Raw genomic sequence first — 455,322 nt, forward strand, 5'->3', positions numbered from 1 at the left:
CAGCCTCCCCGGCCAGGTCACGCTCCCTATTCCAGACACTCATGGCCTTTGTCACAGATGCACGTTTACATTTCACAGACGCACGTATTGAGTCTTTGATTTTTACGTGTCTACCCCCATGCAGCTGCTCACTCCTCCAGGATGGAGACGTGTCTGTTTACTCCCCTAGTGTGCAGGAGGTGCACCTCAGAAACAGCAGTGCTGAGGCTTCAACCTAATCGCCTCATCTCCCCGAGCCTTTCAGAGTATCTGAACTTCAAACTCGTGTCGTAGGTTTGAGATGCTGCCCTTTTGGAAACTGCATATGATGCTGTCATAGGGAATTATATTCCACATCACCAGGAGCCATTCAGCTACTCCAAGTGTGGTCCACGGACCAGCGGCATCGGCATCACTGGCGAGCTGGTTAAAAATGCAGAATCTCAGACTCGACCCCAGCCCTACTCGTTGGGAATCTGTATTTTCACGAGTGATTCACATGCAATTAAAGTTTCAGAAGCACTGGGTTAGGACACACTTTGTATACGTTCCTATAACCTCCCTTGATTTCTTTCCATTTCTCACTGCTTCTTCAGTGTTGGGCTTCTCTTCTACACTGTGAGCTTCCTGAAGGCTGGGACCCTGGAAGACCTCAGGGCCAGGTACATGTTCTCGCATATACAGGCAAAGATACTTTTCCCTAAAATCAGCCCCCAGGAAAGGTCCACACAAGGCCTTTCATATTACAGGATGCTCTATGAATTATTTTGTTTTGAACAAAACAAAATAATGTGTCTGGGAAAGGCACATTATCTGAAAATGACCTCAATGCTAGTTTGGTTGTTTTTAGCGGTCACGCAGTGGATGCCATAAAAAATAGGTAAAGAAATGCGACCCGATTTAGTTGTCATTTCTGTTCTGTGTGGCTTCACAGCTGTAACTGCTGTGTGTTGCTGTGCGCGGGCCCTTTGAAGATCATCTTCAGAAGTGTGTGCTTATGCTGTGGGGTCGCAACCTGCATCCACAGAATTAATTTAGAGAAACAAGACTGCTCACTGAAGGCTGCCCTCCTGTCTGCACAGCCTCTAACACCACAGCGTTCGCTCTTAGGGACAGAGCAAGGAGGACCACGTTTGGAGGCTGTGACTGGAAAGTCCTTGCTCTGCCTTTACAGACTGGTGAGTGCAGGCGAGTTTTCAACTTCAGCCTTCATTCCGTGCCTGGAAAATGGGGATGCTGCTCTCTGAGGCCACTTGTCTTTCGGCATCATTTATTCCAGTGTGTGGCTGAAGCGTCAGTTGTCCAGCTACCCCCCAGGACCCTCAGTCACTACCCTCCTTCACTACCTGTAGCCTCTTATATCTAAAGCACGGGAGCAAAGCTGTAGGTCATAAGAGCTGCAGTTGGTCCTCTGTGCCCTCACGCCTCCTGTTCCTGCACGCCCTCCACCTTGCACACCCTCCACCTTGCACGCCCACAGTGCTTGCTCACTGCTCTCTCCACAAAGTCCCCCCCAAACCAGCCTCCATTCCCCACCCTCACTTTCTGAGTCCCCACGCTCCAGACATTTCTCTTTCTGATCTAATTCCCATTTTGTCAGGGCCCTACTGCCAGAATTTTATTTAATGAAGGAACTGGATGACAAAAGTATATGAATGACTTGAAGGCCTATCTCTTATTATGATAACAGTTGCCGCTCTGTACTGGACACCTGGTTTTGCCTGGCTTCTGGGTTGGATATGCAGGTGGCTGGCAGTGCTGTTCTCTGGGGTGGAGAAGAGGAAAGTGGGGCTTCCTACCAAGATGGCTGACTGAGCTTTCAATGGAGATGCCACCCCTGGGCCCACCCCTAATGGTTGTGGAGCCCAAGGCAAGAAAGAGTACAAATGGTCTAGGAGTGGCTGCAGTCATGGGTTTTGGGGGCGTGGGGTGGGAACTGAGGTTGTGTGGGGCCAAATTGTAAGGGGTCTTTCATGTCAAAGACAGAGTTTGTCCTGTGGGACATGGCGAGCCGGTGAGGAGTGAAACAGGATGCTGGAATGATCTGATGGCATCTTAGGACAGTCCCTCTCATAGCAACATTGAGAAAGGATCAGAGAGGGCAAGACTGGAGGAGGGCAGCCCAGTTAGGAGAGGGTCATAGCATTCCTGCCACCTGAACCAAGGCAGTGACATGAAATGAAAGGGGATTAATGTGTAAGAACTCTCCAAGGCAGAAGCGGGATGGTGAGGAAAGAGGATGACTTCCTGCTTTACAGGTGTGTGGCTGGTACGGTCCTGGGTGCCCCAGGAGGAGGCTGGGAAATGCCAGGCATGAGGTGCCACTCCAAGGGGAGTAGTCCAGGAGGCGTTTGGGTGTGTGGGCCTGGGCTTGGCAGATCTGGGCAGATTCGGGGGTTGAGGCAGGGTTACAGAAGACTAGAGCTGCTGTCCAGATGAGAGATGATGGTGAACCAGCCCAGAAGCAGTGGCAAAATGATCTAGCAGAGTGGATAGAGTTGAGAAGCATTTAGGAGGTAAGATGGGCAGCACTCGGTGATGGTTGGGACGTGGAAGATGAGATGGAGGTGAAAATCAAAGTTGACTCCCTGTTTTCCAGATGCCACAGCATCTGAGAGGAGGGCAGTGCAGTCCATGGGACAAGAAGCAGTTTTGGGGGAGAGATGATGGCTTAGTTTGGACGTAAGGAGTTTATTAGGGAGGTGAGTGGGAAAGGAGGATACTGATGAAAGGTGTTAACGCACAGATTACTTCTGTGGGCAGTGGAGCCTCAGCCCTCCTGGGGACCTGCTGAGACCCTGTGGGCCACGCCTGAAACTGCTTGGGCATCACTCCTGAGGGAATGGTTAACTCACCAGCACTTGCAGCCTGCTCCGTGGCGGGGGGTGGGGAGAGAACGTCCGCAGGAGGAGAGCCCCTGTCAGAATACACAGCTATCTCAGAGGAGACCAAGGAGTCCGCTAGGTTTGCGACAGGTGATGAGACAGCTCCGGTGGGTTGAGTCCCAGGCATCTGAGACTTCCAGCTCGAGATGTCCCCAAGCAGATGGTGGTGACACTGTAGTAGCCACCAAGGAGCCCTGGATGCTGTGCCCTGGAAGGATGGGTGTTCATGCTTGTTTAGGGCCCTTGAGTGTCCATGGTCTGGTCAGACCCGCCGTGCATACTCATCTCCCCTCCCTGGGCTGGCTGCAGAGCCCATGCTTCAGCCCTCAGTTCCCTTCCCGAAGAATAGGCCTCGGCTGTTTCTGCACCTCTGCCCTCCCTCCTTCTGTATCGAGAGCACCACTTGTCAACAGTTCCGAGAAATGGGGCTCATTTAGCAAAGAGGAAGCTGGGGGCCTGGGAGAAGATAGGTCCATTCGAGGATAATCTGCAGATCGAAAGATAAGAGTGCCAGGTTGGGGTGGGGAGCGCATGACACTGGCGACGCCACGTGGGTTTCCAGGAGTCGGAGGAGAGGCTTCTGCAGAGCAGAGGGTGAGCGAATGAGCGAAAGACGAGGAGTTGGTGCCAGGCCCCTGTCTCTGCTGCATCCTCTTAGCCACAGACCAGGCAGGGTGTTGAACGGGTCTGCATTTCTGTTTCTTTATATTTGCAGTGGGATAACATGCCTAGGCCAGCATGATCTTACAGAAATATACGCAAGCCACAAATGTAATTGTAAATATCTAGTAGCCACATTCTAAAAAGTAACGAGCAGCAAGTACCATTCATTTCGCTAATACGTTTTATCTTCAGTATATCCCAAATATTACCATTTCCGCATGCAACCAACGTAAACAGTTTTGAATGACTCTTCAGTATATCCCAAATATTACCATTTCCGCATGCAACCAACGTAAACAATTTTGAATGACATACTTTACGTGGAGGTGGTTGGAGGGACTAATTCTTCAGACTCTAGTGTGTACTTTACACTTACAGCAGATCTCAGTTCAGACCCACCACATGCAAGAACTCACCAGTCACCTGTGGCTGGTGGCCACATGTCCTGTGGTGCAAGCCCAGGCCGCCTGCACTGGAGAGCCACAGTGGGGAGTTCAGCCCCCACCCACCTCTGCTGGTCAGATCTTCATTGTAGGGTCCAAGCCTCATAGTAAGATAATTATGATACTGGAGGATTTACACTGTGGTGTGAGCTTTATAGGCAAGGTCTTATTTGAGCCTCACACCCACCCTGTGAGATATGTACCGTTATCCCTATTCTACAGGTGAAACGGTTCAGGCACTGAAAGTTTCAGCAGCTCGCCTATAGTCCTGTTTCCTATTAGTGGTGACTCCAGGATTCCAGTGCAGATCTCTTTGACTCAGGTCTTGTGTTCATCCATGAAACATACTGCCAGCCCCAGGAGACACACATTCTCATTCACCTCAGGGCCTTTGCACGTGCTTTTCCCTCTGCCTTCAGTGCCCCCGCCCTGCCTAGCTAATTCCCACTTTTCCTTCAGGTCATGGTTTGGACTATGCCTCCTCCAGGAGGCCTTCCCCACATACATCCTCCCTATCTTGGGCAGGGTGAGCCACCTCCCCAGCGTCCCTGGTGTCCCTGTTCTCTGGCCATAGCACTCATCGTGCCATGTTGTAATTGCCTGTTTACCTGTCTGTTCGCCTCCTGTCTGTCTGGCCCATCACAGTCCTCCCAGCATAGCACAGAGCCTGGCACGTGGTAGGGACCCAGGCATATCTGTCACATGCTGTTAGGGATCCAAGATGCTGCCTGGCTGAAGACGTACACAGTTGACCACCACTGTTGGTTCTGTTACAGATGTTCCCCAGATAAGGAACCTTAGGAACAGTCACTGTGCTTGATATGTGTAATAGTCACAGCTGGCAGCCATTCCCCTGTTTCCTGGCAAAGAGAACCCTCATTTTGTTTGGGTAACTACCCGTCAGGGAAGGTGATCCTGTTTTTAGCTCAGCCAGTGCTGGGAAATCTACCCCCATTGCTGGTGATTCACTCAGTAGTGGACTTAAGGCATGAGGAAAGTTAGTGGGGCTGGGATCTAGGTGTTTCTAGAAAAGATCTCCTTGATCTTAGGGAAGAAACTCAAAGGGCAGGATGTTGTCATGTCTGGGTGTGACCTCCAGGTATCGGCAGCCATCTTGTGACCAAGAGGTGATCTGCTCTGAGGACATTCCTGACAGACACTGAGGATGGCAGAGCCAAAAGGTGGAAAAGGAGTCCTTGATGACGTCCTTGAGGAGCTGAATTACCAACCCTGGAGCTGCCCTAACTTGGGATTTCTCGTTAGAGGGAGGATACATTTCCTTATTACTACAGCCAAGTGAGTTGGGGTTTTCTATTCCTTTTAGCCTAAATCATCCCAACAACTACACTGTGGTGGAGAGATAGTACAGTCTGAGACCTGGTGGAGAACAGAGCAGGGATGTGGGCTCCAGCTCCGGCATTGACGGCCTGGGACCTCTTTGTGCAAAGCTCAGATGCCACTTCTCTACAAAGCCTTCCCAGAGGCCCACCAGAAGGTGGGACCTCCCTCCTCTGGGTTCATCTGTCTGTGTGTCTCTGTGACCCCTGCTTGCGTCTTCTCTCCCTGCGGCTCATGGGCTCTCCGAGAGTGGGGCTTGTGCGTTTGTCATTTCTGTATCCCCATGGTTGTACCTTGTACATAGTAGGTGCTTGAAAAATCATTGGGCTAATTAAGTGGAAGGATGAGTACATTAATATTGCTACTTCCTAACTCATAAGAGAGAAGATATTTCCCCTAAGCATTCCGTCTGGCTGACAGATGAGTAATCGTTTCCTGGCTCTGAGGCTCAGCTGCTTCATTTGTAAGATGGGAAAGTTAGACTAGATCTTCAGCTCAAAGAGACTCCATGACTTGATAGCGTTATACAGTGAGGGACTGCTGTGTGCCAGGCTGTGCGATACAGGGAATTAGACACATTCCCGTCTGTCAAGATGCTCAGGGTCTAGGGTGGAGGTTCTTTACCTTTAAGGGGGGAACAGACCCCTTTGGTGGCCTCTTCCCAGAAAACTGCTCCTGCCCTCAGAATTCCATGGACGGTTGTAGGGGATCCATTCAACTAGAAAAAGGCATGCCGAGGCCCACCCCTGCCTTCCAGCACTGTCTGAGCTGGAACAGGGGCAACAAAGGAAGAATACCATCCTTCCAGAGGGGCCCTCTGGGCAGAAGGGGAGGCAGCATCTCCACTTCCAGAGGTGCGGACAGAGGCAAGCCCTGGTGACTCCAGGAGAGGGACTGGAGCTCCCCAGGAGTTCAGGGGAAGGCCCTGCTGCTGGTGTAGGAGTTCGACAGGTGCTCAGAGGGAGGAAGGCGCACACCCCAAGGTGGGGAAGGCGCCTCGTATTACGGAATTGTGCCCCAGAACAAAGCGGGACAGGAGACTGGGGAGGTGGGCAGGGGAGGGGTGGAATTCCACATGGGAGAGGAGCCCAGGGGACGGGGCTGGATACAGGGTGCTTCGGGGTGTGCCAAGAGTGGAGAGCAGGGTGGGAAATCTCGACAGAGGTTTGTAAGGACCTAACATCAGACGCGGGCTTCCAGAAACCAGACTGAAAAATCAGCGCAACCTCAGGCTCTGTTGGTCAAGGGTCGTTGAGAGGGAACTGCCCCCCTGAGAGGGAACCACCCGGGGAGGAAAGCTCCCCTATCCGGGCTTTGTTCTGAGCCCGCTGAACTGCGCGCAGGTAGCTTGGCCAGCTCGGAAAAATAAAAGCTTTGTGTGGTCACGTGGCGGCTCTTAACGCGGGACCCCTGGACCCAGCCTCCAGGGGCTGTTGTTAACATTTCAGGAAGTTCAGGGAAATCATTTACCTGCTGCCCAGGCCTCCGTTTTTGCCGGGATTGCCTCGACATGGCGTCTCCGCACGGCACCCTCACACGGGGTGGGTGCCGGGCGGATGGGACAGGATGCCTTCGAGTAATTCAAAGCTAGGAAAGTGGAGTCTCCCTTAATACATTTACTTTCGTGGTGGATGAAATTATTTCACGCAGGAAAGATTAAAAGAAGCCTTTGTTTGGCAACCAATTAACTAGATCATTTCTAAGGTTCCTTCCAGCTTTTAGCATCCCGACCCTTTGCGATGTTGGACCCCGGGCTCCCCGCCCACCTCCATCCAGGGCCAGGCTGGTCTTTGAGCTAGTTACACTCCTGCTTCTGCCTCTTCCTTAGTCAAAAGGAATGGGGAGATGGGGAGGTTGTCTGTCGAGGGCCTGTTGACCTCGATGTGCCAAAAATCATTTAATCATTTCACAATACCATGAGGGGGGTGGGATCACGATTCCCATTTGACAGATGCATTCACTGAGGCTCCGTGAGACGTGCACATTCATCCATTAGACAGATATGAATTAAGGACCTGGTATATGATGGGTCCTGAGGTGGAAGCTGGAGGTACAACAGAGAACAGAGTAAAAGTGTTCCGTACACTCCTGTCTAGGAGGGGAGAGAGGGCCCTGATGAAATCACCCCACAGATAAATGGTGTTAGGAGAATTTAGTCTGGGCTAGGAAGAGCTTCCTGAAGGAGGTGATGTTTGAGCCAAGATTGGAAGCACGAGTAGGTATTAACCAGGCAGAGGGATGAGCCCTTGGCAAGCAGAGGGAATAGCACTTACAGAGCCCTTGAGACAAGAAGGAGCTTAGAGTTTTCCAAGGACTAAGAGGTGTGTGTGGCGAGGGCGTGATGTAAGGTGCCGCGCAGTGTCATTGAAGAGGTAGGCGGGGATCAGCTCCAGACAGCGTCGTAGGCCTTGAGTGCATAGAGAGGACACAGAGAAAGAGAACCCACTGTGTGCCAGGCTGGCATATGTGTGATCTCCTCTGCTCCCCCAAGCCACCCATCCCATTTCCACACGGGAGAACTGAGGCTCAGAGAGGGCAGGTGACTGCGGGTCACGCCGCTCGTCAGAGGCAGAGCCAGCCTTCCCTGATCCACAGCCTGGGCCCTCCTCAGCTCCCCAGCTCAGGCCTGGACCCACCAGCAGTCAGCCCTCCCTCCCAGTACCTCAACCCTCCTTTTCCAGTGGGAGATTTCCTGCAGGGAGAGCCCAGCCGGGCTCTGCTCGGCCCCACCTTTTGGCTTCTGGTCTGTCTCTGTGGCATCCTTGCTTGGAATAAGAGAAAGAAACTTGGGGTCTGGTAACTGTATTCCGCTGAGCCTAATTAAGATGCAGATTTGTACAGTTAACGAAGAAGGCAATTCGGAGGCAATTTCGCCGGTGACACGGGACTCGATGCATCTCTGCTTGGTTGACAGGTCTGAGGATAGGGGAAGTGTATGCGCCGACACCCACCAAGCTGCATCTGGCTGGGCTCCAGGGGTAAAGTTTTCCTGCCGGAGCAAGATAACCCACCTCAGGAAGAACACATTGTGCAGAAACTGTTCGGATCACGTGACCCCTGATGTAGGGAGCACCAAGTTTCGGGCTCCTGCCACCTTCCTCCCCTCTGGGCCCCATGACCCCCACCTGCAGGCTCTGCCCTGCCCTGGCCTCTTGATGTGGGCAAGGAGGGGTTGAAGCAGTTCCCTGGAACCAGACTACCTGGGTTCAAATCCCAGCTCTACCACTCCTTGGCTGTGTGTCTTTGGGCAAGTTTCTTAACCTCTCTGGGCTTCAGTTTCCTCTTCCATGAAATGAGACACTGATAGCATCACCTGATAAGGCTGCTGTGAAGATGAAATGAGGTAGTGCATGGAAAGCACTTGGCAAGCACCTGGCCCATGAATGTTGGACGTTTTCATTAGCTCTGCCAGTTCCCCAGATTCCGTATGGGTAGTTCTACCCACAAAGCCTAGGCTAACAGAGTTCTCATTGCTGCTGTCAGAGGCCCACTGTCTTAGAGTTAGACTTTCTTCAGGTCCTGGAGGCCCCATCCTTGTGGTCCATCTGGCTGTGAAGCTGGGGTGCACCCAATACCTGCCCTTTTGCATGGATGGCCACCTGTCGGTTGGCTGTTTTCCCATTTTAGATGTCAGAATTGGCCTGCTAACCTGCACTTACCTGTGGCACCCGACCCCACTCCCTCCCACCACCACCTCTATGGCCCCTCTACCTGTGGCCAGATGTATTTATTTATAAATGTTATTCCACTGACATCATCATTATTAGAGCTGATATTTTTGGAGTGTTCCCTGTGTCGAGCTCTTTACCTTTAATTATGTTATTGCATCCCCACCACAATTTACAGATGTAGAAACTGAGGCTCAGCGAGTGACTTGCCCAAGGTCACACAGCTGGTACAGGGTAGAACTGGAGCTCAAACCATGTCTGTCTGACTCCTAACCTCATTCGTAAGCCCTCTAGTCAAGCTGCTCTTCAAGTCCCAAGTGCCTGCTGTGTGCCAGGCCCTGTGCCCTGCGCCTGGGGCAGAGAGACAGCTGTCTTTATCCTCACGGAGCACAAAGACTTGAAGGAGGGGACAGACAATGACAGAGCAGGGTGGAAGTGTGGTGGTGGAGGGGACTCGGGAGTGGCGTGTGCGGGGCCGTGGAGAGGACCTTAGTCTTCCTAGGGAGGAGTCAAGAAAAGAAGGGGGGCTTCCCTGGTGGCGCAGTGGTTGAGAGTCCGCCTGCCGATGCAGGGGACGTGGGTTCATGCCCCGGTACGGGAGGATCCCACATGCCACGGAGCGGCTGGGACCGTGAGCCATGGGCACTGAGCCTGTGCGTCCAGAGCCTGTGCTCTGCAATGGGAGAGGCCACAACAGTGAGAAGCCGGAGTACCGCAAAAAAAAAAAAAAGAAAAAGAAAAGGAAAGAAGGGATCTCAGAGGAGAGAACACTGGGCCTGAGGGTTGAAGAAGAGTGGAAGTCTCTGGAGGTTTGCAGTGGAAAGGGTGTGACTGGAGGAAGGAGCGGCAGGTGCAGTGGCATTGAGGTGTGAGGTACTGGGGTGCGTTGCAGTTTAGGGGCCAGGGATCACCAGTGGGCAGGGAGCAGCAGTGGGAGGGAGAGGCAGGAAAGGTAGGTAGAGGCCAGGTCATGCTGAGCGTCAAAGGCCAGGCTAAGTCAGAACTGACTAGAGGTAGGGAGTGGTGGCCTGGAGTCTGAGCTTCTCCACTTACCTGCTGTGTGACCTTGGACAAGACCCTTTACCTCTCTGAGTCTTGGTTTCTTCATCTATAAAATGGAGGAGGACTAATCAAAAGGCCTCTCTCCTAGGGTAGTTGTGAGGAGATGCACAAAAACAGAGCACAGTCTCTACGGAGTGCACCGTTAATCAGCACAAAGCGCTTCCTCTTGCTGGCCAGGCGAGGGGTGGGGGGAGTGCATCAGGAGCCCCTGCGTGAGAGCTGGGCGCTGTGAAGAAGAATCAAGCAGGCTAAGAGGTTAGATATGACACGAGAGAGGGCTTGGGGAGGAGAATTATTTAGACCAAACCGACAAGGAAGGTGGCATCCGAGCAGAGATCTGAACGAGGTGGAGTGCACCATGGGAAGGTTTTAATTAGCAGTTTTGCGCCCAAAGCAGGCAGCTAACAGGGCCCTCAAAGCAGCGTTGTCAAGTCATAAGGAAAGGGTGCAGCCAGGCGCTACATGTGGGCTCCTACTCCAGTGAATTGCAACCGTAGATGCCAAGCTCTTTTATTTCCAACTGTGATGGGAGTACCTATTGTCAACATGTAAATCTGACAAATTGAGAAATGAAACAGCATTTCATAATCACAAGTAGGCCTTTTTCGGTTATCTTTCATGATCACAGCTAGGTCTGGCCCCCTCTCCAGTTATGGCTACATCCAGGGCAGCTGCAAAACGCAGGGCTTGGGCTTCCCCAGGTAGGACCAGAGAGCAAACCCTGGGCAGCTCAAGTTAGGATGATACATGCAGAGGATTTAGATGAACATTGACAGAGACTGGGATTTCAAGATTCTCTTCTGTTCTCATTTGCCCGGGCGGGTTCACAACCCTACCTGGAGTCTAAGTGTGCTTCTCATGGTCTGGGAAAGGACTGGGGGCCACTTTGTCCTGTGGGCTTAGATGCAGAAAGGTTGGGTTCTTGGCCAGTCTCTGTTGTTTGGGACAGTGTTTCTTAGACCACCGATAACAGAATTATCTGGGACTCCTTATTAAAAATGCAGCCTCCAGGCCTTGTCCCCGACCTCCTGAGTGCAGGTCCCTGGAATCTGCGTTTTACAAGCTCCCCGTGGTTCTCATGCACTGCAAAGTTGGGGGGCGGTGGACGGGTCGGGGCACCCATCAGAAGAATAGTTGTAATTGGGACTGTCCTGGGACCGTCAGGGCATGCGCTTGCTGTCCTGCTGGCTGCTGGCTCTTCCCGGCCAGGTTGGTGGCGGGGTGGGGCGTGGGGAGGGAGGCTGGCCACATCCCACGGTATGTATTTTACGTGTTTTTGCCTCGGAGAGAACTGCGGCAGGAATAAAGGCAAGGAATTTCAGGAGCTGGTGTCTGTCATGCTGTGAGGCAGTGTGTGTGAGAAGCTCTGCCGTACTTCAAATGAGAAGAAAAAAGAACTTTGATATATACATTCTGGAGGCAAATGTGTCACTTTCAGATGGATTCTTTCCAGCCTGGACACAATTTTTATTTCTCTCTGGTGAGTCACTGTAGAAACTGCCTTTTTCTCGCTGCCTCTTGTGAACAAAGGACACATTTCAGGGAGAGGCTGAAACCTCCCAGGGACAGGACTGGGACATTTCCCCTTCACCAAGTCCAGTTAGAGGGTCCAGTGAGGCCATCACAGAGCCCCACCCAGGCCTGTGCTGTGGAGGAGCCACAGAGACTCCTGACAACCGAGGGGATGGTCGTGCTGCCCTTAATAATCAGCCTTCCTTTTTAGCTCAGATCTTGCCCTCTCTTGTCTTGTTTTCAGACTGTCTGGCTGCCATCCTGCTGGTTTTAATGAGAAAACATTCCCAAGTACCTTCTGACATTCATTCATGCATCCATCAGTTGTGTAGCATAGTAATTAGAGCACGGGTTCTGGGAGCCATCCTCCAGTGGCTTTCCATCTCACGCAAAGTCAGAGCTAAAGTCCCTCCCACATCTGCAAGGCCCTCTGTGATCTAATCCCTGTCACCTCTCTAACTTCATCTCCCGCTCACTCAGCCCTAGCCATACTAACTTCCTTGCTGTTTATTGAACACGTGAAAGATGTGTCCACCCCAGGACCTTTGCACAGGCTGTTTCCTCCTCCTGTGATGCTCTTTACCCCAGATGTCTGCAAGACTCATTCCCTCACTTCCTTTAGGTCTCTGCTTAGAAGTCACCACATTACCCTGACCATCCTAAATAAAATAGCACTCACCCCAAACGTCACTAACCCCCTGTTTTCCTCAGAACGTTTATCAACACCTCACATAGTATTTATTTACTTGTGTGTTTTTTGGTTTTTTTTTCTTTTATGATCTGTCTCTCCCCATCAGAATGATATCTTCTTATGGATGGGAACTCTGACTTGGTTACTTCTGTTTTCCCAACATCTGGAGTATATCAAGTGCATTTTAAGCCCTTAATAAGTAATGATCAGTTGATTGAATGAATGAATGCCTGGCTCTCTTCCTTACTAGCTGTGTGACCTGGAGCTCCTTATAGCATCTCTGAGCCTCCGTTTCCAAGTCTATAAAATGAGCAAGGTTATGGGGGTTTGCATTGTAAATGAGACAGTGCATAAGTGCTTAGCGTGGAGACCAGCGCACTCCAAGTCCTCAGTAAATGATGACTGACCTTAGACTATTCTTACTTAGACCAACAGAGTAAGACAGAATGTGCTAAAGAAAATGAAAGAGATTTGCAAAAGGGCTGTTGTGTTGAGAGGTGGCAGCAGTTCCACCCAGATGGCTGGAATCAAGAAAGGCTTCTCAGCGGGGATGGCATTGGAGCCGGGCCTCTGGGTTGGACAGGCTCTCAGCAGGTCATACTCAGTTTGAGGAATGATAGTACAGGATGAAGGAGCAGTGCGAGTGAAGAGGCAAAAGGGAGAGCGGTCAGGCATGCTTCCTGAACTTCAGGGACTGCAAAACACGGGGAGGGTGGGGGGAAGCAGAATAAGGTGGAAGCATTTTTTTTTCTCCCTGGAAGAAGAGAAACCAGTGAGTGCAACAATAGAACTAAGAGAAAGTCTGATTTTCGGTCTCCTTTTTAGGGCAGACGGCTTTGCAGTCAGTAAAGCAATCCCTGGGCATCATTTTGTTGGCTCTCCACAATTCCTTCTCCAGGGAGGCAGGATTTATTAGGTGTTTGTAGTTCTACTCTGGAGGTCACCTGCAAATAACCCTGAATGGAGTATCACATCCCTACAATACCTATTGGTTATGGTGGAATTTCTGGGCACGGTGGTTTCCTTCTGTCTTGTAGACTAGGGAGAAATTCGCAGCACAGGTGTACGGGGAAACCAAGAAGGAAGGTGTGAGGCAGAAAGACTAAATGGTTAACTTAAGAAAACACGAGGACTAACGTTTTTCATTCATTCATTCATTCATTCAATGAACACTGAGCACTTACATGCACGAGACAGTATATTCAGGCCAAGGGCCCAGTGGCCAAGACTTCAGACACTTTGTATATGTTTAATTTTCTACCTGATTGAAAAAGACATTTCTGTAACTTAAGGGAAGTTGGGGAGGCCGCACAGGTTTCATCTCAAATGTCAACTCCAATTGATTTATTATGGCTGCCCAGAGAGGGTTTCTGAGACAACAGTGTGGACTCAGCAGAAAGGAATCTGGTGATTGATTAGTAATGTCTGCCATGGGTCTAAGCGGGAGAACAGTAGGTCAGATACCACTCATTTGCAGGAATGAGATGTGTATACACCTATAATATGCTGACCTGAGGGTTTGCAACAGAAGAAAATAATTTCTTGAGTCTGCACGGTTGGTGAGGGTGATGTGGCTGATAGCTCACCATGGAGAGCTCTGGGCATTCAGGACAACAAAGGGGGAGGAACTGATGCCCCAGGACGATAACTCAGAAAGGTAGGTCCCCTCAAAGGGGTGGTGTCCCCAGACTTTTACAGTTGTCTCGTCCACCTCTCAGTGGACACTCGCTTAATGCATCCTCCCCAAGCATTAAACTTTGTTCTCATAGAAGCATTCTTTTTGCACTCATATTTCACCTTCCTGTGTCATATGTAATTTGCTAATTGGTATACAGTAAATGCAATCAGAACACACAAATTTGGAAACAGAGCTCTTAGTTTTTGTACAACACAATGGTTGGGAACAGAAGGTATAAAACTAGAGGTGTTGGGTCACTGTGTTTACTTGGGGGTGGAGGGTGGCGAATTTTGGTTAATCCAGTGAATCAGTTAAGTGGAGGTTAGTGAAGAGAGCTACTCCTGTAAACAAATAGTTGTCTTTAAAAAAAAAGAATTCACTCTTCATATTCTGTTTTGTAACCATTTTTTTCCCCCTAAACAAAGAGTAGAGGCATCTTTTTATGTCATCAAATACCTTCTCACGACAGTATTATAGATGGCTACCTGGGATTTAGTGATAGGGGTCTACCATTAAATTGATCCCTTTTTGTTGGACCTTTATGTAGTCTCCAGTTTGGGACTATTACAGGGAACGTTGCCTTTCAGCTCCTCCAGTGGGTGGTGGAGAGCTGTGAACAGTGAGGGTGGGAGGAGCAGAGATGGACACGAAAAGGGACTGGAAGGTGGGGATGTAAAACGGGGCAGCCTCTGTGGAGAACAGTATGGCAGTTCCTCAAAAAGTCAAACACAGAATCACCATATGACCATCAACTCCACTTCTGGGTATTTGTCTGAAAGGATTGAAAGCAGTGTCTTGAAGACATACTTGTACACCTGTGTTCATAGCAACATTATTCACGGTGGCAGAAGGGTGAAAGCAACCCAGTGTCCAGTGACAGATGAATGGATAAACAAAGTGTGGTCTATAAACACAGTGGAATATTATTCAGCCTTAAAAAGGAGGGAAATTCTGACACATGAGATAACATGGATGAACCTTGAGGACATTATGTGAAGTGAAATAAGCCAGAACACAAAGGACAAATACTGCATAAGATTTTACTTATCTGAGGTTCCTAGAGCAGTCGAATTCCTAGAGACAGAAAGTAGAAGGGTGGTTGCCAGAGGCGGGGAGGGGGGGCGGGGAGCTGTCATTTAACGGGGACAGTTTCAGTTTTGCAAGATGACAAGAGTTCTGGAGATTGGTTGTGGAACAGTATGAATATACTTAACACTACTGAACTTTACACTTAGAAATGGTTAAGATGGTAAATTCTATGTTATGTGTATTTTACCACAATTTAGAAAAGGTTTTTTTAAAGGAAACATGTGAGTAGATGTAGACATTAAGTATCCACAGCTAAGATTATCCAAAAATGAGGCAAGCAGACATTGTGTACCAGCTAAAGAAGCGCCTGAGTCTGATCCGGTCTCTGGAACCAGCTGCCACTTTGCAGAGGGACAGAGGAGCCATTAAACTGGACCCTGGCTGTGCATTCGGCAGCGTCAGACCAGGAGGTGCTGCAAACTCCTAGGCTCTTCCAGTGAGCACATGACAGGAAATGCAAAGGATGGATGGGGAACCCATAAATTAAAAGAGGCCTAAGAGATCAGATTTTTCAGATGGGCCAGAATGTAGTGTCCAGAGATGCACATTTGGGTAATAAAACAAACAAACAAACAAACAAAAGACATAGGAAGTGATTCCTTAAAAGTCAGGATAGTGGTTACCGTGCGGGCTGTGAGTGGGATGGGACATGTGCGCTGGGCTTCCAGGATTGGGGGCAAAGTGCTGTTTCTTTTCTGAGTGGTGTTTGCCTTATGATAATCCACTAATTCATACGCTAGATGTGTGGTTTTCTGTGTTTATGTTTTATTTTACAACAACAATTAAAAAAAAACCCTTTTTAAAAGGAAGGGAGGGGGCTTCCCTGGTGGCGCAGTGGTTGAGAGTCCGCCTGCCGATGCAGGGGACACGGGTTCGTGCCCCGGTCCGGGAGGATCCCGCATGCCATGGAGCAACTAAGCCCGTGCGCCACAAGTACTGAGCTTGCGCTCTAGAGCCCGCGAGCCACAACTACTGAGCCCGCACGCCGCAACACTGAAGCCCGTGCGCCTAGAGCCTGTGCTCTGCAACAAGAGAAGCCACTGCAATGAGACGCCCGCGCACCGCAACGAAGAGTAGCCCCCGCTCACTGCAACTAGAGAAAGCCCGCACACAGCAACGAAGCCCCAACGCAGCCAAAAATAAATGAATAAATCTTTTTCTTTAAAAAAAAAAAAAGGAAAGGAGGAGATTTTGGGTACAGACAGAGAGAAGAGTCACGCTGATCCAGATAAAACCCAGGTTCTGCCTCCTGTCAGCTCCGTGACCTGTGGGGAGTTACTTAACCTCACAGTGTCCTCATCTGGAAAAGAAGTTATAATAGTACTTAGCTCCTAGCATTGTGCTGGCCTTTTAATAAGACAACGCATGCACTCCCCTAGCACCATGCCTGGCCCAGAGCAAGTGCTGTGAATGTGAGTTGTTGTGCTCCTGGAAATAAGAAGCCCCAAATGCCATTCTCATCTCCACTCCGACCTGCTGCGTCATCCTGGTAAAGTTGCTTCTCTGTGGTTGGATGCCTCCTTTCCCTGATAATCCCCGTCGCATGTAAGATTGTTAACCGAGGTTGTAGGTTGCTTGCTGGGACCTGTGGAGCTCAAGGCTGAGCCTGCCCAAGCTTGCGTTTCCTCCAACAAAGCCTCCGTCATCCCAGGAAGCAGCAGGCGAGGAGAGGTGTGGAATTGTCAACGCTTCCCATGTCACCGGCAGGTGAAAATGCACCCCCAGACACAGGACCGAGACAGTAAATTGCTTTCTGTCATTTTCTGCAGGGAGAATCATGCTGTTTTTACCCTAGTAAGCTTGGGCTGTCTCCCATAAGCACCGGTTGCCCTCTACTGCCTTCATCAGGCTGGGTGAACATGGAGAACAGCCGAGTGGAGGGCAGTGACAGCAACCTCGGGGGAGGGTTACCTGCCCGTCGGAGCCGCTTTGGACAGAATACTGCTTCCCCAGTAGCGTGAAAGTGACGGCCAGCCCTCGGTTGCTTAACTGAGCTAATGGGGGAAATCAAGTCACACGGAGAGCCTGGAGTCGCCGCTCCCTGAAGTATCTGGACAAAGGAATATGTTTGCAAGAAAATTTAATTTTACGTCTAACAGTTCAGTCCATGTACTGGTAGCTACTAGACACCTCCACTCACCCTACCTTGGATTCCCAGGAAGATTCCCTCTGAAGATCCCTTTCAACTGGCAAATCCTTTCATGTTAGGAAACCCCTCCCACCTCCACTCCATCTCGAATGCTGTAAGGAGCTGCCTGGTTTCGTACTTATTTATTTACTTACCTATTTAGTAATTATTGTGGTAAAATATACACGGCATAAAATTCACTGTTTTCACCAAAGTGTCCAGTTCAGTGGCATTAGGTACATCCACATTGCTGTACAACCGTCACCACCCTTCATCTCTAGAAATTTTTTCATCTTGCAAAACTGAAACTCTGTACCCATTAAACATTGACTCCGCATTCCCCCACCTCCAGCCCCTGGCAACCACCATTCTACTTTCTGTCTGTATGAATTTGACTCTTCTAGGTATGAATAGAATCATAGTGTTTGTCTTTTGGTGACTGGCTATGTCACTTAGCATAATGTCCTCAAAGTTCATCCATGTCATAGCAGGTGTCAGAATTCCATTCCTTTTTCAGGCTGAATAATATTCCATTGTATGGGATGCCCACGTTTTGTTTATCCATTTATCCATCGATGGATACTTGCATCGGTTCCACCCTTTGGCTATTGTGAATGATGCTGCTGTGAACATGGGTATATAAGTTTTTCCTTAAAATTGTTCATCAATCCTTCATTCCAGTTATTGGGTGGTTATTGTGATTTTTATGGGGTACGAATAGGTACTCATAGTTTGCTAACACGTCTCTTTAGCACTTACCCCCTGGGCTTAGGAACTGGAGAAAGAGCGAAGTAGCAGGAGGCAGGGGCCGGGTGGGGGTGAGGGACAAAGCAACCGGATCATGGGGTCCATTCCCATCTGGAACTTCCCTGGATTGGGAAGTTTCTCTTGACAGCCAATTATGAAAACTGTGATTCTTTTCCATTTCATGGTGTCCATGATTGTTTTCATAAGAAGCTAAGTGGTTTACATGTGATTACAAATCCCAGGTGTTGTGTGGAATTTTAACTAAAATACCCAAATCTAAGGCTCTCTGCCTGTCACTTACCCCTTTGTTCAACTTCCTCCGAGTTCACGGCACTATTTAAATTGCTTATAACCTGTGGAGGTTTTAGTGAGTTCTAGGAAACAAGGAGAGGGAAAAACTGGTGGAGAAAAGCAGGATTGCACATTTAGGAAAAAGACAGCAGACTGACAGAAAGCAACGGTGGTCCAAGTTGCCGACTGCTCAAGTGCTGTGTGGCAGGCCGACTTACATGCGTGTCAAGGCTGAGCAAGTGGTCCCCTATATCCAGGGTGGTTTCAAGGCACTGGGAAGCATCCACCCTCCACCCTGAAACAACCCTCTCTCCTTCTCCCAGTCTAGGTGCCTCGCCTTCCACCCTTCGAGCAGTAGTAGTTGTTTAAATGCGTCAGAAAGAATTTTCCCTTTTCGGAGCTACTCTCTTAAAATGCAGGTGCTCCGTAAAGAGCAAACGGAATTTTCAAGCAATAAGGACTTTCTGGGTTTACCTAGCTTGGTGGTTAAAAAACTGTGCTCTGAGGGCTTCTGGGGAGTTTGGGGCGAAGAGAAAGGGAGAGCCTGTGGCAGATGGGGCTGCGGGTCCACTGCTTCTTCACTCCAACCAGAGCGGTCTGCTTTTATCGGACAGAAATTTTTACGAGAACCCGTAGTTGCACTCCCAAGGAAGGGGGTCGGGGGGGAGTTTGACAGCCTCTGATCTAGCGCAAACCCCTTGTTTGACAGAGGAGATGCAGAGAAGTTGAGAGAAGGGTTCAAAGTCCCACAGCAAATTCATTCAACAGATACTCACCGAGCACCTGCTGTGGGCCAAATACATAGCAGATAAAGATGTGCGCACACATCCCGTGCCATGAAGAGCGGGCTCTTCTGTGCAGGGTGACCGCACAGCAGCCTTCCCCACCCACGGCATGACCCTCACGCCCCACAGCAGTGACACCGTCTCTCCTGGACACGCCAGAGGGAACAGACGTGCCTTCTCTTTAGTGTATTGTCAGTCCCCTCCCCCCGTACTGTTTCATGTGCTATGTGTACCTACTGTGTGCCAGCATGGGAGGCTCCAGGCTGATCCAGACACGGCTCTGCTTCCGAGTAACTTCCCGCTTAAAGAGGTAGAAGCTCTACTTAAATGACCGCTTTACAGAGTCAGCACTCAACGTCCTAAGGAGGCACTGATGCCTTTGCAGCCTTGGTGTCTGGCTGGGGGAGAGAAGAGACCTATGTAGCCAGGGGAGGAGGCACTGGAGCTGGGCCTGTCTTATCTTCCCAGCTTTTAGGTTCAGAATTTGGACGTCAGAGTCAGGCAGCCCAGCAGGGCCATATAATAGTGTGGGCTTGGGCAAGGGATGGGGACAGAGTCTCAGCTGAAAAATGTGGGTGATAATAACAGTTCCCACCTCAGGGGGATGCTGTGGGGATTAAATGAGATGATGCATGTCCAACTCAGCCTCAGTAAACGTGGTTCTTATTTCTAGGCTTTAGAGATAAGGTGATGGTGGGAGAGAAGCACTGCAGACAAAGGCACCACCCAGCCACAGAGCAGAGAGGGGAGAGCGCGCAGTGTGGAACAGGATACGCCATCCACTTGTGCTGAGAGCAGAGGAAAGGAGATGCGTGGGAAACAGCTGAGAAAAGTGGATCCAGGCAACAGAGGGTCCCCTCTGACCCCAAACTGAGGACCTGCGCCCCCTGAAGTCATTTATTAGCTCTAATAGTTGTCTTGGAGAGTCCTTAGGATTTTCTATGTGCAAGATTGTGTTATCTGCAAATAGAGACAGTTTTACATCTTCCTTCAAGTTTAAATGCCTTTATTTTGTCTCCGTGCCTTGTTTCTGCATTGCTTTTAATTCCTTTTGGTTTTGACTAGGTGAGAACCAGGTGTGGCTGTAGAGTCAGGCATCCCTAGCAGGAAGAACAAACAGCATTTGCAAAGGTATAGGGGATGAAAGAGCCAGACCTATTCAGGGAAGGTGGAGTGTCAAAAGATGAGGCTACCCAGTAAGTTGGGTCCAGATAAAGAAGGTTCTTGTATGATAGGGTCAAAGGTTTTAACATATACCCGGTCACTGCCTGGCCCTCTGCTTCAGTTTCCAGAGCAGGATCTGTTTCTGAATGTTCGTCTCTTGGGCTTTTGTTGTGCTTATTGCAGGAATGAATAAAGAAGAGAAGGCACTGGGACAGCTAAGTGGATTTATGGTGCCCGTCAACAGGTCAGAGAGATTGGAGAGTGGGTAGGAATAGAGCAGCGCCAATGCAAGCTGAAGTTTTTTGCTGGGGGGAAGGGAGATTTGAGGGCAAGCAGCTGACACAGGAAGCGGCACTATGGCATGACAGATGGGAGAAGAGGTTCTTTAGATTTTTTTTTTTTTTTTTTTTTTGCCTCTTTGAGAGTCTTCAGTAAAGGTTTAAGTTATTTTCCATCTTTCTTTTTTTTTTTCCCCTGGATGTTGGACTTGAGTTTCTTCTGAATGTAATACCATGGTTGGACTGGACACAAGGCAGCCCAGTTTTATTTGGGTTACACTTGAATGATACCTACGGGGCTTACCCTATGTATCCTGTTACATCCTGACAGCAGTGGCAAGTCACTAAAAGAGTTTCAAATAGGAGGAAGGAGTGGTTGAACTAGTGGTTTTAGAAAGATTATCTGCCTTTTGTGTGTAGGATAGGCTGAAGGGGCCAAGACCAGTATGGGGATGGCCAACTGGGAAGCTGTTAGGACGGTCGAGAGGAGGAGATACGTGTTATCAAAGTCTGCACCACAGAAGGTAGCACTCATGGTCATCACCTCCACCCTTCAGTAATCTGTGGTGCAAAATCTTAAAGCAGTGAGGAGGCAGCAGCTGGGAAGGAAAGTGCCTTTACCTTGGGGTAATTAAGATCTTAATCACATCCTAAGGCCCTGGATTGTCTTTGTGTAAATACACGCCCAGAAGGAAATTTGTTTGAGCAGCACAGGACTTTGGTCTGCCCCTTGAGACTTGCCTTTGCCTTCTGCAGGGTTTGGAGGAATCTAGAGAGAAATACTTTTTTTTTTTTTTTTTTTGGTCTCTTGACTCACACACACCCTCCACAAACTCTCCCTCTGGGAGTGAATAGAGTCTGTGCTTACATTTGCCGAAGGAAACAGCCCGAAGTAAGGTTTGCTGTCAGTCACTGGGGAGGTGATAGCTGTGGACTGGCCAATTAATCAGGAAGACAGAAAGTTCTTGGATGGACTAGGACCCAGCCTCAGCATTCCCGAAAGCACTTTGGAACGAGGGGGAGAAGTGGGCGTCTTAGTCACGTTTGCATCTCCAGCAGCTTGGCCTTGCGTAACACCTGGTACCACGTTATTGCCTAATTAATAGTTCCTGAATGTATTAATGAATTAGCATCACATGAAACCCTGAAAACGGTCGTGTTGAGTCAGGACTCATGTGCTAAAGGCAGGGTTTCTCCATTTACTCATTCATCGTTTACTGAGCTCCTCCTACCACTGTGCTTCGGGTTAGGACAATGGTTTGAAATCTTGGCTGCACTTGGAGAGTTTTTGAAAATCCTAAGACCCAGACCACACTCCAGACCAAATAAATCAGAATCATGTCCAAGGGTGGGACCTAGGCATTAGTATTTTTTTAAAGCTCCCCGTGTGATTCCAATGTGTAGCTAAGGTTGAAAACCACTGGGCTAAGTGCTGAATTATAAGTGAATATCATATTGCCTCTGCCCTTGTAAGGATCAGTCTAATGAAGGAGACCTGATTTCATTTATTCATTCATTTATTCATTCAGTAGAAGACAGAGATTTAAATGTCTTGATAGAGATAAGGAAACAATACTGTGGAATCCCAGAGGAAGGAATGCTTAGAGGTGGCTAAATGATGGGTTTTGTACAATAAATAGAAGTTCATCAATAACTCCCTTCCTCCTCTCTGTGTCCCTCCCTCCCTCCATTCTTCCCTCCCTTTGTTCCCACCTTCCTCCCTTCCTTTCTCTTTTCTTGCCATCTTCTTTATCAACCTTGCCACAACCCCCTCCCCTCTTTTCATCCTTCTCACCTACTTTGTTCCAGGCAGGCTCTGAAGTAGGCCCAGAAGGAGACAATAGTAAACAAAGATGTGGTCCCAACCCTCAAAGCACATTCTCTTCCAGGAGGAGGGAGTAACATGTACAGAGCCCAAAGCCTGAAAGAACCTGAGTGTTTGGGGACAGTGAACTCATTTTTATTGGAGTTGAGTGGGTCAGACACAAAGGAAATGTCATGCCAGCAGCCTGAAGAGTTTTCACTTTTCCTTAGAGGCATTTAGGAGCAAAACAATTGTATGATGAGATTTAAAACAGTATTTACTGCATTTTAGGTGGTACTTTATGACTCTAAATGGTACTCAGATGTGGCATTAATTAACACTGACTCACAAGGGCTTGCAGTCCTGACTACATCCAGGAGAGTCTCCATTTGGTGCTGGTAGGTCTTTAACACCTATCTTACACCTGCTCATCTTTTTTTTTTTTTTTTTAACAAAGCAGAGCCTTCCTCGAAATGTCTGGCTAGAATTCAGTCACACTGTTTTTTGCCACTCTATTTATTCTTATGGAAAGTTTCTATAGATGACAAAAAACAGATGACTAGTTTTTCATATATAGTAAAATGAAGTTAAGCTAAAAAAAAAAAAAAGGTGGATCCATTAGAAAATATACAAAGGAAACGATGGTATAAGAGACACATAGATCCAGTGAAGATTATGATGGGGGTAGGTAAATAACTGAAGGAGAGAGAAAATTCATCAGTTTTTCTTTTTATGGTTCATGCTTTTGGTGTCAGATCTAAGAACTCTTTGCCTTGGCCTGGGCCCTGAAGATTTTGTCTAATGTGTTTTTCTAAAAGTTTTATGGTTTTATGTTTTACCTTTATGTCTGTGAACCATTTTGAGTGCATTTTTTTAATGAAGTATGAGATTTCAGTTTTTTCCTATGGATGTCCAATTGCTCCAGCACCATTTGTTGAAAATACCCTTTCCTCAGTTAAATTGATTTTGCATCTTTGTCAAAAATCTCTTGGGCATATTTGTGTGAGTCTGTTTCTTGGTTCTCTATCCTGTTCCATTATTCTCCACTGATACCACAGTCTTGATTACTGTAGCTATATAATAAGTCTTGAAATCACACAGACTGATTTCTTCCATTTTATTTTTCTTGTTTAAGATTATTTTAGCTATTTCTAGTTCCTTTGCCTTTCCATATAGATTTTAGAATACTCTTGTCCTTCTCTGTAAGACATCTTGCTGAGATCTGGATAGAAATTGCATTAAATCTGTATGTCAATTTGAGGAGAACTGACTTATTTACTATGCTTACTTATTTCCTATGAATCTTCTAAGCTGTGGACATGTGTATCTCTCCATTTATTTAGATCTTTTATTTCTTTCATTAGTGTTTTGTAGTTTTCAGCATAAAAGTCCTGTACAGGTTCTTCATATGAGAATGTGTTGACTTTCCTTTATTCCTTAAGGATATTTTCATTGAGTGTAAGATTCTGGGTTGACAGTTCTTTTCTTTCAGCATCTGAGAAGCATTGTGTCACTTCCTGCCCATCTCCATACTTTCTGAGGAGAAATCTGCTGTCATTCTTATTATAGTAAGATGTTTTTTCACTGGCAGCTTTCAAGATTTCTTTCTTTGTCTTTAATTTTCAGAAGTTTAATTATTATGTGTTTTGGTGTGGGTGTTTTTTGGGGGGCGGCTGGGAGGTTATCCTGTTTGAGGTTCATTTACCTTCTTGATTCTGTAGGTTTATGTCTCTTGTCAAATTTAGGAAGTTTTCAGCCATTATGTCTTCAAGTATCTTTTCATCCCCAACCCTCTTTTTCATCAACTTCCAAGACTATGATTACAGGAATGTTAGCTCTTGTGTTACTGTCCCGCAGGTCCCTGGGACTATGGGTTTTTTGTTTTGTTTTTGGTTTTTGGTTTTTTTCAGTCTCTTTTTCTTCTGATGTTCAGACTGGGTAACTTCTATTGTTCTGTCTTCTAGTTCATTGATTCTTTCCTCAGCTTCCTCCATCCTGATGTTGAACCCTTCCATTGAAGGTTTGTTTTTTTTTCAGTTATTAGATTTTTCAGTTCGAAAATTTCCATGTGGTTCGTCTTTTTATCTTCCGTTTCTTTGCTGGGACTTATTACTTTTTCATTTGTTTCAAACATGTTCCCATTTGGACATTGAGTATTTTTATGTTGATTACTTTAAAATATTTGTCAGATAATCCGAACGTCTCTGTCATCACTGGCTTATTACTTCCAGGTGGGAATAGAAGTCCAGGTTCCCCACTTGGCTTCTGTGACAGTTGAAGGGGGAGGGGGTCTTCATTACTGATAAGTGGGGTGGGCGAGGAGGAGTTCTGGCTCCCCACCAGGCCCCCAGGGATAACTGCCTGGCTGGGAGGCGTTGATGTGCCTCCACTTGCACTGTGGAGGTGGATGCAGGGCTTGTCTCCACCTGATGGGAATGAAAGTCCCTACTAGGGATTGTAGGGATACCACCCCAGTGAGGGGGGGGGGTCACCTTGTCATAGCCTGACAAGGGGAGAAATCTTGGCTCCCCACTCAGCCTTTGCTGGAGAGGATGGGAACAGGGCTCCAGTGTTTTCTGTGGTGTTTGGCTGCAGTAGAGCAGTTATTGTCTAGAAGTTTTCTGTTTTCCTGGCCTGCACCTTTCTTGTGTTTATGTCTAGACACAGCAGGCTTTTACTGTGGCTTTTTTTTTTGGTTTGTGCCCTCTGGTGTTTTGAGTTGCCAACTTCTTTAGCTCAAAGTCTCAGATGTATTTGGCCAAATGAAAACCCAGGGGACTCATTGCTGTGTCATTCTTTGGGTCCTGGATTCCAAAGAAATCCAAAGAATAACTAGTGTGCCTTTGCCTCTCCATTTTTCAGAGTCATCGTATGTTTATTTTAAATATGATGTCCAGGGTTTTCTAATTGTACTTAGCAGAAGAATAGGGGAAAGTACCTGTACCCCATCTTCCTTGAAGCAGATGTCTCTGTATGTTTTAAAAGCTTCCCAGGATCTTGGTATGTTTTAAAAGCTCTCCAGGCCAAGGTTGAGAACCACTGGTACAGGCTGTAAGCTCCATGCGGACAGGAATTGTGTTTATCCTTCACCTATCATAACATTTGTACCTGATCCCTTGGTATGTAAAGACTTTTTGGGCAGACGGATGGATGGATGGATGGAAGGAAGGGAGAATGGGTGGATAGATAGATGGATGGATGGATGAGTGAATGAATGAATGGCAGGATGGAACCAGCAGCCAGACTGTTTCACACACACACCTGTGCCCCAGTACATACCTGTCACTGACAAGTCTGGCCCTCGAACCAGTGGGAGGGCTTGACCAGCTGGTGGCGCTGAAGAGCCCTGGTGTGGGGTTGGGGTGGCCCCTGCACAGCCAGGCACCCGGTCACCTGATTGAAGGAGGAAGAGACATTAAAGAAAGTCCTGATCGCCTGGGAGCTCTCGCTTGTAAACACTGCATCTGCCTCTCCTTTCTCTTCTGCTAGCTCTTTTATTTACTTCAGTATCGTAAATTTTTTTTCTTAAGAAGAGGACAGTCTGGATAACTTTGGTCTTTGAAAAGCCTTTCTCGCAGCTTAATCTCCAGGGATTTGGAACAGAAAGAAAACATTTTTCATGTCCTGAAAGGTTACGTGTGCATGTGCTGGGCCTGGTACCGTGTTTGCTGCGTCCTTGACTAATGTCAGCACGGATGTTCATATTTCCAGTTCCATGAAATCATTATTTAAAACATTTATTCACTTTCCTCTCTTTCTCACTGTAGTGAAAAGGAGGGTTAGTGAGGGTGGGGAGGGGGGTGTCTGCAGCTCATTCAAATGTCTTAGCAGGTGGGTATCACTTGGGCCTTTAAATGAAACTTGCTCTTCAGTCACCCTTGGAGCTTAGTGCAGGGCAACCAATAAACTGCCAAAGTCTCTGTTTGCACATCTCTAAAATGGGGGCAAGAATGATTCCTTTCTTATGAGGTTACCAGCACTGTGAGGATTAAATGAGGAAGACCTCCCAGCCCAGTGCAGGTATGTAGAAAGTCTTTGAAATATTACTTTTCTGTTTCTCCATTGCTTTTCTAGGCCAGAGGATAAGAAATAATGGAGCTGGACTTTTTATACTTCTTTTCTTGGCCATTTAGTGATGATTAACCTTCAGCTTCCCTTTCCTTTACCTAATTAAAAAAATCCCAGCCTGTCACACCAGGGGTGGGGGACGGAAAGAGCAGACAAACAATCAAGCAAGTCCAACCTTCCAAAACTCTTGAACCAAATTATACAAGGAGAGAAAACCATAGAGGTACACGAAGAAAGGGATGATGTAGCTAAATCATTTCTGTGTTTCCACTTCTGATGATTAACTAAGAAGTTATGTGTAGCATTTCACTCTGCTTCCTTTATAACAAACCATGAGGTACATTTTGTCTAAAACTTAGTACCAGCTAAAGTTGTCCTTCTGCTAAGCAACTAGTTTGCTTCCATTTAAATGACACTAGAATCTTGTAATTGATCCCGTTTTCCTCTTTGCTCTGGCTCCTGGGAAACTCAGAGTCAAAACTGTGGCCCAACTATAGTGGTTCTTTAGGACCCACCTTTAGTTTCATCCTTCTTTGTCTAACAAGTCTTTATTTCCTTAAAAAAAAATCCTGTGGTAGGTGTTTTGGGGTGCAACAGTAGTGCACCAAAATAGATTTTTAAAGCCGACAGATCTGGAAACCCAGGCAGCTTCTTTCCTGGACCACTGAATTTCTTTTTGAGCAACTTTATTGAGGTATAATTTACATGCCATGAAGTTCACCCATTCTAAGTGAATTGTACAATTCAATTATTTTTAGCAAATGCACAGAGTTATACAGTCATCATCGCAATCCAATTTTAGAACGTTGTCAACACTTCCAAAGACTCCTTCCATGCCCATCCCCAGTCAGCCACTAATAATAAACCCTAGGCAACCACTAATCCACTTTTTATCTCTATGGATTTGCTATTCTGGACATTTCATATAAATGGAATCCTACAATATGTGACCTTTTGTGTCTGGATTCTTTCATTTAGCATGATGTTTTTGCAGTTCATCTGTATTATAGCGTGGATTAGTACTTTGTTCCTTTTATCGACAAATAATATGTGGATATGTCATATTTTGATTATCCACTCACCAGTTGATAGACATTTGGGTTGTTTTCAGTTTTGGGCTGTTATGAATAGAGCTAGAAATATTCACACGCAAATACATGGACATATATCTTCAGGTCTCTTGGGCATATGTCTAGATATGGAATCGCAGAACCATCTGGTAACCATGTTTAACTGTTAAGGAACTGCCAGACTTTCCACAGTGGCTGTTCCATTTTACATTCCCAGCAATAGTATATGAGGCTTCTAATTTCTCTACATCCTCATCAGTATTTATTACTGTCCGTCTTTTGAAATTATAGTCCTCCTGGTGGGTGTGCCGTGGTGTCTCATCGTGGTTTCGATTTGCATTTCCCTAATGACTAACGATGTTGAACATCTTTTCATGGGCTTGTGAGCCATTCCTATATCTTCTTTGGTGAAATATCTATTCAAATCCTTTTCCCATTTTTACATTGGGTTATTTGTCTTCTTATTATTGAGTCGTAAGAGTTCTTTATATACTCTGGATACGTCAGATATATGATCTATCAAATATATGATATACAAACATTTTCTCCCATTCTGTAGCTTTGCAGTTTCTCAGGGAATTTTTTAGTTGTGATGAAGTCCAATTGAGCAATTTTTTTCCTTTATTGGTTGCGCCTTTGGTGTTGCGTCTAGGAAATCTTTGGCTAACTCAAGGTCATAAAGATTTTCTTTTCTTTCTTCTAAAATTTTTGAGAGGTTTGGCTCTTACATTTAGGACTTTGGTCTGTATTGGGTTAATCTTTGTGTATGGTGTGAGGGAAAGGTCTAAGTTCATCCTTGTGCACGGAGATATCAGCCATTCCAGCACGTGCATTATTGCATTTGTCTGCTGCCTTCTGTCACCTCCTCTCCTTCTGCCTGGAGGTGAGCAACACTGCCCCCCAGCGGCAGCCTCGGCCCTCACTTCCCTGTCACTTCGGTTCGCGAGACCAACAGACTCTCTTGACTGCACAACTCTGATTCCAATTTTCTGGAGGAAGAATTGGACTGATTGGCCCATTTGGGATCGGAAGACAATTTTTTTTTGGTCCCGTCACGTGTGCCTAGGTGTCGAGTTTACATGATGTGACTTTGGCTGCCAGGGCCCATCCCTAGGTGGGTGGCGGTTCTCAGAGAGGAGGCTTGGTATGAGCTGGGCAAATACCCCAAAGGTGTCTCTCCAGGGTCATTATCTCATATTCAGCACCCTGGATCCCCTGTGAACTAGATTCACACTTCCAGTTCAGGGCTCACGGTTCAGATCCCCCAAATGTGTTTTTGCTTGACCTGTGTTTAAGTGTCCAAGAAAACAAAGGAAACAACTGACTAATTGACAACATTAAAAACTAAAAGATTTCATGCAAAAATTCAGTTTTTAGGCTTCATTTTAAAATTAGAGCGATCTGGGCCTGCTGCGGTTGGTGGCATCTGAGTGGCAGCCGTCCTCTTTAGACAAAGCACATCCTCTCCTGGCTGCCCCAGCCCCCATCTCTCTGTCGTGCTCCACACACAGTCCTCTGTTCTTATTAACTTTTCCTGCCTGACTCTGTAGACATTTGAATATGTACCTCCACCCACCCCTGAAAAATCTTCAGGGCCACTGCCTGCCCACAAGGTCATCTGCCTCTTGAGTCTTACGCAGAAGCAAACTGTGGGCCCAGCATTGCCCTAGATTCCGAGTCAGCCACATTCCCGCAGCACTGGGCTCCTAGCGGAATTTTGCTGTTTGCATTCAGCTCTCTGCACCACTGCCAGTGGCACTGATAAACCTGGGTGTTTTATGGAAATGATGTCCGGGACAGACTCGATGAGAATATGCAGTCCTCGGGGCCCCCTCGTGCATGGCATCTCTTTCTTAGAATTAGAGCAAAGAATTTAATGTTCTGGCTTACTTGACCACAATAGCCGTCCAATGCAAGTGGGGCAGAGGGCAGAGCAGTTGGAATGGGGAGTGACGGGTGAGGCAGTTTAGAATGTATCAAGAAAGGAATCCCAAACTCTCACTGTTTACTAAAGAAAATAAAAGATGTTCTAAGGATGTGGAAGACATTAAAAAATTTTTTTCCCAGTGGAATAAATCTATTTTATTTTGTTTTCTAAAAGGAGTGCAGTTAGTTCTTATTCTCCCTATTATAAAACTAAGATGTCTTTGTTGTTGAAATCTTGGAAAATACCAAAGATGATAAATATCATTTACTACCCGGAGGAAACCACTGTTAACACAGCAGAGACTCACTCTCTCTCTAAGCCTGTTAATAGTGTTGACATCATCCTGTACAAACAATGTCTGCTGTAAATTTAATTTCATCATAATCATTTTCCCATATCATTACTGGTGCCCCATAAATGTGATTATCGATGACTGTAGCTATCCCATAATATGTGTAGTTCCCAAATGTTAGATTATTTCCTTTTATTTCCTACCATGAATAATGTTGCAGTAAGCATTTTTGTGCATAGATATTTATTCATGTTTTGGATTAACATGAAAGAAATTTCCAGAGGTTTCCGAGAAAACGTAGGAAAGTTTGCTGGAAGGTATTAATACTCATCAATAGGACAAATCTTATCTCAAATTTTTGTTGGCTTAAAGATCCCTGTGAAAAGTATGCCCACACCTTCTGCATTTAGGTCCTACTTCCTGTGTCTTCTGCTGTGCTTTGTCCATGTGCGTCTTTTTTTCAGAGCTCATCCAGTAAACTTCTTTTGAGCATCTATCGTGTGCCAGCACAGGAGAATGGCAGGTGTGGCCCCTACCATCAAGTAGGGCGTGTCCCCTTTATGGCCCTGGGTGTTGACCTTCAGAAACAGTGGGCACACTCCCTGTGCTAGAGGTACCCCCTTGTAGTTGGAGAGAACCAAGTAAAGAAAGAATGATAAGATAGCTGATGTAAAGGGGAGTGCTAGAACTGTTGTGGAACACAGAAAGAGGAGCAGCTAAGAGCTTCGAGGCAAGAGGGCGCTCCAGGCAGGGGAAACAGCACAGGCAAAGGCATAGAGGGTAAAAGTGAATCCTTATACCTAGGCCCCAACCTGCGTCTCCAGACTCCTCATTCTGTGCTCCAGTCACTTCCAGCGATTCTCTCCCAACTCCTCAAACTCAGCTCTGTACATTTATTCTTTCTTTTACTCACCCTTACATTCCTTTTTCTTCCTCCCTGCAAACTTCTACTCATCCTTCAAAGCCCAGTCACACATCACCCATTCTGTGATGTCCTTCTTGACATTCCCACTGTACCTTGGGAGAGGCTGTTCCTCCCTCCCCTGTCCTGCCACCTGCTTTGATCTTACCTTAGTTATCACACTTGTCCCAGTTGCATTGTAGAATTTTTAATTTAATTTTTCTGATGCTGTTTGTTTATCTTTTGCCTTTATTCTCATCCTAATTGACAAATTCCTTGAAGTCAGGGGCAGTGTATCAGTTAGGATTCGGTTTGGGTGTGCATGATAGAAAAGCCAAGCTAATCCAGATGTGGTTCTAGCTGGTATGGCAGCTCCATGATCATCAGGGACCTCAACTCCTTCCAAATTACTGCTTCACCTTCCTCATTTTGAGCCTCTTCCTCATGGTCCCAAGATGGCTGCTTAAGCTCTATTCATCCTGTCAACATTCCAGCCAGCTGGAAGGATGAAGAGCCAAAGAAAAGAACACATCCTCCCTTTAGGGTTGCTTTCTGGAAGTTGCAAACTACGTTTTCATTTCCATTTCATTGGAACTTAGTCACATGGTCATACATGTCAGCCACAAAGGAGCCTGGGAAATGTAGTCTCTATTCCAGGCAGCCATGTTTTCAGTTAAATAACAGAAGTCTATTTCTAAATAGAAGAGAACTGATATTGGGAAACTGTTAGCATTTTCTGCCACAGTGAAGAACAGGGAGAGGTCAAGGATGATTCTTCTGAGCTCAGCAGGGCTGGCTGTGGGGTCGGTGTGTCACTCACCAAGAAATGGAAAACACAACAGCCGCTTTTAAATGAGCACTTCTTATATGTCAGGCTCTGTACTAGGTGTTTATCCCCATTTTAGAGGTGAGGAGTACTGAAGCTTCTTGAAGTGAAATATCTTGCCCAGCTAATTAGTGCAGAAGCAGGATGAGAGCAGAGGTTTGCTGATTTACAAAGCCTGGCTTCTTAACTGCTGCACTATTCTGCTACCCGAATGAGCTCCAAGCCTTCTGTGGACCAGCATTGCTGAAATGAGGAGGAAAGTGGAGAGGGTGAGGCCACCGGGAGCCTCGTTTCCTGGTAGTATCTCTTCAAATCCTCCAGTTCCTCTTGCCTCCCCTTCCTGGCTGTCAACAGAAATTCCTGCCCGTCGACCCCCTTTTTTTTTTTTTTTTTTTTTTTTTTTTGCGGTACGCGGGCCCCTCACTGTTGTGGCCTCTCCCGTTGCGGAGCACAGGCTCCGGACGCGCAGGCTCAGCGGCCATGGCTCACAGGCCCAGCCGCTCCGCGGCATGTGGGATCCTCCCGGACCGGGGCACGAACTCCTGTCCCCTGCATCGGCAGGCGGACTCCCAACCACTGCGCCACCAGGGAAGCCCCTGTCGACCCCTTTTATCTAAAACCAACAATTACCACTGAGAAAGCAGGAGTATTTCTGATTTGGAGCCAGAGCCACCTCTTCTTGTCTACCTCCCGTGATGGGCTGCTTCGTATCTCTCAAGACAATTCATTGCACTGTTAGATAACACCTATTTTTAGAAACTCCTTCCTTACTTTGAGCTGAAAGCTGTTTTCTTTGGCATATTCTTCAGTTAGATCAGTGATTCTCACCTACGGATCATTTTGCTTCCCAGTGGATATCTGGAAATGTCTAGAGATATTTTTGGTTGTCGTGTCTGGGAATCGGGGGAGGGTGCTGCTGGCGTCTGTTGAGTAGAAGCCAGGGATGCTGCTAAACGTCCAAGCATGCACAGGACACCCCTTCACAACAGAGAATTATCCAGTTCAAAATGTCAGTAGAACGAAGGTTGGAAACTTCTGAGTTAGACCTAGTTTTGAATCTTGGCTTCACCAACCACTTCTAGCTGTGTGACCTTGAGTAAGTTGCTTCACCCCTCTGAGCCTGAGCTCACCGTTTCCTCCTCTGTACCTTGGGATCATCAGAAGACCTCCCTATGGGCTTGTGGTGGGCACTTGATAACCGATATCTGAAAAGCCCAGGGCTTGACTTACCATCTTAGCTGCCACAGGCGTCGCTCCAGGCTGTGGATGGACTGTTGGCTACCTTTGTTTATTTGCTGGCACATGGACCTGATTGGATTAGACTTGTAATCACTCTAGTAAAAATTCCACTGCAGCTAATTTTTTCTCTTTTTTTGAATAAGCATGGTCTTTTTTTCTTTTTGGCTGCACCGGGTCTTAGTTGAGGCACGCAGGATCTTCGTTGCAGCATGTGGGATCTTTAGTTGCGGCGTGCAGTCTCTTAGTTGCGGCATGCAGGATCTAGTTCCCTGACCAGGGCTCGAACCCGGGCCACCTGTATTGGGAGCTCGGAGTCTTAACCACTAGACCACGAGGGAAGTCCCCTGGTTTTAGAATGGAGCCACTGCCTTAACTCAAAAATGATGGCTTGCTTGTGTACGTGAGCCTCTTAGAGAGAAAGGATTCATTTCTGCTTGTCACCAAGTTGTCATCGCGGGGGGTTAGCAGAGCTCTCCCACCCCATTGTCTCAGCTGAGGCTGCCAATAGCCCCGGGAGGGAGGTGTTACAATTTTCCCTACTTTACAGGTGAGGAAATTGGAGATCTGGCTGTTTTCCTAGGCTCCACACAACCCGTCGAGTGGCAGAGCCGGCTGAGAACTCTCTCTTCCAGGGCCCGCTCCTTGAGGGACATGGTACTAGAAGGACCCCTTGGTGCCCTGGTTCTTTCTTCTCAAAGTGCCCTGTCCCAAGTACCTCCTTAGGTTCAGTTCTCTCTCCCCAGGGCACATCCTCTCTGTAGGCTCGACCTTGACCCCAGAGAGGACACCTCAGAGCCCGATGGGCTCTGGGCAGCCCAAGGGGAGTGTGGCATCCTGTGCAGCATGGGGTGAAATGAGAATCTGTGTCCTCAGATACCTTCCACCCTCTGCTGGAGTGCCTGGCATCCCTCTGGCATTTAGAGAGGGAAAACTGTTCACGGATCGTTCCAAGGAATGCAGATCCCCAAGGGAGAGGAAAGCACCTTACATTAGCTGTGTCACAGAGTGGAGCCTTTGCAGTGTCTGGGTGAGAGAAGAGAGATCAGAATGGCAGTCACACAGGTCCTGCACTCAGGAGGGCCCCGCGCTTGGTTCAATGTTCTGCTGCCTCCGTCTTGAAATGATTAATAATTTTTTAGTTTGTTATTTTGCACTGGGCCCCGCAAATTATGCAGCGGGTCCTGAGTGGGACACGCAGGAGATGCAGATGTGGCCGCCCCTGCTGCCCTCTTGGCCTCCCTCCCAGTGGGACCCGCCAGGCCCCCAGCAGCAGTTCCACATGCTGCTCTAGCAACGTGGGTGCTGCACTTGCCTTTCTAGGAATCTTTCTTCTGAATTGCGTGGTTTCAGAGAACAAAAGTGGGTTTTCTTGCTCGTAAAACAGATCACTGAGCTGAAAAGGAACCTTTCACCAGTAAATATCTGTTGAATGAATAAGTTCTGAGCTGAGATATTTCAGAGCACTCTGCCTCTCGTTCACTTATTTATTCACTTAACAAATATTTCTTGATCTTTTTCCTGCTTTTAGCTTTATGCAAAATAACATGCCGAAGCTATGAAGGAGAAAATGTGATAAAGAATGGGAGCTTATAGTGATAGTTAAGTGAGGAAGATAAACTTATGCTGTATTAATTTTCTCCAACATTTTACTTTTTTTTTTTTTTTTTTTTTTTTGCGCTGTGCGGGCCTCTCACCGTTGTGGCCTCTCCTGCTGTGGAGCACAGGCTCCGGATGTGCAGGCTCAGCGGCCATGGCTCACGGGCCCAGCCGCTCCGCAGCATGTGGGATCTTCCCGGACCGGGGCACGAACCCGTGTCCCCTGCATCGGCAGGCGGACTCTCAACCACTGCGCCACCAGGGAAGCCCCATTTTACCTTTTTTTAAATTGAAGTATAGTTGATTTATAATGTTTTGTTAGTTTCTAGTGTATGGCAAAGTGATCCAGTTATACATATAAATACATATTCTTTTTCATATTCTTTTCCATTATTGTTTATTATAGGATAGTGAATATCGTTCCCTGTGCTATACAGTAGGACCTTGTTGTTTATCTATTATATATTCTCCCACATTTTATTATGAAAAGTATCAATGACATAGAAAATTTAGAAGCATTGTATAGTGAACACCCATATATCTACCACCCAGGTCGTAAATTAACATTTTGCTCTTTTTGCTTTATCATATATCTATTCATTTATCCATTTTTCTAACCAATCATCCATCCAACTTACTTTTTGATTAATTTCAAGTAAGTTGCAGACAGCACTAGACTTCACCCCTAAACAATTAATTTCACACTAATTTTCATTTCAGTGATCTCAGTTCAATCAAGAAAACTTTTTTTTAATCAAAAAGGAAAATAATACATAGATTTTTATATAAAAACAAATCATTTTCTGTCAAATAGAATTGTGGAATGATAAATAGTATATATGCACAATGAAAAAAATTATTTGTTTTCCTCTGTGTGTATGAGGCAAAGAGAAAAAAGAGAAATAAGAAAAGAGAGGAATTTCCTCAAGGCGATAAGGAAAGACAGAAATCAGACACTCCTGTGGAAGTGGGAGGTGAGAGCTACCTGGGGAATGACGAGCTGGGAGCATTTTCGGGAAGTGCTTCCTGCTTCCTCGCAACCAAAATAAAAAATAAAAATCCCTGAGACCATACGGCCCTAGCCTTCTTTCCTCCTTCCCGAGGTGACTGTGGACAGTTCCAAGCAATTGGACTTGGGCAGGGCTGAAGGGGAAGCTGTAAGGTATTGGGTGTTGGCTTTAGGAGTGGAGAAAGGTACAGGCTGAAGCTACAGATTCAGGGGTTGTCCTGACAGAGGTAATGGCTGGGGTGGAGTCGGGTGAGTGGGTGAGACCCCTGAGGCTGACAGCAGGAAGCGATGGGAGCAGAGGGTAGGACCGTGTCACAGGAAGAGAAGGTGATGCTGCTGAAGCAGTCCGAGGAGGCACACTAGGAGGAGTCGGACGGCTACCCTGGCTGTGGCCGTGCAGAGCTTGGAAGAACACCTAACGCGAGCCTCTGAAACGGAGACCTGGAAGTCTTAGCCATCACCTCCCCGCCTCTCACGTATGCCACAGGAGAAGATGCAGGCTGAGAGATCACTCAGAAAATTAGTGATGGAGCTGGAGCAAAATCCGTGCTATCCATGTGGTGCTTTTCCAACAAAGTAACTCAAAGGATTCCTTCCACAAGGATCAAATGCCTTGGGGTCTTGCTTTTTTTCTTTTTTAGTTGAAGTATATTATATTTGTTATGGGTAAAAGTCACAGGCATACAACATAGTGGTTCAATATTTTTATAGGTTATTTATAGTTATTATAAAATATTGGCTATATTCCCTGTGTTGTACAATATATCCTTGTAGCTTATTTATTTTATACACAGTAGTTTGTACCTCTTAATTCCCTACCCCTATTTTGTCTCTTCCCCCTTCCCCCTCCTCACTGGTAACCACTAGTTCTCTCTATCCGTGAATCTTCATTTTTAAAATTATATTCACTAGTTTGTTTTGTTTTCTAGATTCCACATATAAGTGATATCATACAGTATTTGTCTTTCTCTGTCTGACTTACTTCACTAAGCGTAATGCCCTCTAAGTCCATCCATGTTGTTGCAAATGGCAAAATTTCATTCTTTTATATGGCTGAGTAATATTCCATTATATATATATATATATATATATATATATATATATATATATATATATATATATATATATATATACATGCCACAATCTTCTTTATCCATTCATCTGTTGATGGACACTTAGGTTGCTTCCATATCTTGGCAATTGTAAATAATGCTGCTGTGAACATTGGGGTACATTTTTCTTTTTGAGTCAGTGTTTTTGTCTTTTTCAGATACATACCCAGGTGTGGAATTGCTGGGTCGTATGGTAGTTCTATTTTTAGTTTTTTAAGGAACCTCCGTACTGTTCTCCATAATGGTTGCACCAATTTACATTCCCACCAACAGTGTACAAGGGTTCCCGTTTCTCCACATCCTCACCAACATTTGTTATTTGTGGGGGTTTTTTTTTGATGGTAACCATTCTGATAGGTGTGAAGTGATCTCTCATTGTGGTTTTGACTTGCATTTCCCTGATGATTAGTGATGTTGAGCATCTTTTGATGTGTTTGTTGGCCAGCTACATGTCCTCTTTGGAAATGTCTATTCAGGTCTTCCACCCATTTTTTAATCAGATTCTTCGTTTTTAAATTTTATTTATTTATTTTTGACTGCCTTGGGTCTTCGTTGCTGCACACAGGCTTTCTCTAGCTGTGGCGAGCAGGGGATACTCTTCGGTGCGGTGCACGGGCTTCTCATTGCGGTGGCTTCTCTTGTTGCAGAGCATGGGCTCTAGGCGTGCGGGCTCAGTAGTTGTGCCGCACAGGCTCAGTAGTTGTGGCTCACGGGCTCTAGAGCGCAGGCTCGGTAGTTGTGGCGCACAGGCTTAGTTGCTCCGTGGCATGTGGGATCTTCCTGGACCTGGGCTTGAACCCGTGTCCCCTGCATTGGCAGGTGGATTCTTAACCACTGAGCCACCAGGGAAGCCCTCTTTGGTTTTTTGATGTTGAGTTGTATGAGCTAATTATATATATTGGATATTAACCCCTTATCAGTCATATCATTTGCAAATATTTTCTCCCATTCAGTAGGTTGTCTTTTCATTTTGTTGATGGTTCCCTTTACCGTGCAAACGCTTTTAAGTTTAATTAGGTCCATTTGCTTATTTGGGGTCTTGCCTTTTTTTTTTTTTTTGCGGTACGCGGGCCTCTCACCAGTGTGGCCTCTCCCGTTGCGGAGCACAGGCTCCGGACGCGCAGGCTCAGCGGCCATGGCTCACGGGCCCCACCACTCCACGGCATGTGGGATCTTCCCGGACCGGGGCACGAACCCATGTCCCCTGCATCGGCAGGCGGACTCTCAACCACTGCGCCACCAGGGAAGCCCTGGGGTCTTGCTTTTTATCTTTAAAAAATCATAAGAATTTGGCCTTCTACTCAAGAATTTATCTGGCTTTGTCCTAATGTAAAAATAATGTTTTTGCTAGAGTATTTCTCAGTTTTCTTTAAACTCATACCACTTTTTGATTAATATAAAAATCTAACAATGCCTCGTGGAGGTTTTAATACCTACTTCGACCTCCCTCCCCAATTGAGGGTCACCTATAGCAGGATCCAGTCTATTTTCAGTATAGTCCTACTAGCAAAGGTTTTGTTACATATGACTTTGCATATTTTATGTAATGAAAAGAGATTTCAAATATAAAATAATGAATATGCTTTCTCAAATAACATAAGCCTCTTCCCATTTGAGAACCATTCATCTAAGGAGACTTTCTAGATTTATTTCATGCTTTGTGTGTCCTGGTAGCCTCTTCCGTATTGGTTAGGAGTGCTTTTAGATGCAAGTAAAAACTCCCACAACAGTGACTTAAGCAAAAAAGATATTTAATTATTTCCGATAATAACCAGCCTTAAGGAAGATGATTCCAGGGTCAGTTCAGCAGCTCAGTAATAACAGGTCTCTGGGCTGGCATCTCAGTGCTGCTTCCCTGATGGCCCCAAGATGACTGTCATAGCCCCGTGCATCACTTCCTGTCACAAAGAAGAGGGCAAGTGGGAAACACCCTTTTACTTGTTTTGCTCATTTGTCAGTGAGGAAGAACTTTCCAGAACCGCATCTCTGCCATGAGACTTCCCCATCTACTTCCTTGGCTTCTAGGAGTTGTGTTTCAAACCCACTCCTAGACCAGCCACTGGCAAAGAGGAACGAGGGGGCATATGCAGCTGAGACCAGTCATGATGCAGCCCGTCTCCCAGGACATGTGCAACATGGGACTTGTACAAACCTCCCCTTGTTTTTGCTCACCCCTCCCCTCACTAGAATGTGAGCTCCTTGAGGACAGAGGTTTTTGTTTTGTTCACTGCTCTATTCCCAGTACCTAGAACAATGCCCAGGAATGCAGTAAATAGTCATCAAGTGAAGGAAGGGAGGAAGGAATGGCTAAAGAAGCAGGGGATATAGGCTGTAGGTAACCAGCAGTCTATCAGCCCCGACAGTATACAACCCTAGCTTGATCACTGTGATAGCACTGAGTGACTCTGCTGATCACCGGGGCTCTGACCTGAATCCTTGTGTCTTTCCTCCCAGGGAGTGAGCCATAGCTGGAGGCTACTCTTGTGCCAATGACCCTTCCCAATTCCTCCAGCGTCTTGGAAGACAAGATGTGTGAGGGGAACAAGACCACCACGCCCAACCCCCAAATGATGCCCCTGGTGGTGGTCCTGAGCGCCATCTCCTTGGTCACAGTGGGACTCAACCTGCTGGTCCTGTATGCTGTGCACAGCGAGCGGAAGCTACACACGGTGGGGAACCTGTACATTGTCAGCCTGTCGGTGGCCGATCTGATTGTGGGGGCCGTCGTCATGCCCGTGAACATCCTCTACCTCCTCATGTCCAGGTGGTCCCTGGGACGCCCTCTCTGCCTCTTTTGGCTTTCCATGGACTATGTAGCCAGCACAGCGTCCATTTTCAGCATCTTCATCTTGTGCGTTGATCGCTACCGCTCTGTGCAGCAGCCCCTCAGATACCTGAGGTATCGCACCAAGACCCGAGCGTCGGCCACCATCTTGGCAGCCTGGTTTCTCTCCTTCCTGTGGGTTATTCCCATTCTGGGCTGGCAGCGCTTCATGTCGAAGACCTCAGGGCACCGGGAGGACAAGTGCGAGACGGACTTCTACAATGTCACCTGGTTCAAGGTCATGACTGCCATCATCAACTTCTACCTGCCCACCTCGCTCATGCTCTGGTTCTACGCTAAGATCTACAAGGCTGTACAGCAGCACTGTCAGCAGCGGGAGCTCATCAACGGATCCCTCCCGTCCTTCTCTGAAGACAAGCTGAAGCCAGAGGACCTCAGGGTGGGCGCTAAGAAACCAGGGAAGGAGTCTCCCGGGGAAGTTCTGAAAAGGAAGCCGAAAGATGCCGGTGGTGGACCTGTCTTGAAGTCAGCATCCCAAGACCCAAAGGAGATAAAGTCTCCAGGTGTCTTCAGCCAGGAGAAGGATGGAGGACTGGACAAATTCCATTGCTCCCCACTTAACATTGTGCAGACGCAGATGGAGGCAGACGGGAGTGGCCGGGAGTACGGAGCCATCAGCCAGAGCCAGAGCCAGCTCGAGATGGGCGAGCAGGGCCTGAACACGCATGGGGCCAAGGAGATACTAGAGGATCAGATCCTAGGTGACAGCCAGTCCTTCTCCCGGACAGACTCAGACACCGCCCCAGAGTTGGCACGAGGGGAAGCCAAATCGAACAGTGAGTCTAGCACAGGCCTGGATTATATCAAGTTCACCTGGAAGAGGCTTTGCTCACATTCAAGACAGTACGTGTCTGTGTTGCACGTGAACCGAGAACGGAAGGCCGCCAAACAATTGGGTTTTATCATGGTGGCCTTCATCGTTTGCTGGATTCCTTACTTCATCTTCTTCATGGTCATTGCCTTCTGCGAGAGCTGCTGTAACCAACATGTGCACATGTTCACCATCTGGCTGGGCTACATCAACTCCACGTTGAACCCCCTCATCTACCCCTTGTGCAACGAGAACTTCAAGAAGACGTTCAAGAAAATTCTGCACATTCGCTCCTAAGGGAGGCTACAAGGGCATGCAACTAAGTGATGCTTACGATGTCCCTGAAGGAAATAGAGGAGGAAGCCTGTGCATTGCCAGACACCTGGGCTTTCTGGAGCCAAAAGAACAGCCTTAGGGGCTGGGTAGTTTGGAAAGATCATAGGCACCGTTGGAAGAAGAGCAGATGGCGGTGGTCAGCAGAGAGACTGTACCCTGAGAGCAGAATACTTCCAAGAGAATCCGATCTGGTTGGGCTCTCCTGCTCCTCGGGAAATGTGGGCGCCTCAGACTCACATTGTAATTCAAGCTTTCAGACTCGAATTAATGGGCAACCGAAGGGACAGGTGGGTAGAGTTTCCAGTAGAGAAGTAGGCAGAACTCTGGAGCCTTCCTGGAATGGAGCTATACGACTGTGCAGAGACCTTATATTGATACACACAGACAGATGCTGTCCGCTGCCAGGGGTCACCTTGAGAGGCAGGACAGCTATTCCCCTGTGACTGCTACTTCTCAGAACACCTCTCCTCTGAGCCTCTTTTACAGCCTTCTCCAGACCCAGTGTTTGAACCCCTTGGAGATTCTGCCTCGTTATTTCTCACTCATGCACATCTTAGAGTTGACAGGAAATCGTGCAGTCTGCACATCCATCATTTTCAAACCCAAATTCCTTTTTTGCTATAAAAAAAAAGGCTAAATGCTGCCCTCAAAGACAAAAGAATATTTTTTAAATGGTTGTTCATTAAAAACCAAAAAGGGGAGTGTGGGGAGAAGAAAGCCATATTTCTTGAGGGCTGTGCCAGGTTGATGTCATTTAAGCCCCATGACACCCCACAACGGGAGGGTGGTATTGCTAGAGAAGCAGATTGAAGTGCAGCAAGATGAAATAAGGTGGCTGAGATCACACAGCTAGTTATAGGAGAGCTAGAGTGAACATCCTGTGGTTTCAGCTCATCGTAACACATTTTCTACTAAAGGCAAAAATTTGTTCTATTCAGCACGCGCACATACACACACACACACACACACACACACACACACACGCAATTCCTGAGAGTGGTGGCAATTCTCAAGAGTATATTGAGGGCTTCCCTGGTGGCACAGTGGTTAAGAATCCGCCTGCCAACACAGGGGACATGGGTTCGAGCCCTGATCAGGGAAGATCCCACATGCTGCGGAGCAACTAAGCCTGTGCGCCACAACTACTGAAGCCTGCACGCCTAGAGCCTGTGCTCTGCAACGAGAGAAGCCACTGTAATGAGAAGTCCGCGCACTGCAACGAAGAGTAGGCCCCGCTCACTGCAACTAGAGAAAGCCTGCGTGCAGCAATGAGGACCCAACACAGCCAAAAATAAATAAATAAGTAAATTTATTTTTTATAAAAAGGGGGGTGCTTCCCTGGTGGCGCAGTGGTTGAGAGTCCACCTGCCGATGCAGGGGACACGGGTTCGTGCCCCGGTCCTGGGAAGATCCCACGTGCCGCGGAGCGGCTGGGCCCGTGAGCCATGGCCGCTGAGCCTGCGCGTCCGGAGCATGTGCTCTGCAGCAGGAGAGGCCACAACAGTGAGAGGCCCACATACCGCAAACAAACAAACGAGAAAAGGGTATATTGAGAGCAGGAAGAGCTGACATAGAAGATGTTTGTGGCCACAGAGGTGATACTTTTGAAGGGACAGTGTGCATTTTCATCTGTGAGTTTTGCTGTTGATCCAAGAAAAGTCATCGTGTTCCTTTATAGGCACACCTCTCAAGTCAAAACTAGCAAAGGCATGGGAACACGCAGATTTACTTGGTGTTTATGTTGCAATCTGGTTGTGTTTTATATTTTAAAACTCAATGCTAAACTGTAATATATGTAGCTAGTGGGAGTGCCTGTGCAAGCTGGTAATTTATGTCTTATGTTCCTGTTTGCATGATCTGTTAAAATGAGAGATTTTTTACCTACCTAAAATATGATCTTTGAAACTATATTGTTACCAGTTTGATTGATTTAATACTACCTTTCTGAGTCTCTTGGACTGAGAAGATGCATTGAAATGTAATGTCAAATGTTATAAGATCTGATAAGGTTTCTCTTTGGTTTTGTAAGGACATATACATTCACATTTGTAAACATCTTTAGAAAAGGACTGACTTTTTATAACGAGCTTCACTCTCTACTTTGCATCTCCCAAAGTTCTTCTCCCTCAAAACTGGGGGAGTTAAGGAGACTTTTATCCTGGTTTAGGTTATCCTGCAGATGGTCTGTTTCCAGGTCAGAAACCGGGAAGAGTTGCTTCCCAGGACCCCTCAGGACCAAGGAGCACTTTTAAGTCTTTTTCAGGACTACCCCACGCAGACTAATGGCTAAGTGCCTGTTATTGATGTTGATGAGCAGATGAGGCGACTAGTGAAGAGGAGTGGTTATGAGCTCTGACTTTGGGTCAAGGAGACTTGGATTTGAATCTGACAAGAACAAAGCATGGTCACTATAAATTGCCGGAGCATAATAAACAAGGTCCGTGGATTAGTGTGCACAGTGTTCACGGTGCTTGCAGAGTGGATGGTACCCAGTGGGACTCAAGGAGTTTCAAAATATGCTGAGCGTATCCTTCTGTGCTTTACCACTGTAATCTAATCTCTACAGCACCTCGTGGGGCAGAGTTCTGTGTTTTTACAAGTAGGCAAACCAAAGCACAGAGGGATTCGTAAGGACCAGGTCCAAGATCTGATTGTGGAATGGGCTTCCTCTCCACGGTATCAGCCTGCTCGTCCTACGCCTGTCTGTATGCTTGAATTAATTCTTAAATTCATGAAAGGCAAGGGACTATGGTGCAGACGTCACTCAGCCCTAGCCCACTCAGGAAAGAATCAGTGGCTGATGGCTTACACAAAATCCAGTTGAAACCAGGCTCTCTGCCCAAACTATGAAAGTAAATACCTTCTTGGAAAAGGCTGTCAGAGACCTTGATTTTAGATTAAAACTTGCAGAGTCAGAAGCCCCTTTGGGTTTCTTTTTATGGCCTTAAAGCTGGTGAGCTTAAAGCCAATTCCTCCACTGACCAATTTGTCAAATTGACCAAATGTTGGCTTCTTTTTAACTATTTACAAGGTTTACCACAATGCATCTTGGGTGAGGTTTTTAAGAGAAGTTTTCTGCAATTGTTGTGAAGTTAGAGTAACAGATTTTTGTTTTTCTTCACAGCCACATATTGAAGAAGGTTCAATATGCTTTGTCCCCAGATCACTGCTGTTGCAGGGAGAGACCGAGTTGCAGAGAGGGGAGAAATAGAGGTGAATAGACTCCAGGTGACAGAGGGGAAAACAAGGGGTAGAAATCAGAGGAAACTAGGGGAGGCAGGGCTGTTACCGAGTCCGAGCTCCTATGGCTCCTGCGTGAGAGGCCAGTAAATCCAGAGACGAGCTGTGGGAGCTGGGAATGGTGACTTCATCTGGGAAGCCAGCGGACCAGAAAGAAGGGGGACTAGTGTCCCAAAGAGCCATCTTCCCGAGTTAGAATTCTGGCTTATTTTATACTAAAAGCAGAGGGGATAAAGTCCTCGTTCCGGCCAGACTCCAGAGGGCGTGTGTTCATTTCTTCCTCCTGCAGCCATTCGCAGGTGGGCCTGACCAGGATGCTTCCTGTGAGCTAAACAAAAGTATTTTCACTTAACGCTCATTACCTGGGAGGCAGGGTTCCCAGAGATGGGCCATTGTGTATAATTTAAGCCTATAGGCAACATCCCTTTAGTGATTAATTTGTAATAGAATACAAAGGTTCTTCCCTGTTATGGGGTGGAGGGGGTCAGAGAGCAGGGGTCTAGGGGAAGAGATGGGGGACACCAAGGAACAGAAGAGGGAGGAAGGGGGAAATGAAGTGTAGAGGGACAGAGATGGGGAGAGATTAAGGGGCAGAGAGATGGAGACATTTAGGGGAAGACAAAGTGAGAAACGGAGGAATGGGAAAGGAGACAGAAGGAGAAGTGAAAAGCAGGAGACAGAAAGAGCATAAACCGAGTGGCATGATATTAATACACTCAAGAAAAATCTACATTCAAGAATATATTCTTCATTAATGTGTTCATAAGTTAAGTATAGTCAAAGGAAAAATAAAGCCATCCTTAATTTTTGGTAAAGAGAAAATTCTTTCAAATGCCTCTCTGAAGGCAACATGAAAACCATCAACTACAACATCATATAAATCTATAAAAGTTTGCAAAGCCATTCCATGCAGTAGAAATCGCCATAAGCCTTAGACGTTGGTAAGTTAGTGTTTCGCGAAAAACTGGGTTTGCCTCTTGGTGCATATCGATCCGAAAGACACAACCAAGCCCAAGAGCGGGAGAAGGAAGTATTTATTCCTTGCAGCAAGTAAGGAGAACCCTGGAGATCTTTCCCAAAGCAGTGTCTCCCCAACAGCAAAATTGGGGAAGTTTTAAGCTAGGGGTACATGTATTTTCATGAAGGAGCATGGGCGTTGAATGAAGTCACAAGGTTCCTAAAAGGTCCACATCATCAGCCGTTAGGTTCCAGTTGATCTGGTGGTTGAGCACCTGAGGGTGGGGGCGAATTAAATTCTGCAAAACAGCTCAAGAAAGTGCTTCAGGCTAGTCTTCACCATTGGAACAGAAGTGGGAGTCTTTACAAATGATGTGTTATTTTTGCTGTTGTTGCTTCTCTTGCAACAACAAGTTGTTTGTTCCTGCATTTTTTTTGTTGTTGTTGTTGCTCCTTTAAGACCATTAATTACAGAGACCTGTTCAAAGATAAGCATTGTGGCCAGGCTTAGATCACAAAATGGCTTAGGCCAAAAATGGCTTCTCTTATGTCAAGAAAGCCAGGCCTGGGCTTCCCTGGTGGCGCAGTGGTTGAGAGTCTGCCTGCCGATGCAGGGGACACAGATTCGTGCCCCGGTCCGGGAAAATCCCACATGCCGTGGAGCGGCTGGGCCCGTGAGCCATGGCCGCTGAGCCTGCGTGTCCGGAGCCTGTGCTCCGCGATGTGAGAGGCCACAACAGTGACAGGCCCACGTACCACAAAAAAAAAAAAAAAAAAAAAAAAAAGGAAGCCAGGCCTAGTTCTCTTTCTCTGGGGACCCCCTACCCTGTCTGCTTACATTAGCAAAATGTCCATTTAGAAAATCCATGAGTCTGCAGATTAGCCATTTGATAAATTGGTCATTTGGTTACTTGGCTGGCAGAAAATCGCTTGTCTCTCTTTTGAAGATGGGTCTTCTAAAAGGTAGATTCAAGTCTTAACAGCAGGGCGAAGAGGATGCTGGGCTCTCCTGGCTGTGACGCATTCTAAGTGCCGTAAAGAAACAATGCTGTTAAGATCTAATTTGCCAGCATATCATGCCACAATTTCTTGGGCTTTCAAAGTCTAGGATGTGCAGTGGTTCCCATTGGGGTAGGGGTCCTCAACTGAGCTGCAGGACAAGTGATGAAGGTACATTGACCTGGATCTCTGTGGTCTTGAATAAGTGTCATGGGCCTTGTTGCCCTACTGTGTCTGAGAACATTCTCTGCCTTTTTATGGTTCCTGGTCTTGCATCTTTTTTGATGCTCTATCATCTTGGTGCCCCAGTGGTCTGTCTCCCCCATGCTGGGCAGCAAGAACAGATCTTCTGCTCTGAGCCTCACCCTAATTCCCTGCTAACATGGAGGCCACATTTGTGACCTAAGTGACCATCTACTTTGGATGCCCAGACCTCATCTAATAATTTTTTTTTTTAAGAAGATGTTGGGGGTAGGAGTTTATTAATTAATTTATTTATTTTTGCTGTGTTCGGTCTTCGTTTCTGTGCAAGGGCTTTCTCTAGTTGTGGCAAGCGGGAGCCACTCTTCATCGCGGTACGTGGGCCTCTCACTATCGCGGCCTCTCTTGTTGCGGAGCACAGGCTCCAGACGCACAGGCTCAGTAGTTGTGGCACACGGGCCTAGTTGCTCCACGGCATGTGGGATCCTCCCAGACCAGGGCTCAAACCCGTGTCCCCTGCATTAACAGACAGATTCTCAACCACTGCGCCACCAGGGAAGCCCTCATCTAATAATTTAACACACACTTTTGAGCACTTCTTGGGCCAGTCCTTGGGGCCAGGCCATAGGAGACAGTGGAGGACATACAGACATGGCTTCCACCTCATGGACCTACTGCAGGGTTACAAGCGACAGAAACCAGCTTTGTGAATGGCTACTGGGGTGTTTTGTGGAATCCAGTAACACTTATTTTTTTCTTAACTGGTGGTGCAGTGCACACTTGGGTGAATATGTCTTTTCTGGTTTTTAAATTTATTTATTTACTTTTGGCTGCGTTGGGTCTTCGTTGCTGTGCATGGGCTTCCTCTAGTTGCGCTGAGCGGGAGCTACTCTTCGTTGTGGTGCACGGGCTTCTCATGGCAGTGGCTTCCCTTGTTGTGGAGCATGGGCTCTAGGAGCGCGGGCTCAGTAGTTGTGGCATGAGCGCTCAGTAGCTGTGGCTCGCGGGCTCTAGAGTGCAGGCTCAGTAGTTGTGGCGCACAGGCTTAGTTGCTCTGCAGCATGTGGGATCTTCCCAGACCAAGGCTCGAACCCATGTCCCCTGCATTGGCGTATTCTTAACTGAATCCAGTAACACTTCGGATGACCTCACCTCTGAAAGGCTTGAGCCAAGGCAGCCGCAGGAACCTCAACAACCAGAATCCAAGGAAGTTCCTGCTAGACTGCTGCCGTTGACCTATGTGAATTATTCCTGTTCCTACTCGCTGTGAGTATCAGTTCAAAAGTCCAAAGCTGAGGGTGAAGAATCATCTTATATCCACCTCTGATGCAATCAACTGTAAAGGGAGGTGGGGGCCAGTTGGCACATGTGGTGCAAACATGGCTGGAGGACCAACAGTTCCCGGAGAAGCAGGAATCATTGTGAGCTGGGTGGAAACTGCAAAAAATGTATTCATTACAAGGATCTCGAAGTCCAGCAGAGGAAACCTTATAAAGAACTAACTTCAGCTCAGCCTCACAGGTGCTTAATCAAGTGAAACACAGCGGTAGGTGGATGTCAGGCATGCCTTCACCTAGGAGGTGACATCCCCACTGGTTTTTTTTTGGACCAAGTTTATTACATTCAATATATACAGTAAAATGCACCCAGTTTAAATATACCGTTCAATGAGTTTTCAGAAATGTGAACACCCATGTCATCCTGATCTCAATCAAGATATAGAACATTTCTGTCACCTCAGAAAGTTTCTCATGGCACTTTGCAGACACTGCTCCCCTTTATACCCTAGGCAACCACTGATCTGACTTGTTTCACTATAGATTAGTTTTGCTGATTCTAGAATTTCCATATGTGGAATCATATTGTATGGATTCTTTTTCCTTCAACATTTTGTCTAAGATTCACCCACATTTCAAAACTGTGTTTTGAAGAGTAAGAGGAAGAGTGAGGATACTGCAGGGATGGAGATGTAAAAGAGCAGAGTGAGTAGAGTGTGCTTTAAACACCAGAATTAGTTTAGTGTGACCCAAGCATGCGGTCTGAGGGGGCAGTGGCAGGAGAGGAGCCTGATAAAATGGAAAGAGTTGACAAAGTTGAATTCTACCTGAGCCCTGCACTCTTGAGAAACAGTGATGGTGAAGAAATCCCCCCACTCTTTTGTGCTCTGGAAATGGTTTACTGCAAAGAGACATCCATTCCCTTAGGACCAACGTAAGATTTGCAGATGCTTCCGTTGTTTACCTGTGGCAAGGCTAGACACAGTCCTTCTGAATTCCCGTTCTTTACCTTATAAATGATTTGCTGAACTACTGGTCTCCACTGATCAGTCAGAACAAAATGCTGATCAACCAAAGTTTAAACTTCTCTCATTTCCCCAGGCTCCTTTTGACCCACCCTCAGCCTGAGCCAGCATATAACTGGCCTCAAGGTAAAACATTCTCCGATTTACTACTATCGGATCCAGCAAGCCACTCTTTCTCCCCACTTTCCACATCCAGTTCTCTCTAGCTTTCTTCAGTCTTCCTGAGAAGGAAGAACTCTTTTGCATAACCCTTGAGACACCTGCAGAGCTTTCGGCTGGAGTGGTCTCCCCATAGCTATAGTCTTGCCCCTTCCCCTCCCCCACCCTTTGCAGTAATACTTCTGAATAAAGTTCTCCTTAATAAGTCTGGATTTGTTTTCTTATTTAGCGAACAGGCTTCCGTTAGAATCCTAGGCCAAAAGCTCTTAAACCTTCAACAAGCCACAACTTCTCCTAGCCTCTGTTCTTTCATGTGTAAAATGGGGATAATATAACCTTTACCTTGTAGGACCTTTGTGACGACTAAAGATGGGAAACCATGAAAATAGGATAGTCAATAAATAGTAGTGAATAGAGTTATATCAGAGTCACGGCCTTACGTGTCAGATTAAGTTTATACCCACTATTGTCTCTTCCACACCTGTCCAATGCTTGGCACTTGGCTCAGTAAAGCATTTAGAATGAATACCTTTATCCCACTGAGAGTGGGCGGGGTGGGGTTTGAGAATAATACCTGGTTTAGAAAGAGCAGGTTGGTCACTGTGGACTTTCATCTGGCCTTTACGTATTAAAAAGGCCCGTCTCTCCACACCTGCCTCCCTAACGGTTCCTGTGATACATTTGATGCTGCCTCTCCTGGAAAACGGAAATGATAATTCCTGTCATCCTCTGAAATCACTAGAGAGAAGGAGGAGCACTTTTTTAACATCCTGAGGGGCATATACACATTCCCACATGTGATAGGAGAAAGTCTCTCCATCAGCGCTCACAAGGGGTCCTGGCCCACCTCCTGAGGCCCCGCCTTCCCCACGGCTCAAGTTCCTCCCACTCAGCTGGGTGCTAGGGGCTCCTTTACCCTGCTGGCTCGTGGCTCCGGGTGCGCATGTGCGCACTTCCCCCACAACACACCCCCCCCCCGGGCTCGGCTGGAGGGGGCGGGGCCACATTGCGTCATCAGGGCGCGCGCGGCGGAGAGCGCCGTGGTTGCCGGAAGTTGGGTGGCGGTAAGTGAGCCGCGTTGGTGAGGGAGGAGTGGGGTCCTGCGCGGTCGGTTTTGGAGCCCTGGGGAGAAGGGGCGAGCTCGGCGGTGAGGGCGAGGGTCATGGCGGGTCTGAGGATCCTGGTCCTCCCTCCTCGAGGGAGTCACTGACTCCGGCTCTCGCCTTCTGTCTCCGGTCACGTCCCCTCAGACTGGTTCAGCGCGGGGTCTTCTGACTAGGAAGCTCCTGCTGATGAACGAATTCCGCCTGTCCCCTGGCAGCAAGTGCTCCGAATCTCCAGTGTTGGAACGCGGGAGACAGGCCGCCTGGGCTCTCCTCCTGGCTTTGCCGGTTTTGCTGTGTGACTGGCGCGTCTTTTCTGGCCAACTCCTCTCTGCTTATGTGACATGATTTTGAAAGCCTTTAAGGAGTTGAATACAGGGCTCTCATTCAACCACAGGATTGTTTTTCTGTCCCCAGCCAGCTTCTCATAATAGAGAATAAGCGTAAACACTAATTGAGCTTCTGCTGTTTGCCTGGCTCTGCTCTGCAAGCTGGGAATACCAAAGTAAGCAAGGTACACATCCCTGTCTTCAAGGAGTTAATTTTTTTTTTTTTTAAGTCAAGGAGATAGAACAGCAGCACTATAGAATGAAGCTATTGTGGAAGTTTGCTGGAGGAGGACTTAGGGTGCTTGTAAGTCAGGCCGAGGCATCAGTAGGCTTCTGTGAGGAGGTGTTGCTTTATCCAAGTCCTACAGGATGAGCAGGTTTAGTCAGGCGAAGAGGGCTGGGAGCTGGGACCATATCGCAGACATTGGGAGTGGCATAAACAGAAGCCTATACAATGAATGACCTGCAAGTAGTTCACCCAAGTTGGAGTGTCCAGCTGTAAAAGAGGTGATTCTGGAAAGCCAGATCATGAAGGATCTTGTGGGCGATAGCATGTGAGGAACACAGGCTTTGGAAGCTGTGATACTTGTATGCCATTTCTGGCTTTGCCACTGAGCTAGTTTCGTGACCTTGGGCAAGTCACTTCCTTTCTTAGCTTCAGTTTCCTCATCTATAAAAAGGACAAGCAGGGAGTTTCCTGGTGGCGTAGCGGTTAGGATTATGAGCTTTCACTGCCGTGGCCCGGGTTCAATCCCTGGTCAGGAAACAGATCTCACAAGCCGTGTGGTGTTGCAAAAAACAAAACACAACAAAACAAAACCCCAAAACGAAACAACAGCAACAAAAAATAAAAAACAAAATAAGGGCAAACATTAACCTACCTCCTAGGGTTGCTGTGAGAAGCAAGTGAGATGATGTGTTACTCACGTGGCACTAGTAGATAGTAAACAGTAAGCTGTAGCAGTTACTATTGCTATGTTAAGAAGCTTTATTTGAAAATGTGGCTGTGAAGAGTGGAGTCCTGTGGAATTTTACACAGGAGTGTGACATGGTCTCATCTGTTTCAAATTACCCAGGCAGTGATGTGCTGATTACACTGGGTGGGGAAGGACCCACAGGGAGACCAGTCCGGCACTTTTGCCATGGTCCAGGTGACAGAGGAGGGAGGCCAGAACCAAGGCAGCGGCTATGGGGATGGAGAGGGGTGGGTGGATTTGAGAGACCAAGGAAGTGGGATTTGCTGGACTGGTAACTGATTGGATGATACCTCGAGAGTCAGGAGTCAGGATATTGGGGGTGGAGTGGGGAATGAATCCTCTTTGTGGAAATAAGTAATAAGTTTTTTGATCAGTGGTCCCTGATTGGTTATCCCTGACCTCAGAGATTTTATTTGGAAGTCGGAGTGGCCTCTGTCCTCCACTTTTACCCATGGAAGTAAGATTCACTAATGCCTTCCTGCTGTCTATCTCCAGATCCTCCTGGCTTTCTCTAGGGTAAGTAAAGCCCCACTGTGTGTTCAAGGGAGAGTGAATAGGTGCTGCTTTGTTGCCAGGCAGACAACGTGCATCTCCATGGTCTCGTTAGGCTGGGTGTCCACCTGGTCTCAGTCCAGCCGCAGAATGATCACCTCTGGGATTTTCACACCTTCTGCTTTCTGGTTACCATCCTTTGAACTTGTTCCTGTGTGTCGGTCTCTTTGTGAGTGTGTGGCATAGAAAGCAGGTCCTCTTTTCTCCAGGAGTCTGGCCATGCAGAGCAGGACTGTACTCTTCTTTCCATAACCCAAGGCGCCGTGTGACTCTTCTGGGCTTCATTGTAGACGCCTCACGCTCTTGACACTGTCACACTATCTGAGAGCCAGCCGGGCTCTCAGCACTGCCCACACGTCCCTCCTTGTCTCTCACGTCTTCATTCCTCTCCCGGCTTCCTACCTTGCCTTTGACTTCACTAAGTTGCAGCCATCAGTCAAGCCTCCTCAACTTCAGTCGTTACAAACTTTTCTCCAGCTGACCCTATTGCTTTGCCTTTTATTCTAATTCTGTGAAAAAATGGTGTTTATTCTAAGGTTACTTCCTTTGCGTATGCTGAGATCCTGTCTCCTCCTTTTCCTCAGGACCTGGTTCCATCATTTGTCCCATTTCTTTCCTGTTTAACTTATCCCTCTAATTTAAATATCCTGTTTACTCTAATTTTCAAAAACATCAAAACACCCTCCCATTAATCTCTGCTGTACCCTGTCACACCTCTTTTTCCCACCCACTTTTCTTGGACAAGGTGCCACCTCTACTTCCTGAAGTCATCATTCACTGAAATTCTACTTCTGCATCACCCCTCCCCCAAAACTGCTGTCCTCAAAGTCATCAGGCCTTGGTGTTGCCAGAACCCCTGAACTCTTTTCCTTCCTTATTTTTTGCGTTCTCAGCACGTCTGACGTTGCCGATACTCCTTCACTTATAAAATCCACTCCTGCTTTGAACTCTCTCTCTGGCCGTTTCCCCTCAGTTTCCATTGTGGGCTCTTTTCCTCCTTTTGTCCTTTAAATGCTAGTTTTCTTCAAGGCCCTGCCTTCTACTCATTGCTCTTCTCAAGCACAGTGTGAGCTCTCATTTCTGTGCCAGTGACCACTGCTCTGGACCTTGAGTCCAGATCTCTCCTGAATGCCAGCCCTAAAACTCAGCGAGTCCGAAACTAAGCTCATCATCTTCTCTCCAAACCTGTGGTTCTCTCTCCATTCTTTACGCTCCCTCATTCACTTTCTGCATTTATTCATTCCAGTGAGTAAACATTATGAACCCTGGGAGTCATCTTGGACTTTTTCCTCTCATCCCATCCCTCCCTTCCTCCTTCCCAGCCTGGGCAGTCATCAGAGTTCTACAGGTTTCCTCCCTTGATATCTCCTGACATGTTTTCGCTTCCATTTCCTCTCCCACTGCCTTAGGCCCTTCTCACTTCCTGCCTATATTCCTGCCCAGCCTCTGAGCTGGTTGCCCTGCCTCAGCAGTCTGGCCCTAACTGGTGCTGGAGTGCCCTTTCTAAAATACAGACCTTGGCTAAAATACAAATCAGTAGCTTTTCATGGAAGACCTTTCATGATTTGGCATTCACCTGCTTTTCTGGTGTGGTTTCCAGCTACTCTGCCACACGAACCTTTTCTTCTCGCCATACAGAACTCTTTGTGTTTTCTGAAACATATCATGCTATTTCCTTTGTTCATAGACTCAGTCACCAGCAGGTATATTTTGGGCACCTGTGAGGTGCTAGTAATGAGTCAGGTGCTGGGAAAACAGTGACGGATGGAGGACAATGAGGAACTGACACACTTCCTTTCTCAAAGAGCTTTTCTCCTAGTAGGGAAGACTGACATTCATCAGTATATATAAAATAACTGCACATGTGATGTGAAGCGGGAGGTAATGGTGCTCTTTGTGGGTAGAGTACAGGAGAACTGACCTAAGCAGGAGACGAGGGAGTCAGGGAAGGCTTCCCTCTACTGATGGTTGAGCTCAGATTTGATGGGAGAAGAGGCATTAAGTAGACGCTGGGCATGTGGATGGACAAGAACATTCTAAGCTTGTGCAGAGGCCATGGGGGTGTTTCTAGAATTGGAGACGTGGAACTGAGGCAGCTTCCTCCTTTTGCCTGGAGTGTCCCTACTCCCCACTGTAGGCTTCCTCATCCAGTGGGACTGGCTTGGGCTGGTGCTGCCGACCACTCCCCTCTCCCAACCATCCAAAGGACATTTGGAAGTGTGTGGAGCTGTTGTATTTTGTGACATGACCACGGGGCATTACTGCATTTAAGAGGGTACCAGGGGTGCTAGACATTCTGCAATGTGTGGGGCTAGCAGCAAATGAAAAAGGATTGTCCCACCCAACATGTCAAGTGGTGTCCCTGTTGAGGATCCACTTTTCGAAATCTGGGCTCGAGGGTTTCCTCCTCCTCCCACAGCGCCCTGCTGAAATGCTTTCACCACACTTAACTGTGCTCGTGTTACCCGCAGCTTTGCTCTGTTGTCATTCCTGGTCTGTCTTACCCTCAAAACCGTTAGCTCCTTAAAGGCGGGGATCATGGCTTTTTGCCATTGAGTCCTGAGATACAGCATAGGGACTAGTAGGTCATATAAATGTTTACTGAAGTAATAATGAAATGGAAACCCCAGTGTTTTTGGCATGTGCTTTGGTGATGATATTACTTTTCCCTTTGAGTGCCTCCTGTGTGCCAGATACATGCATTTTCTAGTTGAATCCTGTCAATAATTCTGCACCACAGGTGGTGTCCTATCTTACAGATGAGAAAACAGGCTCAGAGAAGGAAAATGACTTGCCCAAGGTTGTGTGGCTTGAAGTAGTAGAGGTGGGCTTTGAACCCGGGTCTCTCTGGCTCATGAAGCTACACCCTTCTGTCTACCATACCAACTCCAGCGTATCAGACTACATTGTTGTCCAGTTGTTTTTTTGGACTGAGATTTAAGACCCTAGATTTCCCTCTGTGAAAATTTTAATCTTGGTAAATAGACCTGTCATTCCAGGTGGTCAGAATCTTTTATTGTGAATTATGTTATCTGTTATAGTGCCTGTTCCTTCTTGCTTCATGTCATATGTAGAATTGATAAGCAAACCTGTATCGTTATCCAAGTCACTGGTTATATGTGGTTATAAGAATATCTTACTGAATGTATTTGTTTATGTGTCAGCTTCCCTGCTGTAACAAAGTTCAGCACGCATAGAATACTTGGTAAATATTGATGAATATTCATTCACGTAGATAAGTAAAATAAAAATAAATTGGCTATAGGCCCCGAGACTGAGCCAAAGACATCCCTGTTAGCTCCTTTCTTATTAACATCAGTTCATTACTTAAGCAACACCGTTTGAATAAGATTATTTTTACCAGTTTTAAATCCTTCTAATTATGTCAGTGTCCAATTCTACATCTTCATCTTGTCTACTAGGCTATCTGAAGAAGACTTGTCAGAGACCTTGCTGAGGTCCACATAGTTTGTCTCCTTTGTCTATGGTTCTTCCATAATCAAGGCAGAAATGCAGTAACTCTGTTGTGACTTGTTCTTGGAGAAACCATAGTGGTCTTTTGTGAATACTCTGGGTTGCTGCATACAGTTGTGGAGGTGGTACACTGCACAAGAGGCCAGATCTAAGAGGCCAGATCTTTTTTTTTTCTTTTCTTTTTTATTGGAGTATAATTGCTTTACAGTGGTGTGTTAGTTTCTGCTTTATAACAAAGTGAATCAGTTATACATATACATATGTTCCCATATCTCTTCCCAAGAGGGTTCCATTTAGATCATAGGCGTCATGGGTGTATTTTGTACTGACAGTTTTCTGGCAGGCAAGGGTAAAGATATCTTGAGCTAACTCAATCAATATATTAAACAACAATTTTCTCAGAAGAGGAGGTAAAATGTCTTGAGGAAGGTGTGTAATTTTCTTATTGTACAAAGATGCGATGTGAACCAGAATGGACTATATGACAGCTTTCCTGGGAACAGATTCTCTGTCCAGTGGGTTGTAGCATCCATCTATGTTCTCATCTTTGGAAATCAAATATTTTGAAAATCTGAAATCAAGTGTTTGCTTGGCCCAGTTTTTTAGCACCTCTCATTTTCCAGGACTCCTTAAAGATCACCAGAAATGAAATCAAGACTGTTACTCAGAAGCAAGCCTTCATACTTCAGCCAGCTTTTAGGAAACCATCATGGATTTTAGTTGTGGGTTGACCTAAGGGCTCCTTAGCGATTCAGGTGAATCCAGGTGGCTGTCCCTCATGTACAGAAGGGACCAAGGTGACACTGTTGGTTGGTGAACGTAACACAGAGGACTCAAAAGTGGGCACAGTGTTCTCCATCTTCCTTGTATGATCTCCTCTCTCCTCTTGCCCATGTTTTTCTCAGCTTTTACTCTCACTCTCTCATAGGCTTGCCACAGCCCACAATACTGGTATCCAGGGTATCCATGCTCAAAAACTGAGCCTGAACGAGACAGCAGATTGTATGTGAAGGTTGAAGTTACTATAGCAGAGGGAAAACAAAATAAAACAAAAGAAGAACAACTCCCAGAAGTAACTATTGAGAATGAAGGTTACAGTTTGAGCCTGTGGAGGCGATTGCCAGTTCCCTGGTTGACCTCCTGAAGAAGCAAATAACGTGGATCCTGTTGGGGCAGAGGTGGCGCACGGGGGTGAGGGAGACAACCAGTCCATAAGAGCAGTTATCCTGCCTGCTCATATCAGTTGTTACCACCTAATAGCACAGGCCCCACAAAAGCCATTTGGGGTGACTTGGTGTCTTGCAGAGGCATCAGTTTGGCTCAGGGGCATCTTGACTCTAATGAAGTTTTTAAAAAGAATTGAGGCTTCTGTACCCAGCTGGTTCCCCTGTAGGAGTCCTGGGTTTTCATCTTCTGGTAAAGCATACTTTTTCTTCTACGTTTGGAAGTTTCCCCCCCTCCTTTTGGAAGGGAAGGCTTTTTAAACCTCCTTCTTCAGCAGCCTTGCAAATTATTTCCAAAACTCCTGAAGTTGCAAAAACATCATTGCCCTACAAAACGGGCATTGGCTCTGCATGCCAGAGGAGCCCTCTCCCCACTCCTGGCGATGTCCACCGCCTTTTTACCCATCAGCAGCTAAGAACATATTCTGTTTGTCAGTGGGACTTGGTCATGTGGTTTGGTGCTTATTTTAATGACTGCCAGAGCTCGCAGCCCCGCAGCTGGGAAAATGAGAACAGAAGTCTGCTCTGCGTGCTCCATTTTGGCCCAAAGATGGTACTTGAGGGCCAAATCGTGGTTATTCTGGCCCTTCTGCTAAGTGAATGGCCCCATGCAGCCTCAGAGAAGTTGAACACAGAGTGCTCCTGACGCCTTAGCACTTGCTCCTCTGGACTTCCCCTGGATGACCTATAGCAGGAGGTCATCCTGCAGGTTTTAATTAAACCTCTGCTGTGTCTGCAGGGCTCCTGTGAGGGAGGGAAGACTTCTATGAGGCCTGCTTGAGGCAGAGGAAGTTTTCGCGATGAGCGTGGGGAAGGGCGACCACGTTCTCAGGCACTGTTGGCTGATGGGGGGGTGAGGGAGGGCGAGGTGACAGAGACTAAGAGCAGCTGCCGTGTGTTGACTGTTGACTAAGCCAGGCACCGGGACAGGTGTGTCACACACTTTCTCCTTTAGCCCTCCCAACAACCTCGTGGGTTCGGTATGATTATCCTCATCTTACAGAAGAGGAAATGGAGGCACAGGGGATGAAGTTACCTGCCCAAGGCTGCTTAGCCAGGGAGAAGTGGAGTCGGAACTCAAAGGTGGGTTTATCTGACTGAAGACCAGGCTCCCAGATACCTTAGCTTTTAGCATCTTTTCTCTGAACAGTTCGAAGCTCCTCTGCCCTCCCAAAGCAAGCAAACAAAACCCCAAGAATGCACACGGGAAAAATTAAAGTGAGAGAAGTTTTGGATAGTCGGCTGGTCTGTTTCCCTCTTCTCCCCACCAGGGGTCTAGTGTCCCTAAAGGCAGGTTTGTTTGTTTTTTAATCTGTATGATTGTTGCTTATTTTCTACCAATTTTACTTCCTTTCCTAAAGTCCTATACTGGCTTGATATTTGCTGTGTCCAATCCTATAGGTGCCCGCAGAGGGAATACGGTTGGGCAGACTCACTCTAGGAAGCACTTATGCTCCAATTAATTTTATAAGTATTTTGCTAAACCAAAATACTTTCATCTTCAGCATCTTTAATAACAAAGTGCCAGAAAATTCATGGAAATGATATTTCATTTCCACTCCTTATTTAGAGCAATGAATTGCTTTTCCACAAAGCTAGATTTAAATAGGTCATCTGTTAACTGTTGAATGAGAAAGGAAGGTTCTTTGTGGGATTGGTATAGCTTGAATATGGGATCTTCTGGGTTTTTTTGTTCAGGTATAGCATACATATAGTAAAGTACACTCATCATAAATAATGTAGCTCATGGATTTTTATATATGCACATGGTTTGTAACCACTGCCCAGCTTGAGGTATATAGAATATTTCCAGCTCCCCTGGAGGCTTCCTCATGCCCCTTCCCAGTCAATAGCCCCACGCCACTCTGTCATTACTCTTCTAACTTCTATCACATTGATTGGTTTTGCCTGTTGAATATAGAATAAGCTGTGTCTGTGCAGGTGCCTCTTCATATTTTATTTTATTACATTTTCAAACTTACAGAAACCTTACAAGAATAAGTCAAAGACCTTCCATATACCCTTCTCCCGGGGACTGCATTCCAATTTTATCCTGGTAACATCTTTCATAGCAGAGAGTCAAAGCAGGATCACGAATTGCCCCCAGTTGTCAAGTCTTTCTAATCCGAGGGACAGTTCCTTAGTCTTCCCCTGACTTTTAAGACCTTGACACTTTTGAAGTTTATATGCCAGTCCCAGTCATTTTGTAGAATGTTTTTCAGTTTGGGTTTATCTTGTGTTTCCTCCTGACTAGAGCCAGGTCCACTGTTTTCAGCCGAATACCATAGATGCCGTGTTCTTTTCATTGCCGTCTATTGGATAGCACACAGTGTCTGTTGGTCCCATCACTGCTAGTGTTAATTTTGATCCCCTTTCATTAAGATGGTGTCTGCCACATTTTGTCACTTTAGAGTCACTTTTTCTTTTTTGTAGTTAATAATTGTGTGTGTGTGTGTGTGTGTGTGAGTGTGTGAAGAGATACTTTGAGACTGTGAGTGTAGCTTTTAACTTACATAACCATGGGAAACCTTTCAGGGAGACTTATTCTTTACTACTTTTATTTATTTTGAGTTTTAGTTTTGGCCGCACTGCAAGGCATGCAGGATCTTAGTTCCCAACCAGGGATTGAACCTGTGCCCCCTGCAGTGGAAGCATGGAGCCTTAACCACTGGACTGCCAGGGAATTCCCTTCTTTACTACTTTTATAATTGGTTAAGTAAAGTTTCATTTAAATTGATTTGTATGGAACTAGAACAAAAAAATTTACAATTTGTATGGAAACACAAAAGACCCCAAATAGCCAAAGCAATCTTGAGAAAGAAAAACGGAGCTGGAGGAATCAGAGTCCCTGACTTTATACTACAAAGCTACAGTAATCAAGACAGTATGGTACTGGCACAAAAACGGAAATATAGATCAATGGAACAGGATAGAAAGCCCAGAGGTAAACCCACGCACCTATGGTCACCTAATCTATGACAGAGGAGACAAAAATATACAATGGAGAAAAGACAGCCTCTTTAATAAGTGGTGCTGGGAAAACTGGACAGCTACATGTAAAAGAATGAAATTAGAATACTTCCTAACCGCATACACAAAAATAAACTAAAAATGGATTAAAGACCTAAATGTTAAGACCAGACACTGTAAAACTCTTAGAGGAAAACATAGGCAGAACACTCTTTGGCGTAAATCACAGCAACATCTTTTTTGACTCACCTCCTAGAGTAATGAAAATTAAAACAAAAATAAACAAACGGGACCTAATGAAACTTCAAAGCTTTTGCACAGCAAAGGAAGCCATAAACAAGATGAAAAGACAATCCTCAGAATGGGAGAAAATATTTGCAAACGAAGCAACAGACAAAGGATTAATCTCCAAAATATACAAGCAGCTCATGCAGCTCAATATCAAAAAAAACAAACAACCTAATCAAAAAATGGGCAGAAGTCCTAAATAGACATTTCTCCAAAGAAGACATACAGATGGCCAACAAACACATGAAAAGATGCTCAGCATCACTAATAGAGAAATGCAAGTCAAAACTACAATGAGGTATCACCTCACACTGGTCAGAATGGCCATCATCAAAAAATCTACAAACAAAAAATGCTGGAGAGGGTGTGGAGAAAAGGGAACCCTCATACAATGTTGGTGTGAATGTAAATTGATACAACCACTATGGAAAACTGTATGGAGGTTCCTTGAAAAACTAAAAATAGAACTACCATATGACCCAACAATACCACTACTGGGCATATACTCAGAGAAAACCATAATTCAAAAAACCACGTGCACCCCAATGTTCGTAACAGCATTGTTTACAATAGCCAGGTTGTGGAAGCAACGTAAATGTCCATTGACAGATGAGTGGATAAAGATGTGGTACATAATACAATGGAATATTACTCAGCCATAAAAAGGAATCAAATTGGGTCATTTGCAGAGACGTGGATAAACCTAGAGAGTGTCATACAGAGTGAAGTAAGTCAGAAAGAGAAAAGCAAATATCGTATAATAACACATCTGTGCGGAATCCAGAAAAATGATATAGATTATCTTATTTGCAAAGCAGAAATAGAGACGTAGATGTAGAGGACAAATGTATGGATACCAAGGGGGAAAGGGGTGGGGAGGGAGGAATTGGGAGACTGGGATTGACATATATACATTATTGATACTATGTATAAAATAGACAACTGATGGGAACATACTGTATAGCACTGGGAACTCTACCTAAATGGGAGGGAAGTCCAAAAGGGTAGGGATATCTGTATGTGTATGGCTGATTCATTTTGTTGTGCAGTGGAGGCTAACACAACATTGTAAAGCAACCATACTCCAATAAAAATTAATTTTAAAAATTGATTTGTCTGTGCATATTTCCTGTCATCTAAGATCTTATCCTGAAAAAGTCATAGGTTTAGAGACCCTTTCTGTCACATGGCATATCTCCATATGTTCTTCATGACGTTTTTACTCCAATCTCCATCTTACATGGTAATAAGCCTGGAGTTTGTCCTCCCAATCACAGAAGCCTGTGTTCTTTCTTTCTCTTGTTTCTCTTGGGGAAGGTACCCATAAAAATTTTCCAGAATTCATCTTAGTAACATTTCAGAGCCACTCTGAAAGGGACTAGGATATGTCGAGAGGAATGTGAACCAGGGTCTGTGTTTATGGGATTTACAGTCCGGTTGATGGAGGCAGGCAGGTACGCAGAGTTGAACGATACTCACTGTCCAGGTGGCCGGGGGGTGGAGGTGGTTAACTGTGATTGACGGGAGGCGCAGGACAGGAGTAAAGAGTGAGCGGCAGCTCTGGGAAGGCTTTCTAGAGCAGGTCACCTCTGTGCTGGGATTTGGAGAGCGCCAGGCAGTCACGGGGGCCGTGGGCGCCTTTCAGACAGGGTTGCAGAAGCAAGACAGCAGGTGAGTTAGCGGAGCACAAAGCAGCTCGATGTTTCTGTGTATCAGGTCAGAGGTGAGGAGGGGCAGGTCCCCCAGGGCGGTACTAGAGAAGTTGGGAGGCAGTAGCAGGGGTCCAGGAGAAAGTGTGAAGGAAACCGCCAGGGGTGCGGTCATGCGCCTGCCTCGGAGGTGGAGTGCTGCGGCTGCGCGCTTTCGCACGTGATGAGCTTCGGGAAATGCCAAATGAGCTTCGTCTTGGCTTAGTGATGCTCACATCTGTGTGAGAGTTCTGTGGAGACCACATTCGCCGGTCCATCAAGACGGATTTGTGTCGTAGATGGCAGACGTGGCCTCGGAATCTGGTCTTACAATCTGCTTCACCCTCAGCAGCCCTTGCAGATCTCTACTGCCCTCTGAAAAGATTCTGCCAAAGAGGTCAGTCTCCCTAGAAACAAAATACATTATTGACACCTTCCAAGAATCAAAAAAACAGCAGCTTCAAAGATCTTCTAGTCCAAGGTCGGCAAATATGGCCCTGCCCAAGGCCTTTTTTTGTGCAGTCCATGAGCTAAGAATGTCTTTTTTACTTTTTTTAAGAGTGAAAGAAAGAAGAAAATATGACAAACTGTTTTGGCCTACAATGCCTAAAATATTTACTAGTTGGCCCTTTTCAGAAAAAGCTTGCCAACCACTGTTCTCATATGACTGCCTGATACCGTAATCCTCTCTGCAGTGTTACGTGGCAAATGATTGCCTAATATGTGCTTGAACACGTCCACTGATGGAAGATTCATCATCTCTTTGGTCAGTCTACTTCCTATTTGGACAGGCCATTAGTAGTTTTCAAACTCTGCTGAAATCTTGTCTCACTGTAGCATCCATTCTTTGGCCCTTTTTGGGAGAAGAAAGCTATTTCATGTCAACATTTACTGAACTAATCTATTCTAGGCACTGTGCTAAGTGCTGACCACAGATGAATAAGACAAGGTTCTTGCATCAGGGTTTCCCAGGTGTTATTTCTTGAAACCAAAGTGCTTGAGCTGGTCATCTTACATCTGTCATTCCCTCTCTTCTTGCCATTGGGTTAGGGCTTTTTTTTCCCATTATTTTACTTATTTCTGTATTATTATTTCACATCGACAGTATAAAATTCAAAAGGCAAAAGGGTTATACGGTGAAAATAAGGCTCTCCACACCCCGGTCTGTGACCCCAGAGCTTCTTTCCTGGGAGGCAACCACTGTTACACATTTCCTGTAGGGATTTGATGGTAAAGAACAGCACTAACACAAGGGTTGGGTCCATTTCGACAGGAACTTCTGATAAGTAACATACAGTGGCGGGTTTTTTTTTTTTTTGAGCTCTTGCTTGTTTAAGTTACCGAGCGTGACTTAGTTTTATTTCCATAAAAGCCTGGAATTTATAAGTTTGGGTGGTAGACGCAGCCCCAGGAGGTTTGTATTGCTTTCATCCACCTACTATTTCAGTTAAATCCTAACTGGATATTTTGGTTACTGCTGGGTTTCTTCGACTGCTGCGGTTCTTGTTCATTACAATTTCAAATCCTCAGAGCCTTTCCTCTTTCATGAGAAGTGACACAGTCCCGTCTTGTGTAACACTTGGGTTTCACATCCTGAATGCAACGTTGAAGTGTGATAGAAATAATCTTTTAGTTTTCTAAGCTAAGCAGAGGCCTCAGGTTTCATCTGCACTGTTCAGGGTTATATGTGCAAGCCTTACTTTTCAGGACACAGGTAATGTTTGGATCTAGGTTAGTTACACATGGATGACTTTGCACCTGAGACTCACTTCCTCTTCCACCAGAATTCCTTTCTGATCATTACTTCTTAAGTCTTCCCTTCTAATTTAAGGAAGATGGCAATGTGACATAGATGTATAGGTTCCTAAGTGATACCTTTATATTGAGTATCCTATTTAGATGTTTCCAGCAGATTCCTAATCACTTGTTGCTGCTGTTGCTTAAGAACTTTACGTTGCCTTAATCAGTCAGACAACACTTTAGCAGCTGGACACCAACCACATCCTCTTGTGAAATAGGCTCTTGGGTTCTGTTTGGAATTTCTCAAAGACCAAACATGTCAGAAAGTGAAGGATATGCCTCTTATGCAAATTTCTTTCTTGGCATGCCCGTCCATTCTTTTCTGTGGTACTCCTGAGTCACTTTTTCCTAGCTGCTGAATAGAAAAATGGAATAGAATTTTCTCTTTTGTCACTGGCACTGGTAAAATTCCATCTTGGTGACCTTAGCAGGTCATCAAAATGATGATGAGTTACTGTTGACTTTTAAGCCTAAGTTGTGAATGATTGAAGTGTGTAGGGGCCTGATGACCCGTCCCACGGAGGATTTCAGATGAGATCCCTTTGTACCACTGCCTGCTGCTCTGTTGATTCTTATCTCTCTGAACCTCAGTTTCTTCTTCTGTGAAATTGGAGCTGTCTCCTCTTAGGGCTTCGGGGAGGAGAAAATTCAGGCGCACACCCCTGCTGCAGTGCCTGCTCCTGGCCAATACTCAATAGCTGCCACCTTCATCTCAGTGCCAGAGGACTGTTTACAGTTGAGCCTCTAGCATTTAGTGATTTATTGGATGTGAGAGAGAAAAAAATTGAAGATGACTTTGAGGGTTCTTCGTGGATGTATGGTGGTACTATCTAGTAAACTAGGACATATAGGAACATGGGCCGAATTTTAGTGAAAGGTACGTTCAGTTTTTGATTTGTCAAACTCGAGATATCTGTGAGAAATTCACATCCTGGCTTTGGAAGACACTTAAATATATGGTTGGAGGTTAGCACTAGAAATACAGTCCTGAGATTCATTGGCATATAGATGGAAATGGATGTGGAAAATGAATAATTTTGCTTTGGGGAAAGTTTATAGATTAAGGAGAGGGCTGAGCATGGGAACTTTCAAAAACCAACAGTAGAAGGAAAATGCTAGCTGTGTTGTGGAGGAAGAGAGGAGAAAGCAGCAATGGAGGCCCGCTAAACCAAGCAGGAGGTTGTTAGGGTGTTCTAGACTGGCGTTTCTCAAAGTGTGGGCCCTGGGCCATCTGCATGAGGGTCTGTTTCTCCACTGGGCTCTGAAGCCACAGTATGTAGGATTCACAAACTTTTCTGGGGCCTATGAACCCAGGAGTGACCCAAAAAGATGAACATTTTGAGAGTGCAAAATTATAAAGATCCTTTCGAACAAAAGCCAGAAATTATTTCATATGGGACAAGGGTTCATTTAAATATGTTTGAAATGATTTAGAGGTGGAGACTCCAAAAGTAAGAGTGACAGTGGCCTGAAGGCTTGAAGACAGCGTCAAAGTCGAATCAGAATCACCCTGGGGCCCTAGTCCCGGCCACCCTCACCGTCCTTTCTCCCCCGCCCCCCAGGAGGTGGAGCCCAGACATCATTTTTTTTTTAATTAATTTATTTTATTTATTTATTTTTGGCTGTGTTGGGTCTTCATTGTTGCACATGGGCTTTCTCTAGTTGCAGCGAGCGGGGGCTACTCTTCGTTGCGGTGCATGGCCTTCTCATTGCGGTGGCTTCTCTTGTTGCGGAACACGGGTTCTAGGCACATGGGCTTCAGTAGTTGTGGCTCATGGGCTCAGTAGTTGTGGCTCACGGGCTCAGTAGTTGTGGCTCGCGGCCCTAGAGTGCAGGCTCAGTAGTTGCGGCACATGGGCTTAGTTGCTCCGTGGTATGTGGGATCTTCCCAGACCAGGGCTTGAACCCATATCCCCCGTGTTGGCAGGCGGATTCTTAACCACTGCGCCACCAGGGAAGTCCCGCATCTTCATTTTTTAATAATCCCTCAAGGTGGTGAGAGTTTGAAAACACTCAGTCGGGCATTGTCTGGTGCGTGATGCCACAAATCCATACTGAGGCAGCAGAGGGTTTAAGGACAGCCGTGTGCCCAGCCGCTTCGCAGAGCCTTTCGCCCTGCTCTGACCCACACTTGGCTCCTCTTTCTTGGTTTTTAGTGTGTTTATGTAGTGCTCACTTTGCATTTTACCATGTCGTCACCATTGGACCAAAGCTCCTTGTCTCTAATTCCAATATCTAACAAGTTTAGAAAACTGAAAGGGGTTTAATAACCTTGGCACAAAACTCAAAACCTCTCTGAGTAGATGTGAACTGTCTATTTTTTTTTTTTTTGATTTATCAGTCTGTTTTGACTGTTCATACATTCTACTGCAGAAATATTCATCTGTCTTGCGGCAGCTGGACAGGATGGAAAGTGACCTCATCAACTTGTGCTTTTGGAACTGCGAAGCTCCTGTAGTGTTGTGCTTCTCCCCCTGGGGTCTGTGTACCCCTGAGAGTGTGCAGGCCATGTGGGGAGTTACAGTGTACACATGCCTGATTGCCAGGACAGTCAAATTTATTTGATGATTTGAGGGGGAGAATGAAATATTAAAATATATATGGTAGAGTAAAATGCAAGTTTTCTGCGTTTGAAAGACAAAACATGAGATTTCGAAGAAATTCTGGTACTGTGGTTAGGGTGGGGGAACTTCTTCATCCTCCTTGGCTGGGGTGTTCAAGCACTGCGTCACTCAGAATCCAGACAGTTTGCAGGGCTGTGATGCCACCTGGCTGGACCTCAGGTTTTGTGCTTGTAAAGTTCCCTAGGACAACACGGGTTGGCAGAAACTTTTGAGGCTATGACCGTGTCGAAGAAGGAATAACACTAGTGCATCAGTCAGACCAACTTTAATGAGAAAGGGAGATGCACCAAAGTGAAGGCCAGGAAGTTCAGTTGTGTCGTAAGGAGACTAAACTTGGCAACATAGCCAGATTCCTCAGGTTGATTTCCAAAGTTGTGTCTTCAGGCACCCCATCTACCTCTCGTTACTTTCTGTTTGTTTGTTTTGATTAAGCCCATGATTACAAATGTCGTTTCTCACCATGTTTTGTGCATTGTTGCTGTGTTCTGTTTTGGTTTCAGCAGGCAGTAAATAATGGCGGCAGTTATGGGGGATCCCGGACTCTCCAAATTGCAGTTTGCCCCCTTCAGCAGTGCCTTGGATGTTGGATTCTGGCATGAGTTGACCCAGAAGAAGCTGAATGAGTATCGGTTGGATGAAGCTCCCAAGGACATTAAGGGTTATTACTACAATGGTAGGCGATGGGGAACTCCATCTTCTGCCCTCTTCTGTTACCTTCTCTGCCCAGTATAGGGTCAGCTTTCTCTCAGGAAGGGATGTCCTTGACTTTTATAATTAATACTATTCACTGGTTTCTATTTTACTTCCTGGCTTTTGACCCAAGTTCACTTTCACTCCTTTTCTCCTATGGGGAAAAGAAAGGGAGAACCTAATTTATTAATCCAAAGAATTAATACCGATTACTTAGTATTGCTGGGGGATGGGATTGGAAATATTTTTCCCGATGAGTCTTGTTTTGTATTCTTGGCAAATTCTTTGAATTCATGAAATCTGTCATCTTCTGCTATGTCCCTGTTTAGTTTGGATGACCAGGTATTGGATGGGGCACTTTGGGCTCAACCAAAAGAGCAAAATTACTCACAAACGTTTTTGTTATAAATGCCACTATTAATGACTAGTAATTGACTATTTGATAATGCTTCTGTCCAGGTGATTCTGCTGGGCTGCCAGCTCGCTTAACATTGGAGTTCAGTGCTTTTGACATGTGAGTATTTTTTGCTCAAAATATAAAATGAAGAACACTGTGTTTTGCAAGGAATGAGCATTCTTAACCTTCATCGTAGGTGGGCCATGTGGGGTACTACAGAAGCTTCCAGTGAGCAGGGCCAGCTTCTCATGATTCTCTTGTACCTCCCATGGCACAGAGACAAGTGCTAGAGGCTTAGGACTATCTGATTCATTCTTTCAGCAGCTATGTATCGCAGCCTATTAGGTACATCAATGAATGTTTATTAGGCTACTTTTGTATACAAGTCACTGTGCGAGGCATTGTAGGGATATACAAAGAAACATGACATATGCCCTCAAAGAGATTTTTTTGACTAATTGGGAGCCGTGGGGAGTTGCTGGAGAGAAGAGAGACATTTATTGACTTAATTATTGACTTATTTTCCATACATAATCCTTTCAGACCTGCCAGGTGTGGTTCTTCTCTCTTTTACAGATGAGGAAACCATGGGTTCAAAGGTAAAATGACTTGCCCAAGGTTACATGTGGCTAAATTTAGGAAGCAAGGGTAAGAGAGAAATAAACTGTATTTCTGAAGTTGCAGTCTGAGTAGCTGGGGGCATTTTGCTGTCTTCTGTAGAAACTGAGAAGCCAGGAGGGAGATACAGTTTGGGCAGGAGGTAAGTTTGTTTTAGAACATGTTGAGTTTGAGGTGACAGCGTCCAGTAGAAATGTCCAGGGAGCACTGGCATCCAGGAGGGAGGGTCATCCACGTAGAAGTCCTGAGGCTGTAAGAGGGGAAGAGACTATAGTGTAAGAAGAGTGAAGGGCTGGAATAGTGAATGGACCTGATTAGGGTGGGCAAGGGGACACAGAACTCACCAAAGAGATGGGACTTGTCAGAGAAGTAGAACCAGAGAAGGTGTCTTCAGGAAGGGAAGGGAGGGTCAACAGCATCAGAAGCAGAAGCATCAGAGTTCAGTGCTAGGGTTGCTGGAATTGTTGATTGGGTTGTTTGAGAAAGTAAATTCTGCACAAAAGGGTGGAGCAGAAACCATGCTGAGAGGCTTTAGGATAACTGAGAGTTGAAGGGTCAAAGGCTTCAGGGAGGGAGGGCAGCTTTTTCCTGCTCCTGCATGTGTCAGCTGTATCAGGGTAGGGAGTCTGGGGAAAGTGAAGAGGTGTTTGCTAAGGACTGCCTGAACATGGCGGTAGTCAAAGGTTAGGGCATCTCAAATAAAGTCTCCCTAGAATTAGAAAATAAAAATCTCTTCAAAAGTCAATACATTTTATTCCTCTATCACAATCAAATTGTGAAATTGAATTGTGCAACATGAATGGAAAATGATGTTAGCCTTTATATCTTTAAAAGGTATGTGTTGATGTTTCTTGTTCCCTTCAGAGCTTTCTTGCTCCATAAAAAATCCTTGTGATTGCTTCTGAAAACAAATTAAATCTTAGTTATCTGTCTCCTGTGTTGGGAAAGACTGACTGACTTTTGGAGCAATTACCAGATAATGAGGAAAATATATTCATTGTACAGCCTTGAATTATCTGGAGCTGGTAGAGGGGGAATAGCAGTAGTGTAGTCTGCTACATTAATCTGGAGAGTCCAACGTTTATTGCAAGCTACCCTCGCTCCCGTCTATTCTGATACTAGACTGAAAGTTGTTATTTTCTGAGTTTCAATAATTTTATTCTTTGGCACAATTAATTATAGAAAAATGCAGGTCACAGAAGTTAGGTTTGATCTTGTTTCAAAGTCGAAGCATCTTAAACTTTAGCAATCCAGAAATTTTAGTTGAAGGAGGTAAGAAAATCTGTGACCCTGCAGCTATGGCTTTCACACAAATTGCTCTGTTTTCCTGGTCATAATTTGTGATTTGGCTTTTGAATGCTCGTGTGAGGCTCCGTGGTAGGTACTGGGGGAGATGAGCAAGAATAAGACATAGGAGCCCTGGATTGGAAGCTTGAAGGCCTGGTATCTGCAGCTGATTAACTGTGTTACCTGGAATAAGTCCTTTTCATTTTCTCAGCTTCAGTTTCCTCATCTGTAGCTCCCAGCTTCTAATATTCCTTCCAGTTTTAAAAGTTTGTGATTTTCTGGGTCCCCTTTTCTTAGGATGGTTGGTGCTGTGATTCGAATGTTTGTGTTCTTCAAAAATGCATATGGTGGGCTTCCCTGGTGGCGCAGTGGTTGAGAGTCCACCTGCCGATGCAGGGGACACGGGTTTGTGCCCCGGTCCGGGAAGATCCCACGTGCCGCGGAGCGGCTGGGCCCGTGAGCCATGGCCGCTGAGCCTGCACGTCCGGAGCCTGTGCTCCGCAACGGGAGAGGCCACAGCAGTGAGGCCCGCGTACCGCAAAAAAAAAAAAAAAAAAAAAAAAAAAAAAAAATGCATATGTTGGAAAGCCAGTGCCCAGGGTTATCGTCTAAGGAAGTGGGGCTTTGGGAGGTGGTGCGGGCATGAGGGCAGGGCTCTTGTGAATGGGATTAGTGTCTTTCTAACAGAGGCCCCGGAGAGCTAGCTCTCCCCCTCCACCCTGCAAGGCCATAACTGGAAGCAGGCAGTCTGCAACAGGAAGAGGATCTTCACCAGAACCTGACTGTGCAGACCCCTTGATCTTGGACTTTCAGCTTCCAGAACTGTGAGGGATAAATATCTAATGTTTAGTAGCCACCCAGTCTGTGGTGTCGTGTTAACAGCCTCTCAGGCAGACCAAGACAGTTAGGAAGTTTAATAAAGACACTTGGGGCTCCTCAGGAGAAACGAGGTTTTTGTATCCAAATTATTTTCATTATTATTGTTCTTTCTTTGCTTTTATTGCTGAACATCTGCATGGGTTTGTAGGGAAAATCTTTATGAACTTATTCATCCAACACCGAACGCTCCTTTTATGCAGGATGTGTAGGTGTTAGGAATAAAAAGGCTTAAGAAATGGGGAACTCTAGAGGAGCTCTGGATGGAGGTAGAAGACAGGTATGGGCATTACAGTGAATGCAGTGCTGGAATAAACGTGGAGAGTTAATAGTCATTTCAGAAATACTTATTGATTGCCTCCTCTGTGTCTTGATAATAGACTGTGATGGGCCCTGGACATACAGAGAAGAATAAGATACAGTCGAAGGGCTAACAGTCCTAGTACTCTTTAATAGATACCAAGTGTACCTCAGCTTTGCACAGGACCAGATAAATCTCTCTTACTCTGAGACCCTGGAAGCCTGATGGATCTCTGCCAGTAGTTAGCAGCACAAGATCCCGTTCTCTACATTGTTTTAAGTGAGTTATCAGTCAAGTAGTATTTTATCAGGCACCAGCCGTCTTGCACTGGAGGGTGCTGTCTCAGGGTAGGGCATACTGATGAACTAGACCCCAACACGTAATGGCCCAAACACAGAGGAAGTCTCTTTCTTACCCCCTTAATAGTCCAGGGTGGGGATCCAGTCTTCTTCCCTCTTACGGCTCCATCGTCCTGGAGGGCTTGCCTTTGTGTGCTGTTGAAAACTGAATTGTCACCTTCTGGTAGCAATAGATAGAGGTGGAGGAGAACCAGAGTGAAAATCAGAAGAGACACACCCACTCTCTTAAAGGCCCTCGTTGGGTGGGGCTGTGCATCACCCCCCTCAGATTCCATCAGGGAGAGCTCGAGGCCTCACCTTTCTCGCAGGGAAGACTGGGAGACATGGTGCTGAGAGCTACAAGCATCAGAGAATTATTTCTGTTGAAGGAAAGGAAAATAGATTTTGGTGGACAATCTCTATACAAATTTGAAGCTGGTAAAAAGAAAAAAAAGTCCATTCCTTTGAGGAACATTTATCTATGTAGTCATAGGAAAGATTTTTCTTTTCTAAGCCTCAAGTTGGACTTAATAAGAGAAATAGAAGGCATAACGCCTGCCCTCAAAGAACTTAAGTAGTAGCTGAGGAAATAAGACTCAGATGCGAAATCATCTGTGCAGGGCACAGGCTCCCTTATTCTCCGCTGTCTCGCTAGCACCTAACTCAGGTCTGACGTGTACTGGTTGCTCAGGTAGTTGCTAGTGTCAGTTGCACAAGCAGTCTGAGGCCCTGGCTGTCCAAACGGGATGTGGTGTGGTTGGTGGAAAGGCACCAATGGACTCTGTTACAAGATGTGACGGACAGAAACTCAGACACTGTTACAGAAAGCAGTAAGTAACGCAGTCGTGCCCCCAGACCGAGTGTGACTTAGGTTCCCAAAGCTCCCCACGGGCATGTGAAGCTGTACACACGTAGCAAAGCTTTCTCCGGGTGTGAAAAGCGACCTCTGTGCTTCTTTTGGGGGAATCTATTCCATCCCGGCCACCCCCACTGCCTGTCTGTCCTGGAGGCTCTGGCCGCATGCCTGCCTTTGTCCAGGAGATTCCAGAACAGCCACTGTACTTTCCTGAGTTATCACCGTGAGACTGAGAGACATGAAGGCCAGATGTCCAGAGGGAACATCCCCAGGCAGGCCCAGGCTTTAGGCCTTTGTGGGATCCATTCTTTACCTAGTTAGTGTGTACATTTTTGAGAGTTCACTGTTGGCTTTAAGAGCTGGGGAAGATTTCTAATTCTGGTTTTTTAAAATCGCTTTATTGAGATACACTTCACACACCATAAAATTAACCCTTTTAAAATGGACAATTCGGCACTTCTTCGTATATTCATGAGGTTGTGCAACCACCACCACTGTCTAATTCCAGAACATTTTCATCACCCCAAAGAGGAGCCCTGTACCCCTTAGCAGTCGCTCTCCATCCCTCCCTCCTCCCTTTCCTGAGCGCTAGGCAACCGTGAATCTACTTTCTGGCTTTATGGATTGGCTGCTCTGGATATTCCATAGAAATGGAATCCTAGGAAACTGAACTCATAAATATCCAGGATCAGGATTGGGACTGAATTCTCTAGTTTCCAAGTCTAGGACTCTTTCCAGTCCTTATCTGAACCACCTCTTTGTAGAACGAGTGGAACTTGAACCTGGAGAAACTGCTAGAATGGCTTTCCCTTCCATTATCACTTCTTAAATTCTTTCCCTTGGCCGCCTCCCCTGGTGGAACTTTAGTCATGAAAAATGCTTCTCCTTTGAAACTCAGCTTGTCCTCGGTAATTAACTCGCACGAGGACTCGTGTCCTGGGAGTGTCGCCGTCCTGGCAGCTGCTTGCATGCTTGTGCTTTAGTTTCCTCTGCTCTCAGAGCAAGGCTTTGGCCTGGATTCGCACACCCGGGACATCTGGACTCTAGGAGGGAGGGAACCAGATTCAATCAGAGCATCCTTCCCTCTGTTTCAGCAGTCATTTCATAAAGCCAAGTCTGAATGTGGAAGGCCTAGTTTACCACCTGCTCTGCTTCCTTCTTTTTCCCTCTAGGCTTAATCTTGTCCCTTTGTGATTTCTTTTTCTCCTCAAGACTATCCTTGATGTCCTTATCTCACCTGGATGAAGAATATTCTTCTATTGGGGTAGAGTGGTGACAAACAGCCTGTGATCCGCTGACTCGTCAGCTCCCGAAGGAAGGCTCTGGCCTTTGGAAGTTACTTCTCTCCCAGGACCTAGCATTTGGTGGAAACTCCACACCTGTTGCACCCCTCCACACCTGTTCTAGGTTTAGCTCTCTCCTTGCAGCACTCCCCACCTCCCAAACCAATTTTACTCAGACTCCAAAGGAAGAAACGCTGGGTCTTTTAAACCATACAGCTACCATCAGTGTAATCAGTAAAAATGCATCCTCTCTGCAGTAGTTGTGACCACAGTATTCAACTACTAATGAAATGAGCACTGTTTTCATTTAGCATCTGTAACCTCTGAAACACAAGTTAATCATTTTAGAGATGAGACCAGCTTTTTCCCCATCTGAGTTTGTGTTCAGTATCATCTCATCCTTCTCCTCCCCTGACCTTGATTACTCTGAAGCCTTCGGTGACAGTGCAGAATGTGACACACATGTGGCACAACATGGCCACACAGGTGGCCCAGGTGCAGCGTGTCTCATCGCATTGTTTGGCTCCGATGCGCATGGGGCCATGCCCTGTAGCAGCTCCATGCACAGCCTGTTTGTGGCGGGAGAGGGCATGGGGTAAGCAGAGGAGGGAGGCGTGCCCCTGCCCTCAAGGAGCTTACTGTCCTCAGGGTGGGTGTGTGAATGTTAGTCTTGAAAACACTCTAAAATAAATTATGCTCATTACCAGAGAAAGGCAGGATGGATGGCTTCCTGGAAGAGGAGGGTTTGCAGCAGGGCGTTGACGCCTGGGAGTGCTTGAGTGGGGAGTGGGCAACACAGTACCTTAGAGTCAACCAGTTCTGATTTGAGGCCCCAGCTCTGCCTATTATGTGACCTTAAGCAAGTTACTTAAACCTGAAGTCAGAGAACAAACTCTTGTGAGAACTGAAACCTTGTATAGTTCTTGGCACAGAGGAAGCTCCATAAATCATGTTTCGCTTTCAGGTGAGAGATGGGAAAGAATTTTTTTAAATGGGAAAATAGCTTATATTTGGGGGCAGTGGAAGAAGAGCATGCCGAGGGATTAGGGGAAGGGAAATATAGAGGCTTTGGGGGGGGGTATAGTGCCTGTTTTTACCTCTTAAGCAATGATACTCATCTTTTTCTTTTTTGCGGTACGCGGGCCTCTCACTGTCGTGGCCTCTCCCGTTGTGGAGCACAGGCTCCGGACGCGCAGGCTCAGCGGCCATGACTCACGGGCCCAGCCGCTCCGTTGCATGTGGGATCCTCCCGGACCGGGGCACGAACCCGTGTACCCTGCATCGGCAGGCGGATTCTCAACCACTGTGCCACCAGGGAAGCCCGATATTCATCTTTTTCCAAAGAAATATGAATCAGTCTTCTCTTTGCCCTGCAGAGCACTGTCCTTGTCTCCCATTGTAGTCTGGTTTGTTTGTCAGTCCCTGGCTCTCTGAGTCCCAGCTGTGCCTGTTAACATGTTTCTCTGTATCCAGGAATGCTCCCACACCAGCCCACTGCTGCCCAGCGGTTGGAACGCTGTATAACACCAACACACTTGAGGCTTTCAAGGCTGCAGATAAGAAGCTACTTCTGGAACAAGCAGCAAACGAGGTTAGCTGGGAAACGTAAGGTACCTGTCATATTTTCCATGGTCCCACAGGCATGATGCCTCTGATCCTGAGGTGCATGAGTCTGTTATAGAAGCTAGTATATAGCCAGTGTTCAAGCGTAACTGGGCTTCTGCGTTGACGGGAAGGTCAGGGGGGAGGCAGCGAGGCTCTCGCCTGGGGATAGGCTGGAAGGTCAGTGCAGGGCAGGGTGTGAAGGCTCTGCTGCTGATCTCTAGTTAGCATTTTGCAGCAGCTTGACCTCTCTCTGTGAGCTCTGTTCCTGTGTCTGAATGCATTTGGGTTCTCTGTTCTTCACGCCCCTTGAAGAGGCTTTCTGGTTCTGAGCACTGCAATGCTGTCATAACTGATCATGCAGTCTCTCCAGGGTCCTCAGGGCTGAACCTACATGGCTCTGTCTCATTTAAAGGCTCCCTGTGGCCTGGCCTCTGTGGCCCTGTGGCCTTTCTGTCCTGTCACTCTTGCCCTTGCTGTCTTTGATCCAGTCATAGCAAATCACTTAGAATTCCTTCCTTCACCACTTTTTGTTCTCTCCTCTCTCCTTGGGACATGATGTTCTCTCTGCCTGGAATGTCTTTCTTTTACTTCTTCACGTCTGAGTTAGTGTGAGGAATACATGAGGGGCAGTTTATCCCAGCCCCTCTAACACCACTTAGTCGATGGTCTTCACACTAGTCTTAGAAAAGAGTCTGATTTATGTGAGGGTCGTGGTCAGAGAGGGAAGTCTCCTGCCTTTGGCCTGAGGAGGGAGTCCTTCCCGTCCCCTGGGATGGGTGACCATGGTTGATTGACTTGGCCTGCGGCTCGACTGCTCCTGGGCTCCTGCCTTGGCTGCACATGTCAAAGGCCGACTCCAAAGAGGTGGGTCAGGTCTTAGGCCATCATCGAAAAAAGCACGTTGCTCCCCACAGGAATCCTATCCTCATCCCTCATCCGAGGCTCAGCTTCCCGCAACCCCCAGCAGTTCCTGCCCCACCCTGGTTTTTCAGAAGCAGGGCCTCCTCTCCTGTGGTCCAGCTCCTCCAAGGTTATTATTTCAATAGCAGGAACTTCTCTTTCCTTGTTTCCCTCTTCCACTCACATGTGGGCAATGGCTCTTATTGACACAACTGTTTGTCTTGCTTAGTGACACAAAGTTTAGCAACTAGTCTTCACTACTAAAACATCTTGCAATCAGCAGCCGCTGACCAGGACCAGCTTCTGCTTCCAGTCACAGTCCGTGCTGAGTATCCATACTCTTGATTTTTTTTCTTCTTCAGGGAAAGATAATCCCAAATAAGACTTTTAAGAAATCCCTGTACATAGTTCAGATCACTGCCTCCGGAGCACCTCCCTGGCTCCTTTCCCTCCCGTGTCCTTAGCTGAGGTCAGGGCTCCTCCCAGGAACTGTCCCCCCTCCTGTGAGGGCACCTGCTGCCTAGTGGTGTACAGACATTGACACCTGGCTCTCTCACAGCCTGTTAGCTTCTTGAGGGTTGGGACTGTGTCTCCTATTTCTGTAGCCCCGATGTGCTTGCTCTGTAGTTGAGAATAAGTAAATATTTGTTGAAGGAAGTAACGAAGCCGTAAACAGGCTGGTTGCCTCCTCTGATGCTGAGCCCCACTGAGAGGAGGCTTCTGGGTTCTCTGACTTTCCTCAGTCTGCAGGGAGTGGGGCTGGGGGAGAGGCAGTGTGAAGGGGGCAGAGTGAGTGGTGACGCACATCACTGCCCATGATGAGTGGTGCTGGGCCTGCGGGCAGGAAGGGCTTGCTGCTGGGCAGCTCCACGTGTGTCTGGGAGGGAGGAGGCCCTGGCACCTGCTTTGATGCTTTTCCTTCTTCTGGCAGATCTGGGAATCCATCAGATCGGGGGCTGCTCTTGACAACCCTGTCCTCCTCAACAAGTTCCTCCTCTTGACATTTGCGGTAAGTCCACGGACTCGGCTGCATCTAGACTGCAGACTGCCCTGGCCAAGCCCAGTGCGCCAGTGGGTCAGTCTGCTCTCTTCTCCCTGAAGCTTTTCCCTTGTGTTAGTCAAGTCATGGCTGTTAAAGAAATGCTCTGTTAGTGGCCAGATGGTGCTGGCCCTTACCACTGATGCAAAATTAATTCATTCTTACTGATTGTACTGGTGGTTGTTGCCTGACTCTCATCATTTAGGATGTGACAGAGTCGGGTTCCAGACCACAGTTCATCATTGCTAATGTCTTTGTTAAGTTCAGTGCTGCAGAGCTCAGCTGCTGGGTCCATCGACTCGAGGAACAGGTAACGACTCAGGGATCTTAGCCATCCCCAGGTGGCTTCTAGATGAGAGGGGATCACCCTACATAGCTTGTCCACACAACTGTGTCTTTTTAAGAAAGAAAAATATGTTTTGCAAGTGAAACCTAATTAAAGTGAACCTTAAGGGTAGCCTTGAAGAGGAGAAAAAAATCACATTCGGGTAATATCTGCTGCCTAGGGAAGCAGGGAAAGGATCTGGTCGTGGTGATGGGGAAGGTGGGAGGAAGGTAAGGGCCGATTGTAGAAGTACCAGCTACATGCACACATGCACACGTGTGTGTGTGTATATACATATATATGCATACATGTGTGTATCCATATATCTACATATAAAACTAATTTATCCTTTATAATTATGTTGACAATATAATATTCTGTCAAGTGTATGTTCTTTAGACTCGGGTATGTCTAGGTTGTTGTCAGTCTTCACTATTATAAAAAAATGTTACAGTGAACAACGTCGGCCACGCTGATTTTCTTTTCCTCTTTATTTCTTTATAATACATTTTTTGGGGTGGGCATGTAAACGTACTGATGTTGACACGTATTAAGTGTGTTGGCTGTTTCACCCCAGGTTCATCCGTTTTGGATATTAACCCTCTTCCCTACATTTTTCTTCCTTTTTTCGTTTGCCAGTTATAGGTCTTGCCTTCTTCGTCCCCCACGAACTAGTCCTCCATTTCTAACTCATGCTGCCTCTCTGATGTACCGCCCAAGGCAAAGGAGAGAGAGACAGGGTCCACACTGGAAGCGATACCCCGGGGGGCCATCTACAAGGAGCACATTTTCCAACAAGTTAAAATGCTTTCTGTGTGATAGTGGCGAGATAGAAAAAGGTTCAAATTCTTCAGGGGATTACTAGGCCCAATTTGGCATTAGTAATTTGTAAATTTGAGTAATTTTGTAAGCTCAGGATAAATATAAGCAGTGCTAATTAAAGACTTTGGTTTTCTTACTTTAACATCAATACATTTTCTGTACCAAGAATTCTAGTTAGTATAATCTAATTGACAATTTGTATTTAACTGAGAAAATAGTCTTAGCTCCCACTTAAAGTTTTAAGGCATTTCCCAGAGTCATTATGTGCATTGGCCCTGTTGCCCTTTCTACTGAGCATTCTTAGCCTGACTTTAAAAAAATTAAAAGTCTCTGTCTTAAAAAATCATCAGACACAAAGGGCTTTATGTTTAATGTAATCCAGATCCTTTGTATCCCCAAATAATTCTAAGAAATTCAAGCCTTTTGACTTCTGAAGATGACTTGATGAAGCTTCTTAGAAACTGTGAAGTCCTTCATCTTGAATTGTTTAACCTTTTACTAAAGATCAATTATGACAAATCATTTAAATACAAAGAAGAGAGAATAATCTCTGGAGGTGTTTTCTGCTTTCCTTTCTACTCTTTTTAGGACTCAAAGGTACAGACACTTTATTAAAATTTCAGTTTTTCAGTTTGCTTTGCTGTTGTTAAAGGGAATTTGTTTTTAGTTGATCAATTAGTGGGCAGAATTAAAGACTGTGGAAACTATAATTACTAGACTTTTTCATCTGGACACACGTTTATGTGTAAGTTTATATTTAAAAAGTCATCTAGTATGACTCCATTTACTAGAAAAGCCCAGAACAGGCAAATCCATAGAGACAGAAAACAGACTAGGAGTTTCCGGGGGATGAGAGTGAGGTGAATGAAGAGTTTTCTATGAATGGTATTTCTAACTAATAAACCAATGGGGAGCTTCTGCTGTTGGGGTTTCTTTTTGGGGTGATGAATATGTTCTGAAATTGGTGGGGATAGTGATACAACCTTGTCACTGTAGTAGAAAACCACTCGTACGCTTTAACGTGGCGACTTTCATGGTACGTGAATTATATCTCAATGAAAAGTCTTCAACCAGCCATCCCCTCTTTATTCTTAGCAAGATTCGAGAGGAAATATTAAGTAGCCAAATAAACTGCATAGTGGTCAGTGGTAACGGACTGGCGGGGAAGCTGTCAGATACCCACATAACCATGGAGTCCTCCCATGTGAGTGACTCAGGCCACACCTGGTGTAGGAATTCAGAGGCGAGAGCGTTTGACCTGAGTGGGAATGGCATCTAGAACAGCCTCACAGGTCACTGCCCCTTCATCACCTCCCCTGGTCGGGGGCAGCCACATACACCCCTGAAGATGTGACCTCTTATATCATCGATGCTCCTTAGCTTGTGGAAGCTCTCCTGTGACTCATACAGCTGATCATGTACTTACTTTATCTCTGCTCCCTGCAGAGACTGAGCTGCCCGAGGGCTGGACTGGGTTTTATTCATCTTCTTATTGTCAGAGTGTCTAACATTTTTGCCTTGTACACAGCAAGTGCTTAGTCGTTGACTTGAATTTCACCAACATGGCGTTTCTGAAAACGGCATTATATTATCTAAGGCATATATAGTTAGGAATAGAACATTGTAATAACTTTAATAGCATGCTTAGTTCATTCAGTTGTGAAAAGAGTGGTAACTGTTTGGAGGTCGTACCTCCACAGATGGTGTATGTGTGGAACCGTGGACAGGAGCCTAAGTATTGGAAGTAGAATTCTGCTCTCCTCTCTGCCACTTAGTATCTTTGTTTTGTTCAAGCTTTTTCACCCCTCTGTAAGCTTCAGTTTCCTGTCTATAAAATGGGACAATAACGGTTACCTCCCAGGGTGATTTTGTGTATTAAACAATGATGCCAACAATGTCAATTACTTACTGAATACTTCCTGTTAGCAAGTGGCCTATAAAATATATTATGTCTATCATGATATATTAGTGTGTGGTGTGTGGGAATATTTTGGATGAACACAGAGTTTCCATATCCTATCATGAGTTCTGCTGGAGATGAGAATTTCTGACAAGCTGGTTGTATCTTGCGTGCGTTAAACTTTTCTGTCTTACGTAGCTACTGGGAAGTTAAATTAATAGGTGCATTTCAGTTTAACCATTGGCGCTGTTCTGATACATTATATTGCTTCTTCTAGGATCTAAAGAAGTACCACTTCTACTATTGGTTTTGCTCCCCCGCTCTCTGCCTTCCAGAGAGTATACCCCTCATTCGGGGGCCAGTGGGCTTGGATCAAAGGTTCTCACCAGCACAGGTATCAACAAATAAAATGCGGGTAAAACTGGGTTTAACGTGCATGAATAGTTTATCTAGCTCATTCTAAAGACACGCTGGCACTCGTCTGGCTGAAGAGGTGGTTCCTGTGGAATCCTCCAAAGCTGGTACTGGAAGCAGACTTACCTGCACAGTGTCTGTAAGCGCATTTTGAAGAGTGAGCAGCGCTCCTCCAGGTTCTCAGCAACATTGGTTGAAATGCTAAAAGCAGTAGGGAGGCATTATAGAAACGTTTTGAAAGACTGCAGGAATTTGCCAAAGTGTGGTCTCCACTCTCAGTGTGGGGATCGTGAGGCAATATACTTTGGGGAGAGAGTCTTTGAAACCAAATAGAAGATCTCCTTCCTTTGCGCCAAGTTGCAGAGCTTCTACATTAAGAACAGTACATGCAGAGCTAGTCTTTGCAGTTGAAGAAAGATAATAAGGTCATTAGAGATGGTTTCCAGAAGAGCAATGAAAATAATCAGGTTGGTAGAACACAGACCCTCACCCCCCAAATTCTGATTGTTGTTGAGGCAAAGATTGAGTGGCAAGGTGACTTGAATTCATGAAGCGCGACATTCGCTGAAACCCTGAATTCCAAAGCCAGGGAGCAGCCCTTATTAATTAAAAATAATAGTAAGCTCAGTTACTAAGACAAGTCAAAGGTTATGGTTTTGTGGAATTAATTTTCTAAGGAGAAATGTAAGTGGGAGTAAAAGAGTATTCCTAGGGATTGACTGGTGATGGGTTTGAGGTTTCTTTTAATGGGGACAAAAATGTTCTCAAGTTATTGGGGTGATGGTTGCAAATTCCTGTGAACATGCTAAAAACAACATTGAATTGTGCACTGTGAATGAGTCAGTTGTATTGTAAGTGAAGTAAGCATGTGTCAATAAAGCTGTTAAAAATTATAGAAAGGGTCAAGGAAAAATTCATCTGTGGTAGATTCATGCTTGGCTGTCACAGGAGAGATAACATTCGGCTACCTCTCTAAACCTTTGTGGTGACAACTTAGGGAACCGGGAGCCATCCTGCTGTCCCATACAATGTCCCTTTGTGCCCCTGTCTGAGACACTTCACCATGCACGTGGAAAGCATCATATAAAAGTGAGGTGGTACGATTTGGGGCACTCTTATGTTTGTTTGCTGCAAAAGTGTGATCAGTCATTTACAGTCTTCTGGCTTGAAAGTAATACCTTTTATTTTATGTTAATTTTTAGCTCAGAACTAGATGTGTAATTTTCTAGAGAATAACCCAGTGTTTCCTGTTTTCAGATTCAAGCCCTTGAACGAGCATATGATGATCTTTGTCAAACAGAAGGAGTCCCAGCACTGCCTTACTTCTTAATCAAGTATGATGAGACCATGGTGCTGGTTTCCTTGCTTAAACACTACAGTGATTTCTTCCAAGGTCAGAGGACCAAGGTCAGAGAAACTTTGAGTATCATTTTATTATCCATTAAGAAAATCTGATGTTCATGTTATGATAGACCACTGCAAAATTTGTACTCGTTTAGGTTTCTTAAGCCCTGCAAAGAACGTTTCAGAACATTTCTTTATCTTTACCCTCTTCCACCCCTGCAGTTCCCAGATCAGCTCCTCCGCCAGATTTTCTTAGCTCTGTGACACCTCAGAGTAATTTTGGATTCCTCGCTTCCTCTTAGTGGTAAAGTTATTTCTGTTTTTCTTCCTGATACATTTTGTATCTATATTTTCATTTATTGCCAGAGCTACCATGCTAGTTCAGGTCCCGGTCCTCTCACTGCTGGACAGTGAGAGTCTCTTGCTTCCCCGTGGGAAGGATCTCCCTCAGACCCCTCACGTTCCCTGTGTCGTTCACGGATCAAGAGTCCACGGTGTCTTCCTTCTGCCTCCAAACCACCTTGCCTGCCTCATCTTCCACTGTTTTCCTCACAAACCATTGCTCCAGCTAAGATTCGCTGTTTTCCACCAGACATGCCCCCTGAGCAAATACACCTAGAACTTTTCCTCCATCTCTCTTTGTCCTCGTGTTGTTATCATCTTCCTGAAAGAGGTCCTGCCTGTGTGGATTCTAAGAAACTCTCTCCCTTGCTGAAACCCTGCCTCCACGGTGAGGCCGTCTCATGGTGTGGCAGGTGTGACCTGTCCCCTCTGACCTCACTGCCCTTGCCCCCCGACCTCCCCCTTGCCTGCTCCACTCACTCGCTTGCATACAGTGCCTTTTGTGCTGTTAGGCTGTAGGCTCTCAGAGGGCAAGGACCAAGTCTGACGTATCCGTGTCAGCGTGGTGGCCAGCCCTTGTCCCAGGCCCTGAATACAATTCTTTTGAATGAGGGAAAGAGTACTGTGTGTTTTCGACGTGATGAGATACATAGTAAGGTGTCTTAGCTGTATCAGACACTGAAAGTTAAAAATAAAAAAATTCGTGATGAGTATTATGCAGTTTTGAAATTAAGTGGGAGAATTTCAGTCGCTGTGTAGATGTATCAGAGCTGAGAAGAGACAGGCCTCTCCCTGGCGCCCTGACTCTTAGCCTGAACTTCAGATACCTTTTTGTAAGTACACTTTTTTTCTCAAACACATTAGCGTTTTGTTTTTCAGAGGGAGCCCTATTTAAATTGATGACTGAGGACTGGATTTTTATTAAAATTCTCCCCACCACCACCACCCCAGGCATGTTCACGGAACAGTAGCTAAATTAGTAGCCGCGAGACCAACCACTGATGATTTGAAGCCCAGTCGAAGGCGAGGCCGTGTTGTGACGGCAGGCGGGGCGAAACGGCCTGGGTGTCAAAGCAGCTGGATTTCACGTTGTGTGTGGTGAATGCGTGGTCCTCCCCAGAGGGCAGCTCTACTGAAATAACAGTTTGCAGAGCACGTGACAGTTTAAAAGGGGCTTTCATGTACTGGATCGCGTAATAACTTGGTGAAATAGGTATTCTCAATATCTGCATTTTCTGTTTGACAAAAATGAGACTCAGAGTCACACGGCCGAATTGTCTCATTCCAAAGCCTTTGCACTTTCTTCCATTCCATTCTCATGTCACTGGGGGAGAGGCGGTCCCTGCTTGACATTTGGAATCAAATAAGCCTGGCTTTGATACCCAGCATTGCCACCTAGTAGCTCCGTGAACTTGGTGATTTTGCACACCCTTTCTTCACCTGGGTCTACTTGTTCTGTGGTGCTAATCCTACCTCCTACACGGCTGCTGAAGGAGAAACGTGATGATGTGGATAAAATGCCAGCATAATAGCAGGTGCTCACTTTCTTTCTTTCTCAGCAGCAGCCAGTTTTTTGTTGTTGTTGTTGTTTTTGCGGTACGCGGGCCTCTCACTGCTGTGGCCTCTCCCGTTGCGGAGCACAGGCTCCGGACGCGCAGGCTCAGCAGCCACGGCTCACGGGCCCAGCCGCTCTGCGGCACCTGGGATCCTCCCGGACCAGGGGACGAACCCGTGTCCCCTGCATCGGCAGGCGGACTCTCAACCACTGCGCCACCAGGGAAGCCCTATCAGCAGCAGCCAGTTTTTAACGACTGGACGACTCTCTGGAGTCTCCGTTGAAGCGGTCTTGGCGTGTTCGCCAGGGCCCCGACCTGGAGGCCAACCACTGGCCAACACAGACACAGATCCTTCGCTTGGCTAAGGTTGATCTCAGGAAAGCCTGGCATGGCTCAGCGCATATACCGAGCACCTCCTATGAGCCAGAAATTATGAAATATGATTATACCTGTTCTTGCCTTCTAGGGGGAGATGAGACATTGACTTGTGGAAAGTTAACTAGAAACTCAAGTCACGGAAGAGAAGTGCCAACGAAATAATCCGGATGATACTTTTGGTTGTTTATCTGTGCATCTGTGCCCAGTCTTGTAGACAGGATCACCAGAAGCTGTGCAGATTGGTGGGCTCTTAGGAGTTTCATGGCCTCCTGGCAGACCTCCCTTCTGTGGTCCTGAATGTCCCATCCATTCCTCACACTGCTGCCCAAACGCATTTTCTAACACAGAAATTGCATTGTGTCACTCTTCTACTTAAAACCCTTCTGTGGTTCCTGTTGACTTCAAGATAAAGTTAGAAATATTAGCATTCAATGCCTCCTCAAACCTGGCGCCTGCCTATCCCTCTAGCCTTACCTTCTGATGCTCCCCAAGATGCATCCTATGCTGTGGCTGCAACTGTGACCTCCAGACGCCCCTAATCCCCCCATCTTCCCCCCATCTTCCCACCTTCAGTCACGCCTGTCCGTTGTCCTTCCTGCACCTGGCTAATGCCTCACCCCACCCCCTTTCCGGTTCATCACCCCTGGGAAGCGCTGGCGGATTCCTTGTACTGTTTGGTATCCCTCCTCTGTGTCCTGGTAGCAGCCTCTCTCCTGGCAGTGACTGGGCTCGCGTGTAATCTTGGTTTGCTGCTTGTCTGCCTTGCCCGTATCACCGACCAGCCCGTGAGCAGTGTTAGCACAGAGACCGTGTTATACCCCACAGCATATCCTCTGCATTTAGTGTAATGCCAGACACTTAATGGGCATGTGATGTGTGCATGTAGAGAGGAGAGAGTTCCTTGTGGACAGGCAGGATCACTTGTGGACTTGAGCAGAGCACTGAAGAAATGATTTCTGTGAAACCTACGTATCACTTCACTTGAGGTCACTCCGGCCTTTATGGCATGGATCTTGTTCATTTGCTTTCACATAATTCCAGTTGCTCTTTCGTGTTCCTTGAGTCATGAAGTTTCTTTGAGATTTTTTATCCTGTTCTTCCACAAATAGGCATTGTTTTCAGTGTGAGCCCCTGCAGTTGTGCTCTGGCTTCATATATTATTTCCTGCCTCCTCTTACCAGGACTTTGACTCCCGAGAAGCCACTGTTCCTCTGTGAGCCCTGCTGTCCTCACGGAAAGCTGGAGAACTGTTGGAATCCCTCCAGGTTTCTCTCTTTTCAGTTTGTTTTCTCTTCTGGGGGAGTCTGGTGCCCACGACCCTAGTGACCACATTCTCCAGCCTGAACCTCCTCTGGACCCCCAGACTGCAGTATCCAGCCCCCTGCTGCCTTCTCCAGCTCCTCGAATTCAGTATCTCCAAGCTGAATTCATGATCTTCGCCCAAGTCTGGCCCTCTTCTGGGCATCGCTGTCTTGATGACACCGTCATCCGTCCAGTCCCGAGAGCCAGAAATCTGGGCAGCTTGCTAGACACCTCTCCGTTTTTACCACCTCCGTGTCCCATAGATTTCGTGTCCTAAACGTCTGTCGGTCTGCCGCCTTTGCGTTTCTTCTGCCACCACCCCGATCTGAGCTTCATGGTCTTTTGTCTGCTTTCCTGCAGTTCCTCCTAATGGGGCTCCTTGTGCTGCTTAGGCCTCCCCCCAGTCCATCCCCATATCACCCCAGGCAGTCCTCTGAAAAGCAAATCTGATCGTGTCACTCTCAGAATGAAGCATAGCAATGCCTTCTCTCCCGTGCTCTAAGAATAGACACCTCATTCCTTCCCGTGGCGTACAGGACTCTGAGTGGCCTGGCCCCTGTGTGGATCCAGCCCCAAGTCCTTCTGTGCTCCCCTCAGAGGTGCTGGGTGCCCTCCTGCTGCAGGGCTTTTGCACGTGCCTTTTGCCCAGAACTCCTGTCTCCTTTCTCTTCTGCCTCTTCTCTCCCCACCTCCACACCTCCCCTTTGCCCAGTGAAGTGTTCACTCTTTCTTCAGATTGAAACTTACTCATGATTCCTTGGGGACTCCCTCCCTGACCACTGTAAAGAGGTTTATGCTGCCCATGATGGGTTCTCATAGTGCTGTGTGGCTCCTCTTTGTAATATTTAGCACAATGGTATTTGTACATTTTCTTGAGTGGCCTTTGATCTTCTTCTCCCATGTCAGCGTAAGCTCCATGAGGGCAGGTATCCTGTCTGATTTTTCACCATTGCATCTACAGCCCATGGTATCATGTCTGGTGTGTAAATACAAAGGGGGACTGAGGGCGTGAGTGTATGAGTTGTGAGGGTTGGAGCTCACATATGTGAAATACCTGGGTCAGTGCCCCTTACATAGGAGGCCTTCCGCAAGCGGTAGGTTACTCCTAATAGGGCTCATTATAAGTGTTCTGTTTCATATGGTCTTCTGATTCAGGCTGTGTTGCTTATGAAGGCGTTTCCAAATTGTCTATGCACCTAAAGTCAATATGTAGCATGAGTCGTAGACGTGCTTGGTGGTCTGACAGGAGACAGAGTATGGGGGAGGTGTGTGATCTGCTGTGGGTAATTTAGAGCAGTAATTCTTAATTTGAGGAAGGGATGATGGTCAAACGTATAACCTCTGAGAATTTGGTGGAAGCAATCATCCTTGCCCACCAAAAAATAAGCATCTAATATCTAACGTCAGGGGATCCACAGAACGCTGAAACGCATTCCTGGATCCTCTCTGGGTCCCTGACTTAGAGAAACCTGAAGGGAAGGACAGGAGTTAGCCTGCCCTGGTGGGGAGAGAAGGCTGTGGGATTGCTGAGATCTGGAGGTGGGTGGCCCATCTCTGTTCCCAGCCAGAGCTGGGACCTTTGCATCTGGAGGTACTGCCTGTTCAGGTCCGGAGCCCCAGCTCGCTGGGAGGGAGCGGGTGCCTGTCCCTGAAGAGGGCGCACTGTCCACTCAGTCAGCAGCAGCTGCTGTTACCACGTTCTGAGTTCTGACTGTGTGTCCAGCACAGAGCTGGTCACTCACACGTGGTATCAGTAATCCTTCCAACACCCTGCAGAGTGAGTAGTATCGTTCTTATTTTATAGGTGAGGAGAATGGAAATGAGGCTGGGGAATGGCGGCCCCTTCACATGTGAATTATCTTACCTCCTATAGTCAGAATGCTTCCCACAGTGGGAAAAAGAGCATCCACGTTTTTCTCAGTAGCTCACAGCACGACATGACAGCGTAGGAAGGGCAGATGTTGGGTCCACCTGCGACCTCGTGGGCTGTGACCTCTGAGTCTCAGTTTCCTCCCCCTCTTCCTCATAAGATGGTTGTGAGAATTAAGAGATGATGGATATAAACAGGATTTGTTAGGTTTTACTCACATGTTATAATATTTCTCATTGTATTTTCTTAGAATACATTTGTCACTTTTCATTTTCAAAGGAAAATGATTTTCTGTGGACTGACCTCCATCTCCCGCTATTCTATATAGATGGAATTTTGGGGTCCTGAGTCATGCAGCCAACTTTGCCTTTACCAAAGAGAGGCACACTTTCTTGCCTTTTTGGTTTTAACAGAAACCTGGAGAAATTAGGCATGGCCTGCCTGCAGGAGAAGCCCTTCTGGAAATTTTCAGAGGGCCTCGGAGCATCCAGGAAGGTTTGACCAGTTCACTAATGATGCTTTCTTTAAGTAAAGCTGAGTAGCAAGTGCATCTTTGGTTGGTTTCTTCTCGTTTCTTGGATGACTTAACGGTTGTTAAAGGTGATCGCTAGGGGATCGCTTAATGCCAAAGTCCTTTGACTGTTACTTGTAGTTAAAAATACCTGTTACATTATGATTCAGTAATCATATTTATGTGTGTCTTTAGATGTATTACAGACGCATAGAAAACTGAAGCAAAACTTTCACAAAATAATACTTTGCTAGGGGCTATGCACTCTGTTTTCTATCCTGTTCTGTCTTTTGAAATATGCTAGTTGAGACCCAGTTGAGTGATTTAGGAGTCACGAATAGCTCATCACATAGAGTCTGGACGGTGCTGTGTGCCCACTTCGAGAATACTGGCAGGTAAATGAGCTGCACTTGGTGTGGTTCCATTCATTATTTTTATGTCCAGCTGTATCTTTCTGTTTTTAAAATCTCACAAAGCTCTTCCATTAAGTTTTTGGAATTTTTTTAAGTAAACATTTTGTGTATTTCCTTCTAATCTTATGTGCATTTTTCTAAAGGCTAAGATTCTACTATATTCTGTTTTATTTTAGTATTTTAGCATAATATGAAACTCAACATTAACATCCTTTTTAATAAATTTGTATGATAATGTATTTACCAAGTTTTTGACATTTAGGTTTCTCATAATTCTTCACTTTTAGGAGCTTCTTTGCGCATGAAATCCCATACTCCCCTCCCCTTATATTTTGAATTATTTATTTCCTTAGGAAAAATTTCAGATGTGGAATTACTGGGTTAAGAGTTTGAACATTTTAAGGTTTGTAATCGGTCGTGTGCTGGTAAATGTTTGAGAGCGGGCTCTTGGCGATGGGGGTACCCTGATTTTGTAGTGTCTGCTTACTTCCGTGACCTCACCTCTCCCACTGTGGCCCATTTCGGGCTCCCAGTGTGAAGTCACAGGCTGCGGAGTTGGGGAGAGATTGGACTAGTCGGCTCTCCCAAGCCTTGGGGCCCCTCCAGCACCACTGCTTGCAGTAACTGTGGCCACAAGCTGCCGACTTTTTCTCCTGCTGCATTGAACGTTCTGTACATTGCCACACATTCGATTGGCTGAAAATGGGCCTTGTTTAAGTTCTGCTTTCCCTCAAAGAAATGACTCCACTATGAGTCATGGGGCCACCGCACTGTTGCAGCAGTTCTGGTGGTTACGCTGAAACAGCCCCTGTCACTATCCCATTGCCAATCCTCAAGGAAAGCTTGCTTGATTGAGTTTTACTTCTTTCTTCAGAGCAATTATTATTATTATTTTTTTTAAAGCAGACGTTGGGGGTAGGAGTTTATTAATTAATTTATTTATTTTTGCTGTGTTGGGTCTTCGTTTCTGTGCGAGGGGTTTCTCTAGTTGCGGCGAGCGGGGGCCACTCTTCATCACGGTGCACAGGCCTCTCACTATCGCGGCCTCTCTTGTTGCGGAGCACAGGCTCCAGATGTGCGGGCTCAGTAGTTGTGGCTCACAGGCCTAGTTGCTCCGCGGCATGTGGGATCCTCCCAGACCAGGGCTTGAACCCGTGTCCCCTGCATTAGCAGGCAGATTCTCAACCACTGCACCACCAGGGAAGCCCCGGAGCAATTATTGAAGATTAAATGTTTTGTAATTTTGACAACATTAGCCTTTCATTCTAGGGCTGTAAAATCTTTGGACAAGAGCAATAAATAACAAAGGAGCAATAACTGGTCTGCTGTTAGCGGGGCTCTTTCTTCTCTTAGTGATCTCGGCATCATGGCAGCCATCTGTGACATCGCCGTGCATTAGATATCTGAACTTTTCCCCTATGCTTTTAAGACACATAATCTCCCTTGTGCATTTCCCATTATATTGAGTGTTTGGGTAGTAGACAGCCATTTGTCAGATAAGCATGTTTTTTTGCATCAATGTGGAAATTTCTCCACACACTCAAGTTGACAATTTTGCCCTCTTTTCTTTCTCATTTTGTACTTTTTCAGCAAATTGCTGGGTGGATTGCAGCCAGATCATTACTGAACAACTTCAATGAATTGTATGCCCTCAGCCAAGGAGAAAAGAGTGTTTATTTCATAAACCTTCTAAACAAAGCGTTTTTTTGCAATGACATTTTGTTTCTTTCTGCTGATGTATTGTAAAAGGAAGAGATTTGCCCAAGTTCACACAATGAATTTGTGGCAAAGCCAGTTCTAGAATCCAGATCTCCTAGCCAATGGTTATTTCTGACTGCCATTTAAAAAATCTGTTTACCCATATAGTTAAACTGGCTTACCCAGCCTTGTGTGGACTAATTCCTACAATGATTGAGGTTCCGGATTTGGTTCCTAAAGCACTTGAAGATTTTGGAGTCACTTTTGAATCATCAAAGGAAAATTAAATGGTATTCAGCCTAGTGTCAAATGGATTCTGTCATTTTCCAGTCCGGATGCATACTCATGCATGCCTCATGTGGGTAGGAGAGTTACTTTAAGGCATTTTCAAGCTGACCTCCCTTTACCAGTAAGTGGTTCATTCCTTCTCTGTAGCTCATTTTAGGTCAGGTTGCTCTAAGAAATTTATTCCTGGTCTTCTCAAAAAAGATTTCTTTTTCTTATTACCTTCCTGCCTCATTGCCTTTGTATTTAGTGTCAGAAATATGCTCATTCTTTGAAATTAGGCATCCACTTGTATCTAAAGTAACATTCTAATTTATATAATTTAAACATCACTTTGTCCCAACTCTACAATTGCAGATGGTAAAACCTAGAGCCAGAGAATATTTGATAAACTAGAACTTAGCCTCCTTTTTCTCTGCTGGTTAAGAAAAGATAACCCTGAAACTGAAGGTAGGTAACTGTGTAAGGGTGATAGACTGAACTGAACAAAGACGTGAGTGAATCTACCACAATAGAGTTTATTTATATTGTTGTTACAGTTACCATTTGTTGAGCGCTTATCTTGCTCCCAGTCTCTGTGCTAAGTGCAGGTGAGAGTTACCATCTAGATGAGAAAATTAAGGCATAGAGAGGTGAAGTAAATTGCTGAAGGTCAAATTCGAGTAAGTGACAGGACATTTGATATGAGCCTCGGTTTATGGAGTCATACTTGAAAACTGAAACTCAGTGTCTCTATATGAATGGCATTTCCTGGATTCATACTATCTGGGTTCTTCCCAAATAAAACTTGAAGAACCTTTAGCCACCTGGTAAGATTGAGCCTTAATAGAGACTGTGTTGTTTTGTAAGCTATACAGGATTTTTTTTCTCTTTAATGGTCTATAAAGCTCTATAATTCTGGAGGTAGAAGGAATCCTTTGGGATAAAATTATTTTACTGCTTCACTTTACAGGTGAGGGAAGACCTTCCCCAGGGTCTTAAAATCAGTTAGCTGCAGGATTAGAACGCATGCCCGCTGGCGCTCCAGCCAGTGGTTTTTTCACTGCATCTGGCCATTCTCTTCTCTTCTCTTCTCTGCTGGATAACAGAGAGGTAAATGCCTTCGGTGAATTTTTTTAAATGTGAAGTTGAAGTAGTGATTACCTAATCATGTAGTATGCCTGGCAAATGCCCTCTGTCACAGTCGATAGAGGGGAACAAAATAAAAAGGTGCCCCACGTGGTGGCGGTGGCCAGCTGGACCAGAAGACCTCCAGGGAGACAGCATTTTCATTCAGAGGGAGCGCTAGGCTAGAGGCCTCATTCTCAGAGCTCTCTTGCTTCTCATAGGAACATGTCTCTTAGACCATGCTCTCACCTTCTCACCCAGGAGAATCCCAGATGCATTCTCTTGTCATGTCTCCTTCATCAACTCTGGTCTGCAGCAGTTCCTCAGACTTTTGTTGTTTTTAGTGACCTTGACCTTGACAGTTTTGAAGAGTACTGGTTCAGTTATTTTGGTCTAATGCCTCTTAATTTGGGTTCGTGTGATGTTTACTTATGATTAGGTGGGTTATATTAGATGGGGTTATTTTTGGAAAGAATACCACTAAGGTGAAGTGCCCTTGTCATCATTATATCCAAGCTACCTGATACTCACATGGCATCCCTGATGGTGTTAAACTTGGTCACTTGTTTAAGGTAGAATTTGCCAGCTTTCTCCACTGCAAAACTACTATTCTTTTGCTTTGGGAGTGAGTCACTAAGTCGAGCCCACACTCAAGGAGGAGAACGATTCAGCTCTACTCCTGGAGGGGGAGGTATCTACATATGTTGCTTGGAAACCTTCTGTAAGGAGGATTTGTCCCTTCGCCTTCGTATTTATTTATCTCACCATTTATATCAGTTATAATCCAGTACCACGTTATTTATTTTGTTGAGCAGATTGTCCCAGCCTTGGCCATTGAGAGCTCTTTCAGGTGTCTCGGGCGCCCACTTGACATGCCCCCCGTCCTTCTGTTTATTGAGCACTTCCTTACTTTCTGCTGTGGAAGGTGCTTCAGGCTCATCTTGTATTTTCCTTGCTGCAGCCCTAGAATTAGCCACGTAGCCATGGAGCCCTGATTCCTTTTGCGGGAGAATGGTATTTAGAAATCAAGATCTCATTGTCTTTTGAGAGGAAGGAGACAGAAAAAGTGAAAGATGTTATGTATAACGTACAGAGGGCTATGGAAGCAGAGAGGACAGGGTGACAACCTCCACCAGGGGCAGTCTTCACTGAAGACATGGTGTTTGAAGTTCAGTTGAGTTTTCCAGTTGGAAATCAGGGTTGGGGGAGCTGGAGGAGGCAGGAATGAGAGGAAATAATATGTTAGCAATGTCAAAGGCATCCGGCTTTTTAATTTGGTGTCACTGTGGATTTACAATGGTAGTGACGCTTCTTTGATTTTCTCATTACCTGAAAATCAGCAGTTTTCGCAGATGATGTCTCTTCTCATTACATGAAAATCAGCAGTTTTCGCAGATGATGTCTCTTTGTGCGAGGATTTTCTCTGTGTGAGCCCTGACAATTGACTGCTCTTCCTCCCTCCTGGCTCTCCTTTCAGTCTTCCTTCCTTCCTTCCTTTCTTCCTTCCTTTCTAGTTCCTTCTAGGAACTAGAATGTATCTAGTTCCTACTCTCTTCCAGGCCCAGTGTGAGGCACAGGGGGGTGCAGAGAAGAATTTGACAGCCCCTGCCATCAAGAAGTTCTCTTGTCTGGTGTGAGGTCCTTTGGCTTTCTTCTCTTCCCTCTAACCCTTCACCAAGTGTCTAATTGTTGATGCTTTTGCAAAACAGCATAAATAGGAAAGAGGAGGGATTAGCAGTATTTGTGTTGTGAATCTGACATGATACTTGCCTCACTCACAAAGTCTTTTCTGTTCACAGATAACTGTTGGTGTATATGATCCCTGTAACTTAGCCCAGTACCCTGGATGGCCTTTGAGGAATTTTTTGGTCCTAGCAGCCCACAGATGGTATTTACGTGTGTGTGTGTGTGTGTGTGTGTGTGTATGTGTGTCTGTCTGTCTGTCTGTGTCTGTGTCTATATGTTTTTGACATTGTGCCTAACTATATCTATATTTCTGTTTTCCCAAATGGATTTTTTTCACTGCTGGCATAGAAACCAGATAATAAATCAATAAATCAGTCATGATCCAGTTTCTATCAGTGGTGAGCCTCTAAGCAGGTCTGTTATGGAGCTTCAGACTCTGACCATACAGCCCTAAAGATATTTTAGAGTAGGGCAGGGCCAACAGCTGGAGGTCCCCATCCTGAAATTCTCTAGCCCTCCCTTCAGCTATCTGAGTCACCTTCAGATAGGATTTTCCTGTTGCTACCATCTGCCCTTTTTCCCAACCTTAGACTAAATAAAACAGAGGGTAATATACATTTGAAAAGATGCTCAACATCATTAATCATCAAGGAAATAAAGTATAACTAGATACTACTCATTAATAAAGATAATAAGATACCATTATGAACTACTACTGCATACTCAGCAGATAATGAGATACTCACCAGAATGAGTTTAAAAAGATGAGAATACCAAGTCAAAGATGTGGATGAATTGGAACCCTCAAACACTGCTGGAAAACTGTTTGTCAGTATCCACCAAAGTTAAAAATATCTATAGCTCAGCAGTTTCCCTCTCGGGTATATAAAGCACAGAAATGCATACTCAGATGCAAGCACAACATATACAGGAACGTTTATAGCAGCATTATTCTTAATGCCCAAACACTGGGAATAACGCAGATGTCCTCGAACAATGAAATGGACAATAAATAGGATATTCACTGCAATGGAATGCGATGCTGTAGTGAATCTGAATGAACTACTGATACACATATCAACATGGATGAATTTAAGAAACATAATGTTGAGTGAAAGAGGCTGGACCTGAGACAATACGTGCTCCCTGGTTCCATGTATGTAAAGGTCAAAACAGGCAAAACCCATGTCTGGACTTCGAAGTTGGAGCAGGAGTTACTTTTGAAGGGGCTGGTTATTGACTGGGAGGAGGCATGAGACAAGCTCCGTTATATTTAGGATTTGGATATTTACCTCTGTGTCTGCTTTACTTAAATAACAGTGTTCACTAAAGATAGCTAGATTACAGATCATCCGCAGAGGGAGAGTGTTATACTTGCTTGTCCTGGTGGTGAGTCTGTAGAGCTGTGGGCTTCCTCGCCACTGCCCGAGCTGCCGTCTCGTAGACTGTACGTTCAGGTGGGAGAAGGGGGACCAGAGGAGCCCATGCTTGTCTTGGAGTTTCTTGTTAATATTTTGTGAGCTTTTTAATTTTTTTCTGCATTTAAGATTCATTTGTCAGAAGTATTTATGTGCAATGTGAAATTGTTATATAAAACTCACCTAAAAAGGAATCATAGTCAGTTCAGCGCTCAGCCTCTAAACACTTGGACAAAGGAAGCCTGCGTGGATATGTTCAGAATCTCTCAGAGGTTAAGGTCACCCCCCGAGGGTGTCAGGGAGGCATAATTACAATGAATTGAATCCTCTCCACCTGGGTTTGCCGAAGTTCTTACGTGAGCTCTTTCTTTTCCTTCCTTAAAAAAAATAAAAAATAAAAAAATCTGGGCCCGACATCAGGAGTAGCAGTTTCCAGTCTGTTGAAGTCCTCTGCTTCCGGGACCGCACTCTGCAGGGGATGAGAGACGTCACCCACAGCATCATCTTCGAAGTGAAGCTTCCAGAAATGGCATTTAGCCCAGGTAACTTGCCGGTCTTTGAGAATGCATATACTTAGCATTTACCAGAAACCAAATTAGGTTTAACTTTTCTTTCATCCCTTCACAATGGCAATGGAGGTAGAAAAAAGTACAGCTCCTACCTCTTTGCCCCTAGGAACTCTTCCCTGGAACAGAGGGCATGCTCTGCTATTCAGACAGGAACAAAGGCAGAGATTGTCCTCAGGATATTTCCTCCAGGTAGTTTTTTCAGTCCTGAGAATTCTTTTTCCCTCTATTTTTTGTTTTTGCTTAACATAAAGTCTTTATTCCTTACCCTTATTACAGGAAGAATGAAGTATTAATGCACCTACATATTTATTTGTTACAAAAAGTTGTGTGTGATCTTATTCTCCGTATAGTAAGCCAGTCAGCAAAAGTGCCATTTCTCCTTCCACGTTTAATATTCCTCATCTGATCCTGTGTGGTAGGCGTCAGCTATTCTCCCTGTTCCATAAGGTAGGAAACTTGGGCTCACAGATAATGTTATATATATAGATGTGTGTGTGTGTGTGTGTGTGTGTTTGTGTGTGTGTGTAGATATACATACATGCATTTATTTATATATTTATATTTATGTACACATCACAAGGACAGAATAACATACCCAAATTGGAGTAAAATAAAGGTAATAATACCCACCTCATGGAGTACCCCTATGAGGAATCTGACTCCTGTGTAAAGACAGACACAATGGTGGCATATTATAGTTGCTTAATAAGTGATAATTTATGGTAATTTCCTATCTTACCCAAAGCCGAGAACCCTTTCCAAGATGATCCCTCAGATTTCTATGTCTTACGTGCTGTCCAGAGTACTTGTACAACCTACATGGTTTAATTTGCTCCATACAGCACCTGCATTGTTCCAAGGAACACTGCCTTCTTTAATCCGTGGATCATGTGCCTTAATGTGAGTGTGTGTTTTGGGGGTGAGGGGTGTTAAAATCTCTGCTTCATCAGGCAAAAGAGGAAGCTGTTTGCTTGTTAGTTTAGAGCCTTAAAATATCTATCACCTCTCTGCCGTCTTTAGATATTCAATACATTTGATTTAGCACCCTCTTCTGGCACATTCTAAAATAGCTTCCATGTGATGTTTCATTAAGCCGCCACTGGAAGGTAGCTCCAGGGGAATGAGGTGAGTATGAACTAACCAGTAATGCGGCCTGGTCTCCACCTGGCAGGCCACCAGCTATTTCCACACGTCACTCACTTAATCCTGCCAACCACCTTTTGGGGGAGGCACTTTTCTTTCCATGTTTTAAGATAAAGTCACTGAATTACTCTTACTCCCTGCTCCCAGTGATATATTACTGATGCTTGGTGAAGCTGGCAAACCCAGGAAACACCGTGCAATTCTATTCGAGAAAGAGGTTTTCTGTAGCGCTGCAGTGCTGTCAAGTCTTAACACTTGATATTGAGTGTAGATTATTTAGTTTAAGAAAGGCAGATGTTCCTCTTTTTTCACGTAAATTAATGTTTTCCCTCTTAGCTGTAAATAAAACCTTTTAATAACTAGAACTTTGTATAGCTGTAAATAAAACCTTTTAATAACTAGAACTTTGTAAAGTTATTCTGTATCATAATGTGAACTGAACGTATTCGTATGGTAGTGTCTTTTAATATTTCTAAGACATCCCATAGTTGCAATGACAGTGTTATAAGAAATGCAGTTTTGAATATCCTGTGTCTTCTGCTCTTGGTGGTGCAGGCAAGCTCACTCTGCTTTGCTGATACAGAGTGTTCGAGCAGCCGGCTGAGGGAAGCCGCAGACACTGCTGAGGGTGGGAGAGACCTCCTTTCACTTCCTGTCCTTGCTGTGCTCCTCCTCTTTGTCCAGCTAGGGGAAGACAGGGCCTAACTTTCCCCTAAAAAATACTTTCTCATTAATTTGGGGTATGTCTAATATGGAAGCAGATATGATAGACTAAATATTATGGTCACCTATAGTATTTTTTTAAATTATCAGTAAGTTTAAAGTACATCTAATTTTCTTAAAATGTCTGTAACATCTTGAGTACAGAGATGTTTTAATTTGCAATGACATTTTGTGTTTGTCTTATAATTTCTTATCTGTAACAGGAGAAAGCTGAGGCTGGAGTTATTAATTATAGTACTAGACTGTGTTTCTGAATTTCTTGTCAAATTTCTGTGCATGTGTTAGAGAAGCCTTTTTAAATTTAACATGAGAATAGTAAGAAAATCAAACAAAATATGAGTTAGTAACTGGTTTGAACTCTTTTTTTTCCCCAGAAAAATGATTTTGGAGTTCTTATCCTCTTTAAGAACTCAAATCTATTATTTCAGTTTTAATTTTTTGTGATGTAAAAAAGGACTGCACCAGAGCACCTGAGTTAAAACAGGAAGGGTCATTTGTTTTTCGGCTCCTTGCTGGGAAAGATACCCTCAGCCAAGTAGCTTTTGAAGATAACTGACCCCCTTGTTTCCCATTGGTCGTCCTGTCCCAGAAATAAAAAATTGTGTAAAGCAAATCAACACCTCTAGGTCCCATAATTATATTGGGCAGTATTATGTTAAGAAACAAAGGTTGAAAGCTAAAAAGTTCCCAAGGAAAGGAAAATAGAGGTGTTGATAGAAATATAAAAGTAGGAGAATGTCCAAAGAAAACCAGTGTACAATTAGAGACAAATGTAAAATTCCTGCCATAGTCCTGTATCTCTTAACCTGAAGTCAAGGAGCTTCTGTTCCTTCAGAGACTGTTACTTCAAGCAGATATTGGAGGTGATGCTGGAAGGGTAGGTGGCTGAGTGAATTCCCTGCTAAGGAGTTGAGGCTTTATTGTGAATTTTGGGAATTCAGTGAGGAAGGGAGAGCAACTGAGGTCCCAAGGTGTGGGGAGTGTAAGACTGGGTGGCCCCCATTAGCAGGATTTACAAGGCCAGGTTTCCACCAAGGAAGCCAGGTTTCCACCAAGGAAGCCGGATTTCCACCAAGGAAGACAGGTTTCCACCAAGGAAGACAGGTTTCCATTAAGGTGAGGAGGTAGCAGAAGTATCTGCAAAGCAGTTGAGATTTTTAAGAGGATTTTGCAACAGTGGAATAGAGCAGCATTACCCTGAATGTGTCCTGTGAGATTTTAATTGGTGTTACTGGTTGAGGGAGATAATGGAGAGCCAGGTAAGATTGGGAAGCTCAAAGCCAAATCAGACAAAGTGGCTCCTTTACTGCAGGTTTCTCGGAGCTTTATCTCCCTCATGTGCGATGTGACGCTCCAGGTTTGGGTGGTGGTGGGGCAGAGGGAGAACACAGGTAGGTGTACAGAAGCATTTCCCCAGCCCGTCAGCCATGGAGTCTTTATCCTCTCAGAGCTTTGCGTGGAGCAAATTTTGAGAACAGCTGGAATTGGAGTTACAGAGGCACCCAATGCAGAGGTTAAAAGAGGTCAGCGGGAAAGGGAAAAGTCAGAGGAGAGGAAAGTCTGAATGGTTAAGGATGTGCTTAAAGGAGAGGGCAGCTTAACAGAAGAGCAGTCCCTTGGACTGAGGTCTGGAGACAGGTAGGCGCAGTGATGGAACTGAGAGGCTGGGTGGAAGGGTAACATAAGGATGAAGAGTGGAAGGGGTGCGCTCAACGGAGGGGTCCAGGTCCAGGTGGGAACTCAGCAGAAGGTGTGCTGCAGTCACACTGGCTTGTCTTCCTAAGGTAGAAAGCCCTTCACAGAGTTAGACCAGCTCCAGATATATTCTGTTTTTGGAGCAACTTCCAGTAACTACAAAAGTTAAGGCAACTCGGGCCAGAGACCAGGGCTGTTTCTGAAGCCCTTCTGTGGGAAGGCAGTGCTTGGATCTGAGGGTCTCTAAACAAGATTCCTAGTGGCTCAGGAAAATGAGGCAACTGAGGCAAGTAGATGCAAATCTGGCCTGCAAACCTCCTTGAAAAAGAAGTGAACTGAAAGCTTATGGATGCGTGAGTCATCTTGCTGCTTTGACTTACTTTTTATTTTTCCCTCCTTCCCTAAACTTACTGTTTTATTTGCCTTAAGATTGTCCCAAGGCGGTTGGATGGGAAAAGAACCAGAAAGGAGGCATGGGACCAAGGATGGTGAACCTCAGCGAATGTATGGACCCTAAAAGGTATACTTTGGAAGCCGTTTTCTCCAGGGTGCACACCAGGTTCTGTCAGGCCAAGCGCATTGCCCAGTTCAGTCAGGGGGTGCCTTCACACTGACGACGAGTGTTAATCCACTCTTGGCTGCCTCTTGATTTAAGTTTGGTTGTGAGAATTAATATTAATGATGGATATCCTGAAGGACACACAATTCACGTTTCTCTAGACATTCTACATTTCGTTCTTGCTTCAAGCTCAGACTCTCAGACCTCTGTACCTACACCACCTTTTAGTTCTTTATTCATTGCCCTTTGATTTTGTCCATTAGCCTACACTGAAGGACATTATAAGAAATATTTCACAGAAACCAGTATTGTATTGAAGGCATGATGTAAGTACCCCCTTTATTGAGGAGACAGAAATTTCTCTGTTTTCAGTATTAGGAAAATCTTTCCTCATAAGCGGCTGGTGTGTTTTTATTCCTGGACACAGTAACTCCTACACCTGGTCATGCTTCCCATTTCACCTTGGCTGCTGGGAGCTCAGGATCAGATTGGTGGCCCATCACTGTGCAGTTGCAGAGGATAATGGTGGCATGTGTTCTGTGTGGTCACCTTTCTCCTCCTCGCTCACCCTCAAGCTTTGTTTTACTTTTCCTTTGATATTAATTTCCATAGTATTTGTTTCTTATTTTCTCATGCAGCTACTTTCTATCTAAAAAGGACAAGATTGGGGCATAAATGAGTGACTGACTAAATAAATAAATAATTCTGTCATTTTCTAGGTTAGCTGAGTCATCAGTGGATCTAAATCTCAAATTGATGTGTTGGAGATTGGTCCCTACTTTGGACTTAGACAAGGTTGTGTCTGTCAAGTGTCTGCTGCTCGGAGCTGGCACCTTGGGTTGTAATGTAGCCAGGACATTGATGGTAAGTTTGTGGGGGTCAGATGTTACCTCTAAAGCTGTGGCTTCTCTTCTTATTTCGCTATACAGTCCACCTTCCATACCTGTGGGTTTCGCATCTGAAGATACGGAGGGCCTTGTGTTTTATGTAAGGGACTTGAGTATCTGTGGATTTTGGTATCCCCAGGGGCTCCTGGAACCAGTCCCCCGCGGATACCAAGCAACAACTACGCCTGAGTGCCTTCTCTCTCCCAGACTCCCCCTATTCTCTCTCCCAGACTCCCCCTATTCTCTCTCCCTCCCTCCCTTCTCTTTTTCCTCCCTGTCTCCCTCCCTTTTTTCTTTTCTCAGTATCTCTTTAAGTATAAAAGGAATACATGCTTTTATTATAAGGTAGAAACAGGAACTCTCCCTCCACTCCCATCCCAAGTCACTTACCAGAATTAAGCAGACTTCACAGATTATTACACAGCATCTTTCCCTGAAGTTTTCGTAGGCATGTGCAAATGCAGAGAGAGACATTTGTCATCTTTGCTCTTACTTATTTATTTATTTATATTTACAAAAATTGGATCATAGCATACTGTCTGTAGCACGTTTTTATTTTTAACTTAATATAACAATAATTGTGGTTCTCTTTCTATGTATTCCATATTATGTATATGTAGGATTTTATTATATGTCTTGTCCTCAATTTATTTAATCAATTTCAGCATATTTTTCTTTTAGAGATGCTGTTGAAGTGAACATGCTTATATCTTTACATGTCCGTGGAATTATTTCTTTAGGAAAAAAGCCCTAGAAGTAGAATTACTGTGTTAGAATGTAAAACAGAGCTTTTAACTTTGCATTTCTTTAATTAGTGAGGGTTAGTATTTGATTTTATTTCTTTTGTGAATTTTATTTCTTCTATTTATGTCCTTTGGGCTGTGTTTCTTATATATTGACTAGGAGTTCTTTTTTTAATGGATATTAACCTTTTTTCTGTAATATAATGCAAATATTTTTCTCAATTTAAGTTATCTTTAGCCACATAAAGGTTTTTAAAAATTTGATGTTATTAAATATGTCAATCTTTTTCTTTACGGTTTACAGAACTCTTGTTTTTATGTTTAGATCTTTATCAATGTGGAATTTATTTTTGTTTTATGATGAGAGTTAAATATCTAACATTTTTTCCACAAAGTGAATAGTCATTTGATTGAATGGCATTCGTTCAATAATACAAATCATCATTTTCCCACCTTAATCAAATACTAAATCTCCTTATGTACCCGAGTCTTTTTTTGGATTCTATCTTGTTCCATCATTCCATTTGTTTGTTCCTGCATTATTACTCACAGCTTTAACTCAAATTACAATGAATTTATAGATAAATTGGGAAGGATTGACATCTTTATAATATTGATCCTTAGTTCCAGAAGCATTGTATATCTCTTAAATTATTTAGATCATCTTTGTAGATTTTCTTTATTTAGGTCTCACACATGCCTCATTTAGTTTATTTTCACATGTTTAATTGTTTTTTTTCTTTTAAAGATATGTTCTTCCCACTAAATTTTCCAGTCGACTATTACTGGGATATATAAGAAGGATATTCTATCTGGCCATCTTTCTAAACTTTCTTAGTTATATTAGTTTTTTGTTTGATTCTTTAGAATTTTCTAGGTTGATAAGTATTCCTCACCAACATTTATACCTATTTCTAGGATTGGCTAGGACTCCATGGTTTTGCTGAGGAATAGTGGTGAGAATTGGCATCCTCATTTTGTTACTGATTTTTAATGAGAAACTTCTTTTTTTTTCCTTTAATTTTGATATGTGATATTGGTTTCTGCTAATGCTCTTTTATAAATTAAGGAGGCAGATTTTTATTTCTAGTTTACTATGCGTTTACATCAGAAATGATTGTTAAGCTTTATCAAATATATCTATCAAGATAATCATATTCTAATGTTGAGCATTCCTGGAAAAAACCCTATTTGTTCATGGTATGTTATTCTTCTAATATACTATGGGATTCAACTGGTAATGTTTTATTGCTAGGTTTTACATACGCATTCATAAGTCAAGTTGGTTTATAGTAATGTTTTTTCCTTTTCTTTGTGGTGTCGTATATCTTATAGCTGAGTTATACTACTTTTATAAAATAAAACTTTCTGCCTTTTTCTATGCTCCAGGACAGTTTAAGTGTATGACTTATCAGTTCCTTGATGGTTTGGCAAAATTCAGTTATAAATCCATCTGGGCCTGATGCCTTTTGGAATTCTCTTGGCAGTGAGGGCAGGGAATCTTTGGGAACTTTTACAAATGTTTCTATAGTCATTGACCTTTTTAGATTTTATACCTCTTTTGAGTCAGTTTAGTCATGTTGTTTTCCTAGAAAATCATCCATTTCATCTAAATTTGAAAATTAATTGATATAAAATACATGTGGTATTCTCTTACCATCTTTTATTTTATTTCATTTTTTTAAAATGCACTTCTTTATTTCTCTATTTCTTTTTTGGCTGTGTTGGGTCTTTGTTGCTGCGTGCAGGCTTTCTCTAGTTGCAGCGAGTGGGAGCTACTCTTCGTTGAGGTGCGCGGGCTTCTCACTGCGGTGGCTTCCCTTGTTGCGGAGAATGGGCTTTAGGCGCACGGGCTTCAGTAGTTGTGCCTCATGGGCTCTACAGTGCAGGCTCAGTAGTTGTGGCACACGGGCTTAGTTGCTCCAGGGCATGAGGGATCTTCCTGGACCAGGGCTTGAACCCAAATCCCCTGCATTGGCAGGCAGATTCTTAATCACTGCACCACCAGGGAAGTCCTTCTTACCAACTTTTAAATCTTCTCTTTATCCTGTCTTTTTTTTTTTTTTTTTGGCGGTACGCGGGCCTCTCACTGCTGTGACCTCTCCCGTTGCGGAACACAGGCTCCGGACGCACAGGCTCAGCGGCCATGGCTCACGGGCCCAGCCGCTCCGCGGCATGTGGGATCTTCCCGAACCGGGGCACGAATCCGTGTCCCCTGCATCGGCAGGCAGACTCTCAACCCCTGCGCCACCAGTGAAGTCTTATCCTCTCTTTTATCTCTCCTTATTCCTAATGTTGAATAATTGTGTTTTCTCTTTTTCAAACTTTCCAGAGAGGCTTGTCTATTTTATCAGTCTTTCCAGAGAACTAAATCCTTGATCTCTTTATTCCATAATTTTTGTTTTGTTTTGCTTCCAGATTCATTAATATCTACTTTTATCTTTATTCACTTCCTTCTCCATTTTTGTGGAATTTATTTCATTCTTTTCCTAACTTCCAGAATTAGGTACTTAAGTTTTCTTAGCATTTTTAAAATTATAAAGTCATTATAGTCCCATTGTAGAAAATTTGTAGAGTATAAGAGTTGTAAAGTAAGAAAAGAAGACCCATTTTTCGACTACATTTTCACTTCTTTTCAGTGTTTGTTTAATGTATATTTAAAAATCTTATTTGATATATAAAAATGCCCCTTGCTTTTACCAATTAACATTGTAAACACTTTCTCATGTCATTAAAAAGGATTTCTTAAAAGCTTTCTTAATGGCTCTAGAGTATGCCTTCTTGAATGATGAAACATGATTTACTGTGATATTCCCCTAATGTTAGACATTAACATTGTTTCTAGTTTTTTACAACTCTAAATTATGTTACAGAGAACATCTTTGTGATTGCACTTTTGTCAGTATTTTAGATCATTTCCTAAAACAGATTGCTGGAAGTAGGTCAAAGGATATGAACATTTAAAAAGTTCTAGAAACCTATTGCCAAATTGCTTTCCAGAAGAATTATACTAGTTTACATTCTCAATCGGTAAAATAGTTTTTTCATCACCCCATCCTCACCAGCACTGAGTATTGTAATTTTCTTTAATCTTTACAGATTAGCCATTTAAACTGTGTAGCATTACAGGAAACTGAAAGTTAAGTGTGAGAGTCCACATGCATGTGACTAACCTGTGGCATGTTTGTAATTTATGTGGCTTTCTTCCCACCGCCAAGCATGTTCCCAGACTGCCTTCCTTGCTCTCCACTCATCATTGCTTTAAAATGCAAAAATACTCCCGAAATAAATATCCCCAAGCCAAGCACCACTGACATTTGGATATTCCACATGTTTATTCCCCCTCCATGGTAGTTTGCTTACCTGGTGAAAGTCACTTATAAAACTGGGTGGGTAGACCAAAGTTACCAGTGGGCTTCAAAACAAGCAGCCGACTTAAACTATGCTTTCAAAAGAGTGGATTCTGGCCTATCATCCTCCACCCCGACAGTGAATCTTGGGTTGTTGTTGACTGTGCCCCTGGACTCATCAGACTAACTGAATTTCAAAGTCCCTAATGGAAGGATATTGAAATAAGACAGAGATCAGACTCTTAACTCTGCAGCCAATCCTGCCAGGGCTTCTCTTACATCACTGTGCTTGTTCATGGTTTACTGAAATACACATACCCCATCTCACCCCAGAAAGTACGCACCTTCATTTGGTTGCCACTCTGAGGATCTCATTTCCTCCCCTCCATTAACCAGATCTATGACCTAAGATAAGTCATTTATCTTTTCTGGGCTTCAGTTTCTGTATCTGTAAAATAAAGTAATTGAACTAAAGATTTTAAAGAGTCTATCTAATTTTAAAATCATGTGGTTCTATAAGACTTTATAGGAGATGGAATTGAAGTGTATGAAATCATGAAAACTATCTCTGAGCATGTAGATTCTCCCCTATATTCCAGAATATTAATAAGGGCTTTGCCTCTTGGAGAAAAAGTACAAAATCCTCTATGATGTTACACAATTGGAGATAACTTATAAGTCACTTTTACAAGGAGCTAATTCAGGCTTTAAGTGAATTTTAGGATGAGATGTTGCTTATGCTTATTCATTCAGGGAAAGCAAGGACATTGGGTGGCTCTTGCTAATCCTTTTAAGACAGTAACAGAGACAGTTCTTATGGGACTCATCCCCAAAGCTTCCTCTGGTGCCACTGTCAAAAATAATGAATTATTAGTCAGACCCACAATGACATTTCTTACTCTCATTACTGTAGGAAGCCAGGCACTGTGTGTATAATTATTTTGTCTTTTAAAGGAAGTCGACACTGTCAAAAACTGAATTTGCACAATTCAGTTTCTGGAGTTCCCTGTATTTTGAGGTTCCCAAGCTGCTCCAAAATAAAACCCCTTTTAGGGATTTCAAGGGAGACACCCTGTGAAATGTTCATCAGAAACACACCATGATCTCCTGTTTCCATGCAGGGTTGGGGCGTCAGACACATCACATTTGTGGACAATGCCAAGATCTCCTATTCCAACCCTGTGAGGCAGCCTCTGTATGAATTTGAAGATTGCCTGGTGGGTGGTAAGCCCAAGGCCCTGGCTGCAGCAGACCGGCTCCAGAAAATATTCCCCGGAGTGGTACGTTGATGCTGTTTGAGAACGTCTGAGGTTTTCTCCTGGATCTTTCAGTGTTTAAGTCTTGGGGAATGAGGCCCTGTGGTATTGGTGAAAGGGAGTCAGACATCTGTCACTTACTACCAGGCCCTCATCATGTGGCCAAACCTCTGTTTCCTCATCTCAGAGATGCAGATTACAAGAACAAAACTCTCATATATTATTATGAAAATAAAATGAAGAGTACATGAAAAGAATGTTTTATAAGTTGCAAAGCATTATCTGAGTTGAGGAATTTGGGGTACAAATATTTTTAGATACTGCCTTGTTCCAAAGGGATTTATGGTGGCTCAGATGTAGGATATTATTTTCCTCATCACCAGAATACTTGATAGTTAGTACAGGTTTATGAAATTAAATTGAATGTAAGTCTGCAGAAGAAAGATCTGGCTAATGTTTAGCTTTTTATTCCAGCTGCTTCTTATTTTTGACTTTCATCATTTATTTTAAAAACAATGAGGCAAGTCATTCAGCTCATTTGCTTCGAAATTTGTCGGTGTTTTTGAGGTCATCCAGCAAAAGACATTCTGCATCTTGCATGCTTAATCAGTTTATGTGACAGAGGTTAGATTAGGTGTCTCCGAAGTATCTGTTTGTACTTAAAGTGCCACAAGAGACTCTTGGCCCTGGCTAAAAATAAAAAACCTGCTTTCTCAAAATTTCTCTGTTTGGTCACTCAGCATTAGATTCATTCATTTTAACGGTCTTTGCTTTAAAAGCAACTTTGTTTTGCCCATTTCATCAGTGTACCAGAGGAATGGGTTTAATTCAGCAGTATTGATTGAACACCCACTGTACCCAGTGAGGTGCTGGATGCCAGAAGAGATGAGAATAAGTTACACCCCATCATTGAGGAGGCATCTTAGTTAGGTTTCTGCTGTGACAATATTGCGTATCACATACTCCCAACATCTAAATGGCTTACGATCATAAACATTATTTCATGCTCATGGGTCTGCAGGTTAGCCATAGCTTAGCTGTAGGCTAGGCTGGACTCAGGCTTCGAGTCAGTTTCCAATCTACTCTATATGTCATTATTTCAAAATCTACGCTCCAGGAGCAACAGTCAGCTGTCCTACTCTTCTTATGGTGGAAGGTAGAAGTGTAAAGGGGTTGGTGAGGCTTACCATACCTGTACATGTTAAAGTCTCAGCTCAGAAATGGCACTGTGCAGTGTCCTCCATCTCCATTGCCAGAGCTAGTCACAGGGCCAGGCCCTAAGTCAATGGGGTTGGTCAGGATACCCTGCTTTCCTAGTCGGAGGTCCTGCAAAGTTGTATGGCAAAGGCATGGACATATAATTCTATTAGAGGGAGGCAGTGCACAGTCAGGAAGAATAATTCATTCTATCACCAGAGAGTACCGTGAACTCCCCTCTGGGCCCAGACAGACCTGGCTTTGAATCTGAGCTCTGCCTGAAAGTTTTGCTTGCCCAAATCCTAGCCATGGTCTATGACCCAATGCAATTCCCCCTATTTCTTTGTTCAGTTATTCTATGACTTACTCCTCACATATTTATTTAAGGCCTACTGTATGCTAGGGACTGGGGAACAAGGCAGACGAAGTTTCTGCTCCCTTGCATTGAACTTCAAGTCCAGCTGGGGGCACGGTCAATAAACTAATTTCCTAAACGGTTACACTGGGAACAAGTGCACGAGGCAGGAGCTCAGTTGCTGTGAGAATGTTTAACAGGTAGGCCTGACCTAAACCAGGCTTCCTTGAGGAAGCTAAGTCCTGAAGCATGGGTGGGAGTTAGCTAGACCAAGGCGGGGCAGAGCTGTTTGTGCAGAGGCCTGAGGTAGGAAGCAGCACGCTGCCTTTGTGGACTGAATGAAGACCAGGCTGACTGAAGCGTGGAGGTCAAGAAAGACACAGCTAGGGCGTCTGTGTCAGCAAAGGCCAGGTCATGCTGGGCCTTAGAGATCAAGTTCACCTTTTCTTGAAAACATCAGCCTGCCAGGATCAAGCCTCTTCCTCAGCACCTACATCATGTTACTCCATTTTACCTATTGGATTATGCATTCCTTACCACTGGGAGCCAGGTCTCTTACACTTTTATCCTTCATGCCTTATAAGTAATAATAGATAACACAGAATGCATCTAAGTACTAGTGTAATTCATCAAATTCGTGAAAAGTACTTGTGAAACTGTTTCACTTATTGGTTAGCCAGGCTTATGTAATTTTCTTTGTGTGTTCAACTTAGTGTTCAACAATCAATATTGTTGATATTTTCATTCAACAAATATTTACTCATCACCCTCCTTACACCAGGCCATGGACAGAAGGCTAGTCCTAAGTGAAGAAGACATGAAAAGAACTGCTCAGCTGCAAATACCGTGCCTAATCCTGGGGTTGAATTAATTGAATAGGAAAAAAACCTGACCTTTAATAAATCAAATAACTATTTGAGGTCACCATTTTTTTTCCTCCCAAAGGTAAAGCAATAAAATGTAGGATTGTAGAGCCACACTAGGGGTTTTAAAACCCAGCTCTGGACATCTGCTTTCAACCCTGAAGAGTAACTGATAGACTAGCTCTCCTACCATTATGCACCTAAAAGTTCTGCACCTGGGTAGATTATATAAAATGACTCTTCAGACACTGAACAATATGTAGTGAAAGACTGTGGTCTCAGAAAGAAATGTTTGTCCCAATTTATTGCATGCAGACACTTTTTAGCCCATTGGCACTCCTTTGTGACTCACAATTCATCTGCCAGGACATTGTGGAGCCAGCAGGGGACAAAAGGTAAATTACAGAGCTGTTCTAAAGCCCCCATGAGAAATCCTGAGTCCCCACACTCCAAGAGAACCCAGGTTGCTGGGCAGCTTCTGCTTTTGGACAGGAAATGAAGCTTCACTACCACCCCCCGAACAAATATGTATACACTCCTAAGCCAGTTTTCTAGTTCAAGTCAGCAAGTAGAGTTTTTTGGTTTTGAGGGTTTTGTTTGTTTTTAATGCATATACTCCTAAGAAGATTAAGGCAAGACTAGCAGCCATTCTAATCTTATAAGAATTTATTAAATTTTTTTTGTTCTGACATCCCATTTGGAGGTATTCTACCGTAAGGAAGTGGAGGGGACAGCAGCTTGGGAATAAGTGGGGAGAGACAGCCTGGCTGGATGGAGGGACTTGGGCAGGCAGAGGGCATTTTGGTGAAGTTTCTTGGCCTCAGATTGTAGGAAAGAGCCAAAGGTACACAGTTTTCTCCAGTTGTTCACCTTTTCTCACACGGGAAGTGCCCCCCACCCACTTTGGAACTAGGATCCGTGTGTCTCTGTTTGCTGCTCTGTCCAGCTTCAGGGACCCTGGGTGACAGGAAAGTGTGGTCTAGGTTGAAGAGGTGAAGAGGGTTGGGGGCACAGGCAGCAGAAGGCTAAGGCAGAGTGGTCATGATGGAGAGATTTCAGGCTGTAAGCGACCATGCGTGCACACTTGCGGCGACCGGGAGATGCGGGCTCTGAGATCCCGCCTGTCCCTTTGCTTCAGACCCCCCTCTCTCTGGTGTGTCCCCAGAATGCCAGAGGGTTCAACATGAGCATCCCCATGCCGGGACACCCAGTGAACTTCTCCAGCGTCACCCTGGAGCAGGCCCGCAGGGATGTGGAGCGGCTAGAGCAGCTCGTCGAAGGCCATGATGTCGTGTTCCTGCTGATGGACACCCGGGAGAGCCGATGGCTGCCCGCCGTCATCGCCGCGAGCAAGAGAAAGGTAGAGTGTGGGTCCTCTGGTGGTGACTTAATGCATCATCTCCCCAGGGGGAAGTGTCCCCAATCTGCCCCCTCCAGAGCAGAAGGTGCTTTGTGTGGCCTAGTGACCTGGTACAAGAGGGCTTCCTCCAGAGACTGTTTCTGCCTTATGCACCATCATCCAGCATAATTGTTACCCTTTACTGTTTAATTTTCATAACCACCCTGTGAGGTCCTTTACTGGAACGGACACTCTACTCACAATAGAATGTAAGCTCCAAGAGGGCAAAGATTTTGTCTCATTCACTACTGTTGGGTCAGTGACAACTTCAAGGGCCAAAAGAACTGAATGTTTAAACACTGGGTTGGCCAAAAAGTGCCTTCAGTTTTAAGTAAAAATAAAAGACACATTTTTCATTTTCACCAAGAACTTTATTGAGCAACGTATTCACCCTTTTGTTCCACTACCTTCTGCCATTTTTCAGGCAACTTCATAATTCCATCTTCCCAAAACTTTTTATCTTTTTGAGCAAAGAACTGTTCCAGGTGCCTTTTACAGTCTTCCAGGGAATTGAAATTTTCCATTAAGAGAATTTTGTAAAGACCTAAATAAATGGAATTCCGAAGGTCAATGTCTGGTGAATATGGCGGATGAATCAGAACTTCCCAGACAAACTGTGACAGTTTTTGCCTGGTCATCAAAGAAACATGCAGTCTTGAGTTATCCTGATGGAAGATTATGTGTTTTCTGATGACTAATTCCAGATTCTTTTTGTTGAGTGCTGCTTTCAGTTGGTCTAACTGGGAGCAGTACTTGTTGGAATTAATCGTTTGGTTTTCCAGAAGGAGCTCATACTAGAGAACTCCCTTCCAATCCCGCCATATACACAACATCACCTTCTCTGGATGAAGATTGGCCTTTGGTGTGGTTGGTGGTGGTTCATTTCGCTTGCCCCATAGTCTCTTCCTTTCCACATTATTGGACAGTATCCACTTTTCATTGCCTGTCACAATTTGTTTTAAAAACGGAACGTTTTCATTACGTTTAAGTAGAGAATCACATGTGGAAATACAGTCAAGAAGGTTTTTTTCGCTTAACTTACGTGGAACCCAAACATCAAAGCAATTCACATAACCAAGCTGGTGCAAATGACTTTCAACCCTTGATTTGGATATTTTGAGTATGTTGGCTGTCTCCCGCGTGTTATAACATTGACTGTTCTCAATTAATGTCTCAATTTGATCGCCATCAACTTCAACTGGTTTACCTGACCGTGGAGCAGTGTCCAGCAAGAAATCTCCAGCACAAAACTTCTCAAACCACCTTTGACACATTTGATCAGTCACAGCACCTTCTCCATACACTGCATAAATCTTTTTTTTTGCATTTCGATTGTGTTTTTACCTTTCTTGAAATAACAAAGCATAATATGCCGAAAATGTTGCTTTTTTCTTTCATCTTCAGTCTTAAAATGGCTACACAAAAATTCACTAATTTTCATGTCTTTTTTTTAAACACATGCTGATATGACAGCTGTCACATACAATCTAACAAAATTGTTTCGAATGACATTAAAGACAACTAACTGCTACTAGAGTCATCTTACGGAAAAAACCGAACGAACCTTTTGGTCAACCCAATAAATCACGGTACATATGTGTGACGGAATAGTATGCAGCCGTTCACGGTTATGTCTTCAAAGAATTTTAATAACATGGAAAATACCACATTATGTTAAATAAGCAAGATATAATATTGTATATATATATTTTTTTATCAACTCTGTTTATATATGTAAAGATATCTACGTTTATCAAAGGGTGGCAAGAAGAAGGGAGAAAGGGAGGAAGGGAATGGGAGACAGAGAGCGAAAATAACAGGGAAATACTTCAAACTATTAATAATAATTGTTTGAGCTGTGAGATTGTGAGTGATTTTTGTTTTCTGGTATGGTTTTCCTTGATTTTTTCTAACTTTCTGTCTAACCATAAATTTGGGAGAATAAGTTAAATTACAACTAAGAGACGTTCTTAGAGTATAAATGAAAAAAATTGTCCTCAAAGACCTATGTGGGGGCTTCGCTGGTGGCTCAGTGGTTGGGAATCCTCCTGCCAATGCAGGGGACACGGGTTCGAGCCCTGGTCTGGGAGGATCCCACATGCCACGGAGCAATGAAGCCTGTGCGCCACAACTACTGAGCCTGCGCTCGAGAACCCGCAAGCCACAACTACTGAAGCCCGCATGCCTGGAGCCCGTGCTCCACAGTGGGGGAGGCCACCGCAATGAGAGGCCCGCGCACAACAGCGAGGAGTGGCCCCCGCTTGCCGCAACTAGAGAAAACCTGCGCGCAGCAACCAGGACCCAATGCAGCCAAAAATAAATAAATAAATAAATAAATTTTAAAAAAGAAAGAAAATATTCAAAAAAAATCCTATGTGGAGGGTGAATTATATGGTATGTGAATTATATCTCAATAAAGCTATTATGAAAAAAAATCTCTGTAGAAATAACAGAGGATAGCATAATGCTGGAAAGAATGGGTTTGAGAACTATCGAGACAGTTTTATACACCTACCTTTTACCAGCTAAGTGACCTTGGGCAAGTTATAGAAGTAACCTCTCTGACTTTCAGTATCCTCATCTGTAAATAGGAAATGTTTGCTGGGAATTTTAAATGAAACCAAATGAGATAATTTATGTTAATCACTTGTCAAGTCTTTTGCATCTAATAAGCCCTCAGTCTTGGGTAACTTTTACCAACATTAGCTTCTAGAATCTAATTATAGTCATATGCAAACATTTACTGCAAGCACTAATAAAATAAATTCTTTAAGTGGACCAAATATGAAGTTAGCCATGGCTTAAAATATGTGTCTCTTAACTCTAGCCTTTTATTCCTTGAAACTCACAGCTGGTCATCAATGCTGCCTTGGGATTTGACACATTTGTTGTTATGAGACATGGCCTGAAGAAGCCTAAGCAGCAGGGAGCCGGGGACTTGTGTCCCAGCCACCCTGTGGCACCTGCCGACCTCCTGGGCCCATCACTTTTTGCCAACATCCCTGGCTACAAACTTGGCTGCTATTTCTGCAATGATGTGGTGGCCCCGGGAGATGTAAGTGGATTTCTTTGTTATTCCAAATATTTCCTACAACCGTCTTGCCCACTAGAGTGGAGAGACCCAGTTCTTTCCTTTACGACTATTTAGATATTGTCTTTTAACAAAGAGAAAAATTCTCCATTTGGGGGGCGGGGCAGGGCCTTATCCCTCTATGAGCCTTGTTTGACATCATCAACTGTGTCCAGCTCTTCCCTGTTCGCCAATGTAAACGCAGCAACAAACCATTTTTATGGAAAGCTCAGCAAGGAAACTGCAGGCTAGATTGGTTCCTGGCAGCGCTTCGCGCTGTATTCTGTGTGGATTCTTAGGGTATATTAGTGAAGAGGGTGTTAAATGAGGAGTCTGAAGACCCAGACTGCAGTCCAGCCTCACGGGATTATTCCAAATAAGTCTGTTAGGCTCCCTGTGCTTCTGCAGGATGGGACTCTGAGGCCCAGAAGGTTGTCAGACTCAGCTTGTCAAAATACAGGATTTCCAGTTAACTCTGAATTTCAGGTAAATAACGAATAATATTTTAGTATAAGTGTGTCCCATGCAATATTCGAGATCTGTTTATACTAAAAGATTATTTGTTGTTTATTTAAAGTTCAAGTTTAACCGGGCATCTTGTATTTTATCTGCCAACCCCAGTAGCGGAGTGACGAATACTTGCCCTGACTATTAACAGTGCAAGGTGGTTCAAACATGGAAGTGCTCTGAGCAGCAAGCACTACACTGTTCCAACGTAAGGTTCTGTGTTCTTAATGCTGCCATGGAAGCAGGGTGAGCAGGAATGGTCTTTCATCAGAAAAGGCGATCACTTCTAGTGAAACAAAGCAGAGGTGTTGTCCGTACCCTCCCCTCCATTTTCACCTTCTATTAAAACTTGTTCCTCACTGATTTACACCTCTTCTGGATGACTGGCTTTTGTGTCTTCCCAGTATAAAGACAAAAATATCCTCTTATGTGAAGAAGGGTGGTTAAGGGTACTCAGTTAAGAGTACAGGACGCCACTCCATGTGTGAGGCAGCTGGGCCCCCCATCTTTAATTTGTTTATAGCTGCTAGTCCTTCTTAATGTATTACCTCATTTAGTTACCTAACTTGTATATTTTGATTTTCTTGGTACTTGCAAGAAATGGTATTATGTGAGGCTGACTGATCTTTGCCAACAGTGAGCGTCTGGTATGTGATAGAGCTTTATTGTGGAGGAGTTTCATGCTTCACACAGCTGGCGTTGGGTGGAACAGAACTTTGCATTCACGTCAGTGACTGTTCTCTGTAGTCAACCAGAGACCGGACCTTGGACCAGCAGTGCACTGTGAGTCGTCCAGGACTGGCCATGATTGCAGGAGCCCTGGCGGTGGAGTTGATGGTTTCCGTTTTGCAGCATCCAGAAGGGTGAGTTTGCCTTTTAGAGATGGGTGTTTAAGCAAAGAAAGCTTTTGTATCTCCCTTGGCCTTTTCTCAGTCTGAATTTTCTGAGAATTATATTGCGCTTTCCATCCTCAAAAAAACAAGATTTTAAAAAAACCCAGTGTGATTCTTTGGCCTGGAGGACTTGTCATTGTGATCTTTGGAGCTGTATCTCTGCATCCTTCTGGAACTGAACTCTCCTAGAGTTAATTGGTAATTGATAATAAGGAAGGATAAAAATTTTGGTAGTGGCCTTAGGACCTTCATGCATTTATTCTCTTAATATGTTTTGATCTCCTTAGCCCTGAGCACTTGTAAGGCAATACGTGAATTACATATGATAGAAATTGCATTTAGCTATATGTAACAGATCCATCTAAAGTGACTTAGCCCAAAGGGTACAGCTTGATTTTTCTCATGCGGCAAGAAGCTCAGAGGCAGCATCCAGGGCTGGTACAAAGGCTCCGATATGCCATCGGGGACTGTTTCCTTAGCACTCACTCAGCCACGCTTAGCTCCCTTCCTTATGCTTGTCACCTGTGGTCACAAGATGGCTGCTCTGCCAACAGTGTTGCTTCTGTGTTACACGTAAGAGGAAAGGAATGTCCAAAGGATGAAAGTTGTGCTCAGCTGAGGCTGCCCCCTTTTAAAAGGCTCTCCGGGAAGACTTACCCATTGATTCTAAAACTCCTATATCACATGACCTTGCACTCGTAATTGCAAGGAAGACGGACAAATGTAGTCCTTTGGCTGGGCATGTTGCCTCTCTCAGTGAAACTGTGGTGAGATAGAAGTGGAGAATACATTGGGCAGGCGCCCAGTACTGTCTGCACATTCATTTAAAAACAATTCTGGGGCTTTCCTGGTGGCGCAGTGGTTGAGAGTCCGCTTGCCGATGCAGGGGACACGGGTTCGTGCCCCGGTCCGGGAAGATCCCACATGCCGCGGAGCGGCTGGGCCCATGAGCCATGGCCGCTGAACCTGTGCGTCCGGAGCCTGTGCTCCGCAACGGGAGAGGCCACAACAGTGAGAGACTGCGTACCGCAAAAAAAAAAAAAAAAAGTTCTGTATGTATTTTAAACTCTAGAAGATATTATTATTGTTATATAGTTGGTATTCATTTCATTTTGCTAATATTTTCCTTTTTGTTACTTTTCTTTCTGTGACCTTGAGCTTCCATCCAAGGGCATTTTCCTTCTGCCTGAAGAATACCCTTTATTATTGCCTTTAGAAATGCCAGCGACAAAGATATTTCAGTTTTTGTTTGTCCAAAAATGTCTTTGTTTTATCTTTACGCTTGAAAGCTATTTTTGCTGCGTACAGAATTCCAGACTGGTGGTAATTTCCCTTTAGCAAGTTGAGAGTGCACTCCTGTTGTCTCTGGCTGCCCTTATCCTGGTTGAGGAGTAAGGTGTGTGTACCTGGTTGCTACTCCTTTGATACAATTTGTTTTTCTCCCTCTTCCCCTACCTTCAGTTGCTTTTAAGATTTTCTCATTGTCTTTGGTTTTCAGAAGTTGGGAACACATACCTAATTCTGTTATTTGTTATTGTATACCTATTTCTGTATTTATTCTGATTGTGCTTTTTAGTGCCCCTTGAATCCATGGCTTGATGTTTTTTACCCACTGTGGACAATTTTCAGCCATTATCTCCTAAAACATTGCTTCTGCCCCTTTCGAGTCCCCAATTGCATGTTAGAATCAGCCTATGCTCTTTTCTGTACTTTCCATAATTTTGTCTTTCCTTACTTCAGTCTGGCTATTTGGTTTTGGCTTATCTTCCAGTTTACTAATTCTTCCTTCTTCTGTGTCTATGCTTTAAACCATCCATTGAGTTTTAAATTTCATAATTATATGTTTCACTCTTAGAGTTTCCATCTGATCTTATCTTATACATACCCTCTTCTCTGCCAAAATTGTGATTTTGGTCTTTTTCATTCTTTGAACACATTTGATCATGTTTTTCTTTTAAGTCCTTATCAGTAATGTCCATTAATGGGATCTCCTATGAGTCTGTTCCTATTGTCTATTGTTTTTATTGGCTTTTGGTTATGTATTGTCTCCTCATATACCTGGTTTTGGTTTTTTTTAAAAAAAACAAAACCTTTTCATTATGGAAATTTCAAACATATATGAAAAGATATATATAGATAGGTAGAGATATAGATAGATAGATATAGATATCTTCTTTCTCACACACACACGCACACACAATTTGTGTATATACGTAGAAACCACCTTGTATGCACCACCCAGCTTCAACAATTACCAGTCATCATTTATCTGTACTACTGTCCACAGTTTTTCTCCTTCCACTGACTTATTTTAAAGCAAATCCAAGACATAGCTTTCATTCATGAAAATATATCTTTTTAGTATGTATCTTTACTATTTTTACATATAAAAACAAATTAAAGGCAATTTCCTAATATTACCACATATCCAATCAATATTTAAATTTCCTCAATTCCTTGTATCTTCTTGGCTATATTTGATTGAGTACTGGACATTATATTTGAAAAATTACAGAGATGTGATTTACATTTCTTTCTGGCAAACTGCTAGGCCAAGGGGACTACCATCCTAGAACATTTTATCCAATTAGGGCTTATCTATTTCCGGTTCACCGTTAGTCTGAGGATGCACCCCTGTATGATCCCAATCCAAAGCCTTGGATATTTCCCATGGTTCCTCCTTATTGGCAGACCTCAACTCTGGATTTTCCCATCAGCCTCATGAGTCAGTGAGTATCACTGTTCAGCTTCTGAGCTTGTGGCCACTGCTTTTGGACATTGACAATCATTTTATGGGGGAAAATTCCCCTTGCAAATGCCTGATTTACCTCTGTGGGCTTCCCTCCTCTTATAAACCTTAGCTCTGTAATTCTCCCTTACTGTGGTAGCTCTCTGATGCTTTCAAACGGAGGTTTGTGTACTTTGTCTAGCTTTCCTGTTTGTTCTCAATGAGGGGACTGGTCCTGACCACTTAGTCCACCAATGCCACACCAGTTATAAAAATATTTTTTAATTTATTAAGCACTCATAGGGTTAGGCTTGCATGTGAGAGGAAGGCAAGGAGTAGGCTGGTGTGTTTTGTTTCAACTTGACCCTGGGCCTTTCGGTAGTCTCTATGTGTAACACATTGTATATATGTTATATTACAGATATAAAAATTAGCACAATTGTGGTCTAGACACCCTCTCTTCTCCAAGCAAGGAGAAGATCTTACTTTATGACTTATAAATAACAGAAGTAATTCATCTTATAATAAATAAAAGTGAGACAAAAATTAAATTAATTTTAAAAAATAGAGTCAGTAATTTAGAAAAAGAAAGAAGGAAGGAAAAGAAGAGAAAAGGAAAGGAAAGAAAATGAAGAAAAGAGAGAAGCAAAAGAAAACTTAGTAAACAACTTAAGACTCTCTCAATATCCGCTGGAGACCGTGCTCTCAAGTGTGATATAGTGAAGGCAAACTGGAGCCAAACAGGTATTTACACCTCACTGTGTGACAAACACATTGTGATTTGTCTTATTTTCAACCCTTACTTAGTGCTTACGTTGTGCTAGGCATTATTCTAAGCACTTTACAAATAGTAATTCATCTAATCCTCATAGCAAACAGATTAGGAAAGAACTCTTATCTGTCCCATTTTTGATGGGGAAATTGAGGCATAGCGAAGATAACTAAGTTGCTGAAATTCATGAAGCTGATAAGTAGTAAAGCTGGGATTAAGCACAGCCCAGTTTGGCTCCAAACTCTGTTTTTAATCACTCTGCTATGCTGTTTGTAATACAGGCAGGAAAGAATTGAATTTTTGAAAGATTTGTTTTTCAGGTTCTCAGAAATCAACATGAATATTCTATTTACTGTATAACTCAGAGTTCTTCTCTGAAGTTGAAAAGATAGCCTCTGTACTATGTTGGTAGCATATGTAACAGTATAGATGCTTCAGAGTTAAATGAAAATAAGCAGCTTTTTTTGTCTTCCTCTCATCTTTGTCATCCCCCTGGCACCTCTGTTTATTGTGGCCCCCTGACAGGAAGCATTTGGGTTAAAATCTCTCAGAGCTGGCTCTGAGTCCTTGACACCGACCCCTCTGTCTGCCACATTTGCCTTGGTCATAGGCTAAAGCCAGGGTCTGTGTCACGTCTCTTCTGTAACGTAAGTAAACATCAGACTGTTATTCGGGAGGGAGTATTCGTTCTGCCCAATTAATCCCTCGCTTTTCTTTCTCCTTCCTCCATCGTGGTAGCATTTACATCACCCCAGCAAGTTAAGGTTGGAAGGTTTTCTGTTTCAAAATTTCAATTCAATTCAACAATGTGCTGTGGTGTTTTACAAGACTATTTGAGAGTAAGGGAATTAACATTAGCCAGATGTTGCACTTGGCAATTTATCTAACTTACTCCTAATTCATTTCTCACAACTGTCTTATTCCTATTTTATAGGTGATGGACCTGAAGCACAGAGAAATTAAGCAACTTGCCTGTGTTCACAAGCTCTGGTCTTTCTGACTCTAAAACACAAGCTTTTTCTTTTTTAAACTATTCTTCTGCCTTCCTCCCAGGGAAATTAGGGTTTTTTTTTCCCCTAGCTTATGCTGCCTAGCAAGGGGTGTTCGGTTATCCTTATAAATCTTATGTGGACCTCCTCCAGATCGTCCTCACAGGAATTAAACATAGATTTTTATGAAATGAACAGCTCTAATGGTTTCCTTTTCTCAGGGGCTACGCCATTGCCAGCAGCAGTGACGACCGCATGAATGAGCCTCCAACCTCTCTCGGGCTCGTGCCTCACCAGGTTAGTGACTGGGAATGAAATCACAGTTCTGGACCCGATCCCAGTGGTGCAGTGGGAAAGTATTTGGGGTCATTCCAGCCCACCTCTTCTCCACCCTCTCTACCCTCCAGCTTCCCTGGTATTTCAGTGGGAATTCTTTATGAGCACCTGGGGGAGATCCCATTCTGCAGGATGGTGACGAGAAGAAATCCTGAACAAGCAGCATTACCCAGAGTCTTGATTTAGCATTTAGCATGTTGACTAGGGGCCTCGTGATGGAGTAGAACAAGAGAGAACGGGCTTTGGAACCAACCAGACAGCGGCTTAAATCCCAGCCCGGCAGTTATTAAGATGGCCTTCCTTGGCCAAGTCATTAAACTTCTCTGAGCCTTAGTTTTCTTATCTAGAAAATGGAGTCAAGAATACCGACCTCAGCTGGTAGCAGTAGAGATGAGAGATGTTATACAGAAAGGGCTTAGCGACAGTGCCTGGTACGTCACAGCCCTCAGTAAATGGTGCTGCTAGTTTTGTTGCTGTTGTTTATTATTACTGACTCCTTAATAATAATTAAGAAATAATAAATAGTAGAAGCCAAATAACAGAAGGCTTTCTGGGCATACATGGGAAAGCCACTGGAAGTGCACAGTGTCACCAGACAGTGGGGTGTCTTTTCAGAAAAAAGAATCTGAGGCATCATAGGGAAGGTCCACCCATAGAGAGCGAGAGAGAAAAAAAGCAGTGGGATGAAAATGTTAAATTCGTGTTGCCTCTTCACCAGTTTTCGTCACTATGCTTTTGGAGGTTTTCTGGTCTTACTTTTCGGAAATCATTTCTCTGGGTTCCGTGTGTGTATCTCAGTCTGTAGCAGGAAGGCTGTCTAGTTAGGGGAGCAGTGAGAGCACCCGACTGTCCCATCTGGGGGCTTGTGAGGACAGACTCACCGACGCGTGCAGAGAGCGGGGTAACTCACGCAGGTCGCGTTCGTCTCTCTCGCTGCCTACGCACACCTGCCCTGTCATTTTCTGGTTGAGGGTCTGAATCAGAAGAGGGGAAATTACTTGTGCACGGTCACAGAGGTATGCCGAAATCCATACCTAAACTCGGCACTCTGACCAGGGCTGCGTCTGAGGTTTTGTGAGTGGAAATAGCCCCGGCCTGCATTTTGGGAGAGTTTGCTTCGAATCGCTGCTCTGGGCCACTTGCCCTACATCACCTGTCATGGATTTGTGTTAGGTCACTTACCTCCCTGGGCCTCAGTTTCTGTATCAGTAAAAGCAGGTGCTTTACCTTGTGTGCAGGATTGTCTGTGACGAGGCTTGGTAAAGCACACATCACCATGCAAATGTGACTTTTCCAGCCTGCCGCACTCAAGATGGCATTTATTTGACATGAATGGGTTAATCTTTTCTGCAGAAACACTTCAAGTAGGACCCACTAGGCCCTGTAATAAGCCCCCCTCATCCCCATGAGGAAGCTGTCCTCCAGAGCCAACCTCTGCTGTGGACGTGCTCATCTGAATCCTCACCCTCATCCCTTTTCACATGTCTCCTTCCGTTCTTCTGACCTTGAGATGTGCCCTCATCTCCTTTACAGATTTCATGCTGAGAAGGGCCTTAATTAAATTTTCAGTCGTGCCCCTGCACTGGTTTCCTCCTTGAAGTCCTTTATGTTAAATTACCGCAGTTGTAGTTTTCTCAGTGCTGAGGCCAGAGGGCAGAACAGTTTCTTTATAGAAGGGGTCCGGTGTCAAAATGCATGTGCCCATGTTTTTACAGTACTATGGCAACTAATCCCTCTCAGTGTTATTTACCCCCATGGAGGCTTGCAATTGTTTGTCATTCACCCACTCTTCTAGTTCTTTCTCCTAGTTTTCAAATGTCTGAAGGATTATTTTGGTTGTTGGCCATCTCTTCATTTGGCCTTTTCAGTGCGTGTGTGTGTGTGTGTGTGTGTGTGTGTGTGTGTGTGTGATTACTTGCTTACATTATTTCAAGTTTCAAGCCTTTATTTTTAGCTACTTTCTAAAAAAGACAGTGGAGAAAGAGCTTTAAAATTAGTCAGGGTAAGATGTTAAAAAAAAAAAAATTAGTCAGGGTTGTGTGGTCCCTATTTTATAAGGCTTTAAATTTCTTCTTTTTTTTTTCTTTTTGAAGTGGAGTGAGTCCATTTATGCAACTGTGTTTTGATTAGGGGACCACCGTTTCCACAAAAACACTGGCTGTGTTGCAATGCAGACTCAGCACTTACCCCCTCCTTTTCCTGGCTCTCTTGAGACAAATGACTTCCTGTTGGAGAGGAACTCGGTAAACCCCTTTGTGTGCTTTGTATACAGAGAATAGCCAGTGACGTTCCCCGGGCTCATTTTTTCTCCGTTCCCCAAAGGAGAGTGTTTATTAATTGGCCCTTGTGGAATGAGATGTAGTAGAAAAGTGATAGTCCTTGGACCGAGAATCACAAGGCCCCCCACCAGCGACTCATTGTGTAATCTGGGGAAAGTTGCTTAACTTCGCCCATGCTCTCTGCGTCTCAGCTCTCCCCCGTGTCAGACCTGGGAGGCCTGAGGATTACTTAGTCCATCTCTCCGTGGGACCACAGGCCGAATTTGGCTTATCCAGAGATTGGTCAAGTGCAGAAAAAGGCTTGATTAGTCCCTGAAATTCAGTGATATTCAGCCTGAAACAACCTCTTATTGCATTTGAAAACCGTGAAAAAACCATTTGAAGGTGAGAAAATAGGCTTATGGGTTTGTTCTTTTTAAAAAGTCTCTGGCCCACTGTGTGTGGATGGGATTCTGCAAGCAGGCAGCAATGAGTATAAGCCACTTTCTGCCTATGAAGGGAATGTTTTTTAATTTGTCATTTTTATCTATGTATAAAATATACACAATCACACAAATCATTAAGTATACAACTTGGATTCTCACAAAATGAACACCACTCATGTACCCAGCACGCAGGTCAAAATGAAGTGTTATCAAGTTCCCTGACATCCCCCCATGCTTCCTCAATTATCACTGCCTCCTTCCCACACAGAGACACGCAGCTCTTGGCTCCAAACACCTTGGGAGACTTTTGTCTAATTTTGAACTTTCTGTAAATGAAATAATATAATACATGGTCTTTGGAGTCTGGCTTCTTTGCTAGAGAGAACTTTTTTACTGTAGATCTTAGCGCATACTGTTATTCCCTCTGCTTCCCAGCAAGTGGGATCTTTTATTTAAAAAAAAAAAAAAAAAGGTGGCGGGGTTGTCTTTTCCTGGCTCCTGGGGTGGTGACTGTTCTGTGAGGCCAGACCCCTTTTTCTGGTTCTTTGGCGGGAGGCACGGTTCAGGAGTTATCAAGTGTCGAGGCCACTCCTGATGTCTCCAGGAAGTTGGTGTGCAGGCTGGTGAGACAGAAATGTGACAGAAATTAACAGCCGATGCAGCTGCTGATCATTTGACTGGACATCCCTCAGAGAACGAAAAGCATCGTGGCAATTCAGTAGTTGTCTGAAAACCATGGTCATGAATATAACAGTCCTGCTTTGATACCAACATGGACCAGGCAGTTCACGTTTTTTCTCTTTGGGCAAATGGACTCTTGGTCCTCAAGTACTACTGAATGAAGACCCTGGATGGGTATGCCCCTCCTAGGGGTTTGGACTTGCCAACGCCATAGTTCTCTTGGGCTTTCAAGTTCTTCGTTTTAGTTACTTTCAGAAGAGTAGAACAAAGCCCAAACTAGGACAGAACCTGGGCAGGGACCAGCCTGGGAAATCTCCCAGTGAGACAAAAGCTGAGCTAGAGTTGTGGTCTCTAGCCAAGCCTCGGCCTGCTCTTGATTTGGCCTGTCTGCACAGGCTGTGCCCCACAAATCCTCAGGCCGTTGGCTTTCAATAAGGTCTCTTTACCGTGCTCTGAAATGCTGACCTCAGTGTGCCTCTAGGGGTGTGGACGGATTGACTGCTGAGGAAGGAGGGTAAGAAGATAAGCACTAAGAGCGTATTTCCTGAGATGTAGCCCGAGAAAAGGAATCTCCTTCCCCCTCTGATTCTGTACCCCTCGAATTGATGGCAATGGAAAGGGCAGGAAGAACAGACAGTCCAAACGTCTGCTGTTTCACCATTTCAGCTACTGTGGTTTGTGACCTGTTCGTCCTCCCTTCCCCCTCCCTCCAGTCATCCCTGCAGCAGGTGATCCCCAAACGCTGACGCCGTGCCAAAGCGCCATTAGGTTCAGAGAAGTTCGGTGACCGGCACGCAGCACAAGCGTTTGGTTCCACTTGCCTTTGGAGTTTCTAAGGTGGTGGATGTACCCCAAGCCACTCAGATGTGGTGAAGTCTCATTCCAATGGGGAGGCCCCTGAATACAGGAGGGATTTGGGTACAAGATCCGACAAGGTCTGGGCTTCCCTGCGTGCAAGGCCCTAGAAGAAGAGAGGGGCATTCCCCGCTCCTGGCACACAAAGTGGGGGATAAATTACACACAGTGCCAGAGTTCCAGAGCGTCTCAGGTAGCATCTCTTGGCCCAAGAGGACTTGGGCGTAATTTTATCAGTTGAAGGACGTCACTTGTGCCCCAGAGTTTTGCTCACCCGATGGGGCTGTCCTGTTTGGGAGGCTCGCGTGGGAGGGAACCAGAAGGCTCTGGATCATACAGATCCGATTAGAATCCCAGCTTTGCCTCTTAATTTCATTTTCATCCATTTGACAAAAGGGTTCAAGGCGGTTCTTGCCACTTGTCACTGTGTGACCTTGGGCAGGTTACTGATCCTTTCTGAACTTCATATTTTAAATTACTAAAACGGGCATAATAATATACTAAACAACTGGGATTCATGTACAGATTAAATTACATTATAGATTAAATTACATTAGCACAGTTCTGGCCACATAAGGGACATTTGTAAATGTTGTTTTTATCTTTCTCTTTCACTTTTAATTAAAATGGTAAAGTGGGCGCCTATCTAGCCTCCTAAAAAGGGAGTTACAAGGAATCTCGTAAAACTCTGGAAGCAGTGAGTGTGCAGGGAAGGGTTGGAAGGATTAGTTCCATCCTGCGCTATTTTTCTAAGGATGGCGCTGGCTCATTTCCAGCTTGCTTCTTCTGCCCCTTGGTGGCCCCTGTTTGACAGTGAGAGGTGGGTTAGTGGTGGTAGCTGAAGCTGTTGTCTGAAACAAAGACCTCTGTGGTGCGCCTGAGGTTTTGCATTTGCTAAACTTTATTTTGGCGTTGAATTTGGTTAAGACTCTCTGCAACATCCAAGAGCAATGCGGAGTTTGGAGTTAGCTCTTATTTATGCAAACTCCAAGCTCTAGAAATACCGCCAGGCCTGCTGGAAACGGGTGTGAAGTCAAAGCAGCAGGTTTCTGCTGTGGCTGCAACTGTGCCTTCTCAGAATGGCTGTTTATTTCTGGGCATTGGCTTTTCACTTCCCATCCAGGGGAGGTTGATTTTGGACGCACGCAGCAGTAAGTGGCAACTTGCAGCGAGCAGCAGTGAGCAGTAGCTGGAAGCAAGATCTTAGTCCCCGGACCGGGAGTCCTAACTGCTAGACCACAGAGGCCAGCGGCTAGGGCCTAAACCCACAATTCTAGCCTGCCTTGTCAAGAAAGAATTCAGGCAAGGAGGCAGAAAGTAAAGAGAAAAGTAGAAAGTTTCTTGGAAAAGCAAAGTACTTGCGGAAAGACGCATGGGAGAACAGAGAGAGAGTAACGCCTTTAGGAAGTTTAAATCCTTTATGAGGGGGCAGTTTTCCAGGTTTTTGTCTCCCTTCTGGCCAATCATCTTGCTTTGTCCCCCCCTGGCTAATTTGTCTCAGGACCCTCCCCTGAGGTGCACACTCACCCCACAGTCAAGATGGACCCCGACGTGAAGGCATCTGGGAGAAGCAAGAGTCACCATGGCATGGAGTTGTCCCCTGACTTTTGACCCCCAAGGAGCCTTTCTACACATGTGTAGTGTCTCCCTTGCCCCAAGGAGGGGCGAAGTGGAGATCCCTTGATCCTTTACTCAAACGAGGTTTTGCCCCTCTTCGTTTTTGCCATGACTGTTATCTTAAGGCATCCACAAGAGACAAAACTTGGCTTTTTACCCTGTCTCTGTCATTGCTTCCATTTCGGAGAGCAAACAGGAGGCTGATTTTAAATGTCTAACCTGAAGCCCACCTATCTCCTGTCTCAGGAAATGCAAACAGGAGGCGAGTTGTAAGTGTCCGGCCTTAAGCCCATTTTTTCCTGCCCCATGAAATGTTAACAGAAGGCCAGTTGTAAATGTATAACCTGGAGCCCATCTATCTCCCACCTCAAGGTGGGCTTGGGGCTCAAGCCGCTTTCACTCAGCTTAGGTGTAAACACCATGAGGGGCTGCCCAGAATGGAAGAGACCCCTTTCTATTCCTGATCTATTTATTTTGTAGCTGACTGGGCATAAATGACTGAAGATAATTTAATCCACTCAGACCCTGATGGCAGCCATCTTGATATTGAGTTTTTGGTTTTAAGGGGGTGTTTATTTGTTTTCTAATTCCTCTGGTCTTCTCTTTCTTTCTTCCGTTCTTTTTACCTTCTCCTTGATTTTCCCCTAGACTTGGGAGAGAAGGAACAGAACTCAGATCCCTGGCTTTACCACTTGGTAGTTGTAGAATCTTGGGCGAGCCAAGCCACTTCCCTGAGCCTCAATTTCTTTATCTAGAATACAGGGGAAAGTCCCAGGATGGTAGTGAGGGCAACATGAGATGAGTATGTGAAAACACTCCAGAGGGCCAGACACAGGGATGGCACGTAGCAGATGTCGCTCCTCTGCTCAGTCCCCTAGGCCACCATTTCCACAGGATGTCAGGACATGCCCTCCTGCAAGGCTTCCAGGGTTAGGAGGGAGCAGTTGTTTCTATGGAGGGAGAAGGGAGTGGGGTTAGCACTTTAGGGGAGGCACAGGAGAGGCAGAGAAGATGGGTGAGTTTGAGAATCTGAAAGGCGACCAGTGTCCCTGTAACGTAGAGAATTGGGAGAGCACAGGGGAAGACGAGGAGAGGCAGGGCCTCACAGGCCATCTTAAACCCAGGGGCAGCAGAGAGCCGTTGAAAAGTCATAAGCGGAGCGGTGACGTGATCAGGTTTGGCTGCTGTACAGAGAATGGACCGGAGGAGATAACAGAGGATCTGGGCATAGAATTGGAGTCCTTGAGCCTTTAAGTGGAAGACAGCCTAATCCAGGGATGGTGCATCAGAATCACCTCGGGAGTCGTTCCAGAATACACATTTCCCAGCCCTGTTCCAGATCCACTGAATGACAACCTCCAGGGACGTTAGGTGTTTGAGAACAACGACTTCATTCTATAAAGATGGTTTCTTGATGGCATCCTATGGGACAAAGCACGTGACTCGTCAAGTTAACACGGACCAAATCCTGCTCGTTGGTGATGGCTTTCGAGTTTTGTGCTCCCACCGGCCCTAGTTCTCTTTCCAAAAGGGCCGTGGACTCCTAATCCCTAGGACACACCCCCAAACAGGTGTTCCTGCCTTCCAACCTTTGGACGATAGTTAGATGCGCACAGGTGCGCGTAATGAATCCGGCCGGGACCGCCCACTGTCCTCCTGGGAACCGCCCCGAGGGGGGAGGGAGGCCGGGAGCCTATATAGGCCTGGCTCTGAGGCTTTGTGCGTCATCTCTGCGCTCATCTTTGCTCCTTGCGGTTGAGGGGGTGTGAGGCCTTGTTAGCCAAGCGCAAGTACAACCGTGCGCCTCGCTGGTGTTTGAAGACGGGGGTTCAACTCAAGCTCCTTCTGCCCTTTGTGGGGCCTGGGGGTGAAGAGAGGGAAGGGAGCCAGGAAACCGCAGGTAATTGTACTTCTCCCAGCTTCCCAGGTGGGGTTTTTAAATATTCAGGGGGTAGCGAAGAGACGCGTGTTGTAGAGCTGGTCTGTTCGTAGAACACTCTTTCTTTCCCTGGAAGGCTACATTGGAAACTGATGCTGGGGGGGCTTTTTTTGGTGTTTTTTTTTTTGTTTTTTTTGAGGCAGAGGGATTGGGGGCAATAGGGACTTTATGCTTTCATTTTGTACCTTTCTGTATTGTTTGGAAAATGTTAAGGAGGTTATGAACCTTTTTTAGTCACCTTTTTTGAGGCATAACTTATGTACAGTCAAATGTACCCGTTTAAACGTGCATTTTAATGAGTTTAGACGAGTGTGTACACTTGCATATGACCACCACCACCGCAAATGAGGTCCAGAGCTTTTCCATCCATCCCCAAAACTGACTTTGTGCCTTTTCTATGGTAATATCCCCACCCTCAGACCCAGGCAACCACTGACTGGATTTTCATACAGGCCATTTTAATATCTTCTTTATTCTTTTCAGCATTAAGAGGAAAAAAAACCTTCATCAATGTAATTTAGAAAATAAAATATGCAGCGAGGCAGGCAAAGTTTGGCCCCTCTAGTAGAGGCGCATGTGTGTGTGTTCGTGTGTTTGTGGAATTGGCAGTTTTTCCCCCTCTAGGGAGGGGAGAGATTGAGAAGCCAATAGTATTCGGGAGGCTGTTTAAAAGGAAGTTAAGTATTTAAATATATTTTAAAAAATAGGAAGACAGGAGTAAATATGCTATGGGAGTACGGGTTATTTTTTTGCTCTTTTGTTTTCTGTCATGCTTATTACTTTTATAATAGGTCGAATTAAAATTTTTAAAAAGAGCTGTTTAATACTTACCCTCCTTTAAGGAAAGATTGACAGCAAATATTATAATCAAATAAGGGTTTAGAGTAAGCTGTGTGTAGTCCCCAAAGTTGGAAGACTGTACCTTGAGCCGTGTCAAGAGGCCTTAGAGTGGATGGAGAAATCACTTTATAAAATCTCGTCATTTAGATGTTAATTTAGATGTGGCTGAATTAGCCGGGTGTGGTGGTACTATGCATAAAAAACGTGGAAAGGAGGCAGAGGCTTGCTAACTGCTTCCATCTGCTTTCTGACATACAACAGGTGATGCTGAGGGTATAGATTAAACCACGGGAAGGGGTAAATGAGGTTGGTAACTGAAAGCATCTTCTTCCAAAGGCTCTGAATCACCTGGGCTCTTGTTAAACATGCACATGCTCTGGCCTTACTTCAGATCTTTTCAGTCAAGTTCCAGGGGATTCTTCTGATCAGGCAGGCATCGAAAAATACCAGATGAGCATATTGTTTCATATACTTTGCACACTTCTAAGTAGGAGGATGTTGGTGAATTTTTCTCCACCCAAGCAAGGGACAAATCCTTATAACTTCTTTGATTGTGAATTGGTGCCTGGCCTCTCTAAATAGGTAGAATATATTTATTAGGATTTTGCATCAGGTGCCTGGATTTTAGATTTGCTCTGGGATTTCTATGCATGTCTAAGGAAGGTGCTAAAATTTTAAGTAGCAACTTCTGCTCTTTAAATTTTATGCATTTCTTGTAAGATTTTAGGGAACACAGCATATTGTGGAAGCTCAGTGCATTTGTAATACAGGGGATTTAAAGAGTTGTTGATGGGGAAGGACTTCATATTGCCTGGAAGATGTGAATGGTGGTAAGATGGAGTTTTTCTTGTGGTTTATTTGGGATGTGTTTCCTCTGAATACTTCAGGTATGAATAATTTGGTTGGCTTTGGGATGTTTGTGTTTTTCTCATCCACTCATTTCATAATTAATAATTAGTATTTGTTATGAGCAAATCACTGTGCTATGGACAGATGCAAATAGTTCAACCTATATCTTGCCCTCTAAAAGCAAGAGAGATTAAGAAGTAATTTTTTAAGTAATTATATTACACAAGCTGATTCTAAAACTCATTTGGCAAGGCAAAGGACCCAGAATAGTTAAAATAATCTTGAAAAAGAAGAACAAAGTTAGAAGACTCATACTTCCCAGTTTCCAAACTTACTACAAAGCTACTATAATCAAGACAGTGTAGTACTGTCATAAAGGTAGACATATAGATCAACAGAATAGAATTGAGAGTCCAGAAATGAACCCTGACATTTATGGTCATTTCTTGCCAATTAAACGGGGGGAGAAGAGCCTTTTCAAGAAAGTATTGGAACAACTGGATTTCCACATACAAAACAGTGAATTTGGACCCTTATGTCACACCATATAAAAAAACACCTCAAAATGGATTGCAGACCTAAATGTAAGAGCTAAAACTATTAAATAAGAAAACATACTAACTCTTCTTAACCTTGGGTGAGAATTGGTTTGTTATCTATGATACCAAAAGGCCAAGCAACCAAAGGAAAAATAAATAGGACATCAAGAAAGTAAAGTTCTGTGCTTCAAAGGACACCCATCAAGAAAGTGAAAAGACACCGCACAGAATGGGAGAAAATATTTGCAAAATCATATCTGAAAGAAACTCATATCCAGAATATATAAAGAACTCTTAACATTCAACAATATAAAGAAAACCCAATTTAAAATTTGGCCAAGAATTTGAATCTACATTTCTCTGAAGAAAGATAATATGAATGGTCAAGAAGCACATGAAAAAATGCTCAACACTTAGTCATTAGAGAAATGCAAATCAAAACCACAGTGAGCTACCACTTCATATTCATTAGGATGGCTACCTCAAAGAGACAAGAAGGTGGAGAAATTGGAACCCTCGTATGTTGCTGGCAGGAAAGTAATATGGTGCAGTCACTTTGGTCTTCAAAATGTTAAACATATAGTTACCATGAGATCCATTAATGCCATTCTATATATATATATATATATATACCCAAAAGTTATTCAACTTGTGAATAAACAAAATATGGTATATCCATGTAATTGAATAGTATTTAGCAATAAAAAGGAATGAAATACACATGATACAATATAGTAAGTGAAGCCAGTCATATATGATTCTATTTGTAGTAAATAGGCAAATTAGGCAAATCAATAGAAATAGAAAGTAGATTAGTAGTTGCCAGCATTTGGGAAAAGTGGAAAATGGGGACTAATTTCTTAGGGGTTCTGAGTTTCTTTTGGGGGTGCTGAAAATGTTCTGAAATTAGGTATTGGTGATGTTTACAAAATTCCATGAATATACTAAAAGCCACTGAATTGTATACACTAAAGTAATTTTTCTCAGTAAATTTTTTCTCAGTAAACCTGTTATTTTTTAAAGAAATAACTATTACATAAGTTATTTTGGTGATAAATACCAAAAAGAAGGATTTCACGTAATGAAGGCGTTATCTCTAAGTCAAGTGGCGGGTGGATTGAGTATTTATGAAAGAGGTGCGTTTGAGCTTGAGTGACTGTTATGGACGATGTAGATTTGGTTATATAGCTGGTTCCCAAAGGAAGAGCTCTGAGTCACAGAATTCGGCGTGAGACAAGGTCAGCAACGCAGTAATGTCTTTGAGAGGGACGTTGTACTTGAGCTTAGTAGTTGTATGAAGCCTGTGAAAAGATCAGAAAGGCAAAATGGGCCCAGATTAGGGGGGACCTTGAGTGCCAGCATGAGGAATTCTCTGCTTTTTTGGTCAGCTCTAGGAAGCTGATAAAAAGTGACACACCTCAGAGCTGTGTCTTAGGAAAATTAATCCATAGCAGAGTGTTGGATTCAGTGGGAGGGAGAGAGCTCACCTGTGGAGGTGCCCGTTAGGAGTCTGTCGCAGTTGGTGTGAGAACAGGCCTTCCTCTTTTGAATTTCCTAAAACTGGAATTAGTTTGGTGGAGTTCTGAGCCTTCTGAGACCAACTTGGGGAATTTGAAAGGCCTCACACACAGATGTTATTCTACTTCATTTCCTGGGAAAATGAGTCAGTTTCCTGGTAAAGAGCTGTCTGGGGTGCTAAACAATGGTGTGGGTGCCCCTGCTTGGCCACCCCATTCACTTCGGCTCCTTTCTGTTGCTCACCACCTGTGTTTTTGGTTTATATTTTCTCTTTCCTTCCTTCCTTCCTCTCCCTTTTCTCCCTTCCTTTCCGCTCCTAACTGAGCCTACTGTCTCCCTTCCCTTTGCCTTTAACTCCGCACCTCCAATCGTGGAACAGTTTAGCAGAGAAAAATACCAGTATTTCTTTGCACAACACAAAGAAAGTTTATTACCTGTATGAGAGAAAAGAGAATCAGGAGACCTTTTCATGAAACCTATATGGAGACCTTAACCTGTAGGCCATATCAGTGAACATTTTCATGGAAAATATGCTACATATGATAAATATTTTTCTAGGTAAATTTAATATTAAAGCCATTGAGATAGAAGGAGACTCACTATGAGAATTCTTTGGGCCTGTAACTTCCAGATCTCATGAGGATCTCAACATACCCATTTGTGACCTGCCGTTATAGTCTTTTCTGCTGGTCTGCCATCTCTTGTTTTGGTGACCTGGAGAGCAAACTTAGGACCCTGCTTGTGCCTCAAGCACTGTATTAGGAAATGGTCACCACCTTCCCGAGATACAGAGAACTAAAGATTGTCACATTTTCAAAGGTTCACCGTGAGGCCAGCTAACTTATCCCAGCTACCTAGCTTATCATTACTACCAAACACTCTCTTGATCTTGGATTACATTGAAATCTCATAACATATAGATAACGATGTTTAAAAGATTGCTATAGGCATTTCCTTTAAGGTTAGATCTTCCAGCAATAAGTATGCAAATGTAACTAGACTAGTTGCAGTGTGGGCTTAAAGGTGGAGTCGCCCACACTCAGAAGCCTGTCTCTTTAAAGAGTCCGCCAGGTTTCCTTGGTTTTGTTTTGGGGGAGTGTTGGTAGGGTGGCTAAAGGCAACAAGGACTGGGGGGAGAGCGGGGGGAGGGTTCTTTTGCTGTACTCAAGTGAGGCTGTTAAATGAGTGGTGAGCCCTCACATTGAAGACGAAAGCTGTGCCGTCCTGAGAGGGAGGGAAGGGAAAGGAAGGAGAGAGGGAGCCCCGGCCAGGGCCTGGCCAGGTTTGGGAGCAGGGGCCCGCTTCTGAATCTTAGCGTTGTCACTTTTTGTTCACCTGAGCCAAGATGCTTCACCCTTCCCAGCTGGAGTTTCATCAGTGGGGTAGTTGTCAAGACCAAATAAATTAACTCAAGAGAAGATTGGTGGTGTTTGGCTTATTGTAAATGTTGAGTCCTATGGAGACTTCAGAGATTTCACCATACATATTTTTAGTAATAATGTTTAAATGATATATGTAACAGTTGAAAGTCCCCTTTTGGTGTCAGTGTAGTTCTGGAAGTGTAGTGTCTGGATTACTTAAATTATAGTTTGCGAAACCTGGTTATAACTGACACCCCGTAAATGGAAATGAGTTGTAATTCAGAAATTATAACTGAGGTGCTCAAGGTGGTGCTGTTTCCCCATAAACTTGGTAATGCGCTCCATTTTATCCCTATCTGTTCCAACTCGGGCAAGTAACCGGATCTATATTTAGGACCATTTCTGCCTTCTGTAGTCCCCAGCCCTTCTTACTGAGGCCGCACTCCAATACCACATCCTAAAAATGCACACTTGTCCTATATTCGCTGTAACATACATGAGAATTGTCAGTAATAAACTAGTTGACTGGTTATATATTTGAAGACATTTATGAAAACAATACTTGAGATTTTACAGCTTTCTTTTTATATTTTGGAGTCAGTTTGTGTTTAGGTCTCAAATATGTGCAAAGCTTGTAGACCAGTTCTTAATGGAATAAAGGACCTCATATAGTTCTTCCTCAAACTGATTATATAGTACGAGGGAAAATATCTACATTGAACTTCATTCTTGTGAATCTGTACCAGGAGCACCCTATTAATTGTTTCCCACTTCTTGTCAGAAGCGACACACGTACTTCACAGGTGTGTCATTCTGGGCTTGATGTGCCTTGTTGTGTTTGTTTTTAGATACGAGGATTTCTGTCGCGGTTTGATAATGTCCTTCCTGTCAGCCTGGCATTTGACAAATGTACAGCTTGTTCTTCCAAAGTAAGTCGTTCTACATTCATGGGACTTGTTTAAAATGAGCTCTTCAGCCTTACTAGCCAGAGGCACTGAAACCAACTGAGGGCTTTCTGTGGAGGAGGGGAGGGCCTAAAAATGCCAAACCAGAAAGGATTGTGTTTTCATTTTATCTGTATTCATTCTCACGAGAAACCAGCCCGAGAAAGTGTGGTTTATAGTGTAGAGAGAGAGACTGAATTAGATTACTATAGTTCTGTATTAGTACTTGAATCATGATGGTAATTTGGACTCGAATTTGAACTTTACTCGTCTTTGTTCCTCCCCAGAGAGCTCCTCGCTTGTACAGACTATCCCAGAGCAATTTTTAAGTGTTACTCCGGGGATGAGGGGTAGCAGGCGGTCCTGGTGGTGTGTCTTTCGGAGATCTACATAATGACAAAGAAGGAGTAAACAGAGATTAGGGCCCTGGATCGGGAGCCAATAAAAGGGCCCATTCAGCTTTGATCTTTCCAGAGGGTCTAAAAATAGAGCTGGTATGTCCTCCATTGTAATGGGAAACGGCTGATGTATCTCAAAACTACAGTGATGGCATCTCATTTTTTAATAGGCTTTGAGATAGTCTGAGTTATTTTCACATGTACACTGTGTGTTATAGCTGATTTCCTTTTGGATACCTCTTTAAGCCTTCTAATGCCCAGTGATTTAACCTGGGCTTTTAAAACTCATGATTCTTGATAAGACTTTCATGTTCAAGTGTTATGCAAAATAGCGTTGGGGTCATTAATCCCAAACTCTGGCCTCTCGGTTATAATTTGGGACTTTGCTGTGTAGCCTACATCTGGCACTCTGAAAGGGATTGAATTCTAGGGATAGTCTCTCCACTCTGAGATGACACGCTTTCTTTGAAAACTTTACCTGGGTCTTGTCTTATGAGAAGCACAATCCTGACCAGTCAGTCTCTCTAAAAAGTTAACTCAGGGGGTTTCCCTGGTGGTCCAGTGGTTAAGACTCCGAGTTTCCAATGCAGGGGGCACGGGTTCGATCCCTGATCAGGAAACTAAGATCCCACATGCCGTGCGGCACGGCCAAAAAAAAGTTAAAAAAAGTTAACTCAGATTTGACAAACAATGTTGATAAATTTGGTTAATTTTAGGTGCTCAAAAACTTAGAGTAGCTCGTTCTCTCTTTTCTTCAAAAGTAAAGTAAGCTCCTGTTCTATCGTTATGCATCCCAAGTGTCTCTGTTGAGATTTAAAGCTGTTTGTTAGTAGTTATCCGTGAGCTCCTTTTTTCTGTAGGTTCTTTAAGGCATCTTCTATCTTCTCAAGTGAGGGCCTCAAGGACGTCTGTGTGCACTTCTGTCTTCGGAAATGCAGGTTTTAGGATTACGTGCTCTTCAGTGGAGCACATTTTTTTCTTTGAATGGCTAAGCTAATTGGTCTCAAAATAACTTGGCAGTATTAATTTTCATATTGAAATTGTTTGGCACCGGTGCCAGAGGTTTTTCTGTGGCTTTATGTAAATCTGGTTAGTCAATGAAATAAGGATAATTGGGTTCTCTAAGTGAAATGCAAACACTCATTTTTTCTTGTTCTATTTCTAATTAAATTAGCCCTTGAGGTACTGTTTACAAAAGGATCACAAGCATACCAGCTAGCTGAGGTCCCTTATATTCTTTGAAAGAGAATAGCTTTGCATTTTCTTTCACACTTATTGTAAGCATTAAATTAATTATAGGTATTACTTTTTTGTTAGCAAAATTATTTCCCCTTGGTGGTCATTCTGAGAGTCCTGCTTTACATAAACATGCTGGACGATTTAATACAAACTGACTTGGATTTTAACAGCTGTGCTATTCCCATAGGGATCACTTTTCATGTGGTCTGGGTATTAAATTTCTTTTGTGCTGAAAAGGTTGCTTCATTGGTGCATGTATTTCCTTACAGTAGAAACACAGCATTTACTTACTTGGCTAACTTATTTATTCGCTTAGGAGGATGTCATTCTCTATTATCTGCAAACCCAGCATTAATACTTTGAAATGACAAATCCAATTACATTTTCATCTCTGTGCATGTGAATTTTTCTTAATTCATACTTAGCATAATATTTTTTATACTGAGTCATATCATAGTTGTTATTGTTTCAAAAAAATTCTTTGAGGCTAAAAATGACTTTTAAAAATTTCTCCTTTGACATCCATGAAGTAATTTTTTCCTTTGGTAGTGTTCAGTATTTTTGCTTTTTTTTCCCCCTAGCACTAAGGCCATGCTTGTGTCTTGATTTAAGCACAAGTACAGAAAGATTGGGGAGGTAGAATAAACTATGCTGAGTAAAAATGCCTTCATTACCTTATTTATATCAGTAAAATATAGACTTTTTATAAGGCCTGAGGTGGGGAAGAGTACAGTTCTCTGCTTCTGTGGCAGGGAAGGCTAAATCATCTACACGCAAATTGTTCCTTATCCTATTTGATTTTAGCTTGGCATACAGCCAGGTGAATTGTTCCATCTTCCAGAAAAAATATTGAAGAATCTGGAGGGAGGAGGGTGGTGAGGAGTCGCTTTCATTCCAGTTTCTATTTATTGCCTTGTAAGACTTTCCAAAATGATAGTATCTGTCACTAGAATTTCAAAAAACCCTATTGGAAGGTATATGAGTCCTTTTTTAGGTTTCATAAAGGAATTCAGAGCCAAATAGTTGTGTGGAATTGCTACCAAAGGGAAAAGTACAGATTTGAAACCGATATTCTTGAAAGAATTTCTTATAATACATGGAGTTAATTTGTTGTTTTTAGATTTTCACCTAAGTAATTGGGAGGAAGTTAGGGTATTTGGAGGGGTACCTTTCTATTTTGATATAATTTTAAACTTACAGACAAGTTGCAGGAATAGTACAAGGAACTCCTTTACCCAGATCCCCCAAGTGTTTACATTTTTCCCCATTTGTGTGTATGTGCTCTTCTCCCTCCCTGCCTCTCCTCTTTTTGTTGAAACTGAGAGTGAATTGGAGACATGGTGATTGTTCGTAGCTAAGTACTTCAACATATGTTTCCTAAGAAAAAGGTTCTTATCTTACCTAAGCACAATGCACTTACCAAATTCAGGCAGTTTAATGTTTGTGTAACAATACTGTTATCTAATACACGGTCCATATTTCAGATGTTGTTATTTGTACCAGTAATGTTCTTCATAAGTTTTTTCTCCAGACCAGAATCCAGTTCAGGATCGGGCATTTAGTTGTCATGTCTCTTTGGCTTCCCTCAATCTGGAAAAGTTCCTTAGCCTTTCTTTGTCTTTCTTAACTTCACCACTTTGACATTTTGCCAGTTATTTTGTAGAATTTCCCTCAATTTGGATTTGTCTAATGTTTCCTTATGATTAGATTCAGGTTATGAATTTTTGGCAGGAATACCAAAGAAATGATGATGTATCCTCATGTCAGGAGGCACATGATATATTTTATCCCCTTTGGTAATGTTAACTTTCCCCCTTTCCATATTTGTAACTACCTTCCCCAACAGTGAGAAACCTGGCTCCCAGTATCCTGCATATATTCACTTAACTTGCTCAAGCCTGGAATACACAGAAAGTAGTTCCAAAATTGCTAGTCCATACCACTGCAGATAGTAAACCTATTACGTAGAGTTTGATCATTGTGCATGGTTCTTTTTTTCTAGGCAAAATTTACATACAGTGAAATGCGTGAATCTTAAGGGGACAATACTATAATTCCGACAAACACATACGCCCAGGTAACCTACATTTCAGTCAAGACATAGAATGTTTCCATTACGCCAGAAAGTTCCCTTGTACCCCTTCCCAGTCAGTCTTGGGGGAGGGGAGCAGTATTTTGAGTATTGTGACGGTTCTCTTTCCCTAGAAGGAGTAAAACTAGGCCCCTTCTGGTGTTTTATGTAACAGTAGCCTTGTTCCTGGGACCCAGAAGTTGACTGGAGACTTCTCTCAGATGTGCAGAGTCAGGAGCAGGGCTGTGCCTGAGGAGACTGCAGGCAGATGATTCTTGATCTTGTCGCACGATTCTGTCACAACCTTGGCAATATTGCAGGAACAGCCTATTACGAAGAAGCAGGCCCCAAACTTGGTTTTTATACCGTCTGGGACTGCCTAGTGCACAGATATAGCAAGATGTGCCCAGAAACCTGATCTTCAGATTTTAATTAGCCATTAGCAGCCCTAATATTATACTCATTCTGGTGTTTACTATTCGATGGGGTCTCCTGTTGACAGGTTATGACTGAACTTCCCAAAGTGACTTGTTATTAGCTTTTTGTGTGCACCTGTGTATGTGTGTCTTGCAGTGAGAGGGATAGGGTGGTGTAGAATATGTGTCAGCTGGTATCATCATATGGTCAACTGTGCTTGCTTTTTGCCTTTGTCATAGTCAGCCTGTCCATTTATCTTTTGATATTAATATAATCCTACCTTTCTTCTCTCATTTCTTTTCTCTTTGTTAAGAAAAGAGAAGCATGAAATGCCAAAAATTAAACTCAAGTATTTAAACTTTCTTTAAAGAAAAACCTCTATCCCAAAGCAACCTATTACCTAAAAGTTCTGCAGATGCACCGTTGAGGAGAGAAAGACAAATGGTAGATTTGGAAGGAGAGGTTAAACTCTTACCGTATGTCTGCTAGACATACGTTTATTCAACTGACATTTGAGTCCCTGCCGTGTACCAGAGATAGGGAGGTGATTAAAATAGCCACTGCCTTCAAAGAATACTATCAAAAGAGTGAGGGAGACCTATAAACCAATGCTGATCTCCCTAACATTGTTATATGCTCTACAGTCAAGGTGTATCCTCTTCTTAAGGTGTCCTGGTACCAATTAGCTTTGTAAATGGGGAAGACCAGGGAAGGTCTTGCAAGGGACTTGTAAGTTAATCTTAAAGGATGAGTAGGAATTTGTAGAAATACATGGGAGAGAGGACAAGAGGAAGGTATTCCAGGCGTGGGGGGATCACATGTGTGCCAGCCAGAGGCAAGAAAACATGGCACATTTATGAAGTTGTTCTGTGTAGCAGTTGTGACAGAGCCTGGGACACCTCATTCCCTTCACATTGTCCTCTTGGTGAGTGCCATTTTCATTTCAGCTCTTCTTGAGCTGGAATCTGGCTGTACTTTGTCTAGCACTTGAGGCTCTTTCTCACCTCGCATCAGGCTTAGGGGTTTCCTAGCCTAAGGAATCCAGCAACTGCAGCCCGTTGGGGGGCGGGGGGGCAGGGTGCAGAGGACAGGAAGGCAGGCGGGGGATTTCCAGGTCCTGGCTCTCCATCCCTTGCTGGCCAGCTGAGGGACCACAGGCAAGGTGCTCCCCGCTCTGCCGCCTCCCTTTCTTTTGTTAAATGAGTCAGTCGGATGAGATAAGCTCTGGCTGTCTATTGACACTTGAAGTTGCTAGCTTTTATATTTCCTTTACTTACTTTTATTTAATTCTTTATTCCCCAAGCAGTGCATTTTCGTTGCAGAAAAAATCGGAAAATATATTTAAGGAAGTAATCGACAGTATTCCAGCCACGCAGATCATTGTTAGGCATTGATGTCTACCCTTCTTGGCTTAAAAAAAAAAAAACAATCCTATCTTTTATGGGTATGTGCAGATAATTTTTCTCTCTGAACATTGCTATTGTAAGTTTGAAATTAGCTTCGCAGAGAGGGATTTATGGTGCTGCATCAAGCATACTCTCTGCTTCTCTGATTTGATAGGGTTTTAAATCTCAGTCATTTACAAGGACCGGCCAGAGCCCCATCGGAAGAGCTCTCCAAAGTTGTGCCAGGAATTTCTGCATACGGCTTCTCAGTGGCAAATATTACTCAAAACTGGGCTGCAGCCAGGTGTTCCTTCTTCTTTCCAAAAGGGACATAAATCTCTGATTTGGAAAATGATGCGTAACCCCCAGGTTCCCTTTTTCTCTCTCATTTACCTAGTGAGGCCTCAAGTCTCCTGTTGTAATGTGCGATGGATTCCATATGGATAGTTGTGTGGTGTAAACTGTTATCTCATATCTTGTCCTTAGCAACTAGAGTTCCCACAACTTCCACAACTGCTCGCTTCCCAAAAGGAGATGGAATATCCAGCCAGAGCCAGTGTGGAGTATTTAGCTACAAGCCCTAACCTCAGAGCTCTTGGCTCTTCACCTCCTTGAAAAACCTTGGACGTTTCTCCCTTTGCTTCAATTTCCTCATCCATAGAGTGGGGAAAATATTTTCTGTTTCCCAGGGAAATTGCAATGGCTGACGTGTATCCAGTTCCCTGTGACCAAGTACCAAGGCCTTTGCCCACTCCTGGGACTGATGTTGACATCAGAAATAAGAGGAAAACAAAGACCCCTGTGATTTCATTAGGTCTTCCGGGGTGTGTGGCACCCTTTCTGGGGTCACTGTTCACAAGCAGGTACAGTGAAAGGCCTGATTGAAAGTCAAGTCTGCCTTGGCTTTGAAAGACTGCAGAAACCTTCCATCATGGTTCATGATGACTATTACTGCCAAAACCTTTTCTGTGATTCCAGAGAACTCAGTCTTGCTAGTTACTTCTAACCTGAGACCACCTAATCGGTAGCTAAAGTTTGTGCTGCTTACTCCTTTTCTGTGTCACCTGAGGTCACAAAGACATGCCTCGCCTGTCCTAACACACTTTTTTTTTTCCTTAGAGGATCTCTAACATCCAGACTAGAAAATTTAGGGCTGTGTTCTCCTTAGGTGGTTCCACAGGCTGCCTGGCCCAAGCATAGGCTTCAGGTTATTGAAAATCTGAGTTCCTTTTAGTTTAGAATTAATCTCATTCACTTTTAGCCTTTCCCCCAAGCCCAACCCTTGACATAGTGGTTCTTAAATTTTTTGAGTCATGGACCTCGTTCAGACTGATAAAAGCAGTAAACCTGCTCCCCTGAAAAATGGAAGCCACACAGTTTTGCAGGCAATTTCATTGGCTTTGTGAAGTCCCTGAAATGTGCCTGTGGATCCTAGGAAGGCATCCTTGCTCTGAGTTTTTCTTTGGTACCATCCCCACACTCTCCCAGACAAGACCCTGGGGGATGTGGGTGCAGCCAGCCACAGCCCCACCATGACTTCTCTGTGTGGCTTGGGAAAGTAGCCCTCTCTCTTTGGGGACTCATTTTCCTCAACTGTAGTAAAGGGAGATGCCTGGGCTGATGTACCACTGGGTTTTGTTACCTGACTCTGACATTGTTGTAGTCTCTTGATCAGCTACTTTGTTTCTTTAGGCCAAGCAGCATCCAGGTAGGGGAGGGGAGAGATAGCGAAGCGGCTCAGAGTTCTAAGGGTTATTTGTCCTTTCTTTAGTGGTGCATTGATTTGACTCCAGATGGGCAAAGAGCCCCAGCTGTCATCTGTTCATGTTCCTTCTTTTCTTCTTATTTATGCGATACGTTTGTCTTCCCTCTTCTCTCCTCCTGTTTAGTACCTTTGTAAGGTAGGGAGGGAAGAACATGGTAGTAACCGCTGGTTTTTTGAAATAAGGGTGCCATCAGCTTGAATTGGGAAACATTTTATGGATGTACATGCTTATACATACACAGGTTGCATATAATATATATATAACTGTTCAAATTGAGTACTTAAACTCATGTAAATATATGTATGGTTGTTTATTTTAATGACTGTTGTCATAGCAGTTCAACAAACATTGGAGCTTCTGTTTCATGATATATTTTTGGATGATACAGAGGTCAGTAAGACATTCTCAGAAGTTTCTGATGATATCCTTCTGGACAAGATAGGAAAATTATAATACACAATTATGTACCTCAAGCACGTCAACTTATTTAAACATCTTGACCCAAGAAATGTTCCTAAGCTTAGAAGGGATAATTAGTTCCTAGCAAAAGGTAGGAACTGGTTAAATATGTTTTGAATGGTGAGAAAAATTAATGAGTGTTTTTGTAGATGAATAAACGAACAGCACAACAGGAAGAATGGGAAGATAGGCTGTGCCCTCCAGGAACTCAGTCGGGTAGGAGTCTAAGGCTTGGTAGCAGACGCTCTTTGCCTACTCGTGCAGAGGCATGATTTATCATGAAGCCATAGGTGGTAGCTATTACTGAATGTTACATTTCAGTGCTCTGAATATTTGTTCATCTGAGCCTCTTTCCAGCTTTTACTATCTCATTTGCTTTAGTTGATGCTTTCGATGATTTGTTATTGTGTGGCAAAATCATTTCCAAAGTATATTAAAATAAGGAGCCTTTGGGATTCATCAGAGATGACTTAACATTTTATGAAAGGATACATTCTGGCAGTGAGCTTTTTGCAGGGTTTTGGTTGCTCTCCTGCAGGATTTTTAAAAGTCCATTTTATTTTTTCTAAAAGGTCTTCCAATATCCTGTCCAGGTATTTCTAAAAGTACTTATCACTACAGCCTTTCTTGCCATAGAAGATTGAAAGAACTGTTTGAGAACATCCTATTCCCAAAGTTACTGTTGTTATAACTTGTTTATATAACATCTTATGTGGTGATAGTGATAAATTCTAAAGTATCTGGCCTTCCCTGGTTTTAAGTAATTCTTCCAGCATACAAGTTTTATTAAACTTTTTTTCTTAACAAGGAAGAAAAAACTACGTATTTCTGTTTTCTGGTGTATCTAAGGGCTGGCTAAAGCACACACCAAAGTTAGATATCTTAAATTTATAACTATCAGACTAAAACTGGGAAACTAGCTGCTCTGTGGTCCTGACACGGCTGCAAGCGTGCCAAAGGTGAACAGTCAATGGGAGAACAGACATAGCAAATCTTGTAAATTAGAAGAACTATCTTGACACTAAATAAGTGTACATCCAACAGAGTTTTAAGGAACGGCAGCATCACTGGGATGATTGCCCATCCCCATGAGGACTACTTTGAAGGGTGTGTTGAATGGTCACAAGGCCCACAGTCAGAACTCCAGACAGCCTAGGTGTCTTGGCAGTTGACTCGAGTTACTGAAGCATTTGGATATGTTTAAGACCTTTATCAGCACTCCAACTTGGAACAGAAATCTGTGCAAAAGTATATTTTTGTGTTGTTTGTAAATGCGGGAGAGAAAACTTGGGTTTTTCCTAGTTCTCAGTTGAACTTCACATTTCCCTTTCCTTTTATGTCAACTTTTTCACGAAGATGATAACAAAAGTGGGATTGAAGGAAGTGGCAATGTTTCTCTGTTGCATTAAAACCCCTCACACATCCCGAGCACGGAACGTGAGCTCCACGTTGCTCTTTCTTAAAGAAGAAAGCCTGACTAGAAACCGTCCGTGGGATTGCTACTGTACCCATATCTAGATTTTCTCTTAGTTCGGTCTGACCTGACAAACTTGACTTCAGTCACAATGCAAGTGGATTTAAAAATAATAGTAATAACTGACAGCACAGTGACTTCCTGGTAGGATAACATGCATAAGTAAGAAAGCAAAAACACATACGCAGCACTTGGCCCTACTGGAGGAGTAAGAGTTTTATTTCACAACATCTGCTTTTCTTTGCCTAATCACTCACTGCTTCCTATTATTGAGAATGTTCCAGTGGGCACTTAATACCTGAAAAATGAGTCCTGCATCGCAATATCATGCTCTCTGCAGAAGGACTGCAAGTTCCAAGAAATGGGCCGTTTCAGTGACCCCTGGGGGCGGAGTGCGGTTGGGGGGGCATTGTACTTGTTTCAGTTCTGCTGTGGTAGCTCAAAACAGTTGACAAGTTCTTCTTGGGAAATTGCTTCAGATCTCACAATATTTTCCTCTTAGTAGCCTCAGCAGTGGTGAATTCTTGACCTTTGAGAGTGGGTTTGATTTTTTTGGAAAAGGCCAAGAGTAATTTGAAGCTGTGTGTTGAATAAAGGGAACGAGCCATTTGCAAGAAAAAGTTTTAAAATTTTTTAAAGAATTGCAGAGGCTTCAAATGGCTTGCAGGTCTGAACAAGTGAGAGCCCCAGTACCAGGAACTCCAAGTATACCAGCCTTTGACTACAAGCTGGCAGAAAGATAACAGGACACTTGGACATGGTTTGTACACTAGAAATGAGCACTGGCTTTTGAGACGATGCCACTTACTAACTACGTGACCTATGACAAGTTTCTTGAAGTTCCTGAGCTTCAGTTTCCTCAGGTAGAAAATAGTTAAAAATTCTTTTTTGGTGGCGATGAAGATTAAACAAGAGCTGGTATGCCGAGTGTCACGGGCGCGGCACTCTGTAAATGTTTTCGATCGCTCCTTTGTACAAGCAGAGATCCGGTGCCATTCCCCTGTGCTTTATAAATGCACTCATTTTGTAATTTACAGCCATAAAAAAACTTGCCATCTTTAGAAGTTGACAAAAAAGGAGGGGAATACAAAAGGATGAGCAATTCTTTTAAAAGGGGCATGGGCCTCAAGAGGTCAGCAAATATTAAATGTGCAGGCTATTAGATTCTTTGTCTTTTTCTTTCCTTTTCAAGCAAGCTGTTAATCTAGGGGTTTAATTATTAATCAAAATGAAATGAGATTTAATGTTCCCAGGAGTGTGAGCTCTGGGCAGGGGTGAATCCTCTTATTTCCTGAAGATCTGTGCAGGTAATCTGTGGCCAGTGTTGGGCCTATAACTTGAGAGGAGCTGACATGAACCTAGGGTAAAGACTTCTTGCCTGTGCTCCCTCTGAATTCTGAGTTTCTCTGTGCTCTTTGAGGCCAGGACGTGAGAGTGTGGGTGGCGCTGCTGTGACAGCACCAGGCTGCTGCCTGTTCATGCGGTTGTTCTGGTCCCTGCCCCACGCTGCTGCCCACAGGCCTGTCTCTAGCCTCATTGATCTTGCCACCTCTTGCTGGAGCTGTACCATGAGTGGGCCAGTGCAACACGAGCAGAGAGGATCAGCTGCCTTGGCTGCGGCATTTCTGCCTTCCTTTGGCATCACTTGATGGGTGTTTTCCCAATCTCTCTTTCAAGCTTCCTGTGAAGGTGCTAGCAAGGGGGCTTACCAGTCTATCAGGTAGAGAGATCACTAGGTTCAGAGAAATTGCATGAGAGTCCAGGATTCCCAACTCCCACTTCACTTACCTACCGTATTAAACACCTCTCAGACAATGAGGTGGTAGGATTAATTCACACTCAGAGAATTCCAGTGTACTCATTTGGGGTTGGAGGAAGATCCCACTTTCGATTTTTAAATTTTTTTTATTATTATTTTTTACATCTTTATTGGAGTATAATTGCTTTACAATGTTGTGTTAGTTTCTGCTGTATAACAAAGTGAATCGGCTATATATATACACATATCCCCATATCCCCTCCCTCTTGAGCCTCCCTCCCACCCTCCCTATCCCACCCCTCTAGGTGGTCACAGGTCATGCTACCATATGACCCAGCAATCCCACTACTGGGCGTATACCCTGAGAAAACCATAATTCAAAAAGAGTCATGTACCACAGTGTTCATTGCAGCTCAATTTACAATAGCCAGGACATGGAAGCAACCTAAGTGTCCATCGACAGATGAATGGAGAAAGAAGATGTGGCACATATGTACAATGGAATATTACTCAGCTACTTTAAATTTTTAGCAGGCTCAAGAACAGATTGGTTAAGCTCCTTGGTGAACCAGTTGGTTGACTACCCCTGGGGGACTTGTCTTTTTAAAGGGGAATCCTGATACCAAGAGGAATGTGTTTCTGAGAGTTGTCTTCAGACTGTACCATCAGGAACATTGTGTGGGCTGGAGCAACGTCTAGTGCCCCACCGATGCAGGGTGGGTGGTGAAAGTTTCCAAGGTTTTCCTCAAAAAACTGTTTATGACAAACGTAGTTCACTTTCCTATTTTGGTAAATTTTTAGCTTAAATTTTTTAAAACATTTGGAGTGTAGGGACATACAGCTGTTAAGAATCCAAGACAAGTGCTGTTTTGAAAGTACAAATGCTTCTGTTTTGCATTTACTTAAGCAAGTAGGATAGTTGCCTCTAATATATTCCTTTGAATACAGATACTGTTTAAGTGACATCATTTTGTGTAGAGTACTGAGTCCAGGTGGTTTGGGGGAAATCATTGGAGGCAAAAAAAAAAAAAAAAAAGAAAACGAAAAAGCTTGGGTATCATTGCATTCTAGGGGCCAAGAAACAGAATGATGGTATTTTTGGCAGGCTCCCAGCAAAACCCACACCCCAAGACTGTCTTCGTAGCTTCCTGTGGTTTTCCCACTAAAGAGAAACAGCCTTTCTCTTAGAGGGTCCAGGCTGGCAAGTTAGTACCTCAGCTTGATCAGCGTGATGTTCCTGCTTTGAGGTTCTGTCCCAGCAGTATTCATTTGGGAAATTTGATGCACCACAGTTGTTGCAAACTGAACTGAGCCAGTCTCACTGCTCCCGACAGTGCACATCTTTTTGGTAGACATCGGTAGCTTCCAATAATTAGAGGTTGTTATGCTACCATGTGGTCTGCAACAATAAAATCAAGACTCAGACCACATTTTGCCACACATATGAATATTTATTAGCAAGCAGGCACAAAAGTTAGGCATTCAACCTGTTCTTACAGACAAAAGCCCCAACCTTTTTGCTTTGGCTGTGTAGCCCGCATCAGAAGTTCAGTAGAGACAGGTGTGGACATATTCTCATTACAGGATATATCTAATCTTTCCATTGGATCAGGTGATGAAATTCTCTGTTGAGTGTCCAGACCCAGGACCAGAGCTCTAGGCCCAGAGGGCCACTGAAGAGAGTGTTAGGTTGCCTGCTTTGCCAGATACTTACAACCCACATGTACACACAAGGTTCAGTGCCCCTGTACAGTCGTTCTAGCCAACCCATATATATATTGAACACTATTATTTTAATCAGAAAAATTCTTTCTACCCTCCTTTTCTCATTAGGGAACCCTCTAATATAGATTTAGATAGCCGTAGTTGATACACTTAAGATAGTCTGACTCTGAAGGTTGGACTTCCAGTCTTTCAAATGTGAAGCAACCATACCTAGAGTATGCATTTTTTTTTTATTAAGGTACCTGAAATACTACCTACCTACCCCTAGTGGTTAAGAGTGTGTGTGTACATCATCTGTGAGCACACTATGTATACTGAAGTATTTAAAAACATAGATAGTAGTATAGTAATAGGTAGCTCTTGTTTGGCTCCTGGAATACTGTGTCTTGTGTAATGTTGCCAGCCAGTGATGAGTGACCTGAGTTACCAGCTGAGCACTAGCCTGCTGTGGTGAATTACCCAGAGCCATGGATGAGTGGTTCACCCATGGAGCAGAGAAAGGAGGGAAGAGAATTATAATTTTAGTTGATTTTATAGGCTTTTTCAAGTTCTTTTATGTTCCTTCACTTGATATTCTGGTAAGTGTGGAAGTATTATTTCCCTACCCAATTTTGCAGACAAATCTTTGTCCAGGGTCATAGAATGAATAAATTACAGGAACTATAACTTTGTTTTTAAAAGTATAGTTGATTTATAATATTATGTTAGGTTCAGGTGTATGTATTTCTTATAGGTTATTATAAGATATTGAATATAGTTCCCTGGGCTCTACAGTAAATCCTTGTTGTTTATCTATTTTATATGTGGTAGTGTGCATCTGTTAATCCTCTACTCCCAATTTATCCCTCCCCGCTTCCCCTTTGGTAACGACATTTGTCTTCTATGTCTGTGAGTCTGTTTTGTAAATAAGTTCATTTGTACTGGTTTTTAGATTCCACGTATAAGTGATATCATATGATATTTGTCTTTGTTTGAGTTTACTTAGTATGATAATCTCGAGGTCCAACCATGTTGCTATAAATGGCATGATTTCATTTTTTTATGGCTGAGTAATATTCCATTGTATACACAGACACATACACACCACATCTTCTTTATCCATTCATCTTTTGATGGAAGGGGAACTATAACTTGAAATCTCATCCTGTGTAGTTGCTCTGCACTACAGGGGTAAGTTGCTACCAAGAAGAACTGTCACTATTCTTCAAAGAATATCATAGGACTTTGTACTTTTCATCTTGCGGTAGGTGTTGTCAAGCTAAGGCCATGTACCAACGTTATAACATATAACAGAATGCTGGGAGGTTTCTACTTTAACTAGTGGTAAGTCATGTAATTCAAACAGCTCTCTTACTGAAGTCACTTAAAGAAACTAGATAAAAATTTGTTTAATCTTAAACATTTAAGAACTAATAAATTGTGAGGAGATGAGTTAAGATTTGGGAGAGAGTGTAAACACAGAGGAGTGAGCCTAGCACTGGCATCACTTTTGTCTTGTGGTCATTTGCTGACCAGGAAAAGGAAGTTGAAAGTCTGAGCTCACCTTTGGTGTCCTTTCAAAGTTAGGGAGATAAAAATTGTAGTCTGAGTCTTTGAAACCTGGGAAACCTGGTGAACTATTCCTTACTTTGGATTGGGACTCCCTGAAGAGAGATGTCTAGGAATAAGGGTGAACTAGTAGTAAACCAACTCTCACATTGGCTGCAGCTGAGTTTCACATTATCTGAGTGGCCCAGAAACCATAAGGGTTACTTGGAATTAGATGATTCCATTTAGCTAATGCCCATAGGTAACAGGTAAAAGCAATGAAATGTTCTCAGAGAAAGGTATAATGATTCTATTCTCAAATGATTTCTACAAATAAATTTTCAGTTACAGCATCTGGCCACAATTATAGATAACCAGGCACACAAAAAGAGAAGACAGCGTACGTGAGAACCAGCCAAAGCAACAGACAACAGAAATAGACTCACAGAGATTCTAGGTATTGGACTTACCAGATGCAGAGTATAAAATACTATGCTTACAGTATTAAAGGAAATAAACACCAAATTTTATTTTCAGCAAGGACTGAAAACTCTAAATTGTGGCTTTGCAGATTAAGAAACAAATTCCAGAACTGAAAATGTAAGAACAAAATGAACAAGTTTATAGGCAGTTGGACACAGCTGAAAAGCAAATAGTGAACTGAAGAACTGGTTAGAAGAAACTATTCAAAGTGAAGCACAGAGAGAGGGGGAAAAAATGAAATATATAAAAGAGAAGGTAAGAAAAGAGAGTGAGGCCTATCATGTAGTTGGAGTCTTAGAAACGAGAGGAGAAAAAGAGTGCAGTATTGGAAGGATCATTGCTAAACATTTTTAAACAGATGAATGACCTCAAACTTAAGATCCAAGAAGCCCAACAAAGCCCAAACAGTATAAATAAAATGAAATCCACACCTAGACTCGTCACAATGAAACTTCTGAAAACAGAGTACAAAGAGGAACCTTAAGGCAGTGAGCGGGGGAAATGTCATTAACTTTAGAAGAGTGATGGTCAGACCGACAGGTGACTTTTCTGTCACAGAGTATAAAGCAAAGGGCAGTGGAATAATGTTTTCAGTGTGCTGAAAGAAAGAGTTGCCAGCCCCAAATTTTAGACCCAGCAAAAAACAGTGTTCAAGAATGAAAAGAAAGAGGTAAAAGTGAAGGTTAAAGGTATTTTATGTAAACAAAACAGAGTCTACCACCAGTTGTTTGCACAAAAGGAATTCCTAATGGGTATTCTTCAAGTAGGAGAAAAGTAATCCAAATGGGAGGTCAGAAGTGTAGAAAAAAATGAAAACAAAGTGGTAAATATGTGGGTAACTCAAAGTGAACATTGACTGTGTAAGATAATACAGTGGTGGATTTTTTACAATACAGAGAGATTTAAAATACAGGGCAGGGCTTCCCTGGTGGCGCAGTGGTTGAGAGTCCGCCTGCCGATGCAGGGGACACGGGTTCGTGCCCCGGTCCGGGAAGATCCCACGTGCCGCGGAGTTGCTGGGCCCGTGAGCCATGACGGCTGAGCCTGTGCATCCGGAGCCTGTGCTTCGCAACGGGAGAGGCCACAACAGTGAGAGGCCCACGTACTGCAAAAAAAAAATAATAATAAAATAAATAAATAAATAAAAAAGAATAAAATACAGGGCAAACATAGCATAAAAGTTGGGAGGCGGTAAGTGGAATTAGTCTGTTCTTAGATTTGTGCATTGTTTTGGAGGAGGGTAAAGGTGTCGATTAACTTTTCACCTTGACAAATCAAGCATATATGTTGTAATACAGTAAACATTAAACAAATAGAAAAATTTTATAACTTCTAACTAACAAAAGGAATGCCCTAATGAGAAAGCAATTTAAAGGAAGAAAAAGGGAACATAGAACAAGTGAAATATATAAAACACAAGAAGAGGTGGTAGACTTAAACTCATACATCAGTAATTACATTAAACATAAATTGGCTAACTATTTTGGTTGGAAGACAAAGATTTTTCAGACTAGATTTTGTCAGTTTTATGCATTATACAAGCAGTATATCTTAAATCTATGGATACAGAATGATTGGAGATAAAGATGTAAAAATGTGTACAATATAAACGCTAATCACAAGAAAGCTGGTGTAGCTATGTTAGTAGCAGACAAAATAGACTTCAAGCCAAAAAGCATCACTATGTGTTACTATTACTTTTCAATGATCAGTTTTAATTCACCAGGAAGATAGAATTCTATATTTGTATGTACCTAATAACATGGCTGCAAAATATATAAAGCAAAATTTTACAGAACTGTAGGAGAAATAGGCAATATGTAATTACAGTGGAAAATTTTAACAGATCTTTCTCAGTAACTGATGATAGAAGCATATAAAAAAAATCTGTAAAGGTTATTGAAAATTTGGTCAACATGATTTATAAACATATTCTAGTGAACACACTACACCAAACTGAAGTGCATGTTCTTTTTAAGCAGGCACGTAATATCTTACAAGAATTTATGATAGATTGGATTGTTAATCCTCAACAAATTTCAAAGATTGATATTATACCTAAAATATGTACTCTGATTCTAATGTAATTATGCTGGAAATCAGTAACAGATAAATAGAATATTATCTCCATATGTTTGGAAACTGAAATATATAACCCTAAATAACTAATGAGTTAAAGAAGATACAATGGAAATTAAGTATTTAAATAAATGATAAAAATATTTCATATAAAATTTATAGCATATAGATAAACAGTACTTAATAGAAAAATGTATAGCCTTGAAAGAGAAAAGACCCCAAAGTAACTAGCAAATATTGTCTCAAGAAGTCAAAAGAGCAGCACAATAAAAAACAAGTAGAAGGTAGAAACTACTAAAGACGAGCAGAAAGAAGATCAACAAAGCTAGGAGTTGGCTCTTTGGAAGGACCTATAAAGTTGATAAATCTCTGGTGAGGCTGATCAAGAGGAAAAAGAAGGCACATGAACATGTATCTTAAAAACATAGAATTGAAATTTTAACTTCATTTACAAGAGACAACATTTATAAACTTGGCTTTTAGAAACAGGCAGAACTAAGTGATATTGTTAGGGAAGCAGGTTTAGGTGGAAAAATTATACAAGTCAGTGTTTACCTCGGAAAGGCAGGTAGGGTGTCGTGATTGGGAGGTGGCTTTGTAGGGACTTCTGATGTGCTGATGTTCTTGACTGGGTACTAGAGGTTTACTGTAGAGTGCTCTACAGTATTTTAAGCTATGTATTCCATTTTACTTTTCTGTGTTATTTCACAAGAAAAAAGGTTACAATAATAAATAGGCATTCTGCATGCAGGTTTTTGCAGGCACAGCCATCATTTACACTGTTCTCTGTGCCAGATGTGAAGGGTCTCAACCTGACACAACTGCTTTTCAGAGCATGGTCATCCACCTGAAAGTTTCTAATGTAAGAATTTCTAGAGAGCAGAGGTGGCCTACTGGTAGATCACACAACTCAACAACCTTAGGCCATAAGAGACGGAGTCCAAAGGAACTACCTACACCACACTGAATTTAAGCCAGTTTATATCTACTTTTTGAAATTGAGACTACTGTTTCCTCTTACGCCCAGCACTCAAATACACATGCCTGCAGAGGCTAGGCCAATAAACAGAGTGGAGAGGACTAGGTTGAAGACAACAGGAAATGAATGGGAACTGTGGCCAGCTAGAACTCGAATTCTCTATGAAGGGCAGCTGTGGCCCAACTCTGGCTGATTATTTATGTGCAAAATTGGGAATGACGTTGCCAGATTTTCTGATTTTTTTTTTTTTTAATTTTAAGGGTACGTGGAAATCTGAATTTTAATGTGAAAGCACCTGACTTTTAAGTGTTGGACCAAGCATAACTTCCCCCTCCCCCAAGTATTCCATGTATCAAACCAAATCTGTGTCTGGGCTATTTCCATCCAGTGGCTGTTAGTTTATGGCAGTAACCTCAAGGGCCATGCAGATGGAGATAGAGAATAATGTATAAAATAATTCAGTATAATCAAGTACCTAATTTTTCTCAATGGAGCTTGCTTGCCAAATATGTGCTAGTATAATTATCAGCCCCCAAATTAAAAGAAATTCGCTGAACCAAAATTCACACATTGCAAGACTCACTTGGGGTAATAAGTTTTTTTAATGAGACCTGGCTCTCAAGGGGTACTAAAACTTTTTATCATAAAGAATTTATTAAAGGGATTGACTAAAACTGCTAAATAAACAGTAATATCACACGAAGTAATTTCTTTTAGGAGGAATAGCTAAAGATGAGTTTTTAACATTAATTTAAAGGGAATGTACATGCTTCTTCACAGGTTGAGTCTCAAGAGAATGTGCTCCTGTTTGGATATAGCAGGTGTTTTCAAACGGACCCACGGCATCTGTGTCATCTGAGAACTCACTAGAAATGCAAATTCGTAGATCCCACCCTAGACCTAATTAATCACAGACTCTGGGGGTGGAACCCATCTCTGTTTTAACAAGCTCTCCAGGGGATTCTGATGCGTGCTCCAGTTGGAGAATCACTGCTCTGTAGTTTTTGTGCTTTGTGACTTACTTTGAAAAATGAATTTAGAAAGTTTTACTTTATGTTAAGGTTGCAGGTGTATTTTTTTAATTAACTTTTCTTACAGCTTGTTTTGGTTATTTACGTACCATACAATTCACCCATTTATTTTTTTAATAAATTTATCTATATTTTATTTATTTATTTTTGGCTGCGTTGGGTCTTCGTAGCTGTGTGCGGGCTTTCTCTAGTTGTGGCGAGCGGGGGCTACTCTTCGTTGTGGTGTGTGGGCTTCTCACTGCGGTGGCTTCTCTGGTTGCGGAACATGGGCTCTAGGCATGCGGACTTCAGTAGTTGTGGCACGCTGGCTCAGTAGTTGTGGCTCACGGGCTCTAGAGCGCAGGCTCGGTAGCTGTGGTGCACGGGCTTAGCCGCTCCGCGGCATGTGGGATCTTCCCAGACCAGGGATCGAACCCATATCCCCTGCATTGGCAGGTGGATTCTTAACCACTGTGCCACCAGGGAAGTCCCTCAATTGTTTTGGTTTTTTTTTTAAGTCATGGAATCCTCCAAATGATCCTTCGAAGAATATCTCCAGGATGTTAGAGTCTTTTAAAAAGATGACTAAGAAAAGTTGCATCCCTAAAAATTCTGTTTTAAAGTGAGATCTGTATGACAGTAGATGCAATTATATCCTCTTTCCGCCTTTCTTGTCCGCTACTCATAGAGAGATGTATTTTTCAAGGGTATTTTTTTTATTGTTAAGGGCATTAGGGGGAAGGAAGTAAGAGAGTTTTTTGGGTTTTGCTTTTTTTTTTTTTTTTTTTTTTTTTGCTTTTTTAATTGTAGGCATTTCAGCTTGTTTGTGTTCAGATGAAAATGTTAAGAAGGGATACTTCTTGGGCTTCCCTGGTGGCGCAGTGGTTGAGAGTCCGCCTGCCGATGCAGGGGACATGGGTTCGTGCCCCAGTCCGGGAAGATCCCACATGCCGCGGAGCGGCTGGGCCCGTGGGCCATGGCCGCTGAGCCTGCGCGTCTGGAGCCTGTGCTCCACAACGGGAGAGGCCACAACAGTGAGAGGCCCGCGTACCGCAAAAAAAAAAAAAAAAACAATGGTTAAGATGGTAAATTTATGTTATATACATTTTACCTCAGTAAAAACACTGGGGAAAAAAAGATGGTACCCTTTATACAGAAACACTGAATTTCCAGAAGAAAGCTGTAACCTAGAGCAGGCTCTTTGTAAATATTTGAATAAATGTATTGAGTGATTCGGGCTGTAATTATTCTTGGAGTGGCTTCTTTTGCATTTTTCCAATTTGCCTTCTTGTCGATTTCTATCAGTATTTAAAATAAGCCCTCCTCAAATTTATGACCTACAATAAGTTTTAGAAGAGTAGATTAATTGGTCAGAGCATCCATTTGTAAATATTTTGGTCATTATAATATCCTGTTCATTAACCAACTCAATTTTTTAATCAGTTCAATTTTGTAATGTCAGATTATTTGAGAAAACCTCATTTTGAGAATTAAAAAGAGTTAGTTTTATAGATTTGGATAAAGTTGCTCATGGCTTATTTTCTTTTTTTTCCTTTTTTTTTTTTTGTCGGGGGTGGAGGATGCAGGTTAGATTTTCTACAAAGGATCTCCACTAGTTCTTTGATCCTCTTCTACTTCCCAAAACTTGAAGGTTATGAAACCTCCTCAAGAGAACTTACTCTTTCTTCTCTCCCTTTCTCTTCACCATATGTATTTCTTTATTTTCCCAAGAATCTTCAGAAGTATTGTTAATCTTTTAAAATGATAAACTAGAGTTGGTGCTTATTTAGCTCGAAAAAACTGTCATTGGAAATGACACATTGTTGAGTAAGCATTCCCTAGCAGTCCACAGATTGATGGGGGCAGGGTTAAGTTCATCTCTCTGACCCTCCCTCCCTGCAGCCAGGCTGCAGGCTGCTTTATAGACACCCTATGTTGAATCCTGATACTAACAGCTGATTGTATGTTTGTCTTTTTTTAAGTTAAGGTAAAATTCATATACCATAAAATTCACCATTTTAAAGTGTAAAATTCATTGGTTTTTTAATATATTCATGAGTTTGTGCAGCCATGATGCTATCTAATTCCAGAATAATTTCACCCCCGAAACAAAGCTGTATCCCGATTCACAACCTTCCCCTAGACCCTGGCAAGCACATTCTGTCTCTATGGATTTTCCTATTCTGGACACTTGGTATAAAGAAAATTATAGCATGGTCTTTTGTGAATGGCTTCTTTCACTTAGCATAATGCTTTCAAGGTTCGTTTATGTTGTAGCATGTGTCAGCACTTCATTCCTTTTCATGGGTGAATAATACTCCATTGTACAGATACACCATATGTTTATCCATTCAACAATTGATGGATATTTGACTATTATGAGTTTTTTGGCTACTATGGATAATGCTACTATAAACATTTGTGTACAAGTTTTTGTGTGAACAAATGTTCTCAGTTGTTCTGGCTATGTACCTAGGAGTATAATTATTGGGTCACATGGTAACTCTATGCTTAACATTTTGTGAAACTGCCAAAACTGTTTTCCACAACCTGTACCATTTTAAATTCCCATCAGTAGTGTAGGAGGGTTTCGATTCTCCTCTTCCTCGTTGACACTTGTTATTGTCTCCTTTTTATTATAACTATCCTACTGAGTATGAAGTGGTATCTCATAGTGGTTTTGATTTGCATTTCCCTAAAGACAAATGATGTTGAGCATCTTTTCATGTGCTTGTTGGCTATTGGTATAGCTTTTTTTTTTTTTGAGAAGTGTCTGTTAAATTCCTTTGCCTATTTTTAAATTGAGTTGTTTGTCTTTTTATTGATACGTTTAAGGGGTTTTGATCTATTCTGGATACTGAACTCTTGTCAGGTACATAATTTATAAATATTTTCTCCGGTAGCTTGTCCTTTCACTTTGTTAACATATCCTTTGAGGCACAGTAGTTTTTAATTTTGATGAAGTCTTAATTTTTGTTTCCTTTGGTCATCTATGGTTTTGTTGTCATAGCTAAGAAACTTTGTCCCACCCAAGGTCATAAAGATTTACTATGATTTCTTCTAAGAGTGTAATTGTTTTAGCTCTTACATTTAGATCTGTAATCCATTTTCAGTTACTTTTTGTATAACGGTCTATGGTATGGGTCCAACTTCATTCTTCTGCATGTAGATACTCAGTTGTTCTAGCACTGTTTGTTAAAGAGACTGTTCTTTGCTTCATTAAATTATCTTGTCACTCTTGCTAAAAAAAAAAAAAGTAAGGGTTTATTTTTGGACTCTCAATTCTATTCCATTGATCTGTATGTCTGTCCTTATGCTAATGCCACGTAGTACTGATTATTGTATCTTTCTAGTAAGTTTTGAAATCATGAAGTGTGAGATCTCCAGCTTTGTTCTTTTTCAAGATTATTTTGGCTGTTCTAGGTCCCTTACATTTCCATATGAATTTGAGGATCAGTTTGTCAATATCCATCATTCCTACTAAGAGCCAGCTGGGATTGCATTGAATAGTAGTAGACCAGTTTGGTCATTGTTACCATTTTACTAGTATTAAGTTTTGCAGGCCATTGAACTTGGGATGTCTTTGTATTTATTTTGTTCTTTAATTTTTTTCAATGGAGTTTTGTAGTTTTTAGTGTACGTGTTATTACAATTATTTTGTTAAAGTTATTCTTAGATATTTTATTGTTTTTTGATGCTATTGAAAGTGGAGTTGTTTTCTTAGTTTCTTCTTTGAATTGTTCATTGCTAGTGTGTAGAAATACAATTGATTTTTGTATATGGCTCTTGTATCCTGCAGCCCTGCTGTACTTATTTTGTTCTAAGGGGTTTTGTGTGTGTGGTTTCCTTTGGCTTTTCTATATACAAGATCATGTCATCTGCAAATAGAGATAGTTTTACTTCTCTTGAATCCAGTTTTTTTTTTTTTTTTTTTTGGCTGCATTGTGTGTGGCTTGTGAGATCACTGGACCGCCAGGGATTCCCCAGATTCAATCTAGGTAGATGCCTTTTATTTCTTTTTCTTGCCTGTTACCCAGAGTCAAAACGTCCAATACAGTGTTGAATAGCAGTGGTGAAAGTAGACATCCTTGTCTTGTTCCTGATATTAGTAGGAAAACTTTGAGTCTTTCACCATTAAGTATAATGTTGATGATTATTGATGCTCTGCAACAGGTTGAGGAAATTCTCTTCTGTTTCTAGCTTGTTGAGTGTTTATTGTCATGAAAAGGTGTTGGAATTTATTGAATGCTTTTTCTGTCTCTGTTGAGATGATCATGTGGTTTTTGTTCTTTATTCTATCAATATGGTGTATTACATTGATTTATTTTCATATATTGAACTAACCTTGCTTTCCAGGGATAAATCCCACTTTCTCATGGTGTATAATTCTTTTTATATGTTGCTGGATCCAGTTTGCTAGTACTGTACTGAAGATTTTTACATTTATATTCATAAGGGACATTTCTTTGTGTTGTCTTTTCTGGTTCTAGTATCAGGATACTACTGGCCTCAGAGAGTGAGTTAAGACATGTTTCCTCTGTTTTTGTTTTTTGGGAGTTTGTGAAAGTTTGGTTAATTCTTCTTTAAATATCCAGTAGAAATCACCAACAAAGTCACTTGATCCTAGTTTTTTTGTGTGTGTGTGGGAAGTTTTTTGATTGCTTATTCGCTCTTTTTACTTTTCATAAGTCTATTCAGATTTTCTATTTCTTTCCTTTTTTTTTTGCGGTACGCAGGCCTCTCACTGTTGTGGCCTCTCCCGTTAGAGAGCACAGGCTCCGGACGTGCAGGCTCAGCGGCCATGGCTCACAGGCCCAGCCGCTCCACAGCATGTGGTATCTTTCCCAGACCAAGGCACGAACCCGTGTCCCCTGCGTTGGCAGGCGGACTCTCAACCACTGCACCACCAGGGAAGCCCCTTTTTTTAAAATTTTTAAAATGTTTTTAAAAAAATCTATTTTTGGCTGCTTTGGGTCTTCGTTGCTGTGCGCGGGCTTTCTCTAGTTGTGGCGAGCAGGGGCTACTCTTTGTTGTGGTGTACAGGCTTCTCATCGCGGTGGCTTTTCTTGTTGTGGAGCATGGGCTCTAGGCATGCTGGCTTCAGTAGTTGTGGCGCAGGGGCCCTAGAGTACAGGCTCAGTAGTTGTGGCGCCCAGGCTTAGCTGCTCTGCGGCATGTGGGATCTTCCCCGACCAGGGCTCAAACCCATGTCCCCTGCATTGACAGGTGGATTCTTAACCACTGTGCCACCAGGGAAGTCCCTCTATTTCTTTTTAAGTCAGTTTCAATACTTTGTGTCTTTCTAGAAGTGTGTCCATTTCATCTAGGTTATCTAGTTTATTGGCATATGGTCGTCCATGGTATTATAATCAACTTTATTTCTCTGAGATAGATAGTACTGTCCCCTCTGTCACTCTTGATATTAGTGATTTGAGTCTTCTTTTATTTTTGGTCGGTCTAGATAAAGATTTGTCAATTTTGTCGATATTTTCAAGAAACCAGCATTTTATTTACGCTCAATTCTTTATATTTCCTTCCTTCTGCTTGCTTTGTATTTAGTTTGCTTTTTGCTTTGTTTTGTTGTTAGTGTGAAAGGTTAAGTTGTTGATTTAAAGTTGTTCTTTTTTTTTTAGACATTTAAAAAAATTATTTATATATTTTTGGCTGCCTAGTTGGGGAGAGCGGGGGCTACTCCTCGTTGCGGTGCTCAGCCTTCTCATTGCGGTGGCTTCTCTTGTTGTGGAGCATGGGCTCTAGGCATGCGGGCTTCAGTAGTTGTGGCTCACGAGCTCTAGTGCGCAGGCTCAGTAGTTGTGGCGCACGGGCTTAGTTGCTCCGCGGCATGTGGGACCTTCCCAGACCAGGGCTCAAACTTGTGTCCCCTGCATTTGCAGGCAGAACCTTAACCACTGTGCCATCAGGGAAGTCCCTAAAATTGTTCTTTATTATAGACATTTATAGTTATAAATTGCTCTCTAAGCAGTGCATTCATTGCATCTCATACATTTTGGTATGTTGTGTTTATTTATTTTTTTCATCTCAAAGTGTTTTCTAATTTCCCTTGATTTTTCCTTTGATTCACTGCTTTTAAGAGTGTGTTTTTTAATATCCACATATTTGTGAGTTTCCCAGATTTCTTTCTGTTATTGATATCTACTTTCATTCCATTGTAGTTAGAGAACATATAGTGTATGACTTCATTTTTTTATGGCCTAACACATGGTGTATCCTGGAGAATGCTTCATGTGCATTTGAGGAGAATATGTGTTCTGCTATCACTGGATATAGTGTTCTATAAATGTCTGTTAGATCTATAGTTTTGTTCAAGTACTCTATTTCCTTGCTGATCTTCTGTCTAGTTGTTATATCCATTATTGAACACGCAGTATTGATGTCTCCAACTATTATTGTTTACTTATATTTTTCCCTTCAGTTCTGTCAGTTTTTGCTTCATGTGTTTTGAGGCTGTTTGATAGGTACATGTATGATTATAATTATACATGTTTGATAGACTGACCCTTTTATCATTAGAAGATAATGTCCTTCTTTGTCTCTTAACAATGTTGAAGTCTATTTTGTCTGTTATTAGTATAGTCTCTCCACTCTCTTTTGGCTCCTATTTGCATGGAATATCTTTTTTTAAAAAGCAACTTGAGGGAATTCCCTGGTGGTCCAGTAGTTAGGACTTGGTGCTTTCACTGCTGGGGCTGGGTTCCATCCCCGGCTGGGGAACGATCCCACAAGCCGTGCTGCTCGGCCAAAAAAAGACTTCACTTAGATATCATTGATATATAAAAATTATATATATTTAAGGTATACAAATTAATGTTTTGATATATATATGTGTATATATAGTGAAATAATCACCACAGTCAAGCTAATCAACATATCCATCACCTCCAGCACCAGTAGTTACCATTATGTGTGTGTGTGTGTTGAGAAGTTTAATTTCAGATCTATCCTATTAGCACATCTCAAGTATACAATATAGTATTGTTAACTGTCATCACCGTGCCATACATTAGATCTCTAGAGCTTACTCATCTTGCATAATTGAAAGTGCATGGAATATCTTTTTCTCTTCTTTTACTTTCAACTTATTTGTGTCTTTGAATCAAAAATGAATCTCAAGTAAACAGCATATAGTTGGATCACGCTTTTTTAATGCATTTTGCTATGTCTGCCTTTTAGTTGGAGTCTAATTCATTTACATTTAATGTAATTACTGATAAGATTTACATTTGCAATGTTGCTATTTGTTTTCTATGTGTCTCTTGTCTTTTTTCTTCCTGTATTTCTCAATTACCACCTTCTTTTGTGTTAAATAGATATTTTCTAATATACCATTTTAATTCCCTTGTATTTTTTTTATTTTTTTAGTTAATTTCTCAGTGGCTGCCCTGGAAATCACAGTTAACATCTTAATTTATAACAGTGTAATTTGGTTTATCATCAGCTTAATTTCATTAGTATACAGAAACTTTGCTGCTGTATTTTAAATCACATAGGAGAAAAAAATTACAACAGAAATATATTTAGTCTTTTTTTTTTTTTTTTTTTTTTTTGCGGTACAGGGGCCTCTTACTGTTGTGGCCTCTCCTGTTGCGGAGCACAGGCTCCGGACGTGCAGGCCCAGCGGCCATGGCTCACGGGCCCAGCCGCTCCACGGCATGCGGGATCCCCCCAGACCAGGGCATGAACCTGTGTCCCCTGCATCGGCAGGCAGACTCTCAACTACTGCGCCACCAGGGAAGCCCTATTTAGTCTTTTATATTTATCTATACCGTCACCTTTACCTGTGTTCTTTGCTAAATGTGGATTTGAGTTACTGTCTAGTATCCTTTCATTTCAGCCTGAAGGACTCCCTTTAGTGTTTCTGACAGGGCAGGTTTGCTAGTGATGAATTCTTTGTTTTCTGTTTATCTTGGAATGTGTTAATTTCTCCTTCATTTTTGAAGGTTAGTTTTGCTGGGCATGGAATCCTTGGTTGAGAGTTTCTTTTTCTCTCAGCACTTTGAGTATTTAATTACACTACTTTTGGCCCCTGTGGTTTCTTATGAGAAATTGGCTGTTAATGATTCCTTTTACATGATAGGCTCTTTCTTGTGTTTACAGGAGTCTCCCTTTGTCTTTTTACAGTTTGGTTATGTGGTATGGATCTTGTTGAGTTTATTCTACTTGGAGTTGAGCTTCTTGGATGTATAGATTAATGTTTTTCATCAAATTTGGGACGTTTTCTCCCATTATTTCCTCAAGTATTCTTTCTGCCCTTTTCTGTCTCTCCTATCTTCTGAAACTCCTATTATGCATATGTTGGTATGCTTGATGGATATTTGAAGCTGTATTCATTTTTCTTCATTCTTTTTTCTTTCTGTTCCTCAGACTGGATAGTCTCAATTGACCTATCTTCATGTTCCTCAGACTGGATAGTGTCAATTGACCTATCTTCATGTTCCTCAGACTGGATAGTCTCAATTGACCTATCTTCATGTTCAATGATTCTTTCTTCAACTTGCCCAAATCTACTGTTGAGTGTCTCTCATGAATTTTTCAGTTGTACTTTTTAACTCCAGAATGCCTCTTGGGTTCTTTTTTATAATTTCTCTATTGGTATTCTGTATTTTGGTGAGGTATTGTTCTCATACTTTCTTTTAGTTATTTGTACATGTTTTTTTTAGTTCTTTGAACATACTTAAATAGTTATTTTAAAGTCTTTGTCTAGTAGGTTCCTCGGGGACAATTCTTATACACTGATTTTGTTTTTGTTTTGTGAGTAGGACATACTTTCTTGTTTCTTTGTAATTTTTTCTTGAGAACTGGACATTTTCAATAATATCATGCCACAATTCTGGGAATCAGATTCTCCCCCTTCTCTGTGGTTTATTGTTGTTATTCCTTGCTGCTCCTGTTACTTTTTATTTAGTGACTTCTCTAAACTAATTTCTTTAAGTTTGTATTCTTTGTCCTGTGTGGCCATCAAGTTTCTCCTCAGTTAACTTAGTGGTCATCTAATGATTGGATAGAGATTTTCTTAAATGCCTGGAACCAGTAAGTCCCCCAGTCTTTGCTGGGGGGCTCTGTGTGCATACTGGGGCATGCCTTCTGGGCTCAGATGGGCAGTTAAGAACCCTGCCTTACCCTTCATGTCCTACTTGCACACATCCTCGCGATCAGCTAGAGGTGAGAGCTTAAGGCCTTCTCAGATCTTTCCTGAGCATGTGCATGACTTTGGGCATGCACCTAGCTCTGTGCCTGTGCATAGTCTTCTAGATTCCTAAGATTATGGAATTCCCCCAGATTTTCCTTTTAAGCTTTTTAGTCAGCTTTTTGTTGCTTCAACTGTTATTTAACATCTCAGGAGATCACAGTGTTAAACAGTTGCTCCTGATACTTTTCAACAACTGGTCCCAGGAAAAAGGCTTTCACACAGGGTGAGTTCTGAGTTTGGTTGAATAAAGACAACAAGCAAGTAGGGTCTTCCTTCCAAACAAGTGACAGTTTTGTGAATATGGGGTCAGAGCTCCTTCAGAGCTCCAAATTGCCTCCTCCAGTGGCTGCCAGGCTTGTTTTCAGTGTGGTAGTATGTTGGTTTTCAAGGCTACAGTCAAGCTAGAAGGGGAAAAGGGACAGAAATGGGGCAAGTTAAAATACCACAAACCTCATTGTTTTTACTGTGAATCAGCTGCTTTTCTTAATTTCTCCTCAGATTTTGTTAGTATTCTCTTTTCTTTTATGGAAGAGAGCATTTCCAGAGGTCCTTATTCCACTATTTTCACTGACATCACTTTGTGTCATCTTTTCTGTACTTATCAAGCCCTATTTAGTGATAATAATTGTATTCTGAGTAATAAATGCAAAAAAAGGTAATAAATGAATAGCATTTCTGTTGCTCTTTGTAAACCATTCTTTGTCAGTGATTCAAGTCATAATCTTTTTTTTAATCTAAGTGGGGAGATAGGTATGGAGTTGGATCCCCATTGTAGAAATGAGCAGACTCAGAAAGATGAAGTGTTTTGCCCAGTGTTGCCAAATTACTGTCCATTGCATTTTGACTCCCAGTTTTCAGTTCTTTCCTTCTACTCAGTTGGCCTCAGTAAATTTGTGATTTTGGTACATGAAGATACCAAGATGTAATATTATTTGGCTTTTTTTTAGTACAGTTGTATGTTGCACCATAAGAAGTTTAGTTTAAAATACTGAAGTGTTGGAACTTTCATACCATTGTCAATTATCTCAATTTGAAAGCTATTCAGTGTTTTGATTTAAAATCTCCTGTATCCTTTAAATTACCATTGTGCCCATTTTACATTTGGATGCCTAAGAAAAAGGTACACTATACAGTGACTTTAGGGGAAGGACAAGAGACTTACCTGTTTTATATTTTTGACATGCCAATAATTATCCTGATTAATGCTATAATTTTGACATGCTATTACATGTTTCTTTAACTTTGCTTGTGTTTTTATTTATATTATGAAATTAGATCAATTTACAGGAAAGAAGAACTAATCTTAAAAATCTCGTATCTTTTCAGACTCACTTTTTAAAAATTTTTATACAATTCTTAAAGGTTACATTCCATTTACAGTTATTGCAAAATATTGGCTATATTCCCTGTGTTGTACAATACATCCTTGTAACCTGTCTTACACCCAATACTTTGTACCTCCCACTCCAACCCTGTATTGCCCCTGCTATTAAATATCTTGAACTCAGAGCTGCCCTCCTTTTTTAAAGTTTGACCTTATAAGTCCTACCTGTGTCTAAATAGAGTAAGTTAACAGCAGCTGATTTAGTTAGGATGATAGCTACGTGTTTCCATATGAAGCCGTTTTCTCATCCATTATCTGCTTTATATCACTGACGTATATAGAAATAGGAACAAAGTTACTGAACATCCGGTTGATATTTGAAAATGCCATCGACTGCTGACTGCCAGGGACAGTGAGGCAGAGTATTTCTTTCAATCCCTTTGGCAACTCAGTGTGCCATGGAGTAGTGGGGTCAGAGAAGACAAAAGGGAAAAAAGATCACCGGGAGTGGAATTAATCAAGGAAGACTTCTTGCAGTTGATACTTGAGCTGAACTTTGAAGTGCAAGACCTCATTTGATAGGAAAGACAAGAGATTGTTCTAGGTAGGCCAGCACCAAGAGGTAATGGGAAGGGAGCTGAAGCTTTTCCAAGGTGATGGTCCCAGGAAGGAGCTGGGAGTAGTGAAGGTGGAACAGTCATGTTGTAAGGGCTGCTGAAATCAGGGCTTTTTTCCTCTTCTTTGATTCTTTTTTATGATGATGAGAGAAATCCCAGGGCACCAAGAGACAGAAACTGATCAAGGGGCTTCCTGGTGTTACTAGCCGTGCTTCCAGCTCATTATCCAAAGTGGGGGCTTCTCTACCCTGGCATGGCTCCCTCAGCAAAAGTACTGGAAAACAGAGAATTTTGCCCTCAACTTGAAGTAAAGTCTCTGCAGACAACTGGGTGACTGTCCCTCAGAAGGGAGTGTTTTGACTCTTCTGTCATGGATTCTCATAGGATGGGAACTAAGGGTCCTGGTGGCTTCTAGCCATACTCTTTTATTACCCTATCTGGGATATTGGGCAAGCTTTTCCTAAGTTTTTTTTTTAGAAATCATGACCCATGTATATTTTTAAATCATCAAGAGCAAATAAGTACAATTTCTAAACAACAAAGACTTTAAATAAGAGTTTTGCAGACACTGCGTGTTCCCATCCCCTTTTGAAAATATATTAGCTATTTTTTTAGGTAGGGCACACAGTTCCTCTTGTCCTTGTTTAAGAGTAACAGACAAGAGTTGCAAACTGTGAATCCATTCTGCTTCTCATGAACTGAAAGTCATTGCATGGTGTAGTCAGGAGATCTTAGACTCTATGAAAGGCATTCCACAGAGAGCCGTCCAACAATTGGAGGATTCTGGAGGGACTTAAATACCTAGCTGGACAGTATAGTTTTGATCTAGTAGCCACCAAAGAGTCTCAGCCAGAGAAGTGATATTCCTAAAATCATGTTTTAAGAAGAGATTCTACCATCTTTGTCCAGGGGTATGTGCTCATATACATCATGAATAAAGATAACCTAGCCTTACAGAATAGTTAAGTAAGGAAAATTGTGTCCGTTAGGAAAGGATCTGTATCTTTATACTGAAAGAGTCATTATTATTTCTCTACTTAGCAAAGTACCTTTAGAATACTTACAGCCTTCCAAAATGTAATGTGTACAAGACCACATATTATATAATTTACTTAAGAGGTGTTCTATGTTTTATGTTTTATGACAGGTTGTTGCAGTGCTCAAATTCATTGTGATAGTATCTTTTATTTTTGGTAATTTAAAACACATTTTTCCCCTTTAGGAAGGTTAAGATGTGTGTAGAGGAAAAAAAACTCCTCCTACGTTTTATAAGCTGCTTATACTTGTAACACAGATTAACTTTCCTGCACATAAAGGGAATACTGGAAAACTCTTGCATGATTAAATATGCCCCTAAGGGATTAAATTTTTCCACATATTTTTCAAGCCAGAGCTATTAATAATGCTTCACCCTTAAACTTGCTGTACATCCTGATTATGGGGGAGGCCTTCACTCATTCTGCCCTTGCTGCTAGTTTTTTCACTGTCCAGGTTTGTAGCACTACACAGTTAGGTGTGGAAACGTAGGCTTGAAATCTGAGAATAAGTAAGGTCTGACAAAGTGCCATCTCTGGAGTTACTCCAAATTTTTTTTTCAAAGTTTTTGCCCGTTTTTCACTCCCATGTCTTCTTTTTTTTTTCTTTTAACCTTAATGGAAACCTAGCACAAAGTAGCTGTTTAATTAGTTTAGTAGTTCACCCAGGAATAAGTGATCACTGAATGGACCGAGAGATTACCATACTAAGTGAATTAAGACAGAAAGAGAAAGACAGATACCATATGATATCACTTTTGTGGGATCTAAAAAAAAAATAGAAATGAACTTACTTACAAAATGGAAATAGACCCACAGGCAGAGAAAACTAACATATAGTTACCAAGGGGGAAAAGAGAGGAGGGATAAATTAGGAGTTTGACATCAACATATACATACTACTGTATATAAAATAGATAACCAACACGGACCAACTCTATAGCACAGGAATTATACTCAGTATTCTCTAATAACCTGTATGGGGAAAGAATCTAAAAAGAATATATAGGGCTTCCCTGGTGGCCAGTGGTTGAGAGTCCGCCTGCCGATGCAGGGGACGTGGGTTCGTGCCCCGCTCCGGGATGATCCCACATGCCGCGGAGCGGCTGGGCCCGTGAGCCATGGCCACTGAGCCTGCGCGTCCAGAGCCTGTGCTCCGCAACGGGAGAGGCCACAACAGTGAGAGGCCCACCAAAAAAAAAAAAAAAAAAAAAGCTAAAAGAATATATATATATATATATCTGAATCACTTTGCTGAATACCTGAAACTAACACAACATCATAAATGAACTATATGTCAATTAAAAAATAAATTGAAAAAATAAAAACAGCAATATTAATATCATGCCTCTTAAAAAAAAAAGTGAGTTCACTAAACACACAGCATTTAGCATTTCAAAAAAGATCACTTACTTTCTATGCACATTTTTCCTGAGATAACATTCTGGTTTGTAAGGACTCCCATAATTACTGAGGCATTCAATTATTAAGTGCCTTTTTATCCAGGCATTGGATTGTCAAATTAATTTACTGTGGCTAATCAGCCAAAGACTGTACTTCGTTAATGCCTTGGGGCAACAGTCATCCCCTGCCTCTCCAGCTCTCCACATTCCGTCTCTCTGTCCCTACAGCCTGCAGGTCTTTCCTCACCAGCCTCAGGTCCCTTCATCGCTGCTCACTAGCCCCTCAAATTCTTTGACCCTTTCTGGCCAGTCCTCAAGCTTATTAGATGGGTCCTTAACTACCTTTCTCCCCAAACTTATATTTTCTGTCCTGAGCAGGGGCTTTAGATTGCTTAGCACTCTTCATGGGCTGCTGATTAGCTGCCCTTCTCACATTCCCACCCAGCTGCCCCAGACTGTCATCACCCCCCTCAAGCTCCATGTCCCACCCCATCCCCTTTTCTGGCAGCAGATGACCTTGCTGCCTGCTGTTCAGACCATAGAGTTCCTCGGCCCCCAGTTCCCTTCTCTCCTAACTTAACATTTCAACTGCTTTGCTGGTCCCTACCTACACACTTCTGTGCCCGGGGCAGAGCCACCCCTCTAGCTCCAACTTCTTCATTAGGACTTTAGAGTTCTTCCTCTTCTTCTGAGAACTTTCTCCAGCACTGAAGAAAAAAATAAAAACTAAGTTGAGATTTTAATATTATTTGACGAAGTAATATGTGCACATGGTTTTAAAAATTCATGTAGTGTAGAAGAATGTACAGAGGCAACTACTTGATGTCAGGTGTGTGTGTCTGTGTGTGTGTGTCTGTGTGTGTGTGTGTGTGTATTCTTCCAGAGATATTATATGCAAAAACAAGCCTATGCGTATGTGCATTTCCCTTTCTTCCTCTCTCCTTCTCCACCTTTATTTTAAAAATATTAATACTAGTCCCATGGTCTGGACATTGCTTTTTAATATATCTCTGTCTTGGAAATCAGTTTATGTTAGTACTATAGAACCACCTCCTCCTTTTTTTTTTTTTAATCTTTATTGGATTATAATTACTTCACAATACTGTGTTAGTTTCTGTTGCACAGAAGGTGAATCAGCCATATGCATACATGTATCCCCGTATCTCCTCCCTCTTGCATCTCCCTCCCACCCTCCCTATCCCACCTCTCTAGGTCATCACAAAGCACCTAGCTGATCTGCTTGTGCTATGCTGCTGCTTCCCGCTAGCTAACTATTTTACATTCGGTAGTGTATATATGTCGATGCTGCTCTCACTTCGCCCCAGCTTCCTGCTCCCCCCACTGTGTCCTCAAGTCCATTCTGTACGTCTACGTCTTTATTCCTGCCCTGCCACTAGGTTCATCAGTACAATTTTTTTTTTTTTTTAGATTCCATATATATGTGTTAGCACTACAATGAGGTATCACCTCACACCAGTCAGAATGGCCATGATCAAAAAATCTAGAAACAGTAAATGCTGGAAAGGGTGTGGTGAAAAGGGAACCCTCCTACACTGTTGGTGGGAATGTAAATTGATACAACCACTATGGAGAACAGTATGGAGGTTCCTTAAAAAACTAAAAATAGAACTGCCTCATTCTTTTAATGGATCCTGATTATGTCCTTGATTGTAAATATACCACAATTTAGTTAATTAGTCCCCTTTAAAAGGGTAGTTATTCTTAATCTTTTGTTGCTGCAAACGGTGTTGCAGTGAGTGTCCTTACACATCAGTCTTTGTGCCCATGTAGGCAGGGTAAAAGCAGGAATGGTGTGGGCATGCTGCCTAAGAGTCAACATTCTCATCATCAGGTTTCCTTTAAAATGTCTACTATGTAAACTAAAAGATAATTGAATATTGAAGAATATTGGAAAAAAGGGAATCACAATTCCCCAACCCTCAACAACAACAAAGAGTCTTTGAAAAGTCTTTGAAGTGGAATTGCTGGATTGAAGGGCTTATACATTTTTATTTCTGAATGGAGAAAAAAATTTTCTAATTCTTTTTTCTATATCGTGTGTCATTGCTTCTCCAACCTTTCTGTTCATGTGTTGATTTCTTAGATTTATCTTCAATGTCTGCTGTCTTTTTGAAACTTTCATCTCTTTATTTATTGAGTTTTGAGAGAATTTCCAAGGCATAATGGTTCAGTGTTTGCTTTTTGCAGTTCACAGTTCTTAATGATTGTTGAATTCCTAAACGTGATAGTCATTTTTTGCGTGTGTGTGTGGTTTGCTTTTAGGTAGTCATATGTTCTTACATTGTTCTCAGAAGACTAGTGGTCTCCTATCTTTTGATCTTTTTGTTGAAGGACAACATGTATATGAAAACATGCTTGATAGTTTTTCACAAAGTATACCTTTGTAACCAGAACCCAGATAAAAGAACAAATATTACCAACATCTCAGGACCTCTCCTGTGCCCAATTCCAATTACAGTCCTTCAATGGATAACCGCTCTCCTGACTTTTACACCACAGGTTCATTTAAAAAAAAAAAACTTTATGTAATTGTAATCCTGTAGCACATTATGTTTGTGAGAATTATGTATATTGTTGCGTGTAGTTGTCTGTTTATTTCTGTATGATATTCCATTGTATGAATAAACCACAGTTTGTTAATTCATTCTACTGTCGATGGACACTTGTGTAGTTTCTAGTTTGAGGCTATCATGAATAGTGCTTCTATGGATACTTTTGTTCAGGTCTTTTGATGCACATATGTACATATTTTTTGTTGGATGTATATATCTAGGAGTAGAATTTCATGATCACAGGGCATATACATGTTAAACCTCTAAAGCAGTTATCTCATTTTGCCTTCTGATGAGAATACTGGTTGTTCCACCTCCTTGTCAGTACTTGGTATTTTCTGTCTTTTTCATTTTAGCCATTCTGGTAGGTATGAATTAGTAGTTCATTGTGGTTTTAGTTGTCATTTTCCTGATAACTTGTAATGTTGAGCAACTTTTCATATGTTTATTGACTATTTGGGCAACTTCTTTTGTGATATGCCTGGTGAAATTCATTTTTACATTAAAAAAATTTTTTTAATACATTTTACTAGCAGGTAGGCCACATTTCCCACCCTTTTGTCCCCACCATTTCCCTTTATCCTTAAAAAATTTTTTTCTTGGCTCTTCTCTTGACTATTATTTTTCTCCTAAAAAGTGAACTTTAGAATCAGCAACCTCAACTCTTCTAGAAGTTTCAGTGAATTTGCATGTAACTTACTTTGTTGGAGAAATACCATCATCTAAATTGGAAGATGATGTTGTCATTCTTTCTAAGAAAGAGAAAATAATAAATCCTAAGCCCTCACAGTTGTTTGCCTACCATATTGATTTTTCCCATATTTAATTTTTAATTCTAGTTTTAATTCCATTTTTGACAAGTGATTATTAGAAGTGAAACTCTCTTAATATGCATTTAAAGCCTACAGCCCCCTTAAGTACATCTATATGTATAAATATCTTACAGGTTCTTGATCAGTATGAACGAGAAGGATTTAATTTCCTGGTGAAGGTGTTTAATTCTTCACATTCCTTCTTAGAGGATTTGACTGGTCTTACGTTGCTGCATCAGGAGACCCAGGCTGCTGAGGTAAGACTAAAACAAGCATTTTGTTCAGAAGGCTGATGTGTTTCAAACCTGTTTGATAATTGGATTTATGGAAAAGGAAGGAAGCAGTTCATTACAGTTTTTCCTTAGGACAAAATCGCTAAATAAGTCTGCTACTTATCAGAAAATGAACCTTCTGCAGTTGCTGGATGACGCAGTGTGCAGGTATTGTGTGGTAGGTTCCAAATGCACAAAATTGCTGATAAAGGAAGTACAGGTTATTGATTTCCAAGCACCTCTGGTCCTTACTGAAGAACAGCATGCCTGTGGCCCTTGGAGGGTTGGCTGTGATGTCCATACATCAAAATGCAAGTCAGGGAAGACATTGGACTCTGGCCATGTCTTTTATTTCACAGCTGAACCCATCTTTGTAGGCCACTGAACCTCACCACGAAATGGCTTCCTCAGTTACAACCTAAGAGAGTTTTGTTTTGCTTGTCATTTAGAATATTTTGCAAATCGTAATTTCCTGGGTTGCTACCAGTGTGCGTGTGTGTGTGTGTGTGTGTGTGTGTGTGTGTGTGTGTGTGTGTGTGTTTTAAGACTGGGATTACAAACTAGATTATCATTTTGCTTTTCCAAATGCTCACTGTACTTAGAAAAGGGTATGCTGTGTATGTGTGGCACCGCTGGGTCACTTGGCCAAACAGACAGTTCCTCAAAATGGATGAATGAGATTAAATGAGATTAAACCAACATCTGCCCCCGCCATTCCCTACCCACCTCCAACCCCCACCCCACCCCACCCCCACCCAGTAGCCTAGGTAAAGAAGCTCTTAGGAAAAATGTGGCCTGTCATAGCGTTTCCGCAAGCTGCATAAGGAAAACCTGGAGTGCCTGTATCCTATGGGAGTGGAATACTTGCAAAGTTACCATCAGTCCCATAGTAACTGATGTTGAGAGTAAGATAGTTCCTCTGTTGAGTAACAGATGTTGAGTAACATAGTTGATTGATTTCTGTCTGGGGTTTTGTATGCTCAACATTGGGGGAAGCCCCAGTGGTCAGTGAGTGATGGTCAAGCCCAATACTGCAGTAGCTGGTGGTGAAAAGGCTGGTGTTTGGAAGACTGGAACTAGCCCTGAGTATAGGAAAACGATGTAGAAATAGCAGAAGGAAATCTTGTGAAGGTTTCAGCAGCCACCCCAGAAAATCATGGTAGTGCTCTTCCAGTGCTAGACTTAGAGCTGAAACTGATTCTTCTTTGACTTGATTTGGTGTCCTCTGGGCATTCAGCAGATGCAATCTTCCACTTATGACCAATAGTTAGACCCACGTAGGGTATCTTAGCTTCATTTTCAGGAGATGAATGGCATCTCTACAGGACTTTAAGAGATGTTGAGATGTTTCTCAGAGCTGTGATTGGCTTCCCAGACATGGTTCAGAGTTTTATGTTGATCGTGGCTGCCATTTTTTCTTTTGAGCAGCACTGATGGCAAGGGAAAGATAGCTTACGGGTCTTTTCAACCACGCAGTCATTTGACTAGTTGGCTGGGGGAATTTTTCCACCCAGCTAGAAATAATTCACATACTTCTCTTTAACTGCCTGGAAGAATTGCAACTTGAAATTGATCCCATGTTTCACTCTTTAAAAACAGAGCAGATGCTCGGATAATGGGCCGATTCCTTCATTAAACCTGGCTTGTTTTGCGTTTTGGTTGGTCAAACATTCATAATCTTTTCAAAGGCCCAGAAGGAGAAGGGGAAGTTTGAGAGCAATAGCAGCTAGGTGGTAGGGCGGAAGGGGGTATGATTTCATCCACAAGTCTTATCTTTCTTCTTGAAGTTTTCCTCTATTAAATTACATTTATAGTTTTGGAATCATAAGTTACACATCAAATTTTAGATTAGAGGTGGTAAACTGGTTGGCCTATGAGCCAGATATGGCTTACAGGTGTGTTTTGTTTGGCCCACCCTATGTGTTAAATTCTCAATAAAGCCAACATTTAAAAATAATGAGTTTTACCTAAAAATATGAACATTCCCATTTCCAGCTTCTTTGAAAAATCAGATCTGGCAACCCCAGGCCTGCATTCCTTAATAGTGATGTTAGCTGGAGCCAAGAAGAAAATTTTATAGATAAATAATGCACTTGATACAAATTTTTAAAGGCATAAAAATATTCTGTGTGGAAAGGAAACCTTCCTTCTGCACCTGTCCCTTAACACCCAGTTCTCTTCCTGGAGACACACACTGCTGTTAGTTTCTTGCCCAAAGGTATTCTTTAGGTGAGGATGCTCTGTTTAGAAGATGTTCTTCACAGTATGGAGGTTCCTTAAACAACTAAAAATAGAACTACCATACAACCCAACAATCCCACTACTGGGCATATACCCTGAGAAAACCATAATTCAAAAAGAGTCATGTACCACAGTGTTCACTGCAGCTCTATTTACAATAGCCAGGACACGGTAGCAACCTAAGTGTCCATCGACAGATGAATGGATAAAGAAGATGTGGCACATACATACAATGGAATATTACTCAGCCATAAAAAGAAATGAAATTGAGTTATTTGTAGTGAGGTGGATGGACCTAGAGTCTGTCATACAGAGTGAGGTAAGTCAGAAGGAGAAAAAGAAATACCGTATGCTAACACATATATAAGGAATTAGAAAAATAAAAAAAGGTTATGAAGAACCTAGGGGCAGGACCGGAATAAAGACGCAGACCTAATAGAGAATGGACTTGAGGACACGGGGAGGGGGAAGGGTAAGCTGGGACAAAGTGAGGAGTGGCATGGACATCTACACACTACCAAACGTAAAATAGATAGCTAGTGGGAAGTGGCCGCATAGCACAGAGAGGTCAGCTTGTGACCACCTAGAGGGGTGGGATAGGGCGGGTGGGAGGGAGACGCAAGAGGGAGGAGATATGGGGATATATGTATACGTATAGCTGATTCACTTTGTTATACAGCAGAAACTAACACATCATTGTGAAGCAATTATACTCCAATAAAGATGTTAAAAAAAAAAAAAAGAGGTTCTTCAGTTGATGACCCTTATTGGTATTGGAATTTGCAACTCCTGTCTTAGGAAAGGATTATTCTTTTTCTTAAAAAGCTCTAAATAGGACTGTGTTTTAAAAAGATAATTCTCACCAGCAGACCTCAGAGCAACAAAAATCATTGTCTTGCCTATATTTTTTTACTTTACTGTGAAAAATGTGTGTGTAAATACATAAGTATTAATATCAAAAAATATACACATATACACTGTGTAAAGCTAGTGTTTTGATTTGCGTACTTGATTCCCAGTGCATTTACAGATGTTCAGTAATAAAAATACAAACTTCTGTGTCCCATATAGAAAGGTCCCAACTTACTTATTTTAGCAGTGCAATCAGGAACGCCCAATTAATTCTCATCTTGGGCTGTTTTCACCCATCAGCACTGGAATATCAAAAGATATGTGACAGTATCATGTGATACATTGTTTACAAAATATGTATTTGTGCAAATACTAGCTTAAAAAAAAAACCTTTACTGAACATCTTTTGAAAACTTGGTAGCAAGGCACTATGCTAGTGACTGAATACAGAAGTTAATGAAATGAGTTCACAGTCTAGTGTGCAAAGCAGAGACGTAAATAGTGAACTCTAGTATCATCAGAAATGTTGTAGTCATTTATATATTAGGTGCTGAGGGAGCAGAGGAAGTTACTCCCTGGGGGAGCAGGGATGTCAAGGAGAACTTCCCAGGGACCAAATACTCCATTTAGTTTTAAAGGATGAGTAGGCGCTCTCTAAAAATAAGAGTTGGATTTGGGCAGGGAAAGTGTACGGAAGGAGTCGGACAGGAAGGGAGGGCCAGGGCATCCTAGGGATAAAGGACCCAGAGGCCAGGAGTCTTCGGTGTGTCACTCAGATTGTGAGCATTTAGTTGGAGTTACCTGAAATCAGATAATATACTTTTTAGTAACAGTTTTATTGACCTATAACTCACATACCATGAAATTTACCCTTTAAGAGTATATAATCTGGTGGTTTTTAGTGCATTCACAGAGTTGTTAGGCTGCTGTTATTCCTAAGTTTAGTACCTTCTCATGCCCACGAAAAGGAGCTCCGTACCCATTGAGCCGTCACTCCTTGTTCCCACCTGCTCCTTGCAGTCCTGATAACTGCTCATCTCCCTGCTGTCTCGCGGGATTTGCCTATTCTGGACATGTCACATAAATGAAACCAAACAATGCATGGCCTTTGTGTCTGATGTCTGTAACTTAGCATGATGTTTTCTAGGTTCATCCATATTGTAGCAAGGTAATTCTTCTCAATTTAAAGAAGAAAAATGTTTTGATGCTATTAAACTTTCTCCTATCCCTTAATACCTGTGGTCTGTCTCCCTAAATATATCCCCTTTATGAAGGATGAATACAAAGCTGATCCCGCTAGAGACTACAAATCCCTTTATTTTCATAGAAAGGGGCACAGAGAGAATGGATTGAGAGAGATATTCAAGACAGAATCATCCAGATTTAGTGAGATTGACCAGTACAACCCAGTTTTTTGTACCCATCTCCCTTCCATCATCAAGTATACAAAAATGATTGCCATTATTTTAGTCCAGGTTACTAGTTTAATGATAGTGCTGTTGAGATTAACAAACAAACTGCCAGGTTGGTTTCTGTTGGAGGAGGGGTCGAGGAGCAAGGTGCAGAGTGGGGACTGGCAGTGGGGTGGAGGGGGCGCCAGACTCACAAAGGTAACTTTGTCTGGGGGTATGATATTTTGAGGTAGTGGAATAAATGAGTGAAAATGACTAGATGGTATTAGAGATAGGATGGAGATAGAGTTTGGAGAAAAAGAACAGAACTGGTAGATTGATTTCTCAGATAAAATTATTCTGTTTCATTTAGCACAATGAGGCGAAGCTGTAGAGCTAGGATGCAAGAAAACTTAGAAATGTGTGTGGTATGTTCATTTTATTTCAAGCTGTAGATTAAAAAATTTTAAATACCCACGTCAGAAATGTTTTTGGTAATGCTAACATTTCATAAGGAAAGGGTATTGGACAGAGATTCGTGTTCTTTGTAGCCCGTCTAGCTGCCAAATTGTAGGTGCATCTGCCCATGAGGTATTAAAAGGCCCCACTCAGCTTTTCACGCTCTTAAAATGTTGCTGGCTGAGTACGGAATTTTGCATGGAGTTCTGACCTTTCCTTTCAAGACCCTTACTGAGAATGGGTTTGGATATTTGGAGATTGACCCCAGGTCCATATGGCTCCTAGATGGCTGTTTATCCCAGTTGGAACCAAAGGGAATGGCCTTAAAGTTGATGAAACACAAGATATCCAAGTCACAAAGCTGTTGAAGTGCTCACCAAATACTGTTTAAATTGCTGAATTTGTTGAAGAAAGGCTTAGTCTAAACCAAACATGTGAATGACTTAGCCATCTTTTCATAAAATGTGCTGTGACTTATCTTCTTAGGGTTATTTTTCATCAAGTATCAGTTCACATGTACTGATTTAGTTCCAACTGTGAGTTCAACATCGTGCTGTGGGAAACGCCAAATAATTTTCAAATTCTATCTAACTAGAGAGAAAACACTGATTATAAGAGTTAATGAAACAAGCTATATTGGTATATCCTTGAGATACTCAAATTCCAAAATTCCATGACCCAACTTTCCTGAAATATTTCATTCTCATTCTTGAAAGTTTGCAAGTTTCATGATTCCAAGATTAATTTTAGGCTATGTTTTCTCCCCTTGACTGATGCTGTATCATACAGTTATGTTTTTAGGATTGCAGTTACAGCATTCTTTCAAAAGAATTGCATTTTTGCTAAGCAGAAGTTGCTTTCTGCATAATTGGGGATTAATGAATGATCATTTATAAAGTAAGTTTAGCACACCAGCTATAACATAGGATGTAAGGTCATAAACAGACTAGAAATGCACAGGGCTGGGCCGATGGGTTGATTTTTTAATTAAAACTCAGATTTTGACTCATCCACTACAGAATTCAGAATTCTAGAAGATAAAATGCCCATTTCTCTCCTAGCAGGAAAGTCATATGAGAAACATTATAGTCATGTGATATGACTTCATTGGCATGACAATTTACTGTTTAGCAAAGTAAATAGCACAATTAACAAGTGTTTCTGCTGGGACTTTTGCACTTACACTGAGTTTTTGGCCTCTCCCCCTTACAGCTGGTTTTGATTTGGTTCCTGTGGAATATTTTTGCTTTGTTTTGTTTTGTATTTAACAACAGTCAGATATTTATGTACAGCTTCATCAAGAGCCTCCGATGACAAATATGCCTTTGGAGGCCAGTAGAAGCTGTGGGAAACCCCCGTGTCAGCACTTAAACCTGTTGCCAATGGAGAGAAATCACTCTGGGGACTGACCTAGCCTGCTCGTGAATCCACTTCTCTTTTCCCAAGCCTTCTGCTAGCCCACTTCCAACCTGCACTGGCCCATCCTGAGACTGTATCCTGCCTTGATTTTTCCTTATGGAGCAATCCCTCAAGACACAGCTTTGGCTTTCTTTCCTTAAGTGAGGGGGGAAAGGCAGAAACAGCAGGCAGAAAGCCATTTAATTCTTACATTGGAAACTAGAGCCTGGTTTTTGAAATAAGGCTTGGCAGTATCCCTTCAGAGCTCACTTTATAAAATGAGTCACTTCTATTTGCTGTCAGAGCTATCTACATGGATTTGAGATGTTTAGATAAGTTGGTATTAGGGAAAGATCCAGTTGGAGGAGGGACAGTGAAGCCTGGGCAGAGTTCCGCGCCCTTTAGAAGAGGAGTCTTGGATGGTACAGCCCACTTGGAGGTGTGTGGGAGAGAGAGGGGAAGAACCATAAATGCTGAGTTCAAACAGCTAATATTAAGAAATAGAACATGGAAACTGCATCCTCCTTAAATTTTAGTCCCTATTCTGCTAGTGTTCTCATGAGTATTTGAGTCATGAGAACATTTTGTGCATCAGTTTACCAGATTAAAATAAGGAGATTGAAGCAAATGTGAAATCCTTTTTAGCTCTAGTAATTCAGTGATTTTGATTCAGTATACCTGGTATGACCAAGAAGTAAAGAGATGGGCTTCTGTGGTGGCGCAGTGGTTGAGAGTCCGCCTGCCGATGCAGGGGACACGGGTTCGTGCTCCGGTCTGGGAAGATCCCACATGCCGCGGAGCGGCTGGGCCCGTGAGCCATGGCTGCTGAGCCTGCACGTCCGGAGCCTGTGCTCCGCAACGGGAGAGGCCACAACAGTGAGAGGCCTGCGTACCACAAAAAAAAAAAAAAAAAAAAAAAAAAAAGAAGTAAAGAGATGGCCAATTTTTATATCAAAATGTTTTCAAATGCATCAGAATGATTCCTTTTTATACGTTATACAAATATTCTCTGGTATCTTTCATATCTGGCTGCCATTGCTTAGAAACAGTTCTGGTTGCATTCTTTTGAGACTTAGATATACCTGTACTTTGAACCTTTTAATCACTTCTCATACTTGGTACTGGTTGGTTTCTGTAGCAGTATGTACCTCCAAAATGGTGCAATCTGGCCAAATAACTTATTCTCCAGACTTCGGTACCGAGGACTTTTGGCTTCTTCATAAACTCAAGTCTCCCCTCACTTTAATTAAATATGTTTATAAAACATGCCACTCACTACCTTTTCATACAGCTTCCAAAGACAGACTCCAAAATCCTGTAGTTTTAAGTAATAGCAGCATCCTTAGAATGTTAAATGTATAATATGTGAGGAGCTTGTTTAAAAATCAGCCATATTATACTATAACATACATAGAGTGTATGAGTGCCTGAACCCAGGCTTGGTCAGAAGGCCTGAGTTCATAGCCCAGCTCCAACAAATGGCCAGGACTGTCTGTTCACCCTTATGGGTTGTGCAGGGCAGAACCACGTGCAGTGGCCCTGTGTGAGACCTTGGGTCATTTGCTTCATTGAGCTTCACGTTCCTTATTTGTAGACCGGGATCAGTAATTTCTGCTCCTCACAGTTACTGTGAGCATTAAATAAGAAAGTACCTAACAAAAAAGACAGATTAATTGGGCTCCATCAAAATTTAAAACTTTGTGCTTCAAAGGATGCTATCAAAGAAGTGAAAAGACAGCCTACAGAATTAGAGAAAAAAGTTTTTTGCAATTCATTTATCTGATGAGGAACCGGTATCCAGAATATATAGGCAACTCTTACAACTCAATAATAAAAAGACATCTAGCTCAATTTAAAAATGGGCAATGGATTTAAATAGCCGTTTCTTGGGACTTCCCTGGTGGCGCAGTGGTTAAGAATCTGCCTGCCCGTGCAGGGGACACGGGTTTGAGCCCTGGTCCGGGAAGATCCCACATGCCGCGGAGCAACTAAGCCCGTGCGCCACAACTACTGAGCCTGTGCTCTAGAGCCATGAGCCACAACTCTTGAGCCCACGTGCCACAACTACTGAAGCCTACATGCCTAGAGCCCCTGCTCCGCAACAAGAGAAGCCACCGCAATGAGAAGCCCATGCACCACGACGAAGGTAGCCCGTTTGCTGCAATTAGAGGAAGCCTGTGCGCAGCAACAGAGACCCAATGCAGCCAAAATAAATAAATAAATGTATATTACTTTTAAAAATAAATAGCCGTTTCTTCAAAGATATACAGATGTCCAGTAAGTCCATGAAAAGATGCTCAGCACCATTAGCCATCAGAGAAAGGCAGATCAAAACCACTGTGAGATACCACTGCACACCCACTAAGACGGCTATAATCAAAAGGATGACAGTAATAAGTGTTGGCGAGATGTGGAGAAATTGGAACCCTCACACACTGTTAGTAGAAATGTAAAACAGTGCAGTCACTTTGGAAAACAGTCTGGCAGTTCCTCACAGAGTTAAATAGAGTTACCATATGGTTGTGCTCTTCCACTTCTAGGTATATAAGCAAGAGAAATGAAAACATATGTTCGCACAGAAACTTGTATGCAAATGTTTATAACAGCATTATTTATCATAATAGCTAAAAGGTAGAAACAACCCACAGGCCCATCAGCTGGTAAATGGATCAATAAAATGTGGATATTACTTTTGGAATCATAATGGAATGTTATTTGGTAATAAAAAGGAAAGACAGCTACAACGCGGATGAAGGTTGAAATTATGCTAAGTGAAGGAAGCCAGTCACAAAAGGCCACATATCATAGTATTTCATTTATATGAAACGTCCAGAATTTAAAAATCCGTAGAGTCAGAGAGCAGATTAGTGGTTGCCGAAGAGTGGGCGTGGGGACTTGGGGGGAAAATGAGGAGTGACCACTTATGGGTAAGGGTTTCTTTCTGAGGTGATGAAGTGTTCTAATCTTGGATTGTGATAACGGTTGCACACTGTGAATGCACTAAAACCAATGAATTATACACTTTAATGGGTGAATTGCATGGTAATATGAATTACTTCTCCATAAAGATGTTTTAAAAAGAAAAGAAAACAAGCGCATAGCCCCACGGCACATAGCTGGGGCTCTCTGTGCTTCTGCCTCCTCTCGTCTCTCTGTCCAGCTCCTGGTGGTAGTGGTGATTTTCTGCTGGTGACAGTGTGCTCGCTGTTTGTAGAAATGAACTTGGTGTAGATGCAACAGTGATTTCTCATGTTCTTATTGCGTCTTAGTTTTCAAAGCCTTAGTCTCTGTGCACCTCATTTAACCCTTTTCTGCAACACGGGTAGCCAGTAAATACTTTATTGGGGGTGGGATGCTAAAGGGGCTCACTGGCCAAGTGCCTCCCTTGTGGGCTTTCTGGGAGAAGATAGTCAAAATGTCAGCCTCTAATGGAAGGGTGAGAGGAAGAGGAGAGTGCTCTGTTGTTGTACGTTGAAGCAGGTGTTTGACAGATCCACATCCCAACCTGGCTCTGCATTTTTTTAACTTCCCTCTTTATCACAGGATTTTATTTTTTCCCAAGAGTTTTTATTTTGAAAATTCTCAAACGTACAGAAAAGTTTAAAGAAAAGTAAAATGAATACCGCAATAACTTCCTCTTGGATTCCTCTGTTAGCGTCTTGCCACACCTAGTTTATCTCTTGCGCTCTCTTTCCACACACACACTACATACATAGTCACACAATGTCTCTTTTCCTGAACCATTTGAAAGCAAGTTCCATATACAGTGACACCTCCCCACTAAGTTATTTTGTTGTTGTTGTTTGCTTGTTTGTTTGCTTTTTTCGGTACGCGGGCCTCACTGTTGTGGCCTCTCCCGTTGCAGAGCACAGGCTCCGGACATGCAGGCTCAGCGGCCATGGCCCACGGGCCCAGCCGCTCCGCGGCATATGGGATCCTCCCGGACCGGGGCACGAACCCATGTCCCCTGCATCGGCAGGCGGACTCTCAACCACTGCACCACCAGGGAAGCCCCCTGCTAGGTTTTTATCATGAATCTGCTAGTCATACAGACACTCTGCTGTGTAAGTAGAATACTGTTATCGTCACAGAACAGTGAACGATAATTCCATAACACCACCTAAAATCCATCACATATTCAGAATTTCCCAATAGTCCACAGGACTTTAAAGCCACCCTTTAAGCCACTGTTTGCTTTCTCCTTAAGTTTGTAACTTTATACATAAACAGTTTCTAAAGAATAATTAAGCATCAGTCACTTGGTATATAAACTTGAGCATTTCTGTTAAGCTCTCTTGGCACCCTCATCCCCACATGAGGAGACACAGTTCTTTTGTTAGGCAGGTGCCCCAGCCATCCTGCTGCCCCAGGCAGGCCTCTTCCAGGTGAGGTTATCTTCGGGTATTACCTGAGCATTCTGGTCTGACTGAAGCAGCCCTGATGGCCAATCCACCCTCCAGTGCTTGAGGCTTTGAGGAGGTAGGAATGGGACTGTGGAGCTTATTTTTGATGTTTGGAAAAGCCAAACAGAAATAAAACATTTATACCATGAGATTACATTGACCAACTAAACCATCAAGTTGTTCCCGCACCACCATCCCTGCCCCCTGAACTCTTGTCGTCTCTGAGTAGAATAGAATACTGAACAGCTTGACCCATTCCGAAGCTCTGCTTGGCAGTTATGTGTGACTTTGAATAATTAAAAAAAAATAAGATGAAACAGTGCATTTTGTTGGGTAGGAGGGGTTTTTCAGTCTGTGAAAGAGAAAGTGGAGATTAGGAAGTAGAGAGCTGCTGGCCCAGGGTGCGCCTGCGCGGACTTCCTGACTGCGTCTGCAGTGGAGGGTCCTGGGGAGGTGTTCTTGCAGTCTGCCCTGTGACCATGATTCTAGGGGCTATATTTTTACAGCTGACCCTTCTCACTTGCAAACATAACAGCTGCTATGTGTTGAATTTGGGGGATTTCCATGCTTTGATACTGTAAAATTAAATTGATTCTTGGTTCTGAAATCTTAGTTTTGATCTGTCTTGCTTCTCACTTAGCTGTGGGAGAGCAGGGAGGGAAGGGAGTATGAAATATTCTAAGGTGTATATTTTTTAAAATATTGTTCATATTTAATCATGGCTTCTGTTGGTCAACAAATATTTATTGGACCCTTTCCAATTTCATGGTCGGGTGGGGATTCAAAGAGATACAAGCCAGGCCTTCATGAGACTGATAGTGGGTAGCCCGGGGTGTGTGTGCAGGATGACTCGGGGCGCTGGGCATGCACAGGAGCTGAGCCCGTGGCACAGCAAGACCTGCAGGATTTCAGGGCATCAGATACAGAGAGAGGGCTCTGGGCAAGAGGTGGATTTTGAGCTGGGCCTCACAGATGGGACTTCGAGTGCAGGAAAGGAGAATGAGAGAAGCCATTCCAGAATGGCCCATGACCCAGGGTGCAGCCTGGATCTCTGACAGAAAGTACTACAAGAGGCATAGCAAGCACCATTGATTACATCAGCCATCATCTTCATGGCACTTTGGTACCTAGCCTTTTGGCGCTCAAAACAATCTTATCAGGTGGCTGTGACCCCATTTTGTGGATGTGGTGATCAAGGCTGAGAGAAGTGAATTGATTTGCTAACTTGACTGGACTAGTTAAACATAGCTATGCTCAGTGTTTACATCTTGAGGCTTACAGTACACTCACAAGCCTGGGAGCAGAGAGGGAGGTGGACAAGGAGTGACATGGATGTGCTCTGCTTTGTAGAGAGTACCACTACATCAACGCTGAGCAGTTTTTATATATATATAATTTATTTATTTATTTATTTATTTATTTTTGGCTGTGTTGGGTCTTCGTTTCTGTGCGAGGGCTTTCTCCAGTTGCGGCGAGTGGGGTCCACTCCTCATCGCGGTGCGCGGGCCTCTCACTATCGCGGCCTCTCCCGTTGCGGAGCACAGGCTCCAGATCCGCAGGCTTAGTAGCTGTGGCTCACGGGCTTAGTTGCTCCGCGGCATGTGGGATCTTCCCAGACCAGGGCTCGAACCCGCGTCCCCTGCATTGGCAGGCAGATTCCCAACCACTGCGCCACCAGGGAAGCCCCGCTGAGCAGTTTTAAGAAAGCAGTTTTGCTTTTCGTCTGTTTCCTTACAACCGTGTCCTTGGGTAGCATGGTTTCTTGCACTGTACCATCCATCCCAGGGCCTAGGAAACCAGCATCACTGTTATTTCTTACTTCTGAACAGTTTTTTAGAATAGACTGGCTTTTAATAAACTCTGTGGGAATGAGGTTTATACTCGTTCATGTTTCCATCTCCAGACATACCAGTGGAAAAGGGCAGGTAAGAGAGAACTTCTTTCTTCCTGGCCTTTTTTCCTAAATTGTAAAGCGAAATTAAGAGCTTGCCCCCACTTTCGTTTATTTAGCTATCTGATTTAAAAAGTAAGTGATAAACTAGAAATACTTATATCTTGTTGCAGAACAAAAGCATTGAGTTCCCTATTACAAATAAGTGAATTGCTGTGGGATAGCAATCGTTCTCAATGAGAAATCTTCTGTAGCCATCCAGACCCTGGTTATAGTGGCAGACACCAAAAGCTCAAACTGGCTTTAACAAAAACGAGGAATTTATAACCAGGCCATGGAACCCTGGCCCCAAGGATTCTAGATTGGGGCTTTTCGTGTTGCAGCCACCTTTGTAGTTACTGCTCATCTCTGTTCTCTGTTGGCTTCATTCTCTCTGATTGCAAACCAGTTTTGGGGTTTTTTTTCCCCTCCCATTTAACAAAAACCATGGCCTCAGGTAGTTCCAAAATCTCATTTTTCCTTTAAGAGCATCTTCCCCAGTGGCTCTAAAAGGAAAACCCCAGACCCAGACTGTGATTGACCAGGCCCTAATCACATGCCTTCTCTGGACCACTTGCAGCCGGCAGGCGTGGGCTGCCGTGATTGGCCACCTTGGGTCACAGGCAGGGACAGTGATTAGAACCACACCGTTAGGGTAAGACGGGCACAGTTCCCCCAGGGGAGGGGCTGATGTGGGTGGATGGGTGTTGGGCGTATGTACAAAAGTCCATTCTAAGTCTACCCTACTCTTAATTCTATTCCTGTGTCTGTTCTCATCCCTCCTAAACAGTTCTGCTTTTCTCTGGGGACTTTATTGTAACTCTGGAAATTCCAGTCACCAGATTTGCCCCCCAAGCTTGAGTTGCTCTGCTTTCTAGATTTATGCCATCTTCTCACCTAGCCACAGGCTCCATAAAAGAACTCTTTATTCATTGACTTCTTTAGCAGACCAGCTGCTCAGTCTCCCTCACCACCAGCGTCCGCTCCAAAGAAGGAAGGAATTTTCTCCAAGAACGGAGTATAGGGCTTCTCCCTTTTTCTACAGCATACAGATTTCTCATTGTAGGTTAGGGCTCAGCTGTTGCAAGCTTCCACACACCGTTGTGAGGCCACACCTCCTAGGGTGGGGATGGGGAGTGCTCTGGCCGTCTGTGCAGACCAAGTGTGGGCCCAGAGGCCAGCACGAGGCTTCGTCTTTCAACCCAGATGGTGATGGTCCGTACGTGTCACTGCCTCAGGACATGTGCCTTCAGTCTCCACTGCAGTCTAAAAAATTACTTACCATGCTGAAACTTGTTGATAAACCCAGATCTGTAATTAGGAACATAAATGACACAATACAGGTCTTGCACAGATGAACAGTTGTGGACTATTACGGGCCCCTGTGGATTATTTGACTCAAGAAAAGGAGGAGGGAAAGCTGGTTGCTGTTGGACAAATTGCTACCAGATGTAGATTTCAATAAACACCACACTGCTGTTCCCTTGCCCAAAGGTGCTGTGAATTTCTTGAGGCAACAGAACAATCAGTTAACTGGCAACTGTCCCACTGTGAGTAGTTTCCTGGTGTCCCTGGCCCTGGATGCTTGTCCACAAAGTGCAAGGCAGACCCCAGGGGCCTCTCTCCCCTACGTGATATTTTAAAGGAGAATAATATACTTAAAATGCAGCAACCAGATCCCATGGAACCTAAAAGAAATCTGGAACTGTGGTTCGAATGTCACAAAAAGAAAGTGTCACTGGGGATGGGGAGGATGCTTTAAGAGAATGAGGATCAGGGGTTTTTTCCTACACATGCTAACTGTAAAAGCCACAGGATGAACCTGCTTCAGTCAGTGAATATTAGAGAGCCTCCTGTGCCAGGTTGAAAGCCCACTTTCCTTCTCCCATTGAACTTACAGATGAGACAAAGAGGGGCATTAGAGCAGTAGTTACGAGTAAATAATGGACAGCCTTTAGTGTCCCATGGACTTACAGCATGGAAGCTACTTGTCTACCTTCACCAACTGCTGCCGTGGGGTGGCCAATACGGCCTGAGAATCTGAGACTGAAAGGTCCCAGAGCCATCATGCCACTTTGTTGTACCTTGAAGGGAATGGAAAGGAGAGATTGAGAGAGGGAGGGAGAGGGAATGTGACTGATTTCAGTTTACTTTACTAACGAGCTTCTCATGTTCCTTAGAATAGAGTGATTCTAGATATACAGGTTTCCCTGACCCTTCTCTTGGTTATGCCACTCTAATAAAAAGGCAAGCACCCGAATGGATGGTTGGCCTAAATCCAGCACACGTTTGTATCACTGTCTGGTTCTCTAATCTGCTTTTCTCAGTTAGATGTTCAGCTTCTTGAAGGAAGGGACCACCTTTCCCATTCTCATCAACTAACAGGTGCTTTGCACATAAGTAATCAGAAAAGTATACTTTGGTTGAACAGCAAAAAAAAAAAAAAAGTTTTACATGAAAACACATCAACTGCTGAGACCACATTTTTGTTTTGAATTGTGTGTAAGTGTTGTAGGGGCATGGAGCTAATTGGAAGTCCTGGAGTTGAAGTAAATTCAACATTTGGCCCTCAGTTGACGTATCTCTGCCAGTTGAGCTCTGGGGGGCTCCCCGTCTCAAAGAGTGGTCTGTTCCTCCTTTGGACAATGATGATGTGTTGGCTAACTTCTGAGAACTTTCTGTGTTCCAGATGTCATACTAAGCATTTATTTGGGTTATCCCATTTAGTCTTCACAACCATTGTATTTCACAGATGAGGAAATTGAGGTGCCTGGAGGCTAAGTTGCCCAAGTTTATGTAGCTAGTAAGTATTGGAGCCAAGTAGTTTGGCTCCAGAGCCTGTGTTTTTAACTACTACCTTGTAGTATCTCTGTTTGTTGGGCCTGCCTAGAGTTAGTTAAATTTCTCTTCTATGTGGCAGGCCTTTGTGTGTTTGGCCATGGTTTTCACATTCCCCAAACCTCTGTTCTCCACATTTGTGCTTTGGTAGACCATCATGGTGTACGGATCCTACCCCTTTGGGTCAGAAACTCAATTTTGCCAGAGCAGGAGGGCTAACTCCCAAGAGCCAAACTCATAAGAGATTGATGTATAAACTAGCTTGTTAAATTTGTTCTGCCTGCCACTCCCCATACATACATGGGGAGACAGTTGGTAGTTGGAAGGTTTCATGATCACCTCATGGAACTGTGATACCTGAAGAACTGAAGGGATTTGCTTTCCAGTGAGATCATCTTGCTAATTTCTGGACAAAGGTAGAGACATTAACAAATTGTTGCAGAAATTCTGGGCTCCCTTTTCACACTCCACGTGGAACCTGATACCATCTATGAACAATCTTCTAGAGTTATGTAGATTTTAGCTTTCTTAGTTAAAATATGTCTTCTTAGATCACTCCTTTGTCACTTTGGAAATTCCCCATCTCCCCACCTGCTTTTCTACAGTCTCTTCAGATGACTAACTTCCACACATGGCCAGTGTCCTTCAGTGCGTGTCAGTTCTACTAATTCCATTCTCTAAAGCTAACCTTATTTTCAAGATCTGCAGAGAGACCTCAGTATACCTCCTCATATGTACTAAGTATAGTCATTATCACAGGGGAACATCACAAGTACCTTGTTGGAAACCCAGGAGAAACATTCCTTTGATCTTAATGGAAAGAAGATGGCAAACTGGGTGCATTTAAAAACAGACTAAAACTTCTGAATCATTACCGAGGAGGGTGTCTTTTGAAGAGGACAGGTCAAGTACATGTACTTGATGAGTAGGACTGAAGATAAACATCTGTAGGCCTGATCAGCACACGAGATGGAGCAGTGGGTAGAATCTACCCAATAGAGCTGAAACCAAAGGGGAATGATGGGCCCCTTGGCCTGAGTGTCCCATGGGTGCAAAGGGCCTCCGCCAGCTAATGTGTGTGTGGCTGTCATGCCCAAGAGAAAAGCCTGGGAGGTCTGCACTCAGCAAATGTTTATGATTGGACCGTGAGCAACTAGAAGGCAGACACTAGATTTTACTCCAATCTGTGATTCTGGTATCTGGTATGAGAGCTGGCATGCCACAGAAAACACAATAATTCTTTTTTTTAATGAATGAGATTCCATTTAAATGAAATATCCACAGTAAGCAAATCTATAGTGACGTAAAGTAGATTAGTGGTTGCCAGGAGCTGGTGGGGTGGGGCTTAGAGGTGGAGGGAGAGTTGGGGAAAAATCGGGAGTGACTACTAATGGGTTTCTTTGGAGGGTGATGCAAATGTCCTGGAATTGGATAGTGATGATGGTTGCACAGTTCTGTGAATATAGTGAAACCACAAAATTTTACACTTCAAGTGGGTGAATTGTATGATCTGTGAATTATATAGCATGTGAATTATATCTCAGTAAATTTAATAATTTTAAAATGAATGAGAATTTGTTGCTGGTGGGAATGTAAAATAGTACAGCCATTTTGGAAGACAGTTGGGCACCTTTCTTACAAAACTAGTGATACCCTTACTACATGATTCAGGATTGTGTTCCTAGGTATTTACTCAAATGAGCTGGGAACTAACGTCCATACAAAAATCTGCACGAGTGCTTAGGGGAGTTGTATAATATAATCTTCCAAACTGGAAGCAACCAGGGTGTCCTTCAACAGGTGAATGGATTTAAAAAAAAAAAAAATCAGTGTTGCATTCATACAATGGGGTATTATTCGGCAGTAAAAAGAGATGAACTATAAAATGACAAAAAGATAGGGAGGAAATTTAAATGCATATTGCCAAGAGAAAGGATTCAGTCTGAGAAGGCTGCATATTGTATAATTCCAATTATTTGACATTCTGGAAAAGGCAAAACTACAGAAATAGTAAAAAGATCAGTGGTTGCCAGGGGCTCAGGAGGAGGGAGGAAGGGATGAATAGGTGGAGCTAAGGAGGTTTTTCCGGCATATTCTGTGTGACACGGTAATGACGGGTACATGTCAAAACCCAGAGAACTGGAAAACACACAGAGTGAACCCTAATGTAAATTATGGACTTTAGTTAACAATAATAATGTATCACGATGGTTTCATCAGTTGTAACAAATATACGGCACTAATGCAAGATGTTACTTAGGAAACTGAGGGTCGAGGAGAGAAAACTAATTTCTCTAACTGGAACTCTAATTTCTGCTCAATTTTTTGTAAATCTAAAACTTCTCTAAATTAATAGTCTATTAATTTTAAAAAAACAAGGTACAAACAATATGGCAAACACTCATGTTCCTACCATGCAGTACTGACATTCGTATTATTTGCTTCAACTTTTTCTTTTAAGTAAAAGAAATAAAATATTACAGGTGAATCCCCCCCTTGACATCCCTCACCCTCCCCAGAGGAAACCACTATTACTAGTACATGTCCTCGCTTTCATATTGAATAAATTGCATTATTTTTCAGGTGTTTAAAAACAGTACATAAGTTGCATAAACTATAACAGTGTTTTGCAACCACTTGCAGTTTTCATTCAACCTGATGCTTTAAAGATCTGTCCATGTTGCTAAATATAGATTTAATGTTTTTATCTTTTATAAAAATCTTTTTTAACTGTAATATCATATTCTGTTGTATATATGTTACTTTATGTTATTTTTCCATTTCTCTATTGATGGATGTTTAGATTATTTCTGATTTTATGTTTTTACTGCCAATGCTGCAATAATTTTTTTGACATAAATAAAATGAATGAGAAGGTGAAACCCATAAGAAGTCCCACTAGACATCAAGCAAATGATATGATAGGGATAAGACAAGGGGCATTTTGAAAAGCTGATTCATTCATGCTAATCTGATCTACTGGAATCCTGGGGTGTTAACCCTTGAGGAATAGAGAACCAGTTAACTAACTTATGTGTACATAATCAATTAACTAGTTACATAGGCTTGAGATCCATAATAAGGACCATTTTAAAAGCTGAGTCACCTTAGGGCTGAAAATTTGTTAGGACTGGGGGACTGAGGTTTATAGAGTCAAGTAGACGAGATGAACATTTTTCTAGAACACAAATAGTGCAGATATTAGTGTTCAGAACCATTTAATATTTTTTATGCACAGTAACATCTCCAAGTTACCAACAGTATTCCACAATTCACCAGCATTCACTAAGCATCTGCTATGTGCCAGTTGCCAACCCAAGGGAGAACCAGTTCTTGTCTGCTGGAAGTGTCTAATCTGGGCTCCAGTGCCAGTCCAGCGGGGGACAGGTCCACTTACTGCTGAACTGAGCAATCTGTTAAAACCCAGAAAAGATATTGAAAACAAACAACTCTTAATTCTTACCAAGCATGACTGTCTACAGCTCTGTAGATAGTCTAAAAGAGAGCCACGCTCAAATTGGAAGGTCCATTGTACAGTTAAAGGAGGGGTGGTCAGGGCTTCCCTGGTGGCGCAGTGGCTGAGAGTCTGCCTGCCGATGCAGGGGACACAGGATCGTGCCCCGGTCCGGGAAGATCCCACATGCTGCGGAGCGGCTAGGCCCGTGAGCCATGGCCACTGAGCCTGCGCGTCTGGAGCCTGTGCTCTGCAACGGGAGAGGCCACAACAGTGAGAGGCCTGCGTACCGCAAAAAAAAAAAAAGGAGGGGTGGTCAGTTTGATGTTGAGCGGGCTGAGGGTTCTCTGAATTCCCAGGAGAAGAGAACAGACAGAGTCATGGGCCTTCTTACCATGTGGCCTAAGCACTGAATGTCCTTGAAGTGTAGAAAGTCCTGTCCACAACCTTTATTAACTTTTTTTTTATATTTATTTTTATTTATTTATTTGGTTGCACTGGGTCTTAGTCATGGCAGCCTGGCTCCTTAGTTGCAGCTTGCCGGCTCCTTAGTTATGGCATGCATGTGGGATCGAGTTCCCTGATCAAGTTCCCAGGGATCGAACCTGCGGCCCCTGCATTGGGAGCGCGGAGTCTTATCATTGCGCCATGAGGGAAGTCCCTATTAACTTTTTTTCCACCTAGAAAGAAGCCAAGAAGTTTCTGAGTAATTCTCAGAATAATCCAGAATGATCTTCACAAAAGATAATACCAGAAAGCTCAGAGGGATAAAAAGGTACACTTGCTAAAAAGAGTATTTCCCAGCCTCTGCTGGCCCTTTGAGCCAACAAAAGCAAGACCTCAGTCACTGTTTAATGAGTGAGAGAGAACAGCTAGAAATGGGTGGAGAAGTAGGCAGAAGGAGGCTATTTAAAAGACCCTAAAGTGCTGCAGCTGTTTTGGCTAATTTTTCTCATCTCAGCGATGTTCCAAGCTCTTTGTCTTCTATGTGAGGCGAATTCATTTGGCTCTCTCATGAGTCATCCTGCCCACAAATAATCTCTCTTGGAGTAGCCCTTATGAAAATAAGACAATTCACATTGCATTGTGTGAATTGGCAATTGTGTGTCCCTTCCCTGGGTGGGCTGTGCTGCGTCTGCTCTGCCTGCATCCACACATGTCAGGGCTTCTAAGGTCTGAGCACGCCCTCAGTGTGCCTGCCGAGTGACAGGGGAGTACAGAGGAAGACGTCTGGACTCTGAAGCTGAGGCAGGCTGAAGACAGTGGGCCCCCACCCGCTGACAGCTCCCTCCTAAAGGTTTCTAGATTTCATAGATGTAACCTTTGCCACAGAGTTTTATCAGAATTATCTGTGAAAAAGTAGACAACATCAGAGGAAATTCTGGGTGAATAAATGTTACTAACATTTCAGCCTGGATCTTGCCAAATTTAGCTTTTCTTTCTTAGTATTTTCTTCACTATCTGGCCAGCAGATCTGACCAACCAGCATTCTTATTTAAAATTTCCCTAGAGAGACACTGAGCTCTTTAATGTAGAGACTAGAAGGGATATATGTTGTTTCTGCTGCCTAGCAAAGTTTCCTCTTCCCTAATGATTACCTTGATTTTACCCTCAGAGACCATCCTGGACCTTGCTCTCATCCCATGTGCTTTTCTGGTGCAGTTGGCTCCACCCTTGGCTCAGGGCTGGAGCATGTAATTGCGGCCCAAGACATTCAACACTTCTTATTTCCCTGGTCGTAATGATTACCCAGTCATAGCCAGTGGGATCCAATGAGGCTTTGGCTAGGAGGCTGGGAAAGGACTCGGGGCTTTGCCAGTGTGAGGTCTAGCCCGGCGTGGCCTTCTAGTGCTTATGAGTGGAGAGGCAGTTTGCACATGGACACAGTCTTCCATGGACATGCATGGAAGAGAGCTGAGTCTAGCTGAGGAGGGAGAGGGTGCGGACAGTCATGGCCTTATCCTCTAAGCCCTGAACCAAGCTACCCTGAAGGCATCATTATCCTGGTCTTTCTCGGCCTGTGAGCCAAGTCCCCTTTTGGCTTGAGTAAAGCTCAGTTGAGTTTCCTATCGCTTGCAACCAGGAGTTCTAACTCATTGACTCAGCCCCAGCATCTAGGAGAGTGCCTGGCATGTAGAGGAAGTCCAGTATGTGTTTATTGCATAAATTCTCATTCAGTTGAACAGCTGTTTATTGAACACTTATGAGGAACAAAGTCTTGTTCTGAATCTTATAGGGCTGCACTGTCCGATACAGCAGCTGCTAGCCACATGCGGCTCTTTAACTGTACATTTAAATTGGTGAAAAATAAATTTAAAAAAACTTCAGTTTCTAAGTCACACCACCCACATCTCACGCGCTCAATAACCACAGGTGGCTGGTGGCCTCCATGTTGGACAATACAGATATAGAACATTTCCATCATTGCAGAAAGTTCTGGAGGACAGCGCTACTGCAGAAAATACAGACATGCGCAGGACTCAGAACATGCCTCCAAGAAGCTATAGTTTTTGCAGTTGTTTGCTTTCAAATTATAACCATAGAAAGCATCACATACAGAATGATATTCTGACTTAGGGAAAAGACTCATTTATAAAAGGCCAGCTTTATTTTTCCCATGTATAATTATTTACATATAAATTCTGACGAAGTAGTTTAATGAAAAAAGTCACTACATAGAGCCACTCATTATACAAAGTGTGGTTCGCTTAAATGTTCTTTCATGCAAGAGGAACTAGCATTTACTGGGCCTGGAAACTGAAGATATGTGGAATAGAATGCCGTGTTGATTTTTGGAGCCCTTTCAAGAAATAAGTCATTGGTTTAATTTTAGGTCATTGGACCGTCACTCAAGTAGTAAAGTCCTAAAATTTCTCGGAGCGCTTGTTCCTTCTCTCTCATGATGGTGACGATTCTGACACGGTGAGAGCAGAGGGGTCTGTCTCTGGCACGTGCTCCTGGGCATGCTACTGCTCCTCTTCTGCTCTGTTGTGTCCCACATCCGGCCCTCTGCTGTCCCCCTCCTTCACTGCAGGGTGTCTGAAGCATACTCAGGCCTATGATGTACTCATTCTGGAGAGGATGAAAGCCTCCCCACAGTGCCCTCCTCCAGGGGCGTCTAGTTCTCCTGACAGCCCTGAGAGAAGCTGACGTGAGGCTGTCAGCGTGAGAGACTGTGCCCTCCCCAGGGGCCATCGTCAGCGTCTCAGGTTAGCCCACGCTGGCCAGACTGCATTTCAGCCTTGTCCCCTCCGTTCCCCACTGAAGGCTCTCATCCTCACCACACTGGTTACTCACAGTCCCAGAGCATTTCTGTCCTTTGGCTCACACTGAGTCCCTACCCATCTCCCCCACCTCCAGGTACTAATTTCTCCTCAAAACTTGGCTCAAATACCTGTTGTTATGATGGTGTTTCAAACCATCCAAGCCAGAAATTCTGATCCCTCCTTTAAGCCTTAACATCATGGTCTGTGCTACTGTTTTTTTGGTAACAGTTTTATTGAGATATAATTCACACTTTTTTTTTTTTTTTTTTTGCGGTACATGGGCCTCTCACTGCTGTGGCCTCTCCCGTTGCGGAGCACAGGCTCCCGACGCGCAGGCTCAGCGGCCATGGCTCACGGGCCCAGCCGCTCTGCGGCATGTGGGATCTTCCTGGACCGGGGCACGAACCCGTGTCCCCTACATCGGCAGGCGGACTCCCAACCGCTACGCCACCAGGGAAGCCCTAATTCACCCTTTTTAAATGTACAAGTCAATGTGTTGGTTTTTTTTTTTTAATGTATTCACAGGGTAGCAACCATCACTATCATCTGTTTAGAACATTTTCATCACCCCAGAAAGAAACCTTCAGCCCTCATTCTCCAAGCTCCACCTCTCTCCCCAAGCCCTAAGCAATGACTAATCTACTTTCTGTCTCTGTAGATTTGCCTATTCTGGACATTTCATGTAAATGAAATCCTATAATATGTGATCTCTTGTGACTGACTTCTACTTAGCATAGTATTTTTAAGGTTCATCCATGTTGTAGCATGAATGAGTACTTCCTTTTTAAGGCCAAGTAACATTCCATTGTATAGCTACACAACATTTTGTAGATCCATTCATTAGTCATTGGGCATTTGGGTGGTTTCTACTTTTTGGCTATTATGAACAGTGATGCTGTGAACATTGGTGTACAAGTTGTTTTGTAAATATATGTTTTCTGTTCTTTTGGGTATATACTTAGGAGTGGAATTGCTGAGTCATATGGTAACTGTGTTTTGTACCATTCTTTTGGCAACATCAAATATTCCAGTGTTTAAATCCCATGGTACTTAGTTTATCACTACTACATCTTGGCTTCCTTAGGAGACCTAAACCCTTGGGAGTAGGAAAAAAAAGGCCCACTTTTCTTTTTACTTCACCCAGTACCCACCACCATGTCTACTCAACAAGAAACACAGCTGCTATTTGGATGTCAAAATGTAATGCAAAGAGGTAGAGACTTGTAAAGTTCTCTTCCTTGTTTAACCCTGATTTTTGTCACCTTTTTCTGTTTGTGCTGCATGTGCTCTCTTTTCTAAAAGTGTCTGGCCTCTCCGAGGCCTTGGTAGTGGACGGGGACCAATCTGCAAATGCAGGTAATTAGTGTACAGCTCCCGCAGGTCTGAGTGTCCCGAGGGGGATGTACTTTGGGAGCACAAAGGAAGGTCAGCTTCCACTGTGTCTCCTTCCGGACAACACTGTGCAGTGCTCTGTGCTGTGGAGACAGGTCAGCTGTGGGGCATTAGTGGACCCCTACCGGCAGGGCTTAACAGGGTCATTGCTCATTCATCACCAATAATTAACATGTTTAAGGACACAGTAAAAGCCATTAGGAGGAAAAGATGTCTTCCTGCTTTTTCTCCCTTGATCAGACCCTAAGAAGACAGCTTAAACAAAGGAGAGGAATGATGCCAGGTTTATAAAATGGAGGCCCTGCAGCTGTCTTTGGGTCCACCTTGAGGTGAGATCAGAAGTATTTTTTTTTCCAAACTCTTGCTGGCAGGAAGAACTGTACTCAGCAGCATTGTCAGTAACCGGTTCTTTTCTCAGTTGGTAAATCACTGGGCATGATAAGCAGCTGCTTTGAAGTGAGTGGTGTAGCACCTCTGTTTGATTCTCCAGCAGCAGATGGCAGCTGTGGGTGATGACGGACAGGAGATAGAGGGCTGTGCTTCCCAGGATGAAAGGGAAATTTCAAGTGAGAGAGAACTGGGGTCTCTTGTTGGGGTGTAATTGGTCTTTCATGAGCTGTTATCAAGGGTTCTCCCAGTACCTAGAAGAATTGTTCTTCCCAGTTTAATCAGTGCTAAATGAATGAAAGGATTTACATTCTTCTCTTCTGAATGGGGGGAAATCAGCATTCTGGTAGATACAGTAAGAACTTCACATTGTGTGTAGGGTTTAATAGGCACGGAGTAATAACTATACTAGTTCAGGAGTGATGGGTAGATTTCAGTGCATGCCCCTCTTATCAGTTGCTCTCGGCCACTTAGAGGGTTGTGTTGGGAAGGATTTTTGAGGCCAGTTTCAGGGTCAGCAAGAAACATGGTCATATAAGCGAGGGAAGACAGTCTCTTGTCATGACGCCTAAGATACTAAGGATGGCATATTGTGTTGAATATTTGTCTTAGACCTTGAACTCTGTGAAGACAAGGACAGTGTCTTAATAGCATATCCTCAGGACCCAGCACATTGCCTGTATGTAGTAATTAACCATTAAGTATACATTGGTTGAATGAGTGACTTGATTTCCTAGTTTTAGAATGGGCGCGTGATTCTAAGTAAATGACACACACTAAAGGCCATAACAGTAAATGAATTTTTGCAACAGAGTGTTTCCCAGAGAACTTTGATTTTTTTGGAGCTATTGCCTTGATATTTTCAAAAAAGCCCTCTGTTTTGCTACAACGAAATAATATATTTCAAGAATTTCAACTTAAACTGGCTACTCTAAGTAAATTCATTTTCTATTTCAGTGGTCTAGAGAAGAATCTTGGCATCTTAGAACACAGGCCTGGAAGTCAGATTTGGGTTTTACTTACAGCTCAACCGTTAACCTACGATGTGACCTTAAGATAGTCACTTCTCCTCTCTGGGTCTCACTGTCCTCTATAAAATGAGACAGTTGAAGTCAATGAGCTCTTTGATTCTGTGAATCAGGATGGAGGATGAAAAAGGGAACTCGTTTCAACTGTATAATCTGCCTTCAGCCTAGCTGATAGCTTCTCTGATTCCAGATTCACTTTCTGTCCAAGGAGCAGTGATCCTGGGATAGGGTAGGAGAGTGACATTTTTAATGATGACCACAGCAGTAGAACATCAACATGATGAAAGCCTTTTTTGGAATCTCTGCAGAATGTTCCATGAGATTTGCCCTATATTCCAAGATGATTGTGGTACATGTAATGTATAAAAACATAAGGTATCACCTCAAGCACGTCTTGGCTGACATTCAGCATCAGGAATCTGACAACTATGTTTTAATATTTATATACATTCTGCCTGATTCCAAAAAAAGATTTAAGATAGTTACAGTGAAAACCGTAGACATAATTAAATCTAAAAACCTGTAGAATGAGATTAAAAGGACAAGAGCGAAGTTTTGTGTTGTCTTTATTTATTTATTTTCTATTTTATCTTTGGCTGCGCTGGGTCTTCGTTGTGGCGAGCGGGCTACTCTACGTTGCGGTACATAGGCTTCTCATTGCGGTGGCTTCTTGTGGAGCACGGGCTCTAGGCGCACGGGCTTCAGTAGTTGTGGCACTCGGGCTTTAGAGCACAGGCTCAGTAGTTGGGTCACATGGGCTTTAGAGCGCAGGTTCAGTAGTTGTGGCGCACGGGCTTTAGAGCGCAGGCTCAGTAGTTGTGGCACATGGGCTTAGTTGCTCCGCACCATGTGGGATCTTCCTGGACCAGGGCTCGGACCCGTGTCGCCTGCATTTGTGGGCGGATTCTTAACTGCTGTGCCATCAGGGAAGCCCAGTTTTGTGTTTTTAAAGTCATTATTTTAGGAAACTTAAACTAAGGAAAGCTTCCAAAGTTGAATGTGAAGTGTAACTCCATGGCTCTTGGACTACCTAGTTTTAGTTGTCTGATAATAGCCAGGGTGATTGGCTTTGGGGGAAGAAAAGAAAATGCGGGCACAATTCGTCAGCCTGCCAGGCCTGTTCTAATAGCCGTTACCAAGGCAAGAACCATCAGTCAATAATGAAACATTGAATTGCAAACAAGAGTGACAACATAGGCCAAGCCTTATTTAATCAATAATGGCTACTTTACTAGTTGTGTGGGAAGCTTTAGCCAGGCCACACATAATAATAGTAGCTGATGCTTCCTTTTTTGGTGCTTATGTGCTAGACACTGTTCTAAGCACTTTATCTACATTAATATATCACATCCTTACAACAGCTCTGTGAGTTAGGGACTCTGAGGCTTGTGGTCTTAACCACTGCACCGTGCTGCCTGTCACATGTCTGAAGTCACGCAGAGATTTAACTTACCACCAGTTATACAGCTCAGCTCCCCGGCTCCGAGCCATCCCAGGACAGACTGTCTCACTTAAAGCAGCAGTTATTAGTTAAAAATGAGGCAGCTGCAGTGCTACCAAATTGAGTGGATCAGTTGTTTGCTCACTGAGTTAAGCAGTTCTTTTTGCATTGCTTTAAGGTGGCATGCTGAATTTTAAAGGAACAGTGTAAGCGCTATCTAAGCATTCTTGCACACATCTCACTGTTGGTGTGGCTGCATCGTACATCAGCCGCCCACCCTCTTGTCCTCGGGTATCGTTCATCTATATACATCACGAGTGCTAATCAGCCAGCTTATTCAGGGAAGGTTGCTGCCTGGGAAACCGTTGAGAAGGGGTCTCAGGCCTGGTTCAGACGTGATGAGAGAGGTTCATGGCTTAGCAGTAACATCTCCCATGGGCAAGCACGAGTGTGTGTCTTTGCCAGCCATGGTCTAGTTCAAGATCAGGGCTTCCCTCTACCCTGAATGGCTTCACATAATTCATTAATTCATTCTACAAAAATCTAATGAATTCTCTCTTTGTACAAAACAAACAATAGAAAGATGAATAAGTCAAAGTCTTTCCAAAAATATTATTCTAGCTACAAACATAAAATTTAACAAATCATTTCTGTACAGTGAGGTAATAATTATTCTTATAAAGTGCTGTAATAAGGGCAGACAGGCATCACAGAGATGGTGCCAGTGAGTCCAGACCCTGGTTCAGTCCCTGTGTATGGAGCCAATGAGGGAGTATGTTTTGATAGCCACCTGGCATGACCAGCGTCCCCAATTTTTTTGGCAACTGTCATATTCACAGTACATACAGCACCACCATTAGTAAGCTATCTCTTTGGGTGTTGATGCAGTTACACACCCAGGAAGAGAGGATGAAAGGAATTTATCATGGTTAGTCAGTATTTTTCAAGTTTGGCTATGAGTAAGATCTTCAGGGAAGATGAAGCCAGGGATCCTAGGGAGTCAGTCCCGGGCAGGTGGAGTCGGATGCTAAAAGGGAAGGTCAGAAATGCCAGAGATGAGCCAGCACTGGTGTTTCCACCAAGGCCTGTTCTGTGTCCATTAGGAAATATGTTGTCTCCAGACACATGAGAACCACAGGGAGCAGTGATTGGGGTCAGAAATGGCATCACTGGGCCGAAAAGCCCCAAATAAAGTCATTTTGGAGCTAACCTTTGATTTCAGAGAGAGCTTTGCCCTAATCCTGTTTAGGATTTCCACAGAATATTTTCTGAAGAGAAGTCAAAGGCGTTCACTTTTCCCTTCTCCCTGCCTTGTGAAGACAGGCATCCAGAATCCCCCCCCGTCTGCAGGTGAGGAAATCAAGTCTGTGGTCTGAGATCCCACAGTGAATTGAACAAAGACCACAAGGAAGTGTTTAATCTCTCTTGCCCCACATTTGCTCTTCAGTTTAATGCTTAGAATGAGGAGAATTTTCCTCAGTGATTTTAAGAAAATAATAAAGCTTTATACTATATTTAATCACCAAGAAACAAAACATTTCTACCAAGGGGACATTTTGGAAATCATCTCATCCGGTGCTCTTGTTCTAAGATGTGGAATCTGAATCCAAAGAGACAGCCCCAAATAACTTGAGGAGTCCAGGTGTTAAACCTAGTCAGCCCTCATGGTTTCCTTTTCTAACTAGAAATGCCTCTAGGAACGGTTTAAGAGTCTCTGCTCATCCTTCTAGGAACTCACTTTAAGACATCTGCTGGGGCCCTGGAAGGTCCCCTGCCCTCAGTCTGCATCTGAGACTAGGGCCTTCCCTTTGCCATTGCTAAGGGCCCTCCTGGCTCCCCGTCCCCCACCCCTGTCGACTTCTGCCCATTTATGAGACTCTCACCATCTCCCTAACAACCACTGGCTTCAGTTTGCAGCAGAAAATGCAGACTTTGCAGTTCAAAGGGACTCAGACTGCCCACCAAAAGCAGAAGAGGCCTCCTTTTAAGGTGTTATATACCAGTTCGGCTGTCCTTATCTGCTTCTGGAAGGGCCAGCTTGCACTGAAGCGTCTCTTTCTGCCCCTTTTGTAATGTTGCAAGAAATAGACAGTGTCTCCAATAATTGGATGCTTCCCTAAGTCCCCTAAACCTTCAGCCTTGTTAAACCAATTGTTTTTACCACCTTGTAACAGCAATTGTGGGTAAAATTTTCCACCCCGGGTGGAGTATTTCTCATCCTTTTCTGTATTTAGACTTGGTTGCCTTCAACTCTCCATTGCTGGTACCATTTCTGAATTATTCAGAACGCTTTTGGTTTCAAGTGACACACACCCAACTTGAATTATCAGAGGCAAATGGAAATAATGGAGCCTTGAACACAATTAAACGAAAGGTAGATCAAGCAAACCTTGGGGAAAAGCTGCAGTTTAGGAGGAACAGGTGTTCTCCCCTGGAGACAGGCTTCTTCCACAAGGCAGGAAGCATGGCTGCTGGCAGTTCCTCCTAATTCATGGCTTCATTCACCTGATGTGGACTGGCCCATGACCCAAGTTCAAAACTCAGGGCCCAGCTTGCACCTCTTGCTTATTTTGGGGTCAGTCAAGTTGGGCCAGAGAGGCAGGGTCTGTAAAGGAACATGGTTGGCATGAGGGAAAGGAGCAGTTCGCATTAGAAGGTATTTGCCATCACCAGGAGACAGGAGGTGCTGGGCAAACAGAGCTAAAGGTGTCTGCTGCAAACCTGAGTCCATCAGGAGAGGGGTGATTCAGTGATTGAAGTAGCAAGAGGCATAATATGCTTTTGAAAAATAAAGCATATTCAATAAAGCTTCCCTAACCGGCTTTCCCTCCATTGCCCCTCCTGACTGATTAACTCTGCACTCCCTTGTTACAGCAGGATCTGGTGCCCGTGGGAGGCTGGATGCTGCCAGCCAGCAGGCTGGTTTCTAGGACACCTGCACATTTCTGCTTCCACCAGTTGAGGCATACACTTTCCAAGAGTCATTCGTGTTTCTTGCCAGACCTGGGAATGCCAGATGGACTTACTGTTGTAATTATACCATTTAAGTAAATATCCCCCAAGTGAAAAAATGCAAAAAGAAAGTTATTTCTATGAAAGTCAAGTTTAGTTCAGGAAGATTTGATGACAGTAGCTAGAAGCAATGGCTCTTCTGCAGTGGGGAGAGGGCTTTTACCTTTCATGCCAGAGTAGGTTCTGCAGTCTGATCCCCTGTATACACATTCTAGCTCACCACTAACTAGCTCTGTAACCCTGGGCAAGAGGTAGAATCTTCCTGAGACGTAGCCCCTTTACTGTAAAAAGGAAATAATAACAACTTTGTTGGGGAATTCTGAGAATTAAATAAATGATGTATTTACAGCACTTAACACAGTTCCTGGCACAGAGTAGGCACTCAAAAATGGGACAACTGTCATCATCATCATCATTATTATAATTAACAGTCGCAATTTGAAGTGAGACATATATATTTATACTGTTTCACACTGCTCATGTTAAATGGTATAATGAGGGTGTCATTTCCATTAAAGAATTTAATAAATGTATTTCTTTTTTAAAATTAATTAATTAACTTATTTAGTGATTTATGGCTGCATTGGATCTTTGTTGCTGCACGTGGGCTTTCTCTAGTTGTGGTGAGTGGGGGCTGCTCTTTGTTGTGGTGCGCGGGCTTCTCATTGCGGTGGCTTCTCTTGTGGCTCACGGACTCTAGGCGCACGGCCTTCAGAAGTTGTGGCGCTCAGGCTTATTTGCTCCGTGGCCTGTGGCATCTTCCGGGACCAGGGATTGAACCCCATCCCTTGCACTGGAAGGCGGATTCTCAACCACTGGACCACCAGGGAAGTCCCAAATGTATTTCTTTCAATAACAGAAGTAATTGACCATAGAGGTAAATCATTTTTTATCAAATCAATTTCTGAAAACCTATTTTTTTTTTAACGTAAAAGCCTACCTCTGACTCACTTTGCTGTACAGCAGAAACTAACACAACATTGTAAATCAACTTATACGCCAACAAAAAGTTTTAAAAAATAAATTTAAAAAAAGTAAAAGGCTATCTCCATGAAAACATGGTTTATTAGGATGAGTCTGTAGTACATCCTCCATCCCTAGTATGTTTGGCTTTTGTAAAAGTTAGAAAGCCAAGGACTGAAGCAGGGGAGATTTGGAAAGTCTCCAGGTAGTTTTAAGGAGCCTCTAAGTGCATAAGAACCTGTGTTGGCTCTATTCATAGCTTTGCTTTCTGGACCAGTATTCTAGAGGTTGCTACATTCTTTTCATTTGTGTCTTTCAAAGAAGGCAGTAAAATTTAGTTCTAATAGCATTTAGGGCATCTGGATTCTAGTCAGCATTTCTGGCTCCGTTTTAGAACCTAAAGTCTGCGGCTTATTCCTAATGTGGAAAATGGAATAATCCCCCAGGCCTGAGAAGAAGAACTCCAAGATTCAGGCTGCCGTTACTATAGTGAGACGCTGCTTCAGACATCACAAGACTTGTTATACAAGGAAACATGATTACAGTGGATTAGAGAAACTTGCCAGGGCCTTGAAGGATTTATTACTTTTTGAATTCTGAATGAGACATAAATGTGCTTTTCCCCTTTTAATTTTGGACCCCATTCGGAGAAGGTGAAAAAATTCTTCAGCAAATTTTAGAATGCTTAGCTCCTAGAGCTTGGGTGGGTGTTGTGTCCAAGTCATATTGCAAAGGGCATGAATACTTGCTTGGCGGAGACGCAGAACAGTCACTCCTTTCTGTCTGCACTGCCAAGATAGTTACTGCCCTGTCTCCCAGTGGGAGAAAAATGTAGCTCCCTGGGGAGTCTTCTGGAAGGCAGCTTGGTGTAATGGAAAAAGCAATGTACTCAGAGGCATGAGGCCTGGATTGCAGCTTCCACACTTACAAGCTCTATGATTTTTCAACAGGTTACACTCTCTGAGCCTTTGTGTCCTTTTATGAAATATAGGAATGGTAATTCCCATCTCAGAGGGTGGCTCTAAGGTTTAAAGTATGTTAAATATCATGTATAGAAACTCAACTGTTAGTTGCATTACCATCAAAATGGTACCTGTAGCACACTCGTATGAGTTCACAGATCTCAGAATTTTGCTAATGTCCCAAAAGGAGGGACTTTTACAAAATAAAGGTGGTCTCTCACCTTATCTATTCTGCAGATTCTTTGGTTTCTCTGGATGCTATAGAGATAGCATAGGGTAGTAGTTACGAACAACTGAGGAATCAGAAAGACCTGAGTTTAAATTCACTACTTACTAGCTATGAAGCCTTGAACAATTTACCTAACTTCTGTTATCCCCATTTCCTCATCTGTGTATTTTTATTTGTATATAAAAATAGTTCCTCAAGCATTCTTTATCCCTTTACGCTATTTTATTTTCTAAATGGCATTTATCACTATCTGAAATTTCTGTTTATTTTCTGTCTCCCACTCCAGCCCTCATTCAGATACAGTCCCCATAAGGGCAAAGACTTTGTAATGTCTTGTTTACCATTTTATATGTCTTGCCAAAGATAGTGACTGGTACATTACTGTTATTTATTCTTTTCGCCTTTGACTTCTGTTTGTAAGAAGTTCCCCTCCCAGTGTCATGGCTAAATGTATATACAGTAGCTGAGTTAGAAACCGGGCAGAGTTGTTTTCTGTTTGGAAATACGTGTGTTCTTACAGTTGAGTTTCTGTTTCCTGAAGGTGCTTACTCAGCCTTGGATGGCACAGTTTGACTTGTGACATCAGAAGATTGACAGGCAGGAGTCTGACTCAGGGATTCAGCTAGAAAAGAACATGACTTTCAGCCCGGCTCGCCCTTTGAGGGATGGCTGGACAGGACTCAAAAAGATCTTGGATTTCAATTTATCTAGGAAGGTATTTAGTGAATTATTTTTAACCATCTGGATTTGGTACAGATCACCCTAGGAATCTGCAGCCTCTGCATAAGTGAGGAATGAGAGTGGAAGGACAGAGGGGAGCTGAGGGGAGAACAGGCTTCCTTGCTGCTTCCCAGGGAATCTGGCATCTTTCTCCAGGGCCTAGACCACACTTGCCCCCCTCTCCACCACAGACCCCCCCCCCCAGAGCATCCGCTTTGACTTTTATCTACTCAGCACCTTGGAAACCACTAAGATTCCAAGGTTTTCCACAGTCACTGAGAGGTGGGCACTGCAGACAGATAAATGTTCGGGCTCTGAGTGTCACATCATTCATTAGCCCTCTCCCTATGAAGAGGTGGCATTCACGGCAACGAACTGTGTCACGGAGAAAACCGAGCCCCGAGAAGAGGAACTCTGGACTCTTACTACCTCATTCTTTCAAGACCTATGAACTGGTTCTTCTAAATTCCTCTTGGGCTAAGATGGGCTTAGGGGGTGGGGTGGGGATGGTTCCTGAACCCCCAGGGGTTGTATACAAAAGGTCGCATGTGTGTGTTTTATGGGGGAAGGATTTGTGTCATTAAATTCTCGAGAGATATCTTTGGTCTAAAATAGGTTTGGGACCCCTGCCTTAAGTGGACCTAATATATTTTTATAGTGTTTGCAAACTCTGCAGCTTTGCCCCCTGGCACTCAAGGCTCTGTGTGCGTGGGTTGAGGGTGGAAATGCAGAAGCAGTGCACAGCTGCCCAGTCTTGTTGGGCTTTTGCATTATGGCTCGCTCATCTCTTACTGAGTTTGCTGTTTGCACGAACCATGAAGTCAGGCGCATTGGAAACCAAGTCCTGACTTGTCGGCAGAGGACCCAGTTGAAGAAGGTAGTAGGAGGTTCTATGAACAAGGTATCTCTGGATTCAGCTTCAAGGATAAGGCAGAGCCATACCACCAACAAGCCTATCTGTTAGTCTGGAGTTTCTCCCTTCAGTCACAAAACACTCCCTGGCTGTTCCCACACTCTTGGACGAGGAACCGTGATACATTTGACCATCTCGCCCGTGGAAGTGCTGGCTGAGAGCTGCGTTTCCACCTCCAGGAGCACCGACACCCGTCTCCTCCAGCCCCATTCACAGCAGCCAGAGCGGAGTTCTGAGGGGCCTTCAGAGGTTGTGCACTTGTGTTAGTCCACGTGCTTAAACTACCACAAAAGGGCTTCTGCCTTGTTCTTAGAGCGACATTCTGTTAACTGTACGATCTGGAAATCCTTGGCAAGTGAGAAGCTGCTGCTTGGCGTGAGGATGTCTTTGTGTCTTCGTAGTGCGTAGTGCAGTCTACTTCATCTCCTGCAGGAGTGTGGCAGCTTCTGTGTACGGGGTGTTTATCACATGCCAGGTTCTGTGCAGAGCGCTCTATGAAATTTTTCTTATTTTGATCGTTATCCTGAGATAAGTGACAGTCTTCCCACTTTCAAGATGAGGAAGCTGTGGTTCGGAGAAGTGTCGTGAGTGATCAGGTCTAAAATACAAGTGTAGGATCCGTGGCAAGGGGGCACCCAACAATCTACCAGCAGATATGGAGCAGTGGCCTTCCCTGAAGCGGAGCTCTGTGGGTGGATCAGATTTAGGGTGGGGAGAGAACTTAGGATGGAGGAGCTGAGACCCAGAGTCTGAGAAGGCACAGGCATTTATTACCCACTCCCCATATTACTCTGACTCAGTCTTTGTCCTTTAAGATGCAGCTAATGCCCTAGACCAGAGTTCTTCTCAAGTCATCGACATGGGATTGGTTTTCAGTGCTTTTTGAGTTAGGATTGTAGACTCTTGCCTTCTACTCCAGTCTGAGCTTTTCTCCACCAGAGTCCCCATGGCCATTTCCCATTGATGACCACAGGCCCCAGTAAGTCCTGCCTTCAGTCTCTGTCCCGTCCAGTCCACCCTCCACAAAGGTTACCAGGCCTTTGGTGGCGCACAGAGTTACTCAGGGACTTCCAGAGGCTCAGTTTGGCTTCAGGATCAGGTCAGCCCCTCACAGGCAGTCGCAGACGCCCTTACAGCCCGGCTCCAGCCTACCTCCCGCCCTGGACCTCCCACGCTTCCCACCGCCCCTTTGCTCTTGTTTTCCCCACCTGGCAAACGCATACTCATCCTTCCTGAAGGGTCCCTTCTCACATTTGTCACCCTGGATCATAATTATTCATTAGCTTCCTGAGAATGAGAACTATGTCTTAATCATCTCTGTATCCTCAGTACCTAGCATAATACCTGACACATACTTGGTGCTTAGTAAGAACATTTTTGAAACAATGAGTGAATGTGTTTGATGGGAGGTGAAGATGAAGGATCAGGGACGTAGAGAATAGAAGTTCTCCTTCTGTCCACAGTGACCTCACAGTGCACTTGTCTCATTTATATTCCATTTGTATTTGGTTAAATGGAATTGCTGGCTCAAGAAATGCTGGTGGGGACTTGCCTGGTGGTGCAGTGGTTAAGAATCCGCCTGCCAATGCAAGGGACATGGGTTCCAGCCCTGGTCTGGGAAGATCCCACATGCCGCGGAGCAGCTAAACCTGTGCACCACAACTACTGAGCCTGCGAGCCACAACTACTGAAGCCGGCGCGCCTAGAGCCCATGCTCCGCAGCAAGAGAAGCCACCAAAATGAGAAGCCCGCGCACCACAACAAAGAGTAGCCCCTGCTCGCCACAACTAGAGAAAGCCCGCGCGCAGCAATGAAGACCCAACGCAGCCAAAAATAAATGACTAAAAAAAAAATTAAAAAAAAAAAGAAAGAAAGAAATGCTGGTGGTTCCCCAGCATCTCACATGTTCTACTCTAACTTTTTTTTAAGAGAACTCAGAAAAGTGCTTCACAGGCTGCCTTTTTAGATAAGTCCTTTAGGATTAAACTCTACAAGATTACTTCCTGTATCAGTCACACTCTCTTGGTTGAAAGTTCGACACTAATTCAAAGAGATTTAAGCAAACATGGGGATTTATTTGTTCAAGTAACTTGAAAAATTCATGGATAGTTCTAGCCTTAGGCACTACTAGATCCAAGTTTTCAAAAAATGTCAATAGTGACCTTTCTGCCTTCTTTCCTTTGCCTGGCTGTTTTCTGCATTGCTTTGTTCTGAGGCAGGCTGTCTCCTCATGAGACCAAGTTGGCACTGGGAGCCCCAGGCTTAGCGACTCCCATGGAAAGGGAGCCTTGTTCCCAGGGGCGCTGGCTCGTGTCCTGCTTTACTGGTCACTGACGGCTCAGTCACAGTGGTGGGGCAGGGGGTAACTCTCACTGGTCAGATCTGCGATATGTTCCCATCACCAGTGTTACATGGGGTGAATGACCCACCTACATCACACGCCCTGAGAGTCAGGGAGAAATTGGTAAGAAATTAGAAAACTGGTATGATTTTTCACGGGGATAAAGATGCCACAGTCTGAGTAGGCAGAGTGATAGCTGTCCACTACAGTTACTTTTCCTTTTTGTTGTTGTTGCTAATGTTTCTCTTATTTCCAAGAGCTAAATGGTATGATGGACCCCAAGCAGGTGGCCTTGTCTTCTTTTTTTCCGTAAATATCTGTCCCCCAGGATTATTAAAAATAGCCAGTTTACTGCTTTCTTTGACTGAATTTTCACCCTAGACTTTGTGATGGGTCCAGCAGCTCCAGTGTTTGTGTCGGAGCCTTGGAATGGAGTGATGTGAACACAAGAGTTTTTCATGATGACTTGCATTTCTTGATAAGATCAAGGAATGCCAGTGTTTTTAAAATTGGAATCCTGCCGTGAATTCTCTGATACTATATAGATTTAAAGTAAATACTGTTTGGGAGTTCCCTTGGCAGTCCAGTGGTGAGGACTTGGCACTTTTACTGCCATGGCCCTGGGTTCAAACCCTGGTCAGGGAGCTAAGATCCCGCAAGCTGCGGCACAGCAATAAATAAATAAATAAATAATAAAATAAATAAATAAAGTAAATACTGTTCTCAGGAACATACTTTCCTATTTCTTTTGGCTGTTAGCCAATGATTTCTCATATTCAGTGACTTTCTGATTGATACGCAGCTCTGATTGCCACGTGTCACTGTGGTGAAGCCATAAAATAGGAATATTTGCAGATCCTGCTTATGTGGGGAATAATAACAAAACACCATGGCAGTTTGGGCCATGTTTTGTGTCTTCCAATTGCTAACTTGTTTTTTTCCTGCCACTCTTCATATACTTGTTTCCTGGCGTGCTTTCCACCCCAATTTGTTTGCCACCTATTTAGTGCATTTTGAGCTTCTACCATCTACCCAAATGGAAATTTTAATTTTTTGAATACCTACTTTCTGTTAAGTACATCAGTAGGACTTTTTTTTTTTTTTGCAAATAATCCCATTTATTTCTCATAGCAACCCTTTGTGGGATGGGTATCAATATCACTACTTAAAAGATATGGAAATTAAGGTTAAGAGAGGATAAATAATTTGCCAAATGTCTTAGAACTGGTAGAAGACCTTGGAATTCAGTTCTGAGTCTGGTAACCTTCAAAGTTAATTCTCCACAAATTAGGCTAGGAGTGCTAACATACTGGAAAAATATAAGATCCAATTTCTTACCTGTAGTGGAAGGAATAAGACTAACACATTTGAAAGAATGAGAGTAAATTTAAGATAGGATCATTGCTAAGTGCTGTGTGATACAGTGTGGTTTATGGTGCTATTCAAGTTCAGAAAATGGTGAATTCTGCCTCCAGTTCCCACTCTCCTTCTCTCTGAACCTGACTGGCATATATATATAAATTTAAATCAAGACTTTGTTTTAAATGTAAACTTGGCCCCGGTTTCACAGTGTGATCAGCTGTTCTGTGCTGTGAATTTAGGCATTTGTGTCTCCTCGCACTTCTTTTGAACCCAGAAATATTGGTGAGCCCTAAATATGTTTACATGTGTTCACGCTCATGTCCACTGCCTTTTTGGTCCTATGAAGTCCTTGATAAGCACAGGTCCCAGTTATGAGCCCTTCATTATACATCTGATACGGCAAGACAGTGGCCAAGGCTGGATTTTTATCTGTGCCCTAGTTATCTGCCCTTTGGTTGAATTCAGTGCAGTGCAGTTCAGCTGCAGCTGGCTGAGTGTCTGGGAAGTGGCAGCCTGTGTGCAAGGCTGTGGAGGAGACAGCATGTTCATTTGAGTGCTGGGCCCCTTCCAAGCTCTGGGGATACAGTGGTAGTCAAGGCACACAAGGCTCCATGTTTTGCAGGAGCTTACATCTTAGTTCCACAAGCAAGCGGAAAAAGAAACCTTCAGCTAGTGATGAGCACAAAGCTGAAAACAAAACAGGGTATTGGATTAGAATGAACTGGGGTGGGGAGGGAAGTGGAGAGAATAGAGGTCAGGAGTTAGACAACTTAGACTGGTGGGTTGGTGGCGGTCCCTGTGAGAAGGCGGCTTCCGAACTGAGACCTGAATGTAGAGGAGGTGGCCAAACCTGTGAGCATCTTGGGAGGAGCCGGGCGGCTGAGGGAACACCTCTAACGCAGACTAAAAATCGGGGACTTCTTTCTCTTCAATTTTATTTATTTATTTATTTTATTGAAGTATAGTTGATTTACAGTGTGGTGTTACTTTCTGCTCTACAGCAAAGTGATTCAGTTATATGTATATATACATTCTTTTTCATATTCTTTTCCATTGTGGTTTATCACAGGATATTGACTATAGTTCCCTGTGCTGTACAGTAGGACCTTGTTGTTTATCCATTCTATATATAACAGTTCGCATCTGCTCACCCCATCCTCCCACTCCATCCCTCCCACACCACCCCTCCACCTTGGCAACTACAAGTCTGTTCTCTGTGAGTCTTTTTCATAGATAAGTTTATTTGTGTCATATTTTAGATTCCATGTATAAGTGATATCATATGGTATTTGTCTTTCTCTTTCTGACTTATTTCACTTAGTATGATACTCTCTAGGTCCATCCATGTTGCTGCAAATGGCATCATTTTGTTCCTTTTTATGGCTGAGTAGTATTCCATTGTATATATGCACCACATCTTCTTTATCCATTCATCTGTTGATGGACATTTAGGTTGTTCCCATGTCTTGTTTATTGTAAATAGTGCTTCAGTGAACATTGGGGTGCATGTGTCGTTTTGAGTTATAGTTTTGTCCAGGTATGTGCCCAGGAATGCGATTGCTGGGTCATATGGCAACTCTGTTTTTAGTTTTTTGAGGAACCTCCATACTGTTTTCCGTAGTGGCTGCATCAACTTACATTCCCACCAACAGTGTAAGGGGGTTCAAAATCGGGGACTTCTTGAAGGAGAATTTGTTAATACCCTTAACTTAGAATATCAGGGAAAGTTCTGATGTCATAATTGAAATCCTACACCTTCTCCTAGGTCAATTTTAAGCTGAAATGGTCTTAGGAAATCTATCCTGACCTGTGTCCTCTACCCCAGACAGGCAGGCCAGTGGGGACATTTTCCTAACCCTGGTTCATCGGTCTCTGTCACACACACCCCGGAACCTGGACAGGCTGGGGCACCTCAAGAGCTCCAGAGCAGTTTTCTTCCATTCTGAATGTTCACCTTGGGACAAGAATGATCCCAGGTGTGGTTTGTTTTCTTCAGACTCTCAGGGTCTTTCCATAGCCCCAAGCCATCATCAGGATTTCCTAAGGGCTGGGGTGTTCTGTGGGCACGTAACTAGGGTCAGGTCCTGTTCCTTTATGCTGGGGTATTAGGAAAGCTGTTGGAGCCCATATCTGGTCTATATCTATTTATATCTCTAGGAACTATTTTGGTTTGGTTTTGCTTTTTCCCTCTTATTCTTCCTTGAGAGGACTTATGTTGCTTTTAGTTTTCTCCCAGCAATCACTCTAGCAAAATCTGGAGGCTCTGGTGTTTGTCATTGGCCAGGCTACATAGCAGTTTGTAGAAAATGGCTGCAATTCTAGGAATTGCAGTCTTAATTTGTTAGCCAAATATTCCATGCATCAGCAGTGGCGGTAGCTGCCAGTTGATCTGAGTTTTATGTGGTGAGATTTTTGTTTTGTTTTGTTTTTTTCCCCTCAGATGAGAACTACTGTTTGCTAGAGCTGAGATCATCAAAACCATTTCAGTTAGGACTTTGTGTGAGAATGTAATTACACCTCCCAAAGATTCAGGCCTGGCCTAGGGAAGTGAGGGTAAAAAATAGAGTCAGTAGGAGAATGATTACTGGTACAAGGTAGCTTGAATGGCAGCTCCCTTGTTTTCAGTGATATTATAGAAATCAAATAAAATCCTGTTCCCTTTTATTTTATTTTAGCTAAGTATTCTTGTCCAAAATGAAAATCAGATGTTCTTCCTTTTCATTTTTTTCCAAAGCAAATGGTTACGAACACTTCCTTTATATAATTTACTGGAGGCTTTTTTTTTAATTCCTAAAAGAACATTTACATTACTTCTTTTATGCATGCAGTAACTTTTGATCAAAACATGACTCCACTCCCTTGTTTAATGTCGAGCATCTGGATTAAAGTCTTCTTTTAATCTTAAATACAGATTATGGCTGTCTTTCCCTTTAAGCAAACCGCCATAAAACCCTGGCCCCTTTCCAGATTTCTTCATTAAAGCTCTCTTTATTATAGTGTTTTGGGATGGCAGTCATTAAATGATTGTTATGCACAATGGCCACTTGATTATAATTATTTAACTGGCAATCAGTTATTGCAGCAATTTGGTGGTATAATTAAAAGGGAGCATGTTAGTACCTGCCAGCATCTCTATGATGTTCAGCTCTGGAGGGGAAGAAGCAGAACCTAAACATATGGACAGGAAGAATCAAGCACTCCTATGAATGGAAGGTTTTCTTTTATTCTTCCCCATTGTGGTTCTTGGCCTCTTTTGTTTCACAAGGCAGATGAACAGTGGTGTTAAAATAAGATGTGGATTAGAATTTTTGTGCTTCAAACTCCTGAGTCAGTAAATATACTCAGTAATGAATGTTTCCCCATGTGCTGAGAAATGCTAAATGTGCAGAAGTATATTAATATAATTCTGCTTTTTTTAACACAAGCATTTTTTCCCACTCTAAAGTTCCAGCATTTCTTTCTTGACATATACATTGACATGATATGCCGCTAACAAAAAGTTGGTATAAAAGTTAAGTGGCTTTCATTAACAGACAGCTGGGAAGCCATTAATCACTGAAGAACTTAGTAATGGGTGTGATTCCCAGATTAAGAAGGGCCCCTGCATTATTCAGAACTCTTTTAGTTGTAAGTGTCAAAGACCTAATCCTAACCAACCTTAACAAAGAGGAACTTTCCCGGCTTATGTAGCTGGAATGTTACTGGAACTGCTTATAGGATTAAAGGAAGAGCTGCAGGAACCAGGCCTCAGGGTTAGGAACTAGGATTCAGTCCCTCTGAGACTTTCTGTCCATTTCTCAGCTGAGCCTGCCTGTGCTTTGGCCTCGTTCTGAGGATGGGCTTCCAGCTTCCCTCTGTGTCAGGAACCATGGCCCTTAGTCGCCCCAGATTCCCACCTTCTTAGCTGAACAGCTCCAGTGGAGAGCAACACTGTGTCTTCCATCATTCATAAATCAGTCTCAGGGAAGGACTCTGATTGGTTCTGCGTGGGTCATACACCCACCCCCTGGACTAATTACTGTTGCCAAGGAAATGGCACCACGTGATGGGCCAAGCTTGGATCACATGTTACCCTGGGTGTAAGGTAGAGAAGATAAAGTCCTGTGGTTAACAGTCCTGTCAGAGACATTGATATGTTCCTATAGGTGGTACCCCAATGACTAAGAAAACCAACAATTATTTGAGAAAATGAAGGACTTCCGTAGTGGCACAGTGGTTAAGAATCCGCCTGCCAATGTAGGGGACACGGGTTTGAGCCCTGGTCCGGGAAGATCCCACATGCCACAGAGCAACTAAGCCCATGCGCCACAAATAGTGAGCCTGCACTCTAGAGCCCGCGAGCCACAACTACTCAGCACATGTGCCACAACTACTGAAGCCCGTGCTCCAAGAGCCTGTGCTCTGCAACAAGAGAAGCCACCGCAGTGAGAAGCCCGCGCACTACAACAAAGAGCAGCCCCCGCTCGCCACAACTAGAGCAAGCCCGCACGCAGCAACAAAGACCCAACGCAGCCAAAAATAAATACATATTTTTTAAAAAAGAAAATGAATTTGAAAATCTAAAGGATCCAAACTTAAACAGCATTCTCTACATGTTTCCCCAAAGTGTGGATCTCCATGTTTCTTTTAGAAATAGTCCACCTTTGTGAGACTGAGTTGAAAAAGTGTCTGACTGAGTTTCAGGTGATTGCCTAACCTTACTTGTAGTCATTCTTGTGCGCCAGAGACCCCTTAATAGTGTGATCTAAGGGCAGGGCGCTGAAGGGATGGGACAGGCACAAATAAAAGATGCTTGCTCTGGTGGCATGGCCACCACGGCTGCGTTATCATGAGCAACTCAGGATCCAGGGTTCCAGGGAGCACAGTTTTCAACTACCTTGAAGTATTCAACCATTTATTTACCACAGTTCTGGATAATAAAATTTTCCATTTCCCTCCTGGTTTAGCTCCATATTTGAATCTGTGAGTGCAAAGGCAAAACAGTCTGCAAAGGAGCAGACTTAAAGAGAAAAAAGTCTTTAAAGTAAAGGAAAACATTAATTGAAAATTCAAAAGAAAAGTGTCCCTCCTACCCTCCCCGCCCACCCTAACCTGATCTTATTTACGGGGAAAGTGTGAATCATCTTGTTTATTAAGCAAATAAGAAAGATGACTGACTGAAGTGGGCAAGCTCACAGCTGAATAAAAATAAATTCTCAATTTCCTATTTATCTTATTAATCAATGCACATTTTTTTTAACGTATTTATTTGTACAACTGCGATATTGAAGCTCAGGGTAAATTAAACCAGTAATAGGATACTACCTGAACTTGGAGGCGGGGAGGCAGCGTCTTTCAGTTGAATGAGTATGTGTGTATTTACACGCACACTTTTCAGTTTGTGGATATTGGATGCTGCTAGAGGAGTTTCTTGGGAATCTAATCTTCTCAATGGCAAGCTCCAGCATCGCCTTTGCCAGTAGTTTAGTTCATGTGGACTTGATGCCAATTGTCTTTTCACATATGTGAAATAACAGTTTGGCACATAGCAAACAAAACAGTGAAACATAGAGAAGACTGGTGCTTTTTAAGAGGTGAAATGGGCAGATTCAGAGCTAATTTTTTTATTTAGGTGAACCGAGTTTAAATTAAATTAAATGTTGCAAGAGATTACAGTATTTGTGTGACTCTCAAGAAGTCAAAGGCCGTGGCAATAAAGTATTTTCATTTTATAGAGTTTTTCTTGGAAAGGCCGCACACCGTATGACAGCAAAGTGCTTAAAACCCAGGGGCTGGTGCCAGCACAAAATCCAAACATCAGAAAGTCGCTTCCAAAGCCCAGATGTTTATTGGTCCCATCTCTGGAACAGAGCATCTCCGAACCAGTCCAAGTCCGCCAGCTCAGAATCACCTTCCCAGCCTAGGGTTTTGAGTATGAAGCATTGGGTAAGGCGTGTTCTCCAGGAAGCAAAGGAAAAGCTGTGGAAGAGCAATTGTCAGATGAGTCATAGACCACAGAGAGCACCACAGATCCTAATGGATAATTTTTTTTTCCAGTAAAATTTGTTTCTTTAATTATTCTTTAGCCAAAGAAAGTCAAGGGAGGCCAACCAGTGGCACAGTGGCCATTTGCTGTATGTGTGCCTGCCTGGTCCCTTGGTCAGTTTTTGAAAACCTAGCTAACCTCCCTCCAACAAATCGTCTACCTCCAGCCCTTTTCAGTTAGGGCCGTGTGCCTTTACCAGATTAGGAGATTCGGAAGTGAAGGGCCCATTTGTTCAGGCTTTCCATGCTTCTGCAGTGCCAGAGTCGGTAAGCAGCCTTGCAATCCGTGTTTCTTTGCTTCTCTAACTTCACCCGAAGGGGATTGGGGAGGCTTGACTCCTCGCTAGGCTGCTTCTGTACAGAAGACCTCTGAAAGCTCTGCTCACCAGGACTTGAAATCTAGGCTTCTCGGTGAATTTCCATCACAGGGTCATTGCCAAGTCACACAAGTCTGTCAAAGGAGGCTTGCCTAGGAGAGAACTGTGTCCCTGTCCACTAGGTGACAGTTCAACAACTAGCCCGGAGTGCCAGCTGGCCAGGTGTCTCTTCTCTCCCACCCCCACCATTAGCCGTCCCTGTCACCTGCTAGTGCATCTAAAGAGAGCAGGAGGTCTTGGTCACAATAGGTGATTAGAGTTGATGCCAGAAGTGTAAACAAGTTGTAAATTACTCTTAACGCTTCTTGGCTACGATGCTGTTAGTTTTTAGTTATGGAAAAATATATTCACTTTAATCTCTTTTATTTATATAATAGTTGGTCTTCTTGTACACCTGTAAATCTCACTCTTCTTCAACAAGCATTTCCTAAGCATGTGCTCTGGGCAAAGTGCTGTGGAAGCCACTACTTGAGAACAGATAACGGCAGTTTGCATTTAAAGGGGGCAGAGTGTCAGTTTGGGATGATGACAAAGTTCTGGAGATGGGTAGTGGTGATGGTTGCACAGCAGTGTCAGAGTATACTTACCACTGAACTGTGCACTTAAAAATGGTAGATTTTGTTATATATAGTTTACCATTATAAAAAAATTAGGGTTCTTGCATTTTTCCTTTAGTCAAGATTAATTATTTGCTATAAGTTTCTCATATATTCTATATCAAAATATGTGTGTGTGATTCACCACAAAAACCTAGAATTCCACATTTCTTGTATTTCACATAGCAAATTCTGAGGTCATGATTCCACTGACATCTCCTATTATCGGAATACTTTGTAAGATCGTAATTAACAAATAATTATGCTCTACAACAGAAGTAAAAACAGAGTCTCAACTAATGAACTGTGAACTAATGAACTGAACTCCCGAGTTAGGCCTCAGACTTCATGTCCATACCGCAGTGCCCAAACATGACTGGAGCTTCGTTGAGCCTGGAGAACAGATTCAGATCCTGTTCTGAGGCTTGCTAAAGTGGAGAAAACCCTGGCCTGCAGGCCCTGGTTCCTGCTTCTGCCTTCGGCCGGTAGTATGACAGGGTCGATCATCTCATCTTCGTGGACTGCCATGTCTTTATCCTCAAAATTGCAGTGAAGATGCCCACCTTGTAGGGTTGTCAGGCCAAACGTACAAACATTTGTGAGACTTTCGTGACAGTCCAAGGACCGTAACGCAATGGATGTCTGAGCCAGGCTCCAGAGAGCCCTTCGTCCTGCACATGTGGAACACGCAACCATCTCCTGAGATCCTTTCTCCCTCTCCTGGTACCAAGTCCCCTCTCTGCTCACTCTCTAGACTGTGCTCCCACTCTGCCTGCCTTTGAACTGGGCTGGGAAGTTCATGCTATGAATATGTTGATGCTGTGTGAGAGGGGAGACGGCCCACCCCTCAGCCCCCGGCCCGGCGCCAGCGACAGCTGTGGAAACACAGTGGTGCTCAGTGTCTGACGTCTGGGCCTCTTGCTCTCTTAGGACCCGAGGCCTCACCGTCTCGCTTCCCACCAGACCTACCACCTTTCCCTTGGATTAGAATCTCTTCCCCTTGATACCCTTTGATTTGACCTCTTTGTCCCTCAGTCTAAAGCCAGCAGTAAAGAAAGATACTGTTACCTCAGACCTGTCTTTGTGGCAGGTAGCTTGGCCCCAGTGGGCCCCTCGTCCCCAAGGTGTGAAAAGCTGTGTCTGGCGACTGTCACCCTTCCTTCCTTGTGGATCCACACTGCTCCTCCCAGCTCCACGGGACAGTCTGGTCTTGCATCAGGCCTCACCAAGAGCTACTATCCGGTTTGTTGGAAGATGACTTTGATTGGTGGTACAATTTACCAGCCTCCGAAGTTAACAATATCCTTTGCCATCTTGTGAACACCCTTCCATGAGTTAAAAGGGATAGCTAGTGCCGGGCTACTAAGCCAGTGCTCTCAATCCTTCTAATTTTTTTTAACTTTTTATTGAGGATTCTATAATTTATATACAATTAAATCTCAATTATGTATAAATCTTAGGTGTACACCTCAGTGAATTTTTATTAGCTATACACTTGTGTAAGTACCATCCAGGTTGAGATTCAGAATGTTTCTAGTTACTCCAGAGCTTCCCTTGAACCCTCTGCACTCAGTCCCCCAAGGATCACTAATCTATCACCTTAGTTTGGGTCCTCAACTTTTTTCCACCTATGCCCACCCGTAAGTCCTACTCACCTTCCTACTTAATATCATTTAAGAATTCAAGATTAATTATTGCCTATTGTGACCAAAAAGAAAGTAGTGATCATTTTAGAAATGCTTTTCCTGCCCTCTCGTCCCCCACATGTTCCAGTACACCCTCTGCCCCCCATCCAGCACCCGTCTTTCTCCTTTCTGGTCAGTCATGCTTAATCCCACAGTCTGGAAGAGAAGAGAAACAGGCCCCCGGGACCTTAGTCCTGTTTTCCTGGTGCTCAGACGTCACAGTAGAGTGTTTTCTAAGCTAAATAAGAGTATGGTTCTTAGAATCATCCAGTATCCACTGAGCTCCCAAAGTGCATAGATTCCTGCTTTCCATTTTCTGTCAGAGGAGGGTTTTTCTTTCCCCTGCTTACGTTTTGCGTTTTCTTGGGGATGGGAAATGCATTTGAAGACCGCTAGCGGCATTACACTCCCCTTTCAACATGTTGCTGTTGACCATCTTGAGGAATACGAGGGGAGGATTATTTTACAGGAGGCCCACAGAAGCCCCCATTTCGGCGTGTACCGCCACACTCAAATCCTTGTATTTAAAAGTGGAGCTTAGTCTGTTTATCCTACAGTAAAAATATCTACAAGAAGCTATTATTATATTGACACTGGAGCCAAACAGGAAATCAGAGGATTCACAGATGTTATCTGCTTTAATGCAATGGGTTTTCTACAGACTGACTTTGCAGCCAATCAGGATAGACTCTACAAGAGGATTGAAGGAACATGTTATTGACATGTTTATTCCTTGGGCTTTGCAGGCTACATCGTGTTCCCAGAGTTCTGAGGGCTAAAGAGACAGGGAGGTTTAGAGAGAGAAAGAGAAGATGAAACCAGCAAGAAAGAATCAAGATGGATTCCATCATTACCATAAAAATATATTATAATTATAATATTCTTTGATGTGGAGTCGAATTTGGTGTAATTCAACAGTTATATTTAATCATTTATTATATGCACAGTATTGCACAAAGCACAGTTCACAACCTAAAGGGAAGGTGATATGCCAAAAAGGTTCAGTCCTCAAAAACTGTCTTTTTCAGCATTTTTATCCATGATTTAGATTAGGACAAAATTGGTACATCTGCCACATTCAGGGGTGGTGCTAAGCCAGGAAAGAACACTAAAATCAGGACCTAAAGACATCATGACAGACCTGAGGCTGAACCTAGAAAGTTGAAGTACAACAGGCAGATGTGTAAGTCCTTAGATCTTTTTTAAAAAAAAAGTTTCCATGAGCATAGGATGTGGGAGATGCAATAAACAGAACCAGTGAAAAGAGGTTTTCAACGCTTGTGAGCACAGTACGAGAGAAGCAGTGTGAAGGGGCGTCACAGATCGCTTCTGCACCGTGAAGCTCCGTCTCCAGGAACCGAGTGGCCAGAACCCACATCTGGCGGGTTGACTTCAGATCACCACACCTACAGAAGCGAGGGACGTGGAGGACTGGCATCGGGAACCATGTTACCAGGAACATCCTCGGATAAAAGAATGAGCAGGGCTTCCCTGGTGGCGCAGTGGTTGAGAGTCCGCCTGCCGATGAAGGGGACGTGGGTTCATGCCCCGGTCCGGGAAGATCCCACATGCCGTGGAGCAGCTGGGCCCGTGAGCCATAGCCGCTGATCCTGCGCGTCCGGAGCCTGTGCTCCACAACAGTGAAAGGCCCGCGTACCACAAAAAAAAAAAAAAAAGAATGAGCAGTTAGGTGGAGGAAGAGGAAACCAGAGGGGTGCCCTGTCCCATCCGCAGATACCAGACGGCTGTCCCACCTGTGGGGCAAGTGCGACTTGTGCTCCAGGGCCGAGCAGGGAGTAGCGGGCACTCACAGAGAAGAGTCTCTAGTTCTGTTACCCGCCCTTGAATTTGTCGGGCAGAATGGAGGAGGTGGGCTCGTGGCCCTGCGGGTGTGGAGGACATCCCGCACGCCAGTCGTAGAGCTCCAGCAGCTGCTCATCAGAGGGACTGTGGGAGCAGTGTGTGCCCTCCGTGGAGGTGTGGAACAGATGCTCTGCAAGGCCTCGTCCACGCCTGCTATTCCACGGTAGCACGCAATCCAGGCTCTGGTACGCCGGCCCTGGGCTGGAAGGGGGCAGGGATTGTCATGGATCTTGACATGCGGACAGAATTAAGGAGCACAAGGTGATTGAAGGCTTGGAGGTAGACATGCATGGGGAGTGAGGTGAGGGGTGGGAGATGACGAGAGAGAAGTTCGGATTGAAAAGGTGGGGCGACAGAGAAGGCCCAGGCTGGAGATGCAGACGGGTTTGCTGCTGCAGGCCACTGTGCGCTGCTCAGGGTTTTTACTGGGGGTGAGGTAAGGTGCATAGTCCTGCGGGGAGACAGGCACTGAAGTCCTCGGACCCCCGTGCTCTCACATGGTCTCATGCAGGGAGACAGGTGGCAGAGACCCTGATTCCACAGCCTTGGTGATGTCACCTTCCTTCTGTGTTGGTCGACAGAGAGCAAGGTGCCCAGACCAAACCGCAGGCAAGTTCCTAAAGACTCTGGGAGAAAGGCGCCTTCTTAGGACACGAGGCTTCCTTTTCCACCTGCAGCCACATGGGGCGTCTGGGGTTTCTACTAACGCTAACTCTCTAAACTCTCTGCCGTCCTTCTAGCAGCCGCGGGCACCGAGTGTCAGTTTTGCCCTTGTTCGTAAGCATGGCTCTCGAGAACTCTTCCTTAGTTCAGGCCACCAGCACACTTTATCTAGTTTAGTTTTACTTCCCCCATTCACCCATCATTTCCCCTTAACTGAACGGGCAACAGCGAGATGCAAAGTGCATGTAGTGGGCATTGCACTGTAAGGAGCCAGGCTGCCTGTCAGTCTGACCTTGTGCGTGTGCATCGCACGTGTGCTTCCAGTGACTTGCACAAGGCGGCCCTGAGATGCGAGTCAGTCAGGGCCTCCTCCGCGTCTGGCGGTGGCTGTAGGAGCGGCTGAGTGATGGTGAGAGTGTTTTTACGAGAATGGAGAATAGCCCGTTCTGTGAGAGCAGAGGCCATTGGAAGGAGGATGTTATCGCTCTTCAACTAAAGAAACATTCACAGAGAAGGGTTTGGCGTTGGCAAGGCCAAGTTAAACAGGATACAGCATTCTCTCCGAGCGTTTCCCCCGCCGCGCCCCTCTCCTCACACTGTTGCTTGCGGGTCACTTCCTAATCCATGAATGGGTTCACTGACCTGGGAGCAGGGGCGGGAGGTAGAGAGTTTCCTTGCACAAACTCCTGTAGGGAAGTCATTTTGCAAGTTTCCCAAGGATGAGAGAATGTTTTCTCTTCCCCCTCCTCCTCCTCTGTAAAGCAACCACAGCCTCCCTACTGCAGCAAAGGCTGGCTGTGGCCGTGTTGACCGTGGTCTTCTCTGGGGGCTGCTGAGGCTGGAGCTTCGTGCCGCCACTAGACCAGTGCCTCTAGAAAGACATTTCAGGGCTATCAGAGAGACTGGAATATCCAGTGGCTATTGAAAAAGCCAGAGGCCGCTTCTGTGACTCATCACCAAGTCCTGACATTTAAGAATCCTATCACCGTAGGGGGTCCCAAATACCGTCTCATTTGACCTTATACGCAGTCTGAGTAAAGAATCAGGAGTGCTTTATGGGCAAATTCTCTAAGGCACAGTGCCATTCCTCCTGAAGCTAGAAAGGAAAAATAAAGTTACTCCTTGAATTAAACAAAACTCTGTAGGACTTTCCTCATGTCCTTTCTGACGCAGCCTTTATTTCTTGTGTTCATAATTATTTCAAGTTCTGAGTTTTTCTGCCCCCGCTGAGTTTCCACCGTCTTCACCCCGCCATACCTGGACATTCCTACCCTGTCTTAACGTAGGTTGTACAGATCATGTTTGTTCCCTCAAGATCCAAAGCAGGTCAGTGGCTTAATTTTTATTTTACATGTTGTCTGTGAGTTATCATCGTGGGGCAACTTTGGTACATGAGGCTGCAATTTGTTCCCCAGAAGTCTGCCAATATTCCTGTCTGTTGTATAGATTCACTGCTATTACAGTAATAATAGTTTACAGCAGCCCAGGTTATGGTATTTCAATAATATAGAGTCCTTTGTTGGTATAAATGCTTCATGCAAATCGAAATGAAATATTAAAACCACAATTTTGGCTCTCCTTATCAGTACACAAAGAAATTGAACCTCAGCCATCAGGTGGATCGGAGCCCTCTTTGGCAATTTAGTATTTCTTTGCATCTCAAATCATAGAGCCCTCATTTTAAGAATAAGAAGCCAGGGCCACGGCCCACTCTTTGTGGTCAAATGGAGATTCAACTCCAAGTCTCTATCCAGTATTTTTTTCTCTATTCCGTATTTAGTCCCTCATTTTACCTGCTTTCCTAGGAGGAAGGCTATGGTCTCCAAGCAGAATTTCTAAACAGTTGATTCCAGCGTGCCCCAGTTAGAGAGAATCCTTAAACAGCAATTTTCCAAGCACACAATCAAGGAATGCAATTCTTGCAGTCAAGAACTACAGTTTGGGGAACTCTGCAGTGTGGTCCCCTATGTCATGCTGCGTTGAAGGAAGGGACCACCACCTGCTCTGAATTATATCAGGCTTGGACTATGTAGGTGAATTGCTTTTTCAGGTGATAGAATTTCCTACCTTCTCATCCCTCCAGTCCATCTATTATCCCCACTAGGATTAATCTTCCTAAAACACTGGTTTTTACTGCATCATTCCTATGACCAAACTCCACCCCACCGTGTCCTCAGTTGCTCTTCCAAGGCCCCCGGCCAGACCAGTGTCTTCACTGTCACCAGAACAGGCCATATTCATTCCCAACCCTCTTTGGTCGTGTAAAGGCCCTTCTCTTGTCCGTGTTCAGCCCTTCCCACTTCTCAGCAGGCAGGCCAGTCCCACCTGTTAGACTCTGTCCTAAGCTGTGCTCCCTCCAGTCTAACTCCTGAAATGTCTGCTGTTTCAGGGAATGTGTAAGGCTAACTGTTCACATCCCGATTACATCACTGGCATGACTTCTGGTCTCTGAAACTCAGCTGTGAGCCACCAGAGTTCTCCAGCTCTGTCGGTTCACGGTGCTCTTGGAGTCTCAGGAGTTACTTCATGGAATCCCTAGGCCCAAAGAAAAACATAACAGTTCCATTCATTAAGTAGTTAGGACCAAACAACTTAGCAAGCAGCTATGTCCTAACAATTGAGTAACTACTCGAAAAAATACTGCACGTAAATTGAAAGATAATATCATTTTATTCTGAAATAAGCAGTTATTTACTAATAGGATGTTTGCTTCTGTTGGGCTCTGCACAGCTTCCCAAACCTTAGAATCAGATGGGACACTGCCAAACTCCTTTGCTGTTCTGTGTTGATTTTCACATAATACTTTTATAAAATGACTGCCAGAACCCTAATTTTGCAAAGATATGAGATCATCAGAATGATTGTAGCAAACACTAATGTGGAAGCTGTAAACTACTTTGATCTAGTAGTTTGTGTGGGGGGCCTGACAGATGTTGTATATCATGTTTCCAAAATCTTAAATACCTCATGGTGGAAATTCACTGCAGTGCCTGAAGGCACACAGTTTGGGGAGCACAGCTCTAGAGCACACATGTAATATCATCCTTCTCTTGTGTGTCCCCAAAGTGCGTTGGGTAATGCAGTCCTCATGGTGGTAGCCAGTTAATACAATCTTAATCCTTGAGTGCCTGATAGAGGCCACACATGCCACAACTTCAGCAATGTGCTGAGTTCTCTGGCATGGTAATAATTCAAGTTACATCCACCTGAACATCTTTTGAGGCTGCTGTGAAGGAAATTCCTAAGTGGAGGTTAGCTTAGATGCCTTTTAAATTCCCTGTCATCGCTAAGCTTCTTTAATTCACTGACAGTGACATGTCATATAGGACCAATATGAGCACAGTTGCATGACAGTGGTGAGGGTGAAATGTCCTATTACCCCATGCCAAAACTATAAAAATATTTGACTTTTAACATGAATTTCGTGTGGAGGAAAGAGGTAGAGACATAAAACTGCTGTGCCCCTTAATAAGGTAGATTAATTGAAAAACTTTCTTCTTTTCAGTTGTCACAGAAATTGACCATATAGTAGGACACTGAGAAAACGACAGTACATACCAAAAAAGTAGAAATAGCACAAAAACCGTATCTGATCGCTATGTAATATAACTGAAAAGTACAAATTTAAAAAATTTAAAACAAAACATCACTGGAAAATTTAAAAACTCCCCTTGGGTCAGTAAGGAAACCGAAATCAAAACTGTAGACTCTCTAGAAAATAATGTGAAAATTCTACACATAAATACTTTTTTGATACAGCTAATACAGCTTAGGAAAATTCATCAGCATAAGTTCTTATATGAATAACAAAAATGAATGAAAATTAAATAAGTTATGAAAAAAAAGAAATTATGCACTAAACTTACAAAGTTATAAAAAGAACAAGAAAATTAACCCAGGGATGGCACAAGAAAAATCTTTTAAAAGTGCCTGACACACAGTAAGCACTTAATAGATGTTAGTCTTTATTATTATTTCGTTATCAAAAATATTGAGGAGTCTCTATTTGAATGGTACAGGAAAATCTCCAGGATCGAGTTCTGATTTTAAAAAGCAAGTTTCATTTTTGAGACAGTTGGGACAGTTTGAATACAGACTCCATGTTAGGCGATATTATTGAATTAATGTTAATGTTCATAGGTGTGATCATGTTGTTGTGGGTGCACAGGAGGATGCCCTTATTCTTAGAGGTTATATCCTGATGCATTCAGAAGATGAGTGTCATGATACCTGCGGTACTGTATACTTTTCAGAGGTTCGGGGGGGAAAATAAACATATATTAAGAGAAAAATGTGGGAAAATATTAATCAGTATATTTGGGTAAATAGTATAGAGGTGATCATTCAAGTTTTCTCTAAGTTTGAAACTTTTCAAAAGTGAAAGAACAAATACTACAAAAAAACCAAGGTATAGAACATATATAGTATGCTTTAAAAATCACGTGTATGTATATGTGTGTGGTTGTGTGTTCACAGGCTTGTACATGCATGAACTGTCTCTAAAGGATATACTAGAAATTGAGAACAGTGGTTGCTGCTGGGGAGGGGAGCTGGTTGGCTGGGGAAAAGGACTGGAAGGAGACTTAGCTTTTGAACCTTGTACTATGTGGTTACATTTTCTGTCTTAAAAAAAAAAGCTAATAACACATTTAAAAGAAATATATAACTCCCTGTCCTGTGCTCAGTTTCACTGTTGTGCCATAAATGAAGTAAGAATGCCTGGGGGCTGGGGCTGCCGAAAACGACTTAGGAAATGCCCTCTCTCAAGGCAGATGGTTTCTCTTTGGAGTCAGGGCTCTGCTGCTCTGAGCAGCCTGTGTGCTTCCCGCCCCTACCCACAAGGAGCAGCCCCCTGGCCTTGGCCCTGTGGGGTTTTCATGAAGGCATTTTTACAGCTGGTGGAAGGTGGTGGGCACATGGGACGCTCCTTAGAAGAAAAAGGTGTGGGCTTCCTGTTTTCACTGTGACTCAGGCATGTGGGAGAGCATTTCTGTAGAATACTCTTAATACATAACTTGTTTACCCTGACACCAAGGAGACTCCCCAGTGTCAGAGTTAGAATTCAGGGCGAGAGGCACTGATCCTTGAGGTTCCGCTGTGGAGAGAACCACGTCTTTTGGATATGGCTTGTGCTGCCAGCGATTTCAGAGCTGGAAGGGACTATCCTAAGGGGTCCGAACCGGATGCTTTACAGATGAAGACACCTAGGTCAGGAGAGGTCCACAGACTTCGCTGAGTGACACAGCTAGTACCCACATGTCCCCTGAGCCATGCCCGGTGCTTCTGTGACACTGCAGCGCCTGAGAAGCCCTCAGGGAGTCTGGGCTCCGAGACCTCCTACAGGCCCTAGACAGGTTGACCCTGGACAGTTGGTGCTGCAGCTGATGTGCTTGTTTGCTTCCAGAAGAAAAGGGCGGAGTGAGGCGTACAGCTGAGGGGGTGGGGGAAGGGGGGGGCAGATGGGAGGCAAGGTTCATGAAAACCAAGTTTTGCCCATGTAAGGCCTGGCCAGGAACCCGATTCACCTCCTACCAGGAAAAGACTGATAAATTCGTGGGGGATTCTGTCCTTTGCCCTCAGTGCATTAAAACACCTAACGCTGGAGATTTTTACATAAAACACTTGAGAGCTTTTTCTTAACCACTGTCTTTGTTATGGAATACTTCAGACGTGCAAAAGGATTTAGGAAAGATCCTGAAAGCCTGCATACTACCGCTGAGCCCCAGAGTGAAGGGAGATACTGAGTGGAAGCCCCACCACCATGGCCCATCTGTGCTGGCTTCATACTCTGACAGCATGTGTGCTGTCTCCTTAGACAATGTATCACCTTGTTTTCCATAGTTTAAAACTTTATGTATCAATAGATGGTATCAGGTTGTACATATCGTTTCACGACTTAACTTTTTTTCATTCAAGAGTGTATTTTTTGAAATGTCTCCATGTTGCTGCATGTAGCTCCAGTTCAGCCACTTCTACCACATGTATACTAGTTTGAAAATCCATCTATTTTTCTGTTGAAAAACATCGAGTTTGTTTTCAAGCTTTGGATAAAAATAATGCCCCAACTAACATCCTTTGCACACAGCACCTGTTCTTGAGGGTTTGAGCCTTTTCTCACTATCACTGTATCCTTCATTGATCAACACCCCGAATGAATGGGTTAGGTCTCTTTCTAGTCCAGAAACTCATGATTCATAAAGGTGGGAGTTTATCTGAGAGGTGGCACGTTCATTTACCTCAGGGGTTTTAACTTAGAGAGTGGTACATTGAAGTCACCTGGGGGTTTGTTTTTGGTTTTTTTTCCTTGAAAATAAACTCAGGACTTTACCTCAGACCTAGAGAACTTGACTTTCTCGGGGGGAAGAAGAGGTCCTGTTGGAGAAGTTCCTAGTGACAGGGGCCGTGCATTGATTTACCACCCCAGCTGGACTCAGGCAGGCTATTCTCTGCACAGCTGAGGAGGTAAGTCACGTCCGTCCCTGACTACGTCTCAGTAGACTCTGGTCATAGCCCTCTAGAAAGTGGGCCCACCCCATGAGAGGAAGTGGCCTTTCAGCAGAGTAACCACTGTGAATGTGGACGCCACTGCGGTGCGGTCCTGGCCTGCCGGTTTTGCCGTTTGACTTCCATCTCTATCATCCCTTCCAGGCGCCTGGATTTATGGCAGGTTGGATGACGTTTGTATTTCTTCCTTTTGTGTTGGAAAAGGCTTAACCTCTTTGACCCCAAATACTAGGGCAGTCACTTTATCCCAGTATCATGCTGAATATAGGGGTTACAGCCTGCCTTCAGTGAGATTGTGTTTTGATGCTAAAGGCTGCACATATATACTTTTATAACTGTAACCCAAGAAATAATATAAAGACCACTAGACACATGTAAAGGAGAGATATAGAGTGTCAAAGACGGAATGATTCTGGTTTGGAGGATGGGGAAGACTTCACAGAAGAGGGGCCATAGTAGGATTTTAACAGAGCAGGTGAACATGAGAACAGCAGGTTCAAAGGCACAGATTTGCCTTTTTCAGGTAACTGGAGAATAGGGTGCATGTAGGGATGATGCAGAGAGATGAACTTGAAAGATAGGAAGGTAGGCGGGGGTAGGGACTGTTAGAAAAATGCCTTTGGCAGCCGGGAAAGGCACTAATTGCAAAGGAAGAGCTGGAAGCCTCATCAGAAGACAGGAAGAGGCACAGCAATAGAAAAAAGCAAAGGAAAGGATGAATTTGAAGGCAGCTACTGTCAGGGGTAAGCAAAATGCAGATTGACAGAGGGCAGCTTTGGTTACTTATTCCTTTTCTGTTTATACTCATTTTGTCAAACTGGGGTCAGATGAAAGGTAAATGGCAGCAATATTTGTATCAATACTCAAGGCTATGAAAATAAGGGAAAACAAAATGGAGTATGATATGGAAATAATTGCCAAGACATCTAAATAAGGACAAGAGTTTGAGGCATATGAAAGAAATGAGCGTCAGTTAAAAATATTAAACAGCCATCCCGTATGTCTTAACTTTTTGTGTGTTGATTTCTGCACGTGCTGAAGTCAGGAAACAAGAGAAGTCCTCCGCATTCCAACTCACGGAGCCAGCATTTAGTGTCCCTGCTGTGCCTGTTGACTGTGAGACCTTGTACAAGCCACTCGACCTTTCTACACTGCGGTCCCTTCCATCTTAAAACAGGGTTTGTCTGTTGCCCCAGGATCCCTTCCAGACCTAATGTCCTGCAGACTGCTCTGACAGCACTTTAGGCCTCTCCCATTGGGCATGTCTTTCTGGATAGTACTCACCTTTACTTCTCCAAAAGAGGAACTGCTTCCCGAATTCCTGTAAACTACTTCCATGAGTCATATGATTCACTTCTCAATCTGACCCACATTGGTTTAGGAGCAAGAAAGCTTCTAAAGGATTCATGAAACAGATGCTGGTATACTTGGCCTTATCTTTTGGCTAAGGAGCTAATATAAAAAGCTAGTGAACTCTGAAGAGGGATTATGCTTCAACTGGCATTTAACGATGAAAGTGGGACAGAAAGAACATAACAAGACACCCTTAGGTGTGCCTGCTGCAGAGTGCTACCCTGTCCTTGAAGACTACAGCTGTGTTATAGATGTGATGAGATCGCGGTTTCTCAGGCTGCCAGCTGACAGCTCAGTTTGGTTCCATCTCCATGTGTCAAGGTCTGACTCTCAATTATGAAGGCCCAGAAACCTGGTTTTTGCAGAGTACCCAGAGCTGACACATATGAACTTACTACAGAAAAACAGAACTGTGATAGTCTTTTCATCAGAATCCCTTGGTTGGCGCATTCTACGTGGAAAGACAAGTTATAATCAAGTAACTTGCTGATTATGGATCAGAGCAAGTTGGATGATGTTAAGTGCCAGTGTTCCCTCTCCACTGTAGAGATGTAATTGCCAGAGAAGGTAATACATCTTCAGAATCTCTAGACAGCAGAGCTCCTGGAGAAATGACTGTTTCTAGATCTGGAGTGATATCTTTCTATGCCAAAATACATAAATAAAACTCTCAAAACTAACAGGACATGTCTGTCCAAAGGACATAGACCCAGGGCAGTCAGGCAAGAAAAAGAAATAAAAGGTATCCGTATTGGAAAGGAAAAGTAAAACTATCTCTATTCATGATCTTATATTTACAGTAGCCTAAGGAATCCACAAAAGAAGTATTATAATTAATAAGTTCAGCAAAGTTGCAGAATACAGGGCAAATATACAAAAATCAATTCTCTTTCTATACACTTGCAATGAACAATCTAAAAATGAAATCTAAAAAGTAATTCCATATGCGATAGCATCAGAAGGAATGGAATTGTCATGAATAAATTTAACAAAAGTAGTATAAGATTTGTGTACTGAAAACTACAAAGCATTATTGAAAGAACTTAAGACATAAATAAATGGAAGACATCTCATGTTCATGGATTGGAATAATTACAATTATTAAGGTGGCAATACACCCTAAATTGATCTACAGATTCAACGCATTCCCTATTAAAATCCCAGCTGCCTTTTTTTTACATAAATTGACACCTGATTTTAAAAATCATATAGAAATGCAAGGATTCAGAGTGGCTAAAACAAAGTTGGAGGTCTCACACTTCCTCATTTCAAAACTTATTACCAAGCAATAGTAACCAACATAGTGTGGTACTACTGATAAACATGTAGATCAATGGATTAGAATTGAGAGTCCAGAAATAAACGCATACATTTGTGATCAACTGATTTTTGACAAAAGTGAAAGACAATTCAATGGATAAAGAATGGTCTTTTCGGGCTTCCCTGGTGGCGCAGTGGTTGAGAGTCCACCTGCCGATGCAGGGGACACGGGTTTGTGCCCCGGTCCAGGAAGATCCCACATGCCGCGGAGCGGCTGGGCCCGTGAGCCATGGCCACTGAGCCTGCACGTCCAGAGCCTGTGCTCCGCAACGGGAGAGGCCACAACAGTGAGAGGCCCACGTACCGCAAAAAAAAAAATAAAAAAGAATGGTCTTTTCAACAAATGATACTTGGACAATTGGATATCCCCGTGCAAAAGAATGAAAGTTGGACCCCTACTTCATACCATATACAAAAATTAATGTAAAATGGATCATAAACCTAATGTAAGAGCTAAAACTGTAAAACTCTTAGAAGAAAACGTAGGTGTAAATCTTCATGACCTTGTATTAGGCCATGATTTCTAGATATGACAGCAAAGTACAAGAAACAGAGGACAAAAATAAATAAATTGGACTTTTTCAAAATTAAAACCTTTGTTCTTTGAAGGACACTATCAAGAAAGTGAAAAGACAACCCACAGCGTGGGAAAAAATATTTGTAAATCATTTATTTGTCTGATAAGAGCCCAGGTCAATAATATATAAATCTTAGAACTTATCAACAACAACAAAAAATAAAAATAAGTAAGGATTTGAATATACTTTTTTCAAAGGAGATACACAAATGGCCAATAAGTACCTGAAAAGATACCCAGCATCATTAGTGGTTGGGGAAATGCAAATCAAAACTATAATGAGATACCACTTCACACCCACTAGGATGGCTAAAATAAAAGACAGACAGTAGCAATTGCTAGTGAGATGTACCGTAACTGGAACCCTCAGGCGTTACTTGTAGATTGTGAAATGGTGCAGCCACTCAGGAAAATATCAAAATTTTAAACACATGGCTTGTCAAAAAGTAAAAAAGGATTGTTGCTGAATCCATTTATTCAGCTTTTTATTGAGTCCCAACTATGTATCAGGTATTGTGCCAGTTATTTGGGGTACAGGCATTTCTCAAACCAGTGGGGGACAGAGAGTGGGAAGCAGTAAGTTGTGGTAAGTGCTACACTACAGATGTGGCCAGGGGAAGTAGAGAGAAGGTAGCCTTGAAGAAATCCCTTTAGTAAATCTCCCATCTTCACATCTGTCCCCTTGTCATATGTGTATACCCAAATGAGCAGAAGGAGTATGGGCTTTGTCAGTCATATAAACCTGAACCCCAGGCCTGACTGATGCTTAGGAGCTGTGTAATCTTGGGCAAGCCCCACACCTCTAAGGTTCTATCTACTCATCTGTAAAATGAAGTTAATAATGCCCCCCTCTCAGAGTTGTTTGGAGGTTCAGTAAAGAAAGCTATATTTATGAAAGATTTTGTCAGTACCTGGCAAGATGATACATGCTCATTAAATGGGACCTGCTACTATTACAACAGAAAAGATGCTTTTATAAATAGCACTTTTAAAAATTCATCTTCCCGTTGTTTGTTGCCAGAATATAGAAGTACGGTTAATTTTTGCATGTTGACTTAGTAGCCAGTGATCTTTGCCAAATTCACTTATATATTCCAATTATTTGTCCATTTTCGGGGATTTTCAGTGTATGCAGTTTGTCATCACTGAATAAAGACTAATTTACTACTTTTCCAGATTTTATACCTTTTAAGAAATAACTTTAGTGAGGTATAATTTGCATATAATAAAATTCATTTAAGTATACTGTTTGATGAATTTTGTGTCTTTAATTTCTTTCAACAACATTTTGTAGTTTTCAGTGTACAGATCTTTCACTTCCTTGATTAAATTTATTCCTAAGTGTTTTATTCTTTCTGATGATATTTTTCCCCCCTATGGAAATGCCTTTATTTATTTATTTATTTTCTTATACAGCAGGTTCTTATTAGTTATCCATTTTATACATATTAGTGTATATATGTCAATCCCAATCTCCCAGTTCATCCCACCACCAAAACCACCACCGTCCCGCCACAGCTTTTCCCCCTTGGTATCCATATGTTTGTTCTCTACATCTCCGTCTCAGTTTCTGCCCTGCAAACTGGTTCATCTGTACCATTTTTCTAGGTTCCACATATATGTGTTAATATATGATATTTTCTCTTCCTGACTTAACTTCACTCTATATGACAGTCCCTGGATTCATCCACATCTCTACAAATGACCCAATTTCGTTCCTTTTTCTGGCTGGTAATATTCCATTGTATATATGTACCACAACTTCTTTATCCATTTGTCTGTCTGTGGGCATTTAGATTGCTTCCATGACCTGGCTATTGTAAATAGTGCTGCAGTGAACATTGGGGTGCATGTGTCTTTTTGAATTACGGTTTTCTCTGGGCAGATGCCCAGGAGTGGGATTCCTGGGTCATATGGTAATTCTATTTTTAGTTTTTTAAGGAACCTCCATACTGTTCTCCATAGTGGTTATATCAATTTACATTCCCACCAACAGTGCAAGAGGGTTCCCTTTTGTCCACACCCTGTCCAGCATTTGTTGTTTGTAGATTTTCTGATGATGCCCATTCTAACTGGTGTGAGGTGATACCTCATTGTAGTTTTCATTTGCATTTCTCTGATAATTAGTGATATTGAGCAGCTTTTCATGTGCTTCTTGGCCATCTGTATGTCTTTTTTGGAGAAATGTCTATTTAGGTCTTCTGCCCATTTTTAGGTTGGGTTTTTTGTCTTTTTTTTTTTTTTTTTTTTGTGGTATGCAGGCCTCTCACTGTTGTGGCCTCTCCCGTTGTGGAGCACAGGCTCTGGACGCGCAGGCTCAGCGGCCATGGCTCACGGGCCCAGCCGCTCCGCGGCATGTGGGATCTTCCCGGACAGGGGCACGAACCCATGTCCCCTGCATCGGCAGGCGGACTCTCAACCACTGCGCCACCAGGGAAGCCCAGGGTTTTTTGTTTTTTTAATATTGAGCTGCATGAGCTGTTTATATATTTTGGAGATTAATCCTTTGTCCGTTGATTCGTTTGCAAATATTTTCTCCCATTCTGAGGGTTGTCTTTTCGTCTTGTTTATGGTTTCCTTTGCTGTGCAAAAGCTTTTAAGTTTCATTAGGTCCCATTTGTTTACTTTTGCTTTTATTTCCATTACTCTATGAGGTGGATCAAAAAAGATCTTGCTGTGATTTATGTCAAAGAGTGTTCCTCCTGTGTTTTCCTCTAAGAGTTTTATAGTGTCCAGTCTTACATTTAGGTCTCTAATCCCTTTTGAGTTTATTTTTGTGTATGGTGTTAGGGCGTGTTCTAATTTCATTCTTTTACATGTGGTTGTCCATTTTCCCAGCACCAGTTATTGAACACACTGTCTTTTCTCCATTGTATATCCTTGCCTCCTTTGTCATAGATTAGTTGACCATAGGTGTGTGGGTTTATCTCTGGGCTTTCTATCTTATTCCATTGATCTATGTCTCTCTTTTTGTGCCAGTACCATATTGTCTTGATTAATGTAGCTTTGTAGTATAGTCTGAAGTCAGGGAATCTGATTCCTCCCACTCCGTTTTTTTCCCTCAAGACTTATTGGGCTATTCGAGGTCTTTTGTGTCTCCATACAAATTTTAAGATTTTTTTGTTCTAGTTCTGTAAAAAATGCCATTGGTAATTTGATTGGGATTTCATTGAATCTGTAGATTGCTTTGGGTAGTATAGTCATTTCACAATATTGATTCTTCCAATCCAAGAACATGGTATGTATCTCTCCATCTGTTTGTATCATCTTTAATTTCTTTCATCAGTGTCTTATAGTTTTCTGCATACAGGTCTTCTGTCTCCCTAGGTAGGTTTATTCCTAGATATTTTATTCTTTTTGTTGCAATGGTAAATAGGAGTGTTTCCTTAATTTCTCTTTCACATTTTTCATCATTAGTGTATAGGAATGCAAGAGATTACTGTGCATTACTTTTGTATCCTGCAACTTTACCGAATTCATTGATTAGCTCTAATAGTTTTCAGGGGCATCTTTAGGATTCTCTATGTATAGTATCATGTCATCTGCAAACAGTGACAGTTTTACTTCTTTTCCAGTTTGTATTCCTTTTATTTTTCTTCTCTGATTGCCGTGCCTAGGACTTCCAAAACTATGTTGAATAATAGTGGTGAGAGTGGACATCCTTGTCTTGTTCCTGATCTTAGAGGATATGGTTTCAGTTTTTAACCGTTGAGAATGATGTTTGCTCTGGGTTTGTCGTATACGACCTTTATTATGTCGAGGTAGATCCCTCTATGCCCTCTTTCTGGAGAGTTTTTATCATAAATTGGTGTTGAATTTTGTCAAAAGCTTTTTCTGCATCTATTGAGATGATCATATGCTTTTTATTCTTCAGTTTGTTAATCAATGTGTATCACATTGATTGATTTGCATATATTGAAGAATCCTTGCATCCCTGGGATAAAGCCCACTTGATCATGGTGTATGATCCTTTTATTGTGTTGTTGGATTCTGTTTGCTAGTATTTTGTTGAGGATTTTTGCAGCTATATTCATCAGTGATATTGGTCTGTAATTTTCTTTTTTTGTAGTGTTTTTGTCTGGTTTTGGTATCAGGGTGATGGTGGCCTCATAGAATGAGTTTGGGAGTGTTCCTTCCTCTGCAATTTTTTGGAAGAGTTTGAGAAGGATGGGTGTTAGCTCTTCTCTAAATGATAGAATTGGCCTGTGAAGCCATCTGGTCCTGGACTTCTGTTTGTCGGTAGATTTTTTTTTTTTCTTCTGTACGCGGGCCTCTCACTGCTGTGGCCTCTCCCTTTGCGAAGCAGAGGCTCTGGACGTGCAGGCCCAGCGGCCATGGCTCACGGGCCCAGCCGCTCCGTGGCATGTGGGATCTTCCCAGACCGGGGCATGAACCCGTGTCCCCTGCGTCGGCAGGAGGACTCTCAACCACTGCGCCACCAGGGAAGCCCTGTTGGAAGATTTTTAATCACAGTTTCAATTTCATTACTTGTGATTGGTCTGTTCATATTTTCTATTTGTTCCTGGTTCAGTCTTGGAATGTTATACCTTTCTCAGCATTTGTCCATTTCTTCCAGGTTGTCCATTTTATTGGCATAGAGTTGCTTGTAGTAGTCTCTTAGGATGCTTTGTATTTCTTCAGTGTCTGTTGTAACTTCTCCTTTTTCATTTCTAATTTTATTGATTTGAGTCCTCTCCCTCTTTTTCTTGATGAGTCTGGCTAAATGTTTGTCAATTTTGTTTATCTTCTCAGAGAACCACTTTTAGTTTTATTGATCTTTGCTATTATTTTCTTTGTTTCTATTTCATTTATTTCTGCTCTGATCTTTATGATTTCTTTCCTTCTGCTAACTGTGGGTTTTGTTTGTTCTTCTTTCTCTAGTTCCTTTAGGTGTAAGGTTAGGTTATTTATTTGAGATTTTTCTTGTTTCTTGGGGTAGGTTTGTATTGCTATAAACTTCCCTCTTAGAACTGCTTTTGCTGCATCCCATAGGTTTTGGATTGTCGTGTTTTCATTGTCATTTGTCTCTAGGTATGTTTTGATTTCTTCAGTGATCTCTTGGTTATTTAATAACGTATTGTTTAGCCTCCGTGTGTTTGTGTTTTGTACGTTTTTTCCCCTGTAATTGATTTCTAATCTCATAGTGTTGTGGTCAGAAAAGTTGCTTGATATGATTTCAGTTTTCTTAAATCTCCTGAGGCTTGATTTGTGACCCAAGATGTGATCTATCCTGGAGAATGTTCTGTGCACACCTGAGAAGAAAGTATAATCTGCTGTTTTTGGATGGAACGGCCTCTAAATATCAATTAAATCTATCTGGTGTAGTGTGTCATTTAAAGCTTGTGTTTCCTGATTAATTTTCTGTTTGGATGATCTGTCCATTGGTGTAAGCGAGGTGTTAAAGTCCCCCACTATTATTGTGTTAGTGTCGATTTCCTCTTTTATAGCTGTTAGCAGTTGCCTTATGTATCAAGGTGCTCCTGTGTTGGGTACATATATATTTATAATTGTTATATCTTCTTCTTGGATCAATCCCTTGATCATGATATAGCATCCTTCCTTGTCTCATTCATTATTTTCAAGTCTATTTTATCTGATATGAGTATTGCAACTCCAGCTTTCTTTTGATTCCATTTGCATGGAATATCTTTTTCCATCCCCTCACTTTCAGCCTGTATGTGTCCCTAGGTCTGAAGTGGGTCTCTTGTAGACAGCATATATATGGGTCTTGTTTTTGTATCCATTCAGTGAGCCTGTGTCTTGGTTGGAGCATTTAATCCATTCACGCTTAAGGTAATTATCCGTATGTATGTTCCTATTACCATTTTCTTAATTGTTTTGGGTTTGTTTTTGTAGGTCCTTTACTTCTGTTGTGTTTCCCACTTAGAGAAGTTCCTTTAGCATTTGTTGTAGAGCTGGTTTGGTGGTGCTGAATTCTCTTAGCTTTTGCTTGTCTGTAAACCTTTTGATTGCTCCGTCAAATCTGAATGAGATCCTTGTTTCATAGAGTAATCTTGGTTGTAGGTTCTTCCCTTTCATCACTTTAAATATGTCATGCCACTCCCTTCTGGCTTGTAGAATTTCTGCTGAGAAATCAGCTGTTAACCATAGGGGAGTTCCCTTGTATGTTATTTGTCGTTTTTCCCTTGCTCCTTTCAGTAATTTTTCTTTGTGTTTGATTTTTGCCAATTTGATTACTCTGTGTCTTGGTGTGTTTCTCCTTGGGGTTATCCTGTATGGGGCTCTCTGTGCTTCTTGGACTTGGGTGACTATTTCCTTTCCCATGTTAGGGAAGTTTTCGACTATAATCTCTACAAATATTTTCTCAGGTCCTTTCTCTCTCTCTTCTCCTTCTGGGACCCCTACAATGTGAATGTTGTTGCATTTAATGTTGTCCCAGAGGTCTCTTATGCTGTCTTCATTTCTTTTCAGTCTTTTTTCTTTATTCTGTTCCACAGCAATGAATTCCACCATTCTGTCTTCCAGGTCACTTATCCATTCTTCTGCCTCAGTTATTCTGCTGTTGAGTCCTTCTAGTCTATTTTCATTTCAGTTATTGTATTGTTCATCTCTGTTTGTTCTTCAGTTCTTCTAGGTCTTTGTTAAACATTTCTTGCATCTTCTCGATCTTCGCCTCCATTCTTTTTCCGAGGTCCTGGATCATCTTCACTATCATTATTCTGAATTCTTTTTCTGGAAGGTTGCCTGTCTCCACTTAATTTAGTTGTTTCTCTGGTGTTTTATCTTGTTCCTTCATCTGGTACAAAGTCCTCTGCCTTTTCATGTTGTCTGTCTTTCTGTGAATGTGATTTTTGTTCCATAGGCTGCAGGATTCTAGTTCTTACTTGCTTCTGCTGTCTGCCCTCTGGTGGATGAGGCTGTCTAAGAGGCTTGTGCAAGCTTCCTGATGGGAGGGACTGGTGGGGGGTAGAGCTGGGTGTTGTTCTTGTGGGCAGAGCTCAGTAAAACTTTAATCCGCTTGTCTGCTAATGGGTGGAGCTGGGTTCCCTCCCTGTTGGTTGTTTGGCCTGAGGCAACCCAACACTGGAGCCTACCTGCTCTTTGGTGGGGCTAATGGTGGACTCTGGGAGGGCTCACGCCAAGGAGTCCTTCCCAGAATTTCTGCTTCCAGTGTCCTTGTCCTCATAGTGAGACGCAGCCACCCCCTACCGCTGCAGGAGACCCTCCAACACTAGCAGGCAGGTCTGGTTCAGTCTCCTGTGGGGTCACTGCTCCTTTCCCTGGGTCTCCATGCGCACACTACTTTGTGTGTACCGTCCAAGAGTCGAATCTCTGTTTCCCCCAGTCCTGTCAAAGTCCTGCAATCAAATCCTGCTAGCCTTCAAAGTCTGATTCTCTAGGAATTCTCCCATTGCTGGAACCCCAGGTTGGGAATTGACGTGAGGCTCAGAACCTTCACTCCAGTGGGTGGACTTCTGTGGTATAAGTGTTCTCCAGTTTGTGAGTCACCCACCCAGCAGTTACGGGATTTGATTTTATTGTGATTGCGCCCCTCCTATAGTCTCATTGTGGCTTCTCCTTTGTCTTTGGATGTGGGGTATCTTTTTTGGTGAGTTTCAGTGTCTTCCTGTTGATGATTGTTCAATAGTTAGTTTTGATTCCAGTGCTCTCGCAAGAGGGAGTGAGAGCACATCCTTCTACTCCGACGTTTGATGATATGTTAAATGAAGTTGTTTTCTTAATTTTCTTTAGGGATTATTCATTGTTAGCGTATAGAAATGCAACTGGTTTTTGGGTGTTGATTTTGTGTCTTGCAACCTTGTTGAATTATTTATCTTTTAGAATAACCTATTTTGGGCTTTCTTGATTTTCTGTTATTTCTGTTTTCTCTTTCATTGATTTCTGCTCTTACGTTTATTATTCTCTTACTTCTATTTGTTTTTAATTCTTTTTCTAGCTTCTTTTGTTAGAAGTATTTTGTGTGCTTATTCTGTCAGTTAGAGAGGTGTATTAAAATCCCCAGCTATGACTGTAGATGTGTCTATACCTTGATTTTTCTTCTCAACATTGTTTTCTTCCTTTTAAAGCTCTATTATTTGATGCATACATGTTCCAGGTAGTGATATCTTTCTGTTGCATTGACCCTTTTATCATTGTGAAATGCCTCATTAGCTGTCATAATATTTCTTACTTTAACATCTATTTATCTAATATTAATATAATGGCAAAACTTTTGTTGTTAATATTTGCATGATATAAATCATTTACTTTCAACCATTGTATTTAAAGTGTATTTCTTGTAAAAAAAAAAAAAAACCATTTGGCTGTATTTCTTGTAAACTGCCAACAGCTGGGGGATTTTTTTTAGTTGCAGTTGTATGTTTTTTTTTAAACCAACCAGCCTTTGTCTGTTCATGAGATTGTTTATTCCATTTACATTTAATGTAATTACTGCTATAGTTAGGTTTAATTTTCTTGTCATTTCTTTTATATTTGTTCGTTTTGTATCTTCTTCCTTTATTCCTTTTTTCTGGCTTTATTTTAACTAGTCAAGAATTTTTTAATTCTATTTTTTCTACTAACATTTTTGTTATACCTTTATATATCAATCTATTAGTGGTTACTGTAGAAATTTCCAAATTAATCTTTTACAACTTACTTTATCATTTTTTAAACAATGCAAGAAACTTAAAGTAGTGCATTCTGTTTATTTTTTACCATTTTTTGGCTATAATTGCCATATACTTTATTTCTACATAAGTAACAAACCCCACAAGACTTTATTATCATTGTTGCTTTTAATAGTCATTAATCTTTATAGTTATCCGTATATTTACCATTTTAGAGCTGTTGATTCCTTCTTATGACTGTATACTTCCATATCAGATCACTTGCCTTTCAACCTGAAAAACAGCCTATAACGTATTCATCATAGTAAATATCCTGTAGTATTACTTGTAGAGAAGTTCTCTGTAAGAAATGATGAATACTCTTGTTTTTGTTTTTCTGAGAGCATCTTTACTTTGCATTCCTTTTTAAAGGTCATTCTCCTTGGGTATAGAATTTTGGGCTGACTTTTTTTTCTTTCAGAACTTTTCATATCTTTTGCCGTATGTCATTTCTCTTAAGAAATATTTTTCTGTATTATTGTTTCCCAAAAGGTAATGTCTTTTTTTTTCCATTGGCTACTTTTAAGACTTTATCTTTACTTTTTATCATTTAGTAGTGTACCTGGATTTGGTTCTCTTTATATTTATCTTACCTGAGAATCACTGAGCTTGAATCTGTGGGGCAGATATGTTTCCTCAGGCTTGGACTATTATTTGCCATTATTTTTTCAAATTTGGTTTCTTTCCCATTCTCTCTTTTTCCTGTATAGGAGTCTAATTACATGCATGTTAGATCATTTGACCATGTCTCAAATCTGTATTACTTTCTTTTTTTAATGGTTGACATTTTATTGTGGCTTATTCAAATATAATATGTTCAGAAACCATTACAATACTATATCAGCATAGTATTAAAACAAGTCAATTTGAAAAATTCTTAGCAAAACATAATTCATTTTTTGTATCACTTAATTTGTTATTTCATGTGTTATCCAATGAAAAGTAGATGTCACTAATTGAATTTATTATCACTGTTGCATTTTGATCAGTTTCATATTGTTCTGGCTTTGAAGAGTGTATAATTTCCATATTATAGCATAAGTAGCTATTTTCTTGAAAGACAATAATGAATAGGCAGATTTTTCTTTTCATTTAAATAGATTATAACATACAATGAATATTATAGAATTCAAAAATAAAGTTTTCTAGTTGAAGTGTAGCTGACTTACAATATTATATTAATTTCAGGTGTACAACATATTGATTGCACACCACACAAAGTTATTACAGTATTATTGACTATTTTCCCTGTGCTGTACTTTACATCCTCATGACTTATTTTTTTTATAACTGATAGTTTGTACCTCTTTTTTTTTTTTTTTTTTTTTTTTTTTTTGCGGTATGTGGGCCTCTCACTGTTGTGGCCTCTCCCGTTGTGGAGCACAGGCTCTGAGTGCGCAGGCTCAATGGCCATGGCTCATGGGCCCAGCCATTCCGTGGCATGTGGGATCTTCCCAGACCGGGGCACAAACCCATGTCCCCTGCATCGGCAGGTGGACTCTCAGCCACTGCGCCACCAGGGAAGCCCCTACTTTGTACCTCTTAATCCCCTTCATTTATTTTTTTCTGTTTTCCCACCCCCTCACTTCTGGCAACCACTAGGTTGTTCTCTGTATCTATGAGTCTATTTTTGTTTTATTTTATTTTTTTCAGATTCCACATATAAGTCAAAACATACAGTATTTGTCATCCTTTCTGAGTTGTTTTACTTAGCCTAATATCCTCTAAGTCCATCCATGTCACAAATGGCAAGATTTCATTCTTTTCTTATCCCTGAGAAATACTCTATTGTGTGTGTGTGTGTGTGTGTGTGTGTGTGTGTGTGTGTGTGTGTGTGTGTGTATATGTATGTATACACAAACACATACATATATACCACATCTTTGTCCATTCATCTGCTGATGGACACTTTGGTTGCTTCCATATCTTGGCTATTGTAATTAATGCTGCAGTGAACATAGGGATTACATATATTTTTGTAAATTACTGTTTTTGTTTCCTTTGGATAAATATCCGGAAGTGAGATTTCTGGATTGGATGGTAGTTCTATTTTTAATTTTTTGAGGAACCTCCATACTGTTTTCCATAGTGGCTGTATCAATTTACATTCCCAGTAACAGTGCACAAGGGTTTCCTCTTCACTACTTTCTCAGCAACACTTGTTATTTCTTGTCTTTTTGATAGCCATTCTAACTGGCGTGAGGTGATACCTCATTGTGGTTTTGATGTGCATTTCCCTGATGATTAGTGATGTTGAGAATCTTTTCTTGTGCCTGTTGGCCAACTGTATGTCTTCTTTGGAAAATGGTCTATTCAGGTCCTCTTCCCATTTTTTAATCAGGTAATTTGTGTTCTTTTTATTGTGTTGTATGAGTTATTTATATATTCTGGATATTAACCCCTTATTGGACATCTGATTTGCAAATATTTTCTTCCATTCAGTAGGTTACCTTTTTGTTTTGTTGATGGTTTCTTTTGCTGTGAAAAAGCTTTTTAGTTTTATGTGGTCCTATTTCTTTATTTTTTATGCCTGAGGAGATAGATTCAGAAATATATTGCTAAGACCAGTGTCAAAGAGCATACTGCCTGTTTTCTTCTAGGAGTTTTATCGTTTCAGGTTTTACCTTTAAATCTTTAATCCGTTTTGACTTTATTTTTTGTGTGGTATAAGCAGATGGTATAGTTTTATTCTTTTTCATGTAGCTGTTCAGTTTTCCCAGCATCATGTATTGAAGAAACTTTCCTTTCCCCATTGTCTGTTCTTGCCTCCTTTGGTGTAAATTAATTGACCGTATGTGTGTGGGTTTATTTCTGGGCTCCTTATTCTGTTCCATTGATCTTTATGTCTGTTTTTGTGCCAGTACCATACTGTTTTGATTACTGTAACTTTGTAGTATAGTTTGAAGTCAGGGCATGTGAAACTTCCAGTTTTGTTCTTCTTTCTCAAGATTGCTTTAGCTATTTGGGGTCTTTTGTAGTTCCATACAAATTTTTGGATTATTTGTTCTAGTTCTGTGAAGAATGCCATGAGTATTTTGATAGGGGCTACATTGAATCTGTAGATTTCTTTAGGTAGTATGGTCATTTTTACAATATTAATTCTTCCAATCCATGAGCATGGTGTTTCATTCCATTTATTTGTGATATCTTCAGTTTCGTTCATCAGTGTCTTACAGTTTTCAGAGTATAGGTTTTTCTTTTAGATGTAATTGTAATTCTGGTTTTTTTTTCCCCTCTGTGCTTTATTTTGGATATTTAATATTGAGTTATCTACTGGCTCACTAATCCTGTCTACTTCTGTATCCAGTCCACTGTTAATGCAGCCAATGAGTTCTTTATTTCAGTTGTTGTCTTTGGAAGTTCTGGAAAGTGTTTTTGGATTTTTTTTTTTTGGTAAATTTTAAGTTCAAATATTCTGTCTTTTCATCCAGCTTTTCTATCTTTTTTTAATATATTAATTATGGTATTTTGAACTCCTTGTCTGCTAAATCTAATATCTGGATTACCTCTGATCTATTTCTAGTCACCATTTTATCTTTTGATAATTGGGTCATTTTTTATGATTTTTTTGTACAGGGCTATATTTAATAATTTTTTATTGTATGCCATACACTGTGAATGATAGATTTGCCCTACATTATGTTATAGTATTCTAGAGTGTTTAAATTTGTTCAGTCAGCTAAGTTACTAGAAGTTCACTTTGGTTCTGCTAAGGTCTGCTTTGGGCTTCTAGGGAAGATCTATTTTAGTGTTCCCCTTAAATCCTAAGTATGGTTGATAATCTTGGAGGAGGTCTTTCTGAGTTGTAAATAAATGTTTGGTGTATTCACCTATGTCTTCCACTCTGACTTGGGGCAAAATCCAACATCTCTCCAGTACGTTTAACATCTGGCATTTTCACTCTGTCTCAGCTTCAGTGTCCGAGCTTTCTTCCAGACTTTTAGAAGTCTCACTCTTTACTCTGCAGCCCAAGAGTTAGCCAGGGATCCAAGGGCAATTTCCATGTAGGTTTCCGGGTTCCCTTTCTAAGTTACACCCATTCCCTGCTACCTGCTCCCCAAATCCCAGCAGCATCAAAGTTTGATTTTTGCCTTGTCTCTCTATCAAAACCATTGCTCTCTGCTTGAGTTCCTGTACTGGTTGCTCTCTGAGCCTGGTAACAGTTATTATATGTATTTGTTGTTTTTATTATTGTTTATGGCAAGAAAGTAAGTCTGATACCATCTACTTTATTATAGTCAGAGCTGGAAGTCAGCATTTTGCTATCTTGGTTTCAGGTACATTTCTTTATACTCATTTTAAAAGGCATAATTTGTGGATTATTTTTATTTTGATTTAAATTTACTTCATGGTAATTTTGTTATTTAGTAATGTTTCCGATTATCATTTAGATGGAAAATGATTATTTTTTATAATGTAGAAAGGTTTAACTTGGCCTATTCAGCTTTGTTGCTCATTATATTAAGAGATAGCTTCTTTGGTGTTTGCTTGGTTTGAAATTGTCTAGTGTTGAGAGTCCACTCTGGCTTGACCTAATTTTCCTGGTAAGCATAGTCCTAGTAACAGCACATCTTGGCAAAACTGACCGGTTGTCTTGGGCAGCTCTCAAAATGGCAGCTGCTAGAGTTTGATTCCTTTGGCCTTAAGTTTTATCTCCTCTGAAAGTTCAGCCACTTTGGGGAAGATTGACAGAGTAGGCTGTATTAGTCATTCACATGAGAACAGTTTATCAGATCCTTTCTTGCAGAGCTAGTTTAATAATAGGTGAGAGAAGCTTTTGTGGTTACTTCTTAGTGTCTGAGGCAGTGAAAAGGGCCGTAAAAGGTGGGAAAATGTACATAAAGTGGAAGGAACTATAAAGATGAACTTTATCATTGTTCTAATCCTCCCCAAGGAGCTAGGTTTCTTTTATCTGTTTCCTCAAGAAGTTCTTAGTGCATTGTGAAAAGTACTTTAGTAATAAAGCAAAGTCTAAAATGATACAAATAGGCTGATAATATAGAGTAGGATCTAAAATGATAAAGGTAGACTGGAAGGACACCAAAAATCAATAACACTGTTTTCTCCCTGAGAGGTATCTTGGGTGGCTGGCTGGTCATTAAGGATGGGAGGGAGACATAATTATATATGCTTTTTTCCTTCTGAAACTTGAACCATGTGAATACTCAAAAAAAAGTTGATTAAGCATATTTATTTATTTATTATTTCTCCTGTAATGTCCTAAAATCACAGTAAAGAGAATATTTTTTAAAACCTTCAAAGATAGTAAGAATGGGAGAGCAAATAACAACAAAAAATTTGGAATCTGGAAAGGTGGTGCTGTGGACTGAATGTCCCCCCAGAATTGATATGTTGTAACCCAGTCCCCAGTGTGATAGTATTTGAAGGTGGGGCCTTTGGGAGGAGATTAGGTCATGAGGGTGGGGCTTTCATGAATGGGATTAGCCCCTTCTAAAAGAGACCCTAGAGGGCTCCCTTGCCCCTTCTACCTTGTGAGGACAAAGTGAGAAGAGGGCCTTCAGTAAACTAGGAAGTAGGCCATCACCAGACACCAAATCTGCTGGTACCTTGATCTTGGATTTCTCAGCCTCCAGGTCTTTGAGAAATAAAAGTTTGTTGGTTAAGCCACCAAATCTATAGTATCTTTGCTATAGCAGCCTGAACTGACCAAGACAAATGGACAACAAGAAGGTTAAATTCTAAGCCAGCCAGTAGAGAAAGCCAATATTTTCCTTAGAACCACCTGAAGACTTGGGAATTGGGGACAGTAGATACATCTGAAAATGGGAAGTAAATATGAGACTTAAAACAGGAGGGTTAGTTGAAAGTCTGTCTGTAAGAAGCAATTAGATCCCCACCCTAGCTTTGCACAACTTTGGTTAAGAAACTGAAATTTTACTTTCTGGTCAGAGTAAAACAGGGTTTCTAGACTAGGACACATCAGCCAAAGTTGAAAATAGGATGTATCACTGAAAACATGGGATTAAATGAATGTTTACGTATCAAATACAGAGAAATCAGACCTTCTCCTCATCCTGGGCTCCCACAACACAGGTCCTCCAGCTTAAATACCTTCCAGATGGGAGAGTAGATGATCCTCCTCCTGGGAATCTGACCAACCCTAAAGAGAAAAACGTCAGGAGCTCTGAAATGACAGCTCAGCCAGACGGCCCCACAGTGAGGTCCACGGGGGACCTAAAATCAAGTACCTCCTTGAATAGAAGCAGAAACCAAGTATTACTTGACATCTGAGTTGAAAGACAGACTAAACTAAATTTGAAGGAAATAGATTATGCCAGGAGATGAAAATTTCATGTATTCCTAAAAGTTCCACCATCATTTAGGTTCTCAGTGAGATAAGAGAGATATTATATTCATGAAACAAGAGTAAAAGGCTATAAAAATGGATATTCAGATAATTAAAAAGAGCTCTCAGAAATTAAAAATATAAGTTTAAAATTCAATAGAAGAATTTGACAATGAAATTCAGAATATCTTTCAGAAATTAAAACAAAAGGACAGAGAAATGGAAGATAGGGGAGAAAGATAAGCAAATTAGTGGGTCAGGCTAGGAGTGCCAACATCCAAATAATATAGGTTCCAGAAAGAAAGAGGAAACAGACCAGAAAAAATAAAGAAGGAATTAAATAAAATTTCTGAAAATTGAGAAATACAGTTTCTAGATTGGAAGAGCCTACTGACTGCCCAGAACAGAGAATAACAATAGGCTTAACACCAAGGCCCATCACAGTGAAATTTCAGAACACTGGGGTCAAAAAATACCTGCAGCTTAAAGAAAGAAAAGGTCATATATAAAGAATTTTTAAAATCTGATTAGTTTTTTCCTTCTCAGTAACTACATTGGAAACCAGAGATCAATGGAACAGTGCTTTCAAACCATGAAGGAAAATTATTTCTAATCTACAATTCTATATCCAGCCAAACTGTTAATTGAGTGTGAAGGTAAAGATATTTTCAAATATGTAAGATCTCAAAAAATTTACCTTCTGTTCACCCTTTCTGAGGAAACCACTGAAGGATGAACTCCAGAAGAACAAAAGAGTAAACCAAGGAAGAGGAAGACATGGAATGCAGGAAGTGGGGAATGGTACCCAGGAGAGAGTCAAAGGAACCCTCAGAATAATGGTGAAGGGAAAGCTCAGGGTTACAGTTGTGCCTGAAGCACTAAGGGCAACTAGAACAGATTGGATTAGGCCGTAAGTCTCTAGCACAGATTTTGTTAAGGAGATGAAATTGCTTGAATACCTAATGTGTCTGAGCATATAGTTAGGAGATTTAGATAATTGCAGAAAGTTTAGGATTAAATTACGGGAAAGTACTTAGGAACGAAGTAAAACAAACAAAAAAAGGCAACTGTTAACTCCAGAGAAAGCAATGTTGTAGAAGGGGAAAAAAAGTAATCCTAGCATATTACACAGGTCACCTAAATATAGGGATTAGACTTTGATCTAATCGGAATTATAATATGTAAGGATGAGAGGATAGGAAGGTAAGAATTTGTGATCACAGGGGTAAGGGCGTGCTTAACAGTGGAAGAGAGCTAAATCCTCACTTACCAAAAAGAAAAATAGACATATAATGCTTAAACCTGAAAAAAAAAAAAAAAGTCAAGAAGTAACAATACAGACATTAAAGATTTTGTACCCAATTCCAATGTGGGGTGATGGTTTCCCCACACTAAGCAATTCTCCAGCACCAGCTGGGTGTCCTACGATTCAACTCAATTCTGACACTGTTTACACAGGTTAAGGGCTCAGTCCCATAAGACTGCCCCCTGCTTCAGATGCCAATCACAAGTCCAGGTTGTTACGTGTACTTCTGACTGACTGGCTCTACATCAGAGGTTCCCACAACCCCCTCCTTGGGTTCAGTTAACTTGCTAGAGCAGCTCACAGGACTCAAGAAACCAACTTACTAGGTTACCAGTTTATTACAAAGGATATTAAAGGATATGAATCAAGAGCCAGAAGAATAGATACATAGAACGAGGCCCTAAACAAAGGAGCTTCTGTCCTTGTGGAGTATGGGGCCTGGCATGCTGGCACGTGGAAGCAATCTAGTTTACCAACCATGGAAGCTCTCTGAGGCCCCTCCTCCTGGGTTTTTATGGAGACTTCATTACATAGGCATGATTGATTAAATCATTAGCCATTGGTGAAGGATTCAGCCTCCAGCCGCTCCTCCCCTCCCTGGAAATCAGGGGGTGGAACTGAAGATTACAGTCCTCTATTCATGGTTAGTTCCCCTGGCAACCAGTCCCCTGCCCCCATCTTTAGGAGATTTCCACAATGTGTACGGTCCCGGGCGTCCCCGGGAGTCCCGACCAGCAGGACAAATCCTTGTGAGTCCGAGGAGGAACCTGTGGGGGTTGAAAAAAGGGGGAAGGGCAGGAGACGCGAAAGAATGGAGGCAAGACAGAATCCTGATCAAGCCTCAAACTTTTATTGCTGCGGTAGCTGTATTTATACACTGCAGAGAAAGGGGGGCGGGATTCAGAATGAGGGAAGTACTTGGCTAATCATCATTGGTGCTGCGTGCGCGGGCTTTCATTTTAGGCGCGAACTTCTATCTCATAAATCAGGAAGAGAAGCAGGGTGTCGGCCATCTTCTAATGGCGAAAACTTCTTGGCTCCCAACATTTCCTCCCTTTTTATTTCTTTTAAGGAGGTGGGCATTAACCGAGTGAGGGAGTAGTGACCTGAATCCTCCCGTGGACAAGGTATGTGTGTCCACACTCATCGGCTCTTGGTATCTTTTGGGGAGGAGAGGCAGAGCCAAAGATAATCTTAGCTACTAAAAGCCAAAAACAATGTTTAGATACCAACCTCTATCATAATTCAGGTATACTCACAGGGAATAACAGAGATTACCTTGTATATACATATATACACGTTTTCCCTTGTGCATGCTTTGCTGCCACACTCAACTCGGTACCCATACCCTCCATCAAAGAGGGGGGTAGGCATGTCTCTGTTTCATGCCGCTCCAGTGGAGGGGCAGCCAAAATCATCCTTTGGTTCTGCTTCTGTAATGGCGAGGCGATGGTAATGTATCAGGTTAAATTTTGAGGCAAGTGGGGAGTGCTTTCAGCCTGTCCAACAACCAGCAAAGATGACAGGATCAGGGTCACAACGGATAGCTCATGTCGTCTCTGCCGCTCTTTCAATATTAGGAGGGTCTCCATCTTTTTCTGAAAAAGAAAAAGAAATACAATCTCAGGGAAAAGGGCCCTGGATAAAATTTATTACTTTATAGAACTTATAGGTTTAATAAGGCGCTCAGGCAACCAGCGTGCTCCACCTTCTTTGGTATTATATACACATGCGGATCCCCTCCCCCAGATGAGGAGTGGATCGGGTCCATGCCATTTAAAGGTCAAAGGGTCTTTCCACATAACTTGTGCATATTGATTTTTAGTTTCTTGATGCCAAAGGCGATCGGCGGCAGATCTACCATTATTATCTAATTGTAAAAAATTAATTACAAACAGGGCATGACTAAGAATATTTTTTGGGGAATTTTTTGTAGCAGTTAAATCATTATTTTTAAGCTTGGAAATGGTATTTTTAAGGGTTTGATGGGCTCTTTCTACTATGCCTTGACCCTGGGGGTTATATGGAATTCCCGTAAGATGTTTTATTTGAAGCCGGGTGCAAAAATCTTGGAAAGCCTGGGAGGTATACCCAGGCCCATTATCTGTTTTAATTATTTGAGGCTTGCCTAAAACTGTAAAACATTGGAGCACATGTGAAATAATGTTTTTTGTGGCTTCTCCTCCCTGAAGAGAGGCATATATAAAGCCGCTAAAGGTATCAATGGACACATGAATAAATTTTAATTTTCCAAATTTAGCAAGATGGGTAACATCCATCTGCCAGATTTCATTAGGTAATAGACCTCTTGGGTTTACCCCAAGATGTGGAAGAGGTAAAAATGTAACGCACCCTGGACAATTTTTTACAATTTGTCTTGATTGTTCTCGAGTAAGCTTAAACATTAAGCGAAGAGTATGTGCATTAACATGATGTAGCTGATGAAATTGAGTAGCTTGAGAAACAGAATCAGAGGTTACGGTGCACATCAGGCGGGCATTTTTATCAGCTAAATCATTGCCCTGAGAGACGGGTCCAGGAAGATCAGTATGAGCCCTAAGATGATCAATAAAAAAAGGCGCTTGTCTTCGAAGTATAAGACTTTGAAGTTGTTGAAAAAGGGGAACAGCATTGGAAGAGGGTTTAATATATGGAACAGTTTCTAAAAGGGGGACGGACAAAGCTATATATGAGCTGTCCGTATATAAATTAAAGGGGATATTCTGTAACATCTCAAAAACCTGAAGAATGGCAAAAAGCTCAACAAGTTGTGCTGATAAAAAGGGGGACTGTACCCTATAGGGCTGATTATTTATAACAAATACAGCAACACCGGATGATGATCCATCAGTGAATACTAGGGCAGCATCTCCCAGAGGAACAGCAGAAGTGATTTTGGGAAATATAAACAGATGTTTTCTAGCAAACTGAAGGAGCTTATCAGGTGGATAATGATTATCAATATTACCCTGAAAGGAGGATAAGGAAACAAGCCATTTATCATCAGTTTGTAATAACCAACCAAGCTCTTCTTTGGTATAGGGGAGAATCAAATGATCAGGATCTCTGCCAAAAAATTGACGGCTTTTTTCTCTGCCCAAAGTAAGAACCTGTGCTACTAAGGAAGGGTAGGTCTTAAGCACTTTATTAGGAGATACGGACAAATGTATCCACAAGAGGGGATGATCTTGCCATAGGACTCCAGTGGGTGTATGTGCAGTGGCACAAATAATCAAACTAAAGGGACGACCATAATCTAAAAAGGTAATCTGTTGACATCTAATGGCCTTTTCTACTAATTGAAGAGAATTTTTAGCCTCCTTAGTCAGCCTACGGGGTAACAAGGGATCTGATGGCCCTTGTAAAATTTCGAATAAGGGTTTTAACTCTCCCGTAGTAAGTTTAAGATACGGTCGTAGCCAATTAATATCTCCCAAAAATTTTTGAAAATCATTGAGGGTTTGCAAATGTGATACTTGTATGTGTATCTTTTGAGTGGTAATTATTTTTTTGTTTAATTCGAAACCAAGATAATAGTATGGATCTTTTAATTGTACCTTATTTGAAGCAATTTGAAGGCCAGAGGAAGCAAGATTATCTTTTAAATCTTGATAACACTTAAGGAGTTCATCAGTTGATTTTCCAGCCAAAAGAATATCATCCATATAATGAATGATATAGATACCAGGCCAACGAGCCCTAAGAGGGTCTACAGCTTGTGCAACAAATTTTTGACATAAGGTGGGGCTATTGGCCATACCCTGCGGGAGGACCTTCCATTGAAAACGTGGCATTGGGCCTTTAAAATTAATTACTGGGAGACTAAATGCAAAACGCTCTCTATCCTGAGGATGGAGAGGGATAGTAAAAAAGCAATCTTTAAGATCAATAATGATTTTAAAATAGCCAGCTGGAATGGCAATAGGAGAAGGCAAGCCAGGCTGTAAAGCTCCCATAGTAAACATTGTTTTATTAATTTCCCTAAGATCTTGGAGAAGTCGCCATGAGCCAGATCTCTTTTTTATCACAAATATAGGGGTATTCCATGGCGAAGTAGTGGCTTCTAAATGTCCAGCGGCCAATTGTTCCTGCACTAACTTTGTGGCAGCTGTAAGTTTTTCTTCTGTTAGAGGCCATTGGTCCACCCAAACGGGATCATTAGTTTTCCATCGTATTTTGTCCGCATGGGGCACAGGAAGGTCAATGGCCGCTAAGAAAAAGGCGAACTGCCTAGGCCCTGGCGATTTATGTTAGATGCCAGGGAAATAGGTCGTGTAATACCCTGATTATTTTTTCCTAAGCCTAAGCCTGGTAGAAACCCTTGGTTTAGCATTTGTTGGGTCACCACCTCATTGGGGCTGGCCATGATTAACTTTAATTGTGACAGGATGTCACGTCCCCAAAGATTCAGCGGGATATGTGGCAAAATATAAGGTTGTACCTGTCCAGTATTACCTTCAGTATCTATCCATGTAAGAACTTTAGAACTCCGTTTAGGATTGGTAGAATGTCCTATGCCTTGTAAATGAGTTATAGACACTGTACAAGGCCAAGAGGAGGGCCAATATTTTTCCGAAATAACTGTTGCATCGGCTCCTGTATCGACTAAACCCTCAAATTTCTTTCCATCTAACCACAGGGTTAGGAGTGGCCTTTCAGGAGTAATTTGTTGGACCCAATAAACATCTGAGGAGCCAAAAGCAGCATCTGCTCTAGGACAATTAGTATGGCTCTTATTTAAAGAATTTAGGGGCAACAATACTAACTGTGCTATCCTTTGACCTTTAGGGATTGATATAGGGCCTTGTAAAGCAGATGCCAAAAGGGTAATTTGACCTGAATAATCATTATCAATAACACCAGGTATAATTTGGAGGCCAGCCAAAGCGGAACTACCTCTTCCTAAAATTAAACCAAAAGTATTTGGGGGCAGGGGGCCATAAACTTCTGTGGGAATTGGTTGTACTCCTTGTTCTGGGACTAATATTGAGTCGGTGGAGGCACAGAGGTCCAATCCTGCGCTTCCGGGTGTGGCTCGACAGAGGGAGCCAACATCTGGGTGCAGGGAACTTGTCCAGATTTTTGAGGAACAAACCGAATTGCCCCTTGGTTTGGTTCCAAGGAAGGGGCCAGGGGCTGGCCCCGTGAAAAGTTTCCCTGTTTTTTGGGGAGCAGTTGGCCATTTATATCCGTTTTTGAAAAACATTCTGAAGACCAATGTTTGCCTCTTTTACAACGAGGGCAAACGGTGGTGGGAGGAGCCCGGGATTGATATTGGGGTTGTTGTGGGTTAGCCTTTAATGACTGTCCTTGTCTATGTAATGAACAATCCCGGGCAAAATGTCCAGGTTGTTTGCAATTATAGCAAGTTTTTTGTTGTTTATCTAGGACGGATGTATCTTTAATAAAATCTTTTAGAGCAGCTCCAATCGCAAGACCAACAGAATGGGAGGGACCAATTCCGGAGCACAACTTAATGTAATCAGCCAGGCTACCACCACGATGAGCCCGAAGGGCAGCTTGGCAGGCCGGATTGGCATTTTCATAAGCTAAATGTTTAACAAAGGCATTATCAGTTTCACTATCACCCACTACACGCTCGGCGGCGTCTGTGAGGCGGCTAATAAACTCACAATAAGGCTCTTCTGGTCCCTGGCGAATTTTTGCCAAGGAAGTTGTGGGCGAACCCTTAGGCGGAAGACGGCGCCAGGCCTTAAGGCCAGCATGTTGTATTTGAGCCAACAAACCAGGGGGAAAAGCAGCCTGAGACTCATTGGATTCATAGGGGGGACGGCCAAGTAATTTATCTCGGGTCCATGATCGGGAAGTTCTGTTTTCAGCATTTCTTTGGGCAGTTTCTCTACAATTTTCTGCAAATTCAGTGCGCCATAAAACAAAATCTCCCCCAGAAAGGGTGGCCCGAGCCAGGGTAAGCCAATCATTTGGGGTCAGCCAGCGATCGCTTAATCCCTCCAAGATTGCCAATGTATAAGGGGCTGTGGGCCCATAATTATTGACAGCAGATTTTAAATCTTTTATATGTTTTAAATTGAGGCGGCGATATTTATGTTCAAAAGGGCCGCCCCCAGAAGAATTATGAATATCTGGTCCCTCATCAGGTTCAGGAGATTCTTATTCTTCTCCCTCTTCCTCTTCCCCTTCCTCACTATCTTCAGCTTGAATTTCACCTTGAGTGGGTAAATTTTGACTGCGAGTAACAGGGAAGGCTAACTTAATGGATCCTGGTTTTTGTCGAAGCGGGGGTTTATTGGGACCGTTCGAGACATTAAAAGAAGTAAGCTCCACCTCAAGGGCCTTAAGCTCCTTTAGGAGATCCAAGCGTTCCCGTTTTTGTTGTAAAACATCTCTCAAAGAGGAAATTTCCTGGGTTAAGGCCATCTTAGCCTGTCGAAGGGGATCAATCAGGGGGGCAATGGGAGCAGGGGCGCTAAAGGCAGGCATCTGATGAGGAGTATTATAAGATGGTGGAGGCTTCAAAAGGGGGAATCCCCAGGGATCATCATTGCGATGATAACGAGCAGCCTGCTCATCGAGAGTTTCCTGATCTTGGGGGGAAAGCTGGTCATCATTGGGATCACCCTTAATAGCAGTAAGGGAAGGATAAATCTTTGGGATAACTTTATCATCTGTGGGATAATGATGACCGGTTTCTGGAATTTTTGGGAACTCTTCATTTGAACCCATATCAATGGTAACGGATGGACAAGCTGAATGGAGACGAGAGGCTGCTTTAAGAATTGTTTCCCCGGTCTCTACAACCTTTTGGACATCGGGGTCAAAAAAATGACCCATGAGAATCTCCCTAATTAAATTCCAATACGAAAATGCAGTCACAGGCACTTTAGAAGGCCCAAAGGTTTGATAATAATCATTTAAACAATTTCCTACACGATTCCAGCATTTTTTATCTATTGTCCCTTCCTGTGGGAACCATGGGCAAACATCAGACAAGAACATAAAAAATTCACGCAAATCTTTTTTTCTAGCCTTAATCTTCCGCATCTTGAGGGAATCCTCGATCCCCTGAAGAAAGAGTTCATGGGGACTCAATTCCTGTCCCATATTTATAGCTCCGCTTACCTTATCCTCAGGTCACGACTGCCGAAGGGCGGCCAGTCCTCCGGGGACCTAATCAAGCTGCACTTTCGAGTAAGTCTCGCGGCGGCTCAGTGGGTGCCTGGCCAGGCGTTCGTAAGCGTGCTACCTCCCTCAGGATCCGTTCCTCGAGCCCCACGTTGGGCGCCAATTGTGTACGGCCCCGGGCGTCCCCGGGAGTCCCGACCAGCAGGACAAATCCTTGTGAGTCCGAGGAGGAACCTGTGGGGGTTGAAAAAAGGGGGAAGGGCAGGAGACGCGAAAGAATGGAGGCAAGACAGAATCCTGATCAAGCCTCAAACTTTTATTGCTGCGGTAGCTGTATTTATACACTGCAGAGAAAGGGGGGCGGGATTCAGAATGAGGGAAGTACTTGGCTAATCATCATTGGTGCTGCGTGCGCGGGCTTTCATTTTAGGCGCGAACTTCTATCTCATAAATCAGGAAGAGAAGCAGGGTGTCGGCCATCTTCTAATGGCGAAAACTTCTTGGCTCCCAGCACCACAAGTCACCTTATTAACATGAACCCAGAATTCTCTGGCTGTCCCGTGGTTAAGACTCGGTGCTTTCACTGTGGTACCCTGGGTTCAATCCCCAGTGGGGGAACTAAGATTTCCCAGGCTGTGCAGCGTGGCCAAAAAATAAATTAAAACAAAACAAAACATGAACCCAGTTATGGTGGAAAGGGACTTGACACCCATTTCACCTTTATGATTCTGAAGAGTTTTCAGGAACTGAGGACAAGAGACCAAATATTATAAGAAAAGATGCTCCCATTGCTCTTATCACTCAGGAAATTCCAAGGTTTTTGGGAGCTGTGAGCCAAGAACCATGGATGAAGACCAAATATGTATGAGAAATATATTTCAGTCATTGGAGTGACCAAATACATATATTTCTTATGGCACAATATTGTAGACATATTATTTTAACATAGAGGTTAATACTTGAATGGCATCAGGTAACTCACCATGGGGAGTAGAAGGTAGAGACCTGCTATTTTTCATAGCACGTCTTGGAATTATTTGGCTTTTTAAACTTTGCTCATATATAACTTAGAATCAAATGAAAAATTTTTAAAAGAACAAAACAAAATGGAAGAAGTGATAATGAGAATGGACAGACTGGGTTTTTGAAAGATAAGTAGGAGTTCTGTGGGCCTAGGGAACAGAAGGGTGTGCTGGCAAATAGAACCAAGACTGGCAGCAAGCAGGGTGGGTGTTGCCTGGCCTCCACATGGAAGCTTGAGATGTGGGGTGTAGTCACACCTCAGTATTGGCTTTTCTCCTTTTGGCGTCTAGGTTGTTTAGAATTTAAGACATGGCCCTTTTGTTAACTGATAAAATTATAATGTATTACTATGTTTGGTTGTTGTTCTAAAATAATAGTGTTCTTTGAACTAATTTCAAAGGGAGGAAAATGAGCTGTCATTGAAATGACTTACAGTAAGTTTTGCTGAGAAGACCGTGTCATTTGCAAGTCCTTACCTGGACTTGAGGAAGAGTGTTTTAGTCACCATTCCCAGCACTCAGAAGTCCTCGTAAGACAATAGACGCCAAAGGAAATGGGCACTTTGCCAGGAATCTGGGAAATTCAGATGCCTGCAGTATCCCACAGCCCACAGGGCCAGAAAAAGGACTTGACAGCTGTGTGTGCCCTAGAGGCCAGTGGGCATCTAGGAGAGGGGTGGGGTGGCTAAGTGCTGGCTGTAGGTCTTTTGCAGCTGCTGGGTCACTGCTGACTGCTGACTGCCGACCTCCATCCAGAGACATTTGAAAGGCTAGAAAGCACAAGGTGTGGTCGTAAGATCTGGAGTTGACTTTTGGCTCTACCATCTTTGTAACTTCAACAAAGTTGCCTAACCTCTTTGAGAGTAAGACAGGTGCAATAATAAGCCCAGGGTGATTAGAGGCAGCAGGTAAAATAATGTGCACGGGAATGCTTTGTAAATAGAAATTTCCTGTTCTAAATCTTGGTTTCAGTTAATGAGTTTCTTTACCTGTTGTATCTACAAATGTGCCTTCTATCCCTAGTATATTTATTATTATTGACTCCAGGTAGTAGTTAAGGTGTAGTTGACTTCCGTATTAGTTAAGGTATAGGTTAAAGTACTGTAACAGAGAGACCCCAAAATATGGCAGTTCAAACCAGACAGAAATGTGTTTCTCTCTCATATAACAGTCTAGAGCTGTGTTACCCAGCATGGTAGTCCCTAGGTACATGTGGCTGTTTGCATTTAAATGAATTAAAATTAAATAAAATTTAAAATGTAGTTCCTCAGTTGTACTGGCCTCATTTCACCTCTGCAGTCCTCCGCTCTACCAGCTGAGGTATCAAAGGGTGCATTGTAGTGGCCTTATTTCAGATGCTCAGTAGCCACTTGACTGAGGCTGTTGTATTGAAAGGCACATATAGAACATTTCCGTCATCACAGAAAGTCCTGTTGGGCAGCCCTGCTCTAGAGGAGTGGTCCAGAACTTGAAGGGTGGCTCTGCTGTACAAGGTCATCCATGGACCTGAGTTCCTTAAATATTACTGCTCTGCCACTCCCTAGGTAAGACTTCATAATATTTTTTGTGTGTGCGATGGATCCCTTTGGCAGTGTGACAAAGCCTACAGACCACTTCACAGGGTAATATTTTTTTTTGAGTGATATTTTTAAATGTGTAAGATAAAATTCATAGAATTACAAAGGAAAGTAATTACGTTGAAATACAATTATCAAGGTAATGAAAAATGAAACAAGCTCGTAATGTGGTAACATATGCTTTATTAATACGTCAAATAATGATCTAGGGGCAAGTATAATGACTACTATAATTTCAAAATATTGATGAGTGGACTTCCCTGGTGGTGCAGTGATTAAGAATCCGCCTGCCAATGCAGGGGACACGGGTTCCAGCCCTGGTCCAGGAAGATCCCACATGCTGCGGAGCAACTAAGCCCGTGTGCCACAACTACTGAGCCTGTGCTGTAGAGCCCGCGAGCCACAACTACTGAAGCCCACGGGCCTAGAACCCATGCTCCGCAAGAAGAGAAGCCACAGCAATGAGAAACCCGCGCACTGCAATGAAGAGTAGCCCCCACTCGCCGCAACTAGAGAAAGCCCGTGTGCAGCAACGAAGACCCAACGTAGCCAAAAATAAATAAATAAATTTATTTAAAACAATAAAAAAATATTGACGAGTTCATATAATATTTCAAGATAATCCATAACAAATATCATGTGGTATGAGAATATTTGTAAATGCCTGTTGCTGACAGAGTCTTGGATACTGCTAATATACTATATTTTTCTCCCTACCTGATAACTGAAGGAAATGCTAAATTTCAAATAGAAATTAGTGAAAATAAAGTTGTATAGCTTTTTTCCCCATCCAAGTTTATAGGCCAACAATTCTATCTATGGACCCCTTTGCAGTCTCTGGACTTCAGGATTAAGAAACCCTGCTGGGTGTTGTCAAAGCTGGCTTGGCAATGCCAAGTCCACCCTCTGGAAAGGGGGAAAGAGAGGAAGTTGAGGGCAAACGATTTCCCTTTTAAAGGGCATGACCTGAAAGTTGCTTGCCTCCCATTGGCCGGCAGTTAGTCACATGACCATCAGTACTGTAAGGCAGGTTGGGAAATGTAGTCTCCAGGGCAGCCCTGTATCTTGCTAGTAAAAAACTGGGAGGAGGGCATCCCTGGTGGCGCAGTGGTTGAGAGTCCGCCTGCCGATGCAGGGGACATGGGTTCGTGCCCCGGTCCGGGAAGATCCCACATGCTGCGGAGCGGCTGGGCCCGTGAGCCATGGCTGCTGAGACTGCGTGTCCAGAGCCTGTGCTCCACAACGGGAGAGGCCACAGCAGTGAGAGGCCCGCGTACCGCAAAAACAAAACAAAACTGGGAGGAATTCTATCAGTTAAAGGAAGAAGGAAAGAATGGATATTAGGATAACCAGCAGTCTCTGCCATAGCTTTGTTCATAATTATGAAACAAAGTATCTTTTCAAAAAATGCACTGCTTATTTCGTACACTTTCAGGGCTAAGTCAAAAATGCCAGGAGAAGTTTCACTTCTACTAGCTGTTGACAGGCCCCCAGTGTGGTACCAGTTCCTGGGCCATGCAGTGTCTAAGGGATGTAGCACATTTTGAGCTAATGTCCCCCAATTCTGTGCCTATAGTTGCTGGCAACATTGTCATTAGCACAGAGATACCATTTTTATCAGTGCCAGAAGTGTGTCGTCCCTTGTTTAAACTCAGTATGCCCTGATCTGCACTTACGGAACTAATAACAAATTAGGTGTCTGTTCCTGTCACCAATGACCAGTATTCTGTGTGCAAGAGAACATCAAGTAGAAGGAGGCAGGCCTTTTCCAAACAAACAGATCCCTGAACAAATGCCCTTTAAAGTTTAAAATAACAACCCCTTGGGTTGTACGGCCTTTAACTTCTCAGAGAGCTTTAAGTACCTTAACTCTTCTTATTTGTAAAGTGCCCAGATCATGGTTTTTTTTCCTTTTCTTATTTTTCAAGTTAGTTAAATAAATAGCAGTTATGACACAGTAGCACATGGCCAGCAGCTTTTAACTTGTAAACGGAGGGTTTGAAAAGGCATAGTTAGAGGCCAGCTTGGTCTGGCTCCTCCTGGCAGGAAGGAGGCAGAGCTGTTCCAAGGCCAGATAGCACTTAGAGGGCCAGGCGACCCCTTGCACACTGCTCGTCTCCATACAGGGGGATGTTTTTCTGATGGAACACGACTGTTCAGTGCCATTTTCTTTAAGGTCCCAGATTGTGAGCTCCCAAGGGGCAGGCGCTGGAGCCGTCGGAGCCCTCACAAAGCCTGGTGCAAACTCTTGTGTGTCACAGGCGCTAGGCATATGTTTGCTGGCAAATCGTTCGTATTTTCTGAGCATTTATAATGGCCTTTTAAGTAAGTGCCATTTTAAAGTTTGGTGAATGAAGGGTGGTTTTTGTTTAGTCTTAGGGTCATCATTGTTTTGTTGTGTTTGTTCGGCCACCCCGACCCTAATCCATCTCTGGTTTTACAATGTGATTCACTGGGAAAATATGACTCCGTTAATTGAATGCATTTTAGAGCCAACTTTTCAGGAACCTATCTATTTATGTAAAGTGAGATCCACTTGCAAGTGCACCTTTTGGTGCCAGCGCTCAAATTTTCCCTGACTTAGTTGCTCCCGTGGTGTTTCAGGTATCTTCCCGTAAATCAGGCAGCCAGCACCCCATACTTGTGAGGATTATTTGCTGGGTCTTGTGATTCAGTCCAGGATCCTGATAGTGACCTTGGATTGGTGATATAAATAGACTAGGATTTGCCAATGGCTATTTTTATAAAGGAAGCTTTCTAAGTTGATTTCTTTGAACCCAGAATGACTTCCTCCCTCTGGCTTCCCCTGTTTTCCTCCACGGCTGGGGAGATCCTCTCTTCATTCTTCCTGCCTATCTTTCCCCTCCCCCAGCCAGCTGGTGTCTGCAGAAATCAGAAGGAAGGTACGTGCCTGACACAGAGCTGCCTGAAATTGAATATCTTCACCTCCTTTCAGGATCATCTTTCTTTTATCCGGCCCAAGAATGGCACCTGCCCCGCCCATCAGGCCACAGGATCTCTGGGACTGGATGCCTTGTCTGAAATAGATATCCACCGGCTCTCAAGCAGAACAATTCCCTACTTCGTATCTGAACATATATTTTACAATATTACCTCTTGTTTGTCTTTGCAGGTTTGCCCCTGCCCCAACTTTTTAAAAAAGATCCTAAGTAGAGTTACTGCTAATGAACCAAACTGCCTCCCTTGAGGTCCCCTACTTTTCCCCTACCCCAGCCAGCCTCCCTGTGCCCAGCCTTGCATGCCCACCCCAAGTGACGCAGAGGCAGTGGTGCCTGGTCAGGCCTTCCCAGAGGACATCTTTGCCCCACTGGGCCTCCAAAGCTCTCTTCCCTCCTTAAGGGGGCCTCCGCCCTGCCCACATCCACCATAGTAAGTGTGCTGTCAGCTGGAGAAGCTTGCTGTTCTTTGCATCCTTTTCCCAGGTTTTCATGCTGAAAACAGCACATTCTCAACATGAAACAAAAATTGATTCTGCTCTCTTTTTCACCTTGTGTTTTTGACCATGCTGTTCTTGGCAGTCAAACTTCCAGGCTTGGGGGTAGAATTGATAGCTTAAAGTGTAAATGTTAACTTGGTTGGCAAAATGCCATTTGGAATCTTAGCTCCCTTGGATAATTTACCAGCATGTGTGGCTTCACCCACCCAGTGGCCTTGAGTGTCTTCTTAACTTTACAACTGGCTTGCCTCTTGGAGCTCCCCCACCCTTCCACCCGCCAGCCAGCCCTGAGTGTTGGACCCCTTCTCCCTTCCTGGGCCAAGTGCTGGAAGTAGAGAGACTGTTTTCGATTTCTGAGTTCCACCAGAAGCTCAGAGTCTGGTGCTGTGGTCTCGCCAGAGGGACCACAAAACCAGGTCACCAATGATGCTCTGAGCTTTGGTTCTGCCTTGGCATAGGATTAATGTTCCATCTCAGAATAACTATGAAGATCAAATGAAATAATGTATTAATGCTTGAAATGCCTTATGAAAGGTAGAGAGCATAACAACAGCAAGAATAAATATAGTAGCTACTGTTTTATACGTATCTATTGTGTCCCAAGTACTGTGTTTAGTGCTTCACGGGATCCATCTCATTTAATTTAATCTTGACAACTATTTTTTAAAAGTATTAGTATGCCGGGTTTTTTTGGTTGTTGTTTTGGTTTTTTTATTTGGTTGTGCTGGACGTTAGTAAGGCAGGCTCCTTAGTTGCAGCACATGGGCTCCTTAGTTGCGGCAGGCAGGCTCCTTAGTTGTGGCATGCAAACTCTTAGTAACAGCATGCAAGTGGGATCTAGTTCCCTGACCAGGGTTCGAACCTGGGCCCCCTGCATTGGTAGTGCAGAGTTTTATCCATTCCGCCACCAGGGAAGTCCCAGTATGCCCGTTTTATAGAAAGGAAGGTGAAGCTCGAAAAGATGAAGTTACTGGTCAGGATCCCATACCTCGGGAAAGTGATAGAATCAAAATTTGAGTCTGGCCAATTGACTTTACGGCCCGTGCTTTCAGCTATTAAGTAGAATTTTCCCCTCCCCATTTCAGGATTGGTAAGAGAAGCATAATTAACTTCCAAGATGGGCATTTATAGTTCTTTTCCTTGGGATACATATTTTACCTTCCATTTTCAGATCAACGAGCAGTTTCTTGTGCTCAACCCTTAATCCCTTCAGCAGAAGGAACTCAGTGATTTTCCCAGTGGGAGAGGGAGGCTTGGGACGTGGCTGCTTGTTCCAGGAGACGCTGCCCACTCGTCGCCCACACTGAACCTCCCAGTGCACTGACTATACCTCAGCCAACGCAACGATGGTTCTTGTGTAAGCCGCTAGCTGTCAAAATGACTAAGGCTCAGAAAGTGCCACTGCATTTCTGTTCCCGGGGTGGGGGATGTGCAATGGACCTAGGAGGGCATTTAGAACCACTCTGCTTTTAAGAGCCTTGGGGCAGGTGTGAGTTCATCAAGCTCCTGGCAGAGCTCGTGGCCAGCCACACGGAGAGTCAGACACAGAGCCCCCATCCTACAGAAAAGACGGAACAGGCACTGTGACTCACCAGTGTGTGTATATTTGGCAGTAAAGGACAAGGTGCGTCAACGGAGAATTCCGAGAGGGGAGAGATGGATACAGGCTCTTGGGACGCCCCCATGAAAGAGCATTTGATCTGGCGCTGGCGTGTATGGGTAGAATTGTGAGGAGAGAAGGATATTCCCAGTGAGAGAAACAGCCAAGTGTCTCTGGTCAGTGTTCCTGAGAGGACTTGATAGAATTTGCATTTTAATCTTAATTCAAGAAAAGGCACATGATAAAACTTGCCACTTTGCAGAGTGTTCATGTCTTAGGTGAGACACGGTGCAATTTTCTTCAGTGTCTTAACTGAATAGTTGTTGGAGGGAAGTGAAAGTGAGCAAGGTTGTGGTGGCGATGGTTACATAGACACGTGTGTGTTAAAGCTCATAGAGTTATTCACCAGAAAATCAGGGTTTTTACCATATGTAAGTTTTAAAAATAAATATTTCTTTAAAGTGTGAAAGATGGATCCTTCCCCTCAAAGAGCTTACAGCTTCACGCGAGATCAGGTGGTCGCCTGTCTTGCCTAGTTAAATACAGTCTCTGCCACGAGAGAGGTTGAACAAAAGAATGTTGGGGAGTGTTGGAGCCAGTGTGGAGCACTGCTGGCTGCGGGAAACCTCACCTGTCCTGACGGCTGGGTGGCCTGTGCGGTGTGATCTTAGAGTGGAGAGTGGTCAGAATAGAGGCGCGGGAGCAGGGGCATGTCTTGGGACAGCTCACGTGTCCTCACCAAGTAAGATATATACATGGCAGATAAGCACATGAAAAGATGTTCTGCATCATCTGTCATTGGAGAATTCTAACTTATAGCAATAATGAGGTACTATCACACACCCATTAGAATGGCCCAAATCCAAAACACTGACAACACCAAATGTTGGCAAGGATGTGGAGTAACAGGAACATTCATTGCTGGTGGGAATGCAAAATGGTGCAGCCAGTTTGGAAGACAGTTTGGTGGCTTCTTACAAAACTAACATGCTCTTACCATCCATCCAGCAATCACACTCCTTGGTGTCTCCCCACATGAACTGAAAACCTATGTCCATACAAAAGCCTGCACACAGGTATTTATAGCAACTTTATTCATAACTGCTAGAACTTGGAGGCACCAAGATGTCCTTCAATAGGTGAATGGGTAAGCAAACTGTGATACATCCAGATAATGGAATATTGTTCAGTGCTAGAAAGGAATGAGCTATCAAGCCATGAAGGAAAACTTAAGCGCATGTTAGTAAGTGAAAGAAGCCAGTCTGAAAAGGCTATGCACTCTATGATTCCAATGATATTACAGTCTGGAAGAGGCAAAAACATGGAGGCGTTAAAAGCTCATTGGTTGCCAAGGGCCAGGGGAGAGAGAGGATAAATAAGTCGGCAGAGCACAGAGGATTTTTAGGGCAGTGGAGAAAAAATGGCTCCATCCCTGTCCTTTAGGACGTCTGTCCAGCTGGGGACACAGAGGCAGTGCAGAGGGAGCAGAGGAACTGTGGATTCTTCCTCTGTTCCTAGAAGAAGTCAAAGGAGGAAACTGACCGGCCTTGGGGGCTCCCAGCGGATTCTAAAGGAAGAGACACATCTAAGATGTGACTAGAAAGAGCGGCAAACAGAAAGAAAGCAAGAAAACCATTCTACGCCACAGAAACTGCACGTGGAAAGGCATAGACTAGGTGAGAGAAAGGAGGACAAACCATATGTGACTCAGATGGCTCAGCAGAGCTAGGAGCCTGGGCAGCGAGGCTGAGGCCGGACGGCTGAGCCACGCAGGGCTTGGTCGCCTGCACGAGGATGTGGGAACTTCACGTGGAGAGCTGTGGACACTGGAGGGTTTTGAGCAGGGTGACATGATCAGATCGCTGCTTCAGAACGATGGCCCCGGAGTGCAGGACAGACTGGAGATGATGCGCTGGCCCTCTTAAGAGGGACAGTGGCTTGGCTGAGAGCAGGCCGGAGGGAAGTGGAGGAAGTGAGAGGGTGTAATCTGCAGGCCCTGATGACCGGGTGGGTGGGTGGTGAGGTGGTGGGGCCTCCCTGGGCTCTGGGTCTCGCTCAGATGGCGGGTGGTGGGGGCCACAGAGAGGAGGATGAGCATCTGGGAGAGGAAGGTGAGGGACTAAAGCTAGCAAGGTTGATTAGAGCTGTGCTCTGACAGAGCTGAACGCCAGCACAGAGAATTTGTCTTAAAACCCACGGAAGGCACAGTCTTGCTGCAAATCACTGTTCTGTTAGCACTCTTTTCTTTGACACATCAGACTTCAGCCAGAACCTGGAATATAGATGGACATCTGGGAATTGTTAGATTCCAGAATAAACATTTGACAGCCTTTGCAGTCCTAAAGTGGCCTGTACCCAAACTGACAATCGGGGGCTTGCTGAAGTGTGGAGGGAAACTCGACGTGAGCCTCAGAGCCAATGCAGTTGGTTAAAAGAGAATACCTTTTGTTGAATTCTAACAATTATTTTTTAAAATATTGAATTTAAACAGTAAGGCAAACAATAGAAACAATCTTAATCCCTCTTGACCCCAATTTTCTCATCTGGTAAATGAAGGAAGACCTGTTGATCTCAGAGTTCCCTTCCAGCTCTGAAATTCTAGCCTAATAAAAATTTTCACCAAGATTTTTTTAAAAAGACTCATGTGAATAAATGCGCAGAGTACACTGCTGTCCCTTATTGAGCTTCAAACATTTTTTAATCCAAAATTTTAATTTTGAAACTCCAACTTGCCAGATTTCCCAGAGTATAAATCCCCTGACCAGTAAAGTGTTATTCTTTGAAAATACTGTAGCCTCGGAAGCTCTGAGTTTACAAGGCAAGGAGAGAGGAAGGAAGGGAGGAAGGCAATAAAGTTCCACATTTTCAGCAATGAATATCCTGATACTAATAGAATGCAAAGCTAACAGCTATCTTGTGTCATATAAGGAACCCGGATGCAATTATAATCTCCATTTTATTAGTGAAGAAATATATAGGTGCAGGTGATGATTTCAGACCCTGTGCTTCCTTGGCGGAATTTGTCTGGATAGTGAATCTTACTCAGATTCTGTTCTGATGCTATTCTTAGAATTGACTTGAGAAGCGGTCGCCCCCAGCTCCTTTTCTCAGAGCAAACGGCAATCTGGGGACGAGCTGTCTTACACTCATGCTCACAGTATTGTTTGTTGTCACCACTGAAGTCATTCGGTGAAAGGAGTTTTCCTACTTCCTGAAACATTTTTTGTTTCAGCACAATTATCTTCACTTTCTCCTTCCCATCCCCACTTTCAGATAATGACACTTTTGGGGGGCATTTTAAAAGGGAAATAGTTTGGGGGCCACATTCATACAGCTTGAGGCTGTGCTGGTCTTGCAGTGAGTAAGGGGAGGAGGGAGACTGCCAGATGCCTAAATGGCGGCTCTGTGCTTGAGACTTCCGCACGTAAATTCATCTGATTTTCATAGGAATGTTGCTCAGCGCAATTCAGTAAACTTACCCAGGACCACACAGCTGAAAGGGGGCAGAGCTGGGACTTGAACCCACTTTGGGCAGACCCCACAACTCAGCGTGCTGCTCTACCGTGATTAGGGGACCCTGGTTAGAATCCCTCCTCCAGCAGTGTTCCGGTAGAGAACCAGCATGTCTGAAATGCCACTGTCTTCCTAGCGTTTGTTCATTGAACAGACAAGTGGAGATAACGCATCCACCTCCCTCATGAGGACATTTTAAGGATTAAAGAGAGGTAATCCCTATAAGAGTTTTGGTTTATAACTGGACAGTAAACGCCTGCTCGAGGGTAGTTTTTTTTGTTTGTTTTGTGGTACGCGGGCCTCTCACTGTTGTGGCCTCTCCCGTTGCGGAGCACAGGCTCCGGACGCGCAGGCTCAGCGGCCATGGCTCACGGGCCCAGCCGCTCCGCAGCATGTGGAATCTTCCCGAACCAGGGCGCGAACCCGTGTCCCCTGCATCGGCAGGCGGACTCTCAACCACTGCGCCACCAGGGAAGCCCCTCAACGGTAGTTTTTATGGCTACTAACAGTGGCTTCTGTGCGAGGCTCCGGACCAGACAGGCTGGGGGAATCAGACTGAGGTGGACGCGTCCTCCCCCTGCCCTGGAGGAGCTAGCAGAGGAGGAAATGGCTCCAAAACAAATAACAAGCGAAAGCAGAACCTCAGCTCGCAGCCTCTGCGTCTCTGACTTCGCCCACTTCCCTCCCAGCAGAGGTGACGTGGACCTGACAAGCGCAGTCACGGAAATCACTCTGTGGATCTGGGCCTCGGTGTGTCAGTGACCAACAGTGTGTTTAAAAAGTCCTTAAACAGCATTTAGTGGGAGCCCTCCCCCTCCTCTGCCTCCCGTCTTCCCTGCATCTCCCACCGCACCCCACCCCCAAGAATTAGGCACAGTTGTGAGTCCTGGGGGGGGGGGGGTCAACATTCTGCAGGCAGGTGGGCATTTTGTAGCACTTGTGGCTGCCTTGTTCGCATAAGGGGAGGGAACTGTTGCTCCAGGCCACACCCGGTATGGGAGAGGGAGGAGAGCCCAGTGGACAGCCAGCCGCATGGTGGCCTCTTCTGTAACATGGCGATGATGGTAGAAATGCTTGCCTAACAGAGGTGTTGGGGGGATAGCTGATCATGGATAACAGGCGTAGCGCATGTGAGATCTGTAGAGCACTCAGCAGAGCTTGATTGCCGTTACTAATAATGAGTCGGGAGGGCTTGCAGCACAGGAAACAGCTAGATGTATGAGAGCGCTGGCTGTGCAGGCCACAGGCTGACAGTGCTAACAGAAATCCCACGGGGGCTGGGACCAGCCTGGGAAAGGCTGGCTGAGAGAAGCGGCGGCGGAGTGGCGACTCGTCAGCCGAGCGTGGGTGTGCGTTGGTGTGGGACGGGCAGACAGTCTGGGCTCTGGGCGGGGCAGGCACACTGACGGCAGGGGAGCCGGAGGGAGCACGCTGAGTGGGGGGCGTTCAGGACCCTCAGATGCCAGACTTGGCACCCAAATGGTCTCTTTCTAATGCCTCCAGGGCCTGCCATGGGATGAACTTTGATGCTCGTTCCAGGAAGCTTTGTGGGGAATTTTCCAGGCATCCAGTGGCTCTAGATGGTGGCTATACCAACAGTGACAAAGTCGATGACTGTCTTAGTGCCTCCTGATATTGTGCTAACTCTTTATGTCCCTGGTGTCACCGCTAACTCACGAGGGGCTACTGTCATTATCCTCGTTTTATAGACAGCAACATCGAGGGACAAAGAGCTTGCCTGACTTGCCCCCAGGTCATCAGCTAGGAAGTGGCCAAGCCAGGGTTCCATTTAGATCTGTCTCTCCCCAGAATGCAAGCCCTTAACCCAGCAGTATAAGGTGGCTCTTGGGAGGAGAAGATTTTCGTGCCTCCGCAGTCTGTTCACCTGCTTCCACCTGGGTCTCCTCTGTGTGGGAACTTCCCTGTGGAGGGTTCAGCCACTGGAGACAGCACATGTCCTTGGTGTAGCGTCAGGGAGCCCTGACATCCTGAAGCCAGGAGTCATGTCTTTTGGGAACTTCCCACCTTCCCCTTTTGTGTCCTCACTCCTTTTTCCTAACTAGAGGTGGCTTTACAGAAATGTGGAAGATGATTCTGTGCTAGGAGACCCTGGGGAATTCCTGAATAAGCTCAGGACTTACTAATCAATCAGAAAAGCCCATGAGCGTCACAGCGGAGTCCACAGCTCCACCTGGCCAAGGGAGTCAGCAGGGTGTGTGCAAGGCCTCCTGAGTGGCTGCACAGGGCTGGGATGGCTGGGAACAGAAGCAGTCATGCCCCAAGGTGACAGACATCATTCTTAATGGAATTGAGACTAGACTCTAGTGCTCTTTTATATTAAAATGCTGCAGCCAATTTTAACAGTGTTTACTGGGCAATTCCACGTGACTGTGAACAATGGATTCAAACAAGGCACAATATTCACACTAGCCTGTTGAACACCCACTGTGTATCCTCCACACCAGGCCTGACGTGCCTGCGCTTAAGCGTGGACGCATCGTGGCGGGGCTGCCGGGAGTCGTAGGCAGGCTGTGAATCCCCGCACTGTTTTGATTTGGTGTTTGAAGGCGCCTTTTTACAAATTAGTAGACATTCTGGATCTACAGTCAAACAGAGAAGAGGTCCAGTCCCAGTCAGCCACCTACCAGCCCTGTGGCCTCTAGCCACTTGCTTTTCCTCTCTCAGCTTCGTTTCCTCACCTGTAAAATCGACACACATTTAGGGTTCTTCAGAAGGGTTAATGAAATTGTGTGGCCACACTTTGTGAAGCACCTTGTAAGTGTTGCCAGCAATTTGGTGTCATATAGGAAATGCTTCCTTGGTGTTTGTAACGCCCAACTCAAGTCCTTCCCGAGAGCATCCCTAAGTTGTAAGGATCAACCAAAAGTTGTGATGGTAGTTTTTTGTTTTGTTTTTTTATTTTATTTATTTTTGTCTGCGTTAGGTCTTCATTGCTGCACGGGCTTTCTCTAGCTGCGGCGAGCGGGAGCTGCTCTTTGTTGCGGTGCGTGGGCTTCTCATTGCGGTGGCTTCTCTTGTTGTGGAGCCCGGGCTCTAGGCACACGGGCTTCAGTAATTGTGACATGCGGGCTTCAGTAGTTGTGGCACATGGGCTCAGTAGTCGTGGTCACGGGCCCTAGAACGCAGGCTCAGTAGTTGTGGCACACGGGCTTAGTTGCTCCGTGGCATGTGGGATCTTCCCAGACCAGGGCTCGAACCCATGTCCCCTGCATTGGCAGGTGGATTCTTAACCACTGTGTCACCAGAGAAGCCCTGTGATGGTGGTTCTGTACATGTTTGACCTATAAAATAAAATCAGCATCTTTCCCTTCTCATTTTTGGAGTGTGTGATGGTAGGTGATCACTTCTGTTAAGATGGTCTTCAGAAAATTCTTACCCAAAGATTATTTTACCCCCTATCCTGGTGACCCATCTCATATGAGGCATATCCATTTAGCCTATCTCTAGGCCTAGAGAGAGGAAGGGGGAGGATGCTTTTTAATTTTTACCATATGTGTGACCTGTTCCCAGTCAACGTTTAGGCAGAGGTGAGGGCTCCGGTGTTTGATTTCGAGTCATCGGGAAATCCACCCCGCTGTTCCTCGGGGAGCCCTAAACGTTGATTTGCCTTTGGGAGGGCGGGGGTTTCGGTGAAGCCTGATTTACAGCATCACCCTGGTACTGATTTCCTTTCACATACTCTAAAGGAAGTGCTCTGGTGATGTTGGCACTGAGCAAGTAACAAAGGGTTTAAAACGTCAGCTCTGGAAACAAAACTGCACCTTGTGATGTTAGGATGATTGAACCACACTTGATCTCCGATTACAGCTAAAACAACAGTTGCTAAATCCAGCTAACATGGAAAAACTAGAAAAGAAGAGGGAAAATCAGCCAAACCCATGGCCAGGGACGGAGAGAGGGGGCAGTGGTGGGACACAGTCTTGTGTTTCCACTTGCCGGGTGTGGGCCCAGGCAGCCGCCGCGTGTGGACACTGGCTGTGGGAACTCCGTGACTTAAAGTCCAGTTGAAAGAACTGCTTTTATCATTTCGAGTTTGCAGCCCCAGGCCAAAACAGACAAAACAATTTTTAAAAGTCTCAGTTCAAAAGCAGTTTGAAACATTCTCTTTTTCTCACGTGAATGTCTCCATCAAAAGGAACCCCAAAGGAACCCCAAATCTCTCCACTGTCCTGTGTGCCCCTCCTCTGATTGCCTACCTGGCAGGCTCCCCCAGGTTCACTGACTAACCCAATTAACTGGCTCCCCTGGGTGAACCGTGGCTCAGTTAAGCTGAATTTGAAGCACGTATAATGAAGGAAGGCATTTCCTTCCAGCCATGGGCAGCGCAGCCTGTTCTGCTGCTGTCACCACAGGGAAAACCGAGCCGGAGAGCTGCGAACGGGGGTGCAGGGGTTCCCTGCAACTGTGGCGGGTTACAAAGTAGAAAAGCACCGCGTAAAGTGGTGGCAGCTGCTCCACGTCTCTCAGAAAAGCCAAAGAATTCTAATAAAGAATGTATGGTCTATTTTTAATGCTCCTAATAAATACCATGCATTCTGAGTCTATAGCAGACCCCCCATTATCCTGTCATCTTCCAGGTGAGGGTCTGTACTTTGCAGATCATTAAGAACACGACTCTCTGTCAGTGAGCAGACACTTCAAACGACAACACAGAAACAAACTCCATATATTCTGCGTTTCCCCTTGCTGCTTCAGGATTGGGGTGGAATTTGTAGGGGCATTTATCCCTCTGTCTGCTCAAATCTGACATGAGTTATTTCCTGAGGAGGAGACAGACTGCTCTCCTCTCCAGCCTGAGTGACTGACTCATAGAGGGTCACAGGAAATCACTGGTGGGGTTTTTTACTCCCTGTCCTTGTATTTGATAGATACTTACGTGGTTGTTGATGGATTGAGCGTCTTTTATTCAGCTGGTGTGAATATCTAGGTATAGTCATTTTTTTAATCAGACGACCAGGTACTGAGAAAATTGTAGCGTACTTTGTGTATAAAATGGAGATTCTCCCTCTCACAAGACTGTTTGAAAGATCAGAAGTGCTCTTGTGATAGCTGACTAGACCCAGGGAAAGGAAAAATTCCGTTTCTCCCGACTGACAGAAAACTTTGGTATTCCAGATGTGCAGGTCTTTTTCCCACACCAAGAAATTCTCTAATTCTCTGCAGACACCAGCTGGGTGTCCTACAATTCAATTCCATTCTGACACTATCTATCTGGAGGTAGAATCAGATGCCACAGGTTAAGGGCTCAGGCCTGCAAGACTCCCCCTCCAACAAGACTCTCTCCTCAGGTGACCCACGACTTCTGTCCGACTTGGCTACAAATCGAGAGTTCCCACGACCCCCTCCCCAGGTTCATAATTTGCTAGAATGGCTCTCAGAACTCAGGATACAAGGACGCAACTCAGGAACAACAAAGTGGAAGAGACGTGTAGAGCAAGGTATGGGGGAGGGGGCATGGAGCCGTAGCCCTCTCCCACCCTCTCAACACCTCCCAGGTGTTCACAAACCCTGTACTTTAGGGACTTTTATGGAGGCTTCATCTGTAGACGTGATCAGTTATTAACTCAATCTCCAGCCCCTCTCCCTTCCCCAGAGGATGGGGGCGAGGCTGAAAGTTCCAAGCTTATAAGCATGGCATGGTCTTTCTGGGGACCAGCCCCCATCCTGAAGCCGTCCAGGAAAACACCAAGAGTCACCTCATTAGGACAGAAGGTACTCCTGTCGCCCAGGAAATTCCGAGGGACTTAGGAGCTCTGTGTCAGGAACCTGGGTCAAAGACCAAATATTAGAACAAAAGATGCTCCTAGCGCCTGTATCACTTAGGAAATTATGAAGGTTATAAGAGCTTGGCCAGGAGCCAAGGACAAAGACCAAAAAATATATTTCTTTTTTGTTTGTTTATTCACCCACTTTTTCCTTTATGCATTAAACAAATATTTACTGAACCTTTCTTTAAGCTAGCCTCTGACTAGGTACTGTGGCCACAGATGAAAGAGAATTCTTGCCTTCAGGGAGTTTGCAGCCTAACCATCTCTTTCACTTTTTTCCTTCTTTAATAAAGCTGTCAACTTTTATCCTCCAATACTGTTTCCTTCTTGAGAGTCCCACTTTCTAGAGCAAGCAAGAGTCAACCCAAGTTTCCCTTTCTTCATGGGGTTTTTCCAGGCCAACCTGGGCTGTGTGTTTCACTTTCTCCAGCTGTAAAATAAAGCCCAAAGGGAGCTAACAGTATTTCCAAAGATTGTTGCGAGTTTAAAGCGGAAAAGAAAAAAAGACTGTATACCTTTAAGAAAAAGGTATTAAGTAGGTGACATTTTACTGTCAGTTCTAAGATGGGTTTGCCTAGAGAAATTCTTTTTTGTTTTATTTTTTGTTGTTTTTTAATAACCGCTTTATTAAAATATAATTCACATACCGTACAATTTACCCACTTACGGTGTACAATTCAGTGGTTTTTAGTATTTTCACAGAGTAGTGCAACTATTACCACAATCAATTTTGGAACATTTTTATCACCCCCAAAAGAAATCCCATACCTATGAACAGTCACTCAGCTCTTCCTTCTTTCACTCAATATATTTCTTGTTATATCACAGTATCACACTCACTATACTGTAAAGCACTATGCTCATACAAACGTGATTACTGCTGCTGTTCCCTAGATTCACGGGCAGAGTATGAGATTCTTGGACCATAACCTGCACTCAGGAACCCCTGCCATGGTAGCGTTTTGACTGTCTTTTAAGTTGCTAAACAATAATAATCCTTATAAACAACAGGGCTGTTAATAACGCCCCTGCCTCTTCCTATTACATTTTTTCAAATTGCTAATTCTTATTGGTATACAGCAAAAATTGAGTTTTGTATGTTGATTGTATATCTAACAACATGGTTGACCTTTCTTATTAGTTTTAATAGTTTGAGAATTCTTTCACGTTTTCAATGTAGATCATCAGATCTTTTGCAAGTAGAAATAGTTTGGGCTCTTCTCTTCCAATTTGTATACCTCATTTCTTTTTCTTGTTTTTTTTTTCCCCTTTGGCTAAGGCTGCCAAAATAATGTGGAATTAAAGCCCTAGTAGCAGATTCCTTGAATTGTTCCTAACTTTCCTGAGAATGCTTCTAAAGTTTTACCATTTATCGTGATACTCACCATAGGTTTTACTAGGTTAAGGAATCTCCTTTTGGTTTTAGATTTGCAGTTTTATTAAAATTATGACTCAGCGTTAGAAACACTTCCTGCGTCTATTGAGATGTTTCTTTTTTTGTCCTTTTGTAAAAAGTAGTAGTGTGGTATATTAAATTACTAGATTTTTAGAAAAAATGTTGAACCATCTTCGCATTTCTGAGATAATATTCTTCCCTTTGTCCCAGAGTGACTATTTCCTGTAGTTAAGAATTTGTATTCCTAAGAACTAACTCCCAGATATTAGTGACACCGGACTATTTTTCATGTTACACCAGTGCCTCACAACATTCAGCCGGGTGTGTGAGGATTGTGTGGGAAGGAACACTGGGATTTGTGTTCATGAGCGTGATTGTTACCATGTACACCCCACAGAGTTTACTCAGGAAGCAAACATATCAAAGTTTGAGAACCTTCTATCCTACAAAGGACTTTAACTGCGTAGGAAGCAGTATACTACCTTCCTGCTTTAGGATTTATCACCCTTATCTACACAGAAATGCATCAGTGAACTGATTTGGGATAACTCCGCTTTCCCTGCCTATTGGTTTGAATCATGAAATCTTTCCTACTTTGCCTGTTGGTTGAAGATCACCCACGCAATAATTTCTGCTTCAGCTGTGGGCTTTCTGTTGTCTTCTCATTTGGGAGACCATGGGAATAGGCATGGCAAAGAACACAAACACATTAGTGAAGCAAGGTCCTGCTTACTTTTTAGTTTGAAAGGTAATCGTTTCACAAGGCAAGGTTTTCTGTACTGATTCTTGTTTTCAGCCCATGAGAATGTTGACTTCACTCAATAAATATTTCTTGAGCTGCTGTCATCAAGTATCAGGCCCTGTTAATATGTCCAGGTATATCGAGTTATAATGGCACATACCTTACAAAAAACACCCACCATCTGTCCTGCCTTCAGAAAGCTTGCGGTCGGCCATTTATTAGCACTAATATCCAGTAAGTCGGACGGATGTGCACTTCCTGTGTGGTGGCCACCGCCAGAGACCCTGAGACCACAGCAAAAAAAGCTCATCTCTGACACTATGGCCCAGCGTCCAGTCCAGTACGGGAGACAAAACAAAGCACACATGAGACTTAAAAACAACATTACAAGAATAAACTCACACTTCGAGGACACAGTAGCGGAGGAGTCATATGTAAAATGTCGTCAGACTCACAACCACATAACCTGTCAGACTGTTGGTGGGGATGAGAGAGGTAGGGAGGAGGGTTTCTGCAAAATGGATAGGCATTTCAAAGGTGGGCCTGGGGGGCATTTCAGGTAAGCGAAATACTGCATCGCAAGCACGGTTGATAACGGAGTGGTACAGCCAGGTGACAGTGGTGACCAGCCAGTGTAGCTGGATAAGAAGGCACCTGAGGAGGGATGGAAGGAAGGGCAAGGAATGGAAGGAAGGACAAGGAATAGAGAGCCGGCCTGGGTGCAGGTGCATTTCCACCCGAGGGTGCTGGGGCCGGGGCAGCTCTGTGCTGGTCAGTCAGCCACAGGCCGGGTCTCTCTCATGTTCTTCCCTTGCAGTGACTGTCCTTCACCATCCCCTCCTGCCGACTTCCCTCATGCTTACTCCTTTTTCATTGGGAGGTGCTGGCCTGTGGGGGACCCTCTGGCCCTGGCTGGAGGGAGTGGGGCAGAGGCAGGCCTGAGGCCTGGATGACCCGTGCAGACAGAGCTGCCACAGGTGTGCTGTAATATCCTTCCCACGTCTGCAGACATGACGAAACACACTCTGTCTGCTGTGAACAATTCATTCATTAGTCAGAGCTGCTCACAGGGCGAGTGAGCAAACGGCACGTTCTCCTCAGGAAAAGTCCTGGCTGTGCGTCCACAGGCTTCCTTCTGCTGAACGGGTTGCCCGTCAATGTGTTGAACATCCTAAGATAAACTTTTTCTTTTTCAACATCTTTATTGGAGTATAATTGCTTTACAGTGGTGTGTTAGTTTCTGCTGTGTAACAAAGTGAATCAGCTATATGCATACGCATATCCCCATATCTCCTCCCTCTTGTGTCTCCCTCCCTGCCACCCTCCCTATCCCTCCCCTCTAGGTGGTCACACAGCACCGAGCTGACCTCCCTGTGCTATGCGGCTGCTTCCCACTAGCTATCTATTTTACATTTGGTAGCCTATATATGTCCATGCCACTCTCTCACTTCATCCCAGCTTACCCTTCCCCCTCCCCGTGTCCTCAAGTCCATTCTCTCCATCTGTGTCTTTATTCCTGTCCTGCCCCTAGGTTCATGAGAACCTTTGTTTTTTTTTTGTTTTTTTTTTTAGATTCCATATATATGTGTTAGCATACGGTATTTCTTTTTCTCTTTCTGACTTACTTCACTCTGTATGACAGACTCTAGGTCCATCCACCTCACTACACATAACTCAATTTCGTTTCTTTTTATGGTTGAGTAATATTCCATTGTATGTATGTGCCACATCTTCTTTATGCATTCACTAAGATAAACTTTTGAATTTAAAGAGTCATAATGACCTGAGCTGCATCTTGGCCCAGGAATCACTTCCATCCCTCCTTTCATGGTTTTCTGAGAAACTTGGATGCTGAACTGTGAAGTAAAGGTTTGCTTTAGTTGTAAACGGAAATGTAAGAACAATGCAAATTCTTCCCACTGGCACCCAACCTGGACCTCACCTCCTCATGAAATGTGCCCCCAGCCCCAAGATGGACCGTCACCCTCCTGATCACTACCTCCATCTGTGACCCTGTCTAGCCGTGATCTTTGTCTCTCTGGTTCTTCTGAGTAATGAATAGTAACCCTTCACGTTTGTTTTACTCTTGAAAATGAGGAGTGCCTTCCTCCCATGGTCCCAGGTGAGAGCCCCCTCACGGCAGGGCAGGGCAGGGCAGGGCAGTACTCTCAGCTAGTAGGTTATAGCGCGCGGAGACCCTAGTCATCCTGGCCCCCTGGGAGCGGGAGGCTGTGCAAGGGGCCCAGCCAGTGGAGCAGGGTGAGGGTGGGGAGCTGGGACTCCTGTCGCATCAGCCTGAGAGGCGGGGGGAGCTTGCAGCAGGAGCAGCCTTACTCTCGTGTGATGCTTGGCGATTCCTCTCAGCCTGAGGTGAGCAGCTGGGTGCAGCCCGTCGGGGAGGCAAAGCCATTCCTCACAGGACTCGCCACCTCCTCGCCCTGGTCCTTTGCTGGATGCCACCAGGAGTGCTCGTTCATTTGTAAAGTCCTCAAGCCCATGCATTGGCTTTCAGTAAGCTCCACCCCGACAACAAAGCATTTTGAAGTTTATTAAATGGTTAAAAATGGTCTAGTAATAATAATAACAGCAGCTAACATTTATCCAGTGCTTACTGTGTGCCAAACACACATATACTTTGTTGGCATCATTTAATTTAATCATCAAATTTATTTAATCTTCCCCAGAATCATCACTTTAGAAAGTGATCACTTAAGACTTAGTGAAACGGGGAATTCCCTGGCAGTCCAGTAGTTAGAACTTAGTGCTTCCACTGCTAAGGGCCCAGGTTCAATCCCTGGTTGGAGAACTAAGATCCCACAAGCTGTACGGTGCGGCCAAAATAAAAAAGGGAAACGAAAAGATTGCATTTTATACCAACACACTGACCAATGCATCACTAGGCTAGGCTCTGTGAGGGACGCAGAGACTGCAGGGGGCATCTGGTCCCTGCCCTCCAGGTGCTTGAGATTCAAAATGGTAAGAAGAGAATTCACAGAGCTGATTTGGTGCTAAGAACAGGCTTGTTCTTTTATTCCCTCATTTAACAGGCGTTTATTGAGCCTGATTGTTGATTTATGCCTGGTTTATGATGTGTTGGTGCTGAGCGCTGTGTGAGACGCTGCAGACACTGGTCTTAAGGAGCGCATCATCCACAACGAATAAACCAGAAGTGCGGTGCGCTGGGCCCCGCAGGAGCGGGCTAGTCTACAAGGACGGGTGGGAGGCACAAGGAGGGGTGTGAGCTGGTAGCTAAGAACAGGCTTCTCTCCCAAGGTTAATGATAATCTCCCCATGGGGTGAGGAACTATCTAGATAACATAGGGCATGTTTACCAACGGTGCCTGACAGGCAGTCAGCAGGCAGGAAGATGTATCTACTTTGTTAATGGAGTGAAAGGGCTTTGGAGGAGCCCTGAGTCCGTTCCTCTGCCTGCACACAGGCCCCCGGCCCCCGGTGTCAGTGTTGCCTTGCATACCCGGCTTGGTACCTGGATGCTCACCTGGAGGCTTTCCCAGAGGGGTTGGGAGGGGAGCAGGCCCCAGGCTGGGGGAGGACTGGAAGAAGGGGCCCGAGACAGGCACAGCCTGGAGGCAGAGCAGAGAGTGGGCTTTTCACCTGGAGTCCCGGACCTGGAATCGCCCCCCCACACCCCACACCCGCCACAGACTCAGCGCGGTGCCGCCTGCGGGGCAGGTTGGTCTGGGCTGGCCCCAGGCTGAGCTGTTTAAGCCCCCAGCCCTCATCCCCAGCGCCTCTCAGCATGGCTGTGCGTGTTCATTTAGACCCAGCAAGACCCTTGCCAAGAAAAACAAAGAAAATGATCTCTCAGCGGTTATTTATACTGTAAACCTCCTCTGGAGCGATTTTTTTCCCAGTCCAGCTTGCAGTAATTTATTAAGAAAGATAAAGTGATTTTTAAGTGTGATTTTAAACGAGTTAGGACCATACATAGCTTGCTTTCTGTTCTTCTTCTGCTTGGATTTGATGTTGTTCCCAGAATGAACTTAGACTTACCTTCTTCTTCTGATAGTTTGGGACCACTGAGAAAAATCCCCATTCTGTAAAAAAAAAAAATAGCCATTACGAAACACACTGAGGCCGAAACTTTTCTGAGATGACTGAAAACTATCACTACAAACTACTTTCTGAGAAGAGAGAAGAGATGGGAGGGAGTACGTGGAGCTGATTCTTTGAAGATGTTATTTTTTGTAGCCACAGTTCTTCTCTGTTAACCAAAATGCAACTTTCTGAATGTAGTGCCCGCTGTTTATCATCAGACCAAGAGAGAGAAAAGAGAAAAACGAAATAGGCTTGAAGCGCAAAACTCTGAACGGTTTATGAAATGGGTTTTTAAAAAAATATTAAGAGAATGAACCGTTGTTTCTTTTTCATCCTTAAACACTTAAACTCTTTCAAGTTATGGCCAATTAGAAAAAACCTGGAGCGCATCTCGAGGCCCAGATTTCTCACCATCAGAAATGTGTAGCCGCAAAGGAGAGGTCAAGAATTGCGGCACTTCTGAGCTGTCTGGGCTGGAAAAGTACTGACCAGAGGAAAGCCTCTAGCTGGGGCTGTGGGCCTCCGGGCTTCTCCAGCCCATTGGCGTAGCTGTGCCCCTCGGCCAGGCGGGCTGTCAGTTTCACCTGCCCCTGAGGATGGTCAAGCCAAACAAGAAAGGAACTTGAGATTCCAGCGACCCACAGTGAAAAGCTTCTAGAGTCTTAACACTGAGCCTTTCTGCTCTGAGTCGGGCCGTGCCGATGCTGTGGCGGCAGGCAGATGCGCCTTCTGCACAGGCGTCTATATTTAGGTTTGGGCAGGGTGTTGCCAAGGTAAAGAAAGGCATGGTCCATGTCGCCTCGGCATGCTGTTTGTCTTGGAACAGAGGCCCTCACCGCCTGTCCCCACGTCTTCTGCTCACAGCCAGGCCCTGTGTCGCCCCCAGGGTTAGACATTCTCACCGAGGAGAAGGCATCTCCCCAGAGCCCAGCAGTTTGGAAGGTGGCAGCGCCCTTCCTGAACGGCTGTCCTTCATGCTGGTGGTACGTGCCACCCGGCAGGGACTGGACACTGAGGTTGCCGCACTGTTTGTTAGCAGGCCGTGTGGTGGAGCCCCAGATGACCCAGGGTGTCCAGTGGCTCATCGCCTGCCTCTCTGAAGCAGTAGTCTTTTAACCCGTAGTGGGCAGCTGCTCTCCCCCGGCTCCGTCTTCTGGGCCTGCTGGCCACCTGGAGACAGAGCCCCAGTCACTGCCTGCCGTCACGTACCTGGCCACCTCGGGACCACGTAAGAGCCTCCCACCTGCAGAAGGGTGGCCCAGCTCAGCGGGCCTTAGCCAACCAGCAGCCCGGAGGCTTCTCCCGGCCTCAAGCCCCCATCCCGGAAGCCTTCCCTGCCCTCCCTGCAGGAGCCTCATTCCTGGCCTCCAGTCCTCACCTGCACTCCTCGCTCCAGTGCCTTGGCTGCCTGGTATCACCCCGGCTGCGCGTCCAGTTCACACCCCCGTTTGCTTGTGAATCACCTCTTCCAGGAAGCCTTCTGTAAAAGGGCCGATTGATTTCTTCCTGGGATTCCTTACATGGGGGCCTCCCTGGAGGCCATGCTGGCATTCCTTCTGGAACGTTCCATCCTTCAGGGCTTAGATCCAGACCATCCTGTGCAGAGCCTTAGCGGAGTGCCCGGACGTTTGCCCCCTCAGCTCAGGCCACTCCCCTGGGCCGTCTATCAGACACCCTGCCTGCTGTGCCTTACCCTCCTGGCCAGACTGCAGACTGCTGAGGGGAGGGGCCTCACCATCTTAGTCATCGTTCTATCCCCTAGCATAGAACGGCTATGAGGCACCTAGCACAGCTCCCAGGTCCCTAAGGTGGAGTCCCGACTCTGTCACCCTAAGACTGTCCCGCATCGGCCCCTCACGGAGCTGGACAGGCTGTGGGAGGTGGTGATGGGACAGCCGCCCTGATGGGGCCCTCAGGCCCGCGGACTGAGGGAACAGCTGTACGCCCAGTGGGAGGACCCAGCTCTGCAGGTGGATTTGGCATTTGAGGCACGCAGGCTTCCTGTGAGGAGGGCTCGACCCCCTCAGTTTTCGGATTCACAGGGTCCTTGGCACAGACGTGGGGGAGCCCGGGATGAGGCACAGTTGGTTCTGTCTCTGGGAGAGCCGTGCGGCTGTTCTCGAGCCTGCCCTCCCAGGGCGTTCAGAGCACCTTGGAACCCCCCGGGACCAGGGCTCCTGCTAGCCTCGTACCCTTGCTCTCAGGGTGAAACACATCTGTCCCTTGGAAAGAATTTCTGCTGATCCCACCAAAAAATGAGCCCAAAGCTTGTCACTCTCAGCAGAGAAAAAGCGGTTCCACGTGGGAGGGGCAGAGCCCCCAAACCCCCACCCCCGCCCAAGCCTGCTGCCCACACTGGCCGGCTGGGGATGAGACCCCCTCCATGAGCAGGTCAGCCAGGCCCTGGCTTCTCTGGGCCTCTCAGGGCCGGTGCCTGGGTAGTGGGAGTTTGGAAGGACTGTCCCCAGGACCCAGGTGAGCAGGCTGGAGGGGACCTGAGGGCCTTCTGGTGAGTTGGGAAGTAGCTCATCAGAGACAAGCTAGGGAGCAAGAGGAATGTCCTTATGGATTGCCATTAGTGAGCGCAGCCAGCTCCCATAAACCCTCTGGGAAACGTGCAGCCGGTGGCCTGGAGACAGCAGGGCCGGGGGCGGGCCCCACCTTGCCCGCACCCTGCTCCAGCAACAGTGACCATCACCACTGACGCTTGGAGTTTTGTCCTGGCCACGGAGCCTGGACTTCAGGATGGGTCTGTGCCTTCCCAGGACCTTTACCGGGACTGCAGAGGAAGAAAGCCAAAACCTCCACTTCGCAAGAGGTGCAGAGTTTCACGCGCACCTAGGGAGGATGTTTGTGTTCCGCGGAGGTCACTGCCCTTGTTTTCAGAGTAAACGTTTGTGTGAGCACACCCGGTGGGGGGCCTCCGGGGAGAGTGGACCCTCTCACCTCTCCTTCCGTGGGCGTGGACCAAGCCTGTGGCTCTGACCCGGGACAGGGCAGCCGAGGACCACCCTGGTGTCTAGGGTTCCACGCCCAGCTCCGCCTATGACCTTGCTTAGGCCGTGTCCCCTCTCTGGGCCTCGGTTTCCCCTTCTGTAACAGTGGGTGGGGGGACTTGATGTGTGTAAGATGATTTCCAGCTCTGACATTTAAGGACTCCGATCCTAGCTATTTATGCTCAGCCTGCTGGTTCTCCCTCCAGGACAGACTTCAGATATGCACACTGCTCTCTGGTTCTCCTGGCACCGTCGGTGATCGTGTTGCTTCCTGCTTAAGTTCAGTGGCTTAGAATAAACCCAGACTCCTCACCATGGACCCTCTCGTCGCAGACCCTCTGCCCCGAGCTTTCCCACCGCAGCCACATCCTCTGCCGTCAGTCCCTGGAGCACAGGCGCCCGTTCCTGCCTTTAGATCTCTGCGCCTGCCGGTCCCTCCACCAAGAGCCACCCTCCCTCTGCTCTTTGATGGGCTGGCTCCTTCCCATTTTCAGATCTCAGCTTAAATGTTGCCTTCAAGAGGGCTTACAGAAAATCCCTGTCTAAAGCAAATGCTCCTCTGTTACTCCACCTCACACTCCGTGTTTACTCTCCTTCATGGTACTTAGATGTCTTGGAGCTATTTTCTTAGTTCTGGTTGTGTGTTAGTCTCTTGTCGCCCCCACTAGAACGTGAGCTTCACACAATCAGAGGCCTCCTGAGAGTGGGGGCCGTATGTGCCCCGGTCACTGCTGCACACCCAGAGCCTAGCATCGGGCCTGGGATGCAGTGGGTGTTCCCTGTTTGTTGAATGGATAAGTGGCTGGCTGGCTGGATACTCCATAAAGAGTATCGTTTTTCTTCCTGATCTCTCAGTCTCAGGCACCATTCTCCCTCAAGGGTCTGAATGTAGCAATGAGGGAGATGTTACGTAAAACAAGTGTCCATTATGAAGTCCTCAGCCAGTAGCCAAGAGGGTTTGTGTTGCTGTGGCCTCAGCGCAGTTGGACTCAGATTCATTTAACATTTCTTAAGGGCCTGCCTGATGCCAGGTTCTGGGTGAGTGCTTTCCGTTCGTATTTTATTTACCCATGACAACCTTTGTGAGGGTGGTGGTGGAAACTAAGTCTCAGACAGATGAAGTAACCTTGCCTGAGATCACGGAGCTGTTCAGTGGGAGAGCCCAGATCTGTACCTGGGAGCACCTCGCTCCCTTCCTATCCAGCACCGCCGAGCTGAGCTGTAGCCGTGACAGGGCGGCGGCCTGGGAAGGGTGTGTGTGACCTCAGGTGGCCTCTATTATCCACCCCACTAGGAGGAACCTGGAGCCCAGGGTTGACTGACCATGCGGGGCATCACGGGAACCTGACAGAAGGTCTGTGGCGTATCTAGCCCCGGTGACATATAGAGCGTGGGGGCTCTATTGGGATGAGTGACAGCTGAGAGCCCAGAGGACAGGCCCAGTGATCCTGCCCTCTCTGCGTGACCAGTTAGCTACTTCAGGAAGGCCTTTCTTTTCTTTTCTTTTCTTTCTTTCTTTTTTTTTTTTTTTAATTTTTAGCTGTGTTGGGTCTTCGTTGCTGCACGTGGGCTTTCTCTAGTTGCGGCGAGCAGGGGCTACTCTGTTGCGGTGTGTGGGCTTCTCACTGCGGCAGCTTCTCTTGTTGCAGAGCACGGGCTCTAGGCACAGGCTTCAGTAGTTGCATGTGGGCTCAGTAGTTGTGGCTCGTGGGCTCTAGAACACAGGCTCAGTAGTTGTTGCACATGGGCTTAGCTGCTCCGCAGCATGTGGGATCTTCCCGGACCAGGGCTCGAACCCATGTGCCCTGCATTGGCAGGCGGATTCTTAACCACCGTGCCACCAGGGAAGTCCCAAGAAGGCCTTTCTGAGGCGAGCACAGACTCTGTCGTACAGTTACCCTTCAGAGGATAGTTCTCCCGGCAAGATACTCCCTAGGAGCCTCACAGTGACTTATTGCCAGAAGCCACAGTGGCGAGAGAGCATGGGGCATGGAAGCAGAGAGACCTGGGTTTGAATCTGGGCTCTGCTGTTGTCTAGATGTGTGACCCTGGCTGAGTCATCTGCCCTCTGAGCCATCAGCTTTTTATCTGTAAAGATACCATGGTGTGGTAGAGATTAAAGAGGGTCATATTTGAATATGACACAGAATTGGCCCTGGATGATTCTTGTGACTGAGCAGGTGAAGGAATGACATCACAGACAGGAGGAAACAGGTTTGTGGTATTTTCAGCATGAAAAGCTTTAATTAGGCTCTTCTGTGAGATCAGTTACCCACAACTTGTAAGAGCTTACCAAAAAATGTTCATGATGGCAACAGGGATTTTTTTTTTTCCAGGTTAAGTTGTGTTCTCAATCATTTCAAGCAAATAACAGCAACTCCTGTGTACCCAGTGTCGGGTACTATTCTGAGCACTTTAAATCCTTTGTCACGACAGCATTATGAGGGATATGCTGTTTTTGTCTTCGTTTTTCAGATGAGAAAACAGAGGAACAGAGAGAACAGGTAAATAGCCCAAGGTCACCCAGCTAGTTAAGTGGCAGAGCAGGGATGCAGTCCAGGAAGTCTGGTTTCAGAGGCAGAGCTTGTTACCCCTCGGCTAAACCATGGGGTGTTGATTGGTGACTAAAGGGGAAATCCTACCCAGGGTAAGAGAAGGCCTGCCATCTAGCTGAGGAAGCAAGGATGCTAGACCGTAATGATTCTGTTCTGCTCAGTGGTTGGAAAATTACACTCAGAGTAAAACGGTTGGGAAACAGTCTGGGTGCTGAAAGGGTGGGAGGGGGCCCCCCTTGGGGACTGCCCACCCTCTGCCTTCTTGCCCGTTTTGGAAAAGTCACAGTATTCCTCTTATTATATGTTTTGGCAATTATTATAAATATGTATTTATATTCTGTGAACCCACACACACACCTTTTAGCTTTTTTTTTGCTGAATTTTAAAAATCACATTTATTGAGGTGTAATTTACATACAGTAAAATATATGTAAAGGTGTACCTTTCTATGATTTTTGAGAAACTTACACACCTGTGTAACTACTACCACAATCAAAATATGGACAATGTCTATCACCCCAAAAGGTAAAGATTTCCCTGGGGCCCTTCACACTCAGATCCTGCACCAGCCAGCCCCAGACAATCAAGGGTCTGTTTTCTGCCATTACAGATTCCATCTGTATTTTCTAGGGTTTCATATAAATGCAACATATTTTTTTATTTTTTAAATTTATTTTTACTGAGATGTAATTGACATAAAACATTGTGTAAGTTTGAGGTATACAGCCTGTTGATTTGATACATTTATTTTTGCAATGTCAGTGTTAGCTAACCGCCCCCCATCATGTCCCATAATTGTCATTTCTTTGTGTTGAGACCAATTATGACCTATTCTCTTAGCAGCTTTGAAGTTTATGATACAGTATCATTTTGTATAATCACTGTGCTGTGAGCTAGCTCTTCAGGACTTATTTATCTACTAGTTCCAAATTTGTACCCTCCAATTCTCCAGCCCCTCGGCCTCTGGTAACCATCATTCCATTCTCTGTTTTAACAAGTTCGGCTTTTTTAGAGTCCACATATGTGATATCATCCAGTATTTGTCTTTCTCTGTGTGTCTTATCTCACTTAGCATAATGCCCTCAGGGTTCATCCTTGTTGTTGAAGATGGCAGTATTTCCTTCTTTCTCATGGCTGAATAGTATATATACAGCATATCTTCTTTACGTGTTCATCTGTTGATAGACACGTTGTTTTCATATCTTGGCTGTTGTGAATAATGCTGCAGTAAACACAGGACTGCATGTATCTTTTTGATACCCTGTTTTCATTTCCTTTGGATAGATACCCAGGATTGGAATTTCTGGATCATAAAGTACTCTTCTTAAATTTTTTTGAGGAACCACTATACTGTTTCCATAGTGACCGAACCAACTTGCATTCCCATCAACTAGTGCACAAGGATTCTCTTTTTTTCCACATCCTCACCAACATTTGTTACTTGTCTTTTTGATGATAGCCATTCTAACAGGTGTGAGGTGATATCTCACTGTGGTTTTGATCTGCATTTCCCTGATGATTAGTGATGTTAAGCATCTTTTCATGTACCTGTTGGCCATCTGGATGTCTTTGGACAAATGTCTGTTTAGTTCCTCTGCCCAGTTTTTAATCAGATTGTTTGGTTGATTGTTTGGTTTTGTTGTGGTGATGGTCGTTACTGAGTTGTATGAGTTCTTTATATATTTTGGATATTAACCCCTTATCTCATACATGATTTGCAACTATTTTCTTGCATTCTGTAGATGGCCTTTTTCCTTCACGGTTTTTAGCTGGGCAGAAATGTTGTAGTTTGACGTCCCACTTGTTGATTTTTGCTTTTGTTGCTTGCGCTTTTGGTGTCATATAAAAAGAATCATTGCCAAGACCAATGTCAAGGAGCTTCTTCCATATCAGGTTTTTAGTATCCGATCTTATGTTTAAGTTTTTAATCCGTTTTGAGTTAATTTTTGTGAGCGGTATAAGATAGGGATCCAATCTCATTTTTCTGCATGTGGTTATCCAGTTTTCGTAACACCATTTATTGAAGAGACTCTCCTTTTCCCATAGAGTGTTATTGGCTCCCTTGCCAAATAATAGCTCTCTGTTCTGTTCCGTTGGTCTGTGTGTCTGTTTTTATGCCAGTACCATACTGGTTTGATTACTGTAGTTTGTAGTGTAGTGTGAAATCAGGAAGTATGAGGACTCCAGCTTTGTTCTTCTTTCTCAAGATTGCTTTGGCTATTTGGGGCCTTCTGGGGTTCCATACAGATTTTAGGATTGTTTTTTGGAATCATATATTGAATACTCTTTTGTGTGGCTTCTTTTGTTCAGTAAATTTTTGAGATTTATCCATTTTGTTGCATGGGTCAGTAGTTTGTCCTTTTGTATTGCTGAATAGTATCCCATTTTATATCATAATTGTTTATTCACTCATCTATTGATGAGTATTTGTTTCCAGTTTGGGACTATTGAAAATAAAGCTCCAGTGTGTGCTTGTTAAACAAGTCTTCATGTGGACATTTGTTTCCATTTCTCTGAGTGATTACCTAGGACTGGAATTGCTGGGTTATCATATAAGTGTATATTTAATTTTTAAGAAGCTGTCAAACTGTTTATCAAAGTGTCTGCTCTGTACCATCTCTTCCCATCAGCAGTGTATGAGAGTTCTGGTTGTTCTGCATCTTGGTCAACACTTAGAGCTGGCAGTCTTTTTAATTTTGGCCATTTGAGTGGGTATATGGTTTTTATTTCTGTATTCTAATGATAGTGGATGTTGAACATGTTTTCATGTACTTATTTGCTGTCCGTATATCTTCTTTTGTGACATTTCTTTCAGATCTTTTGCCCATGTTTCCAATCGGTTATTTATCTTCTTATTGAATTGTAAGAGTTCTTTATATTTTCTGGACATAGGTCCTTTGTCAGGTATATGCATTGCCTGTATTTTCTCAATATCTTTGGCTTGCCTTTTCATTTTCTTAATGTTGTCTTTCAAAAAGCATTGAATTTTGATGAAATCCAGTTTATTAATTTTTTATGGTTCATACTTTTGGTATTCTAAGAATCCTTTGCCTACGTCTAAGTCTCATTATTTTTTTAATGTTCTTTTCTAGAAGTAGTTTTATGCTTTCTGCTTTTACATATATATGTCCATGATTCGTTTCAAATTAATTTCTACGTATGATTTGAGATAAAGGTCAAGGTTCATTTTTCTCCATGTGGATATCTAATCGTTCAAGCACCATGTATTGAAACAACTCTCCTTTCCCCTTAAGTTACCTCGGCACCTTTGTTGAAAGTCATTCGACCCATATATGTGTGGGTCTGTTTCTCACTCTCTATTTTTTTCCACCCTTATGTCGGTACTGCACTCTCGGGTTCCTGTAGCTTGGTACAAAGTCCAGGGGACAGCTTCTGCCTCATCTCGAGGTCTCTGGTGGTCAGGCCCAGAGGCTGGGCCCTCAGGAGAAAGTCTGCGGGTTGTGGGGGGGGGGGTGAATCTTGGCCCTCTGCAGATAGCCTAGGGCACCTGCATTTGCATATTTAAAGTTTCAGAGTTCTCTCTTGGTACCAAGTCAAGGCTGCTCTGAGTCTGTTTAGATGCTGCATTTACTTCACGCTGGAGCTCTGAGCTCTCACGCTTTCCTCTCTTCCATCTCCCCCTCTCCAGTGTTGACCCCCATAGCGCTTTGAGGTAGAGAACAAAAATGCCAAAGTGTCCGCCTTTTTATGGGGCCCTTATCAGAAAGTTTTCTAAGGAACTGAAAAGAAGAGCTACATAATGGAAAACATTTTGCAGCCTCCAGCACGGCCATTTATCTCAATAACCATTTCATTTAAAATGTGGGCCAAACGTATAAATCATATCTTGAAAGAAAGTATGTTGGTGCCACAGAAATTGCCCTGTATTCTTACCACCTAATTTGAAAAATGTGTTGCGAAGCCAGGAAGAAAGCAAGCAGGCCTGGGGCCTGGCCACCCTTCTCCCTCACGTCCCCTTCCTTCATGCCTCGTGTCGTCTCCAAAGTGAATCCCCACTACTCCCCAGTCTGAGTGGAGAATCCACACCCTGTTGTCAGTCGCTGCTGCTGCTGCTGCTGCTGTTTGAGAGCCTCCCTCCTTAGAGATGAGGGATTGAGAGCCCAAACCCACTGCTACCCGTCCTTGGCCCGCCCCACAGCAGAGCTCAGTCACACCTCCGTCTTTCGGCCGGCCGTAAACCCTCCTTAGAGCTCTTAGATGTTGGTCCTCATTTAAGGACATGCCTGGAGGGAGGGGGCTAAATACATAGCAGGGCCCTGAGCCCCATTTTCCAGACTAATCACAGCGGGAGGTGATGGGCAGCCTGCACTGTGGGCTGGGAATTCCGGCTGAGGTCTTCCACTTAAATCTCACTGGGGGTTCACGGTTAAATGGCAGCATTCCCCCCACCCCACCCCACCCCACCCTTAGCGGGAGGTTTCTTATTTTGCTTTTCAGCACTTCCTGGGAGGGAAAAACACAAGAAACCAACAGGCACTGAGTCCCTGTGCACAGAGCCACACCCTCACCTCCACACTCCCTGGGGAGCGTCAGGATTCCGCCCCCTCCTTACACAACCTTTTTTTTGATCATGGAAGTCATAAGTGAGCATTATAAAAAAAATTCTAATATAAGGAACAATACTCACACCCACGATTCCACCACTCAGAGGCTATTGTTCTGATTTGCTTTTTACTCCTAGCCCTTTTTTTCACCAAGCATGTATGTCAGTGGGGTCAGACTGAGCACAGAGTTTTCTCCTTTCAGAGATTTCTGATCATTTTCTCACATCATTAAAACTTGCTTGAAAACATGTTTAACGCCTGCCTAAGTCCTCCCTCCGGTGCATGGCCACGTTCTCTTGCCCAGTCCCCTCCATGGTGTGGGGAGGCCACCTGTTTCTCTTTTCTGGCCCGGGGGGCAACTTGAGCCCCCTGCCCCCCATGGGCTATACCTTCTCCCCCTGCCGCCCATGTCCCTCTGCCCTAGCTTTGAGGCCCAAGGAGCCCCAGAAGGTGGAAACAAGCCTGGGTGGACTGTCACCGGGTGGTGTCACCTGAGGTCTGTGTCTCCAGTCTGGTCGCTGCTCGCAGCAGCCTCTTTTCCTCTGCTTCCCTCCTGTGCCTCCTTTAAGATGCCAGGTGGCCCCCTGGAACCCCCTCCAGGGCATCCTATCCCTGTATCCCATGTCAGCTGAGTTCTTGGTGCCTGGAGCAGTGAAGTGAGGACCAGCCAGGCGCCACCCAGCATTCCTGAGCGCCGGCCTGGCGTGTTGGCCTTTTTCTCTGGATCTAGGTTCTGAGGCATGAGGCTGTCTTCTTCAGATCATCTCCTCTTGTCACTTGGAGCCCAGAGCATCTCTGTGGGTGGGAGGAGCAGGGAGGATGGGGGCAGAGGCCCTGAAGGTGGCGTGCAGGCCGCCTGTGTGCACGGGGGCTGCAGCCACACGGGGTGGGGGGGGGGGGACACACCCCGCTCCTGCCACTGCTGCAGCCACCAGAAAGCATTGCCTTTCGCCTTTCCTCCCTCCCCATCGGCTGCCCAGGGTACTTGCTGTAAATCATTATTTGCATCCTATCAGCTCTCTTGGCTACCACAGTTTCTTTCTAGTGAAACCTTAACCTTGTTCCTGGAACCGTGAGGCAGTGCACGCAGGGCCCGATTTAGCGCCGGTGGGGGGCCGCCGGGGGGAATGGGAAAGACTGGTGAGAAGGTCTCCACCAGAAGCCTCTAGAGCTCCATGCTGCCACACAAGTTCTAGCTATGTCTCCATCCCCCTCCCCTCCACTAGCCTTCCACTGCCTGGTCTCTGGAAGGCTGAGTTTGGGGCTGGGGTTCCCCAAGAAGAGGGGTTGGGCCTTAATTCCTCTCCCAGATCTGGCGTCCAGCAGAGGCCAGGCTAGAGGAGGTCGAGAGTGTTTGGGACACAAGGATGGAGTGGCAGGTGAGGGTCTTTCAGAAGGGAGGCACCAAAGTGGTGGTGCATCAGAGGGGCCTGCAGACCCCTGAGGATGGTACACGGGGCTATTGCTTCATCTCCACTGAAGGAGGGTGAAAGGCAGGTGGATGGAGTGTGAGCAAGGGCCCCTGGAAGTCCCCTGGGAGCCCTCATCATCTGCCCCGGCTTCCTCGCACAGATGCTGTACCCTCTCTCTTCCCTCTTGTCTGTCCCTGACAGCTGTCATCTGCTCACACCAGGCAGCCTAGGCAGTTCCCTTCAGTCACCCTTGTCTGAGGGGCAGAAGGATCTTGAAGCTTTCAGATCACATGGTGCCTCCAGGGACGCTGGGGCATGTGCTCTGTGCTCTTAGATTCTGGACTTATGGTGAAAGGGCAGGGTTATTCCCGTGGTGTGACTGGAGCTCCAGGTGGAAATCTGGGAGTGGGCTCAGAACCTGGGCCCTCACCCAGGGGCCCCTTCCTGCTACCCTCCCCGGATGTGACACGAACAGCCCCGGGGCAGACAGGTTAGCCCAAGAGGCGCCATTGGACAGCCCCACGGCTGCTGCACACACAGTCACCAGCGAGCACCAATCCCGCCTCTGGGAGTCCAGAAGCAAGAACTGCCCACCACTCTGCACTCCCGGAGCCTGGTGTGTGGCTCGATGCGGGGCGGGGCCCAGGGAGGAGAACAGGGCGTCAGTGGTCTGGAGTCAAGGCCTCCCTGGAAAGTTGGCTCTACCGCCCGCCTACCCGGCAGGAGATGCCCACAGCCCTGCCCCATCGTCCTGTGGGCGTGGAGGCCAAAGGCTTGACCTGCCAGGATCCCCAGCAAGGAGGTGGACTGAGGGACCCCTTCTTTACTGCTTGATTCTTGGGTATCATGTTCACACCCAGAATTCCCCTTTCTTTTTTCCACTGTGGAATCGCACCCAGGGCAGATGGTTCCGAATCACTGTTCATTCAAAAGCCACGTATCGGGCCAGGCTCTGCACCAGGGCTGGGGGCCCACCCTCGGGCGGCTCGCTGTCCTCTGGGGAGTCAGGCAGATGCACAAACTAAAACACGATGACGAATGATGGGAGGGGAGGAGTCGGCAGGAACCAAACGGGCTGTTTGTCTGAGGCGCCCGGAGCAGGAGCCAGCCCTGCAGCGCAGAATCGAGGGGAGGGGTCTCCCTTGCCCAGAGCAAGGGAAGAGCTCGAGAGCCGGGGCAGCTAGAATCTGGTGAGCTGGAGGGAGGGTCGTGGGAGGTGAGCTCGCAGAGGTGTGGAGCCCAGTGGCCCGGAAACGAGCAGGATTGCACTCTTCCTGTGTAGACAGCACCAGAGTCTGTGGAGACCCGAAAGAGCCCCCAGGGGCCAATGATGCCTGTGGACAGGAGGCCCTGTTCTCCGGCGGGCACCTAGGGTGGAAGAGTGACCCTGGAAGCAGCCCTGCCTTCCTCCTTGGGATCCCAGCCCTGTGTCTCCACCCAGGGGGACAAAGTGGACGCTGTGGGGATGCCCGGGGTCAGGGAGGGGTATTGCCTGGAGGCTGGCCTGCAGCCTGCGCTCTGCTCCTCCTGCCAGGCCACCTCCTCCCCTCCCCTCCTTGTCCATGACTCTGACCTAGAATGTTGGGGACCAAGCACAGGCCCACAGTCCACTGGCCGGGGGAGCCCGGCAAGCCCTGCTGTCTCCCTGGGCCTCGGCCATGATTGGGTCCTCTGTCCCAAGCAACCCTGCCTGGCCCGGCCCTCCTGTGGGCATGTGTCTCTCTGGCCGAACCTGTTTGGAGCCTTTTTCTCAGTGCCTCCTGTCCCCTTCCTCCTCTGGTCCCAGTGGTCCCCTGGAAGTGCTCAGTCAGGGCTCACTGACCACCAGACCCCGGCCCGCCACTGTTTCCCATAATTTTAAGGAAAGTACTGACCACCTGGACAGGCAGGAAATGAAGGAACCCCCTCCCCTCCTCTCACCTAATGCCGCACTACCCAGTAAGTGTTTCTGAATGAGTGAACATATGAGTGAGTGAATGAGTGGCTATAGTGTTACCCACTTGGAAACATGATGGGACCTTCATTCTTCCCCCCAAGTGGACGGAGCCCTGGCTGGGAAGTCTGCCGGGGAAGCCCAATCCAGTGTCCTCACCTGGTCCCCAGCATATGCCACCCCCAGACCCCTCTGTTCTCGGTTCTTCCCAGTAGAACGAATCGTACCTGTGAGGATCCCACTGAGGAGGTACGGGGAGCAGGGCTGCTCAGAGGCCCAAGAGAGATCGGGATATTTTAATTTTTATCTTAAAAATAAAGAAATGCTAAAACTAGGTTTCAAAAATGGTGGTAGATTTTAAATGTTTACGTTTAACAAATGAACACTTAACACACACACACACAAATTAACCATGCCATTTACGGGATAATTACAGTGTTTATAAAAGAAAAACCTTAGTTCATGGCAGGCTCCAGGCACAGTGTGGTCCAGAAATGGGACACAGGTTCGAAATTGAAAGACAAATGGCTCCTCTGAGATGCGTCTGTCTCATTGGGAGAGTGGAAAGTGAAACCTTGAGGCCCTCTGGGGGTGTGTGGTCCAGCGCTCGTGCTCCCTGACCCCGTGTGACGGGCCCCAGCGGTTGGAAGGCTCCCCTTCCCCACATGCACAGTGGTGGCCCCAGCCCCGCCAACTACACACCTACACTGGCCTGAGGGCTGCAGGGCAGGGGCTGGGGGAGAGCATGAGGGGCCCGGGTCAGAGACTGCCCAGGCCCCCCAGCCAGCACAGGCTACCGCCAGTCCTCTCCTCGGGGGGCCCAAAGCCCGAGCCAAGAGGCAGGAGCTTAGGTTCCGCTTTCTGAACAGTGTTGGAGGACAGAGGTTAGGGACCCTGGGAGCCAGCTGCCCTGGCCTTTACTGCCCTGGGTTAGCTGTGTGTGGGCCGTGGGGCCACTCACTGGGTGCCAGGCTAACAGAATGTCAGCTTCTGCCCTTTACTGTTTTTTGGAAGGAATTATGCTCAACAGTAAGGAAATGGTGAGATAAAGTGGAAGGAGCCTCTGCTCTACCCCTTACTAGCTTGGCCTCCTTGACAGGTTACATAACTTCCTCTGCACTTGAGTTGCCTACTTGGCAAAAGGGGACAGTCACCCCAGCGTCCCCAGGCTCTTGAGAAGACGGAGTGTAGGCAGGTGTTTGGCCAAACAATATTCCACTGTAAGGAGAGACCACATTTTCCATCCATTGCTTGGTGGGCAATTGGGTTGTTTCCACTTTTTCACTGTTATGAATAGTGCTATGAACATTCGTGTACAAGTTTTTATGTGGACATGGGTTTTCATTTCTCTTGGGTATACACCCAGGAGTGGAATTTCTGGGCCATTTGGCAACTCTCTGTTTAACTGTTTGATGAACTGCCAGACTGCTTTCCAGAGTGGCTGCACCACTTTACACTTCCAGTAGCAACGTATGAGGGTTCCAGTTTCTCCAGATCTTCACCAACACTTGTTACTGACTTTCCGATTAAAGCCATCCTAATGGGTGCAGAGTGTTATCTCCTTGTGGTTTTGATTTGCATTCTCCTGATGCCTAATGATGAGCAAGTGTCTTTTATGTGCTTCTCAACCAGTTATCTGTCTTTTTTGAGAAATGTCTATTCAGCTTCTTTGCCCATTGTAAAAAACTGGGTTGTCTTTTTATTATTGAGTTGTCAATGGTCTAGATACAGGTTCCTTATCAGATATGTTTCTCTCACTCTGCGTTGTCTTTCCCTTTTCTTTATAGTGTCCTTTGATGCACAAAAGATTTTTATTTTGATTAAGACCAATTTATCTATTTTGGTTTTGTTGCTGTGCTTTTGGTTTTTTTAGTTTTTCAAATACACAAAACAGTCTCTTGATTCTAAAGTGAAAAGGTACGCTCAGAGTAGCCTCACGCCCATTCCACCCACCCCGTAGGTAGCCATTTACTTTAATTTCTGGCTTATCTTTCCTGTTTATTTTTGCAAATTTTATGAAGAGTGAGCTTGTTGGGTCAGGAGTTGACACCTCAACAGTCCTGCTGGATGTTGCCACATTTTCATCTGTGGGTCACACCACTTCTGTCCTAGCAGTGTTACAGGAGAGTGCTGTTTCCCAAGCACTTGTATTCTATTTCCCACAGCACTTGTATTGGGGTTTTGCCAATCTGAGAGGTGAAAAATGTTCTGTGTAGCTTTTTAAAAAATGTCAACTTTATTAAAGTACAATTTACATATAATAAAACACACGCATGTAAAGTGTATAGTTTGGTGAGTGTGGCAAATGATCTACTTTCTGTCACCATAGGTTAGTCTTGCCCTTTCCAGAATTTCATATAAATGGATTTATGTAGACTTGTGTCAGACTCCCGTGACTCAGCATAGAGATTCTGAGATGTATACACATTGCTGTGTGCCTTGGTGGCTGGTTCCTTTGATGGGGAGCAGTGTCCGCTGGATGGATGTCACTGTTTGCCTGTTGATGGACATTCGGATTGAGCTTAGTCTGTGCCTATTAGGACTAAAGATGCCATGAGCATTCTTGCACAGTCTTTTTGCAGACCCGTGTTTGCATTCCTTGGGGTAAATGGGAGTGGAGTCGCTGGGGCGCATGTGATGTGTATGTGGACTCTTAAGTCGCCAGGCTTTCTCCTCACGGACTGTGCCGTTTCCATTCCGACGAGCAGCAGCCGGTGAGTCCCTGCTGCTCCACATTCTCGCAGGCCTTTGGTGCTGCCAGCCACAATTTTTCATTTTGGCCATTCTAGAAGGTAAGATATGCTGTCTCTTTGTGTTTTTTTTTTTTTAATTTAAAATTTTTATTGCAGTATAGTTGATTTACAATGTTGTGTTAGTTTCAGGTATACAGCAAAGAGAATCAGCTATACATATATCCAATCTTTTTTAGATTCTTTTCTTCATTACAGGGTATTGAGTAGAGTTCCCTGTGTTATACAGTAGGTCCTTATTAGTTATCTGTTTTATGTATAGTATTGTGTATATGTCAATCCCAGTCTCCCAATTTATCCCTCCCCCCCATCCTCTGGTACCATAAGTTTGTTTTCTACATCCGTGACTCTACATCTGTTTTGCACATAAGTTTATTTGTACCCTTTTTTAGATTCCACATGTAAGTGATATATTTATTTTTCTCTGTCTGACGGATTTCACTCAGTATGACAATCTCTAGGTCCATCCATGTTGCTGCAGATGGCATTATTTTGTTTTTTTATGGCTGAGTAATATTCCATTGTATATATGTACCACATCTTTATCCACTCCTCTGCTGATGGACATGTTGGTTGCTTCCATGTCTTGGCTCCTGTAAACAGTGCTGCAATGAACATTGGGGTGCATGTATTATGCTTTTCTACGGATATATGTCCAGGAGTGAGATTGCTGGATCATATGGTACTTCTATATTTAGTTTTTTAAGGAATCTCTGTACTCTTCTCCATAGTGGCGCTACCAATTTACATTCCTACCAACAGTGTAGGAGGGTTCCCTTTTCTCCATGCCCTCTCCAGCATTTACTGTTTGTAGATTTTTTAAAACTTATTTTATTTATTTATTGCTGAGTTGGGTCTTCGTTGCTGTGTGTGGGCTTTCTCTAGTTGCGGCGAGTGAGGGCTACTCTTTGTTGCGGTGTGCGGGCTTCTCATTGCGGTGGCTTCTCTTGTTGCGGAGCACGGGCTCTAAGCTTGTGGGCTTCAGTAGTTGTGGCTCGCAGGCTCTAGAGTGTCAGCTCTAGAGCGCAGGCTAAGTAGTTGTGGCGCATGGGCTTAGTTGCTCCGTGGCATATGTGATCTTCCCGGGGAGGGCTTGAACCCGTGTCCCCTGCATTGGCAGGCAGATTCTTAACCACCGTGCCACCAGGGAAGCCCTGCTTGTAGATTTTTTGATGATGGCCATTCTGACCAGTGTGAGGTGGTGTGTCATTGTAGTTTGGATTTGCATTTCTCTAATAGTGCTATTGAGCATCTTCTCATGTGCTCTTTGGCCATCTCTCTCTCTGTGGTTTGGGTTTGCATTTCCCTGAAGACTAAGGATGCTGAGCATCTTCTCAGGTTCTTATTAGCATTGTATTTCCTCTTCTGTGAAATATGTGTTCAAACCTTTTGCTCACTTTTAAAAACTCAGGTTATTTGTCTCTTTATCATCGAGCCGGAAGAGTTCTTTGTATATTCTGGATCTGAGTCCTCTTTATGTACAGTGTGGCTCTGTCGTTTGCCTTTTCATTTTCATAGTGGTGTCTTTCAGAGACCAGAAATTTTGAATTTTGTGTCCTAAGAAATTTTAGCATTTCTTTTCTTTCACGTAAGGTTGAACACCTTTTCTTACGTATAAAAGCTATTTGCTTATCTTTTTCTGTGAAGTGCCCATGTCTTTGGCCTGTTTGGTTTTTTTTTTTTAATCAGTTTATTGGTCTTTTTCTTCTTGATTTTAAGAGCTATTTATATGTTAGGGGGATGAGCCCTTCATGGTGTGTGGTGATATTTTCACCCAGTGTGTCATTTGTCTTTTCAACGTTGCTTACAGTGTTTTATCCGTGCAAAATTCCTCACGTGTGTCTTTACATCATCCACTGTATCTGTTTTTATTGTTTATAGATTTTGGATCATCGGCTCCCCACTCCCAAGTTATAAAGAAATTCACCCACGTTTGCGTCCAGTATTTGAATGGTTTCATTTTTTTACACTTACATCTCTGCTCCATTTGGCCTTGATTCTGATATACAGTGAGGCATGGAATCAATTTTATCTTTTTGCAGATGACTCTCCAGTTGTCCCTATGTCGTTTATTTAAAAGCTCATATTTTTCTAATGATTTGAGATCGCATTCCTCAGACCTTTATTATTAATAAGATACTAAATTTCCATGTGTATTTGGACATTCTGTTCTGTTCTGTTTCTCGACTCATTTGGTTCCACTGGCCCATTTGTCTGTGCTCCTGCTGACACAACCCTGTAAATTACAGGCTTTATGACTTGTTTAAACACAGAGTAGGGGAACTGCCTCACTGCTCTTTTCGTACTCAAAGGTTTTCTTAGATAGTCTTGCTTATTTCCTTTTCCACATAAACTTTAAAACCAGCTTGTCTAGCTCCAGGAAAGATACTTGATTTTTTAAAAACTGAGATTGTGTTAAATTTATATGTTTACTTGGGAAAGTTGACATCTTTATTGATGTTGAATTGTCCCATGCAAAAAACACAGGGTGTATCCCCATTTATCCCAGTTTACTTTTCATACAGTGTTTGTGAGGACTGTTACAGGACTGTTTTGAAGGATTTTCTCCCTAAAGATGTTGTGCATTTCATGTTAGGTTTACTCCCTAGTAATTTATCTTTTTCATTGCTCTTACAATGGGTTCTTCTCTTTCGTTATGTTTTCTAACTGGATGTTGTTTGTATACAACAGGAAGGCTATAATTTTGTGTCATTAATTTCATATCTTGCTATCTTACTGAATACTCGTTATTATCTGTATTCATCTTAGCATTTATTTTCTTGGGTTTTCTAGGTATACTTGCATATCATCTGCAAAAGAGATCATTTATCTCTTCCTTAGGGTACAGACATTTTTAAAGCTTTGCGTTACATATTGCCAAATCTCTTCTTTTAAAAAAAATATGGTACCAATTTATACTCCTCCTGGAAGTGTTTCACCATACCCTTGCCAGCACTGAGTGTTAACATTTTTAAAATCTTTGCCAGTTTATTACAACCTTTATTCATTAAGAGGACATGGCCCCGTCTTCCCCCCGTCTTCCCCAGGTGGTGGGCAGAAGGCTGAGGACCTAGCAGGGAACAGACTAACCTGGGACTCCACGGTCTATCAGGAGCTGAGGCTTAAGTTTCTCCCCTGCCCCCAACTTTATTGAGGAATGGCTAACAAATTAAAACTATATATTTAGGTTGTACATGTGATTTTTTAAAGGTATACAATGTGATCATTTAATATGTGTATACTTTTGAAATGATGTCCACAGTCAAGTTAATTAACACATCCTTCAGCTCACAGCCCTTTTTTTATTTGTGGTAAGAACACTTAAGATCTACCCTCTTAGCAAATTTAAAAAGTATACAGTACTATAAACTACAGTCAGTAGGCTATACACTAGATCCTCAGGATTTATGCTGCTTATAACTGAAAGCCTGTACCCTGTGACCATCTCCCCATCCCCTCCAGGGCCTGGCAACCATCCATCTACTGTCTGGTTCTATGAGTTTGGCTTTTTTAGATTCTACACGTTAAGTGATATCATACAGTATTTGTCGAGGCTGAAGTTTCTGGAGGTTTACACTTAAGACTGCTGCTGCCCTCCTGAGCCCAGCCAACGGCAAAAGGACTGGCTGCCCTAGCAGAGAAACCCCATCTCCGGCCCAGAGAACACATTCTGGAAAATCCCTGAGCAGTTCTGTAAAATCCATTGCCTCCCCGCAACCCCGCTTTTGCTGAGTCCCATCATAATCAGCCCTTTGGGTGCCTTACTTGATCCCCTACGCAGCCTGGGCAGTGCCAGGAACAAGGGGAAGAGCCAGGATCCCTCCCTGCTGCCCACGCTCAAGCCAGCTCTCTCCCCGCCCTGCCGTGTGCAGAGGTAGGGCCGGGTGCTGAGGAGTCCTCCCCAGAGCTGAGAGCCAATAAGATGGATGACAGAACGGATTGAGGCTCCTGCTTTCCCATTAAAGCCCCCAGGGTCCTGTGAAGAGCCCTGGCTACCCACTTGCAGGAGAGCGTTGCTCACTGACACGGACTCTGCCCAGCCCTGGCTGGCGGCCCCCCTCCCCGGAGGCTGGGCGGGAGGACAGAGGGGGCCGTGGCCCGCCGGGCTCACCCCCCTCATCTTGGCCTGGCCCCCTCCTCCAAGCAGCCTTTTTACTCACATAACCCTTTCCCTCTCACCCGTGTTCCCAGCTCTGTACCTTACTTGCTGTGTGATCCTGGGCTAGTTGACTCCTTCTCTGAGCCTGTTTGCATCTACACCTCCTCACAGGCTGTTGTGAGGAGTGAAGGAGGGAGCATCTGCGCCAGGTCGGCAGAGCCCGCGTGTGTTTACTGAATGAGAGAGTGAAAGAATAAATGAATTGTGTCAGAGAGCCCTCTGGTGCCCCTTCCCCCACTCAGATGGCTAGAACTGGAGGTGCGTCCGATGCAGCCTTAGTCGGAAAGGCAACAGCTCCTCCACCGCCAGCCCCCATCCCACCCGAGGGGGCAGGCCCAGGGGTCTGTTTCAAGCCTTGCTGAGGAGGATCCGGGCGGGGAGCCTGGCCCAGAAAAGGGCAGGGCCACCAGGCCACCCTCAGGCTGCTGGGCCCCAGCCCCAGGCCCTCCACACCATCCCCGCTGCTTCGGGCGTCTGGACCTTGGTGGTCTCGTCCCAGTGTCCTTGGACAGCAGGGTGCATGTAAAAGTGCGGGTGTGTGTGGGAGGCACACCCACCACCAGCCCTCGGCCCCAGGCAGTTGGTCCTCAGGAGAGAGGAAATTTCCTTCTCTGTATTTATTTTCCACATCCCCGACACTGAAAGCCAAGCTGGTGTTGATATTTACCTTGGCTGGGACTCCCCATCTCTCCGGGCCAGCCTCGCGTAAACACGATGTTCCTTTCCTCGGGTCTGCCAGCACTGAGGTGGCCTTTTGCAACCAATTCTAGGAATTTTGAAAGTCTGTAGGCGTAAGTTCAGGGCCCAGGCGCACAGGGTGCGAGGAGCGCCTGGGGGCTCCATGCTGGCCCTGGGCCTTCTCCCGGGGGTTCACGCTGGGGGTGCAGAGACAAAGCTGGGCCTGTGGGGGCCAGCGGGCAGGGCCCCCCTCATTCCTCTCGTTCCTCGGGGCCCGTGGTGGCCAGAGGGCTTACTCTGGGGGGCAGCAGTGGTCAGCGCCAGAGAAATGGGAGTGAGTGGGGGGCTGGGCGGGGCAGGGACGCTGCAGCAGTGGGAGGGTCCGCACGGCCCGGTCCAAATCCCAGCTCCCCCAGCTCGGCCACCGGGGGCTCATTCACCAGGGAGGCCTTGGGCAAGTGACCGCAGGGCTCTGAGACGTGGTTTCGTTATACAGGAAACGGGGTGTCAGTCCCTTGGTGACAAGGGGGCTGAGGCACTGCAGGTGGCAGCCGTGTTCCTTTTGCTGTCACCACAGCTGCACGGCTTTGAGGCAGCATCACAGGTGGTGCCGGGTGAACGAACGCTCTGAACATCTCTCGTTCTCCACGCAGATCTGGGACATGAGCGACGACGAGACCGTCTGACACGCCCCCCACCCTGGCTGCCGGCCCGCTGAGGGGCTCTCAGTCTCCAGAGCAGGACGCTGCCCCCAGGACCGGTGATTGTGGTGATTCTCCAACCTTTGTGGTCCCCTCATCTCCATACCTTAAGGACTGGGGCCCTCCCTCTGCTGCCCGGGAGCTTCTCCGTTTCTTATGATTCATGGTCCCACCAGTTCTCAGCTAAATAATAACCTTGGCTTCGGCCTTGCCAGTGATCTGGGACTTGGTTCCCTCCACGAGCAGTTCTTTCTTCTTGTTGTCACACGTGTTTGGTAGTCAGGCTCCCGGGATTCTCCTGGCCGTGACCCCCATGGGGTGGAATGAGGAGAGGGAGGAGCTGGCCCAATGCAGAGCAGGCAGGGAAGTGAGAAGTCAGCTCCTTGCCGCAGCCATCGCGGGGGCAGTGCCACAAAGCCCGCAGAGGGGCCCCGGGCACGTGTGAGCGCTGGGGTTCTCGTCAGCGTGGCCTGCAGGCGGGGGCGGCAGGAGAGCTGAGGCACGTGCGGGACAGAAGGGACCGCACTTATCCCTGTGAACCCAGACCCCCGCTGAGGACGGAGTCTGCTGCCCACACAGCTCCCCCCGCCTGCGGGCCTGTCCTCAGCTGCGGGCTTGGGAGGACACAAGTGTCTGCTGCTTTGTGCTGGTGGCAGGGCCCAGGGACAGATCCTCGAAGCTGCCTGCGTGGGGCCGCTCCTGCCTCTGTACAGGACACCCGAGGCCCAGAGAAGGCTTCAGACCCCACGTGAGAGCCTGCTCTCCTGCCACAAGCAGGGGCGGCTGCGCCTTCCGTCCCAGGCTCCTCCCTGGTGGTGGCCTGGAAGGCCCGACTCTGTGTGGGCTGGAGTCCGTGGTGTGTCTGCCTCAGCCTGTGGCCAGGTGTCCATCAGGGGTGGCGGGAGGGCTCTGCCGTGGGCCCCTTGGGCTGATTTTCCTCCTCCTCCTGGGTAAGCACGTCCGTGCCAGCCTCAGAGCTGGGCATGGAACCCAGGAGAGGGGCCATTTCCACTTTATTTCTGTGGTGTCATCTTTTTTTGTCTTGGGCCTGGAACCAAAGTCAGAATTGAGTCTGAGTCGTACAAGAGTTGGATTTCTGTAAGTAAGTTAGGTAAATGACGTTACTCCTAGAGAGTTAAAATTACAGCTTTCCAGCCTGTGCGGGGCTTAAATCAGAGGCCACTGTACAGCAGGGCAGGGCTGCTGAGCCTTGCCCCAGCCTCTCTGGGGCTTCAAGCAAAGGTCCCGCCCAGCCTGGCTCTGTCACTGCAGGACCCCAAGGATCACACATACAGTCTGTGGTTTAAGAGCACTTTATTATTGTTCTTAAGGCTACTTTTAAGTACAAAAAAAAGATGGCCTGCCAAACCTTTTTTTTTCTTCTTCTTCCAGGAAAAACAGGCCACACAGAGAATGGTATATTACAGATTTACAAACATGGAGAGAATGGTCAGAACACACTGCAGATGGCGTGGCTCTGTGAAGAACCTCTCTGTGCCCCCCGAGGCCTGGGAGTGTCCCTTCCTGGTGACCGTTTGGTTTCCTGCCCGAGGCCCCTCCCAGGTGCTGCCTATCCCAGATAGGTCAGCGCACCAGGGACCCGGCCCTCAGTGCCACCGTCCCTCGCAAAGCGATGGCCTCGCTGGTGGACGCGGGCGTGCGAGGAGCCCGTTCTGCACAGAGCCGCCGGCAGTGGGGTTGTTTTCCTGGGGCGACGCTCAGTAGCCTGTAGCAATAACAAACTAGTGGCTATTAAGGCAGATGCAGTGTTCTCATAGAATAACTGTGTTCCTGCACTTTTACAGACAAATCTACGACAAAAAAAAGATCAACTTTTTTTTCCAAACAACAAAAAAATATGAATGATTACAATAGGAAAGGGAAAAATTAAATAGCTACATATCATTAACAAATTAATTGTTCTTCAAAAAATACCTACAAATTTCTCTGTACATTCTTTACGCACAGCGTAATGATGGTCTTAAAGTTACCTATATAAAAAAAGTGTTCTCAACGATTTTTCCTACAGAAAATATAGGGGCCTGAATGCAGAAGCCTGGAAGCCCAGTTAAGTGGGAGGGAAACATGTGCGGGGGCCAAAAGGGGAGGCTTTCCTCCGCCTTTTCAAATACCTACAGCCACCCTGTGGCCACAAGAGCCCATCCTCCTGCCTGTTCACCAATGCCAACCAGCGAACCTGTACTTTTCTCATACTGACAACCAGCCTCGAGAGCTCCGGTGAGTCCACGGTGCCTCACGGGTGAGGCGGTCATGCCCGAGTCACCTGGCCAGGTGACTGCTCGGGCCCTGTGGTGGGCAAGGCTGGAGGGTAGTAGCACAGGGGAGGGGCAGGGGCATGGAAACGTTTACCAGAAAGAAGAGCAGCTGTCGAACATCCACAGCTGGGTCTGTCATGCTTTCTTCTTCACTAAGTTCTAGTTAGTAGCTATTACTATAGCAAACGATAATAAATGCAGTAATAACTGTATAAAGTCAGAGGAATGTATACTGCCTTGGCCCCAGCGTACGAGGAAGCATACAAAACACCATCTCACAGATTGTCAGGAATCTGCTGTTCAGCCACGAGTTCAAAGGGAGCAGTTTCTGCATCGAGGGAAGTTGGAAGACACAAGTCCCAACTGCCCTGGGAGCGCGTTAAGAAGCAGACAGGGATGCAAAAAATAACTGATGCTGTCAGCCTGCAGCCACAACTCGAGCGTCCTGCTCTGCAGCTGACCAGCCACTCGCCCGCCTGTGTCCAGGGCCTGCCAGGGACCGACTGGCCCCACGCTACTTGGGAGTAACGTGAATATCAAACACAAATCTTAGAGTACAACTGTACCAGCAGTAAGTATATCTAGGACTGTAACTGACAAAAATAAACGAATTCTGAAAAGAAGCTAGTAAGTATTAAGCTTTCTGTTTACTGTCTATACAATTAATAGAAACCAGCTATTTTTATCCATTAAAACATGCATCACGTTTAAAGCACTACAGAATCCTCCAACTTCAGCTCTAGTCTAACAAACTGCAGTGTTTAGAAAAGGTAAAATGCCCGTGATTGGTAGAGTCTGCAGTCCAGTTGCAAGCACCTGAAAATCTAGACAGAGAAAGACCTATAAACCTGCATGAGACTTCCCCTTCCAAAGCAGTTTTGTCTAAATTAATACAACAACAGAAAAACACACCCATGGTCAGAAATGTCATCCTTAAACCCTCCGTTTTTCAGCAGTTTGCCCTCAGAGTACTACTATCATCTCGCACAAAGTTGTCAGGCAGGCAACTTGAGTCCTCCTCCCATAGTGCAAATCAGACACGACAGTTCTGTTCTCTTCAAGTAGACGCACACACACAAGCGCACACACACACGTGGGCTGGAAGCTGAGCCGCACACGCCCCGGTCTCGAGAAGCAAATGAAAAAGCACAAAGCGTCTGGGTCACCAGTGGCCTGGCCCGTGACTAAGAAAGCGCAAGCCGTGGAGTCCAGGCCCTGTCGGGCAGCTGACCTGCATTGAGGCTTCTTTGGTAACCAAGGCAGGGACTGGGGAGCGACAGCGGACAGAGGTTCCACGCGCAGGTGCTGCTATCACGTCTGAGGGCCCCGGGTACGGATACCAAGCAAGTACAAAACAGAACAGAAATCCCGACGACGTGGTTTTTGCGAATAAACCATCCCTCCCTCCCCCTACCCCCACGATTTTTTTTTTTCATTTTTCCATTTTTTAAGCACTGACTGTTCGAAGCTCAGGCAAACCATGCAGATGGACGTGGCGTTGGAGGGCGGTGCTCCCTTCAGGAGGCCACAGACGGGGAGTGGCTGTGGCTGACCATGTGGGCAGAGGGGCTGGCGGGCTGGCCCCTGCGAGAGGCCGACTCGGGGCTGCTCGACGCGCCGTCCTTGGCCGCCTTGATCTGGAGCCATGTGTCGCCCAGGGCTTTGGCGAAGTGGTCGTCCACAGAGCCCGTGATGGACACGGAGTTGGGCGCCGGCTCGGGCTCCTTGTAGTTCTTGCCCAGGCTCCTGCGGAAATGCTCCTCCACCACGGGGTCGCAGGTGGTGGCGGCTGCGGGGGGGAGGACAGCGGTCAGGGCTGGGACCCGGGGACACCGGGGGGGCCCCCCCGCACAGGTCACCTCTTTGAGCCTGCCACGGGGCGGCACGCCTGCTGCGCCGGGCCGTGAACGCGTTCAGACCCCCCCGTGCTGCAGCCGGCGGGCCCCGCTAGAGGTGGGACCTGGAGGGCGGGGCCGACGTGCTGCTCCCCCGGCCCCCCCCCCCCGCCAAGCACAAGGCCACTGCACCGGGGCTCAAAAGAACAGGGTGTCGACCTCCCTCAGAAAGGGGCCCAGAAGCCAGCCGCTCCTGGGACCAAGAGGACACAGAAGGAGCCCTCAGTCCCCTGCAGTGGTCTGAGCGGGGCACTTACAGCTCGGGGCCCTCCGGTAGCTGGCCGGGCCGGCCGCGCAGCCGCTGTGCGCGATGGGGCAGTGGGAGAGGTTGCAGTTCCGGGCGCTGGCGGAGGCGCACGTGATCACCGAGGGCCGGTTCTGCGGAAGGAGGGGGCTGGCGTCAGTGCGGGCGCGGGCACACAGGCGGCAGCAGCGGTTCTGCTCCCCCGCCCCAAGTGGCGACCCCATCCTCATATCCCCGCCCAGGTCCGAGGCCGGGCGGCCACCCCGGCGCCCCTCAGTCCCCACGCCGGGCACCCGTCCCGCCTGGAGAACCAAGTGCCGGCAGCCTCGGTGTTGGAGTGGTGCCTCGGCGCGGGGCCTCACCAGTACCCACGCTCTGCGGGAGCCCCTCCTGGAGCCCTGCCGGCCCAACAGCAGATCCAGTCAAGCCCAGGTGCCGCCTCCTGCTTCACGTCGGGGGCCACACCGCTCAACGACCCGAACCCACCGTGAACTAGAGTCTTGGGGGGTGTGCGCTCGGCCCCCTCCCAAGCTCTCCCTTGTCTGAGCAGTGACCCTCAGTGTGAGGCAGTGGCAGTGTGGATCGGTGAGGGACGTGGGACAGAGGCTTGGCTGTTGGGAGCTGGCCTGTCCCAACTCTCGGATCTGAAATGAGACCATCGCCGAGTCGGGGCTGTAAAGGGACCACGGCTCCTACCGTCACGGTCCGGAGAGCGCCTGGCCCTGCCCTTCTCAGAGTGTATCCTCGGAACCCTCCCCCCAACCCCCGGCTTCTCTGGGCCATCCCAGGACCCTTCTAATATACTCCTGGTTTTTCTCAAGCCAAGCCAGCTCAAGTCGGTTTCTGTTACAACCATGCAAGTCACGATGGAGACAGAAACGCAGTAATCTATCCAAGTGCCTGAGTTACACACAAAGCACCCTCACCCCATGCGCCTGCCCACGCTCGCCCTCCTTCCCCGAAACCACCGCAGAGTCTGCCTGGCAAACTCCGCTCGTCCTTTAAAACCCTGTTCAAATATCATCTCTGTGAAGCATGACCCTCCCCCTGCCCGCCCCACATTCAGCCAGTATACCAGCCCTTCCAGAGGCACCTGCCTCCCCGACCACACACACTTCAGAGCAGGGACCAGCGAGTGTCTGCATCCCCAGACCCGGACAGAAAACATCTGTGAACCAACTGAGCGCCCTTAGGTTCCAGCCAGGAAACTTAACTCCTGAAAACCCGGACGACAAGACAGCTAGCAGGACCTAGCTGAAGGGTCACCCCAAAGGCAGTGTCAACAAGGGAATCGGGCCTTGTCCACCCCCGGCCTTTCCCGTAAAGAGGTGGATCAGTAGCCACCGTGAAGTCTGCACATCAAACCTTCCTGCGATGGGAAGTGAACACGAATGATAAGAACACGTCTGTGATGAAGATCTGTACCCACACCGGTGAGCGGGGATGTGCTTGGGTCTAACAAGAAATTCCACACATCCAGGATGGAAGAAGATGCAGCTTAGCGGCAGCACGTGAACCAAGAATCTGGGGCTTTATTAATTCCACGTGTGAGCAATGGGATGGAGCCACCAGGAGAGTTGGTGTGACACCGCCCCGTGTGGACGACAATGGCAGACAGGAGAGAACATGGCTTTGAGGCCGGGTGGACCTGGGTGAACCAGCTCTAGTCAGTAGGCAGGACCTTCAGCCCTCTAAGCTTCCATTTCTTTGAGTATGAAACGGGAAGACTCGTACCTGAGGGGCGTGGAGCATCGCCTGAGATGGATGTGAGGGCCTGGCCCGTGGTCACGTCCAGGAGTCCTGCCCTGCAGGTGCTGGTCATGCCGCACCTGAAGGACAGCCTGCAGTGTGCAGCCCACCTTTTGAAGGGCCTATTTAAACCCCCGAGCCCGTGATCTCCCCGCCAGCCCTCTCGTAGTGACGTGCTCTCCATCCTCGAGATGGGGCTGTGCAGCCATGTTCATAAGTGACCTCGCCCCGTGGTCAGGCTGGAGATCTGCCTCAGCTGCGGCTCAACCACCGAGGCCGACTCAGGAGAAGATTCAAGTTGAGCTCAGGAGCTGGGGGACGGCCACGCCGAGCTGGCCATGTGATCCAGAAGCAGAGAGAGAAAAGGATGCAGAGACAGGCACGGGGCCAGGGGAGGAAGGAGGGTCCTGCCTCCTATCTGCTCGCCCAGGCAAGAGCCGGCCCTTGCTTCCTGAGCCTGGCTGTACCCGCGACCCTGGGTCTGGGAGACGCCCCGGGCCCTCCCAGTATAACTCCCTTCCTTCCTGTAGCTCCGGGGCCTCCCAGCGCCGGGGCGCAGCAGCACTGGTGAGTGTTCACTACGTGCTAACTCAGCCTGGTTCTCACCAATTCATACATTAAGACTTGAGCTATTTGACTCCCTGTCTCCTCCAGACTCAAAACTGTGAGCGCCCGCATCCAGCTTGACCCGTTTCTAACACACTCCCTACACAAAGCAAGTGTCCACGCAGTTTTGTTAAAAGAACAAAGGAAACAAACAGGGTTGTGATTTTGGGCTCCATCAGCCTCACTGGGAACCACAGGCACCAGCGCAACCTCGCCCAACGCCCGGGGCCCCTCACAAGCAGGTGTCACAGACTGGGTCAGAACCAGGCGCGGGCCAGGGACACAGCGGCGGCCTGGAGGCTGAGCCCGGCTCCGGCGGCCCCACCACCTCCTCTGCTCGCTGTCCACGTCCAAGAGTCTTAAGCAAACACTGAGTGAGGACCTATTAGGTCACAGGCCCCAAAGGTTCAGAGAGAAAAGCCATGGGTTCGTGCAGTGTTTCTGAACCTCAAGGCTAATGCCTCCTTTTATTAGTTCTTCCCTTAGGAACCCCACTTTTTTTTTTTTTTTTTTGGCGGTACGCGGGCCTCTCACTGTTGTGGCCTCTCCCGTTGCGGAGCACAGGCTCCGGACGCGCAGGCTCAGCGGCCATGGCTCACGGGCCCAGCTGCTCCGCAGCATGTGGGATCCTCCCGGACTGGGGCACGAACCCACGTCCCCTGCATCGGCAGGTGGACTCTCAACCACTGCGCCACCAGGGAAGCCCCCAGGAACCCCATTTTTTAAAGCCTTTTTTCCTACCAAGCAATCTGTGTTTATTAAGTAACAACTTAATTTCCTAAAAAAAAAAAAAATCTTTGTCTGCCAATCACAGGTTTCTGACCAGCAGGAGCTACTAGCCACTGTGACCACTGACTTCATAGGATTCCAGCCCAAAGCAAAGCAGCCTGGCATTTAACTCCATCCGTGTGGCCCTGTAACGGGTTGACGTAGGATTCCTATTAGGATTATTACATTGATCCCTAAACACGGCTGCCAAGGAAGACTGCTAGAAACACAGCTAGTCTAGACCAACCCCGTCTCGTGCAAAGAAACTAAGCCCCAAAGACATTGTCTTGTCTGAAGCCATTAGTCCCAAGGGGCGAGGCCTAGGCAGGCCCAGGTCAGAATTAAAACCACCCTCAGTACAGAACCGAGGGTGGGGTTACTCCCCACGTCTGTCACTGCCTTCCTTGCACCCCACCCTCCATCCCCCAAGCCCCCGGACCCACTACTGGCCACCGGCCGAGCCGCGCTGGACAAGGGCGTACCTGCTGCCGCTCCACTGGGGTCATGGTGGGCGAGAGGCCGGCTGGCCTGCCAGCGTCCAGGCTGTTCTTGGTCAGTGCAAGGGGCTGCTCCATGCTGAGGCTGGGGAGGGACGTGTACAGGTGGCTGCCGTGCAGGCTCATAGTGGGGGCCACGGCTCGCTCAATGGGGCTGCGGCTCCGTTCCCGGGGGTCTTTCCGGCAGTCCCCGTTGGCCGTCTTGTTCCTGAAAAAGAGGAGTGAACGCTCAGACAGGAAAACCTGGCAGCTTCTGGGAGGCAAGGGGGCTGGCGACCGTGGTGAGACACTCACACTGATCATTTCATCCCTCACTTTGGTGTGGGTAAATATTACACAATCATCACCCCACCGTCTGAGGCTCTGATCGAATAGCCTACCAGTAACTGAGGGGCCAGGATGCTAACCCAGGTGGGTGCTGGGGAGAAGCACCTTCCCAGGGTCCAGAGTCAGCTCCATAGCTCCATCCAGACGAGACGGCAGCCCCCTGCTCGGCAGTCTGGCTGAGCGCTTCTTCAACAAACTCCACTCGCTCGGAGCCCAGAGATCTCACCTGTGTGCTCCAGGCTGGCTTGGTTGGACCAGGATCTGCCTTCAGAAGGATGAAGGTGGTGATGATGCCAAAGGAACCCCATGCCTCCTACCTGCCGGGTCCTGTTCTAAGGCTCCACTGGCCTCAGCTCATTCAGTCTTCCCAACAGCACTGAGAAGGGGAGGCTGTAACCACCCCCGCCCCAGACGAGGGGACCGAGACCCAGTGCAGTCTCCTCACTGGCCGAGGCTACTGGCCCGCGAGCCGTGGTGTTTGGCTCACGGTGTGGCGATCAGGCTGGTGTGGAGCGTGGAGAGCCTGGCGCGCCAGTGGGAGGGCCCTGCCATAGGAAAGTCCAACCACAGGCAGGTGCGGGCCGAGTGGGACCCAGATGAGGCGGTAGCAGGGCCCTGCCTGCAACCTGATGGATCTCGTCTAGGGGCAAGGTCACACGCTGCGTCTCTTTGAGAACGGGGAGAATGACTCCGCACAGTAGCGGTGGGCCTCACGGTAGAAGCCCAGGAACTCGCGGCCCAGGTTTCACCCCCGCCCAGGGGTTCTTTGTGCCTCAGGTCTCAGCCCTTAAATCCGCTGTGTTCTCTGCTGCCAAAGCAGTCTTTTTTTCATAACAAAGGAGCAAGTATTCTAACTAAAAATGTGGTAATGACTTCTGTGACGGTGGAGAGATCAATGGACATTAGTGGAACCAAATCAGCTGTAAGCTCAGTTCATCAACTACAGGGCAACGAACCGCGGAAGGCACAGCATGTAATTTATGGGTGTGTCCCCCCAGCCCTGCACTATTCGCTGGTCGACTATACAAGCTGACTTAGAAGCAATTAGACAATAAACTTGCAGCCCATGAAGACAATCACGGAAAAGTATGTTCTGGTCACAGTGTAGATGAGATGTTCCATACACACCACACGGATCCTGACAAGTTTCAAAGAATTACAATACCAAAAAAAGGAAAGAAAAAAAGTAATTCTGCAACCAGCCCGTCCATGATTTCATCTTCCTGTGATGATTCAGATGACATTACAGGCCTTTACAGTGAAGGGCTGCGCGGTCGTGACCGCAAACGCCGAACGTTCCTGCAGAACGGCACAGAACGGGGACGTCTGGCTCGATGGGCTTCAGGCCCCTCAAACCCAAGATAACCTGGCTTTTCCCTGAACGGGTACTTATTACTGAATATACAGGTGACCAGTGTCTGAAAAGACTACGTTGTCACACAGAGTCATCTCCAGCATCAGGTTTCCATCTAAATTTCACTAAAATTCAGTGTTTGATGAGCTATGTGAATTGCTTCCCTGACACAGTGAGGTTTGTCATTGTGTCAGGGAACCTACCCCCCAAAATGAGGTTTCTAGAGGTCACTTCATGAACTCTGCAAACTCAGGGACCGGACACGTCACTTGGAACGCGCCTTCGTCCAGTTCAGGCCCCACGATATTCAACCAATGTTAACTGAGCCCCTATTTTCTGACGGTTACAGAGAGGAAGACACAGCCCTTCTCATGGGCTCACGACCACGGGCAGGGGCGACAAGCTCCCCCGTGACCACCACAGCACCGGGAGGGGTGCAGGGCCGGAGGAGCGGGCAGAAGGCTGGAGAGTCGCCCGGGGGCGCCGGTGCTCACACCCCGCACCACGCAGCACCGCGACGCTGCACAGCGCAGCAGGGGCCCGAGGAGCGATGGGGACTGTCCCAAGTCAACCCGCGGGGAGCGAACGGGAGAATGGGCCCCCGCAGGCAGGACGCGGCAGGCATCAAGGACCGGAAAAGACACTGAAACACCCAGAAACCATCTGAAGACCTCGCTGGTTAATTTTAGTAAAATTATACATTACTCAGATTTCCAGCTCGTTTTCCCAGTTCCCGGAGCTTGAAGACAGACGTTGTTTTCCTTCCCCCAGTGACTCATACCCCGGGCTCCACTGCTTCCCGGGGCGTCATGTGCTCCCGGACCCAAACCACACGCTTCCTGCCTGCGAGCCCCGCGGCGCCTCCGTTCTCATTAAAGACGACGTTTGCTCGGGAAAGAGTCCAGAGGGCTCGTGCGGGGGGCTGGACGCAGAGGGGCAGCCGATGACAGGAGGCTTGGGGTGCACGGCTCCTCCCGGGACCCATCCTCACCCTGGAGAGGGCGTTTCCACAGAGAAATGGGTGCCACGTGCTGCCGCTCTGCCCTGAGGCGAGAAGCCAGCAATGTCCCCAGTGTCTGGGGAAAAGTAGACTCAACTCCAGGCAGTGAAACTGAGGAAAGTGCATCCACTCGCACAGTCGTCAACGTGAGGTTTTCCCGCCCTTCAGCCGGCCGGGGCTCAGAGCTGAAGGAAACCCTCAGGAAGGTCTTACTTGACAATCTCGGGCCTCGACTAAATTCCTTACCTCCTGACACCAATTCACTAAACCAAAGGGAGTCTGAATTCTTAGCACAGGGGAGGGATGTGGGGATGAAGCTATTTACTTAGTGCTTTGGAGGAAATGTTCTGGGGCCCCGGGGGTCCCCATGCTGTAGGCCCCTCGGCCCAACCCGGCCCCCGTGTCCCCCGCGCGGGCCCAGGCTCCCGTAATACAGGAACATCCCTGAGGTGACAGGGTGTCCCGGCCAATGGGATGCAGAACACCCACGGCAGGAGGGGACTGAAGGTCTGTGGCAAGACCCACTGTGCACGAGGGTGAGGTGTATATGGAGGTTCAAGGAAGGAGGGAGCAGGGCCCACGAGGGTCCCGGCAAAGACCGAGCCCGGCCTCCGACTCACCCATCTTGCCTGTCCTCTGCATCCCTCACACAAGCGTCCGCCCTCTGGGAACCTACAGGATGGGTAACAAACCTTCACCTTCACGGCCCAACACAAATCACAATAAAGTTGTTAAAGCATCGTTAATTTTAGACAGCTTCCTCAGAGAAGATACTTAATGCCGTTGAACTGTACACTTAAAACTGGCTACAATGGTACACTGTATGCACTACAATTAAAAATAATAGTCATTAAAAAAAATTAAAACCAGAAAATGTCTCTCCCCTGCCATTACTTGCTGAGTTGCTGGGTCTGTGACGTGGATCAAGTAGATGGCCCCGTCCCTGTCTCACAGAAAAGAGGCCGGAGATGAGGACGATAAACGCTTAGCCTGAGCGGTGGAGGCGGGACAGCAACCAGACACCCAGCCGCTCAGCCATCCTCACTGCAGGCCCCCGCATCACCCACCCCTCCATCCCCAGCTTCCAGGAGGCCCTCCCTGACCCCCCAAACTGGAGCACCAGAGGGCACGGTGGGGACCTGCATGTGCGTGAGGGGACGACCCTGCAAGGCACGGGGCTGAGCACAGAGCGGGTGTTTTAACCACCATTCACTAAGTGAACTATCTTTTTTAAAAATTTATTTTATTTTTGGCTGCATTGGGTCTTCCGTCGCCGCGCGCAGGCTTTCTCTAGCTGCGGCGAGCGGGGGCTACTCTTCGTTGCGGTGCGCAGGCTCTAGGTGCGCACAGGCTTCAGAAGTTGTGGTGCACGGGCTCAGTAGTTGTGGCGCACAGGCTTAATTGCTCCGCGGCATGTGGGATCTTCGCAGACCAGGGGTCAAACCCATGTCCCCTGCACTGGCAGGTGGATTCTTAACCACTGCGCCACCAGGGAAGCCCCTAACTGAACTATTAAAGTACACACATCATGTGTGAGTCCAGTTAGGCTCTGTGGTGAACGAAAGGGAATTAAGGCAATTTCAGAGGAAATTCCCAACAGGAAAGACTTTTTTTTCTGAAAAATGCAGAATTTAGGGAGCATTTAAACAGCCATAAACAGCTGTGAAATAGTTTCTCCCTTTCACTACCTTCCCCATCTTCTGTTTCCCCTTCCCCCGCTTCTAAGTGTCCCCCAGGTCATCCAAACCTCACGCATCACCCCCTCTTCCTCCTTGTGAGCAGGAGAATTCACTGCCTTCCAACCAGGCGGGAGGGCGCGTGGGTGTGTCCAGGACATCCTGGGTCAGTCTCGTCACTCCAAGGTACCAATTTCAGACGGGAAGCGGCGGGGCAAGACAGCGCCGCCAGGGTGTGTGGTGTGGAGGGAAGGCGTTGGCATGGGGAAGGGGTGGGAGGCGAGGCAGAGGTGCCCTCCTGGTACAAAATGGTGAGCTGTGTGTCATGGGCCGGAAAAAGCTGAGAAATACTGGCATTCAGGGCATCCCAAAGGCACAGAGGGACTGTCTGCTGCGGTGCCCAGCACGTCCTGCTCGGCAGTGACTCGGGGGCAGCTGTCTCTGCCTTTGACTGGGGGGAAGACTGTGTCATATAGGACACCTGCCACCGCTTAACATAACTTAATAATCAAGAAAAAAGCCACAGCCCTACCGCATCCAAGGTTCAAGGGAACCCGACCTGAGCTTGGAGGACCGTGCAGTTGGCTGATGACATCCCCGCCCCATCTTTCCAACCGAGTAACATGCCTCCCCCCGCCGTTTCTGCTAGTTCACATTTCAAAAACCCACTACCTGGAACTAAGCGACACACTCCTCACTGGCTCTGTCCCATGACAGGTGTGACCTACAGTGCCAGGGAGAAGCACCTCCATTGCAATGGCTGCCCTCAGAAAACCTGCCCAGAGAGAGAGAGCACTACGGGCTGGGGATCCCTCCGAGTAAACTGCTTACGTGGGTTACCTTTATTACCATCAACTACCATCTACTGAAGGTAGTTATCATCCTCACCTTATTAAATCCACCACAATGCTGCAACGTCAGCGTCAGCGTCTTCACCGCACAGGTGTGCACGCTGAGATGCAGGGGGATAAGTAACCTGCCTAAGGCTGCAACACTAACACAGTACCAGGGTTCTATTTATATCTGACTGGCTCCTTTCTGTCTCAAGAGGGGGATGCAGAGAAAACTACAAAGACCCACGTACCCACCACCCAGAACTGACAGAGGAAACCTCACCATCCTATTCGCTTCAGATCTTTCCTTCCCTCCTAAGGATTAAAGCTGCAGAGCGTGGTCCTCCTTCACGCCCCCAGGCCCTGCCCCTCCTTCATCCCTAGATGCACCCGCTGGCCCATGTTGGGAGATGCTATCCCCCGGAGCCTTTGCCCTCTGCCCGCCTGTGAACGCATCTGGGAAGCAGAGCAGCACATTGTACATTCCCATCACTGTATGTACTTAACAGCCGGGCTTTTTCCCCTCACGTGTGTCTGGCCTAGAGATCCGGTTCATTCATGCTCGTCACCTGCCATACAGGATTCCTTCACAGGAATCCACCAGCTTGTTGATCCACTGCTGTCCCGACAGGCATTTGGCCATGTCGGGTTTTCCTAGTTATCAACAGTCCCACGGTGTTGACATTCCTGTGCCTGGGTGCCACGCAGGTGCATCTCCGGAGGGGAGGCTTCTGGCTGCAGGGCGCCCCGCCTTCAGGGCCAGCGGGTGCTGCCGGAGCCCTTTAGGACCCCGCGTCCACCGCACTCCTCCCACCACTGCGTCCTCAGTCACGTCTGGCACCAGCGCAACTGAGGGCCTCTTCATACATTTGTTAGCCACTCCACTTTCTCCTTTCAATTACCTTTTATCAGTTATGGGTTGAATTGTGTCCCCTGCCCCCCAAAAGAGGCTGAAGACCCAACCCCAGTACCTCTGTCTTCACAGAGAATCATATTAAGATGAGGGCATTACGGTGGGCCCTCAGCCAATGGCTGGCGTCCTTCTAAAAGGGGGAAGTTGGACCAAGTGACAGACATGCACCAAGAAAAGACGACGTGAGATGTGAAGACGTAGGGAGAACGCAATCTATAAACCAAGGAATGCCCGAGGCCACCGGAAGCTGAGAGAGAGGCCTGGGACAAGCGGTCCTCACAGCGCTCGGAAGAAGCAACCCTGCCCTCAGCTCCGTCTCAGACTTCAGCCCCCGTAACTGGGAGGAAATACATTTCTCCTGCTGAAGCCACCCAGTCTGTGGCACTTGGTCATGGCAGCCCCAGAAACTAATACAGTTTCCATGGCTTTTACCCCCAATGCTTTTACTTCTTTAGATATTCTCCACATCCATGTTTTATTCTGCTTTATCTGTAATTAATCTCTTCCCCCCGACACCCATTTTTTTGAAGCCTGGTCTGGACATTTTCAGAGGCCCCTAAGACCCACTGGACCTGAGGTGTCCTTGTCACACGTGCCTGTCATCACGAGGACATTTAATCAGCACTGAGGTGACAAAGTGTGTGAGGCCAGGCCTGCCGGTGAGAAGCTGGAGAGCCAGCTGCCCCCCCGACTGCTCCTCCAAGTGCAATTCAGGAAGCCAGGAAAAGGCACCGCCCGCCCCGACGCGCAGGACCGCAGACCCTCATCGGCCAAGCCATCCTCCCGGCCGTCCAGCTCAGGACCACTGCAGGCAGAGAGTGAACGAACCAGCAGACCTTCTCCTCAGTCCTGCGCGGATGGGCCCATCGATAACCAACCCCAAGGCCCGGGCCAGCTGCGTCCAACGCCCGCCTTCTCTCCCCAACGCCCGTGCCAGCCTCGGGGGTGTCCGCACCCTTCCCAGGGCAGGAGGAGGGAGACGGAGCTGAGAAGAGGCGCGCCCAGGGCACAGGCCGGCGGGGGCGGGACGGGGGCTCCCATCAGGCCAGCCCTCCCCCTCCTGCCTCAACTCCTGCACGCTGTTCGGTGCTGGAGGGAGGGTGACCAGCTCTGGGTAGGGGAGAGGACAGGCGTGTCTGAGGAAGGCTTCAGCCATCCTCACTGGACTCTGCCTCTGTAGCTGAGTGAAGGGTCTCCAGTCGCCGCCCTCAAGACCGAGCGGCACTGAGACAGCACCGCCCACGGCTCCACAATCTCCAGCCCTGAGATGCCCTGGCTGCGCTGGCCTCCAGGGGGCCCTCCAGGAAACCAGCCCCAGGGGGCCCTCCAGGAAACCAGCCCCAGGGGACCCTCCAGGAAACCAGCCCTAGGGGACCCTCCAGGGGGCCAGCCCCAGGGGCCCTCCAGGAAACCAGCCCTAGGGGACCCTCCAGGGGGCCAGCCCCAGGGGACCCTCCAGGGGACCAGCCCCAGGGGACGTTTCGTGGCTGCTCCTGCCCTGCTCTGTCCCCCAGACGGTGGGTCTCTCTGCCCTCGGGCACAGTCACTGCGCAGACCCGCGTGGGGACCCAGGGCACCCAGGACACCCGACAGCCGTCACCTGGGCCCACGGCGGCCACTTCTGTAAAGCTTCTAAACAACCGCCGTGTAAGCCTTACGACACAAGATACTTTAAAGGTGGTGTAGTTAGAACCCGTCTGCAACAGCCTACAATTGACTCCTGTCCTTCTAGGTGACTTGGGATCTTTATTATGAACGTGACTTCGGGACGTGACGGCCCCGCGCAGGCCCGTCTGTCCCGTGCTAAGGCTCCTCACTGGCTCAGCGGCTGCAGGCGCTGGGTCCGCTCCCCTCGTGTCTTGGTTTCCTCCCCGGTCATCCTGGGGCAGGCCTGGCGGGAGGGTCCCTGCCCGTCTGCTCGGCCTCTGCTTTCCCTTCTCCTCGCGGTGGCCCAGAGGCCAGGCAGCCAGAGGCTGTGCTCCGCTCCGAGAACAGGGCCAGCACTCGGGCCTTCTTCGCCTGGGGAGTCAGGGCTCCCCAACCTGCTGCCCAGAGAGGGCGAGACCCGTGATGTCAGACCGCCACCCGGAGCCCCTCTCCCAGCAGCTCAATTCTGTGAAAATAAGAGACTAGTTTTCTTTGACTAAGACAGTCTGTGCATGTTTTCCATCATTAGCTGAGACGAGAGAAAAAACTGAAGTTTTAGAAAAGAGGTCAACCCTGAGAACGCGACGGGGAAAGCCCCTCGCCCCTCCTCCCCCATCCTGGGTGGGCCACGGCTGCCATGAGAGCGGCAGGCGTCCACCCGCGGACGGCGGGCGCAGCACGGGACCACGTGCAGCCTGAGCTCTGCTTATGGACTCAACGGATCACGCGGCCACACGTGTTCACTCACTCATTTCAAATGAGTGGAGATGTGGCTGAGACTAATAAAATACAAATTAATTTAAAATTCCTACTGCTACTAAATGTGTAAGTCATTTTTGTCATTCTGTAGCCTCTTGATGAATGATATTAAAAAATAATACAGGGCTTCCCTGGTGGCGCAGTGGTTGGGAGTCCGCCTGCCGATGCAGGGGACACGGGCTCGTGCCCCGGTCCGGGAAGATCCCACGTGCCGCGGAGCGGCTGGGCCCGTAAGCCATGGCCGCTGGGCCTGTGCGTCCGGAGCCTGTGCTCCGCAGCGGGAGAGGCCGCAACAGTGAGAGGCCCGCGTACCGCAAAATATAAAAATAAAAAAAAAATAATACAACCACTCTTCTGTTTTTGGCATCGAAGTCCCTGCACCAGAGGAGGGATAGAAACATCATGTCTCTCCTTCTGCACAACAGCTACAGTGTCTGCAACGCACACAAACCTGGGGCAGCTCGTCTGTCCCGCTGCACAGCAGCAGAGGTATCACTGCGGCACTGCTCTGCTTGGCTATCCAACCACTTGGGATGGCTGGGTGAGGGAGAAAGGGGTGACGCTAAGAGATCTGCCCACAGAGAAGGTCCAGAGTGGCTTTTTTTTTTAATAAATTTATTTATTTATATTTTAATTTTTTTTGGCTGCATTGGGTGTTTGTTGTTGCGTGCGGGCTTTCTCTAGTTGCAGCAAGAGGAGCTACTCTTCCTGGCGGTGCGCGGGCTTCTCATTGCGGTGGCTTCTCTTGTTGTGGAGCACAGGCTCTAGGTGCACGGGCTTCAGTAGCTGTGGCTCGCGGGCTCGAGAGCGCAGGCTCAGTAGTTGTGACGCACGGGCTTAGTTGCTCCGCAGCATGTGGGATCTTCCCGGACCAGGGCTCAAGCCCACGTCCCCTGCATTGGCAGGCGGATTCTTAACCACTGCGCCACCAGGGAAGTCCCAGAGCGGCACGGACCTCCTGCCCAGCGCCCTGCTCCCAAGCCCCCGCGCGTCAGCATGGAGAACAGTGCCCGACACACAGTATCTAATTCGTGAATGAACCGACCGAAAAGCAAATGGATTCTTAGGGAAAAGCAGCACCAACTGGTCTGAGTAAGACAGGAACCCACGAAGCTCCAGGGCGGCATCTGGGTCAAGGGTCACTGGAGAACCAATCCCAGCCCCCGCAAGGCCACCAGGAAGGAGTGGTCTGCAAACACCTCCAGTGCCATTTCCGCTCCCTTCTTCGGGGCGGGGGGGGGGGGGGGGGGGGGGGCGGCCCACTTTCTGATTCTATTCAAGTTCCGATTCTGTTCCGAAGGCTCACTCTTAGCTTTTGCTCCACATTCTGTGGCAAATCGCTGGAAGACATTACACACTGTTTACTGAAGAGAGTGGAAGCTTTGTCCCACTCAGAGGAAGAGAGCTGAAGAGAGCTTCGTGCTGGGACGGCTGTGAACCCCAGAGAGGGGTGCGAACAGCAGCGTCCTCACGTGACGCCCTGCGGCGGCTTCTCACACACCCCCAGGGTAGGGCGCTCGTTTACTCCCCCTCCACGGAATTCACTCAACTCCTGGAAGGGTTCAATGAAAGGCCCTCCCCTACTATCGACGTTCCAGTGCGATTCTTCGATTGACGGTCTGCTCTTCGGAAAAATTCAACGAAGTCTATTTCTTCTTCCAATCACTGGAAAACTGCTTCTGTGTCAGCCCTGCCATGCCCAGAATTCTCTTCCCCCAACAAGAATCCCTCCCAACGACCCTCACACCATCCTAACGCCTTACCATCCTGTCACCCACCTCCAAGCACTCTCCAAAGTGACATCCACCTTTAAGTGTGGTACCCAGAACTATGTACAGTACTCCAGAGGAAATCTAAAGAACACAGCACACAAGAAAAGATAACTCCCTTCAATTTACACAGCACATTTTAAACCAAAAGTCAGCGCAGAAGGTCTAATAAGAACCAAGGTCAACAGAATAGAGTATGGAAATCAGGATGATTCTGAGACCTGTAGTCAACTGGGACTCCACCCGGAACGGCACAACCCAAGACACAACAGTTCTGCCAGCAGCCTGGTCCCATAGTAACGTGTAGTCTCCTAAAATTCTCCTAATTCAGCTATACTTGTGACCCTGTACTGGCCAAAGAGAGAGATAAATGAGTTACTGCACACGTCGGCATCACATGCGCATGCCTGTCAAAGACAGAGCAGCACATTTCCTCCCTGTGCTCTTTGGTTTGCTGCAATTCCCTCCTGCCCTTCACATACCCACACAGTCGCATTCCTACACCTGAATGCAAGTACCTTCCCAGCATCCAGCCCCGATGGTGGCAGTAACCGGTTCCAAATTATTCTGTGGACTTCTTTATTTTTTTTAACTTGATCACAGTATAGTTGATTTACAATGTTGTGTTAGTTTCAGGTATACAGCAAAGTGATTCAGTTAAACATATATATAGGTTATCGCAGAATATTGAGTAGCATTCCCTGTGCCGTACAGTAGGTCCTTGTTGGTTACCTATCTTATACATACTAGGGTGTGTGTGTTCATCCTAAGCTCCTGATTTATCCCTCCCCCCACCCATGTTTCCCCTTTGGTAAGCATAAGTTTGTTTTCGATATCTGTAAGTCTGTTTCTGTTTTGTAAATAAGTTCATTGGTACCAATTTTTTAAAACTTAGATTCCACATATGAGCGATATCATATATTTGTCTTTCTCCGACTTACTTCACTTAGTATGACATCATCTCTAGGGCCATCCGTGTTGCTGCAAATGGCGTTATTTCGTTCCTTTTTCATGGCTTAGTCCATTGTATACATGCACCACGTCTCCTTTATCCATTCATCCGTCGATGGATATTTTGGTTGCTTCCATATCCTGGCGATTGTAAACAGTGCTGCAATCAACACTGGGGTGCATGTGTCTTTTGAATTATGGTTTTCTCCAGATCCATGCCCGGGAGTGGGATTGCTGGATCGTATGGTAGTTCTATTTTTAGTTTTTTAAGGAATCTCCATCTTGTTTTCCGCAGTGGCTGTTACCAAATTACATTCCCACCAACAGTGTAGGAGGGTTCGCTTTTTTCCACACCCTCTCCAGCATTTGGTTTTAGACTTTTTGATGATGGCCATTCTGAATGGTGCGAGGTGATAGCTCACTGTAGTTTTGATTTGCATTTCTCTGATAATTAGTGATGTTGAGCAGCTTTTCATGTGCTTTTTGGCCATCTGTCTGTATGTCTTCTTTGGAGAAATGTCTATTTAGATCTTCTGCCCTTTTTTTTTTGGTACGCAGGCCTCTCACTGTTGTGGCCTCTCCCATTGCGGAGCACAGGCTCCGGACGCGCAGGCTCAGCGGCCATGGCTCACGGGCCCAGCCGCTCCGCGGCACGTGGGATCCTCCTGGACCGGGGCACGAACCCGTGTCACCTGCATCAGCAGGCAGACTCTCAACCACTGCGCCACCAGGGAAGCGCTGCCCATTTTTTGATTGGGTTGTTTTGGTTTTTTTGATACAGAGCTGCATGAGCTGTTTGTATATTTTGGAGCTGCAGACTTCTTGACAATAGAGGATAAGCTCTAATTCAACATATTCATTCTACACTAAACAAAAATTAGAAAGCCAGTTTTTCTTTTAAAACCACCCACCTAGCCTGACTGACATCAGAAACTCTGCAGGCAAAATTCAATTACTTACTGAATTAAGTTACTATAAAACTATACTAAAAAGTTTGAGAATTTAAGTACTGAGTATATAAAGTGATTAAATGTTCATTTAATAGAAGATTCTGAGGCATCTACCAAATATCCTTTAAAATAGTTACTACTGTTACTATTAAATTATTAGTTATGATTATTAGTAATAAAATTATCATTATTCAGAACCTTGCATCTGAGACCACATTATGTACTGAATTACTTCCCTCTGAGAATCCGTATGGTCTGGGCTGAACTCCATCTTTTCGAAAACTAGAGGAAGAGGTTAGCTAAGCCATTGTTTCTCTTTACTTAGATTACAGGGTAAGAACGCGATCTGAACTTCTTAAAGGTTATTTCGAGGACTCTCCGGTGCTTAGAAAGGCTACTAATGTATTAGCAACTGATAGGCAAATTACCAACCAATCTCTATTCTTGAAGCAAAGTTCCCAAGGGATCCATAAAAACCAATACTGATGGCTTACTTCATTTTCCAAGTTACAAAAATGCATTTCTTGACAAATTGAGAGCTCACTTTCCCTATAGCGTCTGCTTAGTTTTACTGTAACGTCATTAACATCTGGCTATTAAAATCATATTTAATCCCAAACCTGGGACCTGGAAAAGGAACCCAGGGGAACCTCATGACTGTTCAACACAGAAATGGCATCTCCCCCGCAAACTCCTGAGTGGATGATTCTAAAAATGTCTTTGGAGAATCCAGGACTGCCATTCCCAAATACCTCAAGTGATGCACTCCTTTCCTTTTCACAAGGACCTCCCACACCAAATGGCAATGGTGACTCCCAACCACCCTTTAAATTAAAATGACCATGCCCCAGAGTCCTCACAGTGCCACTCCCCACCATGAGGCCCCAAATGCCACATCCTGAGAGCTGAACGTCTGTCCTTCAAGTTCTTACCCCCTCTTGACACACTGTTCATCCCAGCCGACCACGGAATACAAAGGCTGAACACATAATAGATTCGGTATTGTTTATTCAATTGAACCAAAGTTAATCATTAGTCTTTGGAAGGTTTTTTAATCTTTTTTCAAAACTGTGGCAAAATACACATAAAATTTACCATTTTAGTCATTTGAAAATACACAGCTCAGAGGCACTGAACACATTCCCACTGTCGTGCAGCCATCCCCACAACCCACATGGAGAAACTTTTCATCTTTCCGAAGTGAAACTCTGTGCCCGTTAAATACGGACTCCCGGTTCTCCCTCCCTCATCACCTGGCAACCACATTCTCTTCACTGCTCCGCATGTGACACTCACTCAAGAAGAATCACAGACTCTTTGTGCTTTTGGGACTGGCACATTTCACTTTGCATAATGTCTTCAAGGTTCATCCACGCGGTGACACGTGCCAGAACCGCGTGTTCCTTTTTTAAGGCTGAATAATATTCCGTGGTATGGATCTATTCATTCCTTGACGGGCACTGGGTTGCTCCCACCTTCCAGCTGTCGTGAATCATGCTGCTGTGAACATGGGCAGGTGTACAGATACCGGTTTCAGGTCCCTGCCTTCACTTCTTGTGGGTCTATACCCATGTGTGGACTTGCTGGATCCTATGGTAATTCTGTGTGTAATTCTCAGTCCTTAGGCATTTTGACAAATCATTGGTAGTCAGTGGCCCTCTCTACTAGAGAAAAATGATAGGCTTCCAAAAGGATAGGTCTGGCTCACAACAACAACACAAACACAAGTCTCTGTAAACACAGTCCAAGTGGTTCATGAGAGAAATGCTGAAGAATAATGTGAGCATTTGACGTCAAAAGGTAAATAAACAAACGCCACCCATCACCAGCTCAGCCAGCCCTGCAGCTCCAGGCGCACACTCGGGACGCAGTCAGGGGTGTGGCCAGCGCCGGGGAGCACTGGGAGACTCACAGCCTACACACCTGCGGTTCTCATTTCTCACTATGGGCCTTGAAATGACTTCGAGCCATCTAAGGACGGCTAGTGTTAAGAACAGTAAGAGCTACCATTTGTGTGACATCAGCGTACAGGTCTACAGAGTGTCCCGCACACATGTCATTGTTAACAGATCTGCCTCAGTCTGCAGCCCCTCCTCGCTGCCCCGCACGTGTGGTCCTCCAATGGCCTGCTGTGCAGACAGGTGAGGGCGCCTGGACACCGGCTCCCAGGCCGAGGACCTCTCAGTCTGCATCTGAACCTCAGCTTCCTTTCAGGGCCAGGAGGGAGGAGGCTGCTCGCCGAGTTACGAGTTACGTGGCAAGTTCCCGGGAGATGGGACAAGAGCCCCATGTCCTGAGGCCTGTGGAGGGGCCTCCTCTCCAGTGGGTCCCTAAAGCAACTCACAGAGGAGGGCCTCCAGCACCCTCTCCACGGAGGGCAGTGGTCACGCAGCTGAGGTCGGAACCTCCAGACTTCAATTGTGCCCAAGTGCTTTTATTTGCCTTGTCATTTTCTTTCAGAATAAATGTTAAACGTAAAACGTACCCCCTTCTGGAAGCGATCCTGGCGGCTGAACTGAGTGGGAAGAAAACGCACCCCGTCCTCCCCGAAACTGCAGCCTCACCAGCTATGCATCATTGTCTTTAGTGGGTCAAGTGATGGCCCGGCCCAGCAACAGCAGGTCAGCGGTCACCTGGAACCTGGCTGCTTCCACCCCATTAAGGCAACAACTACCCATGTGCGTTAACCCCTCGGCTCACAGCGGCGGGGCTGCGGCCCCTTTAAGAGCCCTCTCTCTCCAGGCCTCTCTCAGAAGAAACCGGATACGACGGGGATCTGATTGGGACAAGGGGCCGCCTGGTGAGGGAAGAGAGATGAGCAGGAAAGTCACTGCTGCCCTTCTGAGCACAGGCAGTTGCCGCCTCTCCCAGCCTTGCTGCCGCAGAGTTTAAATTAATTACAGCTGAAAATACAGGGTTGCCATCTGGTTTGCAAAAGCAAGGATAAGGGAATAAAATGAAAGGGTTTTTGGTACTAACCTCACTTTAATCATTGCCAAAGAGCATGAAGACAGCCCAGCGTCCTCCCACAAGAAAGCCTTGGGCCTCCCAAACTTGGCAGGCGGTCCAGGCGCAAAAGTGGATGGGCGGGAGGCTCGTCAGAATAAAAGTCCCCGCCGGGGGAGGCGGCAAGGTGAGGGCCGCCGCCCGCGCGCGAGGGCCAGGCTCGGGGCCGGGCCGGGCCGAGGTTCGTTCACAGAGGCTTTCCTGCCAGAAGGCGACACGCATCGTTACGGTCCCAGTCCGTGAGAAAAGAGATCCGCTGTCAGGAGGACAGCATGCCATTTCCTCTTTCTTTGTCTCCCCGTCTGCCAGAACATCAGGCTTTTATAAAACTCTCTAAACCGAGGCCCAGCAGAACCCAGAGAGGCCGGCGGGCTGCCGGCGGGGCGGGGGGGCGTTGGCGAGGAGGAGCAGCGCCGCCCCGCACGGTCCCCTCCCCCGCGCCCCCCACGGCAGGAGGGTCGAAATGCCCCAGGTTCCCTCGTGCCTGGTAGGGAGCGACTTCCTTCTGCTTTCCTCCCGTCGGCAGAAGCCTGGCTGAGAGGCTCCGCTCTGCGGGGGCTCAGGCCGCAGAGCGCTGGGGACGGTAAAGGTGCCGCCGCGGTCCCGGGTCTGTCTCCACAGGCCTGGGGTGGGTGCAAAAGATGCCACGTCTGCAGCTTTCTCACCCCGCCCAGCATCAGGGAGCCCTCGGGAGCCAGCCTCAGTCCCATTTCTGGCCAATTCGAACTTTCGCCTGCCCACCACCTGAGTTCTTTTCGACCCAGGTGAGTTTTACAGACAAAACCTAGATGTACCTGAGTCCAGCTGCTTTCAGAAAGTACTACCCGCGGCGGCACAGTGGTGTTGAGGGGAATAAATTCCGAGCAACCGGTTACAGTCTCTTATAAACCAGAGATCAGAACAGTAACAGAGACGATAAAAGCCAATAATGAAGACGGCATTACTGTTCTGGGGAAAAACACATCTTCAACCCCCAAATGATGCGAAAGTTGTCTCCCAGATCCTGCCCGGACCGAATCATTGTCTATAGCAACGGTGTCCATAACATTCAAACTCTCAGGAGTGTAACTTTCAAGTAAATGGTACATCTATCAAACCACAGGAAACATCTGGTAAAATGGTTAAATAAAACCAGAATTGAAACGTTTGATTTCAGAGCTTGCTGATGGTACCCAACAAGAGACCATTAAAACAAACACCAAAAGCCCTCTGCCCACTCAGGATGCTCAGTGCAACTGTGGAAAATGTCCTCGGAGGGGGAGGGGAGAATAAGCAGACAATCCAGAAACGCTGGCGGGGGTGGGGGGTGGCAGGGCCCCCGTTCCTGGGGCTCTGCCCTGCACATCGCCGCCCCCAAAACTTCCTCAGGCCCGGGAGGGCTCCTCCACGCCCACCCTCATACCCCCACCCAATGCCGCCAGAGAAGCAGGCACCCAGGAAGTGCCGGATAAGTGAACGAACGAAGCAATGGACACACAATATACATCTCTTCCTTGCACAACTAACATGTATTAAGCACATACAATTATCCCACCGTCAACACACACAGCCTAGACGTGTGTCCCAAGGTACTAGGCAGCACATTTCGCTCCTTTCTAGTACACTTTAGAAGCCTTTTCCATTAAAGAAAAGCTTTAATGATTCAACCACTTCCAAATTTTAAAAAAATCTGGATTTCAAAAACACAGTAAAGTTGAAAAGCAAATAACAAATTAGGAAAGTGGTTATTTTCCTAACTCACCTGATGGACGGTCCTTAATAAGCAGTTACAGCACAGCAATAGAAAGAAGATGAATGCCCTAAATTTTTTTAAGAAGATAGAAACAGTCACAAAAGAAGAAATCCAAATGGTCAATGAAAATATGAAAAGACCATGCAAGTTTCCTAGTAGCAGAAAGAAAACAAAAAAGACAAGTTACCACAATGATTCTCCTATGAAACCTGCAAAAATTAAATACACATTAACAGTCACCTTTGTGATGCTGTGGGTGACAGGCACATGCATAGAGTTGCCAGTGGAATGTCAGTCAGCTAACCTACCAGAGATGAGCTGGCAGGATGCACGGAAGCAGAAATGGGCGCTGTCCGACCCAGAAATTCCACTTCTAGAAACGGGGGGAATACGAGATGTGAACAAGAATGGATGTACAGAGACGGCCCCAGAGGTATCACAAATAATAGCGAAACATTGTAAACAGCCCCAATATCTGTATTTGTTAACAAGTTCTTTTGGTCACAAGCAACATAAAACAAGGCCTGCTAGCTTAGGCTAAGTGGGGGAATTTACTGGAAGGATACTCTGCTACATTTCTTGGAAATGAAAGAAGAGTCAAACCACCAGTGCTCAAAAAGGAAAAATTAAGGCGTCCCGGGATCTGGGCAACAGGAGGAGGAAGGCGTCCCCTGCCCCCAGCCCCGCACCGGGCAAGATGCCCGCCTGGGAGACCCTGCCACCCACCCAGCCCACCAGGCGCTCCAAGTTCGGGTGAGAAACCCCACAGCCACCGTCTAGGTCTCCATCACAGCACCCCCAAGGAGTTAACATCGAGTCTCAGAAATTCTGAGGTCGGTTTTATTAGACATCAAATTCACTACTGAAAATTAGAAGAACCCTCTCTCCACTCCCCCAAATGCTACCAGTTTTCACAGTCAAGAGACTTCACCTGAGCTTCGAATCAATTATATCTAAGAAACCGGGGGTCTCACAGGAAAGCGGTCCATTAGAGTTTTGCAGGTTTAGGGAGGAGGAGAATAGGGCAACGCCCCACCTTTGCAGCGAATGAGGGAAGGTGCTGGGTTGTTGCTTTTTTTTTTTTTTCTTTTTGTAAGTAAAACCACTGGGATTGTTGGCTAAAAACAGAAATGAGCCTTTGGGGCAGCAATAAAAATATATGAAAAGTTGGTGAGTTATCTCGGAGCAGGCAGGGACATTTACATCTGTTCCTTACAGCTCAGCCACGTCCTGTTCCAATTGCTTCCTCTCCTCCTTCAACCTGACTTCTCTCCCTCTGCCTTGTCCATTTCTGAACTCACCCTTCCCCCCACGTAACAACCACATGCACATCCTGAATACGTGCTTTATTTATCATGTACAACGTCATCCCTCCCAGTGTGGACAGACAGGCCCCTGCTGTCGGTCTGGCTGGTTCCAAAGGGCAACTTTCCCAAGGAATGATATCAGGGCCGCCCCTGCCTGGGACCCCGCCTCCCTCGTCCCCCAACGCCACCACCATCCAGTCCGCAGCATGGGGAAAGCTGTCCTAGATCAGAGATCACTGGGTGGCACAAAAACGAAATGCAATGTGTGGCTCCTAACTGCACCCTGAATGTAAAGGAAAACGTCCCTAGAGGGCCTTCTCGAAAGTGAACACATGTACTATGTTAGATCGCATCACTGTCTACGACGCGTACAAAAGAGAAAGCAAATGTGGCAGAATATTGACAACTAGTGAAGCCAGTGAACGATATGTGGATGCTCGTGGTTGTTTAAACCAGTTGTTTAATGTTTCTGTAGATCTGAACTTTTTCCAAAATGAAATGTCGGGGAGGATGGCAGGTCAGACGCTCACCAAATTTGGTGGCATGTTTAGAAAGATCTAAGTTAAAGTAGAGGCAACCAGGGAGGCTGGGAACCCTGACACAGGGGGTGTGAAGAGGAAGCTGGGAGATGGCTAGGGCCACACCGCACACATTCAGATGCCCCGGGCAGTGAAAACGCTGGTTTCAAATAGGAGCCTCAGAATGGAAGTTCCAAAGCAGGTGAACACCCACACTGCCCACCGTGAGTTGGGGGAGAATCGCTTCTCACACCATGTGGAGCTTCTCAAAGGCGTACAATGGCGGGGATTCGGATAACTTCTTTTAAACATAATCATGGTAAAGGAGGCTTTTGACAACTGATAGTCCAAGATGGCCATCTACTGAGAATAATTCTGGGAAAGGGAGTTTAGGACAGGTCACCAAAGTGCCTGAAGGTCATCCTACATAACCTGGATTTTATCTTACTGTCAAAAATAAGCCAGAACCATTGCCCATCAGCGAACGTTGCCGTGCCCTCCAGGGTGGCTCTCAAGAAATACGTGCCAATCACAGAGCCACAGGGCATCAGCACCATGTACCCGTGTTACACGGTTAGAACACGGAGCCTCTGCGCTGCGGTCACTTGACATAACTTGCCCGAGAGCTAGCACCCAAAGTGGTCGCACACAAATAAAATACACACCACAGCTCTATTATGAGATGGTTGAAAAAGGCTTTGGCTTTGAGAACTTTTTAGGTAGATCTGAAAAACTCCAGAAGTAATAAACACCTGAGCAGAGATCTGTTGGCTTTTCTAGCATGGACAGAACTATTCTTTACACCCACAAGTGTCTGGCCATCCCTCTGACCTGCAAGCTGCACCCACCTGAACTGGATTTCTCATTGCTATACCCCTTACCTGGTGCTCACACTGGGCTCAGAACAAGACGCACAGGAAGAAACATAAACAGAGGGAGGAGCGGGGGAAACTTCATTCCTACAATAAACTCCGAAGGCTTATTATTCAGGGTCAGCACTGGGATAAGAGCATTTGATCCAAAGCCAGCATCTCAGGCAGAGCCAGTGATTCAGATTATTAAGTGTGCACATGCCCAGGTACTAGGGATTTGCATGTTTCTGTTTGGGGGGGAAACAGGGATTCGGGGAGGACAGGTAGTGGCAGTGGGATTCTCTGTTCCAGGGGTTCACTGAATGAAACATCAGGGCTACGCAGAAAAAAACAGAAGTACAGTAAGTGGTGCCACTCAGGGCTTATTGCATATTTGAAAGCGATTCTTGGGACTTCCCCGGTGGTCCAGTGGTTAGGAGTCCGCCTTCAAATGCAGGAGACGCGGGTTTGATCCCTGGTCGGGGAACTAAGATCCCACATGCCGTGGGGCAACTAAGACCCGGCACAGCCATAAATAAATAAATAAATATTTTTTAAAGAAAACAAAGAAAAAAGAAAGCAATTCTTACCATCCTTTCCAAAGGGAAGAGCATTGACAGTGCCCTCAGAGTGGCACGTTTTTCATGGAAACATTTAGCACCTAGAAGGCATCGGGCACTATGCTGGGTGCCCTGGTGGGACAGACACAACAAGGGACAGCAAAGTGTGATCATTCTATGCACAGAACTGTTCGCCTTGAAGCGGAAGGAACCGCCCTTTGTCAAGAGAAGGAGGCAAGAAAAGTGACGACAGACCGCAGTGGGCGGCACCTCAGCGGGCAGCGCAGAAGCTCCTGCAGGCGGGGGTCTGCTCAGGGCTCCCTGGAGCTGACTGGGAGCCGTGGGAGAATTCCCAACAGAGAGGAAGACGTCAGAAACCTTCTTCTGCACTAAAGTGCCAAGACCAGTAGGGAGGGCACTGCCGTGGGAATGGGGGTCTAAGCCATGGCCGAGGCCAGGAGCTTCGTGGAAAAGATTCAGCAGACTGACTTAACAGGGGGCAGAGAGAGTACACATGGGAGACCAGATCGAAGAAGAGCGAGGTGACTTCACGGCAAGTGGAAAGACGGACGGCTGCCCTGCCATGAAGATGGGGGACAGAGCTGGGGAGGCGCTGGAGGAGAAAGAGCCTATAAGGTCACGGCCGGCGGAGCACCTCTGGGCCTGAGCGGCACACACACTACCCGGAAGGCAGGCGGCTCTGTGGCTGTGGAGGTGTGGCCTCAGCCGGACAGAAAGATCTAGGAACCCTCCACCTCTAGTGGTAAATCAAGGCACGAGCTGGCGTGTGACTTCTTTCCAGGGTCTGTGCAGTGAGAAGGACGGAGCCCTGGAGGATGGATTAATGACAAGCCTTTGAGAGATCCTGAATGGCGGAGCCAGAGAACTGGGAGGGGAACCAACGAAAGCAAGAAAGGGGCCAAGGAAACCAAGGGAGAAGAGGCTTCCATGAAACAGGAAGTCAACTAAGATAACCTGGCTCAGGTTCCCCCTGCATCTGGCGACCAGCAGGGCACCAGCGAGGGAGGGAGAGAAGTTTCATTAACGCTGATGGTCCGGATCACGGCACTGGACTGGGGAATGGACACGGAAGTGGAGACAATCCACCCCCTAGAAACAGCTCGGAGGGAAAGAGGTGGGTAAGGAAGGAAGGTGAGGGGCACCCGGGCAAGGGAGAATGGGGCCCCAGGCTTCCTCAACGTCTCTGGCCTCAGTGAACTTCGCTGAAAGCCCTGAGCAGGAAAGCTGGTACCCTACACAGCCCCAGATCAAGGGATCACACCATCCTGTCATCACATACCTAAGCTGTACGGCACCAGAGCCTTGGGAGTCTGCACGTTCATCAGAGAATTTTGAAACCAAATAAAATGCTCATTTTGTTAGGCAAGTATGCCCCCCAGAATGTTGCTAACAGGGCTCGTGAGAAAGGAATCAAGGCTCCCACGGCGAGTTAACGTTTGAGAAACCCCGGGCTAAACCACGTCTCTGCACCTCAGACTCTCAGAGCCTGACTGGCGCCAACCACACAGGCAGACTCAGGAGATCGGGTTGGGCGCTTCCCAAACTCTGGCCGGGGAACACTCTCTGTCCTTCGAGCATCTTGAGGTAAGAGGGCCCTGAGGCCCTCGACGGGCAGCGGTGCCCTGCATCCCTGAGGGGTCACCTTGGTGGTCACGAGGATACGACTTCCGATGAGTCAGAAAAGCCCACGACCCTCCCTCGACGGGTTCAACGACAGGGACAGGTTTGGGGGAGCAAAGAGGGTTCAGCCTCAGACGTGCTTCTAAAGTGACCTGACCAACTAGGAGTTGGTTTGTTGCTTCCACTTGGCCCTGATCCGGTTTCTCTGTGGATCTGTTAGTTGTATTCTTAGATCTCTTCAAGGAAAGCAAGGCAGGAGGCAGAGAAGTCAGAGGACAGCACGGTAGCGAAATCCATCCCCCTCTAGTCTGCGGTGCACGGGGCCTCTGCTGGGGCCGTGGAGGCTCGGATCCAGAGTCCAGATCCCTTGTTTGCCAAGGTTTCTAGCTCCTGCCAGACCGAAACCCTTACTGCAACACTGAGCTCTTTAATTATGCTTTGGAGACAATCTGTGGAGAAATTTCGAGAGAGAGAGACAGAGGGAGAGAGGGAGAGAGAGAGAGAGACAGAGGGAGAGAGGGAGAGAGAGGGAGAGAGAATGTGTGCTGCATGAGTGTGTGTGTGTGTGTGTGTACCCAAAGATTTAGCAAAGAAGATAAGGGACCAAAGTACTGGCAGTCATGAAACAAAACTCACACCAAACACAGCACGCGGGACTTGGACGCCACCTCACCGTGTGCCAGCCGCTGGTAGCACAGGAGACCATGGGTTTACAAGACCCGAGAGGAAAATCAAAGAACCACCGACACTCACACGAGGCACACTTCTGAGCAGTCCTCCTCCTGGTCCTCAGTCAGATCTACTAAAGTGACAGCACCTGATGTGCTCTCAGGACAGGCTGGCTCCACGCTGCAACGAGAAGAGGTCTGTGCGGTCACAGAGCAGCAAGACTAATCCTCTGCGTGTAAATATAGCTGCCGTTTGTGTCCCCGGCACAGATGCACCTTCATGGAGACCGCGCTCTAAAAGGGGCTGAGGCGCCTGGAGAATCCGGGCAGGAGGGGGAACCGGCCAAACCCTATGTTGAGCTGTTTCCTCAACTTCTGAACAAATGCCTTTGACTTAATCCATCAACCTAAAAACACTCTTTTTCTTTTTTTCCATCTTAGTGTGTCGTCTTAAAAAGTGTCTTTACACATGCTAATGAAAGTTCTCTGATGGATCCCAAAGGTTCTTTAATGCCTCTCTAGTAAAGAAGTCCCCCTTTTCAAGGTTTCGTCCCACTTCTATAAGCTCTGTGATACGAAGAGCCCAGAGGTCCCCTGAGCAGATGAGGACAGACACGCGATGACGGTCCTTTATTCTGCTGCCTTGACTGTTGTTGGCACGCTTGGCATTTCTTCATCCCGTGTGTCATTTGGCCAGAACAACGCCAGTAGCAGGACGGTTCTCTGCTTTCCGAGCTCTCTGCAAAGACTCTTAAGGCAGAAATGATGCCTGCTGGGAAAAGGCTGATGTCAGCTCTTAAGAGCATAGCGCCCTGCTCGGATAAGGAGGTCTTTGTTTTCGGCTCAACTGTGAAAATGAGAAAATGCCTCTAGCCTGACAAACAAGAAACCCACACAACAGAGGTCGGGCCATGACCTTTATTTAAAGGTACCACACTTCATTAGCAAAACACTCACATGCAACACACAGATGCGCCTTTAATGTCGCATGGAGTGGCTGTAAAAACCAGCTTCATTTCCACCCCCGTGAGGGCTGACCCGCAGCCCTAGCTCCAGTGCAGGGCAAAGTCAGCCTCACACGAAGCCCTTCTGACACTCTATGTCCCCACAGAAGCACTCATTAAAGACCCAGGCTCCCTTCTCATTTACTTTTCAAAATAAATACACATACTTGCTGTAGGTTGGGGGGATTTAAAAGAAAAAAATTAACAACATCTCAGTTTCTGAGTTAGTTATTTAGGATAACTAAAATTAAGGCTATAAAATATCTTAAATCCCAGAACACTTGTGGGAAGACTTACACGACTGTGTGTGAAAGCGCACAAGAGGAGAGAATTTTGGGGCTAAAACTTCCCAAGTTCAGATGATGCCAAAAAGGATGTGGGAGAAAAAGAGAAAGCACATAGTCTGAGGGATTCTATTTCAAAAGTCCTTGATTTATGAAATCTGTGGCGGGGTGGGGGGGGAAATGTCTTAATATATTTAAAGCAAATTTTAAAATGCCCCCGTCTTCATCTTTAGACTAACGTTACTACTGGCCTGTGCCACTAACTTAATATTGGGTCAGAGATTTTAAACCAGAACACAATTTCTTTTTTTTTTTTTGGCTGCCTTGGTTCTTAGCCGCCGGACGCGGGATCTTTCGTTGCAGCGTGCGGGCTTCTCTCTAGCGGTGGCATGCGGATTTTTTCTCTCTCTAGTTGTGGCGCGCAGGCTCCAGGGTGCATGCGCTCTGTAGTTGTGGCACGCGAACTCAACAGTTGTGGCACACGGGCCCAGCCACCCCACGGCATGTGGGAACCTAATTCCCCGACCAGGGATCGAACCCGCGTCCCGTGCATTGGAAGGCGGATTCTTTACCACTGGACCACCAGGGAAGTCCCCAGAACACAATTTCAAAAGCACTTTCCTGAGCATGAAGGAAACCCTCCTCTGTTCACGTGGGGCTCTCACCTGCACAGAGATGCCCTTTCAGCCTCTTCAGGGGAAGCTCAACAGCTGCTCTTCCTCCCATCATTCCTGCAGGGAAGCCTCGCCGTGCGTGGCGGACGGACCTGCCTAGCGCTCTCAGAGCCCTTCCACACTTACGCGCCTGCATCCCGTCACCGCGTGCTCCAACTACCCCTCTCCACCCGTCATCTCCAAAGCATCGTTCCGCTGTGTGGAGAACGCTCACACGGCAGATCATCCAAAAGCACAAGGCGCTAAGCTCCCGTATCAAACAGTTCACAGCAGCCGGATGCGTGCGCTCCTCAGTATCAACGTAACATGGGTCCCAACAGCGCTGGCTCCAGGAACAGCCAGGCCGGGTTTTGATTCCTGGCTCCATGACCAACTAGCTAGCTCTGTGACCCTGAGCAAGTTACCAATCGCTCTGCGCCTCACTTTTACCACCTGCAAAAGAGGGATAATCACAGCATCCACATCACAGGGTTGAGAGGACGCGAGGAGATCACGCCCACGAAACATTCGGCACAGCGCTTGGTACACCGTCAGGCTCAACAGTCACGGGCACGAATAAGCCCTGATACAGAGGCTCCCCTGATTCTCTAGATGCTGGGAATCCTGACCCATCATCATCCTCAGTGATGAAAATCTGGACCCCCTCTAAGGCTTACGTAGACATGGACACAGCAATGACATGGTCTGCCTATAAACACGTATTACTGTTAACCTAATAAAAACACGTCACTGTTTACCCTTTAAAGTCTCAGCTGCTGTTAGGTCAAGGTACTGAAATAACCCCAACTTTTCAATTTCCTCTGGGTCTAGCTGGTTTTTTTTTAAATTTAAACTATAGTTGATTTACAATATTGTGTTAGCTTCAGGTGTACAACAAAGCGACTAGGTTTTATATAGATAGATATAGATAAATCTATATATATACACACACAAATATATAAATAATCTTTTTCAGATTCTTTTCCATTCTAGGTTATTACAAGATACTGAATATAGTTCCCTGGGCTCTACAGTAAATCCTTGTTGTCTATCTATTTTGCATATAGCATCTGTTAATCCCGTACTCCTAGTTTATCGCTCTCCCCACACCTTTCCCCTTTGGTAACCAGAAGTTTGTTTTCTATGTCTGTGAGTCTGTTTCTGTTTTATAACTAAGTTCATTTGTATTATTTTTAGATTCCACATGTAAGTGCTATCATATAATATTTGTCTTTCTCTGTCCAACTTACTTCACTTAGTATGATAGTCTCTAGGTCCATCCATGTTGCTGCCAATGGCAATATTTCATTCTTTTTTATGGCTGAGTAATATTCAATGGTATATACGTAGCACATCTTCTTTATCCGTTCATCTGTTGATGGACACTTAGGTTGCTTCCATGTCTTGGCTAGTGTAAATAGTGCTGCTATGAACATAGGGGTGCATGTGTCTTTTAGAATTGGAGATTTCATCTTTTCCGGATATATGCCCAGGAGTGGGATTGCTGCATCATCTGCTAGCTCTAGCTTTCGTTTTTTAAGGAACCTCCATACTGTTTTCCATAGTGGCTGCACCAATTTACATTCCCTCTGGGTCTGGTTTTAAACTGAAATGAGGAATAGCTTCCTCTACTTTCATGAAGTCTGTGGACTAACAGTCCCCTGGTAAAGCACGTTCATACACATCCCTACTAAAGGTACTGAAGAGATACAAGAAATGGAGAATCACCAAACAGAGCATGACGGTGCTCTTATACTTTACAAACTGGATACTCCTGAACACCTGAGGTACCATCGACACAATCAATCCCTCTGGGGGAAAAAAATGTCCATTCTAGTCAGTAATCAGTAAGGTTTTGTGTTTTTTTTAAACCGAGTTTCTAAATCACACCCAGAACGTGATTTCAAAGGCTTCCTCCAATCTTCTGTCAAGCTGCAAGAATTACTGTTTTTCCCTCTTTTTCTGTTCACTCTCATGGGGTCAAGAGGGAAGTGACTGAGACCAAGGGAGAAAAAAAATAAAATAAAAATAAGAATAGGAGGTTAAGGGAAGAAGAAAGCAAAGGAGAAAGAAGGAGGAAGAGAAAGGGGAGGAGCAAAGGGAACAGAGGACCCGAGCCTGGAGAACGTACCCAAGGATACACCAGAATCGGCTCCATCAGACTTGAGGAAAACTTCAAAGGCATGGCCACAGAAGCAAAGACAACATCAGGGGACATATTTCACACCAGGAGAGGATTTCAAAGGAACAGCACCAGGGAGAAGGGGTCATGTTTTCTTTCGCTGGGCCCTGCCTCTTTCACCTTGGATGGTTAACGCCGTCTGGGGCGAGCACGGCCGTTACTGCACAAGGCCAGTGACCATGGCTTTGATCTCAGTGTGAGCTTCTGGGTTTTGCCCTGTTCTGAGGCCAGGGGCAACTATTTTGCACATTTATATAGCACTGATCAAAGAGAGGGTGCCTCTTCCAATCGGGAAATGAGCTCAAAGAGCACGTTCTCTGGACAGTGGGTCTAATTTTCAATTCAACACAAAAATTATTTAGCACCTGCCATGTGCCAGACACTAGAATGGTCAAATGTCACCCTAAATATGTGATGTCCATCTTTAAGATGCATGTCATCCTGTCTCAGGTGAGATACAGCTGTGACAGAATCACGTGATGATTGGTTTCGGTGTCACACACAGCAAGGTTAATCCCAGCTCCATCACTTTGGACACGTTATGCTCTCAATTTCTGCTTCTGTAATACGCACGCACGCGCGCGCGCGCGCGCACACACACACACACACACACACACACACCCCATCTTAAAGGGACACACTTATTGTAAGGGTTAAATGAGATAACACACTTAAAGTGTCTGGCATAGGGCCAGTATAGAGTAAGCACTCAATATACACTCCCTTCCTCTCACAGGTAACTGAGTGAACAGTTGAGCTACATACCCATCACTCACACACAGAGGTGAAAACTGAAATCCATCTTAGACCATCCTCTTCAGCACAGAACTCTCACCAGGTTCCACCAGCCAAGCACCTAGACTAAGTCTCAAAACCAGTGTGAATTCAGCGTGTTGTTACACGGCATCAACTGTTAGCCTTCAAGAGTCTTCACTGTATTACAAGTACACAAGATATTACAAATGCACAAGATTGTCCATTGCAGCATTATTATAAAATATTATCTAAATGTCCAAACAAAGGGGATTAGCTGAACCCACCATGGCATATGCATGCAGTGGAGTACTACGCAGTTGCAAACAAGGATGAGAAACTGGCATGAAGCGATTTCCACAATACATGGTTGACTGAAAACACCTGAGCTCAAGTGAGTATACAAAGTATGGCACCTTGTGTGTCAGAAAGAAAGGGAATGAGAAAATATTCATGTACCTGCTTACTTTAACAGAAAGACACAGAAGAAGGGTAATCACCTTCAGGGTTAGCGAACAAGAGCAGTGAACGGGACAGGGAAGGGAATAATGCTCCTCTAGGACCTTCTGTTTGTTTGTTTTGTTTTGTTTTTGTTTTTTGCGGTACACAGGCCTCTCACTGTCGCGGCCTCTCCCATTGCGGAACACCGGACACAAAGGCTTAGCAGCCATGGCTCACGGGCCCAGCCGCTCCGCGGCATGTGGGATCTTCCCAGACCGGGGCACGAACCCGTGTCCCCTGCATCGGCAGGCGGACTCTCAACCACTGCGCCACCAGGGAAGCCCTCCTCTAGTACTTTTAAATAGAGTTTTAACTTTTTTTTTCTTTCAGTCTCATTAAGACATAATTGACAGATAGCACTGTGTAGGTTTAAGGTGTACAGCATAACGACTTCACTTACTTAAACGGCAATATGATGACACAGTCTTGACTTTCAGAAGCATGTTAATAGTTTACATATTGAAAAAATGAAATCAACAAGGATGGGAAAAAATCTCCCACTGAGTGCCAACAGAAATTAATTATAGATTGTAATTAACGCAACACTGAAGTGGAGAGGGGAGGTAACTTTTGAAGTTGGTACTTCAAAAGAGGCTACTATTATACCCTCAGCACCAGGGGAAAAAAAACACCAACAAATCTTGAACTCTTTTTAGCAGGTTTGTTTTTCAGAGTGGTACAGGCATAGCAATTCTGAAACTCTTTTAAGTGTGCTGTAGGACTGAACACTAAGTAAATGGGCTGAAGTTGTTGGAATCAGGGAGATACAAATATGGAATAGGGGAGGGTGAGGAAGAACTCCGTGGGGTTGGATTATAACTGGAGTATTAAAATGAACTCATGATTCCCTGGCTCTTTCCACAGAGTCTAGAAACCATGCTGTTCAACAGAACTTTCTGTGATGATAGAAATGTTCTATGTGTGTTCTGTCCAACGTGCTAGCCACTAGCCACATGTGGCTACTGAGCTGGAAATGTGGCTACTGCAACTGAGGAACTGATTTTTTAAACTTTATTTAATGTTAAGTGTGATCTGCCACATGCAACTGTGTCTACTGTATTAGACAACTCAAGGCTAGAGGCCATGACACCACAGTTACACTTAGCACCCAGATCTTGGCTTCTAAATATTACTCCCCACTGAAAGGAATTAGGGTCCCCAGGAGAAACGGCCAACTCCATGGCTGAAGCAGGTAAGTTACAAGATGAACATCTGGTCTCCCAGACAATAAGAAAGTGCTCAAAACAGGGGTGGGGGGGGGAAGGCATGTAAGAAGGACACATAAGGGCTTCCCAGGTGGTGCAGTGGTTGAGAGTCCGCCTGCCGATGCAGGGGACACGGGTTCGTGCCCCGGTCCGGGAAGATCCCACGTGCCGCGGAGCAGCTGGGCCCGTGAGCCATGGCCGCTGAGCCTTTGCGTCCAGAGCCTGTGTTCCGCAATGGGAGAGGCCGCGACAGTGAGAGGCCCGCGTACCACAAAAAAAAAAAAAAAAAAAAGAAGGACATATGAGTCAGTTGAAGGGACTCTTATCTGCCACATCAGGGACAGCTCAACTCACCAAACAAAACAGGAATCCCTGAGTCCATACGGATGACAGACAGGGGGAAAGGAGAGCTCTTCCTCACCAGATCACACTTGAATACCAAGGTCGTAGAAAAAATTACTCACTGACATTTCCACAAGACGAATCCCACTCTACCCCTTGCCTCATACCTTGATCTACTTTATTTCTACGGCAGATAAGAGTACTTTTCAACTCCCAAATAAGACATTCATGTTCTTAACACTTAGGGAACAAAACAAAAAAATTTCTCAGGGTCACCCTTTCAGTAAGAAAATAAAGAGTTCAAATGACCCAGGAATCCTCAGTTTCCAAGTTCTGGAGAAATCACTAGGCAAACCTCTTCCCTCTCCCCCTCCTCCCCGAACCAAATCAAATGAAAGTTGGTCGTACTCTGTAGCTTCCTACCCTGGCTCAACCTCTCCATCTCTCTACTGGAAAATATCTCAGTATGATGGCTACAGTGAAATGCAGCCAAAGCATGCATCTCTGAGACCCTCTTCATAGGAATCTGTAACTCAGTACAGGAAGTTTCTTGGATATCTTAAATAAAAAGGAGGGGACACACTATCTTGCAAATAGGAAACATTTCATCAGATCAGACGATGCACTTAAGTACCCTAACCCATGAAGAAGTAACAGATGCAGCATCTTTTAAACGTGCCTGTGAAACTGGTCATTCAGCGCTTAGAAAACACACGTGGAAACATCAGTAACGTTACTGAGATGAGGAATTAACCTGCGGCGAACAAGTGACACTGCCCACCTTTCCTCTCTGAGTCCAGGGAGTTGGCCCAGGGGGCGCTGCCGTTTCTGGTTTTCTAAACCTGTGCATGATGACATCCATTGTGAGTTGCAAGTGAACTCTGCAGTTCTATTACTTACGCTTTAAATCACTTACAGTGTCATCACAGATCTGCGCATCGAGGTCACATTTGTAACCACCCAAGGAGTTACAAAATCATTCTCTAAATGCTTCGACGTTCTAATAGTACCAATAACGACGAAAGCTCTGCTTGTCATCTGCCAGGCACCGCACTAAGCACTCACCATCATCCTTTGAGGAAGGACCCACTATGACTCCCGTCGAAAGATAAGGAAGCTGGGATGTTAACCCCGACGCTACGACGTTCACACATTACATTCACTGTAACAGTGCTCTTATTCCCTATCACTACCAGTATCTGAATAATGGACTCATTAATAATAAAAGCAGTAACTGTCATCAACTGAGTATTGTACTGGGCCCAACTCCTCGCATATTTTCACTCTACTGCTCACAATAGGTCTATACATGAACTGTCAGCATTGCCATTTTACAGAGAAGGATATCGGGCCCAGATAAATTAAGTGATTGTCCAAGGCCACAAAGATGGTGAGTGGCAGAATTGGGATTTAAACTAAGGCAAGCTTGATCACAAAACCTACTATCTCAGAGCCACCTCCCCCTTTCTTCGTTTAAAAAAAAAAAAAGAGAAAAAAAAAAAAAGGACCAAATGTCTCTTATTTGGGTTTGGAGAGAGGAAGAGATTCCTAGTAACATAAGAATGAACTCCAAACAGTTGGACGCCCAGGGTCTAAATTATGAGCCTCTCCCTCTTTGCGAGAGGTCATTGTTTTGCAGAGCCTTGTTGCTGGATTCCTGATCGTAGCAAATTCCAGGGCTCCAGACTGCAGGCTCAGCCTCTGACTAACACTACAGTGATTTACTGAGGATAGAGAAATACCGCTGTCAGTATGTCTTATGACTACACACACAGGCCAGCGCGCTGGAATGCCGGCAATGCCGAGGGCTGCTGGCGCGTTCGGCCCCCTCGAACCGTGCTAGGTCCCCGCCTCCAGTGAGGAGCCTGGAATATGAGGTCCACGTTCCTGCCAGGAACGGCAGCATCCTCGGAAGGACTGGGGATGGCCGAGCATCCTGAGTAATCACTACACTACATTAAGTCACGTGTGCGGAGGAGAAAGGAGCAGCCCCTTTTACCCAGACAGACAGCGCGCTACTTCCAGCCGTCAGGGCGGCCTCCGCCCTCTGCCAAGACCCCAGACTACCCACCGGCCTCCCAACCGCCAGGCCAGCCTCCCCGCGCAGCTGCCTGGGGGGTCCCCGAGGCCGCCAGACCTCCGAAGAAGCATCCGCTCCCTCCGCGAGGCGTGCGTGTGAGAAACACAACGAGGGAGCCCAGATACAGCGCGCCGGTTTCCAAATACAAACGTGGTGACGCCGCATCGGGTCACAGAACTTTCGTCTCAGCAAAGGGGGACACTGAGGCGCAGGGAGTTGAAGCAACGCGCGCGGAGGCCGCAGGCGCGGGCGGGGACGGAGGGGCAGGGCCGCCGCCCAGGCACCGCTCCTCTGCGCGCGGGAGGAAGCTCCCTCAGCCGCGCGGGGCAGCCCCGCGCGCGTCCCCAGCACGAAAAGCGCCCTCCCCACCGTGGGACACACAGCTGCGGCTGCACACCTAGCTCTCAGGGTGCACAACTGGGGCTCCTGAGCCAGCATTTCACAGCGGTGGCCCGGCGCTCGCCCCTTCGGCCACTGCCCTGGCCCCTAAGGACACTCGGTGGGGACGGGCCCCCTGCGCAAGCAGCTGGCAGTGACCAGGCAAGAGAAGCCAAGGCTTCCAGACAACGTCCCCAAGCCGCTCTAGGGAAAGGTAGCTCCTCTGGGGAACACACTCGAATGGCTGCACACATGCGTCCGAAGGAGATGAGAGGTCACCTCTCCTGGAGCTATTAACACCGGTTTAGTGCCCGCTCCTGGCAGGGGAGTAGCGGGCATCTCTCCCCTTCCGAGTCAGCGGCACAGAGTGGCAAGAGAACCGTGGCCCAGGACCCGCTTCAGGGGGGGCACTTACAGGTGGGGGGCGAAGATGCGACTCATCTTGGAAGCATGGTCACTTTCACAGTCCAGCTCGTCGTCGCCGGGCTCCACGGTGAACTTCCTCTTGCTGGGACTGATGGGCGGGGGCCCCGTGCGGTGACTAGTGAGGGCCGAGGCCACGGGCAGGGTCTGCAGCCGGGGCTCCCCCCTGAGAGCAGCTTCACCTGAGCAGAGAGAGAGAGACATGTGTCACCAAGCAGGAGACACGCCCCCACCCCGGCCCCTCGCAAAACGACTCCCGGGGTAAAGTTTCTGGCAAGGGGATGGGCTGCCATTCTCAAAACGCGCCCGGGCCCCGGGGAGCTGCCAAGCGCGAGCCCTTCTACATAAACATGGTTTCCCAGCACAGTCGCTCTTTTCTGCCCCAGCGTTATTGAGATATCACTGACATGTATCATTGTGTCAGTTTAAGGTGAACAACGTGTTGATTTGATACACTTATACATTGCAAAACGTTACCACCAGAGCTAACACATCCATCACGTCACATACCTACCATTTCTTCAATAACTTTTTAGGGCTTTAAAATAAAAAGTTGCAATAAAGTAACTGGGGACAGAGGGCGTATCAACCATAAACCATCTCAAAAGTTAACTGAAGACAACAGAGGTCTTTTGATTTTCGGGTATTCAACGACATACCTGTAAGAGTATGATGACCTAACCGTGGGTTCATTAAACAACTAAACTCACTTTTCTTGCTTGTTACACTTTTATTATGTCTTTGGTATGTTATTTTTTTTAAGAATGAGGAAAATTTATGGGTTAATAGTTCACATGTTTGCCCCCCAACGTTAAAACAAACAAAAATACGTTGTTTAATGGGAAATACTTATTTTTTTCTTACGGTACACTAAAAATGGCATGTTAAAAATATGATTATTATCAGCACTAAGCTTCTGTGGATAATCTGTCACCAGCTTAATGCACATGTGCTGTTCTCAAAATATTTTCAAAGTCAGACACTCATGATCAGAGTTCACATTTTGATCTGATTCGACATCTTGCTGTCTTTCATTCCCGTTTTAGAAAGGCTTCATGCGAAGAGATAACTTTGTGCCTTGTTATGAATTAAAATAAGCATAACCTTTCATTACAAGAATGGTTATATACTTTCTAAATTATAAGCAAGAGTAATAGTTACTTTAAGAGAAAACATCAAGCTTTCTAAGTCATGGGGGGCTGAGTACCTAAAATTTTCACAAATAATAACCTGTTTGTTGTGCTTTTCATATTGGCCTCTAAGGCCTGACCAATTTTGTTTCCACTTGGTCACCATTTGAGAGTCACATTAGGATAAAGTCGACTTCATCTGAGGCCTGTGGTACCTAAGAAAGGAAATCTTTGTTTGCCACCACTAATTTTCGTATCGTCACAGAAATGCGTGGACAGTTTTAACAGCCGTTTGCTTCACACACATATGACAAATGCGATTTTGTTAGGGAAAGGAGGGAAAAATGCCTTCTTAATGTTTACCAGGAAAAATAAAAATTTTGCCAATTTAGTCAGCAAGATATAAACTAGCAAATATACAGTCACCCATAATACACCTCTAGTCAGTATTTCTTTTAAGGATTCTGGCCCCAAAGCAAACTGGAACTTTCCACTTTAAATGAAATACCTAAAACACAAGCCCTATGCTGGCCTGCTACACTCAGAAACTCAGCAGGATTTTGGTTGACCTCTACTTCGTATTAAGTCATTTTTGGTTTAAACAAACAAACAAACAAACAAACAGCAGTGCTAATATCTGTACCTTAATAAATTAGAAAATATCCTTTCGAAAGCTGCCCCTCCTTCTCATTCTCTCCTTCTCCACAGAGCATCAGTAACCCGGTTAACTTCTGGAGGAGCCCTGGTGATGCCCTGAGAAACCCAACCACTGCCAATCAAGCCTCATCCGCAAGGCACAGCGCCAGCGCACCCTCCACCCAGCGTCTCTCCATGTCCCTGGCAGCGTAAGTGGGATGAGGAGTACTCTGTGAGGACCCCCGGGCTTTGGGAGCCATTTCATCAGATGCCAGATGTGTGGCAATGCCAGTTGCCATGGAAAATCGCCACCATATCAACGAAGTCGAATCACCCCAAAAAAGGAACAGTCACTCATTACGCAGGAAATCACTGTCACATGAAGAGCAAAACTCTTGGGGTAATGAGAACATTCCTGCTTCACTCCGCAGTTTCCATCCTCGTGCAAGTTCTTGTGCTTGTTTGCATTTAAGTTCATCAAATGCAGGCACTGCTCATCTTAGGACTGAATTGCTGGTGTCTGGCAGAGAAAGTCCACAGGAATCCTTTGCAAACACTGGAGATCGGTAACCTGGCAGGTGAAGGACCCACGAAGGAACCACAGGTGGTCCTGGGGGGAGGGGGGGCTCCTCCAGAGATGACGGGGACATGCATGCCGTTAGTGCTGGGTTCCCTCGTGTGACAGATGGAGTCACCTACTCGGGGTCACATGTGAACAGGTTAACTATAGCAAGAACCATGCCCTCTGTCTATCAGGCTAACACCTCCTCCTAAACACCGTGCAAGCCCCACACACGGCTCAGCACAAAGAAACCAGGGGCAGGAGGAAAAGAGCCACAGTTAGAAGGGCAGGCAGGTCTGCTCAGTTACAAGCCTTCAGCCTTCATTCATCTCCGGGCCCCCCTGGAGAGGGCCCTGGCCCAACGCCAGGTATCGTAGAGCAGGATTTGCTGGTGTCAGTGTGTACGTAGCAAAACAAGGTTAAAATTATTTTAGTAAAACTCTATTTTAATTTGTTTTTGGCCGCACTGAGTCTTTGTTGCTGCACGTGGGCTTTCTCTAGTTGCGGCAAGCGGGGGCTACTCTTTGTTGCGGTGCGCGGGCTTCTCACTGCGGCGGTTTCTCTTGTCGCGGAGCACGGGCTCTAGGCACGCGGGCTTCAGTAGCTGTGGCTCGCGGGCTCTAGAGTGCAGGCTCAGTAGTTGTGGCGCACAGTCTTAGTTGCTCTGCGGCATGTGGGATCTTCCCGGACCAAGGATCGAACCTGTGTCCCCTGCACTGGCGGGCAGATTCTTATCCATTGTGCCAACATGGAAGCCCGAGGAGTACATTTGATCTGGGAGTCAAGGCACCTGTGGGATACCCTCCCTTTATTCAGAAACAGGCACATATGGGCACATACTTCCCCCCTCTGGGCCTCCATCCAACCAGGGGACAGACTAGCTAATATCTCATATTCCTTCAGACCCAATTCTATGGTCCACAATCCTGTAATCAATTAAGTAACCAACCAACCAACCAACATTTACTATGAAATTATTACTTGTGAAATACTGAACTAAGACATCAAAACCCAAAGTACGTACCTCAGATCTTATATGTAAAAAAAAAAAAAAAAAAGTGAATCCACGGTCAAATAAATTTGGAAACCACAAGATTAAATAATTTTCCCAGGAGTTCCTTCTTGTCTTCTAATGCACGTGCCAGTTTCTCCAGCAGCGCTGCCTTCAATCACGCCACCCCCAATTCATCCTACACCTTCTGTAGACACAGCCTTCCAAGGCTCCGTTGTGAGAACATCACCCCATCCTTATCCAAAGAGCCAGGAGCTTGCCAGTCACTGATAAAACACTATCCACACTGCTTCAGCACTCAAAGTCAACACCTGGTCCCAGCTATGCTTCTCATCTGTGTTCCTAGTATTCCTCTTACTAAGCTCTGAAAATTTCAGCCCTAAAGTTTAAACTAGACTAGTCACCATTCCACAGAGAACTAAAGATCTTTACTCAGGTTCCTCCCCTAATCTTCTTGTGTTGAATCCTACACATCCTGCAAAGGCCACTTTTAAAATGCTACCTCCATCAGGTTGCCTTCCTTGATTCCTCAATCTGAAAGTCATCTCTTTTCCTGAATACCCACAGAAATTTATCACTATGGCCCTTCCCTTCCCATTCTGTTCTGTGCCCCTTGAAGCAAGGGACATTTTATTCATTTTCTATCCTTAGAACACAGAGCACAATATATTCCATGCAGCAGATGGTTAGTATACACTGACAATGAGTAAATGAGGCAACGGTTATAGAGTTTTGAGGTATGTTAAAGATCAAAGATAACGTAGAATAAGGAATTTTTAAAGATCTATTTAAGGATATATTTATATAAAGAACGCTTACAACTCAACAAGAGAAAGATAACCCGATTTAAAAATAGGAAAGTATCTCACAAGAACTTTCTCCAAAGAAGAGAATCGCCAAGAAGCACAAGGGAAGATCTTCAACATCGCTAGACGTCAGGGAAACACAAAACAGAACCACAATGAGACACCACCTCGCAGCCACTAGGAGGGCTAGGATGAAAAGACAGAGGACAAGTGTTGATGAGGATGTGAAGAGGTTAGAAGCCTCGTGTCTTCCTGGAGCAAAGGTGAAATGTGCAGGTGCTGGGGAAAACCACTTGGGGCAGTTCCTCAAATGGTTAAACACAGACCCAGCAACTACTCTCCCAGGTATATATCCAAAAGAAATGAAAACATATACTCACACAAAACTTATACATGAAGGTTCACAGCAGCATTATTCATTATAGCCCAAAACCCGAATATCCATCAACAACGAACAGATATAAAAAATGTGGTGTAGCCATACGATGGAATGTTATTCAGCTACAAGAAGGAATGAAGTACTGGTTCACGCTACGATATGGATGAACCTAGAATACGGTACGCTGAGTGAAAGAAGCCAACACAAAAGCCCACATGCCATCAGGTTCCATTCTGTGGAATGTCCAGGAAAGGCAAACGCATAGAGACAGAAAGTAGATTAGTGGCTGCTGGGGGCTGGGGGAAGTGAGGGGTGGGACACGGCTGCTACTGAGGGCAGGGTTTCTCTTGCGGGTGATAAGAAAATGTTCTAAAATGTATTGTGGTGAAGGTTCCATAGCTCTGTGAATACACTAAAATCCACTGAATTGTATACTTTAAATGGGTGAATTGTATGGTAACGTGAATTATATTTCAATAAAGCTGTATTTATAAGTAGATGAAAGAAGATCCCAGTATTACGAGATCCTTTTCTCTCTCAGGCTTTTCCACAATTAACTGTTAATAAGAACAAGCATCCATTAATTTTCCCTGAAATAAAAATAAACCTTTTGTTATTACAGCGATATCTCTCCGTCAGTCAGATAATTTTCTAAATATTTATCAAGTTAAAACAAATCAAAGCAGAAGTGCTTGAGGTTATGTAGACACTTGGATTCATCAGAGTCCTATTAAGCTCCAGCTCAGCTTTTAATCAGATTGTGTTTGAGTGTCTATTACATGCCGAAGGCTGTGCAAAGCGCTGTCAGAAAAACAAATGATGAAACTTATACAGACCCTGACCACAAGCAGGGAAGGAAAAAAAATACACACCAAAAGGAACTTATCTTGGTGTATAAAAGACTTCTTTCTTTTGTGTTCATGTGTATTCTAAATCTCACAATGGTTTGGTAATTGAAAAGGGAGAAATGATCTTTCTTTGTCAAGAACAAACAAGAGGAGGGAGTTTGAGCTGAGGAACCCAGTATTTTAAGTTTCTCGAGTTGGCTTAGCTACAACTGTCAATTTAACTTTTTTTTTTTAAGTTACAATTATAACTAAAGAAGCTCAACTTTTAAAATGTATCTGGCCTTTTTAACAGAAGATAATCTTATCCAGGTATGTGATGCTGGAGAACAATGCCTAATGGATACAAAAAATTTACTTAATTGCTGTTTTTAGTCATGGTAGCAGTTCTAGTATATGGATCAAAAATATTCCTTAAAGGGCTTCCCTGGTGGCGCAGTGGTTGAGAGTCTGCCTGCCAATGCAGGGGACATGGGTTCCTGCCCCGGTCCGAGAAGATCCCACATGCCGCGCAGCGGCTGGGCCCGTGAGCCATGGCCGCTGAGCCTGCGCGTCTGGAGCCTGTGCTCCACAACGGGAGAGGCCACAACAGTGAGAAGCCCGCGTACCGCAAAAAATATATATATATATATATATATATATATATATATATATATATATTCCTTAAATGTTTCTCCCGATTTTGAAGATGAGCAAGGATTTGGGCCCAAGATTTCACAAGAATCAGCATATATTAATTTCAATTTAAAAAAGTTTAACAGAGAGAAAGAAAAAAGAAAACCACTTAGCTTTATGATGTGCTATAGAATGATTCTGCTGAAATAGCAGAAGGAAAATCTTGCTGTCAAAGTCAGAAATGGAGTGGGAGAAGAGAGACCAAGGCAGAGGGATGAGACCCACAGGAATCTGCAGCCTAGTTTCAGAATCCCATTCTTGCCATATTTAAGGGCTTCTAAGACCCCTTATTTCCTACATTATAATACAGCTAAAACTGAAGTCTGTCTATCATCAAGTGGCATATTTTGATAGGACTGTTTTTCTTTGGCGGACATGACACAGTGATTCATCTTAGACTGGACCCAATACAGAACCTGACTGGAGGGCCTTCAAAACAGCACATGTCTCTTCAGCCCTGATTTCTTCATTTGTAAAATTCAGTGGTTCCATTAGCTCATCTTGAAGTCCTACCTTTAGCTCTCAAATCTACATTGTCCATAAGGTACATCTTCCAAAGGTGGTTGATAGAGAAATAGTCAACTTTTACAGGACACCCTTGACATGGTGGGAGCAAAAGCTGGTTCAACTAAGAACTCCTGACTCAAAGCTCACCTCATAGTTGAAGGAGATTTAGTTAAAAACCAAGCACCCTTCTCAGTCCCAGTGTCCCGGCTTCATTTACTTATTCCAGTGCTACGAGAAAGTTGTCCTTAGTCAACTGAAGCCTGAGATAAACGCAATGTGGTCCACAAAGCGCAGACTTGACTTTTACTGAGCTGAATGGCAGAGACTAAGACCTTCACCATGGAGCGGAGACAACTGATCCGGTTTCAGAGGGACGGACGGGTCCCGGGACAAAGCAGGGGCGGTGTCAGAACTGGGCTCAACCCCCGTCACAACGCCTCCATCAGCTCTGTGGGCCAAAGGCCAGACGGGGATTTGTGGCTGCACTTAAGGTGGGCATGACTCGGGGGAAATGAATCAAAATAAGGGCACTTATTGTCGTTTTATGGAGGTTAGACAGCACAAGGCTGAAATGACAATGTCTGTGTTTATGGGAAAGGGGAAGGGACAGCTATACTAAGGGGTCTCTTGCTATAACTTCTAAGGATTTTTCACAAAAATCTCCATGCCTTGCCCAACGGAGAGCTTTCTGCCACAATTTAAATCTCTGCTGTGTCCAAGATTTTACGTTCTACTCTCCTCCTCACCCCTTTTATTGTTTCTAAACGTAAACCAAAGAAGTAAAACTACGGCTCAGTCCCCCAAGCCAGCTGCCCAGCAGTGGGATCGGTCTCCTGTGTGACCACAGCCCACGGCGACAGACTGACATCACCCTGCTGGCAGGGGAGCACCTGATAAAACAAACGCACTCTACATTTCACAACCCATCTCCCATCTCCCAAGCCCCGGCAGCCGGGGCCTATTCATTTTCTTTCAAAGAATACTTCTTTGTCTCACGGACCAGCAGCTGGGGAGAAGACAGAGAAGTCAGCCTCTTTCAAACAGTCCAACTTGTGGCTATTCTTGACTTTTTTCTTTTCTCTAAAAAGGAAGGCTGTTAGGCAATACGATGAAACCCAGGAGAGCCAGCAGAGATAAAAGATGTGACGTAGCGTCTGCAAGCGGCGCAAGGATTTCATGGCTCAGTGACGGAGCCCCCGCCCACCTCCGCTCGGGGTGCCCCACCAAGTGCCCTCCCCACTGTCACCCTAGACTCACGGCTCTAAACCCGCAGCCCGATCGTACATCTGGAGGCCAAACCTCAGCTAAAGGTCACTCTTGTCCAGTCAGCCAGGGTCAGGGGGCTCAGGGGAGGCTAGGCCAGACCCTCGAACTGAGCTTGGTTTCAGCAGCTCTCACCTTTTCTTTAGCGCAACAATGAGATTGTTAAGAGAGAAAAAAAACAAAAACAACCACAACCTGTATGACTGACTGCTACTAATATAATTAAGGATAACAACACCACAGTAAAACTTGCGGAGTTAAAACGCACACTGTTTTAATAAGAATTTCAAGTACTCCAGATAATCTTGTAGACATTACACTTTGTCAGAGCTTTCTTCTATCTTATATCAGCATATTTTATTTTAAAAGCATTTAAAAATCCGAGCTGGTATTCTGGGTTTCCCTGACTATAGTCCTGTAAGGGAAGAGAGGAAGAATAACTCCCATCCTACAGCCAAGGAGAGTCGTGTTTCAAGAATGGGTGAAGGGACTTCCCTGGTGGTCCAGGGGGTAAGAATCCATCTTGCAATGCAGAGGATGCCAATTTGACCCCTGGTCGGGGAACTAAGATCCCACGTGCCGTGGGGCAACTAAGACCCGGCGTGCCACAACTAAGACCCGACACAGCAAAATAAATAAATATTAAAAAAAATAATAACAATGGGTGAATAGCTCAAGTCACAAGACTGATTGATAGAAGGGCTGGAAGGAGACACCTGGCATTTTGCTTTCCTAGCTTTCATATCCTTCTAGCTGTGCAGGATGTTTACAGGTTAAGGAAAAGGAGTGGGAAGAAGACACTTGAAGGGAGGAAGTAGGAAAGAGAGTGGAAGGGAAGGGAGAGGAAGAGGAGGCATGCAGGGTGAGGGTGGGAAGGGGGACTCATGTGCTGAACTGTGCCCCCCAAATTCATATGTTGCAATCCTAACCCCAGTACTCAGAATGTGACTGTATGTAGAGATAGGGTCCTATGGGTGGGCCCCAATCCAATAGGACCAGTGTCCTTATAAGAGGAGATTAGGACACAGACAAGTACACACACAGAGGAAAGACCATGGAAACATGAAGATGGACATCTACGAGCCAAGAGGAGGCGCCTCAGGAGAAACCAACCCTGCCGACACCTTGATCTTTCGAAGTCCAGCCTCCAAAACTGTGAGAATAGATGCCTGCTGTGTAAGCCCCCAGTCTGGGGTACTATGATCCCACAGCCCCAGCTAACTAACATAGGAGGGAAGAAAGGGAGGAAGCAGGGAAGGCAGGGACAGGGCTGAAACCTGGGTCTGACACAAAGGATAAAGCTCTTCACTTTGGGACCTAACAGCTTCCACCGCTTGGTCTATCCTGACTGACCTGATCTACTGGGACTGGTCGAGATGGAAGCAATTTTTTTTTTTTAAGTTTTTTTTATTGTGGTAAAAGTCACATAATATAAAACATACTATTTGAACCTTATTTAACTGTAGAGTTTAGCGGCACTAAGTGCATTCACATTGTTGTACAGCTCTCACCGTCATCCATCTCCCGAATTTTTCACCTTCCTAAACTGAAACTCTGTCCCCGTTAAACACTAACTCCCCACTCCCCCGCCCCCAACCCCCGGCCCCAGGCATCTGCCAATGTGCTTTCCAACTCTATGAATTTGACTATTCTAGGTACCTCATATAAGTGGAGAAATGGAAGCAATTTAACGCCTGGAGGCCACTTCCAGATTAGAACGTGCCCAGGAGGGGACGAGACCCGTGGGCTGGCACAGAGGGCAAGGGGAGCCCTGGCTCCATACCAGGAGAAGTGCAGAGAGACTCAGGCTGTGTCTCAGCAAGAACAAACGCACAGGAGAGACCAGGGCTCTCTCTGGAAAGCACAGGTGAAGGGGAGGGTCGAGGAGACCAGGCGGGGGTCTCACCCAGGCTGCTCCCAGACAGTGCCGAAGCTCCCGGTGCGCCAGGGGTGGACAGTGTAGACAGTTCCTAATGGTTTTAAACACCTGGAATTCTCCAGGGGCAAGAGGAGAAAGGGTAAAAAGACAATCCCAAAGAAATGGTAAGATGTCTATAATTCCCAATATACATTCTAAATACACAATAAGATGTTTTAATAAGGTGAAGAGAAAGGTTAATCTGGTATCAAAAAGCACTAACTGAAAATACTTTAAAGTAAATTAAAAATTGTTATATTCGCATCCATATGTTGCTATTCATTGAATTAGCAAGTTCTGCATCATTTAAAATAACTGTGTTGTGCTCAGGGTTTAAAAAAAAAAATCCGTGCAATCTCATTTCCCTTACTGAGTTCACTTTATACCTGAACTGTACCTTCACAGATTATGTAATACTAACCTGGGTGAAATGATCACAAAGTAAGAGAACTCAGATTAATCTTACTATCTATATCATCTATACATATATACCACATATATATCATCTCGGCTTAAAGAAAATTTCAGGTACCACAACACTGAGAAAATCAGGCTGAAGAGCCGCAGATCTCAGCGCTAGGTTGGGTTTTGGCTTCATAAATCATAACTGGGATTTAATAGGACTGAACACCCGTTCGCATCCTTGGTTTCCTGAGCCAGACCTAGTAACCACACCGGCGTCTGTTCTTGGTCCTCAAACCCCAGACTGTGGCTCTGACGGGAGCTGCAGAGGGTTCAGAGTAAATCAGAGAAGCTGAGTCTGAAAGTACAAGCCCTGCTTCTACTGTATGGTGTCTGCCTGGATATTAGAACATCAGTACAGTGAGTCACACGCCCTCACATATCCCTGTCTGAGGCCCCAGCACTGACACATGACCCGTGAACCCCAAGGAGATAAGAGCAGTTCAAGTACCTTGGATGCCAAGTGCACAGAACCCTCCTTAATGGAAAAGACTCTCTAAGCCCGCCAGAAATTCTTCACTATGTTTACTAGCAAATCTACTTTTGTAACATGTTTCTGTTAATAAAAAAAGAGGAGAATTATGAAAGCAAAGTGTCTGCAGGTGGTATTGGAATCAGGCGCTCTGCTGGGGACTCGACTTTCTTTCGAGTAGAGCTTACAGAAGGAATCGCTGAACGACGTGAAGCAAGAAAGAGGCTGTCCTAACCTTTTCAACAGGAGAGCCACCTGGGGAAGGTACCACCTCTTCAATGTATTATATAAGTGGGTAAAAATACCCTAAGCAACTCCCTCTTCCAGCCCTTTGGCATGCAACAGGTTAAACATCTAAGGTAACAGGCTAGTATCGGCACTGTCAAAACATTCTTAAATTTAAGGGAATTCTAGAGGGTATGACCGGGGCCAGAGGCCCTGGGAGTGTTGAACCTAAGAATCAGTCACTGACCACTGAAGGAGGAAAAAGAGAGAGAGTTTCGGGAGTGGAAGGAGACACTGGAAAACGAAACGTTCCTTCCTCTGACGTCCCATCACACTGACCCTCTAGAATGGACTTCTCACACCCTGGCTACTCTCGAGCTTGTCTGGGTCCCATCCTCTTTGTCCCACCTGCGTGTGGTCAGAGTGCGGCCCCGTGACTCGCTTCTGTGTCCCCGACCACGCTGGCCCAGTGCAGAGAGACGTGGTGGGCTTTGGGATCAAAGGTGTGATCTTGGCAAAGTCTCTTCATCTCTCTCGAGCCTCTATTTCTTCATCTACCTTGAGAGCTTCTTTTGTGAGAACCAGCGAAAACGCACAGGAAGTTCCCAGCCCTGCACGGGCCATCTGTTACTATACCATCTGTTCAATTCCATCCTTTGATACGACTCCAACCCAGAGGATGAAATGATGGGGGCAAAGGAACTACTCCAGGGTCGCTCCCACTGTTCACGAGAGGTTAGCACATGCACAGTTTCCACCAACTAGTCGAAAATCAGACACAGCGCCAGGAGCACAGGTCAGAGACCTTCCAAACCTGCTTCACCAGGAGCCAGTGGGGGATCTTGGGGCAGCTACCTGACTGCCTGTGACTGCTTCCACGTGTGTGAAAAGGACCACGTGAACCCACACGGAGGCCCAGATCTATCTTAAGGGTTAAACAGGACACTTGGCACAGTGCCAGGTGCTCTAGCGCCCCTCCCCCCCCACAGCCTCCCCTCCTTTGCTTGTTTCCAGACGCCTCTCCCCCCACTAGAATTCCTCCTGACCAATTGAGTCATCTCCACTTTCAACATGCAATCTCAAGGCGGCCAGCCGCCCAAGAGCACCTCTTCTGATACCACCGGCTGGAGTCTGCCCGGCTCCAGCTCCCAAACTACAGATTTCTGAGCCGTACCATCGTGTTTGCTGCTGTCTCTCACGAGACAGACAGGCAGTCTTGTTCTCTGCAATAAATTCTAGTCCAGACCTGGAGGAAAAAGATGAGGCTCCCAGGAACCAACTCAGAATTCATACATAAACTGGCATATGAGCTCCTGAAGGCCACAGATGGGCCGACCTACCCCAAACACGGAATCTCACATCAGCTCCAAACCCCTTCCAGCGTGGAGGCCGGCAGGTCGCTGGGACATGACGAACATCCTGAGTCCGACATCTCAGAAGGCCATTCCGCCAACCCACAGAGAGGCAGCAACCCACTGGATTACTTACTGCTGCTCAATGAGCTGGTTTCAGAAGCCAGAGTGATTTTTCCAAGGATTAAAATAGGACACAAAGTTCAAAGACTCCACAACACTGAGAGTGAAAGCAGCTCTGGGCACTCAGGCACACAGGTGATCCAAGGGCCTAATCACCGTGAAGACTGGTAAAACGAGCCAGTTAAAGCAGGGTTCTGCCAGCCTGATCACTCAAACAGCCGAGTGCCCAAGTACATAAGTTTATTTTTTCCAATTCTTAAAATAATTTTAAAGCTACCGAAAAGTTTACTAAGTGAGCATCCCATTCCCTTCCCCTTGATTCATCTCGTCTGTCTACACACATGCACCTTTTAAACTATAACTGCTATAATTTTTAAGGTACCTTGCAGGCATCATATCGTACCCCAAATACTTCAAGTGTCTTCTACTAGTGAAGGCACTCTCCTTCACAGACACGGAACCATCATCACACCCAAGCAAGTTCAAGTTCATATATCATCATTATCTAATACCCAATCCAGGTTCAAATTTCCTCAACTGAACTATCCCTTCTGGGGGGAGGTAGTGGAGAGAATCCAGGATCCAATCACACACTGGTCGATGGACTTGTTGCATCTCTTTATTTTCTTTCTTTTTCATTTGTGGAATTTTTAAAAAAACATCTTTATTGGAGTATAACTGCTTTACAACGGTGTGTTACTTTCTCCTGCATAACAAAGTGGATCAGCTATATGTATACATATATCCCCATGTCCCTCCCCCTTACGTCTCCCTCCACCCTCCCTATCCAAACCCTCTAGGTGGTCACAAAGCACGGAGCTGGCCTCCCTGTGCTATGCGGCTGCCTCCCACTAGCTATCTATTTTACATTTGGTACTGTATATATGTCCACGCCACTCTCTCACTTCGTCCCAGCTTACCCTTCCCCCTCCCCGTGTCCTTAAGTCCATTCTCTACGTCTGCGTCTTTATTCCTGTCCTGTCCCTAGGTTCATCAGAACCTTTTTTTTTTTTTCAGATTCCACATATATGTGTCAGCATACGGTATTTCTTTTTCTCTTTCTGACTTACTTCACTCTGTATGACAGACTCCAGGTCCATCCACCTCACTACAAATAACTCAGTTTCGTTCCTCTTTATGGCTGAGTAATATTCCATTGTGTATATGTGCCATATCCACTCATCTGTTGATGGACACTTAGGTTGCCTCCATGTCCTGATTACTGTAAATAGTGCTGCAATGAACACTGTGGTACATGTCTCTTTTGTTTTCCTTTTTTTTTTTTTTTGCAGTACGCGGGCCTCTCACTGTTGTGGCCTCTCCCATTGCAGAGCACAGGCTCGGGACGTGCAGGCTCAGCAGCCATGTCTCATGGGCCCAACCGCTCCGTGGCATGTGGGATCTTCCCGGACCGGGGCACAAGCCCGTGTCCCCTGCATCGGCAGGCGGACTCTCAACCACTACGCCACCAGGGAAGCCCGCTACATCTCTTTTTTTTTTTTTTTTTTGCGGTACGCGGGCCTCTCACTGTTGTGGCCTCTCCTGTTGCGGAGCACAGGCTCCAGACGCACAGGCTCAGCGGCCATGGCTCACGGGCCCAGCCACTCCGCAGCACGTGGGATCCTCCCGGACTGGGGCACGAACCCGTGTCCCCTGCATCGGCAGGTGGACTCTCAACCACTGCGCCACCAGGGAAGCCCGGTACATGTCTCTTTTTGAAGTATGATTTTCTCAGGGTTTTTGCCCAGTAGTGGGATTGCTGGGTCATATGGTAGTTCTATTTTTAGTTTTTTACGGAACCTCCATACTGTTCTCCAGAGTGACTGAATCAATTCACATTCCCACCAACAGTGCAAGAGGGTTCCCATTTCTCCACACCCTCTCCAGCATTTATTGTTTGTAGATTTTTTGATGATGGCCATTCTGACTGGTGTAAGGTGATAACCTCATTGTACTTTTGATTTGCATTTCTCTAATAATTAGTGATGTTGAGCAGCTTTGCATGTGCTTCTTAGCCATCTGTGCGTCTTCTTTGGAGAAATGTCTATTTAGGTCTTCTGCCCATTTTTGGATTGGGTTGTTTGTTTTTTTCATATTGAGCTGAATGAGTTGCTTATATATTCTGGACATTAATCCTTTGTCACGTTGCTTCGTTTGCAAATATTTTCTCCCATTCTGAGGGTTGTCTTTTCATCTTGTTTATAGTTGCCTTTGCTAGGCAAATCTTTTAAGTTTCATTAGGTCCCATTTGTTTATTTTTGTTTTTATTTCCATTTCTCTAGGAGGTGGGTCAAAAAGGATCTTGCTGTGATTTATGTCATAGAGTGTTCTGCCTATGTTTTCCTCTAAGAGTTTTATAGTGTCTGGCCTTACATTTAGGTCTTTAATCCATTTTGAGTTTATTTTTGTGTATGGTGTTAGGGAGTGTTCCAATTTCATTCCTTTACATGTAGTTGTCCAGTTTTCCCAGCACCACTTATTGAAGAGGCTGTCTTTTCTCCACTGTATATTCTATATTCTTGCCTCCTTTAACAAAGATAAGGTGATCATATGTGCGTGGGTTTATCTCTGGGTTTTCTATCCTGTTCCATTGATCTATATTCCTGTTTTTGTGCCAGTACCATACTGTCTTGATTACTGTAGCTTTGTAGTATAGTCTGAAGTCAGGGAGCCTGATTCCTCCAGCTCGTTCTTCTTTCTCAAGATTGCTTTGGCTATTCAGGGTCTTTTGTGTTTCCATACAAACTGAATTTTTTTGTTCTAGTTCTGTGAAAAATGCCAGTGGTAGTCTGATAGGGATTACATTGAATCTGTAGATTGCTTTGGGCAGTACAGTCATTTTCACAATGCTGATTCTTCCAATCCAAGAACATGGTATATCCCCCACCTGTTTGTATCGTCTTTAATTTCTTTCATCAGTGTCTTTTTTTTTTTTTAACACCTTTACTGGGGTATAATTGCTTTACAATGTTGTGTTAGTTTCTGCTGCATAACAAAGTGAATCAGCTATATGTATACATATACCACCATATCCCCTCCCTCTTGCACCTCCCTCCCACCCTCCGTATCCCACCCCTCTAGGTGGTCACAAAGCATGCTACTGTATGATTGAGCAATCCCCCTACTGGGCATATACCCTGAGAAGGCCATAATTCAGAAAGAGACGTGTACCACAATGTTCACTGCAGCTCTATTTACAATAGCCAAGACATGGAAGCAACCTAAGTGTCCATCGACAGATGAATGGATAAAGAAGATGTGGCAGATATATACAATGGAATATTACTCAGCCATAAAAAGAAACAAAACTGAGTTATTTGTAGTGAGGTGGATGGACCCACAGTCTGTCATACAGAGTGAAGTAAGTCAGAAAGAGAAAAACAAACAGCATATGCTAACACACATATATATGGAATTTATAAAAATGGTTCTGATGAAACTAGGGGCAGGACAGGAATAAAGACGCAGACGTAGAGAATGGACTTAAGGACACGGGGAGGGGGAAGGGTAAGCTGGGACAAAGTGAGAGAGTAGCACTGACACTACCAAATTCAAAACAGATAGCTAGTGGGAAGCAGCTGCATAGCTGCATCTCTTTGATTTCCTAAAGGAACTTTTTCCATCTTTCTTCCTCTTCCGTGACATTGGTGTATTTAAATAATCCAGACTAATTAACTGCCGTACAATTTTTGGTGATCTGATCATTTCCTCATGATTCGATCTGAGGTGAACATTTTCGGCAAGAATACGAGAGGTGGTGTGCACAGCACGTGGCATCACATCAAAGGCACCTGATGCCACTGTGTCCCAATGCAGGTGCCACTAAACTTGAGTACTTGGTTACAGTGATGCCCACAGAATTTCACTATCCTAAAAAAGTAATCTTTCCCTTTCATAGTAATATGGGGGTGAGCATCTTGTCACTCCCTCTCAATCTCTTGCTCATTTATTAAGCACTTTTTATTTGTTCTGCAAGAGACCAGAGTTAAGCTGGATAAAACATGGCGCCCCCCCTCCCACCGATTACAAATCGGCACAGGTCTGACATGGGACACGCAGCATTTTTACATAAAAGACAGTGAAAGAAAAATATAAGAAAACACCTGACACGATCAGGGACTGGCTTATGCACTTCCTGAAATACACCAGGCATTCGATAAACACAATGCTGTGTTAGCAGCTTGTACAGTTCGGGCAAATAAAAGCTATTGGCACTAACTTCACCCTCGCAATCATCCCTCTCATATCACCACATACCTTGGCAGAAAGTCCTTCAACATGGTCACCCAGCCTTCCACCATGAGAGTTTAAAGACCTTGATGGATTCGATCGCTGAAATAAAGTCTAAGAGTTCTCAACCTGGTGGTGGAGACCTCCACAGCCCAACCCTCTAGCCTCACCCCTCTCTTTCAAACGAACTCCTCCCAGGCTACACCGCTCACGCTGTTCACTCAGGCTGCGAACACTCTTCTGTCTCCCCGTCACCTGGCAAGTTCGCTGGGCAAACCCTAGCGCATTATCCTTTGCTCTGAAAGCTGCCATCCAAGTTCTCTACTTGAGATACTATTCATTCCCAAATGATAGTTAAGTGAAACTAGCATCCCTGCCGAATCGCCCTGGAAATTGACATACCAGCCCTTATTTTAAAGGCTAGCTGCTAATTGCTGAATCTAGTCCCACCTAAAGAAGGTATGGAATTTAGAACTGGCAGAAGAAAAGAGGAAACGTGGATCGTTCAAAGGCATTTTAGTGCCTGGTATGTTTGTAGCACTATGCCCAGCACTAAGGGGAACACAAAAATGTCTGAGATCTGGTCTTTGCCTCACGAACCATAGTTCCAGTAGGAGTGTTAAGTCATGGTGATAAATAATAAGTAAGAACGTAAATGCCAAAACAAAAGAGATGCTCTTTAAGTGGGTGAACTGTATGGTATACGCATCATATCTCAATAAAGCTGTTACCAAAAAAAAAAAAAAAAATTACCGAGGACCACAAAGAGCTTTTGCTTACATAATTTCTATCAATAATTACCATATTAGGAATTAAAATGGAGAAAGTTTTCAAATATTAATTTCAAGATAAAAATAAACTCATTACATGTAAAAAGAAAAACAGAGAAGCTATGAACATTTTAGATGAGGAAGATATCAATTCTAGCTCTAATAATCTAGTCAGGAGTGGAACTGCAAAAATAGGTAGGATTTGGACACTTGGAAATGGTGGGAATGGGCATTCCAGGTGGGGACAGCTACACACATAAAGGCAGAAAGCAGGAAAGGCGTCGTCATGTGTGTGTGAGATCAATCTAACTGGAACAAAGGGCTCGTTTCTTCTGTTGGTTAAGAGTAACTGGCTAAACAGATAGATGGGTCAGATAATAAAGGGCTCTGAGCACAGGCAGAGTTCAGACCTGACGGCAGACAACTGGACAGAGCCTCTGTGAGTGCTCACACAGTGGAAGAAGAGCTTCAGAGAAGGGTGGTCTGATGATGCTGAGTTGCTGGGATGGACACACCTGAGCCAGGGGGCAGGGCAGCAATGCATCGGGGGCGGGGCACCAATGTTCATACCCATGAGGGGCGAGAAGAGGCCAGTCCAAGGGACATTTTAAGGGACGATCAGAGAACTGGACAGTGTTTCAGCCTGTACCTTCACCTGATCCTTTCAAAACAGGCCACCCTCATCTTCTTCCTAATCATTCCCTCAACACTCGCTGATCTTTGCTTCTTCATAAGTTGAGAAACTAAAATGAATTGAAGAAGCCAGAGAGCTACCTTTTTTCTGACTTATCAACACATAAGAGGGAAAATAAAGACTGAATTAGCAGTATAACTCCGTATGTTAAGTTCCACAGGTTGATCTAACAAAGTTTAATTAACCTTCTACATCCACTGTCAGTGGACACTTTTAATATTCTAATAAGACTATTTTTATTGTTGGAGAAAAAAAATCAGCACACCAAATTTTCTTGAAGTAAAATAATGTTGATGTCCAGCGTTTTAGTGGCAGGGATTGTGCTAACAGCTTCCGATTACCCACGATTAACTGACATTCATTCAATAGATATTTTCTGGGTAACAACTGAGTTGTGAAGAACAACTATCAAATACCTCAAATAATAATGCATATTCATAAGAGAAAAATTTGGAATGGTCATTTAAAGCAGACTCGTATGGAACTTACCCTATGTTAAAATAAACCAATTCTTAAAAAGTTACCACATGCCATCATTCACTAAACGGATGCCAAGCTAACACACAGTTATGCTGGTTTTTTCACAGCACCCAGTATACTTCGGAGTCCTTTTACGTACAAACTTATTTCAACAGTTATAGTTTGCATAAGCTATTATTAAAAGATGTTTGCATTCCCCAACTGCAAACGAAGAGACTATTGAAACTGAAGTCTCAAAGTATACTGGCCAGCTTGAAACAGCACTAAAACACTTACTGGAGAGGCACACAGCTAATTTCACACATACAAAAGAGTATTTAATGTCGAAACATATTTTTGTTTCATATTAAGAAAAATGCATAGCCACGGTGTACAGCACAACCAAAGAATATGGGAATGTGAGAGCTGCTTTCTGAAGGGACTACTGCAAATCTGTCCCCTAGGTTCTCTTATTAGTTGGAAATCTTTGATTTCCTTATGAAATCTTACAAGATGCTGATAAAAACTATATCCAACCAAGGAGAACTTCTTGTATCTTCACCAAGTTCCAAGAAAAGATACTGTTAGATACTAATCTAAAAAGTCCTAAAAGTTCATCTGAAAACAAATATTCCACGGGCAGGTAGAATTTAATGTGTTTCCAAAACCCGAAACGCCCACTTGCTGCTCAGTGTGAAGGCGGGGAGGTCCCCCAAATGAAACAACTTCAAATGCTGGGGGCGTGTGCTGTTGACATTTTCCTTCTACTTCTCGCTCACCTCCCCACCCCAACCTCTCCTTTTAAGTTTACATTATCCCGGTAAGTGAATTTTATCAATGGGAGGCCAAGGAGGGCTGACTCCCTGGGGCATGTTTGCTTAAGATATGAAGGTCAAACAACCATTGTGCTTAAAAAGTTGTGACCTTTGGGGGCCCATACTTCAGGTCTCTCCTCACCTCCAAGTGACTCATTAAGAAGCAAAAGAAAGAGGAAAATGGAGCAGATCAAAGGCTGGGCTGTCGTTAAGTGAAAATGAAGGCAGATGAAAGGCCTGCCCTCCACTTCAAAGGGCAGCTGAGCTCAGGTGCGCAAACAGCGAGAGGCTGGGCCCCGAGGACAGGCGGCTGTGAGGGACACGAGGTGGCCTGCCGAGGGCCAGATACCTGGGATCGGTTACGCACAGTAGAACCACAACAACGAACACAAATTCAAATGTTTTCCTCCTGCGTGTACAGGGGCGTACGTAACCCCAAAACATCAAGTGACGTACATCAGGTCTGCACTTGAAAAGATGGAAAGTTTTAAATGTAACAAGGTTCAAGGACTGCTGAGGAAGCTGGCACGTCTAAAGCCGTGTACAATTATATTTAAACAGTTTCTCCTTATGCCCCTGAGGTGTGTCCTGAAATAAATCTTAATTCTGAGAGATCTTGGCCGTAGCAGGAAGTCTGGTTTCCCCAGGAGTTTAATGAAGGATCCTTAGTGCGTTGAGGCAAAGGGCCCCCCAGACTTTCTCGAGGACCTCGGGTGGGAGCAGAGCTGGTTTAGAGCCACGATGGGCTGTGGAGGGAAGAGCAGGGACACCAGGTCCATTTCTGGCTCCACCACAGTCCCCCTCAGCTCACCCCATCCGCTCCCTCTACCCACACCAGGCACCTGGGCAGACGAAGCTCCTGTGGGCAGGAAAGGTCTTACATTCTCAGGGGCCCTTAAGTCACTTAATCGAATCTCCTTCCTCAGACAGACTCCCTGGAGTGACTATTAAAACAGGTGACTGTGAACCCCACCACCCAACCCCTTTAACACAGGGAACAGCCTTATCTGTACAGCTGTGGCCATACTGCAGACTTTTCAGGGAATTTACAGCTTCTCCCCTGTAATTTATTGTTAGTAAAAGACTTGCATGTTAGTGCCCAGGAAGCAGAGGAGGGAGCCTGCCACCCACCTCTGCCTGAAATGAATAATCAGGAGGATGGGTAACCATTCAGGAGCATTTCCTTGGGGCCAAGAGGTATCCCAACAGCATTATGTGCACGAATTTCATTTCATCTTCCTGATTACCTGTGGAGTAGGCTCTATTATTAGTCTTACCTTTCAGAAGAGAAAATGGAAGCAAAAAGTGGCTTGGCAACTTGGCCAAGGTCACAGGCCTTTGGAGAGGCTTAGTGGATCCGAGTGCACTCCAGCTGGGTGTTGAAGGATGAGTAGGAGTTTGCCAGTGGGCACAGGGTGGTGGGAAACAGCATGGCACCCCTGAGCTGCTGGAGCGCACAGGGCCGGTGAAAGCACAGGAGAGGACAAGGCAGAGAAAAGAAAGCCCCACAGACAGTGGTGTAAGGGGGACAGCTTAGACTTGGGTCGTACAAAGGCTTTAGCGCCTCCAAGGCCCCCTCAAATCAATGACTGTGAGTAAAAACTTAGTTTGCTATGCAGGCGGGCGCCAATCAAGTCCGTGAGCCCTCCCTCCGCCCGCTTCCAATCAGACTGCCCCCACAGAAGCGGCCCTGCATGGAAGTTCCGGAGCGGCCAGTTTCACTGGCCACACTCAGGAAAGAGTGTGGACTTCATCCCGCAGGCCACGCGGAGCAAACGGCTAGGCTCGAGCCGGAAAGCAGCACACTCACATGGACACGTGGCCATCTGCACACCTGTCCTTGTCAACTGCTTCCCCTGGAATTCCATCCCCTCCTCTCCTCACCCCCAGCCTCCAAACACCCGACCCTGACAAACACACCACTTATTCTCTGTAAAGAGTATCTTAATTTACAACATGCATGGCACTGATTTGTTTCTCTATAAGATAGCTGGCAGTGATTATAAAGAAAGCACGATACTTGACTGTCAGCTCCTTGAGAAGAGCTGTGTATCGTGTTCAGCAGGGAAGGTCCCTTAGCGCCAGACACAAAGCCTAGACACCCACGGCACTGACTACAGGTGCCATCACCGAGGCTCATGATCAAGCTAACGGTACTTCGCAAAGTATTTTCACGTGAGCAAAGGCACACGTAGAACTTTGCCAAGAGTCAAATGAACGGAGTAACAGTAACAAACAACATTCTCCACTTCAAATCTCCAAATGTTACAAGAGCTTTACTGAAATACAATTCACATACCATAAAATTCACCCATTTAAGGTGCCCGATTAGGGTGGGAGGGAGGGAGACGCAAGAGGGAAGAGATGTGGGGACATATGTGTACGTATACCTGATTCACTTTGTTATAAAGCAGAAACTAACACACCATTGTAAAGCAATCATACTCCAATAAAGATGTTTAAAAATAAATAAAATAAAATAAAGTGCCCGATTCCACGTGTTTTAGTGTATTCATAGGGTCGTACAATAATCAGCACAGTCTGAGGGCAGAATACTTCATCCCCCCAGAAAGAAACTCATACCCCTTAGCAGCCACTCCCCACGCTGCCCCCGACCCCTACTCTCTGGCAACCATGCACCTACGTTCTATCTCTATAGATCTGCCTATTCAGGACATATTTCATAGAAACGGAATCACACGTGTAGTCTGGTGTGTCAGACTTCTTTCACTTAGCATAGTGTTTCAAGGTTCATCCATGATCTATGCCAATACACCCGTTTTTACTGCCAAATCATATTCCATCCTATGACATATACCACATTCTAGTTACCCATTTATCAGGTGATGGGCCTTTGGATTGATTCTACTTTTGGGCTGTTATAAATAATGCTGCTATGGATGTTCGTGGACAGATTTTTGTGAGGCTATGTTTTCAGTTCTCTTGGCTATACACCTAGGAATGGAACTGCTGGACCTAACGGCAACTCTGTGTTCTAACATTTTGAGAAAAATGCCACACTGCTTTCCAAAGGGGCTTTTGCAGCATTTTCAATTCCTACCAGTAACATAGGAGGGTTCCAACGTCTCCAGACCCTCACCAACACGTCATTGTCTGTTTTATTTTAGCCATTTTAGTGCGTATGACGTTGTATCTCACTGTAGTCTTGATTTGCGATTTCCTAATGACTAATGACGCTGAGCGTCTTTTCACGTGCCTGTTGGTCATCTGTATGTCTTCTTAAAGTTGAGGTGTCAGAGTTTTTTTATATCTTCTACACACAAGTCCCCTATCAGATTTTTGCTTTGTAAAGATATCCTCCGATCCTGTCTTTTTATTCAAATCTATTTTTCCCCTTATCTATGTCCTGCAGGCATAGGAACAAAAATCTGATCCTTACTCTTACTTCCCTTTAGAAGGTATGCAAATTTTATTACAAACGCTCTCCTAAAAGCCACTCTCTTGCCATGCCGTTTCTCGATAGGCCGGCCTATGTAGAATGAGGCCCCATCCATTGCTAAATACCCACTGCATACACCTGGGTAGCAAACTCCGAAATAATAAATAACAGTGATATTCACCATGGACATTCTGGCATTTCAGAAATTCAATCCATCCCCCAAAGCCTTATGTTAATGGTCTAACAAAACAAAGAAATAAAATTTCACACTATTAATAGATTTAAGGACCTACATATGTTTTGCCAACCTATTTCCTTTAAAACCATGCTGACAATAGTCATTAAAACTGTTCCCATGCTAGCCGTGCTTCTAAATTGTTTTAGCCTTGACATAAGGTCAATGGGAATTAGACTAATGAAGAAACAAAGCAATACTGAAACATTTTAATTTGGGGTCTACTAGACTACACTAACTTCCAGCAAATTAAATGGATGGGCAGTTTGCAACCACTGACATTTGTATTTCACTATTCGTTCTCCAGGCTTCTTGTTCTCCCTGTGCCATTAACCTTGAGGGTCTAGCTCTTTGTCAATCTCACTTCAACCGTGCTTTCCAGGGATTACAGAATCACTAATTCCATAGCACATTGTGGCACAGACCCAGTCAAATCAGAGGGACAGATGTGAGCTCATGTAATTGAGAGGTTTCCATCTGTTGCCTTGAGAACTGAGGCCTGAAAGACTTGCATTTTCTTTTTTATACTCATTCAGGGACTTTCAGTCTTTGATGATCCAATTAACATAAGCACTCGGTATTTCGGCAAATAACTTAAATGGCTAATGCTCCAACCTCTCAAAGGCGGATGGACATTCACTGAAGATTCTCACATTACACCTATTATGAATCCCAGAGGTGGCTGAAAGCCCAGAGGTGATAAACCGAGATGGAGAAAGGGATGCCAACTCATTCACATCCAAATCCTTGCTTCCACATTCACCCACACGTTATCAGGGTACCCCACTGAGACCACAGATCGTCTACTGGGACACTGTCAAGGCACCGGGGACTTGCTTGGGAGGAATAAGAGGAAGGATGTATGAAGCAGAAGCAGCAAAGGATCTTATTTTAGCAAAAAGTTTAAAATAGGTGTTGTAGGGACTTCCCTGGTGGCGCAGTGGTTAAGAATCCGCCTGCCGATGCAGGGGACACGGGTTCGCTCCCTGGTCCAGGAAGATCCCACATGCCGCGGAGCAACTAAGCCCATGCACCACAACTACTGAGCCTGCGCTCCAGAGCCCGCGAGCCACAACTACTGAGCCCACGTGCCGCAACTACTGAACCCACAGGCTCTAGGGCCCGTGTGCCACAACTACTGAGCCCACGTGCTGTAACTACTGAAGTCCGTGCGCCGCAAAAAGAGAAGCCACCACAGTGAGAAGCCCGCGCACCGCAACGAAGAGTAGCCCCCGCTCGCCGCAACCAGAGAAAAGCCTGAGCAAGGAAGACCCAACGCAGCCAAAAATAAAAATAGGTGTTGTATACTAAGGAGGAATTACATTCTTTCTCTTGCGGTTTTCTGTAAGATGCTAAATATTTTTCAGGTGAAACTGACTTCATGTGACAAATGTATTCCTGAAAATTTGGGAGTAAATTAACTTTTGGTTAAGTCTGATCATGATCTACACCAAGCTCCTACTTAAAGCAAAAGTGGTTCTCGGTTTACTCCCATCGTCTGTGGGGATTTTCCTTATTGTGTCTCATTCAGCTCCTCCTACTCACCACTCGGTACAATGTTTTTCAATGTGTGGTCCCCGGACCACCTATATCAGAATCCCCTGAGATGCTTGTTTAAAATGCATATTCCTAGGCCCGAACCCAGTCCCAGGGGGTCCAGGGACCCTCAAAATCTGTCATTAAGCATGCCCCCCAGACGTTCCCATGCACGCTAGTGGGTATCTTCTCTTGTGCCTCTTCCACTTTCAAAATTGATCAATACTATGATCAACCAATATTCTGATCAAACATTTCCAACTGCCTAAGGGGTGTTTGTACAGTGATGTGGTTGCTGGAAAGGAGAACAGATGACTGAGTATCTCAAGGCTCAAGCATCTGATCAGGAAATGCCCGAAGGACCAGGGGTACAGACAGCAAGACTTAGGCCGTCCTGGTTCCTCCAGCCAACGGTATCAGGTCAAATACCTAAAAACCACCTTTAGGAGACCCTGTTTTCAAACAGTGATGTACTGATACTTCTCTGCCTAATTATTTTAAATGTTCACCTCTTTAGAGTTCAGAACCTCAGCGAGGGGACCCTCACCGATACCTCAATTTCCCCATAAGCAACATGGGTTCACCATCTGCTGCCCTATATTCCCTGTAATGCATTTACTGCCATAGAGTTCCTACATGTCTTCTACATAATGAAACAACTCATCCCCCCAAAAGCTTTGGATTAGGACCCTGAGATGTTCAATAAAAGCTTTGCAGATGGAGTCCACGGCTACTGATCTGTAAATTTCTCCAAGCCTAGAAAACTGAGAGGGGCAGGGAAGCAGAGGAACTTGTACTCTAACTGCAGACACTAGTCTCAACTGGCTGAGCAGGAGCGTGCCAGCGTGCGCCCAGCTGGCTCCCCAGGATTAACTTAAGGCCACGGCGATCACTCCCGGGCAAGCTGCGGACTGAGTTAAGGACAGGCCCGGGTAAGTGGCGTCAGCGGAGGAGGTCAAAACGCCCTTTGCTAGATCTGCCTTTTAAAACATCTCATTTCAGGCTGGGCATATTCATAAAATAAGAAATAAAATAATTTACAAAGAATCTCATGCTAATTTCTAAAGGTTTCTGTCTCCCAAAATTCAAAAGTGCCAGAGGCTCTTTCTTTTGTCCCAGGTTGCTTTTCCAACGCTGCTTCATGACAGAGGAATGGCTCCTGACCTGTGGCCACACATTTTCTTTCTTTTTTCCCCAGAAGTCATACTTTATTGTACAGCAGAGAAACCACATGAGAGAAATCCTGCAAGTAAAATGAATGTCAGGCAACATCTGTCAGGGTAGGCATCATTTAGACATCCAAAAAGCTCACATGAGTGACAAAGTCCTAACAGTATCCTGAGCATTCAGACATTTTTTTATACCAGTTGGACTCAGAACACTCTAAAGGGGAATAATCACAAAGACTGCAACATTTATGGAAGACTTTAACAAGAGGTGACGTTTCCATGAATGTCAGAGATACAAAGTATAGAACCTTTTTAGATATTTTAAATACGTGAAAGCTTTTTAACAAAAATTCAAAGAGAATCTGTACCGAGGGAAACACTTATCCTAGAAGTCATCTTGCAGACATCTGATTACAAGGTTGTTGTTTTTCTTTTAAAGAAACCTGCAGGGCTTCCCTGGTGCCGCAGTGGTTGAGAATCCGCCTGTCGATGCAGGGGACACGGGTTCGTGCCCCGGTCCGGGAAGATCCCACATGCCGCGGAGCGGCTGGGCCCGTGAGCCATGGCCGCTGAGCCTGCGCGTCCGGAGACTGTGCTCCGCAGCAGGAGAGGCCCGCGTACCGCAAAAAAAAAAAAAAAAAAAAAAAAACGGGAAAGAAACCTGCAAATGTCTAGATATATGAAGTTTATTACAAAGCACAAATAAAATGAAAAACCAGGTGACATCATTAAACACAGTACACAGGACTTACGTGTGAATGTCAGCAGCACATTTCTTTTATCCTATGAGTGCGCCTCCTAGGTAGGACTGCTAGCATTCAGCAGTCTGCCTTGTCTAACCCCACGATAACTGGGAACAAAACTACAGAACACTTAGTTGATAATCCATTATGGTTCAGGTTGAATGACATTATGGTTCTGAAGTCTTTGAAGTGCCAAAGACCTTCCTTCTACCTACCTACCTACCTATCTATCTGGGTACATATGTATACATATATATTTAACTTTATATATAATAGAAATGTTCTAAATATACATACATATCTATCAATAGACATCCATGTAAAATTAGAGGTCTAACACAGAAACTCCAATTTCACTGCCATACATAACACACACACACACACACACACACACACACACACACTGAGATGTGTGTATATAAATCACAACTAAAGTGCAAATTACTTGACAGCGAGGAATCTACCGTCTTCCTGTAGAGCCATCTGTGCAACGTATAAGTGAGTGCCCCAAACTGAACAGAATAAAGATAAAGGCAGAGACTGTCAGTCTACCTGTGAGCAGAAATTATCACTCAGATACTGAAAATAAAGCATGCTACTGCACCAGGGGGTTACACCATAGGACTGCGACCATGACATTTTGCTGGGGTTCAAGTGCAGATCAGCAAACGAAACGGTTTGCCTTTCTTCTGCTTTTCAGGGCTGAAGACAACATCATAGTCTGTATAACTGCTCAGCCTAACCTCTATCCAGGAGCTGTTACTGCTTCTTAAAAAACATTAAGTTTTGGATAAATAAAATGGGACCCATCCATACAAGGGACTATTATTCAGCCATAGAAAAGAAAGAAGCAGTGACACCTGCTACAGCGTGAGCCTCTCATTATGCTAAGTGCAAGAAGCCAGTCACAAAAACCCATATATGATATGATTCCGTTTACATGAAACATTCAGAACATGCAGCTCTAGAGAGACAGAAGTAAACCAGTGGTTACCAGGGCCCGGGAGGAAGGGAAGGAATGAAGAGGGACTGCCAGTGGGAACAAGATTTCTTTTGACACTGATGAAAATGTTCTAATCTTAGATCGGGGTGATGGTGGCACAATTCTGCGAATATACAGAAAACCACTGAACTGTACGTTTTAAACGGGAGAATTTTATGATATGCAAATTATATCTCAGTAAAGCTGTTAAAAAAACACTAGATTAAAAAAACAACTATCATCTTTTAAAAGCTATAGCAGAAACAGAGCCAACATGGAGGACAGTAAATATGGTGAATCCTTATCTTTCCAAGATTCTCAAGATAAACCCTGCGCATTAGAAGAATTAGTCCATCAACCGTCACGGCTACGATGTAACCAAGTGAGATGAATCAAACACAGAAGGGAAAGTTTCTAAACCCAAAGAAATAAACTGTGCAAAACACACACACACACACACACACACACACACACACACACCACAAAATCAAAACAACATGAGTCCCTGTATGGGTATGTATGTGTCCCAGTGTCACTCATGTCACCGGAGTTTCTCTCGCTCTCCTCTTGTTACTTAAAAGATAAGCCCTGGGAAGGGCAGGAACTTGATTTTTTTTTTTTTTTTTCCTCATGACACATAAGACCTAGCACAGCTGAAGATTTCAAAACCTTTAAAGGCAGCAATAAGTATTTTAAGGTGCACCAACTATTCCCTGAACTGCACTCTGGACACCATTGTGGCCACTATAAGCTGTGATTATCCCCCATCAGCGATGGGAATGGGGGAGTCATTTTACAGAAAATCCCTCACAGGCAAACTAGGCAGCATTCAAATCTTCCATAAAGTGAGCTGAAGAACATGTTGCTAGAACTTCACAAACATACAAATGAGTGAGCAAAGCTGAACAGTACACAGATGAAGCCAGAGATTGTCAGTCTACCTCGCATAACAGCCAAATTATCTCAGCCCTAAAATAAGGGCTCTGTGATCTCAAATCACCACGCACTCACTTAGTGCCGGCCACGTCACAGCAAGATGTGCGACTTACTAGCAGCGGGATACACAAAAGATAGTAGACTCCTTGCCTTGCGTATGTGTACACGCACGCACGCGCGCGCGCGCACACACACACACACACACACACACACACACACACCAATAAAACTGAATTTTAAAAATTCCTGGTGAGCATGCAAATGAGTGTTGTCATTTCCAAGGCAGTCACTCTGGAATGACTTGAACCTACTTATTCCAAAGAAAACTGTCACTGATTAAAATATATTTTCAAACTCCACTTGTGGAACTGGCTTTAGAATGACATAGGAAAAAGCAGCTCATCATTTTATAGGCACACTTACATAGAACTGAGCCTGGCAGAGAATGAGCCCTCTACAAATATCTAATATATATATTTAGTTATTGGTAACTGTTTAAAATATTCAAAAGAATGTATCTCGGACCATGAAGGCAACTTCTAAATCACCGGCAGTGTTCTCGGAATGAGATCGTCACAGGGTTAAGTGTGTAATTTTCCAGGGTAACTATTTTGAAGACAAGCTTCAGCACCTTACCTATTTAGATGGAAGCTGTTACATTTGTTTGCTTTCAATGTCACACTGTATTTACATTAAAGATAACAAAATACAAGGTGATCTAACTGCTAAATGAGTATTACAGACTGTAAACTCTACAGAAACTCAAAAGAAAAGGATATAAACATCATCAGACATTGAAAGACAACAAGGCATCTTGCCAGGAATTGAGAATTCAACAGGTTACAGTACTATTCCTGCCTATAAAGAGTTTCAGGTAAAGTTTTATAAATGCAGGCTGAAGGATCTATAGAATTCATGTTGCTGGAAAGGAGCGTGGAGGGCATTCGAAAGGGGGGGGGGGGGCGGGGCGGCGAGTCACAGATTAGAAGAACCTAAAGAGGGAATGGGAGGTAAACCAGGACATAAATCAAACTGGAGCTGAGAGACCTTAATCCCTGAGCTTTCTTTTAACAGGCCAGTGGGTGGATGAATCATTACCTAACATGAACTAAAGCAAAGCAACACTATACTACGGCAAAGTGTTCCCAAAAAAAGAGGCCTCTGTGCCACGTTGGTGTTTGTTCACATCTCTCACTCTGGCTGCCTCCTGGTTTCCACGGCCTTGGATTTACCCACTTGGAAAAACAACCCCTCCTTTGAACAATACCAAAATCACTACCTCTGCCCTGCAATTAGACAACAAACATACATATTCCAGCCTCTAGCTGAGGCCATCAGCTCATCCAAAGCAGAGACTATGTATTTTGGCACATCGTACCAATCAGCAGTGTCCTAGCAGGTATTCCAATAAGTAACGGATTATAAGTTAACAGTGAAAAATACCTGGATATTGTCCAATGATAAACCCCCAGCAGGGCTAAAATTTAAGACTGGTGACACCCCGTACTGGTGAGGACACAGAGTTCCTGGAGCCCTTAGGTGCTGCTGGTGGGAGCGTCAGATGGTACAACCACTTTGGAAAACAGTTGAGCAGTTTCTAAAAAAAGTTCAGCTTACCCAATGACCCAGCAATTCCACCATGAGTATTTATCCAAGAGAAAGGAGCACATATGTCCACAAAAAGGCTTGTACAAAAATGTTCGGAGGCTGCACCACAAAGTGAACAGACCGAATACCGCTGACCTGTACCCTAAAAACGGCTAAAATAACAAATTTTATGGTATACCTTTGCCACAGTGAAACAACTGTTTAGAGCATCTTTATTCATAATGGTTAAAACCTGGAAACAAGACAAATGTCCATCAACCTGAGAACAGAGAAGCAAATTGTGATATACTCGTGTGACAGACTACAGCAGGGCAATCCAAAAGAACAAACTACTGATCTGGGCAACAACGTGGACCAATCTCAGAAGTATTACACCGAGCACAAGAAGCTGGAATCAAATGATTCTACTGACGTGCAGCCCAAGAGCAGGCAACACTAATTTATGACCACTGAGTCGAAGCAGTGGTAACATTACCTCTGGGGGACGGGTACCGCCTAGCGAGGGGGCATGAAGGAACTTCCTGTGGTGATGAAAATGCGCCATGTCTTGATCTGGGTAGTGGTTACAAAAAGTAAAAACAGAGGGGGAAAATTCTCGAACCCATGCCCTTAAGATTTCACCATAATTAATTATGTTTCAATGCAAACGAAAGAAAAAAAGGAAACCAAACAGGTGGGACACTCCAGTCCATTATCCACATGAAGTCCAAGACTGACTTTTTGTCTAGCCCTCGGCAAACACTCTGTTATCACAAAATAAGAGCTCCCAATAAAAATTCCTTTGGGTTACTGGAGGATCTATCCCAGACAGGGCAATATCTTTTAAGGTCTGACTAGAGTACTTTAAAAAGAACATACAACTAATCCATTGATTTCCTGGGCTTTTTTTTTTTTAATTCACTGAATTTGTAAATTCTAAATATATATTTTATTCCTATTAGGACCCAAATGAACCATTTGACTATCTTGGGTTTTTTTAAGTTGAGAAGACTGCAATAAACACTAGTTCCCAATATAACAGACAGGTACGATGAAGCAAGGCAGTCTGACTCTGATCACAGTGAATAAACCAAGTAGGAGACTCCACACTTCTAAGATTCCAAAGGAAACTTTTTTCAAGTTTCCTCAACATACGTTTAAGTCCTTCACAAGACAATAAGGGAAATCATCCACTCAAAGCTTGGGAATGCTAGTCACTTTTTGAGCGTGGATAAAACTACTGTAAACAGTAAGTCAGCTAAGAGACAGCAACCTGTAATAAGAACGCTTTTCATAACCTGTAATTACCTTCTTTCTTTATTTACATCTTCATTGTGTGCCTCCCATCTTCGCTGTTATGCTCCAAAAACCCAGGGATCCTGCTGTCTATTTTGTTGACATCTACATCCCCAGCACATACAACAGTGCCTGGCACGTAACAGGTATTAAATATTCTCCCATAAGTGATCAGTTCACTTCATAGACTAAAGGCAAGTGATTAGAAAACAAGATGAGGGGCTTCCCTGGTGGCGCAGTGGTTAAGAACCCGCCTGCCAATGCAGGGGACACGGGTTCAAGCCCTGGTCCGGGAAGATCCCACATGCCGCGGAGCAACTAAGCCCGTGCGCCACAACTACTGAGCCCACACGTCACAACTACTGAGCCCACGCGCCACAACTACGGAAGCCCGCACACCTAGAGCCCATGCTCCACAACAAGAGAAGCCACTGCAATGAGAAGCCCGCGCACCGCAACGAAGAGTAGCCCCCGCTCGTTGCAACTAGAGAAAGCCTGTGCACAGCAACGGAGACCCAACACGGCCAAAAACAAACAAACAAATAAATAAATAAATATAAAAATAAAATGATGAGATCGATGTGTCTCCCCAGTGGGCTGTGCCCCTTCTATTTAAAACAAAAAAACAAAAAACAAAAAAACAGATGAGGAGGGGCAGTTATTTCTAAGCAACCAGCCCACTTCAAAATGTTTCTCTACAGACACTGAGCCTTAAAGAGTGCCCCCCCAACCTTCATATGCCTCCTTTTCCTGGCTCTCTGTCCCCCCTCTAAGAACATTCTAAGAATTAACAAACTCCCTTGTGTTCTCAACTAACTGAGCATCCCTGGGCTAGTCACACAATTCCAATGTCTCTTTATCTTTAATGAAAAGACAGTGGCGTGGATTCACTCATAAGCAGACACCACGGTGCTTGATGCTAAGAACAAAGAGACCAAAGACAAAGGCCTGGCCCTCCCAGAGCTTACAGCAAGGCAGACAGGTGAGTACAAATGCTCTGACAGAAGCACACGTGGCACGCCACGCAAACGCAACACCTAACCCTGCCAAGAAGGTAGGGGTGAAGAGGGTCACTTTCCAGAAGAAGCCTCTGCCCTTGAGGGAGAGGCTAACAGGCGTCATGAGAAAGAAGAGGTGGAATTTCAGGAAGAGGCCACGGCTCACTGGAAGGAAGGAGTCGGGTGTGTGTGGACCACAGGTGCAAGTGAAGGAGCGATGGGAGACATGACGTGGGCGACAGAGTAGTGGAGGATGAGGCTGGAGGGGTACATGAGGAATGACACTCCCGTGATGTTACAGACCAAGGCCCAGAGGGAACGTGATGAGAGGTGGGGTCAGTGATGCGGTTATTTTAGTGATAATGAAGAAAACCCATGGAGACCTGACTAAGAGAAGAGTTCCTAGGACCTCTTCAACTTCTTATTCTAGTCTTTGTTCCTAGGTGACCATTCTTATTCTCTGTCCCAAATTACCATCTCCGGCAGTGGCCACTTCTCTGAGCTCTAAACCTATATACTCAACTTTCTAATACTTATCTCTCCTTTGAAATTTCAAAGATCCTTCAAACTCAACACACCCAAAACTCAACTCATGAAACTCACAATCTCACCACAGAACCCAGTCTTCCCCCGTGTTTCCCGTCTCTGCAAATGGCAGCACCGTCCCTCCACGTGGACAAGCCGGAAGCTGAGGAAGCAGCCACTATCCTCCCCGTCATCTGCCTCTTCCCCTGCTCCCATCCAGAACCACGCCCTTCAGTCTTCTCTCCAAACATCTCTAAAATCTACCCCCTTCTCCAACTCCACGACCACCCCTGTGACTTGGGTTGCCACCACCTCTTGCCCAAAGCATCGCACAGTCACGTCCTCTCCTATTTCTCCTATTTCCTTCCAGTCTGTTCTCAAGCTCAGAACAAATGTTTATCAGCCTGCCTCCCTCTCAGGTACCCTCCTACCCACCCCCAGGAGCACATAAAGCCCCTGCCGATGCCGCGCACAGCACCTCGTTCACGATGGAGTGGGGACCCCATAAGTCTCTGAGCCAAGGGATGTAAGAACTTTAAGAATTTGGAACCACCAAGGACGAACAAGTGTCCACTGAACGTGCCACGAGGGTAACATTTAGTGACCTTGTCCAAAAAAGTTTCAACGGAGTCGTGGGAACAGAAATCAGATGACGGTGGAATGAGGCGAATGGACAGACGCTAAACAGAGAACACCGACCTTCTTCCGATAACCTGGATGGCAAGGAAAAGAGACCTAATAGGTAAGAAGGGAACACAAGGTTTAGGGATGGGTTAGTTTTTGTTTTAAAGTTGGGAGAGACTTGTGCGTAAGCACACGATGAAGGGAAAGACCCAAGAAGAAGAAGAAAGGAAATCAGAAAAGAAACCAATCACTGATAAGTCCCTGAGGCCAGAGGGTAGGGACCTGTGAGCATAAATAGAAGAACCAGCCTTTCACTGGGCCTAGGGGAAAGGAAAGAAGGATGGAGTCAGATTCTGAACAGCCTGCAGGCAGGAAAGCCAAGGAGATGTGGTGGTTCCACTATTTTCTCCTTACATGGTATATAAGGATTCTTCCCACTCTACAAGAAGGCTCTCTCTCATTCTCTCTCTCTGTCGAACAAAATATAAAACCATGTATGGTATACACGTGTGTGTATTTTATATATTTATATAGAGAGAATATGTAAAAATATATTTATATATATATCACTTTATTTTTATATATATATATATATATATAATGTGTTATATTTATTACTGGACGCTAAGAGCAATATTTGATGTCTGCTGTTAGTCCTGGAATTCTACTTCACTCTACCGCTTCCCTGTCTTTATTGAAATAAAGCCTCTAACAGAGAAAGGGCTCCATCATCATCTCCAGAAATTGGTGGTAATTGTTCCCAATGGGGAATTCAGTGCGTCAGTGTTACAAAGCTTTACACAGGTTTCACACCGAGAATGACTACTATTTTCCATCCCTCTTACCCTCCACGCCATAGAACTTCTAGCCTGGTACTATAGCTGCTATTACACATTTCTTTAAAAAGCTACCCAAATCACTCTCCTGGGTGATTTTAAGCACTGGCAAAGAGGTCAGAGCTTTTCAGCAGGGAAATAAAACACGGTTCTCTGTGGGGTCAGCCAATAGTTTATCAGTTGCTCATCAAAAAAAAACAATAGTTTAAAAGGACACGCATAGTAAGAAAGGGAGAAAGCGGGTACAGGAGAAAGCTGCCAACAATGAAATAAAATTTTAAATTAATCCCTTGTCACTTTAATAGGGCTGCCACGTCATGGAAGGTGTGTTTGTTTTCAAAGGGGGGGAAACATGCAGAAATGTGCACTCATCACTCCCTCGACTGTGAACAGGGAAACAGCACAGGCTCTGTCCAGCGTAAGGTGAGGGAGTGTGAACACTGTGCTACACTGCTCGGCAGAAAGCATCTGCCTCAAACCCTTCAATTCTGGAATTCACTCCATTAAAATCTAATCATTAGCCAAGAAGGATTAACAGGCAACTCTTTTCATGCAAAACAGATATAAAATAAACACCAAGAGGGATACATACGGAGGGTCCTTCTTCATTCATAATTTTAGGTGGTGCATGAGGCCGCCTATTGTTTCAGCTCTTTGTTGCTCTCCAGCAGCCATCTCTATACAATGCAGAGTATTGTTTGAGTACTGGAACAAACAATTTAAGCTTTTTCTGTATATCTAAAAGTCCCTGCATTACCATCCAAGGAAACCTGGCGCTGCGACAAAGCTGACTTGTAACAGGTCTCAGCCTTCAAGCAAATTGCTCGTTAATGCACAACTAAAGTTTCTCTTCAGACCCTAATTAACCTATGTATCTCCAGAAGCATCCCCCCACCCTCCCCCAGTCCTACGCTCTCCAAAACTGGCCAGAATTTTTGTTTTGAATTTTATTTTATTTATTTTTTTATACAGCAGGTTGTTATTAGTTATCCATTTTATACACATCAGTGTATACATGTCAATCCCAATCTCCCAATTCATCCCACCCCCTCACCCCCCCCCACCCCACCGCCACTTTCTCCCCTTGGTGTCCATACGTTTGTTCTCTACATCTGTGCTGGGCAGAATTTTTCTAACACACCATTTTCCATTACACATGGATGCTGGTGGGCTTTAACAGTGGTGACGACTGTGACCAAAATACTGACTGAAAAAAAAGTTCAGACCAAAGCAACACCACGTCTGTTAACAGGGCAGCAGCAGGTGAGTGAAAAGGGAGGCTGGGACATCCGCGAAAGTTCCAGGGTGAAGCCGTCCCCCATCCGAGAAGCAGGCTTCATATGGAGAAGACAACCTCTTAGGACATGGCCACTACTTTAAAAGATCTCATAAACAAGACACAGAGAAGACTTACAGGATAATTCCAATCAAATAGGGCTAAAAAAAACCCACAAAAAAACAAAAAAACCCCACCAGACAAAATTAAGCTAATTTGTCTAGAATGGCACACATAGGTAGTAAACGTATAAAGAAAAGCAAGTTACAACTGCGACGCCCTCTTGGGGTCGGGAGGAATTCTGACTGGGAGAGAACACTTGAAGGAGGCAGTTGAATACTTCTTCACCTGATGATGATTACAAGGTTGATTATTTTTAAACTATAAATTACACATATGTTTTATGTACTTTTATGTCTATATATGTTCCATAACAAAAAATGTTAAGAGACCGAGACACACAGAGAGAGACAGACAGACACAGACAGAGAAAGATCAACCCAAAACCTAACACATTCCTTAGCAGAGCAGCGGCATTCCATACATGTTTAAGAGAATGGACACTGGGTTACAAAAGCACAGTACTGAGTCTTCTCCAATCACTTACTAACAAACTTCAGTTTGTTATGTTTACAGACTTCTTTGCAAACAGATGGGTGAAATGTTAAGAGTTCAGAAAAGATCACACAAATAGCCACAAATTAAAGACAACTTTCAGAAGAGATTTTCTATTTTATTTAGCATAAATAAACATTCTTTCAACTAGAAGTGATTCACATTGTTAGGATTAAAACATATCCTGTATACAATACACTGAAATTAAAACAATCTACAGAATTCTAAGAAAGAAAATGTAGAAAAGGCAAGATAAGAAAGCAAACGGATGGCAATAATCCCTCAGAACTTAGTAGAACAGGTAACATTCAGGAAGGCAGAGAGAAGGAAAGCAAAAGAGAGAAAATCAAAATTTCAGACTCTGCTTCTAAAATAAAGTGGTTGAAGTATTTGGGGGGCTGGGGTGGGGGGAGCGGCTGATATATTAATTCATTAAAAAATAAAAGGGAGAGGGACTATTTTGTAAGACAAACTGACGTTGCTGAGGAAGGCTTGAGCTCAGCTGCAAGGAGCCCAGTATATACATAGACACCACTAAATATAAACAGTCACGGAATAAACGTGCAGATACAGAGAGATAAAACAGATACAGTCAGAAACAATCCCTGGTAAGACTGCTTTTATATCTTTGTGTACATGCAGAAGTGCTAAATCTGGATCTAATTTCTTCACGACAAAACCCAGTTTTCTGCAACATCCTCACAATAAAGCAGAACCGAACTGTTAAGGAGAGGTATCGAATCTTCTCACACGCAGAGGGGGAATTTCTTCATATCTTACGGTGTGTTTTTAAAATGATCTTCCTTCACAGCGAACGAATCCAAACACCCTAGGAATTGAAGGCCCTGAGGACGAGAGTGAAGTAAGGCGGAAGGAAGGAAGAGAAATCCGCCTTCCAAAACAAAGCTGGTGTAGGTTCCAAGAAACAGCCAAGTAAAATAATCCTTCCAGAAAAGGGTAGAGAAACAAGGGAGGGGAGCCGGAAGGAAGGAGGGGATAATCACACGTTCCCTCCCAAACTGTAGATAGAAGGAATACGTACTGGCCAGGTCCTCGCGGGAGAGCTCTTGGGTTCACCTGAGTTTGTTTTATTAACCAAGCTCCTCCCAACCTCTCCTCCTCTCCCCCCTCCCCCCTCTCTCTCCAGCTCTCCTTCCCCCCCTCCCCCTTCACTCCCGACCCTCTCCTACAAATTAAAAGCTACAGTAAAATGAATTTCCACAGCAAAACAGCTGCAGACACTTTACCTCACCCCTGGGTGAAGAGCTGGTCACTTGATGTTCGGGGCGGGGGACAGAATACAGCCAGTACAAAGCAGCTCTGCTCTGTGCCCTTTTCAACTCACTAGTACCGGACACTCCTAAGTTTCCTGATGCCTCTGAGCTCATTAGACAAAGAACAATGAAACCAGGACTCCATTAAACTGCTGCTGGTTAAACTGGCAGAAAACAAAAGAAATCCGTCAGCAGGGCATGGGCCTCGCTCACATCCCTAGTGGGGTCTCACTCGACTCAACCACCCTCCTTGTGTACATTTTCCTTTCAATTCCAGAAAATTCATTTATATGTAGCCTGTGATGAAACAAGTGATAATTAAGTTCTGAAACAATGAACAGCTCTAAAAGTCCAGGAACTTGTAATGCTCTTCTCTTAAACTTTCAGAAGATCTGAAGATACAATCTATTCTTCCTTTCTCCCAATATAAATCACACCATTAAATTAAAAGGGAAGAATTCTTCTACCAAATTACACCTTAATGGCTCTTAACCCATAATTAAAGTATCACTAACAGCAGCTTAAAGCCACGGCCAACCAGGAGTACATTTATTAGGACCTAAGTTTTCAGCACTAAGTAATTATGTAAATAGAACTATCAGCCATCTTGAGAAAAGTCCATGGTCGAACCAGCTCCCTGGTCCCTTGAGGAAACTCTCTGTGACTGGCATCTACACAGGGCCTCCTCCCCTGCAGTCAGAGCAAAGTTAACAAAGCTACGTGCCAAAGGAGGGAGGAAAGCGAATTCCGAGGACTCTCCTCGCCTAGAGCCCTGATTACCGTCTTCCCTGATTATCACAAGAGTTTGGGAACCTAGACCAACAACTGGTTTCAGAGCAAAGAAGAATCCAGGTCAGACTCAGCTGTGCATCGTGATCCAAGATGCTGTCCCTGTGCTGCGGGCTGTGAAGGTCCCTGGGACAGAGCATGGCCCCTAACATCAAGGAGGTGATGATTAATTAAGGAGGCAAGACATCAAATAATTTTGGAGAGGTGGTGCGGTATAGAAGAATCACAGCCTAACTGAAACCACTTTGCTCCCCAATTCAATTCTGTCACAAACTTTCTGAATAAACTCGGACAGACAAGTTACCTCTCTAGGTCTCAGTTTTCTTGGCAAAAACGAGGCAAATGTATTAGCTATATCTAAGGCCCTGGATAGCTCTGCAATAATTAGATAATTAGAGAACATGAGACAGTATAAAATTAAGTGCTAAATTATACAGCAGCGACCACAGCTGCCGACAGAGAGACTTCATTGATTTCTGAGTCCACCACTTCCTGAGAGCCACACCAGGCACTGTGCCAGGACTCAGGGATACAGTGACCGAGACAAAGCCCCGCCTTCATGAGGCTTTCGGTCTATTAGTGGCGCATTCTCAGGAGTTCAGAGGGGAAAAAATGAAGGCTCCTTTTCAAGGAGATAGAGGCGAAACTGGGATTCAAGCGGGTATGATTTGAACATACAGTAGGAAGGGTGATGAATGATGAACTGGCTAACTTGAGAATTTCAGTAATAAACCAGAGACTTTTGAAAAGACACATTAAGACCCAAGCAGAGTTCTGCTAACTGGCTTATCACCAATGAAGGTAGTTAAGTTTCCATAAGTTAGCCAAACGCAGATTCTTCCTGCCCTTTGCCAATCATCTTCTCCTATCCCAACAGGTCCCCAGCCCATATCTATTTGTGGTTCATTTTTTTCCCTTAATTCTCTTTTCAATTATGTTTGTGGATTTCTATGGTGAAAGTCAGGAGCAGACACCCAGCAGAGAGTCCATATCTAAGCCATCTGGAGTCTACCCTAAATGTGGGGTTTTAGGAAGACCTTGCAGGCTATGAGAGAATTGGCTAAAAAAGACCTATTTGTGTGTAAGTTCCTAGAGAGGCTGAGGAAAGATGGTGCAGACACATGGTTTATTTTGTGGAGTAGAGCTCTAATACAAATAAGGAAAACAGTACAACTAACCTAGAGAATAATTAACCATCAACATCTTACCTTCTTAAGACTAAAAATTCAGAAAACTATCTTGTCCCTTATTTTTAAGAGACGTGAAACACGCCTGGGCCCTAAGTGAAATCAAACACTGCCCACCAACTGTACATTCCGTTTTGCAAATAACTTCCCTGGAATGCTGGTGAGCTGATAGATTTAATACGAATACTCTCAAAGTGCTGGACTTAAAAGGAACAATAACTATTCCAACTTTTCTTACCCCCCCCCAAAAATCCCATCTAAGATTTATGCCCATCTTCTAAACACCCTTTTGAGTTCAGAGCAGATGTGTGCAATGTTTACACTGAGAAAACCACTAGGACATAAACAGCCCACTATAAACACCACTCAGATTTTGCTGTGCTTTTCTTCATTTCCTGTGTATTTATTTTGGTGTTAAAATAATGTTAACTTTCATAATAAGGAAAATAGCAGCAGATGTTTAAACCAAACAGACTACAGCACATCATCCCACACATCTACTCAACTTTCAGAATCAAAGTTTCTTCCTCCCAATTAAGGAGGGAGCCTAGAAGACCACTCTCGTGTATGGTACCTACTAAACAACAGATCAACCTGGACAAGCTTTCCGTAAGCTTTTCCTCACCACCTGCAGACACAAAAAATTAACGTGGTATCAATTTCCTAATAATCCCTATATTCCTCTCTCAGGCTGATTATTATGCTTTGTTTTATTCTGAAAATATCTTATTACTCAATGACAAAGACAATCCAACAGAAAGTGCCTTAGAAGTTTTCAGTTTCTTGTTCACTGAAAAAAAATTCTTTTAAACTAACTGCAATGTTAATTTCACAGGAAACACGCCTGGTGGCCTGTTGCTTAGACCACTCTAAAACGGACTTGAGGACACAGGGGGGGCGGGAAGGGGAAGCTGGGACGAAGTGAGAGAGTAGCATTGACATACATACATACATACATACATACATACATACATACACACACTACCAAATGTAAAATAGATAGCTAGTGGGAAACAGCTGCACAGCACAGGGAGATCAGCTCAGTGCTTTATGACACTTAAAGAGGTGGGAATAGGGAGGGTGGAGGGAGGCTCCAGAGGCAGGGGATACAGGAGTATATGGATACGTATAGCTGATTCACTTTGTTGTACAGCAGAAACTAACACAACATTGCAAAGCAATTATACTCCAATAAAGATGTAAAAAAAAAAAAGTCTGCCTTTTAAATGAGTGACTTTAGAAACAGGATGATACTTAAAGCGGCAGATTCAAAGAAAGCAATTCACCAAAATTCGCATTCCTGGAACAAGTAGGATTAAAAAAAAAAAAAAAAAGACTACTTTAAATATGAGATTCTCATCCACAAAGTTAAATAAAACCAAGAATGAGATTTTTTCCTTGAAGGGGAAAGGGTAAGTTTTTGACTGCTTGGGCAACAGGGCTAAAGTTTCTACACGAAAAATACAAGTGGATCGGCTCACCCTCCCAAGTTTCTTCCATGTTTTCTCTTTCTAGAGCAATGTTCAGTTCACTATAGGCAGAGACATGGAAACTTCTCCTGCTGAATCAGAAGGGAGAAGTCTCCTTGATTTGTATGTGGTTAAACAAAAAACACTTCCCCTGCCAAGCTGAATTCCCCCGGAGATGTGTCTCCGGCTACTCAGACTCAGACCATTACCACTTTTTCAAATCGCACGTAGATAATGTTGGATTAAGAAATTCCCTTTTCTCTTCTTACTACTAATAGAAACAGCTTGAAATACTACAGGGCAGTGGGGAAATACCTCATGGTTTAGTAGGAGGTAATAAGTGGTAAGATTTCCGAGTTGTTTTTTTGTTTTTGTTTTTTAATTTAGCTTTCTGGTTGGTGGGTTGTGCAATCACTTCCACAAGGGACAGGAGTGTGGAGGGAACATCCTTCAATGTCAGAACTCTCCCAGAGCTGTACAGGAAACGGGAAATCAGACAAAGGGCCAGTCTGTGCTCTGTGACATGGGTGCCCTTCCAGGCCCCCAAACTGAATAGAAAAATTCTTCATTGTTTGGGACAATCGCTCTTGAACACAAAAACGCACTGTAACTTTCTGTTCCCCTCTACGTGAAAATCCAAAGTTCTTGCTGGCTGTTGGACTACAACAGGAATACTGTACGTAGATAGTGTAAGTATGAAAGCAAAAAAAAAAAAAAAGAGAGAGAGAGAGAGAGAAAATCTGGCATGTTTAACTTTTTACTTGGGTCCAGAAGTTCCTCCTCTAAAGAAAACGCCAACAGAAATCAAAAAAGAAATACAATTTAAAAGAGTTTAAAATGTGAGGAGTTAGTATGTTGCAAGCATAAAGCAAACTTTTAACAATGTATATGTCCCCACCTCCCCGCCCCTGCCCCGCCCCCACCTCCACTGTAACCCCTGAAGGCTAAGATACAAACAACAAACTTTGTCCTGAAAACAGTACCTAAGAACCGCTTGCCTTTCAAAGCACCCTAAAGTCTCAAGAAAGAGAACAAAATGCACAGAAGGCAATGAGAACCGGAAAGGAGGAGTGGCCTTGACCCAAGCAATAGGGTAGCAGTTTCTAGAAGGGAACATCTACCTTCATAGCACAGAATCCCGATGTTGTTGTTCATCTTGTCCAAGTACTGGTAGTTCAACAGGTCCATCTTCATAAATAGCATTTATTGGGCTAGCACAGAAAACCAGCTCTTTGCTTTCGCCCCGAAAAAGTACGTTTCCAAAATCAACTAGTGCTGAGCAGCTCCTGGCTCTTCTCTTAAACTTCACAAAGACGGAGGCCCGGCCTCGGATCAAAACAAAGTAAAAGTGAAAAAAAAAAAAAAGACGCACACAAAATCGAACTTGCAGAAAACCCTTCAAGGGTTCGTGGGCAGACGGTATACGTCCTGGATCCTCAATGGAGCATTTAAAAATCGTTTCAGAAGTCTTTACGGGTCTTTCTTCGACGTAAGAAAGGAGCAAGGAAGGAAAACCCGAAGCCCATTTCCTAGGACAAAGCCGCGCTCGCGCCGCTCACAGCCCGCTGCGAGTTCACTGCGCTGACACGCCGACTATGCCTGGAATGACTCGTATGTGGACGAGCTTCCTCTTCCCAGCGGGAGGGAGCGCGGAGCATGCTCACTGAATCCCCGGGGCTCTTCACATGTCAGGGATGTTTTCTGCACAAGATCAGGCTCTAAATGTACTAAGTGTTTGAAAGAAAGAGAAGGAGGAGGCGGAGAGTCTGCAGGAGGGGCCGGGGCAGAGCTGCTCTTGACAGGAAGCAGCCCTGCCGCTGCAAAACCGGAGGAGGGAAGAGAAAACCCAGGAAGTCGCTTTTTCAGGAGCTGAGTACAAAGTCAAAAATCCATCATGGAAGCAAACTTCCATGGAATTTAACTCTGGTGTAGCTTCACTTTCGGGTTTCAGAAACCCAAAGTGCTTTGCTGTGGTACATATACCACATATTTCTTTTCTTTCCTTCCTTCTCTTTTAAAAGTCGTTTTACAAGGTCCATTTACACTTTAACTGTATATTTAAAATTTCAATGTCATGTTACATATAACTTCTCTCATAATTCTCATAACAACTCACATAAACACGTCAGGGATGGTATCACCTTTTTACAGCAGCAGAAACTGGGGCTCAGAGGGATTAAATAATGGTATATGGCTCCCAAAATAGTTGGTAGAACTACTTTCAGAGTGTGTTATTCCCTTAAAACCTTCTAAAAAATAAGGAGGGGAAGAGGGAGAGAGAAAGATAAGGAGAAACAGGAAGAGAGAAAGAGAAAGAGAGAGAGTTTAAGGAAGTAAGACTACATATCCCAAACACGAAGCCTACCTGACACGATGGGCGGGAGGGATAAAATTATTTTCATTTTGCGCATAGGAAACCTGTCCCCTCTGTGTTTTAGAGGCTAACAGAACAGCACGCCAGCACATCACGTCTTACTGTAAGGACCTGGGCCTTAAACTTCACATCTCCAACATCCAGCACAAGTGGTGCCCAAAAGCTATTTACTGAGTCAGTAAATCACTGAAAGTTCAGAATCTTCAGCACGTGAAGAACACACTGGCAAAATAAAGGGGAAAAATAATTTTCTCTTTGGAGGTGGCACCTAGCTTTTGGCACCATGAATAGACTAGTAATTTGCCACAGGAGGTGTTTCTATGCTAATACTATTGTATGCTATTTGGAGATTTAGAAAATACCAAGGGGTGTGCTATACTGTAGACCAAGACTGGACATTGTAATACTCTAAAATAAGAACTGGATAAATAATTTCAAGGGCTTATATGTTAAAAGATCGGCAGTTGCACTTTGGGTAACAGGCATGTTCACGACAAGTTGTTCTAATAGAATCCTATTTGGAGATAAATACAACACCCAATACTGCTGCCGTCCCTGCTGCAATAGGAGTAACTGGCATAGCAGCAGGTGAAGGAGGCAACAGAAAAATCGAGATTTCACAAGCTTTAATTTACAAGGCTATTTATTAATGCTAGATTACATATTCTAGAATCTGAATAAGCTATACTGAAAGGTATGTACACCATCAATTGTAATTAAAATACTTGATGGCACTTGACGGGGAGGGTCAGAAGAAAACTCTTACAGCATCTAATATATATTATTGTACTTAATCTTAATATCTTTAGGTACAGATTCAAGTTCAACTGATAGTTTTGGTTCAAATTCAATTACCCAGCTGGTTGTGGAGAACAATTACTGTGCTACATTCTTTGACGTAACTTCTCAATCAGAAAACGTTATGAGTCATTAGCACACCCCATACGGGAGAAAGCTGGCGCACCTTGGAATCAGTGTGGAGTTTTTAAAAATCCTGAGGCTGTGGGTGCACCCCAAAATAATCTGAGGGGGTGGGGCCCAGTGTTGGGATCGATTTTAAAGAGTCCCAGGCGATTCTAACATGCGCCCAAGATTGAGAACCACCTCTTTCATCTCAGAGGGAAAAAAATCACCTGCCTTCAGATACTTCATTTTACACAACTTATTTCGAGAAGGAAACTTTTCTTTTTAAAGTTCAGTGATTTAACCAGATCCAAACAATCCAGTGGTAACGATATGAGTAAAATATTTAGTAACTTCCCTTTAATGACTCAGTGTCACTTACAATGTAGTTTTCACTCTCCAAGAGGCAACCACCCATGTGGACACAGGCCCACAGGTACACCTTGACCTGTGTTTGCAATGAGCAGAGGGAAAATAAAATCCCCAGCCCCCACCGCGTGTTTCCCACTAATCTGGACGCTACTGTGGTCCTACTTAGAGCTACAGACGAGGAGAGTGAACAGGTAGAAACTTTGACAGCAATTTGACAGAGTCATCTTAGGTCCTGTAAATCTTCCAGGCAGACAGTCTGAGAAGCCCCGCCCTGAAGGGTGGCGGCCACACCTGCCGACTCCGCAGGGCAGCCAGTCCCTGCGGCTGGACCTATCCTATCACAGCTCCCCACATCGTCCACCTTCCGCTTCAAGTAGTGAACTACCTACAGTTACTCTCGAAAACCAAATTATTTCATGTCTCAGTGCACACGCTCCCTCTTTGTGCAAGACTTTTCCAGCCTCTCTCCCAGCAAACACCCATTCTTCCTTCAGGACTTGGCACACGTCTCCTTTGTCCTGTGGGACCCCCGTCCCTCTGAGTCCTCACTCCCAGGCCTGTACCATCATTTGCCCACCAACATGCTTCCATCCTATGCACGTCCAGGCTTTAGGAGCAAGGGCTATGCCTTCTGTACCTCTGCAGGGTTGGTCTGGCAGGAGCCTGACACATGACAGGCCATCAATAAATTCCTGTTGAATCAAATCTCTAAGATGAAAACACCTCAAAGGCAGACTCTCCATCTCCCCCTCCCTACTCCCAGCACACACCAGATTATCTAACTCAACGTTTCTCCAACTGGATTCTGTCAGAATCTTCTGGGGACACAAGTCCTCACATCTGAGGAAAACTCATGTAGATTCTGATCAGGCTTCAGGTTATGGTCAACATATCCAGCGAAAAACGCCAAGCGCTGGAAAATGTCAGTGCTTCTCAAGTTCATTCACAGACTAACACTGTCATAATTAAACCACCAACAGGATTCTTCTTAAGGAAACTGGAAGGATGGTTCTAAATTTTATCCACCAAAAAAAAAAAAAAAAATCAGGTAGAAAGTTGGGTTTTTTTGGATGAAGAAATTTGATCTATCAGATATTTAAAACATAAAGCTACTGTATAGCACAGGAAACTATACTTGATATTTTGTAATAACCTATATGGGAAAGAACCTGAAGAAGAATCATATATATACATATATATATGTACACATATAACTGAATCACTTTGTTGTACACCTGAAACTAACACAACATTGTAAATCAACTCTACTTCAATAAAATAAAACAAATAAATAAAGCAAAGAACATTTTTGGGGTGGAACTGGAAAGAGAATAAGAAAAATGAAACAGATATTGTCACATAGTAAAAACTTTAAAAACTGTAAGAAAATGTTCAGACTATCTAATTCGGAATAGGGAAACATTTTCTAAGCCTGAAAAAGAATTAAATCAAAGAAAGAAGTCACAGAGGAAACTACTGTAGAATTTGACTGAATATACAAATTTTATGTTTCGTACATCTGAAAACACCAAAACCAAGTAGAGAGGCAAAACACAAAACAGAAGAATATATTTGTGACATATACCATGGTGGATGAAGGATGAATGTTCTTGGTATATAAACATTAAAGAAGAGAAAATAAGAAAAAAATTAATCTAAATTATTTTTAAATGAGCAAAGAACATGAGAAACAAATGGCCAATACAGTTTTAAAAAGCCTATTCGAGGGACTTCCCTGGCGGTCCAGTGGTTAAGACTCCACCCTTCCACTGCAGGGGGCACAAGTTCGAGCCCTGGTCGCAGGGAAGATCCCGCAAGCCACGCAGCATGGCCAAAAATATAAACAAATAAAAGATAAAATAAATACACTTTAAATTTTTTTCTTAAAAACAAGCCTATTCAACCTCATTAAAAATAGAAAAAATACAAATTAAAAACAATTAAGTGATTCTCTACCTGCCAAATTAACAAAAAGACAAAGCATTTCAATCTTATTTAATGCTGGTGAGGTGAGCTGCCATTGGAATTTGTGTCACTGCTAGTAAAAGTGTAAGCAGTCCATGCCTTTCTACAAAGCAGTCAACATACACATCAAGCTGTCTGTAGTGCTGAAAATGTTCACATCCTTTCCTTGCTCTGGACTCTAGTTCTAGAACTCTGTTTTAAGAAAATAATAAGATTTGGTCAAAGAATTACATAAAGATGCTTATCATGCTTCTATTTATAATAATGAAAATTTGAAAACCTAAAAGTCCAAAAATAAGGGAATGAATGAAAACTGTGGTATATCAATGACAGAATAGTATGCAACCATTATAATTCCTTCTAAAAAATATAATGACAGGGGCTTCCCTGGTGGCGCAGTGGTTGAGAGTCCGCCTGCCGATGCAGGGGACACGGGTTCGTGCCCTGGTCTGGGAAGATCCCACATGCCACGGAGCGGCTGGGCCCGTGAGCCATGGCTGCTGAGCCTGCGCGTCCGGAGCCTGTGCTCCGCAACGGGAGAGGCCACAACAGTGAGAGGCCCGCATACCACAAAAAAAAAATATATATATATATATATAAAATGACAGGAGAAAATGATATACTCAAAACATATGCTAATGGAACTACATATGTTAAGTGAAAACAAGCAAATAAAAAATATAAAAATAGTATGTACACTAAGCACCAATTTTGCTTATTTATAAGTATACACACATATGCAGAAAGAAATATACACACACATGTATTTAAAAGACTGTACTAGAGAAAACAATAATTCAGAAAGATACATGCACCCCAATGTTCAATGAAACACCGTTTACAGCAGACAGGACATGGAAGCAACCCAAATGTCCATCAATAGAAGAATGGATAAAGAAGATGTGGTACATACACACAATGGAATATTACTCAGCCATAAAAAGGAACGAAACTGTGCAATTTGCAGAGACGTAGATGGACCTAGAGACTGTCATACAGAGTGAAGTAAGTCAGAGAGAGAAAAACAAATATCGTGTAATACCTCTTATATGTGGAATTTAGAAAAATGATACAGATGAACTTATCTGCAAAGCAGAAATAGAGACACAGACTTAGAGAATGGACATATGGATACCCGGGGGGGAGGGGAGGGTGGGATGAATTGGGAGATTGGGATTGACATATACACATCACCGTGTATAAAACAGATTACTAATGAGAACCTACTGTATAGCACAGGGAACTCTACTCAATGCTCTGTGGTGACCTAAATGGGAAGGAAATCCAAAAAACAGGGGATATATGTATAGCTGTAGTTGATTCACTTTGCTGTACAGCAGAAACTAGCACAGCATTGTAAAGCAACTATACTCCAATAAAAATTAATTTAAAATGAAAAACAAGAAAAAAAAAGGAAAAAGTCAAAAGGAATAAAATAAATAAAAATAAATAAATGATTGGAAAGCATAGCAAAATGTTAACAGTGCCTATCTTGGAGGGGTGGGCATTTTTTACATTTTCCTGTGTCTCTAATTTACCTGCAAAGACTATATTCCTTATATAATCAATGTGAGGGTGAAGGAAGGTCCTCACTTTTTAAAAAGCAGGGACATATGAGAAAATATGCCCTGGTGAGGCATAAGCAATGGATCATTTGTATCTAATTTTTGAACACCATGAAATGTCCTTTTCATTAGGATTTAACAGCTAAAGATTTAAAAATTCCAAACATTTATTTAGAACTCTGTAAGATTTAAAGATGTTTATAATGAGGTATCTGTCCTAAAGAACAGTCTACAATATGGCGCTGTATGCCAATTGTATCTCAGTAAAACTGGGGGGCTAAGGAAAACAGTCTACAAGGAGAAACTCCCTGTACTTTAAACTTCCAGAGAATGTAGACATGTATGCATATGCTTTTGTCTTCTATTACTTACTAATTATTTCATGTATTAGTAACAATTCGCCAAACTAGACCATAAGCTTTGGAGCAAAGGAAAACGAAGCTTCAGTTCTTGGTATAAAGCTCCCCACAGTATGAAATAAGGGCTCCATGAATGTTCATTACGGCAGCGCCTCAACATCTTTGGGGAATAATGATGCCAAAATGATGACAGTAGGAAGCCCAGGCTAATGACTAGGTTAAATGGTTCTACTTGCTAGAGAGCTGGCTACCAGTTTAGAATAGAATCAGCAAAACTGTGAGCTGCTTCATAAAAGCCAAATGATCAAAATCACTCTCGAGACACTTATTAAAATATAAAATGCTGGGACTTCCCTGCTGGTGCAGTGGTTAAGAATCCACCTGCCAATGCAGGGGACACGGGTTCAAGCCCTGGTCCGAAAAGATCCCACATGCCGCGGAGCAACTAAGCCCGTGTGCCACAACTACTGAGCCCCTGTGCCACAACTACTGAAGGCCAAACGCCTAGAGCCCGTGCTCCGCAACAAGAGAAGCCACCACAATGAGAAGCCCACGCACCACAATGAAGAGTAGCCCCTGCTTTCCACAACTAGAGAAAGCCCGCATGCGGCAACGAAGACCCAACGCAGCCACAAATAAATACATAAATAAATAAAATTTAGGGCTTCCCTGGTGGCGCAGTGGTTGAGAGTCCGTCTGCCGATGCAGGGGACACGGGTTCGTGCCCCGGTCCGGGAGGATCCCACGTGCCGCCGAGCGGCTGGGCCCGTGAGCCATGGCTGCTGAGCCTGCGCGTCCGGAGCCTGTGCTCCACAACGGGAGAGGCCACAACAGTAAGAGGCCCGTGTACCGCAAAATAAATAAATAAATAAATAAATAAAATTTAAAGAAAGAAATAAAATAAAATGCTCTCATTAGCACATCTGCCAAGCAAGGAATATTTTAATGTTAAGTCTAACAATTATTTTTTCACAGACACCAGGAAAGGTAAATAACCCTACAGGGCTGCTTGGTCCCCCCCAATGGATTCAACTGCCCTCTTCTTTCCAGGATGCTAAGTAACCAATATATTTAACTAATGCTTTCATTTTTAAGTTTATTTTTCTCCTTACCACACATTTATTTTTTCAAATCACTTTAACCTGATATGTGACTAATAATCAAAAACCATAGCAAAGGAAGAAAGTTACGTCTGACTGTAACTTGATCTACATCATCAACTAACCAAAGAGCTGGACGTGCAGAAGTGCCATGTTTAAGAGCATCTCCAGACCCCACTGCAATCTATGGGCACATTCTTCAGTATAACATGAACAGTAACAGCAACAATGGTGATGATAATGTTTGTTAAATACCTCATTGGTCAAGGCACTCTCACTTTTTTATATTACCTTAATTACTAAGACAAGGTTGTAAGAGAAGGAAAGCATAGAAGAGGGTTTAGGTGAAAACAAACTTAGCACTGAGTGGTAAGAAAGAAGACTTAAGGAACGAAACTTTTTCTTTTAAATATTGTTTACAATGCAAAGTTCTGTGGCTCCTCAAAAGCTCAGCTAAAATCCCACCTTTCACAAGAACTCCATTAGCTAGGATTAATCTCTTTATGAGTCCACTGTATTTTAGGTTTACGCTGCATTAATTCTAAACCAAGGCAGACTACGAGATGATTTATGTATCTCTCCCCTACGTGATTATAAAGACTGTTTTGTACACAGTAGGTCTTCAACAGTGTACCTGTTGAATCAAAGAAGACACCAAAACAAAACAATTTTCAAATGCCTCAAGTATCAAGGATGCAAACCTGAATATCTATTAAGTTCTCTGTGTTTTTTACATTTTCTGTCAAGGAAAGAATTCCTAAATATATCACAAAACATTGCTTATTTCTCTAATTTGGAGTTGCTCACACTGAAATGACGATGAAAAATACAGTATTTTCTCAAATTTTTCACAAAAGCAAATGCCATTAAGCTGTATGTCTTGACTTTTTTTTTTTTTTTTTTTTGCGGTACGCGGGCCTCTCACTGTTGTGGCCTCTCCCGTCGCGGAGCACAGGCTCCGGACGCGCAGGCTCAGCGGCCATGGCACACGGGCCCAGCCGCTCGGCGGCATGTGGGATCTTCCCGGACCGGGGCACGAACCCGTGTCCCCTGCATCAGCAGGCGGACTCTCAACCACTGCGCCACCAGGGAAGCCCCATATCTTGACTTTTATTGTTTATAAAATAGTAACATTTCTAAGCTAAAACACTCTCAAGTTCTATTAAGTATGACTAGATTATGTGCTATAATATAATGGGATTTTAACACAAATATATGTACTTTTTAAAAAACTTAAAATGGTTCTTCAAAGCAAAGATTTAAACTTTCAATACAACAGCACCCTCTAAGGGTGAATTTTAAATTGCAAAGACAATTTTGGGAAAGCAAACTGCCTAATTTCTCACCTGAGTTCAAACACAATAAGCCTCTTACTTAACTTAAAAAGTCACAGTGAATCTCTTTTAACAAACAGTTCCACTCTCATTAAACTTTGCAAAAATTAAAAAAATCCTAACAAAATCAATTCTCTTGATATCAAATGAGTGAATAGGAAATCTGCTTTACTAACATGAATTTAAGATAAAAATAGCATTTAAACGTTCAGACTAGGATTGATATTTTAAATAAATCAGCACTGGGGAAGGAAATATAATTAATTAGCATTCCCAAGAAAGGAGAAATATCTTGCAAAACACTATAACTTACTAGTTTTAAACTAGTGCCTTATATGCTTGAAACAAATGTTTCCTTATTAACAAGAATGATTATTTTAGTGGTTTTCATTATTGTAGACAATTTAGTTCAGTAAATCCTGTTCAAAGAACCTTCATAAATAAAATATTATTCTGACATTCACATTCTCACCAGTTATTATTATCCACAGACGTATTCTTGCCAGGTTGGCTAGCACTTACTGCCATGGTAAAAACAGAAGTCCAATGGAGGAAAAGTCCTAAATATTTAACATCTGAAGGTCAATGTCACTGACAGTCCCAATTTCTGATTCAATCTTCACCTAGCAGTTCAATTTGCCTTCACAGTATTTCGTTCATTAGGCACCATTTTTCTACCTCCAGAATCACCCTTTCAACCAACTAGGATCCAGTCTAAAAAACAGACAACACACCTGTTTTTTAATAGAACTGTAATGCTTCCTCCCAACCTGTGCGCCCTTCCAGTAACTACCCCATGAGGTAACTACTATCCTAGCTTTTAAGAACATTAGATTAGTTTGACCACTTAATACAGATAGAATCATATGGTATGTACCTTTATGTGACTGGATTCTTGCACTCAACATTATGTTTATGAATGTTAGCCTTCTTTTTAAGTGAAGGTGAAAATCATTCCTTTTCGTGGCTGTATAGTATTCCATTGCTCTAACTGACCACACTTCATTCTGCAGTTGATGGACATTTAGGTAGTTTCTATCTGGAGGATATTATAAATAGTGCTGCTACAAATATTCTAGCCTCTGCCTTTGGTGAGCATGGACTGCATTTCTGTTGCATACATTCAGCTTGAGTAGATGCTGTCAAATAGTTTTCCAAAGTATTTGTAGCAATTATACTCCCGCCGGCCGTGTATGGGATTTTAGGTTGCTCCACACCCTTGCCAGCACTTTTTCATCTCTTCATTCCTGCTACACAGGGAGGTATGCAGCAGCCTCACTGTGGTTTTACTTCACACTTCTCTGACCGAGAGTAAAAACATTTAAATGCTCCTAAGAGGCAGAGGGATAGGATTCACCACACAGAACAGTGGGGTAAGGGTCTATCCACTGGCTCTCAAACAGAACCATTTTGCTTCCCTCAACCCAGGGGACCTTTGGCAATGTCTGGTTGTCACAACTTGGCGGTACCACGGGCCTCTAGTGGATGGAGGCCAGGGATGCTGCCAAAGACACTACAATGCACAGGACAGCCTCCCTGAGCGAAGAATTATCGGGACCAAAACGGCAGTAATGCTGCTGCCAAGGAACCATTATCTAAGCGGACGGTTGTTAGAATCATCCCCCTTAGTCATGTAATCAAGGTAATCGATGGCCGGTACAGCTCAAGAGGTCAATTTCCTGCTGTCTTCAATTTCCTCAAGCTGAAGGAACAGAAAGACAAAGGGTATTTACTACGTGCTGGGTGTGGGGCCTGGCACATGGCAGAGCGCTAGGTTCTCTCAGGTATCTTGTTTCTTGTTAAATCCTCACAACAATGCTGGGAGGTACTTTCACCATTTTATAAATGAGGAAACATATCAGGCTGAGAAGCTTGTCCAAACTCACACAAAGAGTGTAGAACTGGGATCTGAAGCTGTGATTTTCCACTCTACCCAGGGTCTTACTTTTAACCAAAAATAAGAAGAGTTTTTAAAGTCTACAATGACTTATCTTGCAAGGGGCGAGTTTCACTCTAGATTTGCAAAAAGCAGCTGAATAAAAACTAGGAATGAAAACTAGATCATTTGCAATGTTAAGTTAACATGCACCTGTAAGAACTGTACCCTAAACTTTTTCAACAAATTCATCTTCTTCACCACGCCGTGATCTTTAAAGTTAGATCTGTGCCTTACTTTTCTCTGTATATGCCCCATAGGTTTCCAAGTAGGCTTAGCAGATGGGCGACATCCCAGCCTCCCAGGGAAGCGCCAACTACCAACGACTGTGGCCCCAGTAACAGGAACCACGGCCCTGGGGAGGGAGTCAGACCCTAGGGAAGGAGAGAGGAGAGCCTGGGACTAACCCAAGCAGGAAAGGGCTGTAGGTGACCATGGCCACCTACAGGTGCAGACAGCAGTGGCTCCCCTCCCCCAAAGGAGGAGAAAGAAGCTAGAAGCTGAAGGGGTGAGGAACCCTGACTTCCTGAGCTCTCAGCACCTCATGCTGGTTTCCCAGCACAAGAGAGCACCAGACCCAGAGTCAGAACCACCAGGGTCCTATCCTGCTCGGACCCACTATCAAGGGATAGTGATCAAGGAAATCTACCTCCCGGCCTCAGTTGCCTCATCTGCAAAAGGGGTAGATCGAGCGAACCTCCCCTGCCCAGCACAGACCCGGCTATCACAGGGGTCCAAAACCACAAAGTGCGCACAAACGTAGGGCACGACGGCCACCATTCTTCCTTAAGATGAGTCTTCCTCTGTATCCCACGAGGAGAAGCGGGGCCTGTTCAGACAAGGAGACGGCCCCACCCTGCCCCACCCCAAGAACCTCAAACAGAAACAGCATCCATAAAAAAGCAGCGGGAACAAAGGTCCTAGTAGCCCTTTCCTTCAGCTTAATGAGGCCGTAGTACATGGATTTCTGAAAGGAGAGGCCAGCAGTCCCGAGGCATTCATTCAAGCCGGAGGGGACCTGCGAAGGTATCAGCACACACCTTTTTTTTTTTTTAAACTTTAAAAATATGATCATAATGCACGCTCAGTTAAATTTAGCATTCTTACCCTACAAGCTGTCAAATATTCAAAACTCACATGGACTACTCACCCATCACTTAAATGAAACAAAAGCACATCCTGAAGATGGCATTAAAAACAGGGTCTAGTACTCGACACGACTTACTCTGCTGACGGAACACAAGATGCACCACGTCTACTACCACCCCCCAGGCCTTGCCTCCCGTCCACCCCGCTTCACAGACACACTCTTCTCTCCTCCTCCTCCACTGTATCAGAATCAGCCGTAAAATTCTCAGGTTCTGGACAATTCCTCTCTTCTCTTTCGCCCCTCACCCCCATCCAACTGCAGGCTGCCACTTTCATTTGCAATCTCAATAGTTTCATATTTTATAATAAATGATGGTGATTATTATTTAGAAATGGTTGTTTCTGGATGAGCTAATGAGTTTCTCTTTGGTTTTTGTTACTGAAGGGATGTGAAGAGTGAATTAGAGCTGTCCCTCCAGGGCAAAAAAGAGAGAGACATTTTTTATCACAATAGACATGAAGAATATTGTTTAGCTCATTTTCAGCAACAGTTAACTGTGAGAGGCCTCCAAGTGCCCGTTTTACATTTCTTTGGGGAGAACACCGAGGCTAAGTAGAAGAGATCTGTCTTTTCTCTCCAAAAAAAGAATGAAAAAAACTAAAATTACCAGTTGCCTCTAGTTCTAGGTGAGGCTAGTTACGAGAGGGTTAAGGAGCCTGACCACTTCACCCATAAAAGTGTCAGGTATAATCCTATTACTTCGGAATGCCTATCGGTGTTCTGTAACAGTCCGGTTATTCAAGGATCACCGCGACAGGATATCTGTGCTAACAGCCCTGTGCGAGCTGCCAAGAAGAAAATTATGAACCTCGTTGCAGGAATGCCAATTTACACTGCATCTAAGTAAATGCTTCTTCCTGCTCTCTCTTCCCCATTTCCCCAGTAAAACAAGTTTTAAAAAGAGAGAGGGAAACACGCATAAGAACAGCACTGCACCTGCACACTTAGTGGTGTCTACTCCCAAGAACCACCACGAAATGGCATTACTTTATTTGCAGACGTGCTAAAGGTACAAACGGCTTGGAGCACAGGCTGAACCACTTCTAGTTTTGGGTTTTTTTTTGTTTTTTTTCACTTCTTTATTGGAGTATAGTTGCTTTACGATGATGTGTTAGTTTCTGCTGTACAACAAAGTGAATCAGCTATATGTATACATGTATCTTCATATCCCCTCCCTCTTGCGTCTCCCTCCCACCCTCCCTAACCCACCCCTCTAGGTGGTCACAAAGCACTGAGCTGATCTCCCTGTGCTATGCAGCAGCTTCCCACTAGCCATCCATTTTACATCTGGTGGTGTATATATGTCAAAGCTACTCTCTCACTTCGTCCCAGCTTCCCCTTCCCGTGTCCTCAAGTCCATTCTCTACGTCTGCGTCTTTATTCCTGCCCTGTCACTAGGTTCATCAGTACTGTTTTTTAAGATTCCATATATATGCCTTAGCATACAGTATTTGGTTTTTCTCTTTCTGACTTACTTCACTCTGTATGACAGTCTCTAGGTCCATCCACCTCACTACAAACAACTCAATTTCGTTCCTTTTTATGGCTGAGAAATATTACATTGTATATATGTGCCACATCTTCTTTCTCCATTCATCTGTTGATGGACATTTAGGTTGCTTCCATGCCCTGGCTATTGTAAATAGTGCTGCAATGAACACTGTGGTACATGTATCTTTCTTTTCTTTTTTAAATAAATTTATTATTAACTACTTATTTATTTTTGGCTGCATTGGGTCTTCATTTCTGTGTGCGGGCATTCTCTAGTTGCAGCGAGCAGGGGCTACTCTTCGTTGCGGTGCGTGGGCTTCTCATTGCGGTGGCTTCTCTTGTTGCAGAGCATGCGCTCTAAAGTGCAAGCTCAGTACTTGTGGCGCACGGGCTTAGTTGTTCTGCGGCACGTGGGATCTTCCCGGACCAGGGATCAAACCCGTGTCCCCAGCATTGGCAGGTGGATTCTTAACCACTGCGCTACCAGGGAAGTACCTATCTTTTTGAATTATGGTTTTCTCAGGGTATATGCCCAGTAGTGGGATTGCTGGGTCGTATGGTAGTTCTATTTTTAGTTTTTTAAGGAATCTCCGTACTGTTCTCCATAGTGGCTGTATCAATTTACATTCCCGCCAACAGTGCAAGAGGGTTCCCTTTTCTCCACAACCTGTCCAGGATTTATCGTTTGTATATTTTTTTGATACCATTCTGCCCCGTGTGAGGTGATACCTCATTGTGAACCACTTCTAGTTTGACCTGCAACCACCAAGGAAAGGTAACTGACACATTTTCCTCTGGAGGGCTGACACACAAAACAGAAGCCTCCTTCCTCTTTTTTTTTTAAAGATGTATTTATTTGTTTATTTTATTTATTTTTGGCTGCGCTGGGTCTTAGTTGCGGCATGCAGCATGTTTCATTGCGGCATGTGAGCTGCTCTCTAGTTGTGACGTGTGCGTTTCTCTCTCTAGTTGTGGCTCACGGGTTCCAGGGCGCGTGGGCTCTGTAGTTGTGGCTCACGGGCTCTCTCGTTGAGGCGGGCAAGCTCAGTAGTTGTGGTGGGCAGGCTCAGTTGCCCTGCGGCATGTGGGATCTTAGTTGCCCAACCAGGGATCGAACCCGTGGTCCCCTGCATTGGAAGGTGGATTCCTTACCACTGGACCAGCAGGGAAGTCCCCTTCTTCCTCTTACCGAAGCGAACCTTCCAATCATCTTCTGACAGAGCACCGCAGTGTGTTTGCTGTCTTCATGTCATGATTAATGAAAGAATCAGCTGCGAGTTTTAATAAACTGGGAAGGCCACAGAGGAAAAAGATACATGAACTCTTTCTGGACCTTTCCTCTTATTCATCTGGCACGTGGCCCGCTATTCTTCATGAAAGAGAAAAATCATGCCCTCAATTTTCACTCGTAAACGCACTGAATGGAAAGAGCATCTGAATAACTTGCCCCACAGGCACTTATAAAATGTTTAAATGCCTACAGTGTACACTTAGTACATGAATGTGAAAATATTTTGAAGACCCAGAAAGTTTGCTATTTGGCTGTTGATAGAAGGCACTACACAAAATGTACCACCCAGAGTTTGTTATTATTACTACTACTAAAAGAGCGTTGCTGAGCCCCAGAGGCACAGGCGTCTCCGATGCTCCCCATATGCACCTCTTATCGCCAAGCCTCAGATACAAATTTATCCTGTCCAGGGTCAGGAGAGAAGTAAAAATCTAGCATTTAAACCCAACACAGATACAATTTTCATGCCTCCAAGAAGTATGCACTCGTCTTCAGAACCCTAGACATATGGGAAGCAAGACACGCGATAAACAGTATGGACAGGGTGCCACATTAACCCAGGGACCACTTCACTGGCCTAGAACAGGATGGGGTCCAAAGATGAAGCCAACACGGTCCCTGTCCCTGAAGAGCTCATAACTGATGACAGACCACAGGAACCACAAACAAAAATAGAAGGCAGAGGAGGGAGAAACACTATTTTCTGAAGGGACTTAGGGGTGAGCTTCATGAAGAAAGTGGCACATTTGTCTGGGCCCTTAAAAGAACAGAATTCCAAAGTGGGGTTGAGTACCCCATTAGACATAAACAAAAGTAAATATTTGATATAACTCATCAATTATTCCAGAGGCATATGAAGTGAATTTTGATTACTGGGGACAAATGTAACTTAAATGATAGAAATATTTGAAATGTGCAATTCTGGAGGCCAGGAGTTAGTCAGAAGCAGGTTCCAATCTTGGTTCTGCTACGAACTAGCTCTGTGAGTTGAGGCATATAACTTAACCTCTCTGGTCTAGTTCTCCATCTTAGGAAAATGGGGATGATGGCGGCACCCCCAAAAGGCAGATCCTCTCCGTGGATGCCAGCACTCTTAGCAGGGCACTGAACACAGCCTGCTCTGGTCTCGAATGGCTTTACCTCCCCTATAGGCCAAGAGCTTCCTGGGGTCCTCTGCTTAGTCTGAAACACTCAGCACAGTGCTAGTACTAGCAGACACCCCCTAATTGCCAAATTCTCCTCCTTCTGCTGAATTTCTATTTACTATGAAAATACTTTCCTTTGTTCTACAAGTTGTGAAATATGCCAATTTCAAAACCTGAGTTTTACCTGCACTCATCAGCACATCTCTATCCCACTAGGATTTTTTGTTTGATTAATGTTACAGGTTTAAAATATATATATATATTTCTTTGGGGACTTGGGTATAAGAAATGCCAGTGGAAAATCATTTGAATTTAGTTCTCAGAATTAAAAATTAAGTAACTGTGGGATCCTAAGAGAAGACTTTTAAGCATTACGTTAACTGAACCTGCATTTCAGCTTTGCTCCCACAAATCAAGGAAAACGCGGAACACCGAAGGGCGACCAGTCCACTGCATGCTTCACTTCATCAGGGCAGCCGTGGCACCAAAGAGCAAGATGATCACACACTACAGTCTTCCCCAAAATGCACACATATACCCTGCTTGTTTCTATTCAGACACTAAGTGAGAAGGACCTGAGCTCACTGATTTCACAGCCAAAATTCCTGCCATACTGGAGAGGAGGACCCTCAGGATGGAGCGCTGCTAAGCAAGTACTTGAGGCAGCTGCCTGTAGCCCCTGCACTCCCAAACACATCATGCAGCAAACTGCTACCCCGGAAAGAACAATCTCATTTAAAACTGAGAAATAACGAGAAAGGAAAGAACAATCCCATTTAAAACTGAGAAATAACGAGAAAGGAACCGTCACTGAATGATGCAACTAATGTGCAAGATAAAAGAAAGAAAGGGCAGTTACAAATGACAGCCAGTTAAAGAAACACAGCAGAGAAATCATGCTGCAAAGAATCTGAAATTTATGAACCAACATTTCTCTATGAGATTAAAAAGAAAGGCATAAAAAAAAAAGAAAGGCATAACCTCTTTGAAATAAGAGCTCAAAGAGGAAACAGTAAGGCAACAAGGGGAAATGAAGAGAGCGAGCAAAGTTCAGGGAAGAAATAGAAAAGAAGAATTAGGCTACAATAGAAATGGATACCACATTAAGAACAATAAAAGAGAGACATTGATGAAAACTCAGTTCAGTCTATGAAGGACAGGCAGGGTTCAGGAGATCACAGGGATTGGTTCAAGGATGAGCAGACACCTTGTCCATGTTTTCTGCAGACTTTCTGGAAAGAAGCCTAGGAGAGCTATCAGAAGAGACATTCTTCTCTGGTGAACATGGTGCAACCATCCTGCTACTACAAAGGAGGTCAGCCAAGGACAAAGCCACATACCAAGAAAATCACAGAGAAGTTAAGCCAGAACCTGAAAACACCAGGATCCTTTGAATCAAACTGCACCTGGAGCCCACCCTACCGTCACACTGTCCCACTATGTGAGTTAATAAATTCCTTTTGTCTTTAAACTCATTTTGATTCAGTTTTCCATTATCTACATCGTAAGCTTCTTCATATGAGATTTTTAATACTAGTAAAAGAGAAAAAGGAGAGTTTTTCATATTTTTAAAATAACATACCACAAAGACAAAAGAGGAACAGCTGAAAAGTTATTCAAAACAATAAGAGAATATAGCAAAATGACTTGTTGTAAAATTAATTTATCAAAATCCAATATAAAATTAACCTTCTATGTGTGGTAGACACAATCTGGTGGCTCATTCAAAATACACTTCCAACTCCCTTCCCTTCCCTATTATCTCCACTGGAGGGACTGAGAAAACTAAACACATACTCTGTATACCAGAGTTTCTTATAGCCAGGAGTAGCAATGTAACACAGACCTGTCCAGTGAGACATAAACAGAAGTCTGCTTTGGGCTTCTGGGAAAGCTCTTGTTTTAAAAAAAAAAAAATTCAGATATGGGGCATGACACCATTTTTTTCTCCCTTTCCTGACTTACTGTCTTAATGCAAATGTGATGCCTAGAGATAAGGCAGCCATTTTGTGACCATGAGTGAAAAACATGAGAAGGCTACAAAAGAAACTTAACAGTGGTTACTTCAGAAAAACTAGGAACTTGAGATAGGAGGGATTTTCTTCACTGCCTGATTCTCTTTACTTTTTTTTAAACATCTTTATCGGAGTATAATTGCTTTACAGTGTTGTGTTAGTTTCTGCTGTATAACAAAGTGAATCAGCTACATGCATACAGAGATCCCCATATCCCCTTCCTCTTGAGCCTCCCTCCCACCCTCCTTATCCCACCCCTCTAGGTGGTCGCAAAGCACTGAGCTGATCTCCCTGTGCTGTGCAGCTGCTTCCCACTAGCTATCTGCTTTACATTTGGTAGTGTATATATGTCCATGCCACTCTCTCACTTCATCCCAGCTCACCCTTCCCCCTCCCCGTGTCCTCATGTCCATTCTCTACGTCTGTGTCTTTATTCCTGTCCTGCCCCTAGGTTCATCAGAACCTTTTTTTTTAGATTCCATATGTATGTGTTAGCATACAGCATTTGTTTTTCTCTTTCCTGAATCTCTTCTTAAAAGCACATTTTATAACAAAAACTGGTAAATAAAGCTTTTGTTTTTTTTTTTAAGAAATACAGAATGAAAGGTTATTAGGGGTCACTCAGAGTACTTAGGAGCTTTTAAAGAGGGGACAAGTAAAGGTTGGGTAAGCAAGAGAGCAGAAGAAAAGGTGTTCAGCCCATCAAAATGACACGAGTCATGAGTTTACTGAAGCAAAGGCTTTGGGGGAGAGGAAAGTAATAGAAAATAGAACTGAAACGATAAAGTCAGCCAGAGGTTGAGGACCAGCAATAAATCAGAGAGAAATCAAATTCAACTTTGTGCAGTAACGCACAGCAGTGAAGAGTCCCACGGGTTCGTTTTGAGGAAAGGGAGGGAGTAATACGGTAAAAAACAATGTTTAAAGATCAGTCCAGGATACAAAATAAGTTGGGAGAGAAAGAAGCAAAAGAAAAATGAAGTGGAAATCACAACCAATTCATTCAACTCAATTCTCAGGTTTCAAAATTATTTTCTGATGGGTGGTGCTGTATTCCCGTCTTACTGGTTGTTTGGCCTGAGACGTCCAGCACTGGCGTCTGCAGTTGGATAGAGCTGGGTCTCGGTGCTGAGATGAGGACCTCCGGGAGGCCTCACTCCGACTGATATTCCCTGGGGTCTGAGGTTCTCTGTTAGTCCAGCGGTTTGGACTCGGAGCTCCCACCACAGGACCTCAGGCCTGACCTCCGGCCTGGGAACCAAGATCCCACAAGTTTTGCGGTGCGGTTTAAAAAAAAGGGGGAGGGGGGAAAGAAAGAAAAAATGGAGCAGTACAATAACAAAGAATAAAAAACAAAATAAAATTAGAAAGATAAAAAATATATAAGGAAAAATAAAACTGTAATTAAAACAACCAGTCGCTGGGGGTTCCTCCCGTCCCCTTAGGCATACACGGTCCCCCGCCAGTGCCGGGTAGGTGCCCTAGTTGCGAGGAGATGCGAATTCCGCGTCCTCCTAGTACCCCCACCTTGACTCCGCCCCTTCCATTTATGAGTCCTTTAGTGAGAAGCTGCAATCTTTAAAGAATTAAATGTGCTCCTTCTCTGACTGAGACCTTCCTATGGCTTCCTACTGTGTTTAGAATAAAAACCCAAACTTCTTCCAAGGTCTTCATGGTCTCTTCTAATCCGGCCCCTGCCCTCCTCTCTAGCTGTATTCTCCCACCTCTCTCCTCAGGTTTCCAAATTAAATTAGCAGAACTTGATAAAAGGAATTCCGTTGTTGCCTATGATAAAGAATCTGGACAGCTCTATCATTACACACTATTGCTTTACGTATTATTTCTGAGACCAGCAAAATGATGGATTTAATGTCTCAATGCTGAACTGTAATGTAAGAGAATACATTTGCCATTTCTTTTTCCATTTCATTTTAGGTACAAATTCCATCCAAACAGCTTCAAAAAGAATAGTAGTTGGACACAGACCATCCCCTAGAAGGAAGGCAGCCCGAGTCCAATTTACCACTTTTGCACAGTGAAATAGTAAACAGCGCACAATGAGGAGTCTGCAGACCTGGCTTCTAGTCTCAAGTCTACTCTTTCCGAAGCTCAGCACTCTCATCGACTAAATAAAGGAACTGGACCAAAAGTGTCCTTTTTAAGTCTACAGCTCTGTGTCTACTTTAACCTTGGAGCTGGCATCAATGGCAGCTAAGAGAATCTGGGACCAGAGCTGGAGACCTGGAAGTAACTGAGACTCCCTGGTAACAGGTTACCCATGACACCGAGCACACAGCAATCTAATCATGCTGTTGCAAACTTCCTGAATAGTTCAAAAGTCCTACACTTAGGAACCTGTACTACGCAACTTCATATCTGCCTTGGTGGGGGGGTGCGGGGGGAATCCTTAATAACCCTTAAATCCTTAATCCTAGAGTAACTATAAAATACATTACATACTATATATATACATATATATATAACTTTTGGAACATTGTATAATTAGCAACTTAATATACAAAGAGTAAAAATTCACCCAGAATACCATCATCTTAATGCATAAATGGTTTCCAGTTTTCATCCTAGTCGGTTCCCTTCTATTTCTTTGCACAATAAGAAAATGTGGTACATACCTGCAAATGGAATACTATTCAGCCTTTTAAAAGCAGGAAATCCTGCCATATGCGACACCACGGCTGAACCTGGAGGACATTATGCTCAGTGAATTCAGCCAGTCAGAGGACAAAAATTGCACGATTCCACTTAGACGAGGACTCTAAAACAGGCAAATTCATAGAAACCCAGAGTAGAATGGTGGTTGCCAGGGGCCGGGGGAGATCAGAAGTTGCTGTCTGAAGGTATAAAGTCTGAGCTACCCAAGGTGAGCAAGTTCTACAGATGTGCTGTTCAACACTGTACCTAGAGTTAATAGTACTATAGTGTGCATTGAAAAATCTGTTAAGAGAGTAGATTTCATGTTAATTGTTCTTTCCAAAATTTAAAAGCACCAATAATACCTATTGAGGAATATTATTCACTATATTTTTTGTTTCTATACACAGTGCTGTGATGAATCACCTAGTAAATACGTCTTTATGCCTTTAGGTGAATATACATTTGAATAAATTACAGAAATTATCTTTATATATTCAGACTTTCAGTCAGCACTACCTTTACAGAATCAACTTAGAAATTAACTGTGAATTTTCATTGTTATTTAAATGAATGCAATGATAGAATTCTTACACTGAGATATTCTCTCATGTAAATCTACATCCTCAGGTACCTTAATAAAGGTATCAAAATTTTTTAAAAAAAAGAAATTTTTGGATTGGAGAAGAAAGTTAATAGCACTAGGACATAACCCAGGCTCAAGTAAGTAACTGTGTCATTAAGAAAGCAGCTGCAGAGCCATCAGAAGTTTCAATAGAAAAGCATTTAAAATTTTTTAACTAAATGACAGGAAATAGACTTTTTTTTTTTTTTTTTTGGCGGTACGCGGGCCTCTCACTGCTGTGGCCTCTCCAGTTGCGGAGCACAGGCTCCGGACGCACAGGCTCAACGGCCATGGCTCACGGGCCCAGCCACTCCGCGGCACGTGGGATCTTCCCGGACCGGGGCACGAACCCGTGTCCCCTGCATCGGCAGGCGGACTCAACCACTGCGCCACCAGGGAAGCCCAGGAAATAGACTTTTATGACTAAGCATTTGGTTTGGGCATTTCACTAGCCAACGTATAAAATCCTAACATTTCAGGATTAGAAGGGACCTATGGGCTGTCTAAATCTCACCTCCTCACCAGAGTACAAGAAATCATTGTACAAAAGGCATATGTGAATTATTATGGCTTCATCATTCTTTTTCTTTTGATATTACTATGTCTTGCCTTATATCTTCTCTGAAGATATCAAATAAAATCCTTTTGATTAAAAATTTATATAGAACACTTGGCTAGCCATTTTATCTTGTTTTATAGAAAAGGATAGAAGTGGAAGAGTATTTACAAGTCAGCTATCTTGAGGACACTAAGGGTAAGCCAGGCTGAAGTGAAGATGGTTTACTGATTTATACTTATTTGATATCTGTCATCACAAAATTGAGACTGCCTGACTTGAACAAAGCAATCTTACGAGATTCTACTTTAAATATGATGGTCTACTTATTTGTTTGTCTAGGGAGATTACATTTCTCTTTATATGTTTAGAATTTGAATTTCCCCATCAACATGTAACATTAAGTGTGCTATTGCTTTTCTGATCTGATTAAAATCAGCTCGGTTGTTTGAATTAAAAAAAAAAAAATCACGGTACAGAAGACCTGTGGATGGTGGTCCCTTCTCAGCTCTAGCTCTGGGCTCACTCTCTCACCTGGGAGCCTGTTATTTCATTGCTGGACCACTCTTCATGTTAGACAGTTCTTATTTTCAGGGAACTAAAATCAACTCCTAGAGTTTCTGCCCACAGATCCTAGTGGGGTCCCCTGGAGCAATACCGATAAGCCTCATCCTTCATCTAAAATGAGGGTACTTGTCATTCAGCAGCTGGCTCTTCTCTCAATTCTGGAGAAGAAAAAGGATTTCACAGCCTTAACCCTACATCATTCCATTTAATTTCCTTCTTCATGCGAGTTTAGATTGTTACTGACATTCTTTTAAAAACAGTGCACAACTGAACACAATATTTCAGAAGAGAACGGGCCGGTAGAATGGGGTTATTGCTTCCTGGGATCTGACACTTCTTCACTAGTGATTCTTTACTTTTTTATCACATCCCCTTAATTCTCTCCTTTAGACTCCTTTGTCCCTTGCTCCCAGGAGCAACTGAAATAAACCAAAACAAAGCAAAATCAAAACAAACAAAAAACCCACATAGCATTGATACTATTTACTAGGTACGTTTTTAAAGTGTGTTTGAGAAAAATGAGAACTGGTAGGACCTGTCTGAACAGAGAAGTCATATGCATCAGAATCCAGAGAGTAAGTTACCTCATAATTGAAATTCTGTTTGCTTGTGGAATTTTGCCAAGGAAATCTATGGTGTAATGTTTAGAAACAGATTCCTTAAAAATTAGTGTTATCTCATCAAGATAAACATTTTCACTTCTTGTCAATTTAAATTACCTAAACATCTCAACTCAATAACACAGACGTACACAGACTTACCTATACTGTGTAGTTTTAATGTAAGAAGAAATTTCAGTAAACTCCTAATTATTTGAAGTTTGGGAGAAACAAGAGTATTAAGTAAATGCTCTGGCTAACTGAAAGTTACCAAGTGTAAATAATTAATTTTCGATTACTTGTAAGACAATCACAGAACAAATACTTTAATAAACACTCATAACTATACAAGATAACTCGGCCTCCCTTTGACGTACTGGAACGCTTGAAGCAGGTCATCCCTGGGAAGATCAATTACCTTAGCCCAGGGCTGCATATAAAGCAGGTAATGGGCTTAAGCCAACACATACTGATAACTAGCAACCATCTCTCCCAATTTTCTACGACAATTCCAACGTCATGTATTTTTTCCCAATATTCGCAATTCTTTTAAAGTACAGCTTAATATAACTAGGTTTCTCTATCTTATTGTTAATACTTAGGCAACATCTTCACAAATCAGAGGAAAAAAGTGTGTGACCACAGGTCTTAGTATTTTATTTAAAGAAAAACGATTATACCTATCAGATATCTAGCGAACTGCCATTAAAAAAACGCATATATAAGAAACACAGCAATGTCTGTAACACAGAAATATTCATAATAGCACTGTTATAACTTTTAAAAAACCGAAAACGACCTGAACTTATAAACTAATGAATTTACATCTATATCATGTAGTCATTTAAAATGATAATGTAGATCTATATTTAGTGATATGGAAAAATGTTCACAATAATTCTAAGTGAAAAAAGCAGGCAGTATCTATGGTGTAACTCCATTTTTGTTTATATACGTATGATTCCATTTTCGTTTCATGACCAGTGTATATAATTGTATATCTAGCTAACAACAGATAAATATTACTACATTAGATATTATTCTATTTTTGCGATATATTATACACTTGTATGGGAAAATGTTTGAAGCCTGCACACCGAAACTAATAACAAGTTATCTTGTGAGCAGGAGGGAGGACTTCAGGTGGTTTCTGTGATTGTTTTTTATACATCTTCTAATTTTCAATGAATGTGCAAGAAGCAAATGACAATAAACTTGTAATCATATTTTTAAATCCCTAATATCGGTTTCTTTTCTGTCATTTGTCTCTTACCTAGAAGATACAGAAGTGTATTGTATTAAAATCTCTGAAGACATACATGTACACACGCACACACACACACACACACACACACACACACACACACACACACACACAGTGTCATTGGTAAAAACTCCTGCAGGGGTTTCTGATATGCCCAGAGGTGAAACGCTTCCCACATAAAAGAGACACTGGTCTAGACTTAGGAGATAGAGACAGGCTTGTCAAGGGTTATGACAGGAACAATTTCCTCAAAAAGAACACAGTTCTCACCAGAAATAAGTGGAAGAGAATAAACATTAATCCTTGAGATTTTTCCAAAGTGTGCTTCTTCTATGTTCAATCTATACAGCCGCAGATCCCCGCAATCCATTCAATTCTCGCTCAGAAAACAAAACTGACCCCAAACAACAAATAGTCACGGCCCCAATTAGCCAAAGTATGTTCCCATTCTGTTATCCTCAAGCCGGGCAGCCTCTTCCTGCATTTCTTTCAGGATGCAGGCCCTCTGTAGTGACTATTGGAGGTTTTCTTGAATGTCTCCCCTTACCTTTGTTAATACATATGGTTAATTCCAAAATAAAGTTCCAAACACTGCTTACCAAAATGAAAGAGATTTGAATGTCCTCATTTACTCTAAAATTCCACCATATTCAAATCCCAACATGCCTTCATGCGCCTATAACTTTGCCAAAGCCAATTCACAGCACGCTGCCAGCCTGCAGCCTGGAGGATGAGTAACTTCTATGCGGGCAGGAAGCGCTAGCTGAGCAGCTGCAGAGGAGGGAGGAACTGAGGATGCTGTCCCAGGAAAGCAGCCCCGTCCTGCCCACGCACATCCCGCCCATCCAACCCACCCACGCACCAGCAGTGAGGGGAGAAAGAGACGGCGTTCCTGCAGTCCGCACGTGTCACTGATTGCCTACCTTGGGCCAGGCACTGTCCCAGGCACTGGAGATTCTACAGTGAACAAAACAAGACGGAGATCCCTGCTCTCACTATTGACAACAGCCAGGACACGGAAGCACCTCAAATGCCTATCAACAGACGACTGGCTTAAGATGTGGTACATATATACAATGGAATATTAGCCACCAAAAAGAACGAAATGATGTCATTTGCAGCAACGTGGATGTACCTGGAGAATATTATGCTTAGTGAAGTAAGTCAGACAGAGAAAGACAAACGCTATATGATATCACTTACATGTGGAATCTAAAAAATAATACAAATGAATCTATATTCAAAACAGAAACAGACTCACAGACATAGAAAACAAACTTATGGTTACCTAAGGGGACAGGAAGGGATGGAGGAACAAATTAGGAGTATGGGATTAACAGATACAAACCATTATACACAATACAGATAGGCAACAAGGATTTACTGCACAGCACAGGGAGCTATACCCAATGTCTTGTATTAACCTACAATGGAATATAACCTGCAAAAACAAACCAAAACAAAATGAATCACTACGCTATACACCTGAAACTAACGCAATATTGTAAATCAACTACACTTCAATGAAAATAATAATTAAAAAAATAAAATATGAAGGACATTCCTCAAACTGTTAAAAAAAAATCCCTGTTCTCATGGATCATACATTGTAACGAAGTGAGAGAGAAACAAGATAAATAAAGCATAAAAGTGCAGTCCAGTCACAGATTATGGCCGGGGGGAGGCAGGAGACAAGAAAGGCTGTTCTGAGAAGGTGCATCTGACTGAAGGAAGGGAGGACGCAGTCTGAGGGACCAGCAAGTGCAAAGGCCCTGAGGCAGGAGAGGGGGCAAGCTTTCCAGGAACCGTAAGGAGGTCAGCTTAGCTTAGAGGTTATATAAGAACATCAGCTCTTACCTCTGCATGAGATGGAAAGCCACTGGAAGGTTTTTGAACAGAGGAGTGACATAATCAGATTTACATTTTTAGTCTACGGCCATATCACCCTGAACAAGTCCAATGTCCTCTGATTTACATTTTTTTTTTTTTTTTTTTTTTTGCGGTACGCGGGCCTCTCACTGCTGTGGCCTCTCCCGTTGCGGAACACAGGCTCCAGACGCACAGGCTCAGCGGCCATGGCACATGGGCCCAGCCGCTCCGCGGCATGTGGGATCTTCCCGGACCGGGGCAAGAACCTGTGTCCCCTGCATCGGCAGGCGGACTCTCAACCACTGCGCCACCAGGGAAGCCCTGATTTACATTTTTAAAGGATCACTATTCTAGTTAAGAATAGGCTGAAAGGGAAAAAGGTTAGAAGTAGTGACAGCAGCTGGGAAGCTTCTGCAATAACCCAAGCAAGAAATGAGTGTCTCTCAGGACTTCCCTGGTGGTCCAGTGGCTAAGACTCGGCGCTCCAAGGCAGGGGGCCGGGGTTCAATCCCTGGTCAGGGACCTAGATCCCACATGCTGCAACTAAGAGTTCTCATGCCACAATGAAGATCCCTTGTGCCACAACTAAGACCCAGTGCAGCCAAATAAATTAATTAATTAAAAAAAAAAAAAAGAAATGAGTGTTTCTCAAACAACTAAAAACAGAACTACCATATGACCCAGCAATTCCACTCCTGGGTATTTATCTGGAAAAAAAATAAAAACTAATTCAAAAAGATACATATACTCCAATGTTCATAGCAGCATTATTTACAAATGCCAGAATATGGAAGCAACCTAAGTATCCATCAATAGACAAATGGATGAAGAAGCTGTGAGATACACACACACACACACACACACACACACACACACACACACACACACACACACACAGAGAGAGGAATACTACTCGGCCATGAAAAAGAATGAAATGTTGCCATTTGCAACAGTGTGGATGGACCTGGAGGGTATAATGCTAAGTGAAATAAGCCAGAAAGAGAAAGACAAATACTGTATAATATCACTTATATGTGTAATCTAAAAAAATACAACTATCTAGTGAATATAACCAAAAAGAAGCAGACTCACAGATGTAGAGAATAAACTAGTGGTTACCAGTGGGAAGGGGGAGGCGTGAAATAGGGGGAGGGGAATAAGAGGTACAAACAATTAGTTATAAAATATGCTATAAGGATATACTGTACAACACAGGGAATACAGGCAATGTTTATAATAACTACAAATGGACTATAGCCTTTAAAAAGTGTGAATCACTATACTGTACACCTGTAACTTACATAATGTTGTACATCGACTCTAGCTCATTTTAAAAAAAAAAAGATCTCGGCTTCCCTGGTGACACAGTGGTTGGGAGTCCGCCTGCCGATGCAGGGGACACGGGTTCGTGCCCCGGTCCGGGAAGATCCCACATGCCGCGGAGCAGCTGGGCCCGTGAGCCATGGCCGCTGAGCCTGCGCGTCCGGAGCCTGTGCTCCGCAACAGGAGAGGCCACAACAGTGAGAGGCCCGCGTCCCGCAAAACAAAAACAAAAACAAAAAGATCTGAGTGTCTGTGGACTAGGCTGGCAGCAACAGTGGCAGTGGGATGAGGTCAGATTTGGAATTTATTAGCGGGCAGGTCCAACAGAATTTGCTGGCAAACAGTTTGTGAGAGAACCAGAGTCAAGAGTGACTCTAAGCTTTTTGGCCTCCATGTAAGATTTTCAAAAACATATATTTGGGCATGACTACCACTCACACTCAAAACAAGTTTGGAATCCAGAGTCAAGGAGACCTCTCAGCTATAAAAGGTCATCAACAGGAAACTATAAACCTACAGTTTCTACGGCTCCACAACACCAAACCCACAAAAGAAATCCACTGCAATACTAGTCACTTACAAAATGTTAAGCTACTATACTTCTACTTATTACCACTCTACTGTTTGTAGAGATTTATGAGAAATTCATTTATTCTCATAAATCACTAACAACATATTCTTTAATTCTCACTGTCCTCTTAACCTCTCTGTGCAGTAAAGACTGCTAACCGCCTGCTTGATGAAACTCCCCTCGCAGCCTCTGCGATGCTCTCCTGCGGTACCCGTGCCTTCCCAAGTCCTTCCCTCATCCCACTTCCTCACTTGACACACCCGAAGCTGATCTCTTCCAAAGATCTATCCTCGTCTGTTTCTTCCTGTCTCCACAGTCTTTCACTCAGCAGTTGTAATCACTTCGCGCAACAACCCCTTCAAAGGGGAGGGCACACAAATTGTACATCTCTAGCCTGACTCTCTTTGGGCCACAGTTTCCTACTTCACACTGCATCCTTGACACGTCTTAGTACCCTGCAGCCTCTCATATTCACAAAGTCCTAAACTGAGCGTCTAATCTTCACTTTTCTCTTTGGCTAAAGCCAGGGGAGTGAGATTCTGAGTGACAGGCACCACATCTTGGACTTCATTCAATGACTAACAAGGAGCAAAATGAGATCAGTGAGTCTCCTGATAATCGTTCCTTCTCTTTCCTCTGAATTTACATAACATGTTATCTGTCTTCTTTTTATGGTTCATGTTCCTTTTGACCTGACATAAAAGTAAAAAGTGACAGATCTATTTATATATCTATATAACGTGTACACACACACACACAGTTTTTCATTAATCCGATTGCTTTATATTCCCTGCTACGCTATACCATCATTCAGGATCTACTGATTCACTTCTGTAACTTCTGTCTAGTACCGGTATAGAGACTTTGCACATAGAAGGGCCACAAATACTTAATTCGCTGTATCACAAACGAATGTATAGAAGACAATGGAAAGTGACCGAACATCAAAGCCAACTCGAAATCTTCCTTAACGCCACTTCCTTCAAAACTCTCTAAATATCGTTATCACTTTGGTTGTGTTTTCCTCATTCTTCAATTTGCAAAGGTTCCTTACAACCAGGGAACCTTCCTGACACATTTCGTGAGAGCCTCAACTTCCTCTCTTTAAGCCACAGGAAACAATCCATTTCTTCCACGTACAGACAGACGGACAAACAAACCAAACTCGAGAGCAGTATTTTGAAGGCAGACAGAATTTTAAACATCAAAACAGCTGCACTCTCCTCTTCTAAATCCCAAAGACAGTCTTAGAGGAACCGCTATTTCTAAATGTATCGTGCTCACTACGGCTCCTGGAAACTTCCTTACTGAAACGATCCCATCCGTTCTCCCCCTGCTACTAAAAGCGAGGCTACCAGCACGATGGGCACCGCCTGGCAACTTGTCAGAAATGCAAATTAATGGGCACTCCCCAGGCCCGCTGCACCAGAACCGCTCTTCAGGTAAACACTGGAGAAGGACAATTCTACCCCATCTATCCCGCTAGTGGAGTTACATTTTGAAACCACACTTCAACGTGTCATATGCCTCATAAAAAACCTTCAATGGCCACAGGATAAAGTCCAAAGACCTCAGCAAAAAGTGAAGTATCTTCATAATTTAATTGCAACAATCTTCCCATTAAATCAATAGACACATGTTGACGCGCTGCTACACACCAGGCACGTTGGCAGGTAGCAAGGATGCAACCGAGGTCCCTGCTCCCACACAGCTTACCTTCCAGTGGGGGTAACTGCTCTCAGGACTCAATTCCCATCAACCCCATCGCCTGTGTGTTCTAGTCAGACGACCTTACCCAGCCTTCTCCAAACACACCCATGCATTGTATCGACTTCATGCCAGGTTCACGCAGTTTCCTCTACCTACAATTTCTTCCCCACTTGGTCGCTTCCACCGACCCCACACCCTGTCCTTGACTCAGTACCAATCAGGCTGAAACAATCCCTCCTTTCTCTGGGCTTCCAACTATCCTCCAACACAGCAAGGGCATCATCCCTAAATTGTGATTTGTATTTAAACATCTCTTTCTCCTTCGCGGGGCAGTGTGCACCTCAAGGGCAGGACCAAATATGATCCATCTTTGTAGCCATGGCACCTAGAACATCCTTGGAATAAACAGGCATTTAATTAAATGTTTTCTAAAAAGCAAATCAGAGACAGAATGTTCTTTGTTCAAAACGCTTTGGAAATCCTTACTATGACTTTCCTTTTTAATGGCATCCATTTAACTGATGGAAAATGTCCTTTGAAGGCACAATTCGAATTTTAAGAAATACCTAATCATTTAAATATAAGTGGTGTAAAAATTTCTTTAATCAAATATAACTATACATATATATAAGTGGTGTGAATGAAAGGGGTGGCTAAGACAGGTAATACAATTGCAGTTACAAAACAGAGCTCACATATGAATAAAATCGATTATTTTGGTGCATTTTATAAACTCTTTCCCAAGGCAACTCAAAAATGTCTTAAACAGTGACAGTATCACTGTAATATTTTTTGATTCTAGAGTAATGTTTAGAATAACATTCTTTTGAATATATCAATTCTGGCATGCATCTTTAAACCTAAATAGGAAAACAGGATCCCTCTTCCAGCAGGTAAGTCTGTTAAGACGAGTTTTCAGGAAAGAACTATGTGCAAAAGTGAGAGCCTGTTTCTAAAACAGATCAAGTAAAAGTGTTCAGATTAGAGAAAGGCTACCTGACACCCCTCCTATCGCCCTTCCTCCTTCTGTCCACAACTTGGCATCTGAGGCACCGGCACGTAACCCCTAGGTTCCCTGGGAGACACTCAGGAGCCAAAGGAACAATGGAAAGAAAACTGAAGTATAGGCTGGAAAACTTCTGTCCTACTCCCCAGTATTATAACCTTAGGAAAGTAATTCTACTGTTTGGGTCTCAGTTTCTTTATATGAAAATAAGGAAAGTCTGGGTTCCTTCCCATTTAAAATGCTATCATTTTCAAATATCCTCAACTCTGTTAACAGAGAACATGTTAATTTACCTGAATCCCATGGTCCCTTTCAGGATGCAGACACATGGTTAGTACCTGGATTTGATTTCATCAAGTGACCCATCGTTAAAAGTGTCCAACATTCATACCCCAAATATGTATATTCATTTAAAAAGTACATATAAGTAATGTCATCAATATCTATATTTCATATTAGCAAAGCTCACTTTCTTTTTTAGACAAAAATAAATATAAATAAAACTTACTGTCCCTGGAGCCCCCTGACGGACAGACCATCATGGATATTAATGAGCCCCTGCCCTGCGCGGAGGAGAGAGAATAATCGTGGCAAGAGCCCCTGTCCTTAAGATTACAATCTGGCCTCAAGCACAAATAGTGTTTCTATGAAGTAATGAGACATTCACATGAACATATCAAACTTTTTTTTTTTTAAGAAAACCATTGCAATACCATTTTGCCAGGTCAATAAGAATATGTAAAAAAAAAAATTTTAAGTGGTAACTAAGTGAGGTGATGGATGTATTAATTAACTTAAGTGTGGTCATCATTTCACAAAGTATACAGATATCAAATCATCACGCTGTACACTTTAAATATATACATTTTGGCCAATTATACCTCATGCTGGGAAAAAAAATACCGTTGAGTCTCCTCTCCTGCTGCCCCCAAAAAGAAAATGTGGAAGTAAAGAGAACATTTTACCCTGGTGTAAAGCTGTGCTTCTCAAATTTGAGCACGCACAGGACTCACTCAGGGAAGTGGTCACGATGCAGTCTCTCCATCAGTAGCCCTGCTATGAAGGCCGTGATGCTGCATTTCTGATAAGCTCCCAGGTGACACCATGGACCACGCTGGAGGTGCAAAGAGATAGAGAATATATTCTACACAGTAACAAGCTTCCCAAACAGATGCATTCTGAAAATATATAATCTAAAAATTCACTTTTTTTTTTTTTTTTAAACTTCAACTGGGAAAATTCTATGCAGCCAGACCCTGGCTCAGAGCCCAGCATCCCAGCCACACTCCTTTTAAAAATAGGTTTTCAAAATGCCTAGCATTTTTTTAAAAAAGAATAGGTTATTTGCCTAATATTCTGGCAAAGTTCTTGATACTCACCAATCCAACTACTTTTAAAAAATTTTTTAACATATTTATTTATTTATTTGGCTACAATGGGTCTGAGTTGCAGCATGCATGTGTGATCTAGTTCCCTGACCAGGGATTGAACCTGGGCCCCCTGCATTGGGAACGTGGAGTCTTAACCACTGGACCACCTGGGAAGTCCCTATTATTTTTTTTATTAACTTCATCCTTCTTTCAATTTCCACTTCCTGCTCTACCATGGCATTAAACTGTGTCGCAAAATTGCCAAATCCCTGTTCTTGTTTGCCACGTACATGAAACGCCTTTTGCCATTTGCATATCTCCTGCAAAGCAGAGAAAGATTTCTCTCCTGGCAAGTTTTCTAAATTCTTTCATTTATTTATTTCTATTTCAACTTTACTGAGGTATAAGTGACATATAAAATTGTAAGATATTTAAAGTGTACACAGTGGTGATTTGATATACATGTACATGGTGAAAGGATCCCCCATGCAGCTAATTAACACATCCATCACCTCACATATCTTTTTTTTTTTAATGAGGACATTTAAGTTCTACTCTCTTAGCAAATTTCGATTATACAATACAGAGTTAGCAACTACGGTCACCATGCTTCACATCAGATGTTCAGACCTTATTCATCCTATAGCTGAAAGCTGGAACCTTTTTACCAACCTCTCCCTATTACTCTCAATTCTTTAAGATTCCCAGTGCCACACAGTACCATGCAGCAGTTACGGAATCAGGAAACCAACAAGAACGTTTGTACTTTCTCAAAGTTTGTAATTGCTTCAAATTGTCATCCCATGGAAAGGTCCTCTTTACTGAGCAAAAATGCTACAAAACTAGAATTCAAGTTAGAAGGTCAACTTCAAAGGAATTTAGGATGCAAAGATCTTTCAGGCATCCAGGCAGTAACTTGATTTTCTAAGACTGTATTCTCAGCATTAAAATAGCTCAGGAAGGGACTTCCCTGGTGGCGCAGTGGTTAAGGATCCACCTGCCAATGCTGGGGACACGGGTTCAAGCCCTGGTCCGGGAAGATCCCACATGCCACGGAGCAACTAAGCCCGTGCACCACAACTACTGAGCCTGCACTCTAGAGCCCTTGAGTCACAACTACTGAGCCCTCAGGCCACAACTACTGAAGCCCACACACCTAGAGCCCAGGCTCCGCAGCAGAGAAGCCACCACGGTGAGAAGCCCGTGCACCACAACGAACAGTAGCCCCCACTCGCCACAACTAGAGAAAGCCCATATGCAACAGTAAAGACACAGCACAGCCAAAAAAAAAAAAAAGAGAGAACGGGATTTCAAAAAAAATAAAATAGCTCAAGAAGAAAACATATGCTTCTACTTAGTGTTTTTTTCTTCTTGTTGTAAATTTTACTGTCCTGTTATTTTCTTATTTTAAAAAACATCTTCATTCTCATTCAATATCCTGGCAAATTTTTCATATTTCCCCATGAATTTTCCAGCACAGCTGTGGATTTCCAAGTCAAAGTTTGTACAAACATCACCTGTCAAACTTTCGCAAGGAAGTGTCATCTGCATCCTGACCTCTATCATCGCTCCCTTGCTGAGGCTGTGCTAAATTTCTTGGCAGAGCAAGACCCTTGCAAACAGCCTCCTGCAGCCCCTTCCTTTTACGGGTGAGACCACAGAGAAGCAAACAGGTTCAAAGCCACACTGCTATGGAAACCAAGTCCCCTAGCATCTTCATTTGTGCACTTTCTAATAATCCACAGACCTGCACAGACAGCCAATTATGAGAAATAAAAGCTATTTATAAACATTTACTGAAAAAGTTACCGATAAAAAATTCTATAAAAGGAATAAAAAGAGAATGCAGAGCGCTTTATCTTAATGGAAAAAGAAAGGGCAGGGGCTTCCCTGGTGGCACAGTGGTTGAGAGTCCGCCTGCCAATGCAGGGGACACGGGCTCGTGCCCAGGTCTGGGAAGATCCCACATGCCGCGGAGCAGCTGGGCCCGTGAGCCACGGCCGCTGAGCCTGCGCGTCCAGAGCCTGTGCTCTGCAACAGGAGAGGCCACAACAGTGAGAGGCCCGTGTACCGCAAAAAAAAAAAAAAAAAAAAAAAAAAAAAAGAAAGGGTAAATATCATAGTGAATTCTCAGGCCACTACTCCTAGAACTGAATTTATAACAGCAAGTACTCTCTCATCTATTCTACCAGGCCAGGTTTCACAGCAAATCTCCACTATTCAGTAGAGGGAGGAAATCCTTTCTTTTCTTTCTTTTCTTTCTTTTCTCTTTCTTTTTTTCTTTCTTTCTTTTCTTTCTTTCTCTCTCTTTCCTTCCTTCCTTTTCTTTCTTCCTTTCTTTCTTCCTTTCTTTCTTTAACATGAAAACTGTTTTATTATTCCTGAATGATTTCGAAAAAGTAACAGTTTCTTATTCATTTTGTGTGGCAAACATAGTATCAATTCCAAATGCTGAAAAAAAGCTAACTGAACGACAGCAAACAATGACAAAATTGTAGACCAATCTTACTTATGCCAACAATCTTGAAGAGTCTTAATAAAATAATAGTATTGATAAATGCAAATAAATAATGCACAGAAAGGACAGTGCAGGCATGCCTTGAAGATAATGCAGGTTTGGTTACAGACCGCCATAATAAACGGAATGTTGCGATAAAGTGAGTCACACAGTATTTTTGATGTCCCAGTGCACATAAAAGTTATATTTACACTATATTGCAGTGTACTAAGTGTGCAATAGCATTATGCCTAAAATATCAGTGTACATACCTCAATTAAAAATACTTTATTGCTAAAATTACTAAGCATCATCAAAGCGTTCAGCAAATCATAATATTTTTCTTTTTTTTTTTGCGGTACGCGGGCCTCTCACTGCTGTGGCCTCTCCCGCTGTGGAGCACAGGCTCCGGACGCACGGGCTCAGCGGCCATGGCTCACGGGCCCAGCCGCTCTGCGGCGTGTGGGATCCTCCCGGACCGGGGCACGAACCCATGTCCCCCACATCGGCAGGTGGACTCTCAACCACTACGCCACCAGGGAAGCCCCATAATTTTTTTTGGCTGGTGGAGGCTCTTGCCTCAAAGTTGATTCTGCTGACGGATCAGGGTGGAGGTTTTGACAATGCTGTTTGATAGCATTTTACCAGAATAGAGAAATCCTTCTTTATTGAGTACCATTGACCCAAGCAGGAAAAAAATAAATAAATAAAAGTCAACACAGGATCATTATAAGTCAAAGAATTAAAGCTTAATTTTTCAGAAAAATTTATCACATGCAATTAACTTTTTAAAATATGAACAGAGACCAATAAACTTTAGCCAGGATATTCATGGATTGTTTCATTACATACTTTTACTTTATACTGGAGGTAATTAAAAGAGGCATCCCAGATGGAAGACAGTCCATGTAACTCCATGAGGACAAGGTTTGGGGGTGTTTGCTGCTGTGTCCCAGTACCCGAAAGAGTGCCAAGCCCAGGACGGATGCTCAACACATATTTGTTGAATTAATGACTCAAAAGAGAAAAGGGAAAGAAGAGAAGAAAGTTGCAGCACATGGACACACACTGAGCAAACTACGACGGCTGTTGACGGGGAATGGATGGAGAATGAGGATTAAGTGTGATAAACAGATTGATCAGAGCTGAGCTCTGTGTGGATCAATGACAGATAATAAGCTATGAGTTGAGGTGCAGCCAAGGCAAAGAGAAAAGCCCTGGGCGGGGACAGGCCCGCTCCATCCCCCCCAGGCCTGAGAAAACCAAGCTGAGCACCAACACCTGCCTTCAGGCTCCCGGTTCCTGCTTACTGACCAATACGAATTAGTAAGTGTCACTCGACAGGGAGTTCAATTCCAAATAATAATTATTAGTTTGGAAAGAAGGAATCTTGGAATCCCATTCACCTATATCCCACTTAAAAAAAAAAAAAAAGTACACATTTTCAAGTTCACGTGAATTAACCTCAGGTGGAAAACAAACAACACTGCAGCCGGCTCCCAGGAGCAACGCCGCGCTGCCTCCTGGGCCAGCTGTCACTAAGTTAACGACACAAACTGGGCCACTGAAGAGGTAAACATCATATTCTCGACCCATACTGTATTATCACCTTCCTAATATCGTATTATCACCATATTCCCTCCATCGCCTGTCCTAATCCCCAAAGAGACAACGCTGTTATTCACGAACTCAGCTTGTACATTACTTGTTCTAATTGCCTTCAAGGCTATTCTGTTACCATGAACAATGGTAATAGACAATGGTAACAATGGCCAACTTTCCAAAGTTAAGGGCTTGAAAATTGTCAACAAATTTGTTCCTAATTTTTAAATGCCCTGAGTTAGAACAGCACTGTATACTTTTTTAAAGCACTTTCACAAGATCAACTCATGGGAAGCAGGCAGAGCAGGTATTAGTCCCACTAAGAAAAAGGGAATACAAAAAAGATTAAATAAATAACACAGTTATTGCCAGAGCAAGAAGTGAAACAGGCCTCTGAAACATATTTAGTCCAAAACTCCATCATTAGTTCAACGTTTTTCTACTTCAACAAGCAGCCTCGCAATCACTGACAAAAGCTGAGAGTCCAGAGGGGTTTGGAAAGGGAAGGAAGCCCATACAAGCCTTCCAAGCAGAACTCCACGTGATAACATACACTGTTGAGAGCCTCCACAGACCAGGTGCTGTTCTACATGCCGGGGCTTGGCAGTGAACAAAGTCCCAGCCCTTGAGGAGCTAGCATTCCTGTGAGGGACAGAGACAGTGCACAAGTACATAAGATAATATCAGGAAGAAATAAGTCCTCTCAGAAGAAATGCAGGATTCGCTTACTTGCGGAATCTAAAAACGGCAAACTCATAAAAACAGAAAGGAAAATAGCGGTTACCAGGGATTGGGATGGGGGGATAGGAGAGATGGTGTTTCGGGATGCAAACTTGCAACGAGTAGACAGTAAGTCCTAGAGATCTAATGTACAGTATGGTGAATACAGACAATACTGTATCATAATACAATATTGCTAAGAGTCTAGATCTTAATTATTCCCATCACAAAAAAAGAAATGGTATTTATGTGATGTGATAGAGGTGCCGTCACTACAATGGCCATCATATCAAAATATATAAATGTATCAAACGTGTTGTATACTTTAAATTTACACAATGTTATATGTCAAATATGTTTCAATTTAAAAAAAAGAAAAAAGTATATTTACACAAAGCTACAAATATACTACCCCGGGAACATTCTAACACCATCGAACTGTACACTTTAAATTGGTCGATTGTGTGGTACATCAATCTAAGTATCTCAATAAAGCTGTCTTTAAAAATGCAGAGTAGGGCTTCCCTGGTGGCACAGTGGTTGAGAGTCCGAGGGGACACAGGTTCGTGCCCCGGTCCAGGAAGATCCCACATGCCGCGGAGTGGCTGGGCCCGTGAGCCACGGCCGCTGGGCCTGCGTGTCCGGAGCCTGTGCTCCGCAACGGGAGAGGCCACAACAGTTAGAGGAAAAAAAAAAAAAAAAAGTGCAGAGTAAAGGAATAGCGAACAAGGGGTCGGGTATAAAACGACACAGTTTTGTGCTAGCTGAGCACCTAGCCAAGTTCACTTGGCAGGCTGATTACACGTCCCCCTCTTGGCTTCCAGAATGCCAGCAGCCAGACTTCTAAACTCTGGGAAGCTCTGAGACATGACCAGCCCAAGATGAAAGACCCACTATATTGAGACTGCAGGTTCTCCTAACAGACAGGCGGCCCCCAGAGGTCCCTCTACAGTGGGGCTCAGAGTACAAGCCGCCACCCCCCACCTTTTATTCAACTCTGTGATTTCTTCTCTGACCTTAACCATGAGTAGACATGCAGATATTTCTTTTAGGAAAGCCACTAACATGGAAGATAGAGGCCAAACCAAACCCCAAAAGCGTCCCAAGGACACAAAGACTATGCAAGAAGAAGGAAAATTTTCAAAATACTCTATCAATTGCCCGAGAGATATAGCAGCCCTGAAAGAGGGTGTGATTTTTCAAAAGAGCTCTAGCAACTAAAAACATGATAGCAGAAGTTTTAAAAATAATAGAAGAATTGGAAAATAAAGTTGAGAAACGTCTTCCAGAAAGTAAAATAAAAAGTTAAGAAGGAAAAAAGGGAGAACGGGGTGGAAAAATGAGAAGACCAGTCCAGGAAGCCCAACATCTGAAAAATAAAACTGCCAGAAGGAGAAAAGAAGAAAAACAAAAAACAGAGATAAGAAGAATTACCAATGAAATTTCCCCAGGAATGAGTTTCCAGATACAAGGGGCTTACTGCGTCTCCAATATTATGGATCAAAAGATAACTACAGCTAAAACTGACACGAGTTTTTACCTATGTGAGACACATTTCTGGCAGAATTAGTGTCATACCGCATGTATAGTTTTACTGTTAAATATTTAGGTTGTTTTCTATATCATGCGATACCACCCTAAGCATCACTGTGTAAGCCTCGGATTATTTTCTTAGGATAAATTCCTAAAAGCAGAACTACTGAATTAATAAGTATGAACAGTCTGCTAATCTGTACTCCCATCAGTGACCATGCATATGATTTGTTAGAATCCAAAAAACAAAGTAGACTGCAAATTTTTTTAGTGCTATAATGAGTAGAGTATATGTGAATACACAGGCAGTCATTTTTTAAAATTTCGCTTAATGTTGAAGCCATATTGTTGACAATTTAAATCAACAATTCTATGGGCTTGCTTCAATGAAAGCCACTATTCTCAGATGGTAGTTCTCAAGAACAGAGGCTCCTTAAAGATTCACATCAAATAAATGGCTCAGACCCATAGCTAAATCCTTAATATCATGGCATTTTTCACTCCAAAGATACATAGTATTAATTCTCATCTAAGCACTAATTATCTTTCAGCAGGAATTCTGTTCCCCGCTGGCAACTCTCTTCCTTTTAAACCGGCTTTTGTTTAGCTTTGATCCTCAGCATCTCATCCTGATCTGGTTGAAGGGAATAAGAGAGTCCATTATGATGTTCTCCCTACTTGTTTATGTTGGAAATTTTTCATGACAAAAAATTTTAAGTGTATTCATTAAAAAAAAAAAAATCACAGCAAAGGGATGTTCCTAAGAAATGCCATCTTATTTTTAAGTATTCCCTACTATGACAACCGTGTGCTCTTTCCTACAGCAGTATTTTAATCAAATATCCCAAAACACTACCAAATTTACACCTACTAAGAAAAATAATATTCAACTTAAAATTAAAATTTTATTTTGCTTAAAGTACGACACAAAAGATCAAGACGCCTGGGGGAGACGGCAGACTGACATGGTGACAAGCCTGTTGCAGGGCAGACTAGACCAAAACGTGGTTCCGGTAACATTCTAAGACTAATCCCAGAAGGGCAGCAGGGGGACAGCGGGAAGATGCCACAGACTTGGTGGATACCGTTGAGCCAATTTTATTTCCTCATCCGCAGCACTTGTACAAGCTCCTTAACAAAATTCTAAATAACACTTGCACGGTGAACTCCAAATAGTCAATTTAATCATCTCCACCTACACTGAAACAGCCCAGTGGAAAGGATATGCACTGTGGAATCTGTCAAGTCTGGTTTCTCACCCCGTCTCTCCCAATCTTTGCCAGGCGGAGACAATACTCTCCATCTCGCTACTTTGCACGACATCGGACACTTCATAAGCTTTCAATAAGTATTTGTTGGATGAATGGATGGATGGGTGGGAAGTAAACGTGGAAATGCTCACACCATTATAGCAGGTATTCAGTAGAGGGCAGCAGCCCTCCTCCCCTCCCCAGGGCTCTGTCCCCTGCCTTGTTCTCATCTGCTGTGGTTTTTTCTCCTTCCGAGATGATCCATTCCCATGGAGTCGATTATTACTATTATTATTATTACTAGAATACATTCCAAATTCATATGTCTAGAACTGACAATCTGATCTGACAGCAATAAAACTGTGTCATCTTTCCCCAGCATTAGGTCCCCTTCTAAAATTCTCTTCTTCTCAACCAATCAACCAAAACTAAGTACCTACTGTGAATTCTATACTGTGCTGGGCACAATGAAAAATTGAGAATATAAAATCCTACCTTCAAAATTATATACCTACTTGGAAATAATAAACTAAAACGTGTGAAACAATAAACTATAAATAGCAAAGTATTAATTCCACCCATTAAAAATTCATTTAACTGAAAATTCAGCTCTATGTGATAAAGATAGGAGCCAGGGAAAAGTTAAAAAAAAAGAAAGAAAACAAGAAAAAGAAAAGACCCCAGGACAGCCAGGATAGAAGTAGTGATAACAGCATACATGCATTCTTGGACCCAGTAATTCATGTCTGGGAACTCACCATAAAGAAATAACCCTAAAAAGGGGGGAAAGGCAAGAAGAAGCTGCCTGAATAAATGACATTCACTGCAGTATTATGTATAAAAGGGAAAAATTAGAAATAACTTTAAACTCCAACAATAGAGGAGCATCTGTTTTGGCCCATGCACTGGATGGCATATTATACAACCGTTAAAGTATGTGGGAACATTTCCTCACGTTAAAAAATGCTTACATTATATTAAGTGGAAAGGGGTATTAGAGAGTGCGTCCAGCAGTGAGCGTATGAAAGAAGAAAGCAGGCACAGAAAACTGATGAGAAGAAACAAAGCAGAAGAGACACGTGATGTTCTGGATGGTCGGATTATGAGTTTTTTCTTCCCACTTTTCTGAATTTATCAGACTTTCCACAATGAGCAGGTATTAGGTAGATAATAAAAACTTAATACGGGTTGAAACATTTTCAAAATATCCAATTCTCATGTACTCTGGTCAGAGAATTCTTGACTTGGAGCCCAGTGTATCTTTCTTCATTCATTCATGAGCTTGGCTCTGCTCTAGATACTGAGGTTACAGAGGTAAATACGTTATGTACTGTAGCATCGTGTGGCAGAGCAGGGGTCGCCCATGAGAATGGTTTAATTGTTTTCAAAATCAGAAGGAAAAAATGAACCATTAGTTTGAAGAGTATGTTTTAATGTATAATATCAATATATTCATCTTTATACCAAAGCAGTTGTAAAATGTAATTCTTAAAACATTTTTGAGGAAGGCAGGCGCCTGCAAGAGCAAACGTGCCTCAGGCTCATGGAAGTCAAACTGCGGCCCTGGGGACATTCAAGGTGGAGACTGACCGTGAAGGAGGAGCCAGCAACTCAGATGGGGAAGAAGCGTACTTCAAGCAGAGACCGCAGGTTGTGCAAAGGTTTTCAAATGGGGTAACAGTATATATGGAAAATGTAATACCGTGACAAGGCCTGGTCTGAACCACATTTTAAAATAAAAACAAGCTGGAACATAATTAAGAATGATAAGGGGTTCAGAAATGTAACCAAGGAGGTAAGAGATCTGTACACTGAAAACTGTAAGACATGGATAAAAGAAATTGGCAACACAAATAAATGGAAATATGTCTCCTATTCATGGACTGGAAGAATTAACATTATTAAAATGTCCACACTATCCAGAGCAATCCATAGGTTCAAAGCCATCTCTACTAAAATTCCACTGGCATTTTTCACAGAAATAAAATAAACAATCCTAAAATTTATATGGAACCCTGAAGAGCCAAAGCAATCTTGAGAAAGAAGAACAAAGTTGGAGGCATCACACTTCCTCATTTCAAACTATATTATAAAACTAGAATAATGGGCTTCCCTGCTGGCGCAGTGGTTGAGAGTCCGCCTGCCGATACAGGGGACGTGGGTTCGTGCCCCGGTCCGGGAAGATCCCACATGCCGCGGAGTGGCTGGGCCCGTGAGCCATGGCCGCTGAGCCTGCGCGTCCGGAGCCTGTGCTCCACAACGGGAGAGGCCACAACAGTGAGAGGCCCGCGTACAGCATTAAAAAAAAAAAAACAAAAAAACTAGAATAATAAAGACAGTATAGTATTGGCATAAAAACAGACACAAGGACCAGTGGAACAGAATCGAGAACCCAGAAATAAACCCATGCAAATACAGCTCAACTAATCTATTACAAGAGTGCCAAGGATACACAATGCGGAAGGGACAGTCTCTTCAATAACAATGCTGGGAAAACTAGATATCCACATTCAAAAGAATGAAACTGGACCCTTATACCATATACAAAAATCAACTCCAAATAGATTAAAGACTTAAATTAAGACCTGAAACCATAAAATTCCTAGAAGAAAACATAAAGGATAAGCTCCTTGACGGTGGTCTTGGCAATGATTTTTTTGGATATGACATGGAAAGGACATGCAACAAAAGCAAAAATAAACAACTGAGTCTACATCAAACTAAAAAGCTTCTGCAGAACAAAGGAAACAATCAACAAAATAAAAAGGCAATCCGTGGAAGAGAAAAAAAAAGTCAAACTATGTATCTGATAAGGGGTTAATATTATGAGTTAATATCGAGGGTTAATATTATATAATTCCCTTTATATAAAGGGGTTAATATTTAGTATTATGATACTCAATACTCAACAGCCAAAAAAAACCCAAAAAACCACCACCACCAACAACGAAATTTAAAAATGGGCAAAGGAGGTGAATAGACATTTTTCCAAAGAAGACATATGACTGGTCAACAGGTATATAAAAAGGTGCTCAACTACACCTTTGTATCATCAGGGAAATGCAAATCAAAACCACAAAGAGATGTCACCTGTTAGGATGACTATTATCAAAAAGGTGAGATAACAAGTGTTGGCAAGAGTGTGGAGAAAAGGGGACGCTTGCGCACTGTTGACAGGAATGTAAATTGGTGCAGCTACTACAGAAAACAGTATGCAAGTTCCCCCCAAAATTAAAAATAGAACTACCATATGATCCAGCAATTCCGCTGCTGGGTATATACCCAAAGGAAATGATCAGTATCTCAAAGAGATAGCTACACTGCCACGTTCAACGCAGCATTATCCACAATAGCCAAGGTATCGAAACAAACTGTCGGTAAACAGACACATGGATAAGGAAAATGTGATATATATGTGTGTGTATATATAATATATATGATATCAATGTGAAAAATGTAAGACATTTATATATTAACATACATTATATTTGTAGATATTACTGTGAGAAATATAGTGAGAATATATGAATACATATTAATGTAAGAAAAGGAGATATTATATATTTATATAAATACATATATGAATATTATTCAGTCACAAGAAAGAAGGAAATCCTGTCACTTGCAACAACATGAAGAAGCTGGAGGACCTTATGCTAACTGAAATAAGCCAGACAGGGAAAGATAAATACCATATGATCTCACTTACATGTGGAATCTGAAAAACAGAACAAATGAACAAACATAACAAGAGAAACAGAGTCACAGATACAGAGAACAAACAGGTGATTGCCGGCGAGGGTGGGGTAGGGAATGAGAGAAATAGGTGAGGGAGATTAAGAGGCACAAACTATGTATAAAATAAACAAGCTTTAAGGATATATTGTACAATGCAGGGAATACAGTCAATATTTTATAATAATTAAAAATGGAAGATAACCTTAAAAAATTGTGAATCATTATGTTGTACACCTGAACCTTATATAATATTATACATCAACTATACCTCAATCAAAAAAAGAGGTACAAACTTTCAATTACAAAATAAATGAGAAACAGGTATGAGTATACAGTCTGGGGAGCAGAGTCAATAAAAATGTGATATCTTTGTACGGTGGCAGATGGTAACTAGACTTATCGTGGTGATCATGTTGTAATATACAGAAATATCAAACCACGATGTTGTGCACCAGGAACTAACACGGTGTTATAGGTCAATTATACTTCAAAAACAAAGAAATAAACTCACAGAAAAAGAGAGTGGATTTGTGATTACCAGAGGCGGGGGTGGGGTCAGGGTCGGAGGAATTGGATGAAGCTAGTCAAAAGGTACAAACTTCCAATTATAAGATAAATAAGTACTAGGGATGTAATGTACAACACGAGGAATATAATTAACACTGCTGCATCTTATGTATGCAAGTTGCTAAAAGACTAAATCCTAAGAGTTCTCATCACAAGGAAAAAAAATTTTTCTTCTTTCCTTTTCTATCTACATGAGGTGATGGATGTTTACGCAACCTATGTGATAATCATTTCATTATGTATGTGAGTCAAATCTTCATGCCGTATACCTTAAACTTATACAGTGCTACACGTCAATTATATCTCAATAAAAGCAGAAGAAAAATAAATAAGTAAATAATAGAAATTAAAAAGCTGAACACACAGAAACAAAAAACAGAAAAGTAGATGCCAGGGGTTGGGGGTTAGGGAATAGGGAAATGTTGGTCAAAGGGTACAAATTTCAGTTATAAAGATGAATAAGTTCTGAGGATCTAATGCACAACATGGTGACTAAAGTTAATAATACTGTATTATATACTAGAAATTTGCTAACGGTAGATCTTGAGTGTTCACTCCACCAAAAAAAACAAAAAAAAACAAAAACTGATAACAATGTGAGGTGATGGTGTGTTAATTAACTTGATCGTGGTAATCATTTCACAATGTATACATATATCAAACCATGATGCTGTACACCTCAAGTAAATAAACAACTTTTAAAAACACTTTTCTGGCCGCGCAGCATGTGGGATCTTAGTTCCCTGACCAGGGATCAAACTCACGCCCCCTGCATTGGAAGTGTGGAGTCTTAACCACTGGACTGCCAGGGAAGTCCCGATACAACTTTTGTCAATCATACCTCAGTAAAGCTGGGGGAAAAAAGAAAGGAAGCACATCATATACGAAATAAGTGAGAAACGAGGCATCTCAGGATTAGAAAGAAAACTTAAAGGGAATGTGATAATTTTCTTCAAATATTGCAAGGATGGAAACGAACAATTCCAAGGATTAAATGTTCTAAGTAGCTGGGAGTAGAAATGTGTCCAAGGAGTGAAAGTTACAGCAATGTAGACTTCCACTCAATAATAAAACTGCCCTAGCTCCTCTAAGTGTTTAACAACTGACATTGCAGTGAACTAATAAACTCTTACATCCAAGCAGAGGATAGAGAGGCAAACATCAGGAACACTGCTAGGGTATCTCTGCATTAGAGGATATAAGAACAAGAGGATATAATCAAAGTCCTATCTATATAGAAAAGTCCTACGGTCCTAAATTAGCATCTGTTTGCACAGAAGTCCTCAAAGGGAAGTAGAGGTCTGCTGCAAGGTGAGTTCCCCAGAAAGCGGACCGAGAGGACAGAGTGTGCAGGAAGTTTGCTGGGGGGGTTCTCTCAGGATCATCCCCGTGGGGGAAGGGAAGAAGTTAGAGAGGGAGAAGTTGGCCTTCAATGCAGTCACAGGGGCCACAGCGACCTTCGGAGTCAGGGCAAGAGGGCTGGCTGGACCTTTACACCCCTTACCCACCAGTCACTGCCTGCAGGCTGCACCGGGGAAGGGGCATGACCTCGGGAGGCAGGCTCCCATTGGCTGAGAGCTGCCAGGGGGCACACAACCAGCAGCATGGCGTCTATTACAAAGCGTTACGTAAAATTGTTGTGTGTCAATTATTTCAGTAGGAAAACATACGCCAAATGCCAACACCACATGCCGGCGCTTCACAACACTGCGCTGTGAAATAGTAGCTCAGTGGTCTCGCGTGAAAACATCACAGCACATGAATATCGTTATATTTACAAACAAATCTAATAAAGGAAAAACCAAGTTTCATTCTTATTATAGAAATATCCCATCCCAATCTCCACAGGCAAAATTTAGGGGGTTGAGAATCCTCACCTAGGACACTATGGTTTTGAGGTTTGACAGCCAAAATTAACCAGTAATATTCAAATTAAATGTAAAACTAAACGTTTTTAAACCCTTCCCTCTCCTCCAAGATGTAAACAATTCCTTTACTCATTGGTTATCTTCTAACTGATAACCTTTCACCATGCTATTCCTTCATGCTATTAATACTAGGACATTAATTTATAAACTTATCTGCACCACACATATGAAATGGGAATATCAAATAATGAGACTTCCATACAGCTCAACTGAAATTCAGGTTCAATACCACGAAAAATAACCAAACCCACAGAAGAAAACAAAATTTGACTCACTCTTTAAATATGATCTATGCATATACGTCAAGGACAATTAACAATTATTTTATATTTTAATTCATTACTCTTGAAAAATAGGTGAATAACATCTAGTCTTCTACAGTTAGTGCAGCTGGGTTTTCAACAAGTCTCAAGAATAATTTACTGTTTGGTTAAAAGGCTGCTGATGGAGCATACGCTCAGTTATGATACAAATACTAACAAGGCTTTCCTTTTGCTCATGAAGTGTATATTTACACAACACACAAAAAAGTGATGTGCACAAAGGCAAGCAGGGCCTGCCCTCACACTGAATTATCTAAAAGGCCACCTCCTTGGTAACCAGACTGACCCATTTTTAGAGGAAAAAGAGTTTAAAATTTAATACAGAAAGATCTTTTTAATGGTCTATTCACACAAAGGTAAAGTAGCTTCTTGTGATTTATCTCTGAAATTCTTCTGAAAGCTCAGAGAGATGGAAAATAATAAGGAAAAGCAGACCTACAGTACTACAGTCAAAACAAAAATTGCTTAATTCAGGAAGATTTAGAGAAACCAAATTAAGATCAAGGGAACAATAAAATAAACAGGTGGGATTTTGAGCTGCTAAGTTTGCAGTGATTGTCACAGTAGCAAGTGAAAACTAACACAATTGTTTATTAACATCTATCTCTTGCTAGCTTTCAAGCAAATGTTGTGTCTTACACATTTTAATGTGTTCTGTTCAAATCTAGCATGGTTCTCTACACAAACTTGGCCCTCAATAATATTTTTTGAATGAATGAAATCCTGTAAATTCCCTCACTGCTTTCACCAGAGGAAGAATTATATTAGAACCATCTAGATCAAATTTCTTTCGGTGGGTTCTTTATCACAGAGCCCAGAAGCTTACAGACTCTTTACGTTTTTTGAATTTTCTTGTTCACTGGTCTTAGTTTGACTTCCCTAAATGTTTCTGAAATACATAAACCTCTACAAGGCTGTTTCTTTTAAAGGATGGCTACTTTTCTAATAATAACAAACATATTCAGTATATAACTGAATCACTTGCAGTATATACCCTTGAAACTGACACAACATTGTAAATAAACTATACTTTAAAAAAACACACTTTGGGGTTTTACTGTCTGGGTTTGCTGGTTTATTTTCATTTTCATTTATAAAGATAAAAGCAGATAAATTTTTCTTTCTACTTTTGTTATTATTATTGTGGTTGTTATTGTTTTGGTTGTCCATTTGACTCACTTATTTCCTATTTTCCGAATAAATGCATCTTCTTCTCAATACTGCTTTGGCCTCATCCCACCAGAACTTCAATCCGGCAGTTGCATAAGATCCTAATATCTCTGTAAAATTCTGCAACATTTTGTTGCCTATCTTCCAAACCCCTAATTTTGTCTTCAATCATATCCATTCAATTCTCAAGCTGATCTCCCTTAATCTTTTAAATTCAACAATCACAGCTTTAATCTCCATAAACTCTGTTGTTTGTTCCAAATGATCTTTTTCTTCATAGCAGGGTACTTTTATTTAATATATTCATACTGTCAAATCTCTTTGAAGATCTAACATGTTTTTACTTCTCCGATACTCCCCAGAGTCTTCTGACTCAGGTTCTTTTCTTTCATCCTATTTGTTTTCCTCAAATGTCTGATGATCCCTTGATATTCATTCATACTTAAGAATAAAAGACTGGGTTGATCCACAAGGGCAACTAATGCCTGTTTCCTCTGGAGTATGAGGTCTCTCCCTGGGGAGGCTCAGCTGTAGGGCTCTAGGTAAAGAGTACAGGATGCGTCTGATGATGGGCTTTGCTTTAGGGTATAGGAGTGAGGAACAAGCAGCAGGCAGGTTGGGAGACAAATACACAGACCCGCCAAAATAAGAAAGTCTTGCCTCTCGTGTGAAGGATTTGAGTAGATACTGCCTATTAGAAGGCTCAGACTTCCTTCCCCGGCACCCTTTTTGCTGTGGGTGCCCATGGTGATCTTAAACTCTACTCTGCTTCTCTCTCAGGTCCCTAAACCCACTGGAGGAACCCTCCCAAGCAGGATGTTGACGTTTTGTGAACACAGTCAGTTCTTAGCCAGGGGATCACAGTTATAAATGGAATACTTTAATTTCCTGAATTTTGCTCCAGGGCCCCTTCCCACTGGCAGTTGTTAGTCACTGTAAGTTCTGCTTTTAATTCAGTTTTGCACCTGTGTTTGGGGTTATGATTTTTTTACTTTTGTTTTTGTTTTCTTTTGTCAATCTAATCGCATCTGTTTTCAGTTTTCCGGCAATTCTTTGTAACTCTTACTCTAACGAAGGTAGGCACCCTTGCTGGTTTTCCGGCAGCATTACAGATTATTTTTTTAAAATGTATCGTGTACTTTCTTATTTTAAAGGATTTCTGTTAAGCGGGGAGCCTGATGCATGTGTTCAGGCTGTCATTTTACTCCAAACATCCAGTTTGTCCTCCCGAATTCCTAAATGAAACATTCCTTTGTAATTTAAAGTGTTTTATTCAAAGCACCCTAAGCTAGCACTCTGCTGGGGAACTGAAAAAAATCATTCTTCTCAACCCCTGCTTACCGGTAAACAAAACGGATTTCTGCCTTGCCCAGTTCACTTAAGAAATGACTGCAGCCCAGTTAAACAAGGTAAGTTCCATGAGAGAAGGGACTTTTAAGCAGTATTTTTCAGAGGGAAAAAAAACACATGTATTGAAGCTTGATGAAAAGTAGAGAAAGAAATGGTAACTTCCCTCGATTTCAAATGGAAAGAAGATGTACTCATTTCATTTACAAGGAATCAAGAGTTTGATCCAATAAAAAGCAGTTAACAATAAATCAAAAAGCCACTGAGGAAGTAACAGTTTGATTTTTCAAACTGAATTTGATTTCTCTAAAAGTGTAAATCCCACACGTATTGCTTCTACAAATTATATCCACATACAGTGTCAACAAGCATTTCATAACTGTGTAACATAAATCTTTAAGAAAACAAAAGAAGGTGAAGAAAAGATGTGGCCTTTTGTCTTTTAAAAATAAACAGTATGAATAGAAAGAGAAATACACACATACCCAGATTCATGTCCACACTGAGATCATGACAGATACTTGGAGATGTTTCAATATTAAATATCACCTTTTCCAGCTCTTAAAGAATCGCTATAGGAATTCACAACTACAAAGGGGGAGGGGAGAGAAGCTGATGGAAGTTGCTTTTTTAAAAAATCTGTTCTTTTAGGTTGTATTAATAGAAGTATTGGGACTAAACTAGAAAACACATACTAGATAGATACTTATAGGTTCCATCTTGGCAAAGGAACTACTGTTGGCCTCACATGGAACTTTAAGTATCTAGAAATTTTATATAAAAATCCAGCCTTCATGATGTCTTGAACAATCAGAGCTCCACATTCACATGTAAAAGTAGTCAGCTGGAGCCAGTAGTAACAACTGGCTCTGTAAGGAGGGAAAACAAAAAAGCCAGGATCTGGTGTAAATACTCCCACCAGGGCTGATTTCAAGCTCCCAACGTGACTCGAGGTTGGGAGGAGACTCGCACAACCGGCTCCTGTGAGCCAGCTCTGGCATAGCAGTGGCTGGAGCTGGGTGGGGGCCGCCCCCTGAAAAGGAGGAAGAGTTTCTGTTCTCCAGGGGTCCCTGCACCCTGCAGTCTCACACTTGGCCACTTCAGGCACCTGTCACCAACCCACCCAGCTCCCTCTCTCCCTGCACCCCCAAGGACTCATGACTAAGACAAGGCTGGTGGCGGTCCTCAGCACACTGTGCCCAGACCACACACACAAATCACTGTTCAGGTGTGAATGTTCCATCCTACAGGAGGCAGACTGATGAGCCAGGGTGGGTGAAGACAGCGACTTCAAATGATGGTTTGGAAGACACCCAACAAAGAAGGGTCCTTGTGCTGGGGGTGTCTGGACAAGATACTGATTAGGGAGGGCAAGGATTTTCTCAAGACACAGGGAGGGGAAGAGAGGATGGGGAGGGAGGAACGTGGAGAAAGGTATGTATCAAAAGAAGAAAGGTAAGTACTTCAGCCAAAGATTCTTTTCTTTTTTAACATCTTTATTGGAGTATAATTGCTTTACAATGGTGTGTTAGTTTCTGCTCTATAACAAAATGAATCAGCTATATGTATATATATATCCCCATATCTCCTCCCTTTTGCATCTCCCTCCCACCCTCCCTATCCCACCCCTCTAGGTGGTCACAAAGCACCGAGCTGATCTCCCTGTGCTATGCGGCTGCTTCCCACTAGCTATCTATTTTACATTTGGTAGTGTATACATGTCCATGCCACTCTCTCACTTCGTCCCAGCTTACCCTTCCCCCTCCCCGTGTCCTCAAGTCCTTCTCTACATCTGTGTCTTTATTCCTGTCCTGCCCCTAGGTTCTTCATAACCATTTTTTTTTTAAGATTCCATATATACGTGTTAGCATTCGGTATTTGTTTTTCTCTTTCTGACTTACTTTACTCTGTATGACAGACTCTAGGTCCATCCACCTCACTACAAATAACTCAGTTTTGTTTCTTTTTATGGCTGAGTAATATTCCATTGTATATATGTGCCACATCTTCTTTATCCATTCATCTGTCGATGGACACTTAAGTTGCTTCCATGTCCTGGCTATTGTAAATAGAGCTGCAATGAACACTGTGGTACATGACTCTTTTTGAATTATGGTTTTCTCAGCGTATATGCCCAGTAGTGGGATTGCTGGGTCACATGGTAGTTCTATTTGTAGTTTTTAAGGAATCTCCATACTGTTCTCCATAGTGGCTGTATCAATTTACATTCCCACCAACAGAGCAAGAGTGTTCCCTTTTCTCCACACCCTCTCCAGTATTTATTGTTTGTAGATTTTTTGATGATGGCCATTCTGACTGGTGTGAGGTGATACCTCATTGTAGTTTTGATTTGCATTTCTCTAATGATTAATGATGTTGAGCATTCTTTCATGTGTTTGTTGGCAATCCGTATATCTTCTTTGGAGAAATGTCTATTTAGGTCTTCTGCCCATTTTTGGATTGGGTTATTTTTGATATTGAGCTGCATGAGCTGCTTGTATATTTTGGAGATTAATCCTTTGTCAGTTGCTTCATTTGCAAATATTTTCTCCCATTCTGAGGGTTGTCTTTTCATCTAGTTTATGGTTTCCTTTGCTGTGCAAAAGCTTTTAAATTTCATTAGGTCCCATTTGTTTATTTTTGTTTTTATTTCCATTTCTCTAGGAGATGGGTCAAAAAGGATCTTGCTGTGATTTATGTCATAGAGTGTTCTGCCTATGTTTTCCTCTAAGAGTTTTTTTATAGTGTCTGGCCTTACATTTAGGTCTCTAATCCATTTTGAGTTTATTTTTGTGTATGGTGTTAGGGAGTGTTCTAATTTCATTCGTTTACATGTAGCTGTCCAGTTTTCCCAGCACCACTTATTGAAAAAGCTGTCTTTTCTCCATTGTATATTCTTGTCTCCGTTATCAAAAATAAGGTGACCATATGTGCGTGGGTTTATCAGCCAAGGATTTTTGACTCTGATATTTTTAATTCAACTGCGAATGACATTAAAATAGTTCAAAACATTTTTATGTGTATTAAAGGAAAGCAGGGATTTCTAAAGACTGAAAAATATTCATTTAAAGGAAATAATAAACCATCCTCAAGTGTCTAAAGAGCTATTCAGTGGAAGAATCTAGTTCCAACATCCATTATGCTAATTAACAAGCCATTATTTTCACCAGTGAGATCCATTTCTAACATTTAATGTGCTAATTTGATCTGATATAAAACTACAAAAATAGCAGAGACATTTGTAGTAGCCGTCTCTGGGGGGTAGACATTTGTAGTAGCCGTCTCTGGGGGGCAGCCCTTCTGATTAGATGCCAGGTGCCCACTCTGGGAAGCAAACGGTGATTAAAGCATCTGGCCACACCTAGAGAGTGTCTTAAATAAGCACCTAATACTCTCCCGCCTTATGTTTTATGAAGCTTTTTAAAGTAAATTGGGCTACTGGGCAATGATCTTTTCAATGCCATTGTTCATGAAAGGTAAATAACTGAACGCAGAAAACAAATTATGAGTGACTCCAACCTTTAGAAAAGGCAGTAAATTCAGCCTCCTTACTTTGAAAATCAGAAGGAGGGTTGCGAACACGAAGCCAGAGGAGAAGACAGCTCCCCAGGACCTGTGAGTTCCTCGCCTGGAGGACTCTGCACTACCCAGCAACAGCTGACACTCAGTTATTAAGTGCTCTTCTGATGATCGTAGCACGTGACGGCGCATCAAGATACTGGGGTGGGTGGGGGAAGCACCTCAAGTTTTTTTTTAAACTTTCATCTTGACTTAGGCATCCAAAGTCTTAACGCTTCATTTTTTCTCTGACACCTCCCACTCAGCCTACTGCAAAGGCTCTTGTTATAAGAATCAAATGAAAATGTTTTGCAAACTATGAAGTATTATCAAGAGGGAATCAGTACTCCTTTGAATTTGTATGTTATTAGTAGTCATAGTGATAATTAGAGTGAGTCATTTTTGCTAGTGTTCAATAAATTAATTCCTTAGAGATGAGCCTTTCACTCCAGCAGTTACTTTATTACCTACAGATGTTGATTAAAGGCTGATCATATGCACCAAATGGTCCATGCGTGGGATACGAAGCAGAAGAGTGTAGAACCCTTGCCGTGAACAGGTCTGGGGTCTAACACCGACCCACAGAACCTTAGGTCCCCAAGTCCAGCCACTCACCCAATGCCTATTCCCTTCCTCAGTGCCTCTGAACAGTCATCATCTCATCTCTGCCTGAGCACTTTGGCAATGAGGGATCTTGTTACTCTGTAAGCAGCCCGTGTCATCAGAGCCGAGATCCTCTCTTTGTGTTCACTGAGGTACTTACAGGAAAAGAAAGCTCAGGGTAAAGGGAAGTTCTGGGGCGGCAGGCAGCTGAGTCACCGGCATGCGTGAAGACAGTCCGGGCAGCCCCTGAGAACGTGCTAACACCCGTCCTCCACATGTGGCTGATGACAGCTACTTCATACCTAGGAAACGCTGTTTCACTGGTTGGGAAACGTTTTCCAAATGTAAACCTCCCTGCTGACTTATTAGTGGGGGGGGGGGGGGGCATGTACAGTTTTGTTTGTTTTTAATCTGCAACCATGTCTTCAATGGCCTCCCACCTGAGGACGCACCGAGCAGATGAATGAGGGCTTAGGCTTCAGAGTTCAAACCTCAGCACTGCCATGACCAGCTAACAATCCTTAGGCAAATGATTTCAGTGCTGTACATCTCTGTTTCCTTGGTCATAAAATGGGACTAATTATAGTGCCTCCTGAGGAGGGTTGTTGTGAGAACTGAAAGAGAGAACACAGTAACCCTTAAACTGAGGTCCACAGGCAAATGCTGAGGGATCTGGAAGGAGTTTTCACTTGTGCTGTTATTTCACTGAGAATCTTTTTTTTTTTTTTTAAATCTGACGTAAGTATATCCTGTATCAGACACCTACTATAAATATAACCAAGTGTTGGCACATGATTTTGGTGACTGTGTTTGCATTTTTTTCCTGGTCTAATGAGAAAAATACAGAAACAGACCTCGTATGAGATTGAGGTATTTGCACTAAAAGAAAACCAGTTTATGTCACCACAATGCATGCAATGAAATAGTTTACAAGAGTTTGCACAGATAAAGATGGTGGGGGAAATTGTGTCAAAGGACACATGTCAGTACAGGCATGGTGACGTTAAAAGGATCAAGGCCAGCGCGGCAGGAGTAGCACCATACGCCAGGGGAACAGAAATCAGCGGTAGCAGATCATCATCTATTGGATTATGGCTAACTTTCAGGGGCTACATTTAAATGATAAGTTCATATTCTGGCTATGCAGCTGTAAAAGAACTGTAAGCATAAAGATTTTATGCCCAGTGTTCTGCTTATATATTTTTAAGTAACACTGCAATAAAGATAACCAAACTGTGGTTATGAAACAGAATGTTCTTATACGTAGGAAATACATACTTAAGTATTTAGGAGTAAAGAGGCATGATAGCTTCCATTTACTCTCAAATGTTTCAGTAAAAATAATCCACATATATATGTGTGTATACATGTATACATACACATATACTACATACATATATACAATATCTCATATATATGATATACATAGCATATATACAGTATCTCTCACTACATACATATATACATATATACTATATATATATATATATATATATAGAGAGAGAGAGAGAGAGAGAGAGAGAGAGAGAGAGAGAGAGAGGGAGAGAGGGAAGGAAATGGAACAAAATATAAACAACCTGGTTAAAGGATTATGATAGCCAAAGAATTACAGCATCTCATACCTAGAAGATCTAGCCCCTCCTTCTTAAAGATGCAGACCCAGAACTCCCGAAGGAGTATTATCAGACCAGTGACTCAGTAAGTCACATCTGGGGGAAGGGACCCAACATCAGAATCACCTGGGTAGGCGTTTGCAAAACGCTTACAAAAACTCCTTCCTCCTCTCTCCGGGAACCGCTGCCACGGTGAGCCCCTGTCTTGGATACATGGTCTCTCTACAGGTGTTAGGATATAAAGGATAAAAGTCATAAATGCAGTGATCGGAGCCATCAAATTGGGCTGCAAAGGAGCCGATCGGTAGGCTCTCCATCAGTGTCCGTTAGGCAGTCTCAATGCAACACGCTTTTGGAAGCAAGAGGGACCTAAGTAGGGTTAACCAAAGGGGAGTGACCATTTTCTTGAGCACTGACTCTAAAAATCAGGAACACTCCAGGCTTAGGACAGAGAGGAAGTGCCTCTAACGGGGCAGTCCTGTTTGCTCACAGTGGGTATGCCAAGTCCTTCACTGCTCTTGACCGAGAACAATGTGAGGACGTCACCCCTGTCCAGCCACCAGTGGATTCCAGCTCATCTGAATACCCTGGCTCACAGTACCTTCATGCCCCACGGGTTAGTCAAATCTCCCCAGTACATACATGGAGGAGCCAAAAGCAAGTTCACCCAATGAAAGCGATACATAAACCAAATCATGTTTTTTTCACCTGCAGGTCCCAATTCATTTGTGGATCCTAAAGTCAACTTACCAAGTCATGACCCAACTTTTATCTGGACAAAGTAAAACGCAAAGAAATATAGGCAAATCAAGCTACGCTGTGCAAAGCCAGGGTTAAGAATTGTTCCATGAAGCTTTTGTATCAATTATGTCAATATGAGTACAAAGGTCACAAGGTAGATGCTTTTTTACTCTGGGCCGTGGCCAAAATGTTTGAAAGCCACTGTGTCACGTGCTGAGAGGAAAGGCAAGAGGATAAGAGGGAGGGAGAGGACGGGAAAAAAATCAGAAGCAGCCCCGACTGGTCTGGTCACAGGAAAGCACTGGCTAAAGCACCGTAACCTATACACACAGTGACTTGACTGACGAGGAGGCCGGCAAGAAGAGATGGTGATCTAGGAGGACAGAAGTCCGAGAAGACAGTATGTGAGCGCAACTCATCTTTATGTTATGATGAAGTGTATAGGTTTCTTTTCTCCCTTTTTAAGGCAAAACAGAACACAACCTACACACATGAAAATGTTCCACACATCTGAGGCACTGGTCCTCATAATAACTAGAGCTTCTGCTCCTAGGAATGCTTTCCCGGGAGAAGGATGGTTAATTTATGCTTCATCAATTACTCAACATTCAGCGACCTTCACCAAACAAGGAGTTAGTGAATTTCTAGGGGCAGATGCAACAGCAACACTGCTTCTTCCCCTACTGCTCCTTCTTCCCCTACTGCTGCTTCTTCCCCTACTGCTCTATGTCACTCACGCCGACCTTACCCAGCTTGTTCTGATCATACACATTCATTAGACCAGATCAAAAGTACTACCCCCTCCACCAAAATCCTCAAAACCAAAGCTACATGTTTCTTAAAACTATTTCAGCCTAAGTAAGGAAGTCAGCAGATACAAGAACTTAGAAGATATAAGAACAAAATTACCAAAAAGAAAACATTCTGTACATATCATGATGAAGTGCAGTATCACGTTAAAGACACACCCAGGTGACGTTATAAACATAGGTGCCTACTGTCCTGTCCACAAATTGTTCAATTTTGACTCCTAAAAAATAGACTTGGAAAAAGGTTAAGGTCTTCCCAGCACCAGTATTAATGATCCCTGAAAGGAGAGATTCCTCAAGCACATGGAAAATTGGCCATCTCATGTTGTATTTTCATTAAGTACCTTCCAGGATTACCCGGGATGCTGATTAAATCAATGTCTCATGAGCAGTGGAATGATTATTTTAAGTAAGTGTATTCCTTCTAGGCCATCCAGATAAGTGGCTATTGTGTTACTACAAAACCGCCATTTCACTATTGACTTCAGCTCTGCAGTGTACTATTGAGATATTTCTTTGATTCTTTGCTGGTAGACATAATGAAGCCTTAAGGCTACCAGGTATTAAATACTCAATTCCTAACAGACACTGTTCCCCTCCAGATGCTAAAACAATAACATCTTCAAAAATGCCTAAGTTACTGGTTCTCCAGGAGCAAAAGGAAAGAGAACCATTTAGGTCACCAACACAAGTTGGAAAACTGATCTCAAGTCGTAGAACATTTTTCTGCTTGTAATAAGACACCCAAATCAGATTACATACACAAGACTTTTTTAAAGTTGAGGAGAACGTGAAGTATAAGAGCAATTTTCAACAAAAGCTAAAATAGAATTAATCTGGGGCACAGAAAGCTGAATCACGCTGAACAAGCACAAGTAGGTCTGAAAAATCTACCGAAAGGCTGTGAACGTAATGTTCAACTTCGTCTATAAACTGCCTGAATTTTCACATTCTTACATTGTTATTAGGTAATAGAAAATATGGTGAATCCCTGGTGCTTGGGTTCTACTCTTGTGGGTGGTACACAGAGCACCACAGTAAAACAGTTTCTCAAAAATGTCGCCTCCGTGTTAATGATTACAGACATCTTTGGGCTTTTTTTTTTTTACTTTTCTTTAAATGTAAAAAATGATCCTGAGATGCTGAAACCATTATAGAGGGATTCCAGAATCATGCCAGCCCATTCCTAAACGAATTGGAGTTCAGAATAAAGTCTACCCTGTGATCACTTTGACCTTCCATACGTATATAGCCTTCCTCTGTAAAACACTAATATACTGTGTTCAACACAGGCGGAAAGTAAGAATTCCTCTCTCCCTTGGCAGTATCGTTCTGTTTCTATGAAAAACAGCTCTCTCAAACTGTAGGGTCCACGGAGGCCCTGCACCTATGTCACAAGTACACCCAGACTCCCCTGACATACATTTTACAGCCGCAAGAGTCAATGCATAAATCAGTTCATAAGCTCCATGAAGGCAGGACTGCCACTTGCCCCCCAGAAAGGCCCCCTTTTCCATAAGCCTTCAATCACTGCTCACTGAATTGGTAACTATTCAGGACTCCAACCTGAGCAGACTGATCCTGAAGCTGGGCTCCAGGAGAGAACCTGAGAAGGCAGCAGAAAAAGAGAAGAAACTTCTACTCTCTTCACTCAGGACACAAAAAGCTACACTGAGGTCATTACTTATTTTTCATTTATACAAACACCATTTTGTTTTACTGATCCTAACTAAATGTGGGCATTATAAAACAGAAAAATGCAAAATACTGTCTTACATAAAAAACTTCTAAATTAGCTATATTAATGTTTAACGAAATCCGTAACTAGCTACTCAAGTCAGTAACGCTTATTGCAATCTTAGAGGCATAAAGGAGTTTCTTGTTGTTTCAATAAAAGCCTACAACCTGAGCTGCCTCTCCCGAGCTCAATGTCCCTGGGAATGACACTTAACATCCCTGAGCTTCAGTTTCCTTAGGAAAGGATAATTATACCTCCCAACAATCAAAAGCTAAATAAATGTAAATTACAAAAGAGGCTGGGGAAAAAAAAAAACTTCAATGGCTATTTCATTCAGTCACTCGTCTAAAGATGATCTTGTGTGAGCGGTGGTAGTGGGGGAAGGGAGGAAGCCGCAGGCACAGGGATAACATAAAGGACTGGAGAAAGTCCTATCAGAGGGCCAACAAGGTGCCTAGAGAGAACAGGGCACGGCAGTCGCCCCAGGAGTTGACAGTTAAGATAAGTACTATACACATAAAGTCCAGTTAATCTTCACATATGTTTTGTAAGTAGCTACTATTATTTCGGGGTTACTAATGAGGAAACTGAGCCTTAGACAAATAGAAGTCCTACCAGCTAGTAGAAAGGCAGACCTTACATCTTAAGCAACAGGCACTTCAGCTGCCAACTTATTAAGAACTGAACTTGAAAGTTGCTCACCTTCAAGAACTTACCATGTATAAAAGCTCAATCTCACCACATCTTCTGTCAGTAGCATTTTAGTGCTTACAAAAGAACACAACCTTGCTTCCACAGAAAACAGTCATTCTTACAAATATCAACTGTGAACAGTAACACTTAAATATACCTTAGGACGAGCAGGAAAATCACTTTCACACAATGGCAAACGGGCTTCCAATGTCGGTGTTCTCTCTTCTTGTGCCCCTTCTCCACCACATTAGCGGCGCTCTCCCCCCAGTATTTGTTCTCTTTTAGCTATGCAAATAGAACTTCCATGACTATTTCCCATTATATGCACACTTCCAATGACACAAATGATCTTAGATGACTCTTCGCATCTCTAGTTCTCTGCTGGTCAATTAGTCTATCAACAAACACCTATTTATCTAAACTTCTAGAGACACGTAAGGAGTATCTCCATTCCAGATCCCACTAGAGTAAGCTGCGGAGGAAAAGAACTTCCTGAGTTAACAGCTCAAGCCCTAGCATCCAAAGATAACAGACGACTTACATGTTCTGGCACTCGAAAACAAAAATAAGGATGCCAAGCTGTTATCTCTGAAGAAAACAACCAAAATTAACAGCATACAGCCACAAAACCATGTGGAAAAACACGTGATTTTATCATACTCCAGGAGACAAGGGGGTATAGGTGAAAAACACTTAAAATGCATTCCTGACTTACGTTTTTCATCATCAGCATGTACCAGGGATGCTGCCCTTGACAAGACATCCAATGGCGTCTCCATTCCTGGTTGGAGCCCAGAAGGAAAAAAAGAGAGAAAAAAAGAATTTAAATGGAATTCCAAAGACTTTTTTCAGAATTCTGGCAGTTAACCATTAGAATAATGCCTCCACCAAATGCAAATCACAGGGCTGAAGCATTATACTTGTACTGAAAGTCTTCCCAGCCTGTGACGAGATCCAGTGGACGTGGTTCAGGAACAGATAGAGAAAGGGGTTAAATTCCATGCTGCCTACTCAGCCAAACCTTGCCAACTCCAGGAAGCAGCTCAAGTCAGAACTAAAAGAAGGGATGTTGTGAATATTCCTGCCCGTGTTATTCGTGCTTATAAATGTTTATGTGCGTACGTAACAACATGCCTGTCCAGACATACCCAGTAAAAAACAGTTCTCGGAACAAAGGCTACTCTATGAACACAGCATTATACCAGTCTGAGATCGTGGTGGTAGTCGTCGTTGTTGCTGGTTTATTAGTTTTAACAAAAATTACTAAGACTGAACCATTCTGTCCTTTTCCCTCCTTGGTTGAGACTCTGCACAACTGTGTAGCTTAAAATAGGCAATGTACTCATGAAACGTGTGTGAATTCCATTGGTGAGTTAAATGGTATTTTAAGTCCAATAGGAATCTTTATTTCTAAATGTCATGTTTTAAAGCTATCACCACCACCTAACACCAACGTTTTTTTTTTTTATAAAACCTGGATTTTTATTTTTAACTCTGTTTTCTTAAATTACAGCACACCTATAAAAGCAAACACTGAAAAAGAGTTAAAGATGGTGAAAAACCTAGAGAATCAGGCTACTTTTACCCAGTTTTCCTTTTTTGGATTATTTAAATATATACACGCACACATGCATGCACGCACACACAGTTATTAGGAAAAGAGACACACCCTATCAGTTCAACAACTGAGAGAAAATACTTTAAGTGCACCCTTTAGAGATGCTCAGCGTTTTCTCAGCATTCTTCAGCCTTTACTGAGTCCCTACTATGCATGTGCCAGTTACAAGACACAGCAGACCAGCTTTGCTTTACAATATTCATACCTCAGGCCTCCAAAGAAACATCAGCTCTTGATCTTGCAATGTGATTTCATTCAACAAACGTTATCTACTATGTACTAAGGCAGGAAAAATAAACAGAGCCCAACAGTTGCCTTCAAAGAGCTTTCAATTTATACAGTAGACATGCCTGCAAGAAATCTAGTTTAAGGCAGTGTTTTCCCCAAATGTTGCACTGGATGTTCATATTTTGTAAGGAAAAAATTTTTCTATGATAAATAAGTTGGGAAAACACTGGAATAAACCAAATTATGCAGTTTCTTTTTTTTTTTTTTTTTTTTTTTGCGGTACGCGGGCCACTCACTGCTGTGGCCTCTCCCATTGTGGAGCACTGGCTCCGGACGCGCAGCCCCAGCGGCCATGGCTCACGGGCCCAGCCGCTCTGCGGCATGTGGGATCCTCCCGCACCGGGGCACGAACCCACGTCCCCTGCATCGGCAGGCGGACTCTCAACCACTGCGCCACCAGGGAAGCCCCTAAGCAGTTTCTTTTCCTTCCTGTGCTTTTGATAGGCTGCTGTGCCTTCTGCAGGGGCAGAGGCAGTAGGGAGGGCAGCTCTATATACCTGAAGTCTCTCAAACTTCATTGGCCTTTCTTTTAACCTGAAACACCTCCTAGGGGACACGTGGAAATCATGGATTAAGGCAAAATGTGCTAAGTGCCAAAACAGTGCTATAAACAGAATCCTATAGAATATCAATGAATTCCGAAAGGCTTTGTGGAGAAAACAGAAGATGAGCTGAGCCTCTGAAGAATAAATGTGAAAGCACAGAAGGGAAGAACAGAAGCAGAACCCATTCAAGAACAAGCTGCCCAAATCAGCCAGGAGACAAGCAATGCGGGGACAGGAAGTGACGAGGATGGAAACTTGCACCGGCGCCACAGCATGGGAGGACCGAGGGCCTGAACGGGACTTGGGCTGCATTTTGTCCGCATTAAGGAGCCACTGAAATCTCTGAGCCGAGCAATACCTTGGCCATTGACATGTTCCAGGGAAGTTATCCTGGTAGTGCCCTGTAGTCGCAGCCTACAGAATAGGAAGCCAAAGGCAGGGCACAGTCTGAAAGGTACAGGGATACAGCGGGCAGGAAGTAATGAGGGGCGTGTGTTGGAGGCAGCGGGGATAAGAGAAAACACAGACAGAAGTGATGGAGCCTGGGAGGTCTCAAGGTGTCAGAGGAGAGTCCAAGAGGACTCTGAGTGACAGGGAGGATAGTGAGGTTGTAAAGCAAACAGTAAATTTCTTCTTTTTCAGAGACAAGAAGGAGGTGAGTAAAATCAGAGGCGTATGATAGAAAAATGAACGACATTCACAATCCTTGTCTTCCTTGTAAGATAGAAAAGATCACCTCCTGAGAGTAAGGATTTGGAAACTTGTTCAAAGGCAAAGAAACAAAAGTTTGGGACAGACTGACAGGAAAAGGTTTGCTGAACTCACAAGAACCCAGTTACATTCTCGTCACACAAGCCAGTTTTCTATTCAGGCAAGATTTGAGTTTAAAGTCTTTTTTTGGGGGGGCTGCATTGGGTCTTCATTACTGCGCGCGGGCTTTCTCTAGTTGTGGCAAGCCGGGGCTACTCTCCGATGCGGTGCGCGGGCTTCTCACCGCGGTGGCTTCTCTTGCGTGAAGCACGGGCTCTAGGCGTGCGAGCTTCAGTAGTTAACAGCACACGGGCCCTAGAGAACATGGGCTTCAGTAGTTGTGGCACATGGGCTCAGTAGTTGCAGCACATGGGCTCAGTAGTTGCAGCTCGCAGGCTCTCGAACACAGGCTCAGTAGTTGTGGCGCACGGGCTTACTTGCTCTGTGCCATGTGGGATCTTCCCAGACCAGGGCTTGAACCCGTGTCCGCTGCACTGGCAGGCAGATTCTTAACCACTGTGCCACCAGGGAAGTCCCTGACTTTAAAGTCTTTTATTTTAAGTAAATGCCGATAAGCATTCTACTCTGTAAAGCAGTATTTAGACTCACAATTGCTTAAATTAATTGCCTCATTAAGTTGAAGGACGATGCTTTCAAAATTCTAAACCCCAAAAGATACATGTTAACATGTGCCTCTTATGCAAACTATGTGCACAGAAGCAAAATATCAAAGCATAAAAATACCAAATGACACAAAAGTAGACCCAGAATTCTAGCACGTGGAAGATTATTTAAGTTCATTCACTCCAAGCTACTTAGGTTCAAAGTAGGTAGATAAGAGATTAGGTGTTTAAGGTTCATCTACGAGGCACCTGCCATCTGCTGCAACCTTATTAATGTGACCAATTTTTATTACACAATTACTGAGTTCAGCAAAGTATTCGGAAGAGGTCACAGAGAAATAGAAGATATGATCCCTGCTTTTAAGGAATTACGACCTTGTTCATAAACCTAAAGTATATGGAATGGGATAACAACAGACAAATTTAAGAGCATAATAAAAGACAAAATATAATTTAACACTGAAATGTGTAGTGTGTTATAAAAGAGAGATCAGTGTCAGCTCAAGTGTTTACCTCATGAACATGCATTTTTTTCTCAGTTTGGTGTGTGTGTGTGTGTGTGTGTGTGTGTGTGTGTGTGTTTTAAAAAGCCACTTCAGGGCTTCCCTGGTGGCGCAGTGATTGAGAGTCTGCCTGCTAATGCAGGGGACACGGGTTCGAGCCCTGGTCTGGAAGGATCCCACATGCCGCGGAGCAACTAGGCATGTGAGCCATGGCCGCTGAGCCTGCGCTCCACAACAACAGAGGCTGCAATAGTGAGAGGCCCACGCACCGCGACGAAGAGTGGCCCCCGCTTGCCACAACTAGAGAAAGCCCACACACAGAAACGAAGACCCAACACAGCAAAATAAATAAATTAAAAAAAAAAAAAAGCCACTTCAAAGGTCTCCTTCCCATTCCTCTCTCCTGGGCAGCCTCTACTCTCTGACCTCTCCTCCTCACCTGGATCACACGGTCTGAATACTTCCTGGGTGCAAGTACCCTGTCTGATGCTTACATGTACAGTCCTGTTGGATCCACAGCCTGAGGGAAGGCACAACCACAGGTATGAGAGCCCGGGAGGGAGACTCAGCCCCGCCCAGGCAGGATCGAGGACCCCTGCTGAGGAGCGGGGAGCACAATGTGGGTGAACTCGGGAGACAGCGCAAGGCTGGCCAGGCTGGCGTCCACTTACTGGAGGAGGCAACGGGCAGTGGTGAGTCCCTGAGCAGGCTGGGGAGGTGATGTCAAGGATGTTTTAGTTTAGCAGGTGTGGGGAGGACGGTTTGACCTGCAGGGATGAAGTGAGGAGTCACGCGGATCAGCTAGGAGGCTTCTGTAGGAACCAGGTGTGAGATAAGGACCACGAGAGCGGGTACAGTGATACAGGTGGGAGAGGAGGGCCAGGGACCAGGCACTACTTAGCCACAAAAGGCCTAAGCAAATAAAGGTGGAAGATAACAGTAAAAAAGAAAAAAAAACACTTCTGACTTTTACATCTTGTACAATATCCACAGTCCAAGAAACCCAATAAAACATGTGAGACGTGTGAGTAACATGGGGGACAAAACTACGGTCACAGTATTTGATGGAGGGTCACAGTCTGCTGAGAGGGGAATGAGCATCACGGTGGTTTAGGAGGGGGGTCTCTGGACACTAACCGTGTGAGCTTGAATGAGCACAGCGACTTCCTACCTCTGTGACCTGGGAACTGACTTTATGTCTGTGTGTCTGCTTCCTCATCTGTAAAATGGGGATGTTGATATTACCTCCCTCATAGGGTGTCAGAAGTGAATGCACTTTACACGTATTAAAATAATTATGTGTCAAAACAAAGGCAAACATATTAAATAAATTGCAAATGATGGTAAACATACTAGAAAAAGGGCACTGGCCAGTACTTGAGACAGAGAAGATTCCTCTGAGATGAGAGACCTAAAGGATAAGGGGAACTGGGCTTGTAAAGGGGAAGGTGGGGGAGAGACCAAGCTGGCCCTGTGAACGTGGGGCGCTCCCACGACCACAGCGAGAGGACAGGGCAAGGCAGGGAAGTGGGCATGGGCCGGATCATGCGTTCTCTGCAGGGTGTGACAAAGCTGAGATCTTATTCTTTAGTCAGTGAAAAGTCCTTGAATGGTCTGAGTGGTTTTAAACAGGGGAGCGACATGTCTGGTTTATTTTATATCCTTTATGAACCATAAATCATCTATGAGCTTTTGCAAAAGATTACACAGCATCTGGAAAATAAATCTAAGTACAAGCCAGTGATGAGTTCCCACTGGCGTTGATAGTTTTTACAATATCGTGATCACCGAAAACATAATCACTTAAAACACTGACACCTGGAACATAGTAACCCCGTAAAAGGGAGAGGAATGTGCTTCTGGAAAAAGACATCAAGTCCGTCTGTAAGGGTTCTACTGCACTGCCACCCATTTCTGGTCTATCCATTCGTCTTTTTTTCGTGGCTGCTGTCAACTATGAATATAACTCATGGTGAAGAGAACACATATTTTGCTTTTTGGGTTTTTTTTTTTTCCAGGCAATGGTCGGTATTTTCTCTGCCAGCCCATACAGCCCATATTCCCTTCCTGAAGCTCCCTTACCCCCAGTAATACATCCTTCCAAATAGCTTAAGATTGAGAATTAGGGAATAATAGGTATCAATGATAACTACATTCTAGGGATACTGGGTGCTAATGAAAAGCTCAGCTCTAAATTTGAACACCATTATTCTGGGCTTCCACAAAGGACCGTCTTTTTTTTTTTTTCTTTTTGGATCAACAAGAGGACATGAACTCCTATCTTGGGAATAGAATTATGGGGTGTATTAGTTTTGTTTTGTTTCTTTCAGGCAAGGGAACAGAAGTTCAAGATACGTCATAGAAGTGTTCCAAGGGAACAGAATTTCAAGATACGTCATAGAAGTGTTCCAAGGTAAAAACTACAGCACCAAGCTTGGCTCACTGCACAGCTCCTCCAGTAACACTGGCCCAACTACCGTGTAACTTAGGAAAGAGTGAGAGTCTTGGCCAGAGGTGGAAACCAGTGGAGGCTGGGAGAGGCCCATTCAAACCTCCTGATGTCCCTGCCACACTGTCACTTGACCAAAAACCTGAAATAGGAAGATATCACTATCCTGGGATCCTGACGGCACGTCCAACTCCCAGATGCACACTCTTCAGTATCCCTAATTCCTGCTGGCCCTGTCCCATCACTCTATCAGGACCACTTCCCGAGCTAATCTAACTTGGCCTCAGCTAAGAAATATAACTGTAGGACAAGCCTACAGTATGAAGTATCTCACTATGGCGGGGGGGTGTGGCCTTTGGGGCCATCAAGAACTCAGAGGCTTTCACTGGGTATCTCCTATGTCTGGCAAACACTACATAGAGACTTTTCAGAAAAGAAAACGTGAACCCCCTGCCCTGAGCAACTTACACCAAATGCAGATCACTCTGTGGTCGATGTGGCCAGCTGTGGGTCTCAATGAGCTTAACTGAAATGAAATTTCATACCGAATCGTCACCAGATTCTGGTGGCCACGTGCAAGCATAGCTTCAGGCACATCAGGTAGACGTGAATTAACCTCCTGGCTGTTTCTTCTCCACAGCGTGTCCAACTGAGGCCCCACTAACTCCTGGCAACACACACATACTGTCTCTGTTAACATCCATACAATTCTCAGGTCACCCCTCTGTTCTTCATGCTCAAAACCTCTCTCATTGGTGTAACCCTTTTTTCTGCTCGCACTTTACCATCTGTTAAATCAGCAGAGCCGGGACTTTAGCCTCAGAAAACTTAAGTCTGAGCCCTATTTTAATACGTTGAACTCATTCAATCCATCATCACGGAAAGCCGATGATGTTCTAGACTTTGCTCTAAATGCCTAACACCAATTGTGGGGCCCATTTAACCTCTCTGGGCCCAAGTTCGCGCACCTAAAGAAAATGGTCACAACGTTGCCTACTTCACATGGTCACAAGCTTGGCACTGTGGATTAAATGATACACCGTCACTGAAAATGCCCAATCAACACAAGTGAGAAATACATTCACATTATGCCACCTTACCGCCTTGCAGCCTATACTTTTAATAACACACTCACATACACTGGCTTACTGATCCTCACAGATAGGATTACTATATTTTTCTACAGATGAAAAACCAAGGTGCCAAGAATATAAGTGACTTCCTGAAGAAGCTAACTCTAGAATCCAAGTCTCCTGACTCACCATCCAACGCGATTTTAACTATTTTCAGCTGATTTTCATAAAGACCTTTTGGAGAAAAGCAATTTTTTAGCTTATCTAAAAAAAAAAAAAAAAAAAAACCAAAATAAAGAATACCTTCCAGCTAGACTTCTAGTCCTGTGCTCTTTCCCCTATACCTTGAGATATATATGAAGCAATAATCTGATAATTTCTAAAGAAAGCAAAGGAAGACAAGCCCTCCTCTCCTAGGAACGTAAAAACCAGGACATGTTTCACTTGCTTTGAAAAGAAAGCGGCACAGAGTCACATGAACAGTAACCAAGGCAGGTAAGAAGATTCTCACACCAAGTCCGTTGGTGAGACTGGGACAGACAATGCTGGCAGCAATGCCACAGGATCCCTGGGGCCCCCCCCCCCCCCCCCCCCCGGCCACACAGGAATTAACATAAGCCCTGAGGACTTCAAGCTCCAAGAGCAGGTTCAGTATTCAGGAAGGATGGTTCCTACTGAGTCATGTTCGAGACAACCTGCTATTAAACTCCAGCGGATAACTCTCAAGGCTCAATGAATGATATGTGAAAACTTTCACCGCGTTGTTTGTTTTTCTCACAACCTGAAATTGTATGTCACACTCTTAAACAGAAACCAGTCCTTATTCAAAATATTCCTTCAACCGCATGGACCCTTTGCCTGTCTAGCTTTCCTTATCGAGGCATGTGCCAGACATGAATTATGGACCTGTCTTGCCATAATTTGAAACATCTTACCAGATACAAGGTCAGAAGGACTTGCCTGACTTCCCCTTATATCCAATTCCTTATTTCTACACATAATCATTTCTGAAAATTCATTTGAAGGCCAAATGTCTGAAATCTGAACAACATATCTACATGTTCTATGCTTATTTCCAGAGAATTAAAAATATATCTGTGGGGCCTTCCCTGGTGGCACAGTGGTTGGGAATCCACCTGCCAATGCAGGGGACACGGGTTCGAGCCCTGGTCTGGGAAGATCCCACATGCTGCGGAGCAACTGGGCCCGTGAGCCACAACTACTGAGCCTGCGCGTCTGGAGCCTGTTCTCCACAACAAGAGAGGCCGGGACAGTGAGAGGTCCGCGCACCGCGATGAAGAGTGGCCCCCACTCACTGCAACTAGAGAAAGCCCTCGCACAGAAACGAAGACCCAACACAGCCAAAAAGTAAATTAATTAATTTAAAAAAAAAAATATATATATATATCTGTGTAAAACCCCTTGTTAGGCTTCTTTCAGGTGCTTGTCAACCTCAAGCCTAAGTCCCAGGATGAGAGCCAGCTCTGTTGGCAATTCCTCCCCCACCCTCCCAGCCCTGTCCTAGAAAACTAAAGAATTCACTAAGTTAGTACAGGGTGTGTACCCTTTCCGTAAGGGTTTAACGCCCTTCCCCCTCCCATGAAACCTCAATAGGGCAGGTCTATAGGCTAGGCAGCCATCCATCTCCCCGCCTCCCCCCCAGGGACGCATCAGGTATCAGGAACAAGGTAACCTCAGGTGTCTGCCATGAACTTAGCTCGGTCTCCTGCTCATCTCCACCTCCCATCACATCAACACAGAGTCAGCTGGGCTCAAAAACGGGTACCAGTCTGGATGGCAACCCTTGCACAAATGCTCAACTCAGCCACCTTAGGTTTTCTGATGCTAAAATGGCCCAAGGCTCCATGGGCCTCCTAGGCACCCCCCTCCCCGAGGTGGGGACTGTAGGGATGTGATATTTAGTCATCCTGATGACCCGGGCAACAGAAGCTGCCCAGCGGTGCTACCACACAGTAAGCAAGATCCTTAATGACCATAACACAGCTCAGCATCAGTGTCAGCTGTGCAAACATATGGACAGTACGAAAGCAATCGTGTGCCTGTCAGGGTCACCTGTATGGACTTAAAGCTGCAAAACCAAACTCAGGTTATAGCGTATTTCATGTCCTTTATGTGAGGCCGCCCAACGCTGGTGTAAAATTGTTACTGCTGGCTGAAGTTCATCCGTCTCCCTAAAGTGCCCCCTGGAAAGTGCCTGTATGCGGGCCCACAATGACACCACCACTCTGTCCAAAGAGGAAAAATAAAATTCACATCTGGACTTTTTGAGCAGACTACCGATTGCCACGATTTTTCAACACGGTTGTCAAACAAACAATGAACTATCCTTTTCTTTCTCATATTTAGGCTATTGGGAACCTGTCTCTTCATTTTCAATACCTCGGCCTTCTACAGCACCTCATAGGAAATAAAAGAAACTCTTTGGCCTTTCTAGTTCACTCTGGATACGCTTGTTCTTGCCATTTATTTTATTTGGATACTTAGAATCTCCTATTCAGAAGTACTGAGGTGCCAGGTCCTCTTGGGGACCTGTTACACCCAAGAATGACAGACATGGACCTGCATCACAGCCTAAGTTGGCCAACTTCCCATAATACCCAGGTCGAGCTCCCCACTGTACCAAAAGCTCAACTCCCAGCCTATTAGTAGCCTAGAAAAGTCTTCTAACCCATGACACGTTGCATCACTAGGAAGCTCTTTCATTATCAGCATCATCAAATACGGTAAATTCTTATCATTTGCAGTCATTATGTTCTATAAAGCCTCTGAGACCTCTGAATTAGTGAGTACTGAACCATGTGCCCCGGAAGAAACTGCTCCAAGTACTGATTTGGGGATACAAATAAACTTCAGTGAGGAGACAAATTCACAAATACAGGAATCCACGAACAGTGAGGATTGACGAATCTGGTTATAAGACCTGAGGCCTGAGATACTGAAAGCACATTTTACAAGGGTTTCTTCTTTTGTAAAAGAGCTACTACGGTGTAGCCCAGGTAGAAAGAATTTTTCTGATTTCAGCACTTCATGCATACACTCCTTCCTTCCTTACCTTGGCAGTTTATACTATCAAGATTTGGCAGTCTGATTTCTAACTTGTCGGGTTTTTTGTTTGTTGTTTTAATGTGGACAGATCCTAAATGACTATTGATATTATCATAGACTGATTGATATTATCCCCTTTTCTCTTCTCTTAAGCTCCCACATATAGACTTGATTAACTTCAGAGAGGCTCCCTAAAAGAATCAAAAACAAGCCTCAATCAACATACCCTGCAGAAACTTCTTAACCAAAAAAAAAAAAAAAACCTCTCTTTCACCAGGTTCCCGTAACTGCGACAGCTTGTCTAACACAAGCAATGAAGAGACTTGATATGTTAAAATTGCCACATACTGTCATCATTTTAGTTATATTAGAATTTTCCCAATGTATTTGACTCTTACCTCCTAAACTTATGACAACTCATTCTTTTATTAAGTCATACTCAAAGCTGCAAAGCAACTTTTATTATGGCTATATGACTTATTATTTTATTAAGGCAAACTAAAAGTTGCACAACAAAACTATCCAGGAGAGATACCTGGAAGAAACACAAAGTAAAATCTTCCTTTGGATTTGTTTGGGCAACCACCAGAGGTTGATGACAAGGCTGACTCCCTAAGGAGTTAAAAGGAATTTCACACGGCAGAACTCTTGTCAAATAAACCATTTGAAAGGGAAAGTTTTCATTTCATAATTGTCGTTTTGTAAGAAGTGTTGAAACCTTAAGGTAAAGTCATAGTTCTAAATCGGGTGGGAGAAGTGGTGACAACTGTGTTTTATGAAGCTCTTTCAAGTCTTCAAAGACTTTTATAAATAACATGACACAAAATACTTTTCAAAGCACACTATTCCCTGTAATTAACTCTGCGATGTATCAGAACAGATTTTATCACCCTCTTACAGAGGAAAATAAAGCACAAATGTTAACTAGAAGTAACTTTTTCTGGTCACAAACTTAGTAGGTGACAGGGATAGGACTTGAACTCAAGTCTCCAGAAATAAGCCAGAGCTGTTTTTACTACAACATTCACAGTTTTGGAATGTAGTTCATGGTTATTTATAGCAGAATTATCGTCTTAATTGTATTGTGTTTTGGTCAACATAAAGTTTAGTTTGCATTCCCTTCCAAATGGAAAGCAAAGGCAGGCTGCCCAGAAGTGTGAAAAAACCGTGGTGGGGAGGAAATTAGCCTGGGATTAAAATGTTGCCAAAGTCAAACAACAAATTGAGGGGGTTACCTCATTTCTACCAGGACGGAGATGACTTTTCAGGCAGATACATCAGGAAACACACAGAAAACGAACAAACAAACACACACACACACACACACAACTGTGTTGAGTACAAGACAACAAACTTCTGAGTATTCCTAAACCCATTATTTAAATGAGAGCACTGAGATTTAGAGACAGATGATAAAAAACTTGTTCCAAGATCGTGCCCCCAGTACAGCCTTGAGGCGCTGACCCCTAAGCGCTCTTTAAACGACCCACACTACTCCCCTCACGCTCATGCGCAGACTTAATCAGCTGCAAGCAGGAAACAATGAACACTGCAAGTCTGTGGACTGGGAGGCTACTGCAAAGAGTTAAAAGTTTGGTATGCTAAAATGGAACGCAAAACTGACCTCCAAATACTAATAGGAATTAACATTTGTTGCCTTTGTCTTCGAAAGTTCAGAGGAAACAAATGAGAGCCTTCATTTTCGTCAAGATAGGCTTGGGTTTGTAAAAAAATATACTCAAACTCTACAGGAGACAGTACCTTCCAAATAGAGGGGGCAACCAGCCGCTGGTAAAAACTAGAAGAGCCGCCTCCAACCCGCCCCCCAGGCTGCTGGTTCTTATTAACCGCAGAGAAGGAAATAACGACTAGCAAACACACAGCACCAATGATCAAAGTGAAACCGATTTTTTTAAGTCAGCTGGCTTGAACTGACGAACACATGCCAACTAAAGCGCATAAAGACCAGCGGCCCCAACAGTGCTGTCATCCTAACCTAAGAGATTTAAAGGTCTAGGGAGATGAATAAAAGGAGACTTGAAGCAAAACAAAAAAGGAAAAGACCTTTGCTTTGCGGCGAGGCCTGCACTCACTCACTGCAGGAAGAGTGTGCCGTTTTGTTTTGGAAAGGGGGCAGGAAGTATACAGAGAGGAAAGAGCCGATCCCAGCTGCCCATCCTCAGCCATGTCCCGCGGTCCCGCACCACAGCCCTCCTTTGCCGCTGGCCAAGACCAAGGGGCTACAGGGCGCGGGCACCCCCCCGGCCGGCCCCTCGCCGCCGACTCCCAGGACAGCTTCCACTCCAGACGCTAGACCTCTCCCTCCGGGTGTCCTGGCGCTTCGGTTCCCACCAGGAGCCTCAAGTTGCCCCGCAAGAACAAGCCGCCTCGTCCGTCCTTCCAGGAGGACGCCCGCGTCCCGCTCCGAACCAGTCCACCCCTGAGCTCCCCGCAAGCCAGCCCTCGCCCTGCCCCCTTCTCCCGCACTCACCGCCGGGCGGCTCTGGGATCGCCCGCCTCGGGCCGGCCGGGCCCCGCTGGGGGCAGGGGCGGGACCACGGGGCGCGCGGGACCGGGCGCACGCCGGGGGCGCGCCGACGCGCAGGCGCCCTCGCGCCCGCGCTCCCGCACCGACCCCAGCCGCTCCGCACACCCACACGCACACACGGGCGGCGCGCGCCGAGCCGGCTCCGCGGCGGACGCGAGCGCGGGAGCGCGAGGAATCCCTGGAATGAGGCGCCGCCCGCCCTCTCCCGGGCTCTGCCGGGCTCCGCCGGGCCACGCCCCCGGGCCCGCCCCTCCAGCCCAGCAGGTGGGGGCCGGGCCCAGGTGAGACGGCGGGGAGGCGGGGGCAGGGCCTCGCGCGCCCGGGGGAGGCTCATTTCCCCTCCCCCACCCGCTCCACGCCTGACGGCAGCTCGCACCTACCCAACGGATGCAGACGTGCTCGGGCGGCCAACGTCCGCATGGGGCCTGGGCTGCGATCGACCCCGGGGAGCGCGTGGACCCAGCGCACGCGGTGTGCACCGGCCTCTGACACACACCGGACCGAACCCCAGAGGCCCAGGCAGCGGGAACACAGCTTTGGTGCACACGCACGAACATAAACGAACCTCTCGTGCGCGCCCAGAGGCTCGCCGCTCCGGGCCAGCACGCCCCCCCCCTCCCCCGCACGCACACAGTAGGCTCTCGCATCCGGTGGACACAGCACACATGACCACGACAACCACAGTCGACCCGATCCATTACCCACTGTCCCTTAACCTCCCTGCCCCTTAACCGCCACGCAGCCGGCCAAGTGCCCGCGCATTCGCGCCGGACCTGCGGCACCTCCGCAGCCCTCGGCTCCAGACCCCCACGCGTCCCGCCTATCACGCAGAGCGGCTCGCTAAGCTGCCCAGGGAAGGCGCCCGGGGGTCGGCGTCCACGCCAGCTCAGCCGCCGGAGCGCCGCGCACGCCGGCGCTTCCCGTTTCCCGGGCTCCAAGCTCCACGGGCCGCCGACCTGGGGCACTGGTTCGCCCGCTCGTGACCCGCACACCCCCAGCCGCTCTGCCCGACAGGCCGGCGACCACACACGCACCTGAAGGGACAGGTCGCGCTAGCTTGGGGAAGTGAGCGCTCAGGTGCCACCGCGATCAGAACGGCTGCTGCAGCTCCCGGCTCTCAGACGCCGCTCAGCTGCCTCTCATTACAGCATTTTACACCCCGCACTCCACACACACCCCACGGGCGCACGGCAGCGTCTTTCCTCCCCCTCCCTCGCCCGGAGGAGGAAGTCCTAGTAAATGAAGTCAGTGTGGAAGGGAGGGAACCGAGGAGGAAGGGAGAGAGTTCGGGGTGGAAAGAGCCCCCTCCAGGCGCTCACACACCGGTGTTTGCTGTGTCTGGCACACTCCCGGAGTCCACAGCCCGGTCTGCTCCGGAACGTGCCCGGGAAGGGGCGGAGAGGAGGGGGCGAAACATTTCTAATCGGTGCAGGTTCTTATTACAGCGGCAGCGTAGGCATGTGACCACGAAAAGAAAAGCCCTGTCTTTATTTTTTTGCTGTCATTCTCTGGAGATTTCGGGGTGTGGGTAGGAGGGGTGGGGGCCTGATCCTCCCCGGTCCCCGGCAGCCCTTGCCCCATTGTTTTCCCATACTGCCACAATTAAGAAAACATTTGCTTAACGTGCCCAGCCGCTAACTTCATAAAATAAATAGTCAGGGACTGGACTTCCTCTGGTTTGCTTGAAATGGCTTCATGTTGCTTGCCTTCTGGCTGTTCTCAGACCTCAGTCATCATTAGGGGTTCCTGCTATAGGGCTTTCCCTGGGAGACGGCTCTGCTGAGATGGAATGATAACGAAAACAAATACCGGCTTACATTAATGCTGGGGGGAAATGCTTTGCAGTTTTCAAACTGTTTTCCCATGTATTACCTCATCCAATTATATGGGGTCACAGCCTGTTATCTCATTGGATCTTAGCCCCGGGATGGGGAGCAGGACAGGTATAGATAGTTCCACTTTACAGTGAGATTAGCTTTACCTAAACCGCGGCGAGGCATTGCCTGAACCCGAGCCACGGTCTTGCGGCCCCCTGTGAAATACACTCTCCTGCTGTCCACACAGGGCCAATGGAGATAGGATGACCCAGGTGACAAGTTGACCCAAGCATAACCACACCTGTTCCCCTGGTTCCCAGATTAAAGTGCACAGATTAAAGCTCGGGGAGGTTCCCAGTCTTCCCAAAGACATTTTTACTTAGACTCCATTTGAGTTCATCAATAGTCTCAGACTAGGGGAAGAAATTCCTGAGAAAGATCCTAAAGAGGAGGTTTTCATCCTGCCACATTAGGACGCGGAATGAGGAAAGGGTGCGGACTGCTGGGGCAGATTTCGGGAAGTGTGACAACGGAGGAGGGGCTTTGGATTTGAACAAACCTGAATTTGAATCAAACCCCACCTCTGTCAGTTATGAAGTTATAACATGCCCAAAGTTATAACTTTGGGCATGTTATCAAGCCCAGTTTTCTCATCTGTAAAACAGAGACAATTCTTAATTTAAAGAGCTGTTGCAGGGACTAAAGACCAGACAGAATATCTGGTGAACATTCACATCTCTCCCCTTCTCTCTACCTCCCTTAAACCCAGTCTTGCTGGGGCACCATATACACAGACAGCCACCGTAATCATGGAGGGATAGGAAAATGATTTGTCTAGATAATGCAAATGAGTAATGGTAACAGTCACCATGCAACTGCACGTTTATAAAACGGCTCTGGGGTTTACAAAGTGTCCCCACATATCATTATCTCATTTGATCTGTATGACAGCTCTGCCGTTTGTGTACTGCAAAATGATTTCCATTTTGGGTCAAGGTGGAGGTCCTAAAGCTGCCTCTTTAATTTCCATCACTGCTTAGAGTGAGCCTTACTCTGCAGATAAATCATGGGGACAGAGGGCCTTTCCTCATGGATGTGACCAGTCTTCAACCTTTCCAAGGATTAATCTCGCTGCTTCCCTTACATCAGCGTTAGTGTGACTTCTCCCTGGCCACATCTAACCAGGGTGGTTTCAGTCTGAATGTCTTGATCAAGCAGATGAGAGACACGCTCAAGCTACCGTAAGAAAAGGAAGGTATGCTGTCAAGACAGAAGTGCGCTGGAGGTGGAATGTGTCAGACACGGACCATCCGCACAAGGGAATGTAAACAGCAGCCTAAACGAGCGACTTCCACAGAGGCCTGCAGCAATAGAGGGGAATCTCGACAACAGTGAGTGAAAAAAGCAAGTCCCCAAAGATTACGCGCAGCATAATATCCTATTTGTAATGTTACAAATACCATGAAAAATAATTGTGGTAGTACATGCACCTGCAATAAAACTATGTAAAAAAGAAGTAAGGGAAGGATGATGAGAGAATTCAGAATGATGGTTACCTGGGGAGGGGAACTGCACGGGGTGGGTGGCAGGGAACCATTGGTTAGATGTAGGTCATTGTCAAAGTCTTAGTTTTCGGTTGATGGGTTCACGGGTTCACTATTAAAATTAACTGCTTAGGGCTTCCCTGGTGGCGCAGTGGTTGAGAGTCCGCCTGCCGATGCAGGGGACTATGGGTTCGTGCCCCGGTCCGGGAAGATGCCACGTGCCGCAGGGCAGCTGGGCCCGTGAGCCATGGCCTCTGAGCCTGCGCGTCCGGAGGCTGTGCTCCGCGACGGGAGAGGCCACAACGGTGAGAGGCCCGCGTACCGCAAAAAAATAATAATAATAAATAAAATTAACTACTTAAGTGATAGTTGCACAGCAATGTGAATGCCACTGAACTACACACTTAAAATGGTTAAAATAGTAAATTTTATGCTATGTATATTTTACCATAATAAAAAATATATTTAAGGAGGTAAAAGAAAAAATTGGGCAAACTTCTAAATTGAAAAACAAACAAACAAAAAAACTACTTTAAGTAACTAAAATGATAATAATAAGGAAGGCTGTGCATGGACCACTGATAAGAATGTGTTTCAAAGCAAGGATTTTATAAGTGCATCAGAAGTTTATTTAAAATAAATAAAAATAATCAAGAAGGTGAGTGAGTGGAGATAGAGAAGAAACAAGATGGACCCTGAGTCGATCACGGTTGAAGCGGAGGGATGGGTATGGGGGCCGGGGGTTATACTATTCCGTCTACTCTTTTCTTTTTTTTTTAAGCCCGGCAGCATGCGGGATCCTGGTTCCCCGACCGACCCACCGGGGATGGAACCCATGCCCCCTGCAGTGGAAGCCTGGACCGCCAGGGAAGTCCCTGTTCTGTCGAATCTTGCATAGATTTGAAATTTTCCATATTAATTAAAAGGGGAAGAAAGTTCACGAAAAGGCGGCTCTGGGAACCACGGTTCTGCCTCCCCCACAGGCCACAGAGTCGTTACCCAGACTCCCTCTCCGTTTCTCTGTGCCTCCTCGCAGTTTAATTCTTCCTCATTTATCTACCAAGGAGCCTCCCCTTCACTTTGGCTCCCTTATTACTGCCCCTACTCCCCCTTTTGGCTTTTGCCCCCACCAGTAACTGACTCCTTTCATACCTTCATCATTCAAACTGCTCAGAGAGAAGATCTGATTCTTGTCTTTCTACCAATCCACAAAAATGGCCACAATCTGATTTACCTTGAAGTCCTGGGTCCACGATGGCCTGTAAAGTCAAGCGCGGTCCAGTGATGAAAACTGAGAGCGGGGAGAGGCAGAATTACAGGGTGGAGCGCACAGCTGCCCCATCAAGACAGATAATAACTCACACATGGAAAAGCCCTCAGGAGTTCAGTTCAGTGGGAATAAGGTCTTTGCCTTTCCATTTGCTCCTTCGATTTTTTAAGGCCTCCCCAGTTAGTACTGTAAAGACAGTTTTCTTTTCCACACCACATTCCCGATAAGTAGTTCACTTTTCAGGGTGTCTTCCCATGTCATACGCCATAGGGGTCATAAGGGAAACCCCAATGGCTGCCAATCTGAAATGGTCGCAGTGCACAGGGACTCTGATTGTTCTTCTAGATGCACTAACCTGTCTATGAAGAAAGTCTTTCTCTACCCGTATCCCTTTGCTTCTAACGTGCTCTTGTGAATCTCTCCTGGTCTTCCTTTCTTGATTTCTTCACTCCAACTCGTTCCGCAGAGAGCACAGATGTAGGTTCTAGTTCACACTCAGTCTCCCGGTGATAGTGTGAGCCTTGGAAGTCAGCTTGCAGCCCTGGGGCTAAGCCTCCACTTCTGGGAGGAGCTTAGACCAGATCACTTTCGGCACACAGGTTTCATCTTGAGCACCAGCTGTGCTTAAGCTCCCTTAAGAAGGCCTCTGAAGCTATTGTTGAGGTTCAATGAAAAAAGAATGTCAAGATTGATTAGTAATGTCTGCTGTGGGTGGGGAATAGGAACTGCTGAATCAGATGTTTGCCATTTTTGATCTAGAAGAGCTCTACAAATACCTTCTAGCAATCACATCTCTCTTTTCTCATAGAGAACAGGTGAATTTCTACTTTTCTGGGGGCCAAAGTAACTAGTGGGAAAACCCAAACGGTCTTATTTCAGTGAGAGAGTACAGAATAAGAAATAATCTAAAATAATGATACCTAACACTTAATGAGCACTTACTACGGCCCAGGCACTAAGTGCTTTAAGATAATTAAGCCTCACAAGAGCCCTGTGAGATAGGGACTGTAAATACCCCTATGAAGCAAATAAAGAAACTGAAGCATTGAAAGGTTAAATAACTTGTCGAGGTCTTAAAGATAATAAGGGCACAACCAGAATTGAACCCTGGCAGTCTGATTCTGGAGTCCATGTTAAAGTTTAGCCTGTCAGCCACAGCAGACACCCCCTGGGAACTTGCTAGTAATGCACACTCTCAGGCCCCCTCAGGCCTACTGAATTAGAATCTGCACTTCAACAAGCCCCCCAGATGATTCATATTCGCATTATGTTTTCAGCAGCACTGGTCTACATCGTATTGTCTCCTAGAAGGATATTAGCTGCCTTTGTTAAATGTTTACAGTACTCATGCACTTTGCTAAACATTATGCCTGCATAATTGCAATTAATCCACATAAAAGTCCTAGAAGGGAAATCCTATAAGATCAATGGATTGATCAATGTCAACATCCTGGCCGTGATATAGTGCTATCGTTTTGCAAGATGTTACTGGTGGGGTAAAGGGTATATGGGATCTCTCTGTATTATTTCTGACAATCGCATATGCATCTACAACAACCTCACAATTTAAAGCATAATTTAAAAATCCTATAATCTAAGTTTTATTTCTCCTACTTTTATTGTTGAGGAAACAGAAGCTTTAGAGAGGCTAAGTAAGCAGGCCCAGGGTAATTCAACTTAACAAATGAGTATGGAGGCCCTCCTGTGTGCAAGGAGGCTGGCTGCAGCAGTGAACACATTGCCCTCATTGAGCTATCAGTCCTGGGTGGGCAGTCATAATTCAAACCCAGAGCAGCTTGCCAAGTCCTCTAGTGCCCAGATTTCAGAGATATGGTCACAGGATCACAACGTGGTAAGTAACAGACCTGTGAATGGTTAAAACATTTGCAAAATTTCTAGGCAGATGTATATGAAGGCCTCTAACAGTGCCAGACAGGCAATAAGCACTCAATCCCCTTTCTTCTTTTCCGTCTCAGAGCGCAGAAGTGAGCCTCATCTCCACCATGACCCAGCAGGGATTTTACCCCCCACACACCTGGATGGAATCCCATGGTGGGGCCGCTGGAGTGGTAGTAACCTGAGCCTCGAGCCCCATGCCGAATTCCACGGAGAGCCTTTGCTCCAGGGCTGTGTTCCAAGGGAACGCACCATCTGAAACCTCTCAAGGAGTCAGCGGTGAGCTTTTTTCTGAATGTCAGCTCTTTTCACAGCATGGATCTGAATGAGTCCCCTTAAGCAAGACCAGATTTATGGCCAGATCAATTGCTCAGACCTCGGATCTCTAAGTGATATTTAACACTGGTCCAGAGATTGGCTTTGTCCTCACACAAGAAATTTTCCTTCGAATACTGTAAGGATGATTGCGCCTGGCAATCTATTCTTGTTGTCTTTCTTAGACACAGACTTCGGTGGGCTGGGGCGGGAGATAAGAAGAGCCATTTTCCGTAGAAAAGAATGTTGCAGATGCTGGATTCAAGGCCGGCTAGAGTTTGGCCACAGTTAACTACCTACCTCTCAGATGGAGAATGGTTTGAGCTGGGGAACTCCACCAAAAATAAGCATGGGTTTTTCTTCTGAGGGTGGATGCACTCAGAGGACATCATCTCAGAGAGAAATTCTTCAAACCGAGATTGCCACGTCTCTCCTGGCTCCAATTGCTTCTTTGGCATTAACTCTTACAAGCATGTGCTGTACACAGGCAAGAAGAAAGTAAACAGGGAAGGAAGGAGCTCAGCATACTGGGTGCCAACCACGTGAAAGGCACTGTGCTATGCTGAGCACCCTCATTTAATGCAGTGTGATCCTGTGAGAGAGCACTGATGACCCCATTCAGCGGATGAGGACATGGGGGCTCAGAGCAGGTAGAACATTGGCCTTAGTGCAACTACTTGTGCAGTGCCAAACCAGGATTCAAACCACCTGGCCTGACTCCTCATTCAATAATCTTTCAACAGTATCACTCAGTTCACCCGGAAAAGACCCCTTTGATAATCCCTAAATAAATCACTGAATCTACACTCCTAGACCGACACTTCAATTCTGAAGGGAAGTATCTCCTCCTGGTTTCCCACTCCCTGTGGGCTACCATGTGGAACTGGAATTTAGTAGGGTCTTAACATCATTTCTGACATTGTTTGTCAAAGGGTGGAGAAGCCCTTGGCACATGAGAATGGCTGAGACTTCAGCGTCAGACAGACCAGGGTTCAAACCTTGGTTCTACCATTTTCTAGCTGCATGACACCAGGCACAAACGTGGACCCTGCTCAAACTTTCATTTTCTCACCTATACAACAGGGATGATTCCCACTTAGAAAGGTGCTTATGAGACAAATACTGACAGACAGATACAGAGAGAGAAAGACAAATATTGTATGATCTCCCTTATATGTGGAATCTTAAAAAAAAAGAAAAGGAAAGAAAGAAACCAAACTCATAAAAAAGAGATCAGATGTGTGGTTACCAGAGGTGGCGGGGGGAGGGAGAATGGGGTGAAGGTGGTCAAAAGGTAGACTTCCAGTTATAAGGTACATGAGTACTAGAGCTGTAACCCACACAGCATGCGCCATATAATTAACACTGCTGTATGGTGTATGTGGAAGCTGTCAGGAGAGGAAATCCTAAGACTTCTCATCCTGAGTCAGAAAAACACATTTTTTTTCCTTTTTAAAAATCGATTTGAGATGATGGATGTTAACTAAACTTGTGGTAATTGTTTCACGATATAGGTAAGTCGAGTCATTCTGCTGTACACCTGAAACTTATTCAGTGCTGTATGTCAATTACATCTCAGTAAAACTG

The 455,322-nt window shown here is 44.4% G+C and overlaps 3 protein-coding genes and 2 non-coding genes across 14 annotated transcripts; 3 read left to right on the top strand and 2 right to left on the bottom strand.

The window, feature by feature from the left end:
* The first annotated feature begins 38,734 nt into the window (after positions 1-38,734).
* Positions 38,735-40,198, top strand: HRH1 (histamine receptor H1). The gene has a single exon (XM_060021509.1). It carries the CDS (start codon positions 38,735-38,737, stop codon positions 40,196-40,198), a length of 1,464 nt encoding a protein of 487 aa, XP_059877492.1.
* Positions 40,199-49,135: 8,937 nt separating this feature from the next.
* On the top strand, positions 49,136-292,999 carry ATG7 (autophagy related 7). 5 transcript variants are annotated; one of them, XM_060023057.1, is made up of 19 exons: positions 49,136-49,159; positions 65,627-65,796; positions 66,273-66,327; positions 73,243-73,360; positions 75,206-75,283; positions 78,638-78,754; positions 80,032-80,181; positions 91,380-91,468; positions 93,105-93,226; positions 97,244-97,334; positions 98,093-98,237; positions 103,475-103,633; positions 107,190-107,384; positions 110,275-110,478; positions 111,748-111,863; positions 116,604-116,679; positions 130,470-130,550; positions 166,442-166,564; positions 292,727-292,999. In XM_060023057.1, exons 2-19 carry the CDS (start codon positions 65,637-65,639, stop codon positions 292,757-292,759), a joined length of 2,112 nt encoding a protein of 703 aa, XP_059879040.1. In that variant the 5' UTR covers positions 49,136-49,159; positions 65,627-65,636; the 3' UTR covers positions 292,760-292,999. The 5 variants fall into 5 exon arrangements, with proteins under 5 accessions (XP_059879040.1, XP_059879044.1, XP_059879043.1 ...); XM_060023061.1 differs by lacking the exon at positions 166,442-166,564 and adding an exon at positions 241,839-241,893; XM_060023060.1 differs by lacking the exon at positions 166,442-166,564.
* Positions 202,771-202,844, top strand: TRNAK-UUU (transfer RNA lysine (anticodon UUU)). The gene has a single exon. It is a non-coding gene; the product is annotated as a tRNA-Lys (tRNA).
* On the bottom strand, positions 254,768-254,840 carry TRNAG-ACC (transfer RNA glycine (anticodon ACC)). Its single transcript has one exon. It is a non-coding gene; the product is annotated as a tRNA-Gly (tRNA).
* Positions 293,000-296,510: 3,511 nt separating the features above from the next.
* VGLL4 (vestigial like family member 4) lies at positions 296,511-448,042 on the bottom strand. Of its 6 annotated transcripts, XM_060023067.1 has the most exons (7): positions 447,928-447,953; positions 434,146-434,211; positions 406,644-406,744; positions 333,069-333,258; positions 300,795-301,017; positions 297,203-297,323; positions 296,511-296,839 (listed from the first exon to the last, which is right to left on the bottom strand). In XM_060023067.1, the coding sequence occupies exons 4-7, from the start codon at positions 333,092-333,094 to the stop codon at positions 296,568-296,570; spliced, it is 642 nt and encodes a 213-aa protein (XP_059879050.1). In that variant the 5' UTR covers positions 333,095-333,258; positions 406,644-406,744; positions 434,146-434,211; positions 447,928-447,953; the 3' UTR covers positions 296,511-296,567. The 6 variants fall into 6 exon arrangements, with proteins under 6 accessions (XP_059879050.1, XP_059879047.1, XP_059879048.1 ...); XM_060023064.1 differs by lacking the exon at positions 406,644-406,744 and having other exon boundaries at positions 447,928-448,042; XM_060023065.1 differs by lacking the exons at positions 406,644-406,744; positions 447,928-447,953 and adding an exon at positions 446,837-447,057.
* Between the last annotated feature and the right edge of the window lie 7,280 nt (positions 448,043-455,322).

The sequence above is a fragment of the Delphinus delphis genome, chromosome 10 (assembly GCF_949987515.2).
Source record: "Delphinus delphis chromosome 10, mDelDel1.2, whole genome shotgun sequence".
Taxonomy (NCBI): Eukaryota; Metazoa; Chordata; class Mammalia; order Artiodactyla; family Delphinidae; genus Delphinus; species Delphinus delphis.

What these genes read in the sequence shown, in the direction of transcription:
- HRH1 (XM_060021509.1), top strand. Translation starts at nt 38,735, where the DNA reads ATGACCCTTCCCAATTCCTCCAGCGTCTTGGAAGACAAGATGTGTGAG.
- ATG7 (XM_060023057.1), top strand. Translation starts at nt 65,637, where the DNA reads ATGGCGGCAGTTATGGGGGATCCCGGACTCTCCAAATTGCAGTTTGCC. An exon ending in AGAAATGGCATTTAGCCCAG is followed by an intron (nt 93,227 to 97,243) that starts GTAACTTGCCGG and finishes ATTTGCCTTAAG; the next exon opens with ATTGTCCCAAGGCGGTTGGA. An exon ending in GTTTTGCAGCATCCAGAAGG is followed by an intron (nt 111,864 to 116,603) that starts GTGAGTTTGCCT and finishes TCCTTTTCTCAG; the next exon opens with GGGCTACGCCATTGCCAGCA.
- VGLL4 (XM_060023063.1), bottom strand. Translation starts at nt 375,091, where the DNA reads ATGCTATTTATGAAGATGGACCTGTTGAACTACCAGTACTTGGACAAG. An exon ending in CGCATCTTCGCCCCCCACCT is followed by an intron (nt 301,018 to 333,068) that starts GTAAGTGCCCCC and finishes CCTCTTTTTCAG; the next exon opens with GAACAAGACGGCCAACGGGG. An exon ending in CTACCGGAGGGCCCCGAGCT is followed by an intron (nt 296,840 to 297,202) that starts GTAAGTGCCCCG and finishes TCCCCCCCGCAG; the next exon opens with CCGCCACCACCTGCGACCCC.